The 576716-nt window shown below is 41.7% G+C and overlaps 13 protein-coding genes across 19 annotated transcripts in view; 4 read left to right on the forward strand and 9 right to left on the reverse strand.

The window, feature by feature from the left end:
• Positions 1-4605, forward strand: part of adgra1a (adhesion G protein-coupled receptor A1a) — a gene marked incomplete at its 3' end in the record, with an annotated part of 6526 nt that extends 1921 nt beyond the window's left edge. The window contains exons 2-5 of the mRNA XM_079182729.1: positions 405-528; positions 1954-2105; positions 2924-3019; positions 3108-4605. Of these exons, the coding sequence (XP_079038855.1) occupies positions 405-528; positions 1954-2105; positions 2924-3019; positions 3108-4605 (1870 nt within the window). The remainder of the gene's footprint in view (positions 1-404; positions 529-1953; positions 2106-2923; positions 3020-3107) is intronic.
• A 9568-nt stretch (positions 4606-14173) lies between these two features.
• On the reverse strand, positions 14174-28135 carry LOC306712738 (zinc finger protein 518A). The gene is made up of 3 exons (XM_079182148.1): positions 27996-28135; positions 24129-24204; positions 14174-22034 (listed from the first exon to the last, which is right to left on the reverse strand). Exon 3 carries the CDS (start codon positions 22012-22014, stop codon positions 17935-17937), a length of 4080 nt encoding a protein of 1359 aa, XP_079038274.1. The 5' UTR covers positions 22015-22034; positions 24129-24204; positions 27996-28135; the 3' UTR covers positions 14174-17934.
• A 20951-nt stretch (positions 28136-49086) lies between these two features.
• Positions 49087-72542, reverse strand: fmn2b (formin 2b; the record flags this gene model as incomplete). Its single annotated transcript, XM_079182129.1, has 19 exons — positions 49087-49113; positions 49939-50020; positions 50644-50793; positions 51806-51857; positions 52960-53052; positions 53305-53425; positions 53726-53785; positions 54774-54920; positions 55259-55388; positions 55556-55647; positions 56276-56337; positions 57207-57294; positions 58988-59132; positions 60685-61640; positions 63770-63819; positions 67317-67467; positions 68012-68190; positions 69379-69620; positions 70933-72542. The coding sequence occupies 19 exons, from the start codon at positions 72540-72542 to the stop codon at positions 49087-49089; spliced, it is 4437 nt and encodes a 1478-aa protein (XP_079038255.1).
• Positions 72543-86094: 13552 nt separating this feature from the next.
• Positions 86095-91474, reverse strand: chrm3b (cholinergic receptor, muscarinic 3b; the record flags this gene model as incomplete). The annotated part of the gene is made up of 5 exons (XM_079182850.1): positions 86095-86606; positions 86760-87466; positions 89713-90008; positions 90889-91061; positions 91369-91474. 5 exons carry the CDS (start codon positions 91472-91474, stop codon positions 86095-86097), a joined length of 1794 nt encoding a protein of 597 aa, XP_079038976.1.
• A 15250-nt stretch (positions 91475-106724) lies between these two features.
• Positions 106725-297082, reverse strand: ryr2a (ryanodine receptor 2a (cardiac); the record flags this gene model as incomplete). The annotated part of the gene is made up of 114 exons (XM_079183201.1): positions 106725-106820; positions 107234-107285; positions 108133-108233; positions 108392-108456; positions 110522-110678; positions 114451-114585; positions 116134-116280; positions 117531-117591; positions 119375-119508; positions 121478-121520; positions 121741-121871; positions 122076-122345; positions 123656-123742; positions 124367-124517; positions 125846-125916; positions 127106-127420; positions 127507-127713; positions 129188-129460; positions 129568-129783; positions 131285-131439; positions 131554-131712; positions 134417-134498; positions 135130-135234; positions 135717-135845; positions 136973-137061; positions 137385-137465; positions 144378-144451; positions 149640-149716; positions 149851-149930; positions 150456-150555; positions 150661-150711; positions 150810-150861; positions 151046-151152; positions 159507-159603; positions 159687-159799; positions 160168-160323; positions 161106-161165; positions 162820-162990; positions 163127-163219; positions 164189-164276; positions 165367-165524; positions 165869-165951; positions 166429-166621; positions 167803-167930; positions 168446-168576; positions 169090-169171; positions 169391-169629; positions 171279-171339; positions 172831-172880; positions 173169-173290; positions 173467-173531; positions 175070-175185; positions 175894-176017; positions 176820-176895; positions 177069-177146; positions 177276-177413; positions 178556-178645; positions 178778-178856; positions 179062-179225; positions 180320-180460; positions 180725-180815; positions 181838-182058; positions 183599-183768; positions 183958-184078; positions 184158-184266; positions 184553-184739; positions 184902-185037; positions 190757-190860; positions 192343-192475; positions 192837-192951; positions 193283-193428; positions 194621-194748; positions 195458-195601; positions 195788-195893; positions 196412-196612; positions 197230-197882; positions 198862-199037; positions 199663-199757; positions 200223-200354; positions 200876-200962; positions 202129-202288; positions 203129-203289; positions 203588-203702; positions 203838-203983; positions 204321-204497; positions 204833-205041; positions 206342-206516; positions 206644-206748; positions 208603-208706; positions 208869-209016; positions 210190-210349; positions 210604-210687; positions 210887-210990; positions 212108-212212; positions 213154-213358; positions 213818-214010; positions 214164-214405; positions 214551-214684; positions 215665-215783; positions 221069-221164; positions 221471-221606; positions 222622-222805; positions 227973-228094; positions 229555-229719; positions 230073-230229; positions 232622-232696; positions 234665-234761; positions 235662-235761; positions 236750-236862; positions 239244-239322; positions 240035-240109; positions 243988-244092; positions 244397-244516; positions 297035-297082. The coding sequence occupies 114 exons, from the start codon at positions 297080-297082 to the stop codon at positions 106725-106727; spliced, it is 14922 nt and encodes a 4973-aa protein (XP_079039327.1).
• A 3396-nt stretch (positions 297083-300478) lies between these two features.
• On the reverse strand, positions 300479-353382 carry mtr (5-methyltetrahydrofolate-homocysteine methyltransferase). 2 transcript variants are annotated; one of them, XR_013767570.1, is made up of 34 exons: positions 353250-353382; positions 350540-350751; positions 350186-350275; positions 347253-347322; positions 347039-347131; positions 346552-346658; positions 346084-346143; positions 345806-345900; positions 345535-345635; positions 344617-344678; positions 344050-344117; positions 343877-343956; positions 342061-342173; positions 341771-341911; positions 340811-340996; positions 340551-340730; positions 339672-339788; positions 339340-339480; positions 339166-339255; positions 338302-338454; positions 337151-337258; positions 335877-335977; positions 335044-335111; positions 333732-333852; positions 333212-333293; positions 332649-332747; positions 324217-324292; positions 323229-323384; positions 321798-321997; positions 320680-320880; positions 320389-320581; positions 308856-308968; positions 307392-307624; positions 300479-302494 (listed from the first exon to the last, which is right to left on the reverse strand). XR_013767570.1 is itself a non-coding variant. In XM_079182363.1 (33 exons), exons 1-33 carry the CDS (start codon positions 353287-353289, stop codon positions 307535-307537), a joined length of 3807 nt encoding a protein of 1268 aa, XP_079038489.1. In that variant the 5' UTR covers positions 353290-353382; the 3' UTR covers positions 305225-307534. The 2 variants fall into 2 exon arrangements, 1 of the variants encoding a protein (XP_079038489.1); XM_079182363.1 differs by lacking the exon at positions 300479-302494 and having other exon boundaries at positions 305225-307624.
• A 2227-nt stretch (positions 353383-355609) lies between these two features.
• bms1 (BMS1 ribosome biogenesis factor) lies at positions 355610-373183 on the reverse strand. Of its 3 annotated transcripts, none has more exons than XM_079183096.1 (23): positions 373114-373183; positions 372097-372277; positions 371691-371881; positions 370762-370841; positions 370044-370232; positions 369772-369914; positions 368186-368307; positions 367852-368045; positions 367585-367727; positions 366362-366933; positions 365897-365998; positions 365377-365528; positions 364688-364769; positions 364387-364466; positions 363118-363309; positions 362766-362954; positions 361524-361704; positions 360631-360689; positions 358609-358731; positions 357869-358016; positions 357506-357681; positions 357109-357270; positions 355610-356894 (listed from the first exon to the last, which is right to left on the reverse strand). In XM_079183096.1, exons 2-23 carry the CDS (start codon positions 372267-372269, stop codon positions 356667-356669), a joined length of 3681 nt encoding a protein of 1226 aa, XP_079039222.1. In that variant the 5' UTR covers positions 372270-372277; positions 373114-373183; the 3' UTR covers positions 355610-356666. The 3 variants fall into 3 exon arrangements, with proteins under 3 accessions (XP_079039222.1, XP_079039220.1, XP_079039221.1); XM_079183094.1 differs by having other exon boundaries at positions 363118-363312; XM_079183095.1 differs by having other exon boundaries at positions 363118-363312; positions 373109-373169.
• A 25709-nt stretch (positions 373184-398892) lies between these two features.
• adoa (2-aminoethanethiol (cysteamine) dioxygenase a) lies at positions 398893-400969 on the forward strand. Its single transcript, XM_079182418.1, has 2 exons — positions 398893-399311; positions 400355-400969. Exons 1-2 carry the CDS (start codon positions 398976-398978, stop codon positions 400793-400795), a joined length of 777 nt encoding a protein of 258 aa, XP_079038544.1. The 5' UTR covers positions 398893-398975; the 3' UTR covers positions 400796-400969.
• Positions 400970-408834: 7865 nt separating this feature from the next.
• Positions 408835-410960, reverse strand: egr2b (early growth response 2b; the record flags this gene model as incomplete). Of its 2 annotated transcripts, none has more annotated exons than XM_079182650.1 (2): positions 408835-410468; positions 410798-410960. In XM_079182650.1, the coding sequence occupies 2 exons, from the start codon at positions 410958-410960 to the stop codon at positions 409300-409302; spliced, it is 1332 nt and encodes a 443-aa protein (XP_079038776.1). In that variant the 3' UTR covers positions 408835-409299. The 2 variants fall into 2 exon arrangements, with proteins under 2 accessions (XP_079038776.1, XP_079038777.1); XM_079182651.1 differs by having other exon boundaries at positions 410786-410960.
• Positions 410961-462215: 51255 nt separating this feature from the next.
• LOC306712934 (NHL repeat-containing protein 3-like) lies at positions 462216-466141 on the reverse strand. The gene is made up of 3 exons (XM_079182417.1): positions 465724-466141; positions 464729-464931; positions 462216-464575 (listed from the first exon to the last, which is right to left on the reverse strand). The coding sequence occupies exons 1-3, from the start codon at positions 466007-466009 to the stop codon at positions 463976-463978; spliced, it is 1089 nt and encodes a 362-aa protein (XP_079038543.1). The 5' UTR covers positions 466010-466141; the 3' UTR covers positions 462216-463975.
• A 324-nt stretch (positions 466142-466465) lies between these two features.
• nrbf2b (nuclear receptor binding factor 2b) lies at positions 466466-472677 on the forward strand. 2 transcript variants are annotated; one of them, XR_013767571.1, is made up of 5 exons: positions 466466-466654; positions 470127-470211; positions 470660-470700; positions 471191-472429; positions 472652-472677. XR_013767571.1 is itself a non-coding variant. In XM_079182432.1 (4 exons), the coding sequence occupies exons 1-4, from the start codon at positions 466562-466564 to the stop codon at positions 471893-471895; spliced, it is 924 nt and encodes a 307-aa protein (XP_079038558.1). In that variant the 5' UTR covers positions 466466-466561; the 3' UTR covers positions 471896-472507. The 2 variants fall into 2 exon arrangements, 1 of the variants encoding a protein (XP_079038558.1); XM_079182432.1 differs by lacking the exon at positions 472652-472677 and having other exon boundaries at positions 471191-472507.
• Positions 472678-484227: 11550 nt separating this feature from the next.
• Positions 484228-521691, reverse strand: reep3b (receptor accessory protein 3b). The gene is made up of 8 exons (XM_079182436.1): positions 521386-521691; positions 511356-511428; positions 504009-504085; positions 502586-502706; positions 502365-502478; positions 494817-494982; positions 488411-488541; positions 484228-488252 (listed from the first exon to the last, which is right to left on the reverse strand). The coding sequence occupies exons 1-8, from the start codon at positions 521415-521417 to the stop codon at positions 488181-488183; spliced, it is 786 nt and encodes a 261-aa protein (XP_079038562.1). The 5' UTR covers positions 521418-521691; the 3' UTR covers positions 484228-488180.
• A 4939-nt stretch (positions 521692-526630) lies between these two features.
• Positions 526631-576716, forward strand: part of jmjd1cb (jumonji domain containing 1Cb) — a 118057-nt gene continuing 67971 nt past the window's right edge. For both annotated transcript variants that reach the window (XM_079183009.1, XM_079183010.1), the window contains exons 1-2: positions 526631-526997; positions 569502-569687. In XM_079183009.1, coding sequence (XP_079039135.1) covers positions 526842-526997; positions 569502-569687 — 342 coding nt within the window. In that variant the 5' untranslated portion in view covers positions 526631-526841. The remainder of the gene's footprint in view (positions 526998-569501; positions 569688-576716) is intronic.

The raw sequence follows: 576716 nt of genomic DNA on the forward strand, positions 1-576716 counted from the left end.
CACTTATGCTATTGAGAGAAAAATGTGTTAATTTGCCATAACACAAAAATACACAACCATAACTAGATTAGATATGATTTTTTTTCAATAATACGTCTTATTTAAATTTGTATTAGAATATGCGTATGTCCGACTGCCAATCAAACCACCTCATGTGATCCATCCTTATTAATGCTGTTTTTCCAGAATTTTAGCAATAAAGTCTGTATTATTTCCAAAACAGCTTTATTTGTGTCGCTCCTCCACACAAGTAAATGTTGCTTTATCCCAAAATACTTCTCAAGGTCAAAGATGATGTGTGATAGTTCACAACAATACTGTATTCATTTCTACAACCAACTTTTATAGCGTGGTTACCCAGGAGTGGTTGCGTATCTTTTTAACTTTGAACTCATTGTTTGCAGTGTGATCCGCATCAGCAGGAATGGCTGGCACACACTCCTCAACTTCCTCTTTCACACGGGGCTGACATTTGGAGTTTTTGCCGGGGGCATCAATCAGATCACCTTACCTTTTGTGTGTCAAATTGTAAGTTGTGGTTTTCCTACTTTCTCAGCATAGTGTTATTTTGTTACTTTTAAAAACATGTTTGGAACGATTTGATGATCTAAAGAGAACCGAAAGCTCACTCGGTTCTTGGTCAAGCAGTTTCGAGGTCAATGGCTGCTAAAGGCATCCCTTAAAAAACTGAGAGGCATCAATGTCCATGGGAAAGCCAATGTTCACTGAGTGTTAAGTTAAATCACTACCATGAGCAAAAGTTGTTGAGGCTTGCTAGATATTCTGTTAAAATGTTCTTTATAAAACCACAGAGTCTCAGTGGACGAGTGTGATGAAATATTTATCACTGTCAAACAAGACTAAGAGTCTACAGCCATGCTAGCAGCTCTGTGGGGTTGTACTGGCACAGTGGTGCTTTGTTAACATGCTGATGGTACGCTAACTGAGTAAATATGCTCAGTTAGTGGATGACAGCAGGTACAGCATGTCCAGTCACAAAACAGAGGCAATGTCTACATTTGAAATTGGACATTGGAGCTGGGAATGTCATGGAACCCAAGTTGACCGCATTCCAGTGCAACAAGTCGAAAAACACAATGTGTTTTGCTCCTGCCAGGTTAGCCATTGTTAGCCGTTGTTAGCTAAACCAGTTGATATCGGTAACAATGTATAAGTTGTGTAAGTTGGACAGTATTGTGTGTTTAATGAGACATAAATAAGACAAAAGTGCTAATAAACAATACAGTACTTCAGTTTTTTTTTTTTTTACTGTTGAGCAGCCATGTTGGATTTTGAGGTCATCAGACTTTCCGAGTTGGAAATCCGACTTCATTCCGACTCCGAGTTGAAATTTCCAACTCTGGAATTCCGACTTATCAGTTCAACTGAAACTCAGCAATAGTCCAAAGCTTAAAATGAATATGCTTATCGACACCTAAAGCTCATTATTAACATGTTTCTTCTTTAGTGCTGGACTATTTCTTTATTCTCCCCCAATCAAGAAATAGTCCAGCACTATACCCACCGTAAGAAAACGTGTACAAAAATGAACTGTATTATTCGAAGTAACAGATTTATCCATACAATCTAACAAAGCTAACATTGGCTGGCATACAAAGCTAAACAGTAAAGTGTCCTAAATAAACAGTTCAAACTAAATGCTAATTAATGTGATGGTTATAAGTAACACTTTTGCTTTTCCTACTATAACAAGTCAGAAAACAAAGTCTTCTGTGAAAAAGGTCTGCTATTGGCCTTTTTGAACAATAATGTCAGCAAAACATGGCAAATGATGTAAACAAACAAACATCTGTTCAGCTAACATTATTATATGTTGATTACCTGTTTATCTCAAAATTCATGTACACAAAACACTAATACAACCATATGCTAATTTGGACAACAACTCATATTACTTTTAATAATCTTTGTTTACAACTTTATCTTTGTCAGGTTGGCATTGTGCTTCACTATGCTTCTTTGTCTACCATGCTGTGGCTGACATTTACTGCAAGAAATATCTGTAAAGATGTATCCAAAGACCCACTTCGGGCCCAGAACAGAGATGGGCCAGGCCGGACTCGCACCAAACCAACTGTCCTCAGGTAAGCTGTAAGCTGGTGGTTGCTGAACAGGGCTGAACAATGTTCTAATTACCTGACTAATTGACAATGTGTGAGCTAATCTGAAAGATGTTAAACTGAGTAGCATATTAGGAATTATAGCAGCGATGCAAGTGCCCTTGGACCTCTTTTTCAAGATTCTCAGTTCAATTTTGCCTCATGTCCCATCACCTCTCTTAATAGATTCAGCTTGTTGACTGCCGCACATTTTAGCAAAGCTCATTACATTACATTACATTACAGTCATTTAGCTGACGCTTTTATCCAAAGCGACTTACATTTCAGATGCTATCATACCGTAGGCACAGCTACGGGAGCAATTTTTGGGGTTAAGTGTCTTGCTCAAGGACACATCGACTTGCAACAAGTGGTGCCTGAGCCAAAGCCAGGGTTTGAACCATCAACCCTCTGATTGAAAGACTGACCTGCTCTCCACTCAGCCAGTCGCCCCACAAGTAGCTCACATTTTTTTATGTACTTCAATTACATTTTAATAGGATGAGAGTTAAAAGAAATAAAATCTGATCTTTATTACTAAATTGAACTCAAATAGGTCATCACTTTGGAGTGCTTAATAGCCGTCTTTCTGACAGTGAAGTGAGAGAGAATAATATCATACTTAAGTCTCTGGGATAAAGTACAGCGATGTGGTTAGCCTAGCTTAGCATGAAGACTGAAGGGTTTCCCGTCACGGCAGCCGTGTCTAACAGGAAGATAATCAGCTTGATCATCTTCTGCCTCTCTGCCCGACCGGTTACCCAGCCAGAATTCATACTTTACATTTTAAACCTTTTTTGCAGATTTTATCTTGTGAGTGATGGAATTCCTCTCCTAATTGTTGGAGTTACGGCAGCATTTGGTATGGATAACTATGGCAGCAGGGATGACGCTTTGTAGTAAGTACAAAATGTAATTATATGTAGACGATCATGTTTTCATTCATTCTTTAGGATACATGTTTATGTCTCTGTGTGTCTTTTTCAGCTGCTGGATGGCATGGGAACCAAGCTTGGGGGGTTTCTATGCACCCATGGGTCTTCTGGTCTTAGTCATGTCCGTGTACTTCTTGTGCACATACATCCAGCTTAAACGCCACCCAGAGAAGAAATATGAGCTGCGAGTTCTGAGTGAGGAGCAGCAGCAGTTATCATCTAGCGAGTCAAACCATCACTGCCACACCAACACTGGGGGAGTTTCTGGGCCCGCGGGGGAATGTCAGCCATTTGCAACAGGCGTGTCGGTACTGGCTAATGAGCACTCATTTAAATCTCAGCTCCGGGCCACAGCCTTCACGCTCTTTTTGTTCCTGTCTACCTGGGCTTTGGGAGCGTTGGCGGTATCACTGGGACATTTCCTGGATATGATATTCAGCTGCCTGTATGGGGCTTTTTGTGTCACTCTGGGACTCTTCCTTCTCATCCAGCACTGTGCCAAACGTGACGACGTATGGCACCGCTGGTGGGCTTGTTGCCCGTCCAAGTCCAAGTCCGAGGATGGGGACGGGGACGGACATAGCCCGAGGCAGGAGCTCCATCAGTCACACTGCCGCTTGAGCTCTCCGTGCTCCGGCAAGCAGCATCTGCTCTCTCCTCACCTTGTGCAGAGTTCTTACCACAAAATGACACCACCTTTCCAGAGCCCCACGACCAATCACACAGGTCCATGCTGCGTGGCCGTGATGAGTCCTGTTACCGCGACCCCCATGTTGCCTCTCACCGAGCAACTGCCCTCACCTCGTCCGCAGACGCTCTCCGACGAGCTCCCTCGTCCCGCTCTGCCTCTACAGGGCTGCCTTAGTGACAGAACAAAGTCATGCTCCTTCAACCGCCCACGTCCATGCCTCCAGGACTACCGCTCGCACATGACCTCCACCAGTATGGACGGGAGCGGGCACAGCTCCCACCTGGACAGCCCTCACGCAGTGCACCACCTCGAAGGCTCACCACTGCTTTCCAACAGCCCACACCCGGACCTCCAGCTTCCCTGCCCCAGCCCTCTCTTGGATAAGCAGCTGGCTTCCTGCCAAAGCTTGCAACGCCAGAATTCTTGCCACAGCGTGCAAGACTCGATGGCTTCCTGTCACTGTCGGACACACAACATGCACGACAGCATTACTTCCTGTCACAGCCTCCTCCTGCCTTCCCAAGGGGTCCACACCTGCCAGTGGCACATGTACAGCTCAGCCGATCACTCCTCCACTATGAGCTGCTGTGATAAATCCGACCCCTTCTCCTTGCTGTACCAGCAAAACCCCGAAGCCTACAGCTGCATGTCGAAGCCAACAGATGAAGAGAAGGATAGTCTCTGCGTAGAGGTGGAGCAGAAAGGTTTCCCAAGAAATACTCTGCCTCGGCAGCACGGCACTGTCAGCCGGCGAGGTACCATCGGCCGGAACAGGAGCTTGCAGGAAGAAGGCCTGTTTGGTTCAGACGCAACAGGAAACATACGGACTGGCCCTTGGAGGAATGAAACCACTGTATAGTTTTCTTATACACTTGTCCCTGTACTTGCCACACCTTCCAGCAGCCCTGTAATCGAATTACTCCTTTAAGTGTTTGGGTCTCAATGCCTTCAGCTTTGCCCCTTGAACCAAAGGTTGAGTTTTCAGTGAGGCCTCGTATCCTGATGATATTTCTGAACCCCTTCATGACAAAGTTTTCTATAAGTGTGTTACTAATCCGTTTTTGCAAGGAACATTCAAACGATAGAAAACTTCAGTTAGTGTTCCATGAATATTCTGCTCCATGTAGTTTAAAGTTGCAATCAGTACTGTATGGCTCTCTAGGGACACAGTGGCTCAGTAGTTAGCAATGACACAGCAAGAAGGCCATGAGTTTGAAACCCCATCAGTTCCACATTCACCCTACAGTCTAAAGATATGCAGATCAGCTGCAAGGAATACTCCAACCTAGATATTTTCACAGATTTAAAACTTTGGACCTGATCCCAAGCAGGCCAGTGAAAAAAGTACCCAAACTAAAAGGGAATGAATTAGTTATCTTAAATAGGAGACCTCATCCAGAAGAGGGAGGAAAGTCTGACTCAATCTGAATAGACCCAAAGATTGCGTGGACCTCTTAAACCTAACAAGTATGAAAGTTGATTGGGGCTCATAAATACTATTGTCCAGCAATCATTACCAAGTTGGGACAGCAGCCATGCTGTGATATCAGCTATACTGACATTTAGAATAGGCAACTATTTTGATAATTGATTAATCTGTTGATTATTTCTTTGATTATGAGATTATGACAATGAACTAGAATCACCGCCTTGCGGTTGTATGCCTCTACCAACCAGTCATGTTGCAGTTCACATCCATGTCAGTCCAAGATGACTTCATCATTTTATCCCATAAGACATTTGTGTGAAATTGTCATAATTAACAAACAAATTCTTGAGTTATGGCCCAAAACATGTTTTGTGAGGTCACCAAATTCTGTTCAGTTCGTCTTTGAGTGCAAGTGGACATTTGTGCCAAATTTAAAGAAATTCCCTGAGACACCGCGTCCCCAATAATGGATCGGACGGACGGAGATATGGACGGACGAAAAACTCGAAAACACTAAAGCAAAGCTGTCACGGCATAAAATATTAAATGAAAAAGAGCGATAAAAGCCACAAAACGTGTTGTCGTCGAGTCATGCCGTGAAATAGCACTGGGAACTGGCTCACGTTATATTTATTTTAGACAGAACAAAAACAGGGTGAAAGAAAAACGTATGATGGTTGACGCTTCAAAGCGTCATTGGATTGCTGAAAAAAAAGACTCGGATGCGTTGTACAACAGCTTACAATTTGTGCTGTCCACTCATAGGCTATACTTTAACATTTTATTTATATATTTAGTTCATCGTTCATAAAAAAGCTAAAACAAAATACATAAATATTCTTTACAGGATTTGAAACACTCACAAGTACGTCAACCAGCAAGTGGAAGAATCGGGAGCTCCTGTGTTCACTGAGGTTTTGGAGTGCATTATGAGTAGTTTATCGGGTCTGTTTCAGAAAACTTGGAATCTCAGCAGCCAGGGAACCCTAATCTGTCAACATCTGCAAACCCCCGGTGATATATACTGTAAGAAGCAAGAAGCAATATCACTGATTGCACCTTTAAATACTTGGCTTGATCGCTTTCAAAAAGCTCTATATTTGTCAATGTTATTACGTTTTTAATGGCATTGCTGGACACAATATCATTTTAAATGTGAGTGGTTACACATGTGAAAACACTTTTGAATCAGTGTGAGCATGTGTGTTTTTATGTGTGCAACAGTGCATGAGTAGGTACATACAGATGTGTTGTGGTTTTGTGCTATATGTGTTTATTATCATGGATTCACCCTTGCAGAATTTTACAGTTATGATCTGTCTTGATAAAGATTAATTCATGAAGCCTATAAAGATTTTCTATGGAGACACCTTAACTATGCTGCCAAATGGAGTCAAATAGACTCTCGTCTGACAAATATTGCACTAGTATGTACTATAGTAAGATAATAATTCCAAAAAAAACCTGCAATGTGCTACAAAGCACGAACTTTGTATTGTGCCAAAAAGACGTGCCAGCTTTCACTGTGATGAGAAACTACACACAGCTCATTCTCAATAGGTTTTGAGAGATCATATAGTTTGTAGCATCATACAAACTTGAACTCAGGTTTTAGAAGATCATCAGCAGCCCCTTTCAAGTCACTCCAGAAACTTCCATATGTTACCTCCAGAGAGGTGTTTTCATAACCAGTTGAGCCCGGCTTACTTCAGGAAAAATCCGGTTTAATTTCTGCTTCGTGAAAACTCTCACCTAAGTTACCATGGACACCTAGTGGTCCAGACTAGCCTAGTTCGGGTAAGGCTAGTTTTCGGTGTTACAATCGATGAGTCAGACTCAAAACTGTCTTCTCTATAAATACACTTGCTTTATTGTCTTCTGAGTTAGAGGATGTCGGTGTGTGGAGCTAAAGCCATGAGGCGAATAGCCTAACAGAAAGTATGTTAAGTATGTTAAGTATACACATACAGTATTTCCTCTAACGTCTTTGCCACGACAGTAAAACAAAACACTCTGCCATCAATCATATGGAATTTATAATATAGTTTTATAACCCCAGCTGGTGATATAACACCAGTGTGCGTCTGTTTATACCAGTGGAATGAAAGGAAATAGTAGTTTTTTTTTTTATATTTGATATTTAAAAAAAAAAATTTTTCTCCACTTTATCAAATACAAAAGTTCAAACAGATCGTCCGTAGAACACGACTAGTTCATTACAATGGGTCTGAGAATATGACAAATACGCCTAATAATAACGCAAATAATTTAAATGTAGTTAGAAGTAAAATAATCAAGATAAATTATATTCTAAAAAATGTCCTATAAAAGTGTCTTGTCAAAGTGTATGAGAGGGGATACTCAATAAAAAAAATACAGGAGATCTAACTTTGTCCAAATAATATTTTGTCATTGTTTTTATAAGATATTTAATAGATTTGTGCTTACATATTCAGTCTCAAACAGCTCCACCATGTTTGTCCCCCCTTTCAGGCTTCGTGCTAAGCTAAGCTAATCACCCCGCTCACTATGCTATGCTATTACAATGCTAAATTACGAATCCTACTGTGCCCGATTGGCTCCCTGTACTCCTTGCCCTTGTTGGTTGGGTTGGTAGTTTAGACATGAGCAGGGATATTGGGTAGTGTTATGGGTGAGAGTATTTCATACATTTCTGTGCTGAAAATGTCCCATCATGCATTCAGCAACGAGATACAAATGTAATGTAAAGTTTATTTTGTCAAGCATAATCCTGGTTCAGCATGCTAGGATCAGTCGAACCAGGCTTTTCACAGTAAACCCTGCTTTTTTTTTAAAGCCTTTTCTTTATAAAACACCTCTCTGGTTCATGGTATTTGGAACAAGTGTTGTGAGTTTCACTCATCCATACATTTGATTCTACTTTTAGGGCCATAATCAGGCCTTCATACTGGAGCTAGTGTTGAATTAAAGAAGGAATGAGTCATGTCACCCTGTTATTTATTGTAGGTTAAACAGATGTTCACTTATATGTCGGCATACCCCAGTTTGATGTAGGCGTATGTTGCGATCGTTGAGTGACACTAACCTTCAGCCTCACGTTGATGACTGTACACGTGAAGTGTCGTCGTGTCCCGGTGTTGCGACAGCTTTCGGAATCTTCCCAGGCCCCAAGGCAGGGATCGCCCGCTGGTGTTGAAATCACACCGAAAGATGCTGTCCAAACATGAAACCATTTTAATGTGGTATTCTTTTTTTGTATCTATTTATCACTTCTATTGTGGCTTTTCTCAACAGTGTAAAAAAAACAAAGTGACACCCTGTAAGACAAAGGGATTCCCAATATGAGCACTGTGTGTTGTCTACACTAGAAATAAAGATTTACTGTCATACACTGCGTGAGTCATTCTCTTCCTGTACAGGGGCCTCGCTACCATCCAGTATCCTAACATCCCGTTCTCAGTATTTTTTCCTCTCAAACGAATTTGGCAACTTTTAGACATTCATATTTGACCACTTTAAGGAGACCATAAAAAAGACAGATTTGGCATTTTATTAAAAAAATCAAATAAACTGACTGTATAATTGAATAAAAATAAAATATGAAAATTTAACTTTCCGAATCATTCAAAAATATTTAAAAACCTTTTTAGTGGCAAAAAAAACACATTTCAGAGGGGGGTGGGGTGAGTGACAGGGGGGCTTTGACATATGAGTATTTCTAAGATCCTAGCTAAGGCCCTGTTTCAGTAGGGATTTAAAGTCAGTGTCATTATTATAGATACTTCATTATATACATCACTCAACACCAGTGGCGGGCCGTGCATTTTATACCTGGGCCTTCAGTGCTGTCCTACTACAGTTGAACCACCTCCTCATTATGACGTCACAGCTACAGGTTATTATTTTTTTTGTGTAAAAACCTCATATTCACATAACACTACAACATTTGACTAGTAAAATAAAATGTTACATGAAGCTCAACACCTAGGGCTACAAAAACACACTAACTGAGTACAGACACATGAATGCAGCATGAAAGCATGACGGGATGCTTAGTCATTAACGGACAGTGCATATAGTCAAAATCAATGTAATTAACACAATGACAAGAACAAATTCACAAGAACCAGTCACATGTATTTATATGACAACAAAGCAGGTAGAATAACATAAAACCCAAATAACACGATTCAACAGGCCTCTGCACATTCCAGCAAAACTGTGGCACACTCGAGGGAACCATTCAAATATTATTCACATCAGAGGTCACAATAAAAACGACACGATAGACAAATGAACACAGTAGTAACGCTACTGCAGATGTAAAAACACAAAAGCAGTTCACTTACCAAAGCTGCTGTCCACTTAAAGACAAAGTCCATCTTCCTTTCTTTGATTACAAAGAGATGTATTGACGCGGTTGTAGAGTACATCGGTTCAGTTCCAGCAAGAGGTCCTTCTCGATTCATGGACGCCAGTGATGACAGACGAGCCTCCCAGCAGAGACAGCAGAGGGGAGAAATTGGATAAAAGCTCTATTTAAAACAAGCTGTATTGGAAGCAGCACAACTGAGGAAGACCGTAGCTATGCAATGAGAAAATGAGCTAATGGGAAAAATATCTTGAATACATGTAGTGTATTTAAGAAAAATGATTAAATTATAAAACAGTTATAACTTTGTGATTCTGTTTAGGCCAGCAGAGAAGGCCCTGCTGGCCCTGACGGCCCACCACTCCTTAATCCATTAGCATCTTATCACGCAAGGTTGATTAATTGAGCTAGCAGGCCAGGTTGTCAGCTCTAGCAGGCTAGCTTGCTAGTAAGCTAGTTTAAGCGTGCTGCTAGCCAATCCAGTCGATCAGGAGAGAACCAGACTGACTGCAGGAGCAGAGGCGGTTCAGAACAGAGACACCCCACTGAGAGTCAGTTTCCTGCATCTGTGTCACACCATTGCCCTGCTCCTTTAGGAGACCATTGGTATGTCCCAAGTCTACCAACACATTAAATGACTGAATCTTTTGCTCCATATTCAACAAAGTAAATATTGAACCCATTCTTCACAAGCCACATTTATCCCGAACATTCTGGCACTGAAATTGGGGGGTTGGGCTGCATTGACATATATGAGAAAATGACTCTACTTCCCACTTGATTTATTACCTCAGTAAACATTGTGAACATGAGTTCATGGTCTCAATTGCTGTTTTCATTTAGTAAATTATGGTCCCATTTTGGGTAAAATACACCATGAAGCAGGGTATGCCTAGAGTTTGTCTACCTTGCTATTGACAGGTGTAATGGCAAAAATATATATTTGTATGAGATGTTTAGAAGCCTTTTACGGCTTATAAGAACAGAGTTAGACATTTAGCTCTGTCCAAACATGGGTTAAGAACAGATAGTTTTGTGTAAACATGGTTTACGACCAGATCATATACTGGGTGTTACTGTTTTACTTTAGAGGGCCATAAAGATAGACACAGGAAGGTGAGCAAGGGTTCACACTGGGGGTTCTTCCTATTCTGGGGATGTTTAGGGTCACGTAAATGTATCTGGCAATGAGATCAAGGGAAAATGGAAGACTAGATAAGCCAGCCTAAGACATCCTTGACTTATCTAAAGGCGGAGACTGTTTCTGCTTTAGTATATAGTTTGTGAAGATTTGAACTGATGTTGAAGAATGCTTCCAGCAGACTGTGTGAAGAGCTGTGTTGGGTATTTTCCCTCTTGCAAGAGATTAAATGGAACAGGACAACTTTGAATGATTTGAAGACTTGTATTATTTTGATTTGCGAATAACACTCTCTTCTCCCGATTAACATAGAAATATTCTACAACACAGGTCGCTACGCTGTCCAGTCTGGAAGTTGTTTGCGTTTTTCGCCTTAAATGGTAAATGGACTGTACTTGTAAAGCGCTTTCACACTACTTGTCATTATTCACTCAGTCACATGGGGATCGAACCACCGATCCTCTGATTGAAGGACGACCCTGCTCTCCACTTAGTCATCCCCTTAGAGCTTTATCACTTTCAAAATGGGTTTAATTGTAACATTTTGGTCGCCGTTAACGGCCCATATAATATGTCTAGGGGAACACAGGGAGTAACCCAAAACCCTTGCAAAAACGAAAAGAGAAGGCTGCTGGAAGACAAATATTGAATAACATTTATGGACAGAAAAATGCTTGACGGAAATAAACCAACTCAAATTGCAGAAGTGGAAGTAATCTCATGACAGTAGAAGCAGCCTACAAACAGTTTTAAGGCCAAAAAAGGTGCAGGAGCACGGGTTGATGTACAGCTCCACTGAGGCCCTAATGAAGTTCAGGTGTGGGTGCTCTGGACACTGAAAGGGGGCGTGGCAGACCTGAAACACAGAGAGAGAGAGAGACAGCTCTTGTCCAAAAATAGGAGGCCGGAGGAAAAGTCAGCTGACGCAACAGTTCCCTAAAACAATGTCTCATTCAGCGTTAGGTTGTACTGTCTGTCTTCAGCCAAACGCTGCGTTCGCTTCCAAGCGTCTCTGACGATGGTAACGCTCCGTGTAGAGGTCGCCTCCATACATCCCATCCCCCACACAGCGCTGTTCTCCACAGCCACGGGCCACTGGCCTGAACCACTCCGGCAGCAGAGGAGTCAGAAAAATTATGCAGACGTCCCTGATGTGAACATGACCTATTTTGAAGTCCTACAGAAGCCTGCAGACCTGGCTGTCTTCCTGCTGCGTTGGTCTATTGGCTGCACCTGCCTACATGACATGCATGTATATATATAATATATATACAGTATATATAAAGACACATGCTTTTCATTTAGTTTTACATACATATAAGTTATTATTGCAAATGTACTGCTCAAATGTCCAGTCTTTCTTCTGCACTGCCTCTACTACCCGCATATATCCCCACTTATTCTTTAGTTTGATATTTATAACACAAGATATTTTAAATTGATTTGGGCATATTGCAACATTGTATATTCTAATCATGTTGTTTATTTCTAATCTCATTTTATATTATTTAATACGGACAGTTGATTTCAAACCACTTTCAGTCAGCGACATTTTCATTTAGGAAGTGCTACAAATATACAAGTATATGCAATGATACTTAGATATATCAAGCATGAGTATGATGCATGATAATGTAGGAGTGAGCGTTAACATTACATTCAGTCATCCGCATTAACACAAATCACATCATTGCTCAACAATACAGTTGTATTCTGTGCTTTTACATATTTTGCATGCATTCATTTTGTTGAATATTGACAAGAAATGTATTTTTTAGCTGAAATGATTAGTTGATTGATAATATTAATATTTATTGATACACCTGAAGGCATTCAGGTGGCATTCAGATGTATCTTTTGTTCAGTCACGCAGCTGTAATATTATGCCTGAATACACTACAGTATATTGTTTTATATATTTATAATATCCAACTGTACTTGTGTGTCATTTTGCTGTAGTGACATTTACATTTCCCTACATAGGATAAATAAGGACATCTTAAAGGGCCAGTGTCTCGCATTTCGGGAGATCTATTAGCAGAAATGGAATATAAAATCCAAACCATTCGAGCATATAATCGCCTGCAACTAAGAATGAGCCCTTCATATGGAACATATAGAGTCCGCCATGTTGCACCGCCACATTTCTACAGTAGACCAGCACGGACAAACCAAACACTGGCCCTAGAGAGAGCCCTGAAGACAATGCAGTAACGTGAGCCTGTCCAGTATTTTGTTTCCCGTTTTACTATTGTATTCTATGCATCTTACAAACATTGTTTGTCTCATTTCAGAGGTTGTCACATGGGTGGTTATTGCAGCCTACTTTTATTTGTATTTTGTTAAGATATTATACCATACTGCGAGGTACCTGATGGTCTGACAGAAACAGATTTTTAGTAGTGTGTTCACACTGGAAAAGTGACATGAACAAAGTAGACTCAAAGCAGACGACATGCAGCATAGATACATGTTATGTATGGGTGTGCTGTGGCTGCACATTGCTCTGCCACAAAGGCAATTACTGTAGCAGAACTATGTGGAGAGTTGTGTAGCTGTATCTCAATCTGTGTGAGTAATGAGATTTTTGAAAGTGTAAAATAATCTCCAAATGTGTACAAGAATGTGCACAAGAATCTGCAGTTGTATTCAGAGCCTGTGTATGTGTGTGTCACCGCAAGCAAATTGTCGCTCTAGGGAAAGGTTTACACATTTAATTCAGACGATCAGAGATTCTAATTCAATATTATTACATCAGAGGGCAATTCTGGTTTTCCTTTTATTGAAATGATCACAAATTTAAGCCTGCCATTATCAACATGTTTTCAAATCAACAAAATTGCAGAGCGAATAAAAAGGTTTATTAGGTCTACATAGCTAAAACCAATGCGGCCTATTCTCACAGTCCTTCAATAAACCCTCCCTTTAGAGATTATAATGTTCACTTATTGTTCAAACTGTTCCAAGAGCCGTTTATTGGCTGTATCAGACTGCGTTAGTTTGAGCTTGTAAACCTAATATGTGCCTTATAAACTGGCAACTGAGTGTATATGCCTTACTTTCAAAACATGGACTTCATCATTTACAAGAGGGTTAAGCACATAACATAATCTATGAGAACTCTTTTTTTTTTTTTTTTTAGGAACTCACACTAATGTGTGGCCTCCAGTCCAACCTATTCATTACTCTAAGGCAGTCGGTTCGGTATTATTTACAGTATGCCAACAATTAGCATCTGAGTTAGGTCCACATTAAGCGTGAAATCATGGCATTAAACGGGGGATTATTCAGCAGAATGAAATGCAGGAGTTCCTGCAACGTTTTGTCCTGTGCTGCCTTCATGTGGATCTTTTCAGCATCAGCACCATAAAACATACTGCGAATAAGACCTGCACTATTTCACCTCTGTGCTGAATACAGCATACAAGTATTAAACTTGGTTATAACATGTGTGCCATTATTTCTGACAAAAACAAAAAGCCACCACTATTTCTTTTCACTAGGTATGCACATTTATTAGAGGAGAGTGAACCACTAAGTTGAACAGAAGAATACAGTACACATTGTCGACCTGCCAAAGGACATTCAAGGCACTTCGCGTGAGGAGAGATTCAGTAAAGATTTTAACAGTTTAATGTACATGACGAGTTCAGCATTTGGTGGAAACCTACAATCTGGTTTGTGGTAGAGTAACATCAGCTGGAGGGGAGCAGCAGGAGGCTGAAATGTAGAAGTTGTCTTTGTGTATTAAACTGGTTTTTAATCATTGCTCACTTTTCATTTTGGGCTCACAACCGAGGAAAATAAGCCGATATAATAGTGTGTCCCCCACATAACGAGGCATCACATTGTTTAAGAATCCTATCAAAACTTGTTTTCAAAATGGACAAGACGGACGAAATGTTGCATTAAATATATGTACTGAGCACTCAATTGTGTCAGAGCTATAATTAGTTCATTTTGTATCCCAAAACTCAATATTGTTATGCATCATATTACAGACATGAGAAATTCCAGCTCAAAGAATTAAAATATCATGGAAAACAGAATATTCCCCAATAAGGATTGAAATCAACCTTTAGTTACTTTACATCCTGCTATTTGACTTTAAAGTACTGTATATCCATGTTTACCCAAACCAGTTTGAAGAGAGAAATATAAAGCACATGAATATTTTAGGAGATATTTCAATTCTTTAAACTAACATTTTAACAGCTTTTCCCTGATTTGGAATGTTATCTCATCGAAAGGGAACAAAACAAGATGGTTAGTCCTGGAAAAGGGACATTATGACCAAGGAAGTTAGCTTTCTGCCTTTGGCTAGACTGGTTTGATTAAAGGAATAGCATAAATAAGCATATTTGCTTTCTTTATTACAGTAAGACGAGAAGATGAATATCAATGTCATGTTTGTGTGTTACGTATGGAGCTTTTGTCTTCATGGGGTTGGCTAGGTTAGCATAAAGACTGGAGGCAGGGCGACACAGCTAGCCTGGCTTTCTTATCAGCAACCAACACTTCTAAAGCTCACCAATAGACACATTGTATCCAATTCGTTTAAGCTGTACACAAAAAGAAACGTAATAATGACAATTTGTGGTTTAAGGGGGAGTTATCTGTTGGAACTAACTGCTGGCAGTCTTTATGTTAAGCTAGGCTAATCATGTATTTTAGAACTTCCTTTCAGAGAATGAGATGAGAAGAACGTGCTCCAGCTCTGTACTTAACAGACATGTCAATCTTCTCAACTCATTCTCTGGAAAAAAAAAATAGGGAGTAAGTGAAATTTCACAAAATGATGAACAATTCCTAAAGGAAGAGAACATCTGACACAAGTTAAAGTTGAATGCTTGTTTGGTTTCACTGGTAAGTCACACATATGAGTGGAATGTAGCTAAAACTCAGGCTACATTCTTAAGAGAATTACAGGAAATGATTTCAGGGACTTCACCTAATGTAGAATAAAATGCCCACCTTGTGGATTGGAGCGGTTGATTGAAATTAAAACATTTAGCAAATGCTGGTGAAAAGCGATATATGCTGAGGTCAGAACTTTAGTAATAGGAGGCTGGCTGTTTAGAACCATTTTGAAAGTATAAAAACATTAGCATGGCTTGCATTGTTCAGTCACTTGCATATTGAACGGAATAAAACATTCATTCCACAGTTCGATCATGTGATACAATCATTAAAACTATGAAAAAACTAAAAAACAAGGTCCATGTCCTGTTGGCAAGGGAAAAAAAGTGTCAAATGTAACATTAAAACAAATGTATGTACAGCATAATGGACTTGATAAAGCCAGTGAGCAGAGTAAGAGTACAACATTAATGCAATATCAGGTGAAAGACGACGCAGAGTCCAAACACATGGGTTACGTTCAGGGCTCTTACTACACTTAACATGTCTACAGAGCATAAAAACAAATGTGACCATCAATACACTTCTGAAAGTATTCGATATTAACAAGAAACCTTTTAATGTTTAAGTAAAAAAAAGAAAAAAAAGTATGAAAATGCCTTTTCCTGTGATTTCGTTTCCTCTGGGGTCTCTGGGTGCATACTGATGTTAAAACACGCCACTTCATGTCTTTATATACACCCTCACCCATTCCTGTGGTAATGTTTATAAAGTTTTTTATTATTTCTGAAGTCACATTTTGTACTTCTGGGGTGATCCAGCCAACCCCTCCCGCCATAAAAACTACCTTTTTCCTTAATCTAATGAGCACTATCAGCAGTAACACAGGTTCAATGTGTTGCGGTAGTGGTCCAAGTTCCTAAAAAATCAGCTGTGGTGTAGCGGATGGTGGAATAACACAGGGCTTAACAGTATAGGCTGCCCAGCAAGCCTTTAAGTGATTTATACGGCATGATCTCTCTCTTTCCCAACAGGCTCTTAATTTGAAATATCTACAGGAAGTGCAGAGGTTGTCTTGATAACAATTATGTTAATACCTGCTTAGAATTTACAGTAATGTGTTAGCCCTATAGAGCTGAAGCCATCAATCGATTTATTGATTAGACAATCGACAATATGCTAATATTTTGACAATGAACTAATCTTTAAGTCAGTTTTCAAGCAAAAATTCCAAACATTTCCTTGTTTCAGCCTTTTAATTTGAGATGATTTGCTGTTTTTCCTTCCATTATGTGATAATAAACCGAAAATCTTTGGGTTTTTAAACAAATGAAGATGATGTCCCCTCGGTCTTTATAAAAGACATTTTTCACTGTAATCTGACATTTGATAGACCGAACATTGATTAATAGAAGGCAAATCGATAATGAACATAATTGTTAGTTTCAGCCAATGTTTAACCATAGTTGATCTTATTCATTATTATAATTACCCAAAACTTGTAGAATTCCAATTATAAAGGACTAAAATATTGCAGCCATTTTGTCATCTTTGGCATTGTAAAAGGTTAAACATCTGAGCTGTTGACAAAAATATATAGTTGCTTGGAAACTGCATAGGGCGTAAAATGGGTTGGTCTGTATTTCTCCAGTATTCACTTAGAGACAGAGTAAAACAGATACAGAATTTCTCTTCTCTGCAAAAGTAGTATATAAAACCATCTGTCTATTTGCAGCACTTTTTATTAGAGATTTAAAAGATTACTCTGAAAAATCTAAGATCTAGTTATGACAAGTGCATGCTACAGGTTGACAAAATCCTGATAAACTCTAAACTAATCCTGCAGATAGAATACAATAAAATAATATCCCCTTCAATTAAAACATCATACAAAATGGAAAAATTTGGACCATAACATTTTTACATCACAAAGTAAAACAAAGGAATTTGTCAATAAACTTGAGCGGTAAGCTATACAAATAGTTTCCTGTCCTCACATGTAGGATAATAAAGAAGATACAAAAATCCCTTAAACTAGGCAAAAGTGACAAACCAGATTAATATGAAATCACCTGAGTAATTTAAACCAGCTCTACATACAACCTTTGCTGATATTGTCCCCTTTCTTTAAGCTAGTGCTCTTACCACAACTCTAAGTTACAGTGTACCATTTTCACAGTTCAATTTGACCTGTGCATGCATGATCTTAATCGTGCTTGCAGTACATATCTTACCAGAAAATGCACCTATGAAAAGATAAACTATGATTTAATTAAGAATATGTATTTACAGGAACAGAAATTAAACAAATGTAATGTGGAAGGTCATTAAAAAAATATACAACCATTTTTCCACCTTTAAGGGACAAAATATCAACCCATTTAAAAAGGTGATGGAATGCTTTTCAGAAGAGCTTATTCCAGTCTCTAGTTGCCTCCATGAGGTGCCGCTGGCCGTGACCAATCCAATCTTCTTGGTTGTTAAAGAGCCGACCACAAAACCAGCAGTCAAACACCACAGGCCTTTCTCTACAACCCGACAGAGTTTCTACTACCTCGTACTTTTTTTTGCTTTTTTTCCTTAACTTCAGTTTCAGAAGGAATCTCTCTCGGACAGAACTCTGAACTGGCTGGGGTCTTGGGTCCTCCCTGTGAGACGATGCACCTGTGGTCGAGGAATTCTTCCACAGAGCACCGAGCTCAGAGAGAGCTTGGATTGTTTTCTGAGACAGAGAGACCTTAGTAACAGCACCTTTGTGCCGGTTAACTACCTTCATGATATTGGCTACTTCAGGAATGTCAGCATCTGGATGATTGAGCACCACTACAGGTTGGTATCTACGAGGGCATTTGATCTGCTGGAGGGAACTGAATGGGGCGAGCCTTAGTGTCCTTTCAACTTCTTTGGCTACAGGCTTCCATAACACCGTAGTCTCTTTCTCAGTCAGTGCTTTATTTGCGAGTCTTCTAGCTTTATGCACCGTTGCTGGAAGCTCGTCAAATAATGCTTTCCTGCGCCTTTTCCTTTGGCTTGGAGGCCTAATTGGCCTTGGGGCCAGTATAGGTTTCTCTGCGTCGTACGGATGTACCTTTACATTCATCTGAGAGGGTGAAATGCAAGCTTCCATGACATCTTTCTGTGCAGTATTTTGTCGGTGGATCAATTTATTTACTCCATTAGAGGAATTTGTTTTGTTTGATGCCACCAGAAAACACTGGGTCTGAGGGCTGGTGGCCAAAAACAAAGGTTGACTGCTGGAGGTGGGAGCACCACTTGTAAGACGGCTACCGGTAGGAGTGACAATTTTAAATATGACTTTGTTTCCAGTACTTTCACTGGTTTGGCTACACCGAGTCCCAGTCTTTGTGTCTTGGTTGTTCAATAGTAAGTTTGATTTGGGTGGAGAAATGTAGCGGAGCAAGAATGCCTGGCGACCAGTGTGCAGACTGCTGGGTTTGTCTGCAGAGCTCACAGGCATGGCCAGAACTGGCCTCGAGTTCAACTGGAGTTGTGTACTTGCCAGTCTGAGACCAGGAGTACTGGGGGTCTGACCAAATGGAACAGACCTCTGTACAAAGTAGCAAGTTGGCGGTGTCTTTGCCGTTTTGTCTGTAGGTGTATTGTGTGGTGTGCTTGAGAAGAGAACGGGACCCTTAAAACCTGGACTGTTGATAAGGTAGTGATTTGAGGTGGTGCCAGCACCTGATTGAAGAGCAGAGAGAAGTGTGGTCCCTTTTTCAGCAACTCCTGCTTTTGGTGCTGATGCACCTGTCCTCCTGCTGTTTTGAGTAGGGGCTACTCCAGTAGGGTTACTTGATCTTTCTAACCCTGGCTTCATATAAGACACATTTATCTGAGGATTTGCAGAATTGGTTATTAGTTTGAAACCTGGAGTGGCCTTGAGCTGCACCGGAACAGCAAATCGATTCTCAGTAGTTCTCAGGAGTACCGACTGCTTACCCTCTGGCAATTGAAGAATTCGTAGAGTGGTTTTTGTTTGTTTTAAAGAATCATTACTTGCACTTGAAGATCCAACTCTTTCCTTATGAAGTTGTTGGGTAATAATTGCGTCTGAATGTTCCTCCACAAAACTGCCAAAGCAATTTGTACTACTCTTCGTTCCTGACTCTTTGTTAGATATAGGAATGTTCTCCTCCTCAATTTTGATAATATTGAAGTCTTGGAGCACTGACTCAGGATTTTCATCCTCAGTGGCAGGATCGTCAACACTAGCTATGCACTCATCAACCTCAATGTCACTCTCGGAAACCTTTTCTTGAGTTGAGTCTTCATTGCCACTTTCTGTGAATAGCTCTGGAGACTCTGCCAATGTCAAGCTAAACTGTGATGATTCACAAATACTTTCTTTGTCTGCTGAATAATCGGACATATTGTCAAAGTTTTGGGTAGTGTTGGGTGAAGTGCCAAATGTTTCCTTGGAATAATTGTGAAAATTAAATACTTCTTGGTTTGGTGAATTTTGTGTGCAGCCCATGAGACTCTCTCTGCGGCTACCTGAGGTGGGCGTGGATGATTCTGGAGGTGCTGGGTTAGTTGAAAGCTTCTTTAAATGTAGCTTGTCGTTTTTATGTTCAATCTCAGTTCCAATCCCATCAGTTTCTTCTGAGGTACTCTGAGAAGATTGGTCGTCATTTTCTATAATGTTAAAGGAAGAGTTCCCTTTGTGTTTGTCAATGAATTTGTCTGCTTCTGTATCAGTCATCAATAACTCATCTGCAGCCCCACAGTTTTCAATCGTTTCTTTGGAGAGTTGTTTGGAAAGCAATTGTTCCTCAGCAACTTTTGAAGGTGAAGTTAACGGAGTGACCATGTTAAATGTTGCAGAGTTATTATCAAACTTACTTCTTTCTGAGCAGGTGGTTTGACTTGGGGGACTATGGTCACCCACATGATCAGAGTCATTTGTCATTGGATATAACGTATCTGCACAAGTTGAAGACCTACCTAGTAAAGGATTATCTTGCTCTCCAACATCATCTCTAGGTGGGGTGGACTCAAGGTTGCAAATAGAGGTTTCTTCCTCCTCTATCTTAACTTTTACTGCCATAATATCGCCTTGATCTATCTGTATGCAAGATTCACTTCTTGGTGAAAGGGCAAAACTTTGTGATGTTGAGGTCTTGCTATTGGAGCATTCCCCATTCTCATTGTGGACTCTACTTTTCTCCAACACAGGATTTGGTGCTGAGGAGCCCACATCTTCAATCAAGGAATGGTTTTGAATGGATGAATCTTGCTTTGCTGTGGGTATCACTTTGAGAACTAAATGTTTTTTGCCATCAACCATCTTGAATCCCATCACTTTGGTTGTACAGTTGGGGGGAAGAGAGATTTTGTTCTTAACCATCAGAACAGTCAGACCATTAGGATTGCTGTGACTTCCAGCATCAGAACTTTCAGAGTTGTCACATTCCTGTAACATTACCGACATTGACTGCTCTGTGTTATGAGAGCCTTTGCCCGAATTTTTGTTTTCCTTTTTTGAATCCACAAAGTGGTGGGTCTCCTCAACGGATATCTCTGGTTTGATTAGCCTGCCATTTTGGCTGGGTAAACTCCCGGACAGACAGTTCAGTTTTGATATCCTCTGAGCCTCTTGTGAGTCACCACTCTTTTTCACCAAAAGTTTTAAGATTGCAGATGCATTTCCTGGGCTGCCACTATCGTCTAAAGCCTTCAATACATTCCTTCTCTCAGCTTCCTCTTTGTGAACAGCTGCTGTGTGTTTCTTAAGATACTCGCTTCTTGCTGCACCATATCCACAGATCTGACAAGTGTAGGGGAATGAACCCGAATGAGCTTTCAGGTGCTTCTGGTGATCCTCCTCGTTCAAGCCGATATGTCTGCATTTTGAACACTTCCAAGGACTCTCATTATGATGATGGATGTGCTGGACGAATGTACCTGCGTCCAGAGTTGTAAAGTCACACCAGTCACAGGTAAACTGTCCATTTAGACTGTGACACATGATGTAGTGTCTGGTGAGCAAAAGCAGAGAGTACTGAACATCGTTGTTGCAGAGCTCGCATGTAACCAGAGTATTCCTGTGCTCAATCCGATGGCGTTGAAGAGCAGGGAACTCGTTTGTGACAAAACCGCACAGGTCACAAGGGTATGTAGGAAGGGTTCCTTTATGGGCCGCTCGGAAATGTTTAAGGAGATCATTGGGGCTGTATGTGCAATCATCTTTACACACAGAGCATCCAAAACTCAGAATCTTTCCAGAGAAAACAGCCCCCTGCTGAATTTTACAATGGGCTTTATTCAGAGTTGGTTTATCTTTCTTGGTGGAACTCCCATGCTCCTTAATGGAAGATTCTTCTGCATTATTGAAGAGTGACCCATCCGTGACTTCTCTGAAATGCTTAAACACAAAGTCTTTTACCTTTTCTTTTTCATCCCCTGTTACTGATATGTTGCAGTTTTTGGCAGAATCATTAAGTATTGTGAGGTCTTCTTCCATAGTTGTAAATCTACAGTTATCTGTAAGAGAAGTAAACACATGTGGTTTTCATTAGTACAATCAATAGGATCCAATTTACTCTAAATGTGTTTAACATTGCTGTAGAGTAGAAAAACAACACAAAGTAGGCCTTCTATGTATGTACTACAGAGCAGATATCCAATAAAATGGAATGTGTATATTAGCTACACATTTCCAATGTCAGCATCAGTCATTCCTCCTGTTCTCTGTCCTCCCTCTGATCCGATTCACTGCCTGTGCTGGTAGAGGGAGGAGGGGCTGCCTTGTCTCAGCCAGCACCACAGTGTACAAGAAATTTAACAAGAAATTTAAAGAAACTTGGCAAACTAAGCTAAACCGTTAGACTAGACGGCTTCTGTTTTAGCTTGTGTAGCCAAGAGTTTGCTATTAAGAATAGGTTAATAAATTAAAGCTAATCACTTAGCTAATTGTTAAGCTGCAAATGTATTTTTAATATTTTGGAACTTCTTGTATCGCTGCTCAAGAAAGACTATTTGTATACATACAAGAATAAAAGCAATGTTGATTCTTTTCTCACAAAGAACCGATGAGAGAATCAATAAGGAACCGAACCGATAAGCAGAATTGATAAGATTACTAGTATCGATAAAATCCTAAAGATACCCATCCATCACTGGCACGTTGAGTCCACCAAGAGTTGTAGTTTTGCCAGATTATTAACCTCAATAGGGTAAAGTTAATTAACTTGAAGGATGAGCCTGAAACAACTCATTGCATGGCAAAGAAAGTCCATAGTTTCATTTCAAAAGCCAGTGTGCGATGCGGTGATGCGCTTTGACCAACAACACAATGAGGCAGAGTTTACTGACAAATCAACCGCACACCCCGTTTACAAAAGACAGCTAACGGAGTGAAACTCAGATGATCCTCCTGCCTGTTACAGCGACAAACATCCAACCAGATGTGTTGATCAGCGGTGACACACTGGTCTATATGTAACATGTGCACCAGTGAAACTGTGATTTGATCTTTAACCTGAGTAGCAGACCTGGGAGTCATCCACGGTGCAAGGAGCATACCAGTGTTGTCCGTGTAGACGGAAGTGACACGCATTGCTTGGAGAGTATGCTGACTGCTCACTGATGGCTCAATCAGAGATCACAATACTCCAAGTCTCTCTTCCCTGCTCACATGCAAATGTACTTCTTAAACACTTGTTCCTTTGCTCTCATGCAAAGCAAAGTAAAAATCTCAGTAAAAAAAAAAAAAAAGAGTTGGAGACTACATATGAATTTGCCTTAATGAAGCCTCAAACTTCCCACGCCGGTAGAGTAACACATTATAGTTTGTGTCTGAAATAAAATAAAGTGAAATAAAGAAAACCCAGACTGAGAACAACCACCATGTAGAGGAACAAATGGAACAGTTTCGACCAAAAGAAACATAAAAATGGTTGACGTGTCCCGCAGAAGCATGCGGCTCATTTTGGTCCATAGCCTGACAACTGTTAAACTTAGCAGTGAAGCCGGCACGGGACGCGCCATAAAATGACGTAATCAGGGCCGGCGTGTGGGACGCATAGTGGTCGGGGTGTTGGTCGTGTGCCTCTACATTTTTGTAACTTGCCGCAACTTCAAGTGATTGTCACAAATAGTTTACTGATAAAAGCACTATTTATATGTCTAGGGATTATATAAAGAAGACCAGTTCACTTTTGCTTTAGAAACAGGAGGTCTTAAAAATCTACATTCAAGTAAATATTTTGCAGCAAAATAAAATAGTTTACAGAATATTCAACCTTTGGTTCTTTATAATGCTTTTAACACTTAACTTGTTTATTTACAGGGCTTGTACAAAGGCAATAAAGTAGTCCCTGAATATGAAATATGAGTTTACACATAATTACAATCCCTCGCAGTCATTGTGGAGAGGCCGCCCAACAAAACCTCAGAACGCTGGACGTAGCTTTTTTTCCTCTCAGCAGCCGAATACGCTCTCTCCTCATTGGGAACAACTGACATTTTTCTTTTTTTTTTAAAAGAAGCTGGTGCTTACAGGTTTAGGAGGCGGACCATTAAATTAGCCGAACAAAGTGACAAAAATGAGTGACAACACATTTAAGCAGTTATTACCTGTACTCCTTTAGGACAAACTCAGACATTAATGCATGTCGGGTCTGAAGAAGAGGTCGCAGTGTGGCCACTGTGCCTGTAAAACAGAAGTGAAATAAAATGGTAATTTAACCCCCAAGTTCTCAATACTGATACATTATTAGTCTCATATTACTAAAAATATTCCCCATCAACAAACCAGTGAACACTGGCTCTGCTAAACATTAGGGGTGGGAATCGCGAGAGATCCCGCGATACGATATTATCACGATACTGCGATATTATCACGATACTGCGATATGCTGAGTATTGCGATAACATATATTGCAATTTATTACCTTTTTTCAACTGGAAATGATGTCCCCAAAGGAAAACTGTGTCAACATGTTTTATCTAATAAGATAAATTTTCAGTCTGTTCATCTCACTTCAATCATCTTTACCAACACTGTCATAAATGTTGCGTGCACCTGACAAACTGAACTGAATGCAAACGTGTCTATAACTTCTATAAGTACGATATAAGAGTTATATAACTGGTATAACTTGCGATGCGTGGACGTCGAGGGCAGAGAGCCAGTTATGCGCTGCACTCTCCCCATGAGCCTGGCTGCTGCGGCAGATTTAATGCCCGTTGTGAGGCCAGATTTTTGGCGGGTGAGCGAAACACTTCACATGCAGCCAGGCACATAGAACAGCACCGATCGATCCGAGCTCCATTGAGAAAACAAGTACAAATGGGCGGCATTACGTAGTTATTTTGGAGTCCCTTTTTGTCGGTTTATTTCCGTTAAATCACAGCCAAATCAGTTTATTTTGTGTTCATACAGCTGTAGTAAACAGCCGACGTGTGGCTTGCTAGACACAGTGAGCTCGATGAAATCCACGGAGCTCCTCCGGACTATGTTATGAACCCAGACATGACGGCGTTTAGTTCCCCGTGATATCTGGGACTTCCACAACACGTACTAATCAGAAATAGAGGTTATTTTTTCCACGGTTGATGGCGGACAGTTGAACGGCTTTCAGGGCGATAAGCCGCGCCCCCTCTCCGACGCGATTCACGCGAATGAACACAAATAGTCCCCGGCGAGACCGGCGCTGCGAATGACGCGATTCGCGCCGTGTTAATCTCTGTAGAGTTTGGGCACAGCTGTGTCGGTGAAAGAACGCCGCAAAGGCCTTCCTTGTTAAATAAAAATCCAAATAAGTCCAGACGTCTGATTCAAACGCGGACGGCGCATTTCTGATTTCTTTCTCTGATCGATGTCTCTCTTTGTTTTGACCAACTTCCTACCAATCTCACTGACCCATGACCTCTTCTGGCCTCACCAGAAAACAACCCAGCATCATCTAATGGACTGAAAAAGCAATTGATTTTATTTTTCTAGTACCAAAAAGTTTATAGTTTATAGAAGAAAAGATCGATACTTGGCTTCCGTGAATCGATACAATATCGCCACACAAAATATCGTGATACTATGCTGTATCCATTTTTTCCCCCACCCCTACTAAACATCATGCCACACTGCTGAGTGACTAGAGTACACATGCGTTAGTTCTGAAATGTATAGACCGGCTTTTCACTGACAGCAAGATCAGTTAAGTCCACTTTGCGGCAATCATATTCCTAACCAGAGTAGTAATAAAAGCATTAACAGGAAAACAACCCGAACTGCATCACTTTTACAAGTGAGCAGACCTGTACAGTTACAATACAACATGACAACTGAACCCAGTATGAAACATTCCCAAAATGCAGCTTCTCAAGCTGCGAGGATTGGCTGCTTTTCATTATCCAAGGAGATAACTACAGTACCCAATGGTTCCAACCTTAGAAGCTTAAATTGTAACGTTGATATTTGAATTATTATTAAAAGTAACTTACAGAAACTATAGCTACCTTCCACCTGCCCCCCTCCCCTCTCTAACACTCAGTGAGCGTTGCTTAGTGCAAAATTCAAAAACAACGATTCACGCGAATCGTTGTTCACACACGTTCACACAAACGTGTATTAACGGGGCGGTTTAGCAGCAAATAGCACCATAAATTACATGCAACCACTATAACAAGAAATCATATTGTTTTTTCTTTTATGGCGATGACGTCAGAAAATACAACAATAGACATTCAAAGCTTCATTTGAAGACCTAAAAACAACAACAACAAAAAGACATTCGATACAGCTCTTTAAAGTGAAAACCACACTTCTTTAACACTGAATCACAGTGAACCATATTTTAAATTCCACACACTCTTTTTTCCTTGTCAAAATCTTGCGCCTACATTGCCCACAATGCAATGGACTGCCGAGAGTTCGGTCAGAGATTGGGCCTGTTATGCAAGTAGCAGCTAACATGCAGATGATATGAGGAGCTACAGCGCTCTCATGAACTCACTTCACACCCACATTTTATTTTTTCATTTTCAAACTTAAGAATCCTTCAGACACGCGAAACTCAAAAGACATCACATCAGACTTCAAGCAGCTCCCTCTGGGAGACACTAAAAGCTTTATACAACTGTTTTACACAAATACTCTAGTACTCCCAACACCTGGAAACAGACTTTGATGAGGAAAACTGGTGGCGTTCCCCCGCAATACCTTTGGCCTGTTACTCAAACAAAATGAGCAGTGTAAGGACCTCACTTTGATTATTTTCTGACATTTTATTGACAAAGCAAGTGATCAATTGTTCAGCCGATTAGTTAAACAAACATTTCTGAAAATACACTTTAGTCATTAAAGTATGCAGGGTTTTCCAAGTTTTTGTACCCACCAGACTAACTTTTACACCTTCGGAAAGAGTGAGCATTAACCCTATTGAACGTGAAATGACAGAGTAATCCAGATTATCAACACTGGGGAAATGTTTTAGCACGCAGCATACGTCCCCTGTGCCACATTTACCGGATTCAGAGTGCCTAATCGCATACCCAGCATGCAACAGAGAGTGCTCTTCTTAAACATGTTAATTAAAGGCTTTACCAACCCGAATTCAACATTAAACATATTAAGTATTCATGTAAGGTCAGCAAGGGGACCTACATTAGCCTTCAACTCCATACGTCTCAGTCAGCTGTCAACCCTGTGGATCTGAGGCAGCCATGTTGGGGGGAAAAATGGCTGCCGTGATTTTATGACTTATCTGCACCGGCTACTTCAGTCAGCCTGAGAGAATTGAATCTCTGCTAACATTGTCTTCAACACACACACTTGGGCTGGTGTGAATCATTTAAATACCAATAACGTACTCTCCAAATCAAATTAAACTACACAGGAGAGAAGCCTACACATATTTTGTATTATTTCTAATAAAACTGGATGAAACTAATAGTGTAATTAAACTGAGCAGGACTTTAGTGAACACCTGGACTGCAGACAGGTATGGCTCCTCTCTGCCCGCGCTATCTAACGTTAGATGGGAGAGATATAAAAGAAGCTTGGAGATGAGGAAAAGTTGCATCGTCTCATAACTGATCACACTCCAGCAGCCCCAGTCACATCACACAGGGGACAACTACAACATGTTGCAAATATGTGAAGCTCTGCCTTAACCTCGAAGTGCGACATCTTTATATAATGTATGTTTACTTATTCCGAGTGACTTGCTCCATAGTCGCTTAAGTTTAGGAAACGCGAGGGAACGCTGCATCAGTGGGATAATTAAAAGGCTGTAGACGGACAGCAACAAAGGACTCCAGAATGAACGCTGCGATATGTTACTGCACTGTGGCAATTATGATATCGACACACGGGAAACAGACGAGCCACTTCGCGATCATGTTAAGTGTCTGTAGAGTTGAATAACCAGTTATTTTACACCAAAATAAAGCCCCCTCCCACGCGAAGACATTTAAAGTTACGGAAAACCAGTTATATCTTACTATGAACTCGATGGAAGTTCAGGTGACGTCCCCGTCAACGTCCGGCATTGTAACAAGGAGGTTACGGTACAAAAAAACACACAGTCGAACATTTGCCTTCCTTCTCTCCTCTCTATGGATCCACAGCGACGGCGGCCATGACAGTCCATCCGGGTACTGACGTGCTCTTAACACTCATGTAGAAGCGGATGAATATGTATTGCTTGTCATATACCAAACTAGTGCCGCGAAGGGCATTTTTTCGTGGAAAACACAGTTGAAACAACTTTCACTCAAGTGGAAATATGTTCTGTTTCACGAAACGCCCATAAGAACATTGCTGCTGTTTTCGCAGCATGAGCTCTACGTCATTCACTGTCTGTGTGTGTGCGTGTGTGTGTGTGTATGTTCTAGGTGGAAGAAGAAGCAATGGGCAGCAATGGCGGATATACGCCATTTCCTACTGAGTGCGTTTCATGTAGGCTGATATGCCTTTGTTGATTCCCGATCGGGCGTTGTTTGTATTCCACTCTAAATACTTATAATTAATCATCTCTCTCTCTCTCTCTCTCTCTCTCTCTCTCTCTCTCTCTCTCTCTCTCTCTCTCTCTCTCCCTCTCCCTCGGTCTCTGTATCACACACACTTCTAATAATGGAGGATGTGAAGCTCATACCAGCTCATGTAGGTACATCACCCTGTCAGTGCATACTACATTATAGCAGTATGCACTGACAGTGTTACACCAGCTATATTAGCTCCCTGGATTTAAAAGGTGTCAGTTATTAATAAATATATGTGTCTCTGCTAGCCTCCCTCTTTCCCTCTGCCCCTTTGAGAATTAAGAATTGATAATTATCCGTTCAACCCCATATAGAATGTTACAAAATAAATAAACACAAACTATTTGCCAATGTAAGTCATTTAAAAACTTCTCCCACCTCAAGGTCCATATTGGAGCTGCCCTGGTCTTTTGATCACGTCAGGTGATCTTTATCACCACATGGAATTTGTTCAGGTATTCTGCAATTGCAGAAACTAATATTTCCTAATTTATTCAAAATGTTAAGCAGTCAGGGTCATATTTCCTCACCACAAGCTTAGGAGCTTTTACTGGCCCAGGCTTGTTCCCTGCATCACTTTTTCATTTAATAAAAACAATCCATTTTGTGTCATAGCATTTGAAGGGAATTATAAGAGGGTTTGTCTCTACCTGATACATTGTTGTGATTGAACTGGTCATGGAAATTATGCTTTATTTGAGATGCAATGCTTTTTTGTTTAAGTGAAATCTTGAGCACATTGAAAAAAATAACATTGTAAATTACCCCCACACCCCCAAATATTTTTACTTTATAAAAACTTTATACCTCCGCGGACCACTATTACATAAAGTTAAGAGATGGCCATCTTATTATTATTATTATTATTATAAACAGAGCCACCTAGAAGCATGATACAGGATTAATATTAGATTAAAGTATAGCCACATTTGGCATATGTCCTATTAAGGGTCATTTGCAGTCCAGCCTCTCTTTTCTTCTCTCCTCTACCTCTTCATCTACACTTCCTTCAGAGCTCTCCTCCATCATCCTCTGCAAGAGCAGAGTCATCTAAGGATTCATGTATTGCCACATTTGGCATATTAAGGATACCATATAGGCACATGTCGAGCCTATATGGTATTTAGCAAGGGTGTAAATATAAAACTGGAGCCTGGCCTTCCAACAATAAGTTGGGCAAAGAAAGACACAATTTCTATGTAGTTGTAAAATATTTGATCAACAATGGTGCTGTTTGATAAATATTCCCTCAAAAAAGCAAACCCATCTCTGTCATAGTTTTAATAGGGTAAAATAGTTTTTATAGCGTGCACTGAGGCCCGTCATAGTAGCGTGCACGGGGGCCGTCATCATAGAGTGCACTGAGGCCCGTCATCATAGCGTGCACTGGGGCCCTTCATAATAGCGTGCACTGGGGCCCTTCATAGCGTGCACTGGGACCTGTCATAATAGCACTGGGGCCCGTCATCATAGCGTGCACTTGGGCCCTTCATAATAGCATGTACTGGGGCCCTTCATAGCGTGCACTGAGGCCCGTCATAGTAGCGTGCACTAGGGCCCTTCATAGTGTGCACTGAGGCCCGTCATCATAGCGTGCACTGGGACCCGTCATAATTGCGTGGACTGGGACCCGTCATAGCGTGCAGGGGGGCCCGTCATAATAGCGTGCACTGGGGCCGGTCATAATAGCGTGCACTGGGGCCCGTCATCATAGCGTGCACTGGGTCCTGTCAACATAGCCTGGGTCCCCGCTATGCAATAGAAAGGACACACTTTGTAAATATCTGCTGCATTCACCTTCTTCACACTAACTTGACTAAATGCAAGCGGATTCATTATCAGCATGATGGGAAAGCAGTGTGCCTGGACACTACAATACAATAAAACATCCTAAAATGAACTCAATTGTGATTATCTCTGCCAGATGATCATGAGATCGGCCACGTGTGTGCGTGAGGGTGCGCCTCTGTGTCTCTCCACCACCAATCTCGTACTCTTCTGCAGCAAACTGCTAAATATTTTGGGTGGTCAGTTTTGGCTGTGTTCAAGGACCTCTCGTGGTTGCGGTGACTCACACTACCCAAATACCTCTTATAGTCTGTTTGATACTGCCATTGACTGCCTGCTGACACCTCACTCATTACCTTTAACCGGCCCCTGGCCGGTAGTGACTAATAGAGACATCGTTTTCCAAAATTGGTCCAGTATTGAGGGAGAGCGCTATAGATGGCAGCCGCTATACAGGCTGTACTATCTCTAACTGACACTGTCTTTACTTCCACTAAAAGTGCTTGTTTTGGCCACTTACAGGCTCAGATTGTTATAATAAGTGTCTGACAACATAACGGAAAGAGTCTTGCTCAAGGAAAAGTCTCGTTCTTAAATCTTGCGAGGTGACATGTTGCCGAAAGACAACAGCGGTAACATGAGTGCCGGATGGGCAGAGTTTGTTGTGTTGGGAGTACAGAAAGCATAGCTGCGTGTTATGAATGTTTCTGAATTTGATGGCCACCCGTATTTATTTGAGCAGGAGAGGAGAGAGAGATGGTGCAAGGGCAGCAAAGCTCTGGAGACTGGTGGTATCCCTGTGATTGCTGTGAGACTTGAGCTCCTTGAGCGAGACTTGTTTCGACACAAACAAACAGACCGGATCAAGCTAAAGGTAAAGAAAAAGGTTTTATTACTCTCGTAATGTTACATTGATGCTACGCAATTGCCCTTGCAGCTTGTTTTGTGGCTGCCGGTTACAGCGTTCTCCTTCAATACTGGACCAATTTAAATAAGTGTTGTCATGAGTCACTTAGACACAAAACATGGGAAAATAGGATCCAGGTTGAAAAATACTGTAGTCACCCTGTGTGAAATTATGGCTTTTTCCCATACATTTGGTTTCCCAACAGGATATGCTGGTCGAAAGATACTGGAATCAGTCAAATATCCATGATGTGTTCTAAAAAATTGGATAGATGCAACCAAATCTCACCTAGAGACAAGCTGGTGAACATAGTGGAGCATTAGGCAGAGAAAGAGACAGACATTTTCTCAGAAGAAATATCCCTGGCTGCAGACCAAACCAGAGCTAACTGTACTTTTAAATTAGATAATTAGGTGGCCAGAAAACCAGCTCCAAATGAGTGGTTATGGTGTTCTGTGTCTGCTGGGTCTTTCAGTATAATAACTTTACAAGGCGATAGCATGTCATAGATCGCGTCAATCTATTGATACTTTTGTTAAGTGTTTGTTAAAAGCAGAGGTTAAAAGGTGTGAGAATTTTCTTTTTTGTCTCAACCCTGAAACAATGAAATACAATAATCAAACCGAGATGAAAAAAACAAACATGAATGACCTTCTTGAGAACAGGTCGACTGAGAAAAGACCAGATTTTTTTAGATGCTCCTCCGCCGTTGAAAACATTATTGAATGACCCTTGCAACCTGCTTCTCAAAAGCAAGGTCATCCACTTGCGAAAGGCAACGCTCACAGTATACAAAGGCTAAGGGAACAGGCCCGTGTGAGGGGACGACTTTGCTAAGCAAGTTGTTCATGATGCAGATGAAACTTCCCTTTAGCCTAGAGATCAGTCGTATCTTCTTGGTCCTCAAACCAAAGATCTCACCACATTTGTACCTTTCTCCATTGCTGTGTAATAGAGGCGGCTGTGGCTCACAGGTGGAGTGACCCGACCGCTAATCAGAAGTTCGGCAGTCTGATCCACGTCTCTTCCAATCCGCGTGAAGAGTCAAGAGTTCAAGATGCTGAACCCCCAAATTGCCTCCGAGGACTGTGCCATCAGTGTGAGAATGTGTGAGAATGAATATTCAAACTAGATCCTGATGAGCATGTATGAATGGTTTGACTTTTAAGCTATACCAAATGCAAGTTACCATTTACAATGAGAAAGTTCAATGTAGTTGATGACCACAGCAACAGCAGTTCATATACTTTAATACACAATAAATATTCCTGTCATGTGGAATTGAAGACAATTACAAATATGTGACTGATGCCCTACTTTTCTGTTTGCTTGTTATTTGGTAATACCGGCTTAACGTCCGTCACACAGAATGGACCAGATGTGGGACCCAGAACCACATTAATTTATAATCCATCGAAGCACTTGTCGGATAGTCGAACAGCTTCCAAACTCACTTTTTTAGAACTGCTTTTAATGTGTGAATATTGTTATTTAATTAATCAGTGTGTTGTTTTAAATAATTTTAACTTGTGTAAAGTGTCTTTGAGTACTATAAAAAGTGCTCTGTAAAAAAATGTATTTGTTATTATTATTAATATTATAAGTAAAACTATGGCGTTTGAAATCCTGTTTAAAGGCACCCTATGGAGTTTTTCACCACTAGTAGCACTATTGAGCTGATCTTTGTTTTTTTGTATCTCATGGATGCGCATGTCAATGATTTCCCACTATTCCATACTTTGGTTGGTGGCAACAACCAAAATATGCAGCAAAGTGTCAGCAAAGGCAATGAGAAAGATGACTGCTAGACAGTTAAGAAAATATTATTTTACAATAAAGGAAATGCACTCGACATGTTTGTTGGACCTCAAAGATACACACACAGGATGCAAGTCCCATGCTCTTCCTTGTTTTCTTTGATGATGCATCCAACAATGGAGGAGACTTTTGAAGGTGACCGGAACCTGAGTTGAACCTGGAAGTCTGAGGTGTAAAGTGTGAAGAGACCAATACAGTAGTCTGAGGTGCGCTGGCGTTGCTTAATAGAACTTCCGAGCAGGGAGTTGTGAACATCCAGCAGTGGTTGACATGTTGTGGAGGAGTGTCATGGAAATGTTGGGTTGGGCAGAGCTGGGGGGTGAGGTTGGGCTGTCCCCTGAAGTTTGGGTTTACTGAGAGCAGATTCCCCATCAGAGGTGTTAATGGGGCTAAACTGAAAGAAGCTGAAATTGCAGCTAAAATTGAAATTCTGAAAGAAGTTTCAGTTTAAGAGACAGCGCTGAATGAGTGTGAAGTGTAAAACTTCAGGGGACAGCCTGACCTTTCCCCCCCAGCTCTGCCCAACCCAACATTTCCATGACACTGAATGGCCCAGCCCTCCTCCACAACATGTCAACCACTGCTGGATGTTCACAACTCCCTCACAGCTCTGAAGTTGTAATCCGAAGGGCCGTGCAGCCCGGGGATCGAACCCAAGTCCTTCTAGCTGTGAGGCGACAGTGCTAGCCAAAACACACTGCCCCTGTTTCTTTAAGTTATTTTTAATAATAAAAAAACAATGTGTCTGCTTTCACATTGCCATACCACTTTGCGTTGGGCTGAACCACATCCTTAAGCTATGATACAATCACAACATACCAAGGCCTGTCGTGAGCTATTGCTCAAATATGTAGTCTGGAAATCTAGACTTTGTGTAAATTCTCTTAGATTAAGAATAGTTAAAATGACAGAGGGAACTGCACAAGCGGTTATTTGCATTTTTACAGCTCATTTACTGCTTTGGTTCAGTTTCATCGTTCTCATAGTTGATAAAAACCAGGCTAATAACTTGTGGTTTGTTAACACTGTTGTAGAGCAAGTAACGAGAGGGACAAGAGTTCTTAGAGTGCAGGAACCTGTTGGATATATACAGCAGTATGGAGGACATAGTTAGTCGTTTTAAACCTGAAGCTCAAGCTATGCAGCATATCAGCTCTGCTAGACGTCTGCACTGTACTTATGTATTGTTACACTCTTCTCTTGAATTTTCACAGTGAAACGTCCTTGTAACTGTTGAAATCTTCTAGAAGGCATTCTGTGATGGAGTGAACAGAGCTGAGTGGTTTGATATGGTTGCTCGGGTAGCCATATAACAGTAAAAAGAATTATATAGAAATGGCAAATTTATTAGGGGTACACAACTGAAGGTTTTGAGTGTCAGGGGCTGTAGTACGTTCACGTTAACATGAATTATATGGATAGTAAACCCCAGGAACAAATTTCAGTTTTTCACAAAGACCGATAAATGAAATGCTCAATGGGAGACAACTGTACCCCCCCCCAAAAAAACAGCCTTTAGGCAAATTGGAACCAAAAAGTATGTTTAATTAGCATTTTGTGTTTGCAAAGTACCCAATGATGTACAGACAATTATCCCAGGATGACTTTCATACCGAAGAAAACTGAATGTTGTTATGACTGCGAGTCACAATATAGGATCATATATGCTGTGTGCCTCCCTGCCTGAGGGTGGTGCTGTGTATTGTGACCGTTTTCTGTGTATCCTGTTAGGTGATTGGACTGGGGACTCATGAGGCGGGACATAAGAAGGCACCTGTGGAGGCCCGTCGGCTCTCTCTCTTCTCCCCGGCTCCCAACCGGACCGTGCTGCGTCGCAACAAGGATCGCTGCGAAACAGATCGGGGCGACCGTCCTATCACATCCTATAACTAACAGTCCATGTAGTGGTGAACCGCTCTTTTGTTTACTTTTGTTTTCTCCTGTTCTGGGTGGGAGTTAGGTAAACTGCCTGTCTTTTCTTTTGTTCAGTTTGGGAGTAGGTTAGGTAGTGGATTAATAAAGATTGTTTTGTTTATTGTTTCAGGCTCACCCTGACGTATATTACTACCAATGATGTAAAGAATAAATATGATGGACTGTAATACAGAATAACTGGTCGTTCTTGGGAGTGGGAGAGAGGGGGGAGACCTTGTACTATGCTGCGTCCAGGTTCCCCTAGACCGGACGTAACAATGTGATGATACTCAGACAGGTTCTGGAGTTACACAAAGCCTCTTTTTACAATGATTTCTAAGCAGATTTCTAAGTTATTGTTTTTTTGCCATGGACATCAAAAATAATGATATCCTTACTGAATTATTACTCAGCCTGAGATTTTTGACCATCTGACACCAGTTGTTTTTAAGTACCTCAACAGTATTGACCCATGTCCAGTGTGGGAAGTGTGAGTGAGAGTTGGAGCGATAAGAGCCGGTGTAAGAGTTTGTTTTGTTGGAGAATAGAAAGTGTAGCTTAGTGTTTTCTAAAAGATGTTCAATGTCATGGCTGAATATCTAGCTGATTTCCACACAATGTGGATGTGAGGACAGATTTCAGAACGATACTTCTCCGAGTGAGGCTTCGTTGAGTTAGAATCTGCGTCCTTCATTTAATCAGAACTAGGGAACAAGTCTGGTGAATTGATCACCGTGTCAGCAAGTCGAAACTCTGCCATCTTTCCAGTTGCCACTATGTTCATCTGGGTGACCAGACTCTTTGTGAGGACCTTTCTCAGAATGGGTATGTTGCAACAAACTAAGAGAAACAGAGAGAATATAATACAAACTATCAGTGCAGTCATTCCTGTTTTTGACCAAACTGGCTCCCCACTGGCCTAATGTTTGTTGAACCGTTGCTGGTTATAATAGATATAATTGATTCAATCAACATTTTAGTTTGGTGTCATTCAAATGAATATGGATTTGAGGTCACTAACGCAGTGAAGAACGTGTTGCTGTACAAGGAGAGCTGGAAGCTGGAGGTTGAGTACACGTCACCTGAGGCCAGTTAGAGATCATCAGTGACAAAGCGCCACAGAGCTTTACAAGCAGCTAGCTTCAGAAGCACAGCATAGCAAAGAGACCCTTCGGTCTAAGGCAGAAAGTACTATTTGTGTCCCAAGAGTCAGAATCAGGGCTTAAGTATGACCCAGCTCTAGTTCAGCGCATGTGCTGCAAACTTAAGAGAACTTTCTTAACAAAAGTTTACATATACAGTTTTTAACATGGCAACTCAAGAGTCAGAGCCAAACAAACCGCTCGTCTTTTAAGAGTCAGAGCCAAACAAACTGCTCATCATCCTAAAGGTAGAAGAGGAGGTCATCCAGTTTCACATTGGGCTCCCTGTGGATGCTTTGACCCACAGTACTTACTGGTCTCCAGAATGACAGTATCAGGATAGACATGCAACCCCTCTTGTTAGATACTAACACCTCAGATGAGCTTTTGCTAGAGAGGTTAAACATTACCTGTGCCAATGAGACTGAAAGAAAAAACAAGAAGAGGTTCAGCTCCACACAGCCAGCTACAAGTGTAAGCGTAGTCCAGTCAGAAGACCCGCCATCTGCAAAATATCCTGTGAAGGAAGCTAAAGCAAAAGTGCCCCCTGAGTGGTTAACAGAGCTTAAGACAGGTGTTGCTTCTTTTAAAGGCCTCAGCGCAGAAATAGCTCAGATTAAAGAGACATTGCAGCAGCCTATGTCCAGTCACAACCCTATGCCCCACCTTTAGCTAGAAGGCCAGTTAGGGACCCCCAGGCCCATATTTCACAACAGCAGTATCATAGCAGCCACAGCCAGCCCCAAACACCAAATCCAACTCACCCCCAGCATGCACCTCACCGGTACACCAACGGCCCTGCTTATGTTCCAAGGAGGTGTTTTGTCTGCCAGCAGACTGGATCAGAGGAACGTTGCATGCACTGCTACCGCTGTGGGAGTGGAGAACATTTTCAAGCTGGATGTAAAAGAGGAGTCAGACCATCAAGAGAGGCCCCTTTAAACGGGAATGAAATGTCCCAGAAATGTGCAAATTGTGGCAGTGTGAGTTCACCAAAGAAGCTGAAACAGTGCTCATCCTGTAAAGAGACATTTTGTTCCATTACATGTCAAAAACAACATTGGACTGAACATAGGATAAAATGCACTCACCAGACAACTAAAAGTGAAAAGCCTCCCTACAAAGACAATAGTGCCCACTATTTGCCACCCCTTGCTCCAGTTTGCCACCCCCACAAAGTCACCTCACTAGTTGGCAGGCGCTGTCTTTTTGAATGTTACCTGAACGGTCACCAGCTCCAAGCTTTATGGGACACAGGCTCTCAGGTATCGATCATTGATGAAAGATGGAAAACTGAATACTTACCAGATGTAAGACTGAGAGATGTTTCAGAAATTCTTGACACACCTGATGGATTAACATTGACTGCTGCAAATGGAATTGAATGCCTTAACTGGGATGGGTTGAGACCACTTTCCGGCTAGCCTCTGAAACTGACCAAACAAAAGAACTGATCGTTCCTGTGCTTGTGATGAAAGGCTGTCACCTGTCCCATCCTATCATAGGTTTCAATGTTGTTGAACACATACTGGCAAAGACAGAGAAGACCAAACAGTACAGTGCTGTGAGGAAAGCTTTCCCAAGTCTCAAAAGAAATAAGGTGAGAGCTTTTATACAGGCTGTGAGTGTCGAGCAGATAGACGAGTATGCAGTGAAAACAAAGAAAGAGATGGTTACAGTGCCAAAACACAGCAGTATTCAGATTGAGTGTCGTGTAGCTGTCCAGCCTTTCAAGCAAGACATGACCATGCTATTTCAGCCAGACTTGAACCCTGGGTTTGCCAGATGGTCTTGAGTTCTACGACACACTAGTCAGAATCAGGAAAGGAGTGGTACCAGTCATCATAATTGATGTCTCTAACCCAACTGACCATGACATTGTTTTGCTAGGGCGCACAGTCATTTATTTATTTTGCACAAGTCAAACAATGAAATTTAAAATAAACAAACATAATAGAGATAAATGAATATCACAGTGCAGGAAGAGGCAGAAGCCTCCAATATAATATTACAATTTTACAAAATTACAAACATAAAGTATGAATAAGACATTACATTACAACGAAAGAAAGAAAGAAAGATAAGAAAAAAATAATGTAGTTGTGTCGAGTGTGTGCGAGCATGTGTGTGGATGTTAGAGTAAGCATTGTCCTGTGATGTTGGATTATACACCTGCAGTAACTCATAAGCAATGGTAATACAAGTCCCTATGAGTGAAACAACTGTAAATGTAATGTAGCAGCCAAAACAAGAAAGACATGAACACTAATACATAAAAGACTGTTACAAGACCGCAATTAGATGTTCTTTTAGGCACCTTTTGAAACATTTTACAGAGGGACATTTCTTAGTTAGGTGGGAAAAATCATTCCATAATTTGGTTCCCCTAAATCTTATTGAAAATTGACCTCTGCTAGTCAGTAATTTAGGAGGGTGAAGATGTGAAGATTGACGAGTTGAGTATGAGTGAACCTGTGAATTAAATTTGTAGTAAGTCTTGAAATGATCAGGAATATTCCCTTCACCTGAAAGTATCTTATAAATGAAAACACAAGTTTGAGAAATATTGATGTCATAAATAGTAAGAATCTGCAATTTCTGAAATAGAGCAGCAGAAGATAAGTGTGACTGTGATCGGGTTGCGATCCTAACAAAACGTTTCTGGAGGACCAACATTTTTTGCAGAGAAGTAGGGAAAGTACTTGCCCAAACTATATTACAATATGAAAGATAGGGATAAATGATACTGTAATAAAGAATAAGTAGACAGTCTGCAGAGACAAGATGTCTAACCCTACTTAATATTCCAATAGATTTGTTTATTTTTCTACTAACATTGGAACAGTACAAACCATTCTGACTGTGATGCCTGCCCAGACCTTTGAAAAAGTTACAACACCAGCTATAGTGAATCACACTAGCACCCAAACCTCCTGTAAAGCTAGTGAACAGTGGGATCCACCTGTAGATTTAGGTCATTTGGATGAAGGTCAGAGACAGATAGTGAGACAGATGCTTAGAGAAGAGTGTCATTCCTTTTCAAGATCAGACAATGATATCGGCTGCATTGAAGGGTTGCAAATGACCATCTCTCTCAAAGACCCTGAACCAGTCAAACGCACGTACATATCAGTGCCAAAACCCCTGTACCAGGAGATGAAGGGTTACCTCCATGACCTAATAGCACAGGGTTGGGTGAGAAAGTCTAATTCTTCATACTCCTCACCTGTTGTGTGTGTTAGAAAAAAGGATGGCACCCTCCAGTTGTGTATAGACTATAGAGATCTGAACAGGAAGACACATCCCAACCGCCAGCCTATCCCTCGGGTCCAAGACATCATGGACAGTTTAGGTGGTAATTCCTGGTTCTCCCTTTTAGACCAGGGAAAAGCTTATCACCAGGGATTTATCGCCGAAGAGAGCAGACCAGTGACCAGTGACTTTATGAGTGGATACGCATTCCTTTTGGTGTCATGAATGCCCCTGCTGCATTCCAACGTTGTATGGAGGAATGTTTGGAAGGGCTCCGGGATAACATCTGCATCCCTTATCTGGACGACACACTGGTTTTCAGTAAGACCTTTGAAAGCCATGTGGATGATGTGCGAAAAGTGCTGAAACGCCTCAGGGAATATGACATCAAACTCAAACCAAGTAAGTGTGATCTCTTAAAACCGGAGGTCCGTTATTGCGTTGTCTGCAGAGGGCAGCAAAGCTGATCCAGCTGATTTTGAAGCAGTCAGGGCATTGAAAGACATCAGGCCGCAGAATGTGGGTCAGCTCAGAAAAATGCTTGGTCTACTCACCTACTATAGACAATACATCAAAGACTTCTCCAGGAAAGCGAGCTGACTGTATGACCTCCTGAAAAAAGACCCAAACGAGGTCCCTGACAAAACAACAAAATCAAAAACAAAGAAAGTGAGTCATGTCATGCCCTCTAAAAAGCCAATCACATGGACTGATCAGCACCAACTGGCACTTGAACAACTGGAACACACTGGAACAACTAATTGACTGTTTGCTCCACCCACCAGTGTTGGGCTTCCCTGATTTCACTCAGCCATTCGTTGTACACACAGATGCACACTAAGGCTTGGGAGCAGTCCTGTATCAAAAACAAGATGGCAAGCTGAGAGTCATTGCCTATGGCTCCCGCTCATTAACAGCAGCTGAAAGTTAGAAAAGTTAGAATTTCTAGCTTTAAAATGGGCAATCACTGACAAATTCCGTGATTATTTGTATTATGCTCCAACCTTCACTGTGTATAGTGATAACAACCCGCTCACATACGTCCTGTCCACTGCAAAACTGAACGCGACCACTTCCAGGTGGGTTGCAGAGTTGGCTGATTTCCACTTTACAATAAAGTACAGGCCAGGGAAAGAGAACAGTGACGCAGATGCTTTGTCGAGGATGCCTCTGGATGCAGAGTCATTGATGAGAGAATGTTCTAAGGAGCTGCCACCCGACACCATCGCTGCCACGATCCAAGCAGTTGAGGTACAAGCAAAGTCTCCTGAAATGTTGTCATTTTCCGTTGCATCCATGTCGGTCTCAGTTGCAGATGAGTCAGCCACAGCATCAGTCAGCCCCATTCCAAAAGAGCAGTTAAGAGAGGCACAAAAATCAGATCCGTACATCAGTCCAAACTGTCAGGCTCCAGACCGCCAGTTAAACAGCTAAAGACATTCAGTCCAAAAACAAAATGTCTGTTCAGAGAATGGGACAAATTGACAATTGACAGTGATGGTGTTTTGTACAGGACTACCACAGGTCGTAGGCAGTTGGTCCTACCAGACCAGTACAAAGGAAAGGTGCTAGAAGAGTTGCACAATAACATGGGACACCAAGGTGCAGATCGCACAGTATCTCTAGTACGAGACTGCTTCTTCTGGCCATATATGCAATCTGACATTGAACACTATGTGACTTAAGCTTGCACCTGTGTCAAGCAGAAAAAGCCATGCCATGAAATGAGAGCTCCCCTGACAAATATTGTGACAACACAGCCCTTTGAACTGGTATGTATTGATTTCCTACATCTCGACCGATGCAAAGGTGGATATGAGTACATCCTTGTGATTGTGGACCATTTCACACGTTTTGTTCAAGCATATGCCACCACGTCAAAGTCAGGAAAAACTGCTGCAAATCTCATCTTCAATGACTTTTCTCTGAAGTTTGGGTTCGCCTCTCGCATCCACCATGACCAAGGGAGAGAATTTGAAAATCAGTTGTTCACTCAGTTAAAACAACTCAGTGGCATGGCCGGGTCTAAGACAATACCCTATCACCCGATGGGAAATGGTAAAGTGGAGCGTATGAACAGGACTTTGTTGCTGATGCTTAAACTGACTGAAACACAGAAATCAAACTGGAAGGAGTCTCTTAACAAACTGCTGTATGCCTACAACTGTACCCGATGTGATGTGACAGGTTATTCACCATTCTACGTTCTGTTTGGGAGATCACCTAGGCTTCCAGTTGACTTGCTGTTTGGATTGTACACAGAGTCAGGTTCCAGTGACTAACGTGACTATGTGGAGAGGTGGAAAAGAGGTACGGAGGGCTTCCTCCATACCTCTTTTATGCCATGTATGCAATATGCCATTGCAAATGAGAATGCTCAAAAAGCTGCTGAAAGGAGTAAAAAGCATTATGACACAAAAGTTAGGAGTTCAGTGCTACAGCCTGGTGAGCGGGTTCTGATCAAAAACCTGACACCAAGAGGAGGACCAGGAAAACTCTGTGACTATTGGGAGGACACAGTTCACACGGTAGTGAGACAAATGGGGTCTGACCTGCCGAAGTAAGACCCTGGGATGCTCCAGGGTCCTGCACAGAAATTTGCTCATGTCCAACCTTTTGAGACACAACCAGAATTGACCAAAAATGACAAAAGCAACCAGAAAAGAAGACACCAGCCTGCATTACAGCTTCAAGAGTCTGATGAAGACAGTGGAGATGAAAATGACCTTCACTATGAGCCATTTCAGATTTCCACGTTGCCTGCCGAACCAGAGATGGAGCCTGAACATGGGCCCCCGTCAGTGGAACAGAGAGTTGGAGTGACAGTCCCTGTTGCCATGCCAGCACAACCTCCTGATGGAGATCAGCTGGATGAGGCCAGCACACCTGTTGAAAACTTGCCTGATGAGGAGACAAACTTACCTGCTGGAAATCTGCCTGATAAGCGCTCACCAGATACCTCTCCATCATCAAGTGCTGCTGCTGAACCTGTAGAGCCGGCCTACCAGCTGCCACAAAGAGAGAGACATCCGCCAAGACGCATCACCTATGATCAGCTTGGTATCCCTTCATGCTACAACATCCAGTCAACACCACAGCTGTTACCTTTCTACCCCGCACTAGGACGGGTCCCATGGTTGCCACCCTTACAGCCATACTACCTTCAGTCACCCTGTATGTATGTACTCTAGAAAAAGTGAGCCTACAGAAGAAACATTGGCTAGAACCATGGACTTCTAGTTGATTGTTCTTACAGACTGTTTTCGAGGACAACACTGGTTATAATGGACCGTCAAAAAAAACCCCCAAAAACCTGTGAATATGAGTAGTATTTGAGCCGTGACCCTTGACCTTTGTTCAAGCACCAGCTTACAGAAGAAGCTCTTCAGTGTCAAGTTCATAAGAGACTGTTTAATGGAAAATGTTTGAGTTAATGTCGGGACGACATTTATTTTGTAGGAGAGAGTGTGACAAGTTGGAAAACGTGCACTTTTATAAATTAAGGAAAATAGTAATTTCATGGTGTATTGTATTGAATGTGATGTGATTGATAGGATCATTCATAAATAACTTGACGATTTACTAAAACTACTAAAAACTCATCACACATGAATACGTGGTTGAAATAATAAGATTGTGTTTTCTTGCATTGGTTGCTTTGTTCTGAATTGTATGGGTTGAGATACTGTGGTCTACATAGTGGTCTTGATCTCGAGTCTGGGATCGATTGCTTTGGTCTCCACCGAGTGGCGTTGAAAATACCCGCGATCCCTGTGTTTTTTGTCGATGAACATTAAACTTTCTGCTGAGAAACAAACTATATATCACTCTCGTGATTATTCATCCACCCCTTTTTCTGGGAGTGTAACACCTACAAGTACGTCAGCATTAACGTGCGGCTCAGTTTCCAGGTGCAGCACTGCAGTGAGGTGCAGCGTGCGCTGTGATTGGTCAGTGGTTGAGCATGTGACTATCGTGAAACGAAACTTAAGGAAGCTGGCAAAGCTTACAGTAGTTGGAGTAGTAAGAGTTCAAATTGACGGAAGAATGGAAGAAATTATAAAATGTTTGCATTTTGCTTGGTGTAGATCAGGGGTGGACAAAATTTTTGGCTCAGGGGCCACATTGAGTTTTAAAATTTGACAGACGGGCCGGGCCAGTAGCAGATGGATGGAGAGTTTGTGTGAACTCATATAAATTACAAGTAAAAGCCATTACCTAAAAAGTAAAGGAAACTTACATTTAATTTCAGTGGGAAACGTTTTGTTGGTCACTTTTTTGCCAGTGCATCAAAGTTTGGTGTCAGTTTGGTTGTGGCTATTCTCAGGACAGATCTGAGGTGTTCATCAGTTAACTGGGATCTGTGACGTGATTTGTTGATGTTCATCACGCTGAACGTCTGCTCACACACGTAGGTAGAGCCAAACAACACCAGCATCTTATGTGCCATCCTCCTGATGTTTGCAAACTTAACTTTGCTTAGTGAAGCATAAAACTCATCCAGTTTAAGGGAGTTGAACTTTGTTTTAAAACAAAAACAATCTCCGTCCACACGGCGTTTCAGCATCATCTTTGTCATGATCTCCCCCTCCCTCCCGTCTGAAAACGAATACACACACTGGGCATGTGGGTGCCTTGTAAACAGGAAGTAGATTGGTTGCTTAGCTAAACAAAATATGACAGAGTAATAAATTACATTACAGTAATAAACTAGTCTTTAATAATTAAAGGTCATGTTTGATACTCAAGATCTTCTCTAAAATCTTCCTTTATGAACTCAGACAGACACATTTAGTGGAAAGTTTTAGAAGTTTTATTTTTCAGACTTAATATTAGTTACAGCGCTGTGGGTCTTGCTCTATCTCTCTCTCACACATCATATTTACTTTAAAATCAACACGTACACGTAAAGGTTTACTAGATTATGATCCATAAATGTGGTCAACACACGTCTCTCACTCGTTACCTTAGTTTCGTCTGTTCCAGTGAGTGGGTGAGGTTCGTGGCTGGTGGCACTGAATCTTTCAGCGTCAGATTTACAAATATCTGAACCCAATAGAGTAGCTTAAATCACCATTCAATTGGCAGCTTGCACATTGACTACTGGTTGTTTTTCATATTTCATATCAGCATTATTTACACACACATAGGTAAGGTACATATTCGATTGCACCAGGAGCTTCTGCTCCGCGACCTGCGACCTGCCCCACCGACCTTTGTTTTTTTAACACTCAATAGCTGAAGGAGGAGGAGAAACGGATTTGTGAGTTGGGATTTAAACGTGGGATTAAACTCTTTGTCAACAAAGAAAGGAGGATGGAGTTTGTCTTTAAGTGATCAGCATTTGGTAAGTCAACTGCATTTGTTTTTTTACATCTAATATCTAAATGGCCCGTGCCCTCGAGTATGTAGCAGAATGCGTGATGCTGCTGTGGTTTTCCCCTTAAGCTAGTATAGCGTAGCCTCCCAGAACACGTAAGGTGGCTCAGCTGTTTTTTGTTGTGGTTTTCTTTGTTCCGGGTTCAGAGGTCACAGCCCGTTGTCTCATACTTGAGTGCAGAAAACATTATATTTCCCACAATTTAAGCTTCTGCATTTTCCAAATGCACTAGTATTATTCAAACGTATTGTTCGGTTCGTAAGCCTTGTATCGAACGGTTTAATACGAATATGTGTGTTCAGTTGCAGGACAGCAGTGAGGGCCCAGGTATAAAATGCACAGCCCGCCACTGCCATCTAAATATACTTTGCGGTCTGAGGCATACTGCCTCTTAAACCTGTGGGTTTTATTTGGGGACTTTTTTACTCCAATTATGTTTTCTACTCTTTTGTACACCACCTGCACAGATACTTTCATCCTTAACAATGTATAAAGGCCAGGAGTATTTAACGGCACATCATTTCCACACATCTGTTACGGCAAATGTCTGCTCACTGAAGATAAGGAGAGTGGGAATGGTTGTATTCTTGGTTATATTGGTTATATTATGGCATGTCTGATCTAGTGTAAATGTCACGGTTGGGTTTTGCTGTGTGTGTGTGTCAGTCATCTTCACTGGCTTTTCCCTCTGCAAACCCCACTCAGCTCTACGCACCTGCCGGCAATCTGCTCATGACCCTTCACATACTTATACTCCCCTGCTTGCCCGTTTACAGTTGCCGGATTATCAATTCATTCAGTTGTTACTTTCCTCTCCCCCTGGACTCGTCTCTTCCCCAGTGGTCTTCGCTCGTGTAGACCCTCTGACTCCCACGGTTTGTGTCTTTGTCTTTTGAGACCAAGCCCTTTTTGTGACTTTGCCTTTTTATTTCTAGTTTGGATTTTTCACACTCCCTATTGGAGTTGTTTTTGGTTTCTGTTTTTGTCTGCTGAACGCCCAATAAGGAGCCTTGCATTCACCTCACCTTGTGTCCTGTGTCTAAGTCTGCGCCTGAGTCTCTGCTCCACACCTAAACCCACACGGAACCCCGTGAACCGTCACCGTAAAGTTAAACACAACAAGAAAAAACAGAGAGCGAAAGGTAAAGAAAAACGTTTTATTTCTCTATAGATCTCTTTCCATATTGTTGTCAGACACTTAGAATAATGCTGAGCCTGTCAGCTGCAAAAACAAGCACTTTTATTCGATGTACATTGACAGCGAGGAGTCAAGCAAATACTTTACAACCCGTTTAGGGTTGCTGTCTGCTGCGTTCTCCCTCAATACTGGACTAATTCAAATACTGTTGTCCCCACACTTAGTCACAAAAACATAGAGGAAATAGAGTTGAAGAATACCGAAGTTGCCCTCCAAAGGAGTGTACCTCATTTATCTCCCAGCCTGGTCAGCGACCTTTCGGTCACATCCCTGACCTTATCACAATGAAATACTGCTTGAAACCAAAATAATGCAGAATTCATACTCTTTATTTTACATAAATTACACCACTCCCAGACCCCATGCATCCTCTCCATGTACATGTATAAACATTTATTGCACATGAAACTGTTCAAACTTCAAAGTCAAGTCCCTGTTAAGAGCATCATGCTGGCCAGCAGAAAATGACATCAATGAAAGAAACACAAAACGTGTCTCACAGTACTTAAACAATTTATTACCTAACATTGATGAAGTCAGTAATTCTGCAACAAAATGTAATAGCTGTGATGTAATGCATGATACACATCCTTTGTTACATGGCTTTCAACTGCAAAGAAGAGATCAACCAGCTGATGAGAAAAATCACACACGCATACATACACACACACACTCCCTATATATATCTGGTATGATATCTTGTATCATTTAACATACAGTACGTTAAGATTACACATGTAAGTTTAGTGACATTCTTCTGCTCATCGACACTGCTGCACAAATGCATACTGAGTTAGATGTTCTGAGAGGCCAAAATCTGATGGGACAATCAGGATGTAGAATTAATAACAGCAGTGTAGTAACATATACAAGTCCGCATAGACAGTGCTGATATCACGGTGGTGTCCATGGCTGATGTCTGGCGAACCCAGATCACTTTTTTAACATGGCATTTTGACGTTGTCGGTAATATTTGCACAGCATCACCAGAAAATATCACTGGGTGTCCACAAGGCCAGTCGCTCTCTTACTTCAGCGGCTGCTGAGATTTTAAGATTTCTAAACGGGGAAGACAACCCATTCTCCCTCCCTACTCGTCAAATACGGACGCTCAGTCTGATGCCCCTCGCCGTCTGATACCGTCTCATCGAGTCACCTTTAAGCATCTGTGTGAGACGCATCGGCAATGTAAACCCAGCCACTTCCTTATTAGATGGTCAGAGCAGCTGATGTAGCATAAAGAACGAGAAAGTGTACATAGGGCAGGTAAGAGTGGAGGTTGGATAGGTCAACGCAAGACTTTCACCCAGCAGACTGTTGTTTGTGTCTCGTGTGAAACCAGGTCAAGTTGACTTATTTTACTGTAGTTTTGTTGCAGAACTTAAGTAGGTAACTAACACCAATTACACAGAAAGCTGACTTATTTTGTGTAACAAACGTACGTGTTTTGACCCAAACCAAGATCTTTTCCAAACCTAACCAAGGAATTTTGCTGCATAAGTAAACCTACGTTGCTTTATTTTGAAAAAAGACGGTATGCATGTAACGAGTGGAAACTGTACGTTTCCTATGAACAACAAAGTTGTTTCTGAAAAGACACTATGCATGCTAGATCGGAGACTGAAACGGCATCCCAGACACGTCCAAAACCGATGCTAGAGAGGAACCATAGTTTGAAGCTTTAAGGCCACTGACCAAGAGTTGGTATTTGACAAGTTGGGAGTGAGAATGTGTTGGGCAAGCTGGCCCGGCTCTGTGTGTTTGCTAATGCTCCACACTCAAGAAAAAAACAAAACTCTTTACTTTCACCAAAATTGTGAATCCTCTAAAATAGATTTGAATCATAAGATGTGTATAATTGTTTAATGTTTTAAAACGTTTCAGTCAAAAAACACATTAGTAATCATGCTGATATCTGATGGTGACTAAATATTTCGGAGAGTACCTAAATATTAAGACTTAGGACTAAGATGAATTTGAGAACTGAACATGAGTCAGACTTGTCATGTGTCATGGCCATTTAAATGCTATAGTAGCGACACCTACATTTGGCTGCAATTGTCCAATGCACTCAGGGGTTAATTAAATCCATTTATGGTGAATAATCTATGCCAACAAGATATAGGCCAAAAGCCAGTTTAAGAATAACGTTGCATCAAACAAAAGCATCTACTGTGTATAAAGGGACTTTCAAGATGGGATACAAATAGTAAGAGTGAAGGAAAAAACTTTCGATGGTTTTTATAGAAAATGGTGGAAAAACAGGTGTAATCTTGAACCAACAGGTCAAAAAAAGTGATTTGGCTTGGCCACCACGCAGTTGAGGAATTACGAGCCAAAACATAAAGTGCTTTTTAAATGGCCACACTTTTTTCTTCTTTGTACCAAATTGAGATTATTGTGTCAAACCGCCGTCAAGTTCAACTTCCTAAGTCCTGTTGCATGCTGATGTATATGACAGAGAGTTTGAATTTACGTTGTGTAGAGAACTAAATCAAATGTGTGTTTCCTCAATTAAACATACAAGTGATGAAGTGACACATACAGAGTGCATATTTGTGCTTCAATCAGTGTTACTGTGGATGAAGACTGTTCCTGCTGAGTTTTGTCATTCAGCCTTACGTCCTCCTGTCCCTTGTGCTGTTGTCCACAGAAACTTACTACAAACATGTATTCTAGTGGATCTGAATGCTTGATGGTTTCACATTATTATCCTTAAGATTTGAATCATATAGGCCCCTGCTTTTGATGCTATTAATGGCATGGGTTTTGTTGAACTTGCCATTACCATTCTGCTGAAAAATCTTAATTAGTGAGACATTTATTATATTATACATTTTGTTTGAAGTCTGTTATTACTCCAGTCTACTATAGGTGTCCAGACCTGATTCCTGGTGTCTGGTGGCCTTCCAGGCAACATCCATCCACGATTGCGTTGGATTCAGTTATCAGACAGCTGGAGAGCAGAGCAGCAAAATGGATCAAGCTGCCAGAGCATGAAATAAATCAATGAAACAAGATGTCAAGACTGTAGGCTCAGCTGCACATACATCCCTTCATTTTTCTTTTCAGTCCTCTTCATACTTTTTTTATGGGTGACTCACGGCTGGTGCCCGAAGTTGGGGAAAAACAAGCATTCCACGCCCACTGAGTCAAATCTTCATGCCAAGCTTGGCTTTCTGTGGAAAGGACATAGGATCATCAGGTTAAATGCATTACACCTGTTCATCACCTGATACTATCTGCGGTTTAAAGCTACACAAACAAGTAAATGGAAATCTGTCCTTATATTGAAGTAAGAATGGATAAACATTTAACTTCTGTTTGGTCAAGTGCATTGCAGTGCTTAGAACTAATTTCAATTAGTCACAATGTAAGGTATGGATTTGCTGCCTTCAATACTAGTTTCATATTTTTACACCCTGTCTCATGATAGTGGCCAGCACTCATCACCATAATTCCCAAACATTAAGTGTTCAAGAGACTTAAAGTTACTACGAGGAACTTTCGTATAGTGTTGCTTTTGGCGGTCCCCGTAGGACCGGTAGGACCGGTAGGATCCAAGTTCCCTATAGAGAACCTCTCATTTTACTGCAGCCAGATCTTACAGTCTACCCAGCTCAGTCCTGGTTCTGGTTCTCCCGTGCCTCCCTTCCCTCCAGCAGGTCCAGTAATATGGCCTGGTCCCCCAGCAGTGTGGAGGGATTTTAGATTACTTTCTGTGGTACTTGTACGTTCCCCTTCTTTTTATATTTTGTCTGTTGTCAAACAAACCTAACACATCCATTAATAAACACTTTAAAGTGTTATAAACCATTTTTTACTTCTTTATATACTGCTTATGAATTATAATTAGGAGGACTTAAATAAATATAGTGATGAAGATAATTCTCAGAGCTTTACTGTCAGTCGTACTTAGTTAGTTATGACGCAGTGCAAAACATACTCTTCAGTCTTTAGATAAACAGAGGGATCACAAGAACAAGGGTGAAATGTGAACTTACAATGCCAGAGGCATGTTTTGGTTTGACGCTGTAGGAAGCCTTCTCCTTGGCCTGTCGGAAACACTCTTCTGCTGCTTTTAACCTGCAGAACACACAATATGAATGCAGCTAATATGAATACACCCATACTGATTTTGTTGCTTCTTCAGAATACTTGTAAAGCCCTGCGGAACATTTTTACGTGGTAAAAAATATATCTCGATGGACGTCGGTTTCAGCGGATTTCCACCTGCGGAAATATGTATTTGACCAATGAAATAATTTGTTCCAACTGCCATAAAGAATATACCCTTCATTCTGCATAATAATTAGCCATGTGCTTCTGTTTGTTGTAGGGAGAGTTTTAGGGGTGACAGAGTGTTGGACAAATAGCTTTTTTTCGGTCCAATGGGACATTTTTTGGACTACAGGTGTTTCGTAATGATGGGCCTTCGGATCAACGCATACAACATTGTTTATGACATCCTACGAAAAGTTCCTCTTCTTTTTTTGTGCGTTTTCCTACATAAGTCAACCTGTCAATTTCTGCTTGTATGCACAAATGGTATATCAAACCATTTTTAACAAAAATGGAACACGGCAGATTTTCCGCACCATATTTTCTCATTGCACAAGTGAGAAATAAGTAAAACAGTTTTAATTTTACATTCAATGCATTTTAGAAAAAGAAAACAGCTGTTTCTAGAGCAGCATGTGTTACTGTACCTCTCCTTAAGAATGACTTTGTTCTCCTTCTTCCACTGGTCCTTGAAGTCAGAGGAGAACTCATGCCAGATGCAGAATAAAGTGTTGGGTGAAGGCTCCTTCTCTCCTGACTTGGCCTTCACTGAGAAGAACACTGTGAGCTCCAGGAACCTGACAGGACACCATCAGAAGTTTACTTGTTGGCGTTCCCTTTTTATCCATGAGTTGAGAGAAAATACAACACTGGAGCTAAAAAGCCTAACGGTGCAGGCGTCTCACAATATTTAAGACTACATCTATATGACAGTTACAAGGTACTTCTCAGATTAAGAGCTTACATAAAAACTTATGTTTATAGAATATAATGTAGTGTTATAGATTAGTTTTGGGAACCACTAGTAAGTCCACCTCGACAAGCTTTTATTTCTTATGAATGATGAATCGTTAGTATTTTAGAATTTTAGAATGATTAGTATTAGTATTTTTACCTGAGATTTTGACCACAATTTGCAGAAAATGGCCTTATTCTGTGCTTTTACTTAAAGCTACTACAGGTAACTTGAATTTTGTGTTGATTTTGGTGACCCCTTGGGACAAAAGTGGTAATGTTTCAGAGCACCAGAGTCCCTTTAGAAAACCTCTCATTTTACTGCAGCAGGGTGCTACAGTCTGTCATGCTCAGTCCTGGTTTTGGATCTCCCATGCCTCACTTCCCTGAGCAGAGGTGTTAGTGTTGGCTCCCAGCGGACACTGTGCTACAAGCACATCGACTGCTCATGAGCTAGACAAGTAAACTGGATGCACAAACAATGCAACAAACAAAAGAACCTCTTCCTGTTGCTGTCAGGAGGTCAACATCATTTCTTCCAGTGCGCCTGTGTTGAACCGTCTTCACCAATTGTAGTATGTACAGTAAAGAAGCATGTGCAAGTGGACATCTGTCTTCTTATACATCTGAACGGAAGCATGATCAAAGCTTTAAGTCATCATCTATGGTGTAATGGTGTAACTGCTAAACATATTGTAAAGGGCCAGCCGATACATGAAGTGTACTGACTACAGTGATATGTAAAGATCACAGCTCTCTTGTACAAACCGGGGCTTTCAGTGATGGCGACAGTTGAAATAAAGCAGGTAAAGGTTGTTTGTATGTAATGTGTGTAATGTGATGAGTTTTTCTTACAATTTGTGAGTGCTGCTGAGTTGAGCATCCAGGGTCTCCAGTTCACTTTTTGCTAGGAGAAAGAATACAAGAGGTCAAAACAAAAGTGACATTTGAGAAAGTACTTGGGTTTGTTGTCTGCTGCCCACTTGTCGTTCGCATGGACTTGGAGGCAATGCACCAAAAAAACAAAGCAATGCGCCCACAAAGGTAAGAAAGAATGAGACTGCTAAACACGTAAACAATGCATGATTTAAAATATTCAAAATGCTTGCAAACTTTTAATGGGAATTGATTCAACATGTTTGTTAGAACCAGACGGCAACCTCCAGTTCTGCAGAGTGAAGCCGGTGTGGAAGTGTCTTAAACCTGCATTTTCTCTACTGACCAGCAGGGGGCGACTCCTTTGGTTGCAAAAATAATTCAGATTGTATAGAAGTCTATCAGAAAATGACTCTACTTCTCTCTTGATTTCTTACGTCAGTAAACATTATAAACATGAGTTTATGGTCTCAATCTCTAGTTTCAAGTCTTCTTCAATATAGCATGATGTTCATTTCGTAAATTATGGTCAATTTAGAGTAAAATAGGCCATAAAGAAGAGTATGTTTAGTATTGACAGGTCGCTGCTGCTACCAGAGCCGTATACGGCGTCTCTACGTCACCACTCCACATACCAAATATGGTAACTTCCATTCATTGGTTGCGAAAAAGCAACATGGCGACGGCATATCGCCGAACTCGAGGCTTAAAAACGAAAGTCCACAAACCAATGGGTGACGTCACAATGACTACGTCCACTTCTTACATACAGTCTATGGTTATATCTCAGGGGAATACACAATGCTGAAACACCGTGTGGACAGAGATCGTTTGAAACAAAAACGTATTAGTGTGGATGTAGACTCAGGGAGCCGCAACAGAGGGGCTGAAGATCCGCATGCGGCTCCGGAGCCGCAGGTTGCCGACCCCTGGTCTACAAGAAACCAACACTGGCCGATTTTAAGTTTACGCAAACTAAAACATTTTAGTTTAGTAAGTCACCTTGCCCAAGGAAGTCGTCCATCTTGTCTTTAAAGGGCTGCAGGTTATCCTCGTCTGAAACCTCTACAAGAAACCAACACTGGCCGATTTTAAGTTTACGCAAACTAAAACATTTTAGTTTAGTAAGTCACCTTGCCCAAGGAAGTCGTCCATCTTGTCTTTAAAGGGCTGCAGGTTATCCTCGTCTGAAACCTTGCACACCTTTTCCACTTCTGATGTACACGCTAATAAAAAAAAGCAGACATTAATAAGTGGTTATTATATAGTTCTTTTTTCACAATATTGTGAATATATCATAGTTTAAATCCATTCCACCTACTTTGCGTATAAGTTTAAAATCTCCAACTTTTTTCAGTCTGTAAACCTTCGGAATTTATCTTTTCCTGCCATTTGGTGAACCAAAAGCAGAAGCCACAAAGACTGAGGCTAATTACCATGTAAACTCAATACTGTGTGTGTGTGTGTGTGTGTGTTACCTCTCAGGTCCTTCCTGAGTCGATTCAGGTCTTTCTGGAAGTCTTCAAACTTCATTTGTGAGGACTGAAATAGGTCGTGAGGCTCAGGGAGAGGGTACACACACGTCTCTCTACCAGCATCCTGGTGATGGACAGACAGGCACATATATTATGTCAAAAACAGTTGATATTGTTTTAGGACCACCATGTACATAGCTTTTTGCTTTACTGGCTGCTAATAAATATGAACTTTAAAACACATCACCACAGTGATGGTGTGAAAATGTTGCAAATGTCTGTAATATGTGTTTCTTATCCTGGGTTTGCTTTGTGAGACTAATGTGAGAGTATACAAATAGGGACAAAAATAGCATCGGACAAAGATAAGAGTCCACAAAACAGGGAAAGAGTATGGGAGGAAGTATGTAACTAAAGCGCTCACCTCATCGAAGTGCCTGAGGTAGTATGCAACAATGTAAGACAGAAGACTTTTCATGCCGTCCTACATGTGGAGGAAAGAAAAAAAACATTGTCACCTGGGCTTAACAAAGATAGTTGCTGTGGCTTTGTCCCATGCGAGCAAAACTAAGCAGTCCCTCAACACCACAGCTTCATATAACACTGTATGAAGTTATACTGCATAGTACTTAAAAACATAGTATAGAAAAGTGGACTAAAGACATGGAAATATCTATATACTGTATGCTTCCATAAGTATAGTCAAGCACCACTGCCTGTGACAAATAACATAAATGTTAAATAGATATATATTCTATGGGTTTAAGAAAATATGGACAAGTATCCATATTCAGCATCGTGATTTTTTATGTTTTTTAAAACTGTATTGATTCTATGACACTATGTAGATTTTCAATTAATAGTTACAAAATGTATACGGTACAGTTTGTATGAACTACATATAAGTCTGTTTACTGAATATGTTTACCTAAAGAATTATGCTTTTTTTATTTTATTCAGTTAGTAGTTTGTTCTTTGGACAATGCCAACTACTACAGTATAACTAACTATAGCAATATATGACAACATATTGAATCGGAACCCCATTATCATGATACATATCGTACTGCCAGATTCTTACCAATACACAGCCTTAATAAACTCTATATTGGCATGTAAACACTACTTCTGCTTAAGTCCAGCATGGACCAGTCAGTACAGAGTGTAGACTGGTAGCTGGAGGGGTGCCAGTTTACTCAGGCACTGCTGAGGTGACCTTGAGTACCAAACCACCTCACTGCTTGGGGCCTCTATGTATGTACACGTGCGTATTCTGGGCCTCTGTGTGTGTGTGTGTGTGTGTGTGTAAATTAGCAATGTATGAACAAGGGGATTCATGAAGTAATTGTTCTTCTTCTAATATAAAAAGCACAACAAAATTTGCAAAGCTGTAAGCCACAAGATCCAGAGTAGATTCTTTTTTTTTAAAGTTTCAGTGCAGTTTGTTTCCGCTTATTTCCCTCTTTACTCACGCTGCTCTTCACATCTTTGAGTTTGGGCAGGATGTCAAGGGTGAAGCCATCAGCTTGGCCTCTTGTTCGATTACCACCATTCATGAAGTTACCAAAAGCCAGAACCAGACCGAGAACCTGCTTCACTGTCGGACTGTCTTGCAACGCCTACAGATGACAGACATAGGGGTGTGAGTCAGAGCTACAAACTCAAAGGAAGAGGCATTTGTTTAGCCCCACACATTTGAGAGGCGTTTTCCATAGAGGGCAGGCAACGTGACATTGAAAACATTTACACCAAATCTCAAGAAATTATTGCAAAGCCAAAACCTGTGTTCACTGACTGTATCTTGCAACCTGTGCAATAGCCAGAGATGCTGCCACTTTGCGGATGGATACACTGTTGTTTGTCAAGAAATAGTTCCTGCCTGTAATCAATTTTCTTTTTGAATCAGTCCTCCCGCAGTACCAACCAAGTTTATTTCTCATTGGAGAGTTTAACTCACCTTGCATACCCTCTGCAGTGTGTCCAGCTTCCTCATTATGGACGACATGCACTCAGAGAAGCTGGACTGGAAGAGGATGCAGAAGACTCTGCCAGAGAAGTTTGGGATCAGGGAGAGCTGGTGGAGGAAGCTGCAACACAAGAGGAAGCTTTGGATCCAAACTCCTGTCCTCTGCCATCTCTCTACTCACTCTTTTATTCTCTCTGTGTGTGCTTTACAGTCTTTTGATGCACGGCAGTCACCATTACGTCTGCTCATTGGTGTGTAAGAGTCGGAGGAATAACAAAAAAGACTCACTGCTCGGGTTTGTCCAGAGGTTTGGCGTTCTCCTTGTCTTTTGAGGCCTTGATGTGCTTTTCAATCTTGTCCAGCTCCTCCTGTTGTGCCCTCTGAGGGAGAGACACAAGAGACAGACTTTCATATAATTACAAAAACATAGTAGGAAGTATACACCAGGGGTTTTAAAATTGGGAAATTGAAAGATTGAATCATGTGCGTGAGTCAGAAATACGTGTTTAATGTCTGTGTGTTCAGATTTGAGAAGAAGTGTGATTTTTGATGCAAATAACAATAATCCGGTGATTCTTAACGTAAACTGACTTTTTGTTTTTCAATTATGACACCATATCAAAATTAAAATCACCAACTGATCTGTAATCATATTCTATTCATACATGTAACGTGCATAGCACATTTTTTTTAAATATTTTCCTCCCATAATTAGGACATTGTAATTAAATATGAAAACACTATAAAAGAAGGCCTCCATCCTTATGAGAACATCCACATCTGAGTTGAAATCATTAACCTAACCTTCCACCAAACTTGTTCATCAGCAATAATATTCTGAGGGTCAGCATAAAACCAGGAATGTGCTACCTGAAGTACAAAATACCTTGGAAAACTGTAAAAAAAAAAGGACTCAAACGCCCAGACTTCCTTTACAGACAAGTGATCAAATTCTATCACAGTCAGACAAGCGAGATAAACTGACTGTGTAGAGTGTGTGTTGCTCACATTTTCGTAGAGAGCCTGCAGGGTCTCCAGGTCAACTATTGTGTTGTCCAAGTTCAGGATAGCTTAAAACAGAGAGGAGAAGTCACAAGTCTATTCAGTAGCAGTCAAGGATCAGCATGTACTTCAGTGCCATGCCATTGTTCTGATGGAACATTATTCCGAAACATGAAACTTGGTCCCATTGGTCTTTCAGTCCAATGGGACGTTTTTGGGACTATTGGGATTTCGGAATAGTGGGCCTTCGTAACAATGGGCGGTCCCCGTGTTTAGGTTAATGGGTCTGTTTCATTCTTTAAAAACAAAGAAAAAAAAGACCAGAGGAAAGAGAAAGAAATTAAGATATCTCATCCTGACTCTCTGCTAAAATGTTGTGATAACATGCAAAAGAAGAAGGCACAAAATGATAAACTTGCTCTAAGCAGAGACAAATTCTGTAAAATCCCATTTATTGCAACTCATAGTAAAGATGCCATGTATCCAGCATCAGCTATTATTGGTCTCAAATGTCCATACAGTCAGTAGAAGCACATGTGCACCAGATGTGATTGTTATACCACAACCACTGTTTTGGTTAAATGTACCAAGTAACAGACACAAAATATCTTTGCATTTAATACTTTTATTGGTAGGTTTATTTGAGGTTTAAAGCATGACTAGACGAATATCCATCCACTTAATATTCATACAGATATCTAGGTAGGTAAATTATAGTGTTAAAGAGTTTTCTCATCCTTTTGGCACAATCATTCTCCCCTTTGACTAAAAGTAGGCTCAAACAGCTGAATATGAGAGTAATTAGTATTACTGAGATGGATCTTTTCCCCAAGGTACCCTGTGTGGCATACACCTATCTACATTGTGGTATTTATTGAGGAAATATCAATATCAAATGTCTGTAAATATCAAGTCATTACGAAACTGATGAACTCACCATGCTGGATATCTTTCATGTCAAGATGCAGGGAGGACATGAGAATTCCTACTGCCTGAGAACGTTTATTGTTCAGGAGCTTCACGACCTAAAAACACACAGATATGAAGTTCAGATGTGCTGTAGCTTTGCCATTGCTGTGCATTTGATGTTTCTATATTTTCACTGATAAGGTACCAACGATTGGGCTGTGACTTTAAAAAGTCTGTCAAACTAATAATACTGGCAGTAAAGGATAAATAACATACATAATCAATGACAGCATGGTAAAAGGACTTAACTTACATTTCACATTATTAAATTGTAGGATGGAACAAATATGCCTAAGCTTCTGCAAGAGGAAATGTCAGGTGTTTTTAAATGTATAATATATGAAAATACTGCACAGTAAAAAGTCTTTGTATTATCATACATGGTTATGGTCATTCTTAATTCAAATACACATACATGTATGTATGTATGGCTTTTATATATGATAGACGTCCATCATAAATCATCAAACCTTTTATTGACAGAATAGAATTTAGGGGTTAAGACTCAATGATTGTCATTATAATAAGCAATTGAATAACATTCATGTCAAACCCAATCGACAGAAAAAAAAACCCTGTTCCATATCAGTCTTGCACTAGCAGAAACGCACAACGCCACTTGGTTGATTTTGTCAAATGATTGGTTAGATTTAGCCAACAAAAATACTTGGTAAGATTAGAAAAAACATGATTTGTGTTCAAATAAAAACGTAAAAACGTGACGTAACAACGAAACACAACAACCGTAAATAAATAACAACTGCCCTTAGCAGTCTTTCTTATGTGATGTTACATAACAAACGTAAAGTTTGTTACTAATACGTAATACATTACATATTACATAATGTTTACTTTTGATTCACATGAACAACGGTATTCTGGGCAAAGGTCCTTGTTTGACCCATCCATCAACCCTCAAACCCACAGTTAGTGGACTTTCTCGCATGTTATACCCGTAATTATACTATGTAACACAATAACGGGGGAGCCAGAGTTTGCCGACTTAAACACACTTCACGGCAACATGGCGCTGCACACGGTGCAGTGATGACCTTGTCATCATTTTTATCATCAGTTTCATGGAGTGTTTGTATTGTGTAACAACATTGTAACTGCCATGTCCATTTCCATTCAGTTGATTTGTACTTCTTTGCGAGCATGCAGTACTATACTACTCCTCCTGTCTCTTTTGACAGGGGTCCCGCCAATCCTTGAAATGTCTTCAATTCGATTTTCTGAAATATTTCCCCACAGCATTTTCTAGTTGTTCATTTAAAGATGGATACTTTATACACTGTTTCTCTTCATTAATGGTGCTGTGGTAATTGCTGTATGTCCCTTGATGCTTGTGGAGCCCAGAGACCTGCCATACAAACATCAGTTAGCCGCGGGCGTCCATGTTTTCCAGAGTGGGTGTAGACTCTGAATTATTGACTTCCGACTTGCAAAGGATCTGCGCGTAGCTTGCTGTACTACGCATCGCTTGCTGTACTATGCCACTTGCTCTGACCAAATGCAAAACTCTCCCTGTTCAATGTATCTGTTGTTTGCAGGAACGTACAATGCCAACATATCTTCTTTGCGATTGGGCTATAATGTAATAAGCCACATCAAGCTGCTAAGTTTTAAGAAGGTCATTCAAATAAATACGTTCAAAATCTCTGATTGGTTGCTGTTGACGTTACTGTTGCGACAATACTACTTGTACTGTACATGTACAGCATGTAACATACGCTTAAACACACAAACCTGTTTGGCCTTGGACTTGGTGATGGTGTCAGAGAGCGGCTGCTTCTTCTCCTTCACAGCTGTTTTGGAGAACAACTCTACAAACTCCTCAAAGTCCATTTCAGGCTCCTCTATTGTCTCCCACACCAACGAAGAAAAAACCTCCCTGAAAAACACAAAAGAGCACTTACAGATGGATGGTAGGTTGTTCAGCAGTATGAAGAAGTATGACTACCCCCCGCTGGTCTTACTGGCCTAAAAAGGTGTTGTGCAGTTTTGCATAGATTTGCATTAAGTGTGAATGTGATCCCTTTAACACATTGCAGGAAATCTGATAACAGACCATGCGCTCAAGAGGCAGCATCTGATTTGATGGCTTACTTAGATTACATTCAACAATATGAGTTTTAAAATCTACTCAAAGCCCTACACACTCAGCCTTAACATCAGCTTTGTATGTAGAATTTAACAATCCTTCTGCCTTTCACATTTATTAAGAAACCTTTTGAAAATAGGACGTGTCCAGCAAGAAGATGATTGTTCTAATATACAAAACTGATGTGTTTAAGCCCTAAAAGCTCCAAGTACTGTGATGTTTGGACACACTGTCCAACATTTCTATGGTGTGAGGTTCAAGATGCAAATTATAACCTTTGGCCAACAAATTTAGCAGATGAATGTGGTTTTTTTTCAACCATGTAACAAACAGTTAAAATAATAGGTGATTCCTTTCCCATTGCTGGTTGACAAGTATGCCTTTCTTCTGTCACAAATGCGCTGCAAAACAGTTAGTAAACAGTGAACATTTTCAGTGGTTACTTCATTTCTACATCTGTTACTTATTCAGTCTCTCTTTTGAACAATGGTGATGGTTTGAATAGTGGAAAGACTAACACAGACATGTTTTATGAGTTTGATTTTGTTTCTGTCAAGTGACTGTTGTCTGACTGGAGTCAAAATTAGCATGTCCACCTGGGTGCGTTCATGTACTACAATGTATGTAGCTCATACAAGGGGCTCTGAAATATAAGTGTAATGTATGTGCTGTTGTCTGGAGCTGTCCAAATATTCTCATCTCTGGTTTTATCAAAAGAAAAAAATACAAATCATTTATCTGTCTGAGAATATACAGATACAAGTGCAAATACTGATGTCTATGAACGGTACTGCTGTGCATTCACTTTACAGTACAAGAACACTAAACCAGCCTCCGCCCAGAACAGGACAGACTGTTTACACTTGAGTTACTCACTAGAGCCCCAAATGTGGATTAGTCCACTGCTGAAAATAGTTCCCTGCTGATTGAGTAACGCTTGTTAAAGCTAAAGTGTCTCTCTTTTGGGGATCTCCTGAAATGTAAAAAATATGAATGTGTGTGAGGTGTTTTTAAAGATCTATGTCTTCAGTAGGAACCAATGGACTTGGAGCTGAGAGCCACAGAGGAGAGCCACAGGGAAGTCAGAAAACATTAAGTGACAAACTAAAACATTGATACTTTGAATCTGCACATAGGATTTGTTAATAATATAATGTGAAAAGCCTTATCTTTTAGGTAATTTAACACACTGAAATTATATCAGATCCTGTCTTTGAACCCTGACTTCTTTCTGCATTGCCTATTTTCACACTTTTCTCGATCGTGTTTGGGCTCAGAATGCAAGTGAAGCTAAATAAACTGCACCATCATCTTGAGGCTGTTTGGGCCACACCATCCTTACTTTTTGATGTTCAGCTGGATCCTGGTCCAGTAAAGGGGCTTCATGGGTCTGGGGGGTTCCACCACAGCCTTCCTGGGTGGCTTCTCCTGGGTCAGACCCAGAGCGTACAGCCCCAGTGGCAGAGGAGGAGGCAGGGAGCCGAGGGCTCCTGGAAGAGCTGGGGGAGCACAGAAGCCTCCTGGTGGAGGAGGGGGTGGAGGAGGTCCACAGCCTGGGGGTGGTGGTGGTGGAGGAGGTGGGGCTCCTATTCCTGGTAATGGAGGAGGAGGTGGAGCAATGCCGCCAGGGAGGGGAGGAGGAGGAGAGGGTAGGAGTGGAGCAAGGCCACCTGGAAGTGGAGGAGGAGGGGGTGGGGGTGGAGCAAAGCCACCTGGTAGTGGAGGAGGAGGGGGTGGGGGTGGAGGAACTGCTGAACCAAAAGGTAATGGAGGTGGAGGTGGAGGAGCGGGCATTGAGCCTCCTGGTAGTGGCGGAGGAGGAGGTGGTGGGGGAGGAGGTGCCACTATCTGTCCGTGTAAAGGATGAGGAGGTACTGCTCCTCCTGGCAGGGGAGGTGGAGGTGGAGGCTGCAGCTGACATGAACACCTGGAGCCATCCACCCTGGGCGGAGGCTGTAGGAAGCCATTCGCTTCGCCCGGCTCACTGCAAGGCACTTTGAACTTAAAGCTGTTGTCCATGGGCGAGGTCTGCACCGACTTGACCTCCAGGCAGCCCAGAGTGGGAGCTGCCTCCGTCTGCAGGTGAGCGTCACACACAACCCTCAGGAGGCCCTCCTCTCCCCCACACTCCCTGTCCGTGGTGGAAATGGTGGGTTTCATACTGTCTCTGTCCAGAGGAAGGGGCTGTTGCTCCAGCTCAGCAATCTTAGTCCTGAGATCTTCTATGGTTTGTTCCAACTGTTGGATGACAATGACGTGTTTTTCCTTCAGTTTTGCTGAAGGAAGGACACGTTCCTCCTGCAAATAAAAGAGAAGCAAGAGGTATAACAACAGTCAGAGCTCTCTGTTTTAGTAAAATCTGTTCATTGGCAAATGTAGAATTACTTATTTAAAAAAGAAAAAAAGTCCTCAATTTGTGTCAGAGTACAGAGGGGCCACATTTAAATATAGATTGTGGCAGGTGATTGCAGAACAGCTTGGAATCAGGAATGGTCGCAAAACAAAGGATGTGCGTCAGATTAGACAGTGGTGGTATTGCTCTATAGGCAGTTGAACGATAGCTTCTTGCTAATGTCATTCATTCTTTTGCACCGTTTGGGACTAGCATTATTCGTTGCACCCACGTTATTAGTTCAGTTTTGTCTTGTATTGTAAATTTTGCAACAAAGAAAATAACGGAAGGCATCAGACGTTTTGTTATCAGAAGACTGATTAAAGAAACGCATACAAAAAATACTCTTTACATATTGTGACTGGCCCTGGTGGGCCGTCAGGGCCTGCAAAGCCTTCTCTGCTGGCCTAAACAGAATCACAAAGTTATAGCTATTTTATGATTTAATCATTTTTCTTAAATACACTACATGTATAATAATGTATACAAATATTTTTCCCATCATCTTGCTTTTTCCTCAGTTGCTCTGCTTCCAGTGCAGCTTGTTTTAAGTAGAGCTTTTATCCAATCAGATTTCACCTCTGTGTCTCTAGGTAAGAAGAGAGGCCCCAGGCCTGCAGACTCACCAGTGCCTCCATGTGCAGTTTAAGTGAATGGGGACGATATTGTTGATTGTCATAGTCTTCAACCAATCAGATTTTTAGTTTGAGATTCTTCGCCAGAGCGGCCTGCTGGCCTACAACTACTCCAGCTCACTTTGCAGTGTGTGCTGTGATTGGTCAGTGGGTGAGCACGTGACTATTGGAAAACGAAACTTAACTTGCCAGCAGAGCTTAGTTGGAGGAGTACGAGTTCAAATTGAAAGAAATTATAAAATGTTTAGGGTTTTGATTGGTGTAGTTTATTTATTTTTTTACCTAGCTTTTTTTTTTAGCACTCAATGGCTGAATAAGGAGGAGAAACGGATTTAGTGGCAGAGTTACTGACAACGTCTTTCTCAAGAAAGGCATTTCAGGAAAAGCTGGACATCATAAGAAATGGTCAGTCAACGCCACAGCTGGCAGCCCTGACTCAGCAGGAATAGGATTTGTATGAACGGTATTTCTTGCTGACAGCGTCGGAGAAGCGTTGCACATTTTATGGCTGGGTTTAGAGCTATGCTATGCTAACCTGAGGACACCATAGCATTTGAAAACTTTTAGAGAGACTCGAGTCGATCTACAACTCAACGAACACTTTCACAGGGAAACATCTCCACAACCGCGGCCCGACGTGTGGTCAGCGCCGGCCGGTGGGTACCTTGACGTGCGAATCCCGGCCCCGTTGCGAACCTGCCGCAGCAGACCGGCGAAATACAACTGAGGAGACTCGACTGGCTCCATGAATCGAGAAGGACTTCTTACTGGAACTGAAACGATGTACTGGGATTAAACTCTTTAAGTTTCGGTAAGTCACAAACTGCGTTAATTTTTTTACATAGTAACGTTACTACTGTTCATTTGTCTATCGTGTCGTTTTTATGAATAGTATTTGAATGGCTCGTGCTCTTGTGTGGTGGAATGCGTGGATCCGCTGCAGGTTTGCTGGATTGATGTGTCATAATGAGGTTATTAGGAGGTAATTCAACTGTAGTAGGACACAGAAGGCCCAGGTATAAAATGCAAGGCCCGCCACTGGTGACTGGTAAAGGACTCCATTTATATAGCACTTGTCTACCGGACAAAGAGCCTGAGACCGTTCCTACTTCAGTGCAACAGAAAGTACTTTATACATCTCAAAGAAAAAAATAAATGAAATACAGCAGGAAATCTGTGCAAGCAACAATATATCTAAGTGCAAGCATACAGTTTGAGCAGCTATCCAAGCGCAAGCAGGGGATATTTGGGTGTGGGGACAGGGATTTGTAGGAAAGCATTACAAAATCTGAAGTGAAATCAATGAGTCACATTACCTATTCAATTAAAAGACCACACTCTTAAGATAGAAAAAATATCTATAATCTTTCAGTCAACTAGAGAAAAACTGAGTGACTGACCTCTTGGCTCTCCTGCTGCTGCGTCAAATCCAAGATGGCTGCATGGTGTTCTGAACAAACAGAGACATCAGTAGGTCAGCACAATATAATACAACAGAAACACTTTACACAAGGCTCATACATCGTCTGTAGGCAATTGTGAACATATGAAAGTATGATGTCACGTATAAAATGTTTGACTGGTACTTTGACTCAGCACCAGTATCTTTCGGTGATACAGCCAAAAGCCAGTAGTACACTAAGCAGCCGCATCACTTTTTTACTGTACCAAAAAAAAGTAGAGCTTTTATCCAATCAGATTTCACCTCTGTGTCTCTAGGTAAGAAGAGAGGCCCCAGGCCTGCAGACTCACCCAGTGCTTCCATGTGCAGTTTAAGTTGAATGGGGACGATATTGTTGATTGACATAGTCTTCAACCAATCAGATCTTTAGTTAGAGATTCATGGACGCACCAGAGCGGTTTGCAGGCCTACAGTTACATCAGCATTACTGCAGCTCAGAGTCCAGATGCCTTCCTGCCGCAAGGGTGCATAGTGTGCTGTGATTGGTCAGTGGGCGGGCACGTGACTATGTGCCCGCGAAACATAATGCTTGCTAGAAGAGCTTTGGTTGTAGCAGACAGAGTTCAAGTGGAAATATTTGAAAGACATTTTACCTAGCTTTGTTTTTTTAATATGAAATGGCGGAAGGAGGAGAAACGGATTTAGTGGCGGAGTTACTGGGAACGCTTTTCTGAAGAAGGACATTTCTGAACAAACTGGACAGTAAGAAACGACCCCACAGCTAGCAGCCCTGACCCAGCCAGGAAAAGGATTTGTATGCAGTGTCGGAGAAGCCTTGCATATGTTATGGCTGTGAATGTGTTTCATTTTAACTGAGCGTCGGTACTTTTGGAGAGACTCGAGTGGATCTACAACTCAACGACCACGTTCGCAGGGAAACAGCTCCACAACCGCGGCCCGCCCTTCGCCGGTCCACGGCTGGTCCACGGCCAAAGACGACCACCGGCGGCGGAAGACCGACGACGACCGGCAAAATATAACTGGGGAGGCTCGACTGGCATGATGAATGGAGAAGGACTTCTTACTGGAACTGATGTACTGGGATTAAACTCTTTGTCAACAAAGAAAGGAGGATAGACAGCATTTGGTAAGTGAACTTCGTTTGTTTACCTCTACCGTTCATTTGTCTATCGTGGCGTTTTTATGAATAATATTTGAATGGCTCGTGCTCGTGTGGTGGAATGCGTGGATCCGCTGCAGGTCTGCTGGATTGATTTGTCATGCTTTGTTGTCATACGAATATATGCGACTGCTCTTGTGAGTTTGTCATTGTGTTACATTGATTTGGACAATATTGTCCGTTAATGACGCAGCGTCCCGTCATGCTCATTTTATTTCATTCATGTATCTGCACTCTGCATTTCGTGTTTTGTATGCTAGGTGTTGAACTTCATGTAACATTTTATTTCATTTGTCAAATGTTGCAGTGTTATGTGAATATGCGGCTTTTACACGAAACAAATAATAACCCGTAGCTGTGACGTCATAATGAGGTTATAAGAAGTGTAGAACAGCATTGAAGGCCCAGGTATAAAATCCATGGCCCGCCACTGGTACATAAGTATGTACTTACATAACCTGTGTGTTTATCTTAATCATAGAAAAAATGAAGCACAGATGATCTGAAGGCCTACAAAGACAGAGAGAGGATCATCTTGACCTGTGCATACCAGGGTGTATGAGTAACTGGGCTCTCAAGTAAAGAAAACACAAGAGAGAGTCTCTTTATAATTGGGTACCTGGCACCATCATACTAAAATCTAACTTTAAACAGTGAGGTACAGGTTGGCAAGAGTTTCAGCTATATAAAGTATTCTTTGTGTAAAGTAAAAATGTACTAATCCTGTTTTTAATCCATAACCAATCAGTAACTGTCCATGACTTCCGTGTTCTGATTATTTACCAATCAGAAAGACCCCAGACAATAAGGAGGAGCATTGCATGACAGATTTAAAAAGTGATGATGTGAGAAAGGTTATTATGTCTGCATTCCTGAGTCCACACCCTTTGTATTTTGAGATCTGCAGGCTATTAGGCTATTTTCGCCATTGTTTGCAGTGTTAGCGCCCATGTTAAGAGCCGTGTGAAGGTATTTTGGACTTGTAAGAGCAAGCCCCAAGAAGAGTAACATTTGACTTTGAAACCAATTTTCTTTGTGGCAAAACCAAGGAATTACAACCTTCGGGTCTCTCATGGGATGCCATTGGCCCCAGAAAGACTTGGTTAAGCTTCGGAAAAGATTGTGGTTTAACTTTTATAAAATAAGTGTATTTATTAAGTAATATAAGTATGTGCGTAACAATTTTATTTGGTTTCACACGGGACACAAACAGCGGTCACTTGAGTGAAAGTCCTGTGTCTGTTTACAGCGGATAATGTATTTTGTGACTAGGTTTGTATTTATAAATCACTATCTGAGATGCTCCACCCACCAAATAAAGCTTAAAAAATAAATAAAGCAGCTAACTGCTGGACAAATCAACATTTACAGCAGGTTTATTTCAAGTTATGATATTTTGAAACAGAGAGACAAATATTCACACTGATACTATGAAAGTAGTACTCACCTTGGCTTTCTTCTGAAATGCCAAAGCATGAAAATGGAATAAACCCATTCAGATGAAGACAGGAAAATCAAAAAAGGGGAAAAGAATCAAACACAAAGGTCAAGATCCTTGCATAAATCTGAGTGGAGATCAAATCATAAGTGACCTTTAAACACATACAGATATCTTTGTTTTGATACTTCCTGCTAGCCAATACCCTACATTTTTCACCTCCATATGTTCTACTTCACTTTTTACAGGGTGAGGGGACAATTGGAATCCAGGTTAAACAATGTCAGAAAAGAAACTCTGATGACATACATCTCGAGAATTATACAACAAGGCATGTTGAAGGGTAGTTCAAAACGTTCTTTCCGAGAGTGAGATCAGGTGATCAAAACCAATCTCTTTGTGTGTAGCTGGAGACACTGAACAAAAGTGATGGGCGGATCGATACAGTGTAGTTTGTCAAGAAATAGTTATAGTATGTGACTTATTTTTGAACATTGTCAACCAACTGAAGAATAGAGAACAGTTCAGATATCTACCAGAAAAGTAGCTAGCTGTTAACGGTGAGGACTTAACCCATTAGGCTTCAAGCATGTACCCTAATATACAGTAAGCTATGTTGTAGACAAATACCTTTGATCTACTGCCATATATAAGACACTATTATCTGCACTTCTGTTTGAGCCAACATTGGTTAGATATGATACCGCTCTCTCATTGCTGTCACATCCCAGGACAGTCTAAACACTGTAAATCATAAACAGGCATTAACACGTGAAAAGTGGGTTCAACACAAAAATCTCAGCATCTTGCCAATTATTTACTGACTACAAAAAATTCTTTCTGTTTTATCATCCTTGTCAAGTAGCCAGCTTGTGACATATGGACCATGTGTCCATATGTCACATGTGACATAAGTGTTGATCTTACCTGCCTCTGTGGATTTGAGTGCAGTCCTGTCGTCTCCGCCTGGCTTGGCTGGAAGCCAGGGGCCCTTATGTTGCCCCAGTAGTTTCCCTTCAAGGGAATCCAGGGTGTGAGATGGCTGGTTAACTGCTGCCCACATATACAGTTGGTCATGCTGGGGAAACAAAACTCCTTCATGTTTAATGTCACACCAGTGGTGGAAAGTAAAAGTTTGGGTACTTTTGATTTTTACTCTGCTACTGTTGCATAAGCAAACATCATTATTTTCTCTGAAAAATAACATTAATCAAAAGTGACAGAGGAATAGATCCACTGAAGCAATCATAGAGGGCAGGTAGTTGGTCACATGACAACACAAACAGAAAATGTAGTAATACAGGAAAAGAAGGAAGTGTTCTGTTATGAAATTCAACAAAGAAATAGCTCCTGAGCATAATACAATTTTACATGTAATTCAAGTATTCAAGTGTCTTAAGTTGTGCTTTTGAGTGGTGGCTTTGGCCTCAACACAATCAACTCAAACTCGGTGGAGTGGGCAGATTCAAAGGTCTGGACAATACATGTGCATGGTGAAGAGTCTTACAGGCATGGAAACAGCGTCTGGATGTTGATTTAAAAAATGTAACTGAGATTGGAAAAAGGGGCATTTTTCAGATCACAATACAAATTGGTGTGCGCAAAAGGGTGTGAATACATACGTCAAACTTAGCTGTTGCTGTGGAGGTGATGTGGGAGGTGCTGCCTCCCAGTCGCTCTCTGAAGCAGTCAGTGAAAGGCAACAGGAGGCCCATGGCCAAGATCCTGGAGCAGAGCCTCTCAGCCTCCTCAGGCTCCTCCTGCTGCTGTTGCAGGAACAGCTTCTCCAGAAGAGTTCGACCTGGACAGCCAATGATGAAAACAATGCTTATGTGACTAATTATATTGCTTTCTATAAAGCCATTTGCTGAAATCCCAGATGAGAGAAAGCCAGATAGTTGGATGTGCACTGTAGTACAGTACATATTTACTGTCAGCCTTTGGAATGACGGCACTGAAAGCACAGTTTTTACTTAGAACTTGAATGTGTCCGATTGTATAGCAGTCTATGAGAAAATGACTCTACTTCTCTCTTGATTTATTACCTCAGTAAACATTGTAAACATGAGTTTATGGTCTCAATCTCTAGTTTCAAGTCTTCTTCAATACAGCATGATGTTCATTTAGTAAATTATGGTCCATTTAGAGTCAAATAGACCATAAAGAGGAGTATGCTTTAGGATGTGGCTACCTTGTAAATGACAGGTCGCCACCACTACCAGAGCCGTATACGGTGTCTCTCTATGGTCACTTCCATTTACTGGTTACAAAAGTCAAGTTGGCGACAGCCGTAAACCAAGATGGTGATGGCCAAAACGCCAGACTGGCGAGCTGCATGCAATGTCTATAGAATGCTGTGACGGCAGCTGCTAAGTCAGCGAGTGGCGGCCGCTTGATTCTATGGCAAAGTGTAGCCAAACTAAAAGTTGGGGATAGTTTAACTTTTGCCTACAAACTGCGACCAGAGAATACCCACAGCCAATCGGTAAACAGAGTCCTGGGATTAACTGTGACTTGTTGAAATACGTGACAAAGAATTCCTTCCCACCCAAAACACATGAACATGACTCTTTTTCGAACACCTGTAAACCTGGATTTGTAAAATCAGTGGAACTGAAATCAGTTTACAACTGAAAGCTGACTGTACACGTAATATGAATGTGGCAGCAGTATGGTACAGTGACAGTGAAAACTGACCAACTGTGAGCTTGTCTCCAACTAAAAATACTTTTATGCATTTATTGATGGCAAACTACCAAAGCTCAACATCTATTTTTAGACGATTAATTAGACTCTGGGCAGAGAGGTTATGCCTGACATGTACATCTTTGTGATGGATACATCCTGCCAGAGCTACTAATGCTTTATATTACCAGTGTCATTCTCTGTTTGTTGACCTCTAGCTGGAGAAATCAGCACAAAATTTGCCTCCTGCTTCCTTCTTGCTCCCAGGAAACAATAACTAACTGAAAATGAAACCGCTACACACCTGTGAAGACGTCCTGAAAGCCGCAGGTAGAAACCTGTCCACAGGAAGATCTTCTGGTAGCACAGAGGGGTTGGCTGCCTCCTCCTCTGTAGCCCACCAGATATTCCCCCGAATCTCCTCCATCCTCCTCTCTGCTCCTCAGCCTCCTCTCGAGGTCCTCCGTCCAGTCGGCCGAGCGACTCAGAGGCCCGGCGATGCTTCGAGAACGCTGTCTGCGGACTTGATGGCCCTCGAGCATCGTCCTGTCAACATTAAGATTTCAGGTTAGCTTTACTTCTAAAACCTAAATATAGGGTTAGGGTTAGGGTACGTTACTAAATGTAACGTTTGTTTTGTTGGCAAAACCTAAAAGTACGTAGTTTTAAGTAGTAAGTAGTTTTAAGCCCAACCATATTTTTTTCCAAAACATAACTAAGTGCTTTTTGTCATAACTTTTATTTTTAACACAATGTCGTCCCAGAAAGAAAGTAGTTCCAAGCGACACGAAAAAAATTGCTGTCCCTGTAAACAAAACCAATAGATTGAATTTTGTGACTATTTCACGAACTGTCGTGAGACTGTGTTGGTTATTTCCAGGACTTCTTTGGCTGAGCTGAATATAATATCCTGTATGCAGTCATCAAAAGCATATTCAAGATATCTTGTCAGGCTTCTGATTTTCAACTCAGAGTCTGATACCGGCGCACAGAAGCACCATTTAGTGTCTGCATGAGTTGCTAAACTACAGCTAAACTTCGTTCTTTTTGCAGTGTGAAAATTGTATTACCTGACAGTAACAGTAACTAAGCGGGGGCAGGGCTTAGTGAAGGATCAATTCCGGAATATTACCTTTTGGTTTTATAATCATAGCTTTGGACATTATTTCAATCAGTTATGATAACATTATACTTACTAAGGTAATTGCTGGGATATGGGAACATGGCAACAATACTACACTGCAAGATAAAGAAGCAGTCAGTCAGACAGGTTGTTAACAAGCCAATAGTTTAGCCCGATTATCGAAACCACTTTATTTGGAGGTAAAAGCCAAACCACACCTGAAAGGTTGCTAATAATCCCTAATTACGCAGGGAAACTGCAGCAAGAACAGTAACTCAGAGTTTAACCAGGGAATTGCTACTCTATGTAATCTGTGATGACAGTCTAGGTTATGATTTTCTCATTTTACCATTTTGTCTCCCAAGTTTGACCAACTCGGTGGTTTGTTCACAAGCTGTCTGATCATCTCTCTTCAGGTTTTTGTCATTTTTTTTTAGCAACACCACATTCCCAAACCTCAGCAATTACCTTGGTGGGTATGTACCAATAGGGATGATGCCCAAAACTACTGATATAAGACCCAAATTGTGGTAAATTGAAATGATCCTTCTTAAAGAGAATCCACTTCATCTGCAACTCTGACTAACATCATTTGATATTTAAAAAACAAATCCAAGTTAATGTTGAATGGCATACTGTATCATGCATGCTGTCAAATCATCATGTCCAAGGTGAAACTAAATCAAAGATAATAATAATATAGTTATAATTAACATGTTGCAACACCACAGGTACCTGTGGAGGTGATGGTGGGCTCTGCGCAGGGATAGGGGGCTGTGGGAGGGGGACAGGCCTGGGGAGTGTCCTGGGGAGCTGAGCTGTCTCGTAGTGGTCTTGATGTAGGAAGGGAAGATGGGAGGGTAGGGTTTCACCACAGGGATAGAGGAGGTGGAGGAGTGGGTGGACCTGAGGAGTCGTTTGGCCAGTGTGGGGCTCTCCTGGGGAGGCAGCGGGGTGAAGCACACGCTGCTCCTCCTGCCATGCTTGTAGGGGGAGGCCCTGGTGCCGGCAGCAGCAGCAGAGCCGTTGGATTCGGATCCAGCGCTTAGGCAGTCCTCAAGGGACTCTGCACTGGTACCCGATCCCAACTGACCCTCACCTTGTTCGAACACGTTCCCTGAGCTCAGCCCTTCGGTGGGTTCAGGACTTTTGTGGTGGCTGTCTGCAGGTGGAGGACTACGGTCTACATCCACCCCGGACTCCCTCTCCGCTCCTTCACTTCCTGCATCCTCTGTGCCCCCTGTGGTTTTCCCAGCAATGCCAAATGTGTGATCAGGGAAGCTGTTACCACCGGTTGTCATGGTGACCGGGCTGACAGCTGCCCCTCCGGCGGTAGCCATGGTGATGGTTGTGTGAGGGGGCTGCTGCGCCCAAGCATGCTGGTCCTTTGTGCCTGTGGCAACACAAAGAGAGGCTTCTCTCTCTCTCTGCCCCTTCCCATTTAGCTCCGGATGCTCCACCCCATCCTTCTCCTCCCTCCTCTCGTGCACCTCCGTGTGGAAGGGGGGGTGTGGTGTTGGTTGCTGGTCCGTGTGCCTGACAGAGCCAGATGGAAGTCCCGTCTCTAGGAATGACAGGGCATCAGACCCAAGTTCTAATTCTGGAGTCAGGTCAAGCACCTCAGGAGGAGTTAATTTAACTACCCCATTACTCTGCTTCCTCCTCCCCTCTCCTCCCCAGCTCGGATCCTTTTCACCCCCTCCCTGCTCTTCCACAATTACGTTAACCCCCCCATGCTGCTGTTGGTGCTGGAGCTGTATAGCGAGCTGGATGTCAGCTAGCAAATCCTCGTGGTCAGCTGCTGAGTGGAAGCTGTAGATATCCGTGTCTGACCCGGAGCTCCCCGCCTTCTGCCCTCCATCCTCTGTGGGAGATGTAGCTGCTGTTGAGGCTTTCCGCTGCATCTCCTGCTTCCGCTCTCGTACCTCTTCATCCTTTTTCCTCGGCTCTGGTTTCTTTTTCCTCTCAACCTCAGTGTCCGACTGTCCGAGCTCATCTGCAGACATTTCAGGTGTTTTTGTGCTGTCCAGTTCGTCATGTTGAGAGGCTAAAACGTCCTCCTTTGAGCCTGTGACTGATGAACATGCGTCTCCTTTCGCTTTCAGGTTGCCCTTTCTCTTCCGGATGGAGAAAACGGAGGACTTGGACTCAGATTTGTTTTTCTTCTTTCCTGGTCCTGTGCCATGCATCCCCCCTCCACCTCCTCCATGCTTACCGTGGAGTTTCTTTCCTCCCTTCTTTGTAGTCTCCCCTCCTCCCTCTCTCCATCCTTCATCCAGTGAAGGATAGCTTCCATTACCCGATGCTACTGCAGCTTTCTTCTGCTTAGCCTCCTGGTTGCCCATGTTGATAGAGAGCGTCCAACAGCTTCCTGTCTCTCCTCTCAGGTCATGTCTGGGAGAGCTCCTCCTGCCTGGGGAAAGATTTAGATGCCTGTGCTTGGCGAAACTAGAACCGTCTCGGCCTAATCTCTAGTCTGGTGGAGCTGGAGGAGGAGGAGCTGCTGGTGCTGATGGTGCTGATGGTGTTTTTTTTAAAGCTCTGTTGTGCGACGATCTTCTTCGTTGTTTTCTGGTGACGAAGGCTGGCGTGGCAGTGATGTTGACGCTGATGCAGGAGAGACGTACAGCTCCCCCTCCCTCCTCCCCTCTCTCTCTCTCTCTCTCTCTCCCTGTCTTAACACCCCCCCTCCTCCTGCTACTCTCCATCTGCTGAAAGGAGTGACGCAGGCACTGCATGCTCAGTGGAGCTTTGACAGGGAGGCAGACTGAGAGAGATGAAGAGCAACTGGGATGGGGACACAAAGCTAGGCCTGCTGGAAAAAAAGTATAAAAAGACCTGAGAGGAATAAAAATGCTGACCACAGTGACCATGCTGGGGCGGGGGCAGGGATTCTTATGGTCTGTCACTGCAGTTAATCACGGTTGCTAAATGGTTGCATACTACATTTCCCATGATTCCCTGACTTCTGCCTACATCACCCATAGTGCTACTGCTAAGTGTGGGCTAGACTCCAGTAGAGGGACCACTTATGCAGCTCCACGTCAATGCAGGATACTGGTTCTCGTTTCAAAAATGGCCTTCAGTTTCATTTTAACAGTTAACACACAAATAATAATTCTTATTATTAGCAAAAATAAAGCTGAGCCATATGTTTATTTCAACGGTAAGTCTCTGCATCTGAAAAAGTGGAGCCAATACACAAGTGGCTTGAACTTGCATTCTTTCTACTGGCCATCAGAGGGCAGCTCCTCTGGTTGCAAATGTTTGGCCTGATTGTATAGAATTCTATGACTTTTCACTTGATTTATTACCTCAGTAAACATTGTAAACATTATAAACATGAATATATGGTCTCAAGCGCTAATTAAGTCTTCTTTAATACAGCATACTGTGTCACGATTAGGCTTTGCCTCTGTGTTCTGTGTGTCTTTGTGTTACTCCACCCTCCTCACTCTACCTGTCAGTCACTCCCTCAGCCTAATTCCCTTCACCTGCCTCTGATCACTAATCAAGCACTTCCACGTCAAGCACTTCATCAGCACAACTCCTCTCACCTGTTCTTCCTTCTACATAAACTCCTGCCCCTCAGTCACTCCTTGCCAGATCCTTGTAATGTCTACCCGCCCATTCGGCTTGTCCTATTCCCGGCTCACTGCCTACCCTGCCTCGTCCTGCTGGATTCCCCCCCCCCTCGTCTCTTGTCTCGTCCATGGATTCCCCATCGTGTCCTGCAAGTCTGCTGTCGGTTGATATTGTTCATTAAAGATACCTTCTTCACGCTACTCTGCCTGGTCTTCGTTTGAGTCCTCCACCATGCCCCGTGACATAGCCTACTGTTCATTTAGTAGATTATGATAACAAGAGTAATTAGACCATAAAGCACGGTATGCTTCAGGGTGGAGCTACCTTGTGATAGACCGGTTGCTACCACGGAAATGAGAGTTTGTAATACTATAAAAGTCACTCTAAGGGCTCGGTTTTTTGCTTGCCTAAATTAATATTCTAATTAATATCAGTTAAGGTGAAGGGCCTTGCGAATTAATCTAGCTAGCGCTAATGTTAGCCGCTAACGGTACTTGGCCATGCCATTCCTTGCGCCTCTCCAGCTCCACCCTCTTGTCCAAATATGGTCACTTCTGATGCCAAAAAAGAAGATGGCGAAGGCCAAAATGCCAAACTGCAAGCCTCTTAACAGTAGTCAACAAACCAGTGGGTGACATAACAGTGACAACTTCCACTTCTTATATATGATTTAATTACAAAGAGTATTTCAACAATGGTTTTAGGCCTATAAAGTTCATTATTCATAGATTTTCTTTATTTACAAGTTCAACATTTCTTAGGATCAATTTATTTGAAAAATTAAATCTCACCACAAGGGTGCCAGTAGGTGTTCTAGAGTTTTCAATCACATTACATGATCTTCCTCAACTTTATCAATTTCTTATCCATGTCAGCTCTGTTGGATATCATAGTGCGTATAGTGCTATTCCAAGGTACGCTCACCCCCTGGGGTACCATCGATTTACCTTTTCTAGTGCTTTTTAATTACCTCCTACCAGAAAGATAATTTTGGCTGAGACACAAGAGAACAGAGTTGTGAGAGTTGTTTGTCTTTATTGCTTAATTTGCTTTTGTGCTGGTAATATTTGCAAGATGAACAGCACAAAATCACTGTCCATATGCTCTTGTTTGTTTGGGAAGGATTTGCTTTAGTTGGTTGAATGCATGTATTCTATTATGTATGAACAAAAGCCTTTGAATATGATGTAACAGATTGACTAGGCTAGGGTAATGAAGGAAAAGGGCAAGTAAAACTCAACGCCCCTCTTTTGTTTTCAAAGCAACACCATCAACATCACACTGCCTGGTAGAACAATCACAACTTCTAATCCTTAGCTCTCACCTCCATTTGGCTCAAACATGTTCCAGATAAACAGAGGCTTGAATCTTCCAAGAAGAAAAGTAGCCAACCTAGAACACCTATTCCAGGGGTGGCCAACCAGTCAGAGACCAAGAGCCACATTCTTTACTGTGTTACTGCAAAGAGCCACATCATACACATGAGCACACATGAACATCACCCTATCCCTTCCTCACACACACACACACCTTTGCTCAGCCAGATTTATTGTAAAGGTCACACACCAACATGATAATGACAGAATTTGACTCCTAAGACCACAGGCCAGTCATTTTCAACAATGAACATTGTGTGCACTGTCTCACACAGACAAACTCTCAGTTCAACCAAGTCCACAAACAAAAATATAATAATTTACAATAGTGTTTTTCTTTTACTATGCATGTTACTTAGTGGGACTTCTAGCATTCCTTGCCTTGAACAATCCTCTTCAAATCTGGCTTGTATTCCGTTGTTGCCACTCGAAGCAATTCTTTCCCATGGCCGGGTGTCAGTCAGAACAGATCGATGCTTTGATTTCACGTGTTTCAGGGTAGAAAACAGACTCGCAGACGTATGTTGACCCAAACATTGACAGCATCTTAACGCAGCCCGTTTGACATTGGGGTATTTTTTCATTGGCACACTTTTCCAGAACTCAATGGTCCCGTCCCTTAAAGCAGGTTTGAGTTGTTCCTCCTCACAAAGATCGATCATCTCCAACTCAGCCGCAGCCTCATCTGTGACTAGCGGGGCTTTCAAACAGTCCGTCTCGGCGTTAAATGGGTCGACGAGTAACGTAATCTGTGGCTGCACATGCGCGTTTGACGAAAATACCGTATTTAACTCAAGCGAAGCGAACACGCACATTAAAAACACACAAATACAAACTTCGATATGAACGTAAGAGCCGCATGAAACCGGGCAAAGAGCCGCATGCGGCTCGGGAGCCGCGGGTTCCCAGGCGAAAAAAAAGTGTACTTTTTTGTACTTAAAATATACTAACATTTTCAATAGTACACTTCAAATATACTTTCAAAGAATTGTACTTTCTGAAAATATATAAAAAGTATACAAAAGTCACGCTTTCACCTATTTTCAAAAATATACTTTTAACACACTTTAAAATAATTGTACTGTAGTATACTTTCAAAAAATATATTATAAGAAAAATATACTTTAAGTGAAAGTTCTGTGCAATTACTTAAACATATTTCTTTGAACTTTGTTTTCAAACATATTTTTTGTATATTTCAAAATGTATGATCTAAATTACCATTGAAACAATGTATTTAAAGCACATTTTATAAATACAGATTTTAAATATACCGAATTTTTTGCATATTTTAAGTAATATTTGAGTGTAATTGGTCAGTAAACTTATTCATGCTATTATTTCAATACTATTATTTTGGAATGTGTTAAAATGTATTACTGTGAAAATGCACCGAAAGCACATTTAAAAATATATATATTTTGATATCTTGCCATTTTATAAAATATTATATCATTTTTATTATTTCATATTATAATAAAATATTATATTTTATATATGCGCTTTCTGCGCATGGGTAGAAAGCGTCCGCTTTCCTGTCTGCGCATGGGCAGAAAGCGTCCGCGTTCCTGTGCGCATGGGCAGAAAGCGTCCGCGTTCCTGTCTGCGCATGGGCAGTGCTAGAAATTCAAATTCTGAAGGCGGGAATGTTTTTCACTCTGGGGGATTTCAGTTGGAAGCTCCGGCATTGCCATCTGTCCACAGGTCTCAGTTTTCGGTAAGTAAGACATTTATAACCATATGTGTGTTATATTTGTTCTAAACAGAGTTGTCTTTACACTTTAAAACAGTGTTTGATAGAAACAAGCATTTAGCTGACACTATCAATTGTGTGTTTGCTACTTTAGCTAACGTTACAATAGCTAACGTTAGCTTAGTTGCTACTTTAGCTAACATTACAACAGCTAGCTAAGTTGTGTAGTAGCATAACGTGAAGGTGATATGTATGTTAACGTTAAGCTAACCTGATATTGCGCTCAAGTGGAATGCTAGGTGAATTCAATTGTAGTAGCTTTTAGACTGTTTTAGTAGCTTGTGGACTTCACTAAAATGCATGCAAATGTTAATGGGCTATTTAATGAGTTGTAGACTGGTCATGTTGATTGCCAACTGTATATTCCTGACTGGTTGCAAGTATGTTTTCAAATATTTTTAATATGGTAGAATTAGACGAAGCTAACTGTGAAATCACGTTAGTAAGTTGAAGATGCTCTCAGACAGCAAGGGGTTAATGTTACCGTCGCTCATAACGGCAGCCATGACACAGTAACGTTAACGTTATATTGCTGCAGCAAGCTGCCGGTAACGTTAACGTTATATTGCTGCAGCAAGCTGCCGGTCAGTCAACTCAATGACGCTGAGTGGCAGACAGAGCAACAGCAGCAGCTCACTTTGTGTAAGTCTTAAGTCCGAGTTCACCAGAAGCATCAGTAAAGTGAAAGTAATCACCAGGTTGTGCTTTATGAGAATAACTATAAGTAAAAGTAGTAGGGTCATGTACGCAGAATTAAGATAATTAATTATTCCATGAAGAAGTCATTTTAATGAAGTCAGTGTATTTTTAAAGGTCACCATAGGTCCTATATATATATATATATATATATATATATATTCTAAACATTTTGTGTAATTATTGACGTTTTGAGGGATATTTCAACAACTGTAATCCTTTTCTACAGGCGACAAGTCCTTTCAACCCTTAAAAGGCGGCCATCCTCTGGGCATCCAACTTGAGGAAGCTGATGGGCATCTCATTCTGAAGTATATAGTAAGTCAATGTAACTGCATATGCCAGACACATGTACTGTTTTGTATTACAGAAAATGTTTTAAGATCCTAATATCACTAATAGTTACAACAAATCAGTGCGACAGCACAAAGAACTCAGTTCACACCTGCTAAAAAGGTATAGAAAATGTCATATTTTGAGTAACGAAAACAATGCCGAACTTTTTTGCTTTAACTTGTCAATGTGAAGTAAATGTTGATTGCACAGTGTAAGAGCTATAGAAAAATGGCACCATGTTCCTTTTCTCTTCGCCAGCATCGTCTGCTATTCAAGTTAAGATGTGTCAGAAATAAAGTGATGGGATTTACTAGGTTACATGTGTCACACATCAGTCATGTGAATTAGTAGAGAGTGGGAACCTCCACACCACTGGTGGTACCGCTCCATAGAGGGATGTACAGACTACTAGCAGTGTTTTAAATAATGAAGCACATTGTATTCATATTTGAATAACGTCTATTCATTCGTAATAGGTAGGTAGAGATCTTCCAACTGTATATTAATGTGTTCCATTGATTCTCTCATATACAGCACGCCTTGTCTGGCAGCACAGTGACAGATTCAAAGAGGGCCTTCCTGCGGCTTAATCGCTCACGGATGACCCTTTTTTGCCAGGAGCTGGCTGCCCTGGTATTCACCAAGGAGGTCCTTGCACTGTCCACCTTGACTGGGAAGTCTGGCAAAATGGGACCTTCTAAAAGGCAACTGGACGTTGCCAAAGTGCAAGCAGTAACTGGTAGGTAATTGTCTTGAGTCGTGTGTAGACAATTTAAAGCTTCTGTGATTTATAAAGCAGCAGGATCACATGTTCGTGGTAAACACACCACCAGTGATGAAATATACGTTTGACCTGCACTGGTAGGAATATTGGCATATTCTATTGATATAGTTCCTCAATGTTAATCTTGATTTACTGTTCAAAAGAATGATATTGGTTCAACAGGATTTCCTGTGTAGTCAAAATAGAATAAAATGTTGTATGAATATGCTGTGTGATATCCTCTCTCGTCTCTTCTCTTAACAGATGCTGTTATTGCAGAATTTCCGCAAACGAGAGCCTCGGACGTGCGAGCGGTCATCAGAAGGAAGTGTAACAACGAGCATTTTAACCAAAAAAAATGAACATGTTTGTATTTAGAGAGCAAGAGTTTGGGGATGGTTCTGTGTTTTAATGTTTTGCTCTCTGTTCAGTATATTTCTCTTTTCTTTGGTCATAAATGTGTGTTAGTCAATGTTATAGAATCACAAATACTATTTTGGTTTGTGTATTTTAAATGTATTATAAATATATTATATATATATTATAATAAAATATATTTGAAATTCAATAAAGTGTTTTTGATTACTATCTGGGAAGTTCATTCCGCATTTGGTAATACATTTGTAATATTGTAATGTATAATAGTATGTAGTGTACAAAGTACTAAGAAAGTGCACTTTCTTAGTAATTGGAATAAGCCAAAAGTATAACTTTTGGTATACTATTAGTATAATATAAATATATTTATATTGTACTAATAGTATACCAAAAGTATACTTTTGATATATTATTAGTACAATATAAATATATTTATATTATAATGTTTATATATTTATAAAACACTCATAGTATATTTCAAATATACTTCAAACACCAAAAAGTATATTTTAAGTTGGCTATAAGCATGTTTATTAGTACATCCACAGTCATATACTTAAATTGTAATAAGTATACAATAAGTTGTTCCAATTTAGTACACAAAAAGTACAAAAAAATGTACTTAATACACTTAGAATTGTCCAAGACCACTACTTAATTACTACTTAAGTATATTAAGTACAAAATAAGTTGTTCCAAAATAACACTCTTTAAGTATACTGATGATAAGTAGGGCTTCAAGTATACTTGAGTATGCTGAAGTATACTAAGATTAAATATACTTTTCATACTTTTTTTTCGCCTGGGTTGGCCACCCCTGACCTATTCAGTCATGGCTTGTTCATCACCCTTGACACAAATATTGCCGGTCCACTTTAATATGTAAGTAAAACAAGCAATGAAAGAGAAAATAAATGATCATAACCATAATTACATTTTTTTTTACAAAACTCATGACCAGTTTTCATATGTTAAAGTCAATAAAAAAAAACAAAATGCTGTGACAAAATATATAGACTCTTCTCATCATTACATTAGAACCTTTAGGTGTGCATGTAGCTTACTGAGGCCATGTATATATAAGTTTCACCTATTCATCCACCACCAACTCCCTAAACATACTTTGTTGTTTTTTATAGCACTGCTACTATTATAACTATTACTATTCCTTAATCTTTCTGCAAGAAAGGATTTTCTAGCAGAGCTAGCTATTGCTAGATTAAGTAGTATATTCAATGGGTGAAAATAGCCGAATAGCTTCTCACCCCTGTCTAAATAGACTCTCCGTTACATTATCCTGATTATAGCACTGCGAATCAACACATTTCTCCAAATAACCCAGTTTTGTCAACAAGTAAACATGAGTTTGAAAGGTTCAACAGAGTTGAGGGTATGGATCCGGAGGAAGATAGCCCCCCTGGAAATCCAGTTTGCCTGTAGAATCCAGAGTGTGTAGGAGAGAACCGGATCAATTGGTTCTTCAGATTTGCTATTGCCCTAAACACTCTGCTGATGATTTGGCAGAGTTGCGTAGGCCAAACAGGTCCACATCAACCCTCTGGAAACATCTGGCGGTTAAAAATCTCAGGGCCACCAGGAGTTGGAGGATTGATGGTACATCTGCATGTCTTTCACTGCCATGTTTGAGAGTTGGTCCCATCTTCCTGTTCAGCATTCTAATAGTTTCCTTGTTGAAACTCAGCAGCAGCATCATAAAATGCAATTGGGTTGAGTCTGTCCCTTAACTCATTTGGAGGAACTGGATAACTTTGCTCAATCCATCTCAAATATTGTAGTTTGGGTTAAAAACAGTGTTTGTTACATTGATTACACAGTTTCGTAAGTTACATAACAAAAGTAAAGTCAAACAAATCAAAATCTCTTTGCCCCAAAACCATACAATTGAACTGCAGTGTGGTTACATTTTTGTTCTACAAATCAAGTGTTGCAATTAATATTTCAATTGTTTGAAATACAAATTAATCTCATGATGGGAAAACCTCTGGAATTATGGTTGATTATGGTACAGTTGATTCGACTGGCACATTAAAATATCCCTGAAAGTTGTTCGGAAGGTCTTGTTGCAAAGGGCATAGCACATGGGGTTGATGGTGCTGTTAACATAACACAACCAGTAGCCCAGTGCCCAAAGAGTTTCTGGAATACAGTCCTGATAGAAAGTGTTGACCAACACTTTCTATCAGGTGTTCTATCTACAACATGATATTGGTGCACACTGACTCCAGCTGTTAAAGTCATTTTAATCTTGAAGCCACTTGATGGCGGTATTGTACTATTAATACAGTGACATGCTGAACCAGGGCCCTATTCCTCGTACGTGGTTCAACTAAGTCGATCAAATGTCCTATTATCCAGCTTAAATTAACCCGATAATTGAAGTCAGGATATCTCGGTTCCTCAAAGGCTGATCCGCGCTCAAACAGTCTCGTTAATTCGAACCAGATGTCAGTCATCAGGATCGTTGCGCGTGCCCGTCCTACTTCAAAAGGGGGAAGCGTCGATCACCGAAACCATGATTTTCTGTACAGTACAACAGCAAATAAACTCAAAGAAAGAGCCTCTTTTTACTCCGCTGACGAGCAGGGGATGATCATGAACGCATATGAGGAATTCAAGACCATAATCATGGCGAAATCTAACACTGCCACCGCTGCGAGGGCTAGACAAGAAGCATGGCAACATATCGCAGACTTCGTTAAATGCGCAAGTGTTGGGAAAACGTATAGGTTCATTTTAAGAGCCTCATCACCCCAATCAATCAGATATTTCTTTAAATGTGCTGCTGGCAGTAGGCTTAATGGAATGCATCATCCAATGAGATCTATAGCGAAAATAATTATATCAACTCTTTCAGAATAAGTAGATAAAAACAAGCCCAAAGAATATCTAATTGATACAAATTAATCGATACTTATGAGGATATATGTAGGTGTATGCACTTATGTATCATGTACTATATATATATATGTGTATATACATGTATGTGTAGATTACCATATAGAATAGGAGTTTGAATATGCGTGTGTGAATCTGTGTATGGGCGGATTAGTATGTATGTATTATTCATAATAAGCAGTGAAAATAAATTGTGTGTGATTCTCTCTATTCTTATCATGAGTCCACCGTAATCATGTTCTACAATAATGATATGCTATGGTGTACTAATAATACTGTCACATCATTATGAGTGCTTTCAACCATCATGTAGTTCAACCAGCCATCAAGAGGACACGGGAGCAAGTAAAAACTAAGCACACAAACATTATTCAGAATGGTGATCAATACAATATGTGCCATGGTAATGTAATGAACACATCCATAACTTTCTTAAGCGCCAAATAAACTTTATGAACAGCACGGCATGCAGCGGCTTTCCCGATGTTCTCCGCATCACCGACACTGTACAAACATGAACCACTCGCAAAAAAGCGCGAGGCTGTGATACAGTCCGTGAGACAGTAGATGGCGTGTGGTGTTCAATGTACGGCTCGAGAAGGTCTTTAAATAAATGATTCCTTGTTGGCAGAATCGATAGCGCTCGTACAGGAAGTCATCATGATGTGATAACGGATCTTGGCGATCTCGAAGAACTCTCTCCCTATAAAACGCTAATCTAACTAATATCGCTTCCTCATCGATGGATCTCTGAGGAAGGGAGCTGACACTTTTCCCTGGGGGAGTGGCAGCTTATCCAGCGGATCTAGCTCAAGCCTGCTCTGGAGCAGGTTCAGGCTTATGGATGTGTTGCTATGGTGATTTTTCCAAACTTGCTTCGAGGAACCGAAAAGCCTCACTTATATAATCTCATCCTGAAAATTATCCGGCTAACTCAGTTAGCCACGTACGAGGAATAGGGCCCAGAGCTGCAGTTGAGTAGTTTATTTCAGAATCTTTGTATCTTTAAAAATAGTTTCAGCAATCACAGGTAAATATATCAAAGATTATACATTTTATTTTATTGCTCTTCAACTCATATATTCATGTGAACATCAATTCAAAATGAAAATTGGGTACAGAGTTGAGTTGCACACATTCATTAAAAGTGCCCTGTGGGGTTTTCTTGTAAACAAACAAGAGTTATGTTTACATTTTGTGTTTCTCACCCCAACTTCAACACACATTTGAACTTGTGTTTGAACTTCAACACACATGCCCATTGCACTTCCTTCTTCATAAAACATTTGTAAAGACAATTTTCAAAGTAATTGTTTCTTACTAGCTACTACTGTTATTACTATGTGCACTAGCTTGTAGTCGTTTGTAGTCTGTAGGCACATTGCAGCATATCTTGACTCTTGAATAGTTCTACTATTGGTAGAACTGTGTCTTTGTGGAAGTGCAGGACATAAACAAAACAGGGACCCACTCGTAAATATACAGCTCCATAGCACTACTTGAGGTCAAAAACTCCACAGGGAACCTTTAACGTAGGAATAAACACACAAGTGCAAAGTCTTTATTCGTTGTTTTTAAAACCATGTATATATTCTTTCACAGCAGTATGTGACTTAGAAAGGATGGAGTGGTCTGTAGTGTTTGATGTCATCTGGCAAAACAAGGCACATGAGTGTAGTTAGTCAGTGTGTAAGTCTTTGGGAGCTTTTAACTCAATGAAACTGAAAGGACTCCCTTTTCCTCAAGACAATGTAAAACTGTGGATAGATTTGTGAATCTAAGAAAATCAAACTAACTATTGTTGGCTACTACTATTATGTTCCCATTCAATGAAACTGCATTGTCATTTATGTATCAAGGGAAACATATTTAGTCTTGGATTATGTTTGTTTTGGACGTATCTCAAATACATTTCTAATCATAGTCCGCAGATGTCTGAATAAAGTTGGATGAGTGGCTCAACACAGGACTTAAAACTGGGAGACAGCTATTTGTGTCTTGTGTGAAACCAAATGTAAATATTTACTTATGTTAATCTATGACTGCAACTTAAATAATGTAACGAGCATATTTATTTATAAGCCAAACTATTGTATTTTTTACTAATGATGCACCAATACCAGTATTGATGTGTTTTGATTGAAATTTTATTTGAAAACTGTGACAGTAATCCTCGAGAAAATAGTTTCCCTAAAAAATTGAGAATGCACTTTAGTTGTATGGGAACGGAATTTTTGTAGGAGAGGGTTGAATCAGAGTTGCTTTAATGAAACAAAAACTGATTTTACTTATTTAGTCCAATGACTCACCTTGAACACAACTAGCGCAGAATAAATCTTGTTTATATAGTTTATATAGTCATAGTCAATTCAAAGTTGACCATCAAGATATGCAATTCATAATGCCATGTCCCTTTTGTAGACTACATAATAAGTTTAACAGTGTTTTGAGTAATTTTTTTTATTGGTTTATTTGATAAGGGACAGTACACATTAATAAAAACATTGCTGTAAATGTGCCAGAGTTAGCCAAGAGGCTATTTTTCATCTGTAGTCCCAAGAGGCAGATGTTACATTCACACAGGAAAATAACAAAATGTGTTTATAAAAAAGGCCCCATGACTTTAATACAATATTATCATAGCCATGCTGAATGTGCTGTGTTAGGAAGAGACAAAAAATTAGGAAACTTATTATTATTACTATTTATTATTACTACAATTTGCTTGCTATTTGCTTGCTATTTTGGAAGTTTTGAAATTTGAAAGCAAGGAAAACCTTATTGGTGTTTTCGATACAAAAAAATGATATTCTTTTACTGATTTTGGTATTCTATTTCAGTAAGTAAACTATAGCCCCTGAACAGGGTACTGCACGACTAATCTCAATAAACAGATTGTGTGTTTATATGCAGCAAGCAAGGGAACAAGATTTCGGCATGGGATTCATTCTGGTTTCCATTTGTAGCCAGAGTAGTAGAGACCAGTCATGTTCGAGCAGGTTTTGGTTTAGTGCATGTAAACAGTCCGTGTGGAGGCTGAAATACAATCTTGGAATCCACTGACAAATATTTAGCTTTTGATTGCTTTGAAATTAGCTGATAAACTGGCTACTTGGGAAACCATCCGGTCGTTCATGTTGTTTCTTAACTCAAACTCCAGCCTAGCATCACAATTTGCTAATCAAACTGTAAACAATGAGCGCACAGAGTCTCAGCCCTGATATCCGTTGGCTACACCGGAACCCCAGAAATAGCCCCTTCCCCTCTGGAATCTGAGATTGCTGCAAGACAGTTTTAAAAATATTTCTAAACTAATGGTGGTCATACTGAAAAGTGCCTATTAAGTGAGTATTTTTTGCCAGTATATTTGGTAGAGCTAGCTAAAACTAATGAAACTAATGCACACTGTGAGGGTTTGGTAAATATTACAAACACTCAAAATAACAATACAATTCAACAGAAGCACAAAGCCTCCAAAAATGGCCATAACGATGAATGAACAGAACAATTTCTAATACATTTGCTATGTGTACCAAATAAACTGGCAACTGAATATAGAATTTTACTGAATGCAGAAACATAAATACCCAACTTCAAATCTTTGAAATGAAATCGAAAACTGACATACTTAAGCTGTCCTGGTGACAATCAGCAGGAATCTGCTTGGTAAATTCTATTTGAATCTTTCCATTCAATTTTGACAGCCTGGTAGGCTGGGCCTCAAGGACCCATCAACAACGCTGTAATTCCTCCTCTGGGAACCATGAATATCCACAGCAAACATTATAATGATACAGCATTAGTTTTTGAGCGATCGTGTCATTGGCCAAAATGCTGGTCAATGTGAAAGAAATAGCCGGAGGGTTCACCAATTTATTAGCAATTGTGCTCTGGGGCCATGAATAGTTGTTCCACCAGGCTTTGGCCCCACTGCTAGCTTGACAAAACCTCCTGAAGAATCAGTTTTGGTTAGCAAAATTCTGTTGAGCATCTATTCCCTGGAATAGAAGGCTTGTATGCTGCATTCCAAATCTAAATATAGATCAGGAAAGACAACTTTGAACACAGAGCTATCAACCATTCGCCAATGTATTCTACATTGGGTCTTTTTTCTTGAAAGCCACAGCCTTCCTCTGTTGAAAATTAGGCTTGTTTTTCTTTTGATTCCACTGGCACATCAAAATATCCCTGAAAGTTGTTCGGAAGGTCTTGTTGCAAAGGGCATAGCATATGGGGTTGATTGTGCTGTTAACATAACACAACCAGTAGCCCAGTGCCCAAAGAGTTTCTGGAATACAGTCTTGACAGAAAGTGTTGACCAACACCATGATATTGTATGGTAACCATGTTGTGATGAAGACGAAGAGGATGGCACTGAGCGTCCGTGCTGCTTTCTTCTCATTTGCCTTTTTTTCATTCTTGCGCTTGTTGATCTCGGTCTTGGCCTTAGAGGCGAAGCGTTTGGCCATAGCTGCATCTTTAATGGTTATGGCTGTGGGAGATTGGTCAGCAGGTGATGAGGTGACAGGGTTTGATTGTGACCCTTTTCGACTTTTGTCGGATGATTGTTTATCTTTGTTTTTCACCTTTCTAGATTTCTTACCATCTAGATAGATAGATAGATAGATAGATAGATAGATAGATAGATAGATAGATAGATAGATAGATAGATAGATAGATATTATTATACATTATGTATATTTATATTATTTTTATATATATCATGCTAATAAGACCACTTAGTAGCGTTATGTCCAACCTGTTGGAGGCCTTGATGGGTCGGCACCGTCACCTTCGTCCTCTGAACCTGACTGGTCCCCAACTTCATTGTTGTTCAAGCTGTCACTGCTGCTCTGCTCTGCTGTAGTTGTCGTGGTGTTGATGGACCTCTTGGATGCATGGCGACCTGGCAGCAGTAATGAAAACTGAAAGCAGAATGCGCCACACCTCGCCTTGCTTCCTGTTCCTCCAGGTATGCTGGCATTGTCCTTGTTGTTCTTCTCTGAAGCCAGCTGATTTAGTTCATAGCTTCTGCAGCTTTGAGAGCTCGTGGCTGATGAATCCTTCTGGCTGTTAGTCGCACCTTCTCCACCAGCTCTTCCTCTACAACTCCCTTGATTCTGAGCCTGGCTCTGGTTGTTGCCTGACCCAGATCCCCTGAGACCTTGCATATCTTTAGCACGCTTCTCTGTCTCCTGATAGATCTTCCAAAACAGGAATGACATAATAGTTACCGGCAAGTAGAATGCAGCAACAGCAGTGGAGAATGTAATGATGGGCTCGGACAGGAACTGGATGTAGCACTCATTGGGCTGGACTGTCCGCTCACCCACAATGTACTGCCAGAACAGGATGGCTGGGGCCCAAAGAATGAAAGAGATTGACCAGGCTAATCCAATCATGGTCATGGCTCGCTTGGTTGTACGCTTGGCCCGGTATGTCAGAGGTCTGGTAACAGAAAAATACCTAAGAAAACACAAAAAGAAATTAGGCAACTGCAAATATACAGACTAACTTACAACTGTCTCACTCCCAACTTGTCAAACCCCAACTTTTGGTCAGTGGCCCTTGGCTTCCGACGCACTGAGGCACCCTTTAGTGTCTATATGAGACGGACCAGGCTTTCAATTAACTCTAATGTAAACTCATCAGTATTAGATGGTGAGAGCAACTGATGTAGTATAACGAGTGAGAAAGTCTGCTTCAGGAGATGGTTGGGTCAAACCAACATAGACTTGTGACACCAAGTCAAGGTTGACTTATTTAACCTTACATTTGTTACATAACTTACGTACTTAACCAATGCCCCATACGTAAGTGACATAACAAGCTTACTTATTTTATGTAACTAACATACTTATTTGAACCCATTTTTTCTAAAGCCTAACCAGGTAGTTTTGTTGCCTTAACTTAACCAAGTAAACCTTAAAACTAAGTAAACCTACGTTGGGAGTTTATTTTGAAAAGATACTGTATGCATGTAATAAGCGGAAACTGACTCCCTGTCCAAAGTTGATGCAAGAGTGATGCCTAGAGCGTCATAGTTTGAAGCGTAGGGCCACTGACTAAGCTTTGGTATTTGACGAGTTGATAACATGTTGCAACTGTAACTGTGCTATGCATTAATGTTTATCACATTGTCTCTCTTGATAGAACCAGAATAATTTCATATAAACAAGAGACTTTAAATATGTCCTGTTGCCTATGGCTGTCAACATTATACCATCATGATACCATATGTAAATATATGCTTTTTATGATTTGGATACTATACTATATATTTGGAAACATTTAATATTAGAACAGAAAATAGACCTCTACTAAGCAATCACAATAATTTAAGTTTTACAACTACGTTCGGGAACAAAGACCACGCCTCAAACACATCCCATTTTCTCAGGACAAAGGTATTGAAGTACAACTGATTCGTTCACTTCTACTTTGACTCAGTTTTCACATGACCTGTGACAGATGAGCAAAAACGAATAAAGCATGTAATGTACACCATGGATCAGGAGCTTAATGCACATGTGTCCCTCCATCCCAGCATTCTTTGTCTTCTCTTGCTAACCTCGGCCACCTTAGCTCTTCGTACCTCGGTATCTGCTATCACAGCCCCACAGACTGCTCCCACGACACAGCGATAAGAGGCTAAAACCCTAATTTACTCCCGTTTCCGGGGGATGGCCTGAAATACCTTTAACGACGTAGGATGCAACGTTTCAAGTTGCCGATTCCTCAGTACCTGCCCCCATATTTAGAATCAGTCCAATCGGTGTAGCTATTAAGAAATATTCCGAAAAAAGTTGAAGACATCTCATCCCCCCCAAAAGCTGGACTTCCCCATGCAGTAGAAAAAAATCGATCATGCCACATCCCTAGGCCAAGGAGCCTGGTTTTTCAAGGCAAACATCACCAGAGCTTTGAGAGTACTTCCCATCCACCCCGACCTAGTGGAATCTTTTCAGCGCACTCTGCAAGGGTGCATACTACTTCACTGTGCCTCTGACCTTAGGGCACCTTCTTCACACCCTGCATACCGTCTTCACACTCCGCATTCCATGAACTTGGAATTTCTCTTTCCTCAGAGAAAAAATGAAGGCGGTCCTCAGCCTGGCACCCTGAGTTAACTTCCATCACTCCTTCCTCCACCATCTCCCAATCGTCATAGCAGCAGTTCTTTAGGGCTCACAAAGGGACAGCCCCCCACCTAGAGTCTCTACTCCCTCTGTTCCCTCCAGCCTCCAGATGAGACCAGTCCATCATCTAACTCCCCCATCCATCAGCACACAGCACTAATTTCTCTCTTAATTCCCTCATCCTTCACCCTCCATCCCCCATCCCCCATCCATCTACCCACAACCCTTCATTCCTTACCACCCCTCATCCCTTCATCCTCTCATCACTTCATCTTTCGACCCTCATCCCACGACCCCATCCATTCGTTCCTAACCCTTAACCCTCCTACATCATTGTGGCTCCCCTCCATCTTCAATATGTAATAAACTATTTAAAACCTATTTTGTTATTGGTGTGGTCTTTGTAAGTTAACCTCTTCATACAAAGTAATGCTTTAGCAGATGTTAGCATCTACTGGTGTGCTTTTTTATTAAAAAAGGTTATCAGATTGTACTAACAATATATGATGGTGGCTGTGAGCTTCATTTTAGTTAAGTTATTCAAAAAAGGTTAAATGAACTATGTTCTGTTACCTGTCAAAGCTAATAACAAGCAGGTTCATGACCGAGGCATTACTGGCCACATAGTCTATTGCAAGCCATAAGTCACAGACCACTGGCCCCAGAGCCCACTGGTCCATGATGATATAGGTGGTATACAGGTTCATTGACAGTGTGCCAATGGTAAGGTCAGCAAATGCTAGGCTCAGCAGGTAGTAGTTGTTCACTGTCTTCAGTGCCTTGTTGATCTTGAATGACACCAACACTAGGATGTTGCCAACAATAGTGACAAGAGAAAGTGATCCAGTGAGGAAGACAATTATGATGACCTGTCGATGAAGAGATAAGGAGAGAAAGAACCAAAGAGGGTGGTTAAGTGACGGTGTTAACTTTCACACATTTCAAAAACAAAATGAATTTTCAGTTGATGAGGTCATGTCAGAGCACAACAACTCTGCTTTACTTGTACTTCACTGTATTAAATTATATAGACAATGCCCTGAACAATTGGTAACATTCTGCTGCACTTTAATATATTTTAAGTTATCCTTTTAGGTTTAGGTTAATGTTACATGCAATCATCATCTATTCACTGTTAATGTCATCAATATAAAGTAATTTCAGCCTCTCACACAAAATTTGTGTGCAGATATTACTTTCTTAAATGCCATAAATGCATCTCTTTATCTGGCTATTGTAAATCTACAATCAATATTTAACCAGACTTAAGGAAGCACTTATATAAGAAAGACTCATGTCATTAATTAATTTAGACAAGTCTCATAACTTTCCATAGATGTAAAGTTTATCTTGGAACACCAACAATAAGCGACTGGTTCAAATGAGCCATAAATTCCCTGGAGCTTTGGAGCAGCCATGTGAAGAGCACAGCTAAATGTTTGTCTGGCGGTTAGAATTCCTCGCTACTGAAGCCATGGAATTTACACAGTGAGGCCACAAAACTACTCTGTCCTGGAGTGCTCTCTACCTGCAGTGTACACTTCTCATGTCTACACATTTAGTTGTCAAAAATGATTGTAGTAAGCCATTTTTGGCTTACTACGATCACTCATTAACATTTATTCATTTTAAACTTGTTTATCCAATATTGCAGTGTCACCAAAGCACTGCAATATTGCAGTGTCAACAAAGCAATAACTAAAACTACTGTTAGAAAAAAGAGGAAAAAGTAGAATATCTGATTATTACCTGCCAGATAGAATGTCCTCCTAATGGGTCAAAATCCTCTGCTGGCAGCATTAATGTCCTGTTAACTGGTGAATCAGTGAAATTTCCTCCTTGCCTTGAGATATGACTGACATTATGCTGCTTCCATCCACCAACACTGTCAGATAATATGGCCAACTCCTGGTAAGAGCCACCTGAAGATGGAGAGAAACATCAGTTACATTTTATCAGAGATTTGGAGAGTCAGAAAACTTTCTGATTCTGTCCCCAAGAATGTTTTGCACACAAGTCTACAAATCTTCTATCAGCAGATTTGAAAAAGCTTTCTCAGCAACATTATCCCAGCAGCACATCTTAAATCACAGAGAACATTTCAAGACCATTTGGGATTTTCTTTTCCTTGTATCTATTTCATTTTCTTAACCTCTTTTTTTGTTATATCCACAATATCTACATTACTTAATTGTTATAGAGACTAAGTTCTGTAGTGTTGTGCAGTACCGAAGACGGCAGGCTCAGCTATGATGGTGGTATCAGGCTGGTCTCTCATACCAGGAGAACTGTTGGTGAGGAAGTGGATAGTATCGGAGTTGGAGGTCAGGTTCATGATGACCAATGGACATCTTAAAGACAAGAAAAGAGAAAGGATTAAAAGAAATAGGGTTAATGAAGGATATAGTTGTTTAATGTAATTATTTAACATTTTTGCAAAAGATTTAAGGCATTAAAAATGATTTATTAATTTCAAAGATGAAGTTGATTGAATTAAGTTTTATTTTCATTCTACAAATCCATCACCAAATCTGCTTTCTTCCACCTGCAGAACATCTCCGGCCATCACTTCTTGACTCTGTTGCAGAGATCCTCCTCCATACATTTCTTACCTCTCAGCTGGATTACTGTAATGGAATCCTAATTAGATTGCCCAATAAAAATGTAAAAAATACACTTCCCTACATAGCTTTCATCAAAGGTTATTGTCTTCCACTGAATTATTACGACTGCTAAATTAACAAAAGAGGGCACTGTAATCAGCAGATGGATTTAATTGTATAGACAAACAAAAAGTAGTCGAAGCAATCTAATGGTTTTTGATTCAAAGATTAGTATTTCCTACTTTTGCTTAAATCAGTGGAGCACAATGGCTTTGTAGCTTCCCCTTGTTCAGCCATTTTCTTTCATGATGAAAATGATCTAAACATGCTTATTGTTTTGAGTGCAATCCTCCGCTTCCATTGCATTGCTGATTCTGGCATAGATTAGCATAGCCTGTAAAGAATATATGACATTACTAATACAGGCTGTACTAATTAAAGCCAGAACCATCATATCTCCTCAGAAAATGTCTTCAATCCGAGCCTTGAGCTGTGATGTGTTGGAGAAGAGAAAGGTTTGCTGAAGGGCTACATTCCCACACAAATAAATGAGCACTCATTAAACGATATAGAAGCCCACTGCTTCACTTAGAAGTGGTTCATATGTCGAGTATGAACTGAGCTCACAACCCCGCGTAGCTAGTTAGCCAGCTAGCTAGTTCGCTTGCAGCCTTATTAAGATCAGTAGTTAAAAGGAGACTATTTGTTTTGTCTGTGTAGCCTACTGTGTTTAATTACAAAAGCAGCTCGATAGTTCATAGAAAATAACGTTGACACTGGTGGTGTCTAGCTCAGTGTTTTTTAACCTTTTCTGAGCCGTGGCACACTTTTTACGTTAAAAAGATCCCGCGGCACACCAACAACCAAAAACGTTACAAAATGACACTTTTTAGCATAATACACCATATATGCCATGGTGTCAAACTCAAGCTCAGAGAGGGACTAAACTAAAAGTTGGGACTTACGTTGAGGGCCAAATAGAGTCACCATTTAATAAACAGGATAGAAGGGATATTGGACAAAGTGCAAAAAGAATACATGTTTAGGTAGGCTACATTATTGTATGCATAGTACCAGAGCCAGATGCTGCCAGTTCATTAATATCTGGGGTTAGGTTCTGTGGAAACCCTCAATGTGGAGTGAAGGTGTGCATTAGTGAGACGACTCCTGTGTGTGTTTTTGTTCATCTTCATCACAGAGAAAAGCTGCTCACACAGGTATGTGCTTCCAAACATGCAGAGCATTTAAGCAGCATGTACAGTAGGCGGAGTTAAGGCATCGTTACAGGGATGAAGCTTGGAACCTGAGCAGCGCCCACAGAGTCAAACTTTGCCTTGAGTGCGTCATTACACTGGAGGTCTATCAGCTCCATGTGGATGTGCACAGGTGCTCTTTCCACTTCAACTGCAAACGGATTGCTGAGCAGTTCAAATTTAAATTTCTGAGCTGCAAAGTCGGCAAATCGCCGAGTGAACTCCGTGCCAAGTGCGCCAAGTTACCAGCAAAATGCGCAGACGGGAATACAGCGGTGGAGACTTTTACTGCATCACACCCGTCCCTGAAGCTAGAGGTTTAGCGCAATGAGATGCTTCGTTATGTTGCACAAAAAGCCTGCTCACATCGCCACTTTTCGTCAGGGAGCTCTGTGGTGTGGCGGGCCAGTTATGATAAACAATTTCTGGCGGGCTGTTGTACCGAGGGCCGGATATGTGCTGACAATTCAATGACAAGTCTCTCAATGTGTTGATCCTTACGAGGCTTTTCATCTGGGTTATTTTGTCCAGGGCCCAGTTCAGAGTCTGTATTTTTCCTTTTCAAATATTTCTCCATCGCTGTTCGTCATTTAATTCTACTGTTTTAAAGGTCATTATTGCGCTACCTACTGCCACCCACCGGCATGGAAGAGTATTATTACTTAGCCAGCCACAATATTACAGCTCAGACGCTCAACAATGGCAAAGTATTTGCAACAACTAAATAATATATATTTTTGACTCATTAAGTGAAATTGGACATTTCCCCATGGCACACATGGCGATCTCTCATGGCACACTGGTGTGTCGCGGCACAGCGGTTGAAAATCACTGGTCCATTCCAAGGGATTTTTTCATGCAGTAATGGAAAGGATTATTCATATGATACATTTCAACACTATTCAACTATATCCCTGAATTTAGTCTCACGGTTTACTTTGAGTATCCAACCCATTTCACCAACCAGTTCACTTAAACATCTTCATAGAAAGCATTTAGACTAGTTGTGTTGTTTTTTCTCACTTTTAGTGTCAATTAGTCACAGCTGGTGATGCACCAGATATGACATCTGGTAGCTGTGTGTGAAGATTATGGGAACTATCAGCCAAAGGTATTTTAAAGAAAACTTTATCCACACAATGCCTTCAAATACAAACCAAATGTCAGTGCACAATTGTGCCCGTCGATCTCTTTAATATAAAAAACTAAGAAACCCATTGGCTAAGTTTGAAATCACCTACCAAAGAAGCTTGATTCAGTCGAGTCTAATGGCTGAGAGAAGTATTACTCTATATGTTGTATCAATTGTGTTTTATACCTTTAGGTTGTAGAAACTCCTTTTTTACAAATAAATGTTATTTATTTTGTTCACGGAGAACAAAACGCTGGTTCAACCACACTCACAATGGAAAGGGCAGAAAGAGACAATGAGCCCTTTGGGCAACAGTTGAACAAGAATAGAGGAAATCACCCGTAATTGGTCAAATAAACCACAAGTTTAGCATGAAAATGTGTGCAGATTTAAATAGGAACAGCTTTCTCTTTTCACTGTCAAATCTTTCACAAAAGTGCATCCTTTAACAAGCTGAAAGGTGTTGCTTTACCAAAGTTCTTCTTCAAACAAAAAATAAAAGATTATTCTAGGGTTTGGGCTTTTGGAAAATCTGCTGAATATACTATGGACAAACAAATCACAGTTTAAACCTATTCAATCTAACCAGTGAGTAGACTACAGAGGGTACCCCTCTCCAAAAAGGCTATTTAGAGCTCAATTGCAATGTTGTGGTCAAAACCATACATTAATATGTTCGTTCTGAATGTATATGCATCATTTGCTGAAACCAGATTTAATTTATTTTGCCTGATACATGTAACCATTATGAAATGTGAATTTTTATATATTTCCATTTGTTGGAACAAGTGTATACCTAACACTATAGATTTAATACTATCATTACTATCATTATCATTTTTTATGGTAATTTAGAGAATTTTAAAGTGATGAATAAAAAGATGGTTAATGGATTTCATGTGTTTTGTTTCTGTCTGTTTGACTGTATGACCATGTGTGCCCTGCTGCATTTATTATATTTAAGAATTCAAGAAAGCAAAAGCCAAATGGTGAGTTCCTGTAAGAAAATGCACTTACCAGTCCACTCTGGTTCCGAATATCCAATATGATATCCGAGCTGGGAAGCTCAGCTCTGCTCATGCAGCATACTTCTCCCTGCTGTGGCCCAGACTGTTCAGTTGGTGTGTGTCTGGAACCTCGAGCTCCGCCTTTGATAACTACTGTCATGGTAGAACCTCTCAAATCTGGGCAGTTACATGACAGAGGCAATTGTAAGATTAAGGTGAGCCGTCGGGGCTGAGACGAGCCTGTGTAGCCAGTACTGTGTAATAATAATAATTACGTCCGTCTGGCCGTCAATCCATCCAATCTATCCATCTATCTATCCAATGAAGTTCTTTTTAGAATTTATGATCAAGTGGGATTCATCATTCAGCATACCTGGGTAAGAGTAGATGTGGATAGTTAAGAACGTTTGTCTGGAGTTGCAACTTTTTTGAGAATAGCACCTGCTGGCGAATGAAATGTAATGTACCATTATTGACTGTTGTTAGACTGAAGGTCTTAAGGCAGGGGTATTCAATTAAATTTCCAAAAGGTCCAGATTGAGAAAATCTCCTCTGCAAAGGTCCAGAACATTAGAATAATATCTAACTTGCACTATGTAGTGCCATATTGAACTGGATGGATTATAAATAATAAATAGAAATACATAAATAAATGTTCTTCTCATTTCAAGTAAAATAAGGGCTGGGTTAAAGAATAATTTACATAACAGAAAGCTTTTGAAATATGTGCATCTTAAATGCACTTCATTTTAGAAAAAATAATTTCACTGATTTGTCCTGCAGCTTTAAATTCAGTTCATTCAGTTGTGAAGTGATGTCCATCAAAAAAGCCACAATATTGTTCTCATCTTGTAATAACATAAACTAGTGTGCATGGACTTTATCTGTGGTTATTTAACCACTTGTTTCCGCTCTATTCTCTCTGTTAACATCAATGTTTGGCAGTGAATTAAAGTGTTATGCCGTGTTCACACCAAACGCGATGAATGTGGCGGGGACTATTTGTGTTCATTCGCGTGAATCGCAAGTTTATTTTCTGTGAATTCATATCAGATGTAAGTTGGTACTTCGTGGGAAGATTTCACCTAAAGACTGGTCTCACAGAACACCTCTCTCTTTTTGGAGACCTTTTTGTGAGGCGACATCTGAGTCAGGTTGAAAGTTCCTGCTCTGCATTATATCTCCTCGTCTCAGCCCCTTGTGTCACGGTGTGTGAACACCTCACTTGAGTCAGGAAACTTGTCAGAATACTCATATTTGATTGGCTGATCTGCATCACGTGATGTGTTAATTACAACGCATTGGTCGGTGTGTTTCCTGTACCGCTGAAGAAGTAGCAAGCCGCAAATCCTGGAGTAGAACCACTCCGTCAAAACAGAAGCGCTCTGTCAAAATGTAATAATTCTCAATTATCTATCGTTTTAGGTCCTGGGTCCGGATACAACGGCCTCTGGGTCCGGAACCGGACCGCGGTCCGCCAATTGGTGACCCCTGTCTTAAGGTCTCTTGTTCAGTCAGTTCCTGCAAGAGCATCAGCAGTTCTACATTTGCAGCGACCACACTTTTATACCTTCCTGTACCACATTTATGTGGGACCTTTCCAAATGATACTGTCCTTCTAGTGCTCTTGTGAAGTCTTATTAGTGAAGCAAATAGCAAAGGGAAAATCTGAGTTTGTGTAAACAAAAACTAAGCGCTTCTTCCCCTCATGCGCCGGAGAAGTTGTAATTTTGGTAACTCAGGACCAGTCTTGCACAAAATTGAGTGTACAAATTATTTTACGTATTGGTTGGCTTTGTGTCTGTCCTAGTTTCACTAACCAGTGCTGAAGTTGAACATTCTTGCACTGCAACACGCCAAGAGGGTTATTTTTAAACCATTTCAAGTGTGAAATCATTATGGGAATTCTGGCCCTGCTCCTAATCTCCAGTAAGACACAAAGTCTTGTGGGAAATGATCATAGTCTGATCTTTGCAGATGTTTTCTTTTAGGATTAAACACTTCCAGCAGTAGAGACTTTTAATCTCAGGGTGCAGGCGGATGGGCTCTGAAAAAACCTCTCTGCAAGCATTGCAGGCGTAATACTTATGTATACGTATAATATATACATCAACCTACAGAATGTACTTCACTAGGCTGAGACCTTTTGATCAATGCAGAATATCCATCTATCCATCCATTTTCCTCCGCTTACCCGGGGTCGGGTCGCGGTGGCAGCAGGCCAAGCAGGCTGACCCAGACTTCCATGTCGCCCGCAACATTTTCCAGCTCATACTGGGGGATCCCGAGGCGTTCCCAGGCCAGCTGGGAGATATAATCCCTCCAGCGTGTTCTGGGTCTTCCCCGGGGTCTCTTCCCAGTTGGACGTGCCCGGAAAACCTCCAGTGGGAGGCGTCCAGGAGGCATCCTAATCAGATGCCCGAACCACCTCAGCTGACTCCTTTCGATGCGAAGGAGTAGCGGCTCGACTCCAAGTTCCCTCCTGATGTCCGAGCTGCTTACCCTATCTCTAAGGCTGAGCCCGGCCTCCCTACGGAGGAAACTCATTTCGGCCGCTTGTACCCGCGACCTTGTCCTTTCGGTCACGACCCAGAGTTCGTGACCATAGGTGAGGGTAGGAACGTAGACCGACCAGTAAATTGAGAGCTTTGCCTTCCGGCTCAGCTCTCTCTTCACCAAGACGGTCCGGTGCAGTGCCTGCTTTACTGCTGCAGCCGCACCGATCCGCCTGTCGATCTCCCGCTCCATCTTACCCTCACTCGTGAACAAGACCCCGAGATACTTAAACTCCTTCACTTGAGGTAGGCACTCCGTCCCCACCTGGAGGGAGCAATCCACCGGTTTCCGGCAGAGCACCATGGCCTCAGATTTGGAGGTGCTAACTCTCATCCCCACCGCTTCATACTCGGCTGCATCAGTGAATGCTGGAGGTCACGATCCAATGCAGAATATGTTTAGTTGTATTCTTTCATTGAACCAATTTGCCGTTGCCTCAGTACAGACATCTTAAGCCACCCACTCCATCGGCCTAGTTCTTATTGATCGTATGTTTGTCAGTTTATTAAAAAGGCAAAAAAGATTAGACGCTATGTTTTGAAGCCATGTTCATTTAGCACTTGATATCAGGGGTTTTGTAAAGATGGAGGAGAAATTGGATGGTTTAGAGATGGAGCCAAGCAAATGCTTGATGAATTCTTCAGGAGCTCTCCTGACCAAACAAGGCCATATAATTGGCCACTCTCATACAGTGTGTTGAAAGATGCCAATGGCAGAGCTCTCATGACCCCAAACCACACACACACAGAACAGAGAATAGAACGAGGAATGAAGTGCCTGGATGAGTTTAATTACAAAGGTTTAACTACCATGATTTTTTCATGACGTTTTAAGGCATGCTTTACTAGGATATTGAATGACGTTTTTAGGGCATAGTATACTGTGACATTTAAAGTTAAGATTTTTATTCACACATTTTATACACACATACACGAAAGTTGACCTCTGCATTTAACCCATCCCTAGGGAGCCGTGGGCTGCTGAGAAGTGCCCGGGGAGCGGTGTCTTGCTCAGGGACACTTCGACACAAACAAGGCCTCCTCAGGCCGGAGTTTATTCACATGTGATAGATGTTATTGGTGAGATGCAACCAACTAAATACATAATAAATGTCTAAGAACTACAGGCTTTCAGGTACGGATAGGCATCTTTACGATTTTATTATTACTTGGAGATAGTTCTTTTCTCAAGAATAAATAATTGCTTTTAAAAACATATAAAGTATTTTAAAAACAAATAAATTCAGAACAGGATTAGAATTTATTTATAATTCAGATATAACTAAATATTGTTTCTAGAGCAGCAACAGTAATGTTTACAACAGCAAAGTCACTATATAAAGTAATTATTATCTCATTAAAACAAATGTAAAATGTCAGTAAAAAAGAAAATATTATTCCTGAGTGAAGTTTATAAAGAATGAAGAACTCAGACATCAGTCAGTATCAGTCATTTCTCCTGTCCTCTGTCCTCCTGGCTGCTCTGTCTCAGCCAGCAGAGACGTTTAGAAGAACAAACTAAGCCAAACAGTTAGACTACAGACAGCTTTTGTGTTAACTTTTTTGTGAAAATGTGCGATTAGTCGAGCTATCATGCTGTGCTTGTTTAAACATAGGTGGATGAGAGACTAAGGACAGAGCAGATTGAGTTAAGTTTTGCTATTGTTTACATGTTCATACTTGTTAAATAGGTGTATTGATAAAGTATTGGCTTGTAAATGTAGTTGTCATCAACTTGAGTAATCTTAACTTCACCTTCATCAGAGATAATGATGTTCTCGGGAAATGTAAATCTCACTGAATGCTGTCTGAATGGTTTTGTCTATTACAGACCACTATTTCCTGTATTTTCAAGAAGTTCATAAAGAGGCCCCTAACTGTAAAATATTTTTAACGTCTTCAATATTCAACAACAATGCACACATGCAACACAACTGACATTTAATGTAAAACCTATTAACACTGTAAAGTGGAGATTGCATAATGTTCAAATAATATGACAAAGGATTTGGACAAACCTGAAGCCCATATGTCCTACCGACTGTGTGAACACCAGTTTGTATGATAGAACAAAATAAATAGAATTTCGAGTTGCATTAATATCAAGTTCAATCCCATTGCACACATTCAAACCAAACACTAAATTAACTATTTGTGTGACATTAGGATCTGGCATCTACCATTCTAGGAGTCATAGTCAGACTTAGTTGCCAATTCTCAAAACAAAATAAAATAAAAAAACAGGTATGCTGACAATAGTTGTAGCCTATGGAAGGCCTCAAGTCGAAACCCACACAACTATAACTAAGTTCCTGCCAGATACGGTGGTGTAATAATACAATAATAATTATCAATCACATAATATGTTGTCCCACCAGTGGTAGAAGATTTCATTGGAGAGGACTGGATGTGACGTTGTGCAAATAGTTTTTATGTTTTAGTCTTTAGAACACTCAAATATGCTTTATTTGTGGACAGCTTGCACCGTGTGGATACCATCGTTTATTATTTATATCTACCAACATGGCATGTTGTTGTGTAACATGGTCCAGAATCATTCCAGTTATCACGAAACGGGTTACAGACCAAATGGGTTAATTTCCCACTGTAGAAATGATCAATATATTTCCACAAATCTTTAAAACACTGAGTAAACTGATACCATAACTAGCATATGTCTGCCTCCTAAAACTAGATAATTCTGCTCAACAAGAGAAATATTACAGTACTTAAGCAGTTGGTAATGTAAGGCAATGACAGAAATAGCAGCATCATGGGCTGTAAATTAAAACTGCTCCATAAATAATAAAACTGTTGCTGAACATGTTACACACAGTGGATTAATTCCCTTAACAAGCCATATTTCAGCTAGAGGAAACAAGATTAATAAAACAGACTACAAAACTCACGGTGCATACAGTGCATATAAGAAGTTTTGGTCTCTATTGCCAATATCCCCGTACATGACTACGGTACGGTTGTGGATTTTTATATAACTCACTATGTAAATTGTATTAAGGCTTAAAGTTAAGCATAATTGAGGGCGGGGCTGCTTGGAGTGACGGGTGGGTGCCGTCTCAGGTGTCATATCTGTGATGGGCAAGTGAGAAAACGTGTTTGATATGCCTTTGGCCTATACGGGGGGCAATTATGGTTTGGATCAAACATTACAGCGGGGCCGGTGCAGACACACCTGGCAGAGATCTGCACTGAGTGCATCTTTTCACTTATTTGTTGAGACATGTCAGCGATGGCAAGCATGTATGTAATTGTCTCCATTATGTTCTATGAAAAGTAGCCACAAAGCATGGATAAACAGTCAAACATGTTGAATTAAGAATATTCTCCTCTTCACAAGTTAATGAATAAAGTTTTATTTCCAAAATCATGCAAATCCATTCATTACTCATAGACTCAGTCCCACTTTTTACATGTATCTCTCAGAAGTTGCAACAGTCTACTCAAAAAGTCTACATGATGCACTATTCAGTGGCACATTAACATGCCCCCTCTGTAGTAAATATTTATATTTATATGAGCAAAATACCATTTAGTAATGGCATTATTCAGTTTGAGGTGGTATTGCAATGAAAAGAAAAAGTAAAAAATAGGCATGGTACCAGCATGGCATTGTGAGCACACTGCATAACACCCACACTGGCTGGTTGCAACTGTAACACTGTGTTATCGTACTCGTAATAGTCTATCAATTTGTAAATCTCACATGCATCCTTCCTCACTCAACATTAAAGGTGTAATCAGTAAAAGTGGCTCTTTAGTAGTCTCTAGTGGCAGCATGTATTTGGAACTAAATTCTATGATGGAAATTTGTGTACAGTACTTTGGACATAACGTCATGTACAAACTGACTCAGGTGAGAAAACTAGCAGATTAATTTCCAGTGCCTCGTCGTAATCACATCTCATTACCGTTTTTCAAACTGCTCCTATTAGCACATTTTTTGTTATTAGCTGTGATGAGCTGACATTTATAACAGCAAAAGCAAACATTAGGCAGGAAGCTTATGTGGCTAACTGCATCATACTGCAGGTTGATTATTATGGACACCCAAAATGGTTAATATTTAAAACAGTATTAAATAAATATGATTAAAAAATATAGACAAAACATAACCATGACATTTCCAGTCATGTGATTGGTTGTTACTTGTCTGAAGCTCTGCCCCTGGATTAAATATCATTTCATAAAAATGAGCTGACTTTTAAAACTGTATTTGATTGTCTCAAAAAGTCGTGTTTATATTATACATCATGTTTGTATTTATTTATTCATTTGATTATTTATTTCATAATGTCTTGTTAAATATTAAACACTTTACATGATCCAAATTCATCACTATTGAAGTAATGTAGTCTGAAGCTCAATCCATCTTTCATACGCTTCACTGATGGTCACCTGTGTTTTAGAGAAACCAAACCAAGTGCAGAGTGTATGCCGAGCCAGTAAAAGTGTTACATTCTCAGGAAGTTTACAAAATAGGACCCACTTTCCTCGCCTTTATTATTCATATCTATTTATATTATAAAAGTAAATAAATACATAGATTATAAATGAATAAATAATTTTATTTTAAACTGAGACAAAGTTAAGCAAGCTTTTTTTTTTGCCTTTGTTTGCAATTTACAATGGTCAGTCACCTCCCATACACTCCCTGAAGGGCTATTGCTTGAAAACCAAATGATACTTAAACAAATATTTGACTAATAGTATATTTAAACAGAGATGGAGAAGTGAGAGAAAAGCAGGAGCCACTTGAAGAGTTACAATGAAGCCCACAACACTTAAATACAATAATACAAACATCTTAATTCATCTTAAATAATCCTATTTCATAATTTATGGGTGACACAGATTTAGTGTTTTTGATTTGTTAATCAAGCCCGCATAATAATCATGCAATGGCATTTTTTTAAGATATATATTTTTGGAGAATGTCCATACAAAAAGAGTAACTCTCTTTGCTGTATTGCATAAGATCATCACCAAAAACAATCAAACAAAAACAAACTTCAGATAAACAATCCTTTTTTGAAAATGTTTTCAGGACATGTTTGTTAAATGCTATGAGCATTCACCACACACTTCCTATCACTAAGGAATGAATAAGTAAAAAAGAAAAGGAAAAAATCATTACTACAATAATAGTTATGTTTAAAATAGACTATTTTGTTCCTGATGTTATCGTTTCATTATTCATTTGGCCCTTGTTTGTACACCCACATCCTATAAGGTCAAACTTTGTAAGTCATGAAATGTGTGCTATGGAAGATTTGCGCTTTTCTTCCACTTTATACACAGTCTTCCTGCTTTGCAGTGAGGGGTGTAACAATTAAAGTACAGAGTAGGAAAAACAATGAGCACACTGTCATGGATAATGGATTGCTGTCTCTCGATGTTGACTCCTATATTGCACAAGACAGAGTGGAGGGATATACAGTATGCATGTCTGCAGTAGAGTGGGTACTAGAACACAGCTAAGGTACACCATTAATCCATCTTTTAAGAGGCACAAGACAACTTTTCACCTAAGGGACCCCCACAGTTTCCAATTGATATTATTAAGTTTCACCACTGCTCATTTTAGAAAGGCCACCGCAAGAAAATATGTTCCTTGTTTGGATTATCAAAGGGACAATGAATTGTATACTTTTGTTTGTGGCTGATGGTGTTTGTGTTAATTAGCGTGACTAGTGTTAGCAATATGACTAGCCCAAGCTAAAGCTAGCTAGTCTTGGCTTCCTTGTAGCTCCTGGTTGGTTTTCTGGCTACTAGCGTTAGCCAGCCTGGCTACTGTCCAAAGCATGAAACATCCGTAATAATCACAATTTGAACTACAAAACCCGATCACAGTGCCATGATAACGGCAGAGTAAAACACCCTGTGTCTCCGTTATATATCCTACATTTTGCTGCGGCGGCCTTTGAGCCTTGATTTTCCTGGGAGATCACGACCCGATGGCAGACAGAATTGCATAGTGAAAGCGAGGCTACAAGAGAACCACAGACGTGTCAATATATAGTGTTATGGAAGCCGTTCATGCTGTTGGAACAGCCATCCCAAACAGAGCTTGTTCTGCAGTAGATTCAACAAGTATATTGCAACATACACTCAGTTGCCAGTTTATTATCTCCACTTGCAAGTTTGGCATTTTGGCCATCACCATCTTGCTTTTTTGGAATCAGAAGCGACCATATTTAGACAAGAGTGTGGAGCTGGAGAGGAGCAAGGCCCAGTAGTTAGCTGGTTTGGTTAGCAAGGTGCATCCGTAATTCACATTAAGTGTGATATTGATTGGGATGCTGATTTTGGCTGGAGGAAAACTACTTGATAAAATGACCAGCCGACTGTGGTGGCGGCCTGTCACCTAAAGCGTCCACACCCTTAATTATGTATGACTTTAGGTATTAATACAATTAAAATGGGTGAGTTATATACAAATTCACCCCCCTGTACAGTTACATTAATAGGGAAATTAGTTATAGAGACCAAAACAGTTTTTTGTAGCAGAGTGTAAAGATGTTTTTGTCTGCTGTAAAGTTGGGCATTTTAACATGGGGATAGGATTGACATTCAAGGAACTGCACATCGGCATTGGCTTCCTTTTTCAGACCTGGAGGTTGCTGCTTGGGTGTACCTAATACACTTGCAACTGTTTTGTTAAAAGGAAGAAGCCATCTGCACTGGACAAGTGGCACAATACTATACTCACTATGAGGAAAGTGGTGGTTTCTCTTATTACATAGCTACCGCTAGTGACATACTCCACACCTGCTGTTGAATGCCCCCACCCAATTTCCAATCCTCATTTGCTGCTGCTGTCTCTTCAAACAGTTTAAAGTTCATTGGAAAGTACTTTGTAATCAAACAGAATTGATTAAAACACAACTAACTGTACATTTGTTTTAATTGTTACACCCCCTTTTTCACTGCACAAAGCTACAATACAAGCGCAACTGAAATGTGAAATTATGTCAAATGTGACACTTCTACACAGGTGTGCACTGAAACTGCTCAAGGACCATTGAGGCATGCCAGTCATTTTATACTCCCAACAACAAAGTCCTGAGGGCATTTCTCTCTCTGACCTTCTATTTCTACTTTCCTATAGTGCTCACACATGGTTGTGTTTCCGTCTTTCATAAACACCACCATAGTCTTTGCATTGTATATATGTGAGGCTCTCGGACATTCCTCTCTCCTCCTCCAGCTTGCATAACTTACCCCTGGCTTAGTAAGGCACTATACCCTCCGTTCTCCCATCCCCCTACTTTTATCCATACATTGATCATGTGTCTTCAGCCCGTCCTCCAGCTGTGACTGATGGGTTGCTCCAGTCTGGTTGATTATTTATCTTAGCTAACAAGCACGCGATAACTTTGTCTGCAGCAATAAAGTCTTAAACAGACAAATCTCTTTTATTTTTGCTGCTTTGGTATTGCTTTTTAAAAAATAAAACTTCATGGTTTCATTGACTAATGTACCGCGCAAGCCCTAGTTAAGTAGCATTAATTGAAAAAGGTCTTAACCCCCGACTAGTGACACCTAGAGCTGTGATGTTTCTTACAAACCACAATACTACTGCACAGAACAAACATGCTGACCTTTTTCGCTCAGCCTTGGCCAGAAGCCGGATGAAAAGTTTGCCTGAATGGTGGCATTAGGTCATGTGCTCAGTAAGTTTCATGGCAACCTGACCAGTAGTTGCCCATCTATTTTGATCTGGACCAGACTGTTGGACAGACAGAAATCTCTACCCCAAGGCCATGCTGCTACTGGGCAAGAAATCACATAAAAGAAAAATATATATATATATATTCAGTGACCAAACATGTCATTAATGAATTTAACCATTTTGAAAACATAGTTTTGGGGATTTATTTATTTATGTAGTCTTTTAAAAGAAAAAAAGAGATGTAGATAACTTGCAAGCTCATGGAGGATTATGACTTGTTGATGTCCATACTTTGGCTGAGTTTCCAGGTCACTCACCTCCACTGGAACAAAATGCACTTTTGATCATGGTGCTAGCAATGTGAACACTTAGTTAAGGAGCCCTTCACACACAGTGTTGGCATGTACAGGGTATGGACACAATATTAACACCTGTAAACTATACTTTAATTAAATCCAGTACAACAGCCCTATTTGTGAAGATCAGGATGTTCAGTTTTAGTTGACAGTGTCACAGAGGTGTTGATTCGACTCTGGTAATTGCGGAGACTGAAGTTTGGTGGTGTTGCATTAGATTATTATTTAGAGGCACCTTACATCTTCCCACTTCACATGTACCACAACGAGTTTAATGGAATCCCTCACCTCTTTGACAGTCTTTAACAAAAGCTGACATGTAAGCTTCTCAAAGGTCCGATTATTGCAGAGCTGTTGTGTTGGATTACAGCAGGGTTTAACAGGTGCTCCTTTTTTGCATCCACAACCTGTACCTACATGCAACGTGCATTGTACACATGAAAAGTCGTGTTTGTGTCTCTGTGTATCGGTCATTGTCCTGAAAGTCTTTCAGGAAGAATTCTCTCTTCATTTTCCTTCCGCTCTCCTCCCTCGTCCATCTCGCCCTTCCTTTTTCCTTTTCTCCAGTATCCCGTAGTATTTTTTGCGTGTTACTGTGAAAGTAGAATAGGATAAAGCAAAGAAGTCATCATCTGAGCTAAAAACCTTGACGTGCCACCAGTCCTGCATTGTACAACATATACTCTGATATTTTCTATGTACAAAGTCAGAGTTAGAAGCATTCCAAACAAAGTGTGCTGGAAGTTGGGGCAGAGCTGGCGAGTTGAGTGCCAGCAAGAGCTTAGGGTGGAGCCTGTTGAGGAGGCTGGAGATGTGGTTCCTCTACTGGGAAATGGAGTCGAGTGTAGAACCTGTTGTTCAGTAGAACAGGGACTCCTTAGAGAACAGTAAGAAAGGTTTGAGGGAGACGCAACGGAAAGATGGCTTTAGAGGGCCTTGAACAGGTTACAGTATGGAAGGGAAGAGTTTGTTGCTCCAAGAACAGATCAGTTGAGCTGATCCTCGTACTGTTTCCGGAAACAGTCACCAGCAGGGAAAAACTCCCAGCAACGCTCCTGGTACATCTTCCATACGTAAGATTCCTTTAAGACAGACAGATGGGAGGAGGAAGGAAGGTATTACATTATATACAACAGATCTGTAGTCAGCTATACCGTCTCGAAATATGTGAAGGGAAACACAGCTACTGAGCCATTAAAGGCCTCAGTATGCTTCAACAAACCGTTGTACGACCAGGGCCAGAGTGTTTCTACCTGTTACCAATGGCCAAACTCAACTGCAAGGCGAAAGGCAGGCCATCATACAGAGGAGCAAGATTCCCCATTTACTATCGGAAAGAGGACTTGACGAACACTTTGTTTGAAGCATACTGAGGCTTCAACAATGCAAGCAGCAGGAATCCGAAAGACTGTAGGGAAGTTTGAAGCTGAGCTGTGGGCTATTAACCACATTACAATGCAACAGTAATGGACACAAGGAAAATGAGCTGCTTTACCTGGCCTGTGTGCTCTGTTTCATCTTTGTTGATGAGATACATCACAAAGAATCTGAAACACACACACACACACACACACACACACACACACACACACACACACACACACACACACACACACACACACACACACACATTAGAAAAAACATCTTACAATATTATCACACATACACACATGCACACACACACCAACAGAGCCTGATGTTAAATAAAATCCAACCATTATACTATCAACACAGAGCTCAAAGCTCTGAAGCTGATAGGAGCAGAGTAGTTTCCCACAAATTAGGAAAAGTATTACACATAGTACAATCATTTCAGTGTCTTCACAGAGACCTGGAAGCTGCACTTGACCGCCCGTCAACACAGCAGGACAGAAAGCAGGACTCCGGTGGGACGAGAGGAGGCGGACTCAGTGTTTACACTGATGCTTGGTGCTCAAACAGTCAAATGTGACGGACAGTGTTTCCATGATCTTGAGTTTTTAATGTGAAAATGTCGGCCATATTGCCCAGAGAATTGTTTTGTTGCAGCTGTTTGCTTTCCTCCTGATGCAAGTTTAAAAGAATGCACAGGAATACACTTTTTGTGTTTGTCGTATTTTCTTGTGTAGCAAATGGGCTGCAACTACATTTCGTTGTTCAACCCTGTGTTGCATAATGACAAAAAATTGTCCTTGAATTCTTGAAACCTTGCGAACGCTCATCCTCCATGGTCACCATCTTGGCTAAGCAACAGAAGGGGAGGGCACACCAAACTTGGGAAAATGGCAGCTAACCAGCAAGCTAGCAGGAACCTCCAACAGCCACACCAACGTTTATTGATTTGTGTGTCATCGTTCAAAAAACTCAGAACAGTCAGTACACAAACAAACACACACTATCTCCAGATGTACTCACAGGTAGTTGGCAAGGTTGTGCTCCTGTAGCGTGTGCGTTTCAAAGCCATGTGGCACTGTGTCAAAGTAGTCATTACCTATCCCACAGATAAAACATTTGGTCTGGAAAAGAGAAACGTGTCAGGGTTAAATGATTGTCATTACACAAAACATTTACCTGCAGTGTTTACTTCCATACATTTCTACATTAGACCTGTCATTCATGTGCTGTATAGTAGTACAGTGTTTGGTAAAGAATGTGTGAGTGTGGGTCTTTTCACCTCCATGTCTTCTTTCACTTGTTCCTGCTGGTCCCTCAGTTCCCCAAAAGCGTCAATGATCAACCCTAGAGTGTTCAGACCACAGATGGTGTAGACATTAGCTACCTGGACCACAACCACCTGAAAGTCTTTTGTTTAATCTAATGGACCTTTAATAGTACTATGAATCTATATGTTGCAGTTATTGCAGTGAGAGTTATTCAGATACTAATACTGATATTGATATAAGTATCAGTATCTGAAATGGCTCTGATAAATCACAATGTTGTGTTCACACCAAATGCGAAGCGAATTTTCGCATGCTGTTAACCGTCTGAGTTTTACCGCGGGATCATTTCTGTTTATTCGCGTCACTCGCCCTAGAAGCACCGGAGAGGAGGGCGGGCTTACCTCAGTGTAGACAACGCTACATCAGTCATGGCTGAAATAGCCATCATTGCTGCTTGTTACATGTTGAGGAAGTCCACGATATTCCGGGAAACAAAACGGCATCATGTCTGGGTTCATAACATCATCAGGATGTGCTCTGTGAATTTCACCGAGCCGTATTCACTGTATCTAGCAAGCTACACATCGGCTGGTTTACTCCAGCAGTATGAACCCCAAAATTAACTGATTTAGCTGTAATTTAATAGAAACAAACTGATAGATACATAATAATACAGATTTGTAAAAAGTCTGAATTCATTATTTGTTAGATCTGGCTGCAAGATGACAAGCAAACAACTTTCAAAATGCTTCTTTTCTGAATGGAGATCAGATCGATTAGTGCTAGGCTATGCTAACATTGAAAACATTGAATCTGCTCCATCAATATTCAAAATAGTGTGATCTATTCTTAAATATGGCAGCGACGTTATTGTTTATAACGTGGGCAGTCTATATTTTATACGCATACATTTAGACCCATAGTTCCATCTGGTCCCTGTGAGGAAGAGCTCTGGGTGCCCACTGATGTTTTGTTTTCGGATTCAACAACGTCGGGAGGAGAATCTCTCGCAGCACTGCATCACGTGAATATGCAAATTGTGCATATTCATGTTTGGTGTGAATACAGCATTAAAGGCTGAATTGGGTATCTGTGAGTCTATGTAGCTAACGAGAGAGCCAGCTGGCTTCTTTTTCATCCCTGCTGAGAGTTATTCATGCTCAGTACCGTCCCGGCAGGTCATAGCTGAGAGTGTAAGGTTAGCCAGAGCGAGCAAAATGTCTGCAATTTGGAAATATTTTACACTGGAAAATCTGTACTACAAAATAAAAGAAAGGCATTCATTTATTTTTTCTCTGAAAAGAGACAAGGTTCTTCATCTAAGAGAAGACCTTAGTAAAGAGTTACTCACACAATCTGATTGTAGTAGTATGAGTGAAGTATGATTGTAAGAGGGTGCCGTATCATTAAGAGCTTTTAAAACCAATAAAATAACTTTAAAATCAATCATATAGGATGCTGGCAGCCAGTGTAGAGAGGCGAGCACTGGACTGACAGGTTCTCTTCTTATCTTTGTTGGTACTCCAGCTGCTGTATTTTGTACAAGCTAAAGTTTGCTAAGTGATGTCTTAGACAGACACGTGAGCAGGACGTTACAGTTTCCAGTCATGAGATCTGTTTTGTTGCATCCTTAATTAAAGGACAGGGTGATATTTTCATAAATACACTTACATTTTAATAATGGTAAAGTGGCCAGGGAATAAAGCGCGACAATCCACTCTATGCAGATAGGAAAGATGAGTTGCTCAAGAGAGGCAAACTCGGTGTGTATTTTTCAATGACTCTAAGTGTCTTAACATCTTTATTTATTGGCCAAATTACATTAATTCATGCTTATGAGTTGACAGTGTTACTGCAAACAGATGTCAAATTTATAGGCGAATGTAAACTCAAGTCTCAGATGTCAGACCTTCCAGATTTAAGAACATAAAAGCCACTCATGATCATTACTGCTGAGGCATGGCTAAAAGATCAGGATCTTACCCAGACTGTGATGGAGGCAACTCAGGACTAGTTTTAGCTTAACCAGCAGAACAACAAAAGGGAGACCCATCTCCATGGGTTCTTTACTGTAAGTCTGCGTGTGTGTGTAGGTGTGTGTGTGTGAGAGTGTGTGTGTGTGTGTGTGTCCAATCTCTCACCCTGGATGATGGCCAGGAGGATAACAATGACGAAGAAGAAGAAGGTAATGTCAAAGATGATGCGATAGATCTCATACTCGTCACCTGCTGGGTCCTCAATCTGGTCACCAATTCCTCCACCTGCTCTCACACCTACATACATGTGGAACATGTAGCACTGGGAGAGAAGGACGAGAGACACACGGGGGGAGACATGTAACGTGCTGGATTTGAAATAGGAACCAGTTGCGACTGTCCCAACTCGCATCGACTGAATTCACAACCACTTCGCTGAGATATTGCAATGAAATGTGCAAAGATTTTTTGTGATTTTGCACTAAATTACAGTAATATTTAAAAATTGCAGGTCATTATTTATATATTTGAGCAACAAAGTACAAAAACGATAATCACTTAAAAAGAGAAAATGCCTTTGAAAGAAAGAGTCTATGTAAATGGAAAACCTGGGAAAAGGGTGAAAGACTTAAAAGGTTAAACAGACATACTGTGTTTATAAAGGGAACAGGATGCAAAGAAGAAGTGAGCAAAAAGAGAGAGAGGGAAGATGATGGGAAAACCCCAGTACAGAAGGGCAAAAATGAAGTTCAAGAGAAAAAACAAGTGAAGAGAAAGGAAGCGATCAGTTCTGATCCTCTCATTCTGCTGTGAGTATTATTGTAAGGGATTTATTCATATAAAGGGAGGAGAGGAAAGAGCAAAAACCTGCCAGAGGCAGTGGCCCTTTATCAGTCCATCCCTCCATCCCACTAAGCCCCTGTCACCTTCCTGTAGACCAGTTAGAGCTGCCACCCGCGGCCCCTTAATAGGAAACAGAAGAGCTCTATGGAATGCTATGGGTGACTGACTATAGGGGATTAGAGTGTGTGTCTGTCCTGAAATTTCCGGGTGACAGAAGGCCCCCTCCCACCCCCAGAAAACACACACCACAGAGTCCTTTTATAGTATTTCTATCAGATGGCTTGGTAGCAGGGAACAGCCTCATCACAGCAGTCATTCATTGTGTTTTCACTTGTTTCCTCCCTCCAGCATTGACAAGATGTTCCTCGATATCTGACTCGTATGATACATGTTTACGCATCCTACCTGATTATACCTGTCAGGCCAACGTGCGTCAAGGGCACAGAGCTTTGTGTAAATGTGACGAGTTACACAACCAAAGTTTAAAATGCATAATAAACCTGCTGTCAGTGTACCATGGCCTGATTCGTGGGTTAGCAGCTGTCGTTGGGCTAAACTCACAGTGTCACTAACATGTACCCCAAAGCTAATTCACCCCCCCCTCTAGCCCCCCAAATGGGGGGCTAGAGGGGGGGCGAAGAGTGTACACATGTAATACAAATCACTTTTGAGAACGAATGAAATGATATTTTAAAATATTTCAAAAACGTACATGACGAAGAGATTCTGATCAAATGGACCATGTAACCTATTTTAATCACTCAAAAACATATATATACACAAAGTACTTCAAGGTACTACAAGTACTACCACAATTTCACCTATTTCTCGCCAGGAGAAGGCGAGCAATGTTCACCGTTATCGATCCCAGCCGCGAAAAAAAATTAATCCGTGCGGCCATTTCGCAGCAGTCTCTCTCCTCGTGCTGTGAAAAAAACTGAGTTTCAAACCAGCTTCTATGACGAATGAGTAATAATTTCAGTTTTGGCCAATGGGTTTGACCCATGGGGGCGGATCACAGTTTTCGATTATTTTATTGGCTTAAAATTCTGTAAACAACTCAAAGAACAAATGACTACACTGCCCAGACTCTTCCGGGTTCAAATCTGTGGGAATTGCGCAAATCGGCCGATCACAGGCTGTGTTAGGTTCAAATACATCACGTAAAAATGAAATTCGGACGAAAATTTGCCATATTTTACAAGTTTTTATATGGCCCAGGCTCTCAAAATGATGCCAAACTTCTGTATTAGATACATTGAACACTATTAGTGATAAAAGAAGTGAAATATATAGTTAGATAGTATTTAAAAGGACAATAAGACGGCGATATGTGCTCCTTCCAAAATCAGAATTGACGTTGGCTGACCTCAGCTGACCTGTACACCGGCATTGATTTCTCAGGCATACTTCACTCAATCAAAGCCAATTTCTTTTTTAAAAGGACTGCTGACATGTTGGGATATGATTTGGGAGAGTTTAGGCCTGCCTGTGCATCATTTAAAATCAATAAAAGTGCTTTTTAGGCACACAAAAAAAAAGGCGAACCTGAAAATGTTCAATTTGAGCTGTGTGTAACATTTGTCCAGCATTTACCGGTAACATATACAATGACATGTACACATATTAACAAAGCTCACATGTATTTGTGTTAATTTGCCATTTAAATTATTCAAATAGACCGCGTAGTTAGAGATTTACACTCTCTAGAGTTTGAGTATGACATTTTCGAGCAGAGGTCTCAAAATAGGCCTAGGGTTTAAGAGGTTTTAATTAACGAGGATAGACCACAACAGTAGCTTATGCTGCTACTGCAGCTCACCTGCTCCCTGCGTCATGAAAATGGTTTCCTGTTTCCACTTTCCATTCCAGATCCCATTATCCAGGATCATCAGTTACTGTACCCAAAAGAGCTTTTAATTGAGCCTTCATAATGATAAGCACCCCAGGTTCGTAGCATCAAATTCATCCTTCTGATCCTTCTGATTCAGATAGCTGGAAAATAAACAGGAAAAAAAAGAGCGTGTAATCTTACAGCAGCTCAGCTGAACCGCATACAGAGCCTGAGGGTGAACACTGTCAGACTAAAAGCTCGGACCCATGACTTTCTGTCCATAAATGGAGCTGGACGCTCTTTACTGACAGGCTCCTCGGGATACTTCCTACTTTCAATGAGACAGGCTTTACTGACATGTGCGTAACATCAGTGAGTTACTGTACAGAGCTAAAGATAAAGATATCTTAACAGATGTAATGTGCAGATTTTTGTTCCAGAATATCTGCTTGAAAAGTCACCAGAAATGATCAGTCTCAGCTCCCAGTATAGCTTCTGGTCCACATCAGTGCCTCATATCCAATCACTTACTGTCACCATACATCTAACGGCTACTTGTAGACACACCTCAAACACTATTAACTCACCCTTCACCCATATTGTATTCATTGTAAGCTCATTTATTAAATGTGATATCAGGTATTTGTTCCTTATCCCAATGTAAAATGGTGTCATAATGCTCACAGTTAACACTGGCCATCAATGTTATGCTGTTGTGCTGGGATGCTCCTTTGAGTCATTGCACTCAACTGCATTTGCTAGTAAAGCACAATACGTTGATAATGTGGCAGACTCACTTAAGTGTCTAAAAGGTCAGTTCATAAATGGCCACTTGAGGCTGGCTGCAAAAACAAGGTCAATCCCCATAGACCCCCATGTTCACACGCCTAACAGAATTAAACATGTTAGATTCAGGAGGCAACGAGACAAGATTTTGGCATGGGAAGCGATGCAGTTAAACATTCTGTGTGGAGAGCAAAGGAGGCAGAACGCATTGACTGAAAGGAAATCTTTGAACCCACCGGCTGTCGTCTGCAGAAGATTTGCTTTATATCAGTTTAAAATTAGCTTGTAAACTGGCTACTTATGAAACAATCCGGCCAACAATGAACAGCGCACAGCAAAAGCACGTATTGGCACGGATATCAGCTTGCTAAACCAGAACCCTAGAAATAAAGCCCCTCGGCCCCGGAGGCTTGCCCGAGATGGAACTGCTACTGTTTTGATGCTGGCATGTAGTAGTCGTGACCTGTTGTACTGCGGTCTCACAGATAGACCGACTTGAAACTCAGATTTTCAAAACCGTAGTCCACAAACCAATGGACAATGTCGCAGTGACTATGTCTACTTTTATATTCAGTCTATGGTCTGACCGCACTACAGCACCTAAAAGCTAAACACTTCTACTCATACTCACTGTCAACATGTCGTCGCACTTCATGTCTGGCAGTTCTCCATCTTCACCCTTGTTGTAAAACTTCCTGAAGAAGTTGAAGGCCACTACTGTGTAGAGGTACACAACCACTGCTAACAGGCCAACTGTTAACACCAGCTGGAAGACAGGAGAGAGGATGATTCTTCTGTGATGCACAATAGTACAACATTGTTAACTCAAGTGGATAATTATCAGTCAGCACTTTTGTATTTACAAAAAAACAATATTTAGGGTTCGGGTTAAGCATGCAGTGCTTCACTTTTCTTTCCTCAGTAAATTTGGACTTCATATGCCTGTAGGTAAAGACAATATATTTTGTCTGCAACACACTTGAAAGGTTAATTTAAATGGAATTCATGCTGTTTTTAGTTTTAATGGAGAATCGTTAAATGCTTTAATTATAACGAAACTAAAACTAATTAAGACCTAACAAGGTGACAGACTTTGCATGTCAGCTGAATATTTTACACATTTGATTTGGTTCATTGTTTGTTAAGATACATTTGAATGCTCACTAGCATCGTGGCAGAGATACTGATATCTGAAATTGCCATTCACATATTTTAGGCGCATTTTTAAATAGTGCATTAAAAAAGCTGTATGGAAATGGAAACTTCCTCAATTGCACAAAAAAGCTTTTATGCTAGCTTAAGGTGGTTTTTGCCTTCTTCAAAAAAAGAGTTGATGTGCCTAATGGATTACAGAAACACCTTTTCTGGATAAATTCTGACATAGCAAACATTTTCCTTACATGACTGATCAGCTGTTTCTGCTTTTGGCATCTTCCCAAATATATATATATATTGTCTTTGTATCCAGACAGCATAATTCATCTATTCATTTATATAGCACTTTAAAAAGCAAACAGGTTTTGCACCAAAGTGCTTCAAAAATACATAAATATAAGCTTACACATACAAGCACAGAGACATATATATGCATGAATATAAATAAAAATAGATAAAAAATAGAACAAATTCAACAAAAACCCAGAGAATTGGATTAAAACAGGTAAAACACAATTAAAAGCCAGAGAACTAAAGTGGGTCTTCTTAAAAGCGTCAACAGTCTCATCCTGTCTAACGACCTCAGGCGGGCTATTCCAGAGCCGAGGACCCGCTACGCTAAAAGCCCCATCCCCGGCCTTTTTCCTCTATAAATAGGGCACAGCCAGCAGGCCACGAGGGGGATTTGTATACAATTAGAAATATTTTGAAGTTCATCCTGATATGAATGGGGAGCCAGTGTAAGGATGCAAGGGTAGGGGTGATGTGGTCTCATGTTTTTGGACCTCATTAATAACCTGGCTAAAGTGTTTTAAATGAGTTGTTGACAGTAACAGTGGTATGGTGTGGCGAGCCAAAGGGTAGCATCTCTTTCCTGTACTCATTTAAATAAAGGAAATTATGAGCTAACCATTCTTTAATGTCTTAGAGACATTTAATGTCTTGAAGGTAGATCTGAGTATCATCAGCATAGAAGTTAGACAGCTAGCTGTCTAGTCTGCCAGTGGGACTTCAGATGGGGACTAAATCATTTCTATGTTATTTTCTATTACATAGAGTAGTTGCAGCTAAGTGTTTGAGTACAAGCGAGCTAAAGTCAAAATATGTGTGCAGTTGTATTTATGTTGACTATACTGTAGCTGAGAACGCAGTAGTTTACCTGTTTGCCATTGTGAGTGACTGACGACAGGATGGTTCGGAGTGTCTTGAAGCCCATGGCGATGTCGAGCAGATGGGCAGCAAAGAAGAAGTTGTTATAGTGACCCAAGATGGACATAGTCATATACCAGGCCAGATACAGGAAGGACTGCAAGGAGCGAGGAAGAGAGAGGTTAGTCAAATCATACCAATGCTCAATTTATGGCTTCATTTGCAGGTTAGTCAATCAGTTCATGATAATGTGATTTGAAGTGACTGTGACAGAAAAAGTAGAACGTAAACCCTGCATTGATAAAACATTTACTATATTAATGTATATATTACTGATGAGTTTCTTAAAATATATATGTTTTTACCAAGATGTTCTTTGTGCAAGTTTGAAATAATTACATCAAGTCTTTAATTAATACAGAAGATGTTTCAAGATTTCGGAACCCTTTGGACCCGAAGATGCCAAAAAGGTCTCCATTCTGTTACGAGGCTCTGTTCCAAATGTCATAGAATGGACTTTTCATTCAAAAATATTATTAATGCTTCATACCAAATTAACGAAGAGATTTTGTTCAACACTATCCTGCAAGCCAGTGTACACACTCCAAACACAATTCTACACTCTTCCGGTTCAAATATTATGTCACATGCGCAAATCGGCCAATCACAGGCTTTAGTAAGGTTCATCACGTAAAACTGAAATTCAGACGAAAATGAGCCATGTTTTACAGGTTATTATAGGGCCCAGGCTCTCAAAATGATGCCAAACTGCTGTATTAGATAGATTGAACACTATTAGTGATAAAAGAAGTGAAATATATATTTAGATATATAAAAGTACAATAAAACAGCTATATTGGCTGCTTCCAAAATCAGAATTGAGTTGGCTGACCTCAGCTGACCTTGATTTCTCAGGCATACTTCACTTTCAAAAAACAAAAGGCGAACCTGAAAATGTTCAATTTGAGCTGTGTTTAACATTCGTCCAGCATTTACCAGTAACATATACACTGATATGTACACATCTTAACAAAGCTCACATTTATTTGTGTTATTATGCCATTTCAATTATTCAAATAGACCTTGTAGTTAGAGAGGGTAAGACATTTTCGAGCAGAGTGCTAAAAATAGGCCTAGGGTTCAAGAGGTTAAGTTTCACAATTTGTGTGGTTTCAGAAATCAGAAGATTATGATAAATTAATCATACATCATATCATACATTAACAGTATTTCTTTTTTATCAATGAAAAACTTAATTTTCATAAAAAGTTAAGAATTACTGTGAACATCATGATAAGTTAAGTTTAAAATCAAGAAAATGTTTTTGGAAACCCTGTTATTTGTGAACAGGAAACTCAGCAATGAATCCAGAGACAGATATGCATGGCTGTGCCTCTACATACTCACATTGTCTGTGAATACAACCCCCAGCTTCCAGATCTGGTACTTGACATCAATGGAGTTCAGCCTGATAACAGAGGGAAAAGATGCTCACAGAGGACGATCATGTGTGATACCATATGACCAGCGTTGAGCCTCTGAAGCAGACCCTGCTTTCAGTATCAAAGTCGTGCTAGTGAAACCTATTCCACATTGAATAGGTTTCCACATTGAATACAACAGCATTTTAGGGCCATTGCAGGACAAACTAAAAATAATTACTGTAAATATTTAGAAATATTTAGACAACTTCTTTGAGATTATCAAGTAATACATTTCAGAAAAACTCAGAAATTCTCTAAGACTAAAGTCACAGATTTTTCTTTTCTTATTTGTCAAGAAACCATTTTACTTTTTACTAAGGTTCGATCAACCTCAACCCACCACAGTTAAACATTGCAGCAATGTGAGCTGCAAGTGAAATACATATTGATTATATTGGTATTTATTTATGTTCATAAAATAACACAGAAAGAACATGAGAGAAAATGTGCATTTGTAGCTTTCAGGGCCTTCACCTGGCTCAGAGGGCGTCGGTCAGAGAGGACAGCTAAAACAGCAATCTTTAGCATTCATAGAATGCTTTATCTCACTGGCAAAATAAAACGCATAACAGGTTTAGCATAAGGATAAATCACAATGCATACCGTTCTCAGCATTATTTTCATAATATAACACAATAGTAACAAGAATACCAATCTGGGAACCCATCGGCTATCGGTCTGATGACGGATAAGCCTCTGGGGGTAAGGGGCTGTAACGTGGTGCAGGATTCCTAAAACCCGGAAATTAGTCAAAGTGTTTTGCACTTCCAGTTCCCTTGCCTCATTGGGTTTTTTGAATGGGTTTTTTGGTTAGATGCCTGAGAATAGGTCTGTGGTTAACACAAGCTTAAGAGATTTTAACATTTTGGTCTACAATGTAAAATACAACAGTAAGTCATTTTGAAGCTTTGAAGTGTCTTAAAAAAGGCAGTCGCTAACAAGTGGCTAAATGAGACTACAAAAAGTAATCATGCCGACTAGTCCACCATCACAGCCTCGTTGTGAATACTTCCACTCATGCAACCACGGTGTAGTTTGTTTATAGCCTAACGTTAACTTTTTACTTCTGCCGATTGCTTCAAAAATCATAAATTTTATGGGCTTATTTCCTGCAATGATCAAAATCCAAAGGAAAAATCCCACTGGCTTTTTGTTGAGGGAACCCACTGCGATGCTAACTTCCGGGGTTGGCCTACAAAAACATGTCATCCATGCACCACTCTTTATTATTGGGGATCCGGTGTCGTTGGTGAATGCGCCATTGTTGGTGAATGCAAGGAAGCTGTACACTGTTGTGATGTAAATATTTATGTCAAAAATATATTAAAATCCAGTACGTTCCCTCATTCACACGTCGAATTCATTGCTCTGTACAGGTACTCATGCTGTGGCCATTGTTAACATTACTGCACCCCCTGTTTAGTAAATCTGTCAAAGTTAGTACATTTAAATACTCACCTTCCTTGTTTTGTATGCCTTAGTAGAAGCACTCCCTAGATTACATTGGTAGTTTAATGCATGCAGATGCATTATTGCCACAACGAAATACAGCAATTACAGCTTCTTGTATATAGAATATAATATTTTTTTTAATTAATCAAATTTAGGTGTAAATCGGGTTATTGGTTAATTCATTAAAATGAAGCTCTTAGTGTGGGGGGGAAGCATTAGTACATACTTGTCTCCACACACACACACACACACACACACACACACACACACACACACACACACACACACACACACACACACACACAGAATACTCACACAGCAGCCAGTGAGCTGTCTCTCCTGGGCTTTCTCTTTTTGTGAGAGTCACTGAAGTCCAGAGCAGCCTTGTCCATTCCCAGCAGCTCACTAATACGGTCGTGGCCGTAGAACTCTCCATATTTATCCATCACCTGAGGAAGAGCAGAAACACTTTGCAGTGGAACAGCATCTCAAATGGATTTGAATTCATTGTAATTTTTTATTTGCCAACACATCTAGAGCAGCCGGGAGCTACAGGCTGACAAGGTTTAGAATAATTCTTCTTTATCTATTCTTTCATTTTTAATTTAACCCTCCCAGAATTACAGGAGAGAAGTCGGCCCTGGCCTTAGTTCATACTGATGTTCTACACAGATAAATAAAGGCTACCCTGTTAACTTTCCTTAGTCATTAGCTATTAGTCAAATCACCAAAAAGAGAATATGAATAAAATAGAAACTATAAAGAGACACAGAGGCAGGAGGGAGAAGGTCCCACTGAAATATGGCACAAATCACAATATAATGTGGGTATATACAGTATAACATGTCTGACATAACTGTATAGACAGAGAAAAGATCAGATAAGATAATCCTTTATTAGTTACCAGTGGGGAAATTTACAGGAAAAGAGAGATGGAGGAAGATTGAGTGAGTGAGTGAGAGAGAAGAGAGAGAGAAGAGAGAGAGAAGTTAGAGTATGCCTGTCAGGAAGCTAAAAGTGGCACACAGCTCCCTCTGTCAGGCTAAACGTATATCACGTAGTGATGCAGTGTGTGGTGTGGAGTTACTTTGTAATCGAATATGTTACTGAGAGACGAAAGTCAGTATAATGTCCCCGCATGGGTGTGATGCAACCTGCTGTCCAAACAGGTCCAGATCTTATGACTCCTGTAGTGTAAACACAACCTAAATATAATTAATGTTAATCTAAAAAACGTCTCCCAAAACCTGCTCTGAATCCGTAGCTGCGAAGCCATAAGTAGTCTCAGGTCCACAGCTAAAGAAAATGACTTGATGAATCAAATTATGATAAATAAGACCATGGTATCCACTTTCAGAATTCTCTTGGAGTGGAGGAGGATTGTCTGGGGCCGTATTCATAAAACATTAGTCAGTCCTAACTTTGAGTATTTCACAAAGCATGTTCATGCTAAAAGTAGCTCCTAAAGTAGCTGAGAGAAGTTAGAGGCATTTCAGTAGACTAGCAAGTCACTAATGGGAGCAGTATGCTCCATCAGAGCTGCTCGCTACACACATGCTGTATATAAGAAGTGGATTTGTCACCTTGGCTTGACGTCGCCCATTGGTTAGTGTTGTTTTGAAGCCTCGAGTTTGGCATTTTGGTCGTCACCAGTTTGTGTTTTTTCAACCAGTGAACCATATTTGGACTGCAGATGAGTGATGTAGAGATGCCGTAAACGGCTCTGGTAGTGATAGCAACTTGTCAATCACAAGGTAGCCCCGCCCTAGAGCATACTCTGCTTTATGGTATATTTCACTCTAAATGGACCATAATAAATGAACATCATGTTGTATTGAAGAAGACTTGAAACTAGAGATTGAGAGCATAAACTCATGTTTACAATGTTTACTGAGGTAATAAATCAAGAGAGAAGTAGTCATTTTCTCATAGACTTCTATACAACCAACTGATGGCCAGTAGAGAGAATGCAAGTTTAAGGCACCTTCTCATGGGCTTCACTTTTCTAGCAGAACACGGCCCTAAGACCTACTCACAGTCAGTAATGTGCTTCATCACATCAGTGGTTTGTAAAATACTTTTAATCCATATTTTGTAAAATATATACAAAGGAAACAGTTTGCAGCGCTGATGATTGTTAGACTCAGCCGTCAGAATTACTAATCTAACCAAAAATCAACCAATCGCTATCGATCTTAAAATCATTTGTTCTTCACACTCCTGTATACTGAGGAATATTTTACTCAGCCCCTTCTCTTAGCTCATGAGTTCTCTTTGTTCTTTAGTAAACGTGTTACTCAGCAGCTTTGTGAAAAGCTCTAAAGGGGAAACTCTTAGCTGGGAACTTTAGTACTCTTGGTGGTAAGAAAAGACTGTTTGTGAATACGGCCCCAGGTCTACAAAAACAGGAACACCTACCTTCCTCTTCACAAACTTATCCCAGTAGTTGTTGGGGAAAGATCTGAAAATCAGAGGACACACATAAAGGTATTATTATTAAATGTAAGTGGAAAGAACTGCAACAAAAAGCACAAGCATCTCATATTCTTCCTCCTGGTTCTTCACACATCTACCAGTTATTGCCACTTGTCTCTTCAAGGGATGTTTTTGCATATACTGCATAGAGCGCACTACAAGCTCATCTATACACACTCTCGTACACACACACAGGGCCTACTCACTGTGTGTTGATTACCAGTCTGTCCCACTGTCCTTTGATGTCATCCTCAGATGGTTGTTCTGTGATGTAAAGGCCATCAAATTCCAGCTTCCTGGCCACCTCCTTTTCACGCTTAAAGATCACCAGTGGTACCTACACATACACACACACCAATACAAAAGTAAATAATAAAGTTAAAATCCTTGGATTTGAAATATTTGAAAACATCTCTAATCTCATCTACTGAGATTAAATAACAGACTGTATCAACAAATTATTTCTTAGGTTTTAATGACAAAATCGCTGATAGAGATTCAAATGGAATTATTTCTGCTGAATCAATCGTCAGTATCCTGCCTTAAGACAGTAGTATCCAATGATGCAGAAGAAGGAGATGACAGTGTGCAGGACAGCCAGGATCCGTAACATGGGCTCCATGTATCCACTGCTCTCCTCCAGGACAAAATGGACTGTGACCGGCTTCAGGGGCTCCCCGGCCTCATCCATCACCTCCTCCTTTGTCTCCATTGCCTCTCCTCCCAGTGGATCCCACTGAACGATGTTGTCTGGTTGGCTGCTGGTGTACACCACTTCCCTCTCCTCAACCACAGATGAGGATGTAGAAACCTGGCAGGAACCATTTTATAGTTGTTTAAACGAGACACACCTTGCTCATTTTCAGGTTCATACTTGTATTTTGGGTTTCTATTAGAACATGTTTACATTCTTAAATGTTAAAAATATACCTCTGTCTGAAACACTTAATTTTAGCGCCTGTCTCTTTAAGCCCCCCTCCCGAAAGAGGCCAGTCTGCTCTGATTGGTCTGTGTTATCCGGTCTTTCACATACTGTCTCTTTCTTGACAGCATCACTGCAGCCGGGGATTCTGGGATTGTAGTGTCAACTACATGGAGTTTAGTGGCCCTTCTACCGATGACTCTATAGTTTGGACATCACAAGCTTACGGAAGTCCTGACGGCTCGTTTAAAGGCACAGATTCTAAAGCAGGCTGTGTGCATTTCTCCGCGAATAGAGCGTTTTGATACTTTCACAGTATTTATAAAGCACCAAGACCCGCTTTATAATAAAAGAAGACAAGGAAATAAGTGGCAAATACTCCACTATGTTCACCAGTTAGTCTCCAACAGGGTCTGTCTGCTGTTTGATGCTGAGCAGGTGGTGTACAATGGGTTTATGGAGCTTTTTCACTGACAACAGATGAACAACAGCTAACAAGCTATGTAGAACTGAAGGGAACTGCAGAGTTGGGTGATAGTTCTCTGTGAGTCCATTATTACAACTTCCGCACTACATCTAGTCATTTGATTCACCAACACATTTTCATTCCCAAGTCATGACATACCGACGCATGGTAAGTAACCTTACGTTTCTAACTGACGCTCTAGGTACCCCTCTAGTGTCAGTTTTCTGCTTGTAACATGCATAGTGTCTCTTTTAAAAATAAACTTCTAACGTATGTTTACTCTTTAGGTTTACTTATGCAACAAAAGATTTAAGGTTAGGTTTAGGAAAAGATTGTGGTTTGGGTTAAAATAAGTACGTTTGTTACGTAACAGACACGTTACACACGTACAGTGGTCTCCTGGGTGAAAGTCTGTGTTTGTTTGTTTGGCAAAAATATGTTCAAGTGTCCACATCAGGTATAATACCTGATAGCATGTACCTTTTACCTTGTACCGTTTACCTCGCAAGCATCGAGATAGAGGAGAAAAATAGTGCCGCATAAATAACTTTCAACAGATCAATTTTCAATCTATTCCCTTTATCAGCACACAGACACAGCTCCTTGCAGTGCCTTACCGCAGTGCTTGTTGTTCTGAATATGTTATTACTTCTCATATGCTGCTAAAGGGGGTATGTGAGAAATTTAGGTTTCCCTCTCTTGCCTGATATTAACAGCCCTGCTATAACATTACCTTATAAAATAGGAGGATGAAATTGATTGCAAAGGCAACAAACAGCGCCAGCATCCTCATGTTGTAGAAGTTCCTGGCAAAGTAGTTCTGCAGGGGAGACAGAAAGAAGAGCTACTAATGTTTGGTCTGGATGTTCCACACTCAAAACCAGGTGTTGGACTTCCAACTTTACTCCTAAAAACTGCGTCAACTTCAGATGAGCATTGTCTGTCAACAAAAAGTGGGGGGTCCTCTTTCTGTGTAAGTTAATACAAGTAAATATGAGAATTCAGCAGGCTTGACCATTAGAGTTCTATTTTTACAAATTTAGTGGGTATCTTCCAAAGTTACAGCCTTTTTAGTTTGACATTTCCCTCTTTGTGCTACCCTGGACGGCGTTCCCGTGCAGAGCTGCAGTGGGGGGGTGGTAAAACAAAGAGGGAATTTGGTTCTAAAAATGCTATAACACTAAAAGACCTGTTTAACCCAGCCAGCTAATCTCATATTAGTTTTAGCTGAACTTCAGAATGCCTTTTGACACAGAACGAGGACGGTGGTATTTGTTCCAGACCACATTGGAATCACATTAGGAGGGGACCTCATTCTGGCCAGTATAAGCAGGAGTTACAGCTAACACAAACTGTCCAAGTTGGTACTGTTAAACTGGGAAATACTGTTGATAGAGAGTTGACCACCACTACTGAAACAAAAGGACAGAGAAGTTCCCTGTACCAGTAGTTTCCTCTGGTAGGCTATGATCTTCTTCAGGAAGGCAGACTCCTGCAGATCCGGTTCATCAGACTTTGAGGTGTGATGCCTTCTCACTTTTGGCTTCATCTTCTCATTCTTCTGTTGTTTCTCTTGTTTCTCTACATGTCCACCTCTGAAAACACAAAACAGTTCACACTTTCATACAGCTAACAACACAACACTGCTTCAGTCATTTAGAGGGCTAAGTGAATGGACTGGGCAAGTCATGATTTTAAAATAATGGTCAGTCATGGACAGATTATGGACAGATTACTGAATGGGCCTACTAGACACAAGTTATTGCTAACATTCCTTGATGAGAAGTCAAAAATAGACACAGAATGACCATGAAAAGATGCAAAATGACAAAAAAGAGTCGCATAGTGTCTAAAAAGAGATGCAAAACAGGCAATGAGAGACACTAAACATCCACCAAGGAAAGCAAAACGATTACAAAGAGACAAAAAGACCACATAGAGATGCAAAAAGTATTACAAAGAGATGAAATACTACCAAAAAGAGACACAACACAACTACAAAATGGTAAACAGGCTTGCATTTATATAGCGCCTCTCTAGTCTTCTGATTACTCAAAGCGCTGTACCCATGTCAACATTCACACATTCACATTCATGATGGCAGAGGCCGCATGCAAAGTGCTACACTCAGGATCTACACTGATTCACATTTACTTCAAGAGCAATTCGGGGTTCAGCATCTTGCCAAAGGACATTTTAACATGTGGACCAGAGGAGCTGGGGATCGCACTGTCTATCTTCTGATTAGAGGGCGACCTGCTCTGACTCTGAACCACAGCTGTCACAGAGCCGGGATGCAAAACAAATCAACATGAAAAAGAACAAAAACAACTACAAAGATATGTAATTCAAATACAAACATATGCAAAATGACGAATATCTAAGCAAAATGGCTACAAAGGGATGCAAAAAGACCAAAACGAGATGGAAAACGACTACGAGATGCAAAATAACTACAAAGACATTCTAAACTACTTAAAACACGTATTTTTGAATCTGTGGCTCTCGTTAAGTTCAAATTCTGAACTTAAGGTGCACTAGCCTTTTCCTGAAACTTTCAACTGCATATCATATGGCCTGAGTATGCATATTCTGTCAACTGAGTTAACTCTGTCTGCCAAGGAAGACTGTGAAATGTGTTGGAACACTTTGGAAAAAAAGCTAGTACGGTCAACTTGAGACTTTTGTCAAAATACTCAGTCGGTGGAAATTGGCTCTGACCTCAAGTGTTCGAATCTTCCCCTTTAAATCAAAAAGTAGTGGTGTCCGGTTGTAACTCTTCAGCAACTCTGGTTTAATGGTGTTTCATAGCTGTATACTTTACTTTATTTAATATCTGCACTGTCCATATAGTACATAGTGGTTTTTTTGTCTGCTACCGTAGTTACAATATCTGCATTACATAACACAAATGTATACATACTCTGATGTTTTCTCAGGTTCACATTCTGTCTCTGCTGTTGCTTCCTTCTCCTCTGAGGAAGAGCTCTGCGACTGAAACAGAAAATAGTATTAGACAAACAAGCCAATTTATGGATGAGTGTATTTTAGCATTGCTAGCTGCATGCTAGCGGCATGGCTAAAAGGCCCTGAAAGCCTAATTCTCTCTATCAGTTTGCACACTTAGCTGTTAGCAAAATGCAGTGCCATACGTTGACAAAGAAAGCCAATCAACAAGGTTAACAATAATGTGAATGCTAGCAATAGCTGAGTCAACCTTAGCTGTAATAAGTTTGAAAATAACTGGATTTCTTAAAGTGGGGCTGTATGTATACTCCTGTGTTCTGTAAAGTAAAATTACTATTTTCGTCAATAGAGCCTTGTGGCTTTAGTTGACAGAGTTTCAATTCCCCACCAAAAACGGTTGTGTGAGGTAAAGCAGCTGTGGACGGGAGCAGCAGAAAAACTCATTTTAGCCACCAAACAAAATCAATATCAGTTAAATTGCACGCTATATTTAGAATATTTTCACTGCTTTTGCCTTCAGTCATCAGACAGTGCTTATCAACGGAGAACTGGAGAACCAGACTTCATTAACAAAAATAGTTATTTTTCTTAGCAGAGCAGAGAAGTTGCTTATCTACCGCTGCCTCGATCAGTTTGTTTTTTTGTATAATTGTAGGACCTGCCGATTCGAACTAACGTGGCGCCGACAGCGGTACATTGCTTAGCTTCCATGGCCATACCGCTGTCTACTTCTCTGAACTGGGAGTGTTCCAATCGCCAAAGTTACTGTATGTAATACACTGATTAAGGATGTTTATATACTGTTTGTAGCAGTCTCATGGGAAAACATTTTTAGAAGGGCTTGGGAAAATAGCAGTTTGATGCTAAAGCATATGTACGTCAACCACAATGTGAACATTTGGAGTTGAATACATCTGGAAAGCTACAAAATGATATAGAAACCTAAAAAATAATAATTAAATAATAATAAACCAACCCTTTAAGTACTGTAAGTCAAATCTCATCCAACCACACCACTAAAGCTCTAAGGAAGCAAATTAAAAGGGTTGACTAAATTCTTAGCGAACCATATCTAAGGATGAACTTTAAATTTGATAGTTGCTTATTTGTCAATCCATTGGTCCACCACAACTGAAATGTTATGTGGATGGATTTATATGGAATTTGGTACACACATTCATGAATTAGAATGCAATAAGAAATAACTTAGACTCACCTGATGCCTCCGTCTGAGCTCAGGTGGGGGTGCTGTGGGTGGGGTTGGGGGTGTCACGGAAGGAACCGGGGAGTTGAGCAGTTCGGTCAGGCTGGCGTTGGGGTTATGTGGGGTGATCTTGTACTGGCCCCCCTCTCTTCTTAAGTCCAGGCCAAAAATATCTGACAGCAGCTCAGTCTCACTGGTGTTGACTGCCAGGTCAGCCAGGTCCTCTTTAGCAGAGCTGCGGTCAGAGGGTCTCTTCTCTCTGTCCTCCCCCTCACCCCTCACCTCGTCCTGGGTGGGGTCAGGCATGTTGGCAAGCAGCTCTGACACCTGGGGTGGAGGCAGTTTATGTATTTAGTTTGTGTAAATGACCTGTAGATACACTGCTCTAATCTTTTAGAATTATGTATAGCAACCTTTATGGTCTTGGCCCCCTCCACCAGATTGCCTCCCATGAAGCTGTTGTAGAAGATTCGGCAAAATCCTCGGGCCACACTGAACGCCACGTGAAGTAGGCCCAGCAACACCGACCAGTAGAAAGACACCAGGGTGGTCACCATGTCCTTGACTGTCATGTTCTTTATCTTCTTCATCTGCTTCTTCAAAGTCTTCATGGACAGTACCTGAAAAGAGAGAAAAAGAAGAGGTGAAAAGTTCATTCAGTGGTAATCAACTGCTTGCTATTGAGTATTAACAAGGACGTGTCATTGTCATAAAGCATCAACAGTTATGTTTCCCTAAAGTTACTACAAGAATTATTAAATTGATGTTGATTTTGGGGGCCCCTGGGGACAAAAGTGGTAGTAATTCCATGATTGCCACTGCCTTGTGTTGTTAAGATCTGCAGCTGCCTTTAGAAAACCTTTCATTTTACTGCACCAGGGTCAGTCTGGCCTGCTCAGTCCTGGTTCTGGTCCTCCCTTCCCACCAGCGAGTCCAGCAATACAGCCTGGGCCTCCAGCAGCTTAACTCCGTCTGACGGCACACATGGCGGAACTTCCTGCAGAAGGCGATGAACAGGTCGTCCTGGATCATGTGAAAGATCCTCTGGAACACCACTTTGTCTTTGGCTGGTCCCATCCGGATCAGCGGGGACCAGCAGAGCAGTGAGGCGAAGCTACTGGCCAGAGAAGGAGCCGCCGCTGCTGCTGGGCATGGAGCTCTCCGCCTCATGCAGGATTTTTGATGTGTGCATTTGTAAAACTGTTTTACATGTGTTCAAATTGCTTGGTATTGGTGAGTAGACTGGAACACTTGTAGATGCTTTCTGTACTTAACCTACACCTCAGTCTTGTTAGCTGACTAATTATCTGCTCAAAGTTGCTTAGAAAATGACTGCAATGTATATCTTTTCTTTTTAAAACTAGTTATTATTGTACCCCAAACAACAGTGCCTGTATGATGGAAGACATCAACACTAATCCTACTGACAGGCCTCACTGAAGGAAATAAAAGTAATTTATCTAAGAGTAAGGGCTTCAGATGCAGCCTCTGGAGAGCAGGATGCTGTCTATCTGTTGGCTGCAAATCACATCAAGGCTTCATGACACAATCTTACAATAGCGTAATAGTAGTTCTAATGTGTACAATTCTCCAATTTAGAAGCATGTTTGTCTCCAAAGTATTTCTAAAAACTAAAAATAATATCCCCTTGCTCTTCAAAATGTTCAAAAAGTCAGAATTCTGAATATTTTAGAGGAATAGTACCAGGTTTTGGAATATGCACTAAATAGCTTTCTTTTGAAGAGAGCGGTGAGAAGATGGATATAAGTTTCATGTGTGTTCAGGGGCTCACTGGTTAGGATGTGGTTAGCCTAGTTAGCTTAACATAAAGACTGGAAGCATTGGGAATCAGCTAGACTGGCTTTGTCCACAGCACCTCTAAAGCGCACCGATAAACATATTCATTTGGTTTAACAATTACATTATGAACCACCTACCCAGCACCTTTGTGCAGTATATCTGACCAGTTACTGTATTCACAGACATGGGATTAGTATCAATCTTCTCTTCCCACTCACAGAAAAAAACAAGCATATTTTCAAAAAATGTTTAACTAGTCCTTTGAAATACTCACTTCGATTGTTGAGCCCTCACCTTTATCAGCAGCATGACATTGTATCGCAGAGCTAACAGAGCCATGCGGACAGTGGTGACAGAGAAGAAGCCCATCTCAGGGTTCTCCTCGTCTGGCTTCTCCCGCTCACTCTCCTCTTTCACTGCTGAGCGCTCGCCAGCGTCAGACATCCGAGCCGCAAGCTGCATTTCAAAGATGGTGTCCTCGCAGAAGTTCACAAACAGCTCCATCTTCTCCTTCTCCCCTCCTTCATTCACCACATCAAAGATGAACTGACGCTTGGATTCTTTGACCTGTGCAGAAGGTACAGGTGGAAGGAAATAGTTGTCACTATTAAACACTGTAACTAAGTCAAGTGGTGACACAATCAAATGACATTCATATGCTGTACCGCCTTTACCTGAGGTTTCTCCCACTGTGTTCGACTGGACTCGCTGATCTCAAAGTAGACCCTCTCGATGCGCTTGGCACTGCCCATGATCTCGATCCGACCCAGGTAGGGTTGGAAGTAGTTGAGGACGCTATCTGCCAGCTCCAGGAAGGTCTGCAGCCGGGTGTCATGAGGCATGTGCTCCGACAGGTTGGTCAGCAAAACCGCTACATTGAAGCCAATGTCCTTTTGAATAACAGTTCAGGTTTAAGTTTTCTTTTTGAGCAAGTTTACAACTATTAAACCCTGGCGTATTATGGCCGTTGTAGGTAAAAAATAAATAAATTACGGAGCCAAGGAAATGTTTGGAGTAACAAACTCAAACTCAAATCCTCAAAATTTCAAAGAATTTAAGTCGTAAATGTAGAAGAAAAAAACCCAGACATTCCCTGAGACTCTGAATACTTGAAACGCTATAAAAAGACATTGCACATATCTAAATTGATAGAGTAAAAATGCTTGATTGTGTGCTGTATGTAGTCATAAATGTCCTTAACTCAAATGCATCAGTCATTGTCAGAATGACTTTTGCAACCCAAAAATCTAAGAATAAAGACATTACCCTCACAATTTCCAGCCATTTTTTTTAAATGTATGTGGGACACAAGGAACGTATTTTATACTTCTTTTGAAAATTATCCAAATCATATTGACGTATATGTATTTTGCATATACCCTTTGTTAACAACTTATTTTGCAAACCAGACGTAGTCACACAAGTATCCGTCTGCAAACTTTGCCAAGCCCCTCAACTTTAATCTTGGAGTTTTTTTCTCGGAATGTCAACCCCCTCCCCTGGCTCTGTACATTATTTCTTTCAAACTACAATGAACCTAATACGCTGTCGTAATACTCAACCTCCAAAATCGTGCAATAAATTAGGCCCTAGAGGATGGTACCAGATACATCCAAAACTCAAATGGTATTATTTGGGTCTGTTTTCTGGGGTAAATGTAAATTACACTTTAATTTTCAGGCTGTAATCTTATTCTAATAATCTACCCAATTTTGTGTAGAAAAACTAAAAAAGTACATCTGGCCAGTGATGGCTGACCTGCAGATAACACCTATACAGCACACTACTAATTGATGATAAAGCTTTAACTACTTTAAATTGAATTTAAATACATAATGTAGAAACTTTTTCTATTCATTTTGATTTGAAAAAGTGATGGAAAAGTGATGACAGTATAAAATTAATCGACAGTATGTTGTCGATCTTTTGATGTCCCAGTTGATCTTAGAAACTAATTAAACTAACTCCTCCTTGTCCCACCTCACTCTAATTCAAGCAAGATACATTTTCTTTACCTTCCCCAAAACAAACAAAACAAAGGGGTTAATTATTGTCTAACTGAGCTGCCAATCAAGAAGACCAAGAACAAGGGATGACCCATGTTGGCTTCCCCATACAAAAAATACAAAGAATTGTACCAAATTCTACTGTGATATTGCAAAAAAAGATCTCCTACTCCTTTGTGGAGAACAACAAATGGAAAGGCAGGAGAAAGAAGACTTAAATAGAAATAACAAGAGAGCTCTCCCACCAAACCCCCTTTGAGATGTTAAAACCATTCTCTAAGAATAGATTTTATTAACAGATTTGAAGGATTAAAGGGCTTACATTTGGACAATTTAAGGCCCTTATAAGACTTTATAAAAGATCTGTAAACATCTAGGTTGTTACCTTGGCTGGCTCATGAAAGCGCTCCACAAATTCTTCATAGTCCAGGAGCTCATTCTCATCAGTCTCAGCACATGAGAGCAGGAACTGTGTCTCAGACTGGGTGTAGTGTTTGTGGCTCTCCATGGCCTTATGGAAGTCCCTCTTGGAGATGACACCTGTGAGTGAATTCATAAATCTATAAATCATCAACAGCTCCCTCTGATGATCTCATCCCGATGCTGCATCAATGACAAATGTGATGAAGAGTAAATGTGATTGTAGAGCCTTGCCTTTTCCGTCAGGGTCGTACTCCTTGAAGGCATCTGAGGAGGTTAAGTCTTTCAGCTTGAGGAACATGTCAAAAAACTTGAGGATCATCTCCACATTGTTGGAGGACTCCACCAGCATGTCCACCATCTGCTTCCCAATAGTCCCATTAACCACGTTACCTGTAAAACCACGACACAAAGTGACATATTTCTAACCATCCACAAGAGATAAAGTATTTGCAATGCCTGACCACGTTGCAAACCTCACTATGTTATGCCTGATTAATTATGACATTTGTCTTCGGACATTGATAGTAGTGGGCTACATTTTAAGGATGTACCTAAAGAGGACATTTGCCAATTTTCAGCGGGCTTTGTATCGTAATGTGTGTGGTACGTGCAAATGAACGATCTTTGGCTTCCCTCCATGTTACCAGCCCCCAGAGCTACCCGCTCATTTGCTGTTGAGGGTCCGCCACATCACGTGAAAACCAGGCAACCTCCAGTTCTGAAAAGTGAAGCCAATGCTGAAGTACCTTGAACTCGCATTCTTTCTCATGGCCATCCTCTTTGCAAAAAGAAGTCTGATTGTTTAGAAGTCTATGAGAAAATGACTCTACTTCTCTCTTGATTTATTACCTCAGTAAACATTGTAAACATGAGTTTATGGTCTCAATCTCTAGTTTCAAGTCTTCTTCAATACAGCATGATGTTCATTTAGTAAATTATGGTCCATTTAGAGTCAAATAGAATACAAAAACGATTGTTTTTTAGGGCGTAGCTACCTTGTGATTGACAGGTCGTCCATGTTTTCATCTTACAACTTTAACAATTTCACAGTTTGTTTTCAGTTCCTTAGTTAATTGTAACCTTTTTGGTCGTCTAAAAATGTCTTGTTCAGCACTCTGTTGTACTTTGCTCAACCCTCTTGAGCTACTGTCCAAAAAACCAAGATGGCAACAGCCAGAATGCCAAACTCGAGGCCTCCAATGGTTGACTACATTTACTTCTGATTCACAGTCAATGGTGAAGTGCAGCATTTTGCGTCATTCGGTAGCCTTTTGCTGCCTGCAGACACTTAAAGTAGTCTATTTACTCCATCATCAGCCTGTCTAGCACTATAGACAGCAACATGGAAAAGCCCTTTAATTATGGGGTCAGATCAGTCTCAATAATTGCAAATGCACACAGAAAGACTCACAAATGCGCACAGAACAATTCACAAATATATTCGATTTACAAATGCACACAGAACAATTCACAAATACATTCCAATGCACAAATAAATAAATTACGATTTATATAAATGTAAAAAAAAATCACAAATATATTTCTGCATTTGTATGTATTTATTTGTGGATCGCACTGCATTTATTTGTAAATCGCTTCACATTCATTTGTGGATTTATGAGACTCATCTCATGTCGCTGGATTCACAAATGCGTTTTTTTCAACATAGACCTATCTGTAGCCAATCAGATGTCAGCCTCATTTTCAACCAATCACATGAGCGCAGCTCCCCCCTCCCCTCCCCACGAAACTGTCAGCTTTGTTGAATCAGGAAATAAATATTGTAGCCGTCTGTGTTCACCCAGAGCTCTACAATACCTCATATCAGTAGAGACCGGACCAAACTATGTGTATAAATGTTATTTCGGAGTTCCTTTTTGTTGGTTTATTGCCGTTAAATCACAGCCAAATCAGTTTATGTTGTGTTCATACAGCTGTGGTAAACAGCCGACGTGTGGCTTGCTACACAGTGAATACAGTTCGATGAAATCCACGGAGCTCCTCCGGACTATGTTATGAACCAGACATGACGGCGTTTAGTTCCCCGTGATATCTGGGACTTCCACAACACATACTAAGCAGAAATAGAGGTTATTTTTTCCACAGTTGACGGCGGACAGTTGAACGGCTTTCAGGGCGATAAGCCGCGCCCCCTCTCCGGTGCTCCAGCGCGAATGAACACAAATAGTCCCCCGGCAAGACAGGCGGCGCAAATAACGCGATTAATGCGGCGCGAATCGCGTTTGGTGTGAACGCAGCATTACGCTGGCAGCCTCGTGGCCTCATTGTTTGTACCATATGGTTTACACACACATAGTTTGGTCCGGTCTCTACTGATATGAGGTACCGCAGGGCTCTGGGTGAACACAGACGGCTACAATATTTATTTCCTGATTCAACAAAGCTGCCAGTCTCGTGGGGAGGGGAGGGGGGAGCTGCGCTCATGTGATTGGTTGAAAATGAGGCGGACATCTGATTGGCTACAGATAGGTCTATGTTGAAAAAAACGCATTTTTGAATCCAGCGACGTCAGGGGAGTCTCATAATACCCACAAATAAATGTGAAGCGATTTACAAATAAATGCAGTGCGATCCACAAATAAATACATACAAATCCGCAAACAAATACATACAAATCCACAAACAAATACATACAAATGCAGAAATATATTTGTGATTTTTTTTTACATTTATATAAATCGTAATTTATTTATTTGTGCATTGGAATGTATTTGTGAATTGTTCTGCGTGCATTTGTAAATCGAATATATTTGTGAATTGTTCTGTGCGCATTTGTGAATCTTTCTGTTTGCATTTTTGAGTCTTTTTGTTTGCATTTGCAATTATTGAGACTGATCTGACCCCATATTTAATAGCCATGTGTGTCCACTCACTCAAAGAGCTTTTTTGAGAGATGATTAAACGTTGTAAGTAGCATCAAACTTAGCAAACACTGCTAAGACTGATTTGAATAATATCATTTAACAGTGCAAATACCAATGTGATAACCTTGTGACCTTTTGTTATTAACTCTTTCAGTAACCTACTCCTGCTTTAATATTTAATAATGGAGTACTTATGAAAGCAAACCTACCCTCCAGCATAGACAGCAGCATGACCACCATATCTTTCTGAAGATCCATCAGTTCTTTCAGTAACTCAATCTGACTGGAGTCCTGATGTGAAAAAAGGAGACAAAAAAAATGTTCTAAGCCATCTACACTTTGTTGAGCCATCGCAGGGAGAACAAACTCAGAGAGGTTTCTCAAATTTATATTTTAAAGTTAGATATTTATACAGTACATGATGAGAATGTGAAGGAATTAGCAGCCATATTGAAGGATGGTTACTATGAATTCTAGGAGATGTTTATCATATCCCCTTTGCTTTATTAATTCAGAATTTGAAATGAATACCCTAAAGGCAAAAAGCACGAATGCAGTTTAATGTTAATGAGGACATTATAATATGTTCCCAGGTGGAGGAGTTCTAGGAAGTCTTCAAAATGTATTGGCTGCCGTGAGCAAAACGCTTTGTTCTGGTTCTTTTGCTTTAGCTATACAAGTGACCAAGATGAGCTTTCTTCAGGTAGGCGGGTCTCAACAGTTGCGGTGGTATAGTATGGTAGTGGTAGACGGTGAGGTACTATATTTGGAAACTTTTTCCCCACATAAGATAGTTTACAGTGGAAATGTGACAGGAAATAAGGGGACAGAGAGATGTGGTAAAAATGGTCCATGGCTGAACTCAAACTGGGGATAATGTGATTATATTGTCACCACCTTGTCCACAGTGACTTTAACTCACCTGAGACAATTTCATCTGCATATGAGCGAAGACGTGCAGAAACCCCACCACAGCGTCCCACAGTCGACTGTGGGCCAAACTCTGCTGGTTGCCAGTACACGGACCCTACAACAGCATTAGTAACAATCATAATCAGGTTTCCTACAGTCATATATGTGAGCATTTGCTACAGTAACATCCTACATATATAGTAGAATATCAATGTAATGTTGCTTTTCAAGCTACATGGTAGAAAATGTTTCTGTCAGATGACTGATTTCTTGTCATACCCAAAAACAGACAAGCATGGGGCTACTGCCAACAAATCCCTTTCTTATTATCAAAACTGTGACTGTAAACATTTCCTCAAATGAATATGTTCAGAAGTTAGAAAAATCTCTGTCTTACTCATGTTTAGCATTTGAATGTAGCAACAGCTCAGTCTGGTAAGGGACATCTAATAATCACCAAAGACTAATTATGACTGTTAAACACCTTCAATTTGGATTATTTAACCTTTTCATCAACTTTTGAGACTTTTCTAAGAATTACAGGTGTCAGTTTATAACACTGACTTAAATAGAAATAATTGCAGTGTCTTCTTGTACCTGGATGTACTCTGTCAGCGTATTGAAAACCTGCTTTGCCACATTTATTGCCTTGGAGAAATTCCTCTGGCCCTGCTCGTCAATAACATCTTTCCCAGAATAATACCAATAGAAATCACTGATGGACTCCTGGACGAGATGTAAAGAAGACAACAATGAGACAGATTAACAACCAGTAAATAAATCCATGGTACAGTTTTAACAGTTTTTATTATTATTATTATTATCTCTGTCAGGTGTAAGACTGTGGGGAAATCATGTGTTTGATTGTGTGTGTGTGTGTGTGTGTGTGTGTGTGTGTGTGTGTGTGTGTGTCCGTCCATCACATTTTGGCCTTTGTCTTGGCTCAGATTAAAAGTTTCGTCTCATTTTGCAGATTAATTCCATACACTGTTTTTTATGATCCACTAAATTTAGGCACCATAAGAGATGAATGTTTAGTTTTTTTTATATTTGCTGCCATCTTGCCTGTGAGGGAGCCGGTGGGACAGTTGAGTGAGATTCAACACTTCTTTGTTTGGGAGGGGAGGGGGAGACACAACTGATGGGGATCTGCACTATACTGAGGGAGCATAATGTAAGTGTAACAATTCAAAAAGGAACTTTCCATCAAGTAAGGAACACTGTCAGTTTTACTATTTTCTATACCATGTCTTTGGGGGACATTCACAAACTGTTAACTGCAAGTGTGCAAAATGGTAAAAACAGTTAGTCTAAGATAAACCAGAGGGTGGCTCTGCAAGACAATACAGCAATACAAAGGTGTGCATGGTCTGTACTGGGTCTGTGTACGGGTACATGATTCCAACTGACTTTCTTGGAAGAGGTATGTACATTTGGGAGACAGGCAATAACTAATGGTGGCAAATGCCTAGGACATTGTCACCAGGTCATGTGAAAATTATTTGTTAACTAAGTACTTGGTGCAGCGTCTCTGTGTCTTTGCAAATAAAGCAGGTGCATGAAATGGCATCATAACTGTATTAATTGCAAAAACATTTTAAAACACTGATTTTAAAAGAGAAAAGAAGAATTTCCTTTTAGATTAGATTTAAATAGAAAAGAATAAAACTGTTATTTCTGTTGCTTAAGTTCACACTGAACTGTCTTTTAGAAGAAATTAGTCAAATATAAAATAATGGAAGTTTTGTTTTATGTTTTTGTCTGTGTCTTATGTTTGTATGAGAACTGTTTGACTCCGTGAAGACTCATACATTTCAACCAGGAACCAGCAGAAGTGAACAAAAGGAGCTAACCTGTACTCTAAGGAGGTAGTCAACGGTAGAGATAATGATGTTGACCGTAGTATTGTTCCCTGTTTGCGTCCTCAAGTAGTTCTGGAAGTCTGAAACAGGATATCACAAACAACTGCAATTTTCCGCTTGTAGAAGGTGTTGAATAATTGAATAAATAAAGTAGTGGTAACATTTCTATAGAACATTGCATGACATTTTATGTAATTCCTCAGAATTAATTCTGCATAGAGGAAAGAGTTTAAGAGATTAAGACAAAAAAAAATGTTTACATGTTGGTTGAAGAAACAAATTTCTGATTCAAACAGTAATCAGCATTCAAACCAGCCTTAACAGCATTAATAAACGTTTCCCATAATTAGATGCTCAGCCATATACTCAATCAATTCACAGAATAGAGAACACGCACACGCACCTGAGTTGTGTCCTTCACAGAGCAGCTGCAGGAAGCGGAAAAGGTCACAGGTAAACTCATCATCCTGCATGACCTTCTCACCTGGCCGGAGAGAAGAAACACACCCATACACATACATGCACACACACACACACACACACACACACACACACACACACAAACGAACACAGACAGACACACATGCAGACACATGTATGCACAGGTACGTATGCACAAACATACACACGAGAACACAGGCATGTGCAAACACACACACACACACACACACGAGTGCGCACACACATTCATATAAACAGACACACATACACAGAAAGAAAAGTCAGAGAACAGGGGAGACAAAAGCAGACAACATGTAGGAAAGGGACAGACAGACAGGAGGATGGAGAGTGAAGAAGTATTAAAAAGAGATGGGGCTAATGTGAAAAAATTCAGTGTTTTTCTTTCAGTCAGTGAAAGGTGTAAGCTCATAATACACCATTCTGACCCAATGCGCACACACACACTAACACACACACACACACTCTTGGATGAGCAGTTTCATTTGGTGGTGAACTGGTTGGTTTTTAAACTGCAGCATTTTACAGTCAGGACTGGATTTAGGCTGTGTTCATGTTTTCTCAAAAAACTGGTTTGGTTAAAAGGAAAGGTGTTGGTTGCTGCTTGTCATTGTAGATTATGCATAGATTACGAATACATTGAGGAAGTTGAGGACAGCTGCTCTGACTGTGCTAAAATGCTGCTTTGAACCAAGGAAATGCAAACGGAAAATAAGGTCAGAGAAAGAGAGATGAGACACTTTACAATAACAGAAACATTAACAGATTACATCGAGACAATATGAAGACAAACTGGACTGGGCTGAGGGAGGAAAATCTGTAGAAGCGAAACAAGACTGAAAGTGCAGTTTCTTTTTCAATGAAAGTGTAACATTTACAAATGAATCAGTCCCATCAGGATGTCAGAGGTTTAGTTCTACTAATGGCCTAAAATGACTGAATCTGTGCTGACTTTTACTGAAAATAAAATTAGACCTGCTGATAATACCAGAATTTAAGTGTTATTATATGTTACTCTGTAGTAAAAATAAAACTGTGCGTCCTTCACAAAGGGTGTGCTGTTCGGATTCAGGAGTTCCTGAAAATGTTCCATGTGGTGCACTCATTTTTAACAATATCTGCCAATTGAATGGGAATCATCAGTGGTTATTACAACCATTCTACTGCTTGAGATGGACCTAAATGCACCTGTAACGTTGTGAAAGTGAAACCTAACGGACATAAGTTACGTAAAAAAAGTATTGGAAACACACAGGACATGAAAGGGGGTCTGTCAGGTGAAAGTCCTGTGTTTGACCCAAACAGGATTAGACAAGATTAAAATAAGAGTTAAAAGAAGTATTTTTCTTTAACGTAACTTTGCTGTAATTAAGTATGCAAGTCACATAACAATGGTACTACAAAATAAGTCAATGTTGTCTTTTGGTTTCAAGCGAGTCAGGAACAGCATTCTCCTGGGTAAAAGTCCTGTGTTTGTTTGACCCAAAAATACACCCCAAAAGGCACCAAAACTATTTGGTCAGGGTGAGGAAAAGATCATGTTTTGAGTTAAAATAGGTACAATAAATGAGAATGAGAAACACTGAAGACTCCCATTCAATCGGCTGGTGACGGTTGAAGCCGGTGTTAAAACAGTCTGGGCCTCCCTTCTGAGTCCTCTGATGGTCTTCTGGGACCTTTTTAAAGGGTCCCCCGAAAGTCCTTCTCTTTGGACTTCAATAGAATTTTCTATAATAATAGTAAGTAACCTAACAGTGTATTTCTTATGGAAACGGATTTTGTCATTTTTAATGACAATTTATTTGTTTCTAAAATTGTAAGAATCAGCTAAACATACCATTAAGTGATTGTGTAAAGGCACTTTCAGGCTTATTCCCAACACAGTGATAAACCAGATAAGGGGAATATATTTTTCACAGTTGACAAAAATGATGAGACCATATAAATGTTTTATTCCTAATATCTTAACAAGGATTAGAAATAGAAATATAAAAAAATGACAAGCCAAGGATGTGGTTTACAATAAATGCACATAGAATTTTCAATCAAAAACGTTAGGTTTTAACACTATACACAGTATAATGCAAGACTACAACTACAACCAAATCATGAATTTAAAATACTGTAGGAAAAAAAGTCACAACATAAAATAAAGACTGGTTAATCAAATGATCTTTTCTCAAAACAGTCATGAAGGACACGTACACCGACTACAGACCACAGCTCAGCCAATAAACAGAGAGAAGGAAGGAAGGAAGGAAGGAGAAAAGGATCAGAGTTCACCCCCCCCCCCCCCCCCCCCCCTCTCCACTCATAGAGCAGCATGGCCAAATACAGCCATTTTACAATCCAAATTGCAACACTTACAGAGAAAAGGAGGAGAGGTAGACCAAACAGACAGGATGAAAAGGTGAGAGATGAGAAGTAATCAGGCTGCAACCACTGACCATTTTTTGTTGTTGTTGTGTAAATAAATACAAACATTAAATACTTTAAAATCTTTCATCAAGAATATACAGCCTTTAACATTACAATGTTCTTAAAACTGTTCAAAACAATTGAATATCATTTTGTTATTACTAATACTGGATTTTTTTATATATTTGTCTTCTGGTCTGGCCTAATGTAAGATCAGCTGTACTATAACAGTTGGATAAATCATATTCATATTATTTTGTCTACCCAATTTCATCAATGAGGCTATAATAGTTATCTGTATAGTGAAAGACATTTCAACAGCACCACAAACAATTTCCTTGGCAACTGGAAGTAACACCTCTCTGAAAAGTTATAAACTGAAAATTACAACCTTCACAGAGTGAGGATTTGGACCGATTCAACTGGGCTATCTTAAGCAAAGGGTATCTAATAAATTGGAAACTGAGTGTTTTACAAGATTGTATTCACCCTTGTATGAATTGACAAAGCACATACAACGGATATGGTACGTTGTGAAACAAAACTACTTTGTTACGGTCAGAAAAAAAGCATAGTTTGTGTTAAAATAGTAATGTAACAACGTAACATAACAACCGTAAAAATGTAAATAGATAACAAATAACAACTTTCTTTCGTAAAGTTGCGTAACAAATGTAACAAGATTACATAACAAGCCTAAAGTGAACTTTTTCCCACAGGACGACAACAGCAGTCTCCTGGGTGAAAGTCCTGTGTTTGTTTGACCCATCGACCACCCATGAAGGACTTTCTTGCTTCTTATACTTGTTATTATACCACGTAACTTTCAATATTGGTTGCTCAATATACTTGCTATGTGCATCACTTTTTGTATTATTAATGAAAAAAATATCGACAATCAGCAGCTTTTACTTTTATATCCAGCAAAGTAAAAGCTGCATTAATTGATATTTTTTTTGCCACTTTGGGGGAGCCTAAACCAACTATAAATTCATCATAAACATATATAACAAAAATGTCCTGGTTATGCGTTAACATTAGCCTTCATGTGGAGTTGTGTTTGTGTCCAATATTTTCCTTCTTATTAGCTCTGTTTTTGGTCTCCACCAACTCCTGAGAAAAAAAACCATTGATGAGTGCTGTTTTAATTAATCTATCATTTTGGTTGGCTGATTGGGGTCATTTATTTATTAATTGCAGCCCTAAGAGAGTGAGTCATGAAAGGACAGAGATTGACACTGAGAACACAGATGGGATTGTACACTTCACAACAGATAACAACCAGCACAATAACCATCTCAATTACTAAGACACAACCACCAGCTGACTGTAGGTTGTCTACATGACCGTGAGGGTAGGGGTGGAGGATGGTAAATATTAGTAATATTTAGAATGTGCCAGATACTGTACAAATCCTGAGAGGGAGGCAAACATGGGTTGTGTTTTAGACAGCCCTAGCTACACTTCTACTACTTCTGCCTGGATATGTCTGGATTTTTTAATCTTAACATCTATATGGTGTATTTGAGAAGAAGTCATCATAATCATCATCAGTTCATGCTTATTGTGGAAGACGTGACACATTTTAGAAGTGGACTAAGACTTTACACAGTATAACCAGTTATAATTGGCCAAGATAAAAAAAGAGATATTAGAATGGTGAGGGTAAGGCAGAAAAGTAGCTACAAGCACAGAGCAGGTAAGGACGAGGTTTGAAGGTCTACACTCAGGACCTGGACAGAACTGACACAACAACTAACCGACTGTAGTGAAAGAGAGAGAGAGAGAGATAGAGAGAGAGAGAGACCAACCAACACACAAGGAAATGGCAGAAGGCATAATTACCACGCTCATGAGTGATGACTGAGGAAGGGAAGAAAGTGCAGTAAACCAAAATGAGAAAAGGAAAACAGGGGAAAGAAAGAAAGAGAGAAAGAAAGTAAGAAACAAAGAAAGAAACAAAGAAAACGATTACATATAGGGAAAAGAGCTTTAAAAAAAATCAGAATTTGGTTGTTTGGTCAACATGGAAAACAAATGAGTTGACAAAAAACCTGTCGAGCTCAGTAAAACTCAAAAAAGAATCTAAAAGAAATATTTTAAAATGTATATAATACCAAGCCCTTGTGACTTATGTATTTTTGATTGTAGACTCATGGTGAACATGTTCAGTTAAAAAGCTGGTTAATGTGATTACTTTCTATTTTTAAGACAACAATGAGGAAATTATTAGTCGAAAAACATTAGTTTTAGTAATTACTGGTTGAATTTTTTCTTCATTCTGCACATTCAGGGTTTGACAACAATATAATTCAATTCAGTAAAAACCAGTTGGATAAACACAGATTAGCTGTCCCTTTCACCTCAAATAGTATCATTGCATTAAAAACGTATGATATTATGCAGCAATCATTAGAGCAGTGTTCATTTTCTGTAGTGACTACAAAGAACCAGTAATCAACTAGCAGAAACCTCTTAGTTTAAAACTTCAAAGAAGCCAGGGTAAACTGAGCAAAGATAAAAGACAAATAAAGATTTGTATCTTTATTTGATTTTTTTTAAATCTCACAGAGTAAAAAGTACATAAGTGATAATACAGATATTAAGTCATAACCAATTATAGGAACCGATTGGCTATTGGTCTGACAACGATTTAACCTCGGGACGCAAGCGGCTATTTTTTGGGGGGTTCCTGTGTAACCTGCAGATATCCGGGCCAAAACTTCCTCTTCCGTACACCAAAAAATAGTTCACCGAATAGCAATTTGAGATGAGAGACTGTAGTTGGAGTTGAGAGACGATGTCAACGACCGGATTGTTTCACAAGTAGCCAAGCTCATTTTAAACCAATAAAAAGCTAACTAATTGCAGACATATCTCCAGTTTTAGCTACACCTATCGAGAAAGCAGCCGTGTTGATACTACAGTCAGACAGTACCTCCAGCTCAGACATGCCTGCTGGGAGTTTAGTCCAATCAGATCGTGGCTCAACTGTAAACAGCCTCTCAGAGCCAATCAGGGACTATTTCACCTACCCCCAGGTGAACCCCGCCTACATTAGTTAGCTCTTTACTTCTTGTACTTTTTCACAAGAACCTATCATTGTTATTGGGTGAAAAAAAACTTGATAAACCTCCTGCAATTAATCAACTATTTGACTTCTTTTTGGGAGTCGTTGATGACTACTAAAATGAAGCAGTCGTGAATGTTCTTCGTCTTTTGCTCTCCACACAGGCTGTTTTCAGGCATGCAACCCGCTCAAACGTTCTGCATAGAAATGTAGAGTCTGTTTATAAAGTATGTGTCATACCTGACTTAATTGACTAGTAAGACTTCATGCTTAAAAAACAGGGAAAAAAAGGTTTTGTCGGGTCCTTCCAAAATTTGTTTTCTGTGAGTAGGGAGTAGTGTGAGCAGGTAAACTGTCCATGTGGAGAAAAAAACAGTGGGACAAATTGGACAAAATGCAATGTGGGAACCCACCGGCTATCGTCCAATGGCAATTTAGCTTTTCTGTTTGCTTAAATTAGCTTGTAAACTGGCTACTTGTGAAATGATCCTCGTCGTCTCTCAACTCAAACTACAGTGTTGGGTCTAAAGTTGCTAATCGGACTAAAAGTTGACCACCGCAAGGAATAAGAAATCCCAGAAATATTGGCAGCTGCCCGCAGAGGCTAATAGCCGATGGGTTCAGAGATTGAACGTTAGCACAGATAGAAAAACAGGTGGTCATGGTTCAGGTTTGGAAAAGATCACCTCCATGGTTAGAAGAAACCAACTTTAACTTTTTGAAGGAAAGTCAAACCCCATAGTGCAAAGTCTGTGCTCCCAAATCTTGATTGTGAGCTCCTCCCTGAGAGGTTTTATGGTAGGACACACTATTCCTACTTTGCTACATCGAGAATATTATCTGGTAGTTATGACTGTATTTCAAAATCTAGTAAAACAAAATAGTGAAACAAAGGATAATTTGTTTTGACAATTTGAGATCTGAAGTATCAGTATGCAATCTAAAGGATGATTGTAACAAATGCATAAACACATAAGATGTAACAGGCAAATCATAAGCACGTACAAATGTATACTGAATCCCACTTGATAATGCATATCAAAAACAGATAGTACTCCATTACCACTTCATGAAAATCAACAAATTGCTCAACCAAAGTGATGACAGGATAAAGAAAAATGATTTGACAAGGATAAAACACACAAGTGCTTTCCATTTCTTCTTGGGAAAGATTTTAAATAGGAGGAAGAAACATTTTACATTCCAATTAGCATTCATCTACTAAACCAATGGATTCAGCAAGCATTGATCTTTAGACGTAGGTTTGAATGTACAATTTTTAATTAAAGTGGCAATTTTGAATTTGACCTGTATCTGGTGAAGAAAAGCATTTTTATATCAACAAACCATTGTCAGTAAACACCAATCTTGAATTCAGAAAAATTATTATTTAAAGAACCTTTCTTTCCATTGTTATGACCTTGAGATATATAGAGTAGTGAAGCTTACCTGATCCCTCCTCTGTCACCATTCCCAGTCCTTCAGCTTTGTTCTGCCTCTCAAATGCATTTAGATCCAGAACACTGAAACAAAATCAAATGTATTGTGGATCTCTGATATGTTGTGCTGTCTTCATTGACCATCCTCCAGAGTACCATATCACAATTATATTTTAATGTGAATATTTCAATCTGCTCAGCAAAAATTTTGAGGTGGTTTTGTAACAAACAAGAGCACATCAGCCATCTTCCTGAGAGGATGTAGGTTCAGTACAAGAGGAAATAATGATGTTGATGTGTGTACATTAGTAAACACTAATGATCATAACAAGCTCAGTGATGAATCCAAAGATAAGGCTGAGTTTCAAAAGTGCCTCGTTAAAGGAATGCATAATTACATTTTTGTTGATGTCCTATGTTTACAGAAAAAAACATAATGCACTGGCCAATTTTGAAATTTTGCTTTCTATAACATAACAAGAAAAACATCCCAAATACACATTCAGGTGTTTATCTTTGTTTACTTGCATCTATAGATTTCTCCTAAATTCAGCCAAAGTTACCATTAGATAATGCCTCATTTACATATTTAAACCAAAGAAATCTGAAAATTTGTCATACAAAAAAATAACTGTCTTAATGTCAGTAATCAACTGTAGTGTCTTCAAAATGTATGTCATTTAACAAAACATCTCTTTAAAGGCCGTTTTCTCTCAATGAGTTTGTTCTTAGATTCCACTTCAGCAGCACTTACATACACCAAACTTTACACTTTCATTCCTCTCTATATTCTGAAGGTTTGTACAGAGGGGTTTGTTCACATATCATTCAGAGCCTGATTTATACAACATGTTATTCCTAAAAACTTATAACTTATAACTATTGTCTGATTTATGAAGTGATTCAAAGAGATATAGTTTCCATCTGTAAAAACCTTTGAATCTAATATTTAAACAAAATGAAACAATTGTTTGAACCTGTTTATCCAATAATCAGATTTCTGTTCTGGAAATGTAAGCAAATGTGCACCTATTCATATGCATGCATATTTAAACATGACTTTTAATTATTTCAGAAAACTTGACATACAAAAAATAATTGCAGAAAGTAATGAAGTGTGGAAGTGTGTAATGATCACCGAGGTCTGCCTGTGTGTAATTGTGAATGGGGAACGTGTGGGTTATTTTCCTTCACCTATATAAAGTGCTGTACTTGTTATTAGTTGCCTGTAATTGTTACACAGGATTAGGGTATGCTATTGTTATTGTTATTATTGTATGTCAGTGGCGGGCCGTGTATTTTATACCTGGGCCTTCAGGGCTGTCCTACTACAGTTGAACCACCTCCTAATAACCTCATTATGACACCAGCATGACGGGATGCTTCGTCATTAACGGGCAATGAAGCTCTAGCGTCAGTTCAGACAGGAAGACTATACTTTTGCGTGCCTAAACCCATAGCTTATTTACCATACATCTGCCATCACTCCTCATGCAGGCACACTCATTATTTCCTTGCTGTTATTGTTTGAGGCTGTCAATCATGATATCAGCTGTCTAGATCAGCTGGTCTCTCTAGCCAATAGCACAACGACACAAGGACATCGTTAGCCTATCATCTTGCTGCTGTCTTTCTTTAAATATGATTGTCTCTCTACCTTCAGTACGTTCAGGCTGCTGTCACGCAACCCTCCACCTCCCCATGTCTGCCCAATCTTTGCAGCTTCATCAACTCATCATTCCATCAGCCTCATCAGCCACCATCACCACCAGTGTCTGGACTCCACAGGGGGATTTATATTGTTGCCGCTCAGGGCAATCACAACTCGATCACAAATCTCCTCGTCGAGTTCAAGCACCAAAGAATTTCTGTGTAACTCATTAAGGCAGCATCTGTCATAATAAATGTTAACTAGAAATCATTCACTTGTCTCTCCTGATTGAAAAGCATATAGTCAAAATCAATGTAATTCACACTATGACAAGTACAAACTCACAAGAACCAGTCACACATTTATATGACAACAAAGCAGGTAGAAAAACACAAAACCCAACTAACACGGTTCAACAGGCCTCTGCACATTCCAACAAAACTGCAGCGCTAAAACACGTCCACCGCACACTAAAGAGCACCATTCAAATATTATTCACATCAGAGGGAACAATAGTAACCATATCATAAAAACGACATGATAGAAAATATAACACAGTAGTAACGCTACTGCAGATGTAAACACAAAAGCACTTCACTTACCAAAGCTGCTGTTCACTATTTAAAGACAAAGTTTAATCTCCCGGTTGTACAGTAGATCGGTGCGGATCAGTTCCAGCAAGAGGTCTTTCTCGATTCATGGACGCCAGTGATGACAGTCGAGCCTCCCCAGTTGTATTTCTTGAATACGTTTCAATGCGTTTGAGGGCTGAAAATGTCCGCTCGACAGAGGCAGTAGATATCGGGATTGTCCCCGCCAAACATGCCAAAATGCTAAAAATGTAATATCACGTAAAAACGTCTTACATATCTTTAAACTTTAACTCTTACTACTACAAAGTTCTGCTAGCTAGTTTCACAACAGTCACGCTAGCCCACTGATCGATCAAGCCGCACGTTAATGCTGACGTACTTGTAGGACAGCTAGAAGGCTCTGGCATGTCAAAGAATACGCCCAACATGTCAAACTAAAGATCTGATTGGTTGAAGACTATGACAATCAACAATATCGTCCCCATTTACTTAAACTGCAAATGGATTCACTTGTAAGTCTGTGGGCCTCAGGCCTCTCTTTTTACCTAGAGACACAGGAGCGAAATCTAATTGGATAAAAGCTCTACTTAAAACAAGTTGTGGTGAAAGTAGCGCTGAAAGCAGGGCAACTGAGGAAGACAGTAGCTATGCAATGAGATAATAAGCTAATGTGAAAAATATTTAGAATACATGTAGTGTATTTTTGAAAAATTATTAAATTATAAAATAGCTATAACTTTGTGATTCTGTCTAGGCCAGCAGAGAAGGCTTTGCTGGCCCTGACGGCCCACCACTGTTGTATGTTTACCTGGCGTGTATAAATTGTGACAGGGGGAGGTGACGCGAGACGAGGTGGTGCGCGCAAACAGAGGGAAGCAAGCAACGTTTAGTGGTCTCAGAGAGCACGTTTTGCCGGCGATTGATTGACAAAAAGGATCCGAAGCAAGAGTTTAATGGATTACTAAACTGGAGACTTCAATGGAAACGGCACGGAGGACCACCAGACGGGCGGTGGTGAGGTTGCGTGAGTTCTGGGGACAAAGGAACCGCGGCTTCTCGCCATGCTTCCACGTCTTTTGTTGACTTTGTTTTGGGGATTTGTTGGTTTGTCATCGGACTGTTTTGCGTTACTTTAAGGAACTTTTGTAACTAGTAGCGTGACTCAGGGTTTGAGTGATATTTTGCAAATGTTTAATTTATTATGCCGGAGTAGAGCGGGAGCGTCACGGTTTTAGTTTTGTGTGCTGCAAACCGTATGCCGTATGAATTTGATTTATATTAATATATGGTGTTATATTTAACTGACATGTGTGGTTTCTTTTGTGTCTAAGGTGGTCCGTCATTTTATCGAATAATAGAGAAGACCTTTCTGCGTGTTTTTGTACCTTCAACTGTTATGCAGTCAGATGTAGTGTCTATATACCTACCAATTCAGATCAGCCAGTGCCCTTTAAATTTAGCGTATGTACTTTTCCCTTTTTAGGTTAATATAATTAGGTGATTTAGTGTTTGGTGATATCTTTTAGTCAAAATGTTTACCCTATTCACATGTAGCGTCTCACTGGACTGATGTATGTGAATGGAGAGACTTAAAGCTAGGGTTGGGAATCTTGAGAAACCAGCAAGAGTACGCTAGATTTAAAAAATCATTCAACCAAAAACCCATTCCAGTGTTGCCAACACTTTTAAACAATTAAAGTAGCTAGCAGCACTAGCTCCCAAAGTTGCTATATCTACAGAGAAAGTAACACTGACAGCCCTTCCATGCAGGCCTCCTTCCAAAGCGAATCCACCAAAATGTTCATTATGAACATAAACTTGTCATAATAAACTTTAACTACAAACATGGCCATTGTCAGTACTCACAGCTGTCAAGACTCCGGTGGCGAACAATGAGTGCACGGCCAGATTGCAAAAGATCAGATAGCAGGTAGCCCGTCCAACCATTACATTCAAGCAAATAAAATGATTGGATGGTCTTATTAGAGTCCTTTGACAGCCACAGATAACAGAATTCTTTTTTTTGTCAGAGCATTTTGATTTGGCTGTAATGAGAATTTTAACAAAAATACCAGAAATGTTTTAAAAGATTACCAACCCTGCCTTTTACATTGGCTAGAATTAAACACCATTAACTAACTATGACTACCAAAGTTGTCACCATATGTCACAAAATATAACTGCTGAAACATTATCTTTACCAATAAAAGGAATGGTTACACTTTAATTGCACCAAAATAGTCAGGGAGGGTGAAAGACTCAACACTTTAACATCATAACTGTGTTCAACATTGATTGCTGAAGGGAATTCTGATGCTTCTACTTCTATTTGGGAGGATACTCATGCTCTACGTTTTGTAACTACAGTTCCCACAATGCATTGGGCGATGCACACCTTGAGCCCCGTTGTTATAAACAGATGTTGAAGCTATTAGCAGTTTGCACTGTACCCATTGCTTACATTGAACTGCCTTTACCCTGCCAGTCTGTGTAATGTCCCATAGAGTGTGAAGAGAGCGGCTTTGTTCATGCCTGCTGCAGGGATGACCTATTTTTGTAGGCTAACCCCAAAGTTAGCATCGCTCTGGTTCCCTCAACAAAAAGCCAATGGGACTTTTTGGATTATTGCCAAAAATAATCTGGCGGCAAACAAACATTCAAGATACTGACATGTCCACAAATGAACGTCACTTTTATGCTTGTGGAAGCGTGAATACAATCGGCGGAGGTAAAAAGCCAATGTTAGGCTATAAACAAACTATACAACGGTCACATGAGCGTGAGCACAAACACAATAAGGCGGAGTAGCTGGCGTGACGACCGTTAGTAGTCTTATTCAGTCACTTGTCAGTAGCCGCCTTTTTAAAGACACAGACAATTTTCAAAATTCTAAACATACTTGACTGCTCTTTGAGTGAACTTGTCAAAAGCACAGTCAGAACCCATTAACCCACCCGCCTGTGGTGTGGATACATTGAAAGTAATGAAATGTTTCAGTCTTGAAAACAGGAAGAGTTTGTAGAGTTACCTGCATGACTGCATCAGACCAGCCAGACTCTGAAAAAAGCCCACGTCCTTTTTGTCTTTCAGATAATCCAACATTTTCTGTCAAAGAGACAGGACAATGGCACAGCTGAGTTCTATTTTAGACCAAATTCTGCTTTGAAACAACTACAGGAGGTGGACACGATATGGTATGAATAACTATACAACTGTGGTCTTAAGGAACGCTTAGATACCTGCTGTACAGTAGAGTTTCCTCCATTGAGAATAGCTATGCCCAGCTTCAGAGTAGAGGCCACCATGGGACCCATCTCACCTTGTGAAGAGGAACCACAAATAGACACACAACTTTATCTACCAGGGCACACTCAACAAACAATGAATGCACTTTTACATTTACTAACTTAGCTCCCACTCTCATGCAGAGACGACTTAAACATGCGGCAATAAAGTCACTCTATATTCTTCAATAACATTTCAGTTAAAATGTGTTGTGGACCATTCAGTGAATCATTAACATCCTGTAGAAACATATTTGCTCAAGTTGTCTAATCAAAGTTGTTATAGTCAACAGATGTAAATGAACGCTTGCCGACTGTGGAAAATCAATCTTTGTAATTTGTGCACTTTCAAATAGGCTTTGGAGTGCTGTCAACAAGCAAGTGAGCTCCTTCTTACTCCAGCTTTGAAAAATAAAACATGTTTGCTGCCTTAAGCTTACACCTACATGCATAAACCTGAGCCCTGAAAGTGACAATACGGCACATTTTACTAACTAGTAATGTAATAACACAGTAGTTACAGTGGGAGGCAGGGTCGGGGATAAGTGCGTAAAACCTACCTTTGCTAGCGCTGATGGTTTGCAGCACCATCTCAGCAGCTCCGCGGTCATGCAGCCGAGCCTGCTGGTACAACAGCTTCTGCTTCTCCATCTCCTTCTCCTATTCATGCAACACAACCCCACACATGTCAGCAGCATGCCCGTTTACAGCCGAGACCGTCATGGCGACCGATGGGTAGACGGAAGTGAGTGACTGATGGCCTACCTCAAAACTCTTCACTTCCTCTCCATCCTCATCTTCTTCATCATGGCAACTCTGAGGGAGCGAAGAGTGATACAAAATGAGAGTTGCATGTCAACCACAGAGAGATAACATGTTGCAAAAGGAGGAATTATCATCATCGTCACTGGTACCTTAGCCATGATGTCAGCATAAGCCATGTAGAGAATATCCTCATCCAGTTTACTGAAACACACACACACACAACAGTAAATGTTTAGTATGACTAGCCAGACAGAAGACAGCCCTTGTTTTACTAGACATGTGAGAATGCAGAATATTTTGCTAGAATATTAACTATTACTTATGTCAGAGCAGAAACATTCGGTGGAGTCTTGTATCTTACATACAGTATACATACAGAACTCACCACTTCTCTGTGAGGGCTGTTCTGCTGAACAGTTGAATGAGCTGATGAAGCGGATCGATGTGTTTCACACCCTCCTCTTCCTCCAATAGCTCCTTGTCACCTGGTTTCTAAAAAATAAACATACATTCCCTTTCACAGGAGACTCAATGATGCACACTGGAAAAAAACAAAACAATAGCCCATTTTCAAAATTCATATGTGGCCTAAGACAAAATATTGGTAAACAAGTTCATCATCGTAAATATACCCTCATACTCGAGTCCTTGCTGTCGGCTTCTTGAAGCTAAATTGCATCTACCAGCAACGCCATGTTTCTCTTTGTCAAGCTTGTAGAACCTAGCAACAGTAACTAAGGAGGGCGGAACTTTGGGAATTGGGAAAGATGTTCTAGATGACACTGAGTGAACCCTGGGTATTTGGGTAAATGTTTTGTTTCACAACAGAGAACACTTCAATAGATAAAGCTTATTTGGGTGCAGAAAAGGAAAACAAATACAGTCTCCCATTCATTATCTATGGAACAGCTCCACACTTGATCCCCGTTGTTGTGGAAATTTATCATATCGTTCTTTTAGGTATAACTTGTATCGCTTAAACCTGCATATATGTAGATGAGGCCAACCAGGCTCATTTAAAACCTAACGATAAATGAGTTCATCGGTATTTTAGCATTTCTGACTTGCTGTAGTGTTATTTCACCACCTAACCCTCTTCCCACGAAAAGGCTGGGAACTGGCCTTGGTCTGTGCAGCGGCAGACAGAGGAGGACGACATCTGCGAAGGGGGGGGTGAAGGGAGGAGACGAGATAACGTGCATATACTCTGTTTTTGTCTATTCCTTGTTGTTAGACCTCCGAACCATCTGTGGGGAAAGAGCTCTATCCATTCAGCTGAATTATCATTAGTGTCTGTTAAATAAATATGTTTTATATTTTAAGAGTTTTCTCATCTCGATTATTTCTCACCGGGAGGTTAAAAAGATTATTTTCCACGACAAATGGCGACGAGGATGGGATCGGACGTGTAATCAGGACTCCGTTAGACGACAGAAGCGCAAATAATAGTTGATTCCTCCTTGAAGGTGAGAGGCTGTCGTCAGGCGGGGTTCGAGATTGCCGCTCCGATCCTGGAACCGGAAAAAGAATCCCACCCGTTGAGAAATTATTTTGTGATGGAACAGACACTTTGATGGGTAAACTTCATCTCGCAGTCGGGTGCTGGACATAAGTCCTAGTGTAACTTGAAGAATTTAAAGAAGTCTGGTGTATCCTTTCAAGTGATTGATTGGACCAGATTGTACTTAGATTCTGAGACAGTAACTAGAGAGAAGTTGGCGCCGTAGGTATTCTCGCACTTTAGAGAGTGGCGGACAGACGTGTCCTGGTGAACTTGTAGTATTTGAAGAAGAGATATTTGGTGTATCCTTTCAAGTTGATTGATTGGACCAGATTGATTCGAAGATACCAGAATCAACAGTAACTAGAGAAAATGGGTAATGGTCAAAGTAAGTCTGAGCCTAAGCAGCCTGATGCCGAGGTCTTATCTCCAATAATAAAATACATGTGGGACAAAGATAATCAGACTGCCAAACAATTGGAAGAATGGATAAAATTGGGAATCCCTGGAAAAGGCAACATTAGCCTACGACAAAAATTGGATCAACTCAAACCGTGTCTGGAGCAGAGAGGAAAAGGCAAAGCAGAAACAGATGTATAATATCCAAGAGGTAAAGAAAAAAAAATATATATTTGAATAAGACATATACAACTAATAGAAAAGGAAAATATACTGCTGAACTTTGTCTTTTGTTTTTTGTTTTGTATTTGTTTTACATGGTCGAGTGGATCCTGATCTGGTCTCCGCAACGCCGCTGCCGTATGCTCCCCATAACAAACAACATGACAGCCAACACCCACCGGTCAACACTCCGAGGATGAAGAAGGACGAGAATCATCAAAATCTACAGGCACCATGTCAACGCTCACAACTACAGCCCGTCAATGAACACTGATGAAAATATGAATCTGGATTATCTGAACGCGAGACAGAGGACATTACAACAGAGAGAGAAGACGTGAAGAAGAAGCCATGACTCATGTGGAGAGTTCAAAGAGCAAATTCACGGAATTCAAGTGAACTTTGACATCCTTTGTGCGTTATCATAAAATATGTGCGGCATTCACACCAGCCGTAATCAACCTGCAGTGTGTTATATGCTTAAGACTGGCCGTATAACCATGCAGTGACAGCGCTGACTGAACTTTGTAAAGAGGCTTTTACGTCATCCGTGAGCCTGGGAAACATCACACCAAAGAGAGTTGTGTGACATGGAATACTGCAACATGCAGAACACGCTGAGGAGCAGAACAACAACAGACAACATTCCCCGATTCCCTTGTCTGTCCACACCAAGCAAAGATTGACTTTCGTCAGCGCGAACTCGAGGATGCCCAGCTGGCAACGTGATCAGGCCATGACAGGAAGAAGAAAATAAGAGGGGCAGAGACTTTTTCAGAGAGAATTCACACCAGCTGAAAACTTTGTGTGCCATAAATGTGGCAACTTGGACATTGTCTAAGAAGACTGCCCACAATCTCCATGGAAACAGGACAGGTGGGAGGGCTCAACATCAGCAATCAGGAGGGGAAGAGAGCAGGTGCGGCGGGGCGGACCTCAGTGATGGACCACCGACGCACACACATTACAACAGAGGGTGAGTTAACTTCAGATTCTGACTTCCATGGCCACCGTCCAGTTCTGTACGTCTGCTTTACCTGTCCCTCCCAAAAAGGGGGAAGGTATTGTGGGACGATTAGCTCAGGAGGCATACCAATTAGTGAGCCATACACAAAGCCCTTGTCCTGTATCACAGTATCACTGATATCACAGTTAAACACAATCATTTCTGCTGTCTGATTGCTTTTCTTGGACATTTGTTGAAAAAAAAAAAAAAAGAAATACTGCTGCTGCCTCTGTTTCTCTGTCTGCCGCACAATCTGAGTGTTACAGGGTGTGTGTCCGCATGTAGCATTGGCATGGGGCCCAGGGAAAAAAAAGGTTTGGAGGAGAAGGACATGTCTGATTGGCTGGATAGGCAGACTGTACTCATTGATTGCAGACCCACGGAGGATCCTGGTAAACTGTACAGTAAAATTGGAAAAAGATCGTTGACCTATAAGTGTGATTCTCAGATAAGGTTAAGTTTGAGAAAAGACCGCTTTCAGGAAGAAATGTGATTTTCAAAGAGGCACCGGTTAAAAGAGGCACCGGTAAAAAGAGTCACTCATCTTATGTTTGATAAGAAAACGCACCATGGTTTAAAATGTTCCATCTGTCGACATGGCTGAGCTGTCCGAGGTGCCCTCCTCTTTATGGTCTGCGCATGAATATGACGTAGGACTGTTGAGGGTGCGACACCTCTGGTGGTTCACCCACAATCTGATTTAGGTCCATGCATGAAGCAATATCCACTCAAACAAGAGGCTATTGATGGTATTACACCTCTTCTTGAGTTTTTGTTTGAAGGCTGGTGTAATAGCCAAATGTTACGATTCACCGGTGCGCACCGATTTTTCCAGTAAAGAAAATGCGAGACCTGGGGGGGAACAGACTGAGTCACGATTTGTTCAAAATGTACAAGCAGTTAATGCTTCGGTGCACCCGCGAGCACCTACAATTTCTGATCCATACACCATTATGTCACTCATCCCTCCAGACACGACCCATTTTTTTCGTCGGCGACTTGGCCAATGCATGATTTCCTGTACCTGTGCACAAAGACAGACACTTTTGGTTTGCTTTTTCATTTAAAGGAAGAAGCTCTACCTGGACCCAGGTGTCCCCAGGGATATTCAGAGAGCCCTGGTGTATTTAACAGAGCCGTGAGACACGATTTGGCAATTTTACACTTACAAAATGGTTGTGCCTTGTTACAATATGTTGATGACATCATGATTTGCAGCCCCTGCAGAGTAGAGTAATTTACATTTACAGTTACTTTCTAAATTTTAGGCTGCAAATGGTCACAAGGCTATCCGTCCAAATTGCAATTTGCTCTCGATAAAGTTTCATATCTGGGACATGTGATCACAGCAGAGGGCAAAACCCTCTCTCCCAAGAGAATGCAGGCTATTCAAACGGTGTCTAAACACATCTAAGAAACAAATGATGAGCTTCATAGGAATGACGTCATGGTATAGATAATGGATCCCAACTATTCAGAAAGAGAGGCATTCCTCTCTTCCATGATTCATGGTAAACATCTTTCTGCGCATAAAGAACTGACCTGGACTGACTCCTCGACTGCTGCCTTTAATGACATGAAGAACGCATTACTGTCAGCTCCGACATTGAACTACCTAAACTTGACACACCGTTCACACGATACGTTGACCAAAGAGACGGTTACAGAGAGAGACAATAGAGACAAAGAGACAATTTGGACTCAGGAACTTGGGAGAAGACAAAGACCTGTTGCATATTTCTCTACTGGACTAGAGCAGCAGCATCTGGCCTTCACTGTGTCTGCGTGCTGGTGCACGTGACATTGTTGTTTATGATGAGGTCAGACTCAAGGTTCCTTATGCTGTGTCACACATTAGATTAGATTAATACATTATATTTGCCTCATCATGTGTTTTTCTTTAATATTACTGTGAAACAAAGTGCTATCCTTAATCCTCTTTTTCCTACTGGAGGAGATGGAGAGCCAAATAACTGTGTTGATTTCTCTTGAACAGATCTGCACATGGAGACCTCACAGACGTGCCCACAAAATGCTGATTTACAACTGTTAGTGGACGGTTTGGCATCCTGCTCGCCGGACACGGGAGAAGGGTTGGTTGGGTTTTGCTGTAGTCTCATTGTATGACACTCTGTGCAGCGATAAGTTAGCGTCACACTTTTCTGCTTAAGGTGCAGATCCTGTGGCTCTTACAGAAGTCTGTAAGCGCGCTGTCGACAGAACGGTTAACAATTACACAGACTCTAGCTACTAGTGTAGTGCACGACTTTGGTGCCATGTGGGAACACAGAGGGTTTTGGAAATCATCCGGCAAACCCGTTCCTCACCACCGTCTCGTGGCCGACCTGCTAGAAGCCATACTGCTCCCTGAAACTGTCTGTGTTATGTTATGAAATATGATGCTCACACTAACGCTTCTGATTTTTCTGGTTCCTTTGATGTATGATATTCAAGAATTGCAGACATTGCCAGCCCTAAAGAGCAGAAATGTTTTGCCTCATCTAATCCAGTTTACAAAGTTATGGATGGGCCTAGACAACCACCACGTGATCTCTTTTATTGTTACGCTAAATTGGCTCACAGCAGAGATAACTTAATTTTGTTTTGTGAAGGACTGAAGTCCTTTGACCTAAGAGATGAATGTTATCTAGAGGAAAAGAGAGACTGGTGTAAGGATGACTGTTTAGTGTTGCATGTTGAAGACCTTAGAGGGAGGTACGTTAAGATGTTCATGGATGGAAATATGGGAGAGTGAGCTGCCAACATCCGAATGAATGAGTGAATGAATGTGGTTTGCCTGTGGAGAGGTTTATTCAGTCTCAATAAAAAAAAAAGGGGTGACTGTCCAGTTAACCTGTTGGGAAGAGGAAGAGGTTTTGAAAACAATTAATGCAGCTAAAATATTTAAATTCGACTCGAGGGGAAGAATCTTACTTTATGTAGATGACATTTTGATATGCTCTAAGACTCAACAACAATGAAAAGAGGAGACTCTTGCACTTCTAAAGTTTCTCTGTGAACAAGGTCATAAAGTAAGCAGAAACAAACTCCAACTTTGGAAGGAGAGTTAAATATTTGGGTTATGATTTATCAAAGAATGGCCGATCGAAGAAAAGAAGCCATTCTCAAAGCAAACAAAAAAACAAATGATGTTATTCTTAGAAATGACTAATTTATGTGGAAATTGGGTTCCTAATTACGCGGAATTAGGAAAACCTTTATCAGAATTGATGTATGATAAAACTATGGGAGCACACGACGAGTTGTGCAGGACTCTTGAAGCAGATGGAGCTTCAATGATATTAAACAATTCGGGTTTTTAAATGCATAGCACACAAAACAGGTGCTGACCTGTTTCAACAGGAAACAGCAAAGCTGATGATGAAGAAAAAAAGTTTATATTAATAATAAATTATTGTGAATATGATACACATTTTGTAAGCAAGGTGATAAAACATTAGGCTGAGGTTTGGAATAAACATGAAATATCATTGCTATCGTCACCGACAGTCAGCAGGGTTAATTGAAAGGATAAATGGTACAATTAAATTAAAATTAAGAAAACATATCTTAACGAGCCTAAACCATGTGTAACATATGGGAGAAAATACCGCAGAATATATATATAAAAAAGAAAAATGTTAAAAAGAAAAGAAATTACGCCTTCTCCCACTCAGGAGGACTTATAAAATGTCCACGCTCAAGGTCATGAGAACTTGAAAAGCACCGAGGGGGGGGGGGACGTTAAATGACCAACAGCTGTCTGCAGAGCAGAGAGTATAAAAATGAATCAATCGTCCACTGATAACTCTTAATCTTGAGACACCTGCTTCTTCTGAGTGAGTCTGGAAGAGCAGGGAAGCGAAAGTCTTTGGGGCCGCTTGTCTGACCAGTGAACATACTAACACGCTCAGAGGGATTTAGTGGTGTCTGTAAGAAACAGAAGAGCTCAGTGGTAGAACTAACATCACGGAAATTGGTAAATTTAGACATCCAGGGCTATGTGGGATAAGCGGAACTATGTTTTGCTTTGCTTTAGCGATTTTTTAATTTATGGTGGGAATTTAGGCAGATTAAATTGACAATTAATAAATGCGAGACAAAGCACAACTCTTTTGTGGGCCTAGTTGAACTTTGCAGTAGTTTGTAAGGGAATAACTAGGTAGGATCATTTATCTGTAGACCTCAGGTTTAAAACTAGACCTAAAGAAACAGTTACTGGAAACAAAGTAAAGAAATTATAACATATCACATTTTATAATTTAGCATGGTACACAAGAGGGTTCACTGTTTTTTAGTATTTGTAGAGCAATGTATTGTTTGCTAACAACGCATCAAACATGTAGCCGATCACCTCACTCATTTTGTGTGGCTGGGGAGAGAGAGGAGGGTAGCAACCCGAGTTTCCCAAACTGCAAAGCTGTCACACAGAAATCAGTGTGGTAGGAGGTATATATGTGCAAAGATGATGCCACACTGGAAGGCAGATCTCCTGCACTAAGGCACCCATTTTCTCTCAGGGGTGGTGTGGCCTAAGAGGTTCAATGTGTTTTCTGCTCTTTGTGTAATAATAACTGTGTTTCCTAATAATTGATGCATCAGAACAATTATAGTGAGAATAACTCAAATCAGCAACCACTAGATTAAAGAATCGATTTGTAAAACCATTAAGTCACCATCGAATAACATGTGATATGACTATGCTAAGTTCACAGTCCGGCAGCACACGAGCTGTGACGTGCTTAAAACATGAACACAGCCTCTGCTCGCACAGATAGAACACACATCAGAAGAGTGAGCCAAAGATCCAAAACATTTCAGACATCACACGTGCACATTCCACTGTTTAGTCTAAAAAGGCAGATTCCGCAACATCTGACTTTTTCCTCCCTTAGGACTACGAAAGTGACTTTTTGTGTAATACTTGTGTTTATTATAGCTTGCTATTTTAGAAATATAATCTCACAAAACAGCTAATGTTAAACTTATTGATTAATGATGTATATATATAAACCATTTGGGGTAAAATGTGTTGATGTTTCGATAAATTGTAAATACTTTAATGGCCATAGGAATGGCCAAAGGGGGAATTGTTGTGGAAATTTATCATATCGTTCTTTTAGGTATAACTTGTATCGCTTAAACCTGCATATATGTAGATGAGGCCAACCAGGCTCATTTAAAACCTAATGATAAATGAGTTCATCGGTATTTTAGCATTTCTGACTTGCTGTAGTGTTATTTCACCACCTAACCCTCTTCCCACGAAAAGGCTGGGAACTGGCCTTGGTCTGTGCAGCGGCAGACAGAGGAGGACGACATCTGCGAAGGGGGGGGTGAAGGGAGGAGACGAGATAACGTGCATATACTCTGTTTTTGTCTATTCCTTGTTGTTAGACCTCCGAACCATCTGTGGGGAAAGAGCTCTATCCATTCAGCTGAATTATCATTAGTGTCTGTTAAATAAATATGTTTTATATTTTAAGAGTTTTCTCATCTCGATTATTTCTCACCGGGAGGTTAAAAAGATTATTTTCCACGACAACGTCATCGTCATTTATGTTTCCTTCTCTGGTGTCCGGCTATGAGAGAAAGTAGCTCATGTTCTCTAATACTGCATGAACTTTCCTCTGCCATGGACACAACATAATTAAAATCTTAATCTGGGTTCCCCTAATCAAGAGTATAATTCAATCTGTTTTACATTCATGAACTCACAGCGAGGTCCTCTATGAGTTTATCTTCAAAGTAGTGTTCCTCTGCCTCGATCCAGGACTTCTCATAGCCCTGCAGGAACAAGTTGACAGCCCGGTGCCTAGTTTGGGGGAGACACAGTAGGAATAAAAACTTTCCAACAAGATACGCCAGATGTACTGTACACACACACACATAACGTACCTGGGCAAGTTATAGAGTGGTGCCATCCTGAAGCAAGCAACCACTGCTCTCTTCCTCTGTTTGGACAGCAGCTTGTGCCACACGGCCTTCTTGCTGCGCTGAGGATGTTCAACCTAAACACACAAACTGAACCACTCAGTATGGCCGACTCTCCAGCGTCTGGAAGCCATAACGCCGTAATCCGACAACTGCTCAGAGAAGTGCATTCATTCAGTACATCATTGTCTTCAAACAACAGACATGCTCGTGTCTATTTTTGCAGTTTTAACAATGGCCAATCACAACAGCTCTTCTAAGACAGCAGGACAGCTTCTCTTCATGAAGTTGGTCTTCTTCATGGAAGAGCACAAAGATACTGTACATCAACCCAAATATGATTATATACCTATAGAGCTGTGGATATATGGATATTTCCATAGCCTGCACTCTCTAAACTACTGAAATGCAATATTTCAGATATTGTCGGCTCTGTGTCATCAACAACACACACACAGTTACACACCTGGTCTAAGTGGAAGAGGACGTGAGCGATCTCCAGGACTCTCTCCACAGTCTTCTCTGGGTCTGAGGTGTCCTCGTAGTGATTAGGGAGGTCTCTGTACAGAGCCATCTGCCAACGAATAGCTGGGTCCTCCAGCTGTACAAGAAACACATACGTACAGCTGACAAACACACTGAGGACATGGGTCCGGCACACCAAGGTGTTGGGAATGTCTTTTTATTTGATTCAAGTTTTGACTTTTCTATGTCATTTCAGTTGAGTTTAAGTTCTCTTTCTCACGTCGCTCGGTGTTTCACTATGGGAATCGCCTCTACGTGACCAGTTATGGAAGCTCCAATTACACAGTGACAGACAGGTCGAACTGTGCTAGGGCTTATAATGAGACTGCATGTAAAGAACGATAGGGATTAATTGCGTAGACGTGGCGTCTCCTGGAGTCTCAATTCGGTTTTGTTTCTGTGGTTCAACATCACGAGAGTTTACGGAAATTCATGCTGTCTCCTTTTTTGGCAGTGACATAAAACTGAAATGAAATAAGGTTTATTTGTATCTTGCTTTTATTTGTTTTTTTACCAGGCAATATGGTTTCAGTATAATTTTAGTTTTTCTTAAAGGACATATTTTTATTTAGTTTGAGTTTCAATAATATTTTTCATTGCTTTTTTTTGTTTCAGTTTCAGTTCACAATAATAACTCAGCTGCTCACGTCTATGAGCACTCAGGTCAATTGTATGTGGTGGATTTGAGCTGGACTGTGAACCAAATAATGTTGGAGCCGTTACCATTCAGACTATCCCCTACAAAACCGTATACATTTCTCTGTTGCCTGAATATAAAGCATGACGTCATGTTCAGCTTATCCCAAATATTCTTGCAGTACCTTGACTCTGTTAAATACCAGCTCAAAGTATTCTTACCTTTCCTTGTAAATGGAGATTGTTCCTGATGATCTCTCGAACCTCACCCTCTGTATCTTTCTGTGAACAGAGTGAATGCATTAGACAACGGTAACCATTTAATAACAGATGTGTCAGCACAATTTATATACAAGGCCGTTTCAAATAGCTTAACAGATATTTAAAGTGCTACAGGAATTGGAAATAACTTCTATGCATGCAGGACAAATATTTTGGGGCTAAATCATTGAGGGATTTCTATAAAAGCAGCATTGTAAGCGACCAGTGTGATGTGCATAGAGCTGTGTATAATTCTGTAGCAGCCTGGTGTCATTTGAACATGATTTAAACACAGTGGACGGCCGTGGGAAACGGCACTGCGCTCTGATGCGTCACTTCTCGGATCAGAGGCTGCAAATTTATCAGCACGTGTCCTGCTGCCGTCAGATTGACGCAGGGATTAAATGAACTGAAGGTTCAGAGAGTTTGTCACAGTAGATAGAGAGAGGGAGAGAGACACACAGGGCTACAACTGCCTCTTACTGATCGATTAATAAAAAGAGAAAAAAATAAATCTCGTCTCGTAGTAAGAAACGTGGACCTCTCTCTCAGCAAGACAACCTATGTCGGCTGTTGCATACAAATAATGATCAGCAGGCCAACTAATTTACAATTAGTGCCAATATGATCGATTCATGTCCATTTCTGGTAGGCTCAGATTGATTGATTGATTTCTTTATGTAGATAAAGTGCCCAACCCTCCTGGGTTTTTTGAGACATTAAAGATACAGCGGCAGTGGTTAAACATTTCATTCAATTGCCAAACTAAATATTCTGCCTTCCCTCCCAGGTTTGGCAAATAAAATCTTCTACAAAAAAGGTTCCTTTCCTGAAGCACAATTCAAAGTTTTTATAGTCATCCAGCCAAAAGAAATCAACATAAATGGAGGTCATTTGACTGTTGAGTACATCCGTTATGTCCTCGTAGGACAGTAGAACAAAAGAGAATACATTTGGTCCTAATCTCCTGAATATCACAAAGTAACTAATTCTGGAAAATGAATGACAAATCGTCGATTTGAAACATAGATTTCAAATCCTTAGCCCGGGGATAGCCATGCGAAGTTGGTCTCTGATCAGACAAGTCTATTACAGCGTCGAAGCATTTGACACTTGTAAAGTAAATTTGTGAAGGATTGAATAGATCTGTGATGCACAGTGTTACAACTTGTATGGTCACCAGTAGCATAGTCAGACACAGGACATACACATGAGTTACAGAGTTGTGTATACGTGTTGAATACACGTACAGAGATTCCAGTGCTCTAACCGCTGACTGAGCTGCAATACTGACAGCTTCTTTAAATTTAATTTTGAACATCGTGCCAAGATATTTATACTGCTCTGTATATGAAACACTAGTGAAGCGAAGCTAAAAACAAGTGATCTGCTCTCTTCAATACTGGAGGAGTTATTGTTTTAATGGAGATTTTCCGTAGGCTTACCAATATTTATTGCCAAAAACTACTGAAACTGAAAAAGGAATTGATATCTTGTTGTCTTATATCAACTCATTTGTGTTGGCATATGATGCAACTTGAAAATGTATGCAACCATTTGACCTGAAATCGAAGTCAGGGTTGTTATATACAGTCTATGTAGTAGTATGGAAGTGTCTCCTACCACATCAGTAAACAGAGCCGTTTTCATAATCTCGTAGACAGTGTTTTCCTACCTGGGTGAAGCGGTTCTTCGCCAGTGCGATGAGCTCTTGTTCTCCGGGGGCACAGATGTTGAGTCCAACAGGAAGCAGGCGCTTCAGGGTGGCAACGATAAGACTCGTTTGCATCGTATATCGATCTCCCTTCCTCTTCATCTTCTTCCTCTCCTGGTCTGAAACTATCCCCTGAGACAGAGAAATGCACAGACAGGTCTATTAAGTGTGTGTTATGTTATTCTTTATAATTAATTGTGCACACGTAACAAGCAATCCACAGGACACTTCTGATGTGTAAGCCTTGATTGGCTCCTCCTGTCCATACCTTTGACATCTTACACTTGGTGTCAGTGATGAGGAAAGACATGTTGTTGATTTCATTCTGGACCACAAAGTTCTGCTCTTCTCTCTTGAAGTTCTGCAGAAAGAGGACACCATTCGTCACTCCGCGGTCACAATGTCGTGCCGTCTGATGCGGTAATAGCTTCAGACAGCTTGGATTAATAACAAGGTCAGATGTGTAAATACACTGTGATGGTTCAGTGACTGCTGGCCTAAATATTTCATAACAAAATGTACATTACAATCCAATAGGCTGCCATTTTTGGCATGTGTAAAACATTTCTGTGGCTTCATATTGTGGCCAGCAAATAAATTACACAAAAATGTCTTTACGCAACCCTTGGTGGTTTTCAGTGATGTCAGTCTGACAGTCTGTCGGTTGGTTGGGCAACCACTTTGGACAAGACTGAAACGGATTGCCTTTATATTTTGTACAGACATTCATGACCATGAGAGGATAAACCCCACTGACTTTGGTTGATCGCTTGACTTTTTATCTAACGCCGTCATCAGGTAAAAAATTTTATTAGTTCTATACTTTAGTTTTTGAACAAATGCTTGCAAAACAAATGACTTTCAGCTGTACGTTTAATGCTAAATAGCAAATGTTAGCATGCAAACACCTACACTAAGACGATGAACATGGTAAACATTGTATCTGCTTAACATCAGCATGTTAGCATTGTCAGAGCTGCGAGATCGGCTGTAGACTCTTGATACTGATATTTATAATTCATGACTCATATTGAGATTTTAGGTTATGTTTTTCTGAGCCTAGGGAGAATGTGTGGTGTGCAGTTCCACATTTATCCAATAGGTCCATGGAGCTGCAGACTGGACTGGTGATTCTCACAACCAGTGCTTTGTAGAGAGTCATTTGATTCAGTATTATTTATCTAAAATACCAATAAGTGGGTTTTAAGAACCTGGTATAAATGACAATGTGCTCTGTTACATGTATCATTAGATCTCGTGTAGCGCTGCCTTGACTACCTCTCACTGTGACATTTTAAATCAGCAGCATGTAATGTGGTGATTTGCTTACATGAGACTTGGCCCAGAAGATGAAAACCTCTGCCACCATGCGGAACAGCTCTTCGGCCCCTGGGTTGGACTCTTTCAGCCATCTGGCCCTGTCAGTATACCAAGGCAGTTTAGTGATAGTGGCACTACTTAAAGGTTCCCTGTGGAGTTATAGACCTCTAATAGCGCTATGGAGGAGGTGGTAACATGCCAAGATATGCAGCAATGTGCCAACAAAGTCAGGGAAGAAGAAGACTGCAAGTTAGTACACATGTAAACAATGCAAGACTTAAAATATTTAAAGTTACTACAAGGAGCTTTCATTTTGTGTGGATTTTGGCGGCCCCTGTGGACAAAAGCGGTAGGGTTTCCATGAGCACCACTGCCTTGTGTTGTAAAGATATGCAGCCACCAGACTCCCTTTAGAAAACGTCTCATTTTACTGCAGCAGGGTCTGAAGGTCTTTCCCGCTCAATCCTGGTTCTGGTTCTTCCGTTCTTCCGTTCCCTCCAGCGTGCTCAGCAATTCGTCCTGGGACCTACAGAAGTGGGTGTTGGTGTTGGCCCCCAGGAAGCGGGTGGTGAACTCCAGGTCCTGCAGCCGCAGACGGACCCCGCTGCAGCTTCTCTCCGTGCGCCGGCACCCATGGTGGACCCCAAAGTCTATGTGCAGGTCGTCCTGGACTATGTGAAAAATCCTCCCGACCACCACCAGGAGCCGGATCTGGGTCTGTATGCTTACACTTGCTTAATTAGGTCATATAAGTATTACATTGAGACTGTTTCATAAACAGTCAAAAGATCCCTGTAGTAACAATAAGGATGGAAATGCATGTTTGTTAGAGCTCAAGGATATGAGCACAATGTGGTGTGGTGAGTAACACTGAATGTAAACTTCTGTTTGTTTCCAAGAAAACTCCACAAGTGCTTTTTTTATGCTTAAAGGGACTTAAGCATAACAAAGCACTTATGTTGTAGACACCGACTATCGATGTCCATAAATGTCATCCTTTCTCCAAAATACAGCCCATATGCAGCTTAGTTTAAGTTATACAGCATCTGCAGGACAAGCATATAGAGGCAAGTATCAAATAGTTGTAATTTCACACCTGAAAGTGATGTAGGTCACATTTGCTGTTTCAGAAAAAATGCTCAGGTTTAAGTAGAGAAGCGTCGGAACCATCAAATCAGCGCACTGTACCTGTTGTAGTCAACAAATCGTATGAGGAGAGGGTAGAAGGCATACAGGTCTCGGATCAGTATGGTGAACTGGTCCATGATGAGAAGCTCTGTCTCTGACATCTCTCCCCTCCCCTCTGCCTTGCTGTGCTCCTCATCCATCAGCACAACTGCTGCCTTCTGCAGGACACAGTAACAATCCGCTTTCTCTTCATTTGAACACTAATTACATTGTGATCTTAGTAGTAGTTGTACTATAATCCCACTTTGAAAAAATGCCGCACCAGACTTACAAACTTACCGTCAAAGTATTCAACCCGTTGCTTGTCTGATAGCTTAGGGCCGTGTTACATGTAGGCCTATATTTTTGTACTTATTTTTTATTTTTTTGTTTATTTTGCAGGGACAATGCACACCAATCAACAGTCAAAACTGTCAGTGATATATGCGTGAGCTGAATGTCCACCGATATTCTAATGAACTACAAAACAATCTATATTACATGATGAAATGACGAGACTTACTTTTTTGAGTTTCTCCATCAAAGGCAGGAAGTGGGTCTTGAGCAGCTGGGTTTTGGCCTTGCTGATGATTGGCTGAGAGAAGACTAAAGCAGGGACAGAGATGGGGTTTAACAATTGAGCATCAGACAAAGATTTTGCCTTTAGCTTCACTGTTTAGTTGGTGTTCATTGTGTTTAGTTTGATTCAGTGCCATTGTATGTCTGTGTGTGTGCGTATGTTGAGGATTCCAAACTTTTAAGAACCTTGTAAATCCACCTTGAATTATATTTAAAACAAGACAAACAAACATAGTGAAACAAAACCGTGACTTTAAAATTGCATATTACTAGAATAGAGAATCCTTACTGTCAGGATAGCCTGAGCACAGTGGGAAAAGGCCTATAAATACCATTTGAATTCATAAAGTTATCATTATTTGTGAAGCACATTTCATGGTAAACATATGTGGAGGGACATAAGTGAGAGTGAAAGAGAGAGATACTGTGGAGCAGTCACAGACACGCAACTTTAAAGACACACACACACACACACACACACGCAGAGTGTGTTGCCATGTTCACCAGCTAGTCTTTTCATCCAGGCCCCTTCATCTATTCCCAGATTGTTGTAGATGATCTTGAGAATGTTTCCCAGCAGAGTGTTCATGTGTTCAGAAGTCACAGAGGTGCAGCAGCTGTCGGCTTTGTCCTGGTTGCTCTCTGGTCCATGTTCCCACCAGTGAGACATGTAGCTGCACAGCATCGGCAACACCACCTACAGTGAAAGGAAACGTACATACTTCAGGTTTACCTATCAAGAGATCACCCACTTCCCCATCCTGACATAATGCTTTGTTAAAAATGTATAAACAGTCAAAATATTAAAATTATAATACAATATAAGCAATAAAATAGGCAATAAGATAGAACAAACTATATAAAAGTAACGTAAGTAATGACATGAAAGGAAAAACAAATTATATTTCCAAGGAATATATATGGTTACATGCATATAAATATGTAATATCAGTGTTTTAAAATGACTGTGCAAACAGAAAACGTTGGTTATTGTGTGAATGAGGGTAATGTAAATGTAGTGGTATGGTAACCGTTTATTCCTGCTGTAGAATTGGGCATTTTAACATGGGAGTCTACAGGGATTGACTCGCTTTTAGAACCAGCCTCAAGTGGCCATTTGAGGAAATTCAGTTTTTGGCATTCCAGAAGGTGGTGCTAGGCACCCCTGCCTCAAGGTGCCCCGCCCCCACTGACAAGTGGCTGATGCATGCTATATTTTCACATTTTGTTTTTATTTTATTTCCTTACCAAAACAGACCACAGCAGTGCCGCAAACGGAACTATTCAGGTGAAGACGGGAGAAGGTCGTGCACATCCCTTGCCAGTTTGTAATGTTTCCAATCAGGATTCGTTCTATTGCTCCTCTGTAAAAGTTGAAAAGAACTTCGAAGGGGAATTTTGCCTTCTTAGTCTTCCTTAACCGGGGCAGAGATGTGACATGACCATAATAGGTTCTCTGTGATGCTGATTCCCTAGGAACAATGAACCAGCACTGATACAGTGAGCATTACTATAGGGTTCAATCAACAGAGGCTTAACATCTCTAATATCCAATAAGCAATCTCTGGCTGTGTCGCTGGAGTACTGAGTGTGCACTAACTACCACTACATAAGGTCAAGCTGTAGATAGAGTGAGTACAAATGAATATTCTCATATTGCGTTTCATTAATCTGCGTTTAACCCATTAAACTAGTATGTGGGCAGCCAGCAGTGCTGAAGAATTATCTTGGGTAAAGTGTCAATGGAAAGAGTATTTCTAATAACTCACATGGATGATTTTGGTAATGAGAAGAAATCAGAGCACCCTGAGGAAAAAAGAAATCCACATGGATATGGGTACAAAAGACCCAATGATTTCAATTAGTAATATATCCCACCTCCATGACATGGGGCATCTGAGTGTATCTCATGCCAGACTCTGCCAACTCCATGATCTCCTCCAGACACTTCTCTAAGTTTGGGATCAGAGGACAAACCTCCCCCACCTGCCCTGGAAGACCTAGAGCTGATAGGTAGAACGATAATGCACTTAAAATATGAATATAAACATGAATATATAGCTCAATCATCATTATTATTACATATAAATGCTGTTCCGTTTTATTTTTTTTTTGCCGCGGTAAGAAAAATCGAGTTAGCCAGCCTGCTAACGTTAGCACAGATTTCCATTTCAACACCTGCTGAGTCATTGGTAGCTGTACAGTCAGTGCTGTGTTTGGACTCCGTTAGAAAGGAGGACAGTTATCCGTCTGTCTCTCATGGTTGTAGGGATGGCCGGTGACCAGACTGTCAAAGCTAACAGCAACAGATCTGTAACCTCAGCACCTACATTAACCCACCATTTGAATCTTGGAGTAACAACAGAGTCACAGGGTAACATACAATGTGCTCGGTTGCATTGAGAGTGAATGTAATTCTCAGGACTTATATGTCTTGGTGGGATTCAAGCCCTTCATATTTGTAAAAATTGAAATCCACGGAGCAGATGATTATTTAAATAAAAACCACATTCATTAGAACCTGCTCTGTCTTTAGCTCCTTTGCTGTTGTAGATGGAGAAGCTGTTGAACTTGTTGATGTGAGGCTCAAGGAAGGCAACAGGAAAGGCTGCTGAGAAGGCAGCTAAACACTTTCCTAATGCTGGACGCTGTCTGGAGAGGAGAGGATAAAAACATGATTATTTCATTATTTTCATTAGTATCATTATCGCTATATTTAATTTTTTTTATGTCAACAACAATAAGCAATTTTGTGTGAAAGCACAGATCTCAAACTTGGTGTTAAATGTGTTGTTGGCCTTTGATCAGCTCTGAGAAATACCATCAATAAATGCTAAAATTAAATACATTTTAAAAACATATAAATAAACATTTACAGAAATAAATGAACAAATTAATTGAAATGTATACAATTTTCATTTTGTTATTTGTCTTTATATTTCCAAGTGTATTTTCTTATTATTTTACAGATTTCTTCTTTTTTATGGCTAATGTAGAAAGAAAGAAAACTTAGTAAACTGTGCTGATTGAAAGTTGTATTCGACATTCTCTGTAAATTAAAATGCTCCTCAGTACATGTAAACCTACATACACATGGGGAAGAATTAGGAGTCTGTAGCAGGTTTTTGTATCATAAATACATATGTACTGTGGGCTATACTGTACCTCTCTACATAGATGCTTTTGTTGGTTCCCAGAAAGTAGAGGCTGTTGAGGATTCTGTAGCAGGAAACCTGGACATCATCCACTGGAAGAGAAAAGAATGTTTGCATCTTACATTTTGATGGAGTGTCTTCACATTGTTGTCCTGTAAATGACCAGTGAAACAGTAATCTATTTCATGAAGAAAATCTGGCATTATGCTTCAGATACAATTTGTTACCTAATTTGCCTACATTTGCATTTTTCCTTCTAGGTGAAAACATCTGAATGCCTGAATCAAACAGTACCACAAGTCAGTACGCACATATGAGGTCTTCTCCAAACAAGTTCTGTCCGATGTGTTCAAACAGGGAGGAGAGGATGGGCAGCAGGGCGAAGGTGGTGTAGTTGATGATCTGGGTGACCCCTCGCGGCTGCTCTCTGCTGTGGGTGAACTGGCCGAGCTTCAGGTTCTCCTGCGTCTTCTCTAGATCTTCTGCTGCACTGTCGAAGAACGACCGCAGTGCTGCCTTCACTGACTCCAGACCAGTCTTCATCACCGTCCTGATATATGGGGAGAGATATATATTTCACTTTATTATCTTGAGAAGAACCAGCTGAATTTTTGATACACAGTTCAGTAAACACATACATTCTACTATTGTAGAAAACAATGTGAACTTCCTTTAAATTAAAATGAATCTCTGATTTGTATAGTTTCTTATAGTAGGTTTTAAGGCAGTGATTACTTTGCTTTTAGGTTTTCAAATACAATCATATATCCTTGAAGTGAAATGTTTGGACTCTATTTGTTTCAGTCTCATTGCCAGCATGCAGAAACTAAAGAGAAATCAATGTGAAGGAATGATTTATATGTGGTTGAATAGCAGGAATACTTGGAGTCAAGTCCCTCAGACTTGCATAGCGATTGGTTGTTTGTCTACTTCTCGAATGAGAATTATTGATGATTTAACTTCTATCTACTTTTGGGTTCAATGTACAGTTAAAGTAACAAAAGTGCACTGTACAATTACATACTTCCTGGGTTTTCTTTAATTACCACACATCACATGAAATATCAGCGGCTCAGGAAGGAGCGCAGCCATCCAGTAATCAGAGGCTTCCTGATAGCCAATGACTCTAAACTGTTCATGAATATGTGCAGGTTCAGTTGCTGTTTGTTATTCCAGTTGAGTTGGAATGTATGCATGGGCATGTTTAGCTTCATGTAAATGAGGGCGAAATTCGCTGGTGGTCACACAATGTTTTGCTGAGGGACAAAACTAATAAGGTTTAGTTTTTGTGGATGACAGTCTGTGGAGGAGAATTTTCGGGGGTTCCTCTTTTCTGTGTCGCTGGCCTCCAGGATACAAAGAAAAACAGAGCGCTGAGGTAAATTGTGGGCCAAAAAGCAGGTTTGCTTATTTATACCGTGTTTGCTAATGAGAAAGCTACTCATAAATGCCGGGAGTGTTGACACGCCCACTGTGACCAGTGAGAAGGCGAGGAGTCTTTGTTAACCGATTTGTTCACTACCAGAAGGTCTTTTTCTTAACCTTTTAAAAAGTAGACACCCCGGTTTGAAGGGATATATTTTGCATTTATTTTTAGTACTACTGAGACTGTTTCATTGAATTTAAATTGTTGTATGTAATTGCTTTGGAAAAACTTTAATAAAACCACAGCCTTACCATTTGTAAGTGACTGGACCCAAACTAGAGACTCCGGTCTTTTAGAACAGTTTGACCCTCTTCCCCGTCCCCTACCCGTGTGATACAGAGGTGACGACCAACTCTACCAGAGGAGCTTAAGGTAAGTTCCCTGGGTGAAGACTTTGTAGTGTTAGTCATAAACGGTGAGAATTTTCATAATAGGCAATAGTAAAGTATAGACGATCTACATAACCATTCATACTGGGTGTTAGGTTTGCATCCTACTGAGACGGCAGCCGTACAAGACTCTCAGGAAGACAATTAATTCCGAAAATCCTAACGATTCAGCTACGGGCTGAGATAAAAGGCCTACGGTATTGTTCTGAGACCTCTAAGGGGAACGTATATCCTCGCAGGTGGAACAGCCAAAGGAGTAACCACCGTGTTAGGTGCGCACGCCTGTCCAGCTTTTCAACGGGGCGGGATCCGTTCATGCTACAAAAGACAAAAGGATACACACACATACACACTCAAACACAACCTCAATCCATGTCTCCTTACCTGGCATCCAGGCTTTGTCCCAATATCTGCAGACAGTTGACTATGGATGTGGCATTGTTACCTGAAAAGTAGACGGTCTCATATAATAAACAGAAAACCCTAGGTGCATGCTGGGTGGGGTAGGTATGGGAAGTCAAGCACACAAATACTGTGCTGATACTGTGCTTGACTGGCTTGAACAACCACCTTGTTCAAGCCAAAAGTACTTTACTTTAGTAAATAACATAGCAGAGCATCATATTCAAAGAAAAAACATGTTCCTTTCAAACTAAAAGCTTCAGAAGTCTAATAGCCTAATCAACATCTTTCATTTGCCCAAATGTGTCCGTCTGTTATCACTTGTATCAGGTTTTATTCTGCAAAGATGGAACATCTTTTTTACTTTGAATAGAATGACATCAGTATTTGGATATTGTACAAGAAGTGGCAATACACACCACACAACACACACAGCTGCTGAACAGAGGACGCGTACACACACAACTATAATACCATGCATGCATGCACACAACACCCCTGCTCACACTATTTGCTGACGCTCTGGAGCTTTCTTGTGTCTGTCCTCTAACTGTGTCTCAGTCCCACACAAACACGTTACTGCCATTCAGGATCACAACGCTTTATATCTACAATAACAGATGCATACCTCTATAGGATAACTGATTCTACCATGTGTCTCAGAAGAAGACGTTTCAGTGAACAGTAAGTTTAAATCTCCACTCAGTCCTCAGTATTTCAGAAACTAAGCAATCTGCCAACAAAGGCAGAGCAGAAGAAGACTGCTAGCAGGTAAACATGGATGGAAACAATGCAAATTTAAAACATGTAAGAAAGTTCGTCCTTGAAAATGTTACATTAGGAAAGAAATGCATTCAACTAGCTACTTGCTAGTCCTCAAAGATGCACGCAATGTAAACAGAAAAGTTAGATTGCAATAACAATTACTTTCAACAGAAACTATTGCATGTCATTCAGAGACAGGCTGTGTCATTCACTGGTCGTATATAGTAGTGCACTATAATTCATATAAATATCCCACATTATCAATTTGTTTGTAATAGTGTGACCGGAGAGGTGATGTAGTTTCAAGAGCAATAGGAAGGTTGAGATGGATGGGTGAGTCTAAAAATAGGGAATGCCCATTGTTTCCACGTCCCATAGTCCAAAAAATGTCCCACGGGACGACCATTTGTCCCGCGGTCCCACTGCTCCGAAAATACACACCCTCCATGCAAGACACAGAAGCTCATGGCTAATTACAATGCAGAATGATGTCATCGGACCTCCCAGATTTATTTTTATTGGCAAAGGCATAACCCGCCCTACTCTGCCTCTTATTACTCTTTGCCTTTGTTGGTTGGGTTGGTTAGGTTTAGGCATGAGGAGGGAGATTAGTAAGGTCGAGTATCAGGGCAACTCAAACAAAGGCAGAGTAAGGGCGGGTGTGACATAGGCATTACTCCTGGGTCACCGCTGTATGAAACCATTCATACTGCACTCAGAACAGCAGAGAAGGAGCAGAAAAGGAAGCATTAGGCATGAACGTCCTTACCAAATAAGGATATCCTATGTCTGACAAGAACTCCCAGTTTGCAGAAAAGACTGGAAAAGTTTCAATGGAAGTAGAGAGAAGGAGGTAGAGAGGGAAACGGAAAAAAAAGACAATAGAAAGGTGTGAGACAATGAACCCAGAGAGAGAGACAGAGGGAGAGCAGGGGAGATATAATGGCCCACAGCCTGTATACACATGTAGAAGATTTTAAATAGTAGTCTCAAACAAACAGTCAAGGTCTTGTTCAACAATAAAACATGGGAGTGAGTGCTATAACCTACAATACTGGCATCACTAACTTTCTATCTATCTATTGCCATATCATTGATCACACTCACCTGGTCACCATCTCCTTCTCCTTGTTGGAGGCGTGGCCTCCGCTGCTGATTGGATGAATGGCTGTGGACAGGAAGTACAGCCGGTGGTTTTTAAAGTACTGATCCACCAATGGCAGGACGACCTGAGGGATAAATCACATAAATACACGGAGGAATTACTATCGGGCTGTGTTCGAAATCACATATTAACATACTACAAAACATATACAACAATAACAACAACAACAAATGCACTGCTTTTCTCAACAAAAAAAACTCCAAGTTCAAAGTAAACCAAAATAACATGATGAGTTCTGACCTTTCCAAAGAACTTAATCTGTTGTTCATGAGGAATCTTCTCCCCCTTCGGTCTTGTTCCCAGATCTAAATGATGAGCAGAACACAATCAAAGACAATACGGTCTGAATAGTTATACATGGTGACATTCATCAGACACATTGCCTCAGGTGTTTAAGCTAGGAGCAAGATTTTTATCTCATTCCAAAAAATATTTATGCAGTTGAATTTGTGGTGCAAAGAGTCCATTGAAGAGAGTATTCAGTGTGACAGCCAATAACCCCCTTTAAAACCTCTTGAACCCTAAGCCTTTTTTTAGGCCTCTTCTCGAAAATTGTAACCCATACAAAAGAGACTACAATTCTGTAACTCCAAAGAACTTAGGTCTATTTTAAAAATTGTAATGGTTGAATAACACTAGGAATTGTGAGATTCGATGAGATGAGTAAATATTGTGTATATGTTACTGGTTAATAGTAGCTGAAGACTGAACACAGCAAACAGGGAAAATTCCCAGGTTCGCCTGAAAAAAAAGCACTGTAATTTATTAAATGAGGCCCTGGCTAGCCTAAAAACATTCCCAATTCATAGCACAAAGGGTGCAGGTGCCTCACAAAAAGATTTGGTGTAAATAAAGTGAAGCAAACCCCAGTTATACATGCCAAATTATCATTTTCGAACCAGGATTTGCAGCTGTTCCATTGTACTTTTATGTACTATATAACTATATATTTCACTAAATTTCACTTTGTTTATCACTCATATTGTACAATCTATCATAACAGAGCTGTTTGGCATCATTGTGACCCATTTTGACCCATTTTGACCTCTCATATCTCTCCTCCATGAATTTTCCTCGTGTGTATTGAGCCCTTGCTCGGCCTCTGCCGGGCGGATATTGTCATGTGACCACTCGTTAGAACCGGGTGCTTATTTGGAACACACCCATTTGTTCCATGAAGTGATTGACAGAATTGTCAGCCAATAAAACTCCAAAACCGTGCCACGGTCAGCCCCCAAGCCCCCAAGCCCCCTGTATGATTCGCCGCTGGCATTTTGACCACCATTTTGGCTCAGATGAACGGAGAAACGCCATTTTAAGTTCCAGACGTAGTCAGTTAGCAGACGAACACATTTCTCATACGGAATAATTTGGGATTTCACCGTTTTCGCCCTGAAAACCGACTCACGGTATGATACAGTTCTAATATTTGGCAGTGTGGGAGTTGGGCTTTCTGTGGCTTGTTGGCTGTAACTCCTGAACACTTTGACCGAGAGGAAATTGGATGCTATCGCTGAACTCTGTGTGAAATGCTAGTGTTGTTAGCTGTCTGATATGCTAGGGGAGAAGCAATGGTCCCAGTTTTCAAAGCATTTTCTAAGTAGTTGGCTTGCCGGCTCTGGCGTAAACCCGTCGTTCGGGTCCAAGAGATGAACAACTGCCAAAATCCACTGTGTTCTTCAGCAGCCACTCACCATGTGTTTTCTTTTATAATTTTGGTACTACGGATCTCTACGAATCTAGACCAGAGTTCAGTTACATAAACTACAGTACTTGGCATTATCTTTGCATTACATTGATATAAAAACTCATCATTGGTTTTTGAGTAACAGAAAAGTCTCACCAAACTCCATCATGTGTTGGTGTGCCTGGTCTACGTATGTGATGAGCTGCTGGAGGAAGGTGTAGGCAAATCGTTTCTCGATAGCTGGAGTGTCCAGCTCCTGCGTCTTCACACCTCTGGAAACAACACACACACACACACACACACACACACACACACACACACACACACACACACACACACACACACACACACACACACTCTTAAAGGAATGATCTGCCATTTTGGGAAATACACAGATTTTTCATATGAGAGGATACACACATACTGGAAGTAGGGGGATACCGCTAGCTTAGCTCTGTCAAAGGTGAAAACAAACCTTCCAACAAATGTAAAGCTGTCCTTTGGCCATTTTCAACCTCATCCTTATTTATCAGAGTAAGGGATATACTGTAGTGTGAAAAAAGGCTCCAGTTCTTGCCGATGTTCTCTATGTCTCTCGGGCGCAGCTGCAAAATCTGTTGCGGAGGCCTGACATATATAGCCTATTGGATGCACCAGTATGCCTAAGCTTAGCCTACAAAGAAGCACTAATAACATTAAGGATTTAAGATTGTTTATAAAAACACTATATTACACACCTGGTTGATTCATCAACCATTTATTTTAATTTTGCTTAAAAGGTGCAAGATACGAGATTGGGAGCATTTAGAATGACTGTCAAAGGCTCTTACCGAGCCTGCGGCTCGTAGCTAACAGTGATAACAGCGCTAACAATACCCACTGTTACGCACACACTGTAGTATGTCATCAGGCTAATCTCAAACCTCATACTTAAATTCAACCGCTCAACCTGTGTTCAAAGTGTAAAGCCTACTTCCTACCTGGACACAGTGTAAACATTGATCTGGAGGAACTTGAGGATGTCTTGTGCTTTTTCTCTGTCTTTGGATTTCTCTTTGGCAGTCAGTGTATCGTAGGGAACCAGCAGAGGATGGTTTCCTCCACCTGGAGACAACAGCAACACGGCAGGATGGAAAACAAAGACAACATGCTGACACAAAGGGGAACCTTGTGTGGAGAACCTTGTGTGTCTGAGCATCCCTTTCAGTGGTTAGTAAAGCTAAAGGAACCTCAATCTGCAATCAGCTGAGAGGAAATTAGTGTCCATTGCTTCCTTGATTACTTAATTGTCTTTATATACTAGTTCAAATGCACAGTTTTGAACAATTATTTTGTTGTGGTTTTCAGAAGAAAAAAACCTAACGAGAGTCACGGCCTCGTGGTTGTAATGCTCCGTCAACCAGTCAAGTTGCGGTTTGCATACACGTCTGTTTGAGGGAAACGTAATTGAGAGAGCAGTTTTTCTCCAAGATAAGGTTTGCAGTTAACGTTACTTGGTTAGGTTTAGTAAAATGCAATGGTTTGGCTTAAAATTAGTACATTTCCTATTTAAATTACATAGCATACGAATTCCTGTCACGGCCAAAAAATGTCTTTCGTGAGGTCCACAGTGACCTTGAACTGAGAACCCTTGACCATCAAATCCTTTCAGGCGTTCTTACGATATTGTCTTGGGGGACGGATGAATGGACAACCTGAAAACATAAAGCTGTTGCCGGCGAGGAGGAATAAAAAAGTAACTCTTACACTGGTAAAAATCAGTCTATTATGTTCACAACTCATGCTGAAACCCTGATCCATGGCTTTGTTTCATCAAATAACAGAAACAAAATACAGTTGGTGGTGATTGCTGAAAAGGAAAAGGTTTTGGGAAACGCAGTGAGTGTATGTGTTGTGTTATATCCACCTTTGGCTTCCAGCTCTATTTTCTTTTTCCTGGCCCAGATATTATGATAATTCTCTGCAAGCAGCTCTGCCATCGACTGGAGAAACACAATGTTAAATATATGTGACTCGGACTGTTACATTTCAATTCATCTATCAATCCTCAATATCTTCTAATTCTTCTAATGTCTGCTACAACAGCCCGGTTTAAGCTCAGGGCTCCAACATGTTTTTATTTATGTGTATAGTATGGTAACCTTTAGTAACCTACCTGCATGTCTCTGGACAGTGTAACGTTGCTCATATCGATGGGTCTGGGGCTGAAAGCTGGAGCTCCTTCAAAAGACAGCTGTGGAAGACAGGATACATATTGATGTCACTTTCTCATGTGGTTTTCCTTTTTTCTATATGAATGCCCTCTATAACAAAGTTAACAATATAACAAAGTTAATTTGCATGTGCATGTGTTTGTGTTTACCTGGCTGGCCTGTGATATCCTCCTGGACTTGTTGTGGAGACTGGCAGGGTCGCCCTCTCTGATCCTGTCGATGCTCCAGCCCCACGACAGCATGGTCTTCAGAGACTCTCTGACCGGCCAGCAATACGCCTCCTTATCCTGCAAGATTACAACCAACTTGAGACAAAACCTGACAGTAAGTCAGAGCCTCCAGAAATATTTCACCTATCAAAATATAGGTGAGTGCAAAGTGTGCAAGACACAGTATTTCCATTATTCCAAAAAGATTTCCAGTGGCAGGCGGCTGCTTGCTCTGGAGAAAGACTGCAAGTCTAATAAGTCTTTCAAAGTGAGAGAAACTATGAGGGAATGATTTTCAATTATCACCCTTCCTTCAAAGATAGATGTGAAGTTTCGGTGAAGGGTTTGGTTTTGTCTTTTAGCAAAAGATATCGAAATGTGGGGTTTTCTTGTAAACAGAAAAAAGCTATGACAAATCACACTGTATATCCTGTAATGCGTATCCTTTAGCTTTAACACATGTTTAATGCATTTCCTTCCTCATCAGTGCAGGTTGCAAAAATCATCTTTGCAAATGTTTGTTTGCACCCGTTTTACGGAAGCTCTGAGATGCAAGTGAGAAAAAGTGAAAGTGTTTTTGGAATACTCATTTGGGCTAGGAAAACGCTTTTGGTCCTATTTAGAACATGTGGTAGTGGTGCACTTCAGCCTCTTGTGGGCAAAATGAGTATTACAACAACAAACACTTAAAAACAATTATTGACATTATTCCGTAATGTCTACTTGCTTGCGGTCTACTTCTTTCATTTCTTTGCTAGCCTACATATCTTGGCATGTTACCACCACCTTTCGACCAGTGGAATAGTGTGAAAACTTTGGAAGGAATGTGTAAAGCATCACCCACGTCCTTCTGCACGTGACCCATTCAGAAAAACTTCTCCATAGACCTACTTTGGTTTAAGTGAAACTATAGCCATGGTAGAAAACTGCAACCGGGGTCTAAATCTGACTCGCCTAGTTGACCATAAACCTGGGTATCTAGACTCATGTCAGACTAGTGATAAAAAGATACACCAGAAGCAGCATTCCGTAAGCTGACATAGAAACCATCCGAATCCTGCAGCAGTGTGTTGGCAAGATCTGGCTCACATTTATTGACACTGTGCTGTGTCACAGCTGAATGCACCAACACTCAGATTCCTTGGTTAAGTAAAAAATCTAAATATGACATTTTTGCAAAACAATGAGATCATAAAAGCAGACATCTGCATGCATATTACCTTCTCAGAGAGGCCTTTGTATGGTTTCAGTAAAGGGTGGCTTTTGGAGATTTCACATATCTGTTCGCCATATGACCAACCATTGGAAAACTATAAAACATAGAGGAGAGATGTTTGATTCAATATTCTTGCAGTTTTTTGCATCTTAAAAAAAAACAGTAACAGGACTACCACAATTTCATGTATGACATGAGAACATTACGTGACCTGTCGCCTGCTTACCTTTTCTATACACCACTTCTCATGGTTGTGCTCTGCATATCTGGTTATGAAATAGTCTAGTTTCTCTGGGACGGTCACACTGAAAAAAACAAAAACACATTCAATATGTGGGGGGTCACCTGCTGTCAAAGCAGAGACGACAATCCTCAGAATGTATTTTTATAAAAATGTTTGATTAGTTTCCTACTGTATCTTTGCAACTTTATAAAAATCTGAATGTGGAAAAATGAAATAACTGTAGCTATAAAACTCTTTAGCAAAGAGGAAATGAATGTGTTGTATACTTGGTAGTGTCTGCAGGCTGGGGAGTGAAGTTTCCTTCTGAGTCCATGGACGACTGTTTCTCCATCATGGCCATGTAGTTGGACTCCATGTAGTCTGGAGGCAGAGCTCCAGCCACAGCACTGAGACATGGTAACGCCAGCTTGAACAGCTCCTGGTCATACCGCTACACCATGAAAACACATACACAGTTTGCCGCATTATCCATCATTGGACTGCCGTGTTACACTACCCTGGTCTTTTGTAGGGGTCACCTACATAACCACAGGCAGCACAACAGGCAGTATACATTTTTTTCCATAATTGCATGTGCAGTCACAGTTTACGGCAAACAAACTGGTAAAGGTCAGCCAAAAAATTGATTGCCGTGTCAGCAACGACAACTTCTGTCAATTATAAAATCAAAGAAATGTCCTGTACAAATTGTGTGATCATAGTAGTTTTGAGGTTTTACATTGTGTATGGAGTTTTGTCTTGTCTGCCTGTGAAAACAGTTGTATAATGTTGTCTGTGTCTGATACAACCCTAATAACCCAGATGATGTCAAAGTTATGTCAGAAAGGTTTTCTCAGCTTCAGCTTGGAGAGTTCATAATTATAACAAAAAGCCTTACAAACTGGAGCTATGGGGTTTTGAAGACGTGACCATTAACACGGTAGGGTAAGTCCAACAAAGAGATGCTACAGTATTGGTTGCATTATGGGAAAAGTAGGATTAAGCATTTCTTGGAGCTCAACCCATACTGAGGACTTAAAGTCATGATATCTCAGCCTCTACTGCTTGAATTACCATACTTATTTTCTCCGCCAGGAGATTATGTATTTGGTTGTGTGTGTGTGTGTGTGTGCGTGTGCATTTCTTTGTCCATCTGTCCTCAGCTAATCTCCAATACTACTGGACCCATCAGCCTAATAGTTTTTGTGCTAATTTATGACTATATGCCCAAAAACCTTTCAAGGTTACAATGCTTCATACTTTTCCAAAAACATATTTCACTGACAGTTGTGTGAGACGTGTGAGTGGAAAAATGCTTCAGATACGCTCGTGGGGCAAATGTGGTTTGTATTCATTCAATAAAATTGGCGGAGACATGCAGTCTATTGAGTGCACTGTTCTACTTCTTTAATGAATCTGTCCCATGTGAGTGCAACAAAAATCAGAAGTACCCCTTACACCTTAACTTTTTGGACGTATTGTCCAATTCATTTAATTTTCCATTAATGTTCTTATTTAACAAATAGGCCTAAACTAGAGCCTTACCTTGCGTGACAGAGCGTCAAATATTCCCCAAAATAGTTTCCTGGAGAGGTGAAGCTCTTCATCTGATGTAGCTCCGAAGCTGCCCCAGCCTCCAGCCAGGCAGTAATACTTCCAACAGCGCTCATAGTGATTGGTCAACAGCTGGGTAAAGTCAAGAGGACATTCATCAACCATCTGCTGGCTTTAAGAAAAATTTTCAATGAAATAGTACAGCAGAAGTTCACAGTGCAAGATCGCTTGTCCATGATCATATTTTCAGGACATCTGAAATCACTGATGCTGATGCAAAGGAAGTGCACTTGTAAGGAAAGAATTGTGTTGTTGACAACTGTATGAGCTAAAGTAAAAGCCCTGAAGATTCATTTGAAAAGCACTTTTGAATTGAGGGAGATTCAAGTTCCTCACCTTCAGAGGCATCTTGGTGTGTTCATTCAGCAGAGGGACGTCGAACACTAGCCTCCTCAGCAGATGCTGCATCATTGAAGGCCTCAGCTTACTGCACATTATTAAGATGATGTACATTAGTTGGTTATTTCCACTGCTACACAGAAACAGTATAAAAAAAACTAGGGTGACGAATCAGATCTTTAAACTAAAATAAACTAGAAAAACAAATGACAAACAATGACATTATAATAAAACACAAAGAGCAAGTGCTTCACAAAGATGCATCTATAAAAATGAAGAATGAACAAGTTAGGGAATCCAATAAATGAGAATATAGTGATTAGTAGCAATAGTCAGGTTGAAGCCAGAGCTGTTAAGAGTGAAGCAGACCTGAAATGATAAGAGGAGGTGATGATGCTCACATTATAGTTCAAATAACTAAACTCATAATATTACAGTGTGGCTGAAGTTTATTGGTGTGAGTTCTAAACTAAAGCTTAAAGCTGCTATGAGGAACTTTCATTTTGTGTCATTTTGGCGGTCCCTTTGAACAAAAGTGGTAGTGTTTCTGAGCACCAGAGTCCCTTTAGAAAACCTCTACATTTTTACTACAGCAGGGTCTGACAGTCTGCCCTGCGTAGTTTAGTTTAGTTTATCTATTTTGCACAATTCAAACAATAAAATAAAAATAAACAGACATAACAGAGATAAATGAATATCACAGTGCAGGAAGAGGCAAAAAACCAACTGGGCTTATTTGAAGCCTCCACCTATATAATATTACAATTTTACAAAATTACATAGAACATAAAATGAACACGCTTAAGATATGCGTAGTCCTGGTTCTGGTTCTCCCGTGCCTCCCTTTCCTCCAGTGGGCCTGGACCTCCAGCAGCATGGCGTTGGTGTTGGCTCCCAGTGGAGCTCTCCTCCTTCCACTGGAGCTCCGACTCCGATTATTTGTACCATACTAAGTATTATTATTAGTTCACACCACTTGTCAGAATCTTACATTGCTCTCCTGACAACCCATTCCACATGTTTTAACATAAATTTAACATGAGCAATTCTAATGACTCGCACACTTGTGCATCTGTTTTGCATCTCTCTCCCTCATAATTCCAGTCTTACCCACAAACAGCCAGCAGACACTCCTCTATGGCGTCCCTCTGGGCCTTGGTGAGGCAGCAGCCTTTGGACAGGCGGTAGACCGTGTGGAGGAGGGAGTCGATCAGCGAGGCAAAGGGCTCCGTCCCCGCAAACAGTGGAGCACATTTAGTCAGGAGAGGCAACACAGCCGTACACAGATACCTGTTGAGGGCAAGGGCCATGTCTGTGGCACTGAGGGCAACCTGACACGAATACAGAGCGAAGACAAGAGAAAAGACAGAGAGAAAAGGACTATTTGAGTGTGCGATCAGGTTTGGTCTGAGAAAAATGTGCATTCGAAGGGCAGTGGGATTAAATAGGCATAATGTGTGTTTGTGGCGGAGAAAGACTCTTCCCAAGATAATGCCACCCTAAATTATTGTTATAATAACATTGCAATACATTTGACATTTACTCCAGTAGTGCATTGGAGGGATTTAAACACTTAATTTTCTGCATTATGTTGAATTTTTCTGCATCAATTTATGGTGAAAGCTCAAAATCCAGGCTGCAGGTAACAATTCAAAATATAATAGAGTATAACTTGTTAAGGCTCTCAGACATTCTGTATTGTAACAAATATTTTATCTGCCGTAAATCAACTTCTTCTATTCAAAGTTATGAACTTGTCTTGTTTGTGGAAGTTCCGTCTTTAAATGTGCATGTGGCACCTATTCACCTGAACAATACATGAATTCAGTTTATAATTCATAAACCAGTGGACTTTGATAAATCATATGTGTTTCGGCCACATTTCTGCTCATGTTCAAAACTTTCTGCACATTCAAAATATATGCGATTAATTTGAGAATATTTGTGTTTATGAAAATAAAGTCGTAAATTATTGAGAATAAATTCATAATATTTCACAAAGAAATCAAGCTGCCCTAAAGTCTGCTGTGAATTTGATTATTCAGACCGTCGGACAGTGGGACGGTCCTAAAGAGAGCAAAGCTGTCTATAAGCGATGGGGACGTGGGGACTGTGCTACCGGTCAGAGGACAGAAGAAACACTGCAGCCCAAACCTTTTAAAAGTCAAAATAACTGAAGCACGCTGATCAACACTCTCCTTCTCCCAGTGAATACAATGCTTGCACGTGACGTGAGCCTCCAGATAGCCCCCTCCCTTACAGCCAATCAAAAGCTAGCATACTAGGTGATCTTGGAGATGAAAGCTTCTTTGGAGGGCACATCAAAATGATCTAGCCTGACTTAAGGCAAAGATAATGCAAACAAGTTTGCTTAAATATAGGTAGGGACATGTCCCTACCTACAGTATATTTATAGGTAGGGACATGTAACAATATGTTATATTGTCTATAAACACAGGCACAAATCAACACTAGTATTCATATTGAGTGATGTTCCTGGTGACCCAAATAAAGTGCTTTTAGTTCTGCTTTGCTCTCCACCAACTCTTAAGAAAAATACCTGTGTCTTTAGCCGTTAAATGCTCCACTATGATGACCAGCTGCTAGTCTCTAGTCTCTAGTGTTTGTCTGCTGTTTGATGCTGAGCGTTAACACAGAAGCCTGCTGCTGCTGCTGGATAGAATGTGGATGACAGCAGTGGGACTCAACCAACAGAGTAAAATTAGAGGCTGTTAAACCAAAACAATGATCATGTATAGACTAAAAAGCTCCACAGAGCTGAGAGAAACTACAGAATTTAATTAGTTCAATTTTAAGGAAATATCAAAGGGCAACAAAGAAAGTTTCAGACACACACAAACGCACACTTACAGTGTCCAGAGAGGCAGCAGCTCTCAGGTCCGGTAAGAAGCCGACTTCCAGCAAGTGCAGCAGGAAGTTTTGGTCTTCTATACCGTAGACCCTGTCCAGGAACAGGACCATGGCTGCTTTATGGTCCGGACAGAATCCAGCTGACATGTCCGGCTCCACCACCAACCCGTCTGCAGAGGCAAACACATAACACACACACACACACAGACACAAAACAAACAAGAAGTCAAGATTTAACCATCAACTAAGTCAATGCTTTTATTTGCTCATGTTTATCATTGATCTCATACTGGACCCGTTGAACTTCAGGAATACTGTTATTTATCTAAGATAGGCTGGGTGCTGGAGGATCTGCTTACCTTTAGCCACGTTGGGCATGGAGAATGGAATGCTGATAACTCCCACCAGGTCTTCAATAGGAATTAGAGACCTCAGAATTGCTCTGATACGGATCGCTTCACCTTTACCAGCATGGATTAACTGAAACAAAATGGGTTGGGTTAGTGTGGGTATCTATATGAGTCTTTGGGTGTGTGTGTGTGTGTGTGTTGTCACTCACATGCATCTCTGGAGCACATCGGCCCAGCAGGTCAATGAGAGCAGCATAGAAGGTCATGATGGCATTCCCCATGTGGATGGTATCATCTTCCTCTTCTTCCAGCATGTCACTGCTACACGCACACACACAAAAACATGATGCTACTAAATAGTCCAGACTACTCACATCTTAAACAGGTCAGGTTGCTTTCCCATAATTCATCACTCAAGCAACAAATGAAACACAGTGTTTCCCTCCATTCAGTAAATATAAAAACACAGTTCTGGGATGGACAATACCCGTGTTTGGGTTGAAACAGATATAATGGGGACATTTACAAAAGCACTGATCTATTGAACTGTAACAAGACATCTAGTCGTGTAAACATAAAACAAGAAGTGACGATATTATCTTACAGTGTTTTGCTGCTCTCAGGGGTGGGAGAGGGACCATCTCTGGAGAGATCCTGAGAGATCTTAATGGCTTCCTCCATCGCCGCCAACAACCCATCGCCACCTTCACCCCGAAGGGCCGGGCCAAAACATTCCGGTCGGCGGATCAGAAGCCTCACTACGACATTGGCATTCTCTTCCACACTTTCACCTGGCCACAGAACAGCAGAGGTGTTCATGACAAACAAACTGCGTGGTGAACACATACTACATACACATACATACATTGACAAAGGGGGACAGCTTTTGTGTAAGAAGAACAGATTTGACTACCAATGTAGTCGACTGTGAGAAAAGGGACTTGTGAATTCACCATTACAGAAGACGGCAAAGCGCAGGAAGTCGAGGTAGCGTTCCCCCTCTACAGGGTTCCAGCCAATGTCCGGGTATCCATTACGCACCAGCATCACACAGCTCTGCAGCCCACAGCCAGCCAGGTACTGCACCACCTGCACGGGCAGACAAAGTGGCAAGTTTGGTAACACTTTCTATGATGACCATGTCTATGATGCATCATAAACATACTTATAACGCTCATTATAACACTGTATAATCATAGTTATATGCACTTGTAAATATTCTCCATGCTTTATAACAATAAGCATAACACATTATAAAGCATTTTATTTTATAATTTCATAAGGTCAACACAGCGTTATTTTTTTCCCCAAGAGTGTCCCACCGTGCTGTGATTGGCTAGCACTACTGTGCTATGATTGGCAGCTGATCTGGTGATAACGTTGTGCTATCCTACGCTGTGACAAGAATGTAGACTTTATATATAGATGGACTGGGCTATTTAGCTTGATTGCTAAGTCCACCATGCTTTTATGCTACATTGGTTACACAGAAAATGATCGGAACAAAGTTGTCACTCATCTGGCTCTAGCAATGTGCTTTTCTACGCTGTGACAATGGTAAGTGGATGAAGAATGATGACACATAAATTTGGTATATTTTACAAATTTAGCGGCAGACTAGTTAGCTAGCCTGATTGCTAATTACATTTTTTTGTTGCAAGGATCATCATGCATTATATTTCCCATAGTTGTAATACATTATACTATTTGTAGAACCCATCGCAATTGCTGTTATAATGCATATATATGATATGAATCAATATGATAAGTTACTCTCAGTGGCCATTATTTAAGTATATTATATATAAGTAAAACTATATACCCCTATTGAAAAGAACACACAGAGCACCTTAAAGCAAATAATAAATACTTAGTCACTGCAATATATTACATCTATGGGAATTATGATCGTTGCAAAAAAAGTATTATAACATGCTTTATCATGCGTTATCATTGTTGTGAAAAGCATTATGACTATTTATGAGTGCTTATAACTATCATCATACAGTGCTATAAGCAGATTGTAATGTATTATAAGTATGTTTATAATGCATTATAGACATGGCCGTCATAGAAAGTGTTACAACAGGTTTTTATAACGAATGCAATTGCATATATATATATTATAAGTTGATCAAAATTTAAAAAAAAGAAAATATAAGTACGTCTGAATGTTTGAAAACTGTTGCATTGATATATAGAGATATCTATATCGATGGATGGATGTATAAATGGATAGATGGACAGATAGATGTTTTCACTGTGTTTTGGTCTGATACGCCTGGTGAGGTTCACACAAACACAGCATCTGTTTTTGGTCTGAGTGAGGAGAGGGCTGGGATGATGCCCAGATAAATCATCTGCAGCCCGTATTCCTCTATCTATCCATCCATCCATCCATTTTCCTCCGCTTATCCGGGGTCGGGTCGCGGTGGCAGCAGGCCAAGCAGGCTGACCCAGACTTCCCTCTCGCCCGCAACATTTTCCAGCTCATACTGGGGGATCCCGAGGCGTTCCCAGGCCAGCTGGTAGATATAATCCCTCCAGCGTGTTCTGGGTCTTCCCCGGGGTCTCTTCCCAGTTGAACGTGCCCGGAAAACCTCCAGTGGGAGGTGTCCAGGAGGCATCCTAATCAGATGCCCGAACCACCTTAGCTGACTCCTTTCGATGCGAAGGAGTAGCGGCTCGACTCCAAGTTCCCTCCTGATGTCCGAGCTCCTTACCCTATCTCTAAGGCTGAGCCCGGCCACCCTACGGAGGAAACTCATTTCGGCCGCTTGTACCCGCGACCTTGTCCTTTCGGTCACGACCCAGAGTTCGTGACCATAGGTGAGGGTAGGAACGTAGACCGACCAGTAAATTCACCAAGACGGTCCGGTGCAGCGCCTGCTTTACTGCTGCAGCCGCACCGATCCGCCTGTCGATCTCCCGCTCCATCTTACCCTCACTCGTGAACAAGACCCCGAGATACTTAAACTCCTTCACTTGAGGTAGGCACTCCGTCCCCACCTGGAGGGAGCAATCCACCGGTTTCCGGCAGAGCACCATGGCCTCGGATTTGGAGGTGCTAACTCTCATCCCCGCCGCTTCACACTCGGCTGCAAACCGCCCCAGTGAATGCTGGAGGTCACGATCCGAGGAGGCCAACAGGACCACATCGTCTGCAAATAGCAGAGAGGTGATCCCGAGACCCCCAAACCTGACGTTCTCCACCCCCCGGCTGCGCCTAGAAATCCTGTCCATGAAAGTCACGAACAGGACCGGTGACAAAGGGCAGCCCTGGCGGAGGCCAACACCCACCGAGAACGTGTCTGACTTATTGCCGAGAATGCGGACACAGCTCCTACTGCAGTCGTACAGAGACCGGATCGCCCGTTGTAACGGGTCCGGCACCCCATACTCCCGCAGCACCCCCCACAAGAACCCCCGAGGGACCCGGTCGAAAGCCTTCTCCAAGTCCACAAAACACATGTAGACTGGTTGGGCAAACTCCCAGAACCCCTCCAGTAGTCTTGCGAGGGTGAAGAGCTGGTCCACTGTTCCACGGCCGGGACGGAATCCGCACTGCTCCTCTTGAATCCGAGGTTCGACAAACGGTCGGAGCCTCCTTTCCAGCACCCTGGCATAAGCTTTCCCCGGGAGGCTGAGTAGTGTGATACCCCGATAATTCGAGCACACTCTCCGGTCCCCCTTTTTGAAAATGGGAACCACCACCCCGGTCTGCCAGTCCATGGGCACTGATCCCGACCCCCATGCGACACTGAAGAGGCGTGTCAGCCAAGACAGCCCAACAGTGTCCAGCGCCTTCAGCATCTCAGGGCGGATCTCATCCACCCCCGGCGCCTTGCCACCAAGGAGCTTTTTGACCTTAGTGACCTCTGCCAGGGATATGGGTGAGCCCCCCAGGTCTTCAGGCGCTGCCTCCTCTGCAGAGGACATGTTGGTCGGGTTTAGGAGTTCCTCAAAGTGTTCTTTCCACCGCCCGACGATGTCCCCCGTCCGGGTCAACAGTTCCCCCCCCCTGCTGAGAACAGCCTGGGGTAGGCCCTGCTTTCCCTTCCTGAGCCGTCGGATGGTTTGCCAGAACCTCCTTGAGGCCAACCGAAAGTCCTTCTCCATGGCCTCCCCGAACTCCTCCCATGCCCGAGTTTTAGCACCCGCGACCACCGCAGCTGCAGTCCTTCTGGCCTGCCGGTACCTCTCAGCTGCTTCAGGAGACCCCTGGGCCAAACAGGCCCTGAAGGCCTCCTTCTTCAGCTTGACGGCTTCCCTCACCTCCGGTGTCCACCACCGGGTTCTCGGGTTGCCGCCACGACAGGCACCGATGACCTTCCGGCCACAGCTCCTAGCGGCCGCGTCCACAATAGAGGCTTTGAACATGGTCCATTCGGATTCCATGTTCCCAACCTCCCTCGGGATGTGTGAGAAGTTCTTCCGGAGGTGGGAGTTAAAGACCTCCCGGACAGGGTCCTCCGCCAGACGTTCCCAGTTCACCCTCACTATACGTTTGGGCTTGCCGGGTCTTTCCAACCGGTTCCCCTGCCATCTGATCCAACTCACCACCAGATGGTGATCAGTTGACAGCTCTGCTCCTCTCTTCACCCGAGTGTCCAAGATATACGGCCGCAGATCAGATGATACGATTACAAAGTCGATCATTGATCTCCGGCCTAAGGTGTTCTGGTACCAGGTACACTTATGAGCCACCTTATGTTCGAACATGGTGTTCGTTATGGCCAAACCGTGGCTAGCACAGAAGTCCAATAACGAGACACCACTCGGGTTCAGATCGGGCAAGCCGTTCCTCCCAATCACCCCCCGCCAGGTTTCTCCGTCATTGCCCACGTGAGCGTTGAAGTCCCCCAGGAGAACTATGGAGTCGGCAGTCGGCGCCCTTCCCAGGACCCCTCCCACCGACTCCAAGAAGGCCGGATACTCTGAACTGCTGTTTGGTGCATAAGCACAAACCACAGTCAGAGCCTTGCTCCCCGCAACCCGTAGGCACATGGAGGCGACCCTCTCGTTCTCCGGGGAGAACTCCAACACAGCGGCGCTCAGCCGGGGACTCGTGAGTATCCCCACTCCCGCCCGGCGCCTCTCACCTTGGGCAACTCCGGAAAAGGACAAAGTCCAACCCTTCTCCAGGAGCTTGGTTCCAGAGCCAGTACTGTGTGTGGAGGTGAGTCCAACTATATCTAGCTGGTATCGCTCCACCTCCTGCACCAGCTCCGGCTCTTTCCCCGCTAGAGCTAGTCTATGCTGCCGGCGATCGGCTCGCCCAGGCCTCCGGCCTGACCTGCCGCCCGGTCTGCATTGCACCCGACCCCGATGCTTGTCCCTGCGGGTGGTGGGTCTACAGGGTGGCTGCTCCATGTTGTTTCTTCGGGCTGAGCCCGACCGGGCCCCATGGGCGAAGGCCCGGCCACCAGACGCTCGCCGACGAGCTCCCCTCCTGGGTCTGGCTCCGGGAGGGTGCCCCGGTTTCCCTGGTCCGGGCGAGGTGGCTGAAGTCCGTGGGCTGCTTATCATCAGGGTTCTTTTGAACCGCTCTTAGTCTGGGCTCTCCCCTGAGACCTGTTTGCCTTGGGAGACCCTACCAGGGGCTACTGCCCCGGACAACATAGCTCCCAGGATCACTGAGCCACTCAAACTCCTCCACCACGGTAAGGTGGCGATTCGCGGAGGAGCTCTATCTATACAATTCTGTATTTTGCATTTAATTTAATCCAATTAAACTCAACTCAACTTTATTTATCCTCAAAGGTAATCTGAGTTTGGGCAAGTGCAAATAGAAAAGAAACAGACATGAACACAGACAGACAGTAACAAGCACCAGAGCTGTTTAAGACTATGTTGCACAGATGGTGTAGTTGTTAAAAAACAAATATGAAATAGATAAAAGTCATCATACAATAACAATAAGAATAAGGGAATATGTAAATAGTCCATATGGCACTAAGGCATTTAGGTATTTCATGTTTTTTTTAATGTGCTAAGCTCCCGATAGAGGACAGAATTGTCTTGCAGGTCGTTGTTTACCAGGTGAATGTATCTGGAACTGGGGGTGGAGGACATGAATACTTTCCCGCATGACATCACGGGCCTTTGCAGCTCATGCTGCTCATAGAATGAGGCTAAGCTTGGGAGGGGCACTCCAGGGATTTATGAGAAAGTGTTCACTACGCTTTCTGTTTTTGACAGTAAGGAATGGGAACCAGCCGATGAAACACAGAATCTCTCAATGAAGGAACTGTATATGGTTCTGAAGGATGGATTTTTGGAGAAGTATTAATATTGGTGTGCCATTATAGCTGACGTGTTTTTGCTAAAAAATTCAAGGTTGTTATAAAAGATGTTAGCAAGATATTTATACTGGTCCACAACATCCACCTCCTCACCGTCTATGACCACTGGGGCTGTCCTAAGAGGCTTCCTCCTAAGATCAATAACCATCTCCTTCTATCCGTCTTGGTGATGTTTAAGCAGTGACAGGAGGACCACGTTGTCAACAAATTTAATAAGGCGACGTTAAGAATGGATGCTCTTAGAGGCATTACTGTAGAGAATAAGGGGGATGAGAATGCACCCTTGTGGTGAGCCTGTGCTGGTGTGTATCTGATAAAGTGCCGTTTGTGAGGACTCTCTGAGGTCTGTCTGTTAAAAAAACTAAATCCATACATAGGAGCCTGGCAAAGGCTCAGCTCATGCATTCTTCAAATAAAACAACCACTAAATTGCTGAAATATTTTTACATACCTTGTGTGCGTGCGTGCGTGTGTATGTGTGTGTACATGTTTGTGAACCTCACCTTCTCCAGGTCTGGCTCTCTTAAAGCCAGGGCCAACTCATTATTATCCATGACGGATGCTGCAGCCACATCCAGGGGAGTAGATCCTCGCATGGAAGGAGATGCTGAGGAGAGGAGAGAAGATAAGGAGAGGAGAGGGAAGGGAAGGGGGGAGGAAAATATATAATAAATATAAATACACCTAAGAGAATAGGGAGTCTATTACTAATAAATGACAGAGGATCTGTTCCTGGATACAGCACTGTCGGATACACAGCACTATTCAGACAGCCAATGCTCTCTGTGGCTAATAAGGGAAGAAGCTGTAAAAAAAATTAGGTTTAAAAAAATATCCAAAATCTTGTCAGAAAACAGCACACAGCTTCTCCACACACAGGAACACGCTGGTGGAAAACAACTCACGGCCTGTAAGCAACAACAGTGGTGAAAGCAGTTAGGAAGGAGCGAGCAGAGGATCTCCATCGTCAAACGTATGACTATTTCTCGTGCACGTCACTTACTGTTGGCTTTCATCTTCTTGTATCCAGTATCCATACTGGCTTCATGCTGTCACTTCAGCCTCAGGCTGGATACACATCTGCTTGGTCAAAGTCTTGTGTTTTTTCCTGCCAAGTTCACTGCATGACTAACAACATGTTGTGGATTATAAGCACCCACTGTATCAGAGTGGGATTTTCTCTTTTATACTGTTTCTTTACGTTCTATTTGGGGGTTTTACCTAGAACCATATGTGAAAGGTTCCAGCCAGAGCCTCTTATCAGAGGTTCTACAGTGAAACCTTCTATGGTATTTTGGTTCCACCAAGAGCCCTCTCTGGAGGCTCTACCCTTCAACCAAAGGGTGTCAACAAGAACCCGGGGATTCTACCAACAACCCTTTTAAATTGCAAGGGTTTCATCTAGAACCCATCCAGGGGGGTTACAACAGTTTTGTTGGGGTGTGGACTATACAGCACACTATAGTGCACTTTGTTTACTGTCTACCATTTTAATTCCAAATTCTGATGTATCACTATCTGATCTACCCCTTCAAAATTCCTCACTGTAATGACTGTAAGTAAGAATGTAAGTATTGTCCATGACATGGACACTGCACTGCATTTTATAGATTTGAAAATGACTGTACAGCTGTCAGCAACGACGCAAAATGATGATGATTCATAAGAGTAAAAAATCTCAATATATTGCTTGTTATTGAGTTAACCATTGAGTGTCAATTATTTAAGATAATGAAGGAGCGTGCAATGTCAGAGTGAGAGTTCAGACAGTTCATGGGACCATGAGAAAGGTCAAGAGTGAGCTTTCATTCTCAACATATGATTACTGTTTCAATGTTTCTCTTCAGTCACACAACAGTGCTCACATAACTCCCATAAATGTTCAAGCTTCGATTAATCCACAGCACCCAATCATCCAGGCGGTCTGCATTTACGTTGTGGCTCAAGTGGTTACATGTGCACTATGTGCATTTGGATGTAAACTGTATACAGTGAACCCACTAACCCATTTCAAAGATGGGCGGGGACTTCTCAGTGGAGAACTAAAAAACAGAAGCAGCAGATACAGTACTTACACACACATACTCACCAAGCCCAACACTGCTGTTCTCCAGCAGGTAGCTGAGATGGTCAAACATGGCTTTCTGGTTCTGGCGGCTGATTCGGCAGAAGTAACAGAGAAAACGACAACAGTTGGCCACCATCTTAGGGAAGGTGATTTCCTGCAAAAAAACACATGCTTCATGTCAGACAAATGCCATGAGGCGATATTGTCTTCTCATTATAAATGGCATATTGTCAATAAAGGTGTATTACCAATTTATGTTAAATGTTAAATGCTCTTTCAGAAAAAATAGTTATTCAAAAAGCCATTTTTTAAAACATGTGACACATTTACAGTACGCCAAATAAAATATCTTCCCATCAAGGCATCTCTATTGAGACAAGGCTGAACCAATTTTCACGAAACACACATGAGATAAACCACATCTCCACAAAACTTAAAGAGAGACAGGAGCTTGGTCCTGGTTTCTGTCGACATCCTGCCTATTTCTGGCTCTGCAGCTCATTCATACTTCATACCTTGGAGTCTCCTCCACTGAGCACGTTGACCATGACCTCCATGACAGTCTCATGCATCCCCAGAGCTCTCATCAGGTTAGGATGTTGGTAGAACACCTTGTTGTTCATAATATCACTGCGGAGGAAGGAGAGGCTAGTTAAAAGCCGAGTGCAGTGTTCTATCATTAGGGCTCTAACCAGGTGTAAGCACTGACTGAACATGGCATACACAGTATATCACAGTAAAATGAATGATAAGACACATGTATTGACATAACATAAACATATTTCAAGGAATCATTAGTCAGTTGTTTTCAGAAAAATCATTATAGACATCTGTCCAGTTGCCCCGTGCCCTAACGAATGTAAATTCACAGGAAAATGACTTTTAACCAGCGTGGGAGGAGAGAGGACCAAAGCCCATCAGAGTCAGTAATCAGGAGCTTGACAGATGAGTGTGTTCTCACCCCAGCCCTCTGATCATCAGTTTCTCCTCCTCTCTTCCCATACGGACACTCAGCAGAGATCGGATCTGACCCAGAGCAGCCAGCAGGTTGATGGTGTCCTCAATTGATACTGAGTTTATGGTGTAGGTCTTAGGAAGGGCACGCACCTGGACAGATAAGGACAGATTCATATCTTTCGAAACCTGCTGCTGAGGTCCACACATTTCCTTCACATTTTAGAGAGTTTATATCACTGCGAGAATCTGTACAGACTGAGCAGGAAAGTCTTTTAGCAGTCGCCATGCTTTAATCAGAAGATTTGCAGATCGACCTCCGGCTCCTCTAGTCCATGTCGATGTGTCCTTGGGCAAGACACTTGGTGTGTGAATGATAAGATAGTCCTGATGGGCAGGTGACACCTTGCATGGTATCCCCAGCTATCAGTGTATGAATGGGTGAATTATGTGTTTAATTAAACTATATTTCCACACCAAATTATTGATTGTTTTGATTGACATTGCTCAATGCTGTACAGGTTTTTAGAGCAAACTTGTTACAGGTGATTCTGCTCTTTTAAACGAAATATTAATATTATTAATATCAATTAAATATTATTGTTGTTGTTGCATTTAAATGTGAACTGCTGGCTTTTTAGATATGAGGCACCTACTGTGTGAACATGTTATGAGTCTGTATATAAAGCACAGAAGAAGGAAGGATGCTTCTGCAGCACTTAGCACAGCGACACACACACACACACACACACACCTACACACACACATAATAAACACATCTGTTTTTTTTGTGACATTTTGGGGGGATTTTGCCTTCATTTGACAGCTGAAAGAGAGGGACAGGAAACAGGTACCTATCAAAACTTGAACGTTGCTGTGACATGGTAAGGGTAACTTCCGTATTTTTCAACCTGGACCCTATTTTACCATGTTTTTGTTTCTATGTGACTAATGTGGATTGTATTGATGGGGAACGCTGCAGACAGCAAATGGGCTGCAATGTAATCATTTGAAGAAATTTGGCACCATCATTAACATCCACTAAAAGTGCTTTTTTGGCCACTGACCGCATTATTGAAAAAGTCTAGCTCAAGGAGAAGTCTCGTTCTGAAATCTCATGAGGTGACATGTTGCTGGGCAGAGTTTGAATATAATATATTGTTTTAGATAACACTCAGGTATGCTTTCTGTACCCCAACACAACAATGTCATGGCTGAATATTTAGAGGATACAGATGACCATTAGGCCCCATGTATGTCATATTCTAATGTAACGGTGTAAACAGGGTCTTCAATGGTATGGCATCTCTATTAAAAGAAACACACACACAAGCTCAAACCCTACCTGTCCTCCAATGCCATCATACTGGCGGTGCAGCAGGACAAACATGGCTCTGACCAGCTCTGGATCCTCAATAACTGACTCCTGAGCCCAGCGGACCATCGTGTCAGAAATCAACTGCTGCAACGTACCTGCAGAACAGAGACAGAGGTAGGGAGTGATGGGGGGATTGTTGGTCCACAATCAGAAAATCCTATTTCTTCTTTTCTTTACATTTCCAATACAGACTCCAGTGCTGCTGCAGTATTGTTTATAACCTCCGACAACCCCAAAGTGGCTGATGTACGTACAACATGCTGATTATTTTGCTGTTGTCAGAGTCTTCCCAAAGGCTTAAGCTTGGTACTTAATTGAGCAAGGCACTGCGAGCTACGAGCACGAACAAATCCATTTATGCTCAACGTGTTGTTTGTTGCGGTATTTTCTGAAACGCCAGAGGGCAAAACAACAACGAAACATTCTGTGAAGAAGATTAACGAAATATTGTGTGAGGAAAACGCCACAAACCGAACTCCTGAATGCAGAGGATGAATCAAAATGAACTATAAACTCATATCTCATATTCATGGACTTGCTTTATGGCCTTTTTACAATCCCGGTCAAGAAAGGAGTCAAGTATTAAATGTATGACAATGAAACGAAGGCTGATAGTCCTGAAAGCAGTTTGATTCCACTGGCCAAATATTTACTCAAGAGTAGATTTCTAAGATCTCCTGCATTTAAAGCATTACAAAACAAACTTTTCATCTTTCTAATTCATTATTTTATTTGAAATGATTTGATATAATGTACATGTGTACATTGTACCCCATTGCTCTCTGTCTGGTGCAGACGACTTACTGGGTTTCCTTTCTTTTTTCTCCTTTGGCAGGTTGCCCATCTTCTTCTTCAGGTAAGCCACTTTCTCCACCAACGACATGAGGCGTCCCCGGATGGTGAAGTCACTGTCCCCATCTATCCCTCCCTCTTCATCCAACTCTATACCTGACAGAATGGAGAAATCAGTACACTGTGCAGACTGTAAGCTTATAGTTAATGACTATACAGAATATACATATTACTGACACATGTTGTTATTATTATTAATGATCCCTATTCATCTCTGTCGGTAACCTGGATATCATTTGAATGTTTGGTTGGCTGGGTAGGTGAAGCTAATTGGTAGTTTACCACAGTGTCTCATCAGGTCCTCATGGAAGTCCAGCAGCTGTTCTCGGATGTATTCAGGACAGGGACACTCCTGCTTCTCGTCCTTAAAGTTCAGCAGCATGTTGATCTGAAACGACACGCGCCGGGGCGACTGTGATACGAGTCCAGTTCATTGAATGCTTCCACAACAACCACTAAGATTACATCACTGAAATCCAACACGCATTTGTTCACAGTCTCTGGGTGTTGGGAGTGTGTTCCCGGCAGCGTAGACTAGGGGTGTCTGCAATGCATTCAAACAATCAATGTTTCCAGCAACAGCAAGAGCAAATTAATGGAACAGTGCCTCAGTGTCAGTACAGTTTCACACACTGCAAGAGTGAGTGTGCTCATTGTCAAATGGGATAGAAAGAACTACCTGATGTCCCGTGTTCAGAGGCTGCAGCTGAATATGTGATACAATATGTATAATAATAATATGAATATGAATATGTGAATAGGTGATACAGAAAAAGTGTTCTTCTCCGATACACTTCCTCTACGTTGCATCATTATCCTCCTGCCCACTCTACTCCCGCACAACCTATCCCTCTGCACTGTTCAGTCCTCCGGACCGGGCTCTCCCTTCCTCAGAGGTGTTCCTACCTGCTCCTGTGGAGGAGATCTGAACTCTTTGGTCTTCTTGGCAGTGAGGGCTGCAGACATGTTGAGCGCCAGCATCACCTCATTGTAGCGGAAACGCTGGTTGTCTTGGAGACCGGCCACGAAGTCGTCGGAGAAGGCCACCACCGCCTCGATACGATGGCGCACCTGGCAGTCACACAGGTACTGCAGCACGTGGCACATCTGCATACACAGATCAGACATGTGTTGGCTTAACGACATGCTATGATGAAAAAGGTGCAACAAGTTTGTGAGGAATAGTCATCGAGCTTTGGTGTCATTGTCATTGTTTGAAATTGTTAAAACTGATTTTGTTTGTTTTGATTCTTAGTGAAATCTATGGAAACATAGAAAGAGACAAGTGAGAAAAAAAGTATAAAACTGATTTCAAGTCCACTTGATATCAGTTTTATTTTATTTAATTATTAATACATAGTCAAATTATCAGTGAAATTAACAAAGAAAAAAGCTGTTTATTTGACAAAATGATTTATTGGTGTTTACAAATTATCAATATTTGTTAGTTTTCTGTAACTTCAAATGCTATGCACGGTATATCACACGTAAAACTAAATGTAGATATTAAAACATGAGATTCTATATCAAGTTTTCTATAACTTTAAGGAGAGCTTCGATCAGTAAGAAAAAGTAAAATGTTCGTGGAAAGAACATATTGCAATGTGACAAAAAATAATGACTGTTACATTAAAAATGATTTTTAAAAAGCACTATGTCTGTAATCTGATATAGTAAACAAGTGGAAGCGCATTTACAAACTGAGAGGGTTAACTGAGTGTCACCTGGAGTTTTACAGGTTCAGGTAGCTTCATCTGTAACAGTCCTTCTTTAGGCATGCTCCGTCCTCCGTCCTCTCCTCTTCCCTCAGTCTCCCCCTCCTTCACCGCCTCCAGCTCCGTGTGCGTGTCCTCCTGACCTTCCTGTCTTTCAGAGAACACGGACGGTTCAATCAGTCTGAGGATGTTCTTCAGATCTCCACTTTTGAAGACTCCCATGATGAGCAGGGTGTAGAACAGCTTGATGAGGGGGACAAAGAGAAACTCAGTGGTGCCTCCTATTGGATCCCGCACGTGCATGCTCCCCTCCCGCACCGCCTCCGTTAGCATCTCGATGGTTTTCATCTTCAGCACGTCTAAGGGGAACTCAGGGCTGTACTGGAAACAGTCTCCTGATCCGTTGTTGCCGGCATTACGATACGACGGTCCGTTCCCACAGACAAAACTCGGGGATGAAAAGTGCATTCTGGGTCTCAGGGAGGTGCTGAGGCCGATGCCTGGCAGGCCATGTTTCTTCTTCTCATCGGGGAACAAGGTGATGCTCTTGGTTTCGTCCGTCATGGGAACAATATACTCGTTGTTCATCATGAGGCGAGCTGTGGTGTAGCTGCTCAGGTGGATGTCGATGAGGAGGTCGTAGTAGCCTGCACGTAGCAAACCTGGGGATGAGAGACGATACTTATAAAGTTTTAGCTAAAACATGAACCCTTAATCTTACCATTTATTACCATTCTTACTAGTGAACATAATACACCCATTACCTGGTAGTACCAAATACATTAATTTATTTTCTCTAGAGGTGTATATGGCCATTTCCTGACATTATCTTGAAGGAGAGAGCCCAAAGTCAGACCCTTTGTAACACTGAGTTTACTGTATTCATTTTAGCCAACTTAAATGACTTAAATGAAGTCTGGTATCTTCCTAATAAGTATTATGTGTGTGCATCAAATCTTAATATATCTTCTTCCTCTGTGTCATAGAGCTCCATTGTTATCAAAAAAGTACTAAAACACATCAATGAGCCATATTGTTGCACTGGATGACATGTTCCATCATCACCATTGTATTTTGACTCAATCCCATATACTGCGTGCTTTTGCAATAAATACTCACTAGAGATCTCATTGTGCCGCTGAAAATAGTCCCAACACGTGACATAATACCTTCTGTTTGAGTATTGTGTGTTAAAATAACAGTTGCCAGCTGTTGTAGGAAATTATTAAGATTTATTTATTTTTAAATTAAACTACATATTTGTGAGCATTCTTTTTAAGACTTGGTGTGTGAGAGCTACGGACAGAGTAAAGAATTCAGAAAGTATTGAGGACCGAACACATTATTGGCTTGGGTCTTTTCATGGGATTTGTTCATAATAAAAACAGTATAGAATAACACATACATTTCATTAGTATTACCAAAATACTTCTTCCCACTCTTCCTACAGTTATTCCTGCATCATGCAATTATGGTCCATAGGTGTCTGAAATCTCAATTAACTTCTTACTATGAAGTAAACTATTGAGAGTTTAGTTCATGGTCTATGGCTCTGAGTATTACCTGACCTCTACTTATTTCTCAGGGACAGGCTCTAACGCCTTGCATGCGGGCATTCTGTCTTTATGTCCTGTGTGTTACCTGGCATGTACTTATTCTCTATAGCCTGCAGGAGCTGTGCCTCGTCTACGTGGGAGCAGAGGGCGTGTGCCACCCGGTTGTTTCCCAGAGCACAGATCGCTGAATACAGTCTGAGGGTATGGTAGTGAAACTTTAATAGGTCCCTCCGCTCTGAGAGCTCCAGGATATCCACCGACCTGGACAACACACAGAGAGATAATGCATAAGAAATGAGAGAGCAGGAAAAGGAAAAAGGTGTGTGTGTGTGTGTGTGTGTGTGTGTGTGTGTGTGTGTGTGTGTGTATACACTTGTGTTTGTGTGTTCTTGTACTCGCTCCATAGTGAGGACCGAAATAAGTACAGTATGTATTCACTGAGTGGGGACACTTCTTCAAAGGCCTTTTTCAGGGGCTAATACTTGGTTTTAAGGTTCAGGTTAGAATTCGGTTTTTGTAAGGGTACGGGTTAGGCATTTATCATCATTTAGTGATGTTAAAGGTAAGGGTAAGGGGCTTGGGAATGTATTATGTCAAGTCAATGAGTGTCATCACCAAGATAGAAGTACAGAGATGTGTGTCAGGGGTGGATTGGGACCAAAAAAATCTGCCCTGGCATCAAAGGGGGATAACAAAAAACAAAAAAACACTGGGCAGATCTAGGCTACATGTTTTATGGGCCGGTGAGACAAAAATAACAAAAAGACAGCTGTGTCGACCCAAAGTGCCGGTAGGCCCACTGGGAAAATGTCCGGTAAGCCAGATGGTCCACCCCTGATGTGTGTTTGTGTGTATATTTGTGTGCGTGTAGCTGTGTGTACTCCACTTGTTCTCCTCAGGTATGTGCAGAGACATGAACTGCAGAGGTTTGTTACACTGGACCAGCCAGCCATGTCTGTCATTTACTCTGGATGCTGACACCTGAAAAAAAATAATTATAGATATATGTGTATATATACAGTATATATCTGTTAGCACTTCGCAGACAGTATACATTATATTTCATGTTGCTTTCCAGCACAGCAGACAGTTCACCTAGCATGCTGCCCATACGCAGGAAGATAATATGGAGGAGTCATAAAACTAACACAGAATCATTTCCACGCATTGGTAAGGCTTTCCCAGTGAATTGAAAATGATCCAAATCAGGCAGGCAATTAGTTTCTTCTAAGAAGGGTCTTGTGCTGCATACAAGTGAGATAAATGTAAGATAGAAGCTCTCCTAATGTTAGTACTCTCTTTACATTTCTTTTCAGAAAAGGTCAGCCTTTATATCCCTTTTCTCTGTACGTTGCAAAATATGTGATTTTCATGTTATATATCAGCCAAAACAAAACCACAAAAGAGCCAGAGAATGCAGGCCTGCTGTAGGAGTTGTTACTGTACCTTGAGGAAGTGGTTGGGAACGCGACTCCATAATACAGGAGTGAGGAACTGGACATGCAGCCTTGGAGGACACTGAGGAATTGGGTTCTTCCTCTCGCTCTTAAACAGACCAGCTGACAGAGGCATCACATTCTGACAGGAAACAGACATATTCAAACTCATTATGCATTTTTTATTCTGGCAACCAAGAGTCGGTTTTCATATTAGTGCTCATTATTCTGGTGTTGCATTAGACATAATCATCAACCCAAACCGACATTACATTAGAGACTGTAGGGTGTGGTCATTACAAAGACTGTTTTAGAAATGTTCAATTTTCATTTTGAGCATTTTGCTGTTCTGGCATCAAAGTGTCACTAAACACACATCAAACCAGAAAGCTGTTACTACTCCTCCTACAGAGGCATTATAACAGGTCAAATTAATATCCGAGTCTCGACAAATAATTCTAGGTAATTTTGGTTGTGTTTCTTGTGTTTTGTTTCTCCATTAATCAATAAAACTTCTCCACCTGTTAACCACTAGAAGGCTTTTATTATGAAGCAGCAACAGGAAATGCAGGTCACTTTGTCACCGAGGTTAAAAGCAAACTGCCAAACCTCAGACACTTTATTTTGACGACGAAGCTGTATGTGTGTGCGTGTCCGTCTCACCTTAATACGCCCCAGTTCAAACTGGAAGACATTGGGGCTGGTGGCCTTGGCAAAGACTGCTGGGAACAGCTTAGTACTGGGCTCCACCTGTGGGGACGAGAGAGAGTTTAGCTAGTTACTTAAATCCAACTGAATCGACGATCAGTCATTCCCTGTTCGCTAACCAAAATCATGTTTTTTTTCAATGGAATTGTGAGGAAGGTGGGCTGATGTAAATCACTAATTGGACGCTGAAAGGTCAGGGGCACAAATAGACAATGTAAATAAACGTTCTCGGTTAACTGTAATTTAAATGCTAAAAACAGACAGGGTCTTGTTGTCGCAGTGGTGTTGAAGAAGCGGTTTTAAAGGTTTTCAATGTGCTCTATCTAATTAGAAAATAAGCTATCTAGCCTGCTGCAAACTGATGTTAGCAGTATACCTTTTCCTGGTTCATGTTTGCAGAAAAGAAAGAGACATTAGCTAGAAAGCTAATGTGAGTTGTTGATCAAAGTCCGTGGCTCTTTGTGTTGTGTCTCGGCCTGCAGCCCGACTGTTAATCAGTGTCACTGCAGACCGATGAAAGAACGCTAAGGTCACTTTTTACACAGCTTTAATGAAATGATGTGATTGGCTATGAACAGAAGTATAATGTCTATGAGCAACATTTCAACTTGTAAATTCAAATATAGGGGGAACATGAAACCAAAGAACCATACAGAGTCGTATGATTTACTGAGCATATGAATGCTGTAGCAGTAATAAGTAATAGTAATGTCTTTTTATTGTTATATACATTTACACATACACAAAATTTGACCTCTGCATTTAACCCATCCCTTATAGAGAGCAGTGGGCTGCTGAAAAGCGCCCGGGGAGCAGTTAGGGGTTCAGTGTCTTGCTCATGGACACTTCGACACATGACAGTCAAGGATCAAACCGTAGACCTTGCGGTTACCGGACAACCCTCTTAGCCCAGTGTGTCATGGCCGCCCCCAGAAGAAACATGTTTCAGTTGGACTAACAAATATTGAAAAACAGAAGAATACAGGTTGTAATATAGCGGGTGCCAGTTGTACTGAGAGGGACTTATGCTAGAAGCAAACAAAATACATAAGAAGCAAGAGAAGAAACAAGGCAGGAAGGAAGGTGGCTCATTTTTGTGTGTGCAAAAAATGAAAGAGAAAAAAAGAAAGAGGATGGGAGTATATGACACAGCAGGAGTTACAGGAAAGGACCATTCACAAACCTGAAACACCATGTCAAATATGTACCTGGTAGTAGGTGCTGAGTTCTTTCCCGTTAGCTGTAAATGTCAGCAATCCGTTTGTCGTGTCGACCAGGCAGCCAATCTCTAAGCCGTTGTTGTTCCTCCCCTGACCAGGACTGCTGCTCTCTCCAGCCCACACCATGTAACAGTTACTGCGCTTTATACTGAAGAACACACACACACCGTGTAACAGTTACTGCGCTTTATAATGAAGAACACACACACACACACACACACACACACCATGTAACAGTCACATGAAGAACACACACACACACACTATGTAACAGCTACTGCGCTTTGTACTGAAGAACACACACACACACACACACACACCATGTAACAGTTACATGAAGAACACACACACAAGCACCGTGTAACAGCTACTGCGCTTTAAACTGAAGAACACACACACACACACCATGTAACAGTTACTGCGCTTTATACTGAAGAACACACACACACACACACACACACACACACACACACACACACACACACACACACACACCATGTAACAGTTACATGAAGAACACACACACAAGCACCGTGTAACAGCTACTGCGCTTTAAACTGAAGAACACACACACACACACCATGTAACAGTTACTGCACTTTATACTGCAGAACACACACACACACACCATGTAACAGTAACTGCGCTTTGTACTGAAGAACACACACACACACACACCATGTAACAGTTACTGCGCTTTATACTGAAGAACACACACACACCATGTAACAGTTACTGCGCTTTATACTGAAGAACACACACACCATGTAACAGTAACTGCGCTTTGTACTGAAGAACACACACACATATATAGCAGTGATTAGTTCCTCATGTCAGATTTAAGGTGCGTAGTCACTGAAATCACATGATGTATTCCTAAGGTGGAATGAAAAATGGCTGCCTTCATGACACATGTCATCCATGCTTGCCAAACTTTAATGAAGAAATATATTGGAATTTACCCTAAGTTAGCTGTAACTTGACTAACCTCTCATGAACTTTGCCCTTCTCATCACCCAGGGTAACAGTGACGGTTCGGACATTGTGCAGCTCAAAGCCTGGGTCGTACTGATGGAAGTCAGAGGTTACCCAGCCCACCCAAACACTGCTGGGCTCCTGACCAGGGAAGATCCGCACGGAGTAGTAGTGCTGCACACAAAGAGAGATGCACTTAGGTCAAGTTTGATCACAGTTACTTACCCAACAGACTTCTCGACACACGTATTATGAAACACTAAATACAGGTGATAAACATAATTTGCTAAGAAACCAAAGAACTCTAGGACCTGTTGATCTGTATTATATTCATAATTTATGAATTTCAAAACCCTCTTGTGCATCTTTAGCCTTACTTGCTCTCTTGGAGTGGGGAGTTTCTAGTCATCAGTTACAAGTATATTGCATGGGAGTGTTTTGTGAATTGTATTTTGTTCATGTATTGTCTTACAGTAGAGGCTTGCATGAGGAATTCATATTCGTCTCTGTCATCAGCCATCACCTCCTCTGACAGACGAGCAGATGTCGGACAGTTGTTGTCTGGCTTGTTTTTCTTCAACATGAACCTGGTAGGTCAGATGGTTGGTTTAGGTTTATATAGTTTAAAAAAAAATGTGATCAAACACAATGACACAAATTACTAGAGCGGAAAAGCTGGATAGAGATAACAGAACTGTTGAATATTTAGTGTTGAGGTTTACCGTTGCTTGAGTTTGGAAGGCTTCTCCTGGTTATAGTCTTTGTGGTTGTTGAATTCATCTCTGTCAGGTCCATTGGGACCATTGGGACCATGAGAAGACTTCATCAGGACCTCAAAGTCTGACACAGTTTCAAAGTCCTCCAGCTCCTGCAGAAACAGACAGTGAACACACCATGCATATTCTCAGTCATAAACCCTAACCCTACTGTTCACACTTTCCAAGTAAATGTTAGCAGTAAATGGTGTTGTGGTGAGCTCTCCTTTGATAGTTCTATGTACAAATATGAACAGTATGCAGTTGACAAGAGAAATTCAAGATAATGAGTATACAATATATTCCACCCGGGCAGTGGACGAAGCTGCTACACAACAGATGCATTGAGTGTGTGTTACACACCAAGTATCTATCAATGTCAACACATCTGTCTGAAACATGTGTAGAGATATAAATGAGTGTATGTCAGTGGGTTTGTGGTGCTGTTACCCGCTTTGGTGAGAAGAGGCTGTCGTTCGCTGGGGATCTGGAGAAGGATTCTGCACACTCTATGGGCATGCTCAGCCTGTAGAAGGTAATGTCAGTGTAACTGTTCTGTGAGCCAAATGACCTCTGGGTGACCTTCAGGCATGGACACGACTCCACCGTCCCATCGATCCTTGTCACCTGAAAAAGGCGGCAAAATCAAACTAGAATTACCGCCTCAGTCAAGTTGCAGTTTACACCCATGATTGTCCACAGTGTCCTCCCTTGAAAAAACATTAGCTATGTCTGGTCCGTCAATATTTCAGCTCCGATTAATTTTTCAGTAGTTTATTGAACAGTTTTGGGGGGAGCATACAAGACAAAAACATATTTAGAAATGGCTTGAAATTTGTCTGAAGGGATTACATTTTAGTTCAGATCGCAGGCCAAAGTCATTAAATGTTCTACCAAAAACCTACATCAGATTCTACCAGGTGTTAGCTACGTGGGTCTGTATTGCGGGTGACTCCGCTCACCTCCATGTGTTGGTGGTTGGGAGGGACAGGAACAAACTGAGGCAGCCTCTTGCTGAGCCACATGGTGACGTCCCGGTTCATGTTGACAGCAAACGGTTCGTAGCCTTCCTGCAGGCCGCAGATGGTGAAGTACTTCAGAGTGCTGACGTCCTTACCGAAGTTCATTCTCCCCCCCTGACACACACCCAGACTGGACACAGGGATAAAACCTGGAGACAGAGAGAAGAAATCAAATACTAGGAGTAGGATGAAGCTTTTTGGGCATGTCTACCTGTAACACTACCCATAGAGGAACATTTTCAGTGGATCATTGGTGCAACTCAACTGATAAGTTCAATGATTCAAGGATAATTTATTGTCATTATGCAACACAGGGATGCACTACGAAATTAAGTTGTGGCCTATTTGTAACACAAAAAACACATGACAAACAATACAAAACCGAGACAGTAGTACATTCCTGGGGTCCATCTTTTGAATTTGCATCAGGAGTGTAAACAGCAGCAACAACAACAATTCTCTGGTCAGATAATATGGCCGACATCTTCAAATAAAAAATGAAACATGAGGAAAACATTGTCCATCAACTCTGACTGTTTGAGCACCAAGCATCATGACAAAAACACAGAGTCCTCCTCCTCTGGTCCCACCGGAGTCCTGTTCTCTGTCTCGCTGTTTACCCGTCAAGTTCAGCTTGATCCTGGACCACAATGGATCCAGGTCTCTGTGAAGATGTGGGCACAACAGTCACCGACCTCCTGCTGCCTTTCATCAAAATTGTTTTTCGCCGACCGGGCATCAGACAGCCAGCAGTAGGCTGGGTGGTGGAGTAACCTTAAATCCTAGCTGTTAGCTTAACTTCCATCTGGGCTCTCCTCCCTGTGGCAGTTTGGTGGCGTTTGGTGCTGCAGGTCTGGCTGGTTGGTCGGCCGTGGGCAGTGATTGTCTCAAAGTCCCCCACGCTTCCTTGACAGATGTTGATGAATGTATTCTGTCAAATTCCATTAGTGATAAAAAATTAAAATTAAGACAAAAATGTAGCAACATTCATGGGAGCTATTCATGGGAGCTACCGGCATGTACATGCACTGCCGTTGCTATCTCTTCTAAAAATGATATATAGCCCTTATTAACAAACACATGTTATACAGCTGACTGTAGGCCAATGACCTCTCATCTTTAAAAAATGTTGAGACAAGCCTGCCCATGGGGGCCCATGGGGGCCTTCTATCAAAGGACCAGACTTGTTCAGACTTGTTTCAGACCCTGTTATGCTTTCCGCACGGACGGTCACACGGACGCGTAATCCTGAAGAGGAAAGGTTTGGATTTCTTATACTCTGCCCGGGTCTCTCCTCGCAGCAAATCAAACCCATATTCTCCAAACTGTAGGGGTCAAAACTCTCATCTATATGTTTCGGCCACAGGCGTAGTTAGAAAATGTTGGATGTGCACGAACAGGCAAATATCCGCCGCACAGGATATTTGTTGTCTATAACGCAGCACTGACCTTCACCAACTTCAAAGTCCTTGAAGGCCAGCTCAGATCCGGAGTCATCCAGCAGCACTTCTCCATTGAGTGTGAACATCATGGTGTGTTCGTTCAGATCCACCATGCAGCCCACCACGTCCCCTGTCTGCCACGCACGGCCAAAGTGCTCATTACCCTGGTGCCAGCGCTGGACCTAAGAAAAATAAAAAAACTTTCAAGATGAATTGTTATTTGGACATTCATATTTTAAAAAAGAAATGATATTGCAGTGCCATGAAACTGATAAATGGAAAGCATGGGGCGAAGAATAATCCAGCGACCTTGAAGCCATCGAAGACAAAGGCCTGGTCATCTGATCCCAGCTCCTGGTCTGGGAGGCATCCTGGCCTGGCCCAGCCCACCCTCATCTCTCCTGCTGTTAATACCTAGAGAAGAAGCAGGAACCAGGTAATATCCAGTTTAGGGAAAAAAACTGTAAAGCGTGCGTGTCTGCAGATTATGGTGGATCAAGAAACAAATGTGATATAGTAACAACATTTAGTGAAAGCTTCTTCATACTCTTTAGATCAGAATAGGTCCCCATGAGGGATCTTAGGTTACATCCTAATAGCTAATATCTTCAGCGCCAGTGGTGGGTCGTCAGGGCCAATAAGGCCTTCTCTGCTGGCCTAAACAGAATCACAAAGTTATAGCTATTTTATAATTTTATATATATACAATACATGTATTATAATTTATAAAATGATTTTCTCATTGCACAGCTACTGTCTTCCTCTGTTGCTCTGCTTCCAGTGCAGCTTGTTTTAAGTAGAGCTTTTATCCAATCAGATTTCACCTCTATGTCTCTAGGTAGAAGAGAGGCCCCAGGCCTGCAGACTCACAAGTGAATCCATGTGCAGTTTAAGTAAATGGGGACGATATTGTTTATTGTCATGGTGTTCAACCAATCAGATCTTTAGTTTGACATGTTGGGCATATGACGTGCCAGAGCCTTCTAGCTGGCCTACAACTACTTCAGCATTAACGTGCAGCTGGTTCAGCATTAACATGCGCTGTGATTGGTCAGTGGGCTAGCGTGACTGTTTTGAAGCTGAAGCAGCTTACAGAAGTTAGTAGTAGTAGTAACAGTTCAAGTTGAAAGATATGTAAGAAGTTATGACATTGACATGACATTTTTAGCGTTTTGCTTGGTGTAGATTATTTGTTTTACCTAGCTTTGTTTTTTTAACACTTAATGGCTGAAGGAGGACATTTCAGGAAAAGCTGGACAGGGTCGGTCAACCCCACAGCCAGCAGCCCTGACCCAGCATGGAAAAGGATTTGTACGAACAGTATTTCAGCATCGGAGAAGCGTTGCATATTTTCATTAACTCTTCATTAACAAAGAAAGGAGGATGGACTTTGTCTTTAAGTGAACAGCAGCTTTGGTAAGTGAACTGCTTTTGTGTTTTTACATCTGCAGTAGCGTTACTACTGTGTTCCTTTGTCTATCCTGTCGTTTTTATGATACGGTTGATGTTGGTCCCTCTGATGTGAATATTTGAATGGCTCGTGTTCTTTAGTGTGCGGTGGAATACTGTTTTAGCGCTGCAGTGTTGCTGGATTGATGTGTCATGCTTTGTTGTCATATAAATATATGTGACTGGTTTTTGTGAGTTTGTTCTTGTCAATGTGTTAATTACATTGATTCTGACTTGTCCGTTAATGACGAAGCATCCCGTCATCACGGGTTTAGGTTTCCGACATTTGATTGTCTGTTTGGGGTTTTGTTTTGTTTTACAAAGCAAGAATGATGGTCTGGAGAAATGGGGATTGCGTGGCTACTGCTTTAGCCCTGTTTGAATCGGTAGGGAACAGCTAAATGCTGTGGGGAGAGTGTAGCGTGTTTGCTGCTATTGTTTTCCACTAAGTTTAGCATCGCGTGTAGAATGTTTTTCTTCCGGGGTCGGAGTGTCAGACAGCTGTCTGTTATGTCATGTGGGTTGCCAGTTTGAGCAAGTCCATTATATTTCCCACAATTTAAGCTTCTGCATTTTCCAAACGCACTAGTATTATTCAAAAGTGTTGTTCAGTTCGTAAGCCTCGTACCAAACGGTTTAATACGAATACGTGTATTGTTACACCGTTAGAAAGAAATAATAACCGTACCTGTGGCGTCATAATGAGATTATTAGGAGGTGGAACTGTAGTCGGACAGCACTGAAGGGCCAGGTATAAAATGCACGGCCCGCCACTGTTCAGCGCAATACTATCACATCTCTTACCATGTCTCTTCTTACCTCCATCTCAAAGTACCACTTCCCCGCATCAACACAGTAGGTTTTTTCTGCTCTGAAAATGCGAAACCTCTCAGTAGATATGTTGTTGGGGTCAGATTGTGCTGCTGGATGAGAAGAAGGGTCCATTACCATAAAGAAGAAAATCATCTTATTATCATATGTTGTACTTTTGTACAATCAAGGTATTCATTTCCCCCCCAAAATGATTACATAATATATCAAAATATTCCTAAATGAAATAATACAATGAAGGGTAGGTTTTGTACCATGGTCCTGGTCAGGAGCTTCCAGGTTGTATCCATATCCCAGCAGAGTCCTGACGGCCTCTCTCAGACTGTCTTTGTTGGACTTCTTGGTTCTTTCATCCAACAGAATGTAGGGGACTAGACGAGGGTTTCGGCGACTCTTCACATCCTGACAAGAGACAGGGGCCAGAAGAATAAAAAGTAATTATCAGTTGCTTCATAAGAACATGGTGCTGGGTGGGGAAAGAGAAACTTAAGTGCTCACCCCTCCCTTGTTAACATCACTGAGGTGCCTGTAGGCAAGATATGTTAATCCCGTATAGCTCCAGTAGAGTAGCAAACAAACTAGGGAAGCCAAGGGACTGTAGATGCAAATTAGCTTAAGCTACAATCTGGTACAGTGCATCGAATGGAGACATTTATGTTCAAACTGTACATGGTCCCTTTTAAATAAATTTGATTAAAAAAAAAAAAAAAAACTGTCAGACAATAGCTTTCTTTGTGCATTGAAATAACCATTGGTTCTAGTCAGGGAGAAACGTCCGGGCCTGATAAGTTAAACCAATGCAAAGTGTCTTAAACTTGCATTCTCTCTACTGACCATCAGGGAGTGACTCCTCTGGTTGCAAAAAGAAGTCTGATTTTATAGAAGTCTATGAGAAAATTACTCTACTTTTATGGATCCTATGCAAGTCCTTGCCTGGCCAAAAGATGTGGTGGCAGTCAAGATGGCCTCTTATACTGTGACAAGCAGGAAGTAGAAAAGGCCAACTGGGTAGGATCCTAGTTTAATCTAACTCTTTTGTGAATTTATGGGAGATTAGTTTGTAAATACTTTATTTTTCTTGATTGTATTTGGTAAAACACACATAATCACACAAAACACTTTTCCAATCCTGAGTAATGGAAAAGCCCAAATACCAACTCTTCCGTTTTCATAGCGCCACAGAACTTTAAAAAATAATCCCTATAGCTCTTACAAAAATAAAACCTCTACAGCTGATTATATTAAAAAAGCAAAATGAGGGGAGAGAGGAGGAGGCCAGTGGTGCGGGAGAGACGCCACTGATGATGAAAGCGCAGGCAGGGTAAGCAAATTAAGACAACTATATATCAGCATGAAAGGTCATTGATTGAACACCCTGCTGAATCCAATCATGTGCTGGTGCGACCAACTGAGCAAGTAGAGGAGAAGTCTGGTGCCCTGTAATCAGACAGGTCATCCAACTATTAAATCAATGTGGGAAATTGAGAGATAGGGGAAACACAAAATCATCGCTGTCTGTCTCAACACATACACAGACCCACACACAGAGCCCAGTAGTCAACAATATGTGTCTACCTGTTGGATGCCATAGGTCCAGCCCTGGCGGATGCGATCTCTTGCCCAGACGTTGTGCGCATTCTCAGCCAGTTTGTCCACCATGGCTTCCTGGGTGGAGGTCAGTTTGATGTGACTCAGGTCCAGAGGGGCAGGTTTATAACCACCGGACAGCTCATAGCTGCACAGATAAGAGTTGGATCACTGAACTGGGGACGCCAGCTGCTCAACAACCTTCATGTACTGATGTCTGAGCCTCTGGAGCTTTCCTCATCTAAATATCATTTTTGTTTCGCCCTATTTAATCAGCTCACGACATGTCCCATTGATCCTGTCACTGTGTCATTACATCATGCAAGTTTCATTCTGCACCCAGTTCTTCTTGACTTGTGGTATTACCTATCTGTTATTATACTGATGGTGGGTTTGACTTACGTGGGTGACAGTTTCATGCTCTTGACTTTCTGTACAGCGTGCTCATCTGCTAAGCCAACGTGACAACCAAGGGCCAGGAGAGTTCTGTAACACAGAATTTAGTGTTCAGGTGTTTTATATTGACTCAAACATGATTAGCATCACCCATAGTTAACTGCCACAGAAAGAATCTTAAGAGTTTTCTCATGTACAGAATGAATGTATCATGTGTCATCAGGGTGCCACAAATACATAGTTGATCCAAATGTCACATCTTATGTTGCTTTCTGCACTGATGCATTACTTCAGAGTCTCCAGTGACATCTGTAAGTTGTAGCTCCGTTCTTGTTCAGGGAGCTTGGAGAACTCCACCAGACAGGGGTGTTGCCGCTTGTTATCATCTCGCACCTGAAACACACAGACAACATGTAAAACTAGAATTGTTGTCGCGACTTTATCCTATTGGACATTTGTGTGAAATTTGTAAGGTTAGAGGTCAGTGACCTCTGACCTTTGACCACCAAATTCTAATCAGATCATCCTTGAGTCCAGGTGGACATTTGTGCCATATTTTAATAAATTGCCTCAAGGTGTTCCTGAGATATCGCGTCCACGAGAATGGGATGGACAGACAACCAGAAAACACAGTGCCTCCTGCCACAGCTGTCACCGGAGCGGAAGCATAAAAAGCAAAGGTTAAGACCGTGAGGGAAGGGAGCCTGTTGCTTGGCACCCTTTGATCGCAGGACAAGAAGAACCATGGGACACCTCGATGAATGTAATTATAGAGCTGCAGTTACATCAATGTAACTTAGAACTAATAGGTTTCACTACTGACTGTTTGGGATGTGAAGTGCAGTATCAGCTTCTATGTGTGCGACAAGTGAGGACTCCCGTGGGTCTGTGGCTGTGCACTGAATGAGCCACAGTGGTAGATATGACTGACTGACTGGATTCAGTTGAGATACGACGGCAGAGCCTGAAAAACTGATGTAATGACCTCGAGTTGAAAGACTAGCTGAGGTTGAAGCTCTGCCAACTAAGCATTCAGAATGCTGATCGATTTCTTCATTTTAAATGCATTTTTATTGAGGTCAAGAATTCTGCCGTTGACTCAATATGGTCTGACAGAGACAGACTTGTTTAAGACCTTTGCTCACATGCTGTAATATCACTAATTAGTTTGTTGAGATATTCATAGTTAGAACTTGTCTTATTTTCATTGAGCAAAGGAGATGAAACTTCCATAAGAAATGTATTAACAGCTCTTAATCAGTGGAACAAGACCTGCATTTCATTTCTCTCTCTGCATGTTTCACCTTGTGTAACAATAATCTGACGGCATTCAATTCAGAGTTGTGTCATGTTGAAGGTGACCTGCTGAGCTGTGAGAATTTGTATGTAAAAGTGACTCGGGCGCTCATTCAAACATGAGACAAACATGTTGAATTGCCATCAGATTAAATGTATGTAAACATGCCTGAAAGGGGCTTATAATCACAATCGGTGTTTGTCTGATACTCACTGCACCGTAGGTCCAGCCCAGTTCTATCTTGTTCATCACCCACAGTTCATGGATGTTTTCTGCAAGCTTCTCCCTGATCCTCTCCAAGTGAGGAGGCAGCACAATCTGCACACACACAGGAGAAGAAACGGAAAATTGACAATCGTTTTCGGACATCGAACGTCTGTTGCTTTACAACATGTCCTGCACATTGGTATGAAATGCTTCTCTTGTCATTAGACCACTGAGGTCTGTCACCTCTTTCACACGTTACATCCCTCTGTAACCAATACAACATATAATAATAACAATAATAATAATTATAATTTTTCTTTCAATTGGAGGGCTTTTTTGGATCAGGATGGCGTGTTGATTCATTTACTTATTTGTTTTTACTTTAAGACCATTATTATCGTTTATTTATTTATTTTCTTCCCCTACTATTATTATTATCATCATCATCATCATCATCATCATCATCATCATCATCATCATCATCATCATAATAGTAATATTATTATTATTAATATGTATTTATTGAACTTGTCAACATAATTATTACTATTCATTCATTTATTTATTAATTTATTTATTCCTCTTTCTCCTCAGATATACCTGCACCTTTTTATGGTCACAATTATTCATGTGTGAATTTACACTGACACAACACACTTGCATACAAACACTAACAATAGTCCATCACACAAAAACAAAAGAAAATCTGGACCATATTCTAATCATAATGTCTGTTTCATACGTCTTGTGATAATTACAAATGTGCCTGTCTAACCTATCTGTACTATGTCACACTGAGTAAACAAAAAAAATTTATAACATGAATGTCATTCACATGAAATCAGAGTTTGGAAAAAGTCTTTTTTTTAAACTGCTGGAATTAAATAAAAATGACCTTGAATGAGTTTATGAGCCAGGATTAACTAACATCTCATAGTAATGAAATAATTAGAAATGTATTGAATTATTTCACCTTCTCAATGTTATATTATAAATGATCTCTGTATTTAATCATACGATTATTGATTTTGTAATGTCTGTGCGGTCTGTACCTGGCTGGTGTCCACAGGTGTGGGGGTGAATGCTGCCTGGCTCAAGGTGATGGTGGGTCCCAGCAGGTCTCTGGCTGCAGTCTGGTCCTGACTGGCCTCCAGCTTCAGCTTCTCCCTGGGCAACACCGCCTCGTAGCAAGGAGCGTAACCCGGAGGAGGTAGGAACTTAAACTCCCCATGACGACCCCCGAGGAGGAAACGCACCCTGCAGTGTGACAGATGACAGGAGGAGTCAAGGAGAGAGTATGGTCTAAAAGGCTATGATGGAAAAATGGATGTATTCACTTTGCCAGACGTCAAAGGAAACAGTCTGAACAACTACCAAACCCTGTAAATTAATTAAATAGCATTAGACTTTAGTTTTTCAGGATTTCAGCATTCTGGACAATTCTAAAGGTAAACATGATATGGGTAAACTTATATTTAAATAGCCACAAATACTATAAATTAAGTGCAGTAATAAATACATTTTCTTTTTGTGTATGGAAGTCCTTTAGAAGTCTATTTCTTTTCACTGTTATTTACTTATTCTAGTTTTTATTCTATCGGTTCTACGGAAAAACCTTTTTGGAACCTTTTACGCTTTATTGTTTGCTGGTGAGACAAAATATTCTCCAGTTTCCTCTGACATGAGGGGAGGGACAACAACTGCATTCTCACTGACTTGACTCCCGCAGAAAAGCTGGCCACAGGGAAGAAGAGGCCGTCAGAGTTGAAGTTCTCAAACATGCCCTGAACCGGCTGGCCGTTGATCCTGAAGGAGATACTGGGCACACTGAGGTCCAGGCAGCAGCTCACTACATCCTCTGCTCTCAGAAGATGCTGATTGGGTGAGGTAACAGTTCGCTCAATGCAGCCTGCACAGTGAGGACAGAGTTCAGTCAGTCTGCGACATGTGAGCATCTGAATTTTGAATCTGCCATCTGGAACAGTCAGACTCCATATTTTGCCACACTATGTAGCAAGTACAAGAACACAGACACACACACACACACACACACACACCTCACCTGACCAGAGATGGAGTCCATCAAAGCCGTAGGAGTAGAGGTCATCGCCCACCCCATTGCCACCCCACCCTTCGCCCCCGCTGGGATAGGGGGCGTAACCACTGGTGTTGGCCCAGCCCACCCTGAGGTGAGAAGCCTCTGCTGTGACGAACGGCAGCGCCTGATCCACGATCAGCTCGTAGTACCACTTCCTGTACTGTGCAGAGTCGTCACTGACTCCCAGGAAGATGTTGGGACGCATGCTGATGGGAAGATGAAGCATAGGTGGGACTGTCAATGAGCCATCTGAAAAACGACTCTCCACTGGGTTAGAGTGACGACAAGTGTTCGCCTGTTTTTGATATTATTGTATTAAAGTGTGTGTGTGTTGTGTGTGTGTGTGTATACCTGCTTACGTGGTTGATCAGGCGGGTCTGCAGTAACAGTTCTCTTCCTGGCAGCAGGTTGTCACAGATCAGGTGCTGGTTGGAGCGCACTGCCACACCGTGACAAACGCACAGTGAACACAACACATCTAGAACCTGGACGGTAGCACACACACCAGATAATATGTCAGTGTTGTAAATATATCTTTTTTACAGTATGAACACACACACTGACACAGAGACTGAACTGCAGGATTACCAACAGATTTGATTGGACAGGCTGCAGCTCTGCTCCTTTGCCTTGAGAAAATGTCTTGTTGTTATCTCACCCTGCTCAGCGAGTGCCCTCCAGGGATTAAACCACAATGTACGGCACTCGAGGGATTTAAAACAAAGATGGGTTGAGAAATCACTGCTTCTGGCTGTTTTGTTTCATCCAGCACTTTGCGCTCAGCTGCCTCGGGTTCTGCCCACAGATTCCTGGAGGCCTTTTAACACCACGCTCACTTATCCATGTGGAATATTTGCACATAACTTTTCAAAATGATTTTAATGGGAGACACTACAGGTGAATAGTATAAAAGGGTTGACTAATATTTATCACCATAAAACTTCCCCCGTTGATTACTTGCATTCAGACAATTATTTTTATGTTCAAATATGCAAATGAGGCTTTATCTAATGCTAACTTTTGGTGAATTTAGGAGAAATCTAAAGACACAAGAAGGCAAAGTAAAATAAACACTTGAATGTGTATGTTGGATGATTTATTTCCTCTAATCTGCAAGACGTCATGTTATGGAAGCAACATAGCTCAAAATCGATAAATTGCTTGAGTGATCGAATGCATGAACATGCAATGTTTATGCCTCGGATGTCTTGCCTTTAATGTTTATAATGGAAGTTTGTACACGTGTGAAACTTTATAATATGATATGAAGACATGCTGCACATATGTCTTTATGTACACAGTTTTTCTTACTAAATCTACATCGGTGTTGATCTCTGTCGTCTGATTGCAACATTTGTTTTATTTTAACCTAATCTACTCAGTCAATGTTCATCTCTTTGAATAATATGAATATCAATTGAATTGAATTGAATTACATTTCTGTAAAGCCTCTGTATGCCTGTACCTTGTAGTTGCGTCCATGCTTGTCCAGCAGAGATATAATGGATTTGATGTGTCCCTCTTTGATTATGTTCAGCGCCTCAGGACTCTCCACCAGCACACAGTGAAGCACCTCTAGTATACCTGGCAATACATAACATGTATAGTAAGAGTGACTACATATAATAATAAATAATAATAATGCATTTTATTTGTAGCGCACTTTTCATTCAGAGAATCTCAGAGTGCCACAGAGCCAGTAGATAGTTAAAAACATAGTTAAAACATAGTAAAAACATATTATAAAAAAATAAATAAAAAACATAAGCAACAGAACAGTGAAAGAACAGAAACACAAAAGAAATAGCTGACCGTGATTTAGCACAAGGTCAGAAACGCCTTCCTGAATGAAAAGGTTTTTAAGATTAAGATAGATTAAGATAGACTTTATTGTCCCGAAGGAAATTTGTCTTGGAGACATACATACAGTGTCTGCTGTTAAGACAATACAAGTAACATATTGCATACATACATTACATACACAGACTGTCGGCAGTCCACATACCCGCACACACAGTACCTACTGTACATGCAAAAAGACTACCACCAGCCAAAAAAATACATTTCACACCTGTACAACACACCTGTAGTGTATAGTTAAAATAAATAAAAAACAAAAATGAATTTAAGGAAAGAAATCTGTTACAGGGGTTAAGCTCTGGCTAGCTTGCCATTTAGGGCTTTGATGGACAAGGGGACAAAGGAGTTCTTAAAGCGGTTGAGCCTGCACTGGGGGACTCTGAAGTGTCTGCCTGAGGGAAGAAGCTGATATTCAGGGTGGAGGACATGAGTGGGGTCTGAGATGATCTTCTGGGCCTGTCTGATGATAGTTTTATCAAAGACAGCCTGTAGTGTGGGATACTGTCTGACTCCCATGATTTTCATGGCTCTTTGTGTTAGCCGGGTGATCTGGGCTTTCAGCTTTACACTGAGGTTGCCAAACCAGGCTGAGAGGCCAAACAGCAGGACGCTCTCAACTATGGCGTGGTAGAAGAGAAGCAAGACCTTCTGGTTGACACCAAAGACCCTCAGCCTACGAAGTAAGTGTGGCCGCTGTTGGACCCGAGTGCAGACATTTACTACCTGAACACTCCATGTCAGTTTATTGTCAATATGTATGCCCAGGTATCTGTAGGAGTCAACCTGTGCTATGTTCTGGTCATGGATAACCACTGGTGAGTGGTCTCCAGTGTATTTGGGGTCGAATACCATCTCCTCTGTTTTCCTAACATTGAGGATGAGGAAGTGTTTGTCGCACCACTGGACAAAGTTCTGAATCTCGTGTTTGTATACAGCCGCATCCGATGTGTCAGACATGAGACCCAGGATGGCTGTATCATCAGAAAACTTGATCATGCAATTGTTAGCAGTGCTGCATGTGCATTCATTAGTGTACAGGGTGAACAGGACTGGTGAACTGACGCACCCCTGGGGGGCGCTGGTGTTGATGGTCAAGTGTTCAGACAACATCCTGTTCACCCTGACCTGCTGGGTACGGTTGGTGAGGAATGAGTGGTACCACTTAATAGTGAAGGGGTTGACATTCATCAGCTGCAGTTTATTAAGGAGAACATGGGGCTGTAGGGTGTTAAATGCTGAACTGAAGTCTACAAACAACAGTCTAGCATAGGCCCTCGGATTCTCAAGGTGTTTGGTCACTAGATGCACTATACTGTTGGTTGCATCATCAGTGCCTCTCTGCGGTGTGTATGCGAACTGGTAGGGATCTAGCTGTGGGCCTACATCCAGCTGTAGTTTGCTCACCATGAGCTTCTCCATACACTTCATCACAACAGAGGTTAGAGCAATTTAGGCCAGTCTTAAAAGAGTCCAGTGTCTGTGTTGTCCTTAGGTGGTCAGGGAGACTGTTCCACAGGCGCGGCGCTGCCGAGCCAAAGGCCCGGTCGCCCATGGTGTGGAGCTTGGTGTTGGGGACCCGGAGGAGCGAGCTGTTTGACGATCTGAGGGTGCGGGTGGAGGTTTGGGGAGTGATGAGTTCTTGTAGGTAGGGAGGTGCATGTCCATTTATGCATTTATGTGTGAGTAGTAGGACTTTGTAGTCAATCCGGAATGAGACAGGGAGCCAGTGTAGTGAGTGTAGAATGGGTGTTATGTGCTCATACTTCCGGACTCTCATCAGGATCCTGGCAGCGCTGTTTTGAATGTATTGCAGCTTCTGGATGCTCTTGCCAGTGATCCCAGTGTAGAGTGAGTTACAGTAGTCCAGTCTTGAGGAGATAAAGGTGTGGACGAGCTTCTCTGCATCTGACAGGGTTAAAATGGGGCGGAGTTTGGAGATGTCTTTGAGATGATAAAAGGAGGTTTTGCACAGGTGTTTTATATGGTCTTTAAAGGTCAGGTGAGGGTCAAACCTAACTCCCAGATTAGTGACTGTGGCGGAGAGGGGGATGACCTGACCGTCGAAGGTGAGGTGAGTTATGGAGGATGACTGAACCTGGTGTGGAGTGCCAACAAGGAGGGCTTCGGTTTTGCTACTGTTTAATTGGAGAAAGTTGCTGCTCATCCACGCCTTTATCTCCCCAAGACAGGCGGTGAGACATGACATGGCTGCAGAGGGGTTTGGGGCAGCTTTGATGTAGAGCTGTGTGTCGTCTGCATAACAGTAGAAAGACATCCTATGTCTGCTGATGACACGAGCGAGGGGGAGCATGTAAGTGATGAAGAGGATGGGGCCGAGGACCGACCCTTGCGGAACACCACAGGAGACAGGGAGCAGTCTGGACTTGCATCTTCCCAGTGAGACATATTCAGTTCTGCCAGAAAGGTAGGACTGAAACCACTTGAGTGCATAGTCTGATAGTCCAATGGTGGTGTGGAGTCGCTCTAGGAGGATAGTGTGATCCACTGTGTTAAATGCAGCAGTCAGGTCCAGGAGGATGAGGAGTGAGGGTGATCCTGCATCGGCTGTCATCAGCAGGTCATTCGTCACCCTGAGCAAAGCTGTCTCAGTACTGTGGGCTGAACGAAATCCTGACTGAAATTTTTCAAACAAGTTGTTGTGTTTGAGGTGGTCCTGAAGTTGAGAAGCAACTACCTTCTCTAACACTTTGGACAGGAAGGCAAGGTTGGAGATAGGGCTGTAGTTGGCTAGAACCTCCGGGTCCAGGGTGGGCTTCTTGAGAAGGGGACGGATGACAGCAACCTTGAGAGCAGGTGGGACACAGCCAGACTGAAGGGAAAGGTTAACGACTTTGGTGATGAGAGGACTGAGAGTGGGGATATGTGATTTGAGCAGAGCGGTAGGAATGGGGTCCAGGGTACAGGTACAGGATTTCATTTTTCTGAGGATTTCCTCAACATGGCTTTCCTGAACCTCAGCGAGATGTAGAGGAGACAGCACACTCGCAGATAAGGTGTTGGTGTCAGAGGGAAGCATAGATGGAGAGCTGGACATCAGAGAGCTAATGTTGTTGACCTTGGATCTGAAAAAGTCAATGAAGCTGTTGCATTTCTTTTTATTGATTAAGCTGGAATAGTACTGTGAGCGAGCATCTTTAAGGGCGTTGGAGTAGGCCCTTTGATGCTCACGGAAAGCCTGTTTATGGACAGTGAGCCCAGAGTGTCTGCAGCGTCGTTCCAGAACACGCCCAGCTGTTTTTATTTTCCGCAGCTCATGTGTGAACCAGGGAGCGGAGCATGACAAATTTACTGACAGGAGGGGTTGTCGACATGGATATTTAAATCACCAACAATGACAATGTTAGTTGACATAGTGCAGAGTGAGGTAAGCAGATCACTTATCTCAGGTAGAAAAGATGGGTTTGGTTTTGGAGGACGGTATATGAGAAGCACTGTCATGGAGTATGGAGGTTTGCATTTGAAGGCCAGGCATTCCATAGAGGAAAGATCAGGCAGTGGCAGAGGATACAGTTTTAGTTCAGCCCGGTGCATGATGGCTAGTCCACCACCACGACCAGAGCTGCGGGCTTTCTCCATGTAGTTATAGCCAGGGGGGCATGCTTCATTAAGCACGGAGTAGTCCCATGGTTTATGCCAGGTTTCTTTTAGGCACATGAAGTCAAGCCCTTTGTCCAGGATATGGTCATATATGAGGAGGGATTGTGTGTTTAGCAGCTCCATGGTGGTAGGAGACAGAGCTGAGGGTGGAAGTCTCTGCAAGCTCCGTAATACACTCCGATCCACTCCATGTTTCCCATTGTGCCTAGTATTGGGTAGTCTCGCGATGTTTCCGATGATGACTCCTAGGTTTGTTTTGTTTCCTGATTCCACGTTGAAACCGCGGCGCGAACCTCTATGGATGTAGGGAGGTCTGTTTTTCAAAATCCCACACTCTTGGCAGCGGGCTATAAACCCCTTCTCGGTTGGAACCATGAAGCTGCGCAAACGCCATAGCTGCGGGGCGGTGTAAGAAATCATTGCCAGCACCGATGTCAAAAACAGAACAGAAAACAAGACGCGCCGTCTGGCAACGACCACAGGCCGGCCAAAAGATGTAGAGAAAGGGTTCAAACCAGGGGTCCTATTCACTAATCATGGCTAATGTAGGATAAAAGTAGCTCATAACTGCTCAAGATTCCTACCGTTTTGTTCTAGATTAGGAGTAATTCACCAGCACTTTAGTGACTCCTTAGTCACTGTGCCCTACTCACAGTCAGCTGTGTTGGCATTTGGGAAAATCCGATAATAAGGGAAGCCCTGGGAGGCAAGGTGAAATTTGCTCTTATACGTATGAGATATGCCACTAATATTATTATGGCATTCTTTCCAGGTTATATTACAAATCAACCGAGGGAAAGTGGGTGTGAAACACAAGGGGGCAGGACCGACTGATTGCAAGTGCTGAATCTCTCAGGGAGAGTGTGTATTTTCAGAGCAAGTTTGCCTTTGCCAAATATAGGCAAATGTATTTGGTTCAGGCTAAAAAAACATTTCTTGTACGTGGGAGGAAATATCTCGTACGTATGACATAATAACTCCTTTTTAGGAAATACAGCTTGCCTCTCAGGGCTTCCGCAGTTTATGCACTTTTAAAAGCAATTAAAGAAGAACGAGTAGATACGAATCCAATCAGCTATCCAAAAAGAAAATTATCCAACATCATTGGAAATGAAGGTTTGCAAACTCTGCACTTCTGTGACTAGAAAGATACAGTTTGCATTGCTGAAGAACTTAGACTATCGCCACCTTCTTCATCAGAACTATAAAAGGAATCAACTCATCAAGAAAGATGCTGTTTTCAAAATAATGACCAGAGTTCTTTCACCCACTGTCTTGAGAAAACACAAATTAGACCGTCTGATGTCAACATTATCCATTTATGATGATCCAATGATGATCAGTGATTAAGCGCATATTGTGACTACCTCGTTTAAGGCGAGCTGACCTACCAGAAGAGGCCTCCAGTCTCTCCAGTCTGCTGATCAGCCAGTCCAATGAACCGGAAAACTGAGCACAGTTCTTCCTGTTTCCTCTGATCAGAGCAGCTGGGAGGAGACAGAAGAGAATATACATTAAGAAGAGCTGCTTTTATGTGATAATGGTAACCCACAATAACGTACACACAGCTTTGCTTACTATTTCTACATTTGTGTTGATCTCTGTCGTCTGATTACAACATTCGTTTTTCTTCAACCCAATATACTAAGTCAATTTTAATTTCTTCGAATAATAGGAATAATGCTTGAATTTAATTTGATTAAATCGGCTTAATTTCTTTACTTTGTAAAATCTTGTTTACGATAATATAATTGGTCGTAACCATATTATTTGTAGTGTGTTTGTGTGTGTACCCAGTAGTTGGTAGAGGGAGTTGAGGATGGAGCTCCAGGCCTCTCCTGCCTCCCTTCCTACTGCCTCAGCAAAATGAGCCGCACTGCTGTAGACGTGAAGACGATCAATACACTCCAGCACCAGGCTGATCATTCCCTACAGACAGAGGTTGTTGGTTTCACTGGTTTATTCAGCTGGATTCAGACACGTATGATCAAATGAAGTGCACAGTGTTAAAACTCTGGAGGCCCAAGTTGAAGCTCCGGGTGACTGTTGACGCAGCACTTTTCACTGGGAGACGTGAAAGTCAACGAACATTTCAGTGTGGACTTTTATAAATAAATACTGAAACGTAAAAGTTGCAGCTGCATGAGTGAATGTAACAGTCTGAACATGGCTGGACTTGACCTGAAGACAGGTTGAAGATGTCAGCAGGAAGAGAGCCTTGAAGCTATCATCTTTCCAGTCCATATGCAAGGAGAGCTCGTCAGGTTGAAATAGTTGAAATAACAGTTGAAATAGGAAATACATGACATACTACTTGAGTACTTTGTCAAGGGCACATTTATCCTACATGTTTATGTCAACCTCATGCTTGAGAATGTAGCATTGTCACAGTACAATGGAACAACCATCGGTTGTTCCATCTCATCCATCAAGCACATTGCACTTGCTTTTATTAAGCTCACACCTAATCTTTTTTTTTTCTTCTAAATAGCCATAAAAGAACAAATTGAAATAGCAGGAAAAAAAATCCTACAAAAAATAGAAAATTGGTGAGGAATCAACAAATAAAATGACAATTCAGATTTGTGAAGCAAGAGTGAAATTGCATAGAACTACAAATTAAACAGTGAGACATAAAGTGACATTTTCATCTCATTGGTTGAACTTTGATTAAAAATGTTTCAAAATTATTTAAACTATGCTTGCAGGTTATTAGCATAATGATACTATAGTGAAAATTAATAAATAAACAAAAAATACATTTTACTTTGAGTGGCCTTGTTAGTATATGTAATTTTTTTAACTTAGAAAAGTCATTTGCAATATTATAGAACCGAGTCTGAATAGAAAATCCCACTTTGTACTCATTCATAGGTATTGACGTAAAGAAGATGCAAACACTCACACACACAGACAAACACAAAAACACACAAACACTGCCTACCTCTTCCTGAAAGAGGTTCTGCCGGTTCTTCAGAGCTCTCAGTCGGTTCTGCTTATCTTCATGTTCAAGGTGATCTCCAGGTGGATGGAAGTAGCCAATCAGATCCTGCAGACTCAGACTGACCGAATCAATTGGTAGCTCAAGAGTGGAGCTCTTCCCCTTTTTCCTTAGTGTGTCCAGACCCCTGGTGCATAAGGAGTAGAGGACGTCAATCACTGTCTTCATAATGTGACAAGCTCTCACTGCTACTGTCTGATATTGTTTACCACCTGAACTTTTGCTTGTCCATGTTATGTGAAGCTGCTATTTCTGCAGCATATTTTTGTTCAGAATGCTGATGCTTTCAGCCTGCTGGCTGCAGTTTGTTGGTTGTGACAAGCTTGTCTTTTTGAGCTGATTGTTTATGCAGCCCTCCCTCCTGCTCTATATTGGCTTGATGTATGGGATGATTCCGCAGTCCAAACTAATGTGGGGGGCCTAATCAATTGAAATGGCTTGTATCTAGGCCAAAAAATGGGAGGGACTTATCTAAAAGTACAGATTCCAAGTATCTACAATGCATCTTACAGTGTGTTTTTCAGGAAGTAATAATCAATGTTGCAGTTCTAGAATTCTGCTTCAGAAGGGCATGGAGCCATTTTTCTTTTTTTTTTGTCTGTTATCATTTTGGACGATGTGTTTGGCTAACTGCTAACAGCTAATGGAATTACCTTAGCCGCTGCTAAGGGGCCAGACAGCTTGGTGAGTTTACCTTTGCGCTTTGGCACGATTTTATGAAGTAGATAACACGAGGACTTTGAGTCCATTGCTTGTTACTTCGCCGCGAGTTTGAATAAAGTCTGTTTGACGATGTCACGATTAGGCTTTGCCTCTGTGTTCTGTTTGTCTACCCTCCTCACTCTACCTGTCAGTCACTCCCTCAGCCTAATTCCCTTCACCTGCCGCTGATCAGTAATCAAGCACTTCCCCCTCATCAGCACAACTCTTCTCACCTGTTCTTCCCTCTTCATAAGCTCCTGCCCCTCAGTCACTCCTTGCCAGGTTCTTGTATTGTCTACCCGCCCGTTCGGCTTGTCCTGTTTCCGGTTTTCCCATCTGTCTTCCCTGTCCTGCTGGAATTTCCTCCCTCGTCTCTGTTCTGCTCTGTGGATCCCCTGCCGATTCCTGTATGGTCTACATTGGGTTTGTTTTGTTCATTAAAATTACTCTCTTCATACTACTCTGCCTGGTCTGCGCTTGAGTCCTCCACCATGCCCCGTGACAGAAGAACCTGGCCAGAAGTGGACTCAGCAGACCACCATTGGGATGGTCGTCTCCCTGAGTGGGTTTTACCATTTGTGGGAACCCGCCCTGCCTTTGGAGGGCCTCGGAGGGTCCAGAAGGCAGGCTGTGACTTGTGGGAGTCAGGGGACCAATGTTTCGAGCGCTTTTCCCCTGATTGGCATGAACAGTTTGCGGGAACCCGCCTGGTCTTGGGAGGGCCTCCGAGTCTTCAAGGGGCTAACCGTTACCTGGTGGACTGCCCTGTGAACCCTCGAGGGAAGCAGAGGAAGGGTCAGCAATTCCCCCGTTCCCGCTGGGCCGCAGCGATCCCCTGATCCCGCTAGGCCACAGCTAACTCCAGCTCCCCGTGTCCTGTCTACGGTCCGACTGACTCCAGCTCCCCTTGTCCTGTCGACGGTCCGACCGACTCCTGCTGTCGCCTCGGCAGCGCAGCCTCTCCCGGACCCAGCCGCCGACGTCTCGTCGCCGCAGCGGTTCCCGGCCGCCGTCGCCGCCTCAGCGCCGCAGCCTCTCCTGGACCTGACCGCCGCCGCCTCGGCACCGCAGCCTATCCCGAACCCGGCCGCAGGCGCCTCAGCGACGCAGTCGCTCCCGCACGCGGTCGCCGCCGATGAGGTGAGCCTATTCCTAGCAGGCTTTGCCATGTGGTTGAGCCTCGCCGCCTCAGAGCCGCAGCGACCTCCTGTGCCTGCCGCTGCCGCCTCCGTGCAGCAGCGAACTCCTGTGCCTGCCGCCTCCGTGCCGCAGCGACCTCCTGTACCTGCCGCCTCCGTGCAGCAGCGACCTCCTGTGCCTGCCGCCTCCGTGCCGCAGCGACCTCCTGTGCCCGCCGTTGCCGCCTCCGTGCAGCAGCGACCTGCTATGCCTGCCGCCTCCGTGCCGCAGCGACCTCCTGTGCCTGCCGCTGCCACCTCCGTGCAGCAGCGACCTCCTGTGCCTGCCGCCTCCGTGCAGCAGCGACCTCCTGTGCCTGCCGCTGCCGCCTCCGTGCAGCAGCGACCTTCAGCTCCCGCCGCCGCCGAGGAGCAGCGACCTTCAGCTCCCGCCGCCGCCGAGGAGCAGCGACCTTCAGCTCCCGCCGCCGCCGAGGAGCAGCGACCTTCAGCTGCCGCCGTCTCCGAGGAGCAGCGATCACCAGCCCCTGCCGCCGCCGTTTCCGAGGAGCAGCGATCACCAGCCCCTGCCGCCGCCGTCTCCGAGGAGCAGCGATCACCAGCCCCTGCCGCCGCCGTCTCCGAGGAGCAGCGATCACCAGCCCCTGCCGCCGCCGTCTCCGAGGAGCAACGATCACCAGCCCCCGAGCTCCAGCCGGAGCTCCAGTCTTCCCAGTCCGGCTCTCCTGAGCTCCAGTCTTCCCAGTCCGGCTCTCCTGAGCTCCAGTCTTCCCAGTCCGGCTCTCCTGAGCTCCAGTCTTCCCAGTCCGGCTCTCCTGAGCCCCAGTCTTCCCAGTCTGGTTCCCCTGAGCCCCAGTGTTTCCAGTCCGGCTATTCCGAGCTCCAGTCGGAGCCTCTGCCCGTCCAGTCCGGCTCCCCCGAGCCTCAGCCCGTCCAGTCCGGCTCCCCCGAGCCTCAGCCCGTCCAGTCCGGCTCCCCCGAGCCTCAGCCCGTCCAGTCCGGCTCCCCCGAGCCTCAGCCCGTCCAGTCCGGCTCCCCCGAGCCTCAGCCCGTCCAGTCCGGCTCCCCCGAGCCTCAGCCCGTCCAGTCCGGCTCCCCCGAGCCTCAGCCCGTCCAGTCCGGCTCCCCCGAGCCTCAGCCCGTCCAGTCCGGCTTCCCCGAGCCAGTCCTGCAGTCCGGCCGTCCGCCGGAGCCCCCGCTTCGGAAGCAAGTCCTGCAGTCCGGCCGTCCGCCGGAGCCCCTGCTTCGCAAGCAAGTCCTGCAGTCCGGCCGTCCGCCGGAGCCCCCGCTTCGGAAGCAAGTCCTGCAGTCCGGCCGTCCGCCGGAGCCCCCGCTTTGGAAGCATGTCCTGCAGTCCGGCCGTCCGCCGGAGCCCCCGCTTCGGAAGCATGTCCTGCAGTCCGGCCGTCCGCCGGAGCCCCCGCTTCGGAAGCAAGTCCTGCAGTCTGGTCGACCGCCCGAGATCCAGCCTCTAGAGCCCTGTCCCCCGTCGGATTTCCAGCCTCCAGAGCCCTATCCCCCGTCTGATTTCCGGCCTCTAGGGCCCTGTCCCTCCTCCGGGCCCCCTCCACCCACCCGGTTTTGGACTCTGACTCTCGGCCTCGGCGGAGTGCTAACCCTCCTCCGGGCCCCCACCGCCCTCCCTTGGGAGGCGTTTGTTTTTTTTTTTGTTTTTTTTGGACGTCTGGAATCCGTCCCTTGGGGGGGGGGGTACTGTCACGATTAGGCTTTGCCTCTGTGTTCTGTTTGTCTACCCTCCTCACTCTACCTGTCAGTCACTCCCTCAGCCTAATTCCCTTCACCTGCCGCTGATCAGTAATCAAGCACTTCCCCCTCATCAGCACAACTCTTCTCACCTGTTCTTCCCTCTTCATAAGCTCCTGCCCCTCAGTCACTCCTTGCCAGGTTCTTGTATTGTCTACCCGCCCGTTCGGCTTGTCCTGTTTCCGGTTTTCCCATCTGTCTTCCCTGTCCTGCTGGAATTTCCTCCCTCGTCTCTGTTCTGCTCTGTGGATCCCCTGCCGATTCCTGTATGGTCTACATTGGGTTTGTTTTGTTCATTAAAATTACTCTCTTCATACTACTCTGCCTGGTCTGCGCTTGAGTCCTCCACCATGCCCCGTGACAGACGACACTTTCCAGTTCAGTTCATTCAATCACACAATACAGCAGTGGTCGTTTCAGAAACACCTGGTGGAGATTCTGCACCAGGTGTTCTTTTCCAACGAATGTTTTTCCTGAACAACAATGGTATATGTTACATTACAGTCATTTAGCAGACACTTTTATCCAAAGCAACTTACAATTCAGATTCTATCCCATTTCTACACCGTAGGCACAGCTACGGGAGCATGTTTTGGGGTTAAGTGTCTTGCTCAAGGACACATCGACATGCGATTAGCGGAGCCGGAACCAGGGAACGAATCACCGATTGTCTGATTGAAGGACGGCCCTGCTATCCACTAAGCCACAGTCGCCCTCGTTGTGTCTTTTAAGTTACAAGTCAATCACTGGGCAATAGACCCACATGATGCAATTAACTACACTGTACACCATTGTTCAGCCAAACAGATCAAGTTGTATCGATCTGTTTGGCTGCTTAAAAACATACAGTATTATACAAACTGTAATGTTGGTGCCTAGCTTATTGAGCGGTGAATCCGATTGGGCTCAGTGGTGAGTGCACATGTCTGGTTTGATAACTGTGCAGCCTAGTGTTGGGGGAGATATTTATTTGGTGGATGTTGCAGAACTTCTGCCGCTGAAAGTAATTACATGTTATGCCTTTTATGTCCATCTATTTGCGGTTCATTGCATTAGTGTCAACCGTGAATCACTAGAGATGATCATTGCAACTGAAACACGCTTGTTCCTAATTCTGCACTATCTTGACGGCAGCAGTATGTTTGCTGCACACAGCGATGGCGGCTGCTGAGTCTTCAGACAGGAACACAGTTGCTTGTTGCTTTGCATAATTAAGGCGAAGAGTGAAGACTCCATCCCTTGTATTAAGCTGCTCTGCAGGATCCTGCCACATTTTCACTGAAGGAACTAGCTCCAGTTCTGTCCTCGAATTACAAGGGATATTTGCTTCGTTATATAGCTCATGTTCAAGATGATTCAAGAAACAAGAATCATTGTGTTCCTGTTTAATTTCTCACAGCTGCTTGGATTCAGGAGGAGAGAGGTAGAGGACCAAAGGTCTCGTCAGAGGAGCATCCCTATTACTTGCGATGAATCCCTGCCAATCACAAATAGTCACTTTAACTTTTTTAGATTATTAAACTGCTGGTGGTGTTTATTCCAAGCTGATACACAGAGCAGCCTCTTCCTCTGAAAGTGTCTTATTACCATCCTTTGCCATGGTATCTCTTGCCTTCTGTGCCACGTGTATTGCATATCTAGGTGTGTGTGTGTGTTTGTATGTGTGTGTGTGTGTGTGTAATAATCCACCTGATGAAGAGGTTGAACAAAAACACAGTACTGCGAATAACCCTGGCAGTGCGACTCTCCTCATGTTGTGAGCGGGACAGCGTCAGCCCGTCATCCATGTGACCCTCATGGTGCATGATGGCCTGAAATGAGAGGTATGGTTTTGAAAAATGCCACCGTTAATATCACACTGAATTAATTAAATTACAGCATTTTCAAAAGACCTGAGACATTGAGTTAAACTTGAGCTGTCTTTGGGCAAAAGTATCCAAGGACCCCTGTGGTTGCTGTTAAATAAAGGAAGTAAAACTGCGTAAATTTACTAAAACATCTCAAATTTACACAACAGTTATAACAGCTGTTTTCTGATGCTGCTTTAATTTTTATTTTGAACAGAACTACTTTAATCAGTCGGTCTAAAATGCACAGTCATGCTTTGTTTCTCATTCGGCATGAATACAATTCTACATTTAAGTGATGTACTCAGGCTCACTGCTGGCTCAGCTCAGTCTTCCTCTCTTAACAACCATCTCGTCATACCTCCACCCAAAATCACCATTTTTTTCACAGACACACACGGCGAGCACGTCTGAAACGGATTACCGTCAATTTCCAGCGTTTTTCTTCCAGAAAATCACCTCAAGGTATGATGCATTTAAAATGTTGTGTTTTTGTGGGGCTTTCTGGCTGTAATTTTTTAATGGTTTCAAGGAGAGAAATTTGGAAGATATCACTGGATTCTCTGTCGAATCTTCGTGCTTTCTGATCTATGGGTCGGCCATGATAGCAGTTAGCTTTGTGTTGATATCTGAAAACGGAGTACGTAGCTCGCCGTGTCCTGGCGAAAAATACGTGATATTGTGGTACATCTTCTAGTTTATTGTATTAGTTTGTGTATAACTGTGTTTTGAGTTAGTAAAATGGCTTCCATAGTATTTTCGCCCAGAATCTCGTCGTTACGTAGGTATATGATATATCATAAAATATACTGTAATTTTATTCATTTCTCAGAAGTGAATTGTACTACATGCATGTACTCTGTCGCCCACCCCTAGCCAAGGGGGCTCTCGGTATAAAGAGGTTAAAAATCATTAACCATAACTGTACAAAAGCATGATTTAAGAAGTGCTTGAGTATTTACACGAATCATATGTGTATTATTAACATATCTATATTTTATTTTTCAAATAAAGTGCTTATCGTCATAATGGTATGTCGCAACTCCCCTGATTTACATGCAAAGATTTGTGATCAACAGCGGCTCAGACTGTGCAAAAAATTGTGCTGTGATGTTGGATGTTACAGGGATTGTGATAAATGCGGATCTCACTGATCTGATTTACTCAGAATTTATGTATATGGAGGTATGTTCTTTATACTATGACAGTTTACATGTAATTAGACAAAAAGAAAAACATGATGCATGGCCTTGTTACAGAGTCGCAATACCTCGCAATGTATCGAATCGTAACTCCTGCATCATGATATCTCCGATCGCCACATTGTTGCCAACACAAAGCCCTAATTTAAATAAAGAGTCATAAGCACTAGTGTTGATAGAGCGTTCTGAAAAGGTACAGTATGGTTTCGTGCAGCGAGGTACCTTTCTCTGTACTCCACCCATGCGTGCACACTTGGCGTCAATGGTCTGGTATGTGAGCCACAGGTAGGTGTCAACATGCTGAATGTAACACACAGAGTCGCCATACTTAATGTCGGGAACACCCATCCCATCCACCTCCTTCTTCACACCAGGGTCCAACTTTTCCTGAAGGAGAGAGAGAGGAAGGGAAAAAAACTGAATACTGCAATTACAAGACAAGAAACAGGGCTGCTTTAAGGGAACATTTCATGATTTAAGATCCCAGTTATTTGAAACCAGAACCGTTGAATGCCCTGCTTAAGCATCTCAGGCTAACCAAATCTTTAGCACCCTTTACATCACTTCGGGTTTTTATCTTTGGCCATTTTAACTTTGTTTTAACCCATTTTGTCCAATCTTGTCACATTATTTTAGCATATTTTATTGTTTCACTCAGTTGTTTCACTCTGTATAGCACTTTGTAAATTTGTTAATGAAATTGCTTTATAAATAAAGTTATTATTGAAGTAACTCTGTACCTTGGAGGACCTGAAGCAAAAGGCTGTAGACTTGACATCGGCTTTCTCTTTGTCCATCAGCAGCAGAGATTTGTCTTCTATCAGACTCAGATACTTCCCCGTAGTCACGTGTCTCAGTCTGAACGGCTGACCCCAGCGGATATGACTCCCGCTCCACCTGGACATAAACACAGTCAGAGACATGAACACCAATAGTACAATAAGACATTAAGAATCTTCAATAAAAAAAACACCTAACATTAAGAAAATGACTCTACTTCTTTCTTGACTTATTACCTCAGTAAACATTGTAAATATGAGTTTATGGTCTCAATCTCTAGTTTAAAGTCTTCTTCAATACAGCATGATGTTCATTTAGTAAATGATGGTCCATTTAGAGTCAAATAGACCACAAAGCAGAGTATGCTTTAGGGTGGGGCTACTGTGATTGAAAGGTTGTTGCCACTACCAGAGCTGTATACGGCGTCTCTACGTCACTCCTCCACATTCCAAATATGGTGAATTCCTTTTATCAGTTGTGAAAAAAACAACATGGCAACGGCTGTAATCTAAGATGGCGACAGCGAAAACGCAGGACTTCAAAACAGCATTCCACAAACCATCACCGTCACCATGACTACGTCCACTTCTTATATACAGTCTATAGTTGTTACTCACAATCCCATCAACTCTGCAGACAGTAGATTATTTCATAAGCATGCAAAACATTTTGTACCTGATGCTGATGGATTGATGCGATTTACTATGGGGTCAGATCAGTCTCAATAATTGCAAATGCAAACAAAAAGATTCACAAATGCGCACAGAACAATTCACAAATATATTCGATTTACAAATGCACACAGAAGGATTTACAAATATATTCGATTTACAAATGCACGCAGAACAATTCACAAATACATTCCAATGCACAAATAAATAAATTACGATTTATATAAATGTAAAAAAAAAATCACAAATATATTTCTGCATTTGTATGTATTTATTTGTGGATCGCACTGCATTTATTTGCAAATCGCTTCACATTCATTTGTGGATTTATGAGACTCATCTCACGTCGCTGGATTCACAAATGCGTTTTTTTCAACATAGACCTATCTGTAGCCAATCAGATGTCAGCCTCATTTTCAACCAATCACATGAGCGCAGCTCCCCCCTCCCCTCCCCATGAGACTGTCAGCTTTGTTGAATCAGGAAATAAATATTGTAGCCATCTGTGTTCACCCAGAGCTCTACGATCCCTCATATCAGTAGAGACCGGACCAAACTATGTGTATAAATGTTATTTCGGAGTTCCTTTTTGTTGGTTTATTGCCGTTAAATCACAGCCAAATCAGTTTATGTTGTGTTCATACAGCTGTGGTAAACAGCCGACGTGTGGCTCGCTAGACACAGTGAATACAGTTCGATGAAATCCACGGAGCTCCTCCGGACTATGTTATGAACCAGATATGACGGCGTTTAGTTCCCCGTGATATCTGGGACTTCCACAACACATACTAAGCAGAAATAGAGGTTATTTTTTCCACAGTTGACGGCGGACAGTTGAACGGCTATCAGTGCGATAAGCCGCGCCCCCTCACCGGCGCGTCCAGCGCAATTCACCGATTCACGCGAATGAACACAAATAGTCCCCCGGCGAGACCGGCGGCGCGAACAACGCGATTAACGTGGCGCGAATCGTGTTTGGTGTGAACGCAGCATTACGCTGGCAGCCTCGTGGCCTCATTGTTTGTACCATATGGTTTACACACACATAGTTTGGTCCGGTCTCTACTGATATGAGGTATTGTAGAGCTCTGGGTGAACATAGACGGCTACGATATTTATTTCCTGATTCAACAAAGCTGACAGTGATTGGTTGAAAATGAGGCTGACATCTGATTGGCTACAGACAGGTCTATGTTGAAAAAAACGCATTTGTGAATCCAGCGGCGTGAGATGAGTCTCATAAATCCACAAATGAATGTGAAGCGATTTGCAAATAAATGCAGTGCGATCCACAAATAAATCCATACAAATGCAGAAATATATTTGTGATTTTTTTTTTACATTTATATAAATCGTAATTTATTTATTTGTGCATTGGAATGTATTTGTGAATTGTTCTGTGTGCATTTGTAAATCGAATATATTTGTGAATTGTTCTGTGCGCATTTGTGAATCTTTCTGTTTGCATTTGTGAGTCTTTCTGTGTGCATTTGCAATTATTGAGACTGATCTGACCCCATAATTTACTGGTTTGTTTTCAGTCTGTTGTCTCATTTATGTGTTATATTGTTTTTAACTCTTTACTGTTTGTTTTTTTAAGTCTGTTTTCTGTGCTTTTATGTGGTGCTTGTGTGAAGATTTGACGCAGCCATCTTGGCCAGGACCCTTTTGTACATTAGATTTAAAATCTCAATGATATTATCCTGGCTAAATAAGATTAAATAAAAATAAAATATATATATATATTTCTGTGTGTGGTGATCTGACTGTGTGGAGGTGCATGTCTGCTGGTGTGTATTTGTGCATCCACATGCTTCTTGTGTGAATGATGTACTCACACAACACGCAGTGTCTCCAGCCTCCACAGGGACCTGGCATGACTGGACACTGCTCCCCCCTCATAGTGCACTGTCCTGGGGATAAAAAGGAAAGTAGCACACCTTCAGACGTATTATATATCCACTCCACACATAACAATGTACAAGTCACTTCTTCCACTGCAACTCCAGTTTCATATGACTTCGATATGCTACTACTGTACCTGGATGACTCAGTATCAAACCTAAGCAGACGTTCAGGAGGAGAATACATCACTCTCATCATCAACTCAACAACATGGCTGTCTCTTTTGGGAATATCTTAAAACTATTATTATTAATAGTCCTCCCTGCCTCAGTCACAGCAGAGCGCTCAGTCTGCAATGAGATTTGCTACTTTCTCTTCCTGCAGGCCATGGTAATTTCCTTAAAACAGAAGCTGAAAACTGTGGATGTCTAATGGTCTAAATTCAAGGGTGGAGGAGAGCCAAACTTGACGACGAGGAAGCGCCAGAAGGCAAAACTTTGATTGCAGAGGTGACTTTGACATTCTGTAAAGTCCTGAGAAACTTACATTTCAGTAAGAGATGCTGAAATATTTTGAATGGCCATATGTTTGTGATCATATTCAATGTAATTTAACCCAGATTTAATGGTGCTATATTGTCAATACAGAGTATAATAACCCATCACATGACCACCTCTGGAATCATACACCTGGTTTGAAAAATCCAATGATGCGAATGCTAGCTGGTCGTAAACACTGCACTCTTTCTCATGTCTAGTATCCTTCCTATATGACTGGAAAGCGATATTAGTATCATTGACTCATTGTTGACAGCTACTCCCTAACTAGTAACATCCATCACATTCATACAAGTTTAAAATCTGACAGTTCTCACTGTCACACTGCTGATTCCCACATACAACTACTGTTAGCTGCTGCAGCTCCCTCCACCGGCCTGACATCCTGCTGTTGTGTTGACTTGCCAAGATCTAATGTTGATGTATGTTTCATCTATTTATAGGACATCTATTTACTATGTATTGCATTTGGTAGAACATAATGCGTACTGTGTATTTTGACTTCCTTCCCCCCCGATCTCTAACATTGGAATCGTGTACAATACAGAAGGGATCTCTTCGCAGCCAGTGTGGACAGGAGGAACTATTATAGCAACCAGTTATCCAGAGTCTGTAGCCCAAACAGAGCCAGACTAAAGACATTTTGCTTTGTAATAAAAGCTCCTGAAATACAGTACATTTGCCATTATGATCTGCTTAAAAACACACAAAATCATCCAGGTGTTGGTACTGGATCTTATTATGTATGTGCATAACTGAATGACAGCAATTAAAGCATCTACTGACTAATTGTACTACGCTTCCCCTGGTGACGTATTGTGCTTTCAACTAACTCCAATGTAAACCCATCCACATCATCATTAGTCGTCAGCGACTACTCATGACGCAGTATAAAGAGTTAGAAAATCTGCTCAGGGAGCACGTCAGGGTGAACGGTTAGGAAATACCAACACAGGACTTTCACCCAGGAGAATGCTGTTCCTGTCCTGTGGGAAACCAAGTCAGCTTTACCGTATTTTATCGTAGTTTTGTTACGGAGCTTGCTTATTTTACTAATGTAACTTTTTAAAGTAACTAATGCCAGTTATATAAAAAGCGGACTTATTTTAACACAAATGTCTTTTCCTAGTACTGTTGTTGCCAAAGCTTAACCATGTAGTTTTGTTGCATAAGTAGACCTAAAAACTAAGTAAACCTACGTTGGAAGCTTTTTTTGAAAGGACAATGTAACAAGCAGTAACTGACACGCCTGTCCTTGACCCGTCCAAAACAGACGCTAGAGGGGAACTTAGAGCGTCATACATTCAAGTGTAGAGCCACTGACCAAGCGTCGGTATTTGACGAGTTGTGAGTTTGAGTATGTTGAATCTGATGTTTACACTGAATTAGTGCAGGTAAAAAGAGGAGATACACTTTGTTAAATAAATGACAATATTGAGTCCATATATCAGTACAGTTGTAAGTATCAGTGCACATTACCTCCTTTGCTCGTCCCCATGCTCCCCAGACGGAACAGTCAGACACTCGTCCATATGACCGTGAAGGAGGCGCAGGACGTCCCCTCCTATCAGGAAACCTGCACAAAATAGACAACAGAAAGGGAGAAAAATGGGAATGACATTGGAGAAGGAGAGGGAATCATACTAGAGAGAAATGGACAGGTTTGCATAAAAGCTCCAGAATTAGTACATACACTACCTTGCCTACAAATTTGGAAACACTTTTGAGCATTCTGTTGAAACTGACTGTGCTGACGTGGGAGGAGGGCAGCAGGGATCAATTATGGTATCAAACCAGACATGAATAAGCGCCTCTGAAACCCACCTGTTCAGATAAATAAAGACCAGCACCAGCAGAGCTCACTACCCAAATGAAGACCACCTGTGTCCTCAAATCATGTCACTCTGAGCCTTTTGGGAATCAAAGTCTCTACTAGACTAAATGTAAAACAGCCAGAAACCTAATTCTATACTACATATCAAAACTAAGCAGGTTTCGACTATGTAGTATGTCCGCACTAGAAAAGCGTCTAAATGAAATACACTCAACAAACTCAAAAATCAGCATTCAACGCTATTGCCCCCTAATTCATTGCAAAAAGGAAAATGAGGAGCTGCTAACATCTGCAACACATTAGAATAAAGCATGAATGGCAGTGAAATAGTTCAAGCATGATAAAGTTACAGTACATATTGTTTGCATTCAAGTATTCACTGTACTACTGTAAGTTCCACCTTCACATGAAAATGCTACTGGATCAACCGTTGTCTTCCCAATATCATCACATGGGTAAACATGTGCAAATCATCCAAAGTGTCCTGAAATTTGAATACCACTTACCAATTTAATTTGTGTAAAAACATGAAGCGACAATAAAATATTGTACCAAAGCACACTACAAGCATGTAAGCAAGAAAGAGAGAACGATGGAAAAAAGGAAACAGACAGAGGAACAAAGAAACATAGACAGGTGTACCTTGTGCTACTTCACTGCCAGAACAGATGGGAGCCACACTCCATAGTGTCTGCTGGAAGGCAGCATCAACATGGAGACTGCCATTACCGTAGGACAGATGCTGCAGGGAGAGACATGACAGCCAAATACAATTAAATAAATTACTGACACACCAGACAATACACACAAACAAAAAGGATGTTCCTGTATTTAGCAATTCAGAAAGGAAGGCCAGGTCTGGCCATTGGCCAGTTACATAAACTTAGTTTAAAACTAGTATCGGCTGTAGACATCTAACCTGACATCATGTCAGGTTAGATTAGTCTAATTAAGCCTGTCTGTTGCATAAACATCAAGACTGACTTAATTTAAGGTAATCACCTCTCACCTCTCCTGCACCCCAGTCAATAAGTGCAGCCCGTTCTCACAGCAGGATGAAGCCTGCCTTGGGCTGCATTCATTCAAAATCCAGCACCTTCCAGCAGGTTTGTGAGGAGGTGTGATCTCTTTATTTGTGCTTTAGAATAAAATATATTTTTATTCTCCTGATTCACAGCTCCTGATCTTCAATCACACTCTAGCTCGCTCGACCACCGCAGCACTCTCTCTTTCTCTGACAAATAGCAACCGATAATGTAGTCATGTTTCCATTCAATTGCCTTCAGCAAAGTATTGTCATTGAGTGTTTTTTTCAGCAATTGAAGAAGTTTAAACAAATTTTACAGTTTCCATTCCGGCTTGAGACTCCGCTTCAGAAGCACTATACACCAAACTTTCCACTGTCATTCCTCTCTATATTCTGAAAGTTTTCATTCATCATTCATAGCCTGATTTATTTTTTATTAATAAAAACATGGAGAAATTGGCTGTTGGATGTTGACATGATTTTTAGATTTATGGAGTGATACAAAGAGGTACCCCAAATTCCCTCTGCAACATTTAACTTAAATATGTCAACAAAATAAAACAAGAATTCTTGACTCTGGATCCCAAATTAAAGGAAAGAAACAAATAATGAAGGAAAGAAGAAAGAACCAAAGACACAAAGTGACAGTAAGATTTGAGCGCCCCTCTCCTCTCATGTGTTCCCACATGCAGCTGCTACTGACCAGATATCTTTCAGAGGAGACGCTGACCAGGATGAGATCATCTCCCACTCTAACCTTCTCACCCTCTGACCGCTGCTTTGAAGCTGGATGGATGGTCCACCAGCATGCCTCGCCTACACACACACACAAAGTAAGAAAACACACACAAAGCAAACAATAGCTCAGAGAATATAGCAGAAATGTGTCCATGAAACACAGACTCAAACACAGTAACATGAAGTCCTGTAAAAATACTACCTATCACCTCAACCTGTGTACTGTGTACCACTTTGGTAGCCTAGATTTGTCTTGCAGCTGGTTCTGCTTGCACTGTAATTTACACCATCTTGGAAGAAGCAGGTCAACAACAAAAACAGAACAAACACTGTACTTTGTGAGTCTAATTGTTCTGATTTTGTTCCGAAGTGAAAACCACAGTGGAGAAGCAGCAGACTGAGTGATGCTTACCTGGGTCCAATATGAGTTACCTTGATTTGATTGTAAGATCTGACATGATCGTTATTTTTCAGCTCTTTGAAATACATTTTCTCCAAATGAAAGAGTTTCAATGCAATTAAAACAATGACTTTTGGTGAATTGTGCCGATAATGTCATTTTCTTAACCCCTTAGCTTTGTTTGTTTTTTTATTTCCCCCTTAAAGACCTTTATGGTTGGAAAAATAATTAAAATATAGACTCTCTATCTTTTAATTGAAGCTTTATGAAATGTTCTTTTCCTCAAAATTCAACCTGACATATTTGGTATCTTTTGACGAAAACATCACACATGCTTTTGGCCTTACAGAGTTAATATGGCTGTTGATTAAGCAAACAGTTTATATATTTACACACTAGAAGAGACAGAGCAACATTAGCCATTATTTGGAGTGGTGTTTAGTCCAAAATTCACTCTCCTTTTACCTTACTTTTGCTCCCACGACAACGCAGTGTAGCGAATAGCTAACCAGTGGTTCTCTTTACTCGACCATATCTTTACATTACAAATAGTTATTTGCTGCTATATTAATGCTCTGAATCCCGTATGGAACATTTAAGATACAGTTCTGCAAATTTGGCTACACAACAGAAGTTTACAAATCACTTTTGAGAACGAATGAAATGATATTTTAAAATATTTCAAAAACGTACATGACGAAGAGATTCTGATCAAATGGACCATGTAACCTATTTTAATCACTCAAAAACGTATATATATACACAAAGTACTTCAAGGTACTACAAGTACTACCACAATTTCACCTATTTCTCGCCAGGAGAAGGCGAGCAATGTTCTCCGTTATCGATCCCAGCCGCGATCTACGGAACTTTCACACACACACACTTCATATCCAGGAGCACGAGCACAACAAACTGCATCGAACTATCGCCTCCAAATTATTCTACTTTAAACCGTTAGAAAGTTACTATTGATCTGCCACAGATATCAACTCAGCCTATCATCATAAACATTGAAACGCTCCGTACCTTTTAGATGTTTCCTGGATGAAAATCGAAAAAAAAAAACATTAATCCGTGCCGCCATTTCGAAGCAGTCTCTCTGTTCGTTCTGTGGAAAAAACTGAGTCTCTGACGAGCTTCTATGACGAATGAGTAATAATTTCAGTTTTGGCCAATGGGTTTGACCCATGGGGGCGGATCACAGTTTTCAATTATTTTATTGGCTTAAAATTCTGTAAACAACTCAAAGAATGAATGACTACACTGCCCAGACTCTTCCGGGTTCAGAACTGTAAGAATTGCGCAAATCGGCCAATCACAGGCTGTGTTAGGTTCAAATACATCACGTAAAACTGAAATTCTGACGAAAATGAGCCATATTTTACAAGTTTTCATATGGCCCAGGCTCTCAAAATGATGCCAAACTTCTGTATTAGATAGATTGAACACTATTAGTGATAAAAGAAGTGAAATATAAAGTTAGATAGTATTTAAAAGTACAATAAAACAGCTATATCAGCTGCTTCCAAAATCAGAATTGACGTTGGCTGACCTCAGCAGACCTGTACACCGGCATTGATTTCTCAGGCATACTTCACTCTATCAAAGCCAATTTCTTTTTTTAAAAGGACTGCTGACATATTGTGATATGATTTGGGAGAGTTTAGGCCTGCCTGTGCATCATTTAAAATCAATAAAAGTGCTTTTTAGGCACAAAAAAAAAAACGAACCTGAAAATTTTCGATTTCAGCTGTGTGTAACATTCGTTTCAGCATTTACCAGTAACATATACAATGATATGTACACATATTAACAAAGCTCACATTTATTTGTGTTATTTTGCTATTTAAATTATTCAAATAGACCTTGTAGTTAGCGAGATAAGCCCCTTTGCGTAAGGGTAGGACATTTTCGAGCACGGGGCTGAAAATAGGCCTAGGGTTCAAGAGGTTTAAAATGACTGCTGCTGGCCAGGGATGTTTTTCATGTCAACAAAAATTCAAACTATGTGATAAAAAAAAGCCGTGGCGATGAGAGAAAGGAGTTTAACCCCCACCTGTGGTATCTTCCTGCAGTCCGACATCAAAAGCCAGTTTGTCTGTGGATGAGCGGGAGGTGGACAGACAGCACAGGTACTAAACAGAGAAACACAATTCATTCTATCAGTCCATCTGATCATCTACCGACTACAGTGACATTTGATGGAATTGATACCTGTTGCCTGAAGAGCTCATGTGTGTCATTCACTACCCCTACCCCGGTAATAATTACAGAACCAGTTACACACTCTTTTTCTGCTCACTCATTGGTTAGGCCGTTAAGTCTGGCCCAGAGAGAAACAGTATCTCTTTTAGTTCTTCACAAAAAGAATAGTGTTTCCTGTAAAAGTTCCATCAGTTCAGTGTGCAGTTTGAGTTCTATGAGACGAGTAGAAAAGTAATGGTACTATTTGGAAACCCATGTATTGAAGGAAAAAGAAAAGAAAATTCAAAGAGCAATACCTTCATCAAATGGGCTGTTTAACTTTCAGAATTCAAACCATTATTTTATGATTTATTTTATCATGAATGATTCTGTCTTGCTTAGTCTGCCAACATGTAACATATTATAAATAAAGTCGACTATGACCGATGACAAGCATTAAGAATAACTATATAAAAAAGGTTAATCTTCTCACTGATGGTCTCGTTTACTGATGTAGGTCATATTAATTGGAGACTTTCATAATTAGCTAAAAGTTCCTCATAGCAACTTTACATAAAAACGGCAGATAATAAATAAATATGGCAGAAACTTATAATTGTTATTTTGGTACGTGCATGTATATAAGTATGTGTGTTCACTGACCATTCCACTGTAGGAGTGCCGCAGCAGCACAGCATGTCCGTACAGTAAGGTGCGATGGCCGCCACTCTGGGCCGTCTGACAGAGAGACAGTGACAAGAAAGAGAGAGAGAAAAATAAAAGATGAGTTACAAAAGACAGAAAGGCACTGGGAGAGAAAAACAATGAGGAACAGCCAAACAGAGATATCAATAAACAGACAGGAAGAGGGAGAGAGAGAGGACAACTGTATCATTTCATTCTTCAAGGATCCTTTATCTATAAAGTCATAGGAAAAATGTGACCTTAGAGTCTAAACACTACGATAAAAAAGCAGCAGATTTGTGATGACATCCATCATTCACATCACAGTAGCTTTTAAAGGCACTCTGTGTAGAAGTTCAAACACCAATATATCACTGTCGTATTACTGTAACATCCCTAGCTGAGAGTTTAATTACCATTATCAGGGTTGGGTAATGAATTAATATTCAGGAATATGATTTGGGCCTCCACAGTTAATTAAACCTGATCGGGTACACTATTGAAACTTTGTGTTTAGAGTGGCTCCTCTGGTGTATCAAATCAAATGCTCCCCATTCACAGGTAACGATCCCACCAATCACAGGTCTCTGCTTCCCAAGCAGCTGCATTTTACTGCGACTACTTGAATAAACCTGCAAAAGGATTACAAAAATGTGGAAATCCTTTTGATTTTTGTTGCGTGTGTTTCCTGTAAAGAAGTTTGTTTGAACTGATCTTGGTTTTGTGTGAATTAAGATTTGTGCATTCTTGAGCACATTGAGTTCTACCAAGTTCAAACTCCAGGTTTATAGGTTCATTAGGTTCAGTGTAAAGTTCACCGTGATGAAGTAACGACTTTAAATAAAAAGTAAATATAGATCAAAATAATTTTGATCTGAATCTATAATTATAGTTTGTGTGACTGCCATGTAGCCCTGTTCCATGAACTAGAGTCTAGACGATGCCAGTAATAAAGTAAACCAGAGATGGGCAAAAATACATCAAAATGTATTTTGATACAAAATACAAAATACCCCTCAAATAAATGTATTAAAATAAAATACAAATACATATTTTCTGCATTTTCCGTTTTCTCACAATTTGGTATAGCAGAGCATTCAGGTTTGGGCTATATAATGTACACAAAGCTCTGGTGAACCCCACAAAAAGGAGGAACAGTTGACATCTGTCACACTCAGATAAAATATTTAACTTGACAGACAATCCGTTAAACTTGATGATCTGAAGACTGAACTCGTGAACTGTTTTTTGATTCGTGGAGAAAGCATTTTGAGTATTTTAAATACAAAATTACTCCACTCTAAAGTATTTTGTTACAATTACGTTAGATTTTTTATCGGCCCTATCAAATACAAATTACAAAATACTCAAAAGTAATTGAAATACGTATTTCAAATACAAGTAATAGAAATACTGCCCATCTCTGCCAGCGCTAGTGTTCCTCAAAAAGAGATCACACTTTCTGTAAACCCTTTTGGCTCTGTGTCTCTTCTCCATTTCTCAAGACTCTATAGGTGCTGCAAAACTGCAAAGTAGACTGGAGTCTGCGCCACTAGGAGACTGTGCCATGAAACTGGAGTGTTGCTCTCTGACTGACATATGTCTTCTTAGCAGAAAGTGCTCCGACACAACCAACATATGACTGTATCTGTACCTGATGTCTGCCTGCTCCTACTGAACACACAGTGCACAACAAGGTCTCACAGACCAGAGATGCTTCACTTTCACACACAGCAGTAGTTTGCATATGTGCCATCCATTTGTACAATACCTCACATCAAGACACATGCGAATAGCCCTGCCCTGTGTATGGCCATTCAGAACAGCTGTGACAACACTTTTGTGTGGAGAGTCTCAGTGTTGTTGTAAAATGCTTGTTCCATGATCTATAAAGATTTACAAATGTATAACAATTTTGAGTAATTTATGGTGTTGACAATGCATTGTCCAATCCACAAACTATACCAACCAGATTGAACAAATGTAAAACAATTTTACTTTTTCAAATATATTTATTTGACGTCTTTATTTGACGTCTTTATTTGACGTCTTTATTTGACGTCTATAAGACGTCTATAAGACGTCTGGCTTTTCAGGGCATTTATATGGAATTTTAGGGATATGAGAGGCCTTTTTCCCAGTATTTATTTGTAAAAAATGTTTTACATTTGTTCAAATTGGTTGGCATCTGTGGATTGAACGGGGCATTTGTGAACCCAATAAATTACTCACAAATCAACATACACATCTGGAAATCTTTTTTGTATCATTAGATCATGAAACACGCATTTGAGACCAATTATGAGTCAAATTCTTCTCCATACTCTCCTTTTCCTTAGAAGCGTACTGAGGCCTGTAGTGTCTCTGTCGTGCAAAGACACATGCAGTTCCTGTGGTTGGCCTTTTAAGGGTCGTCCTACTACAGCCACTAAACAACAGGACAAGAGTTTTTTATTCTACAGTTTGTCTTCAATTCAGACTGTTGTGGGAAAAGTTCTATCCTTATTTATCCTTAATGACTACCTCCACCAGTAGGGCAGGTCCAGCCACTGTTAAATAAGGATGTCATTGAAGACACATGATGTTTATTTCCTCATGTTAGATTGATGGTGGGGGGACTGATGTTTGTACAGCATTGTAAACAGCTGTGTCTCAACCACACATTCGGATTTTGTTGATGAGCGAAGTGTTGGATCTGTTTGCCTCGAGGAAGAATTCCACCTGTGCACCGATCCAAAACCAAACATCTCTGGGAGAGCAGCTCAGTTTTTTTGGCCATCCTCTACCTCTACTGGAACCTTTCCTTCAGAGGAATCGTCTGTTGATATAATCCTCTGGCTCCCATTAGGGACTGCCTTTGGTTCTGGTCTCATTGCAGAATGATGACACTGTGGGCCATTTCACAGGAATACTTTAGCAATTTGTCACTCTTAACGTGAGTAAGCTGAGAAGGTCGATACCACTTTCATGTTTTGTGTGCTGAATGTGGAGCTGCAGCAGCTGATTAGTTTATCTTAGCATGAAGGATAGAGCGCCATCTAATTAACATATCATACGTAATGTACAAAAAAAGAGGTGACAGTCATTCTTTTTTGTTTCTTACTGTCAACAAATTACATGTGAAGACAAAAACCAGGCCACGACAGGGTTGCACAACAAAATGTATTTCCCTCTGATTTCCCTAAACTGCTTGGGGCTCCTCACAAGTATATAGCTGTTTTTAATCTCAGTAATTTCCCAAAACAGCTGGCCGCTGTTGTTTTTAAGTGTGTGTACAGTGTGTGTGTTTATGGTAATAAAGGAACTTTATTGAACAAGTTTTTGAACAACAAGGGCTAGGGCACGCTCCTGGATCCCCCAGGAGGAGATGGCCATCTGGACTATACCTTGCTTAGCATGCTGCCAATGGGACCTGACTCCGGATTCACTTGTATCAAACGTATAATAAAAACATTGATGCTGTCTTCTTCTTGGGAGGATAGATAACAGATTACAGTCAAACAGAAACACATTTCAACCAGTAACTGTAATCAAAGGACAGCAGCTGCACAAAGCTGACCTGACCAGCGGAGTGATGAAACTGTTGAGGAACCGTTTGGAACCACCATGTTGATACTGTGTAATGGAATCTAGTGCTTGATGGAAACTGATCAGCAGCCTCCTTTTAGTTGCTTTGAATTGTGGATTAGTTCGAGCAAGGAACCACCTAACTTAAGCAAGAGTATGGATGACTTTATGATAGTAAGCAGATTCCCTCTCCCTGTTCCTGTATCTACCACCTCCTCCAATGTGTGTTTCATCAGGCCGCTGCCTCAGCCTGCCGGTCTCACCTGAAGCCCTGATCTGAGAACAACCTACTGTATGTTCATTCACCCCCTTCTCTGCTGTGTTTGTGTATGTGTGTTTTAAAGTGTGTGTCGCTTCACACTCACCCCCTCAGCCTTATCCTCGGTGTTGGCCAGCATCTCCTGAAGGGCTCGTACCGACAACGACTGCTCCAACACAAAGGTGCAGATGGACAGATCTGGAGGCACATTCTGAAACGGTAACACATTTATTGGTGTTGACTTAACTTTTACACTTTCATACACAAGAGTCAATTATTTTGTATTAGCACAGGATTGCTGACCATAAGCAGTGGTGTAAGATCAATGAAGTAGAAACACTTTGGTACTGGTTTGATGTATGTTTGGTTAGAAACTCGACACGTCATTACATCTTACTTACATCATTCATGTTACACATTAAAGGTGGGTTTTCTTTCAATTTGTCCCCTGACTGGCATTCTGTTGTCCATGTGGCATAAAGGAGTGTATTAGAACAGCACACTCGTATCAGTACCTTGGAGTTGGAGATGGATTCAAGGAAGCACAGTCTGTTTCCAAAGCCTTCAGCAGCCAGACAGAGTTTCTGCTGTTCCTTGTGGATTGTGGCTGAGCACTGGAGGACCACTTCATCATCCTACACACACACACACACACACACACACACACACACACACACACACACACACACACACACACACACACACACACACACACACACACACACACACACACACACACACACACACACACACACACAAAAAGGTATAGTTACAAATCAGGACAGAGATGTTCTGATGCTCATTGGTGGAGGCTAAAAACTGCAGAGCAACCTCATCTTCCTAGAGAACTGACAATCACAAACACGCTTCCAAACCAAGCCCTTTGCCATGTAGCACTGCATTGCATCACTGCAAGAGGAGTCAAAATGCATATACACATGTATGCCTACTATTATTAAAGTAAATAATAGAGACTGAAAACATTATTGTGCCCTGTAACACAATAGTGAAATCAAAGAGATTAGAGCAAATTCATTCAGTTTCCAGCAGCCTTCAAAGAATACACAGGAAGTCACAGAAATAGTAACATCCTGTTAGATCCATCTGTAGGCTACTTGTAGTTTGCAGACCACGTTACGATTATTTAGATTTTATTCATATATACATATAAATATACAGTATATATACCTTTACGTTAGGGTGAGGGTTACTATTTTCAACAACACAATATATTTTTATAACATTTGAAATGTTCATTGTAACAACAACATAAACAACAATTACTATTACGTAGAAAATTCAAGTTTTCTAAAAAAACGGGGTGTTTGTCATGCAGTCGGTGGAGAGCAACTGCGGCGCCAGATCTCGTGAGGTCATCGTTGACCACGTGTACATGACGTCAGAGCAAGTCGGGATCAAGTCGGACACAAATCTAACCAGCATGCATTGTGCTGTGACTATGTGCAGGCCGGGCTCATGTCAAACAAACATATGGTCATATTATGTTCAATGTCATTTCTAGCATACGTCGATAATATGCTATCGCATTTTTATGCTGTTTGAAGACAATATGAATATGAATTTGTATTAATATAATAATAATAATAATAATAATAATAATAATAATGCATTTTATTTGTAGCACACTTTTCATTCGGAGAATCTCAGAGTGCCACAGAGCCAGTCCATAGTTAAAAACATAGTTAAAACATAGTAAAAACATATTATAATAAAAAAACTAGTAAACATAAGCACAATAGAGAACAGTGAAAGAACAGAAACACAAAAGAAATAGCTGACCGTGATTTAGCACAAGGTCAGAAACGCCTTCCTGAATAAAAAGGTTTTTAGGCCAGTCTTAAAAGAGTCCAGTGTCTGTGTTGTCCTTAGGTGGTCAGGGAGACTGTTCCACAGGCGCGGCGCTGCCGAGCCAAAGGCCCGGTCGCCCATGGTGTGGAGCTTGGTGTTGGCGACCCGGAGGAGCGAGCTGTTTGACGATCTGAGGGTGCGGGTGGAGGTTTGGGGAGTGATGAGTTCTTGTAGGTAGGGAGGTGCATGTCCATTTATGCATTTATATGTGAGTAGTAGGACTTTGTAGTCAATCTGGAATGAGACAGGGAGCCAGTGTAGTGAGTGTAGAATGGGTGTTATGTGCTCATACCTCCGGACTCTCATCAGGATCCTGGCAGCGCTGTTTTGAATGTATTGCAGCTTCTGGATGCTCTTGCCAGTGATCCCAGTGTAGAGTGAGTTACAGTAGTCCAGTCTTGAGGAGATAAAGGCGTGGACGAGCTTCTCTGCATCTGACGGGGTTAAAATGGGGCGGAGTTTGGAGATGTCTTTGACCACTGTAACCTGCAGCATCTACTCGTAACACTAGGCGGCAGTATTTGCACAGTGTGAGCGAAAACACGTAATACGATAGCGTAACACTAGGTGGTAGTAATTCCTTCAAATAAAATACAAGTCATTACACTCCCCGCCTGGCATCAGTGGTGATGCCAACCAATCATCTAGTCATCTAATCATCTTCTGGGACAGAAGGAGTATACACTCTGTGATAGGTCTGAAGAAGGTTTTGATTACTTTGTTTCTGACTACTTTGATCTCTACTTTTTGGACAAGTCCATCTTCACTTGGTAGAGCCTTCACAATAACACCGATCGGCCATTCATTCCTTTTTGCTCAATTGTCCTTCATCAGAACAACATCTCCCTCTTTAAGGTTTGGCCGGTTGTGAAACCATTTCTGGCGGCTTTGAAGTGTGCTCAGGTACTCTTTCCGCCATCGAGCCCAAAAGATGTCAGCTAAGACCTGAAATCTCTTCCACTGGTGTTGGAACATATCACTTTTGGTGAAATCTCCAGGAGGAACTTCAGGGACCCCCTTTTTCTGAGTGAGAAGAGTAGAAGGGGTCAAAATAAAAGGTGCTTCTGGGTCGCAAGAGACAGGCATGAGTGGTCTTGCATTGAGGATAGCTGAAACCTCTGCCATCAGAGTTGTAAGGACTTCGTGGGTCAACTTTGGATTTCCAGCTTGCAGGAGCATGGAATCTAGGATACATCGAGCTATCCCAATCATTCTCTCCCACACCCCACCCATGTGGGATGAATGGGGTGGGTTGAAAACCCACTGACATCGCTGGCTGAGCAGGTAGTCCTCAATACTAGCCTCTCCTGGGTCCTGGTCCAACTTCAGCTCCTTGGATGCACCGACAAAATTTGTTCCACAGTCTGACTTCAGTTGTTTTGCAGGTCCTCTAATAGCAAAGAATCTGCGGAGGGCATTGATGAAACTGGAGGAATTCATACTCTCTATCACCTCAATGAGGACTGCTCTCGTTGACAGGCAAGTGAACAGAACAGCGCATCTCTTACTGTAGGCTTGTCCACCTCTGGTGCGATGTGCAGCTACCACTCAGGGACCAAAAACATCCAGCCCAACATATGAGAATGGGGGATCCATCTGCAAGCGCTGTGAGGGTAGGTCTGCCATCTTTTGCTGCTCCATCCGACCCCGTAATTTCCTGCACAATACACATTTGTGTATAACGCTACTGATACTTCTCTTGCCTCCTACAATCCATAAACCACTTGATTTCACAGTTTCTTCAGTTATGTGCCTTCCTTGATGCTTCACTGATGCATGGTGGTGACGAATGAGCAACAAGGCCACATGATGTTTGCCCGGAATAAGCAGTGGATTTGCCTCGTGACTCTGCGGCTTTGCCTTTAAGAGGCGTCCTCCTCCCACTCGAAGCAAGCCATCAGAATCTACGATTGGATTCAGTTTTCGAAGAGAACTATTGGATGGTAAGTCTTGTTTTGCATGCAGACACTTGATTTCCTTTGCATACGCCTCATGTTGCATACATCTGATGACAACATGCTCCGCTTTGATTAGACCCTCCTCTGTGAGCGCCTTCTTACATAAGTGCCGTCCAGTGCAGCTGCTGTCATCCTTAGACTTTGCATAGCCGTGAGCAATGTGACGAAGGTGAGCTACCACTTTCACTATGAGAATCCCATTTGGAAAAGTGCTGAAAGCGTTGTGTTCCTAAAGTTCCTTTTGACACTGTGGTAGTGAGCGTGGTCACTTCAGGGTGTATTTCAATGTCCAACTCTGAGTTGATGAGCTTGAATTGGGCCCTTTCTTCATCTGTAATGTTCTCATTTTTCAGCAGGAATGCTGGACCAGACAGCCAATTAGTTTTAAGTAGGTTACATGCAGCCACTGATTGTGAGCCATGGTCGGCTGGATTGTGCTCGGTGGGAACATGCTTCCACTGCTCTGGCTGAGAAGACTGTTTTATTCTTTGCACACGATTGTTGACGTATACATAGAATTTTCTGTTTTTATTATGAATGTATCCGAGCACAACCTTGCTGTCAGTGTAGAAGGTAACTCTGTCGATATGCATGTCAAGTTCTCGCACAATGATCTCAGACATCTCCACAGCAAGTACTGCAGCACAGAGTTCGAGTCGGGGAACAGTAGGCTCTAGTGCAGGAGCTAGCTTGGCTTTACCTAAAACAAACCCAACTTCACTATGACCAGTCTCGTGGGTGACCTTCAGGTAAGCTACAGCAGCTATAGCTTTTACAGAAGCATCTGAGAACACACAGAGCTCGCTGTACTTGGCTTGTGAAATGGAGAAGGATACATATGTGCGAGGCACAAACTGTTCTTTAAGATCTTGCAGAGAATCTTGCCATCTTCTCCATTCATCGTACATGTTCTGAGGCAAGGGGCTGTCCCACTCTAGGGCACTGCTGCTGACTTCCCTGAGAAGAAGTCTTCCCTTGATTGTCACAGGGGCCAGGAAACGGGTCAAACAGGCTGTTGATTGCTGAAAGCACTCCACGACGTGTAAAAGGTTTCTGATTCTGTGGAACTTGGAATGTGAAGGTGTCAGAACTGACATTCCAGCTGACTCCCAAGCTACGCTGAACTGGAATCTCATCTTCTGACAGATCCAAGTCTTTAATGTCCTTAGCCCGGTCTTCAACGGGGAAAGCATTCATCACCTCCAGTCTGTTGGATGCGATTTTGTGAAGACAAATGTTGGATTGAGCAAGCATTTTTTGAGCTCTTTGCAAAACATCAACAGCTTCGGTTTCGGTTATAAAAGACTTGAGAGCATCGTCGACATAGAAGTCCCTTTCAATGAACTGCACTGCATCACTACCATACTGCCCTTCTGTTTCCCTTGCTGCCTTTCTCAATCCGAAGGTTGCTACAGCTGGAGAAGGTCGGTTACCGAAGACATGTACTCTCATGCGGTAGTCCACTACATCCTTGCTGAGGTTGTTGTCTTTGTACCAGAGAAATCGCAACACGTCTCTGTCTTCCTCTTTGACGACAAAACAGTAAAACATTTGTTGTATGTCTGCTGTGATGGCCACTGGTTCCTTTCGGAAACGGAGGAGGACCCCTAAGAGGCTGTTATTAAGGTCCAGTCCTGCAAGTAACACATCGTTCAGCGACACTCGTTCGAACTGAGCACTTGAGTCAAATATCACACGTATCTGTTCAGGTTTCTGTGGGTGGTAGACTCAGAACATCGGAAGGTACCATCTTTCTTTTCCTTCTTTGATCGGTGGTGCCAGCTCTGCCTGGTTATTATGCAACATCTTCTGCATAAACTCAAGAAATTGAGCTCTCATGTCTCCTTTCTTATCCAGCATGCACCGAAGAGACAAAAGCCGTTTGTGGGCGTAGTCTCTGTTGTTTGGAAGAAGACACCTGGGTACACCAAACGGCAATGGGGCAACCCAGCTATTTGTGTGGTCTTTGATGAAGCCTTCCTCCATCTTCTGCAAGAACATCACGTCTTCAGCTGATGGTGCTAACTGGTTGTCTTTGTCAGTCTGGCAAAAGACAGTTTCTCCTAGTTTTTCCAAAATTGACTCTGAAGCAAGAGCTGAGACATTCAACTGTGAGGGAATAGCTCTAGGAATATTCTTGAAGCTGAGTTTCTCCTTCACATTGATGTGACTTAAACATGGGGGACAGAGGCTGGGGCGTCCGCTGTTTAAGATGTGTGTTTTCATGACACTAACTTCTGCTGGCTTGTGAGTGTTGCCAAGACACATGTCACCTACAATGACCCAGCCCAGGTCCAGTTTCTGTGCGTATGGGTCATTGTGTTTTCCATTTAACTGCTTCCTCACCTTGTGAACCCTCAGTAGGTCACGGCCGATGAGCAGGAGGATTTCTGCATCTGGATCCAAGGGTGGTATGTGTTCAACTATAGGCCTCAGATGTTGGTGATGCCAAGCCGCTTCAGGAGTAGGTATTTCCTCTCGGTTGTTGGGAATAGCACTGCACTCAGTGAGGGTGGGAAGAGAGAGACTAATTGTCTTATTAATGGCTTCCACAGTGAAGCCGTGTGCTCTTCTGCCTGATGTTTCCACAACCCCAGCACAGGTCTTCAGAGTGTATGGTTCAAGTGTGTTATTGACATTGAACATGTCGAAAAACTCAGTGAAACATTGCTTTGTTCATCCAAGATTGCATACACCCTTTTGATGTTCTGTCGCTGGTCCTGAGGGAAAACTTGAACAAGGCAAATATTAGAGCAGGATTCTCCTGAGAAGCTACTTCCACCGACTTCTGTGCACATGGTTGTCGCATCTGGCTTGTTTTTGTCTTCCTCCTCCCCGCCATACTGTCTAGGGGCACCGAAGGTGTTGACTGACTGTGTTGGTGGACCTGGATGAAGAGCGGATAAGTGCCTGTCACTTCCGCATTCAAGGCACTTGATGGCGACCTCACAGTTTTTCGCCTGGTGAGTAGAAGATGCAAGACAGCGGTAGCAGATGTAATTTTCCTTAATAAACTTCTTTCTGTCCTCCAGAAGCATGTTTCTGAAACTCTTACATTTTTTCAGTGGGATGCGGCTTGTGATGCATGGGGCACATCTTGTTCAAATCTTCCACTGACTTTTCTGTCTTTGATTTTGCCTCTGCAGAGACATCGGTCTTGTGTACAGTGACTGATTGCTTTGTATTGGAAAAGCGTGAGAGACCTTCTTTCTTTGGGATGGAGTAGTGAGAAGCAGTAATGAAGCTTGGATCATTCCTTGCTTTGGCTTCCTTCCTTACAAACTCAGAAAAGAACCAGAATGGTGGAAATGTCACTTTATGTTCTTCTTTAAATTTTGACCCAACCATTGTCCACTTGTCTTGCAGGGGAAAGGGAAGCTTTTCCACAATTGGACCTATTCCTCTGGAAGTATCTAGGTAACTTAAACCTGGAAAGTACCCATCAAACTTTGCAGTCTCCACTTCAAGCAGCAAATCTCCCTGTTCACGGAGCTTGAGGTAGTCTTTGGTGCTTAGTTTTGGGAAATTCTCTAGTTTCGTGAACAGCGACCTCTCTATCGCCCCGGGAGAACCAAAGCATTCTTCTAGTCTGGACCAGATCATTTTTAACCCAACAGATGGCTGACGACTGTTGACTCCCTTAATTCTTCCGACTCTGGGCCCAGCCACTTAATAAGCAGACTCACTTCTTCACTGGCTGTGAGACCCAGTTCTGCTATGACGTTCTGAAAGGTGGACTTCCAGCTGAGATAGTTTTCAGGTTTGTCATCAAACTTAGTAAGTACTGTTACCAATTGGCTCTTTGCCAGAAACCTTGCTAGCTCGGTGGTTGCGATGTTATTGGCAGTAAGTTGTGGTTTGTTTATCTGTTGAGGATGTGGACCATGAGATGAACAACGGTGTTGCTGTTTACTTGTATCTTCACTCTTAAATCTTATTTCAACATCCCCTGCTGGTGAGAAGCCAAACTGCCCCTCTAATCCACTAGGGTGAGTTGATGTGAACTGCCTCATAGGCTTCCAATGCTTCTGTGAAGCTGTGACATCATCATGCAGCACATGCATATATGTCCTTTTTCTGTAATCTCGGTGCTCTCCATGTTTTCCGCGATGTCGGATAAACTGACGTGAGGGAAGATGGAGTAACTTACTTTACTTTAAGTTGTTGCTATCCGTTGTTGACTTCTGCTCCCTCGCAGAGTGCTGCCATTTTACTGTTCTACTCTTCATCATACACTTCCTCATATTAAACCTGTCTATATACAACATGCTGGTCTGTTCCTTGGAGGAAGAGTATGATGAAAAGTTTAGCTGACTGCAAAGCCCAATACAGGACACAGAGTCGACATTGTGTCGGAGCAGAACAAAATTCATTAGTGTGAAGTACTAAAATGTGGCAATAGATGTCTGATCAAATCTATAAAGAGGTTTTTCTTATTCATTGATTAGATAGTTCCTGTTTTGAACCATAATCTTAGACCATTTAAAGCTACTACAAGGAACATTTGTTTTGTGCTGCACCCCCACCAGATTAAAACAGATACACTATAATCACATGAACAGTTGTTCTGTCCAGATCAGGCGGAGATCATTACCCGTTCTCTTCAACTCATAATAACCAGGAGACACTGAAGCACAGCGTGTCTTGTGGTGCTGATAAGCTCCCTATCAGATAGTCAGACAGTAACATGTCCTACCTCTGAGTGTGACAATCAATTAAATATCTGTCTGCTCACACATCACAGCTGATCCTGCTGTAACTGAGTTCTAATCAGCATACATCTGTTTGTCTGCCAAATGTCTGTCTACCCATACATGGCCATGTGTACTAAAACCTCCCAGTAGTTTCATTCATCATCATTTGAAGGGATTGTCTGTGTGCCATCAATCACAGTAGATCACAGTAAGTGGTCTCACACTTGATAAGTAACTTAAATGTATATATAAATGCCATGTTTTAGCTGGTTTACTTTTAAAAGTTGTTCATACTCCCACCAATCTCTGTCCTGGTCCTGAATGAGGGCGAGATCAGACCTGCTTCACCTCTCTGTATCCTCTTCCTCACTGGCTCCTAGACACCTGCTTTGATGTGAAGTACAGGCTAATATCTTAACGTATACTCCCACTTCAACTTGCACCATAAAATGGTCGGTGGTGAGGACCCTTCTACACAGCACAACATCTGTATCTGGACATTAAGGATCACGAGGAAGAAAAAGGGAATGATGGAATGATGGGGGGGGGGGCAAAGGTCATCAACTGAGAGTCAGTAGACGACCACTAACATTTTGCCTTGTGAAAAGATAGCGTGGACTGTCTCTTACCAATAGTGCTCCATTTCTGTATCAATGCCTAACAGCTGCACTTCACTTAAAACTAATGGAAACAAAGGACTGTATTAGTGCAAACAGCGTTACAGAGGACAGCTAGTTCAAACACACATGGCATGGGAAGACGAGCAACCTTGTTTTCTTTAGGCAAAACTGTAGTAAAAATGTAGTTAATAGTCGCAGCAGCGTATCCTCTGTGGTGTTTTCTGCAGTAACACCATGGCGACAGCGGCAAGTAGCTCCCATAAACTTTGCTGCATTTTTGTATTAAGTTGTTTTCTTTGCAAAGATAACTCATTTCCAGAGGCCCACGTGAATTTCACCGTGCCACTTTGCATTCTGGTATACCCACGGATGTATGAAGAGAGCGATTACGGCGCCGCCACTCGGCCTTGGTCTCAATTTAACCTGGTGGCCAACAGTGGTACTGCAATAAATAAATCCCCTGTGGCCACAGTTAATTACAACTTAGCCCACTTCTTATATACAGTCGATGGTTTAGTTCCGTTAGCTTTATTAGCCCCGTTAGGTGGTAGCTCAGTTAGCATAAACACACCGCAGGACTCTGCTGCCTAGCTGCTGACAGCTAAGCTAACTGTCTCTCCTTCTAACCACAAGCTAGTTGTCATTCATACATTCATACATACAGACACGCGATCATCTTACCAAAAACACATAAAATATGTATTCAAAAAGTGAGAACCACTGCAAGAGGTCCTAGAGCATACAGTCATAAATTAACCCAAAACATTAACCCAAAACATATTTGGCTAATGTGTCCAGTAGTCTAGATTAGCTGTGGACAGACAGACATACAGACAGACACACTTATGTACACTATGGAGAATTAGGGTTTCCTTTATTGTTTCATCATTTAGGGCTCTCTACCACTAGAAGTGCATACAGACTCGGGAAAAATGGCCACAGAGTGCAGGTCTCTCCCAAGGGGACAATTCTGGTGAATTGTCTGCTGCAGTGTTTCTCTCAGGCTGCAGCCTGACGGTGTTGGTGAATAGCAGGGATGGGCGGGCCTCTGGCCACAGAGCCATACAAGCAGAGAGCATTTTTCATAGACACAGCTGGAAATGACTAAATAAAATAGAGTACCATTGGGGAATATTGCAGTTGTCATAAGATGCCTCTGGAATTCATCATTCACTGTGGTTCTGCTTAATTATCTAGATGCGTGGGCTGAGGGAATACCATCTCACTCTCTCTCTCACACACACACACACACACACACACACACACACACACACACACACACACACACACACACACACACACACACACACACACACACACACACACACACAGAGCCATGTAAGGTTTGTTGGAAATTGGCATGATTTCTTAATGACTCTTACAGTGTCTGGCACATACAAACCCCTCCTGCCCACGCCCACATACATGCACACACTTGAATAATTCCTCAGTGACATTTATAATGGCTGAAACAGACACACACTTGTTCTCACACACACGCACACACACCGTTCCCTACATGAAGATGTCTGGTGTCTCTGTCAGCGGCACTTTGCATTCCAGCCTTCTATGGAGGGAGAGAGAAAATGGAAAAGAGAGCGAGGGACTGATAGAAGATCAACCGCGTATAGTTCTGAGCCACATGTAGTCATTGCAATTTTACACTACAGTACGGTAATAACACGGTATTAATGAGGTAATAATTAAGTAATACTATGTAATCAATTTATTGCTTACTATTGCCTTGAAAACAGTTGGAAACATAAGGGTGGAGGAATTCCTCTATTATAACATAGTAATAACCGTTTTTGACCAATAATACTCATTTGATTTTCAAGGTATTACGCTCATAGTAGCCTATAATATTATGAAAACATCAACCTATATTACCTCATTGTTATCAGGCAATTGCCCCATTAATGCCACCATATTACCATGTTTATCCAAACATTGCACTGATATAACCATTTTATGTTTCAGAATGTTGCCGTGTCATCAAAATAGTTTTGCCTCATTGCAATCTTTAAATGTGTTTCCCTTATTAACCTGTTACATAAAGTTCAGTCCAGTATCACCCGGATTTACACATTGTAAATACCAAGATGGTACCTGGTAATTACATGGTACATTATTACCTCTTTATTGTCAAACTACTACAAGACTATTAACATGTTTTTATCGAGCTGTTGTGTAAAGTTCTACCCAAATTTGTAGCATGCTTGTGTGTGTGTACGTTTTGCCACATTAGATATAGAACCACTTAGTTTGGAGGTAAAAATCGAGTGAGCACACCTCAACGTACAGGAAAGCCAGGAGTTAGGAGAACCAGCAGGATGACATCATTTTGTCCGTGCCTTATAAAAACCATTACAAGTCGCTGTTGAAAATGAAATCTGTTTCAGGATGTGACTAAGTACAGTGATTGTGCTCATTGTTAAAAGAAACTCCTGTGCTACAGTTCCAAGTTTATTGAGCATCCCATCCATCAGGGCTGGAGCTAGGGCTTTGTCACTAACAGTCAGCACATGTCGGGAAGGTCAAAGTTGAATCAGGAAGTAGGACTGTAAACTGTGATGGATGTTTACAACAGATGGGTGGTAATTTTACTGTTCGACTTTGTCTTCTCTTCCAAATGAATTTGACTAACCTGTTCTTTTTTCCAGCTTGTGTAATCATCTGGCTGTTTGTGCCCGTTGCCTCGTTGGACCTAATTTTAGTGATGTCACTGGGTTCGGACATCTCAGCAATTACGGGCAGTGGTGTATAAAGTACCCAAAAGCCATACTTGAGTAAAAGTAAAGATACCTTACTGGAAAACGACTCCAGTAAAAGTGAAAGTCGCCTATTAAAATACTACTTGTGTAAAAGTCTTAAAGTATCTGATATTTACTGTACTTAAGTATCAAAAGTATTTTTCTGATATTAAATGTACTTAAGTATTGAAAGTAAAAGTACAAGTACATGCTGTTAATAAAAAAGCAAAGGGTCAGAATTTTGAGAATTAGGAAGTTTATTCTTTTAAGTGCTGTGGCCACCATGACCAAGGACAAGGAGTTGTGTTGAAAATAATTGGGTTGGCTGTGATCCATCCAGGAGCAACAATGTTGAACATCATATATTGTACATAAGTATACTTTTGCATCTACTATGAACTATGGGCCTGATTTGAACACAACAGGCAAAGGTTTTGCTCAAACTGAATCTGCAATTGGTCGACTGCTACCATCATAACTCGATCTGATCATCCACAAAATTACTCAAATATCAAAACATGATCAATACTAAAGTATTACAAATCGTAATGCGGCGCTCTCGCGGCTCCTGTCAATCATGGTGGTGGATAGCTAACGTTAAGTTAGCTAACGTTAGCCAACTAGTGCTGCAGTGATTATAGCTAAGATGACTCAAATCAACAACATCTCACAACTGTCAACACTTCCTCAGCTCACTAACTCGCTAGCGATCTGTCTACTACACTAATTGTCTCATTTGATTTATGATAGCTAGCGAACGTTAGCCTAACATACACCATGTATAGCTACATTAGAAGATCAGACACCTGTCCCTCCCCCTCCCCCGACACAGATATACTCCAATCCTGTGGGAAACACTGCTAGATATCTTAACAGGTTTGTGATAATTATAATAACTAAACATTAACGTTGCGGCTCATGGGATTCATCTTAATTTACCCCAATGTGTTTCCTGTGGTTGGATGGGGAGTTTTTGAATGCCAATATTTCAGTAGCTTCGGGTAAGCATAAGAGGCACTTCATCCGGTACGAAGAATCTTTCACTCCAACATAAGAAAACATTTCTCGCAATATATGGCCACGGTGTTGGTCTTCGTCACCACCGTCGTTTGTTGCGGGAGCAGCAGGTGCTTCCATTTCTGCTTCCATCATGAAATCAGTCATCGTAGAGTGGAATTCTACTCATGTAGTCGCTCGCTAGCGAGCATCCTGGGCATCACTGGGAATCAAAAAAACGCGGCTTTGAGAGCACTTGTTTGCAGTTGCGTAATAACGTGATTAACCAATGATTTAACTTGCAAGCTAGGTCCACTGATTTGCCAAACCTGCTTGCTTGCAGTCTGTGTTCCACCACAGTCCCCGACGTTGGTCTCGTGATTCATTTTTTTTCTAAGGATAGATTTTATTTTGTAGCGAGTAACGAAGGTTTCAGGGGAAATGTATCGGAGTCAAAGTATCAGTTTTCTTTGCAAAATGTAGTGAAGTAAAAGTAAAAGTCAACAGAAATATAAATAGTAAAGTAAAGTACAGATATCCAAAAAAACGACTTAAGTACAGTAACGAAGTATTTCTACTTCGTTACTATACACCACTGATTACAGGTGCAGTGTTATCATGACCAGTTGAACCAGGACTGAGCGGGGCAGACTGTCAGACCCTGCTGCAGTTAAATTAGAGGTTTCCAAAAGGGACTCTGGCCCTCCGAAACAGTAGAACGTTTGTCCACAGGGACAGCAAAAATCAACACAAAAGGAGAGTTCCTCAGGGTAGCTTTATGATTAGGTAACAACTGTGGCCATAAAAAGAAAGCAACGTGGCTTAAAGTGGGAAAATAACAGTCTCAATTGCACACAGTCTTTCTGAGATGAACTAATATGTTTCAAAAAGAATAGTTGATTAAATGATTAAAAAATCAAGTATTCATATTCCCTAATCCTCACCCGTTATTCATAGATAAAGACAAAAAATGACATCCAATTGCATTTACCAAATTTGGGTAAATTTGACCATTTAATCAACCAACTTTGCTTGGAAGTATATTATATTAGTTTCTGTGTGTGTGCGCATGCACAACAGCAGGGTTCACGTACATTTTGTTTAAAAGTGTGTTTCTACTGTGTTCCACTCTCGACCAGCAGAGGGTGCTGCAGGGCCCTCTGCATCCTCACTTCCCACACTTGTGCTGTGGTCTAAAACATTCTGATTAATGTCAGGAGTTATGCTATTGGCAGCTGTTCTATCAAACATTGCAAAGGAGGAATGGACTTCATCACAGCAACACATGAAAAGGTGAGCAGGTAGAAAAAGCCTCAAAACACATTCAGGTAGTGGATGAATGGACTGGCCATCCAAAAAAAGGGCAAAGACTACCTTGGGTTACACTGTAAAAGGCTTTTTAAAAACATTTATAAGTGTGCAGTGTGTGTGTGTGTGTGTGTGTGTTAACCAGAGCGACAAAATGGCTTCCCTCGCTCGAGAAAAACACTCTCTTAGGCTGCATCTGCCCTCCTCCCACACACACAGAAATAGACTGACATAAATTAGCATGTCTTCTATAGTCTACACAGTCATAAACTCAAACACACACACACTCATACACAACTGTGTACACAAGCAAAAAACACAATCAGAAAATGTGCACACACACGCACAAAAGCGCATTGGAGTGCATGGTCAGTGCTCATCAGGGCTACGCTCATAAAGCAGCACAGAGTTGAATACACAGTCTTACACAACAGCTTATTCAACAGTAGCAGTCAGTGAAACATTAAATGCAACATTCCCGTCCCTGAAAAACAGTGCAGGGTCGGAGGCGAGAGGGAGGGAGAGAGGGAGAGAGAGACAGAGACAGAAAGACAGAGAGAGAGAGATAGAGACAGAGAGAGCGAGAGAGAGATGCCTGTTTGTAGTCCAAAGGTGGACAAGCTGGATCACCAAAAACAATGATTAATCCTCCTCTGACATAAGAGAGTATAAACACTGTTAACATCTTTAATCCCTTCCACTGAGTCCGCCAGTGCAATGTCCGACGAAGCCACATATCAGACTGAATGTAGGGGAAAGTCCATCGACTGTCTATAAGAAGTGGACGTAGTCATCGTGGTGTCTCCTATTGGTTTGTGGACTGACATTTTGAAGCCTCGAATTCGGCATTGCCATCTTGGAATATGGCCGTCGGCATTTCGTTTTTTTCTCAACCAATGAACGAAGGTTAGCATATTTGGAATGTGGAGGAGTGACGTAGAGACGGTGTACACGTCTCTGGTTGAGGCAACCACCTGTCAATCACAGTAAGCCACAAAGTGGTTAGCCCACATTTAAATGTGCATAACGTTAATCATGTTGCAGCCGGAGAGGCCGACGCTGGGACGTAGTTTGACTTGTGGTCGATCATATTTCTGCACTTAACACAAAAATATCCCCACTCTAAAGTTTGACTACACGTTTCCTCTAATGTCGGTAAGGTATCTTCTCGCAACGGCAGTTAACAACAACGATAGATGAAAAGTAATTCCTCTTCTGTTGTTACACTCCTTGCTGGTTTGTGTCTGCACAGGGGGATTTGCTGAGAGGGAGAACATCACACAGAATATAGCTTAGCTGAAAGACTGGAAGCCTGCCTCTAAAGCTCCCTAATTAGCATTAGTTTGTTGTATGTTTGACCAGTACAGAAATAATGTCAAAGTTACATGCTGAACTACCCCTCTGTGGACAACAGCAGGTGTACGGTGGCTGTGTGCAGCCTCCTGGAGTCTTGTCATCGCATGTTTTTGCCAGGTCTGGTACCAGGTACCCGAGCTAGGCTACCCACAACCTGACGTATTTAAAGCACAAGACAAGAGATTGACATCAATCGTCTTATCTAGCTCTAAAAAAGAAAGCAAATCATCTTCCAACAATGTCTTGAAGGGTTTCAGCAGAACTATAGCATTCAGTTGGAAATGTGTCTGTGCCCATATGTGAATGTAAATCCAAATCTCACTCTCCTTTTAACATTATGGCTATTTGGATGATAGACCTGCAGCTGTAGTGTTAATGCTGCATGCTAATTCTGGCTTCATATCAAACCTATATAGAGTGACGTATAATATGGTCTGAGTCACTCTAAAGCCCTTCACCGACATTTATATCAAATCTGGTTGCTCCTATATTTAGTTGTATATTTATGTGTTGAGTAACTCTGCATCTATGCAACATTATTTAGGTGTCACAGCCCCAAAAACATCTATTAAAACAGTGGAACTGTAACAGGATGATTTCAGTGGCTTCTGCTACATTTGCTGCTGCGCTGAATGTGCCAGATCAGCCTGCTGTGTGTCAGTATGTACTGTGCCGGTGTGTGTGTGTTTGGTGCTTGTGTGAGTTGTATTCCAAGTATCCAGTGTTATAGAGCATCAGGGATTTGGAAGACACACACACACTCTGACAGTGGGCAGGTCAGCGGAGGAGGGTTTAAAAGCTTGGCACACACAGAGCGAGAGAGCGAGAGCGAGAGAGCGAGAGAGCGAGAGAGTGAGTGGAGGAGGGGAACACGTCAATGATGTAATCTGAGAAAAGCAGAAAGGAAGAGGAACACAGAGAGGGAGACTCTTCACTCTGATCACAAACTGATGTACTCTGAATAAATACAGATAATCACTCAGTTACTTGTTATCATTTGCATTCACAATTAGGTTACAGTTTATTTACAGCACTGCTTAGTAGAAATAGGATGCATTTTCATTCTGATTGAATCAGGGCTGAGGATAGGATATTATTACCTCATTTCCATATCAGTTTGAATTGACACATTTACTTCTGTAATGATAATATCTCTTCAAATACACCTTTGCACAAGCCTATCACAGTTATTTCCTCTTTGTGCCGAATAATAAAACAGAACCAAACTGGAGACCATCCTGTGATGGGATCACACACACACACTCACAGACACAGACACACACACACACACTCACACTCACACTCACAGACACAGACACAGACACAGACACACACACACACACACACACACACACACACACACACACACACACACACACACACACACACACACACACACACACACACACACACACACACACACACACACACACACACACAGTGGCGACGTAAAATCGGGCCAGAGGCGCCAACTACACTCCTGGAAACATTTCCTGACTGCATCTGGTGAGGTTCAGATAGACAGAACGCACCTGGCAAAGAACTGTAAACCTCCTCTGTGGTAGTTCCCCGTACAGTAGGTGTCTCCAGCGCCACAGTCTGACTCACACACACACAGACTCACAAGGTGGAAACAATAACAGCGTCACGGTGGTACCGATCAGAGTCAAACGCTCTCTGGATCTCAGATTCTCCGATGTGAGTGCCTGCTGCTCTTCTTAGTCTTCTGTTATTGTAAACTACGTGTGGACCACTTTGGCTTTTTTGGAGTGTTGGTCCTAAAAACCAACCAGCCCTCAGCAGTAAGACATCACACATTCTAATGCACATCACTTGTAAATCCATAAGTATAAGTACTTAGATACAGAAAAAAAAACTAATGTTCTAATGACTATTCAGAACCCGTTTCATTTGAACCTCTCTAGGCAGCATTCATGTGTGTAAACTCCTAACAACTGCAGCCTCAGCACCACCCAGACATATCTACAGTCTACCTGGCCTGTATGGCAAAAACAATGAAGTGTTTTCACACCTGACCGAATCGATTGTTAAATCTCATCTACATTTCTATTTTGAGGGTAATTCATTTTCCCCCAAAAAAGACAAAACTCACATTAAACAATGTTCTATATCGTGTCGTTAAAATCTGATATTGTGAAGTCCTAGTTCAAATGAGTTCTGGTGGCATTCCACTGGGCTGGTGTGGAGACCTCTGTCCAGAAGGTTTACTTCACTTTCGAAGCAAACGGACCAACCACAGGATCCTACTCCGTGTACTTCGGCAGTTCATGAAGTCTGTTAAAAAGTCCAGCTCAGCAATCCCACGGTAATACGTCCCATAATACTGCTGTGAAGCATGTCTCTGTTTGGTCCTGTCTCTATATCCAACTGTCATTATTCAACATGAAGTCGATTTACAGTCTAATTATACAAATAATGCTTATAATCAGTTACTTCTAATCAGTTATTAAAGAATATAAATATACACACTAGAGGCATTAAAAAGCTGCAGGAAGATGGTTGCCAAAACTGTCCAATCAATGAGTCCCCTCTGTCTGTATGACCTCATGTTTCCTCCTCTTGTTTGTGAAAGAGCCAGGGTGAACATTAACTGGATCAAAAGTAAAAGGCAACAACGGATCTTTTTTTTTTTTTTTCTTTTGGGACAGATTAAATGAACCAAACTGCAGTTGTGAAAGTGCCGTTAAACTCCCGTACCTCCACAGACAGCCCTGTTCTGCTCAGCTCTTCTTCTCTGCTGTGCGACACCAAGGCAGAGGCCAGAGCTGTCTGAGGAAATATTGGATTTGAACTGTTGGTTTTGTTTTGGGGCAACTACTGTATTGTCCGTGCAGACAATACACATTTATAAGCTCATGAAAAACACCTCTGAAGATACAAACCGGTGCCGGACAGCAGTTAAAAAGATTAATTTCATCTTTACACTGAGAGAATGCCATGTGACCGAATCGCAGAGTATCATACAGAGTGCCAAAGTGAGGGACGGGGCAAGGAATGAACGTTATGTGATTGGTTGCCAGGCTACTGATTATTGGGAACACGGTGTCGGTCATAGGCAGCCTCAGCCTGGATCTCACCATACAAGCACAGATTTGGGGCGATTGTAAGGTGTTATGAACATCTGCTGCTACTGCTTACTTCACTTAACTGCTAAGCCAAAAGGTCCATCTGGTCTTAGCCTGAAACAAAGCGGTTGAGTGTATGAAGGCCCTCTGCTGCTCTGCTCCTTACTACTTGCAGCGCCTGGGTTTGATTTGGAGTTGTTCCGATACCAGAATCAGAAATGCCTAAAATGCCGGATCGGCTGTCGGCGAGTGCGCTAGTCTACGCTCGATATCATGTTATCATATAATTTATCAGCTCATTTAGGGCCACAGGAACTACATACATCCTGCCTGATCCGTACTGAGCATGTGCAACTCTCAAAAGAGCAGAGAGAGAGGCGGGACGGCTCACTCATTACTTCCATTATCAGCTCTGGAAAAAAAAAACATTGCTGTGTCCGAAATCAATGAGAGAAATATCCCCCCACCGCTGACAGCAAGCCCTCCGATTCATGGAGTTATAAAGAGAGGTAATGTGTTGGATGTTTCAGCCTGAGTTTTTGCATATCAGGGACAAGGGCGACGTTCAGAGTTATGTGAATAAAGTTTCATTATGTTCTCATTACTCACCCATTGTCACATTGAGGGCTCGTGGCTATAAAAGGAAGTGTGTGAAGACGCAGAGCTCTTTGTTTCATTTGGGTGAGTCGATACCTTATTGTTCTCATGTATTAGTTTGGTTGAAGGTCTCTGGTAATCATGTTTTCCGTTCCTATCTGGGGCTGGTTCGGCTGAACGGCTGTTTGAAAGTCAATTTCCATGCTAATCTTTTGTTGTGGCGTGTTAATATGGTGTGCTCTCTGGTGGAGCCACAGTGTATGCCATAAAAGAGAAGTACAAAAACAGCAACTGCAAATTGCTCCAGTACAGACTGCCGAGGTGGTACACAACTTCATTTTAAGCAAAGCATGTGGCTTACCCACATTGTATCCAGATTAGTTTAAGAAATTCTAGACAGCACAAAATCCACATGAACTGAGATTTTTGCAAACTGAATTCTGCAGACGCATCTCAGACTGAAGGCTCAAAAAGTATTTCAAAGTGTGGAAGTGCTGAGAAGAATCCATGCTGCTACTAGCAGAGCGCTATGGAGGACTAAAATAGATCATCTGATCATTTGCAAATAACGTGCAGACAGTCTGTCTTCAAGATCTGATTTGAGTAACCAATCACGGTTGAATGCACTTACTATAAGTCGCTTTGGATAAAATCATCAGCTATATAAATGTAATGTAAAAAAAGTTTCTCTTCCATTACTTTGACAGCACTGTGTGATTGGGTTTGAAGCTCTTTGACAAAAATTCACAAAGGTTTCAGGAAGATGTGACGGTGTTTTTCTTTGGTTTTGACTCGTTTGATTTCCTGAATCAGCACTCTACTGCGTGCTCTGACACAATCCCATCCAGCTGGCCCCAGAATGACCATGCTAACTCACAATTGCCAGCAGGACTTTGTAGGACTTTAACCATACAACTGCTGCCAACATTTCTCTGACAGCAATAACTCACACTCACACACACCAGACAGTGATATTCTTGGCATAATCCCAAATGTCTCTGTAATTACACGAACAGAGCAGCACTGCCTTCCTCACGCTAAGCTGGACTACAAGAAGGATATTGATATTAGGAGAGAAAGCGATGCTGGTAGAAAAAACAAAAATTAAGAGACACAGATTAACTGGTGCACATTAAGATGTGGAGGGGTTAAAGCAGGGGGGGGGGGGGGGGGGGGGGGGGGCCATGCCTTAATGTGGGAGTTAAGACAGAGGAAACCATTGCACTGAAAACATCCTCCACTCCCAACAAGAAGACCTCTATGAGGGTTATTTGGTCAGAACAGTGGGTCTTATTCCATCGTCATTTCTGATTGGCTGACAGATGTCAGTGAAAATGATGTATTAGAAGACATTACTCATTACTTTAGGTCCTGAAGATGATGAAGGTTGGTTAACCTGTCCATTTGTTCAGCACTTAAGTCCAGAGCAAGGTGTCTCTACATCTACTGGTCCACTCACTGTGGACACTCATGCTCACCAGAGGATGATTCCCAGTGATTTTGGTGACCTCCCTGACCTTTCCTCTCGGGCCCTACCAACAGGGCTGATGTAATGACCGGTTTAAGCCTATCACAGATATATCAACTTATACGTCATTCGATGAGTAACAAGAATAACAACAATATATAATATTAGAAAAAATATCCTAAACAAGTTTTTACACTGTAACACTTGCATCTTGGCAAAAATTCTTTAAAAAACAAAATGTAAGGTTTAAAAAAGATCTGTTATGGATTTGCGTAAAAAAAAGAGTCTACAGCCATGCTCATAATGATATTTTACAATGCTGGTATAATGTGCTGGCATACTAACATTTGCTAATTAGCACTAAACACAAAATACAGCTGAGGCTGATGGGAATGTCATAAAGCAAAGTATTGGATAAATTGAAATGTTGATCTGATGATGGCACTGGAGGAAAGTCAATTCCCCTCGACATCTTCAGGGCCACCGCTGACTAATACTTTGTACACAAGAAATATAAAATCTGAAGGGTAGATTGCTTTGGACTTGGACCTTGAGCAGGAATTGTTTTGTAAAACTACCGTTCCCATGATCAAGAATCAACTTCAAAGTTAACCTTGGTGCCATGAAGACTGAACAAACTCCATTTGTTGATGAAGACCATGTAAGCTGATTGACAGCCCCAAAAAATAAGATAGTAAGTGAAACTTGAGTTGGGTTTTGTAAAACAGTATTGGTCACACTACATAACCTGACCCGCCAGACGGTTTGTTACACGGAACCATCTGAGAAGCCGTCATTGGAAACTGTTTGGAAAAGGGCAGAAACTTTAAAAATGAATGAACCATCCGTCAATCAAACTCTTGTTGAAGCCAGTCGGGAGAAGAGCGAAAAGATCTTTCCCATAGAGAGAAGCCTTCAGTGTAGTTCTTTGCTCTTCTTTCAATGAAGAAATACTCTCAGTTCTGATATATAATGGATACTATTGCAGCATTGAAGATAACCTCTTCTCTTGTTTAGAATGAACAGTTGCCACTCCGTGTCGTGTCACATACACCACACTAGCCACGCCCCTAGCTGCCAGCAGCTCCTCACAGGACGCTGATTGGTCTTTTCAGACTGCAAGCTGGATTCGTGTGATCCCCTGATCCCGCGAGAATCCACCATAACTGGAACCATAATTTACTACATGAACATCACGCTGTATTGAAGAAGACTTGAAGACTGAGACCGTAAACTCATGTTTACAATGTTTACTGAGGTAATAAATCAAGTGAGAAGTAGAGTAGAATGCAAATTGTAAGACACTTCAGCATCACCTTCACTCTGCAGAACCAGAGAATGTCGCCTGCTTGAGACAGAAATAATACATTTAAAAGACTTTCTAAAACTACCAGCAAACACAAATTTCTACTTAATACATGTATCCGAAAACCTTTGTTTTCTCAAAATATGTTTTTGTCAAATCTTTTTCCTTATTAGATTTTATTCTCAGTTATATTTTTTATCATATTATTTATTTATATAGCTTGCAAGAACAATTATTCATACCTCCCACTGCCCCATAGTTTCCAATGAAGTTGAATTGCTTTATGTAATTTCCCACTCAATCCTGTTTCATCATCCAAACCAAATAAATCTATTCTCTAAGTATTGCTTTGTGTTGGGGGGGGGTATTGCCATCGAAGCTCTCAGGCTACATGTCTGCTTTTATGAGCACCGACCTAAAAAGACTAACACTTGTATCGCTCTCATTTTAGATACACTTTCTGCCTCTCTAAGAACAGCACTCACAGATCATCCTGCCAAAGCCTGGTGGGAGTACACGTAACGCTCTCACACATGAGGCATGAGTGGCCCCCCCACACCTGGAATCTCTGCAGCCGTTTTTAGGTTTCAAACAGAACATTCAACTTACTAACAGATACAGAATAAAATAATTGATCTTTTGTCAATATCTGCCTCTCACTTCCATCGTTCATTGTGCATTATGCAGATACAGTAGAGAGAGCAATAGACCACGATCACACAACCCACACTCCTCCCACTGCTGGAAATTTGAACCACAGAGTCGGAGCAGGAGGATTCCATAAAGACACTCAATGTTTCAGCAGCTGCCTCTTGGACCCTTAGCCTATTTTTAGGCCTCTGCTCGAAAATTGAATACCCATACTCAAGAGAGTGTAGATCTCTAACTACTATTTGAATAATTTTTTTTTTTTAATAACAGAAACACTTGTGAGATTTGTTCAGATGGGTAAATATTGTGTATATGTTACTGGTTAATAGTAAATGAAGATAGCACACAGCTCAAATTGAAAATTGTCAGGTTTGCCTGAAAAAAAAGCAATTTTATTGTTAATATTTTTTTTTATGAGGCCCTGGCTAGCCTAAATCATAGCACAACAGGTCAAGGGTCTCTCTGCAATTTTTTACTTTGATAAAGTAAAGAATAAAAAAGTTTGAGAGGTTTCAGTACAGAGAATTTAGGTGAGGTCATCATTTTGGAACCATGTTCCATTGCACTTTAATATACTATATAACTATATATTTCACTTGTTCAGTGTGGCTTTGTGGCACAAAGGCAGTAAAACTGCCTGTGCCAAAGCACACTGACTGTAATCCTGGGGGCTTAATAATAATCTTTATCCAGAAAAGTTTGGCACGCTTCTCCTCACACAGCGGCGCGAAAAGTATATCCAAACGTGCGGCCTGATCGGGAATGGTGTGCTATGACTTTTATAAGAGATTTGCCCGGTTTTCCCGAAAATCCCGAAAAAACGGAGCAAAATCGCCCCATTGACTTGAATGGGGTTTTGGCGTGAAGAGAGCAAAAAAAACACTGAACTTGGATCCATATTGACAAGCCATACTTTAACGTAGAAAAATGATTTAAAGTTTAAAACGTAGACAAAACGCTGGACGTTATTGAGCAAAATGGACATTTTGATAGCTAGCACAGTTTTCATGAAGTCGCAGATTAAGTTTCAGGAACATTTTGGGTCCATTTCAGATTTTAGAATGGGTGTGTATTGCGCAGCTCGTTAAGGGCGAGAGTGAGGGCATAATTGTCAGAGTGGAGCGGAGCAGGAAAATATTCTGTGATTTCTTCAAACAAATTGCTCAGAGTCCCACAATTTTCACTCTTCATGCATTATTGTTTGCAAAAAAGTTAGCTAATCGGGTGCTGGTCTAGAGAAATGACTGTGGAATCCAGCACATTTACACATTTTGCACTACAGACCTTAATTGACAGGAAAACCAACATGGCAACCAGTTACACACACACGCACGCAGGCTCTCTCTGTCTATCTCTCTACACACACTGTCTCTCTCTGTCTCTCTCTCTCTCTGCCTGTCTGTCTGTCTTTCTCTCTCTCTGTCTGTCTGTCTGCCTGTCTCACTCACTCACTCTGTCTCACTCACTCACTCTATCCGTGTCCCCCCCATTTCAAAATAAAAGCCCCACAGAGTGAATTCTAACTGGAATACTTGTGATGAAGCCTGCCATTTAATAACCTTTGTGTTTGTGTCAAACATTATGAATATGTCTCCTCTCCCCCTCTCTCACCCACCCAGTACCACCCTTTCAAAATAAAAGCCCCATAGATTAACTGTATCTTAACATGAAGCTCAGAATGAGGTTCGTACAGAAATGATGGGAGCTAACGCTCCCATCATTTCCAAAGGCTTCTCAAACAAAGATGTATATGTCCAGTACAGAAATGACGGGAGCCATTTGTGGACTGTCAATCCAAGAGTATGAATCTAAAATGCAGAAAAGAGAGAAGCTCTATCTCAATTGAACCTGAACGACACTGCCGTTAACATCGGCGTGTGTGTATATTGCGACGTCTTCGGGCAGTAGAAGCCACACTGTCAAAATTTCTTGCGAAATTTTCTAGTTTTATCAATAACATTGTTCAAACATCCAAATCCAGCAGTTTGGCATCAATTTGAGAGCCAGGGTCCTCTCAGAGCCTGTAAACCATGGATCCATTTTCATCTGACTGCAGTCTTCATGTGTGTGAGTGGTGCTTTCTGGGTCTATGATTGGTCAAATTCAGACTATGACACCTCTTTCGAAAGTCAGAGTCTCAGGGAGACACTGGGCGTAAGCTGGTGTTGATTGACAGAATCGTTACCCAGTAAAAATCCAAAATTCGCCTTCCTGCGCCATGCGTAAAACCAATGCGTAAAAACTGCCTGTGCCAAAGCACACTGACTGTAATCCTGCGGGCTTCTTTCTTTCTTTATTTATTTATCCAGAAAAGTTTGGCACGCTTCTCCTCACACAGCGTTGCCAACAGCAGCGCGAAAAGTATATCCAAACGTGCAGCCTGATCGGGAATTGTGTGCTATGACTTTTATAAGAGATTCGCCCAGCGGTTTTCCCGAAAATCCCGAAAAACGGAGCAAAATCGCCCCATTGACTTGAATGGGGTTTTGGCGTGAAGAGAGCAAAAAAAAACACTGAACTTTGGACCCATATTGACAAGCCGTGTCACATTTTTAACACCACAAACATAAAAAAAACACATCAGCGCGTTCGGCAGAGTCTTATCTTTCTCACGGTATCCATATTTTGGCACTCAGACTTGTTCAAAATCACTGTTTACTGTAATGTTTCTTACCGGTAACATCAGCGTGTGTAGCTATATATTGCGACGTCTTCGGGCAGTAGAAGCCACACTGTCAAAATTTCTTTTGCGAAATTTTCTAGTTATTTAGTATAATGCTGTATAATTGTGTTTGCAGTGTGTAAAATGGTTTACATGATTAAGTTGCTCAGAATTGTTTCTTTAATTCGGTATATAGCATGTGTGTAGCATTAATAATATTTATTTATGAAAAATCCATTCTACGACATTCGTAACCAAATGTCGGAACCGAGCGAACCCCCTTGGGATAGTTCGGGCCCAAGAGGTTTTAATCACGCTGGTCAGTGACTCTGCACACAGTCGTCTACAAAACCACCACGAGCAGGATGGCTTTTCAGTCGTGTTGTACGTGTGCTTTGCTTTGTGAACATCTTTCATCGTAGCAAGCCTCACATGCACTGCTGAACTGGAGTATGATTACATTAAACTCAGTAGCATCATGCATTGGACAGACTATGTCAGCTTGATGACAATCAGAGAGCAACCATAACCCCACGCAGCATAAGCAGTTGGGTAGAGAGACCATCGCAGGAAACATGTGTGAACTACAAATTCCCAACTATCCATTTTTCTATGTCGCAGTGCAAGGAACTCCTGGATTACCATTCATCCACGTTGTTCTCTTCTAGGGGCCACTAGTAGAGCTTAAGAATAGCTGAGGGCAAACTTTAGTCTTCTACTGTATATATGAATATAGCACACATAGCTCTAACCCTGTAAGGAGAGCAACATTACAGGTTGTGAGACAGCCGTTAAGAAGTCGTGGTCATTTCATTTCTGTGACATCACGATCTAGCACCAAATATGGACCAATCTACAAAATACTCTACACAGGTAATCCAAATCAACTAATATTTATTATCCCCTTGTGTTAGTAGTTGACATGTTGACACTACAAGAAAGCGTCATTTGAAAAAAGAATTCTTTAACAGTTTTGCCAGATTGATTGATTAGAAGCAGATCATTGTATTCTAAGTCTTCAAACGTTTGCTAGTTCCAGCTTCTCATATGTGACAAATGACATCACTGCAAATCAAATATCTTTGGATCGTGGAGACACCAGACTGGGCTCTCAAATTATAAAATGTCTAATTTATAAAGTCAACAATTAACAAAAAATTATATGAAATTTTAAACATAATAGATAATAATAATTATTAGTTGCTTCCCTTTAGCATCTATCTGAACTAATTCCATTCAAATAACACCCTATGTCAAGTTATTTAAAGGTACCTTTTACACAATGTACTGTAGCTGTCATAAAAATGCTCAGCCAAGTGAAAGTGGAAACGGCCCATCACAGTAAACCACTTCAGCTCCATTTGTTCCTGATGAGTGTTGGATGTTTTATGAGATGCTCCAGAAGGACAACACATCCCTCTGCCTTTGAGTAGACATCAGGTCATCAGCTATCACTCTCCCCATGCACCCTGAAGCCTGTCCAAACCTCTCTATTCATCCCACCATCCCATCCATCCATCCACGCTATAAATCACACACACACCCCCACACACATACACACACACACACACACACACACACACACACACACACACACACACACACACACACACACACACACACACACACACACACACACACACACACACACACACACACACACACACACACACACACACACGGTTAAACAGCAAATAGATGCACCAAGTCAAACGGTAAGTTACATTCCAACATGCAGGATACAGACTCAAAACACAATCCCAAGCACAAGTATGGTATACACACACACAAAAGCTTGTTGCTATGTTTGTGCAGTGTCAGCAGAAAAAAGGGCCAATTAAGCTTTTGTTTGTGTTTGCAATAAAACATTAATAACCGTGAGGAGCGTCTGCAGAGAAAGGCACTGAGCTCACACAGGCTGCAATCTGTGTCTCCACTCTAATCTGGATACACAAGTACAGCTGGTGTGCTGCTGTTGTACTGCTCATTGGCACTACGGTAGGGAGATGCAACTCCAGACTCACAATGGTGACATGCTCATAAACTACCAAACAGTACAAAAAGTAGTGACATGTAAAAGCAGTAATACCTCGACCAGCTGTAACATTAAAAGACTTCCTGAACAGTGATGCATCGGTAATGATAATAAATCCAATGACAACTGTTAAAGTGGACCTTTTGCTGCCAAACACTTTTTAATACTAACTGCTTTTCCTTGAGTAAAAGATCTCAATACTTGGTCCACCACTGGTAGAGCACTTGTAAAGCATACCATCCTCCATAACAGTTATCCAGAAAGCTATGGACTACAACTAAATGTGGACCATTGCAATATTAATTTTCTAACCTGGTATGATGTCCTAGTAGGATCAGAAAGTACATAATTCCAGGTATTCACCAAATTAACTTCAATTACATCTTAGTTCTAGGGTTGTAACAAATTGTTCAAAGCTTCGAAGTTTCATTCACAATATTGACATTAAAATGTTGTATCAACTTCTTGCAAATAAATATCAGGCTTCTCTAAAAATATTAGTATTATACTATTAAAATGTAAAATTGCATTCCAGGAGGGTTTCCGACTCGTAGGGATCCAAAAATGTCCAATACCTCCAGAACAGTTGACATTTGGTTAAGCTTTACCTATTTCTCATTTGTTTGAAATAGTGACAACCGTAGAGACAAATAAATCCATCAAAGTTTTGGTTCAGCTGTATTCAGTGAGAGGAGAACAGCATTTACATAGTGCACAGTACCCACAGCATATGTGTAAATGGCATGGTGTTCTCCTTCTGGTCACTCGGTCACTGGTGTATCGTACCATCAGGCTGCACTCACGGGCCAATTAGAGGCTTTAACACCAGTGTGCTAGAGCACAGAGCCATCGTGTGTAGATCTATATCTTTTGGCAGCAATAGCAATTAGCCTGTCCAACAGTTTGAACCCAAGAAATGAACATGCGTGTTTGTGTGTGTGTTGGCAACTTGCCACAATTATCATCACATTTCCATGGCCAACTGGGTAGATCTTGCAAATGAGCTGACATCAGCAAGAGCTGTGTGTGTGTGTGTGTGTGTGTGTGTGTGTGTGTGTGTGTGTGTGTGTGTGTGTGTGTGTGTGTGTGTGTGTGTGTGTGTGTGTGTGTGTGTGTGTGTGTGTGTGTGTGTGTGTGTATAGTGAGGAGCCTGGTATTGTGAGCTATCATGTAATACTTACAATTCAGTCTACGTTGAATACATCAGTGACATCACATAAAGTGACTCAAAGCGAAACAACTTCACTTCACCAAACACCAAATCAGTCATATTCCAGGAAGACAAAATAATAATAATCTTTATCATGATTCGTCCACCCCTTTCACATACTGTACATGAGGAGGGGCAGAGATAAATCAAACACCATCTGTTAATAGAAGTATCAACACAGTCAACGCACACTGAATAGCATTACTCTTAATCTATGTCAGACAGGATCAGTTGAATGCATGTTGAGTTGGTTTTCATTGGCCTTACAGCAGAGGAAATGTTGTGGTCATGATTCAGAGCAAGACGAAACCAAGTTGATCATCGCCAACTTAAATAATAAACACATGCATCATTATCACGTACTGTAAATGCATGAATGGGCTTGGAACTAGGCTCCTGGTAACTGTAGCTCTTGAACGACGCCATGATAGTCACCATATTCTTGTATCCTCGGCTGTCAGATTGAGCGGTGACAAGCTGGCCCTCATCCAAAGTACCACAGAGTGGCGTGTACTAACTGACTCTGCACGAGTACTGATGGAATCAGTGCTGCGGAGTGTAACGTATACTGAATTTATCAAGAAAAGGTAAACATGGGGAAAGTGTTGAGTTTGTTAACAGCAAATTAATTCAGGAGAAGATCTGAATACAAGGACACTAAAATATCTGGGACAATGTATTATAAGCCTGTGTCAAATAAAGGAGCGAATTTAAAGTTCTAAAATGAAATCGGAAAATGCTCATGGAACAGTTTATGACACACTACATTATATATTAATACAATTTAGTTTGTTCATAAAAGTAACCATGAACCAACTATGTCAGTAAACTAGACCTGCGCCGTGTCATCAAGTGCCAGTAGCCAAGGCCACGCCCCATTTAGGGGGAAAGCGTCGCACATCAGGAGAGAGACAGGAAAATGTTTCTAAGCTGTTGTGTAGCTGGTTGTGAAACAAATAAAGAGAAGAATGACAGTTTCTCCTGATGGATAGGTAGCAGGAGTGGGAGGCTGCTGCAGTACAGTCATACAGTACAGCAGCATCAGACTCCATCTCACAGTTGGCTATTAACAGGTCGGTTACTTATCTTTATGATACCTGGGGATTCAGCCAAATAGCATCATCCGGCTGCTGGGCTGAGTCATTGATCAGCATGGACGAGGGACGGCTGAAGTAGAATGACAGCAGACCGATCAATCTTCATTTATTAAGGTATCGCAAACTTGTCCAAATTAAATCAAATTGCAATAACAAATCCTAGCCTTTTGATATCCATAACAGATTTTGACCTTACACCTTGTGTAAATGGAAGCTCATGACTTGGGAACGATTAATACTTAGCATTAAAGTATTTATTGAGGAGTAGCTTATGCGTGTGTCCTATTATTGCATTAAGAGATTTGTTTTGCAGGTCCATGTGACCTTTTCAGACTAGCTAGTGAACGATGATGATTAGCTTATTTAATTAGCTTTTTTTTATTTTTATGAATGAATCATTTACTTTATACTCATTATCTCAGTGTAATCACCATCTCATTTGCTTTCCACTAAATGCATGCTGGGAGCGAAAAAGTGCAGTTCAGTGTTGGCATTTGTCTGAGATCAGCAACTTCAAAAATATTACAGTGATGCTGAATAGATATATTCATAACTGCATTAGTAAGACTGTAATTCAACCCCATGTGAGTGTTTATTGCTAATAGCTATAACCTAAAACACCTGTGAAACATGTTTTTTCCTACCCCACCACTAATACACCTTTTTGATACAGTCCTAACCAAAAGAAAACAGCTGAATACAAGTAAATCCAGAACACTTTCATCATATCCCCTTTTGTTATGTGTGCTGTTCTTCCACAAATAAAATTGCATAAAGCATAGAGGGGCACTTCACATGGCAAGTGACAGACAAACCTTCTAACGAGGTTAGTTTTCCTCACCCAGTGGTGAGGAAAACTCTCGGATATTTCCTCAGTACAGTTTTCCCCTGTCCCCGGTAGAAAGGAGCAGCAGTTAGCACTGCAGAGCCCTGCTGCTGCTCTGTCTGAGCTCTATCATATATGGGACACTTCACATGGAGTTAAGACTTTGCAGAGTTTGCTGGTGTCTTTCAGAGTCTGCAGCCCGCCTCTGGGAGCAGAGCGGAGTACAGCACTGCAGCAGCGACCTGTCAGTGTGTGTTGGTTCTGTGCCATAGGTAGGTCTCCTGGAAATAGGCTGCAGCCGGCCATACGTCCACACCGCACATCAGCCATGATGTATGAGATGCCACGCGGGGCCCATTATTCAAACTGGTTGTATGCTCCGCTCTCCCTTGCTGACACAGTCACATGCACATCTGCTCTGCTCACAGTATGTAGGTTGCTGCGACAACTGCTAAGGGTCTCAGCACAAAAAGAAGAAAGCCTATCTTACTTTGCCCTGTTTTAAGAAGCAGCGCAACACGGAGTACGGACATGAATTAGTGTGTAGAGCAGGCTCCTATGCAAAGGCTACAAATTACACTGGCTTGTATTGATCCTGGTTTCATTTTACCATGGCTAGTATCTTCAATTAAAACTAACATCACAGGGGCAGTTAGAATATTGCCATAAACATAATGAAATTTAATTTATCACAAGATCAATTTAGCATGAAAAAGGTAAAAAAATCTGAAAACTTTTCCAGAAATCCTTCTGCCACCGGTATTTTGCACACTGCCTCCATGCTATATCAAAATATTTTTACAAACTCACATAACTCGTACAGTATAATCCAAGTCTCATTTATCTAGTTATCTACTTCCTGTTTTAGATGTTTGTAGAAGATTCTCCGTTCAGCGTAGAGGCATGTTAGAAAAACAAAGTTTTCCTCTAGAATTAAAGGGTCACACACGGTGAATTATTAAATATAACGTTGGCATGCTAACATGCTCACAATGCCAACGCTAACGTGCTGATGTTTAGGATGATCATCATCCTAGTTTAGCATGTCAGTATGCTAACGTTTGCTAATTAGCATTAAAACGCAAAGTGCAGCTGAGGCTAACGGCAATGTCTTGCAGATATTTGGTCATAAGCCAAAGTGTTGTGCAAATAAAAATTTAGACTGGACGATGGTGATGGATGTAAAAGTAGTGGAAGTCATCCTGTGGGTTTCATGAATATCTGAACCAAATCATAACAATGCATGCAACTAGGGCAGAACACGAAAGGCTATGGTCAATAAAAACACAGGGATGAAGAACCCTTTGTGACGGTTCTCTTGGATCATCAATGTGCTCCGCATGGTGTCATGATGATCTGTCCATTAGATTACGAGACTCCATGTGTTAAGGCCACTGTGTGAAGAATTTTGTGCGATCACATCTTTCAAATGATTCGGACGGCCTGAAAAAAACAACCTCAGAAAAACATGTGTGCAGTCCATGTTTTGCTCTCAGCCGTTCATTCTGTGTCCTCAGAGTGGATTTGAAATTCTACAAGTTGGTATTTTAACCTGAGGGTAGTGCTACAGGGGAGAGTGTTTAACATGGAAACAATTCATAATGGCAAAAACAATTGCAAGAGACTTAAGAGACAGGAATGGATAATAGGTGGCTGTTCAAACAATGGCTGTGTGGCTGTGTTTATGGCTGTGTGGCTGTGTTTATGGCTTGGCGGCGGCATCATCATTTACGTTCTGCAGTGAGATAAAAAACGTGTTACATGTCATGGTTCCTCAGTCACGGAGCTCCTCTCATCTGCCCTGTGCTCTCATCTCATTTCATTGGTCCTCCCTCCTCTCCCCACTTCTCCGCTGACTCGTTCCTCTCCTCTATTTTCTTGCGTCTCCTCTGCACTAGAACATTCCGCCACGATCAATCAGATTACATAAGAGCACTGCAGTGAGAAGCAGTGAGGAACGAGAGAAGCAAAGAAGTGAGGGGTGCCTGCCGTCTCACTTTCCCTCTTTTACACTACTATTCCTTTCTCTCTTTCATCCCTGCTCCCACACACACACACGAACAGCTGATCCTTTCTGCAAGTGTCCACACTGCTGTGAGGTTCGTGCAAAAGGTGGTTTCTTCAACTGTTAGAAATTTGGCAGCTTGATGAAAAGAGATTCATATTCCTCCAGAGCACAGAAAGACTATCAAATATCTAGAGGGTTAATGGAGCCATGGCAGAATACCAATGACTCAACAGTTACCAATCCAAGACATTTCTACACCTGGCTACTGCACCTCCTAAAACTGCACCCATTGAACATAAAGCCTAAAGTGTGCTTACAACTCAAAGCTTTAGTAAAACTCAAATTACCACCTCACAGATGTATGCCTCTGCCAACCAGTCAAATTGTAGTTTACAGCCATGTCCGTCCAAAGTGTGATCATTTTATCCTATTAGACATTTGAGTGAAATTATCATAATTAGCATCAAAATTCTTGAGCTATAACCAAAAAACGTGTTTTGTGAGATCACAGGGACCTTTGACCACCAAATCTTAAACAGTGCATCATTGTGTCCACGTGGACCTTTGCGCCAAATTTGAAGAAATTCCTTCCAGGCGTTTCTGAGATACTGCGTTCACGAGAATGGGACGGACGGAGAGACGGACGTGCAGAATTATTACATGAATGCACACAGCACTTGAAAGCAGCTACACAGCAGGTCTTCAGAGTCAGCGTGGCGGAGTAAAGAGGGACGCGATCAGGACAATAGTTGTTGAAAAATGACTGACGAGCATTTCTAATGAGCAGATGTGGTCTGAAATGACTTGGCTGTGGGAGTAGCAGTAGAAGTGCACAGCAGCAAGACAGAAGAGCAAAAGCAGGACAAAACATAAAGCCAGAGCTAGGCCGATAAATCGGCCAGGGCTTTGTATCAGCCAGTATTAGCTCATACAGATATATCACAAAAAGGTGTGCATGTCGGCCTATTGCGTACAAATTAGGGCTGCAACTAACGATTATTTTAATAATCGATTAATCTGTCGATTATTTGTTCGATTAATCGATCGGATAAAAAAAACAAAAAAGCATTCATTTCCAACCCTTTAATCAAAAACAGAGCTGACAGTGCACATTCACAGAGCAACACATCTTCACAAAGTGCACAAACAGGTTGCTCGAACATCCCTGAGCTGTTAAAGTCATTATTTAAAAAAATAAATGGACTAATATCAGGAGTGGGGTTCAGCGGGTTTACCCACGCCTCTCAGTGAAGGGTAGACACGCGCTGATCCACTCAGTGAACGGCTTTCAGGCCGATAAGCCACGCCCCCTCTCCGGCGCGTCCAGCGCGATACACGCGAATGAACACAAATAGTCCCCGGAGATACCGGCCGCGTTCATCGCGTTCACCGCGTTTGGTGTTCACACACCAACACCAAACGCGCTGAAGAGGTCCCCGGCGATCGCGACGCCGGCGCGAATGACGCGAAAATATTACAAATCGCGTAAATCAACTTCCGGTGTTGTCATGGCAACGTTTATATGCCAACTCTTTTAATAATCGATTTTTATCGATTTTATCGATTCGTTGTTGCAGCCCTAGTACAAATTCCAACAAACCACTCCGAAACCTTGTGGAAAGCCTTCCCAGAAGATTGGCAGCTAAGATTATGTTTCTGTTATTTAGCCTACCCTGGTTGATACAAATGGGATGGACAAAACAATGGAAACACCTGTCAATGTAACAATACAATTCAACAGCCCCACAAACTATACCCTCAATGATAAGTCTTTGGGTCTAAGCCTCTCTCAATCAACATTTGAAGGCTTGTTATGGGAGGAATCATTACAGGACTGTTGGGTCTGGCCTAGTTTTAGCTCGGTGGACCTGATAAACTGGCAGCTGAGTCTGAGCGTATATTTTAGTGAATCTGGAAGCACGCTACCTGAGCGTATACAGCAGGTGTGAGCTCCACACTGCACGTCGGCAATAACTGCAGGCTACAGTTCATCAAATAGTGATGGATTTGATATGAGCTGCGTTCGGCCTTGGGTCTTTGGGGAGGACATGTGTACAAAACTCCGTCTGACAGATTGATTGGAACACTGGCCTTGAGGTAGACTTCAGTGATAACCAGCCTGACTGGGACCAGGCTCGTGTGGAGGTCTCGGTTTCCACAGAAACTTAGATGAGACCTATTTAAACCCGCTTCATGAAACTGGGTTTCTCAACAGTAAGCCTGGCTTAACTAAAGCTTTGTGGCTTTATGACACGACCCTTTGTTCCCGTGTGCTTTCTTTAATTGTTTCACTGTTGCCTATTAGTATAGGACTGTGTTGCAGTCTACCCATCATCCCCTGCTGAACTTGTGACTCATGTCTGGCCCTCTTTCGCTGGGTTCATCCTTTGAACCCTGTTGAAGGTCACCTTCAAAGCATGCTTCAGTCCTACCTGGGGCCGCCCCGCCGCCTCTCCCCCTCTGGGCCTGTAATGTATTTAGCTCTTTTACTCTGATTCTACACTACAGTCTGTGCATCAGTAACTTACATTGGCTTTTACAAAATATGATTCCAATGTTATCTATAAAATATAGTAAAATATTTTTTTTATAAATATTAGTATAACGGTTATTTACCGTTAGTCACCTTGCTCAAAATTTCAAATTTGTATGCATTAAATTAAATGCAGCAGTAAGTAGGCTGGATATATACTAAAGCTACAACTTTCATAAAAATAACTTTTGTCATATTTAATCAGACTGTTACTACATCCTGACAATGGTGCGTGAGACAGACCGATATCTTCTGCCTCCTTTTAGTGCTCCTAAAGTCATTTGTAAGATTCCACCGGACCCAAAGGAGAACAACCAATCAGAGCAGAGGGGTCTCTAACGCAGCTGTCAATCACTTGTGGTGAACTCCAAGGAAACTGTCAAACTAGTGTCACAGCCTGGGCGATGCTGATCAAGTATTCAGAAACTGAGCTACAACAGGGCTACAGGTTAGTTTGGCACTGTAGGCTACACATGGCTGTAATCCACCAGTGAACACAGTAGAAGAAGAAGCTGTTGCAAACTCAGAAAACAAAACAAGTCAACTTGGTCATCTAGTCTACAATCTAGTCTAAAAATGGAAAGAGGTCTTCCGCACTTCGTTTGAATTGGACAAGTTTGGATTGTTCTTTCGTGTCAGCTAGTATTGGCCATGTTTCACATTACATTAAAGTCATTTAGCTTTTATCCAAAGCGACTTACAATAAGTGTATTCAACATAGGTATCCACCAGAAGTCATAAGTGCATCTCCTTTTTAAACAAGCATCAAAGAGCATAAACCAGAGCCAAAGTACAGTGCAGAAACAAACGAATACAATAAGTACAATAAACTAATATGAATATAATAAGTGCAACAAACTAGTATGAATACAATAAGTGCTAAGTGGAAGGCTCAGGGTAGTACTTCTTGAAGAGGTGAGTTTTCAGCCTGCGCTGAAAGATGGGCAGTCCTGATGTCAGTGGGGAGCTCATTCCACCACTGTGGGGCCAGGACAGAAAAAAGCCGTGACCGGGTCGATCGGCCGCAGGGACCTCTGAGTGACGGGGCCACCAATCGCCCCGAGACAGCAGAGCAAAGTGGTCGGGCGGGGGTGTAGTGATTGACCATGGCCTGGAGATAGGAAGGAGCTGTTCCTTAGCACCAGAGTCTTAATGTTATCCAGAGACGAAGACAATATAAATATATATCCGCCCACATGTCATGTGAGTTGAATGTTGTCGAATTGTTTTGCGCAATTAAATATGTTTTATCAAACTTTACCGGGTTTTTGAAAGCGATACTTAAAAATATGTTTTCATTTAAACAAAGTTCAGTACACATTGTTGGCTCTGCTGTACGACACAGAAGGTGTTCACCTGCCAGCATGCATGCACAGTAACCAGACACACACACACAAAGGCCACACACTGGCTCTAAATCACAGCAGCGCACTGACCAATAAGTTGTCCAACATTAATTATGAATCCACCAATCAGCCTCACCCCTCCTTTTGAATTATTCAGCAGTGGCATACAACGTTTAATTGAGCCGGACCAGACCTCAAAGAAGAGCAGTCAACCACTCTGGCGATTGTCTGTGTGTGCGCGTGTGTGTGTGGATGCAGTTCCTCCATGTTTACCTGCCGTCTCGATAAAGTCAGTATAATGTACAACATGCTGTACTGGCCACTCTGCTGCTCGCAAGCTTCAAACACAACTTCAGTTGTCATCGTAGCGTCCCTCGTTACCCGCATTGCCACAGTAGAAACACCCCTCCAAAACAAGTTATACTCACGTCACTTTTGTCCACAATAACACCAGCCAACAGCATCCTAGCCAGCAACAACCAGGAAGCAACCTCCAGTTCTGCCGAGTAAAGCTGATGCTGAAGTGTCTGAAAACCTGCATTCTCTTTACTGACCATCAGGGGGCGACTCCTCTGGTTGTATAGAAGTCTATGAGAAAATGACTCTACTTCTCTCTTGATTTATTACCTCAGTAAACATTGTAAACATGAGTTTATGGTCTCAATCTCTAGTTTCAAGTCTTCTTCAATACAGCATGATGTTCATTTAGTAAATGATGGTCTATTTAGAGTCAAACAGACCATAAAGCAGAGTATGCTTTAGGGCGGGCTACTGTGATTGACAGTTCCCTACCAGAGCCGTATACAGCATCTCAACATCACTCCTCCGCATTCCAAATAGGTAACCTCCGTTGATTGGTTGCGACGGCCGTAATCCAAGATGGCGAAATCGCCCAACTCGAGGCTTCATAAACGCAGTCCACAAACCAACGGGTGACGTCCCGATGACAACATCCACTTCTTATTTACAGTTTATAGCAACAACAAGCTAACAACATGTTAATGCTAACTGTGCAATATAAAGGCTGTTCTTCAATATGCTGATATCTTAGTCTTCTTGGTTAACAAGATTTTGGCACCACAGCATCTAGTAGATAACCTGTGTTTTCAGTCACTGCTTCTGTAGTATAAAATACATTTCAAGACAGTCACCTACAATATGACAGTATCTGTGCACCTGAGGAGGACCAGAAATAGCGAAAGAAGTTATTTTCTGCTTTTCAAAAAATGGTTTCAGAGCTTGTGTCTATTTACCTTTATGAGGAGCCTTCATAACAGACAGCTGACATCAAAGAATTTGTGCTAAAAGTCTCCACTTTTTTAAAAACTATACACACAAAAAAACATTCACAAACATCAATTGAATGTCAGACAGCCGGAAAATGGCAAATGTCTGAATTGTGAGAAAGTTAAGTTAAACATTTGAGAAAGTGTCCGACAGTCAAGAGAGTTGTGAATGCCATGTTTTAACAGTTAAACATTGCACAGATTACGAACAAATTAATTGATGAATTGGGAAAATAATCTGCAGATTGATTGATGATCAAATATTATCATTAGTTGAAGCCCTGAAATAAACCACAAAAGACACTGAAAGAGCCCATTTTAAGTTGTTTTTTAAGTTGATCTCTGGTCAGATCGGTCGATAAGAACTGGTCCCCTTGTAGTGTGAAGAAGAGGTAAAAAAAAAAGCCTCAGTAATGCCACAGTAATAATCAACACTTTCTCCCTAGATGTTCTATCTTCATATACAGTATGCCAACTGCATGGATGAATAAATCTCCAACAAAGTGACACGAGCCATGTTTTCATTCAATTGTCAAGCAAATTATAAGCGCGCTTTTGAAATGTCGCAAAAAATAAGAAAGCCAGTTAGGCACGTTTCCGTCAACTGGTTTGGAGTGAATAAACTTGGCTACAGCTTGGTTTGGTCAGAAGTTGGCGCTGTAGGCTACACATGGCTGTATTCCACCAGCAATGAGAGTAGAAGAAGTAGAGGTCGTGAACCGGTCAACCTTGGCCATCAAACCCATATGCAATAGAAAAATGGAGAGAGGTGGAAGTTGTTTCAATTGGTCAAGTTTGAATTGTTCTTTCATGTCCGCTAGTAGTGACCATGTTTCATGTTGTCTGGAGACGAAGACAGCATAAATATATATCTAGGAACAGCTGATCAGTCATGTGAGTTAAATGTTTGCAGATCCAGTCATGTTCTTCAGGTAACATATTCTTTTTCCCATTAGGCCTTCGTCTTTTGAATTATTATAAAAGAGCTAACGCTAGCTAAGTAAATCTGTTGCTCTTTTAAAACATAGTAAAGAACAGAGACCTTTTTGTGTTGCCTCTATAGTCTCTATGTGGACGGAGTCATTGTGACATCACCCATTGGTTTGTGGACTGACGTTATGAAGCCTCCAGTTTGGCGATTTCACCGTCGCCATCTTGGATTATTGCCGTCACCATGTTGTTGTTTTTGCAGCCGGTGAACAGAAGTTAATATATTTGGAACACTAAGGAGATGCCGTTTACGTCTCTGATAGCAGCAGCAACCTGTCAATCACAGTAAGCCCACTTTAAAGCATACTCTGCTTTATGGTCTATTTGACTCTAAATGGACCATCATTTACTAGACTTAATAGACTTCTATACAATCAGACTTCTTTTTGCAGCTGGAGGAGTCGCCCGCTGCTGGTCAGTAGAGATAATGCAAGTATTAGGACACTTCTTATACTTGCATTCTCCAGAGATTGCCACTTGGTCGCCTCTTTACTCCACTTTTCTTCCCGCTTCAAGAACAACCACGCTCTCTCGTCTAGTCTCTCTCTGGTTGAAGATCAAGCTGTTCCACTCAGCGCTCCCCCTACAGGCCTTCCGACAACTTCCATTATGTGGACCAGATATGCAGCACTTTTTCTGTTGCACTTGTTCTATTTCATCCTTACTGACCGCCAGAGGCAGTGTTTAACACTGGATATCTTCTGTCTCGCGCATGCGCAGGTCAAATATTTATATCAACAAAGTCACCTGTGACCTCGGATGACCCCCGTCGTCTATAAGTTCCGGTGTCATTCCGAGTTCAGTCCTTTTTCATCTTCTCGCTACGCAGGTTAGCTACCATGGTAGCATAAGCTTAAACAAAGATGTGTCTATGATCAAGACATATTGGAGCTTGTCGCTGTAGCCTTGTGACCACCGGTCGGAGTTGCGGATCTCTCGCCCTCCAAAGGCTGCGACAAGCTGTCCCTCTTAGGAGGGAGTGGCGTTTTGTCGCCGTTCGGACCATTGAGCCCCGGACTGGTGGACGCCCCTATCATCGGTCATCACCAGTCTGATAAGGGCCACCGAAGTCGTGAAGACAGCAATCGGTGAGATCGATTAACATTGTTTTCTATAACAGTTGTTCGTTTTCCATGGTTGGCAGAGCGCTTCCGCTCTAGCTAATCGAGTGGCATACCGACGAGAGCGTAGAATATACGCTGTCAGCCCGCCCTTCACAGATACGGCTATCACAGTTAGCAGTGTCCTCGCTCAGGCTAACTTGATGAGATGCTAGTTCGACTAGATCGATATTAGCATTGTGTCCACTGATTTTGTAACATTACGGCTATCACAGTTAGCGAGTGGTTCCGCTCAGGCTAACTTGATGAGATGCTAGTTCTACTCGATCGGCATTAGCATTGTGTACACTGATTTTGTAACATTATGGCTATCACAGTTAGCAGAGTGTTTCCGCTCAGGCAAACTTGGTGAGAAACTAGTTCCACTAGATCGACATTGACATTGTGTCCATTGAGATTTAATTTGACATCTGACAGATTTCACAGTTAGCAGTGTCCTCGCTCAGGCTAACTTGTTGAGATGCTAGCTAGATAAAGGTGGTACTGGGACTGTGTCCATTTACTTTGTAACCTTACTGCTGTCACAGTTAGCAGAGTGTCCTCGCTCAGGCTAACTTGGTGAGATGCTAGTTATACTAAATCAACACTGATGTTGTGTCCATTGATGCTTTTTACGCATTACGGCTGTCGCAGTTGGCAGTGTCCTCACTCAAGCTAACTGGTGGGACACTAACTAGACTAAGCTAATACTGGGATTGTGTCCATTGATTTTGTAACATTACGGCTATCGCAGTTAGCTGAGTGTCCTCGCTCAGCCTAACAGGTGGGACACCACCAGTTATAGCGACTGTCCTAGTGAAGAGAGTGCCCTCGCTCCCCTCTCACTTTAAGGACTGTTTTTTTGGCCTGTATCCACAGTGGCAGAGTGCTCTCGCTCAAGCTAACTGGTGGGTCACCTATATCTGCAGCAAATATCCTAGTGAAGAGAGTGTCCTCGCTCTCCTCTCACGGTAAGGACTGTTGTTTTTTTTTTGGGCCTGTTTCCACAGTGGCAGAGTGCTCTCGCTCAAGCTAACTGGTGCGACACGCAATATCTGCAGCGAATGTCCTAGTGAAGAGCGTCCTCACTCCCCTCTCACTGTAAGGACTGTTTTTTGGTTACAGTGGCAGAGTGCTCTCGCTCAAGATAACTGGTGGGTCACCAATATCTGCAGCGACTGTCCAAGTGAAGAGAGTGTCTGAAGAAATCACTCCCCTCTGACTGCCCCCTGCCTGTTCTCTCAGACTGACCCGCTCAGACTGACTTGGAATTCCGCATCAACTAGTGGGACATGGGTTCCCCCAGAATCGCGGCCATGGTAAACTCTCCCGGCTGTAGGACCTGTATAGCTCCTCTTCAGCCTGGGGACGGCCATGACCTCTTGCCTTAGCCTCGAGTATCTGAGGGAGGGCCTCTCGGAGAACCCAGGCAGGACCTGTGGCATCATGCCTTGAGCAGTAAGGTCTGCTAGGCTGGCCGAAATGGAACACCTGATGCTTGAGGTTTACCTCCCCCTGTCAGGACAGCTGAATCCAGCTCAACCTACCCTGATCATTTGCATGGCGCTGGCACGCCTGCAGTGGGATACACAGTGACTTTGTTGATATAAATATTCGACCTGCGCATGCGCGAGACAGAAGATATCCAGTGTTAAACACTGCCTCTGGCGGTCATCCAGGATTCATAGAACCGTAGTTACATTCGTAACTTTCATTTTCAGGGTTTGTGTGTTTTTGATTTGGCCTCTTTCTGTATTTGCAGCGTATTTGCTGTTTATGCATTTGTTTCTGTTGTTATATTTTGGGGGATTTTCATGTTTTTTAACTGGGATTGCTTGAGAAGCTGCAGCACATTTCTTCTAATCAAGATGTTTTGGGCTGTTTTAGTTCATTCGTCCTTGTCGGCCACCGCACTCAAGTCACCTGGAGGACATTGATGTGAGTCTACTCATATGGTCCACCTTAAAGCAGAAAGGATGGTGCACTGCGCCCTGTCAGCCCTGATCACACACTGTGTGGGTGAGTGTTGTGGTTGATAGATGTTGAGGGACTTGTGTGGCTCGTAGAGCGGACATAACATTTATGAAACTAGGAGGGAAGTCATTAAACTTTCATAGAGAGAAAACGGGCTCATCCGTTTCTTTGTGTGCGTGAGCTGCACGGACAGCTGATGGAGGACTATTGCTTTTTCCACCCGCCCCTCACCCAACCCTGCTCCACACAGTACCACTTCTGCACTGAGTCCCTGTACATTGTTATGTTTTCATTTAAAGGAACGTTTCAGTAAACACTGCTTTGTTCAAAAAGCCTAATATAACACCGTCCTTTTTCTAAATTGGGATAAAACACCAATTTGAACAATAAAACCCTGATGATGAAATGTTAAGCCAATGTCACTGAATTACTATTGTTTTTGTTTTTTTCTTTTCTATAATTACATAGAAACATCATTACTTTTCTGCAAAGCTGTGAGTAACGGCACTGCTCTGCAGTGCTAGAAAACCTCATCCCCCTTCTTTTCATTGACACGTCTCAACCATGGACTGAGAAGTGGACTAAGTCATCGTGACATTACACATTGGTTTGTGGACTGTTGTTATGAAGCCTCCAATTCGTCGATTTGGCCGTCACCATCTTGGATTACAGCCGTCGCCATGATTTTTTTTTTGCAACCAATGAACAGAAGTTACCATATTTGGAATGTGGAGGAGTGACAGAGATATGACGTATAGAGCTCTGGTAGCGGCAGCAAACTGTCAATCACAGTAAGGCCACCCTAAAGCATACTCCTCTTTATGGTCTGTTTGACTCTAAATGGACCATCATTTACTAAATGAACATCATGCTGTATTGAAGAAGACTTGAAACTAGAGATTGAGACCATAAACCCATGTTTACAATGTTTACTGAGGTAATAAATCAAGAGAGAAGTAGAGTCATTTTCTCATAGACTTCTATACAACCAGAGGAGTCGCCCCCTGGTGGACACTAGAGAGAAACGTTTTAAGACACTTCCGCATCGGCTTCACTCGGCAGAACTTGAGGTTGCCTCCTGGTCATAATGCTGGTAGAACAGTCAAGTGTGTTGATATGCAAAAAACTGAGTCTATGTCCGTCTGTGTAGGAGAGACAATTAGGCTTGTGCGCATGCGCTGGGATTTAAAAGACAGAAGCATGCACAGACAGAACTTTTTTTTTTTTGTCTTTGGCACATAGTGGTACTGTATATTGTTTCTAGTTTCACTACCAATGATTACAAAACATGAATAAAAGCCTACACAGAGTTTTAGATGTGAACCTGCCGAGTTTTATTTCGGACAAATCCAACTTTTCTTAGCATCACAGTATGAAGGCTCATTGGCAAACACCGTTTTTACCATACTCCACCAACACACACTAACAGAGTTCAATGGATCGATACTCAGCCGGAGTGTCTGCTATATCTTCCATGTTCTCCTTTCCTCAGTATGTACTGCTTTTACAGCTCCCCTTTATTCTTAACCAACAGTTGTTTTCATACTATTCCTTTACTGGGTCAGAAGTGTGTGTTAACAAAAACTTGGTTTTGCTCCACAGGCCGGTCAGCATGTCCTTACATGGGGAACAAAGCTCCCTTGATGAATTTAGGACAGTGCTGAAGTGGCAGAATGGGTACAGTAAGTTCTATACTAACACAAACAACCTCTGAGCCGTTCCTCACCCTCACATATCCATGCTCCATGTGTTCATATTTTTTAAAAAGTTATATCGGCTGGTACATCTTTATAGTTGTTGTTTTTTAACTCCAAAATATCAATTATCACGCCTCAAAAATCCAGTGTATGTTGGACTGCAGCATATTATGACAAAGGAGGAAGTAGCTTGACGTCACACCGCCTAAACGGGAGGCACTACAGGTGAATAGTGCCAAAAGAAAGAAGAAATCAACATAAATAAAAAAACAATAAATTATTTTCGGTATTACAAGTTTTCTGAAATGTAATGTTTAAATATGCAAATGAGGCACCGTCTAATGCTAACGTTTTGGTGAATTTAGGAGACATATACTGGTGCAAATAGACAAAGTAGTAAATGGGAGTTTTGGGATGTTTTTGCCAGCAGTGTCTCACCTGAAAACTTTGTGGGGGGGAGGTCAGCATGTGACTTTAACATGGGAGACTGCAGTTAGCTTACTGGTTACCACAAACCACAAGTAATAGTTCTTCTAATCCTAACCACAATTGTTCCCTAAGGAAGTCAGAGAAGTCTGTGTTTATTTAAACCAAACCATCATCTAACCCAGTGGTTCTCAAACCTTTTCTGTCGCGCCCCACTTTGGAGGAAGAAAAATGTTCATGCCCCACCGCCCCAACAAAATGGTCCATGTTGAACTTTTATTGAAATAACATTTTGTGACGCCATATGCTCACACATACCAGCAGAATTTATTTTAAATATGAGCTTTAAAATGTAGCATTCTGGTGTACTCTGAGAAGAAAATTAAGTGATAAGACATTTACTTTAAGCAAAAAACGAATTTATTATTCAGTTATTAATCAGTATTTCAGCTCTATTATTATTAACCTTTAAAAGCTTTTTAGTCATATAAAAACAAAGATAGCAAGAGTAGCGAGAACCATCGCCTGTACAAATAAAGTGATTAGTTTTCATTACTGTATGGCTTCATATTAACTGTTATATCTACTGTTACTGTACAGCTGTTAGGATTGTGGCCAATCTTCTATTTGCAAATAATATGCATTCAATCCAGTTCAATTATTTAAATGAAAATGATAATATATAAAGTAGCTTATCAATTGTAAAATAATAGCTGTGATTTAACTGCACGTGGGACTGTTGGTCCTCTGGCTGTGGTCATCACAGTGAACAGTGTCTGTCTGTGTGATGAGAGGACACGTGAGCCCTTGTTGCTGTACTTCATCTCCTGGAGCAGAGGCTGCATTTAGCATACCCTGCTTTATCAATGTATTTAAAATACTGTGACAGCGGGAAGCTGTACTCACGTCTGTTTAGACCTCCACCTTTATCCAGGCCCAGCTCCACCTTTATCCAGGCCCAGCTCCACCTTTATCCAGGCCCAGCTCCACCTTTATCCAGACCCACCTCCACCTTTATCCAGACCCAGCTCCACCTTTATCCAGGCCCAGCTCCACCTTTATCCAGACCCAGCTCTACCTTTATCCAGACCCAGCTCCACCTTTATCCAGGCCCACCTCCACCTTTATCCAGGCCCAGCTCCTTCACATCTCAGCCCTGCATTAAGCTGCGCTACACAAACAGCCTCCTCTCCCTGAAGCTCTTTGACCTCATCATCTCATCAGTATCTGGGCCTTTCATTCTACTTTGAGTTTGGGGGGGGGGGGGGGGGTTCCACATGCAGTGGACGTTAACTTAACCCAGTAAGTCTGAACTGTAATGGTACAAAACGTAACTTAAACTTTAACGGAGGGAAAGACGCTGTAGACATCTTAACGCCCCACAGTTTGAGAACCACTGATCTAACCCTAACTAGGTAGTGTTTGTGTCTGAACTTGACCCTGGTTGTGACTGATCACAAACAAATGTTTTTTGTAGTGGTGTTTTTAATTGTTTTGCAGGGCACTAAACTGATGTCCTCCTGCTGAGAGGGGCATCAGATCAGAATCATTTAGTTTGGATGACTTTGGCTTCATGCAATTCATTTCAAATCCAACTGAAATTGAACATAACTGCATTGATCATGTGGGTGAACCATAAGCTTTTAGTGATATTCAAGCAGCCACACAAAAACGAAACCGGTGTCCTCCCACCACAGAGTCTCTCATTTCACTGCAGGCCAAATGCTTCAACTCTAACTTGTTGTAAGGTCAGAAAAAAGCTTCTATGTGTCGTTCTAGAGGGCACGGACCAACAACATATTTTGTCGTTTCATTTGGAGAACATTTGAAAATGACCCTGATTTTATTCAAACTGATTTTCTCATGTGTGAGAGGTGTGATTCCTGCTGCCAGATGTTAAAAGTAAATATTGATATCATATCAACAAATAAAAATAAATGAAGTTGAATTAATCAGATAATGTTTATTTTAGGTCATTTGTATTTACGGTCTTCAGGGGCTTGTGTCGATACTCAAAAGATAGATTTCGGGTGGAGTGTCCCTTTAATTGACCTGCTGTGGCTCTCCTGGTGGAATGCTCTGCTCGGTCCATTTCTACAGTCTGCAGACTGTCACAGAGATTAAATGAACACAAACACACGGCTGCGGCCATGCTGTTTGCTTTGTGCTGAGACATCAGCAGGCACCAGTAACCATGTATTGATCTGCATTCAAAGTGCACTTAGCAGGGAGTGCTGAAGGATCAGAGGGGGGGGGGGGGGGGGGTGTTGAAAGGTAGGGATGGAACAGGAGGAGAGGAGAGGAGGCAGGAGAGGGAGGAAGAAGAGCCTGGATGTAAACCTACAATTGCTATTAGAAACTCAGCAGTTTTGAATATAAAATACGTTTGTCTCTAAAAGGGACACAGAGGCATTATCAGCAGGAGCAACGGTTGTAGACTGACAGGTAAAGCCAGTGGAGATGTAGTGAGACGGTTGGGCTAATTCAAATAATGGGGTGCATTAGTCTCTCATGTACCACATAAACTACTGATAATCAAGAACCATTATCACAGTATCTCTACACAGTCCTTTCTTTATTCAAATATATATATATTGTACAATGTTGCAGTATAGCTGCAGTGCATTCATATTTGAGTGGACATGTATGAAATGTTCAACAGCGACAGCAAGTGTAGCAATGTACCAGAGCAGCAGAGAGTGGGACTTTAGAGGAGTTAATGTGCAGTCAGACTGATATTGACAGACCTATCATGAGGCATTTCCAAGCAGATGGAGAGAACAGCATGGAAGTTGTACAGCTACAGTATATAGATCAATGGCAGAGCCGGTGACATAGCCAGCATCAAAACAACTCAATAACACAACCCGTGAACATTGGTACACACACTGACTGTAGACTTTTCAACTCCAAACTCCCTGACGTACCACTTGAAACAAGTACCTTCTCAAAGTGTTGGTCCTGGTAACCTTCCATGTCATTACCATATGACACTGATGAATGACTTTGCTTTGTTTCTGTTTTAGTGATGAGGACAATCTTAATGATCGTGTTCCTGTCTGTGCTGCCACACTGTATTGTGCCGTCTTGTTAAATGAGAGTTGCTCCATCACTGCCAATACCATTTGCCTCTGATGAACGCAGTGCAGATCTAAACGTTAGTCACTTGCGCCTAATGAAGTATTAAATGAAGCGGAGTGCTCCAGTGCCTTTCCCTGGCTGCATTGCCTGTGAAGAGGCCCTCACAGTCTGAGCGCTGCTCCTCCATTCAGCGGCACCTTACTATCACTGCCACTCCTACCAAAGAACCCCACTGAGAGAAACCCTTCCATCCCTGCTGCATCAAATCTTAACATTTGTTCTGCTTTGGGTTCTGAATATTTTACTGGGGAACTTAAAGCTACAGGAGACTTAAAGCTCAACAGAAAGTGAAATAATTATTTTGTGATCAGGCGGCAACCTCAGGTTCTGTTGATGCGGAAGTGTCTAAAAACGTGCATTCTCTCTCCTGACCACCAGGGGGCGACTCCTCTGGTTGTATAAAAGTCTATGAGAAAATGACTCTACTTCTCTCTTGATTTATTACCTCAGTAAACATTTTAAACATGGGTTTATGGTCTCAATCTCTAGTTTCAAGTCTTCTTCAATACAGCATGATGTTCATTTAGTAAATTATGGTCCATTTAGAGTCAAACAGACCATAAAGCAGGGGATGCTTTAGGGCGGGGCTACTGTGATTGACAGGTCGCTACCACTACCAGAGCTTAATAGGGCGTCTACGTCACTCCTCCGCATTCCAAATATGGTAACTTCAGTTCATTGGTTGTGAAAAAAAACAAGATGGTGATGGCCATAATCCAAGATGGTGACGACATATCGCCGAACTCGAGGCTTCATAGCGACAAACCAATGGGTGACATCACGATGACTACGTTCACTTCTTACGTTGTGATAAATGTTGATATTGACTGATGATTATCTTATTAAAATTTCTAACAAATAAAAAAGTATACAATACTTTATCATACCTTAGGCCATGTATGTTGGATTGCAGAATAATATATAATCTCTAGAAATATGTCACTTTTTATGCTGTCGTAACACTTAAAGGGCCGGTGTGTACGATTTAGGGGCATCTATTCAGGGGTTGAAGTGCGGCTTGGCATGTGCGTGAACTGTAATTCACATAAAAGATATGCTGCTATTTTATTAAATGTATCAATTCACACTGAATTGGTGAGTAGAGCGTCTCGCTTCTGGACCATCTCATCTTGGGAACCCAGGCTGGGGCCTGATGCTATTTTAGGGGTATTAAATATGTAACTGATATATCAGCACCCCACTCTCAGGTTTAGCACTCCAAAAGACTAATAAAGATATACAACTATAAACACAAGAATACTCATTCAGTGTAAATGTGCATGGTTTCTATCACTGTTCCATGAATAACTACAATTCCATATTGCACCTCCATGTTGCTAAGGTAGCCCAGAATGGACAAACCAAGCACTGGCTCTAGAGAGTCTTTCATGTATTATGTCACCTGAAGGCCACCGTAGTTCTCCGAGACACTTGGAAAGGGAGGAGTGAGCAGAGGGGTGTTCAGCTGGTTGCAATCTGCATCCTCACCAGTGGCGGGCCGTGGATTTTATACCTGGGCCTTCAGTGCTGCTCTCCACTTCTAATAACCTCATTATGACGTCACAGCTACGGGTTATTATTTGTTTCGTGTAAAAGCCGCATATTCACATAACACTGCAACATTTGACAAATGAAATAAAATGTGCAGATACATGAATACGAGCACATATTATACGCTGCGTCATTAACGGACAATATAGTCCAAATCAATGTAACACAATGACAAACTCACAAGAGCAGTCGCATATATTCATATGACAACAAACCAACAAATCAATCCAGCAGACCTGCAGCGGATCCACGCATTCCACCGCATTCCACCACACGAGCACGAGCCATTCAAATACTATTCATAAAAACGCCACGATTGACAAATGAACAGTAGAGGTAAACAAACGAAGTTCACTTACCAAATGCTGTCTATGCTGACAAAGAGTTTAATCCCAGTACATCAGTTCCAGTAAGAAGTCCAACCGGATCCGCCGCCGGTCGGTTGTCCGTGGTCCGCCGCTGTTCGGTCGTCGTTTTTGACCGACGTTCGGTTGTCTTCCGCTGCCGGTCGCTTGTCCGTCTTCCGCGGCCGGTCGGTGGTCCGTTTTCCGCCGCAGTTTGGTGGTCGCCTTCGACCGCGTTCGGTGGTCGTCTTCGGCCGTGGACCGGCGAAGGGCGGGCCGCGGTTGTGAGTTGTAGATCCACTGGAGTCTCTCCAAAAGTACCGACGCTCAGTTAAAATGAAACACATTCACAGCCATTACATGTGCAACGCTTCTGACGCTGCATACAAATCCTTTTCCTGGCTGGTCAGGGCTGCTAGCTGTGGGGTCATTTCTTACTGTCCAGTTTGTTCAGAAATGTCCTTCTTGAGAAAAGCGTTCCCAGTAACTCCGCCACTAAATCCGTTTCTCCTCCTTCCGCCATTTCATATTAAAAAAACAAAGCTAGGTAAAATGTCTATCAAATATTTCCACTTGAACTCTGTCTGCTACAAAGCTCTGATAGCAATCATGTTTCGCGGGCTCATAGTCACGTGCCCGCCCACTGACCAATCACAGCACACTCTGCACCTTGCTGGCAGAGAGGCATCTGGACTCTGAGCTGACGTAACTTGGCCTGCAAACAGCTCTGGTGCGGCCATGAATCCCAAACTAAAGATCTGATTGGTTGAATCAACAATATCGTCCCCATTCAATTTAAACTGCACATGCCAGCACTGGGTGAGTCTGCAGGCTGGGGCCTCTCTTCTTACTAGAGACACAGAGGTGAAATCTGATTGGATAAAAGCTCTACTTAAAACAAGCTGCACTGGAAGCAGAGCAACTGAGGAGCACAGTAGCTGTGCAATGAGAAAATAAGATAATGGGAAAAATATTTTTATAAATTATAATACATATAAGAAAAAATTAAATGTATTTAAGAAAAAATATTAAATTATAAAATAGCTATAACTTTGTGATTCTGTTTAGGCCAGCAGAGAAGGCTTTGCAGGCCCTGACGGCCCGCCACTGATCCTCACCATATATATACGTATATATATATATACGTATATATATATATATATATACGTATATATATATATATATATATATATATATATATATATATATATATATATATATATATATATTAGTGCTGGGCAACGATTAAAATTTTTCATCGCGATTAATCACATTATTTTTTTTGCGATTAATCTCATTGTTATGCGCAAAATTCAATAAATAACTCAAAAGTAGTGTATTGCGCACTTTTATTTTATAAGTACTGCTATATGAACAAAAGTGCAATAACATTTGGTTTGCAAACACTTTAAACAAATAAGGTTCTTTTTACAGCAGTATTCCCCAATAGCAGTTAAAATACAGTTATGATTCTGATAATAGATATTCTGCCAGTGTTCACAACTTTATCTTCATGTGTGTAATAGATGCAATTTGAAATATACTTCTTGAAAACTGCAAACCTATCTACGTCATGTTTTTATGTTTGTTAAATTATCAGTAGCAATAACTAAATGATATGCTTATTATACATATTCCAAACAAAAAAAATTTAAAAACTCTAAAAAAATAATTTAAATGAATCATTGCTTTTTGGGTATTTTAGTCAGACATATGCAACGCTGATTACCTTAATATGTGTGGTATTTGTTATAAATGTATGTTGGTACATAGAGGGTGATAAGAAGCTGTACATGGAGGGACTTAGGACCCAGGGAAATGTAAGTGAAGGAAACGGAAGAGACACCACATAAACAGCTGTTCACCGCTTGCTGCTCTTGTGTTAAAAATATCCGCTTAATAATAAAAAAATAACGGCAACGTGCGATAAAATAATTGTCGGCGTTAATTAATTAATGCGTTAACGCGATAATAACGTGTTAACTTGCCCAGCACTAATATACTGTATATATATATTACTTTACAGCAGCACAAAATGAAGATGAACTAACTCTTAAAAAATACTGTCAACAACTTTAACTATATAAAATAACAAATATTTAAGAGGTGGCTTGATATTAAAATATACTGCTTTATCAGACATTTTAATTTCGCTACAGCTACTACAATGGACTACATGGTTAAAACATACACAGCTCATTAGATGTGTTGTTGCAGATTCAACAGATCATTGTAAACTAGTCAATAATTATCAGCACGAGGTGGACATCAATATCACCCAATTTGGAGTCATTGATTGTGAAGGCATTTCTATTTAGCTCAATTTCATGCACTATTGAATGTTTTTACCGCTTGGGACCACAACACATAATCATTGCTGGGTCTAATGGTTGCTCTCTTAATGGGACCCCAAAATGTCATTGAGGGGAATAGGTGTTAATGGATTGTTGGAGCCCAGACAATTCAGCATTTAGTTTGATCCACTGGCCGACTAGTCACTACTGCATTACTACAGATCTACTGCACTTTATTTAAATAGAGTCTCCAGAGTTGATGTCATACGTGTACTACAACATGCTGAAATGGTGACAGGTGGCCTGTTGAGCAGTAACCACAAACCACCACTGCAGTAGTTCTGCCCTCACCTCAAAGGCATGGATAAAATATGGATATCAGCTGGGATGGCATATTTTAGTTTTTTCAAATATCTCCTTTCAATGTTCTTCTGTTTATCTGAGTCCGGGTCCTGAAGGCAGCAGACTAAACATCCTGCACCAAGGCCACATTAACCTAGGGGGGATAAACCAAGAAGCTCCGAGGCTCAATATTTAAACCCTCCAGTATGTCCTGGGTACGTCCCTCCCAGTCAGACATACCCGGAGGAATTCTAATGAAACCAAACTATATCTACAAATACAAAAAAAAGGTGAGTTCTACTCATAGCTCCTCCTGAGTGTCTGAGCACAGACACCCTGAAAACTGTTCTAAGCTAGCTCAAAATGTTGATGAATGCAAGTACAATGTTCACTCTCTTGTATTAAAAAGAGAGTGGCTCTTAAGCTGCCAAATGCTCCACTGTGTTCACCAGTAAGTGTAACTGGGCAGGTATCATACAGTGGGTTTAATGGAGCCTTTCCACTAAAAACACCAGCCTGACATCGCTAGACACCAGGTTGATGAGAGCAGTGAGACTGAACCAAAACAATGAGCTGAAAGACACTAAACAAGCTCTGTGGAGCGGAGAGGAACTGCAGAGTGGGTGATAATTGTCTGTGGGTCTGTCACTCTGATTGACTCCTCTCACATCACACAGTTATTTGACCCATTATGAACAAAGAAATAATGGTGCAGCTTTAAAATGCATTCTGCCGGTGTGTCAAAGCATCCGTGGGGCGCCTCTCATTCCAACATGTCCTTCCAGTGGAATTACTTTTATAGGATCGAGCAGCTTAATAGCATTGCAGTAACCGTCCTTAATTTGTCAAGATACTGACGTTGGAAACTGCAATGGCAACCATCTCAGCCCTGGCAGAGAAAAGGGTTATCAGGCTTTAATTTTAAATGATTACCTAACATACATATTAATATATATATATATATATATTAAGATCTTTTTTTGGGGGGGATAAGAAAAACTGAATATGCAGTGCAGTTCCTCCCATGTCCAATACAACCTTTTACTTAATTATAAGAGAAACATTACATATGCACACACACGCGCGCACACAGACACAGCGTGCTGTGGCATTGCCTCAGCGTAGATGCTAATTAAAGTGAAGTGAAGCAGATGCAGCAGCAGCAGCAGCAGCAGACTTCACGCTGCCAGTCTGCACCGCACTGCGCCCCGCTTCCACCCAACACACACACAGCCCGCACGCTGCTCAACTCCTCTCTCTCTCTCTCTCTCTCTGAGACAATAATGACAGCGACACCGGCTACGACAAAAAACACCTATTCCTCCATCTCGCTTGTCCTCCGGTGTCTTTCTCACTGTCAATCATTGTGTTTTCACACCACTCCCACTGCACTAAGTCCTCTGTCAGCATGATGCGGACTCACTGACCAAGGACTAGTACCTCGCGGAGCTGTCATCCTTAATGCGGTAAACTCCCTGCCCCAACACACACACACACACACACACACACACACACACACACACACACACACACACACACACACACACACACACACAGAGCAGAAAGACGCAGTGACACCGAGCACCGCGCCGGCTCTCGGCCCCGCGGAGCAACATGACAACGACTTACAGTTCGCAGGAACTGGATTTCATCCTCGCCTTCTCCTCCCTCGGCCATGGTTAGCTTTTCACACAGAGATGCTCGTGCTGTATCTGCGTGTGGAGTACAGGCTGGCTGGGGTGTGCGCGCGCGTGGCGGTGTATGAGTGTTTTGAGACGGCAAAAGCCAACGCGCAGTGGAAATCGTCTCTCATTGGATGGCGCGCGCTCACCGAGGGAGGAGCCGCACAGGTGTGAGCGTGTGTGTGTTTGTGTGCGCGAGTAGTTTTTCTCTCTCTCTCTCTCTCTCTCTCTCTCTCTCTCTCTCTCTCTCTCTCTCTCTCTCTCTCTCTCTCTCTCTCTCTCTCTCTCTCTCTCTCTCTCTCATCCAATCAGATTCAGCCCCTATTTCTCTATGTATGGAGAGAGGCCAATGACTGCTAGAGAGCCTTTGCAGTTTAAGTAAACGAAGACGTTATTGTTGATTGTCATAGTCTTCAACCAAACAGATCTTTAGTTTGACATTCTTTGAAGTGCCAGTGGCACCGAGGTAGCCTGCTATGTACGTCTGCATTAATGTGCGCCTGATTGGTCAGTGGGCCAGTGCGTGACTAATGTGAAATTTAAGGAAGCTGGCAGAAGTTAGTTGGAGTAGTAAGAGTTGAAATTGAAAAATATGGAAGAATTTATAAAATGTTTAGGGTTTTGCTTGGTGTCCATGAATCGAGAAGGACTTCTTAATGGAACTGAAATGATGTACTGGGATTAAACTCTTTGTCAACAAAGAAAGGAGGATGGACTTGTCTTTAAGTGAACAACATTCGGTTTGTTTTGTTACATCTGCAGTAACGTTACTAATGTTCATTTGTCAAGGCCCAGGTATAAAATGCACGGCTTGCCACTGATATATATATATATATATATATATATATATATAATCAATAAAATATTAAAATAATATAATATGAATTATAACATGTCCACCTGCCTTGCACCAATGTACAGCATACACTGTAGCATATTGTGTGTCGGTGGCCGTGACCTTTCCATCAAGTAAACACAAAACTTGCCTCACATGTCTTCCCTGCAGCAGAGTTAACAGTAGGACTGGTATGTCAGTCGTAAGGAAGTGCTTCTGTCCACTACACACGTCGGATCAGCGTCGGAAATACACGAGGGCAAAGGGCAAAACTGCCCCTAAGAAATATAATGTTGCCCCTGATATCACTAGGAGAGGGGCAAAAAATTCCCCCATAATTTCCTCTAATAATAATGATGATTTAATTAACTTGTCAAAAACATCGGAGCGCTTCTTAATCAGACCTGTGACTGCGAGACTGCGGTCAAGTCAGCAGACACTCAGGTCTCCGTGGTCAACTCAGCAGACACTTACATGTTAGTGCACCTATACGCTGAAATTCACGGTAAACGCATTTAAACGGTACAGATCGGGAGCGAGCGAAGGACTTTGAAAGTTAGCGGAAAGATTAACGTGAGACAACATCCGGTTTCTTCAGATGAACATCCGGTTTTCAGAATAAGATGCCAACAAAGTATGCATAATGGAAATTTGATTAAATGAATTATATTCACATTAAGTAGAAAACATACTACCTGCATCTCGTGAGTTAAAGTGTCTTTATTCTTTGATTTGAGGGTTGCTGGAAATTAATAATACCTGACTGACAGTCGATTAAGATATTTTACTAAAACTCTGAACTGAATTTGTACCTTCAAATGGCACATTTTTGAAATGTTGAAGGTGCTATAAAAATGTTTTTCTAAAACATTCCACACAATGACTAATGCATATATGTTCAGGACAAAAATGGGTAATATCACAATATTTGAGGTGCTACAAAAATATTTTTCTCAATAATTCCATACAATGGCTGATGTATATGTAATCAAGGCATCGTTGACTTAATAATTGTTAATAATTGTTTAAAAAATGTATTAATAACCACAAAGAAATAAGAATAAAATTGAATGATTGTCTGATTTGTTTTTTTTTTGTTCAACAAATCTAAGAAAACACTTTGAATCTGTAGACTACTGCCCAATAGTCTGATTATTGCCATCTGATGGCAATTGCTCATATACTGTAAGCCTAAATAAGTATATTTATTATTTTGAACAAAGATTAAATGTTATTTCACAAGTTTCAAAAAGTGCGCCCAATTTTTTTTAAATGCCCCTGGATTTCAGTCAGTGGGGGCAAAATTTGCCCCCTAAAAAAATATGTAAATTTCCTACCCTGGTACTGATCCTTAGCGGTCCTTTCACGATCCGTTCAGACCGCTGCGCTTGAGCTTCAGAAGCGTCTGGGGAAATATAGCTTATATGGACGCTACCTCACTACTCGATCAATAAAAGAGCAATTTTATTTTTTTATTCAACGGTTACATATTTTATGTTACATTTATTTCCCAACATAAAAGGTCTAAACACTTAAAGGTACTAAATACGCAATTTAGAGTATTGCATCCACACAGCTCTCAACATGGCAACTGCTGAGCTGGGGGCTTGCGCTAACAGTGCAAACAATAGTTTTTTACAAATACTACATTTGACTTTGAGTTTGAAAGTGGGCGCTTTACACAAAAGCATTTAGATCAGTCCAGTGGTAGTCAACGCGTGAAATTAATTGCAGCCATAGGCGTGTTTCAAAGGTGTTTCAGTTTAACAAGTGACCGTGTTAACTGGTGACTGTCAGCTGAATGCATCCGTGGTAGCGGCAGCCGTTGGGGAAAAAAAAAGCATTCAATCATTTTTAAATACTTATGTATTTATTATCCATGCCAATGATTGTCTTAAGTTATTACGAGCAACCGTGGACGCATTCAGCTGAAAGTCACCAGTTAACACGGTCACTCCTTAAACTGAAACACCTGTTGATCTGAAAGGGTCGTGATCCTGTGTAGAGCTTGAGTCCGCTGTTGGAATATCAATCATGACAACCAAACATGCAACTAGTAGACATTTTCATGCTGTTAGAGGGACAGTTCACCCCAAAATTAAAAACAATACTTATTTTCCTCTTACCTATAGGGCTTTTTGTGTGCGAGTTCTTGTGAAACCTTTAAAATTCCATGCCCCCGATTATAAATTGTTCAGATTAGACAGAGCTCCTCCAGAAGACATTAAACTGTTAAATGCCCCGAGATAACATCTACATTTATTGTCTTTATGGTGGACTGGAGATATAAACTCACAGAGAGATAAACAGAAATGTGTTGAATTGATTTATTTCAAAAAAATGTTTTACATTGTTTGCAATGCCACCATTATTTATCCACAACTTATTTTTTCAATATAAGAAGAGAAAGCTCATTAAGAGAGTTTCCTACAGACTGAGATCAACCACTGCAGCGCATCAGGGCTTTTAAGACACATGTGAAATGCATGCGGTCAGCATTTTACAGAAACCCAAATTGAATTTTAACCCAACACTTAGTCTGAATGAGTAGATGGGTTGTTTAGTACACACACACACACACACACACACACACACACACACACACACACACACACACACACACACACACACACACACACACACACACACACACACACACACAATACAACAATTACAATACCTGGTAAAATGTAAACAATGCGTGGATGCTGATAGAGAACTTGCATATTGCTTGATTAAAAACATCAAGAAAGAATTCATATGTATTGATACATTTGTCATACTTTACAGATCCTCTGCATCGCTTCTACAATCCCCCCAGAAATTACAATATGAATAATATTAACAAACCAGCCAATGAAATAGTGGAACCTCAGATTCAAATACTGAACTAATCTTTTGTCGAAATAACAGGGGATGCTGTATCAGGGTGAAACAAGATGGTAAAGGGTTGAATTCATTGAGTGTTGTCTCTATAAGTCCATCCATCCATTTTCCTCCGCTTATCCGGGGTCGGGTCGCGGTGGCAGCAGGCCAAGCAGGCTGACCCAGACTTCCCTCTCGCCCGCAACATTTTCCAGCTCATACTGGGGGATCCCGAGGCGTTCCCAGGCCAGCTGGGAGATATAATCCCTCCAGCGTGTTCTGGGTCTTCCCCGGGGTCTCTTCCCAGTTGGACGTGCCCGGAAAACCTCCAGTGGGAGGCGTCCAGGAGGCATCCTAATCAGATGCCCGAACCACCTCAGCTGACTCCTTTCGATGCGAAGGAGTAGCGGCTCGACTCCAAGTTCCCGCCTGATGTCCGAGCTCCTTACCCTATCTCTAAGGCTGAGCCCGGCCACCCTACGGAGGAAACTCATTTCGGCCGCTTGTACCCGCGACCTTGTCCTTTCGGTCACGACCCAGAGTTCGTGACCATAGGTGAGGGTAGGAACGTAGACCGACCAGTAAATTGAGAGCTTTGCCTTCCGGCTCAGCTCTCTCTTCACCAAGACGGTCCGGTGCAGCGCCTGCTTTACTGCTGCAGCCGCACCGATCCGCCTGTCGATCTCCCGCTCCATCTTACCCTCACTCGTGAACAAGACCCCGAGATACTTAAACTCCTTCACTTGAGGTAGGCACTCCGTCCCCACCTGGAGGGAGCAATCCACCGGTTTCCGGCAGAGCACCATGGCCTCGGATTTGGAGGTGCTAACTCTCATCCCTGCCGCTTCACACTCGGCTGCAAACCGCCCCAATGAATGCTGGAGGTCAAGATCCGAGGAGGCCAACAGGACCACATCGTCTGCAAATAGCAGAGAGGTGATCCCGAGACCCCCGAACCTGACGTTCTCCACCGCCCGGCTGCGCCTAGAAATCCTGTCCATGAAAGTCACGAACAGGACTTCATGTCCTCTGCAGAGGAGGCAGCGCCTGAAGACCTGGGGGGCTCACCCATATCCCTGGCAGAGGTCGCTAAGGTAGTCAAAAAGCTCCTTGGTGGCAAGGCGCCGGGGGTGGATGAGATCCGCCCTGAGATGCTGAAGGCGCTGGACACTGTTGGGGTGTCTTGGCTGACACGCCTCTTCAGTGTCGCATGGGGGTCGGGATCAGTGCCCATGGACTGGCAGACCGGGGTGGTGGTTCCCATTTTCAAAAAGGGGGACCGGAGAGTGTGCTCGAATTATCGGGGTATCACACTACTCAGCCTCCCGGGGAAAGCTTATGCCAGGGTGCTGGAAAGGAGGCTCCGACCGTTTGTCGAACCTCGGATTCAAGAGGAGCAGTGCGGATTCCGTCCCGGCCGTGGAACAGTGGACCAGCTCTTCACCCTCGCAAGACTACTGGAGGGGTTCTGGGAGTTTGCCCAACCAGTCTACATGTGTTTTGTGGACTTGGAAAAGGCTTTCGACCGGGTCCCTCGGGGGTTCTTGTGGGGGGTGCTGCGGGAGTATGGGGTGCCGGACCCGTTACAACGGGCTATCCGGTCTCTGTACGACTGCAGTAGGAGCTGTGTCCGCATTCTCGGCAATAAGTCAGACACGTTCCCGGTGGGTGTTGGCCTCCGCCAGGGCTGCCCTTTGTCATCGGTCTCTATAAGGATTGATACAATTACCCACAAAATGAAGTAACAAACATAACATAGCGTAACATAGTAACAAATAGTTAATGTTCCTTGTTGAGCCATTGACATCAATTAATTCATTTCAAATGCCTTAACCGTAGAAATAGAATAGTAGTAGAACGGACTGAACTTCCAACAGTTGTCCTTGGCCATTTGATCGTTACAAAAGAAAATGGCAATTGTTGTCAGTTGTTATGGTGACAACACACATCAGTGGGGCCGTAAAGAATTCCAGCTCCGGAGACGGATGGCTGGCTAGCTAGTTAGCTCGGTAGCTTGTCCTTCTCTGGAGCGGCGGGGAGTGAAGCAGGGGCACCGTAAGACCCAGCGCTGCTGCTGGGCTCATTTTCTGTAATTTTTGAAAATCACTGTTCACTCTAATCTCTCACACAGGTGCTGCAATCACCAACCAGTGCACCCAAGCACACAGGTGTTTCTATGAGCTCATTAGTGATGTTTATAAACACACAGAGGCACTGAGACAGACACGCACACACAACTTGGAGATATGCGTGATGCAGCTCAGCCAATCAAATATGGGTATTCTGACAAGTTTCCTGATTCCAGTGAGATGTACACACACCATGACACAAGTGGGCGAGACGAGGAAAGACTTGGCAGAGCAGGACAATAGTTACTTTAGTTGTAAATGTTGATAAACACACAGACTCACAGACACATGTGCACATACACTTCTGTCCCTCTATCTCTCTGTGTCACTCATACAGTCATTCAGGTCTTGGATACTTTTAGAGGACCCCCCCCACACACACACTTATTCTATTGCTGCTAATACTTCTACTACTTATAATACTTCTACTACAACTACAACTTCAACTACTACTACAACAAATATCACTATTGCTGACATTTTTTAAGCGACAGAAACCGTTCAAATATTAAAATGTTCAGCTCTTTCTGGAGAGCGGTGATGTGACTTTCCATATTTGTAATCTAATCTTTAAACTTTTAGAATTATTAAGCTTTTTGCAATCTTTTTTGAATGGGATATCTATGGAGAAAATCTTCAAATCCTGTTAAACTTCTTCAACTTTCAAAGCCTTCTTCTTCCTCATACTTTCAGCTACAGACACCATAGTTAAAGATTTCAACTAGAAGGGTTTTCAGCAGTGCAGTTTAAATGCTTTCGGGCTACAACATTTTTCAGACAGGTAGTCTCCCATTTCTGTATTTTCAGCAATTTGTAATCTTTAAACTTTTTGAATTATTAAGCTTTTTGCAATTTTTTTTTTGAATTGGATATCTATTTTTAGCAATGTTTTCGCAATTCATTTCAGCTTTCAGCATTCCAACGCATTTTCAGCAGGAAATGCATTTTCTAGTTTACTCTGGCTCTCTGTGCTTCGTAACGTTACTAACGTTACTCCACTGCTCCTTTTAGCCGTTAATGCAAAACCTCACCTCTATGAGTGTGCATCTTACTGTACGTCGGTTTAGTTCAGTGTGGCTTTGTGGCATTCCCCGATCGGGAATCGTGTGCTATGACTATGATAAGAGATTCGCCCAGCGGGTTTCCCGCACATCCCGAAAAACGAAGCAAAATCGCCCCATTGACTTGAATGGGGTTTTGGCGTGAAGAGAGCAAAAAAAACACGAACTTTGGACCCATATTGACAAGCCATACTTTAACGTAGAAAAATGATTTAAAGTTTAAAACGTTAACAAAACGCTGGACGTTATTGAGCCAAATGGACATTTTGATAGCGAGTAGTTTTCATGAAGTCACAGATTAAGTTTCAGGAAAATGTGGGTCTGTTTCTGCCTTTATAATGGGTGTGTATTGCGCAGCTTAGAGTGCGTGATGTCACCGCTAGAGTGAAGAGGAGCTTGAGATTCTTGTGAAAAAAATAATTGTCTTTTGCCTTTGACTCCACAATTTTCACTCTTCATGCATAATATTTTATGGAAAAGTAGCTAATCTGGTCCTTGTCGTAGAAAAGTGACTGTGGAATCCAACAGATTTACACATTTAGCTAAAAGAGCCGCAGAGCGACATGAACTCCAACCAACTGCTCCATTAGACTCAATGTTAAATCTGACCACTCAGTTCTCAAAGAAAGCAGACGGTACCAGTTTTGTATATTGCTCTGGAGCTCACATTTTTAACACCACAAACATAAAAACCACATCAGCGTGTTCGCCAGAGTCTTATCTTTCTCACGGTATCCATATTTTGGCACTCAGACTCCTGCTTTTTGTTAAAAGGAGGCAGGAGTTTTGTTCAAAATCACTGTTTACTGTAACGTTTCTTAATCAGTCTGCCTCTAACACCAGGTGCGTCCTCACCATGGCAACCAGTTACACACACGCACGCACGCAGGATTTCTCTGTCTACACACACACACATGACTTGGAGATATTCAGTCAAAACCATTCTTAGACCGTCTCGTCTGTCTGCCTGTCTCTCTCTACTCTCTATCTTTCTGTCTCTCTTTATCAAGTCATTCGGGGCTTATATATTTTTCTAGAACCCCCCCCTCCCATTTCAAAATAAAAGCCCCAGAGTGAATTCTAACTGGAATACTTGTGATGAAACCTGTCATTTAATAACCTCTGTGTTTATGTCAAACATTATGAATATATCTCCTCTCCCCCAATCTCACCCACCCAGTCCCACCCTTTCAAAATAAAAGCCCCATAGATTAACTGTATCTTAACATGAAGCTCAGAATGAGGTTCGTACAGAAATTATGGGAGTATTAGCTCCCATCATTTCCAAAGGCTTCTCAAACAAATGTTTATATCTCAAATACAGAAATGACGGGAGCCATTTGTGGACTGTCCATCACGAATACAAGATTCAATCCAAGAGTATGAATCTAAAATGCAGAAAAGAGAGAAGCGATATCTCAATCGAACCTCAACGATACTACCGGTAACATCAGCCTGTGTAGCTATATATTGCGACGTCTTCGGGCAGTAGAAGCCACACTGTCAAAATTTTGTGCGAAATGTTCTAGTTTATATAAAAGTTAGCCCGTTACAACGGTCGCAACGGTACACACAAAAGAATGGCCACTGCTCTGACCAGCTGAAATGTTTCTACTTCTGTTCTATTTCTATGGCCTCAGCAAAAGGATTTCTAAAGAGCAACTTAACAGCAGGCTTTAAAGCTGAATTGTACTGCTCTCTCCGGTGGAGAGTTCCACCTCTGACTGCAGCCAGCATCACTCCACCTGAAACCACACCCAATGGTGCTCTCCCAGAGGCCTAGTGGACACCTGGCATCAATGCAGGAAGGTGGGAAGTTAAACTACTGGCGACCAGCAAGACAAGATTTTCAGGGGGTGTTAAAGTTACTTTATAAAAGTGCTTATTATATTATTTGTCTCTTGATTTATTGTTTACACTTTCATTTGCACTATAGTTTAAAGCAGTGCACCAATGTGCCACAAGAAAAGCCACACGCAAGTGGTTAATACGCAAGGGATCATTGACCAGTTGGCCAATTACAGCTCCCGTTACTGCTGTGAGAGTTGAGCTGGCTGCATCTAACGAAATGGAACAAAATACTGTAGAAAGACACAATGGTCAGTGGAATAGCAGCAACGAAAGCTGGGGGAATTCATTTTGATAATTAATTCATTTTTTTTTTTTTATTATCATCATCAATGGAATATTTTACTTCATCAAATTATTAGCATTTTTGTAATTGCACCATTAAAAAAAAAAACTTAACAGTACACATCTGCCTCAATGCAAATGTTAAAGTGTTTATACAAGAACAATAACATTATGAAAATAAAAGAAATGTTGTGGTGTCATCAATGTGCCTTCACACATATTAGATTTGGTTGAGTGCAAATGAATTAGTCGGTAACACCAAATATAAAACTAACTGAAAACTGTCACGTCTTGACAGTTGCCACTTAAACAAAGAGATTATTAGTCTTTTTTACTGATTATTTTATCAGATATTTCCTAATCATAATCATTTCTGGGTATTTTCTTCCCCTGAAGCAAATGTATTCTAAAGCTGTTTGTATTAATGGAATAGTACAACATTTTGGGAAATACAATTGTTCACTTTCTTTGTAAGAGTGAGATGTAAAGATTCTCATTGTGTGTTAAAGTACAGAGCTGGAGGCAGGACCTAGTTAGCCTAGCTTAGCATAAAGACTGGAAGCAGGGGAGGACAGCTAGCCGGTTAGCCTGTTAGCTAATCCTGATGCCATGGTAAGGTTACCAAGTTTGGTACCATTGTGCCTGTACAGACAGCAAAACAGGAACAGGTGTACACTGATATACTGCTATAGGCAGATGGGTAAACTGTTGTTCATCAACAGTTAGCTTGAGAGGTGTTCAACAGTATGGGTTTGTTTCACTTTGGCTGAGCCTGTCTAGCTGTTTCCCCCTATTTCCAGTCTTTATGCTAAGCTAACCACGTCCTGACTCAAGCTCCAAAGACATGACATTGATTGCAATGTTTTCATTTTACTCTTGTAGAGAAAGCAAAACATACATTTTTCCAAAATGTTGAACTGTTCCTTAAAGATAACCTAACCCTTAAACACTGATGTATTGCCCCTTTTAAAATGTTTAATAATCGGCATATTGGAGCATCAGTAACCATGTAGACTTTGACCGATGCCGGCCCAGCACAGGGATGAGTGCTAAAACAATAATGATCTCAACATTGAGCAAAAATAATAGCGATGATTGTTTTAGCTTGATCGAAGAAGAACTGCTAAAGAAGACACACGTGACTGTGATGTAACACCAACAGATTATTTCACTCTATTTGTAGACCTAAAAGAATCCCTCAGTTAATAAACGTTGAATACATTTAAGAGATCATTTCATACAATGTAAGCATGTGCATAGTAGTAGTAGGTTTGTCATAACCTGCTGGCACAAGAGGACTGAAACAGCAGTTTTACTGCCATGTGGAAGCAGCCGCAGTCAGGACCTGTGTGGGCTCCAGCGGATCGGTCGGACTGTCAACCTGATTCTGTGTTCGTCCACTTTACTGCTGGAGTGGTCGGACTCTACGCCTCGCTGTCGTAGCCCAGTATGGGAGCCAGCCACCTCTCCGCCTCCTCCACACACATCTCTTTCCTTCCGGCGTAGTCCTCCACCTGAAGACAAGAGCAGAGACGATACAAGTTCTGCCGGATTTTGTGTTCTTTCTGTTACAAATCCTCTAAAGTATTTGCTAGAATTTCAAGTGAAATCCTAGTTTGAATCCTTTCTCAGTTATTTGTGAGATTCGTCTCTATAGTGACTTAAGAGCACTCCAGTGATTTAGCGTTGCACTGCTGTAACATTGTTGGACTATATTAGTTTTAAAAATAGGTTGAAATCCATGCATCAGAACACAAAGTAATTATTTATTCCGCATTCTTTTTCTTTGTCAAAACCTACTGCATACATTACCCACTATGCAACCAATGTGACCACAGGCTACAGGGGTCTGGTAAGCTACTTACTCAACCAATTTTGTATTTATTTTTCTCCCCACACTTGCAGTCTTCAGCCATGGATGTAAGATAAAAAGGTGTATACACCGCTCAATCTCGCTTCCATTTTTTCCCAGCAGCAAATCTTGTTATTGAAGCGGCCCAAAAAGCATTTTCCTCAAGAAAATAATATTATAAAAGAGACATCTGTAATACTGTCGATAGGACAACTCAAACTGTTTGTACTGGTTTGTGGACTACGGTTCAGACGCCTCGGGTTCTGCATTTTGACCAACTCCATCTTGTTTTTTTGCCAGTCCAAACGAACACAGAAAAAGACATTTTTAGGCAACCAAAACGGTTACATTTAACGTTCATGAAGTGAAAACACACTGTGAAAGGGTTAAAGTTCGAAGACTGAAAACACGGACAACTCAGAATGGACAACGCCGTGGTAGTGACTTGTCAATCACAAGGTAGCCCCTCTCTAAAGCATACCCTGCTTTATTTACCCCCCTGATGGTCATTAGAGAGAATGCAAGTTTAAGGCACTTCCGCATTGGCTTCACTTTTCAGACCCGGAGGTTGCCGCCTGGTACTATAATCATTGTATGTACAATATTAATGTTACACTTAAATCATAATCTTGTCGTCCAGGCTGGTATTCCATTTCTTTTAAATCCATTTGTGAGTCCTGTCCAGAGTTCTCTAAATGAAGACGAAGAGATTTGTAATCCAGCTCCAACTTGCTCAATGTCAGCCGAGGACTCACAAAACACCAACATCTAAAGCGCCCAACGTGATGGTATAGTATTTGGGAGTTACAGCACTAGCGGGATATCTCATTATCAGTGGCAACATTTTCTCTAGTTATCTTTTAGCAGTTAAAGATGTGGACGGTTAGCCGAACCTGCTCCTTGGTGATCTTTCCCACAGCGAAGTACGAGGCCTTAGGGTTGGAGAAGTAAAGTCCAGACACCGAGGCAGCGGGCAACATGGCCAGCGACTCTGTTAGAAGAATACCTAGACACACACACACACACACACACACACGTTGTTACTGTATGCACACACAGCCAAGAAAACAAAATGCGGAAGGTCAGTGTGTTTTGTAATCACACTTGTAAAATCTGAATAACTGTGATTCTTATTAGCCTTAACAGAAACATTTTCAGTCTAAATTCCTTTCTCTCTCTCTATTCCATCTGACAGCTTTTATGAGCCTTTTGTAGTACATTTGATTAAAGATGTAAATTGTCTCATTTGGTAATCAATTTCCATAAAATGATTATTAGTGTCTATTAACGCAGACCTAACCTGCTTAGTGAAAAACATGACGAACTAGGGCTGAGCAATATATTGATATTATATTGATATGGTGATGTTAGACTAAATATCGTCTTAGATTTTGGATATCGTAATACAACATAGGTGTGGTCTTTTCTTGGTTTTAACCTTTTAACCCCAAGCCTATTTTGAGGCCTCTCCTCGAAAATGTCATACCCATACTCAAAGGGGCTTATCTCACTAACTACAAGGTCTAATTCAATGGGATTATAACACTAACACTTGTGATAGTATGTTAATATGTGTACATATCAGTGTATATGTTACTGATAAATGCTGAATGAATATAACACAGCTCAAATGGAAAATGTTCAGGTTCGCCTGAAAAAAAAAGCACTTTTGTCTTTGAAATAATGCAGCAGTAAGCCTGAAACTCTCCACAGAGAGTTCATGCCAGGTCAAGCCAAAATTCTGAATTTTCCGAATTTTGGAACCAGGTTTCCAGCTGTTCTATTCTAATTGTATATACTATATAACTATATATTTCACTTGTTTTATCACTAATAGGGTTCAATCTATCTAATACAGCAGTTTGGCATCATTTTGAACCATTTTTGACCTCTCAGGAGCCTGATTTATGTGTTTTATGTGATTTCTTTGTCGCTCCGTGTGTGTATTGGCAGTTTTCGAAGCCTATGATTGGTCGATTTGAACATGTGATACGTTTAAGGTTGCGGAAATGCGTGTAGAATGCATTAGGCTGGTCAGTCAGGTGATTGACAGACTTTTTAGCCACGAAAACTCCAAAAGAGTTGCGCAACAGACCGAGCGTCGAAATGATTCGCTGAAAAGTAAAAGGCAGGCCATCTCGTCCTACATTCACGTATTATCTCCATTTTACTTTCAAAAGAAAGTGAGGACTGGGTGCATATGTAGCTAAAGGATTTAAGTGGATTTACAGAGGTTTTCGCCCAGAAAATCAGCTCAAGGTAAGCTGCGTTTCAAATTTTTTGCTCTGTGGTTTCGTTCTGCTTGTGTGTGTTCCACAGTGTAACGTTTGAATGGTTTGAAGGAGAGAACTATGGAAGATATCTGCGGATTGAGGGTGGAATTCTCATGCTTGCTGGGCTATCGTTCGGCCATGACGGTCTCTTTTTTTGTGATGATATCTGCATTCGGTGTGTAGCTCGCTGTAGCTTGCCGAAATATATGTGGTATTGTGCTAGAACTTGGTAGTTTATATATTACTTTGTGTATAATTGTGTTTCGAGTGAGTCAAATTCCGTTTTTTGTATTTTTTCTCAGAATCTCGTCGTTAAGTAGGTATATAGCATGTGGGTCAAATAAATTATATTCGGTTCGGAAAAGTGATTTATATGACGCTCTTCTTTGCAAAACACTCTCGCCACGCCCAATTGGGCGTCGCTCGGGATTAAAAGGTTATTAAAGTCTTTATTACAGTAAAGTTATGTCATTTTATGAACTTATCAGAGTGCTCCAGTTCTATTAGTTGCCTTTACCCACTTCATTTCTTATATAACCACATCACAGATTATTTATCAAAAATCTCATTTTGGAAATATTTTGTAAAAGTACTAACAGTCAACCCTACAATATCAATATATATATATCGAGGTTGTGATATTTGATTTTGTCCATATGACTCAGCCCTCACATGAACTAATATTAACTTTATTTCCAATATACATGAATAACATCTGGATCCTGTTAGGGCCTGATTTTGATTCCTCCCATTGCCAACCATGAACCACAATCTGGCTCAGGACCTTTGTTGGATCTTGCTCTCCCTGGTTTCTTTTGCCTTATGTTTTGATGCTTTTATGTGAAGCACTTTGAATTGCCTTGTTGTTGAAATGTGCTATACAAATAAACTTGCCTTGCCTCATCTCATCTCTCCACTAAAAGTTATTTATCTGCAGTTGATCTGTAATTAAAACATGCCTCAAAATGGAAACCTGTATCTCAATGACATTAAAATAGAAATGTTCCCAAGAATCATGTCAGAGGTTTTCAAATTTACCAAAAAAAGGCCTTTGGGTAAAAATGAGAAATGCTCCTTTAGAAGCTAATCCGGTATTCACACCAAATCAGGTGTTGCGGCAAAAACCCATCGGTCCAGGTTTGGTGAGGAGGCACCAAGAGACAAAGTAAACAAACGTTCACTGGTAGCTGTGGCTTATAAGCTAAGGGCAGACAGTGTTATGTTAGTGATGGTGCTGAAGAAGAAGGACCTCAACATGTATCATCCAAACTGAACGATGTTGACCTCCAGAGGGGAATCGTTAAAACGTCTAATATTCCATAAGCTAATTAACCATTAGCAATGCACTTTTCCCTGGAAGATCTTTGTTTGGCAGTTCGTTCAACAAGACGAGAAATGTCCTTGTTCGTGCGTTAAGATGCGGGTTGTTGTTCAAAGTTGTGTTGTCGGTCAGTCATTGTTACGGTTCAACGAAAATGACGGTTGACGCAAAGGTGATGTTACAGCTTTATAAATATACTGGTACAATTAAATGACTTAGGTAGAGGTATAATAAAAAAAGTTCTCCACCTATGTAGAGAGAAATCCAATGTGATTCCAAATGGTAAGGCATAGTAAAATATTTCTTTTTCTCAAAGAGATGATGCTGATTCATAGAGCAGAGCGTATGCTGCCCAGAAAAAAATTGGTTTTGCCGGTTGGGGGCGCAGAACGAGCTCCAAACACATGAACACACCATCACCTTCTCAACCTGTTGTGGTGAATATGTTAGCAAACAGTGGCCTATTTACATATTGTTGAGACAAAATGGTGGAACTTGCATACAAAAGACTGCAAGTCCCAGAATTCACCACCAGCAGGCCAGTTCAGTCTGCTCATTACTGAAAAGTTGGAACACCTGCGGATGGAAGGGCTCTCTCAGAAAACATTTCAGCAGAGAGAGAGAGGCAAGAGAGATTCCAACTCATGGTGCAACCAAAGAAGCCACTGGTACTATAACGTGATTTTTCGTTGTGATGATTGTTTGTATTCGGAGTGTTTCTATAAGTCATGGGTGGTGGGATGGATTGTTTGAAGTTTATTTACATTTTTGTTTAAACTTGTGCTTTTTGTGTTTCACAAGGTGTTCAACCTAATGCAACCAGCTGATGCAACAAGTCAAGAACCAATAAGGAAAAACAAAATAAAGATTGACTGTCAGACTGGAAAGTGTTGTCCCGTGCGTCCTTTGGGGGTTCATGTACCAGGCCGTTTCAAGTTGGGCAAGAGTTGAGAAAGAAAAACACCTAGGAACTTGACAGTTGAAAACCACGCGAAGCAGCCTGGACCTGAGGATAAACGGCTTCAGACATCCAGAAACAAGCTGTTGATGCGGAGGTCAAGATGGCAGAAGACACCCTGGGGAAGACGGTCAAGCAGCTCAAAAGAGAGAGGACCACTGCAAAAAGTAGCTTCACCAGACAGGCCAACTTCATGACCAGAGAAGTAAGCAGCATGCTTGAAGCAGAGCTAAAGGAGGAGTTCACTAAACTCTCAGACTGTTTTAGACAACTGCTTGATGCCATTGATGACTACAGGATTGGACTGCTGGCTGAGAGGAAAAAGCCAGAGGACCAAGAAGTTGTGCTTGAAAAGCAGCAAGAGGGCGACATTGAGAGCACAGAAAATGAAGCTGAAACAAAATTTGGACAAGTAAAAGATGCTGTCCAGACAAACCTGTGGTCAAGGTATGGCAAGAATGAACTCGGAATGGCGATATTAGAAGCAGAAAATGCCTGTGATTGAGCGGATGGTGTAGTTGTTGAAAGTACTAATTTGGAGTGCTATGAAGTGCACCTGACCCTCTTGGAAAAGCGGATAAAGGAGCTCACCAGTGTTGTCAGTGTGGGAGCGATGGATCCCTGCATTATCGAAGGATGAGCAAGATAACAGAGTCATGGGTCTAAGAACAGCTAGCAAGAGGTTTGAATATAGAAGAGCTGAATTTGTCACTGCGCGGAGGATTGCAGAGGAAACGCTAACCACCAAAAGGAGAGCACTGCCCACACCAGCAACACCAATCGTGAAGATCAAGCCAACCACACTGCCCATCTTCAATGGCTGCAAAAGAGAATATCACAGATGGAGGAAAGACTGGGAGAGCCTACAAAGGCAAGGAGAGCCGACTGGTTCAGCTGAAGTCAAAAAGATTCAGCTCCTGGATAGTGTGGAGGACAAGATTTCAAAGGACCTCAGACTTTCAACCTACTACACTGCTGTGGATATATTCAGAGTCATGGAGAACAGGTATGGCAACAAGTCAACCATCGCCATAGAAATCCTTGAGGAGCTGGAGAAGATACCATATGTGAGGGGGAACCAGCAAAGGAAAGTCATTGACCTCATACAGGCTGTGGAAAAAGCCCTAGCAGATCTCACAGAGCTGGGAAACTCCGGAGCCATAAAGAACCCACTGGTAATTAAATCTATTGAGAGCAAGTTACCTGAATTTATAAAGAGAGACTGGCTAATGTTTATGGTTGATCCTGCAAATGGTGTCACTTCAGACAACCACTTTGCATGCTCTTAAAATTCCTAAAAAACCAGGAAGAAATCCTTGAGAGGCTTGAACAGCTAAGGATTGTGGAGAAGATGGAGAAATCAGACCATCCAGGAAAGAAATATGAGCGGAAATATGCCTCGACAAGAACCACAAAGAAAGGAGACCTGGAGGATGTGTGTGGTGATAGTGGACACAATAACAAGATTTTCTTCTGTAGGCTGAAGTTACCTGAAAAGAAATCTGCCTTAAAAAAGCTGGGAGCGTGCAGAAAATGTCTTGGATGCCATGATGACGAGGGATATTGCAGAGATACCTTCCTATGCAGAAATAAAGACTGTAACAAGGGAGGAGGCACCCCAGACCACCATTACTTTCTCTGCCCAAAAGGAGAACTAAGGAGGGGTGAGGAGGAAAAGAGTGGAAAAGGCAGCAGAGGTAAAAGCAAGCTAACGGAGGAACAAGAGGAGTTCTTGTCTGAACTTTCCCCAGAACTAGCAGAAAGGTGTAAAGAAGCTTTCACCAACAAAACCTCAGTTACAAACAATGCTAAAGACCAGTCAGAGCTTTTAGAGAGAAAGGGCCTGTCTGAACTTCCTGTCATCATGATGCTGATGGAGGTCACTGCGAATGCAGGGCAGAAGATTGGGACTCTGGTTGACCTTGCATCTGACACAAACTACATTACCCATAAGGCTGCTGACAGGCTGAAGTTACAAAGTGAGAAGATAACCTTAGTTGTGCACGGGGTTGGTGAAATAACCATGAAAGTGAACACTGAAAGATATGTCCTCAAAGTCAGAGTCAAAACTCCCCAAGGAACAGAGAGGGCACATGAACTTGTCTGCTACGGCTTGGATGAAATTGCCAAAGTGCACAAAGTAATAGAACCTGAGAAGTTGCAGAAATTCTTCCCAGAGGTGGAGCTTGAGGAATTGAGGAGGCCAGAAGAAATTGAACTACTCAGTAGCCACCGAGAGGGAAGACTCGCTCCGCAGAGGGTGAGAGTTGTAGGAGATCTCGTCTTATGGCAAAGTCCATTGGGTAAGACAGTGGGCGGAGCACACCCCGACTTGTTTGAGGAAGTTGAAGTGGCAGCACACAAGTCCAAAACACACTTTGCTCGCTCCATGAGGACAGCTGCTGTCAAGTATGAGGAAATCCTCAGGAGTTCAACACCTGAGGCAGCCCAGTCACAACAGGAAGATGTGGCTCAGGCCAAGTTTACAGCTGCTGGTAGCCGTGACTTCCTGGAGTGGTGGAGGTGGGAAAGCATCGGAGCTGTATGTGAACCAAGATGTGGAGGATGTCGATGCGGACACTGCCAACAAGGAGGGAAAGAAATGACCTTGGCAGAGGAGAGAGAGCTTGAGATCATAAAAGAAGGCCTCACCTACATCAGAGAGGATGCTCACACAACATCTCCACATTGGGATGCAAGATATCCATCGACTGCAGATCCCACCTCTCTCCCCAACAACAAAGCTGGAGTGCAGGCTACGTTCTTGAGGACCGAGAGGCAACTGAAGAGGGAACCAGAGTGGCAAGTTGCAAATACAACCCAAATCCATGAGATGGTTGAACGAGAGGCAGCCATAAAACTCACTGAAGAAATCATGAACAAGTGGAAGGGAACAGTGTGGTACGTAAGCCATCTGGTGGCACCAAACCCTTATTCAGTGACAACTCCAGTGAGAATTGTATGGAATAGCAGCCAGAAATTCAAAGGTGTAAGCATGAACGATCTTCTTCTAAAGGGACCAGATGTTCTCAACTCTATCAGAGCTGTACTGCTGAGGTTCAGAGGGGGTGTGCATGCAGCTTTAGGGGACGTCAAGAAAATGTACAACTCAGTATGGTTAGAGGAGCGTGAGATGCATTTGCACAGATTCCTTTGGAGGGACAGTCCAGATGAGGACATAGGTGAATATGCCATCACAAGAGTCAACATCGGAGACAAACCAGCCGGCTGCATTGCACAGGTAGCTATGAGGTTAACAGCAAGCCTGCCCATGTTTGCTCACCTCGAGGATGAACGGCGAGTCCTTGAAGAGGACAGTTATGTGGATGACCTCTTAACCTCCCACAATGACCTGCAGGAACTGAACAAAATCACGGCAGGAGTTGAAGAGATCTTGAGAACTGGAGGATTCTTTCTCAAACCTTGGGTCCGGTCAGGGCAAATTGGGTGGCGAGGCACTGAAGCAGAAGTACTGGAAAGGGAAGTGAAACAAAGTAAAACCTTTATTCTTCCAAATCAAATGAGACATGAAGACAACAAGGCCCTGGGCATTGGGTACCAAGTGTAGGAAGACAAACTCTACATGATGACAGCAATTAACTTTTCCAAAAGGAAAAAGAAGATGAGAGGTGGCAAGAATCTTGAGACCTGAGACACCTAACCCGCTGACTAGGAGGGGACTCCTAAGCCAAGTAGCTGGACTGTACGACCCAGTTGGCTTAGTTACACCTGCCAAACAGAAAGGGGCAATCCTTGTCAGGAAAGCGTTCCAGGAAGGTGGAGGTGGTAAGCTAACCCACGAAACCTGGGATAAACCTCTTTCAGAAGGCCTCAGAGAAGAAGCCATTCAGCTTTTTGAAGAGTATGTGCAGCTTGGACAGAATAGATTCCAAAGGAGCCTCACACCAGCTGACTGGACAGGTAAACCATGGGGGATCACATTCTCAGATGGAAGTGACAAAACCTATGGAGCTGTGATGTATTTGAGGTGGGAGACAAGTCAAGGAATTGAGGTCCGATTAGTTGAATCGAAAGCCAAGCTTACACCGCTGGATCAAAAGGGAGATGCAGTCAAAGCTAAGGTCTGTGGAGCTGTCTTTGCAGCCAGGATCAGGAAATATGTTGAAAAGCATGGAAGAATGGAGATTGAGAGATGGTTTCATCTAGTTGACAGTCAAACAGTCCTGGGGGCCATTCAAAGAGAAAGCTATGGTTACCAGACCTTCTTCGCAAATAGAGTGGGCGAGATCCAGAAGGCTGGACCAGTGCAAGGCTGGTGGTGGATACCTGGAGATCTGAACATTGCTGACATCATTACAAGAGGTGGCACTCCTGAAGATCTAAAGGAGAATTCCACGTGGCACAATGGACCGGACTTCCTGAAGTGGCCAGTAGAGGAGTGGCCTAAAAAGTCTGCTGGAGAGGTTGCAGCTCATGCGTGTGAGAGTGTAAACAAACTCCAAAGGAAGGCATTCGCAGCTGTATTGACAAGAGCTCAAGCAAAGATGGGCCAGAAGAAGAAAAGCCTGCGAGCCCTGCAGGAGAGCCACAAAGGTGAAATTCAAGAGGAAAAGGCTGCATCAAACCCAAGTCCTCCTTTTCCAAGAAGGAAACCTGCTGGCTGGGTAATCAAAAATCTTGTGGAAGTGAGGAAGTTCAGTAGCTTGTCTAAACTAGTCAAGGTCATCGGCTGGGTGTGGCGAGCTGCACATAAGTGGCGGGAGAAGAAGGGACAGCCCAGAGGTCAGTCAAAGTGGGAGGCAATGTCATTCAAGGAAAAGACCAAGGGAGCTGTGCTAACTGTGGAAGAACATGAAGATGCACTCAGAGACCTCTTTCTCACAGCTCAGGAAGTTGTAACGTTTCCAGACACGACTCTAAACAGATTGGCAGTGTACAAAGATTTGGACTCTGGACTTCTTGTTTGTGGAGGTAGGATGCAGATGTTTGATGATGACAAGACTGCAGTACCAGTTTTGCCATATGAAGCATGGGTGTCTACATTGTTGGCACAAGAAGCCCATAAATCAAACCATGAGGGAGTGGCGGGCACCCTTCTCAGAACGAGGAAAAAAGCCTGGGTGATAAAAGGCAGAAGACATGCCAAGAAAATGGTAGACAGCTGTGTGGTCTGCAGGAAAAACAAGGCAAGGCAGTGTCAACAAATCATGAGTGAACTTCCACCAGAGCGAACAGGCACAGCTGCACCATTTGAACTGTGTGTCACGATTAGGCTTTGCCTCTGTGTTCTGTGTTTCTCTACCCTCCTCACTCTACCTGTCAGTCACTCCCTCAGCCTATTCCCTTCACCTGCCTCTGATCACTAATCAAGCACTTCCCCCTCATCAGCACAACTCCTTTCACCTGTTCTTCCCCCTACATAAACTCCTGCTACTCAGTCACTCCTTGCCAGATCCTTGTATTGTCTACCCGCCCTTTCGGCTTGTCCTGTTCCCGGTTTTCCCGTCTGTCTTCCCTGTCCTGCTGGAATTTCCTCCCTCGTCTCTTGTCTATTCCGTGGATTAATTAAAATTACTTTCTTCACACTACTCTGCCTGGTCTGCGCTTGAGTCCTCCACCATGCCCCGTGACACTGTGGACCTGTTCGGCCCTTATGAGGTGAGGGATGAAGTAAAGAAAAGAGTCAGACGCAAAGTGTGGGGAATTGTGTTCTGTTGCATGGCCTGCAGAGCCATACACACTGATGTGGTGAGTGACCAGGCATCGTAAGGGATGTACATGCGAGAACCTTTCCCAGGTACCCCGTCCCAGTCATGAAGCCAAACAAAGGAGAGATCACGAAAACAAACAAGGAAAGAACCAAGAGGCTCTTAACAAAAATCCCTGCGACAATTCTGCATAGGGAAGTCAGACGCCTAGTCATCCTACTCCCCATTGAAGAACAACCACAGGCTTGAAAGACTAGTGTGACCTCCCTGGGTTTAAAAAACCAGGAGCTCAAGTGGGAAGTGTTGAGACAAAATGGTGGAACTTGCATACAAAAGACTGCAAGTCCCAGAATGCACCACCAGCAGGCCAGTGCAGGCTGCTCATTACTGAAAAGTTGGAACACCTGCGGATGGAAGGGCTCTCTCAGAAAACATTTCAACAGAGAGAGAGAGAGAGGCAAGAGAGATTCCAACTCATGGTGCAACCAAACAAGCCACTGGTACTATAATGTGATTTTTTGTTGTGATGATTGTTTGTAGTCGGAGTGTTTCTATAAGTCATGGGTGGTGGGATGGATTGTTTGAAGTTTATTTACATTTTTGTTTAAACTTGTGCTTTTTGTGTTTGAAGGTTTTCAACCTAATGCAACCAGCTGATGCAACAAGTCAAGAACCAATAAGGAAAAACCAACTAAAGATTGACTGTCAGACTGGAAAGAGTTGTCCCGTGCGTCCTTTGGGGGTTCATGTACCAGGCCGTTTGAAGTGGCAAGAGTTGAGAAAGAAAAACACCTAGGAACTTGACACATATTGAGCAGCGACATAAGCATTCAATTGGAATTGGGTTTGTGTCCACCTGATAAATCTAAGTCCTGTTTTCAGACATTTGTGACCTTGGTCACAAAGAGACACCCTTTCCAAATCAGTCATTTGATCCATCGCTAATGTGAAATAAATATAGAATTTAAACTGAGATTATTATTTATAATATTACCTTAAAATTAGCGTCTGGTGTTTTGTTGTCAATATGTGCAGTAGAAACCTGCATGGAGACATAAACCTTTCCATCTGGACTACACTAGGATGTGGTCCAACGACACGTCCTGAGGCCATGATCACTTGAGACAGTTTGATGAGTGTGGCAGCAGCTTGGCTGAGCCAGCATCAGTCTAACAGACAAAGATCACACAGCGTGACTGATAGTTAGGGAGATGCAATGACAGGCTGATATACAGTAGACTGTACACAGTGCCTTCAGATGGAGACGAGGCATTTGTCAGCCATAAAACATCCCTCCTTGCTAATGCCAGCTCAGTTAAATAGACTCATTTTTTTACATCTGAAACTCTGCAGAATTCCTGTTTGTGCACTCAGATATAAGCTACATGAACATCACATCATATGCATTGGGACCTTTTTTGGTCAAATAAATCAATCTTGTGAGTGTGAAAACGTACATTTTTGGTGCCCCTTTCAGTCTATTTAACGGTATGATATGCTGCAATTTCCTAAAAAACAAGGTATAGACTGCTAAAGAAATAATCCCTATCTTATGACCCAGTAGAAGTGTGTGGCTGTGAATCTTCAGACACCCTGCCCTCTGCCTCTATTTTCTCTTTTCTTTCATATTTGACTGTGTTCTGGACTTTTCTTGGCATCAGCAAAAAGCTTTGGACCCCACGTGGGGGTGCAACCCCCCCAGCGTTCTTAAGTTGTCATATAACAGTCTTAATATATGAATTCGCAAAAAGCTATTATAAATTGATTAATTAAATGTGCATTTACTTGATCCATAAATAATCATATCAAAGTTAATACAAACTATCAAAAGAACAAAGGATTCAATTTCTCTAAATTAAGACTACATTGGTTGTATTATTCTATTCACTAGCATTAATGTGTCTACCTCACGTTTTTAATTTCAAGATGGATTTTTCTCCTCTAACATGTAGGCTACTCTTTACATTTCATGACTCCATTAATGTGACCAGTGAGCTTCCACCTAAAATACAGTTCAACCAAGTAGCAGCAGCAGCAGAATCTCCTGTTTTGTGTGTGTGTGGGGGTAGGATTTCATGGTTTATTCTTACTGACTTTTTTCACTACTTATAGATTGTTTGACCCGTGCCTCATGAGACAAACAGTAACACAGCATTGGGAGCCTTTCAGCTGCAGTTCAAACAGTAAAATGCCTGATGCTCTCACTGGTCTTCTCCTGGATCCCAGCCAGGCTCCACATGGTGGACTTCTCTGTGTGGTCAGGCTGACTGGGGTAGCCAGCTGCAGGTCTGATGCCCTGGTATCGAATTCTGTGGAGGTCTGAGGCCTGCAGAGCCTCGTCCGTGCTGTAGCCCCACAGCTCCTTGCGCACGCGAGCATGGAGCTCCTCGGCAAAGGCCTGGAGGACAAACAGCAGGTTGTAGCAGAGACCAAAGAAAACACCGCGTCAGCAACAGTTAAAAAAGCAGGAATGTTCGGAAGCTGTCCCTACTGTACCTCAGCCAGTCGGTCAGCCAGGGCTTTGACCATGATGCTGCTGTAGTCGTCTCCCTGAGCCTGGAACTGCTGACTCAGCTCCTCGGCTCCAAACACGCCCACAGCGAACACGCCGATGTAGTCTGCCACGCCACTGTCTACAGGGGCAACGAAGTCAGACACACACAGGTAGGGCTCTGAACTGGAGCTGTCCTTCTCCAACTGCAGCACACACAAACACACACGGAAATGTTACCGACTTTGGTAATGTATCACCATGCATTTCTGCCTCCGTCATGAAGGTCACATTCAGAATCTGAATGAGAAAATAATCAAATCAAATCCAAAGTATAACATCTGGCAAAACATGTAGGCACCACACGTTGGCTGGCTGATTCCTGATTATGCTACATGAGTGCACTCCTCGATCTTCTCAGACAGCTAAACAACAAGAGGGGGTGGTAGTAGTAGTAGTAGTAGGAGTAGTAGTGTACAATTATACAGAAAATGTAACACAAGCGCCACAACCAAAAGAACATTACAGTTAAAATACTTTTTTAAAGTAAGCTAATCAATAAGGCTATGAACGTGGCGACGAGCAAAGTGGACGGGAGCAGCAGCAAAACATACTTTATCCACCTAAAAACAATCAATATCAGTGTACGTCATATTTAGAATGTTTTCACCGTGTCGTCAGACAGCAGTTTCCGACGGGGAACTGAAGCAGTTATATCTGTCTTCAAACCACAAGAATTATTTGACAAAAACGGTAAGCTGGTCTACTGCTGCTGTGATCAGTTAGTTCGTGTTATTGTGCGACTTTTGGATCCAAAATAAATTGGTGTCAACAGCAGTACATTGCTAAGCTTGTGTTGTACTCCTGTCTGCTTCTATATATAGCAACATACGGGCACATGGGAAAAGGTAAGGTATATATAAGGAACACCACTGGGAGGCTACAGCATGATATAAAAACCTTAAAACATAAACAACGGACCCGCCCTTTAACAGCAGCGCTCCACAACAACATCAGCAACAATCCAGGCTGCTGCTGTGAGGTGGATCTGTGCACCTCTGTATGACCGACACTGAACTTGGAGCAATGCATGAAATACACCACAGCTGTCTATGAACCTCACCTGTTGCCGTAAGCCGTGGAATGTGCCGATTGGCTCGGTGTCTTTGCGTACTGTGACATCATCTTTGTACACGTGGATGTCATCGCCATCACTCTGGGCACGCCAGAACCCCACCAGGCCCCGCCCCTTCAGACTACCGCTGTCAATCATGCGGTTGAGCAACCGCTGGGCGTCATCGAAGACTCGGCCAGCCTCCGCACCTGCAGGAAGTATATGTTGCTCACGGTCAGACACGGTTTCACCTCCTGTGACGACGAGGCTGGGAGTTCCTCTGACTCACTACTGACAATGTGTATGTGTTGTTAGCTTTCAAGATTATGTCACTGGTTTCACTGCACTAATCACCAGACACTGTACCTTCCATAAGCATGTGCATTCACAATATATACAATGGAGGGAGTGCAGAACCGATTTTGTAAAAGGTTGGAGCGTTGCCTGATCTGCCGCTCCAATTTTGCTTTGGTACCACTCACGCCATGAGTTCCAAACCACGCCCACGAGAGACTGACCCAGAATGCATGTGTGGGTTGTGCACGGCGGCTGCGTAGGATAGTTTCAGACTTGTGTGATTCAAACATTCCCAATAACTCCAGAGTGTTGTAAAGTCAACATTTATTTAAAAAAAAAAGATAAATGTAATAATTTCGCAAATCCATAACATGTTTTTGTCTAAAGAAATGTTTAGCCTTTCAAAAACAACATGTTGTCAAAAACCTGTTTGCTGTACCGCCCACACAAAGGAGGCGCCTATTAAAGAGAAAGTCAAGCAGCAATCTAACAAAAATGACAATTTATATTGATGAAAGAAAGTTGAATGAATAGAAATGAAATAATAGATTAGCTCGTTAAATCTGATGAATCACTTTATCTAAATTTAGAAGTTTGAGGATTTTTTGTTAGGTTGATGACATCATATTTTATGGAATTCAAAGCTTCATTAAAACCTCAATAGAAGCTTTGAATAAAAAAAACAATATTAGGTACAGCCGCAACGCAGCTCGTTTCTGTAATGGAGTGAGTGGTGAGCGATTGAATTGTGAGCCGAGCGTGCAGCGATATTTAGCGGAGCGGCTTTGAGAGGGGAAGCACCCACCTCTCCACTCCGCTCACATGTCCTGGTTAACATCCAGTAACATGTTACAGTAACATTTATTTATGATAATCCATTAGGGATGTTTTATCTTTTTGTGAATAATGATATTTAAACGTGAGCCAAATAAATTATTTTACTTTTAACCATGATAACTTGATTATTTCCTTACAATAGATTAGAAGGAAATATATAATAATCTACAGTATTGAATCATCTTAAAAGAAAAATGATTCTTGCTGATATAAAGAGCTGAGTGTTGACATCGCTGAACGGAAAATGCACGATCAACATTCACGTAGCACGACGGATGTTTGTGGTATGGTTTGTGAAGCTAGTACCGACGGTCTTGTCGTTGAAGATCTTGGGGTAACCTCTGTTGGGGTATTTTCCTCTCAGCTGCCACACATCGAAGAAAGGCTTCCAGTCGATGAAGTCCAGCAGACTGTTCAGGTCGTAGCACTCAAACACACGGGTGCCCAGAAACTGAGGACGCACTGAAACACAAAGATGCGGAAAGAGCACAATTAAAAAAGGTCCATGAAGAAAATTAACATTTCCCACAATGGAGTATCTCCTCTGTATCTGCTTGTAACAACACCTCATTGAGGCTATATGATATTTGTACTGACGGATACTGTACCAGTATATTTTACTTTAATGGGAAACTTTCCAACCTGGACTCTTATGTTTTTGTGTGTAAGTGACTAATAGGGACAATCATTTTTAAAACTGGTTCAGTATTGAGGGAGCTGCAATGTAATCGCCCGAGGTAACTCCTCACCATCAATGTACGTCCACTAGAAGTGTTGTTTTTTGCCCCTGAGAGGCTCTGATTGTTATTATAGGTGTCATTATGAAAAAGAACAGAGAAATAAAACCTTCTTCTTTACCTCAGTCTTGATCCGGTCTGTTTGTTATTGTATCATGTGACTTGATGGCAACGGTGGAAAGGTGAGTAGGAGAGAGGAGAGCCAGTGTTGTCAGTTTGTTGAGTTGGAGAACAGAAAGCGTAGCTTAGTGTTTTCTAAAAGATGTTCAATGTCATGGCTGAATATCTAGCTGACTTCCACAATGTGGATTTGAGGACAGATTTCAATACGAGATTTGTCCTCGAGTTAGACTCAACAACAAACAGAAAGTGAAAGGTTTTATTTCTCTTCAGGGTTCTTTCCGTAATGTTATCAGACATTTATAACAAAAATCTGAGCCCGTCTGAGACAAAAACAACACTTCTAGTGGACGTACATTGACGGTGATGAGTTGCCCCGAGCGATTCCATTGCAGCACTTTAATGACTTTGGATTTCATTGATCTGAGCTAACTTACCTGGTCTGGGCAGAGAGAGCCAGTCGATATGTAAAGCCTTCTCTCTGGCCTGGGAAAGAGACAGATACCTACGATCCTGAGGATGAAGAGGCAGATGGAGGATGAAGAGGAAGGCAAGGCAATTTTATTTATTTAACACATTTCAGCACAAGTAAACTCAATTGGCTAAAGTTAATATTTATTAAAATTCAGGACATTCAATTATTGGATATCATTAGTAGCTAACAGATTTGTAGGTCTAGAACAGGAAGACTAAACAATGCACAGTGTGAAAGTGTGATGCATGTATGATTGTCCGGAACATTTCAGTGTGTCATGGCAGTTTGGAAATATCTATTTCTGCAACTTCTCTTTTTCTGTGACCAAATGATTTGAAAATACTAAGTTGCAGTACATTAAAATACTGGTGGCATATAAAAGACAGCTGTATATGTCACCGTTGGTCACTGATGACTCAGGGAAGAAAGTTAAGTGATAAAAGAGTCGACGAGAGGGAGGAAGAGTTCAAACGGGTGGTTTGACGAGACGCGCGGCGCTCTGTCACCCGGTCCACACTGACTCCGGTAGAAACATACAGAGGGACTTCCGGTTCGAGCATGTAGTGAGCAGACGCACGCGGAGAAGCTCCCGACTACTTTTTATATTTTACCTTTAAGACCTCCTTTGTGTTCGACTTTTTACCATACAGCAAGTTGTCAAACGTGCTAGAAAGACAACTGGATGAAGAAATGACATCAAAACATAAACAACAAGGGTTACAAACCCAGACAACTCGGGCTAATACTTCGCTATCTGGAAAGCTAGCTAAAATGGCTGCGGGCCCAGACCCATCCCCAGGTGAGGGAATCCACTCACGTGGGCGAGCCCGTCACAATGCAACAGCTGTCCTCCCTGCTTGAAAACCACCGTACCGGGATGAAAGAAGACATGACGGCGCTGGTACAGACATCTTCCCAATCATTACAGGCCTCTATGGACGCGCTACGACGGGATGTGACTTCCTTCAACACACGGCTCACCGAAACAGAAGCGATAGTGGGTGGAAACTTTGAGCGGCTCACCTCGGCCGAAGCGACTATTACGTCTATGCAGTCCCAGAACAAGCTTCTCCACGACCGTCTGGAGGACCTGGAAAACAGGTCCCGGAGATCGAACCTCCGCATCGTGAACGTACCGGAGGGCAGCGAAACGGGCAGGGAACCGAAGCAGTTCCTAGCGGACCTACTGATGGAGACGGCGGGGCCGGAGGTGTTCACTTCACCTCCGCTGATTGACCGCGCACACCGCACCGGACCGCTACCAGAGCGAGGGTCCGCCAAGTCCAGGCCTTTTATTGTGTGCTTTCACAACTACTCGGATATGGAAACAATATTAAGATGGGCCATGAAACACGAATTAAAGTTTCGCAATGTGACTTTGAGAGTGTACCAGGACATGAGCGCTTCCCTTGCCAGAAAGAGAGCGGCCTTCAATGACATTAAACAAGAACTGTACAGAAAAGGGATCCGCTTCGGACTGCTACACCCGGCCCGCCTGCGCGTCACCTTTGAAGGAGAGTCCATCTACTTCGACACCCCGGAAGAAGCAAAAGCCTTCTACGACCGACGGATAGCCGGCTAACGAAGTAACGATCACGCAGTGGCGGGCCGTGGATTTTATACCTGGGCCTTCAGTGCTGTTCTCCACTTCTAATAACCTCATTATGACGTCACAGCTACGGGTTATTATTTGTTTCGTGTAAAAGCCGCATATTCACATAACACTGCAACATTTGACAAATGAAATAAAATGTGCAGATACATGAATACGAGCATGACGGGACGCTGTGTCCAAAACGGACAATATAGTCCAAATCAATGTAACACAATGACAAACTCACAAGAGCAGTCGCATATATTCGTATGACAACAAAGCAACAAATCAATCCAGCAGACCTGCAGCGGATCCACGCATTCCACCACACGAGCACGAGCCATTCAAATACTATTCATAAAAACGCCACGATAGACAAATGAACAGTAGAGGTAAACAAACGAAGCTTAGTTCACTTACCAAATGCTGTCTATGCTGACAAAGAGTTTAATCCCAGTACATCAGTTCCAGTAAGAAGTCCAACCGGATCCGCCGCCGGTCGGTTGTCCGTGGTCCGCCGCTGTTCGGTCGTCGTCGTTCGGTTGTCTTCCGCTGCCGGTCGCTTGTCCGTCTTCCGCGGCCGGTCGGTGGTCCGTTTTCCGCCGCAGTTCGGTGGTCGCCTTCGACCGTGTTCGGTGGTCGTCTTCGGCCGTGGACCGGCGAAGGGCGGGCCGCGGTTGTGAGTTGTAGATCCACTCGAGTCTCTCCAAAAGTACCGACGCTCAGTTAAAATGAAACACATTCACAGCCATTACATGTGCAACGCTTCTGACGCTGCATACAAATCCTTTTCCTGGCTGGGTCAGGGCTGCTAGCTGTGGGGTCGTTTCTTACTGTCCAGTTTGTTCAGAAATGTCCTTCTTGAGAAAAGCGTTCCCAGTAACTCCGCCACTAAATCCGTTTCTCCTCCTTCCGCCATTTCATATTAAAAAAACAAAGCTAGGTAAAATGTCTTTCAAATATTTCCACTTGAACTCTGTCTGCTACAAAGCTCTGCTAGCAATCATGTTTCGCGGGCACATAGTCACGTGCCCACCCACTGACCAATCACAGCACACTCTGCACCTTGCTGGCAGAGAGGCATCTGGACTCTGAGCTGACGTAACTAGGCCTGCAAACCGCTCTGGTGGGGCCATGAATCCCAAACTAAAGATCTGATTGGTTGAATCAACAATATCGTCCCCATTCAATTTAAACTGCACATGCCAGCACTGGGTGAGTCTGCAGGCTGGGGCCTCTCTTCTTACTAGAGACACAGAGGTGAAATCTGATTGGATAAAAGCTCTACTTAAAACAAGCTGCACTGGAAGCAGAGCAACTGAGGAGCACAGTAGCTGTGCAATGAGAAAATAAGATAATGGGAAAAATATTTTTATAAATTATAATACATATAAGAAAAAATTAAATGTATTTAAGAAAAAATATTAAATTATAAAATAGCTATAACTTTGTGATTCTGTTTAGGCCAGCAGAGAAGGCTTTGCAGGCCCTGACGGCCCGCCACTGCGATCACGGTCATATAAACAGGCAGGCACAGGTGTGGTTATATGTACATGGCGTCCCTTGTAAGATGCGGGCTTGTTCTCTTCTCCGTTTCTCACCGTTTGGTGATATGGTTACTGTTATTCCTGCTACTATCATTGTTAAGGTGAGAGCCACTCTTCTCTTTTGTTTTTTTAAAATGCACACCACCCTGTGTAATACAAGCTATGATATGATATGTTTCAACATGTACTTGTTGTGGGTAATTATACTTTATTGTGATGTCTCAAAGTTGGTCTTACACACTAATATAATGTGTTGGGAGAATCTCCCAGTTAGGAGAAATTAAGGAAGGCTTTACTGGAAGTACCAAGTTAAGGGAGTCCTGCGCTAGCCCATGTTAGGGAGACCAGCATAGGAATGGTGTTTTATGTTCAAGATGTTGTAGTTTTTAGGGTATTAGATAGTTCAAAGTTGTACGGGGAATGCACTGCCCCATGAGAAAACGAACCTTTAACTTTAAGTACACAGTAGACCCATGTTAAGTGGAACAATGACAGGAGGAGGTACTACTAGATTTGTCCGCTGGAACGTCAAAGGACTAAATGGCCCCATTAAAAGAGCTAGAGTCTTTGCTCACCTGAAAAAACTCAAGGCCGAAATATTTTTCCTACAAGAGACGCACCTATCAACAGCAAACCAAATGAGATTACGAAAACCCTGGGTTGGTCAAATCTTCCACTCTAACTTCAATAGTAAATCAAGGGGTGTGGCTATTCTACTTCATAAACAAGTACAATTTAATGCAGCAGACATCATCTCAGATCCAAATGGCCGTGAAACGCTCTTTCACACACCAGTGATACTTGTTAATGTGAATGCTCCTAACTGGGATGATGAAGACTTCATAAAGAAAATGATCTCCAATATTCCTACTTTAAACTCTTATAATTTAATATTCAGAGGACATCTAAATTGCTTAATAAACCCCAGTCTGGACAGATCAAACCCTACTTTAAAACCACCTTCAAAAATGGCAAAAACCCTGTTGGCTTTTATGGATCAGGTTGGATGCGTTGATCCCTGGAGGTTTCAGAACCCCACTGATAAGACTTTTTCCTTCTACTCACATACCCACCAGTCCTACTCTCGAATAGACTATTTTTTTATTGATAAAACCCTACTTCCGTTAGTGGCCAATACAGAATACTCTGCAATAGTAGAATCTGACCATGCCCCAGTAATTCTAGATCTATCATTAAATCTCTTACAGAAACCCCGTCCTGTATGGAGGTTTAACTCTCTACTGCTTGGGGATAAGAACTTTTGTGATTTGATAAATAGAGTCATTGATGAGTTTATCATGAACAACCAAAAAGATGGTGTATCCCCCTCTCTTCTGCGGGAGACTCTTAAAGCTGTCATGAGGGGGGAAATTTAAGCTTTCTCATCGTTGCAAAATAAATTGCGTAGAGATAAACAAGATCAACTCATCAAATCAATCAGGGATCTAGATTTACAAAACTCAACACCATCTCCTGAACTTTCGAAACAAAGATTTAATTTACAAAAGGAGTACGACTTACTGTCAACAGGCAAAGTAGAAAAACAATTACTACAGGCTCGCGGGTTTCATTACGAACATGGTGAAAAAGCATCAGAAAGCCCACCAAACAACACAGACATGGAAAAGTTTCTTGAGGGTCTGCCCGAATATTGATAATGGCCAAGAAAGGAAACTAGACCAACCATTGAATACGAGCGAGATACTGGGATCAATTAAAGCTGTACAAAGTGGCAGAGCACCTGGGCCAGATGGTTTCCCCATTGAATTTTTCAAGGGATTTTCAGATAAACTATTACCACTTTTGCGTGATATGTTTAATGACTCTTTAACCCAAGGTACTCTTCCACAAACTCTGACAAGTGCATCAATTACTTTATTGTTAAAACCTGGAAAAGATGCAAATGAATGTGGATCCTACCGACCAATATCTCTTCTCAATGCAGATTATAAAATTCTGGCGAAGGCCCTGGCTATGCGTCTGGAAACCGTTATCCATAAAGTAATTTCTGAAGACCAAACTGGTTTCATAAGGAATCGCCACTCTTTCAGTAATATCCGCCGCCTGTTCAATGTTATCTATTCCCCTGTGTCGGGAGAGATCCCAGAGATGGTTGTCTCTCTAGATGCAGAAAAGGCATTTGATAGGGTGGAATGGCCATATCTCTTCAGGACTTTGGAAAAGTTTGGTTTTGGTCCTCAGTTTGTGGCATGGGTAAAACTCCTCTACTCCTCACCCAGGGCTTCTGTTGTCACCAATAGATCAAACTCAGAATATTTCAATTTATACCGAGGTACCCGCCAAGGCTGACCCTTAAGTCCCTTATTATTCGCCTTAGCTATCGAACCGTTATCCATTGCTCTTAAAGCATCCCCTAACATTAAAGGAATTCACAGGTGGAACACTGAGCACAGAGCACAGAAATCCTTACGCAATTCAGGACATTCTCGGGATATAAGTTGAACTTTTCCAAAAGTGAATGCTTCCCTTTAAACAATTTGGCAATAAGGACTCTAGAAATGCAAATGCATTTTCACAAGTGTGACTCTGAATTCAATTATCTGGGCATCTAGATCACTCGTAAATTTTAACGCTTATGTAATAGGAATTTCTCTCCATTAATCACCAAGATGAAGAGAGACTTTGAGAGATGGAAAACCATCTATGCTTCATTAACAGGTAGAGTCAATTCTGTTAAGATGAATATTCTACCACGTTTCCTATATCTGCTTCAATGCCTGCCGGTGTTCCTGTCTAAACTCTTTTTTACTACCTTGGATAAGCATATTACAGGCGTCCTATGGGATAATAAGCAACCACGGATAAGTAAAGTGATGCTACAAAGACATCGATCTCAAGGTGGACTCTCTCTTCCTAATTTCATATATTACTACTGGGCAGCAAACATACAGAAAATAATATATTGGATCAAGCTCCCTCAAGTAAGCTGGTGCCTAGATGAAGCTAAATCTTGCCCATCGTCCTCTCTTCTGGCATTGGTAACCGCTAGACTACCATTCTCCCCAGGAAAATATTCTTCCAACCCGATAGTAATTAATACATTAAAAATTCTGGCACAGTTTCGCACAGAATTTGTCTTCAGAGATCTATCGACTACAACCCCTATTCATGATAATCACCTCTTTCCCCCACCCAGACTGGACTGTGCATTCTCGCTATGGCTTAAAAATGGCATCTCCAACATTGATCAGCTATACATTGGTGGGGTGTTTGGAAGCTCCGAGGATATATTTAAGAGATATAATATCCCTCACTCCCATTTGTTTTGCTATTTCCAAGTGCGGAATTTTGCTAAATCTAACAACCCTAGTTTTCCTATTCGACCACTAGACTCAGTGTATGACAACATTCTGAACACATCACCAGAGTTAAAAGGATTTATATCCCGAATATATCAAACTATCAACTCAATTACTGAGACTAACATTGTCAAAATCAAAGAAGGGTGGGAAAAAGAACTTGCCATGAACATACCAGACTCACTCTGGAACCAGGCCCTAGTTAGTCAATAACAGCTCTTCGTGTGCACGGCTAAATGTACTACAATTCAAGGTACTGCATCGCCTGCACTATAACTCCAAACTTTCAAAAATATATTCAAATGTTAAGGATAGCTGCAATAGATGTCACAATTCACCAGCAGATCTTACACACATGTTCTGGGAGAAAATGAAAAATGACATGTGCAATGTATGACTATGTACTCTGCTTTTGAGAATAAACATAATTTACAAAGAAAAAAAGAAACATACAGAGGGATATTTGTGTGATTAAACAGCTGTCTGTTCAGATCATGCTTCACTAAACGTGAGAAAAATAGACTTCGAGAAAAGCCAGAGGGCGTGAGTGAGGATTGATACATTTAATAAAATGGAAGTGTATCTATTCTGTGAGACGGACGTCAAAAAGCTTTTCTGAAAACACTTTCTATATGGATTGAGTCAGACCATCTTCTGTCACTTGTTCCTGTTCACTTGTCTGATGCTTTTGTGATGACTCTTCAAAGTACTCTACTAGTACACAATAGAAGGTCATGGTGAAGTTTCTTTTACTGGGAAGGTACACACCGCGTTCTAGCTCTGTGCAATGTGCTGAAACTATCACACTATGTACTACTGCTATTGGCCACAGTGCACCATCTGTTCAGAACCATGACTTTGGTTGTTTTTTAGAAATTGCAGACCGATTGTTGGCCTTTGGTTTACATCAGTAAAAACCACTATTTTAACATATCAAAAATAGGGACAGCAAAATGAATTTTAAATATTTGTTGCATTAGTTATATTTGAATATTGCTGGTACAATCAGAACCAGACTGAATGGGTTGCAGAGTGTGTGGTCAAAAAAATATATTAATAATTAATACAAAAATTATAATATTTGTAAATGCTTAGCTATCCTATGTTGGACTCAGAATGTTTTTGACACTACCAGCCTATGTCATGGTAAAAATGCCCTGAAAAACTCTCATGGTGCAGCACACTAAAAGTACTGAACTACAAACGACGTCCTTCCTCCCAGAAAGACAGAGACAATAACTGGACTCCAGACCATGATGTTCATACTCGGGTAATTATGAGAGTGTTCTGAATGCAGGAATGGAAAGGTATGTATATTTTGAACATATATCTGTTTGGTAGCCTATTTTGAAAAATACAATTGCTTGATTTGAATTCTATAAAATTGTTTCCATGGGAAAATGTCAACATTTGAGTGGTTTAAAGAATAGTTGTGGAAGAACTATGGATTTCAGCACCCACGAGAGAGATACTATGTATTAAAGACGATGTCATTTATGAACATATCTCAGAGATGACCAACAAGTACTGTGTGTGCGTTAAAAGCCTGATACATTTTCTTCCTTAGTGAGCCACACTGATGTTCCATCATCAACATTTTCACTCAGTCCCACACACACCCTCCTGCTGCCACAAATACTCACTAGAGCAGCAAATGTGGATTAATCCGCCACTGAAAATAGTCCTCAACAAATACCCTATTTTTTACTGTTTCAATAACGTTTGAATAAAAACTACAATAACCAGCTGTTTTAGGAGTTTTCTGGGTGAAAAATTTAACTGAGCTGTTTTTAAATGATTTATGATAAAGGTTCAAGAGACATGGATGCAAAGCCGAGCTTGCTGACAGTTGCCTATGTGGGTCTCATGACACAGAGGTGTAAAATCTCCTCTAATGCGTACCTTACTGGGCCTTTATACCAGCCATTCTTACCTTCAGGGAGTCGTAGTGCTCCTGCCTGATCTCCTCATACTCCTCTTTCAGGTCCTCAAAGTACTCCTCCCTCATTGCCTCATCCAGGAGCTGCGAGCACTGGCAGACAGGAATACAAGCAGGAGAAAACACCCTCGTAGGGACTGTAGTGACTCACATCAACTAATATCAACTCCCTGCATTGAGAGATTATTTCCCCCTTAAGGAGGTTCTATTTCCACTTCCCTCAGTGAAAAACAGAATTTAATGTAATGTGGTGCCTTGTTAGACTGTTTCAAAGGAACACATTTTTGTTGTAGGTTTCTTAACAATGCATTCTTGGATATTTTCTAATATATTTTCTCATGAACTGCTGGACTTGAAAATCCTCCGGCACGTCATCATATGTGTCCAAGATCAAAGCAGACAGGGTATTTTAAAAGAGACAAATCGTCTTTCTTTTAAATCCATTTGTAAAATAAACATGTTTTTATATTGTCTCAATGGGTTTCTAAATGCATTTCTATTCATGACAAATTAATGCTATTGGGTTTTCTAAAGGAGGGAAAAATGCTCCGTCTTACCACCACCACACTCCTGGAGGCATCCAGAACATGGATAGCAGGAGAAGTGTAGCGAGGGGCGATCTTCACCGCTGTATGTGTCCTATCAAAATGCAAAACACACAAATTACCCAAGAGACCACTGCATAATATCAACATGTTATGGTCGGCAGGGGAGATCCACCTTACAATAACTACTTACTTTTCAAGAAACGTATCCATTATGAATTCAATAATTATCCATATAGATCAGTGTGAGAAATACGTGGGGTCTCAGGGCTCACTTCAGACCCACTGAAAGCCTCAATAGCAAAATGGTGGGGGTCTCTAATATCATAGGACAAATACTGGTCACTTGCAATTGTCACTAAAATGTCTTTTAAATGGTTACTGATCCCCAGCAGTTTTCATTATTCAAAGTACAAAGCATTTATTCACAAATATGACGAGCCATAAATGTCACAGCCAACCAGAGGCTGCAGGAAGCGAGTCGGACCCAGTCTGCACAAATTTGATTGAGAAGAATGTTTCTTTGTGTTACTTTGATGTGGTGGCTCCTCCAATCAGCAGCGGCGTTGTCATCCCCAGTCTCTCCATCTCTTTGGCAACGTAGATCATCTCATCCAGAGATGGGGTGATGAGACCAGACAAGCCAATGATATCTGCAGGAACAAAGCAAAACATCCCACATGATGCTGCTGATATTATAAAAGAATAACAAGCAATACAGCCACAAGCATTTCAAGCATTTGGATTGGCTATTCATTTGGAACGTTGGCTACAGGGCAAAGTCAGGGTCTACTTTTTGTGAAAGTAATATAAATATTATTATATCATCTAGCAAATAATAAATTATGATTGTAGTGTTAGTATACAAAAGAAACATCATGACAAAGCACAAAGCCAATAATCACTTATAATTCCCTTGTTGGGATGATAATCTGATGATAAATATCGTTATTGTTGGGGAAAATCTAAATGACTGATGATAGGGTGTGCTTAGAAAACTTGGTGTCCTTAGATTCCTCTGACATTAAGCGCCACAGTTCTTTAGTCTAGCCGAAAGAACACTCAGCACTGATTGTAATGGTAAATAAAGTTGCAGACGGAGTTGATCTAATGAGTGACCCTTGATATAGCGTCCTGCTAGACTTAGCGGGGTCCTTTTGTCACTCAGAGACGAGCACGGTCTATTCTTCTTAGGTGATAAGGCCTGCTGAGAGGGACCTCTCGGCAGGATGTTCTGAAGTAGGGGGATAGCAAGGAACTGTGGACCTTCATTGAAGACCAAATGCTCTAGTGAAGTTGCAGACCCTTTGTTCTTTTGAGGCCATATGTATGTGTATTGTGTAGGTGTCACCTCCTGTGACAGAATGCTATATGTACCAGTGTCTCAGGGCCAGATCTCTGAGCAGTCTTGGCACATTGATGTATGTGTTAGACCCTGTCTCCTTCTTTGCAAAGAATAAATGTTAACAGATTAATGATTTTCAATCGGCCTTGAGTGAATTTTTCTAACAGTTATGTTTCATATCTTCTTAGGAGAATTACCTGGAAATATAAAAAGCCGCTAAAGGATTTTTTCCCCCCGAGCATGCAGATGAGTTGTGGGACTTTTTTTAGCCCCAGAGGAGATTGGAGTTAGTCTTCCTCATGAGTCCTCCTCATGAGCTGCACACAACCTTAACGGCCTCCACCAAGAAGGTACGGCAGCTTTTAAATTGGCTAAAAGCAATTTTCTAAAAAATTACATTTCTGAAATCAAATAATTTTCTTGGCTAATTCTAATTCGTAAAAATATGTTCCGTGGTCATCGCAGGCTGACAACATGTAATCTAAAGTGTACACACTACCTGCTTTCTGTGTGACGGCCTCTCTGAGGATCCGATCACAGGGAACCATCACGCCCAGGTCTATCACTCTGAAAGACAAGAAACATCCAAGATCTCTTTTCAGTTCTTTCTTTTCTAAAATCCATAGAAGAAAGAACTGATCTATATGGATAATTATTGAATTCATAATGGATACATTTCTTGAAAAGTAAGTAGTTATTGTAAGGTGGATCTCCCCTGCCGACCATAACATGTTGATATTATGCAGTGGTCTCTTGGGTAATTTGTGTGTTACGGGTGCTAAATTCAATATTCAGAGCATTAACGAGCAGAGAGAATTACTCTCCCTATTTGTGTGTCGTAATCTGAGTTTCTCTGCGTTTTGTTTACATAGTGGGTCCGGCCGTGCGTTCATGTCAGTGCATGTGAGTCCCTGTGTGTTTGCACCACTGGCTAGATAATGGCTGCTGCTCTGCACTGCTCTCACATGGCGGTTACAGCTGATAACGCTGTCCCGACCCACTGCGTCGACATGGAAGCGTAGCGCCAACCCTCGGGTTCCCCCTCAGGTAAACACTGTTAGCTCTGTCAGCACTGTTGCCGTTGTTGACACTGTGAGCGCTGTTGGCAACGTTACCCGACAGCCCCAGGCTCAGCACACACCATGTGGAGGGAATCCTTAAATCATAGATGTGCCACCAGAACAAACCACACTGCTAATGCTACTAGCGTTCCATTTCAGCTACCTTGCACGCAGAGTGTATCAATAACCTGAGTCTGCTCGAAAAGCATGCGCTGACAATGTGCTGACTTGGTTATGGAACTGTAAACATTCAGCAGTAAACCAGTTTTACCTGAAGTTGTTGCAACCCAGCACCACACCTACAATGTTCTTGCCAATATCATGGACGTCTCCCTTCACTGTAGCCAGAACTATGGTGCCCTGATAGGGATCCTGCAGACCAAGGAGAAAACAGAGGAATTGAAGGACCAGAGAACAGAATGAAAACTGTCCATGTTTTAAAGTTGTAGTTTATCATAAAGCTGCTCTCTCTTTAATTCTTCGGCTATCTTCTCTTCTCTCTTTATCATTTTCATTTTAGGAACTGCAACTACTTCAGCTGAATTTGCACAGATGTCATGAACCAGTCTTAAAGAGCCAGTATGTAGCATTTTAGGGGATCTGTTTTCAGAAATAGAATATAATATTCATAACTACATTTTCATTAGTGTGTAATCACCTGAAACTAAGAATGGTTGTCTGTCCGTTAGCTTAGAATGAGCTGTCATATCTACATAGGGAATGGGTCCGCCATGTTTCTACGGTAGCCCAGAACGGACAAACCAAACACTGGCTCTAGAGACTCATGTTTTTAGGTTATACCTGAACAACAACATGGTACCACCAGCCTGTTCCTGCTTAAGTAGAGTTATTATGGTATGGACTCTGAGCGGGGGTAATGAAGTTAACACGGTTTTGCACTCTGTGTTTCATGTTACCACAGTCTTGTAAAGGGAGGAGAGAGTGGAGGGGTATTGGGTTGGTTGTCATCTGCACTGTGCCTTTAAGGATCGGGAATGAGGCCACTGCAGTCATTTTTTGACGGACTGCCAACAAGAAACAAATACATTTTCCATCTTTGGTTTGTTAGCACCAAATATACCCCAATTGCATTCCATTAAACCGCTGGAACCCCTCCACACAACCAGCATTGTGAGCATATCAACTTTAGTATTCCGTTTATGATAAGAGATGAAGAAACGCCTTCTAAATCCAATCCATGGATATCATACAAAATCTTATAGGAAACTATACGTTATTACAGAAAACCATGAAAGAAAAGGTGTGCGCTTTTTGATATTGTATGTAGACTGATGCAAATAATGTGGAACCAAACTCACAAGCGCGAGTTATATTAGCCGAATGCTGTTAGCACCAGTAAGTTATTTGGGACTTCCTTCCTAAAGGCTACATAAATGAATGGACTTTTTTAGGTTTAACAGATATATGCTACGTTGAATTATCATGGTTACATCACATGGTCTCATGGGAAAAGACTTCATGATCTTCGTGAGAATATCTTGGTCAAAATGAGAGCAAACGCATCCTTATTAAGTGGAGACTGACAATTTCCTCAGTTGATCCCGACAATGCCATCATCTCCTCCCTCTCCTTCTCCATGAAAGGAATCAGATAGCCCACCGCCTTCTTCATAACGCGAGCCGACTTGATCACCTGCAAACACACAAGGACTCAAAGTTGTATTACCGTTTCAAAACGTTTGCTCCAAAATAAACAAAATATAGAAATATAGATTTGTCTTATAATTTGTATAGAAGTCTATGAGAAAAGACTACTTCTCTCTTGATTTATTACCTCAGTAAACATTGTAAACATGAGTTTATGGTCTCAATCTCTAGTTTCAAGTCTTCTTCAATACAGCATGATGTTCATTTAGTAAATGATGGTCCATTTAGAGTCAAACAGACCATAAAGCAGGGTATGCTTTAGGGCGGGCTTACTGTGATTGGCAGAATCTGAGATATATATATATTAGGAGTGTAACAATACACGTATTCGTATTGAACCGTTCAGTACGAGGCTCACGGTTCGGTACGTATTACGAACCAAACAATACGTTTGAATAATAGTATTGCATTTGGAATAGTACACTGGGCATGCGGGTTGGTGCCGGTGTAAACAGGAAGTAGATTTGTTGCTTTGTTACAGAAAATACGACAGAGTAATAAAGTAGTCTTTAATAATGAAAGGTCGTGTTTGATACTTAAGATCTTCCCTAAAATCTTCCTCTATGAACTCAAACAGACACATTTCGTAGGAAGTTTTATTTTTCAGACTTTACGTTAGTTACAATGTTTGCTCTCTCTCTCTCTCTCTCTCTCTCTCTCTCACACATCAAATTTACTTTAATATTAACACTTACACATAAAGGTTTACTAGATTATGTGTCCATAAATGTGGTATTTCTGCTTTTTTGCTGTATTGAACCGTGCCGAACTGTACCGAGAATTTTGTGAACCGTTACACCCCTAATATCATACATATCTAGATAGATTACACCTTAATGCCAAAATACCATCACTTCATAATTTCATTCTATCTATTCTATAGCACATTTTTGAAAACAGAACATGAGAACAAACATGTTCCGTTCGTAACCCAAAACCCTCTGCTAACCACAGCACCACGGATGTAATGGAAACTATTGGAAATTGGTTTGGAAACCCATTTGAAGTTTTGGGGTGAAGGCACCCTACCTGTGGAAGGAACATCTTGCCAGCTCCAAAGAGATCCCCCACCACCTTCATGCCGTTCATCAGGGGGCCCTCGATGATGTGAAGGGGTCGAGTGTAGCGGTCGACTTGAGCCCGACACTCCGCCACGTCCTCCACCACATACTTGTCTATTCCCTGGCAGCAGCAACACAGGATGGAGCATTACAGAAGAAAAGGGCAAATTATGTTTGGTTTTGATATTTCCTAAAAAACAAAAGAAAAATTATTTTTCTTAAAGCATTTCTGAACGGTGTCCATTGACGACTTTCACTCTCTTCTTACAACACAAAACCTTTGACTGCAAAACCATTTTAAACTGATGTGCCCCTGTAAAACACTCTTTAAAAAAAGTCACTCTGAAGTGATGTTCATAACTGTAAACATTTCTTTTTTTACATCTCAAGAATGTTGGAGCACAACAGAGTAAGACTTTGATTATGATTAAACTCCGAGGGGAGTTCACAAAAGGATCACGCAGCCTTTGCGGAACCTGAACTTGTGCAAATGAGACAAAAATAGACTGTTTCAGTGTGAAAGTATTAAACACTCTCAATCCACAGAGAAAAGCACACCGCCCCATAAACTGTGTCTTTAAATGAGCAGTCAGGACTTCCATGAGGGTGTGACGTCACAACTATTCAGCCACCTGTATAAGTGCTGCTAAAGATACTCACAAAAAAAGATGACTCGTTGTGAGCTCCAGCAATTGTTTGAAATTATAGACACATCCTGTCTCCTAAGTGGGCGGAGTTATTACGTGTTCGCCTCCCCCCATGCCCCCCCATTGAAATGTCAGTCGTACCAGTATGTGGATGCGTTCATCATCATGAGATCATCAGATGTTACCTTAATGAGAGCGTACTCCAACCTGTCCTCCACACTCCCTTCTCTCCATTCGTCTGTCTGAACCACCTTCTTCGCTCCTTTCACGTTGTTCTGTGAATAAAAGAAGTGAAGTCAGCATCTGTCGACCAAACTGAAACGACAACGACCTGGTGCATTATTTGTGTGTGTGTGTACCTGTGCGTAGGCCAGTAGTTTCTCAGTAGCCTCAGTGTCTCTGTTCCAGATGAGGTTTTCACACAGTAACAGCAGCTCTTTATCTATGTCGTCATAGACCGGCAGGTTCCCAGCATTCACTATGCCCATATCCATACCATCCTGGAGACGGGAAAGAGGACAGGCAGTGGGTGTGTGTTACAAGTAGAAAGCCTGTCTGTGAATGCTCTTCTCACTGGACTGGTATTTCCTCAGGGCCGTGCGGGATATGGGGGTTTAACCTCCACATCTTTTTACCTTCACCTCTATTGACAGCGAGGCGTGTGGATGGATAGTTGTGCGTCAGTGTTTACCTTGATGGCGTGGTAGAGAAATGCTCCATGCATTGCTTCTCTGATGGCCTCCATCCCTCTGAAGGAGAAGGACAGGTTGGACAGACCTCCACTCACCCTGGCTCTTGGTAATGTCTCCTACACAAACACACACGTTACATGTATGACGTGGTCCAATATATTTTTCATATCTTTAAGTTGTGATTATTGTGGCCAAAAATAACAAAGCGTCTTTTAGAAAAAAAGAAAAAAAAAAGTATAATTTACAATTTGTGTGTATTATTGTAGGTATTGTATTATTTGTGTGTATTATTGTAGGTATTGTATTAATAATACAATACCTACAATAATACACACAAATAATACAATACCTACAATAATACACACAAATAATTTATTTGTGTGTATTATTGTAGGTATTGTATTATTTGTGTGTATTATTGTAGGTATTGTATTATTTGTGTGTATTATTGTAGGTAATGCACGATTGACAAGAAGTGAGCACTCAACTGGATAACTGAGACTTGGATTATACTGCACGAGTTGTGTGAGAGTTTGTAAACATTTTGAGAAGTTTTTGCCATTTTTAAACTCTGCCTCCATTTACTTCATTTCAACAAGACGTTTCTCTGTGAGGTATTTACTTTAAGGTACTTTGTTTTGCCCGGAATTCAGGTATAAATGAATAGTCGGGTGTAGAGCTCAAACAACCGCTATAATTAAATGGTTATAGGTGTCCACGAATAATAGAAGCCTAAATGTAGGTAAGGAAAGCTATTTAGCCATTCACATGCTTGCAAGGACATTGAGGTTTTCCCAACGTCGAAATTTGAATCGATTTGACCTTGGACAGCAACAGTCGTTATACATCTCATTATTTGATTGAGAAAAGAACATCACCTTGATAACTTTGGTGGCTCGGATGAAGTAGATGGCGTAGTCGTTGTGTTCCTCCATGCCCGTACCGATGGTGAGGATGTTGGGGTCAAAGATGATGTCGTTGGGGTCAAATCCAACTTTGCTGACTAGCAGCTCGTAGGCCCGAGTGCAGATCTCCACTTTACGCTCTGCATCTGCGGCCTAGAGTGGGACAGCAGACTTGTCAGCACATACACGTGTGTCTTTGTGTGAGAGTGCGTGTTTGCCCCCCCTCCGCGCACCTGCCCCTCCTCATCGAAGGCCATGACCACCACAGCGGCTCCGTAGCGCTTCACAGTGGCAGCCCTGTGCAGGAACTCCTCCTCCCCTTCCTTCAGGCTGATACTGTTGACTATACACTTCCCCTGACAGCATTTCAACCCGGCCTCGATCACTGAGAAGTTAGAGGAGTCGATACACAGAGGAACCTGGGTAGGAGATATTAACAGGTTCATATGCTAAATTGGACATTTCCAGGAGTAAATATTGGGGAAAATAAAATGTAAGCACACAACTGACGATGATCGTTAAGGCTGTAAACGCTCCAAGGTCAAAATGACATCTTTTTAGAAAGGACAGATTTGAACACTGAAACAAGTTTGTATTCAATACAACTATGATTAAAGGAGACTAAATACAACCAGCTGCACCCAGATCATGCGCTGTTTAACTCGCAAAATTGGAGTTGGGCAAGCTCTACATGCTTTGGATCATTTTAAACACAAGTGAGTTTATGAAGCTGTGCTTTGAGCTGACTGCTAACATCAGCATGCTAACATGCTCACAATGACAAAGCTAATATGCTATGTTTACCGTGCTCACCGTCTTAGTTTAGCATGTTAGCATGTTAACATTTGCAAATTAGCACGAAACACAAAGAACAGCTGAGGCTGATGGGAATGTCATCAGCTTGCAGGTATTTTGTCATAAACTAAACTATTAGAGAAATCAAAACTTTAACCTGACGATGGTGCTAGAGGAAGTTAAAGTTGATACATTTCATCCTGAATGGACATCAATGTCAGTTTAAATTTTTGTGACAATCCATCCAGTAGCTGCTGAGATATTTCCATCTAGATCAAAGTGTTGGACCCAGTGGACGTTCATTTCTCTTATATATTGTGTTGCATTATACCCAATATGGTGACATGGCAAAAAAATGGTTTTGAGAAATTGTATGTGTTCATTTCCACTGCCCTTACCCGAGAGATGTCTGGCTCAGAAGCAATCAATTTACAAAATCGGGCCATAGCTGTTGGCCCCTCCAGCATCCCCTCATCCATGTTTATATCCAGGACCTGGGCTCCCATCTCCACCTGGGCCTTAGCAATGCTTAGAGCCTCCTGGACAACAAACAGGAAAACACATACCGGATAAACTCTTGTACGCAAGCTAGAATTTCAGCTATGCTCAGGATTTGACAAAGATTTCTGACAAATGAAAAAAAGACAATAATAATAATAATAAAAATAGTCGTCAAAATCTGTCTTACCTCATAGTTTCCTGCCATGATCAGCTTGGCAAACTTGCGTGATCCAGCCACGTTGCAGCGCTCGCCAATGTTAACAAAGTTTGTGTAAGGGCCGATCCTGAACGGCTCTAAACCTGGAAAAGAGAGAGAGACATTTCATCACGTTAACTTCTTTCTTTTTTTACAAACAGGGATTAATAGATGGAAGGGGGTTTTCAGCACCACGTTTTATTTAATTATTATTTAAAAAAATAAAAGCATAAAGTCCAATGGCTGGACATTTTATAACTTTAAATCGGTTTGTTTGTTTAAAACATGTTTTACGTTTTGATGTAAGCCTGCTCAAGTTTTGAAGGGGCGTACAGGAAATTCTCTAATAAAAGCCTGTATTCAAATAAAAGCCGGGGCGTGTTGCTAATGAATCTCTACTACGATTATGATTATACTAGAACTGTAATCACTATTTATATGTAAAATCGATCTCCTTTACGTATTGTTCAATAGCTGTAAAACTCCCGCGAATGAATCTCAAAACTTGCCGCATATTTCCCATTTCAAAAGCCTGCTGGGAAAGAGAAAGTTTTTAATATGAAACAACTAAACAGGAAGTGTTAAGTTTTCTTGACAGTGACTTAAGGTGCACTGTTTATTTACTAACGACATGCTCCAAAGAAATGGATGTCAGCATGTCACCTCTTCACCTCTACTACTGGGTCCATACATACAATTTAGAGTTATAAGTTATAAAAAAAAAGAGGAAAAAAACACAAATTCAACCAAACTGCTGAAACTCTGACGACAAAAATAACCGTCGTTTTTTTCTTGTTTGTGCCACTTTGGATTTATTCCAATAAACAAACTATCAAACTACTCTCATCATGCCTGACAAGCCCTCGGGGCAGCTCTACTTCTTGGTCCTCTCATGTTGGACTGACAAACTGACAAACTGACAAACTGGACGCTACAGTGACTCACTGTCGCGTCTCGAGATACAATCATAGACTGTATTTAAGAAGTGGACGTAGTCTTTATGATGTCACCCATTGGTTTGTGGATCTGTACGGATCACCCTTCACAGTTCGGCACACATGTGAACCATGGATTAATTGCATTCCCCCCCCCCCCCCCTCACACACCCACTTCACTATGAAGCTCGTTCCAGGCCTCTATGAAAAGGAAAAGACTGTGACAGCTCACTTCATCATGGTGGAGTGGAGATTTAAAGTCCGGTGCTGCAGACCCACCCCCTCTGTGAGAGTCACACAGACAGGTGCTGCAGACCCACCCCCTCTGTGAGAGTCACACAGACAGGTGCTGCAGACCCACCCCCTCTGTGAGAGTCACACAGACACTGTGTCGCTACTCTTTCCCCACACAATGTAGATATTCTCATCTTTTTGAAAAATAAATATCTTAAATATTGTGGTTTTCATTGAAGACTATAGCCCAAAGTTCTTTGCTTTAAGTGTTCTTGAAGTTCTTTCATTAATAAATGGAATGCAAAGTTATATTTTCCCAACCCCGCTTTTCTTTGCTAATCCAAAAAATGATCTGATCCTTGACTCAAAAACCGTGATCCGATCCGAACTGTGAGGTTTGTGATCTGTTGCACCCCTACCAGCTTCTAATGAGGAGAGAAGTTAAGTGAACTGACTCACTATTTAGGAATTCACCGTATTTCAAGTCACCTGACCCACATGCTCTAGTCACTAGTTTTTTAGCATTTTATCAACCAGAACAAAAAGGGTTTTACTAGTTAAACATCTCAGTGATAATAAGACACATATTACAGACTGCTTATATTCAGTCTTCACAGATGGTAACAGGTGTGTAATACCTGACAGCAGCATGTAGTCTTGATAGATATCAGCAGCAGGAACTCTTGGCTGACAGTGTTTGACTGCTTCAGATATGGCTCTGTATGAGGAAGGAGGAGGGGATCATTTTTAAACATTTTCAAAATCGCATTTTAGACTTTAAGTTTTCTTGTCAGAAGAAAAAGAGAGTGACCTGATGTGTCCTGGAGTGGTCCCACAACAGCCTCCCACAATATTCACTAGTCCATCCGTAGCAAACTCCTGCAGACAAACAGAAATACAACATCTCCATCAGGGTCGGCTTACTTTACTTAGCACATATTTTTCTATTTTTTCATTTTCAATTCAGCGTTTATAAAACCAGTATGTTTTTCTAGAGAGTTGTGGGTAAATACATACATTTGCGTCAGCCCTAGAAATATGCTTATTGTCTTTCATTTTAAAAGCAAGATGAGAAAATGGATATCAAGCTCATGTCGGTGTGTTAAGTACAAACCTGGATCAGGGTGGTGCCAGTTTCCTTATGTACAACATGATGTCATCGATACATCACCGCATATACACCACGTAAACAAAACTTTATAGTCACCTATAAACTATCTACCAAATCTCACTGTCCTTTTGTTTATACAAAAAGTGTAAGTCTAAAGGAAATTATTTCAACTGTTTCTCAACATGGTCATCTTGGTCACCGTGATGATGTATAATATCTTAACAACAAACAGCAGTTGTTACAAGAAATAACTGAACAGAATGGAACCTTTAAATTGGAGGATGTTACTTCTGGAGTTTCATCGTACCCTCCAAATGTGTTGGGAAGACCTAACAGGAAGAACAAAGATGTGACATCTTTACATCATCCTGACACATGGGGCAACATAAATAAGGCTACAGGTCAATGTGTGCTACAGATGATTAGAAAGAACAGCAGAATCATTTACAGTTTCTAAAACGCACAAATCTAAAACTAAACGTCACCGCAAGAAATCCAGTCTGATTCAAACTCACTTCTGTGACTAGAGTTGGTGGATCATTGGATTGCATTATATTGAAAGCTGTTGGTAATATCTTGTCCCACTTATTTAGTTGCATAGATGTCTGACAGGGTGGCCAAACATGTACCATGTTCTCTTTGATTCATAAGTTTAAATTTATAATGTATAGAAATGTATGGTTTAATTAAACCTTTTTTTCATGGAACTATACAAATAATTCCTTAAAAAGGCTTTTGTGTTTTACTTTTGTTATTCAATCTACTTATGTTTCAACTTTGTGATTACTTTTTCATTTAAATATGTGATTGGTCTGATTGGTCTCTGATTGGTCAGCTGTTGAGCACAAAATAAATATGTTTAATGTAAGTGGCAAATTGAGTTAGTATTTTATCAATACAAAAATAAATGCATTGTTAAAGTCAAATGTAATTTTACTCCAACTTTCTTAATGCTTTTTCAACATTAATGCCTTGAATTTAACACTGAAGTTAAGCTATGGGGTCAGGTACTCTAAGACTTTGAGAAGGGGAACCCAAATCTAAATAAATCTTTATATGCAACTGCTTATTTAGTTGCAAAATTTGGATTTAAGACTTGAATGATTTGTCAAAATGTTACCACAAATTTCAAGGCTGTACTGTGCTCAATATGTGATTAAGTTGTTTAGACTGAGTGAAGGTTACCTGCATTGGGATAACAGATAATGAAAGCTGTGGTGCTTTTTCCGATGGCCTCAATGAATGGCCTCATCTCTGTCGCCCCCAAGGCACAGTTCAGACCAATGCTGCAACACAGAGAGGGACAAAACCAGAAGGAAACTACAGTTCAGACCAATGCTGCAACACAGAGAGGGAGTATTAGGAGTAATGGGACAGAGGTCTGTCATTATCAGAACTAATACAACAGAGTTTTGTATGTAGTACGTGTAGTTATGTGTGATGGACAGTAACTCACCATAGAGGTTTCATGTGGGATACACTCACTACGAAGGCTTCTCCCGTTTGGCCAGACAGAGTACGTCCACTCCGGTCAACGATGGTCCCTGAGATCTATACGTTCAGTGGGACAGGATGGCAAGAAGGGCGTTTAAATGAGTCATCTAAACCCTGCAGAACACACTCATCTGTGTTTTAACTATTTAAAATGTCAGACTTCAAACATTCCACCCCATGCATGAACTGTTACCAGAGAGTATCAAAGAGATTATGAATAGAATATCAGTATAGACATACAAATATAGGTTTCCTTTCATAGCTCTTCTCAAACAGCAGGTCAATGGCAAACAAGGCAGCCTGTAGAGGGAAACATACAACGGCAGAGACATCAATTCCTGTAAATACTGTCCAACATCAGGTTATTTATATAGAAATACACACACCGGTGCTCGCGGCGTCGTGGATTACGTCTGCTTTTGACACATCACAAATACATTTTGTGACACGGGGCTTTGATAATATGACCAGACATTTGAAGCTTAATTAAAAAAATCTAATTGGAGCTTTGAATATAGAAAAAAAGAGATTTGGTACAGCCTTATTGAAATGTGTTCAATTGTAAGTCATTTTTATATTCATTTGAAAGTAATTACTAACTAAACCCCATTCAACTGCTGCTCTCTACCTCTGTAGGGCAGAATTAAATCATACAACACGAGTCACTTTATTTAGTTGACATGTTTAAACCAATCAGATGAGAGATACCTTGGCATTGGCAGTATCAAAGATGGTTTCAACCAGAAGGATGTCTGCTCCTCCATCTAATAACCCTCTGACCTGCTCCGAGTACGCTTCTACGAGCTCATCAAATGCTGGGGAAAGCACGTACACATAACACACATTACATACTGGACATTACATTGCTATGAAACTCATTTGCATGTTGGTGTCATTTTTTCCCAGCACACATTTTGACTTACAGTAGGAAAAGCACAGGTGTTACTAACAACAACAACTAGGTTCTATGTGAGTGTAACAGTGAGCCAGCATGAACGATACAAGCTGAACGTGCTGTGGTTACTTGGTGGGTCAAAGTTAAATGTTAAACCTTATAAATCTGGTCTACTGAGTGTTTCTTTGTATCCAGGCTGGACATACATCTACAACCCCTCGCTTGTTTTCAATCCTTCAGTCACTTTACCGTGTCCAAAAACGCAAAGAGATCAAAACAAAAAATGTTAGGTCATCTTACTGATGTTCCTGAAGTCGGGTCTCTCCACAGACGGGGACACAGAGAGGGTCTTATTGGTGGGACCCACTGCCCCGGCCACGTAGCGTTTACAACCTGAGAACACACACAAAGATCACGGCTGATGTTACACACATGAGGAAATCCCCGGGAGTCGGGGATTGTAGTTTATCTACCGATAGCGACGTGCCGCTGCAATGCTTAAAGTTCAGCTGACCAGTTTGTTTGGCGACATCGTCGGCCGCCCTCCTCGCCAGCTCTGCAGACGCCCTGTTGAGACGATAGGCCTGCGCGACAAACACACAACACATGTTGACATTTAAAAGCAATGTCATATTTTTATGATTATATGGTAGGGCCGTGTATTGGTCAGAACGATATGATAGGTATCATGATACGGTGGTTATTATTCAATATAGTGCGATACTCTATTGAATTTTTTTACTTTGCCTTTATTTAATCAATTGTCATTTACAATGACGACCCAAGTCAAGTCCATACAAGACACTAGAACAGGGGTCCCCAACGGGCGGACCGTGGTCCGGGTCCGGACCCAGAAGCCGTCCCTTATGGACCCGGACCAAAACAGAAGGTTATGATTTAAAACCTCACGGGGCACTTCTATTTTAACTGGCGCAGCTTTTGTTGTCTTTACGGTAGTGGTTTAGTGGATGAGGAAACGCACAGACCAATTGCATGCAAGTTAAGCCATCCCACGTGATACTACTCAGATCAAGTCTGTGCATTCCAGGCAGTAAACATTGCGACTCTACAGTGCAGACAGATGACAGAGTGAGAGGCAAGTTACACATGAAAAGACGGTAGAAAGAAAAAGAAAGATAGCGATACATGAAGCGAAAACAAAGGGAGAGAAACTGAGCTGGAGAAAGGGAGAGAAACAGGCGACTGTCCCGGAGAAAGTTGAGAAAAAGACGAGTGAGACGGAGAAAGGGAGAGAAAAAGAAGGAACAAATGGCACTCTCCAAAAAAAGAAAAGTGGACAGCGAAAATAGAGCATTTAATCCGGAATGGACAGACTAATTTCTGGTCATACTTCCCACTGGGAGCACTAAACCAGTGTGTCTCATATGTTCAGAAACCGTGGCACTTATTAAAAGTGCCAATGTGAAATGCCATTATGAGACAAAAAAAAGGTTTTGAACAAACATACCCACTTACTTGAAATGCAGCCCTACTTTTATTTAGTTAATGAGAGAACATTATACATATATGTTCAGTTCTATGTTACGTGACAATACATATTGTCAAAACGTTTTTGAATCATACTGAATTCATTTGATTTGACGGTCAGGTATTGATTACATGCAGATGTTGATACAACTACGAGGCTACTTAAATATATATCACACTAAATAGTTAGACATTATGATCTTCCGGACCTTTGCTTAAAGACATTTTTTCTAACTGGACCTCTTGAAATTTTAGTTGAAGACCCCTGCACTAGAAAATAGATACAACTATGAAACAACAGACCAAATTAAAATTTAATGGGATTTATTTTAACTACTTTTAGGAAATGCGTCATAGTGTAAAGAACAAATCACCCTATGAATAAAATCAGAGTATAATAATGTGTACTTCTTTACGCAATCAGCACAGTGAGATCTGCATTTGCATTTTTCACAGTCACTGTAACATTAAACATCGCAGCACTACTTTTTGTGCAGTCTGAGCCGCTCTCTGCTACCAATCTTTGCATGTAAATTATTAATTATATACTATACTATACTAACTATATTTCTTTGAGAATTGATACATCACAAAACATGATATCGTGACACTATAAGTGTATCAAAATTCTTAAGCCGTGTTCACACCAAAAGCGTTTCACGCGGCGCGATTACATACAAAGTCTATGTACAGACGCGTTTGGGGCGTTTGGCGCGTTTGGGGCGTCGCGTTTGGCGCGGCGCGTTTGACGCGTCAAAACGCCGAAACGCCCCAAACGCTGAAGTTGAAATATTTGAACTTCTGCGAAAAAATCGTGTGACGCTCCAGCGCGATAGCCAATCAGCGTTGAGTTGCTCTCTCCGTCATCAGTGAAGTCCTGCCGTTGCTAAATCAGAAAATAAATGCTGTAGCCGCTATGTTCACCCAGAGCTCTACGATACCTCATATCAGTAGAGACCGGACCAAACTATGTGTAGACATGTTTGTGTGTAAACCATATGGTACAAACAATGAATAGACGCTGCCGTATTTACGTCTATTTGACGTTATCGTAATGTTAGCATAGCCTAGCACCGATCGATCCGAGCTTCATTGATAAAACAAGTACAAATCGGCATCATTACGTAGTTATTTCGGAGTCCCTTTTTGTCGGTTTATTGCCGTTAAATCACAGCCAAGTCAGTTTATTGTGTGTTCATACAGCTGTAGTAAACAGCCGACGTGTGGCTCGCTAGACACAGAGCTCGATGAAATCCACGGAGCTCCTCCGGACTATGTAATGAACCAGACATGACGGCGTTTAGTTCCCCGTGATATCTGGGACTTCCACAACACGTACTGAGCAGAAATAGAGGCTATTTTTCTACGGTTGATGGCGGACAGTTGAACAGCTTTCAGGCCAATAAGCCACGCCCCCTTTTTGGCGCGTTGGACGCGATGGACGCGAATGAACACAAATAGTCCCCGGCGATGCCGGCGTTGCGTTTGGCGCGTTTGGCGCGATTCGCGACGCGTGAAACGCTTTTGGTGTGAACGCACCTTTACACCTCTATTATATGTGACTTGAAATAGCCATATCTTGTCACTGGGGAACTGTGTGTAAAAATACATACTCACAGAATAAAGATTATCATTTACAAATACTTAAATTTTGTGGGTTATGGCCAAAATAAATACAGGGTTTGCAAACTGACACTACCAATTGCTTGCTGCGTGCAGGGAGGATTTTGTAGCTTCTGGTGGAGATAAGAGCAAGGTCACAGAACTAGGTGAAGAGTGCACAGACGCATGTAGTGCAAGGCCTTATGATTGCCACCATGCAGGAAAACAAAGACAAAATTGCGGAACTTGATATTAAAAATGGAATCAACTGTAACAGACGGAATGTGGTGGAATTTTCCAAAATGTGGACGCCATGCATGATTTATCTACAGTGGTCAACAGTGTCAGACACAATACCATGTGTTCCAGTCCATAGTCTGCCTGGGCGACAGAGGTGCTGCTGAATGTGTTGGTCTCTATGATGTCAGCCCCGGCCAGCAGGTAGTCCTATAAACACAGAGAGCACAGGTCTGGACATGGTAGACAGCAGTTCACAGTGAGGTCTGTGGATTATCCAGAAGACCTGTTGAGTTTGTCAAATGTCATTCTGCACAAACTAGATTCTTTTTCACTAAATTTGTACTGGGTTGGTGTCAGAAAACAACAACACGTAATACTGAAATGTACTACATGGTTGATATCACTTAAGATAAGTGAGCCAAAGTGCTCTGGGTGAGCGGGGCCCTTTGTGTTTTCCCTGAATGAAGGTACCTTGTGTATTTTGAGAATGATATCGGGCTGTGTGATGCTAAGAAGGTCGTTGTTGCCCTTCAGTGGAAGAGGGTGCTCCTTAAACTCCTCCCCCCTGAAATCTTCCTCTTCGAGTTTATGCTGCTGGATCATGGTTCCCATACCACCGTCCAGAACCATGATCCTTTGCCGCAGCACTGCCTTCAGCTCGGATTCTAACGGACATTGGCATTCTGGAACAAAAAGAGAATTCATATTCATCAGGGATTTTTACAGTTGAACAGAAAAAATAGTATTGTCTTGAACCGTCATGTTCAGAGCAAAAAACATCATGAATATCAAGTTTTTGCGATGTAGAGAAGAGCCGGTACAAAAACTAACGCAGCGATGTTCTCCGAGCTCATTGGAGTCCGATAGGACGAACTAAGTCAACACGTACAACACGTGCTGCTTCCTGTCAGACAGGAAGTCTGCAAGTGGATCACAGACTTCCTGTCTGACAGGAAGCAGCACGTCAAGCTGGGAAAGCACGTCTCAGCCTCCCGGACCATCAGCACCAGTTCCCCCAAAGGCTGCGTTCTTTCCCCTCTGCTCTTCTCCCTGTACACCAACAGCTGCACCTCCAGTCACCAGTCCGTCAAGCTCCTTAAGTTTGCAGATGACACCACCCTCATTGGACTCATCTCTGGTGGAGATGAGTCTGCCTACAGGTGGGAGATTGACCATCTGGTGACCTGGTGCGGTCTGAAGAACTTAGAGCTCAACGCTCTAAAGACAGTGGAGATGGTTATGGATTTCAGGAAGAACGCAGCCCCACCAGCCCCTATCACTGTGTGTGACTCCCCCGTCACGCTGTGGAGTCCTTCCGCTTCCTGGGCTCCATCATATCCCAGGACCTCAAGTGGGAGCTGAACATCAGCTCCATCACAAAGAAGGCTCAGCAGAGGATGTACTTCCTGAGGCAGATGAAGAAATTCAACCTGCCTAAGACGATGATGGTGCACTTCTACACAGCCATCATCGAGTCCATCCTCTGCTCCTCCATCACAGTCTGGTACGCTGCAGCCACTGCCAAGGACAAGGGCAGGCTGCAGCGCATCATTCGCTCTGCTGAGAGGGTGGTTCTTTCATCTTTCACCAATAGAAAATGCAGAGAGCAAAGAAGTGTGTACTGAGAGGATCATAAAAATATAAACAGGTTGACAGTGAGGATCATAAAAATATAAACAGGTCAAGATCATTCTTGGTGAGTTGCCTAAAGATCTATATGAGAAGTGGCATATAGCTATATCGGTACAATATCAAATCTGAAGTACAGGTAAGCGTGTAAGGTAAATACAGAATCTTCATGATCATGTCCATGATATCTGCAAGTGATGTCCCATTATGTTCCGTAAATCGAAAAAAAAAAGAAGATTGATTTAGGTGACAGAAGATTGATTTAGGTGTAGCCTTGGATATGATGAAAACAAAAGCTTGAGGCTTTGGAAAGACTTCAGACTGGATGTTTGAGACCAATGTCAACATTTGAGAAATAATCCATCAGGCGATATTTGAACCCTTAACCAGAACAGCTTGATCCCTTATATTCAATTCTTACTAAAGGATACCAGGATAGGAGTAGATCGGGATATGGACAAACTGTGTGATGGAGGCACTGTTTTCAACCAAAATATCTGTGATAAATATGGTCTGATATACTGGGCCAGCTGATTGATTGGTGGGCTCACATCCACAGGTTGCACACAGAATACACACAGTCTGCTACTGTCTGATGACTACAGGGATTTGATCAACTGCTGTGTAGACTTCCACTGATTGAATGACATACATACCGATGTGAATTAAAAGATGTTACACATTTGAAAATATATATATAAAACAGGAAAAACTCAATATGTTGGATTCATTGGACAGCATAGTAAATAATTCTATTATGAATGAAATTATGAACAGAGAAATACACTTTTTGATTTAGTTATGTTTTCTTTCTGGCCAGATTAACATCTCTGTGTTACACTGTTTAACTTATAAAAGTATGTATATACATGTTGTATAAGACTATTCTGGAATAAATGTTCTCTCATAGCAAACTCTACACAAAATAAACTGTCGCATCCGGTAACTCTCTCTCTCTCTCTCTCTCTCTCTCTCTCTCTCTCTCTCTCTCTCTCCAATTCAATTCAATTCAATTTGCTTTATTGGCATGAACATTTAGAAACGGTATTGCCAAAGCATCACAAAAATTAAACATACAATAATATTAATAAACAATAATATTAATACACAATAACATTAATATACAATAACATTTATATAACATCTAGATTGATTATTCATTTTATATATACAGTATATATATATATAAAGTGTGTGTGTGTGTGTGTGGGTCACTCACTGTCCCTCAGGTTGTGGCATGTTAACACGTATTGGGCAGCAAGGTTTGCCCGATCTCCTTCTCCGAGGAGTATTGTTAATACATTTAATATATATTCTCTCTCTCTCTCTCTCTCTCTCTCTCTCTCTCTCTCTCTCTCTCTCTCTCTCTCTCTCTCTCTCTCTCTCTCTCTCTCTCTCTCTCTCTCTCTCTCTCTCTCTCTAACACACACGTGGCACAAGTGGACAGCAGTGAGTTCAATAAGATACGTACAGAGAGACGTTGCAGGCTAACAGCTAACCGTCAACTATACAGTCCACGCTTCTCTAGGAAAGCCAACGCTAGTGTATTTACCCGCTTCTGAAGAGTGTTGAATGACATTAGTCGGACCCATCTTGTGGAGAGCAAGCCTTGAAAACAGCCCTACGGTCCGTCTGCTGACCAATGAGTTAATGTTTGCAGCTTAAACCTATCACAACCAACCGGCTCTTCTGCCTCAGGCTCATCAGCAGCGCGAGGTCTCTTGAGGTCCGCCCGCGACAACATCGACACTTCCGGCCAGAGTCCTTCACAATAAGAGCTTCACCACAACTCAAATCATTTTGTCACCTAATCTCTAATCTCTGATTAATGCTGAATTTTGTCGATACTTAAACCACCTGTATAGACTGTATATAAGAAGTATTAGGCACTCTTTTTATCAGACAATCAAATCAAATCAAAGAGACACTGAAAAGCTGCTCTCCTTAAACTGTACTCATTGTATAGAGATGACAATAAACACACTCACACACGTTTATTTCACAGACTTTAACGTGATTTTTGATGTGATAGCACTAGGCCTACCACATGGCTGATTACATAGTACTTTATATTCTGACTGATAATTCATGAAACATGAGGTCTAAAATGTAACTTTGCTTTTCCTGGGTTCCTTTGTGAATAATAAATCCCAAACAGGTTTTCTGTTATGTAAACTTCTCACTGTACAACACACTTTCATAATCTCACGAGAGAAAAATCTACATCAGAAGCACTCACAGATTCTGTCCATTTCACAGGATTTTAAGGATGTGAACTTTATTTATTGAACACCTGCAAGAAGAACTGCAATGCTAGGACAATAACAATAAGCATGAATTTAAAAACAAGTTCCAGTGAAGCCAAGGCTTCATCCCACTGCAGGGCACATCCCACTGCAACAACACACGTTCATGTTAGAATGAGGCTGAGACTAGTAGAGCAAAAGAAACATCTGCCAATGAATCAATTGAACTTCATTTCCCCATTTCATATAAAAACAACTAGAATGTTCTCTAAACAATGACATTTATTTTCTCAGTAATAATGAACATATAAGCCCATTCAACCCTTATAAACCGCTGCATGTTCCTCACACTTATGCAGTGTGGTTTTCTGTGCTTAAATATTAGCTGGCTTTGCTATTAATATCTTTTATATATATTCATTTTTATATATATATATATATAATAAAAGTATTATTGTAAGTAAGGCAGTGATTTAAATTAACTTAGCACATATTGGGTCTTTTTTGAATGACTAGCTTAGATGCATTGAGTCGGTACCATAGACTAATGAATTAAATAACACGAGTGCATCTGGTCCTTGTGCATAAATGTATGTTACAATTCTAATGCCACTGTGATGTCCATATCAAATAAAATAAACATAACATAATTTATATAGTAGCCTAATATACACTACCGTTCAAAAGTTTGGGGTCACTTAGAAATGTCCTTATTTCTCAAAGAAAAGCACTCTTTCTTTCAATGAAGATAACATTAAATTAATCAGAAATACACTCTATACATTGTTAATGTGGTTAATGACTATTCTAGGTGGAAACGTCTGGTTTTAATGAAATATCTACATAGGAGTATCTGGAGCATCACATTTGTGGGTTGGATTATACTCTCAACATGGCCAGAAAAAGAGAACTTTCATGTGAAACTCGCCAGTCTATTCTTGTTCTTAGAAATGAAGCTATTCCATGCGAGAAATTGCAAAGAAACTGAAAATTGACACGAAATTGTCTGGGTGACCCCAAACTTTTGAACGGTAGTGTATATATAGTAATAATTGCATTACTATATGAATTGCATGTGATGTTCAAGCTGTTGGTTTAGAGATCTGACATTTTTATTCAACCATCACTCAAGTTAAACATGATGAACATGCAGTGAAACAAGAGACGAACTGAAACAACAGAGGGAGATCCTTTCATTGTCTGTTTGTAGCTTGTATGATCCCATAGCCCTCTAAGAATTCACATAGTGGTGTGTTAATATTTATTCATTTATTAAAAAAATGGATACACGATAACTGTTCCCTTGTGTTGCTGTGAACCTGGAGGCAGCAGGTGCATGAACGTGCACAGAGGGAAGGACGTGGTGATCCGTCTGGGCCCTGTGACTCTTAGAGGATGCAACAGAGTGGACGTCCAGCTCTCTCGTGTATCACAGTCACATGTCAGATATTAAAGGTGTGGTAGCAGTCCTCCACCACCTGACGCTGCATCAGAGCAAAACACGCCAGGAAGAGATTTACAAACTGGGAATGGAATGAAGGAAGAAGAAAAGCTGGCGGTGATTATGGACCGCCATGACAGCAGGTGCATGTACCTGATGGATTGTTTTAGTGGAAGAACACCTTCAATGACTTTTTTATCATATTATCATCATATCTAAAGGAGGTAACTGGTGATTGAGCCCACTGATTAAAGTATTAATATTTATATATTTGGAGTATTATTAACTAGGTGTCTGTGGTGATATTCCATAATTACAATAGAAATCTAAATCTACCAGGACTAAAATGTTGGCTACGTAATGTAAAGATTAAGAAAATCTAAACTTATGATTTACAACCTTTAACCTACTAAGTCAAAATCATAACATAAATCAACCTTTTTTTACATAAAAATATGAAAGTAAAATGAAATGTCAATCCCATAATTGTGACTTTAAAAGTCAATGTTTTGACAGAATGAATGAATCTTTTTATTGACCATGACTATGTATATTTTAGCATCCCTGTCTCTTTCCCTGCAGACGTGTGTTGTCATAACGCTCTGCTTGATGCTGCCATAGCTACCAGTCATAACTCATCAAAGAAACTGACATTCATTCCTTCACTATTCGCTCAGCACTCGTTCATCTGTTCGGGGTGAGATTTGGCTCTTTAGTGCAGTACGGATACACAAAGGAGACCTTTGACTTAGAGCCTGGACAGAGGAAAAGGTTTTAGTTATAGAACAGTAGCGGCGTGTCGTTGGGAGCAGGTGCACACGATATTCACACTGAAGAAATCCTTGAAGAAGCCTACGTCTTCTGAAGCTTTCACCGTGTAAGTAAGTAACACTTTGTTTTATTTGTTCATTAGCACTACAGAGAGCATGTCTGTCAATAAACAACCTAACTTTATATTACTGGAACATCCTGAGCTTCATAAAGACTCTGACTAGTGAGGTGACATAACATCTCCATGACATGGTGATATCATAAAAATCCACAACCATCAGGACGAGTGACCCAATGCTCGAATATACAGGTACATCATTTTGTTGACTGGAAGACAGTTTCTATAATTAAAAGTTACATTTTCCTTTTCAGCTGATGTTTAATATCAATACATCTAGAAAAATACATTTAAAACCTTTCTGCCAAAGTTATGACGGCATGTCAACAGTCCAAAGAGCAGACCACACATCTCAGCCTGCAGAGGTTTTTCCTCACGTCCACATCCAGTGAGTTAGTCGTCCTGGGGCGCCCCCTTCAGACTGGACCTGTGCTTCTTCTGGTCCGCCTGGCCCATAGCGCGGTACAGTTTTTTCCGTGCCTCCTTCTGTCTCTTCAGCTTGGCCTCCTCCAGCTTCTCCTTCTGCTGCAGGAAATCCTTGTGTTTGGCGTGCTGCATCGTGTGGGCTTTCTTTCTCTTGTAGTTGTGGACCGTGCTCAGAGCGTGGAGCAGGGCCACCACCTAAAGGAACGGGACGAGAAGAGCGACACTTAGAGATAAAGCCATGTTTCACTACAGGGAGTAGTCCTAATCAGTTAGGGTACCATTTCAATGGTGAGATCTGGACACACTGGACTCGTTCTGGTGTCAGACCAGAACAAATCAGTCACAAATGCTCCGTCCTAACTACAGATGGAGCGGCCACACTGAGCCTGTAGAGTCTGGTTCTGCTCACCTTCTTCTCATGGGGCTCTCTGATCACACTGGGCCTCTGGAGATCTCTGGGCGTCTTTCCTTTCGGTTGTTGCTGTTTGGGTTTGCTCTTGAAGGGCAGGGCCTTCTGGAGCTCCTTGGGGATGTGGAGGCGGTTGAAGTGCCTTGGGGCTCGGACCACCGGCTGGAAGGGAAAATAATGGATATGCACACATCAAGTCAGGATTTCTATTCTGTGTTAAGTACAGCTTTACAGATGTCAAGCCAGCCAACACTAGGCCTGTCATGATAGCTACTCATGTTGGAGGACAACTTGCTGCAGAAATAATTGCGATTATTTTCAATAAGAGACAAAAAAACCGGCAAAAATATTCTGATTAAAGTGTACACTTAAACTGATCAGGAGGAGTCTACTCCACCTTGTAGAGAGAGTCCACGTTGGGTGTGTTGCGGATGCCCAGGTCGTGTTTGAGCTGCCCCAGGGTCCTCATGCCCGCCCAGCCGTCCTTCTGACCGACGGGCAGCAGCAGAGAGGTGACGGGGTTGTAGAGCTGAGGAACGGACACCGGAAACCAGGAGCGCAGGAACACGACGTCTGCACGACAAAACACACAGAAACAAACACAGGAGTCCTTTCAGAAGCAATTCATCGGTGTGTAATGTGTTGTTACACTTTTGCATAATGACTATGAAATAAAGACAATCACGGTGGAGATGATAAGTAACTTTACTTCATGAAAGCTTTACTGTGAGGTCGGCAAAATAACATAACAGACACCCACCACTCATGAGCAGGCGGTCCTCAAACGTGGCTCTGTAGGCTCCTGCTGGCGTAGACAGCGCCTTCTTGATCTGACCTCTGACACCCGATACTGTTCGCACGGAAGCGCCTTCGAATTTAGCCACCTCCAGCACCGTGTTGAACATGCCCTGTGAGATGGAGGGAGGAGTCAACCACAACACATCACACCAGTAGAATTCAGATCATAGAACTGCTTCTTCACATTGGCCTGCACTTGTGTGAAAATGTGTTTCATTTATCAAGTATGTTTTTATTGTCACATGTCATTTTTGTGATTCCGTTAATCCAATTTTCTCCTCTGGCCTCTTTAGTTATGAAAAATAAAACCCATGGATGTGTGTTGGCAAGAATCTGACGATACGCATCATGATACAGGGGTTATGGTTCAATATATTGGGATATATTGCGATACTGTTACCAAGGCGATATACTATGTTTTTTTATTAATTTTTTTATTAAATGTTATGAAAACCGTCATAGTATAAAGAACACACACCACCATATGCATAAAATCTGAGAAATAGTTTTTAGAACAAAACATTATGCAATCAGATCAATCTGTAACATCCAACATCATGGCACTACATTTTGTGGCATCTGACCAAAGGAATTAACATTTGATTTTATCAGTAGAATAATAGAATAAATTGCCTGCAGGATTCTTTAGCAAATAATACATACGGTTAAAAGATTGACAGGTGTAAATAAAAGTCCCCCCACCTTAATAAAGGAGGTGTTCTTGAAGATCTTGTAGGGGTAACCGATGAGTTTGAGCTTCTTCACTACAGTCACTGACTTATCCAGGTCCAGGATCACTCCTGTGGCTGCAATACGGAAATTAGCCTGCAGAAAGAAAAAACGGGAATTCATAAGTAAACAACATAGATATAGATAAAACACAAATAATATATAAAACATACAATGTTCTTTCAGTTGTAAAGTAGTAAACTCCAGGTGTGGTCAGCGTTGTATTTTTAACTTTGATTTGCCCATAACTAATAGACTACATCCATAGATAGACCTAATGAGTTCAAACTAGGCCACATGTTGGAGAGAGACAAACCGGCATGGCCATATCACAGGGTTCCTTTGACCTCTCACCTCAAGATATGTGAATGAAAAAGGGTTCTACGGGCTTCCCCTTTACTGACATGCCCACCTTATGATCATCCCGTGCAATTCTTTTAGCATGCAGTAAAACATTCATATTGGGGTCCCTAAACAGTCTTGAAACTGCATTAATTGGGAATGACTGGAAAGATGAGACTCTTGTGCATCCAATAAGCTAAATTATATTCCTGTGTGATGACGTCTCCATAGCAGCCATGTCATTGTACTGAAAGCAGTCAGACGTCGCTGTTTAAAATGAAAGGTTGTGGCCTCTAGAATGATCACAGCCTTATGAAACTTTACAACCACGATCTACACACCTAGCAGAGCTTGACATAACATTGGCCTGCTTGCCCAGGGGAAAAAAAACTCTGCTCGGGCAAGTGGAAAGCCTCGTTCAGTTGATGCGATAGGGCAAGTTAAAAAATAAATGGGATCTTTATCAGGGCCGATATTCAGCAGAAACAGGAGATCAGGAGATCGCCTTTAATGTTTTCTCATCCCCGATCCCTGATAATGCAACAGTGTGAACCACGAATTCATTGAAATCAGTGAGAGTAACAGAGCTAACAGCTCTAGACAGAAAAAATGACTGTAAACATTATCATGATGTGTTCAAATGTAATCTTGTAAAATGTCGTTTTGGTGATAAACTTGAACAAATCCAGTTGTTTAAAGGAGATGTTTTCACAGCAACATAAATAGATATTAGAGAGGGAATTCTGACCTGTTTAACACTAGCTCTAAGCAGCTTATAATAATTTAATAATCAAAATTACCATAGCCCCCCAAAAACATTCAAAGCAGATATTTAAATAAAATAAAAAATAAAGAAATGTTTTAATGATTTTAATTTTGTGTTTTTATGCAAATAACCACTATAGATGACAATAAAGTAAAACGATAACATTCATTATTGTTGTAAGTATTATTTTGTCAAATTGTCAATTTATTTAAGTAAGTTTGGCTTTTGGGGAAGTAAAACGTCTCAGGCCCAGCAGCGGCTGAGAAAGCTGGATGTGGAGCCCTGCGAGGGCATTCAGAGGATGTAGGGCTTCTGGTTTATTGACAATAGGCTTTCTGAGCAGTTTCCAGATCAGAAGTGCTCGCCAAGTACCGATAAATGCTATTCTCCAAATGTCAAAAGTTTTTGATACCAAATCACAGCATGGATTGTTCTGTGGTGTTCCTCGAGGTCTTGGTATCTTAATGTGGTATTTTGCAGTGATTTTTGATCAATGGTAATCAATACTCACATGGTCAGTTGTAAAATGTATAACCAACTGTGTAAAAAATTGTATCAACCTAAAAATTGCAGTAACAACTTATGAGAAATGATTGAGTCAATATTAAATGGGGGGGGGGGGGGGGGGGGGGTGGAAGAGGTTAATGCATTATTGCATTTAGTCTAGGTTCTTCCGACTTGGAGTCACATGAGAGTTCCATTTTACAAACAACAAATAGTATTTTTACCATTTTATCATTTGGGTAACTGCCATTGTTCTCACTTCTACAGGAATTCTACAGGAATTTGATTGATCTGACGCTCAGTCACGTTATCTGAAGAAAATAATTGAACCAACTGTTCCCACTGATCCAGACCGCTGTGACTAGAGTGAGTCAGTGGCTTACCTTAGCTCCTGCTACTGACTGCACAGCCAGGAAGCCGGTTCCCTGTGGTGTGACAGGACCTTCAGGAAGACAGAGAATACCGGTTATTATCATCATCAGATACAGAAATCTATGATACTTTTTTACCATAGTTTGTTCGTATGATTACATTTTTTACTTCTAATATGTATTTAAATTAATATAGTTCTAATATTTCTGTCTGTTTCTGTCCTGATAACGGTTGGTGTCCCTGGTAGATCTTTCTAAATAGATCAGAATGTTGTCAAACCAAACCTTATCTCGAAATCAATGAAACAGTATAAGCAAGACTCTAGTTAAAGCTACTACGAGGAATTTTCACTTTGTGTTGATTTTGGCGGTCTGTGGTAGTGTCTAAAAGCGCCAGGGTCCCTTTAGAAAACCTCATTCAGCTGCAGCAGGGTCTGACAGTCTGCCCCGCTCAGTCCTGATTCTGGTTCTCCCGTGCCTCCCTTTCCTCCACTGTTGTGGACTGGTGCTGCCCGAGGCCCCGCTGGAGTCTGAGCGGAAAGAGTTTCTGGTAAACCTGCATGATTTTGTCCGATTTTGCCGGAATCAGACTTGGTGGCACCGATGACGAGCATTCAGAATAACTATATAAAAATATTTTCCCGCTGATGGTCTCGTTTACTCATGTAGAGGCATCAGTATTAAATTGAGACCATTTCCTAACTAGTAAAAAGTTCCTCGCAGCAACTTTAAGGCCTGCATCTCTATACAGTAAGTATTAGCAGCACAGACAAACTGCCTAATGATGCATATCATACATATTCAGCTGAACTGAAGAAACAGCCATTCAGAAAAGAAAAAACAACAATTCATCACTGACTGTACACCAGCACTGGAGCGCGCAGCGCGCTTTTACACCGTCTTACCCCAGATGGAGGCTCCACAGTGCATGTGCTGCGGTGTGTATTTGAGCAGGCGGTGGCGTCCGTTGTGGTCCTCAATATGGTAGAGGGGGATGGTCTGGAAGCGCCTCCAGCCTAGTGACAGGATGAGGGGGTCCCGCGTCTTCAGGATGCGGTTATACCAGCGGTGTTTCTTCAGCCGCATCTGACACACACACACACACACACAGACTTAAATGTATGCTCACCCTTATAAAATGTTATCAAGAAAATCTCAGAGGGCTATAGTATGAACGGGTGATAAAATAAATGAATACATTTATACAACCACAATTTGTAGTGTTACTTACAGTTCAGGTGTTTTGTAGTGTGGTTGTATGAGGTACTTCTCCATAGTCGGTGTGTTACTACAGTAGCATCAGCACGGGAGCAGAGCAATGTACTGCTGTGGACGTATTTGACCTAAAAAAAGCTTAGTGCTCACTGCATATGCTGTATGTTCAATATTTTCACCGGTTATCCTGCAGAGATCTCTGGCGGTTGAATTGATCTATGCTCTCATCAAAGACACCAGACGCTAGTGAAATTATTATTGTCGACTTTGGTGAATTCAGACTAACAAAAGTCACACAACAAACGAACCGATCGAGGCCGCAGTAGACCAGTGACTCCTGTGTTCTGTTATTTTCAATAGAGTATGGTGACTTTTGGCAAAAGCATAGACAACGGCTTCAGTTCCCCATCAGAGAGGCCCGTCTGTCTGCAAAGTAATACTCGAAATAAAGCGTACACTGGTATTGATTTTTTTTAGGTGACTAAAATACGTCCACAGCAGTACATTGCTTTGCTCCCGTGCTGATGCTCCTGTCTGTTTCTCCAAACTCCATCTACTGGGGAGAAGTACCTCATACAACCCCACTTCAATACACCTGAACTATCCACTAACATCCACTTTAAAATCAATTGAAATAAACACATGTCCATGGTCTGAATGAAGGGGAATTGAGGTCATTTGATAGGGGTGTGGGAGTACCTCTAAAAAAATAAATGAATAAATAAGAAAGGTTTAGGTAACCAGTGTTAATTTGCAGCAGCATACTGATTCAAAATAATACTGGTAAATATATTATCATGTAATCCAGCATCTCCTCTCCATTATATGGTGAAATGATTATTATTAACAGGATTACAATCATCTGTATATCTTAAATCTGAATTACAGGACATCCAGGTACTATATGCAGTCATGAGCAAAACCAAACGTACCTGCAGGTATCCTACATTGCCCTCAGCGGAGCCCAGACCTCCGAGGATGATGGGATAGTGGGGATCGAAGTTGGTGACAAACTCGCAGGGAAGGGAGGAGATTTCTAATCGGACGTACATTCCTGGTCGGAAGCCTTCGTATTGCACTCTGGTCTCGTCGTCCACATCCTCGAACTCTGCCCTGTTCAGCTGAGGACAGAAGGTGGAAAAATGCTCTTAAGAAATAAGCCGGGAATGTATGAATTATCAACGTTAATATTAATGTTTCACCATTCATCCTTCTGAAATTCTGCGGAGGATTTTCTGTGTAATGAATGAGTTGGAGCTGTGTATGGCAGAACGTGTCAGGTACCTCGGCCTGCTTCTGCATTTCCTCCTTCAGGTCATCAAAGTAAGTGGCGTCTCCGTCATCGTACTCTGAATTGAATCTCTCCTTCAGCCTCTGTTTCTTCTCCAGACGCTTGTTCTTCTGGACCTCGTCATCGTCCACCTTCACCACACTCTCTTCTTGATCATCATCATCATCGTTGTCATTTTCACTTTTCTGCTGATCATAAGTTATACAAGATAAAACATCATCCTACTGATAATTGGTCATATGTAAAAGCTTTAAAGCACACAAAGTCACAGAAAATAAGAAGTCAAATATTTTGTATTTGGGACCCATTCAGCATTTCAAATGAGCCGATTCAAGGTATAGAGAATAGCTACAAACACACACACAGCTCTTTAGTTCATCCATCCAAACACACAGGGCAGTCTGTTAAGTACTGGGACAGTGGATTATAGCTCACAATGTTTTAAAGTTGTCAACCTTATGAATGAAGCTTTCAACTATTTGGTGCAGCCCAAGCAGAACACTAGACATTGTGGCCCTGTCATACATACCACCCAAGGATATATATATTTCAATCATTTTCCTGTATCACGTCCAATTCTTACAGCATGCAAGTTCACACTCTGAGCCAACACATGTAAACACATGTCAGAATTCTCTCCAGGGAAACACAAGCTTGTTGAAATGGGGAAGACAGTTTTGTGTGTTACACGTCATGATACAGGGGTTACAAGTCAATATATTGTGATACTTAGCGAAACTGTAAATCTAATTTGAGGAAAACTGTCACAGTATAAGGAACACACCAACATATGCATAGAATCTGGATAAATAAAAGCTGACTTTATTTTATGCAGTCAGAACAGTGAGATCTGTGTTTGCAGTCATCTCAGTCACTGTAACATCACAGCACTACTTTTAGTGCAATCTGAGTTAACACTCTTTGCATATAAACTGAATCAAAAATCAACACAGTGTTGTTTTTAAGAATCAATATAGTATTACAAAACATAATATCTGCATTCAACCAAAGCCTGCTCTAACATGATTGGTCAATATTACCGAACCTACAAACAGAAACCGCTTTCGATTGCCAAACTCTTGTCATCATCTAGAGTATGAACGCAGAATCAGTTTACAGAGAAAACTGGAACGCTGGATATCAGCACTGTAGTGGATGCTGGTTCAAATTAACAAGCTTTATCATAACTGCATAATGTTCCAATGGTCCATCAGACAGTGGAAAATCTTAATTTCAACTGCTTGGCTTAAAAAAAGACGTACCTCTGGCTGATCCTGCTGCCCGGTTTGGCCCTTGTGAAAATTTCCCGTTTCCAAATCCTCAAAGTCGCCATACAGCTCCTCTAGACACAGTAGAACAACAAAAGCAGGGATGTTAACATGCCGCCACATTGTTGTGGTTCCCCATGAACGGACCCAGCTACACCCCGCCCTCACATGTCTGGTATCGAAGGTTCCACACTGAACACAATAATTCAGTAACTAGAATTGTTTAGTATTTTCTTCCTCCATAAGTCTAAAATCGAGATGTGTTTGGCGGAGTGGATTGGTTCTCCTCGCTCACCGTCCTCCTTCAGCAGTGTGGCAGCATCTTGGCTTTCATCCCACTTCCCTGTAACAAAGCAGTCCCTGATGGAGTTCAGCATCTGGAAAACCAAAAAACAACAACATCTTTTTGTACTTGCTTTCATAACAGCAGCACAATAGGAAGTCAATACTCTCAATTGTCCCAGTAACACTAGCGTATAATAAGGACGCATTTCCACCAAGAGGTTCCTGGTCATTTTAGTCCCAGGAATACTTTTCAAGGAACTAAAAGCATTTCCATAGCGATCTAAAGATCCGAGAAGATTAGGCAAATGAATCCGCTTATGAAAAAGCAACATGACATGGGACGAGGTCACAGAGGTAAACACACTCTGCAGCCTCCAGTTCATCTAAAAACTCTCTGAAAAAGTAAAGCTCAGCTTTTGATTCACTGCGACGACATTTACTGCTGCATAGTATTCACTGATGCTCGTTGAAATGCAGACGAGCAAAATGAAAGTAAGAGCTTCCGTCTCCACAGAATCTCATCTGTTGAGAAAAGTTCCTGTACTGTCAGAGAGTGCTACCCCTAAGCAGGGCCTTTTTGGGGGATAAAATGTCTCCAGAACTTAATTTAGACCCTGGTCCCTGCTGTCGAAACACAATGAGTTCCTCAAAAGCTTCCTGGTCCCAGGGGAAAATGAGCTTTATTAGTAACCACTGTACCTCCTCCAAGTCCCAGTTGTTGGAGGTGTCGGGATTGAAACGGGAGCTGTCGACCGCATTTGCTTGGAACTTTTTGCTCTTCTGAGGGCGGCTGACACGGAACAGCCCCCCCAGCTCCTGCTCCTCATCCTCAGAATCATCTGCCTCTACAACTGGAAACAAAAAAGAAGATTGTTTAGAGACACTGATAATCTCATTCATATATATATATATATATATATATATATATATCGTGTCTGACATTCGCTACAAAATGCCAAAGTATAACTTAATGCACAGCTTCAATTTGTCATTTCAAAAAACAGTTAGTTGTTTGTAGCACGTGTTTGTTCATGACTGAAAACAGCTAGAGACAGCTGAGCATACTGGCGACAAACTGTGTAAATACCTATATGTGGCAAAAATATTGAATATTTGGAACATGCTGAACACGTACACTTACAGTGTAGAAATGGATTATACTAAGATATGTAGTGATATATATGTATTCGTGGAACATGCAACCAGAGCCTCAGGCTACCTGAACCATAAACCAGTTTTCTCAGATTGGGGGCAGCTTGTTGTTGCCGTAGAAACGCGTCCGATGCTTTCTGCCGCAGACCCTCCTTCCACCTCAGACCCACTGTGGACGGAAACAGGAGAATGGAGAATTCTCACCACAAAGAACATTTACTAGCTTTTTCCAGGAGCTTTACATCATCCCACATGACCTTCACCAGCAGATGGGAGTTGTGCACCATAAACTTGGAACGTCACATTTTAAACCATCATGGACGAGAAGTCCTTCAAGGTGCAATGTATGAGATGTGTAAGATCTGGGCAGACTTTTAGTTCATCAAATAATAAATGAACTAACAATATCAACAGAGTGTGAAGAGGTAACAGTGTTGATGTCATGTCTGAGACATCTATGTCTCAGGTTGCAGAGATATGATATGAAATGTATAAAATGAAAAACAGATTTTACATTTCACAGTATATTTACCATGCTCTTCCTCCTCCTCCTCCTCACTCTCACTCGCTGTTTGCTCCTTCATTGTAGCGTCGGCTGCACCATCCTCTTCCCCCAATTTGCCTTCAGACTCGTCCTCGCCATCTTCCTCCTCTCCATCGTCACTCTCTTCCTCGTCCTCTTCGGAACAGTGTCCGGAGTCTCCCGCTCTCCCGGCCTCCCCCTCTTCGCCGCTCTCCTCCTCCTCCTCCTCCTCCTCCTCACTCACCTCCAGGTCGTCTTCGCTGTCGGCGAACACCGGCACCTCGGCGCTGTCTACCTTCCTCTCTTCCAGTTTCTGTCTCTTCACCGGAGGAGCGTCCGTTACAGTCTTTTCTGTCTCATCACTTTTGGCTCTCGCCTCTTTGAGAAATGTGGACAGGCTCTCCTCGTCTTCATACTCCCCCTGCTCCTCCTGGTCGCTGTCTTCACTGTCACCGTCCTCATCATCACTGGAGCCGCTGAGATCCTCCTCCTCCTCCTCCTCTGTAGTGAAGACCACCTTCCTCCTCTTTCTCTGGGTGTTAGGGTCCCAGACACACTTCTCCTGAAGACCCTCCTTCTCTCTAACACACATACAAAACAAGAAAAGTGGACATTCTCTGTCAAATACAAGGCTGCAGTATATTCTCTGCAGTGGCAGAACGTTTTCAGATGCTTTGTACTATTGTTTTACTGTGTTCGGACAAATCACGTGCATGTGAAAATTGACAAAATCTTAAAGCTACTACGAGGAACTTTCATTTTGTGTTGATTCTGGCGGTCCCTGTGGACGAAAGCGGTATTGTTTCCGAAAGCGGAAAGTGGAATGAAACCTGTAATACTTGATCAATAGCAGACTTTTTTTAGGGTTAATATTTGAGGACTTCTCATGTGTTCATTTTTTGACAAACTTGATCTCTCAAATTCTGTTATTGAAAAATAGTGGCCACGAGATATCTTAGGGTGCAACGATGAACCTGTTGGTGCTCTCTGGTGGACAAACTATGTCGTCTCAAAGTGGACACTGGTGACGCATTAATCCCAGGTGTTATCATCAGGTTAAATCATATCTAGATTCAAGGTGTAAAGGGGGGGCTATATACACGCTGACACTGAACAGCTATCGATGAGGCCTGTCCCTAATGACGCGTGCAATGAGCATATTTCATGGATCTGATGTCCCTGACGTCTGTCCCCAGTGAAGAGATAGAGACTGAGGCTGTGAGGCGTCTCACCCGCTCTGCTCGTCGACGTCTGCAGCCTCCAGGGAGGCAGAACCGCTGAACAGAGACACCTTACTGGCCGCCATCTTGGCATCTAGGGTGGCATGTGTGTCAATGAGGGACTGGACCAGCTCTGTGGTGGGCCGCACCTCCTCCTGTACCGGGGGCAATAGTGAAAAACAGTACTTGTAATCTCATTTAAACGGTCACATTTGAAGTTACGAACACACAAAACCAGCTGTCTGCAAAAACATACTGATCCATGCCAAGCACACAGACCTGTTGCTGATTGACGTGGTTAGCAGGAAGGTCAATATACACTGCGTCTTTGTCGTACACGACCCCCCCGACGCCAGCCATGGGTGCGTAGAGCAGACGCTCCTTCTCGTTCAGCGCTCTCTTCTTCTGAGCATCTGGCAGGGCGCACGGGTCTGGCAGGAAGTTCACGTCCGCCACCTGAAAGTCTCCTACACCTGCAGAGAGCAACCACGGAAAAATATATATTACTGGAAACGTTTCAGTAGTGCTACTCGGGAGCATTTTCTGCTTTAGACTGCATTGGTGTCCGGTGCAAAAGAGGCGTTCATGGATAAGTAGCTCTGTACTTATGTACCTGGGATGTGGACCTGGCCTTTGTTTTTCAAATGTGTCCCTCGCAGGTAGCCGTAGAGTGACACTGTCCGGTCACACTTGGAGTCTGTCCTCAACCTCTCCGGGTCAGTTAAGTCCTCCATACTGTTGGAATGAAGAGAGGACCACCTATTGGTTACATATTTACTGCTCCTTTGAAATAAATATTAAAACAACAATGAGGTTGTTTGGTTTCTCGCTGAACATCTAGAGATCTCTCTAATGACAGGAATTCTGACAGGTGCACTCTTAACGGCGGCGCCGTTCCATTGAGCTGTGACAGTAAGGGACGTCCACACCAAGAACGATAACTATGAATAGATGTCGGGATCACTTTCAAAATGATTTGAACAATGAAAACACCGACAGCCAATCAACAATCCAGCAGACTATACAGGGCGCCACCACGTTCAACGCGGCAGCGGACTTTGCAGATAGACTCAACTGTGTTCGCCTCCTTGAGATCAATAATCACTAATTGTGATATTAATCTGGGTCGGATTATCCATATAGGCCCTGTGCACGAGCGTGTTTGCCGTGCTGAGAGGCACCAACGTAAAACATGAAAATTAATTTTTATGTGGTCAGAAATGGCAGATGCAACATTTATAAAGGACTTGATTTATCTTTTATTTATCACTATTCTTATTAATAAGAATAGGAAGAATGAGAATGAGAAAACAGTTAAGAAAGTGTGCGTCTTTCAACACCACGGAGGCCAAGAGAATATAATGTAATAAAATATGTTCAAAGACCATTTTACTAATCAAACAAATGCACCTTTGGACTCCTGAGTGCTACAGTTCATACATTAGTTCACGGTTTGAATTTTGTTTTACAAAGACGAGAAGGAAAATCCAGGAAAACGAAACTAAAGAACTGATCACTATTATCGCCTCCTCGTGATTATCATGTAAATGTACATGTGGGCCATCTGAATGACATGTGTGATGTGTATTAGCACCAATGGGTGACGTCACCATGACTACGTCCACTTCTTATATACAGTCTATCTCTGTGGGCAGATGTTGTCCCCGCGATAGTCACAGCTGTGCAAGATGCAGTTACGAAACTTTACCCGCGTGTGAGATCAAATGAAGGTTGAGTTCCACGATGGGTGTGATCCGAGCAAGGTCGGCCAATCATAAGTCATTAAGTCATTCCAGTGATCCTACATGCAGACTCATACTAAAATACAATGCAGAGATTCATGTTTAAGTCCACAATGACGGCCATTCAGCTGACTTTGTTTAGTTTCCTGTTGTTTTGTTGTTTTACACTGACACTGAGCAAAGAAGGCATGTTCATTTACGTAGGGCGTAAACATTAGAGGCAAAAATGTTAATACGAAACAAACATTATTTTTAAATCAAGACTGAACTACGTTGGTCACATTTGTATACTTGCACATTTGTAAATCCATACACCAACCTCAAAAAGAATACACCTGTGTAGAAGCTGTCCATAAACGTCTTCAATCACGTCTTAGTACAGATAAAAATGTGATATGTAAAATCATATGTCATACATTTGGATGGCATTGAAGTGAGCAGTGTCAGGTTGACTCACCGGTCGACCAGCACATACGGGTGGGAGGTCTGCCACACCAGAGGACGGAACTTCATAACTGAGATGAAACGGCCGAGGTTCTTCACCTCCTGAGTCTGATATTCACCGTACACCATACCAGACAGATAGAACAGCTTGGCGCCCTGTCGGGGTTCAAACACACGCAGTCACACCGTCACAGTAAGTCCAAGTTATGGCTTCAATGTGCAAGACTCTGCGTGTGAGCAATGGGGGCATTTGGAGCAGCGGAGGTGTGATTAAGTCGTGTTTACCTGATACACCTCCGTCCAGAAGCGATGCTTGAGGTTTTTCTTGGTCTTCCTCTGCACCTTGTTGTTCTTGAAGGAGTCCAGGTGAGTCAGCACGCCCATGATGCGAGGGAAGCCGTGCACCTGGCAGATGTTGAGGAACTCAAAAGTCTCCATCTCAAAGCCAAAGCTGGCGTCGATCAGCATCAACACCTGGAAGGAGAAAACAATGCATTTAATTCAACTTCATGGCGTTAATAGGACATTATTAAGCCTTCTGGACTCTTTAAATCACCTCATTAAGCTGTATTATATCAACGGATTATTAGTCCATCAACTAAGTGATATTTCTTTTTTCATGTACTGTTAACAAGTGGATTAAAAAAATGTGATTACTGACAACACAATGTGTAAAGTTGATTATATAACAATGTACACAAGTATGTTTATATTATGTGATACTGCTTCACATCTCACTGATATGAAAAGGTTTCAGGGCCATACATAAGAAAAAATTAATCTTTTTGCATTTTGAGATGTCGAGAATAAACATTGAATTTTAGTACATATACTGAAATTGTGACATTATCTCGACTTTATTCTCCAAAATACAATCTAAAAAGAAAATCTTCCTTTGCTCATTGTCCCCCTATTCCTGGCCCTAATACTCTTCTGCACATTTAAATCAAGCCTTCATACATTTATTAAATGTTTTTTTTGTCTTGTGTATTGAAAAACTCACCAGGTCGGCGACTTTTGCGAGGTCGATCATTGTATTGATGTCATTAGTACACTCCATGAAAGTGAGGCGACGCTTTTTTCCTAAAAATTCCAAAAGGTAGATGCTTACCGGTCACAGAAAAATGCTGAAACATTACGGGCAAACGCCTAATGGTGAACAGATGGCCATAAAAAAACAGTTAAATAAAATCAAACCATTGAGCACTCCAACAGTAAAATGTAACACATGATTATTTATTTTTTAATCATAAATATAAAGCAAACTGACACCACAGCCATTTTAATCAAAGGTCAATGTTTTTTGTGGAAAACTGCGATAGGGAACATTTAAACTATGTTAAAGGGATAGTTCACATGTTTTGAAGTGGGGTTGTATGAGGTTCTTCTCCACAGTCAGTGTGTTACTACAGTAGATGGAGTTTGGTGAAACAGACAGGAGTACCAGCACAGGAGCAAAGCAATGTACTGCTGTGAACGTATTTTAGTCACCTAAAAAAAATCGATATTGCTATAGTTAGAATATTTTTACAGGTATACTTTGCGTCAGACAGTCGTTTCGGACGGGAAACTGAAGCCATTGTATCCATCTATGCTCTCCTCAAAGCCACAAACAGTGTTCTTACCTCACAGAACACAGAAGTTGCTGGTCTACTGCGGCCTTGGTCGGTTCGTTTGCTGGTGTTATTGTGTGACTCTGGTTAGTTCCAATTCACCAAAGTCAAACAATAACAGAAACAAACTATCCGATCGAGACAGCCAGTCTGGTGGCTTTGAAGAGAGCATAAATAACAGCTTCAGCTCCCCATCAGAAACAGGCTGTCTGATGGAAGTACCTCATACAACCCCACTTCAAAACACCTGAACTATCCCTTTAACAGCAGCGCTCGATGGAAGTGGATATCTACAGAAGACATCAGTGGCCAGACTTACCAGAGACGATGGTTACAGGTCCACATATATCCCCAAGCTTCTGTCGGGTGAAATTTTTGATCAGGCAGCGGATCAGGGTGCTTTTTCCCACTTTGGGAGGCCCGACTACTACAATCACAACTGGAGGAGGTTCCAAGGGAGTCCGGTCTACATGGGGGATATGATGTTTTTTGGTCTTTATATCCTGGGACCTATAAGGGAAAAAAAGCCCATGAAGAAGAGTATGTTTATTCGAACTACTGCAATTTACTTAACTATCAGTTATTCCTACTTTCGATTAATTATGTCAAATTGGTGTCCCTTATTAGAAGTGAGTATGAAGAACAATAGAATTGACTCTACATCTCTGATGCTACGGGGGAAAGAAGTCTCCGTCCGTCTGACAGATGTGTGCAGCAGGACTGACCTGTGGAACGTCTTGGCCATGCGGACGGCCGACTGCACCGCGAACGCTTTGGGGTTGCGTTTCCGTGCATCCTCTTCCGTGGAGCCTCCCTGCTTCTTGATCTTCTTCCTCTCCGCCTTCGGCCCGCTGTGCTTCTGCTGATGCCGCTTCTGTTCCTTCACTTTCCCGTCCATCCTGTCCACTGGTCAAAAAATAAAAGAAATTATGTTTCCCTGTGATGGAGTGCGACACGTTTCAAGTTGATTTTCTTATACAAGAGACATGAACAAGATAGAAATAATCTCACTGAATCCCGCGTTTTCTGTAATGCTGGCGCAAATATTATTTATTTTATAAATACTTTTACATTGAAAATGTCTTTATTTTTTCTTGAACATTGTTTTGATATGCTACGTGGGACGAAGATTAATTTAGCAGAAAAGAGGAAAATCTATCTGGAAATAAGTAGTGTCTGTATTTTTAAATCGTCTCATCTTATCTTGTTAAATATCCATAAATGCTAATGGTCTTAGCATTCACAATATTCACTATATGCTGAAACATCTACAATGCATTAAAAACATCTTTATAAATCAAATAAGTAAGTACCCCCTTTCCTCTTCTTCGTCTTTTCTTGTTACTATTTTTTTCCCTCGTGTATTTATATCATTTTATGAAGATTGAAATAAACAAGAACCGTTAAAGCCATGTACATTATCACATGAATGAACCCACCCAATAACCACGCTGCTTACGTGACTGACTGACTTCTTTGGTGTCATCTTTATCTGAACAAAGAAAAGACATGGCTGTGTGTCTGGACTATGTACTACAGTTGGTTTGTTACGATGTAGGGACACACTTTAGCCTTTATTTCAGTGTGTATAGACGAGCGAGGGACCATCAGGAATACAAGCTAATGTAACAGTCTGTATATAACGTTAACTTCCGGTCTGTTTCTGTGCCTGTAGAGACTGAAAGCTAGCGACACACACACGTTAAATGTTCTGGGGAGAAACAATAAATTACTAACAATACCTGAAGATAAACCTGCTGTAGTCTGGTCCGAGTCTGGTTTCTTCAGTTCTCACATGTGTATTGTAACCTGCGACCCGGAAGTGTACGGAAGCGTCACCTTGTAGTAAGACGAATAGAAACACATTTCTAAAAGGTTCCGCACAGTGAGGAACAAAGCAAGTGACAAACCCTGGACAATGGCGCCCTCTGCAGGCGGGCTTGAGATTAACAAGTCCTTTACGATGTAGGGATAGAAAATTAAAAAAAGAATGTTTTCAAAGTGGAAGAAGATGAGAGGTGAGGTGAGGACAGAGTGGATGCCATTCATGTAATTAAACATACAACTGATATGGCTGCCGTTGGCTTACTTTGGTGAAAACCCTCTTGAATATTTTGAATATAGACTAAATAAAATCAAACTCTGCCATCTGTTTGTTCCTGATGAGAAAATAGAAAGAAATGTAGACGAAGATGAGACAAAGAGATGAAAGAAGTACTGAAGAACTGTTGAACTGAAGAGCAATAGAAAAATGTAAAAGAAGAAGAGAGTTAAAAAGAATCCTAAGAAAAAGAGAAGAGGTGAAAGGAGCGAAGGGATGAGAAAAAAAGATACATTCTTTCGGGAAAGCTCCTTGTGTGAACATTTGATGTTTAGTGGTCAGCTGGTTGGCAGGCCTTCACAGGCACTGTGTGCCAGAGCAAAGGTAATACATCTGACAAGCCCTCAGAGCTTCACAGCCACAAATCCAGTGTTTCTTTCCTTTCTAAGTTCCTCTTTACACTCCGGCCTTCAAATTCTAGCTTCATTTCTGACAACTCGGCACTGGTAAGCTTCAATATCCTAGGAGAGTAGACAGCAGAGTTACAACAAACATGAAGTCGTGTCCCACACAGTATCACAAATTCATTTGAGTCATTCTATATTTGAGTGGATCCAAACATTTATTTCACACACAGTGACAGCACAGAACTGGCTTTCGTTGGTGTTTCCAGAGCTGCAGGGAAGATTTCATACCACTTGATGGTGCCAGTAGACAAAGTACATCCCTGAGACGCTCTATGGACAGGATGGATTCAGCACAAATTAAATAATCACCATGGAGATGAAATAATGCAAAACACAGCGACAAACAAAACAGTAACTCCAGTGCTGGTGAAGATGGTAAACTACTTTGTGTCCGGTGTTTGATGGACCTGACTCATAATTACAATCACCGTCGTCATCTTCATCCTTGTCTTCTTCATTGGCATCATTGGCATCATGTTATGAAGAGTCTAATAGACCACGTGCTGCCCTCCTAGTTTTTAAAGCCTTTGAACTTCCTCTCTTTAACATCAAGTGCTTGTTGTCATTTCAGATGATCCATTTTCACCTTCCTCCTAATAGTATTAGTACTGTTGTTATCATCATCTGGTGCGCTACATCTATCATTTTACCCCCACCCTTCCTGGAAAAGGTGATCATGACACAGAGCCGGGACTATTGACAGGGCAGCATTGGGGACAGCTCGTCAGCATTTTGTTTATTTTTCAAATTCAGCCTTGTTTTTTTCTATTCAACTTCATACAAAAAATACCACACAATATTAGTTATTTACGATACAGTCGAGTGACATGACTAACAACATTTCACAAGAAAAGGCCACATTGTGTCAGAGCTGAGAAGTTAGGAAGAGTTTAGCTGAGCTGGAGGTTATGTAGTTTATTTTATTGCTTATTTGCCTTTGTCACCTTGCTTTTGCTGCTTTGTCTGATAAAAGCACTTTGTACACTATGTTTTTAAAGGTGCTGTATAAATAAAGTTATTATTAAAGGTAGTGTGTAGGATTTCGTGTAACCTAGCTGTGTTTGCAGGTCGCAACCAACTGACTATCTCTCCACTCACTCCTGTGTTTAGGTGAGTCCCCCGAGTGCTAAACCTCGCTCAGAGGCCATCCATACCATAATAACACTACTTTAGGAGCAACTGAAGTCAGATGGCGGCTGGCAGTACCACGATTTTGCACTCTGCGGCTGATGTTACCGCACACGTTACCTTTGGGTAGCGCAAAACCAAGAAAGTCTCTCGCTAGACACAATGTCTGGTTTGTCCGATCTGGGCTACCGTAGAAGATGGCGGTGCAACTTGGGGGATTCTGTAAAAAAGGACCTGCTCCCTATGTGGATATGAAGGGCTTATTCTAACGCAGTGATTCTTAGTTTCAGGGGATTTTTCACTATTTTCCATATCTGCTTATCGACCCCCCGAAATCCTATCACTCTGGCCCTTTAACAGTTGTTGTGTAAATGTGGATATCAAGTTTAGTTACAGTGATGGCCACATACCATATATACATATACTTATGTTACCCTATCTGATATTTATTTATTCATTTATGGTGAAACTCTTGACTCTCAACACTCCCACAGCTTAAAGATGGAAATATGCTTCTCCAGGCTGTAGGCTATGTACGTTTATAACCCGCCTCCTAACATGAGTTAAATCAACCAATCAACTCGCCTGGCACCAAGTTACTTTTGGTGACTGGTTTGCTAGATGGCAAATACAGAGTTAAAAACTGCACTGCAAGGAAGTTTCTTTCGATATACAGGCAATATTCTGATTTGGAATACCCAACATATGTGTTTTGCTGCCTTATTCTGCATTTGTCTACGCGAAATAAAGTGTGTCATTGTGTTGGGGAGTACATAGTTTACATTTCCCTGTAATATTCCAGTAACGTTAATGTTTTTTATTTGCTGTATCCTAAAAGTGTGAAACAAATATGTTTACTAGACTTTTCAATTGTTGTCTGTCCCACAACTGAACTCTAGCAACCGACCAAACAATGCATACAAATTAGAGTGTTTGCTCCAACTATAAACACACTGCGAAAGTGTTAAACTTCCAGACCGGACAACGCACTGGTAGAGACCTGTCAATCCCAAGGTAGCCCCGCCCTAAAGCATACTCCTCTTTATGGTCTGTTTGACTCTAAATGGACCATCATTTACTAAATGAACATCATGCTGTATTGAAGAAGACGTGAAACTAGAGATTGAGACCATAAACTCATGTTCACAATGTTTACTGAGGTAATAAATCAAGAGAGAAGTAGAGTCATTTTCTCATAGACTTCTATACAACCAGAGGAGTCGCCCCCTGGTGGTCAGGAGAGAGAAAGCAGGTTTAAAGCAAACCTGCTTAGTTACAGGTGGCTACGTTCCTGTGGTGAAAAGAGATCTAGTGTTAAAGTTCCACTTGTCTACACGCACTGTAACTAGAATATCGCTATGACAGGCCACAGAGTCCAAGAGCCTAATCTGACAATACATACATAACATGTTCATATGCAACTTTTCACAGTCTCCTTGCTTTGAAAACATGTTACAATCTATTATACATAAAGTAAAAACTAACCATGCATATCTTCTTAATTGCTTTCTGTTAACTAAGTAGGTGTGTGTGGACCCAGGTACCATTGAAAGAGAGAGGGAGCAATCAGAGGAAGTGAGAAAAAGATGTATGTTTTTCATAGTTTTTCACAGTTTCACCTCTACCCACCAGGAGTACACACACAGACACACAAACACACACACACACACACACACACACACACACACACACACACACACACACACACACACACACACACACACACACAATCAGGCAATAAAGTGAGCTGATAAATTGGTCCACTTTCAGCGCATTGGTGTTTGTGGTAGAATGATCCGTCATTTAGTAGAGATGACCTGATGTTATCAGAGAGTGAGCGAAAACAGAGGAGAGAGGTGAAGAGATGAATGAGACCATAACAAATCCATAGCCAATATTTCCACATCACTGAGTCTGACTGTTGCCATTTGAAGAATATACACATGGCGGCGCTCTCTGTGGGTGAACCTTCTGTTACAAAACTGGTTGTTGTATTAAATGAGTTGGCCAAGGAAACTCCCTACACATGGTCAAAAGTTAACAGGTATCATAGTAATTGTATTGCAACACTATTGTGAATGTCTTTTTTTCCATATCTATAATGTTGGGTTCAGTGTCAGGGTGAATTAATGCTGTCTTAGACCTGCATTAGGACTGCGTATGCAAATTCAATTAGCTGGCTGCTTGGTTACAACCAACTTTGCTCTTTGTACTGGGTAGCTAGATTGTCACCATGCAAAGGGACTTCATAGATTAGGGTTTACTGCAATTTACTGGAGCCATATATTACAAATCTGGTCCTTGGGAAAAGAAGAATGGCTAAATCTCAAGTGCAACAAACAATTGGCAACTACTATTACTGACAGTGAATGGCTGAGAATGCTGTGAATCGAGCAAACCTACTTCAACACATACTTTTCTTTATATCTAAAAAACATATAAAAACCTAATAAATTATTCTCAAGTGCCTCAAACTTGCTTTTTTTCTAATGGCCATCAGGGGACGACTCCTCTGGTTGAAAAAAGTCTTACTGTATAAAAATGTATGAGAAAATAACCCTACTTCTCACTTGATTTATTTTATTTGTATTAATAATTTTAGTATTAGCTCATTAAACATTGTGAACATGAGTTTATGGCCTCAACCATTTCCAGTCTTCTTTAATACAGCATGATGTTCATTTAGTAAATGAAGGTGTTTTTGTCTTCGAACTTTAACCCTTTCACAGTGTGTTTTCAGTTCATAAAAGCTAACAGTAACATTTTGGTTGCTTTAAAATGTATTATTTAGTGTTTGGTTGTTCTTAGCTCCACCCTCTTGTGTGACTTCTGGTTGACAAAAACAACAACATGGGGAAAGCCAAAAACCAAGATGTCGACTGCCAAAATGCCAAACTCCAGGCTTCTGATAAGCTTGCTTCTCCACACCCCCAGAGTTTTTCATGTTTAAACTTGTAGTCTTCAGCCCTAATCCCCACTGAATCAAGTGACACCACTTGGGGACATTTATCTTCCTTCTTATAAACATCTATATGATGCTTTCTATATGATATAATATCTATAGGCGGTACACAGCAATGCTTCGAGCTAAATGCTAACAACAGCATGCTAACATACCCACAAATGACAATGTTAATGGACTGGCAGCATGTTTGCCATGGTCACATTGCAGTTTAGCTTGTTAGTGTATTAGTTTTGAGGGTATTTGGTCATAAACCAAAGCAGGCCTGTTAGATTATTTCAAATTTAGACCTGACGATGGTGCCAGATGATAAGTCAGTGGACAACCAACATTATTACAATTCATCCTGAAGGGAACAGGAATATCTGTAACAAAAATGAATGCCCATTTATCCACTAGTCGCTATTTCACTCTGTCCCACTCTGGTGGCACTAGGTAAAAAATTAGGGTACCGTCAAAGTCACAGAGGTACATCATCTAGGAAATAGCAACGTCTGTTACACATGTCATGCTAACATATCTAGTGAATTTTGAGATGTTTAATGGATAATTGAAAACTTGCTGAAATGCTGGAGGCGCTAGATAAAAGTCAGAGGATCAGGGAAGTCTGAGCACAATGGATGTCCCATATGCCCACCAACCAACCCACTGACTTGGCATCCATAGAGCTCCACAGCCAGTGTGGCCAAAAATTACAAGTAATTTCATTTTAAAGGGTTGGTAATGTATTCTTGAAACAGTATTTCTAGAATACATAGCTATTGCTAGCTTGACAGCTATGCGTACTAACAACAGCTATATTTGTTATTTAAGTTCATAATGACAATTTGGGGGAGTGGCTTTGGAGGGAGGCCTGAAAGGACAGGCTGTCAGTGTCACTTTCTTGCTAGATTAAGCAACTTTTGGAGCTACTTTTAATTGGGTAATTTTTAAAATGTGGAATACTCTTTCTGGTTTCTACAATAGTGCAGACCCAAGTCTAAATACTGAGATTTGAGTTCAGCAAATTTAGCCGGACAAAAAAAAGGAGAAATGCATTCAGAGAATATAGTAACATAGTAACATAATAAAAACACATCCAGCATCAAAAACAATCACAGACATCGCTAAATTATTTCTTTTAAATGTAAAAATTGGCTAGTAAGACCGACATTTATTTAAGAACAAACATTCGGTTTATATTTCAAGAAAAAAAACTTTTTGAGTAAAGTGGTATGCTTCCAGAGATTTTATCAAGCCACTTTTTAGTAGAATGACTAGATAGTAAACTCTATTTTAGATGATAACATAATGGCTAAAGATGAACCAGAAAAGGACCCCAAAATGTCACTGTACACTGCACTTTAAAGGTGCAAACACTATTTACAACAAAATTGGCAGTTCATTAAATCATCACAAATGAGTTGCCACTCAGTGAACCTGCTCCTCCTCGCCCTCGGGATACACAATCCTCTCTATTGGTAACCCCCCAAAAACTTCTAAATCTTTCTGTCTGATAATTTTGTATTGGAGTGTGCAAAAAGATTACAGCCTGTAGAGGTTGTTTTCTGGCATTTTCACTATGAGTCTTGATATCATCTAGCAGCAGTAAGATAAACTGCAACTAACTGTGATCCTGCTACTCGCTCCTGCCAACGTCACAGTCACTGTTTGGTCAAACATCCTCCTAGTCCATACCCACACATTTGACCAATGCACACATGTCATGGAATGGTGGAGTTTGAAGACTATATTTAGCAGCAAGGCTTTCAAAATCGGTTCTGGCACACATTATTCCACATACACAACTCAGGGCAAGGCCTGGTCCATCATCCGTGACCTATGAGCTGTCCTTGATCAGTCGCATTCACTTCCTTGTTTTGGATCTGTGGATTCCCCTCATGACACACTCAAAAACTGCTTATCATTATGGCATAGACAACATGTGAAATGGAAAAAGAGGCAAACCTAACTCCATTTAAGGTAAAATAATAGCTTGATGCCTCTCATGTTTTGTAGCCCCACTGATATACAGCCATAGTTTATGTTCTCCATAACCATTATGTATTGACTCTAGGTAATGCTGACAGGGTTGTACAGCAACTCATGGTTTTAGTTAGTTTTGGGCTGAAGGTTCTGGCAATCACTTCATTTGAAGTATAAACCCCTTTCACACATTTCTAGACATTACCCAGAGGAGTTATATGTGAGTATATCCATTACCCTGCCAGCTCCCTAGCACAAAGTCTGTGTAATGTCCGATTGAGCCCATGTGCAAAGAGATCTGCTCATTGTGTGGGCGCGTTGATGAAGTTCCTATCATTTGGCAGTCGCAAAAAAATGTAAGAAAACAAAAAAAAAAAGAAGAAAAATAGTTATTAACGAAGAGACTGTAACGAAAATGTCAAACTAGAGAGACAAGTAAATATGGAAACTTCTGTCTTGTAACAGGCTGGAGGATGATCTGGGTTTCACTCTGTTAGCTGGGAGGAATATGGGTGTGCAGTTGATTTGTCAGTAAACTGTGCCTCTGGTTATCATTACACTGGAGCACACATTGGCATGACACTGTGTCCTCTGTTTGTTTTGTGTTTTACTGAACATCCAACTTAAAGAGTTAATACTGAAAATACAGAGAAATACTTAACAAGCTCATATACAGACAGTGTGTCAGGTGTGAGCGCACTTACAAATACAAATAGGAGCTAGCACAGGCAGATGCTAATTTCCCAGATTAGGATGCATGTCAGTATATTACTGTTTAAAATGAATAAATGTCACACAGAGCAAATTTGAAGAGCTTAACCAGGGTGATCATCATATTCAAGTCAGGGAAATTAAAATATTGTTTCTCTAAATTTAACCTCTTACAGTACACACAATATTACAACCCATACTAAATGTAGCTAATCTTTTCATTTACAGTGCATACATTTGATATCCTCTGTACGGCCTTTCACGAGTTTCCTTTTTCAGGAGTACAGCCTTTCACGAAGAGTTACCTGAAACTCATTTTGCCAGCTGAGAATAATCCTTTAACCCAGGGGTCTCACACTCATCTTCACTCTGGGCCACATCAGCATCACGGTCGCCCTCAAAGGGCCGGTTGTAAATGTAAGACTGTGTAACTGTAACTACTCCTAATATATTGGTAAATAACTGTCTCTGCATTTGATTATCGTTTATTCAAGTGTAACAATATTGTACATGCAGTTATATAAATGTAAAAATATATTTAAGCACATTTCTGTTATAATAACTTAAATCCTTTTAATTTAGGATTAAGAAACACACATTACTCTATCAAAGATCAAACTTTTAAAGAAAATAGCAAAGACAAATATCAAACACAACTTATTACAATAACTTTGTTCAATGCTTAAAATCCTTTCAAGGGTGCGTTTGCACAATCCCATGTGAAGTATTTCATGTGTTGTAAAGCCACGTTTAAAGTAGTCTTCAATGTACTCACAATACATTTATATGTCAAATGTAGGGTAACCAGCCAAAGAGCTGCTTCTATGACTGTGTTTAAGTATCTCATCATTTTGACTTTTTATCTCATAACTTCGACGATGGGGATATTTTTATTATCAAGTCTAACTTTTAATTTTTTTCTTTTTTTTTAAACGCCACATAAAATTGACGTGACAGGCCGGATTCGGCTCGCGGGCCTCGAGTTTGAGACCCCTGCTTTAACCCCATACTGATATGTTTTGATATTCATTCTTGCACAGTTGGCATTTGTCTGTGAGAAGATCGTCATATAAGATATTGCATTTTAGAAGATAATCTTGAAACAAACCTCAAGTTGAGAACCCCCCCCCCCCCCAGCAGAGGGCTGATTACGGAACTTGAGGAGGGGGTTGGAGTATGTGTGTCTCAGGGGCAGGAAGGACCCACCTCCTCTCCCCAGCCTCCCCCCCTGGCTAGGCCCTTTGTTCCCTGATGATGTATGAGACAGCATCTCCCTTGGAGTACCACAGGAACACGACAGCGGAGCAACAACGCTGTCCCATAATGGAGACTGATGGGACGGCTCCCGCTCTCGTCACTTTGTCCACTACTAAGATTGAGCTGGCGCAGCACTCCAGGCTCCTACGGGGCCCTTGGACAGCTCCGAGAGGGGCCCTCGTAAGAGAGTTCTCAACCTGACGGCAGCTCACGTCTGTTGGCCGCGCTGGGTCCCGCCACGGCCTGACAGGTGGATGGATGGATGGGTGACGTATAGATGGACGGGGACCTGCACAGGTCTTTGTGGGCTGGGTGACAGTGGAGGAGAGGTAAGGGGGATCCCTGGCCTTCTGGTTCCTGTTCGACATTCCTGAGATGACTGAGCTCGCCATCTTTCCTCAGAGCCTTCCCACTGAATGAATGCCATCGGTGGTTTGGTTTCTGTATGAAGATGTCACACAGATGAAAAGCAAAACACTCAGTAATGAAGCTGTTACAGGTTTTTTGCATTTGCTAAAACGCAATTTCTGAAACTAGGGCCCTCTTTGTCAAAACACTACACTCATAAAGCAAAGACATGCACACAAAATCCTAAACATGTCTTGCAAAAGCGATCACACATTCAAGACTATATAACCTATTCTACAAAGTGTACTTTGGCAACACAGCTTTACACATAAACACAGAATAAATAGCTCCTTCCACATGCCAGCTGTAAATATAAGACACTATTATCTAGAGACCTATTCATAACAGTCACAATTAAATACAGTATATTGCAATTACAGTCCTCTAACTCCAAAACAAACTATTTATAATGTCAAAACTCTGATTTCTAGCTGATCTCATTGGTTACAGGTGTTATCACAGGTGCATTCTGGGTACAGGTGATTGATAATTGAGTGTGGGATTTCAATGTCACACTTTTGAACAATGTGTCTGATGTAAATAACTGTGTGTAGTTATTTAGCAGTTTTCCACAACAGAAGTGCTCGCCATCTACAGCAGGTATGCCATTAACCCCTTGCATTGAGTATAATCTAAAGAGGCCATTATGGGTTTCATGAACATTTCTGCCTTTACCAGCAACTAGCGGGACTTTAGACATTATTGTTCCATTGCGTTATACTGGAGTTGCTTTGATTTGGGACCAAAGAAAACAGGCAGACCTTTTTGTGTTTGCCGTGACTGTCCCTCTTGTTCCCGAAGAATAAAAAAACATCACAATTAATATAATGGTAAAACTTAATGGGGGCAGATGATGAGGAAAGGACAGATGATAAAAATGAGTACAGATGAACACAGGAAGAAAACAAGGAAGTGATTTAATGACACTAAAACATGAGAGTAAGACAGGTGGAGGGACAGGGAGAGGAGAGCAGTATGTGTTTGTAGAGGTTGTTTAGATGCTGTTCTGAGCTCATCTGTGTGTGTGTGTGTGTGTGTGTGTGTGTGTGTGTGTGTGTGTGTGTGTGTGTGTGTGGACAGATCATGACTCATGCAGGAAATACACATTATGATCTTTCAGAGATGGAGGCTCAATTATTAAGTTAATGAGTGAGCTTTAGAGTTTTCTGTAGGTGTGTTTTTGAACTTTGGAGAGACAGTGACAGTCTTCATACTCATGATGATAAAGCCACATTTCTAAGGCATCCTTGTTAACTGGAGGTTGAGGTCCCAACTCTGAACCTTAATGTCCATGCTTCATGTCATCTCCCTATTATCAGCCACTTAATAAAGGACTACCCAAAATTTTATTTCAAAGATTCTAATTTCTATGAGAGACCCCCATTGTGTCAACGCAGAGGACTCATTGAAATGGTTTTGTTCTTTATGTTGTGGGTATTGGGTAAACCATTGGACATTCGTCCCAGGTGGAGGTCTAGACAAAGAGTAAATAGGCCCTTGGACAGAGATCAGGGTGGCACTTGGCTGCAGACAGTAAGAGGTACTCTTCAAATGTGGCCATTCAGAATGGATACAAACACGTTTGCGTTCAGACATGGTTGGATGACACGTAGTATGAACTTGTTTGTGATGATTCATTACAAATATTACAACTTTTTAATATATTACACGACCATAACCAATAGAAAGAAACCATTCCACTGCAAGATGATCAAGCTAAAGAAAAGTATTTGCATATCATTCAACAAAATTCCCATATACTTCACCCAACCAATTATGTTCGGAGAGGTCAAGCATCAAGGATGACCACTTTTCATAGCCAATGTGTATTTGCACTCCAGATGTGTTTGTCCAGTGTACAGTATTTGCAGCTGCTTCTTTGTACGTCATTGAGCAGGCAGATGTAGCGGGTCGGTGTCAGAGAAGAGCCTCCAGCTGCTGAATGTGATGAGCAGATCATTACCATAGCAATGGGCAGCTCTGCTGACACTACAGCAGCTCCAATCAGCCCTCCCCCATTCACCGCTGACAGTAAAAAGGTTGCAATATGTCAAATTCAAATGGCTATATTTGGCTCGCTATCCACACTGCGCAAACGTTTTTTTCTGTCGAAACAGTCTCGAGATTCGTTAAATCTGTCAATGCTGGAAGGATGTTTTAGGAAAATAGAGAGGACAATTTTCAGGAGCTTCTATGATCATTTATTTTAAATGTAAATATAGACTATAAGACAATACAAGAGTTGTCACTACATGGATAGTTTGACATCTTGGGTAATATGCTTACCGGCCTTTTTTGTTGAGAAAATCTATAGCAATCTTATGCCTTTGCGTTCAGTACAAAGCAGTGACTTCCCCTGGGGTGGCAGAAGTACAGGGCGGATGCACAAAATGCTGTTTGGAAGAACACAACAGAAAATAATGTGAACGAGAACAACTAGTAACCATCGAAACACAGTATCACAGAGAACAGGAGGAGACTGACACTCGGCTCAGTCAACAGTCTTTCCTACTGTCGCCAACTGAGAGACAACAAAGAGATGAACTCATTTTCCTTTTACTTGGATATTTGACTGTGGATGCAGGTCTGCACGAAAACAATCAATATGGAAAAACAAAAGGCATTGTGGTGTTTGTCATTTTCACACATAAACAGCCTCTCATATAGAGAGGAAATCGACAACCTTGCAGAGTGGTGCTCAGAGAACAACCTACTGCTCAACGTCAGTTAAACCAAGGAGCTGATTGTTGACTTTAGAAAAAAAGAGGCGAAGACACACACCCCTGTCTGCATGAATGGAGCTGAGGGTTGAAGGGTTTTAAGTTCCTATGAATCAGCATCACAGAGAACCTGACCTGGCCATCCCACATCTCTATCCTGGTGGAGAAAGCTCATGAACTGTATTTCTTAAGGAAATTTAAGAAGGCAAAATTCCCCTGAGAGGTTCTTAACTATTACAGAGGAAAAGAAAGCATCCTGACTGGAAACGTTACAAACTGGCATGGAATGTTCACGGCCCAGAAAAAGGAGGGCTCTACAGCGGGTGATTGAAACCACCCAAAACATCACTGGTTCCCATCTACTGAACATCAGTGATATTGATGAGAAGGGAAGCCTGAGAAGAGCTAAAGGGATATTAAAAGACAATACTCACACAGCCACATCCTGTTCACCCTCCCGAATCACCAGACTTCAGAACAGATTCTGTTCTCTGGCTGTGAGACTCCTTAATTCATCCTCCACCCTCCATATATAAAATAGTTTTTTTGGTTTCGTTTTGTTTCCTATGTAGCAAATTGGGACTACAATCTAAATTTCGTTGTGCAACCCTGTCGTACAATGACAAATAGAAAACATGTATCCGTAGAACCTTGTTATCCTTTTAAAAATGTGCAGGCTTTGTGTGGGCGGCATGAATAAATGTATTAATTTTTTGTCTCAGAGCACTGCAGCTTCTCCATCAATAGCCACCACCAGCCCAGCCTGTTGAGCCGTAAGTAAGAGCTGCTCTTTAAGGGGGAACACCATCGATTTTGCACATCAACAAATGCAGGTGTTGGGGAGTATACTGCACATGTGACTAAAAGCCTTGAGTGCCTCCGGAGGAGTCTGTGTGAAGTTTTATAAATATTCTCAAGCGATGAGTCACTTGAGTCAGCATCGACTGGGGCTGAAGACTACAAGTGAAAAAAACTGGAGGTGTGGTCACTCACCTCCAGAGACTGTATATGTATGTCACCGTGACGTCACACATTGGTTTGTGGACTACGGTTTTGAAGGCTTGAGTTTGGCATTTTGGCCGCCACAATCTTTGTTTATGGGCGTTGCCATCTGTTTTTATTTTTACAAACAGAAGTGACGCGAGAATAAGACATTTTTTGCCACGGTACTGACCTGTCAATCCCCCGCTCTAGAGCGTACCCTGTTTGACTCTAAATGGACCATAATTTACTAAATGAACATCATACTGTATTGAAGAAGACTTGATACTAGAGATTGAGACCATAACACATGTTTTTAATGTTTACTGAGGTAATAAATCAAGAGAGAGAAGTAGTTTTTCTCATAGATTTCTATACAATCAGACTTCTTTTGGCAACTAGAGGAGTCGCCCCCTGCGGGTCAGTAGAGAGAATGCAAGTTTAAGGTACTTCCACATGGGCTTCACGCTTCAGAACTGGAGGTTGCCGCCTGCTCGCTCCTCATATCTGCTGCAGACTAGCAGCTCAAGGCTACATAAGCCACTACTAGCATATCACACCCAAATGTCAGGATGGCAGCGGTCTAGTTGCATTGTGGGCAATTTTGGCGGCAGGCTTTGACAAGGAAGAAGAATTCATGGTATAAAAAGGCGATATGAGTGCATTGCTGAATCATGAGTACTATTTTAATAAATGGATATGTGTGTGTTTGTGTCCTGTAATAACTAATAAGTCAAACAGAACGGCACTGAACAGCATTTAAATCAGACTTGTGCAATGTTGGAAGTGTTACAGAAATTTTACATATCCCGCCCTGGAAGACATTCAAACATGAGGCCGACATGTGAATTTGCTGCACATTTGTGGAGCGAAATAGGCTATAGACTTGCCACTGAAGTGTTCAATAAAGCGGCTCAGTACAACACACCACATCAGGCAAACGGCACACGCCGCTATAAAGCCACTGGAGTCAGACCATTTACACAAAGGTAATAGTTTCTATCAAAGCAGCAACAGCAGTGACGAATGGCCTGGTTCCGCCCCATTGTTTTACACTTTACTTGTACTCCTCTGAGCCCTGATTGATAGAGATAACGTGGATTTTATCATCAGCTTTGGATGTGGTGATGGTTTTTCACAAGCCACTGTTTCCCTCAGGAGTGTGTATCAGAGGAGTCAACAAAGGTTAAATGCTTTAAGTGGACATCTACAATGGAATTAAACATGTAGAATTTTCTAGAACAAGCTCAAATAAATCTTTTCAAAGTTTTGGAAATGTATTGAGTTATTTAACAGTTTTTTTCAGAATATGTGAGCTCAAACTACCACTTAGATCAAAGTGAAATAAGTGATGAAAAAGAAATAAAAAATTTAAATAATTTCCATATTCAAGTATGAAATGCATTACTTATTTTACTTGTATAGTGCTTTTCTAGTCATCCGACCACTCAAAGCGCTTTAACACAACATGTGTTTCACATTCACCCAACCACACCCATTTACACCCATTCATACACTGATGGCAGGGGCTGCTATGCAAGGTGCCACCTGCACATCAGGACTAATCATTCATACCAATTTATGAGCCGGGGATCGAACCGTCGACCCTCTGAATGAAGGACAACCCGCTCTCTCACTAAGAACATTCGCCCCAAAAACTGAAAAAAAACAACACTGTTCATCTGTGTGTTTACGAGTGTCTACCAAGGGCAAGGGAATGCTACACACACACACACACACACAGTCATCATTCCTTATCCAGAGATCTCAGCTTGGTGGTCAGGGTCTGCAGCCCAACCATGAAAGACACAGTGTGTGTGTGTGTGTGTGTGTGTGTGTGTGTGTGTGTGTGTGAAAGAGAGAGGTAGAGAGTGATAAATGAGATAGTAAAAGTCCAGTCAACTCGGAGCAGCATGGCTGGATCAGTTCATCTGGGAATGATGAGACTAATTCAAACAGAGCTGAACATCATCAATTCCTCTCAAAGTTACCCTCCCAACACAAACTCTCAAAAAAACTCTCAGAAAAGTCCATCACTTGACATACATATTTTCCCTTTTGTATGTAATTATATATACTGTATATATATATATTTAATTATATGTTAGCATTTTGGATTGTGTTTGATGTCATATACATATACACTTTCCACTGTTCCACATGCATTATTGTAAATGTTGTGAAAATTGGGTGCTATGCAGGTGGCAGCTTTCGGTTCTGAAAAGTGAAGCCAATGTGTTAAGTGCCTTTAACCTGCATTCTTTCTCATGGCCATCAGGGGGCGACTCTTTATAACCTCAGTAAACATTGTAAACATGAGTTTATGGTCTCAATCTCTAGTTTCAAGTCTTCTTCAATACAGCATGATGTTCATTTAGTAAATTATGGTCCATTTAGAGCAGTGGTCACCAACCTTTTTAAGCCCAACATCCCTGACCTCTGCCTTGGTGACAGGCAAGATCTACTTATTGAGGCGTTGAGAGAAAAAGACTGTCCAGACTGTACTTACAACTTGAGGCTTTTTATTTTGCCTAATTGTAATTGAATGAAATCAAACACTTTGGTCCAGCTTTCAAATTGATGTGACCAAGAACAACATAAAAAGGAAATTATTTGTTAACCGCACTCAATATGAACAAGAAAACACTTTTGCAATGAGCAGGCTGGATGAACTACCAATATTAACTGTTGTATTTATCAACTGACGTTACAACACAACACTGACACAATTCTCAGTCAGTGCAACTAATGTAAGTGCAGTTCAGCTCTGTGTCCCATCACAATGCCATCAGAAGTCATGTGACTCAAGTCAGTGTGATGGCTGTGACTGAACACTGTCTGTGAGTGCCTTGTAGTTCGGCTCATAAGCACAAACAGCCAGTCTGAGGCAGTCTGTGAGGTGTCTGTCTCCTTACCTCCTAATCCCTCACTCCCTACCCTGGTGTTCTCATGTTTCCTTACCTCCTCATCCCTCACTCCCTACCCTGGTGTTCTCATGTTTCCTTACCTCCTCATCCCTCACTCTCTAACTGTCCATGCTGGATCTGTTCCCGTTGTTTTAAGTTATTAGCATGACATCATCCAGCTAGCCAAACCTGTCTGGTGCAGCTAGTAGAGAAGCTTCATGTTCTGCTTCCCTTTCCCGCTAGTCTGCTGTCTGATTGTGAGGTCAGGCTGATCTGGGATCAGCTCTTTAACTGCAGAATCTCCGCCAAACTTCTCCTCTCAAACGGGTCTTGGAGGAGTAGTGCTTGCGCTGGCACTCCCCTGTAGATACTTCTCCTGACGAGAACGCGCAGCTTGGGGCCTAATCGTTTTGGCCCCAAGCTGAATCTATTTGAGGACGCTGATTGGCTAAATTGTATGTCACTCATTTATATCTTTAATCAGCAATTGGCTAAACTGCGTCATAGACCCGCCTCGGTGGGCACACTAGCTGCGCGTTCTGAGACGTGCACACAAGCAGAGACGATGAGCAGACAGGCTGCATACAAAATCTCCTTCAAAATAAAAGCACAGGATTTTTTTTTAAATGTATTTTTATTTTATTTTGGAGAGCGACAGGGAAAGTCTCCGAGATCGACCTGACGATTGCGATCGACGGGTTGGCGACCACTGATTTAGAGTCAAATATACCATAAAGAGGAGTATGCTTTAGGGTGATTTACAGTGTCTTAAAACTTTAACCCTTTCACAGTTTGTTTTCAGTTTATGAAAGGTAATCGTAACGCTTTGGTTGCCTAAAATGTCTTATTCAGTGTTCGGTTGTAGTTTGTTGTACAAGATGCTATGGCCAAAATGCTGAACTTGAGGCTTCAAAACAGTAGCCCACAAACCAATAGGTGACAAAATGGAGATTACGTCTACTTCTTATAATACAGTCTATGGTGCTTTCACTGTCTAAGCCTTTAAAATATAATAATAATAATGAATTCATTTTGTATATAATAGCTATGTGAATAGCCTATGTAGTGAATTCATGGCAGAAGGCTCCACTGAGAGTAGTGCTCTCTTTTTTTCTGCAACACCATGTCCACACTTACACAGTTCCACATTCACAACAGCAAGCTGCTTAACCACAGCTGATCTATTTGAGCAGTTGGGGGTTAGTGCCTTGCTCAAGGGAACCTCATTGGTGGTGTGAGACGAGGAGCGATTTAGTCCAGATAATAATGCTGAGGGTTTATCTTAAGATGAGCCATTTTACTGTGTAGACCAGGGGTGGCCAACCAGTCAGAGACCAAGAGCCACATTTTTTACTGTGTTACCGCAAAGAGCCACATCATACACATGAGCACACATGAACATCACCCTATCCCTTCCTCACACACACACATACCTTTGCTCAGCCAGATTTATTGTAAATGTCACACACCAACATGATAATGACAGAAATTGACTCCTACAGTACTAAGACCACAGGCCAGTCATTTTCAACAATGAACATTGTGTGCACTGTCTCACACAGACAAACTCTCAGTTCAACCAAGTCCACAAACAAAAATATAATAATTTACAATAGTGTTTTTCTTTTACTATGCATGTTACTTAGTGGGACTTCTGGCATTCCTTGCCTTGAACAATCCTCTTCAAATCTGGCTTGTATTCCGTTGTTGCCACTCGGAGCAATTCTTTCCCATGGCCGGGTGTCAGTCAGAACAGATCGATGCTTTGATTTCACGTGTTTCAGGGTAGAAAACACAGACTCGCAGACGTATGTTGACCCAAACATTGACAGTATCTTAAGCGCAGCCCGTTTGACATTGGGGTATTTTTTCATTGGCACACTTTTCCAGAACTCAATGGTCCCGTCCCTTAAAGCAGGTTTGAGTTGGTCCTCCTCACAAAGATCGATCATCTCCAACTCAGCCGCATCCTCATCTGTGACTAGCGGGGCTTTCAAACAGTCCGTCTCGGCGTTAAATGGGTCGACGAGGAACGTAATCTGTGGCCGCACATGCGCGTTTGACGAAAATACCGTATTTAATTCAAGCGAAGCGAACACGCACATTAAAAAAACACAAATACAAACTTTGATATGAACGTAAGAGCCGCATGAAAGCGGGCAAAGAGCCGCATGCGGCTCGGGAGCCGCGGGTTGGCCACCCCTGGTGTAGACGGTAATGACAGCATAAGAGTGAAGGAGTGAAGGAGATAGTGGATTGACCTGAGGATAGACTTCTATGGGAATCATTGGATGGAATGCCCTGGTTATAAAATTAGGTGTTAGATGCACCATATGAAAACAATTAACAAAAAGACCAAAAACAAAGTAACTATACTTAAAGGATATAGAGTTCTCTGTGGCTCTTAAAAGGCCAAGGATTAGTCTTAAAGTGCAGATCAATAGATACACAGACCAGGAGAGGTCGCTGCACTGAAACAGGTCATGGACTGCAAACTGCAGGTGTGAGTCGGGAGACGGAGTGAGAAGAAGGGCCGTCTAGCTGGCACCAGCAGAGTAGTTGTCTGATATACGACGTCATGACGGGTTTTGCTGCTTGGCTCCTGCGTTGGACAACAGGGCCTCCGTAGGAGACTTACACACGTACGACTCCATACTGACACACACACACACACACACACACAAGCCTACATAAGACATACTCAAACTTGTTAAACACCTTTAACATTTATGTTAATTTCCTATAATCACTATGTCTTAGGAATGCGACGCTAACTCGAAAGACTGTAGAGCCGACAAAACCTCGCTAAAGGAGTACATATATTTCAAAGTTACTCTGATATTTACTCTATGCTTAGCAAGATTGTAGTAATACAATAATCTATATTCCTGACCATATATCTATGAGTTGTTGTAATATTATTTCTCACGGTTTGATGTTTTGTATCAGGGTATGAGGTTCTGTATATCATTTACTCATGTAACCTGATGAAAACCTACAATGATGTATTAAACGAAATGAGGTATAATAGTGTGACCAGTGAGAAGTGGTTTCTTGAGGTTCGGTGGTCCACAATGGTCAGTGGGTGAAAGTGCAGAAGGAGAGGGGCCATAAAAAGTTTAGGAGAAGGGGGGTCGATCGCAGGTGGCGATGAGATAATTTAAGAAGAGGGGGGTCGCTGTGGGTATATGGTTTTATAGTCACAGTGAACACATAAACTGTTGCAGCAATTTTGGGATTGATATAATTTGTTACACAGATATGGTGCTAAATGTAACTATTTTTGACCTCTTTAGAATTGATAAAAATTATTTTTAAAATTACCTCCAAAATACCACATTAAGACACCAAGACCTTGAAGAACACCATAGAAAAATCCATACTGTGATTTGGTATCACAAACTCTTGACATTTGGAGATTTCTGCAAGAATTGCCTTTTTCTGCGATTGAATGGCAAAATCATTGGATTGAGTTTATTGGATCCCAATCCTAATCTATGCAATTCCAAGACTGTTTAGTGACAGATATATCAGAACCATTTTCAGAATTGGTGAAAATAATACATGTATACTGCATGCTAAAAACTGCATGTTTTTTGCCCTAAACTGCATGGGAAGTGGGCATGGCTGTAAAGGAGGGACTCGTGGGTACCAATAGAAACCATTTCCTTTCACATATCTTGAGGTGAGAGGTCAAGGGACCTCTGTGAATATGGCCATGAAAAAGGTCTTTTCAGCTTTAGTTTCAGTCCCCCATTGTTGGGAGAACACAAGCATTAACACAGTTTTACACTCACAATAAGACAAGAAGATATGTGGGAGCTTTAAGAGGCCTTTCTCATGAATAAATACTGATTGACATGGAAATATACAGTAAATTAGATATTATGACGAACACAATATGTGTGTGCATCAACAGCCCACCAAAAACACCTTTCTATAGAATGCGCAGAGAAATCTCTGAAGAAAGCTGCTTCTTGATGGAAAGAACAAACATTAGCATTGCGTCGTCTCCTGCTGTTTCCACTCAAGTTATGCAGACATTTATTTTTTTCCCGGCATTCTGAATTTTCATCTTTGGCGTGGGTTGTTAGCGTTCTTTGACAGACAACAGAGTTGGCTTCATTCTCAACGATGGTCTGATTCAATGAGGCCATGGAGGGGCAACAAATAAAAGACTCCTCATGCTCTGAACCGCGGAACACACTGCGAAATAATGACAACTCTGATGACAGAGAACAGGCGGCGTATTGACTAAACACAAAGGCAACGTTGACTGGTCGCACTAAGTGATCCATAAGCAGCTGTTATCATTGTCTCATTGTTTCAATATGCTGATTCCAGAGGACAGAGGAATGTGTGTGTGAATATGTCTACCAGTGTGTGTGTGTGCGCAAATGCTTGTCCAGTCACACTTGTATATTTGTGCATACCTGAATGGTTGTGTACATATGCACCCGGTCTTGTACCAGTCTATATACATATGAACATTAAATGAGTGTCCGCCAAATGTGCATCAAACATGTCTGTGTGTGTATGTGTTTGTATATTGCTATGCAAATTGTGGACAGCCGGAGAATCACTTGTTTCATTCAGAGTTCCTTGGCTGCAGCTCTGAGGACAGCATCGTGAAGCTTGCTTGACTTCTCTGCAATGTCAGTCATGCACATTTTAAACAGCCGGAGAATAATGTTGGCTTTATGTTCCGAGGAGCAACAGCAAATGCAAATACGATCTCAGACAAACATGGGTCTTTGCAACTTCGTCCTGAGTGAACGCATAATTCAAACAATATTGTCTTATGCAACTTAAACTCAGGATGGCAAGATGCCCTTTCAGCAGATCAGCTCCAGCAAAGTCAGGACTGCTGCATATCTTAAGACAAGCCGTTTCAACTCTCGACTTATCAAATACCGACACTTGGTCAGTGCCCCTCCGAGTCTGACACCGACGCACGAGGCATACTCAAGTGTCTGTATGAGACGCACCGGACTTTCAAATGACTCCAATGTAAACCCATGTGTGTCATTGTTATACACTAGTGGTAAGAGTGAGGAACACAGGACCTTCACTCAGGAGACCACTGTTTGTGTCCACTGTGAACTTTACTTTTGTTGAGTAACTTCCGTACTTAACTAACGCCACGTTTGCAAGTTTACGTAACAAGCATATTTATTTGAGTGACAAAGGGTCTTATTTTAAACCCCTACTACAATCTTTTCCTGAGCCTAACCAAGGATTTTTTTGTTGCCTAGGCCTAACAAAGTAAACCTAAAAAACAAGTAAACCTACGTTTGAAAAAACAATGCATGCATGTAACAAGCGAAAACTGTGCCCATCCCCTGAACACTGAAGTATATTTGAAAAGGAATTATGCATGTAATGAGCGGAAACTTAACACGCCGAAACGATCCCCAGACGCGACTAAAACTGGCGCTAGAGGGGTAACCAGAGCATCACAGTTTGAAGTGGATAGCCACTGACCAAGTGTCAATTGATGAGTTGGGACTGAGAGTATGTGGAAAGACTGGCGTTTGGTCAGACAAAATAACACTTGCATGTTACTTGCCAAAAAAGTTTGATTAAGACCATAAGCTGTTGTGGGGTTCATTGATAATGTCTTTGTCCATTGGCCATCTTCAGCACCATTGGGCTGGTGACCAGTGAGTCACTATTGACCCCTAGACAATGGTGTGGTGCTGTGTTTGGTTGAACTCACTTTGCTCTGCATCCTGCTATTAATATACTTATATAGACCCTTTTACAGTTTGCAAACAATGATGACGTACATAAGTGAGCTCACCCAGTTTAGCAACAGAAGTACGGCAGATTGTCAAGCTCTGAAGGACATTAACCACCAAAGATCACGAACCAAAACAAATAGACTTCCCAGATCTATGTGCTCTTAGTGAGTGGGTAGAAAGTGGCCCAATATTTAGTGGCCAGAAACCTTGCATGCAATATTACACCAACGAGAAATGATGAGCATTCATATCACTAGATGCTTTGAACTATCTGTGGTGATTTATACAGAATGTCAAATACAACAACATAGACTCTGAGGTTTGACTCTATTGATTTTTAAATAGGGTGCTACAAACACAAGCATTTTGATCAGTCCAGTGGTAGCCAACACGTTTTAATAGCTTGCACATGCCGCCAGTGTTTCGGTTCAACAAGTGACCCTGTTAACTGGTGACCTTCAGCATAATACGGCATGGTTACTCGTAGTGACGGCAGTTGTTGAAAACATAAACAGAACATCAGCCTTCAATAGATTCAAATACATACTCATCTGTGTTTATTATCTACGCCAACTATTAACGTACGTTACTACGAGCAACCATGGACGTATTTGCCTAAAAGTCACCAGTTAACACAGTCACTCACTAAACTGAAACACCTGTTCTTCTGAAATGTAATCCTGTAGAAAATCCTGTAGAACTTGAGTCCACTGTTAGAATATCGATTCTGACAACCGAACAACCGGACATTACGATGCTGGTGACAGTTTAAATTCAAAGTTCAAAGTTTGCTAACTCGTCTAGATGGCTGGCAGAGTATAGATTTCAGATGACAATACCTGGATCTTCCGGGTTACAGACGTCACTTTCCCAATGTAAATCTATATAAAACTATTTAATAAATGAATAATTTCTAATTTTCTTTTGTACTTTTGTCATATAAAGACATGCAATGATGATTGTCAGGTGATATGTATGTTGAAAATGAAAGGTTCAGTATTAACACAATCTTCCCTGGTATTACTTGGATAGACAACAAAAGTAATGGTGTAGGCCATTACTACTAAAAATGTTTTCCACTCCACCCAGCAAGGTTTATCTCAGCTGATCGCTGTGTCTACAGTGCCTCTAGGAAAAGTGTCTTTGGCTAAAGCTCCAATTGGTGGAGAGCAGAATATAGAATTGAACAAATTGGTGAGTTCATAGACTTCCAGTCTGTCTGACCCTCTGGGATTTCAAATGGATTAAAATCATTTTCCACATGCCTTATCTAATGATGACGGGTCTCTAAGTAACGCGGTCTCATCTTCTAGACTAACGACACAGCGCATGTCGACCGCGTGGAAGTGTGTGTTTGCAAGAGGACATAGCTTGGTTTGTGTCTCCCTCACTCATCATGCAGAATCATCATACACAATGCAACATGCACACAAATGCATGTTTTCACAAAAAAAAGACACACATGTAAAGAGGTAATCCAACCTAAACCCACCAACAATTTGGCACACACACTCACGGACACATGAGATCAGTAAAGTGCATTTGCTTTGTGATGCGGGTGACTCAGCCCTGTGCTTTGTTGTTGAGTTACCCTTACTCACTTCCTTCTGCTCCAGATAGTGACAGGCAGAGGACACTACTACAGTCTGATAGGGCAACAGCTTTTTTGCTTCTCCATAGATGGCAATTGGACCCTGTTATCACATTCGCTCAACTGAAAGTCAGTAAGGCTTGGACATGGATGCTTAAAAGGACCCTATGGTCTAATACAAATTTATGGAGGACCAAAAATGTCTTAAGTATAAATAAATAAATGGATTAATAAATGTATAAATAAATACAGGAATAAATAGATAAATGCATAAATAAATGTATAAATACAGAAATGAATAAATAAAAGAATAAATAAATGCTGAAATAAATACAGAAATATTTAAATGCTGAAATAAATAAATAAAAGTTGATACCTAAACAGGACATAAATAAATAAATCTATTTCTACATTTCCTTCATTTATTTATTTCTGTATTTCTGTGTCCATATGTTAATGAGGTAGGTGGTCCGAACCTCATTCTTAAGCAGTATTGGTCAAGTAGGGGAGCAAGACAGAAGCAACCGATTCCTAGCAAATCATCCCTGTAGACGACGTCAGAAAAGTATCTAGCAGCACTAACGGCTTCCACAGTCTGCAGCTGAGACTGACCGCCTGTGAGTGCTTTGGGACGGTGGAGGGGCTCACAGCAGCACCCGCTGCTCGTTGAGGACAGTAACTTCAGAACGATTCGTGCTTTCACGTCAGAGTCTCCACCAGCAAAGTCTTCAATAACACCAGAAAAAGTCGCTCGATTTGTCGCTAGTTGCTTTTGACAAAGAAAGTCGCCATGAGGATTTGGAAAGTCGCCAGATTTAGTGAGAAAGTTGTCAATTTGGCAACACTGGGCTCGCCAACATCAACGTTACTGTGCAAGGCATAAGTAGTAGACCAGAAGCCAACACACTCCTGTGACCAATCCTGCTTTAGACAGAGGTTAGGACCTCCCACCTCATTAGCATACAGACACATAAATAAATAAATGAGTAAATGTAGGTGAACAGAAATGTAGAAATAAATATATGTATTTCTTTATGTCCTGTTTGATTATCAACTTTTATTTATTTATCTATACATTCATTTATTTATTTCCACATTTATTTCAGCATTTATTTATTTATTTATACTTTTATTCATTTATTTCAGCATTTATTTCAGTATTTATTTCAGCTTTTATATTTATTTTATTTATTTATTTCTGTATTCAAACATTTATTTAAGAATTTATTTATTTATTCCTGTATTTATTCATACATTTATTAATGCATTTATTAATTTATACCTAAGTCATATTCTGTCCTCCATACAAATTAGGTTTTGTTAGTGTAATGAAATGCTGACAGATCTGGGAACACAGCAGTATCATTAGGAATAGGTCCAACCAGCCTGGTCTCATTCACAGGCCGCCAAATAATAATGTTTTGTCACAGCCTTCGGTGTCTGATATCAGTGCACAAGGCACCCTTCAGCGATGCTGTATGAGACACAATGGGCTTTCAAGTGTCCCGACCGTAGTGGAGCGTCATAGTTTGATGCACAAGGGCTGCGCGTTAGAAAGTAACACCAAGGGCTCCTGACCAAACGTCCGTACGTGACTAGTTGGGAATGAGAACGGGTTGGGACAAAGTTATTTGGAAGAGAAAACGAAGGCACTGTTGAACTGTTGTCATTGGCCCACAGCGGCAGCAGAAACAACCCATACAGTCGGCTCTGAACACAGAGATGTCTAAGCCGGCAGCTAGAAGCTAACAGTGCTAACATTGCGAACAGTGGATGGTGATATTGCTCAATCCCATTTCAATTCATAGTATTTGCATTCTGCAATTGTTTTGAACCCAGTCCATCAATTATTGAGCATGTATTTGAAAGGGATTTTCTGATATTTTCATCTTTTTAATCAATCAATTCTTCTTTTAATTAATATATTTTCTTCAATAGTTGCATTCATTTGATTTATTTAATTAAATTGTCTATATGTCATGCATGTTCAGAACAGATACAGTATGTTCTAAGGGCCTCTACAAGAGCAGTCCTCCTTTAACAGAATGAATGAATGAATAAGCTACAGGCATCTGTGGTGTCAACTCCTTGGTCTCTGATAAAAAAATCACTAAACAATCTCAAAGTGAGAAGTCTGCAGGAAGGGAGGATGTAAAGTTAGACGGGCTGTGGTGAGTTCAATGGCCTGTCTGGCCTTTCCCTCTGCAACTCTGCTCCATTTCTAGGATATCTGGGAAATGTAGTCTCAATGAAATGCAAACTAACCTAGTTTTGTATTGTTTTGAGTCTGTTCGCATAGGCCCCAATCCCCCACAAAGATACACGCATTTATATCAAATACGATCTGATCATGTGGTGTTTCACTGTTCATGTTTACGTGAGTAAGTATACTTTTACATTGTGTGATCAAACTCCACATCCCACGCTGCTTTGAGTTTCGCGCGCATGCTCCGTGAGTGCTGGAGAGGAGGCGAGTCGGTGAAAAATGACTGGAGGGGGGCTCTTATCTCGGGGCGAAATTAGATATTGCGACCATGAATTGCGTTTTGTTTTCATTAAAGTTGCATTTTTGTCTTTTTTGAACGCTGTCTGTCCAGCTCCGGAGGACGTTTGGTGACATTGAAGGATTTGCAAGGCATTTTAACACTGTTTATCTTCGCGTCGGAGACTTGGAACAGTGCCAGAGACACACCGCTATCCGTTAGTTCATTCCCTCTGCCAGAATGCCGCGGGACAACAAAACTCCTCTTATTCAGAAAATAGCAAAGCAAGCCTACATCACCTTTAAAGGCTTAACGTCGTCGGCTAACGGGGACAATGAACTCGCCGCGGACCAGCAGAGTGAACTAATCTCCTTAGTGACCGCGGTCAGGGCTGCTGACCTGAAAATTGCTCCCCGGAAAACGAAACCGAGCTCCGGGGCAGCGGAGCTCCAGAGCCCCCCGGTCACATACATGCACATCTGCGAGACGGAGGCGTTCAGCATGGGGGTGTTCCTGCTCCGGACCGGCGCCTCCATACCGCTACACGACCACCCGGGCATGAACGGGATGCTGAAGGTCTTTTACACCTCATGTCTGTTGTGTTCTGGCCTCTTTGACCCACTCTGTGTCCGCCTAACCCTAACTTACTTTGATTAAGCTAGCTGCAGCTGGCTAGGGAAATGCTCACAAGCCTATGTTTCAGCATATAAACTGAAACGTGACTTGAAACTGTTTCGTAAGCTTCCATTCAATGAGGTTCATAACACATTTGGGTCACCCGAGGTTATTATGTCCTTTCATCATGCTCTTTGAATTATGTAACGTTACCTTTGCTAAAACCGAGGCAAGGGAGCTAGAATAGTGATGTTAGCCTGTATTTATTTTTCTATCACAGAGATTGCATGGACTGTGTGTAACCACCACTTTACAAACATATGTGCACTCTTCAAGTCTAAGTGTCCTGCTGGGCCCCTGTGTACTCACAGCCTGAACATTAGTGATGCTGTCCTCGGGCCCTGATCCCCCTCTGAATGATAATTATGATTTATTTTGTAATTTGATTAATTTGCAAATTTGCTGGGGAATTTATATCACTGAAATACAAAATCACCTAAACCGGGTCCGGAATTGACAGCTAATTTTGTGGCCATGTCTTGTAGAGGGACCCTGTGTCAAAAATCATCTTCAAGAGCATTATTATTTATCTTCTCATGCTCACATTGTGCAGATTCCTGAACAAGTTGTGTTTGATCACATTACCGCAAACTAATGCAAATCAAATATGATTCAGTTTTTAGGAACACAGGACTTAATGGAAACTTGAGTGACAGGGTTCATGAACAATGGGGGTCAGTAGGAACCAACATCAAATTGTGATCTTGGGCCTCGACCGATACGATCAACTCGATTGATCCGTGCAGATACTGATCTTATGAAACTGATATGGTAGAAGCCAGAAGTAACCAATCCATGCAATTTTACATCATTTTATAGACTTTGTAGAACAGTGTAATTTAAAAGAGTGTCTCTCCACTCACTGTAAGTATCGCCACGGTGACCATATGTGCTGTGTGTTGTCAGTAGGTCTGTCTTCTGACTGTGTCCTGTCTCTTGTTCAGGTTCTCTACGGGAAGGTGAGCCTCCGCTGTTTTGACAAGCTGGAGGATAACCTGACCGCCGGCACCGTCCCGCCTCACTTCGAGCCCACGTTGGCTCCGTTCCAGACAGCCTCCCTGCGGCGCTCCATGCTCCGCTCGGTCGCCGAGTACTCGGAGGATAGCGGGCCGTGCCTCCTCACCCCTCTTCGGGAAAACCTCCACCAGATTGACACGGTGGAGGGGCCCGCCGCTTTCCTGGACATCCTGGCACCTCCGTACAATCCAGACGACGGACGGGACTGTCACTATTACAAAGCCCTGCAAACTGTGGCAGAAGGGGGACCGGATGGAAGGAGCGACGAGGAGCAGCAGAGAGAGGAGACGTGGCTGCTAGAAATCCCACAACCAGAAGACTTCTGGTGTGGCGGGGAACCCTACCCAGGCCCTGCAGTCTCTTTCTGAGTGCAACCTCTGATCAGAGGAACTATACTGCAGTATATGACGGTAATAACGTTGTGATATCCATCCATCTACAAGAGGAGACTTAGTTTCGCCCTGCTCCACAGGAAAGTCAAACATGAAGGTCATTATTACCTGGAACTCAAAGGGATTGGGTGCTACAGCAGGGCTCTGACACGCCCCACACAGAATGACTTCTACAAGACATAAATAATGTTGTTGCGTGCATTCCTAATATTTTTCTTCTCACCGTTATTTTGCCTTGTACACACATGAATGTCATTATCCAAATGTTCTGTGAATGCTGGGGTGTCATTAGGACGTCTTATCTTCCGTGTGGAAAGCCTTTTACACGTTATTTTTTTCCTCCACGTTGTGACATGTCTCGATGCCAACTCAAGACGCACCTGCCTTATTTGTGAATATGGAATGTTTAGTTATTAACAGTGTCATTTTCTAATGCACACCCTTTATTTCTTCTTCCTAAGTGCACGAGCTAAACTATATATATATATGTATATAGTTTATTTTTATTACATGTGTTTAACTTATTCCAGGTTCCTACACAGGTCTAATCATTTGAGGGAAAATAAGCAGATGTTCAGCTACTTCTACATATTGTTGTTGTTGGGTGGAAACCATGAGTCCAAAAGAGTTACTTTTCAGGAAACACAGCATCGTCAACGTTATGTTATTAATGTTCCCCCCCCAAATCAAGCTCAAATGGAGTTACAAGGTTTTTAACTCGCGAATGTCCAGATATGTCATTGATTAGAACAGCCACTCAGACGCCGAACTCACATCGCTAGCGAGCTGTGCTAGTGCTCTCAGCGAACTCCTCCATCCATAATCACAACATCAGAGTTACACGTGAGGAGCAGCTACACTGTGTAGTTTTAACTGAGCACGAGGTCCAGGCGAGGGGGCGTCTTTCCAAGACCACCTCGAGCCAGCGGTCGCAACACGCCACTAAGGAGCAAATGTGAAGTCACAAGCTCTTTTTAATGTTTTTCATTGGTTGATATGTTTGTGAGGATTCACAGACTGACCAATAGCACAACATAAATTAATATGAGTGATACGACCAGTGGACGGGCGATGAGGAGAAAATCAAATATCACAATCTTTTGGAATGACTACCTCGATCGATACTGCCAAGATATTGTAGGGGTAGACGATTGGTGCTTTCACAAAATATTTACACAGTGAGAATTTTGTGGCTATAATGATTTAGTGGGTAAAGGCAAATGATAGAACAGCTAGAACATTCTTGCTCAGAAAATGACTTCACATTACTGTAATGCGGCCTGTCAAACCAGGAAAAGACAACACACATTACCATATCCAAAGAGACAATACCTCTCGTATCAACATATTGATATAATATCAATAAATGGTAAATGGACTGTACTTGTATAGCGCTTCTCTCGTCTTTCCGACCACTCAAAGTGCTTTCACACTACATGTCATCATTCACCCATTCACACACTGATGACGGGCTAAGTGCCACCTGCCTAAAGAAAATATGGACCCTAAAGCCGACACGCTTCCACTCGTCACTGCCTTTTAGCTTGATGAAGACTGTATCATTCCAGTCTATATGTCACTTTAGCTCACATCTCTGCAGTCCAGTGGCTGCTTTAGGCCGATGTTAGACTGCACACAGGTCTGGTGCCAGTTTGACAAAGATTCTGTTACTCTGATGTTGAATGTATGTGGATCAATAAAGTAGATGGGAATAACCATGGAACATCTAGTTGGCATGCTGTCTCTACTTTGTGGTCCTGTAGTGTTGGTGATGTTCAGAACAACCACCGCTGCACATTGTGCCTTGTAATTTAGAGTTTCATAGAGCAGTTTCACATGAGTCAAAGTACGTTCAAAGAATAGAGTTGGATAAATTTTACCATTGTACTAAAGTTCAACACTTTTTGGGTTTTAATCCGATCCTTGTGAAATTAAAGCATTGGTGGAGGAGCTCCGTCTCAAGACTGATTTTTCATCAAATATGAATTATTTCTTCCATCGTAGTCCGTTTATTTTTACCGGTTATGCGGAAAGTTCACAAGCGCTGCACGAGTTCTGCCCGGAAACTTTTAGCCATGCGCCCGTTAGCAGCAGATGCTAGTTTACCAAAGTTAACAGAGGGCCACATGCTGCCTCGGTCCCTAGCAGGAGGACCCTTAAACCACTGGTGTATTAGTCAAGGTTTCAGTGTGCAGTCTGAACTCACAGATGTAGATTCTGTTTGCCTTTTAAAGTTGATAAAGATAACAATTCCAGATATTTGTGTTATATTTATTCTAAATTATAGTGGGATAGTTCAAATTAATGCACGTTTCTGGTTTAGTAAGGAGAGAAATAGCATACTCTCTGAAGGTAAAATGTTTTATTTTATAATAAAAAAACATGCATAAATTGGTGATGAAAATCATGGATAGAATGCACCTTCGGCGGGCTCACTTTGTGTCTCTGGTGCTTGTCACCACACAACCTGGTAAGTAAAAAAAAAAGAAGATAGAAATTCTGAAAAAACTTTCTGTTTCACCAGCACCCATGTTCAAGTTACTGCAAGGCACTTTTATGAAACAGTCTCAATTGAATACACGTTTGGGCTTGTGGTCTTCATCAGGGTCATCCAAAAAGAATAGGAGCAAATGGCTTCACTCTCACACTGACTTTGCTCAGAAGGAAGAGGATAACAATGCAGTACCTTGAGTGTGAAACATTTACCACCTGTGAGAAAGTGAAATCCATTACTTTCTATCCTGTTTGAAAATGTTATATTTATACATATGAATTTACACACAATTCACTGAATTCTCAAAACACTGACTGATGATATTATATTATGTTATCTATATATGATATATTATAATCCTTGAAACAGGTTTTCATAGATTACGAGATCTGCTACCTAACAGGCTAACATCTCCTACACCTACAGCCCAACATCAGCCAGTGAGTTGGTGTTAGATAAGGCCCAGTGTTTGTCCCCCTTCTAGTATTTGTTTTACACCAAACACACAATAAGAAACAACATTTAGCTGTAGCTTTTGGGATTGGTGACAAACAACATGCTAAGCGCTCCATTGGCTCACAGACCTTGGGGTCCTCGACGCTCATCTTACTGTAGATCTTCCCCGCGGACCCCAGAGCTATACTTGTTGTCATATCTCACAGGTGCTTTGTTCTATTTAAATGTTTCAATTTTTTTAAAGAATTATTTCGAATATTATCAGATTGATTGTCCTGGCCCCATCGGCTATTGGTCCGACGGCGAGTACCCTCTGGGGGCGAGGGCCCATATTTCTGGGGTTCCGGTGTAAACTCTCTGGGCCAAGACTTCCTTCTCTGCGTTGCTCGTTGTCTGATCAGCATCTTGAGACACAAGACTGCAGTTGAGAGAAGACACGTGTGACGGGATTGTTTCACAAGCTAATTTGAAACCAATTTAAAGCTAAATCATCGTCAGACGACAGCCGATGAGTTCCCAGAGTGCATTTCAATGCGTTACACCTCTTTTGCATTCCACGCCGACACCTGCATTCAACCACAGTCTGCTCCGACGTGATTGGTTAATGCTACATGGACAACAAACGGAAAACCAGAACACTTCCGATGCCAAAGTCCCGTTGTACATGTGAAAGCAGAGTGTGTTCATGGAGATGGGGGGAAAAGCAACCGAGTGCACGTATGCAGTTGTATTAGATGAAATAGAATAGCTACATTTAAAGTATCACTATCAGGGAGGTCGGGGCAGACACACCCTCATGTGCTCTGTCTATTTTCATTTTTACACAATATGCTAATTAGCATATTATATTTAGGGCTTGAGAGGAAAAAGGTCTGACAATGTAGAGCCAAATCCTTGACTCTGTGCAGGAGAAGAGACTGAGAGAGGATTTAACGGCCAGCAGGACAATGACCCTCAAACAGAGTCCGATCCAGAGAAAGCTTCGAAGAAAAGAAGAGCATAAAGGTCAATGTCCGGACAGGCCAAGTCTTCTCCCACACTTCAACACAATAGAGGGACTTGTGGCAGAACTTGAACATTATTGTCAATATGTAAATCTAATTTAAATCTGTGTAAAGTTCAATATTTAAACAAATATCTGTCCTAAAAGCTTCCATTGAAATAATTTTCTTCTTCTTAGATTTTTTTGTTACACGCCGTATTGGTTCACTCGATTTACATTGTCTTTCAAGTCAAATATAATTGAGTACCTTTAACCATGTCTGCATTTTCACACATACACATGCTTTAGAGGCTTTCACTCAAGGCCCTGCAGAGGACACAGTGACACAGCCACAGTCAGGTCAGTGGCTGTGGCTGTGGCTCATATTAAATGCAATTATCCTCAATTTCCAGTGTAAAGTCTATCAGGCCAGTATATCGGCATGGGGAATACTTGTGGTGCAGCTCGAAACAAGAAAAGCCATTTATTGGCGGCCGCCAGTGCAGATTTCAGATATGTGTCTTTTTGTCCCTTACCGGTTACCCCCCTCTCTGAATATAACAGTCACTAATGACTGGTTATATTTATTGGGAAATGTTCAATGATCTGCCATCAGTAACACCAACATGAACATTCAACAAGGTGATCGGACCAGTGCAGTGTAGTGCACACTGACCATCAGGAACAAAAACACAACTCAGCCTTTAGGACTCAAAGTGGTCCCATTGAGCATTCATAACCAGCACATATTCAATAAACACACTATCATGTCAAATGTAAGCAGATCTACGTGTTTATTAATGTATTAATTACAATATATTTTATTCAGATATATTTCACATATGTTTCTCAACATTTGTAGTGTTTTTTTCTTCTGTTCTACATTTACATTGTTAAAATATTTTTTATTATATTTTTTATTTTTTCATGTTTGTTTTCTTCTATTCACTATTTATGTTTATTATATGTCCGACATCATTTTGATAGTATTTTTTCATATTTGTTCATATTTTGTTCCTCTATTCAATATACATTTTTCTTGTAGCTCCTACATATTTTTGACAGTATTTTATTTATTTATATTTACTATTCTATATTTTGCTGTATTTTTTACATTTTCAATGTTTTTTTGCTTCTATATTTATGTTTCTTGATTTTTGCAATATTTGCTTTTATACATATTCTTATTTGTCTTATATGTTTAGCACCAATATTCGAACTCCTTGAATGTGAAAACGTACACGGCAATAAATGGGATTCTGATTCAGAAGTGAAGCTGCTGTGTAAAGAGAATGAATGATGACATAATAAAACACAGTTGTAATGAGTTATAATTGCTGACAATAATAAGAAACCCTTAAGCCGTCCATATATCTGCTATCAACTACATTATAGTGAGTTATAACCCACATGTTATCGTTTACTGCTTCTAAATGCTAAATACGGAGGGTAAGAGTAGAGTGTTACTGGACTGTCAGTGAGGAGAGTAGGGGGCGAAGAACAGTGGTGCTCTTTGTGCAGCTTATCATGATTCTCTACAGTACTGGTCACTTGTTCTTGTTCTTGTGGTCAAGTTGGCGTCAGAAGAATAAAGATGTCACAGATTACTGCAGGCTTCATGAGCTCCTTAAAAGCAAAAGTCTGGCACTTGTGCTTGTTGGACATCTTCCCAAGAATCAATCAAGAAGATGAATATCTCTTTAATCTGTGTCCAGTGCAGGGACAGGTCTGAGACACGTCCATTAGAAAACTACACCTTCCATCACCTCCAAAGCTACTTTATTCATACTCTAGGCACTTTTTGTAAATTATGTTTACAAGGAACTACAAAAGAAAGTAATCCATCCCCACATATGTCAATGTGTATTAATTAAGGGAGAGACTACGGGTGAATAGGCTAAACTATTTAGATAATACATACCACCATGACACTTCAGTTGATTTATTACATAAAGACAATATCTTTTTTGATTACAAGTTGTCTCAAATGTTGTGATTAAATATGCAAATTAGGCATTATCTAATGGTAACTTTTGGTACATTCAGGAGAAAACTGGACGCAAATAGACAAATTGGTAAAATGGATGTTTTCTTTCCACTAGTCTGAAAGAAGACCAAGACTAGATGTTAAGGGAGCAACGTAGCAGGTGTTTGCCTGAGGTCTTGGACTTCTATTGTATGATGGAATTTAATGTATTTGTTAGTCTCATCTTTTTCATCCATTATTGCTGACGTTCCTGCGTAAAGATAACCATCGTCATGACAATCATTATGGGTTGTGTTTTGGAAAGAGTCTGGCGATGCCATACGAATCATGATAAAAGGGATACCATTCAATATACCGCGATACTGTAAGCAAGGCGATATACTGCAATTTTTAAGATCAAATTTGAGGAAAACTGCTATCTACAGTAAAATAAAGTTGACTTTTTTATGCAGCCTTAACAATGAGATCTGTGTTTGCAATTATCTCAGTCCCTGTCACATCCAACAGCAGCACTTGAGAGGGCACATATCTTTGAAATTAAATAGTTCATCTTTGCATGTAAACATTTATTAAATATTTATAGTCTTTTTTAAAATCGATACAGTATCACATAACATAATATTGCGATACTCTATTTTTTCAATATTTTCGTGCACGCCTAACAATGAAAACATCAATTGTTCATGCATTGGTAAAGTTTATACAGCTTCAGTATTAACTTAGTTCCATTGTAGTGAAAACTTAAGGTACCATAAATGCCTCGGCTACACCACAAGTGAAAAGAACCACATCCTGGTGTTAATGGTTCTAAAGACATTTAGTAAATGGAATGGAAACAGGTGACCACAGCTGCCCACTCCAGAGAGATTTTGAGTCACAACAAATGATACAGACATCACAACCTAAAACACACACACACACACACACACACACACACACACACACACACACACACACACACACACACACACACACACACACACACACACACACACACACACACAAAAGACGAAATACTTTTTGATTTTATATCAGCTGGTAAAAGTTTGGAATGATGAATGGCTTGTTCCTGTTGAAGCTCAAGGAGCAAATTTAAACATTTATAATTCACAGTGTTCCTAAACACTGCAGTCATTCCCTCCGTATTTTATTCCGGGAATTTGTAGGTTTTAGCAACCGGAGAGTTTTTAAAATGAAATACTTTTGTATTTTAAACTCAATATGTTTCATGTTAAGGCTTAAAAGACAAATAGATTAACACATACATGTAAATATATCGATATAAGATCCGGTATTTCTCCAGAAGCCTCCATATGGTAATAACCTTTGAAGAAAAACATAGATTAACTGTTCACTAAATGTGAAAAACTGAGGGGGCTGCATCAGTTCTGCCTGGATGCTGTGGATATGCCGTCCATCTGTATTCTTATTCAAAGTGTGTCTCTCTTCCTTTAAAACTTAAAAAACTAATCACATGTTGTGCAAGTGTATTTTAAGTTTGGCTTGACTGTCTGTAAAAACTTTTTGTCACCTTCACTTTGACAAAGTGTGCATACCAGATCATCGCCTGTTTATAACCAAAGTGATACCTAAATAAAACGCGAGTGGGTGAAAACTCTGAGTCAGAAATGCCACGGGTGACGCAAATCGGGTTTTACCCCGATTTCCATCCTCAACAGCTTTACAAGTGTTTTTTTAAATAGAAATATACACATACAATAATTGTATTCACCACTTTCAACCCAGCGACGTTTGGGCTCCATGAATGCATCTCCGCTGACACCGATGGCCCCTTGTTGTGCTTTAGTTAGTCATGATGGAATAAACCAAACCGATACCAGCTGTTTATCATCCACATATATTTAATAAGTCTCAAAAGACACACCACGACAAAAGAAGTGTATGAGTTCAACATATTTACACTCCAACATTGTATTACACGTGAACCACAACTGATTGACACTTGAAATTACACGAGACGAAATGCGTACAAAAATAGAATGTTTTCCAACTTTACATATTAAAGGACAAATATACATTGCATTAGAAGCGTCCTTGAACCATGTCAGTGTAAAAAAAAGACACACAGCAAGGCACTAAAGGGAACATATAGTCATCAACAAGCATGTTAGAATAAACACTTTGTCAATTCAATAACTTAGAACAGTTCTCTTGCTTCAAAGCGTTATTGCAGTTATTACCCATTTAAACGCGCAGCCTGTTGCGCGCTCAATATGTGTTTGGCGATATTTAAACAACCCACTTTATATTACAACCGCCCTTGTATATTCTAATGAAGTAATGGCTGTGTTTACTTTTGTTTTCAGTTGACTGTACAGGCAAAGTGCATTCGTGTCAGTCCCTCTGTCGGTTCTGGATCAGGAACGGGTGGATGTGCGTAATTGCGCACGACCGCACAGATGTTCTTGCTCAATCCCATCCTGGTGTTTAGTCTCACAACCGTTTCAGAATAATTATTTAATAGTTTTTATTTTAATTTTAATTTTAAGAGGTTAGTGTGCGTCACGCTGCGATGGTGACAACAACGTTTTCCAGGGAAACTATGAACAAATCCCGCTAGCTGTGCTGATGGCGCCCGACGGCCGCTCCACCCCGGAGCTGCTGGACGAGGAGGACGAGGAGGAGACGGTGGAGGACTTCCTTTCCTTCTGCCTCAGGTGGATTTTAGTGTGTCTCTTCCTCTCGTCGCTGCGGGCGAATTTGCGGCCGCAGAATTCGCACGCGAACGGCTTTTCTCCCGTGTGCGTGCGGATGTGCGTGGTGAGGTGGTCGCTGCGACTGAAGTTGCGCATGCATATGCGGCACTGGAACGGCTTGTGTCCAGTGTGGATGCGGATGTGTCTGGTCAGTTCGTCGGAGCGGGAGAACCGCCTGTCGCAGCCGTCTGCCGGACAGGGGTACGGTCGCTCGTGGATGGGCGTCTTGCTGGGTCTGTTCGGGTACTTTCTGGGCCGCAGGATTGGCCTTAGGGGCAGGTTCTGAGGGCTGTAGGCAGAGGGGAGCCTCGGCGGCCCCCCATCGGAGCCACCACCGCCTGGACCCAGCGTAAAGTTCCTGATAGTGTTCAGCGGGGTCAGGGGTGGAGGGACGCGGAACGGATCGAGCGGACATGGACCGAACGGTTTCCGATCTTGGATACTCGCTGTGTGCATGTCCCTTTGGCAAGCAGGCTGGAAGAAGCCCGAGTAGTCGGGGATGATGGGGAAGAGCCCCGGCGCCTCTGCGCTGCCGGGTTGCTTGGGCGAAGAGTAGGAGGGTGGTGGGTAAGAGGCGATGGAGCAGGTAGAGGTGGACAAAAACGCAGAGGGGTCCTGGTACATCTCCCCGCAGCCGGAAGAGGAGTACGGAGGTGGAGGGGAGTACAGGTGATGGTGGTGGTCCATCTCTGCCTGGTTCTGAGCCGCCATGGTGCAACTCAAATTTCCGCCGGAGTGAAAGTGATTGGGAGATCCCGAGGAAGCCGGGGAGGAGGACGCCGAAGAGGAGGGAGGAGGAGGAGGCGGCGGTTGGGCCACGTTGAAGATGCCCGAGACGATGTTGATCACTCCCTCGGGGTTCCAGTTACCTGGATACTGGGAGTCGATGGAGAACTTCCCCATGTAGGTGAAAGTCTGGTTGCGGTGGGATGCAGGCTGAGAGAAGCCGCTGGAGTAGGGGGAGAGGTCCAGAGAGCGCTTCTCGAGACTCATGTCTGCGCTCATCAAGCCATCTGCGGACAGAAACAAAAACGGCTCGTTAGGGAGGCAACACAAACCCGGTTCATTAAGAAGTTCACACTTGACAGAAAAGTGAGCTTTAAGTGAGAAATGGCCGTTGCGCCTCGTTTCCGTTACGCACTTACTCTGGTCCCATAACGCGAGTATATATATGAAACATGTTGAACTTTTATATTATGACAGACAATTAAAAAAAATCATTTTCTGAAGCATTTTTGTAAAATAATTTGCACTCAGTAATACTCAGTATATGGACAACTTTTCATAGACTAGAACAATTGACAATTTGTCTTTAAAATACTCTACACACGCGTCATCTTACCTGAGACATTGATCTGGTCGTAATGAGCTCCTAAGTCGCTATTGGGGAAGATAGCCACGGAGGTTGCCAAGCTGGAGCTGATGTCATCCACCGAGTACAAGCTCTCAGGATGCAAGAACCCCCCGAGATTCACCGGCACTTTCTCCAAAGTTTTAGCCGTCATTGTGGAGAGAAAAAAAGTACCGGGTCTGCGCGCTCTGTACGGTCTTTCTGTTATTTTTCCTTTAAGCTAATACAATAAAGTCAACAGTGAAGCAGTGGGTTACCACTGCATGTCTTTGTCTGTCACCGGGTGTGAGAGGATGAGCTCCGCGTGTCTCTGGCGCGCTTCATGCGCTCTGGCGATAAAGTCAACACCGTGTAAAGTGACTCGTTTTTTGGGAACGGCGGCCCTGGCTCTAGTATGTTTATATGGGGAACCTTTTCAATGCGGGCTGCTACGTCATTACCCAAATATGGAGTGGGTGGGGTGGAGGGAGAGGCGCTGCTGCTGCCGATTGGCCGGCAGCCTCCGTGACGATTTCAAAGGGAATCACTTGTCAATGGAGAACCCGCTGCGCCAGGAGATAAAACCGGACTCTTTCCACTCGCCGCAAAACAGAGATAAGCAGCCATAAAATAACACAGATACAGAATATACAACAGTGCACAAACACAGCTCTTATTCATTTTAAACACTCATTATTTTAAATATTCTGGTGTTTCTTTTATCTAATCGCGTTCTGATATCAAAAGAGGAATTCCGGTTGAGCTTCTTAACCCATAAAAGGTTGAATCCGGTAAGCAGGGGAACGTCCCCCATACTCCTTATTTGGTTTCGATTCCGGAATATGATCATCGGAAAGTGACGAGTTATACCGAGCTGAGCGAGAGAGAAAGCCGCCCTGGCACAACCGCATTCAAATGAGACGGACAGAGGAGCGGAATTTACTCCTCTTGAGCGCCACAGATAGAGTGCACGGGCTCGGAAACTTGTGTCGGTCTCATCTGACTATGCTCTATAGGAAAGAATAGATTTGGTTCACTGACGAGTTAAATATAGTCACTTGGAGATAGTTACAGCCAGCAAAAGGAAAGCAGTATTTATATAGAGAGGCGGTGGTGACGGGCCATGTGAAATAAACACACATGAAAAAAAAAGATTTATGAAAGTGACAGTGGTCTGCAAATGACGAGAGATTGATTTTATTTCTGATTTGAAAAATAAACAAAAAACTTTAAAACGTATGATCCATCATGGTGTGGTTTGGTAATAATATGTTATAAAGGGAACGTGCTGCTATTGCTCATATTAACTAATGGTTTCCTCATCAATATTGTTATACTACACAATTTGTTTAGACTGTTTATTGGTCCCGAGAGAATTGTGTGCCCTCCTGTGGCCTCATTGGGAAGTGTGCCTCTCATCCCCCCACCTCGTCGTGCTCTGTTTGATCTCGTAAAAGTCCCTCCGTGGGTGGAGAAAGTTGACAGACAGAAAACAGATAATACTGGGTGGAATACAGTTTCCATTTTGTGTTTGTGTGATGTTGCACACCCGATCATGTTGTGATCTAAATTTAGGAATATTACTGAGCTAAGGGTGTCAAATATTCATTGATATCAGGGGAACCGTTCACTGACACTTGTGCTACTGACACTGGATACTATTTCCAATTTCTTTATTTTCAAACATCAAAAATACATCACATAAAAAAACTTGATAAAAACATGGAGTGGGAGCCGTGTAACACGGACAATGGGACTACAATACTTTAATTTTCGATACATAACATTTTTGCAGATGATTACACAATTGCCTTACTTGACATCAGGGGCTGGCTGCATGGTTAAATACAACCTCACACGATCCCTGGTCCAGATCATATTGCTAGAGCAGGTTGACTAGAGCCACCAAGAGGTTTACGTTCGTGGTTCTGAGTGAAATATGTCAACACATTTTGGCTTGCACAGCCTCACAGAGGCATAAGCATGGCTGTAGTCTTGTTGTATAATTTCAAAACATGTCTTAAGAATGACTAAATGTATTATTCTTAACAAATCAAGAATCAGATGTAAATAAACAGGTTGATGCATGTTCTACAATGTTAACGCTGTTTCATTGATCAAATATGTAGGCCATTTGTATAGAGGAGTACATTTCAATTGTATCATCGTAGTATTTTCACATCTGATTTCCACTCAATTATCCCTTGAGTTATGCCCTGAGTTATGGCCCGCATGAATATCTATCTGGACGTTTTTTTTATTCAATAAAAAATCTGAAAAAAAACACATTTTTACCACTACAACCTGCTTTGCTGTTTTGGTCTGATATTTTATTTTGTCGCTTTTATTCTTTCTTTTCTCTCATTTTAGCTTTTATACTTTTTTTTGTTTTATTCACACAATGCAAAAAGGAAGCTTTTTTTCTGGTTCAGATTTACTACACCTACTAATGCTGTTTCACAAACTGTTTAACCACCACCTTTACCATCACTGCTACCACTGCTTGTGTTCATACTTTTCTACCGATACTACTGCACATACTAATAAAAATTGATCAAATTGAAAGAAGGGCGCTGATAGATCATCAATTCTGCTTTTCAAACCTGTAGCTACGTGTCTTCACATCTAACAGGCGGTGTGAGTAATGAGACGACTGTTTAAATAGTTTCAGTGTGTCACATTCACACACACATCCTTCACATTAATCAACGCACCAGTCAATAGACCCTGTCAATAAAAGCTCTATTCATTTAACACATGCTCCGATGCTCAGTGTGTGTTTGTGACTGTGTTATCAGCACGTGGATAAGAAGTGAAAAAGAAAAGGAAGATAGAGAGAGAAAACACAGGGATTGTCCTTTTAACAGTTTCATCATCGTTTAGTGGAGGCTGTGTGAAATAGTTGGGGACATATTGTGTAAACACCAGAGCACGTTAAAGCCTGTCAAGAAGGATATGGTGAGCAGGTGTTACTAATACTAAATGCTGGAGTCTATTAAATAGAGCGAAGAGTAAGGGAATGTTGCATTGTGGGAGACAATTCGATTTTAAAGTATCACAAATGGCATAATTTGATAAAACGCAAAAAAAGTTTTTACGCTTGATTGAGGTGTTTTTTGTTGAAAAAGTGGTGATTTACTAAGTGTAAAAATGTGCTTGACAATAGAATGGATACACGATGAGTGATTTGCTGAATACGGTTGTGTAGAGTCAAATTTTGTTTAAGTCTAATCATACGGCTCTTTCAGTTTACTTCAAGGTCCAAAGCGTTACAAGAATTGTTGGAGAGCAATTCAATTCCAACTTTGTAACGGAGAGGAGGTTTCAAATGCTGTTTAACCTTTGTTTGAAGAATACTTCTGACTCAGACATTAGACAAATTGGGCAACTTAATGTTAGAGAAAAGTAGTTGTTCCAGTTAAAAAAAAAGCTGAACACTGACTTTTGGTCTGTGACAAGACATCAACTCTGGCCTCCTGCATAATAGTCAGCAGTGCTACACGTCCATCCACCACCTTGACCTCTGCAACCTTAAGGTGCCAGTGTACTTCATCAGAAGTGCTTGTTGGATGGTCTAACTTTACAAAACTAACAATCTGATTGCACACCTCTCATGATGGCAGGCTTTTTACCCCAACTTCAAGTGTTGCCGAAAAACTATAACCACTTTTGCTTTGAGGTGGGACAACATGATGGACGAACTTAGCATACTTACTCTCCCACCCCTACGTAAAGGACACACTCCTTCTTAGTCTGACACTAAATGTTGACAGTGGATATAAAATGTTGAGCTATAGAATCATGGCTGGGAGTCAAGAAAAAAGGTGTGGACACCCCATCATTTCTCCTATATGTGATAGTTAAACATGGGATTACAAAACCATGTTCATTAATGTGCTTACAGCCTCCACTCCTCTGGTTCCCTGCTTTCCACCAGATGTTGAAACTTGTCTGCAGGGATTTGTACCCATTCAGAAACAAGAGCATTAGAATTAGTGCATCCCTGCTCATCTCAAAGGTGTTGGATGGGGTTGAGGTCAAGGATCTGTGCAGGCCAGTCAAGCGCTTCCACATCAAACTGGGTCTTTGTGGACCTGTCTTTACATGTGGGAGCGTTGTCAGGTTTTAGAAGGAAACTGTCACCCACAAACTAACAAAAACCTGACACACAGTTGGAGGCAGCATTATGATAATACATTACATGCTGTAGCATTAAGATTCCCCTTCATTGGAACTTAGAGGCCTATAACAAACTAGAAAAGACAGCCGCGGACCAAAAGTACACAAAAATACGTACACATGTGTAGCCATATTTTGGCCATATATATTGGAAATTATTTAGTGATCTTTACATAGCAAATGTTGTCTTCTAAGGATAAACAAGAGTTTACCTAAGAGTTAACCTCGTTGTGGAACCAGAGGACAGAACAATCATTTAAAGTAGTAGGGTTCATCCCCTGTAGACCATGCATGTCTGTACAACAGTGCATGGCAATCCATCCAACATTTGTTTATATATGTCAGTCCAGACCAAACAGGTGGACTGACAGACCATTCCTCGAACTGCACCGCTAGCAGGGCCAGTTTTCTCCCAATTAGCTTTTAAAAATTCCCAGTCTGATGATCATCTCTTTATTATCAGACATGAGAGTGTTATGTCATCACTTACATTTGACATCAACCCAAAACAGTTATTGTAACTTACTGCAGCAGCAACCCAGGGGAAATCCCTGTACTGTCCCTAAAATAGACCTACTGTACTGTGACTGATAGTGTGCCTGTGGTGGATCAAGATACACAGAAAGCACTTATACTGTCATATTATCATTATTATTATTATTATTATTATTATTATTATATATTATAGACTGATTGTGTGCCTGTGTCGACAGTTAGTTTACAGTAGTTACTCTAGATTAGAGCAAAAGTATTTCTTTGGTCCTACTGACTTTAGACAACGTATCAGAATCTCTTCTCTTTTTTAATTGATGGTCATGTTTAAATCATAAAATCAATAAATTGTAATTTCAAGAAAACAATGCCTTAATTGATACCACAACATAATTAAGAAAATTATGAAAATTAAGTTCCTGCAAGTTAAAATACAAAAGAAGCAGCTCTTAATTTGCAGTTGTGGACCTGTTTAAGATATACCTTTTTGACAATACAGCATCGTCCTTATCTTCCTCAAAATACGAATTGGTTCACATTCAAGCATTCCCACTCAGGTTAGACCACTGTCACGAGTTTCATGTGACAAAATAAACAATTATGTCCCTGTCTGTTTAATTGTCACAGACATCAAGAAAAAAAACACACTGAAAACAGTTTGCTTTTGTAGCCCACATACTTTGTGTGGGAGTACAGCATCTGGGGTGTGTGCATGCAAATATGTGTTTGTGAATGTGTGTTAGTGGGGTTGAGAGACGATGACTGTGCAACTGTCAAAGTGAGAATGCCAATTTGGTTTAAATTTAAATCTGAGCCATCTTCAAGTGACAGATTAACAAACAGCACTGGCTGCCCCCACATATACACTGTTGCCTTTCAAAGCCCATATATGGAGCACCGAAAAGCTTATCAAGGACTTTCAGTACCCCACTTATAATGTCATATTAAGTATCAGATATCAGACAGTCAGCTTGATGGAGCGTCTTCCTTCTTAGAAAGATACAAATAAAACAAAGCATTCAATACACATGAACTGGGACCATAACATTGGCAGTTGTTGCAGCAATATGTATAAAACAAAACTTTAGAAATTATGTCAAATGCATCTAATATCACAGAAAATTTTGGACGTCATTTTTTAACCGAAATTATGATCTTTTCTTCAACCTAACCAAGTATTTGCCTATGATGGCATGCTTTTTATTGAACATTTTTCATTTATTGAAATGTTCTTAAATATAACATTAACGTATTTATATTAGACTTGGTCGATTTATCAGGCCTGTCCTCAGTTAACCCCATCCACCGTTGTGTAGTTCAAACTGTTTATGTTTATTTGGTGGGATAATACCTCACCCACAGCACTCCTACACAACTTCCATTCTGCCTCTCGTGTGATACATACTGTCTATTAAAGCGACAATAGAAAAACAATCCTAAACCAGAAAATACATCCCACAAACAACCTCTCCTCCAGCAATAGTCAACATTAATCCCAAGTGAAACAATAAAATCTTCTGTTGACATACATGTACAATAGCAAATTCATCCTTTCTGAGGAAATTTGTGAAAAGTGAAGACATATATTTTTTTAGAGATGTTATGTCAAGGATTTCCACCCTAATTTTGATTTTAAAAGTTCTGTGACTCTTACAAGTCAACTTAAAAATGCCCATAGGATGTTTGCATTTCACATCTATTTTGAAATGAATTTAAAATGAGATCACATGATCTGTGTGGATCAGAACAGAATAGTAGTACAAGGTGAGGCTGGAGTTAGGACGTGGTTATCCTAGCTTAGCTAAATAGAACCAGCTTGTCTGATTTAAGATAAAATAAGATAAGATAATCCTTTATTAGTTCCGCAGTGGGGAAATTTACCAATTTTGTCCAAGGTTATAAAATACACCTACATCTAAAGCACACTTCTTTGTTTTAGAAGATGATATATCGTGCCTGTAGAGGTACAAAACCTGTGTTCATGGATTGGATGTGGCAACCATTGCTATAGCTGGAGACGTAGCACTGTTCTTTGTCAACAAATGGTGCCAGCTTGTAACACGAAGTGTCTTCTTTTCTATTAAACTAATTAAACAACTGAGATTTAACATGATAAAATATTGTTTGGGACAGGCCCAACAAGCTGCTTCCAGACTTTATGCTAAGCTAGGCTAACTACGTCCTGATTCCACTTCTGTACTTTTCACACAGACATGAGATTGATATCCATCTTCTCATCTTATTCTAAGAGCAAATCAAATAATTTATTCTTCAAGAAATATTGACAGTACAGTTCTTACTGCTACATTTGTATTCCTTGTTAAGTGTATCTTTCTTATCTCTTATGATGCTCCTTTTGTTCATACCAGTCTGGACAGACCTGTGGCAACAATTCTCAGCATATGCATTGAAGTTGAATCATTGAGCTGACACTTTGATCCAGAGCTGCTTTTACGGTGAGCAGTAGGTCCTGCTCAAAGACACGTCAACAGGACAGTCTTTCTAACCGTCACACCAGTGCCCACGGGCACACACACTCATGCCTTTTGTCTTGAGGTGGAAGATCATTACCCCTAATTCGGAAAGTCACCACTCTTAAATCCATAATTCTTTCTTTAAAAGCAGCTTTCCTGCCACCATGACTGTTAGCTTTGTGGCATCACAGACTGACAGCTTTCATCGCTTGCTGTGTGAAACATGAAAGCAAGTGGAAAAGCTCTGATATCAGTCCAAGATAGAGGAGAAGAAAAGAAACAGAGAAGCGGATAAAAGAAGAGCTGCAAAGTGGGATTTGTACAGAGGCATGGTTTGTCTCAGACAGCCTGAGCAGCAGCTTTGTGGGGGGTAAAACTGCTAATTTCATACTGTAATTGTCATTGTTCTGTACATTGGATGCAAAAAACAAGATGCAACATGATTTAAAGGTTTGCTGTATTTTTTTACTTTGGACAGAGCCAGGCTAGCTGTTTCCCCCAGTTTCAAGACTTTATGCTAAGCTAGGCTAACCATGCCCTGGCTCTGTACTCAACACACAGACTCACTTTAAAGAAAGCAAATACACACTATTCTCTTTTATATTTTTAAATATATATTTTTAGTTTTGGTTGTGGTAAACTTTCTGAGTGAGTGTTAAAACATTTGTAAATACCCACTTCATTTGGCTAACTCAGACTGCCGAGGCCACATTCAATCTAGAATGCACCTGTAATGTGAATTTTGGATTTTAGATTTTGGAATAGAGCCGCTGTTACAACCTTAACTCTATGTATAATGAACACAATGTCTAGCATAAAGTTTACCCAATGTTTGCAAAGAAAATGGGACCAACACAGCAAGATGTATATGAACATAAATAACAGGGAAAGCAACTAAACAGCAGCAAGTAAGGCTTCAGGGTCAGAATAAAGCAAAACAAAATCCCACATTAGCTAGAAAATAAAAAACTCCTTTATTATACTAAATCAAACAAAAAGACAATACAAATTTCTCTAACTAGCCACAAAACAGGAGAAGAGGAGAAAAATAAGAAATAGCAGAGAACCACAACAAGTCACCAAGACTAACAAGACAAAGGATCGAGGATTAACAGAGCTGTGTGTCAAGGTGCTATCACAGAGTTTGACTAGCTCAACTCAAACACAGCAGCAACAGGCAGCTCAAGAGACAAGGAGCGCTGGTTCTGGGAGGACATATACAGCTCCACTGATTGTTGTTGAATGAGATTCATGTGTGAGGGAGGAGAGAGGGGCGTGGCAGACCTGAAACATACAGAGAGAGACTAATGGACGTTACACAGAGATTTTACCAATAATTTATTTTCAACATACAAATAAGTTATTTGAAAGAAAAAAAACTATCCCTAATCACCGAGATCGTCTTTTTGTGTCTCCTCCTGGTTATGTGTCTCTTTGATTGACATTTTGTAGGTGAAGGTTAGAGGGAACCCTAACCCTTTGCACATGGGCCTGTGCATGGTAGGCCCGTTCAGTATGCAGCCGGCTGTAACTGTTTCTTTTGAAACACCCGTGCAGCAGAGGTTCACCGTAATGCATGCATAGCCCACAGCTAGAAGTTCACCACAAGAACACAAACATAAACACACAAATTCACAAACTCATAAATAGGCACAAACACACAAGCAAATACACACTATTCTTTCTTTTTGTCATTTTCTTCCTTCTACGTAGGAGTTCTATTTATTTTATCTAAGATATATATGTATATATGATATAATAAAAAGCTAACATGATGAGTTCAGCAGGTGTCGGTTTTAATGCCCTTTTTGTCAATGTAAATGGTGTCAGTATTCAGGCCTCCCACCCTGCTAATACAAACATGTAGCCGCCCCTGTAAAGTTCCACAGTAAAGTGTCATAGCTGTACGTGTACAGTCATCGTCCCCGTCACCTTCCACCTCTGCTCCACACTACACTGCAGTGCTGCTGTGGTCTGACTGATCTGCATCACACTGCACTTCACTGTTCCACTGTGGAAACACATCTGTCTCCAATGCATTACCATTCTGTTATAACATACAAATGAGCAGAACAAGAACAGCATTTTTTTAGTACTGACAGTTAGCAAGTCAACTAGCTTAGTGACTTACAGTGGCTGGCCAGTGCTAGCATGTTCCTGGATAGCTTTCATGTAAGCGTAGCCCTACAAGTAGCCGGTGAGCCTTTCCCATTTCCCAGTTTGTACATCCTCGATTCCTTTCTTCGCCTCCTCTCCTCGCGTCTTAGTCACGCCCAGGGGAGATGTTAGGAGAGTAGGCGAGGTGGAGACACGAGGAGAGAGGAGGTGAGGCAACAGGCATTTAACAATATGAGAAGTCCTTACCTTGTAGTCGTCAATTTAAAGCAACGTCAATTAAATATAACATGGGGCACAGCTGTCCATTGTGCCCGAAAAAAAGACTTCCGCAAAGGATTCACTTGTATCTCTCGCTCCTCGAGAGGCATTTTAGGAATTGAGACGTCTCTAAAGGTCCCAAGCCAGAGGAGCGAGGAGATGAGGAGACACAAAATCAAGAAATGAGAAGAGCTCAGTGTGTTTTTTCCTGCAAGATGCACATATGAATTCCACTGGGCCACTTTTTGGCATTAACCCTAAATTCAAATGATACCCATAAAATAGACAATTCAAGTACTACGGTCTGGCCAGCATGACAACACACACACACACACCTACACACACACACACACACACACACACACACACACCTACACACACACACACACACACACACACACACACACACCTACACACACGCACACACACACACACACACACACACACACACCTACACACACACACACACACACACACACACACACACACACACACACACACACACACACACACACACACACCTACACACACGCACACGCACACACACACACACACACACACACACACACACACACACACACACACCTACACACACACACACACACACACACACACACACACACACACACACACACACACACACACACACACACACACACCTACACACACACACACACACACACACACACACACACACACACACACCTACACACACGCACACACACACACACACACACACACACACACACACACACACACACACCTACACACACACACACACACACACACACACACACACACACACACACACACACACACACACACACACACACACACACACACACACACACACACAGAGGCTGTCAGAAGGGAAATGTTCTTCTGCTAATGTATAATCACTGGGTGAGTAAATGGCAGGAGTGTTTGATAGAGACATTAAACACACACACACACACACACACATTAATGTGACAGATTGGTTGACAGAGCAGCTAATGCCGCACTGATAGCTCAGTGTCAATGGGAAACCCCTTTAAACATTCTCCCAGTGCCTGAACGCAAGAATAATGAGACACACACACACACAGTTTAAATATACAGTACATGCACATACATACATACATAGAAGTGGTGCATTAGAAGCAACGACATGTTAGCACATTAGCACGTTAACACACACACACACACACACACTCTCATGCTGTCATGCATTAATGAAAGCTGTGACTAATGAGGCCGTCCCCCATTTTACAGGCCATATTTATTGTGTCCCTTGTCGCTAGCTGTAGATCATCTGCTGCCAGATCCTGGAGATGAGCGCTGACAGGGAATTAACTTTCTGTTGTCCCACTAAATCACACACACTCTGAGGTTTATCACAGACACAGAGATTTACCAGAATTACCCAATCTTGATATCACGACCTGTGTGTCTGAGTAAGGCTGGATTACCAGCATTCTTATGCCTCTAAAAATAAGGGTTCCAGACAGGTTCTTCCTGAAGGACTGAGGGTCTACCCACAACCATTTGCTTCTGAAGAACCCTTTTTTGAAGAAAGAGGTATGTGTTCTAGACTTAGGGTTCCATTGAGAACCCTTTCCATCCAAGGCACGCTTTTTTGAAAGAAAGAGTTCTTCAAGGATTGTTGAAAGCAGGGGCGTTCAAGGGATTCCATCCAGCCCACAAACCCACAAATCTGTGTTTGTGAACCATGATTGCACCACATCAGACTCAGCCCTTTAGGAGCCTCATGAGGAACCCTGGGTGGGTTCTAGATGAAACCCGTGGAAAATAATAAGTAGAACCTCCTAACTGTGATCTTGTTAGTATAGAAGGTGCAACGGTTCCACCATATAAGGGTCCCTGTAGCACAGGGGTGGCCAACCAGTCAGAGACCAAGAGCCACATTTTTTACTGTGTTACCGCAAAGAGCCACATCATACACATGGGCACACATGAACATCACCCTATCCCTTCCTCACACACACACATACCTTTGCTCAGCCAGATTTATTGTAAAGGTCACACACCAACATGATAATGACAGAAATTGACTCCTAAGACCACAGGCCAGTCATTTTCAACAATGAACATTGTGTGCACTGTCTCACACAGACAAACTCTCAGTTCAACCAAGTCCACAAACAAAAATATAATAATTTACAATAGTGTTTTTCTTTTACTATGCATGTTACTTAGTGGGACTTCTGGCATTCCTTGCCTTGAACAATCCTCTTCAAATCTGGCTTGTATTCCGTTGTTGCCACTCGAAGCAATTCTTTCCCATGGCCGGGTGTCAGTCAGAACAGATCGATGCTTTGATTTCACGTGTTTCAGGGTAGAAAACACAGACTCGCAGACGTATGTTGACCCAAACATTAACAGTATCTTAAGCGCAGCCCGTTTGACATTGGGGTATTTTTTCATTGGCACACTTTTCCAGAACTCAATGGTCCCGTCCCTTAAAGCAGGTTTGAGTTGGTCCTCCTCACAAAGATCGATCATCTCCAACTCAGCCGCAGCCTCATCTGTGACTAGCGGGGCTTTCAAACAGTCCGTCTCGGCGTTAAATGGGTCGACGAGGAACGTAATCTGTGGCCGCACATGCGCGTTTGACGAAAATACCGTATTTAACTCAAGCGAAGCGAACACGCACATTAAAAAAACACAAATACAAACTTCGATATGAACGTAAGAGCCGCATGAAAGCGGGCAAAGAGCCGCATGCGGCTCGGGAGCCGCGGGTTGGCCACCCCTGCTGTAGCACCTCTCATAGGGGGAACATTCCACAGCTAGTCCAAGGATAAAACCCTTTATGTTGGGTTCTAACTAGAACCCTCTGAAAGGCTTCCAGGTGGAACATTCATAAAATGTTCAACCAGGATCAAAAAGAGCTCTCCTATGTGGACAATCCGAAGAACCCTTTATTGTTCTAGTGTGTTTCTAAGAGTGTACCAAGTCATCTGGCCTGTGCTGGGAAAAAAACTGATGGATATGTCTGCTGCTTGACCGTACACATGTTCGCTGTACACAACTGTGTGGAGTCTGACTATGTGTGTGTTTGTGTGACAGCTCAGACTGATTTCAGAACTCACCAGGAACTCCAGTTGTTTCTTTTCTTTTCCTCCAGACTCCCTACCTTCTGCTGCCGTCTCTGTGAGACTCAGTGAGTGGAGCCAAACAACCCACTCTTTTTTTTTTTTGCCCAAGTTGATTATTACTAGGATTAAAAACTTGTGCATGTGAGTGTAAATCTACATTTCTGCCTGTTTGTATCTTTTCACTAACTTTGTTTTCTCTTTTGGCAGTTTTAAATTTCACTTTGCATTGCATTCTTCATCGACCAAGCTGTAACCATACAGGGTGGGACTGGTGATTTACAGTCTCATTTGTTGGCGGCCACCGAACATATAATTACAGTTCACAGTTTATTATTACATTTAACCAAAGTTGCTTTTCCTATACAACCTATAGAATTTATAAACCTCAATGTGTGGAGAGCAAAATACCACTCACAGTGACAGATCTTGTTTGTTTGTCATACCAACAAAGGTGTAAATTGACTGGTTGTTTATTGCTGACTGTCAGTTGTACTTTATTACAGGTACATCAATGAACGTTGACCGTTTTAATCCATCCTAAGCATTAGGAAGCGCCAGGTGAGGAACTTGGAGTTAAATGTCTCACTCAAGGACATTTGCAAATGCAACAGAACCTACACTAGTTTCATTAGTAATGGCACTTTACCAACGAATGTTTACTCTTTTTTTTGTACACATATGCTGACTCAACAGCACAACGGGCCCACAGGACGCCCAGATGGTAGACCGATAATGTGACATATCCGCATAGAATGCACATAAATACGTGCACAAATAAGGGTTACAAACTCCACTCAAGGTTCACCTAACTCGCTTTTTCTGGAGCTCTGGACCAAATCACACTGTAACACTGTTGGTTATTTAACTTACAACACAAGTCAAGTGTTATGAAGTGTTGTTTCACTCATTTAGTCACTGCTATAAATAAGCTGGTCTCTGACTTCCCATCAGGCCTTAGATGCCCTCAATCATCACCATTATTCTTGAACAATGCAATAAAAGAAACGTTGACCCGACAGCAATGCACATCATATGATGATCCCTGTATACAGTAGGTCATTGACAGCGGTGTGTTTAGACCACAGTGAGGCTGCTCAGTCTGAACACAGAAGATGCTGATTGTGTGAGCAGCCCATTGACAATAGCTGAGCCACCACAAAAGATTCTAAGTTCCTGCGGAACACTGAAAGCGTTTGAAAAGCCCCAGCGTTAATAAGCCTCATCTGAATGTTTCGTATTTTCAGGAATGTTTCTCGTCCGCCTCCACAAACTCAGATGAGGAAACGGTTTGGCCGCGGGGACGTCCTCAGATAATGCAGCCTGTATTTCTCTTGTCTCGCCCACGGGCGCAAAAATGTTTGCACACTGTGGCAGAGAAGTGAGAGACGAGTGAAAGCCCTGCCAGATAAAAGAGGAGAGGACAAGAAAAAGGTGGGGTGTGGGGCAGAAGGAGGAAAATAACTGGGAAAAGGGAAATGAGTGAAGCTGGAGCGAGAGGGAGGGAAGGAGGGAGAGGAGATGCTAAGGAGGAGAAGAGAGAGACTGAGAGAGGCAGGGAGAAATCAAGGGGGAGGATGAGGGAAGCAAAAGAAAGCAAAGACAGAGGAAAGGAGGGAAAGACAAGAGAAAGAGAGGGGAGGAGAGGAGAGAAAAGAAGAGGAAGGGTAAGCAGAGAAGGGAAGGAGAGGAGTGAAGATGGTGGATGTCGAACAGAAAGGAAAGAAACAGCAGGAATGGAAGGAGGAGATACACGTTTAAAAAAGGTATTAGAGGCCACAGAAGAGGAGACAAAGAAAGGAAAGAAGAGAAGGATGAATCAAAGGGGAGAAGGAGAAGATGGGTTGTAACAAGGATGAATGGTAGGGTAAAAGAAAGGAGAAAAGCAAAGAAGATGAAAGAGAGGAGGAAAAAAAGGGAAGCAAAGAGTAAGGAAACCAGAGAAGGAAAAAGAGAAGGAGAAGTGGGGGGTTGAAAGAAGAGAATAAGATTAGGAAGGAGAGGCCTAAGAATTGAGGTGGAGGAGGGAAAACAATCACTGAAAGGGAGATTTAAAGAGGAGACAAGCAACAAAGACAAAACTATTGACGAGAATTAACCTAAGACGAGAAACGGATAGACAACTGTAAAGAAAGGGGGAAAAGGAAGGATGAAGTGAAAGAGAAGAGGAAAGAGATGGGGTGGAGGAAAGAAAACAATCAGAGATTGTGAGAATGAAGGGAGGAGGAATGGAGGGAGAGGAGAGGAAGAAGGAAAGGAAGTATAGGCCAGAGAGGAGCTACAGAAAGGAAGGATGAAGCAACAAAGGGAAGGAGAGGAGAAAAACAAAGGACTGCAAGAGAGACGGGGGGAGGGAAAGAGGAAGAGAAGGAGGGGTTTGCTGACGAGGCCTTTGGGGTTTGATGGCCGGCCGCTCGGCGCGCCCACGCCGGCCGCTCGATTACCAGTCTTTTATTTCAGCATCAGCTCCAGAGTCACCCGGTCCCCTCCAGCTCCCCCATCGATGCTGACTTACATAATCCCTTTGTGTTCCCACTATTTCTCTGTTAAACAACAAATCAAGTTCCAAACCCCATTTGGACATTTGGCCCCAAATCTGCACGATGTTTGATGATCTTAATTTATTTTATATTTTTTGCTGTTTCATGTGTCGCTGTGGGATGAAGTTACAGGACCGAAGGAAACTAAAAGTAATTCTGCTTTTTGTTTTAATGGGGAGCTCGGGGATATGGATTCGACCGACTCAAAGTGAACTGAATTCAAACCCAACTTCTAATGAATCTATTGTTGTTAACGACATCCAATGAGAACTGGTAAACGTCACATGTACCTGCATTAATGGAGTTAGTTTTACTTTTGGAATGCAGGTCTTTCTTCCATATTTCCTTACAAGTACTGTTTGTTTGGCAACAGCAATATATTGGATGCATGGCTGCAAGTCTGAAGGGACTGGTTCATATTTGACAGTGTAAACAGCTTACTGTGATCTCGGTTACACTGATCCACCTATTTTATGGCTCAAAAAGCTTGAGACAGAATCATTCCTGTAAAAATGATGTGTACATATTTAGCTAAGTAATCATGTAGTCTGCTTACAGTGTTCTTTGAGGGACCTTTCATACAACATATGGTAGAATATTTTCATATTTAAAAAGTGGTTATTTTCCGTAGAGGATGCTTTAATAAGGTAAAGGAGATGTTGGCAGCAGAACAAAAACAAACAAACGAATGTGTCGCTCTTTCTCCTCGTCTCATTCACTCTCTTTGTCTCTCTTAACTTCATGTGCTCTCAGGGCCTGTCACTGTCCACCCACATCCTCAGATTCCCCACGTCACCCCGCACTGCCAGGACACCCCCAACACACTCACACACACAGAGTGGTGAGGATGACCAGTGGGAGATGGCAGCCTGTTTGGCCGGCGGATTCTCTTTCTTCTCCTCAGGCCGTGGGAGGTTTCTGTTTTTCTTGGTAATTTGGTGTAGGTGGCTCTTTTCCTCTATTGAGGCTGACCATCAAAAGGTATCTAAGAAAGAGGGCACAGAAATAACATATGACAGTGGAGAGGAGAATTACCATAATCTGATTGTTGCTATTTTAGAATCGTGCTCTATACTGGAATTATTCTGCTGCTGGAATTAATGGTGATGATAAATAAATAAATGTTGGATCGGGCTTTGTCACTTCGCAACAACCGACAATTGTTTCCCTCCTTTTTCTAATTGTTCTTCTCAAATATATACAAAGAAAAGAAAGAAATTCCTGAAAACAATTGAATATTTTTTTTATATATAAGAGTAGGCAAAAAGCAATTGAATTAGTGTCACTATACACTTTGCTAATGCTGTCAAATTGTATCAGTCTGATTACTCTATCTTTGAAACATGTTCCCTTAAAATAAAACATTCAAATGCGACAAAAACTTGAAACCCACACATGTGAACATTATTTGGGAGGATGAGAAAAATTCCCCCTTTTTTTGCTCTTTCTGCAATCCACTCCATGAAATGAGCCACTCGCCATTTCAATAGAGAGCATTTCCATTTGTTCTGAAATCTGCTCACAGACAGCATACAGTATGTTAATACCAACTAACAGCAGCAGCAGCAGGGGGGGGGAAATATTACATTCGATGCACAAATCTGTATTTTAACTAAGAACTACATATTGTTTTGTGGTTCTAAGAAAATTCTATGTTTAGCAGAGCTGCTGCAGCTACTCACTGTCTGACGCTGGTCGGCTGCTGGAGGCGTCGGCCTCTCCTGCTCCTTGACTCTGCAGGCCTGCTCTCCCACTGTCGTTGCTGCCTGGGTGCTACCTCTGCACGCCAGGCTGGTCGGCAACATCCACTTCTAAACCTCTTTTTCCTCCGGCATGCCTCACTTTGTGTCTGGTGAAGCTGGTGTCGTTGAATGAACGGTTTGATTTTCTGACCTTTACTGAGCTGACAGGACAGTTCAACCCTTCCTCATCTCAGTGTTTGTGTGTGCGGAAAAGGGTCATCTGTGGTTTCCTAAAGAGAGCGTGGAATTTGTCACTTGAGAAGAGCATGTGGGATGCAGCAGTGTGTGTGTGTGTGGGCATGCATTACTCAGGTTGTGTGGACAAAAGAATCTGTTGACACAGTCACATTGTGGGGACTCGCCTTCCCTTTGGGGACAACATGCACGTCCCCCATAACTTAAACTTAATGGTTAGGTTAAGATTAGGGTAAGGTTGGGTTTAGGCTGGTAGCGGTCATGGTTAGGGTTAGGGTCCTCTAAAGCGATGAAAACACGACTGTGTGTGTACGTGTAAGCGTGTGTATGTGTGTGTTCACACATGCATGTTGTCTTCCACGGGAGTGACAACAAATACTGGTAAAGTAGGTCTGAAACAAAGTGTAATATGACGTTTCAAAGATGTCTTGACAGTGACATCAATGTGTTTGTGTGTGTGTGTGTGTGTGTGAGAGAGTGTGTGTGTGTCTGCGTTTCCACTGCACATGCGCTATGTGGGTGATGGCATACTGTGCATCATCGCAGGAATGCGGAGAAAGGTCCCTTTGTGTTGTATTATCAACAGAGTGCATGTACACATGCAGGCTGTTCTCTTCCGCTGTTCGTACTTAGACTTACGAAAAGTAAGTCTGTATATAACCCACGTAGTTGTGAGCCAGGACGTCCAGGGCTGCCGCAGATGTAGTGTAAGAAGGACAAAGTTTCGTAGGGATGAGGAAGGTTCAAACAAACAGGACTTTCACCCAGGAGACTGCTGTTCATGTCCCATGTGAAACCAGGTTGACTCATTTTATCTTACGCAACTTAAATATTAAAATAACGCCACCTACATACTGTGCCCGTATTTATTTTATGTAACAAATGTACTAATTTGAACCCAAACCACAAATGTTGTCCTAAACCTAACCATGTAGTTTTGTTGCCATAACAACAGGCTCTATAGGGCAGGGGCTTGCGCAGGCACACTTATCGCTCCTGTTGCCGGACATTCGTTGGGGAACACAAAATTCGTAAGACATCATACAAACTGCCATATGAGAATACGTTGACGCATTTTCAACTGTATCCTCGATATATGATTAAACACACACGGTGATTGCGTTTTACTGCCAACCATGGTGATCTATTAGAATTTGATTGCTGTCTAAGATCATTTAAATGTGTGAAAAACTGAAAATGTGTCAAAGTGTTATGGCCCAAAGGTTTTCTGAGGACACAGTGATCTTTGACCAACAGATTCTAATTAGTTCATCCATGAGTCCAAGTCCAAGTGCCAGATTTGAACAAATTCTCTGAGATATTGTTTTCACAAGATTTTTACATGATCCCCATGCTGCCTTGTGATTGTTAGTAAAAAAGAAAATTAAAAATAAATTAGTAAAACTGATTTATTTAATTACAACTTCAGAGTGTCTGTCATTTGACGTAACTCCTATTATAAAACCTGGGCCATTTTCTGTTTTTTTTCAGGGATCAAAATCCTATTTTTTAAAGGAATGGTTATATAATTGTGGAATGATTCTTGTAGCTCCCATTCATCATCCGCATGTCTGAAGGATCACATGGGAGCAGCCAAAGATCAGCAGGTCAGAGTTAATTGGATTCCTCTCATTAAAGCGATCCCTTGTCTCAGTCATTAGACTGAGCCGGGCTCCACCATTGACATTTGACTTCTGTACCATCATCAGAAAACATTAATGCTAATGTCCTGTAACAGCAATAAAGAGTTAAAAAAAAATTGCTCCCTCATATCAGCATCATTAGAGGAAGATGGAGAAAGAGCTCATAGTTGTCTGTTGTACACATGGGTATGAATGTAGGTAAGTGCATAGCCATATTGTGTGTGTGTGTGTATGTGTGTGTTTGTGTGTGTGTGTGTGTGTGTGTGTGCGTGTGTGCGTGTGTGTGTGTGTGCGTGTGTGTCAATCTGACAGCCCCATCAATACCCATCCTCAGTGAGTTTGAGAATGACTGCTGCTATGAGCTAATGGATGCCTCCACTAAAGGGAGTCTTACAGGTCAAAGAGTTCATTACCATTTCACAGTCGTGTTATCTTCTCTTCACACCGTGTTCAACACGATGAGAGGGAAAAAAGACAAGCAGACAGAGGCAGAGACATGTGTCACATCGTCTCTGGCTACATTTGAATTTGGAAAATGACAGAAACCATTCATATACAGCAGCAGAATTGTGTTAACCAACCCAAGCTATGCTATTTGATGCTTTATACTAAGATTCAATTCCATTAAATTCATGTTTTTTATGTTCTTATAGAATGTAATAATGTGACCATTATGTAACTGTAAGTTTACTCAAATGCAATTTCCGGGTACCTTTATTTTAATGTGTCCAATTCATGCTGCTTTGTAGTTCTACATTATATTTCAGATTTTACACCCTACACATATCAAGTAGATAAAACATGATACATTGTTAGAGATGAAACCACCCAACAATATTATAAATTATTGAAAGTACTTCCACCTCTTTTGGCTTCAAAACTAAAATGCTGCCATAATGTAACACTCATAGGTTGCCCTTTTGTCCCCATTTCAACTTTGATATTTATGTTTGTGCATTTTTCTTTTGATAAAACTTAACTGGAGACTTAAGTGGAGACTGTACAGGTGAAAAACATTAAACAATTGAACTAATAGATATTAACATGAAGCTTCCCCAGTTGATTATTTCCAATAAGACAATTATTTTTCATATAACAAGTTGTCAGAAAATGTATGTTTGAATCTGCAAATGAGGCATTAACTTATTAGATATGTACTAAAATACATACATTTCCAGGCCAAAAATCTGAACATTGTATACAGTCAGTTTCTAAACTCTCACTAGATACAAAGATCTTTACAGAGGAAAGTATAGATATATCTTTGTATCACGTCATAAATCAGAAAATACTGTCAACAGCCAAGTAAAATCCATTTTTACCTAGTTTCTAGGAATAAGATGAACAAACCCCTCAGTGAAAACCATCAGAATATAGAGAGGAATGAAAGTGTAAAGTTTGGTGTATGTAAGAGCTGCTGAAGTGGAGATTTATGGATCAGAGTTTCAGACAATAAACTAATTTAGAGAAAATGTCCTTTAAAGAGATGTTTTGTAAAATTACAGACATTTTGAAGACATTACAGGTGAATAGGGTAAAATGAACTAATTGATATCACCATGAAACTTCCCCAGTTGATTGCTGACATTAAGATGATTATTTTTAGTGTTACAAGTTACGTTACGTTTAAATATGCAAATGAGGCATTATCTAATGTGAACTTTTGGTGAATTTAGGAGAAATCTACACATGCAAATAGACAAAGTAATAAAATGAACACCTGGATGTGTATTTTTTGTTTCACTAGTCTGAAAGTAGACGCAAAAAAGAAATTTCTCAAAATGGACCATTTCATGAAATACCATGGTTTTGCCTGTTGTGTCTCGCCTTAAGTAGCATTTTGAATGCAGGACTTTCACTTGTAATGGAGGTTTTTTTTACATTGTGGTATTGCTGCACGTTGTAAAACAATACCCTGACTGGAACACAATGTTCTCCAATGAACAACAGGTTGGTTCTTTGAGAAGTTCTTAATTTTTTTATTTTATTTGATCTAATTATACAGTGAAACAACCGGTTCTGAGAATGTTTGACCAACATTTCATCACTGTTTACTTTGTTTCTAGAGAAACAAGATAAACAGATTGAAAGAAAATGGCAAAGACATTAAGCAAATGGCATCATTAAAGCCTGTTAATCTTCACCTGTTGACTTTGTACTTGCTGAGCGCTCCATTCATCTTCCAGCACCTCCCAGGAGCAGGTCTGGTGTCAGACAGGCTAACAAATGACCTCAACTAATCGCTATTTAATTTACTACCAGCAGTCACATTGAGACATCAGGGCTAGGGAGAGTCCAACTAACCATCTTGTGTGTGTGTGTGTGTGTGTGTGTGTGTGTGTGTGTGTGTGTGTGTGTGTGTGTGTGTGTGTGTGGTTTTGTGTGTTGTCTAAGTACAAACATGGTGGAAGTTTACCCATTAGTGGATGAGTGCATTAATCATACGTGGACCTTCTCTCAGCAATAAGTTGCCGTCTATCAAAATAATTAACCACCATAGCAGTGGTAATTAATGTCTCCCATCAGCCTTATGTCTTCACTTGTCTTCTGTGCTTTTCATGTTGCTGCTGTTGTTGTTTTGCAACTAATAATGACCTCAAACAACACAAGGGATCCATCAAATTGAGGTTTTAAAAATCTAGCACACACCACATGGTTAAATAAGTCAATTTGACCATATTTATGTTAGAAAAATGTGTGTGTGTTGGAATACATCGAATAACATCCAAACAGGGTCAGACTGATATATGTGCTGCTTTTTGCCTTCTATTAAATGTGGTTTGTCTTGGATAACATGGAAGTTCCTCTGAGACTAGAGATATTTTTCTCCCCTCCTGTATGTCATTGCATTCATGTTAAAGTTATTTCAGTTCAAGTATTTTTTCTGCAATGGCCATTTGATGTGTTCACATTGAACAAGATAAAACATGATACATTGTTAGAGATGAAACCACCCAACAACATTATAAAGTAGTTGAAAGTACTTCCACCTCCTTTGGCTTCAAAACTAAAATGCTGCCATAACATAACACTCATAGGTAGGGATGGGTATCGTTTGGGTTTTTTCCGATACCGGTGCTAAAACGATACTTTTAAAACGATACCGGGGCCTAAACGGTGCCTGAACCGATACTTTTTTTATTGCCAAGTCAAATTTAACAATATATTTAACTGTTTAAAGTATACTATACATATTAGTGCTGGGCAACGATTACAATTTGTAATCGCATGGATTTTTTGCGATTAATCTCATTGTTATGGCAAAGTTCAATAATTAATTCAAAGGTAGTGTATTGTGCACTTTTATTTTAAAAGTACTGCTATATGAACAAAAGTGCAATAACATTTGGTTTGCAAACACTTTAAACAAATAAGGTTCTTTTTAACAGCAGTATTCCCTTTACACAGTAGCAGTTCTATCTCTTCACTATCTGTGCTCAGTGTGTGACTTCATGTGAAACGTTCCACTGCTGTGCAACAGGAATACAATGTTTCAGCACGTTTCATCTAAATGTGTGTCGTCTTCATGAGTCAGAGCATGTGAATGCAGCTCTACTGTTCATCAATATAATGCTGTAACTCAGAGGTGATGATGGTTACCCAGCGATCAAAGAATAAAGACACACTTACGCACAATGTAGGTGTATTTTCCCTTTAACTCACGAGATGCAGGTAGCATGTTTTATACTTAATGTGAATTTAATTCATACTTTGTTGGCATCTTATTCTGAAAATCGGATGTTCCTCTGAAGAAACCGGATGTTGTCTCACGTTAAATCTTTCCGCTAACTTTCAAAGTCCTTCGCTCGCTCCCGATCTGTGCCGTTTGAATGCGTTTACCGTGAATTTCAGCGTATAGGTCACTAACATCTAAGTGTCTGCTGAGTTGACCACGGAGACCTGAGTGTCTGCTAACTTTACCGCAGCGATGTCCAGTAGTCTCCATTCCTCCACCGCTGCCAGTGAGCAACGGACTTTCAAAATAAAAACAGCCACACTTTTGACCGTTTACCTTTCGGCATTTTCTCTGTTAAAAGGTTGATGGCTAGCTAGCTACTGTAGCTATACAAACGGTAGCTATCGTTACCTGCTGCCAGGACGGAGTCATCAGAGTAGTGTTAAAAAAAAGTATTTCAATCGGCTCAGGCACCGAAAAGAAGCACCGAAATCTGCGTTGCGTTTCGGTCCGGTAGGTATCGGTCGTATAGGTACCGGTTCCATATTGGCACCGGGTTTCGGTACCCAACCCTACTCATAGGTGCCCTTTTGTCCCCATTTCAAACAGGGTCAGACTGATATATGTGCTGCGTTTCGCCTTCTATCAAATGTGGTCTGTCGTAGATAACATGGAAGTTCCTCTGAGACTAGAGATATTTTTTTTATATTTTTTCTACAACGGCCATTTGATGTGTTCACATTCAATAATGTCTTGATATAGTAGTTCTCATTGGTACTGGTGGAGTCCGCCATTGCAGAGCAGGATTCAAGTTACCTTTACATGATGATTTCATTCCATTCTATTTTTTTCGACAATGCACAAACTTGAGATAATCTTTCATCAAAATGTGTGTATCCTCATACAGCAATGGTATGATAGCTCACGAAAAGTCATGCTGTTGTTAAAAATTATAGTGCATTATTTTTCATAAGTATAGCTACAAACAGTGTATTAGAGCAGCCTATGATGTGACCACAGTCAATGGCAGCTCCTTTCCCCAAATAAAAGCCCTTCTGTATCTCTCCCCTGACAAACTGTCATTAAATATGGACATTTTCTCTCACGGTGTTAGTATTGTTCTATTGTCTGTGACTACCATAGTTCATGTTTCATGTTTGCTTTGTAATCCTTCTCTAGCTCAGCTGGGCCACTTTCTGTTGACTTCCTGAATGCACCAAGATGCATTGTGCATGAGCGGCGAGTTCACTAAGTCTGATAAATCAACCAGTCTGATAAAGTCTGATAAATAAACCAAATAAACTCCTTCATAGAAAAATATGACTGCACACCTTCGGAATTCAAGTTTCTCTCTTACACTGAACTAAGACTGCCTCATTGTAAAACACACTTCATTCAAACTGAACAGAAACTAAATACAACTCACCAAAACCATTAGTGCGGTAGTCTTTTCACTGGAAACAACCTTTTCCACTGTTACTACAATCAGCACTCTGGTTTGGTGGAAATAAACCATTAATTCACAGAATAAGATGTAAACATTTTCCCCAGCTGTACCTCTCTGCCGTGCCGGGTGCCCGCTGAGCTGCTGCCCTGCTGCAGTGGTTCATTGGTGGCTCTAACTCTTCACAAGGCAGACCATTAAATTAGAAAATTACAATGACAAAAATCTCCCTTAATTCGCTCTGCTGGTCTTGGTGGTCCAATTTATTCTCGGAATCCCGAAATGGGGTCCCTGTCAGCCACATCCGCCGCGCTGCAGTCTCGAGCGGCCTGTCTCTGTTCGAATATCTGACTGAATATAAAATGTATACTGTAAAAGAAATCCTGTCCCTAACATCCCGTCATTTTCCCTGTTGGAAACGTGTCAGAAGTGACGACAACAAAGAAGTCGTTTGAGTGGCTTTGCGCCCCACAGCTACAAAAGCTGAGGTAGCACTCTGTAGTTCTTCCTTCTCCCAACGCTGTCATATTACGTCACTGAATGTAGGAAGAGCAACACATTTTGTAGCTGTGCCCCAGAGACACAGAGAACATCGGCAAGAACTGGAGCCGTTTTTCAGACGATATACCTAACTCTGATAAATAAAGATGAGGTTGAAAAAATCTCCCTTTAAACACAGCCTTCTCCTTTTTCTTTACAGTAAGTGGTCATAGTAGCCACAAAGAGTCCCACTGCATTCATATACTAGACTTCCAGATAAGTAGAAATAACACTTACTTGCACCTTTTGTCATAATATAAAAACACTTATTGAAAATCAGGCATATTGCTTGTATTGCTTACATTAGGCTATAATGAACCTATAAGTTTTTACTCACACATTGAGGTCAGTATGATAAAAGCTTAACATAAGCACCTTGTTATAGTTGAGGGCAATAGTCACAGGCAAATGTCTGACATCTTATTGGTCCCCTGCCTACAGACTGGTTTGATCCGACTGATTTCAGAGCAAGTTCTTTAATGAGTGTATTAGAACCATAAAATCTACACAGACGTATTAATACATTAAACCACTGGAGCCCTGTGAGGCCTGACCCTTCTCTAATAGCCTGTTTGATTAGGATCCTGACCAGCCAAGGCACCTATGTAAACGTTAATGCAAACACACACTTACTGTACATATACAGTCTTGTCCATTGAACCAGAGACATTAAAATTTACAAGCTGGTAAATAGGAGACTGGCATTCAGGCATTATTAAACATGTGTATCTCCACCATTACCTCGATGACTTCATTGATACCATTATCATATCTGATCATCTCCATTAACTTTCACAATTTCATGCTTTGTTGAAATGTGCTCTTTAATTTGAAATACAACATCCTGGTAATCCGCTTGAAGAGAGAGAATCTAATGTAAGTGCACTTTATTTTTATGGTATGCCGAATTATAGACAAGAGAAAGGAAGACATTTGAAATAAGACTGGAAGGAAAGTGTTCACCTGATGGAATCAAACACTGGTTGACATTCAGAAGCTGTGTAATGGAACACAGCATCTTTAGGAAGGGAGCAATGAGGTGGCATGTTGTTAGCAGATTTAGACAATTATCACATTAAACAAAACTAAAAGGAGAAAATCCAAATAAATATAAAGAATAAGAATTAAAACATCAATCAATCAATTTCAATTGAGTTTTAATTGGTTCTAAATAGTCAGATCATTGCTTTATTTATTTGTTTGGGGAAATAAATAGACCACGAAGTTACAGGAACACGCTTTTATTTATATCTTCAACTGATAACAAGCTTTGTGACATTTTTTGTGGCCATTTTTCTGTAGCTCATAGATCTATCAAAGGGACCAGTGGTCCCTTGGGGTCCTTTGACACTGCAACGAAAAAAATCCCCTGCTGTCCAACAGGCCATAGACCACCATCATAAAAGAGATGACTATAAAACTGTTGACTGGACACCTCCAACTACAAGGTCAATTGTCCCTTTGCTAAGCCCTGCCCCGGGCTTCTATTTCGTCAAGCTGTCAGAGCTATGGAGCCCACACTGTCACTAACTGCCCTCGCTGCATAAATATGATCACATTTTTGGAAAAATAAAAAAGCAATTAGAAAAGCAGACAGAAGGACAATATGGGTTTGAAGGATATATTTTTAGTTTGACATGTTGGATGTATTCTTTGACATGCCAGAGCCTTCTAGCTGGCCTACAAGTACGTCAGCATTAACGTGCGGCTTGATTGGTCAGTGGGCTATCATGACTGTTGTGAAACTAGCTAGCAGAACTTTGTAGTAGTAAGAGTTAAAGTTTAAAGATATGAAAGACGTTTTTACGTGACATTACATTTTTGGCGTTTTGACATGTTGGGTGGTGACAATCCCGATATCGACTGCCCCTGTCGAGCGGACACTTTCAGCCCTTAAACGCATTAAAATGTATTCAAGAAATACAAGGAGGCTTTACTTCATCCTGGCATCCATGAATCGAGAAGGACCTCTTGCTGGAACTGAACCGATGTACTGTACAACCACATCAATACATCTCTTTGTAATCAAAGAAAGGAAGATGGACTTTATCGTTAAATAGTGAACAGCAGCTTTGGTAAGTGAACTGCTTTTGTTTTTACGTCTGTAGTAGCGTTACTATTGTGTTAATTTGTCTATCGTGTCGTTTTTATGATATGGTTCATATTGTTCCCTCTATTGTGAATAATATTTGAATGGCTCCCTCGAGTGTGTGGCGGAATGCATGTTTTAGTGCCGCAGTTTTGCTGGATTGCGCAGAGAACAGTTGAATCGTGTTATTTGGGTTTTATGTTATTCTACCTGCTTTATTATTATGTGGCATTCTCATTCTTAATCCGACATACAAAACTCCAATTGACCAGACCAATTAGAAAAAAATTGATGGTCTGGGTTCCTTTAAGGGTCCAGTGTACTCTAATAATAGAAAATCCTATTTCTCTTCTCATGTCAGTCAAGCCACATTGTCATCATATAGAAGCTGGATGATACTAATTCAAGCACAACCCCATATAATAAAAATAACCTCTCTATATACAGTATATTAGCTTTGGATGTAATTAAATGCATGTAGACACGCTCTCTTTCTCACACACACACAAACACACACACACACACACACACACACACACACACACACACAGATTATTAGTGTGATCACTCTCCCCTCCTCTTGTCTTCCTGAAAATTGAGTGTAATCCTATTAACATGTTATTGCTTTGACTCTCTCTCTGCTCAACAAGTCCATTAACACCGCTAGGTGAGCTAATGAGGAGACTTAATTGGTTAATTGGCACGTTTGGTCTGGGAACTGGTGGATCATGTTTTGTTTTGATTTAGTCTGAGGTTACCTCTGCTCAAATGCTAATATACAAACAGCCATATAATATATCACATCTCACTGTCTATGTATCCAGGGGGGCACTTAGCTTTCTTGGTTAGGTACCAGGAGATGGTGTTTGGTACGAGATGGTGTTTGGTACGTGCCCCTGATGCAGTGTAGTCTTTTTACAAACACAATCTTCCTTACTATCCTCATCAGTTTCTCCAATACCATCCTCGGCTTCATCTGTACTTGGTTTTTATAATGTTGAGATGTGAGAATCCCCTCCCGCAAGCTGAAGCTGCTCAAAGGCAGTGTAAGAGACCACCTTGATGATGTTGGAGTAACAATCTGCATTGCTTATATTCACTATTTAGACCAAGTGATACACAGAGGATGCTGCCAAGCGGTTTTCTGTGCGCTTGAAGCACACCCATTCTCTAACAGTGGAGTCTCGGTCAAGTTCCAAGTTGGCCTCATATTTTCTGGAGAATGGTGCACAGGTTTTGCATTTCCTGAGGCCAAGTTGAAGCATTAGAAACTTAAAAATTATGACTTGGTTGAGTAAATTTGTGCTGTCCCCTGTCAGCATATAAGTATTAGAAACAGTGTGTGTCATGTAGTGGACCTCACCATCAAGCCAAAGTGGGAACTGTACAATGGCGACACCTTTACATTCTCCAGTGGTCGACATTTCTTTCTGAAACCTATCGATCTTCAAAATATTGGCAATGTTGAGCATGTTGGCCAGAAAACAGGGAAAAACACTGCTGCAGGTCACCATTACCAATAGTAGTCAGATGAATTTGAATGGCTGGTAATCGTCTTGGTATTGTGTAAAGTGTGATTTACCAACTGGCTCGGCTGGTGTTTGATAGATGGATCATCCAATCACCTGCCAAGTACTTTTGGAAATTCATGCCCTTTTCCAAACAGTTTACAGTGACGACTTCTGAGATGAACAAACGTCTGGTTGCCACGTCAGGTTAATGTGACTGGATCTTTGGCTTCATGTGAAAAGCTATGTGAGATCTAAAAGTATTTACAAGAGGCACATGTTCGATCAGATACTTGAGCTCTGTCTTGTCTTTCTCCACTGTCCCATAAAAAGCCGATTGGTGGCTCAGTTCTGAGTTTCACATGACAGCAGAGGAAAATCATCAGTGTTGAAGTCATAGCCTGTGAGTGCTTGATGGACATTATTCTGTGTGAACATTATTCAATGCAGAGGACGGTTACTAATTGGCTGAACTTGGGGGTCAAAGATGAACAAACTTAGCTCAACCCTGACCTTTGCCAAGCCCCAGAAACAAAAACCCTGACCCCGTGTTTTGTCAAAACTGGCTTGAACCACAACCAAACCCTCCATCAAACCATCCGTCAGCATCACAACACGGCTGCTTTTTATTCCACTTTCTCCTTTCGGCTCGACGTAAATCGATTAGTCCCAGTCAAATCAGATTCACGGGGCTCATTGTACAGTTAAATGATACGGATGAAAGAAATAAAGATAATGCTATCAAGGCTGATTGTATGCTAATTGAAGGTATGAATCATCTCTGTGTACAAAGTGAAAAGACAGCCATGAGAAGGTGACAGAGGGTGGGAGGGGAGTGTTGCTGTGCCAGAGAAAATAATGAATCCATATCTCTGAACTCTCTGGCTCGACTCTATGAGGATGAATGTGTAGAAATATAGATATAAAGATATTATACGACATTCATGAATCTGTCATGAAAGCAGATGGTGGTGGGGGGAGGGGGTTAAGTGTGTAAATAGGCCTTCATATTCAGTCAACACACAATCTGCTATAGGACACTGCAACTTAAATCGGTTGCTGTCCAGAGTGATGTGAGTGAGGCCACAGAAACACAATATTCGTCTATGGATTCTCCTCTTTAACACATGCACGCATGGCGTCTGTCCTGGTGAGAAGAGCACACTTCAATGAGCTACATGCAGCCTTCTGAAGCAGTTCCAACCAACCATAAAGAACATCTACAGGCCATAAAACACATTCCTGTGTCAGGTGACCTCAGGAAATCTCAGACATCTAATTGATGAGTGACCTGATGACCACAATTTACACAACATTAACTGTTCAGTGTTACCCAAAATATTGTTTGGAAAAATGTGGAATTTTTTCTTTGAAATGAACAACAAACAGTTTAAGCTTCACGTCTGAAAGTTATTAGTAGAAATCCGATTAAAAGTAATAGTCTAATTTTCAAAAGTGATTGTAGTTATGAGGATACATATTTGAGTAAAACACTAATTCTTGAAAAGATGCTGAGCATTTATGTTTGTTTGGCTGTAGCACTACCAACCAAAGTCCACACTTAGTGTAAGGATTTACGTTTTACAGTGGCCTTTGTCTTCATTTTAGATAGACCGGAGTTAATGTTTAGAATAGCACATTGTATTCAGAATGTCTCTTTTTACAAACTGTAAACACATTGGTTGCAGGTTATGTGCTGTTTAATGCGTTACAGATCAGCAGGAATACAGCTAAGTATAGATTTGAAAACCCCCAGTTTACATTGAATTCAATCAAACTAAATGTCAATTTCAAGACACAGAAATGCGAGGATGCCTACTTTGCACCTCTGCAACCACGCAAACAACCATGCACACACACACACACACACACACACACACACACATAGAGAGAGTGGTGGGTGGGAAAGGAAATCCCCTCTGTGTGTGCTTTAGCTCCAGCTATGAGTGTGTGTCTGACATTCAGCTAACCCCGTTCAGCAGCGTCTGGTCCAAGCAAGGGATTTTCCTCTTTCCTCGTCAACATTACTGGACTTACCTTTTAGTTTTGTAAAGTGAGCATATTTAAAATTACCTTCAACATCGACAAATGAGGTATAATTCCTAAATTAAGACACGCTGTACTTTTACTAACACGGAAATGTAACCATTAACTAAACATTTCATTTGACACACGGGTCCAAATGGCATGTCCAATCTGTCTGAAATGTAATTTTTCTATGGTGATCATACATAACATGTACACTTAATAGCAGCTTTTAAATTCTAAAGCCAATATTAAAAAATAAATCAAAAATGCTATTAAAAAGTTTAATCATTTGACATGAACTGAATAAAAGTAGGAGGCTATTTTTTCAGGCACTAGCGGTGGCGGTGATCTGTCTGGCCATGGCGGGCCTGTGGCCTGAGGATCCCTGAGAGCATGCTGCAGGTTGAGCCCTACAGCCATACTGCAGAAGCTTTGAATATTCGCTGTGGATTACTACCGAAGCTCCGGAGCTCATAAAGTGGATCTCGGGTCTGCCCTAGCAGTACGTATTTCTGCCCAGTTATTGTATGTGGGTTAAAAACTCAATTGCATTTACACTTGTGTTCAATGTGGTCACAATAAGATAAGATAACATAAGATAGAACTTTATTAATCCCAAAAACAATTATTGTGCCAGTCTCAAGAATACAACGAAGAATACACTAATCAATAGAATCTAAATATTAACATATATGAACAATAGAATAACAATTATTAAGTGTAAAAGAGATCATACTGACACCATTGCAAAATAGAATACAATAGCAATAAGAGTAAGGTAAAAAAAATAAAAGATTTACTAAATGAGAAGAAATAAAGTACAAAGTGTATAAGTGATAACACCAATGCCTAATGAAAACTAAAATAGAAAAGTAATATTGAGCATGATATTGAGAGAGATATTGTCAATGATATTGAAAAAGTAGTAGAATATTGCACATAGATTAATGAGAATAATATTACACATGAAATTGAAATGTAATATTGCACATGATGGTCATTATTGTTGTAAATATCAGATTGTTCAGCTGTTTTACCTGCAGAAGGGGGAGGAGTTATATAGTGTAATGGCCACAGGTAGAAAATACTTTCTGTGGCATTCCGTGGTGCACTTTGGTGGTCTCCGTCTACGGCAATGTGTCCTTGACCACCTCCGGAGCTGGTTTGGCCAATTGGATCACAATCCGTCCTTAATGCAAACTGCGGTACAGTACTGTGCACATGTACATGTTATGTGGTCAAGCACTATCTTAAATACAATCACCCAAAATGTGTTTTACATACTAGGTGGAAAGCAGGTCTGAGCTGAGTGACTCACCTCTTCATCTGCAGAAAAACAGACCAACTGGCTCAGTGAAGAGAGTCTGTGAGCAATAATTTGCTGCTCGCTGCCTGAAAGCACCATGAAGCTGTAGTCATACTGGACAGACACAAAGCTGCCTCAGGACGACCAGACCTGCACCGGGGGCAATAACCCTGTATGTTAAACGCCGGACGAGCGGATCTGGCAATAGTTTCTCTTTAGCTGCATTGATCCTCCTCCATTACTAAAGCCATGACACATGGACGACATTCAAGGCAACTGGTGTGCCTTGTAACCCATCAGTTTACCTCTATTGATTCTGTCTTGACATTAAAATGCTTCTGCTTACTTCGCTGTCTCTGTCTGTGCTGTCACGAGGCAAAAGAAAGACAACACTTTGAATTGCCTTCTTGTCAGTTATTTATTGCGCCTATTTTCGAGGATTTATAAGTAAAAACAACAACTTAACTTAACTTAATTTCACATACGGTATATACTGTATTAGCAAAAGCACCAAAAGTAAAGTGAGTGAAGAAAATGTGCACCTTCCCAGGGAAAAGTCAGCAAGAAAAAGAGGAATTAAAAGCAGTCGACGTGCAATAAAAAATTACATTCTACAGTCCTCTTTATGGCAAAAAGTATGATTTTACAGGAAAACTCATTTACTTCATGAATATATATTAGCAACGCCGAAGAGAGTGTGAACACGCAACTTTCAAAATAAAAGTCAGAAGTAAAAGTTCTAAATCCAGACAGGAATTTATAATGGCCTGTTCATAACTTAGCACAACATACGATATGGCCAAAAATATATGTTTTTTTATATTGATCGATGTCGATAATCATCACAATATATATTTATTATTTATGATCATATGCAGTATAGCAAGCTTTATTTTTGTGTCTTATGAACCCATGAGGGTTGGGCACATTATGTGCATGACAAGAAAATAAATATATCAATCAAATAATAATGAATGCATTTACAGGTGTTTTCGACAGTTAAATATGGTTTATAATACACAATTATTCATTATCAGAAGGGTTGGTTACATATGTACAGCATATACACCACTTGTTTTACTGCTGCACTCTACTTTTAAACATGCTAACTTCCGGTTAGCCTTATGCTAACTTGAATGAGGATCAAATAATTCAAGCCTGCAGCTTTTCAAGTCTTTCCAACGGTTATCTGACTGAATCGATGAAAAGCCGATCTTTCGCGGCTGTGAGGCGCCTAACGATTTTTTGATTTTGAAGTTTGAGTGTTATCAATGTGTTTGTTCCACAAAGTGTACTACTGATCCGGGTATGACTGTGTACAGTGAGGGAGGAATCAGCTGAACGTCTCCTGGACAGTGAGTGTGTCCTGCATTAGACTATCACACCACCAATCTGAATTTCTGATCACTGAGTCAGTTATATGGATCAACAACTCGATCAACCCCATGCATGTGTATTAGCTTCACATTGTGCACAAAGCAGCGAGAGCCTGACTCGATATCCTATTTATTGCAGATAAACAACGAGGAGTTACTGTAATGGAGGTTATCACTGACGCACGACCACAGGAACAAAAAAGCCAAAGTACAAAATTGCTGCACGAACATGCGAACAGCGAACAGCCCTCTTCAGCACACACACACAGAATGTGGAGTATTGTGGAGTATAATGGTGCATTGGTTTTATGTATTATGACCGAGTGCGTCACATATAAAGAGGCCCTCCACTTCTCCTGCTTCACCTCTTTTCCTTTCCTCTCCACCCCTCTTTTTTCTCCTCTTGTGTCATCGTTTCTCCTCTTCTCCTCACTTTGTCTCCTCTCTCCTCCTTTTCCGCCTCTGCTTGCCACTTCTCTTCCTTTCTCATCATCTCCCCAAACGTTTTCCTCTTTTCCTTTCCTTTGTCACCTCCTCTGTTTCCTTGCCACTTTTCATCTCTTCTCCTTTTTCTCCTCTCCTTATTTCCTACTATTTATCTTTACTTCTTTTAACCCTTCTTAAACTTTCCTCTCCTTGCCTGCTCTGCCTCTCCTTTTTCATCTCTCCTCTTCATATCTCCGATACCTTTCATCCTTTACTTTCATCTGGCCTCTCGTCTATTTCCATCTCTTGTCATCTCCCCTTTTCCTTTGCCCCCTAAACCTTTCCTCGTCTTCTACTTGTGCATTTGCCCCCTTTTCTTTCTCTTTCTCCTTTCATCTCTTCTCCCTTTCTCTCCTCTCTTTTTTTCCATTATCAGTTCTTCTCTCCACTTGTCTCTATTCCTCATCATCTTATTGCTTTTTGGTCTTTTCCTTTCCTCCTGTCCCCTCGTTTCCTCCTCGTTGACGGCTTGTATCTCTTCTCCTCCCCTCCCTATTTCCTTCCCCTTTTCTCCACTTCTCTCCTACTTTTTCTCCCCATTTCTATCTCTCCTCTCCCTTTCCTTCGTCTCTCCCCTTATCCATCTCTTCTTCTCTTTATTTCCTGCTTTAGCTTCTTTTCCTCCTCATCACTTCTCGCTTCCCCTCCTTTCCTCTCCTCCTTTCCTCATCCGTCCTCTCCTCCTACACTCTTCTTATATGACAGTTTGACGAAGATAACTCATATCATCCTGCAGTGATCTCTCACACACACACACACACATATGCAAAGACATACAAATGCACCCACGTCAGCCCGCCCACGCCGTGTGTCTGACATCTAACTGTGATAAATGTGTGACCTCTGACCTCCAATCCTCTTGACGCCCAAATCTTGAAACAAGTTCACCTTTAATTACCCTGAGCTGATGTTAAATCACACGCAGACACACAGAGATATACACGATCACACACAAAAAAGTCAAAAGAGTTCACTTTTAATAATGTAATATAGACATACCAACCCCCTGCCTAGCACGCACGCACACACACACACACACACACACACACACACACACACACGCGCGCACACACACACACACGCCGTTCATGAGTGATTACATTATGTCTGCTCACTAATGATGCTGGTGAGTCTTGTGTTTCCTCTTGGATAAAATTGATAGGAAACCGTACCTGCCCTGACGTGTTAATGCTGTTAAAGCAGCACAGGAGAAGCTCATCCTCTCTCTGCTTTCATTTAGCAGGGGATGAGCTGTGGGGAGGAGGTGTACACACATCATAATCAGGCATTATTATCAGATGCCAATGTGTGTAGTTTAGATAACAGAGGAGGAGCGGGTGGGTTGGGGGGGTCTTGATGTTGTGACAACAGAGTAGGAGTGAATTAGACGCGGCTCTAACCTCCAGGCTGATAATAGCGCTCATAATTGAATGCCACTCAGTTGTACAGACACTGGTTAAACAAGCAGCCCAGTCAAAGAGGAAGCGACGATTAATACAAATATAAAAAACACATCCACTGAAATTATATTGTGGGCCTACATTCCAGAGTTCCCTATGCTGACTCAGGCTGGATTCAGATGCCTACAGTTCTTTTTTTGTCTTTTTTACTTCATTTTTCATTGCCCCAACATGCTTTTAAAATGAAATTCCTGCGTTCATTCCATTATGCATCGTCAAGGTACTAGCAGAGTGCAAAATATTTTTTTAACTTATGTCAAAATCACAAGAGGGAGGCGCGTAGAAACAGCTGTGTGCTGCTGTCTCTCTTGTAGTTTCTCTTTTGTCTGTGGATTGCTATGACAGCTCAGCAATAGTCACATGTGTCTCAGCTAGTGAAGTGGTTGTTTTTGTTTTTCTCCGTAAAGCTTAAACAGAGGGGGCAAAGAATGCAACTGAGTGGGCTCAAGACTCCTGGCGGCGACGGGCCCAAGTAGAACTAGAATAGCTGCATGCATTACTATGTACATGCTCATGCACATGTTAATGAGCAGTCCCCCCCCATTAACCCATTTGCAAACATTGAGTAAAGTAATTTGTGCACTTTGTGTGTTGGACCACTTCATCTTGGGGGTAGGGCTGGGCAATATATCAAATTAATTAACTTGGGAGATCCTTGTTTGTTTCAGTCATGACAGTCTATGTTTTTTTAGAACATGTCTATTATCGTTTCCTAACCTTAATCATGTGTTTATTTGATGTGAATTTACAGTATTGTTGTGACTCCAGATGGCTGGGTGGCTCTGGCTGTCTTGTAGCAATCCAAGGAGAGGGACATATTAAAAGAAACACTGGATTTTAGCTTATTTGTCGAGGCATGGTGACGCCAGTTGACTTAAAAGCAAGACGCAAAGACACATCGTCATCATCTACCAACCTGTCTACTACAAAATTACGTTCCTGTGCAACAGCTGTCTTACTGTGGTTATGTAAATAAAAAAGAGTCAATGCTGACTTTTGATTTTTGCACACAAACGGCAACCCATCCACCCCGACCTCTGCGGACAGTGATTGGAAACTTCTCAGATCTTATTGACAATGCAGTTTCTTTGTATGGGAACATCATGAGTGTGCAGAGGAGAAGATCATTCATTTGTATGGCTCTTGCTTCTTAGATTATAGGTGGCACATAAGACATAGATATATTTTTGAGGAAAGTTGTGGTTTCCTTGTTTATGCAATGTTTGCTAATAAGCAAGCTACTTGCCAGCTTGCTTATTAGGGGGAGGGGGTGTTGTGTGATTTGGACCATTCCAGTGGGCCTTCTCTTTAACTCTGAACAACCAAGGACAGTCTACTGTAGAATAATATTAGTAATATTGCTATGTATCCTCAACGCTTCTAATGATATTTTATAAAAAGTTATTTTTTGTGTTTTCACAATTACATGAATTACATACAAATTCATAATGCAGGTTGTATATGAATTACAGTGCATTACTTTTTGTAGGTGTAACTAGGAACGGTGTGTGAAAACAGCTTAAATGAAGCTCCTACTTGCTTCAGAGTTTGACTGTTGATCCTAATGAACGTTTTGACCTTTTGTACTTCTTATTGGTTTCTCCTCACGGCTAACCTTCATTCTCAAAACTCCTCAAAGTTCTCAATTTTCTCCACGTAGTTAGAAAATGGTGAATGTAAACAGAAGACCTGCCACCGGGAACCACTGCGAAGTGTCTGATAGTGTGACGTCACTTTTGAATGTGGCATGCACAAATAATGCTTCACCCAGACATACTCTAACCTATCTTGACTTCAAATACTCTACATTTTTCATACTGGTAAAATTATAATATGGAGTGCCAGCTCTAAATGTTGAGTTGTGTAGGATTTACCTTGCACAAATCTTTTATGCGCTTAAAAAAATCTTTCACCTCTAACGTCAATTTGTGATGCCGGGGAATATTCTGTAAAAATCGACTCTATGGTATTCATACGCATGTGGTATGTTGTAGTTTTATGCTGCTAAAGGTCCATTTCACACACAAGTGGACGCTCGCAGCTACTTCTCTCGTAAACAAATTCAGTATTGACTTCTGTGAAGTCGAAAATGCTGCTATTGTTCTTGAATTAGCTGCTGCGTCTTCAAAAAACCCACACGTTAGTATCACATGATTGGCCGTTTCCGTGGCAATTAAGGGACTGCAACTTTATTTTTGTTCTGTGTGAATCTTATCCTGTACGCCAAATCAAGAAAAAACAAATCACCCTGCACCTGCGTCTTGTCATTAAGAAACCACGATTATACCATTTATTGGATTTCGGTGCCACAGGAGGACGGTAGGAAAACCACAACACCGGCATTAAGCAGAACCCGATCCAGCTGTCTTCGCGCTCTTTAGCAGGTTTTAATTGGTGGGGAACAGGAGAGAGGAGAGCGGCAAAAACATCATTACAGGCTTAAACTACCACAACAGGGTATTGCTGGGATTTAATTACACCGGGCTATTGTTTAATTTGCCTCTCAATGCTTCAATTAAGCAAAAAAGGGAATGTGAGGGTTCAGGTTTCAGGCTCATCTGGGCAGGAGAGGAGAGAGTTTCCCCAGTGAAGTTCATATAACATCACACAGCGGAGATCAAATGGATTTGTCATCGTTTGACTAATGACAGGAAAGAGGAATAAACCCTATTAGAAAATCATCAAGAATCCCTCTGTCTCGGCTGATAGTCTTTGTGTGCGTTGTGTATCTGCTGTAGAGAGGCCTCGGAGCCGATGCTGATGTATTTACTGCTATATTGAATGGTGTAGATGATGCGATCTGAGGTTGATGGGCACCAAAAATAGCAAAATCTCTCCCTCTCTTCAGAATAAAGGAATGTACAGAAACTCGGAGAACCATTTCCCTTATTAGTTTTGTCGTTATTCAATCTCCATCCCCTTTTCTCGCAAATAATATTCTCTAATCTGCATCCAAAGAAGCATTTAGGCTGTAATTTAATTGTGGGAGACACTTTTAACTCTAAATCTCTCGGTAGCCTCAGCTCACCACCCGGGGTCACACTGACAAGTTTTCGTCTAAGAGTGAAGTTTAAATCTCTTTATTAATGTTAAAATATAGATGTAAGATGTTAGTATAGCTGCATTTTGTTGTGTGCTTGGGTATATTTACTTTTATATATACAGTATACACAGTATGTATATACCCGCTGCAACAGTCTATTAAGAAATCCTGCACATAGGCCGTTCATATGCAACTACTCTGGAGTGGTGATTTCCTTTTAATGGTAGTGTTAAGTGGTAAAAGGTGCATGGGCATGATGCAAGTACACCACCAGGCCGAGTCCAACTACATCACAATTAGTCAATTGGTCCTTTTTGCATTCAAAAGCCACATCAAAGAGAGGTTTTTTTTCAAATGTATTTGTCTTTTTTATAAAAATAAAGCCAAAATTGATTTGGGGATAAATCAGAAATATTCCTTTAACCTCTGAGTGTGCACATTGGTGTACATGTTGGATTGACAGCTATTTGACAAGAGCATAGAGAGACAGTTTACTAACTAACAAGCTGAGAACAACAACCACACTTTATCATCTAAAACTTACCACTGCTCTTAATTACAAATACATTTAAAGCTGTTCAGTATGCTGCAGCTGATGAGCTAATTAGCTACCTAGCCTGCAGACTGACATTAGTAGTGCACTGTTCCCCGTTCTTCATGTTTCTGGTCTTGTGTAGCAGGCTGCTTTCTGACTGTTAATCCCCGTTTCCACTGGACAAAAAAATCCACAAACATGTGGCGTTTGTCTAAGTAGGAAATGTTACAATCTGCATTCATTCCTGAGGTGAGTGACAGTAGTCACATGTATTTATCGGCTCCAGGTCCAATCTACAGTGATGGAAACATGACACCTGGGTGAACACGCTTTTTCTTTTTTGTGTCTCACGTTGAAGTATATATAAAATATGTGAATGCAACAGGCAACAGGGGGATAGGCAATTAGAATAATTCAATAATGTACAAAATAACAAAACATACAATTAATATGCTCTCCGGAATTCACCAGACTCCATTGACAGAAACAATAATTTTACCTTGCAGATTCTCATAAAATCACAGTTCATCCAGTCTCGACAGAAACAAAATAAAACTCATCAAAAACGTCTTTGTTAACCATTCCACTGTTCAAACCATCACCAACTCTGGTTTAGTCAAAATAAACCCTTAGTTTAGTTTGTTTCCTTTACCTAGTTTTTTAAGTTTACTTGGTTAGGTTCAGGCAACAAAAGTACTTGGTTAGGCGTCGAAGAAGTTTGAGGCTTGGGTTGAAATAATTACATTATTTACGTGACTTACGTTAGTTAATCTCAAAACTACGGTAAAATAAGTCAACGTTGATACAAACAATGGTCTCCTGAGTGGATGTCTTGGGTTTGATCAACCCGCACATCCACCGTCAGTTTGCACTGCATCAGTTGTTCTGACAGTCTAATAAAGAAGCAAATGGGTTTAGATTGGAGTCAGCTGTAAGCACGGTGCGTCTCATACGGACGTTAAAGTGTGTCAGGGGGCACGGACCAAGCATTGGTATTTGACGAGTTGGGAGTGAATCCTTGACACATCCAGATCGGCCGACAATACATTTTCTCCTCATAATCCTTTTAGAGGCTGCTGAGATAATGTATTCACTTTTTCTGCAGGTACTTTTGTCTCGTCTGATCACTTGTTATTGGGTTCACAGTGGATGTTTTGTGTTAATTGTACGATTTTTTATTATTTATTATTTTAGATTCCAATTCAATCTAATGGTCTCTGCATGTTAGCCTGGCAGTAAGTCTCTGCTCTCCTCACTGTGAAACATCCCAGAATATCCACGTAAAACAGGGCGGATCGCCTCCATTCCCAACATTTGAATGAGATCTTTGAATGTGATTCCCTGTTGCTTGTTGGGAATCGTCCATCGTCACATGCAGATGGATAGCGTGATGTTCTCTTAATATCCTGTGTTCACAAAACCGCCCGGATCGATACTTGCATCCCATAACTTATCGCAACAAAATACTGCTCATGCATTTCAGAAATGATGGGCTCTTTATGCTTAAAAACTCGCGTCAACTAAGGAATGTTTTTTTTTCTGAAGAACAAGCATGAGAGATTTTCTTTCAAATAAGCAACTCTTGCTGAAAGAATTGAAATCTTTATGATTCATTTGTTCTCTCCTGAAATATTCATGGTCAGGGCTGAGATGTGTCTCATCGTCTTACTGCTGTGGGCATATGTCCTGCTGGATCAATACACTCCAGTCATAACTTATCAGCAATCAATATCTCAGGGCTTTTGGTAACCTTTATTTTACCAGAGATAGAAAGAGTCTTATTCTGATGAGCTCTGATCTTTATTCCATCGTACACATTCTATATAATCTATACATATATAGGTTAAATGGGGAAACTTCAGATCAAACGCGACTTGTTTTTGTTCTCACATCGGTGTGTGTTATGTCAGGAAGTGGTTAGCCTAGCTTAGCATAAAGACTGGAAGCAGGAAGAATGTTTTCCAATGACTGCTCCATCAATATTTCTAACAAATGGCTTGTTTTTTTTCCATTATGTGCAAGATCAGCATAAGCCCCGTGCAAGATCAGCATAAGCCCCGTGCAAGATCAGCACACTTTTTGTTGTCAGTAATTTCTATGACTTTTCATGTGTCTTCCACCTCTGTACTCCATTTCCTCTCTGCAGCTCTCAGTAGAGTAGAAAACTACAGACATGGCCATTATGGCTGATGTGTTGTCACTCCTGTCTTGTCTCGTCCAGAGAACAAAGACACCCAGAGATGGATGACCTCTATGTGTGTGTGTGTGTGTGTGTGTGTGTGTGTGTGTGTGTGTGTGTGTGTGTGGGTGGGTGGGTGTGTGTGTGTTTGTATTTGTGACGAGACAGGCTATAAGACCGTCCTCATTACAGGGCAACAAATATTCTAATTTTCGAGGGCAGTTTTAGAAGGTTGTTTGTGGAGCTTAAACCAGATATGGTTCTCACAAGGTTCGACCAATCTCAAGGCTTTGAATAACAATCAAAACCGTTAAACTGTCGGATTTCATATCGCATATTTTTATAAGCATTTTGAAGTTGGTTTTTTTAAAGAGGTTTTAATGCTCGCTTGAGGTGGTTTTTGCCTTTGTCGAATTTATGTGCAAATGGATAATGGAAATGCCTTTGCTGAATAAGGCATTTAACTTCCATGACAATTGTATGGAACCACTGCTACTGACACCAACAGCGTCCCCACTTAAGAGGAATAAGACTGTAGCATAGTTATGGATATAATTACTGTATGCAATCGGAATAAACTATGAAACTGTGAATAAGACATATGTGATCTGCACACTGCAACCATTAAACCAGTGGTTCGAAACATTGCTCATGTGACATGATATGAATTCTTAAATATAGCTCATAAGTTCATTCATGTTGTTACTATACCTGGGAAAATGATTGGAAAATGGAAAATGATTTGTCGTCAAATAAATTATGCTTTACATTTTTGTCTTTTTAGAAATCTTTCTTGATGTAAATTCTTGAATTTTTTGAATTTTTAGGTATGGTACCAAATTTTGCTCAATTTGGTACCATACCAAGTAGGCCTGCCATTCTTAAAGAATGCTTTAAAGCAGGGGTCTCAAACTCATCTTCACTCTGGGCCACATCAGCATCACGGTCGCCCTCAAAGGGCCGGTTGTAAATGTAAGACTGTGTAAATGTAACTACTCCTAATATATTGGTAAATAACTGTCTCTGCATTTAATTATCGTTTATTCAAGTGTAAAAATATTGTACATGCTGTTATATAAATGTAAAAATATATTTAAGCACATTTCTGTTATAATAACTTAAATCCTTTTAATTTAGGGTTAAGAAACCCACATTATTCTATCAAAGATCAAACTTTTAAAGAAAATAGCAAAGACAAATATCAAACACAACTTATTACAATAACTTTGTTCAATGCTTAAAAGCCTTTCAAGGGTGCGTTTGCACAATCCCACGTGAAGTATTAGTAGTCATGTGTTGTAAAGCCACGTTTAAAGTAGTCTTCAATGTACTCACAATACATTTATATGTCAAATGTAACCTATGATGAGCTGCTTATATGACTGCGTGTTTCAGTATCTCAGAATTTTGACTTTCTATCTCATAACTTCGACTTTCTATCTCATAACTTCGACTTTCTATCTCATAACTTCGACTTTCTATCTCATAATTTCGACTATGGGGATATTTTCATTCTCAAGTCTAACTCAAGTCTAACTCCAATTATTATTATTTGTTTTTACTTTTTTCACTTTTTTTTTGCTGGCGGATTCGCGGGCCAGATAGAATGACATGGCGGGCCGGATTCCTGCTTTAAAGGTTCTTTATTCGATATTCAGAGCATTAATGTAGCAGCAAAAACCATTATCTATGCAAAGATACAGTATAGAGGACTAATGTCTGCCTGAGCAGAGAGTGAAGTCACTCTCCTTCTGTGTGTTGTGAGTATGCCCCACTGGTTAGCTCATGGACCACTGATGCATGGATCACTATGCACTGCGCTCATACAGAGGTTACAGCTGATAACGCCGACAGCCGACAGCATCGTCGTGGAAGCGTAGCACCACCTTCCAGTTCCCACTCAGGTAAACACTGTTGTTGCAGTTGTTTGCACTGTTATGGCTGTTAGCACCGTTAGCAACTAGCCACCGGCTCAGTCGACACCATCCTAAGAGCCGTGTTGTGGCTCTGAATTTCGAATTAATACCTTTAAGAATATATTATTAAAGTGTATGAAAATAAGACATTCAAGAGACTGTTAATTCTTTATATGTTAATTGTGATAGTGTCAAGTTAAGTCAACATTTTATAAGAGAAAGGGAAAAGCTTTTAATATGGCAGGGCTGTTATTGTACTGAGGACTTAAAGTGCCATGTTTTTCTCTCCATTTTTTCACTTTTCTGATTTTATTTATACAGCCCCAAATCCCAAATTTGTCTTGGAAGGGCTTTAAAAAGTTGATGCAACACACAGCACCATATATTCCCTTTATTTAGATAATGAGGGAAAAAAACGTTACAAAAAAAATGTAAAATAACATGAGAACACCTGGAAAAAAGGATAGAAACAAGTCATGAAAAAGTTGTGTAATAAGGCCGAGGCAGCAGCAGTATAATTACATAACGGAGAAAAACAAATTAACTAAAACAAAAAGCTCCCCCCAAAGTCTTAAATTCTACATTAATTCTTCTATTTACAACATTCTTTAAAAATAATTTGTAGTTAATGGACCACACATCCACAAACACTGGAATGATCCTGGTCTGGTTCAAACCTCCAACATAGCCAACCATGGGGACAACTTACTGCTTCATGAAAAGTGCTTGAAAGCTCAGCATAACGCTTCTCATCCACCTCCCTGCTTCCTCTGACTTCCTCTCCGCCGCCCGCTGACTGAGTTCCTGCTGCAGCAGAAAACCACAGACGAGGCCATTATAGCTGACGTGTTGTCATCCCTGTCTTGTCCTCGTCCAGACAAACAAAGACAGAGGATCCCGTTGAACGGCCCTGTGATGATGAGACACTGGCAGTCTCCTGTCTGCCCCAGCGGGGCCTCAGGATGCAGCAGAGAGCAGGAGCTACATTCACTCCCTATTCACAGTGGCAGCTCGTGATGGAAAGCCTGTTAATGTTCAACCACAGACAGGAACTGATGCAGTGCTTCTGCTGGGGAACGATACACCCCCTCATTACACCTCTTGATGTTTTTGATGGTTGGATCAAACAGGGTAGGTGATTCAAACAATCAATACACACAGGAATATCTTTTAATACATTTTTAGTATGGAACATAAAACATACACACTATTCTGATTTCGGAGAATGTTGAAAATATATTACAAAACCTACACATGAATGCAATATGCACATACACCACATCAACACCATATACAGCTTTATGATATAAAAATGACATAATTATATGGAAATATAATACACATGAACATACCACAACATTAAATATGCATGCACATACACACTATGCACACTTAATTAATACAAGTGCAATTTCAGCACCACACTGTACCCCCGCTGACACCCCAGTACACGTGTATGGGAATGCTGGTAGAACTGAGAGATCCATCCGTCTCCCAGGTGACAGTCAGTACTACTCCACCATCCCTCCTCCCAGCTTGCAGCTCCACATGTCCTGTTACCCCCTGCTGCTCTCTCTGAGAGGCGATCTGTCCATCCATCCTGCTGCTGCTGACCTACACTTTGGCCACAGTGAAAGATATCGCCACATCTACTGGACTAATGGGATATTCATGGTTCCCAGAGGATGACTACTAATGTTTTGGTGACCCCAGGACCTTGTTTCTACTTGTTCAGGCCAATCTGTAGGCCCAGCACTTTGCTTCAAAGTATCTCGACAACTATCAGATGGACTGCCATGAGATTTGTTTCTGACATTCATGGTCCCCAGACGGTGAATCTCATGATTCATGTTGAAACCAAAACTCATCATTGACCTATTTGAAGTTACGCAAGTATGTTACATGAAGTACTTTCAGCTCTTACATAACGTCGGTTACGGAACTGAAGATAACCCAAACCACGAGCTTTTACTAAAGCTAACCAAATAGTTTTGTTACCTTCCCCCAAGTGACGCCAAGGGTTCCTGACCAAGCCTCCGTTAGTGATGAGTTAAGAATGAGAACGGTTTGGTATGTCTTGGCAAATATTGGTCTTCTTATATTTATGGTTACCAGAGGATGAATCCTATAATGACTTGGTGAACCCCTAAACTTGTCCTCTAGCACCATCAGCAGGTCAAAATTTCAATTAGTAAGCTAATATTTGGCCTCACTATTGAAATGTTTTAAGGTTAGGAAACAATTGTAATCCGTAAGAATTTACATATAGGTGCAGGTGAGAGGGAGCTTTGATGAAAGTCCATCAAAATTGCACACTCCGTATAAGGACACCAAAAACAACACCAGACACCACGTTAATGAATGCAGGATAGCCCAAAAACTTGGTGAATAAAGCATGGTATACCTCTGGGTGACTCAACAAATATGGCTTTTATTTAAAGTTCTGCGAGTGATTTGAACCCTTCATGGGACTATTACACGCAGCTGATTGTAGTTTATAATTTCTGACGCTGGTGATCCTGATTTTAGTTACAAATTGTGCAGAAGGTATTAAATCTATCCAATGTATGGAAGTTGATTACTAACAACTCAGACCTAACACCTCTGTTCATGCCCATTACAGTGTGTGTGTGAGTGTGTGTGTCTTTACAGTTACCAGTGTACTGTGTTAGCCCCCTGCTGTGTCTTTTCTCCTCATCCCCCAGGACTGCTATTCACAGAGTAAATCAGCTCATCTTTCATTGTCGGTTTGTCCATCGCTCCTAAAATGTTTCAAAAACTTGAATGCACATGTGCCAGGCTATGGCAAGCTATACTTCTGCATTCGTTTTGAGATTAGCTGACTTGGAAGAGCAGAGTTTTTTTCAGGGTTTGCCCAGTCACAGTTAATTCCAAATTTCATGCCGAGTAATGTTTGTGGATGTGTAAGACTGGTTGTTTGTGTCAGGAGCTCCCCGATGGTACTCTACATCTCTCAATGCAGAAAGGTGCTGTCAGTGTGTCATCCCACAAACGCAGCATCGTATCGTCCATCTCAGGGCGTCTTTGTCTCTTTGACAGGACAAGACAGGCAGGACGACACGTCAGCAATAATGTCCATGCCTGTAGTTCTCTGCTGCAGCAGGAAGTCAGCCCGTGGCTGGTAAAGTACAGAGGAGGCACGGAGCTGGAGCTGATATTTAAGTTGTGAAGTTGTGGTGTCAAGATGGTTTTTATCAAATCTTGTCCGTAATAATGTCTGTAATTATGTAGAGGAGGACTACTGACCCACAATTACCTTCGAGTCACACAGATAGCTCCACATCCATTCACGGCCATGTTACTGAGCCCATATCCACAGCAATGCACATAAAACATAACTAAACGTGTTTCAGATGTTGTTCTCTGAAAGCCAGACACACGGAAACATGAACTCAAGGGAAAAGTGCCTCCATGTATTCTCTTTTTGGAGGAGTTAAATGAATGAAACCCAGAAATGTTTTTCTGTTTTTTTTCTTTTGGATTGTTAACAAATCCCATGGGCAGACATTTTTTGGATTTATTAAAAACAACTACTGTAGCCGGGATTCTAGTAAGAATGAGGTTATGAGTCAAAGTCCCCAAATCTTGGTCCTAACAAAAGGGATGGCTTAGGGTTAATTGTTGTGTGTTTATGGAGAGCTTTACTGCAAGTTATTCAAATATAGTAATTCTTTAAAAAGAAAACATATAAAGCTGCTTATAAATTTTGACACAAATAGCCTCTAACAAAAATGAATGTATTGTCCCTATAATATGTACCAGATAACATAGTTATTTACAGGAAACCTCCTAATACACAATTAGGAAATTTCATATTCCAATATGAATCTTTGAATGCTTTTTTAAACACTGCTGTGTGCAGCCAGGAATACAATTTAGTGAGGACTGAATCCTGGTTAAAAATACTATGTCCAAAAGTATAGAAATTAGACTAAATATTCAATTATTTGCTGTGTAGAACAACCCTAATGTTGCTTAGAAAAACTAATTCCAAGACAAACTTGGAATTTACAGAATTTACAGAATTTCAGTGTCCTCAATGGCCCTGAAAGTAATGCATGTGCTTGGAGCTGAGTGCACAGACAGGGTGGAGAAGATGAAAATTATGGGATTTGTTGAGAATGACGGAAATATAGAATATCCCCAACCTTATCTGGCATAAATGCCAGCTGATGCTAGCTTTGAGCTAAGAATAACAGCATTTCTTTCTAAAAAAAATAGAAAATACTGGGGAAGCCTTGATATGATAAATATAACAAGCAAATACATTAAACAAGGAAGTGCCCTTTGTGGGGACTGGAATCCCTCCTGGGTGTGTGGGGAAGATGTGTGGGAGTGTTGTGTGGGCTTTCCCCTTACAGAAGGACTCTAAAGGCCAGCCTACGCACCCAGGATCCTGCCTCTATCCCAGCCACGACATCCAGCTGGAGACCGTCAGCAAAAGAGCCAGCAAGGCAGAAACCATAGAGGTAGAGGACAACAAGGAGACCGGAGGAGGACAAAGGCTGTGTGAGAGTGAGCGTGTGAAGAAAGGAAGAAAAGTGCGTAATATATAGAAAGTGTGAGGTGGACGGGGATGCAGAGAGTGTGTCGGTGGGACCATCCTGTTGTGCAGAATAGGCCCACTCCTACACACACATTCCTCTGTATTATATGGAAGTCAACAGGAATGACAGTATGGACACGCACATCCTTGACAGCTGCACAGTGAGCCAGGACAGCATGAGTACACCTGCAGCAGGAAGAGATGTGTGTCAGAGGTGGTGCTCTGAACGCCATAGGAGACCTCAGAGGCAGCAGCTAATGGCTCTCTGTCTGGTCTGGGATCCAGAAAGGAAATTTTCTAAAACATGTGATGCATGCTCATTTATTTGCTCATACTAAAAAAATTAGCAAACTCACTCTGGCTTTACTTTCTACTGATTAAATGTATGTTTTATAGGAACAAGTACATAGTGGTCTGTAGTAGCTTTGTGGTGTACTTTATTTTCAGTACAGTAACACAATTAGCACTTAAACATGTTGGTAGGGCTTTCTATAATGGCCATGTTTAAAATGCATTTTCACATTCAGGAACATGCACCATGTGTGCACAAAATAAACATAAAATAATGAAGGTTTTAAACTGGAGCAATGCAGGTAGGACCTATAAGCTGATAAAATGACCAAAAACCAAATGAATCTGAGGTACATTTGGGACCCATGTGGACACTATATGTCTGGTCCCTCTTTCAACTTTGTATTGATCTCGCTTAGGATCCATTTTGAGAGTTGTGTGTAAAGAGTTCCAGTTATTCAATAAGGGGTACCACCACCTGACTGCACACCTGAACAGCCTGCTTCTTCAAGAATCTTTGGGATACGTATAACATTTGTAAACTCAATAAAAAATAACCATTCCTCGCCTACTGTAATTTAGACTACAAGAAATATGACTTAATGTTTGTAACTGATAACCACAACTTTGTAGAATCGCTGTAGAATCTGTATTTTATGTCTTTATTTTATCTTAGCATGTGATGTTTTTTTTGCTCCACTTATTCATTTTTTATGTATGTGTTATTATATTATAATTGTTATATAATTATAATTATAATTAACCACAACATATAATTATTATCATTATTATTATTATTATTATTATTATTATCATTATTATTATTATTATTATTATTATTATTATTATTATTATTATTATTATTATTATTATTATTATTATTATTATTATCATTATTATTATTATTATTATTATTATTATCATTATTATTATTATTATTATTGTTGTTGTTGTTGTTGTTGTTGTTATTACTAAGAAGAAGAACAAGAATGAGAACTGTGTTGGCCAGTCTCCCAGGGGGAAGCAGGTTGTAAATGTTGGCATACTGTTTAATGTATAATGTGTTAATGTTTGGAACATTTGAATATAGCAAGGGCACACATATACACATATACACGCACACACACACACACACACACACACACACACACACACACACACACACACACACACACACACACAAACACACACACACACATATCCCATTATGAGAAAAGATGACGGACTAATGTTCTTGTTTTGTGTTGAAAGGAATGGTACACCACACATGAATAGTCAGATTCCTGTTGCTGGATGACAATGTTGCATCTCTGTAAGCCAAACATTTTGAGAAATTCTGGTTTGGTCTTTAACACTGTATTCTAATTTATAAAGTTATGTATTTATCATGCAAAATCTGAATCTGAATCCTAACTGTAACCATAGCTGTGAAATAAATGTTACAGAGAAGTTAAAAGTACAATATTTGGCTCCGAATTGGAATTCAGATATAGAGCAGTAAACAATTCTAGTTAAGTACACGTACCTCAAAATTGGAAGACTGGACAACACTTAAATATTAGTTTTCATTCATCTGAAGGGTAAAGTTTGTGTAACATGAAAACCTGTGAATAACTTTAAACAGTATGAAGCTGTGTTGGGTATTTACTGAACCTTTCTAGTCGCTGGATGGAGAACGTCCACAGTTTGTCAGACACAACCATTTTAACCCTGTGGTGTGAATACACTCATCATGCTTTATTTATAGTAACACAACTTAATTTATGTCTCATGGTGAGAAGGTGAGAAGAGCAGTTCAAAGTGGACTTTCACACTGTGTCACTATCATTGGTAGATTCTGAGACAGTCCCCTGGGCACAGACATGCAAAAGGCCCCACCAACTCTCCTACATGCAAGTAGTATAGTTCAAATAGTTGTTTAGCTCTTTGTAGTGTTTTTGACTCTCTTTGTAGTTGTTTTGTGTGTCTTTGTAGTCTTTTTGTTGTTTGAAGTTTCATTGGGGTCATTTTGAGTCTCTTGGTTGGTACATGTCTCTTTGAGTGATATTTTGTAGATGACACTTTGGGCCTTGGGTCCTGTGCTGTTAAGTAAGTCAACATGTCTGTAGAACATAAAACATTTTGAAGATAAACTTTTGAAATCAGGAATTATTAATATTATCAGTGATTTACAGGCATGCACAGAAAATCGACGAAAAAGGCACAAAAACAAAAAAAGTTGGGATAAAATAATTTTACAAAAAATAAGATTGTATTATAGTTTTATTTATTACATTTGTCTGTAGTATTTGTATGACAGGTGTCGTATTTCTTGTATTTTGTATTTAATCAATTTATTGTTAAATTGACAAAACAATAAGTCAGGTGAGTTTATGCTGAAAAGAAAGCATGTCATACATGTGGGGGAGAGGACAGTTTAAAAAAAAGACACAAATGAATGCAGAGAAAGTTTGACCAAAGGTCGACAATATGAACCTGAACTGAATGTCTCCATGTTTGATAGGATCATTGCTGTGCTACCTCTGGGATTATATGGTCGTGTTCTGTGGAAGTGTGTCCTATTATCAGACATGTAGTGTCCACAGCTCTGCTGAGCTGCCACATCTCTCCATGCTCTTCTCTTATTTCAATGGTGTTCCTCTGCTGAGAGGCCACTACAGCCCTGTGACAATGACACCACTGTGTTATTAAGCGCTGTGTTGTATTTTATTCATATCCCCCCCCTCCCTTCATCTTCCTCTTCATCTGACCCTGTTCCCTCTCACTCACAGCGTCTGGCTTAAGATCCCCTCTTTCTTCCTCAAGCCCTCCCCTCTGCCTCTCTCCACTTCTATCTCTTATTCAATGAGCCAGGACTCAATTCACATTGGTCTGTTGTTTGCATCCACAGAGTTGCACTCTCACTCAGACAGTGGTGAGGACAGAGCAGTGCAGGGCAGCTGGAAACGCTGCTCCATATGAATGTAGGCCAAAGTGATGTTTTGAACCTCAAAATATGAATAACAAAATATTCATTGTTTGGATACAAGTGAATTAGGATTAGATAACACAAATATCAAATATGTTATTGTTATTTTGCTTCTACAACATTTAAAAGATACAACCCTTTCACAAAGATTCACAAAGGTGTTTCTTTATCAAATAAGCCATGATTAAAAGTCAGCTAGACGAGTATGCCGTGTGTAGCATGTGGAAAGAAATTCTCCCTTCTTGCTATGAGGAGTCATTGTGAAGCCAATGGATAAAACATGTGTTATGTTTATAAGGCACTAAATACATAAATGAGTCTCATTTTACTTGGGTGGAGTTCATATCCTGCTATTGCTTGGATGTTTTATGAGGCACATACTCAATAAACACATACTTTGTTTAGGGCGGCATTAGTAATTCAAGTCATTGTGGATCCATTTCATCCATACTGAATGAAACAGGAAACTAGGTGGCACATTTAAAGTTCAAAACGTAAGAAATTCAAATTCCATTCATATTTTTATATTGATAGTACTGCTAGTGACAACTGTAAGAATAATTGATTTTTTGCAGCTAGATGGAAGAAACTTCCTGAAGTCAGCGCATGCTCATCTGTACGTGTTGATGTAATGTGTTTGTGTTTTACATACTGCAATCAACAATCTATTAAGAAAATGAATCAAAAACATTAATGTTAAAGATAAATCTGTATTCACGATAAAGTCTAAACTGCAATATATATATATATATATATATATATATACACATTTTTGGAATGAGATATGAGCAGGAAACTGTATGTGCTGAGCTCCATCTAGTGGTATGATATGGAGCTAATCTAGCTTGTTATGAAAGGACTATTAACAAGCATCTCCAGTTCATCCAAACTGTGCACATGCTTACCAGTAACGTTCCACAGTACGTATTTGGAGGAACTATTCTTGTCAAGTGTTCATGTAATCATTTTATTTGCATTCCTGGCTATGCTGCTCAAGTGGTCTTTATGGAAGACATTTAGGGCAGAAGTAGCTACATTTATACCCATGTTTGCATCATGTCAGCGGATGCATTGCTATTGGCCCTGTTCTTGTAAAGTATACTTAGAGAGGCACTCTGAAGCATAAGAACATGGAAGCGTCTGCACCTGTAAAACAATTAGAAAGAATTGTGTACAAAATGCTCTTTTTCTGCTATTACTGTTACATATCAGGCCTTTCCCTTCTTTACTGGATACAGATGGTAGACCATTGTAAAAATGAAACACGCTGCTATGATTCAATATTTTTTATTTGAAGTTACATTCACCCTTGGGTTCCCTGCCAGATTTGACTTAAAAGACACCAAAATAATTACATTTTAAAAGTAACTTAAAAATGAAAAAGACCCATATGTCCAAGCACATACTGTACTTAGAGGCCAAATCGCTTAAGAAAAGCTTAACATGCATTTTCCAACACCAAAGAATATTGTGCAAAGTACATTCCAAGAAATGCATGTATCCACATTTCATTGGACACGAGCAAGATTAAAAACACACCAAATAAAACAGGTCAGTTATACTTCCTCCAGAAATCATTTAAACTCACTGGCCACTTTGTCTGTTTTACATACACATCACCTTCTAACACGGAACACCAAAGAGACTAATATCAGGGCATACAAAAGTAGCATGGGCACATTTCAGGCTGCTGTTACTTTTCAAGGCAGCGATCTCGAGAACTAAGTTATGAGTTCAGTACTACTCCAGTGATGTAGTATTGTCATTTTAAGATCATTTTATGCCACTGATATGATAACATAATATAATTATAATGCAAATACACCCTTTAAAGAGCAATGCACTTTCAATTCTTAAAGTTATTCAGATTTAGGAATTGGAATGTTGCAAAATATTTATCAAAACATCCCAAATAAATAAAACCTCAATAAAATAAAACCGTACAAACAAAAATGTGCAATGACTGCCCAACGCCCACGTCTCATAATGGTAGGGAAACCCTTCATTTCTAAACGGTGGCAGCTCCTTGTTTTAAGACCAACAGCAGCAAGTGTCCACAAATATCACATGTCATTCATTTTCCCACACAACCTGCACAGTGACTATCACAATACATTTCTCACAGAGGATGGTACCACAATACAGATGTTTCTGTAACACAGGAAATATACTGCCAGACTAAATGAACTATACACCTACAGTGGCAAACCCAGCCATACATTGTATGTATTCACAGCATTATGAAGTGCTTCAATGATATAACTCAGGTCTAGCCTTATGAATGTCTTTAAAAACAGCCATAGAGGCAAAAGGGTGAAGAAAGAAAAAGCACAACAGAGTTTAAAGTGTCTGCAGTGAAGAAAGGAAACAGCTCTCGTCTCTTTAAGATGCTCAGTCAGAGGAAACCCTGTCTCAAAAAAATGACATTTATATAGTAAATATCGTGGATGGATTCGTGAGGCACACCCTTGTACCTGACCCTTGTACCTGACCCTTGTACCTGACCCTTGTACCTGACCCTTGTACCTGACCCTTGTACCTGACCCTTGTACCTGACCCTTGTACCTGACCCTTGACCTGTGTGTAGGATTTGGTGGCATCTCGCGGTGAGGTTCCAGACTGCAACCAACCGAAACTTCTCCCGCATGACAAGCGCGTTGGAGAACATGTGTGGCGCTATCTAACGTCAGTGTTTGGTTTGTCCGTTCTGGGCTACCGTAAAAATATGGCGGTAGAACATGAAGGACTCGCTCCATTTGTAGATATGAAGGTTCATTCTAACGGAAACAAGGATTCTTGCAAACTCGTAATATAAAAATGTCATTTCTATGAGACAGGGGACACCTTAGACATCTTAACCTCTGATGTCTCATCTTATTAGTCAGGTTCTTCATTCTGACAAAAATTGGCTTTTTTCTGGATCACATGATTGCAAATTACGTAACAGGTGGACATTTTCAGTCCAGTTTTAATGGATTGGTAATGTTAATTATAGGCGCCGTTACTTTCTGATCGATTGTGCCATTTCAAAGTGTGGCACTACAGGAAGCTCCCACCCAGACTGAAGGGGGTGAACTTCTGGGCCTGCTGAGCTCCGATTTCAGCCACATACAGGGCCCCTGTCTTCAGGTCCAGGTCCACCAGGTGGGGCTTCACTTCATCAGCCAGCTGGATCACACTGGCCACACTGCACTGGCCAATAAAACCCACCGGTGGAGCGTCCAGCAGCGTAATCTGGTTGGTGTTGAGCTGGACAACGACAAAGTACTTCTTGTCCGGGGTCAGGCGGACTGAATAGGGCGCATCCTCCGTGAAGCAGCTCCCCCACGTCCCCAGCCAGTCCCCGGTGATGGAGTTAAAGACCTGGATCCTCTTATTCCCCCTGTCGGCCACCCACACCCTCTGGAAGTTGTCCACAGTCACACTGTGGGGGATGTTGAACTGAGCCGGGCCTTGTCCCTTCTCTCCGTGCAACCACATCACCTGCTGCTCTTTGGACAGCTTGATGAGGCGGTTGTTCACCCCACCATCTCCGTCCACGATGTAAATCTCTCCAGAGTCGTGGACAAAGATCTCAGCCGGATTGTCGAACTGCAGAGGGTTCAACCCAGAGCCTGCCTTCCCCGGCGTACCAAGTACCTGACAAATACAAGAAAATATTCAACGCCCAGCAACATTTGGCAGATTTCTAATTTTATATATCACACTAAATACTTCAATGGAAAACGAGCAGGTGGAACCTGAACCAAAGACTTTTAGTGACAAATTAAATCCCAGATAAATCCCCGTTACCTGCAGGAGCTTCCCAGATGGTGAGTACTGTTTGATGCAGTGGCCGTATGGGCCGGTCCCCACGTCTGTGATCCACACAGTGGGGTTTGAAGAGGCGGCGTCTGCTAAAAATAAACCGTGAGGCATCTCCAGGGTGGTTGTGTTCCAGGACATGAGGAAGTCTCCATCTGTGGTGAACACCAGCACCTTGGGCACATTGTCACCTGATGGCAAAGCAAAGGCGAAACACTTAAGGCATTAATTCAATATGATAATATGTTATTTCAACAGAATCATATTGTGATGAAATCATATGTCGAGATTTTGCAATACACAATTCCAGCGTCTGAATTGATGATAGCAGGCACACCGTAAATTTCTCAGAAAATCTGAACTGTTAACACCCCAGTGTCGTTAAATCAAACTGTTATCTTAATTTGATGGCTCTGTGTTTGTGTGAATGCATGTACACATAGTAAGTATATAGCTGGAAATATTTACTCATTTAATTTCTCTTTGACTGAAATAGAGTTGAAACTCTTTAATTAATTGTATACTTAAGTTACAAATATATTAGAAAATACTCAATTAATTTCACACAGGAGTATACAAAAATGGGCTTTACACTGTGGTTATTTTATGTTGACTATTTATTTACCAGCAAGCATGCTTTGTTGTGATATATATCATTATTGAGGTATGAAGAGACCTAATTCAGGACAGAATAAATTTGGCATATCAACCAGTACATTTCACATTGATCTGATGTTCACCTGTTCATAGTAAAGTATGGTCAAGAGAATAGGAGAAAAACACCAATAAATAAAATCTAAAATCTACAAATGTTAATGAACATTTTCAATTCATGTGATATCTTTTAAAATGAGGTAAAGGTTTTGTCTTTCACGAGTGTCATCAACAAACCCACATTTTCAGTCCACTAATAAACTAAATAGAGCGAAATGAAGATTTTCTCCAACTTGATGAATTCAGTTCCGGTTAATACGTGTATTTACCTCTCTGCGCCACATACACGACACCAGTGTGCTGGTCAGCAGCTACTGCAAACACATCCCCGGTGAAGAGCTCTGGATTCTTCGGCCAGTTCAGGTCCAGCTTGTAAAGGGGTCTTCCCAGCAGCTGGTAGTCCTGCCTGAGGCTGGCGCTACCTGGCTGCTGAGTGCCAATGGTGCCGTACAACACCATCATGAGCACTGCTAGCGAAGCCATACTGGACGCAATCAAACATGTACGGCCTCTCTTTTTCATCAGCATCAGTGGTTTACAGTCCTGAGAGAACATCGATTGAGTTGGTCCAAAACAAGCACACCGTTAATGTAATATATATATACAAATATATATATATATATATAGATGCTATTAGGTTGAAATCCGGGGATTTAGATATAGTGGTAATTCACAAACCACATTCAATCTAGAGTCATTTCCTGGAGTCCTAAACAAAAACCAAACTGAGGGCAAATGAGTGAATAACACGTATCATTTCCGTTCAACGTTTCGCAATAAAAGCATCACTAAAAGACATCAATCCTAATACTCCAAATGGTTATGTGGTCAGACTCAACGTGTGGATACATCTGAAAGAAATATAGATGTCTTTGGGCAAAATCCAATGCATTCTTTCCATCGACTATTTCAACACTATTCTTTTAAGACTTTTATATTTTAGTGCAAACCTTTTCTATTCCCGTAATTTGACGCAACAAAACATCCGACCAAAGCGGAAAGACGGTGACGTCATGACGTATTGACTGCTTCCCTGACAGCGGTGCTTACAGCGGCTAATAATCTTCTAACTCATCGTTTTCAGAACTCTTTTTCATCGCATTGCGGATGACAGTCCGTGGGGGACGGAGAAACCTTTCATGTAGCGTAAACCATCGAAGTATCGATTCCATGGAAGTCGTGGACAGCCCGCTCAATCTCGTAAGTTTCAGTCTCGATGTTGCAATAACAGGCTAGCGTTACTGTAGCTAAGAGATTCCATAGCTAAGCTACATTAGCTAGCTCCCATAGTTAGTTAGCGGCTATCCGCTACGTGTGCCAATGTCCCTGTTGGTGTCAGACATGCTACTCATGATAACGTTACATTTCGGTCCTCGGAGAAACGAGCTAGACGTCCGTCGTCGGGACATTGTAGCGACTGTCTGGTTGTATTGTAATGACTAAGTCATGTTAAGAATTATTATTATTATTACAGAGAATGTTTTACAAGTTGTTAGCTACTTATTTGCAAGGCCATCTGATAATAACCTGCTTTTAGCGGATTTTAGCATTTTAAAAGGTAAGTTAACGTTATGGCGTTAACTTCCACTGTCCCCTACCTCAATTACCCAGCAAGGTACCGCTACCGCTGAAATATAACGCTACCTCGGTATTTAACCTCCATATTGTCTGGTGGTTGTCAATTAAGCACAATGGCAGAAGGGCATTCCATTGAAGGCAAGTTACCTGATTAGATTTATCATACAGCGTTGTAACCAGCTTTATAATTAAGAAGGACATTATTTAGGTCACCAGTCTGTATTTAGGTGTATCAGTAACCGATGTAGAGAAAGCATTATACAGTGTATCATAAAGGTATTCACCATGATCCTCTCATGAACACAATCATCTTAAAACATATTGGTGTTACTGATCGTGGATAGCCTCAGTCTGTGTGTCTCGTGTATCATCATAGCAATCAAATCACAGATCTGTTTTTCTCCGGAAAAGAAATCCCTGCCAATCACGCTTCAGGGATTTCCTGAATCCTCAGACTCCTAACCATCTGGATAAAAATATGTATTCAGTCTACTGCACGATAAAACCTATTTAAAGGTCTATTCCCTCGTAAAACAATAGTGGTAGCCTAAAGTTATATCTCTTCTTGCCAGATTTGTAGGATATTTCTTTTTATATTATTGTGCTTTTTCTTGTGAAGACAAGAAGCAAGGAGACATGCCATTTCTGTCCACGGCCTTAGAAAAGAGTCACAACATACCAAAAATATCCATTTGTATCCAGATGGTTAGCAGTAAATGAGCAAAACCCCTGTCAAAAGACATTCAACACAGTGGTAACTGCTATGAGCTCCGACCCCATGCGGACTGAAAAGGTGTGCAGCCTAGCTGGGTAACCGATAGCCCCTCCCACTGTGGGTAAGGCATTGTGATGGCTTGTTCAGTAACCTCCGACCTAGGTAACGAGCGCACCCCCCAAAATCTACACTCAAAGACCCACTCAGCCTGCTTAGGGGGGCGAAGCGAGCATAACTAAAAACACTAGCCACTGTCTTATCGCTTATTTCAGGCTAAGAAGTCGGCCTCCCAGAGAGCCGGATATCAACACATTTGTGCACAATAGGTGGTGGAGGTCTGGAAGTACTCCAGGATGGACCCGTTTAAAGGGCCACCGCTGGAGGAGGAACCCCGCATGGTTGGGAACCTCACTCGGTTATGAAGAGCAGCTTCAGGACCCTAACACTATCAATTTAGACGTCCGTCTGCTTCACCATAAACACAACAGCTAATAAACTCTATGATCACATGCAACAACGGGCATGATAAACCAGCAGACCTGCTCGCTCCCTTTCCTCTCCAGTCTCCTCCTCTTTGTCTTTCTCTCTCCAGCATCTTTAACCTCCTAATCATCGTCAGATCATCGGATGTTTACGTACTCTTACAATGTTGACATGCTTCTTTAAGTTAACACTTGTTTCTTAAGTTCCTGAGTGAAACATCACTCCAAATAGTCCAAATAGTTCTTTAAACGTTTTTTGCATCCATCCAAGGTTTCCTCATTTAGTCATCTTAACCGATTGTGAACTCAAGAGTATATGGGATTATACATCAATCAATGAATGAGAATCACTGAAACATCATCATTATTAAATGAACACTAAGTATTAATACAAATCAAAGAATGAAAAGGAAAATCATAACAGATTCAAAATTACTCTTAAATCAATACTGATTGAGTACAAATACACTTAAATGCATCAATACTGAATGAATCGAATAAAAGAAAACAAGCCTCCTCTGCTCTATGGCTAGTGGTTATAAGAGCCGAGCTGTATAGAAACCACAATAGTGCATTTAGAATTTTCCTTTCGTAAATCTTTGTTTATACTCACGCTTGGCACCTCAGCGCCAGCTGTGAGTATGAGCGGAGGCGTTTATACTCTACGCACTGTGGCCTGCAATATTCTCCAAAACGCCAGATGTGTACAAATAACATGAACTGTGAAGAATCATAAAGACAACGAGTGTGACCCAGAGATACGCCCAGAGCCTGTCGGTGGAACCGGTGAAAGCCATAAACCAACCTCCTTAATGCAGAGGAGGGATTGTGATTATGTGTAAACTCATATCTCATATTCAGGGACTACGTTATTGCCTTTGTACAAGCCCTGTAAATAAACAAGTGAAGTGTTAAAAGCATTATAAAGAAGGTTGAATATCCTGTAAACTATTTGATTTGGCTGCAAAATATTTACTTGAATGTAGATTTTTAAGACCTCCTGTTTCTAAAGCATTTCAAAGTGAACTGGTCTTCTTTGTATAATCCTGAGACATATAAACAGTGCTTTACAAATATTCAGAGGTGCGCGACCAAGCAGAACGACCACTTGCTTCACGTGCCGGCTGTGATTACGTCATCTTCTGGTGCGCGCCTCACGCCGGCTTCACCACTGCGAGTGTAAACTAAGTTTACGTGTCACACAAACCACAGATTGCTTCAGGCTGTGCTTACAGGGTCTAACTTCCTCCTCTAGCTTTGCAGAAAGCAGAAGTTCATCTGCAGTTTCATAATGTTGCACAGTTTTTCCAGGTGCTCTCCCCTAAAGGAGAGCAATCTCTCCTTTAAAATCTATTAATGCAATCAATAATTCCCATAATCAATATGTTATACTGGAAATATTATAACAAAAATGCTATTTACACAAATTCTACAAACTAGACCTGGCTATTCCAACAAGTATACTTTTCTCTAATAAGCGATTAATCGTCAAACAGTAAAATAAATGCCCATTTGAATTTCCCAGAGCCCGAGGTGACCGGAGTCTAACCGCTTGTCTGACCAACAGTCCATAACCCATTCACATATGAATAAGAAAACGTGTGAGAAGCTGATGACAAGAAGTCGTCTACATTGATAATAACGAGCACACACCAACTCACATTTCCCAAGAAGTCTGAATAGATTAGAATTCTAATGACTGAAATCATAGTTTAATTATCAAAATTCTTGCCAATTAATTTTGTGTGGATTGATTGTATTAATGAACTAATGGTTTCTGCTCTAGTTGTATCTGTCTTAACCATGAACACAATATGATTCCCTTGATTTGTGTGATGTGTTTGAATATAAATCTAAAGCTGAATCTCTTTGGCTCCGTGTGCGGGCCTCTCTTCAGGCCCACCAGCAGTGCAGGAAGGCAGACCGTCTGCTCGTGGCTGGGAAGTATGAAGAGGCCATCTCCTGCCACGGAACAGCTGCAGGTGAGTTCACTGCTGTTCACCTTTGAGGTGGGCTGCTCTGAAACAAGCATACCATCTGGTGGATTACCTTTCCTTTCTTGTGAGTTTTTCCTTCTTTTTTTAAGTGAAACAATGACTCTTGGGATTAAAGTCCAGCTTGAATATGATGACTTTATTTCATTTACGGGTGACTTTCCCATGTGTTGCTGTCCCTCGCAGTTAACAGGACTGCAGTTCCTACACAGTTTGAACACCCTCAAATGAGACATCACCAGAACCTCACAATCATTGTGTCCATTCCAGTCCAGTGCTGGAGTACAGAGCAGTGTGTCTGTCCTCATAATGTGACTGCAGTGAATGCAATAAGTGAATGCATGTCTCATAGAATTGATGTAAACTGCTCCAGCATTCACTGTGAGAGGTAAAGTATGTGTTGTAGTCCTCAACTGTCTCTCTCGGTCTCCCCCAGATCTGTTGACCGATGCAATGAAGACAACAGAGTGTGCGCAGGTGAGACATTCCAGGTTTTAGGAGGACAATAATTACTATTATTGTTATTATTAACATAACATCAAAATCTTATTGACCATGCCCATCTTTCTAATTACTGTCACAACACAAGCTGTTGACCTGAAATGTAGCCAGCTATCTTACTTATAGAACAATGCTTATAATGGAAAACATAAATGTTGAATCTAATGGAATAATGTAAGATTTTAAATACAAATGTAGTTATTGCATAAACAAAAGTCAGGAAATATTGATATTTTGAGCCAGGCTAAAAGCTGTTAATATGTCACCTAATTAAGTTTGAATAAGTTGTCATGCGAGAAAGCAACTATTTAGATAACAATATGTGGTCAGTCTTTCCATATATCACCTGTTAGCATGTTAGCATGTGATTTCCAACACAAGCTCAGTGTTTGTTTTCAGTACAGCTTGATATAGAACTGTGAACGTTGTGAGTGCTGTGTCCGGTGTTGATGCTCTGTGTCTGTAGGCTCGTCTGTCCATGGAGCTGCAGAGGGACAGTCATATCAAACAGCAGCGGCTGATCCAAGAGCGCTGGAAGAGAGAGGCTCGACGCGAGGCCACAAAGGCCCGACCTGGCCAGGTGCAGCACTCAAGCAGCCCGGCCAGCCTCACCCAAACCCAGCCCACGGGCCAGCTCCAGCCCCATGGATCCCCAGGCCTCTCAGCCGCCAAGGGTGCCGGAATTAGGGAGAGAGAGTACGACACCTTGCTCTATCAGCTGCAGACTCGGCAGACTGGAGGCTGCCAGCCTGTGACTCCACCGTGCCCCGGATCTAAGACCACCAAAGATGACAAAACTCGCCTGGAAGAACAACAGACCACCATAAAGGACCTGCGGCGCCTAGTCGACCAGCTGATGGACGAAAATGAGCGGCTGGCGTCCGAGAACAAGCAGCTACAATCGGAAAATGGCCGGCTGCGCGTCGAGGCGGTGGACTTCGTGGAGCGCTCGGAGCTCTGGGTGCTCCCGCAAGCAGGCGGCGCTATGGGAACAGGAGGCGGGCAGGAGAGGAAGAGCACGGGGAAGGGGAAGGAGATTGCAATCCCCCATCTGCCCCCGCTGGAGATGCCAGCTCAGGAAGATCTGGGTCTGGACGACCTGCCTCCACTGGAGCTGCCAGAGGACATCCAGAACGAACTGCAGGAGCTACTGGACAGGGATAAACTGTGATGAGAGACATGTCTTACGCACAAACACACACAACCAGTCTTGAGTATGGATGCAAAACATGTTTGACATCTGAAACCCACAGGCTCCGTCTGATCAGAACTCTGCTCACGTTCAGGGTGGACAGAGCTGTCATGGAACTTCCTCTGATAAGAATGAAACTAATCTCAGTAATCAGGCAGAGTGATATAGCGCTAATACAACGCAATCTAAGATACAGGAGTCGCTCACCCACAGTGTCAGTTGGAACATTGGTGAGATTGGGATGGAAGTTTTTTAATTTTCATGTTTTTTAATTTAACAGAATGCTTTCTTTTTTTTCGTCTGGAAGTAGCAATTAAACAACTCTGAACAACTTAGGCAGCATCATTTCATTGTTCCGGAGCTAAATTATAGAGCTTTCTATCTATGAGCCAGTTATTTACATGATACTTTGTGCAAATGTTAGCACAGGAGCCAACAGCCCTTTAAAAGCTGCTGCTGTACTCTGTGTGTGTGTGTGTGTGTGTGTGTGTGTGTGTGTGTGTGTGTGTGTGTGTGTGTGTGTGTGTGTGTGTGTGTGTGTGTGTGTGTGTGTGTGTGTGTGTGTGTGTGTGTGTGTGTGTGTGTGTGTGTGTGTGTGTGTGTGTGTGTGTGTGTGTGTGTGTGTGTGTGTGTGTGTGTGTGTGTGTGTGTGTGTGTGTGTGTGTGTGTGTGTGTGTGTGTGTGTGTGTGTGTGTGTGTGTGTGTGTGTGTGTGTGTGTGTGTGTGCGCGCTGAGTGGGAGGAACGCTGGAGGCCAGTGGCTGCAGAGAGTGATGATCATTTGTTGGGTATTTAATTTGGGAAACATTAAATAAACAACAATATTACATTGTTTTATTATTACATTGGTGGATTTCTTTTGGGGGGGGAATACACAAATGTGATTTTGCATAAGTTTTTCTTTACTTCTGCATCAGAACCTGTTTTCTTTTTGACTCTATTGGAAAGAAAGCATGAATGTGAGGTGACAACACACTATTGTCTGAAACAGCGGAACTTTCTTCTTTTCTGTCTTCTTTAGATTAGTGTCTAGTTTCTGAAGTAGTATTCGTCCAGGAGATAATCGTATAATCAGAATGTTGGCCCCACAGCAAAATAGTTCTGTTTCAGAACACTCGATATGCTACACGAGCCGTTTGGAGTCCGTTTATGGTTATTATTATTTTTGTTCCCAGCAGCCTCAGCACCAACACACTCACCTGATGTTACACCGACATACAAAAGTGGAAAGAGACTAAATGTAGAATTCATGTGGATGAACTGCTCCTTTTATTGGCAGAGCGCAGCACCAACATCAGGGCCATGTGCAGTGTGATTCAGTCACATATACATATACAGCACATATACATATATGCTGTTGAAGAAAAACTACCCTGCGGCATTTTTTTACTTTCTTTTAGCGTACTAAAAGAAAGTAGGGATTGGTTTTTTCAGCACTGTTTCTGATTTTCTTGCAGATTGTTTTTTTTGTGCAACAACAGCAATACACACACACACACACACACTGATATTAAAGGGATAGTTTGGGTGTTTTGAAGTGGGGTTGTATGAGGTACTTCTCCATAGTCAGGGTATTACTGCAGTAGATGGAGTTTGGAGAAACAGGATTACCAGCACAGCAATGTACTGCTGTGGATGTATTTTAGACGCCTTAAAGAATCAATATCAGTTTAAGTGAACACTTTATTTAGAATATTTCCACAGGTTTACTTTACAGACAGACGTCTCTCTCTGATAGGGAACTGAAGCCGTTGTCTATGCTCTCCTCAAAGCCACAAGACTCCTTTGACAAAATCTGTAATTTTACATCGCAGAACACAGGAGTCGCTGATCTACTGCGGCCTCCATCGGCTAGTTTGTTATTGTGACTTTGGTGTTTGAAAGGGTTAGTACGGCTCCACCAAAGTCATACAGTAACACAAATAGCCGATGGAGGCTGCAGTAAACCAGCGACTCCTGTGTCCTGTGAGATAAAATCACAGTTTTTGTTTCAGGATTATTTGAAGAGAGCATAGATGAATACAACGGCTTCAGTTCGCTGTCAGAAAAGGCTGGCTGAGAGCGAGGTAAAGAGGGGAAAATATTCGAAATAAAGTCGACACTTAAAGTGATATGGATTTTTTTAGGTGTCTGAAATATTCTTAGTTGGCACAAAGGAAAGAAACGGACTTGAGGTAACTTGTTTCCTGTGTTGCTTGCAGTCTGAATGTGGCATGTGCATGCACACACCATCACGCACAAGGCATTTGTAGAAACTCGTGGACTCACACGTGGAGTGGTGTACCGGAACATAAAGCTATGCAGAACTGGCTTCAAACAGGACACTGCTGCGTTCACGACCTATGCAAGACATGATCGATCCACATTCTCTACAACGGGATACTGAAATAGTGCTTACCTTAGCTTCCAGCTGTTAAATACTAAAACACACCTTTCTTGGCTCAGGTCAGCATTGGGACTGAGCCTCATGCTGACATGTGGACGACTGTAGAAACAATGTTTTCTTTTTAAATAAAGTCAATTTAGACAAATGATTATCATCATAATACCTCATCATTTCTGATCGCAGCTCTTAAAAGCTATGACGGGACATAATGTCTTACTGCATGTTAGAAATATTTAACATACACAGTGAGTGTTGAGTGTCAAAAATGGTAAACGAGGAGCTACTGAGCTCTACAGAAATCTACATTCATGGACTCCTGAATTTGAATAACAATTGTTGATATTATCTTTGTCATGGGACATGAACGCATCATTAGCACGAAGACAAACACTTCATTCGGCTAAAGGGAGTCACTTCTCGCTTATAATCGATGACCGGAGAACAAAAAGAAAGCTTAAAATGAATGAATCACAGCAGCCGAAACAGCTTCAGCAGCCCTCCAAACTGTGTACCTGCTCTACTAACCCAACCCGTGCCTCGGACACCTCTCTGTACTGTGGGGGCAGTCCCATCTCTGGGTCCTCAGATAGATAGATGCAGTGGCCTTTTGACACGCTGTCTGACAGGACGGTGAACTAAACTGTCCAGCAGACAGATGAACAGAAAACAACAGCTCTAAAGTCATCTCAGCTCTTGCCACTCTTTCCTAACAGAAGCCCTCATGTGTATCTCTAAGATGCTCATTTATCAGAATAGGTATCAGATGCGGTTTTGTCCCAGGCCTGCTGTAACCACGCTGTGCCAAGCCAGGATCATGTGTTCCCACTGGGGTAACCATTACCTCTGTTGCCCTGTGGTTGTTGCTCCGGGGGCGGAGTGGACCAGGACCAACCTGTGAGGAAGCTCTGCTCCTACATACAGCAGATATCACCGTTTACTGACGATGAGCTACAGTGGGGAAAAAAAAGTATTTAGTCAGCCACCAATTGTGCAAGTTCTCCCACTTAAAAAGATGAGAGACCTGTAATCTTCATCATAGGTGTACCTCAACTATGAGAGACAAAATGAGAAAAAAAAAAAATCCAGAAAATCACATTGTCTGATTTTTAAAGAATTTATTTGCAAATTATGGTGGAAAATAAGTATTTGGTCAATAACAAAAGTTCATCTCAATACTTTGTTATATACCCTTTGTTGGCAATGACAGAGGTCAAACGTTTTCTGTATGTCTTCACAAGGTTTTCACACACTGTTGCTGGTATTTTGGCCCATTCCTCCATGCAGATCTCCTCTAGAGCAGTGATGTTTTGGGGCTGGCGCTGGGCAACACGGACTTTCAACTCCCTCCAAAGATTTTCTATGGGGTTGAGATCTGGAGACTGGCTAGGCCACTCCAGGACCTTGAAATGCTTCTTACGAAGCCGCTCCTTCGTTGCCTGGGCGGTGTGTTTGGGATCATTGTCATTCTGAAAGACCCAGCCACGTTTCATCTTCAATGCCCTTGCTGATGGAAGGAGGTTTTCACTCAAAATCTCACGATACATGGCTCCGTTCATTCTTTCCTTTACACGGATCAGTCGTCCTGGTCCCTTTGCAGAAAAACAGCCCCAAAGCATGATGTTTCCACCCCCATGCTTCACAGTAGGTATGGTGTTCTTTGGATGCAACTCAGCATTCTTTCTCCTCCAAACACGACTAGTTGAGTTTCTACCAAAAAGTTCTATTTTGGTTTCATCTGACCATATGACATTCTCCCAATCCTCTTCTGGATCATCCAAATGCTCTCTAGCAAACTTCAGACGGGCCTGGACCTGTACTGGCTTGAGCAGGGGGACACGTCTGGCACTGCAGGATTTGAGTCCCTGGCGGCGTAGTGTGTTACTGATGGTAGCCTTTGTTACTTTGGTCCCAGCTCTCTGCAGGTCATTCACTAGGTCCCCCCGTGTGGTTCTGGGATTTTTGCTCACCGTTCTTGTGATCATTTTGACCCCACGGGGTGAGATCTTGCGTGGATCACATTATCAGTGGTCTTGTAGGTCTTCCATTTTCTAATAATTGCTCCCACAGTTGATTTCTTCACACCAAGCTGCTTACCTATTGCAGATTCAGTCTTCCCAGCCTGGTGCAGGTCTACAATGTTGTTTCTGTTGTCCTTTGACAGCTCTTTGGTCTTGGCCATAGTGGAGTTTGGAGTGTGACTGTTTGAGGTTGTGGACAGGTGTCTTTTATACTGATAACGAGTTCAAATAGGTGCCATTAATACAGGTAACGAGATGGAGGACAGAGGAGCCTCTTAAAGAAGAAGTTACAGGTCTGTGAAAGCCAGAAATCTTGTTTGTATATAGGTGACCAAATACTTATTTTCCACCATAATTTGCAAATAAATTCTTTAAAAATCAGACAATGTGATTTTCTGGATTTTCTTTTCTCATTCTGTCTCTCATAGTTGAGGTATACATATGAAGAAAATTACAGGCCTCTCTCATCTTTGTAAGTGGGAGAACTTGCACAATTGGTGGCTGACTAAATACTTTTTTTCCCCACTGTACGTGGGGCTGAGAAGATCACTTCTTTCTTAACTCCACACCTCCCCATTTTCGGAAACACTTTGATGAACACTTGTTTGATGACTGTAATGATGTGCGTGTTGCGTATGACGTGTGATCTAAAACCGATGTGTTGTTTGTGAAAGTTCCTCGTGTGTTACTTGCTATCTCCCACCCTTGGGCAGCCCTTTGGGGGAGAACAACAATCCACCACCAACCCAAAATCGACCACAGAAAAGACACCTTTTAAAACAATCAGATCCACAGGATTTATTATCATAAAACAAACACACAAGGTAAAACATCGAGAGCTGAGAGGCAGCGAGATCAGCCTCCCTCACACCAGAGGCCTCCCTCCCTTCTGCTGCTGGTTCAGGAGCTTTTCCTTGCCGATCCTGGTGCACCCCATTGAGCACCGCAGGTCACCTGGACAGAGACACTAGATGGGGAGAAAAAGGACAACAGCACAGGGAACATATACAGCCGTGTGTGAGAGAGTCTATTAGGGTTTACTGATTCAGGGTTATCTACACCTCCCTACTGTAACCAATGTTTTGGCTCATAGTTCATATTGTATGCTGTTGTCTGTTGCCACCAAAGACGTATTGAGGTTTGATACTCAGCCCTACTTGTCACGGAGTAGGCAATGGAAATATCAGAATCAGAATCAGAATCAGAACCGTTTATTGCCAAGGAAGTTTGCACCAACAAGGAATTTGTCGTGGCGGGTGGTGCGTAACATTTAACAATAAACAAAAACATTAAACAATCAACAACAGTCCACACAGTGCAATTTTTAAAAATTTACAATAAAATATCAAATAAAGTGCAATGTAAGTGAAATGTTAAAAGTGTCGAGTGTGTTTAAATAAAGAAACAGGGATGTGCAGGAGAGTGACCAGAAGGAAATGTCCCGGGGATGACAGAGTCAGTGGGGGACCCGGGCTCTGTTAATGAGCCCGACTGCAGACGGGAAGAAGCTGTTCATGTGGCATGAGGTCTTGGTCCTGATGGACCTCAGCCTCCTGCCAGATGGAAAGGGCACAAACAGTTTTTGTCCAGGGTGAGAGGGGTCGGCTACAATCTTTCTTGCCTGCTTCAAGGTCCTTAAAGCGAACAAGTCCTGGAGGGAAGGCAGATTGCAGCCAACCACCCTCTCAGCAGAGCGAATGATGCGCTGCAGCCTGCCCTTGTCCTTGGCTGTGGCTGCAGCGTACCAGACCGTGATGGAGGAGCAGAGGATGGACTCAATGATGGCTGTATAGAAGTGCTCATCGGAAATATTAAGACAAAAACCCCTTCAAAGTTATAATAATAAAAGATCCATGCAGACTCAGGTCTAATGAATATGACCCTGATATCAGTCTGAATCTTGTACTCATTGTACAGTCTGTCTCTGCCTTTATTCTCCTTTCTCTGTTCTGCTCCCATCCATCAGCCTGTGAAGGAAGCAATATTCTTCTGTAAATGGCCCTCAACCATAAAGGTTTGGCAACCTCTGGGTGGGCATACTTGGTGAATTTAGATAGAGGTGTCCTAGACAGATACCTGAACTTCCTCCACTGACTCCTTTCAAAATAAAGGAGCGCTGTGGGTAACCAACCACCAGTGCTGACAACATGTGTTATCAAAGTGGGTTATTTTCAGTAACATTTTGGTGGGGCCACACAATGTTCATATAAGAAAATGTGATGATGCAATCCATAGCATAGATATATCACACTGAACCATATTCTCACAACTGCGTGTGAGTGAGAGTGCTGAAACACTGCTGTGACAATTGTATCACCACCAGCAATACCAGGCTAGCAATACCAACTAAAATCATACAATGAAGATCTGACGACATATCTTACCAACATATAGAACCACCAAAGGACAATGTAAAGATCTCTAAACATCAAATAGCTGACTCATCACCAGCAACAAAAAGTACATTTGTCATCTGTTGAGCAACCTCGTCCTTGTAAGCATTGTACATGGCTGAAGTTCCCTTAAAATAGGTTAATGTTTTCCATTTTCCTTCCTCGTACATAGTCTAACCAGCCGTTCAGCCACTGAAATCAATATCTTAAGTCAAGAAAACAGTACACGCTTTAAAGGGTGTAGGTTTTAAGGAGTGTAACACCACTAGGCTTCACGCTGTAGGTGTGTGAGTTTAATTTGGACGAATACAGTGGACGGTTCTGCAGGGAACACGTTTCCATGCCAAATCCCTTGTGTTGACTCAATTGCTATCGCCGGTGATGAGTGATTTATTTATTCATGCTGTGCCTCAGATCACATTCCTGTAAAGTGTGCGATGATATCATTAGCCATCATGTTTGTTCTGCAACATCCTTATTCTCTTGTACTGATTATAACTTATCTTCTTCACTTGATTCTAGTCGAGGTTTCCAGACTGTTTGGTCCATACATTGGAGGGAGAAGGACAACAACAAACGTTATTATATTTCAAGTTACATCGGTTGTTTGTATTCTTATCTTCTATTTTCCAGGTAGCCATACAGATCCAGATGACTTTAGAGAATTTATTTTAGAGGCATATCCAAAACTCAGACAAGGGGGAGGATATGAGTTGCTCAAAATCTCTAGAACAACACGAAGTCGCCATCTGATCCTCATACCATGTCCCAATGAGGGTTACCATGTGAGCCATTTGAAAGATCCACAAACAGATTGGTTTATGTTTATTTTATATGGACTTCACAGTAACAGAATTGTAACATACATTTATGCACAAAACCCAGATGCACTGTGTTAAGTGTTTGTAGCGAAATGCTAATTTACAACACCTGTCCGACGGACGGACGGGCACACACACACACACACACACACACACACACACACACACACACACACACACACACACACACACACACACACACACACACACACACACACACACACACACACACACACACACACACACACACACACACACACACACACACACACACACACACACACACACACACACACACACACACACACACACACACACACACACACACACACACACACACACACACACACACACACACACACACACACACACACACACACACACACACACACACACACACACACACACACACACACACACACACACACACACACACACACACACACACACACACACACACACACACACACACACACACACACACACACACACACACACACACACACACACACACACTGTGGCAACCCGGGGGACGTGGAGGCAAGATTCAGAGATAAAACAGGTGACTCAGAGACAGTAACCACATAACAAAAAGTGTCCTTTAATAAGCAGGGTGGGGTAAAGTGGTATAGGGTCAAACTCAACAAAAGGTTCCTCCCGGTCGGGGTCTTTCGCCTTTGGTCTACACCCAGTGGGAGACGATTCCTCCGTCCTGTTTGGGCAGAGCAGAGGAGAGAGAGGTGAGTCCGCTGAGTTACCTCCTTGTCTGCTGCAGCTCCTCTCCAGAGGTTCAGGAGATCCTTGTATTCTTCTGCCCAGTCTGTTCCGCTGCTGCTGCTCAGCCCTGTGAACATATGCTCCCTCTAATTAGCTCATGGGCTGCAGGTGTGACCACTGACACGTGCCTAGTGGCTGCAGCACCTGCACTGGGTAGTATACTCCCTCTATCACCTCCCCCAACCTGAGGTTGGGGATCCACCTCCTGGGCTGTGTCTGCTCAGCTTTTCCTCCTACTTAATAGATCATACAAACCAGACCGACTTATCAGAGTTGAAGTTCTGATGCAGGACAAAATCTTGTATTTCACATTTTGTCTTACACAGATAGATGTTGCTGAGGTTATTAATTAATGCTAATTGGGCTATTAGTTAAAGATTAGATGGCTGCTTTGCTTTTCTGTTGTGATGCGAATGTTTTGCAGGTCCTCGGAAGAACCTCAAGACAAGTTGTTGCTGTTCTTTATTCGTGGTATTAAAACATATATATGTACTGTCAGTGCTGTTATTACCACTCTTCTTACTTTAGTGTTCATCTTTTTAGCCATGTGAAACAAAGAGTAGTTTAGTAAATAAGAATGAGGTTCAACACTGGTTTCAGAACTATGCTTCATCAGAGCACCAGCTTCTTTATGTCATAGTTTACTATCATCAGCTTGTGACGCAGGCATTTCCAGTCCAGTCAACCTGCAGTTAAAAGAGTTGAGGTTAAAGGGTCTGTTCAGCCAAAAGTAATGTTTTACTTATTATGGTCAACATGTCTACAGAACTGTGAGTCATTTTCAGTCAGTTATTCATTTTTTAGAACCTTGTTTGAAATACCACTTGTTTTATAATTTCCTTGGATTCTGGATGAATATTAAAACTTTGTGTAATGTTAGATAAAGTGGGGTTCATGTTGACATTGTCCCATGTAGGAAAGTACGGTCATAGTAAATGTAGAATGACTGAATAAATTCAAACCTGTATTGGGTCCTGCTGTGCCTCATGTTCATGGAGAGTCCCCAGTTGCAGTGGGGACTGCTTTCCCTCAGTGCGTAGTCGGTGGCATCGTCACACACCAAGACAGCCAGAAGGAGGTAGTCTTGGTCAATCGGACGCATCACAGAACAACTCAAACACAACTTGTGAAGGCGTTAGTCTGAAAACTGGAGAGGTAGTTACATACACAGATAGTGGGAGTGGCCAAGCACACACTGGAAAATCCTCAGCACGGCAGGAAAAGCCACAAATACTGGTATAATTTGGAGTACATTGAGTCTGAGGACATTTCTGGCACTACCGGTTCTGTTGACTTAGGACGAGTACACAATCTTCAAGTTGTCCCATTTGAGCATGTCGAGCTATGAGTTATGTGCTAGCCGTCCTGAAGAAGACATACTTACTGTGAATGATGATGAAGAGCACAACAGCTTCAGCTACATTGGAATGGAGGTTCACTCTTTAGAAGATGAGATACAAGTGCAACAAAGTATCTACATAAATAATCTACAACCCATTCCTGTGGACCCCGACAGAGCCACACAGCGAGAGGCTCCTCTAACAGACACTGAAAGTGACATGTTAAAGTCGAAGATTGGCCAAATATTGTGGGTAGCCAGGCACAGTAGACCCGACATAATGTGTGACATATCCATCCTAGCATCAAGTACAAAGCATGCTACTGTACTTTCTTTGTCCTGTACCTGATTGTGGATTAGTCAGTCTGACGGCTGTAACAGCTGTAACTTCAGAGACTGAAGCCTAAAAGTCTGAAGTGAAAGGATCGAAGCCTCCACTGTCCAGCTAACCAAACTTGATAAATCTCCAAGTTTCCTCCTCAGTAGTACGAACAACAAATATAAATGATACATTTCAGGAATAGCTCACAAAGATAAGGTGCTGATACAACTGACTTGACAACGTAGGGTGACGAGATCTAAACTCAAATTTCAGGAAGGTGCAGTCTGTTTCCATCAACAATGAAGGAGCTTTATATGCAGATTGATTTTATTAATATGACTTTACACTTTAAAACCGTTTATTTTTTACAAACGTTTTGTGTGTATCAGTTGAGGGGACATCATATGACCAAGCAGCTCCTGAGGCTGTGGGTTGAATCCTCATGTGGAGCAGTGAATTTTAAGGTCCATCAGCCGAAGTGAAAGAAGTCACATGTGCTTTAAAACAATAGTCAAGTGTGTCTGATTGGTATCAGGACTAGAAGTCCAATCTATGTGGTGCAGTTCCTTTTAAAGGTCTAACACTCTGATTAAAGAAGTCAAATATGCTACAAACCTGCAGTGTGTCAGATCAGACAGCTCAGTGAGGTAAAGCACTAGTCTGAGAACCGGACGTTTGCTCAGTCTCTGTGAGGTGCAGCACCCCAAATGGAAAAGTCCAATAAACCAAGAGAGTAAACCAGTGTGCGGTCCATGGTGGCTGCTAAGTCCCCGGTTTACTTCCAATCGTCACCTTTGTGAGGAAACCAGTTTCCAGGACGAGGTAGTACGATGTGACATTTTTATGAAATTTGTTATGACATACTATATTATGTATAGACATTTTTATAACACGCTTATGACATACTACTAGGACATTTTTCATGACTCTTTGACTTACACTTACATTTTTTATGGTATAATAAATTATGACATTTTCATGGCTTCTCCTACGGCATGCTATACTATGATATTTTTATATCTTTTTGAGTCTTATGGCCTACTATACTATGACATTTTTATGAAATTTGTTTTAATTTTATGAACTTTTCTTTTTTTTACATTTTATGGCATACTAAACAATATGTTTTATGACATTTAATGGCATACAATATGATGACATGTTATTTATGACACTGTTATGACATATACCATGGGATTTTATTAATGCCATTGTTACAGCATACTTTTTTTGGTATTTTTATTACGTCATCACCCAGCGTGAGTTCAGAAGCGTGGACCCAAATGCAGAGAAGAGGCCGGCAGGTAAAAGCACACAAAGAGCGAGCTTTAAGAACAAAGCTGATTCCAAAAAAACAGCACAAAGCGGCAAATAAAAGGAAGGAAATCACGTATAAATTGTATATTTTCATGCTGTGTACTATCATGCATTTGTGTTTATTTACTGTAAGGCACTAACCGCTGTTTTGAAAAGTGCTATTTAAAGGGAGACTGTGGCTGAGTGGAGAGCAGGGCCGTCTTTCAATCAGAGGGTTGCCACTGGTTGCATGTCCATGTGTCCCTGAGCAAGACACTTAACCCCAACAATTGCTCCCGTAGCTGTGCCTACGGTATGATAGCATCTGACTTGTAAGTCGCTTTGGATAAAAGCGTCTGCTAAATGACTGTAATGTAAATTGATAAATGTCATTATTATGTAGAGCTTGGGTTTTTGAGCAGCAACCAAAATAATGAGAATATCATGTGTAAAAAGATTTGTAAATAATTGAAATAAATGATAGGAACAGACAAAACATCGATATAGTTGAAATGTCAAAGATTGAAACATAACAAAAATGTTTTTTATGTTTTATTTATTGTATTGCATTTACAATCCACACACCAGACATTTTACCCACACAGATAATAAAAAACCATCCAGCCACACATCTTCCCGGTGAGTACGTGCAGCTTTGACATCAATATTCAGTTATGGGCATTAAAGGGCATCGTGACATGAGGAACTTTGGCTTGTTATGGGTGTACTCCAAATCAGAAAGCTCTGCTTCAGGATTTCAGACCATGTCATGCTTTGATGATGTGCTGTCTAAAGATATGTATTATGTATATTCTCCCAAACGGACACCTATTTGTGTTTCTGCTGCGGAAAACCATTCCTACCATGCCAGCATGGTACAACGGTATGTAAAGCAGACAAGGACAGCAGGGTGGACACGTTCATATTGTTTATTCATTATATTTATATTACTACACTGGGAGCACACATGTGCAGTGTGTGTCTGGTCAGATATGTTGCACTTAACCTTACAGCTGTGCAGAAATTATAATTTGCGATGAACACATGGCTTCAAAATCTCCTGTACATGTTCAAGAGTTTCATATTCACGGAACCACTTTGTCCCTTCTTCTGTATCGGCTTCAAGGTCTCTAAGAATACTGCTACCTCAGTAAAAGTCATTTACAGCAGACAAAAACGAGCCAAACTTCTAAATGTCACGAGAGGGCCGTCAGTATTAGCATCCATCATCTAGAGTGATCAAAGTACAATAAACCATGAGATGACAAGCAACAGCATCGATAACAAAACAAAAGATTTGGGAGGAGGTAAATGTGCAAAAACAGGTGGTTAACTCATCTTGATTCAAACGTAACACACACACACACACAAAATAAAATTTAAATAGCTCAAACTAATAAAAAAAAAAAAAAACGCAGCTAGAAATTTACAACCAGGCGTGTGATCGGGACACAGCCATAAAAATACAGGAGTAAAAAGGAAGGAAACAGGAAATGGTCGTTAATAGTGAGCGGGAGCTCTGGGCCTTTATAAAGGCTGGAAGTCTGCACAGAGAAACCCGGTAGTCACTATGTTTCATTCATTTGGTTCTCTCTTCCCTTTGGTTCTCTTCATTGGTGTTCACGGTTTCTCCTCCTCTGACAGCATCGAGGATAGTGTTCATCTGCTGGTGTTCCAGTGTCGGATTCATCGCCTCCTAAAGTTCATGTCAGAGCCTCCCCTCCCCGTGATGGGGAATGTTGCATGTGTCTCACAATAAAAGTCTCTATTAGCACATACAGAAGTTAATGGACATCTACACTAACTAGGAATAAGCTCCTTGTAGATAAAATACATGCAAGGCAGCAGAAGCAACGTTTAATAGAGTCCTCTGTATAAAGGGGTTTGAAGCAGAAATGAATAGCTTACCTAATGGGAAATAAAATCACTTATGAGCCATTAATCTAAACTACTTTTGGATTGTAAGGTTTTTAAAAATCTCTTGGTCTCTGCATCATGTTTTCAGTCAAGAAAAAAGCAATATCAAGTCCAATATAAACTTTGCTCAGCAGCTAGTGGTGCAGCTGAACAGTGCAGCTGTGGGCCCATTCAATGAGCTGAAAGAAGATCACTCTGCACAGCTGAGGGTGGCAGTTCAAACCCATAGCCCTGCAGTTTGCTAACATTAGCCACCGTTAGCATTGACACAATATGGCAGTTGATACCAATACCAGTGAAATTCCATGATTCTCGGTACCCAATTTGATGCCATGGTAAAAAATAAACACATGGAGCTAGTGTTAGGATGTTAAAGCTCATAATTCCCTCTCTAATATCGGTTTCATATTGCTGAGCAAACATCTCCGTCAAACAACTGGGTTTAATCAAGTTTCTCTCCAAAAAACACATTTTACAAGATCACATTTTAACACCACGATATTCGCCAAATACATGTGTTTACTGAGTAGAGCTTGAATGCCGTTAGCTCTGCAGGACTGCTGCTAACCGCTAACGTTAGCTAGCTCTCTTCATGTTGATAGCAAGATGGATTTGTTGTTTACGTAGTGTTATCAGGGAGAAAATAGGGTGTGTTGATAGCAGTGGTGGGCCGTCAGGGCCTGCAAAGCCTTCTCTGCTGGCCTAAACAGAATCACAAAGTTATAGCTATTTTATAATTTAATAATTTTTCTTAAATACACTCAAAAATGTCCCATTATCTTATTTTCTCATTGCACAGCTACTGTCTTCCTCAGTTGCTCTGCTTCCAGTGCAGCTTGTTTTAAGTAGAGCTTTTATCCAATCAGATTTCACCTCTGTGTCTCTAGGTAGAAGAGAGGCCCCAGGCCTGCAGACTCACCAGTGAATCCATGTGCAGTTTAAGTAAATGGGGACGATATTCTTGATTGTCATAGTGTTCAACCAATCAGATCTTTAGTTTGACATGTTGGGCGTATTCTTTGACGTGTCAGAGCTGCTAGCTGGCCTATAAGCACGCCAGCATTGCGTGCAGCTCAGTTTGCAGGAGCAGCTCTGCAGTGAGATGCAGCGTGTGCTGTGATTGGTCAGTGGGCGAGCACGTGACTATTGTGAAACGAAACTTACAGCAGAGGCTTAGTCGGATTAGTAAGAGTTCAAATTGAAAGATATGGAAGAAATTATATTTTTTGCATTTTGCTTGGTGTAGATTTTTATTTTTTTTACCTAGCTTTATTTTTTAACACTCAATGGCTGAAGGAGGAGAAACAGATTTGTGAGTTGGGATTTAACCGTGGGATTAAACTCTTTGTCAACAAAGAAAAGAGGATGTGATCAGCATTTGGTAAGTCAACTGGTTCGTTTTTTTACATCTAATATCTGAATGGCCCTTGAGTGTGTGGCAGAATGCGTGTTGCTGCTGTTGTTTTTCCGTTAATCTAGTTAGCCTAGCCTCCCGGAACACTTGCGGGGCACAGCTGTTTTTGTTCCGGTTCAAAGGTCACACAGACCGCTGTCTCCTAGTGAGAGCAGAAAACATTATATTTCCTACAATTTAAGCTTCTGCATTTTCCAAATGCACTAGTATTATTCAAACGTATTGTTCGGGTTGTAAGCCTCGTATCGAATGGTTTAATACAAATATATATATATATATAAAAACACACACACACACACACACACACACACACACACACACACACACGTATATATATATACATACATACATACATACATACATACATACATACTATATAGTTACAGCCTAAGAAACGAATAATAACCCTAGCTGTGGCGCCATCATGTGGTTATAAGGTGGTATTTCAGCAGTGAAGGCCCAGGTATAAAATGCACGGCCCGCCACTGGTTGATAAGTGAGTTTACTGCGTCCGCTGTTAGCCTCGAGCTAACGGTGCCTGCGGTACTGACAAAAAACAGGTACAGTCACGTTTTCCGAAATTTTGGCATTGACTTGGTACCTAAGTGCCGGTTTCCGTGACATCCTCAGCCACCGGCGATCACTGCTGGACCTGGTGAGGCTGTAGCAGCAAAACCCCAGAGTGTACTAAACTGAACAAGGCTGTACTTTATTTTCTTGTAAATTCAACTCTTCGTTTGTAAAAGGGAGGAATGCGTCATTTGTAGCCGCATAGTCGTATACATGGACAAATTATCCATGTGCCCTGTGAGCTTAAGGAAGGTTTAATATTGGACATTTGGTGTCTGCAGGACCTGAAATAAGCAACTGTTTGCCAACACGTTCGCCGCAACAACTTTATAAAAAAGGGTCATTCCAGCTTGTTGTGCTGCCCCCAAGTGGCCAAAATGTACATTACACTATATAATAATCAACAGGTGTAAATGTTATTCTGTTTGGGTGCAGATATAGTGAGGGTCTCACTGACAAATAAAAAAGCTACAAAGCAACCTTTGGAGGCACAAGTCCAAAGGATTCCCAAAGGTAAATGATGTAACTAATCTTTAAGCCATTAAATGCAGTTCATGAACTCTTCATAAAACGATGGCTCATTAAAAAGTAATAACACAAAGCTTGCACGAAATGAAACGAAAAGCCTCAACAATCTAAAAGACTGCACGCATATAACGTCATGACTACAATTCTAATGAACAACAAATTAAATACACACTAGTCCATGCAAGAACGTACGCCATCAAACCCAAAGAAAAACATCTAAAGTTCCCAGAGAGTAGGTTCTGGTGGCGTCACCAGTTTTGGATGAATTAAGTAATAAATATGTCAGAAGGAAGCTCATCATCAGAGAGATAAAAGAGCTCAGCAGAGTGAGAAGTCAGATGGAGAAGAGCTGGAATACCATCCACCAATCAGCATGCTGGTCTGCGAGGTGTGTGTGTGTGTGTGTGTGTGTGTGTGTGTGTGTGTGTGTGTGTGTGTGTGTGTGTGTGTGTGTGTGTGTGTGTGTGTGTGTGCTGTATTCTTTTCACACTCCATAGTTCACAGAGCTCAGCGCTGGTCTCTTCTTGCCTTTAATCTTCAGGGATCCGTAACGAGCCTGGAGACAAAATAACACAGTTAATAACATAACCATACACCTGAGTTTATGTTCTATTATATACATATACCGTACGTAAAAACAATCCTCTTTTTGTACTCATGTCCTGTATTTATCTGAATACACAGCCTCCAGCCGTGTGGACCGGGAACACTTACGTCTCTGCGGACTCTGGATCGTGTGATCTTGACACTCTGCGATCGTCTCAGTCCTTTCTGAGTGACGGCCTCGTCTTCAGAGAAGATTGCCTCGGCCTCTTCATCAGTCCTCTCCTCCTGGTCATAATAGTCTGAAAAACACACACACACATCAGCACTCACTGAAACACAGACTCAGTATTTCAGACGCCATGTGTGAATAACTGAGCCTGTAAGGATGAACACGTCTCACAAATGTACAGGCTGAATAAGTAAAGGTTCTGTTCCATCTCCCTGCTCCTGTGATTGGTGGAGATAATAAAGTGCTCACTACCAGTGAGGGGTGCAGTGTTTTTCTTTGAGACTTGAATGGAGGAGGGTAGGGATGCCCCCCCGAAACCCCGTTCTAAATTAGTAAAACCCGGAGTATCGAGGTCCTGAGTTAACGGTTCTGCTATCGGTACTGTAGAAGTTTAGCGTCTCAAGTCATGCTTCTCACACACACACACACACACACACACGCACACGCACACGCACACACACACACACACACACACACACACACACACACACACACACACACACACACACACACACACAGTACAGCGTGAGACTCACATCATGGCAGAGAGAAGAAAAAGATTCAAAGTGAGGCTACATTTGACTCCAGTAGAGGCTGAGAACTCTCGTTGTCACAAATGTAATAAAACCCTCACAAGAAAAAAGAGGAAACATCAGTTTATCACAACATGTGACCAACAAGCTGAATATTAATCTGCACAAACGATCAGTTTTCTACTGTTTGGGGAGCAGCCATCCATCCTGGTCCACTGCCGGTAACGTTAGCGATGTCAGAAGAGCAGGCTAATCAATGAAAGCTAATCGCTCAGCTCATTGTTTAGCTGTGACTGTATTTCAAGGATTTTGGAGCGTTTTGTATTGATGCTCAAGAAAGACTATTTGTTTAAATACAACAATAATAAAGCAATGTTGATTATTTTCTTAATTATTTGTCTTTTTTTCCTCATAATATCATCAAAAAGAACCGCTAAGACTGTCATTATAATAGTATTGACAAAATCATATCCATACTCATCCCTACTGGATTGTATTTTAGCATCTTAAGTATCAAGTCTACCTCGCTAAATTAGTGCAGAAAGAGTCTGTGCTGTTTAACAGGACAGACAGCACGGACATTAGAACGTGGCACAAAGACAGGAGAAAGACAGAAAAAGAAAATTAAAAAATGGTTAAATTAAAGATGGAATGACAGAAAAAAGCATGATAGTATTGCACACACTGACCTCGAAATAAAATAGTGACAATGAAAGTACATTTGCTGAATTTGATGGATGGTTACATACTGTGATCACAGGCCTGTGTAGAGAGGAGAAGGGAGGCAGCCGGTCCAGCAGAGGTCAGCAGACACCCAGCAGAGCCACCGCTGCCTCCCTGTGTGGTTCTCCTCATAGAAACACAACAGCTAGAGCGGTGTCACGAGGAGGACACACTTTAGCAGCATGATTAGAGGATCGTCACTACAGATTCCTCAAACAAGAGGGATTTCTGTTCAAATCAGGATGATGATGATATCCTGTTGATCGAATTTAGCTTCATTCATTTGCACTGCATGGCTTTCACTTCAATACACATCGTTTCATTTATAACAAACCGACTGCTTTAACATCACAAAGTCACATTTCCATGTTTAGCTGCCTTCTTTCTAAAAAAACAAACCTATCATTAGCCCTAATGCAAATGTTCACTAATGTGCCACTGTTACACACATCAAGAGCATTTCTGGAGAAATCCATGAACACCCCAATTCATTTTAATGCATTTTCAGTTCAGATTCAAAAAGAAAAATAGAAGTGAACTCCAGCAGCAGCACACGCTCTCCAGCATCCTAGCGTGCTCTGACCAGGTGTGCTGAATGATCACCTGATCACAGAGCTGTGGTAGATTGTCTCTTTTAGCATAGCTAACGCTAAGCTCTATGTGTTGTGCCATGTGCACACACTCTGGCACCTGCGCGAGAATTGGAGAGATGCTGTGAAAAAACACTACCAGGTTCTGATGGATGAACTGAAACAAAGTAAACATGTGATGGCAGCAGTATGGAAGCCATTCAGAAGGGTTTTTTATAGTCGGAAAGGGATCAATGGACCAATGGTATTCATTGATAATCTAATTGTTATAATTACTCTGTTCCTTAAATTTCAAACTTGTTTCCTTGTGATGGACAATTTGTGGACTGTTTCTTATCTTGGTACGATTGTTGTGGACCACTTGTAGAAGAGAGGAAATGTATTCTTGTATGGTTTCCTGCATGAGGGACAACATTGTTACCTAAAGTATTACCACCTGGTCGCGTTCTGTCAGCATAAACCCTCTGCCCCGGCAGTATTGGTGTCCATCAGTGTTTTCTAAAGCCGAGCTAGTGTTTGAACAGCGACGTGTTTTCCATTTGTTCTGGTTCTAGCTCCCGCTGCTGCTGCTGCTGTTGTCACATCTGGAGTCAATTAGAGAAAACCTCCCACTCTCCAGAGCTGGAAGCAACGTTTCCCTTCCCCAGAGGAAGCGGGGCGGGATGAGACGGAGGCTAGCTTCACACGAGATCTCACATTCCAACACAGGATCAAAAATACCCTCTGTATACTGTCTGTGATGGTCAAATGGGAAACAGAATTCATCACAAACGGGCAAAAACACTCGAGAGCCTCGTTTTTTAGGTCTATTGATTAAAGATTCCAGTCCTGCTACTTCATCTCTGCAGCTGTAACTACCGCTCGTCTCAGACCCATGCGGTCCAACATCTCCCAGCCTGCTTGGCTCCCACCACACTGAGGAAACACAGGAACGACATGTTCCACAGTAATGTTCCAGGGTGGAATCTAAATGATCTGTCTGGACTGTGGAGAACAAATTCAAGTCATTCCAGTCATTCCAGCAAATCACTAGTCTATTCTGTGTAGAACTCTCCAATTTCCTGTCATGTCGAGAGCTTAGGGCTTTATTAAGCAGCACTCAGCCAACAGCAGAGACCTGGAGCAGCCTGTCCTACCACAATGTTGGATTCTTTCCGTTTCACCAGAAGAAGAAAAAAGGGACAACCTTGTGTTTTCTTGTTCTGGTATATTTATATTGTCTCAACCTGCTGTTGAGCTTTATCTTCATTCTAAAACACACTTCTCATGGAACGCTCCATAAACACACGTCAAAATCCACCTGTGAACTCTACACCTGATGTATCTTTGGACATCTTTGGGGGGGCATTGTGTTTTCTTCTTCTCAAACTCTGAAGCTCACAGACCTCAATCGTTCTATATCTGAGTATGCTTTCATCTTTTGTTACCTCAAATAACAGAACACAGCTAAACTGAAGAAGATCAAAAAAGTTTGACATTGCAAACTAAATAGTTTTCACTGATCATTTATCGAGTAGCAGCAGCTTTTTCCACTTTGCAATATTTAAACACAAAATCTCTTGACTTTGTTACGCAGATGATACATGCCAGTGCAATGACTCCATCTTTCCTGAATGTCTGGATGATATATAACAATCCAATCCACCTCATTAAACCCATTCCTAAGAAGAAGTGTAGTGATCCAGTTTCTTTCTCTGAATTTACGTTGAAAAATGTGTCTTAATGTTGTTTGATATTCTCTTTTAGCCAATGTATTTGTTTTAGCCCTAGACATACAAAATTATTATACGGTTTATTTATAGCATCGAAAGCAAACTGCTGGTCAAAATGTTAATTAAAAAAAATAAAGCAGATTGATCACTTTGATCAATTAGTGATCTGCTGTTAAGAATGAAAAATCATTGTGACCTTGGGGGATTTAAGACGCCGGCCATGTAATTGCAGCATCCCCTCTGGACACCTCTGTTTCATGTTGTCACCTCTGTCGTCGCTCTGCTGTATTCTCTGATTAAGTCAAAATATTCCCCAAAAATACTTTTGAAAAAAGGGATTGCTCCAAAAACATGTTAGTGGACAATGCAATACATCGGTGCAATGTTCTTAGTGCATACCAAGGACAGCGGATTCATCTGAGAGAGTGCCAATATTCAACGAAGAAACTACATTTGTTGGGGACTATTTTCAGCGGCGGATTATTCCACACTTGGTGCTCTAGTGAGTATTTGTGGCAGCAGGACGGTGTGTGTGGGACTGAGTGAAAATAAACTACATTGTGTGTTCATGGTAATGACGGAACATGTCATCCGGTGCAACGGTGTGGCTCACTGATGTGTTTAGTAGTTTCTGGAGAACAATGGAGTTCTATGACACAAAGCAAGAAGATATTTTAGGTTTTGATGCACACACAACACATGTAAGTGGATACATTCATTGGTGGGATTTGTTGACAGTAAGATAAATATGGAATATCAATAGAGTTATCCTTTGAGTCTTAGGTTTAACAAAACATTAATCTGGAGAAAACCATTGTCGCCTGAGAGCTGAGGACCTCCAACATGACCACAAGAGGGTGTGTGATAGCCTCCACAGCAGTGATGACCATATGAAAGAGAGCAGTTGGAGGATAAGAACATCTCTTCCTCCCTTCATCTCTGCCGGGTGGCTGAGCTGCATACGTAATCCAGCCTTTCCCTCTCTCAGTATGCTCATGTTGTCCACCAGCCCTCGCTTCCCTCCGTCCCTCCGTCCATCCACCTCTTCTTCTTCCAATTCACTCCCTCTCCATCCATCCCTTACATCTTCACTCTCCTCCTATACATTTATCTCAGTTGTCTCCTCCACCCCCATCCCCCTACTCTCTCCCTCTCCACGCCTCACTGGCTGTGTGTGTGTGTTGCAGAGAAAGATAGACAGAAGGAACACAGAGAGAGTGTGTGTGTGTTTGACATTCCACCAGCATCCCACTCAACCTCATCTCATCCCCTCTGTCTGCTGGGAAGTCATCTCACACACACACACACACACACACACACACACACACACACACACACACACACACATACGCAGACGCACTCACTCACACACATGCACACATTGACATGCCAGCCAGCCTGCAGATCTCATCGAAGAAAAGAAGAGAGGCTAGAAGGGAAGGAAGACTACAAAGACAAAGCGATAAACATAAAAGCAAAGATATTCAGCTGATGTGGCTAATTGACACAACCACAGTGATATTGATAGCATAGTCTGTGTGTCTTAAGTTAGGAAAAATATTCGGGGTGTTTTGCCTAAAATTGTCTATATTTGCACTATTTTTACAAACCGAATTATGGACAAAGAAACCTTTCCCGAGGTTAGGCTGATATCAAATCACTGTGTTACAGTCTCGACTCCGGCAATCCTCTATAATCAGTGGTGTTGCTCCTGAATTACTTTGGTTTCTCATTTTGTTAGGCTTTTTCCCAGTTTCTCCCAGGTCATCTTATCAAACAAATAAAAAAGGGAGTAATGTAGCGTACATTTGTTGATAGCACACATATGTCTTCTTATTCTTGTTACTATTTAGCATAAACTACTCCCACGGATCTTATCATGCTTTGGGTGATGGATACAAATACTCTTTTGCCATGGAGTCAGTGAGCTAACAGCTATTCCTATATTTGGCATCTATTTGGTTACACTTTTTAGAGAATCTGCACCGCTTCCGTCAGTTGCTGTTTAAACTGGAAGCAGGGTTGTACACACAGCAATCTAATCTAATACTGGAGAAAATGTCTAAACGCGGTGGTTGTGAGGAATGTCTAGGATTGCTAAGTGGATTTAAGTGGAAGTGTATTCTCAATGGACATCTATATCGCTGGAAAGAGCATGTGTCCCTGGTTGTGTGCGAGCTTTACCGCAAACTATGAAAATCAGGTTCTACGCTTTTCATCTTCTTTAAAATGTAGGATTGCCTTCATGTTTGAAGTTTGTACGTAGTTATATTTATTACCTGGCTAGATCCACATACACATTCCTATTGATCATTCCTAAATCTACGATGAAGACTATGGCTGACCAGGCTTTGGCCACCCAGGCCCAAAGACAACATGCCCCATGAGAGCCGGCTCTCGAGCCGTCTATTTACACTATTCTATTGTGTATAGAACACTTTAGCGTATCACATATTTGATCCCCTTTTATGTGAAGCGCACGGTGACCCCTTTGGTCTCAATCTCTAGTTCAAGTCTTCTTCAATACAGCATGATGTTCATTTAGTAAATGATGGTCCATTTAGAGTCAAATAGACCCTAAAGAGGAGTATGCTTTAGGGCGGGGCTACTTTGTGATTGACCTGTCGCAACCAGAGCCGTATATGGCGTCTCTACACAACTCGCCTGCAGTCCAAATATGGTCACTGGTTGCAAAAGCCAAGATGGCGACGGCCAAAACACCAATCTCGAGGCTTCATAATTTTGAATACCGTGATACCATTACACCATGTGTGTGTGCGCGCGTACCATCTCCGTCTGCAGCGTCTGTGCTCTGAGATCTCCTGATGGCCGGGTTGGCTGAGCGGGAGCTGTACTGGTAGAGTTGGTTTCCTTCTCCGTCGTCCTGCTGGCTAATCTGTGTGAGGTCGTGCATACTCAGGCTACGAAGCTTCTCTGTGATGGCGCCCTGACCCTGTGTGACACACACACACACACACACACACACACACACACACACACACACACACAAACACACACGTCAATACTACATCAGCAGCAAACAGCACTTCAGACCTCTCAAGAGAACCAAAGAACAAGATCCAACACACTGATGATGTGAGTGTCTGACTGAACCCTAACTACCAACTACTCCTTCCACATCTACAGACAGAGAAAGGTCGGGCGGTTCCAACTGAATATTGTTATTGTGTGTCATCTACACTGATTCTACATTAGAACTAGTTTGACATATTATGTAGTTTACAACATTGTGCACTGATCAGTATCTGTCCATTGACTTTACCAGTGCTCAGAGAACTGATGAGGCAAATCAATAAAGCTCACTCCAAATTCACCACTGAAGAACATAAAAGGCTTTGATCATTATTATTAACAAGAAACCAACATTCTACAATGATGAAGACATCGCCATGGAAACAGTTCACAAAATGAGCAACAGCAACAAGGGAGGAACAAAAATCAGAAACAGGAAGAATATGTCAAGTGTTATCATGAAATGAAAGGTTTAAACAGGTAAAAAAAAATCCTCCAATTAAGGGATATGAATTAAGAACAACTAGATTGTAAACAATGAGGTTAATGTGTTTGCAAATGCTAAATTATGTATTATTTATTTCAACACTAAGAACAAGTGCACCAATAAACACCAAGATGTATTTTCAGCAACCAGGTCTGGTAAACGAATAGAAAATCAAAGGATGGGGAAACATGGTGTCATGGGATAATAGTGCTGGTATGAAATAGAAAATTCTGTCCATGCTGCTTACACTGACTGGTTTTATCTCCCAGAGTAGCCTGATGAAGCACACAAACCCTGAAGAAAGAAGGACGTCAGTACAGAGAGAGAAAAAGAGAAACAAAGTCACAAGAAGGTTAGCTAGTGGGCAAGCTGGGGCAGAACCACACAACATCATCCTGACCAGATAATAATCAAAGAATAGAAACCACACAGCCCACGACAGGCTTCTCAGTTCACACCATAATAAGCATTACGCCAGAAATATCCCATAGACCAGGCCTGGCCAACTTGTGTTTTTTTAATGTGCGTGTTCGCTTCGCTTGAGTTCAATGTGGTATTTTCGTCAAACGCGCATGTGCGTGGGATGAAACACTTCAAAGTTTCCCAGTAGGAGCAAGATCATTTAAGTAAACAATTTGTGTCAAGTTCGCTCTCAAAATGGCAGGGAGAAAATGCACAGCAAAACGAAAATATGAAGATGAACACAGGATGCTTTTAACAGAGTGGGATAATAACAGAGTTTATATTTTTTTGTTGAACGTAATGGCAAGCCATTCTGCCTTATATGTCAGGCGTCATTAGCGCATTTCAAAGCTTCAAATCTTCAGCGCCACTTCAGCTCACTTCATGCTAACATCGACCAGGAATTTCCAAAAGGGACTGAACTTTGCAAGCACTTTGAAAAGTCAGGCAGAAAAGCAGATACAGTTTTTCCAAAAATGTACGAAGCACTCAGAGACTGTAACGCTTGCATCGTATCAACTGGCTTGGAACATTGCACGGGCCAAAAAGCCATACAATGAAGGGAAGTTTGTTAAAAATGCCTCTGTGACGTTGTTGAAATCTTGTCTCCTGAAAACAACAAACTAAAACGAATGGTATCAGACGTCCAACTGTCCCGCTACACTGTTGAACACAGAATATCAGACATTAACACGGCTATTGAATCACAGTTGCACTCTGACCTTCAAGCATGTGAGTATTTTAGTGTCGCATTGGATGAGAGTTGTAACATACAAGACAAGCCTCAGTTGGCAATATTTGCACGGTCTGTGTCAAACGATTGTTTGATCAAAGAAGAACTGATATTGTGCCATTAAAAGACAGAACCCGTGGCATAGATGTGATACAATGATGGCTGCATTTGCGAAAGCAAATCTGCCCATACCAAAACTAACTGCAATAACCACGGATGGAGCGCCAGCCATGATCGGATCTGTGAACGGGCTTGTGGGGCTGTGCAAAGCTGGTGCAAAGTGTGTTCGCGTTTGTCAACAAACTGAAGCTGTTTAAGGCGCATATTCAAAAGGGAGATTTAACGCATTTTCCCACTCTGCTAAAAGCCAGCGGGCAAGTCACCAGCGCCGCCCTGAATAAGCAAAGAGCCAGATATGCAACATTGGTTGAAAACCTGCACGAAAGCTTTGTGGCCCGGTTCCGTGATCTACAACTGAAAAGGCCACAGATTACGTTCCTCGTCGACCCATTTAACGCCGAGACGGACTGTTTGAAAGCCCCGATAGTCACAGATGAGGCTGCGGCTGAGTTAGAGATGATCGATCTTTGTGAGGAGGACCAACTCAAACCTGCTTTAAGGGACGGGACCATTGAGTTCTGGAAAAGTGTGCCAATGAAAAAATACCCCAATGTCAAACGGGCTGCGCTTAAGATACTGTCAATGTTTGGGTCAACATACGTCTGCGAGTCTGTTTTCTACCGTGAAACACGTGAAATCAAAGCATCGATCTGTTCTGACTGACACCCATGTGAAAGAATTGCTTCGAGTGGCAACAACGGAATACAAGCCAGATTTGAAGAGGATTGTTCAAGGCAAGGAATGCCAGAAGTCCCACTAAGTAACATGCATAGTAAAAGAAAAACACTATTGTAAATTATTATATTTTTGTTTGTGGACTTGGTTGAAGTGAGAGTTTGTCTGTGTGAGACAGTGCACACAATGTTCATTGTTGAAAATGACTGGCCTGTGGTCTTAGGAGTCAATTTCTGTCATTATCATGTTGGTGTGTGACCTTTACAATAAATCTGGCTGAGCAAAGGTATGTGTGTGTGTGAGGAAGGGATAGGGTGAGGTTCATGTGTATGATGTGTATCATGTGTATGATGTGGCTCTTTGCGGTAACACAGTAAAAAATGTGGCTCTTGGTCTCTGACTGGTTGGCCACCCCTGCCATAGACCGAGGCTGTGTAGCAGCAGAAATGCGTGTGCCACCTAATCCCGCCCTACTGTGCTGTGATTGGCTAGTGCTCGTAACCTCGATGCGTCTTTGGATGCTATGCGGAATTATGAGTGACAACTTTTTCAGCTCTTTCCTGTAACCAATGTAGCATGAAAGCACGGTGGTTTTAGCAAGCTGGCTAGCTAGTTAACTAGCCTCTAACTGAGTAAAAATAAACAACAGAATTCTCTAGCCACACACTCTTATCGAAAGGAAAGCACATTGTCATCCCCAGATGAGGGACAATTTGGTTTAGCTCAATTTCTGAAAGCAGTGTAGATTTAAGCATGGTGGTACAGCTAGTTAGCCTGCTAACAAGCCAGCCGCTAAATGACTCAAATTTAACAACTTCATCAAAAAACTCTTTGCACATTGCTATCACCAAATAATCACAACAAAGAAGTACTAACCAATCACAGCATAGTAGGGCGGGACCAGGTGCAACAGGAACATGCCTTTTAATGACCTTCAATCATTTCAAAACAAAGAACAGGACTAGTTGTATCAGCTATCCATAAATTCATGACTAGTTTCAGACGAGTGATTAACAAAATCAGGTTCCAACATTAAAACATCAGAAATGTCTCAGGACAGTTTCTAGGAAATATCCAGAACGCGGTCCAATAAATAGCAACAACTACGTCAACCTGAAGTCACTGTAGCATCACTGGCTAGCATGATGTCCAAAACTGACTGTTCGAGGCACAAAAAACAAACAAATATGAATAAAGGTAATTATTTCATTTATGTCTGAATACATGGGTTGGTAGTATAATAATGATTTACTCAGTTAGTAACATTTTGTTTTGTAATGTTTAGGTATGTTGTATTATTTTTGTGAATTGTTATTAACCCGGGTGGCACAGTGCCGGTTAGGTTCATCTGCGACTCTACCTGTCCAGGGTGGGGTGTACTGGCTGCGGGGGTGTCACGTGGGCCTGACCAGAGGTGAGCCTCGACACCGTTATCGCTCACACACCAGAGAGCACAGCAACAACGGCAACAATTGATGTACTTGCATGATTCTTGCACCCACGTGCTTGAATGCGTTTATTGTATTTGCTTGGGATAAAAGCATCAGCTAAATAAATGTAATATACTGTAATTGAAGAGAGCGGTAAGGACAGGACAGGTCTGCTTCTTCACACCTGTGGAGGCTTTACAGATGCAGTTTAGATGAGCCTCAGGCTACATGCACATCAGTATGCACATGAGAGGGTGGTGCATACAGCAGCTGGAAATGTGTGAGTTTCTTACTCAATAAATGCCAAAAAGCCTGAGATGCATTTGTAAATCAAAAGCGTGGCTCCAGTCTCTGCTGAAATCTTTCAAAGTGCTCTCTGAGCGGTTCGCCTCAGTGTGTCGGCCAGGTTCAGACAGATGGATTTTATGTGCCATGCAGCTGGTTGCATTGTACAAGCCAAGGTTAATCAAATTCCGGCTTAAAACACACAAAGCTTTTAAGGGATTTGAAATAGCACTGTGACCTAAAATGGTGATGATAAAACATAGAGGGAGAGGAAATAAGAGAGAACCAACACAGAGAAAGGGAGGCAACAGAAATAAAAGGAATATAAGGGGAGAGACGACAACATGTTTCAGGCAGAGAAGAGGCAATAAAAAGAGCAAACAGAGCGTGGTAGAGAGAGACAGCATGAGATTAGAATGTTGGAGAGTGAGAGAAGCAGTGATTGATGGCAGCTTTAACGTTAGCAGAGAAAGCTAACGAGTCCCATACTGGTACCACTATAAGGACGCATACACTGCAATTTTCTTAGTTCACAGAGCCACTCCCTTGGCATTGATCCTTCTGATCCCAATCTCCTTTGTTCCAATATATATGAGCCTTAAATCATTCATTTCTTAGTGGTTTTATTAGATGGGACTCACAGAACACTTGGGCTAAATTAAAGTCCAACACAAAGAGTACCAGTGGGCCAAGTTCTCAAAGGAGGATGTTTGAAGAGCTTGTGAACTAGTGGAGAAGGTATACTTGATTAATACCGCAAGGAGAAATTACATTTTTTACTGTAATTAATTAATATATATATATATATATATATATATATATATATATATATATATATGTATTCAGTGCCTTGCTCAAGTCAGCTGTGGCATGTAAAGTTAGCATGTATTCTAGCATGCATTTTGTTTACTTGCCACACTGAGCCGCGGAAGTAAATTGGCTGAATGGGCAGAATATGCCGTTTTGTGAGCTGAACTGAAAACTATGGAAACCATGAGAACCTTGAGAACTGCCTTTGCAAAAGCAGCACCGTGTTTTTCTCGCAAGCCAATCAGAGCAGACTGGGCTGTTTCAGGGTGGGGGCCTTAAAGAGACAGGAGCTAAAACGGAGCGTTTCAGACCGAAGGTGACTCCAGGTACATTCAGACAGTCTGGGAAAAATTAAGTGTTTTCAACATTAAAGCATGTAAACATGTTCTAGTAGAAAACCAAAAATACAAGTATGAACCTGAAAATGAGCAGGATATGTCGCCTTTAAACTGGCATTGTGCCGGTCAGGTTTTGAAGCACACCTACTGTTTCATGTAAACATCACATCCCACGTATGGTCAAAACCAGAACAGGCCTCAAAACCAGGATACTAGTGCATGTAAGCGATCAAGTATTGCATGCTCCTTACTTCACAATCTTATCTGTCTTATTTAACCATGTTCTCAATCAAGCTAAATCTATGCTCGATAGCATCCGCTGTGAACTTTGAATAGTAGATGCCCACTGGCTGGGATTACCTCAGTGCAGTGAGGCCTTAGTCTACATCCATACTACTCCGTTTTCAAACAAAAAAACCTGAACATCACGTGACTCTTAAGTTAAGTTAGTATTTTTATTGTCATATACATATACACATACAATAAATTTGACCTCTGCATTTAACCCTTAGCTTATAGAGAGCAGTGGGCTGCTGAGAAGCGCCCGGGGAGCAGTTAGGGGTTCAGTGTCTTGCTCAGGGACACTTGGACACATGACACGTCCCAGCCAAGGATCGAACCGTAGGTTACCGGACAACCCTCTTAACCCAGTGTGCCACGGCCGCTCTTCACGTACACTGGGCATGCGCGTGGGTGTCGATGTAAACAGGAAGTAGATTGGTTGCTTAGTTAAAAAAAAATACGAAATAATCCCTAATAATAATTCCTCTATGAACTCAAACTGACACAGTTCGTGGAAAGTTTTAGAAGTTTTATTTTTCATACTTAGTTACAGCGCTGCAGGTCTCTCTCTCTCTCTCTCTCTCTCTCTCTCTTATCAAATTTACTTTAATATTAACACTTACACATAACAGTTTGCTTGATTATGGGTCCATAAATGTGGTCAACACACGTCTCTCACTCGTTTCCTCTGTGTTGTTGTCTGTTCTCACTCATAGCTCTGCTGGTGGCTTAACTATCTGCTAACCGCGACGTCAGACACCACTCCATAGGTCTGATAATGCCGCTGGACACAACAGCTGCTAGTAAAGACAACAAGGTCAGCATCGCCTGTAATCAGTTGTCCATGTTAAATTAACCTGGTAGTCAATCGGTTATCAATGTTGTCGTTTGTGAGCTTCTGGGTAAGGGTCACGTGATAGACATGTGACGAATCAGGGAAGGATACGTCAGGACTGCTAAGAACCAATCAAGTAGCAAACGCGGGTGTGGGCGTAATCTTATCCGTTTCCGACCGTCCACACGAAAACGCAACCCCGGAGTTTTGAAACGTATCTGTTTCCGGTTCTCTAAAACTCCGGCGTAGTGTGGACGCTCAGCGTAAACGTAGCAAAACATATGCGTTTTCAAATGGAAACGGAGTAATGTGGACATGGCCTTAGATAGGAGATCAGTAGGGATTATCTGACACACTCAGGTATTCACGCGATGCTGATGAAAACAGTTCACACACACACTTCATTTATACTGACTCTGAAGTTAAGATCGTATTCAGCATTGGCTGCAGCTTGTCGCGCAACTCTCCTGCATTCATTTACACACCGATCCCAGTACATCTGTGTGTGTGTGTTCTATGACGTGTGGCAGAGCGAGCCGAGTGAGTACATTCTGTGCCGACAGGTTGAATTTAGTGAAATAGTCTGCTGCTTTACTGAAGAGAGTACACCGTTTCTCACAAAGTCAGTCAGGACAGAGAATTAAGAAAATGCTATTCATTAAAGACCGAGATGCTAGGGAGTAGGGACAGAAAGCCGTGGTATTTATGGGAAATGTCTTAATTTGATTAAATACCAAAGAGTCATATATAGGCTACAAACTGCCGTTGGTAAATACAGAGCGACAGCTTTAGTAAATCAAAGATGAAAAAAGAAAGGAATGCAGAGAAGAGCCAGTGACACTTGCCTTGACAGCTGCAGTGACGGCGGCGGTGGCTGCTATGCTCAGTCCCTGCTTGCCAAAGTTCACCATGGTCTCGTAGCTCCTCTCTTTGGCCTGCACGATATACTCATCTATTTCCTGCAGGGGACACAATCAATAACTTCTCTAGCAGACAATTTTGAGTACAAAGTAGTGCAACTGTAAGATTCTGGACAGGAAATACGCATACGGATGGATGATCTTACCCTCTCTCTGGAGGACAGCAGAGGGTGCAGACACTTCCTGTAAATGAGACTTGCTCCTCTTGTGTAGGGGGACAGCAGCCAGATCACAAAGGCTATCTTCAGCTCATAGTACAGAGGAAACCTGGACATGTACATACACACACACACACACACACACACACACACACAGTTGGAGCATTCCAACATTAATAAGGGCTGGAACTTAATTTGGGCACAGCTCCCTAGGTCCAGATTATACAAATAAAGGATCGGAATGAGCAAACAAAAAAAGACTAGTTGGACAGTGCTTCAACCACCAAGTGCTTGTGCCACAAATTTTTGCTTTGGTTTCAAATGGTGTTTCTCACAACGCTATCTTTCGTGATTGGGGTTAGAGTGCCTGCACACTTATATTTGCAACTGGAGGAGTCGCCCCCTGTTGGTCAGTAGAGAGAATGCCAGTTTAAGACACTTCGGTATTGACTTCACTCGACAGAACCTGAGGTTGCCGCCTGCTGACAACATTATGGAAAGAAGCTACAGAGGAAATGTTGTTACATAGCACTGGGAAATGACTAATAGCATTTATTTTTTTTCTGAAAGGAACAGGGTGAAACGCAAACATATAATTGGTTGACGCATCAACGCGGCATTGGAGCGCTGAGAAAAGTTGAGACAAGCTCAACTTTTGATTTGTAGGGGTCAGCGGTTTGTAGCTTCATGTCAGCGGCTTCCATAGAAAAATGACTTGAAGAACGTTGCCTGTCGTTCGTAGCGTGAAGGCAGAAATGTTAAGACGTTCAACGTCATGGCTGAAAGCTTAGCTGACTTCAACTGTGTGGATGCGACAAGAGATTTCAGAACGAGACCCGTCCTTGAGCGAGACTTGGTTAGACACAACCACTTTAGTGGACGTACATTGATGGTGAGGATTTGCCCCGAGCGACTCCATTACAACTCCCTCAATATGTTGTAGTCCTCATTAGTCACTTAGACACAGAAACATGGGAGAGTAGGGTCCAGGATGAAAAATACCAAAGTTACCCTTTAAGGAGAAATTCTAATCTGTTAGGAAACGTTTTGACACAATATTTCTCCCAGCAGTGCTCTAGATTCTCCATGGAAACATAAACTTGTATGTTCACAGAAACCTGAAAAAAAAAAACTAACAATATCAGCCACACTTGTTGTCTGTCAAACATATTCTCCCATCTGTCATCCTCCTTACTACAAGGCCTTTCTAATACAATTGTTGACACTGGAATTACAACATGATTTATATCAGCAAGATCACTTCCACTGGGGATAGAATCTTCCCGTCACCAAAACACAGTGTACAAACCAGAGGAAAAGTTAAGATCACGATTAAGTAAGGTTGTGGCATGCCTATTTTTAAGTGTCATCTTAGTGACCATCTGTGTGTGTGTATATGTGTTTAACTCACCATGCCAGTGTGAGGTCGGTGATGGTCTCCACCACAGTGTAGAGGGCAAACACAATCCAGTACATCATCCATCGTACCTACACAGACACACACAAACAGAGAGCACACTGAGCAACAGAGCACCACACTTAAGAAAAGCACCATCTGCTTGATATGGAACAAAAAGCGCCCGAGACCTCTAAAAGGGACTTTCATTTTGTGTTGATTTTGGCAGACCATGTGGAATAAAGTGGTAGTGTTTCCCAGCACCCGAGTCATTTTTCTGCAGCAGACATTGCTACGCTCAGTCCGGGTTCTGGTTCTCCCGTGTCTTCCCCTCCCTTTAGCGGGCCCAGCAATACGGAGACCCAGCCACCGGGCGCTGAGGCCTCCTCCTCTAGCCGGAGCTTCTGACTGCAGGTGGAAGGCTGCCCGGTGGCACCGATCACAAGCATTAAGAATAACTACTCGCGGATGTTCTCATTCTCATATAGAGCCATCAGTACTGTTTCATAACCAAGTTCCTCACAGTAACTTTAAAATATTAACTTGCCAAAGGGCAAAATTCTACCTCAATCTCCAGCAAGGGCATTTAGAATGTCTGACACTTGCACTACTGTCTTTTCAAAATACATGAAAAGAAACAGCTTTATCGAACTTGCGCAGACTCCTAAACCCGGGATATGAACAAACAGTGACTTCTACCTTTACACCGCTACTAGGCAGAAAAATGTACAATACCACAAGAAATATCAGTGCCCTTAAAGTGCTACTGACAAAAAAAACAACAGCGTTCATGAAGTGAAAACACACTGTGATAGAGTTTAAGTTCTGAGACAAAAACACAGAAAACTCATACTCGCATCCCCTGCTTTATGGTCTGTGTGACTCTAAATGGACCATCATTTACTAAATGAACATCATGCTGTATTGAAGAAGACTTGAAACTAGAGATTGAGACCATAAACTCATGTTTACAATGTTTACTGAGGTAATAAATCAAGAGAGAAGTAGAGTCATTTTCTCATAGACTTCTATACAACCAGACGAGTCGCATACAAGTTCATTGAATGTAGGAGTGTCCTCCAGCTCCAGATGTTCTGGAAAGAGGGAAATTACAGAACATGTCGTTTCCATTGAAGACAAAATGTTTATTTCATACGTGTATAGATATATTTGATATGTTATGTACATAATTATTTAGTTACTTGTATGTGTTTATATGTTTTTTTCTCTTGTCTTTAATTAATTCTATTTAATATTATGTTTGTTAAAAGTCTCTTCTGTTGTGCGTGTTGAATGAGAGATTTCATAGATGTGTTTATTCAAATAAAAAGCCAATAGACATAGTTTTGAGAAAAAGAAAATACTTGGTAAGAGTTGCAGGATCTGAGGTTCATACTGATTTCTTCTCTTTCCTTTTACCCCGCACCTCTTTCCCTCGCAGGCCTGTCATCGTGAAACCGAGCTTCAGGATTTGATTGGATTTCTCTCTTTGCTTTCATGCTGGATTGTGCCGCCCTCGTTGCTCCCTCCGTCCCTCTTCGAGGGCTTTCCAGGCTCTTCTGCGCTGGATTTCCATATCAAAGCCGGCGGTAGACGGTGGCGGGCGGGCAGACGGTCACGTGACAGGCTAGTGGTATTAGCCAGTCCGACCGTTGCCGCATGACTGAGCACACACTGACACAAGCTAATGAAATGTCAGAGTGTGTGTGTGTGTGTGAGTGGGTGAGTGAGGGAGTAAAGTCTGCGTTTGAAAGAGGGAGAACAAGAGAGGGACACACAAAAACACACACTCACCTGAACACAAGCACAGACTCTCAGAATCACACACGTCTGCAGTCTGACTCACATTTGTGCTGGACTGGTTAATTGGTGACCTCATGGTGAAACCACACACACACACACACACACACACACACACACACACACACACACACACACACACACACACACACACACACACACACACACACACACACACACACACACACACACACACACACACACACACACACACACACACACACACACACAGAGAATGGTAAATGTAAAGAGGAGAGAGAGTGAAACTGAGCCAGTGAGACAGAGAGGACATCTAATTTCTACATTTCAACCCACTTGTGTGCCTCCACTGCTTCTGTCTCTCTTCAACGTCTCCCCTTTCATCTTCAACTTCATACCCCCTTCTCCTTCTCTCTCAGAGCAGGTTTGTTCTCTCCCTCTCTCCCTCTCTTCTTCATCTCATCAGCAGGGGAAGACATTAAGAGGTAACCTCAGTGAAATATACAGCAGCCATTGTGCTTTCCTGAGGCAATAGCAGACATTTACTGGCCCCGTCTCTGAATAACTGCTTTCCATTAAAAGAGAAAGGGGGAGAGAAAAACCTGACATCAGCTCTTTCCAGCCAAAGGGCCCAGTGCTAATGTTAAACTTGGTGGAGAGAGCGGGGCAGCAGAGAAGACTGACCAATAGGCTCAGCCAGTTTTATTCTGCGAAATAACTTTGAAATGAGCGGAATATTTTCTCGTTTAAATCGGCCAATAGTCTATAAGATGTAGCGAAATATGTTGTAAACAAGCTTAGTAATTGTCTTTGATGTCAATTCAAACCAGATTTCTTTTAAGTTTAGAAGGTATGATTTACATTTTGTTTCATATTTATTCTCACCATCTTCCTTGTTGACAGTTTTTGGTACACTTTATAAAAAGAAAATGAAGTTGAATGAAATCTTAAGTAAAGAGGTAAAAATGAAACACCAAAGCATGGTGCACATTTGTGTTGCAGCCATCACAACCTGTTCAATTCAAATTTCTTGTTTTGTCGAGCGATTGATCGACTTCTTGTTTCTGCACCCTAAGAGCATTAAAGCAAAGCACAACCCCATGGTGGATTGTCTCTGTGTCGATGTGGATTGTAAACATGTATTAAATGACCCTTCAGCTGTTGTGTGCACATCTTTAATGTCTCAGACATTATACTCTCACAGGCATTTGGGAACTACTGTAGATGGTGCTGAGCGCCTACCTGAGCCATGAGTGAGGGCTGGATATAGTCCAGGACCAGACATAGACAAAGGATGCATACACAGTTCTGTTTAAACTACATTTGGTGTCTGCATACACAAGAGAGTCCTGTCATTCCCACCACTCTGCTGCTCTGCTGTTTTACATTAAAAGGCCATCATCCCTCCCTTTCCTGGTAGACGTTTTATTCTGAAACATGTGCAGGAAGTTTTGAGCCCCATTGAGAGCAGCTTTAAAGAGACTGCAAAAAAACAGATATAATTGGTGAAAGAAATCTTTAAAAAGTGAAAATGTTCTCTGCAGAGTGGAAAGAACAACTCATCCAACTATAAAGCCAGAAATCTCTGTTCTTCGCATATCTCGCAAAGCACTCATCTGACCTGCCTCACACTTGGCGGGTGTATTGTAAGGATGTGCTTTTTAAAAAGTTATTTGGTGCAATTTGGACACGCGACATCTTCAATATTAATAAACTTTGATTAAACAAGCACACGACGCTCTGAAGTGCGGAGCTTCAGTGCTCAGCTGGCTCACATATGTCGTCAGCAGACGCCCATCAACTGCACTTCACTTTGGCTGCTGCATGTAGTGATATATAGCAGGGGGCGACTCCTCTGGTTGTATAGAAGTCTATGAGAAAATGACTCTCTTGATTTATTACCTCAGTAAACATTGTAAACATGAGTTTATGGTCTCAATCTCTAGTTTCAAGACTTCTTCAATACAGCATGATGTTCATTTTGTAAATGATGGTGCATTTAGAGTCAAACAGACCATAAAGAGGAGTATGCTTTAGGGCGGGGCTACTTTGATTGACAGGTCGCTACCACTACCAGAGCCGTATACGACGTCTTTGCGTCTCTCACATCTCTGATCTACAGCTAGTATCTCGCATTATAAAACTTATATCAACTCAACAGCATTTATTAACAGTACTCAAAACTATGAACTGTGATGAATAGTAACACAGTACAAGTGCTGGTGAAGAGTGAAAGACAGACATCACCAGCATAACGTACTTAGATTTACTTAATGTCTGCTCAAGGTGGAGCTTTCCATTCTAATACCATGCTGGATAGATTGACGAATGATGAAGCATCAAATCGAGGTAGAAGTACACAGGAAGTAGTACACCGTTGAGTTGCAAGTTTTATAAGCACTTTGGGGCCATTTGTAAGTTAGTTTGGGGTACAGTGAGTTAGAAGATTAACATCATTTATTGTTTTTCATATCTAAACATTATAATATATCTATAGCTGCTTGGGGCCCTTTTAGTTTGGCCCCCAGGCAGTCTTCCTCTCTTCTGGCGGTTTGGTAACAGTAAAGTCTGGCCCTGGTGTGTTTTTTCCTGAACCACAATGTTTGTCCTCTGTGTTTCTGACAGTGAGTAGCTGTGACTTGGGAGTGCTAGCAGCAACACCACAGCACTAATTACACTGAGTCTACCATGTGATCTATGGGAGTACGGGTTATTCCACCCTCCTCCATGGGGCTTTCTGGGTATCTTTACTCATCAGAACAGTTTGTTGCAGAATTGTGCTGGGCATCAGTTTAAATGTGTATCTGACAGGTCAGGAATCAACTTACACAGCACATAATACAGTGCTAGAATTATGTAGGATTTAGCTTCGACATTCTTTATGAAAAATATTGTTACACAACTGAGAAGACTGACGGTCTCAACAGTAAGCGTATCATATTGAATCTAGATTTGTGTACATTAACGTCACCATTGAAGCTGACACTTCATCTTAAGTCAGACCAGGAGCAGAATGTGCTTAAAAAGTAAGGTAGCTCATCTAAATTGACACAAATAAAGAAATACACCATATGCACAATCAGTTCTTGGTGCTTCCTGGTTCAAGTCTGCTCAAGTCAGGCTGGATCCAAAGTGCTCTGCATAGAGGCCCATTTGTCTGAAACAGAGTAGCCTCGGGGTCAGAGGCTTTAACTGACCTCATTCAACACGCATTCCTGTGTCAACAGTGGATGGGTATCAGAGATATAGCGAGGGATAGTGGACAGCCATGTTAATCCTAACTGAATGGTGTCCAGTACTGTTAATGAGGGAACAAAGAATGTGGAAGGGTGGAAGGGGCAGAGTTTCAATGACTTTCACCAGAGGGAAGTGTGTTCTCACCTCTGGTGACACTGGGACTGAGAAGCATGTCTCTCAGCATGCGCCCATGTGTCCTATATACACATGCATACACAGTGAAGTAAAAAAAACAACATGGGCCGGGCCCTTTGAAATGAACGCTTGGAGCCAGCTTCCTCAAGAACTGGAGTAACCTCTGGCTGTAGCTCAAGTCACATGAAATCAGACACAGGCCTGCTCCATCAATCATGTGAATGAAAAAACTGAATTCAGTCTGGTGAATTTGTTTGGGTTAGATGATCGTGACAGTGGATGCTGCTCTGGTGAGATCCGGTCTTCATACACTGATTCAGCTCTCCTCTTTTCTGAAGGGGGCCTCAAGTGTGAAGTGTGCAGCTGAGGTCTTCCATCCACGTTTAAAAGGCCGGTTCAGGTTAGAAGTAGAAACCGCACGTTGGGTAGACCTGCACCCGACTATGATTTCTTTAATTGATCAGTCCTTTTTTATGCTTTAAGGGAGGATTTATTGCAGCACTATTGGATTAGACTGCATTAGATTCCAGAGTTGTCATACAATTTGTCACCAAACTGCTTTGACGCAAACAAAAGAAGTGGACCTGAGAATCAGTACGGCAGAGATCAAGCAGCAGAAGCAGACAAAGAGACAAAGAGAAGGAGGCTGGAAGCTGAATGTGTGAGCTGCTGGGTTTGAGCTGTGTGTGAAAGTGGTACTAACTCAAGAGGACTGGGATTTCACTCTCACTGGAATTACTTACATCAGCCAACTTCAACTAAAAAAAAAAACACACCTCCAAGGCCTCACATCTATATGCATGTATATGTTCCCATCAAACCCTTCAAATGGAAATGAGTGCAAAGACACAAGATTCCCATTCTGCTATGAATGAAGAGCACCCAAAGTCTGCAAACAAAGATGGTTGGGCGATTGGACGAATATATCATCTATCGACCACTAGCTGAGTCCATGATCGGTTGTTTTTTTGCTGCAAATTTGTCATTTTATTTTGCTAATTTAATGGTCAGCCTCCTTGACATGTAAAGCGCAATTCAAAGCTTGCGTGAATAGGAACTGGCAGTTGGAGTTGGGCCACATCATGTACGTTCTAGTTGCACTGATCTCCGATGAGTCGTTTTGGTCTTAGTCCACTTAGATTTATTTAGCCGATTAGACGTTTTAGACTGTTTGCAGCTGTGCACCCTGATCCTTTAACAGCATAGTTATCTCATCTCCTCTTGTTTGTTCATTTGGAGGCTGCAAGCGGAGGCGCCCTTCATCTGATGACATCTTATTGCCTGGCAGAGATCTCATAATGATTCATTTTGATTACTTGAAGAAGAGTAGCCTATAGGCTGTAATAACTGTAGTGATTGCTGATGTCAGTGGGGTCCCACCTTCATGCACTTACAGTATATCAGCAATTAGCCGTTGTTGGGCTAACATATGGCTCAACTCTAGCAACTAACCAGGGACAATGTTCAGTAAGGAATAAATACTTCATGCCCCTATAGGGATGGTCATGTAGGAATTCACTAACGTATCAAGTTGTGGTTCAAAAGCTACAATAAAAACTAGTACTAGTAAATGCCTCCTGAAAAGAGGGGATGGAGGGGGATGTGAATGCTTCACTTGAAGCCAATCATTTCATTGTTGCCCATTAAAGTGCAGTACTAACATAGACAGACAGACACCTCCCCACTTCCACATGCTGGAGCATGTACACTGGACTGTTAGGGTTGACAAACACACAAGGACCACAGAACCCATTTCATAACCTCTAGGCTTGACCTGCCAAACCCACCGCATGCAGATAAAAAAGAAATCTAGCAGGCAGCGTCACCAAGGTACCGGACGACTTCTCAAGTGCTGAATCCAACGAGATCACATGCACAAAATGACAGCTTCTGTTTTCCTTCAAATGAGTGCAACGCTCTCTGCACAAAAGACGTGGACGGAGACAAATAGAAATCAGAGAGGGAGTAAACCAATTCTCAGTTGCAGACCATAGACTCTAAATCGAAAAATAAACTCTGTAATGAAGATTTTGCATGCCACAAAATATGAAACTTTCTGATTTGTTCAAAAAATATTTAGGGTAGTGAAAATTCGGAATATCTGATTAGCCTTTACATACACAAGCAAGTTCAAATGTAGGTTGGGCTTAGTGTCCGTGTGTGTATTTGTGGTTGACTCATACAAAATTCAAGCAGGTCGTGTGTACTTACGTATTCCTTGACGTTTTTGGTCTTGACAGCTTTGTAAGAGTAGTATGCAGGATACAGAGTCCCGAAAATCAGCCTGCAGGGAGAGAGAACGCACAACATGAAGCCCATCATTTCAATCACATGACAAATAACCACAACTACCCTTTGAGTAAATATCTGGAAACATCATCGCCATCAACATTGTGACATTCCCGCTGGATGTGGAAGAGCGTTTTCCCACTCAGGAACTTAAAGATGGTTTGAATGTGCTCACAGCCGTACGCAGGCCTTTTGAATAAGGGTCGGTGGGTTTCCACCGATGCATTAAACCGCTCGGTTTACTGTTTAACGTCTAAAGACTGTCTCTGTCTTCTCTGTCTGGTTTCTAGGGTCCCCACATGCTTGTGGAGTGGATTTTACACTCAAAACCAAAATGGCAGTACGGAATAATCCAAAGTATACAGAGGCTCACATGGAAAAAACTCAGTGTTTTTCCCTGTTAAAAGCCTTCATCTGTTCCTGCAGAACAATCGGTGGACTTATTTATACCCTGCTATGATCGGGTGTTAGGTTCTGACCCAGAGTCTGGAAACCACTGGAACACAAGACAATGACTCAATGTTTCCCCTGTAATCTTCTGCAGCGGTTAGGGGTAATGTGGGGTTTGGTTCCCTGTTCTGGTCCAGTGCAGGTTTCCACGACACCACCACGTCCTGCACTCTTCTTTTCTTCTCTTGCACTGAGATAAAAAAGTCTTTGCAATGTACAAAACATACATAGTTTGAACATCAGCTGAAGAACGTCGTAGTTTCTGCCGTTTGGTCTGCACAGCCACTCTTGCATGTATGGGAAACATAATATAACGCATTACTTTCTGGGTATCAGTAGATTAAAGAAAAGAGCTAGAAGACAATGACTACGTACTCTGTGACTACATGCACACTCATGTTCCACTATTATTCCCAATAGGACAATATTCCCAACTTGATATGGCTCATGTCAACATATTTCGTTTGGAGTCGGACCGAATATAAACTCAGCCCCAGTTACACTTGTCATTTCAAGCGTCTCATATGCGGATTGAATCCTTGTTCTCAGCTTGTTGGTGGAATTCCATTTCCATGAGCTGAATTGACAAGTTTAGTTAGGTGGTGTTAGAGGCGGAGGGCAAAACTCCACATTAAAATACTGACATAAAGATTAAACATGACGGTTAAGATTGACATTTGTTGTTATTTGATAGCTACTAATAAATAAAAGTACATTTCTGAAGTGAGATTTCTGACCAACCTCCCCGACTGGGCAAGTGGGAAAAAAAACATTACCGTTGAACCATGCTGTGGTCTTCACCTCAATGGTGAGATAAACGCCATAATTAAGAATAACAGAGCAACCACTTACAGAGAGACTAAGACTATATGTATGTCTTTGTGGCTACTGTGCACCATCCACTGACAAAAACACAGCTCTCTTTCTGTCCTCACACACACAGTGACAGCACAAACTAAAGACTGAATATTCACACCCACGCTCACAGACACACACAGTAACAAGGGCAGTTTGTCCACTCTCTATGTTCTAAGCAGCATACCATATATTCTCCCTGACAGGACTGTGTGTGTGTGTGTGCGTGTGCGTGTGCAAGAAAAATGACTCGATCAATTTATAGCAGGACACTCCCTCCCTCTCTAACATTCTTACTTACGCGCGCACGCGCACGCACGCACGCACACACGCACACACACACACACACACACACACACACACGACAGAGGGTGGCAGTTCACCCTAGCCGCACTACACTTTGTTGTAGTTTGTACTGCAGTACCGTCCTGGAAGATTTCAATGTCCCACTAATGGGAGAAATTCTGCTCAAATATGAAAATAATTGATAGGCAGTTTATACTGTAGAAACAATGATGCAGCCACAGCATCAGCGGCCTCTTCAGACTTTCTCAGACTTGTTTCAGAATTTGTGAATGAATCTACACGGTCAATTTTTAGAAGACTAAAATACTGTGTAGTCCGACCACAGCAAAAGACCGACCACCATGTGGTTTGGATTTCATCGTCCAAATGTTATAGAAATCTGAAGGGGCGCTGAGATGCCGAGCACCTGGTGAGGATGCATTGATACCCTGCTCTCTACTTGTTCCACTGCCTCCACCCTGATGTGGTTGCCTGGGAGGGATGAGTGAACGTGGTGCGTTAGAAGAGCATGGAATCCTTCAACCAAAGTTAAGTGATACAACCGTGGAGGACAGACACACTGTAGCCTTCTATGCAGACACACTGACCAGAGTCCCTTCAGCAGCAGGCAAGCCACCAATAACCACAGCAGTTTATTTTCCTGCTGTTGCTATAGAAACAGCAAGGCTGCCAGAGCATGCATGCATGCTCTCTCTTCATGTCTAACGTTACACCTCACTGTGAACTCACTGTGCATTGCACCAATGTAGAGAATAATAGTGCCGAACCGTCGGCCAAAATTAAAAAGGTCAATGAATCCGCCCTCTCTGACGTGTGTGTGTGTGAGAGTGAGAGTGAGAGTGAGAGTGAGAAAGCGCAACAGTAGCCAGTCTACATGGCTCTAAATATATAGAAGTGATTTCCTCTACACCGTGATTTGAAGGCCTTTTGTTAGTCTGGTGGATCGGCGTTAATGAAAGCCGATTGCTGATGCAGTAATAATAGCAGGTATTTGTGTCTCAATTGCTCCTAATTTGCTTTGACTGCAGTGAGAATGTAGTCACAGAGCTCCTGCTCACACACATGGCTGGGCCCATGGTGTGGAGGAGATAAAGACAGTAATAAACAAGCTCCACAATAACAACGTTAACAAGCTCACGTCAGCCCCGGGAGTTCTGCAGTGCAGGACTTGGCTGTTTTAAACCAAATCCTGAAAGAAGCTCTTCTTCCTTTTTGTGCAAAAACCTACAAATGACTGATGTCATTGTCCTTCTACACACAGGTGTCACTGCCCACTTGTAGGGTCGTTATTGTGCAGGGAAATGGGGGATGGGTTCTGAAAAACTATTGAAGGACTGGAAAACCAAGCCTCGTTTCAATGACTATTTGTTCCCCATTTACCCTCTGAATGCCAAAACCCGCCAACGGCATGTTTTCTTTCAACAATCGCCAAACTACACCGTTCATCCTAGCCAGAAGCTGGAAAGAGTTATCGTCAGATTTTCATCTTTCCGATGGTCCTCGAACACATCATGTGTGACGAACGTTTCTATCAGGAAAAGCAACTGAAACTAAGCTTTAAATTGTGATATTTCATCAAAAACATATACTACATGTCTCGTTTAAAATGTCGACCCAAATAAACCATTTTCTTTAACCAGATCCTGTTTAGCTTTAGCGAATCAAGAGAAAACTAAGCAAGGAAAGCAAGTAAGCCCTGTTCTTTTAGGGTACACACTTGATGTTGCTGCATTAGCAACAGTAAGGCAAGGCAAGTTTATTTGTATAGCACATTTCAATGACAAGGCAATTCAAAGTGCTTCACATAAAACCATTAAAAGCATCAAGACATAAGGCAAAAGAAAAGGAGATTTAAAAACAATTAAGAACATTCATTGAAACATTAAAAAGCTAAAAATGAATTAATAGTTGCAGTGCAGTGTAAGAAATAAAATACAGTTGTAGTAAAATGGAGAAAATGTATTCATATCCTTGAATCTGGTTCAATTTAAGGCAGCAGCAAACAGAAAAGTCTTCAATCTTAAAAAGGAGCTGAGGGTCTCAGCAGACCGGCAGCTTTCTGGGACTTTGCTCCAGACACGTGGTGCAGAGAATCTGAACAGTAATGGCATCGAACGTCAGAGACACTGCCATCACTGGATGTGAATTCCCACTGATTCGCTGATTTAATGTCTGTCTGTTCAGATTTAACAGAGTTATGACTCTAGGTAAAAGTAGTGCAAGTTTTTTCATTTGCAATACGACAACGTGATTAACATAATATCATGTTTGTTTATTAACAGACTAACGGAGCCACTAGTGTTGGACAGGACATGTATGGAGGGCCGAGACATGACAGTTGGTCGCAAAGAAAACTAAAACAACGCCACATTTTGATATGAAACCGACCGACGAGTCGATCGGAAAAACATTTAGGACTAAACTAATGTTCTGCGTTTCTTTTGCTTTCCATGCTGTTCCGAAAAACCTACAGACCTGTGACCCCAAAACGGAGGTACACAGAGAACCGCGAGTTCCAGCCTCATTTCCACCGGACCCTTTTCTGTTTTCTACTTCCTCTTCAGCTGATCGCCGTAGTGCCTCCGCATGAGACTCCTAGTATCGGCTCGGCTCACTCGGAACTGCTACGTACCCAAAAAAAGTACACCAATGGAAAACAAAAAAAAAAGAGAAAACAGGCCTTATGTGTACCGTTAATGCCCAAATAGCCGTATCTCCTCGCAACAGCAGCAGCAGTTTCTTAAAAATACAAGGGTGTCATTTATTAAGTGAAAAATCTCCTGGTCCTACTTGGTGATACTTTCACCATGCTTGCCTTATGATGACTGTACATATGACATTTCTTTATCTTTCTTAAAAGTCTTAAATGTACATTCATGTCTTTGAGAGTAACAGACCAGTAGAGACACCCAGTGTCTCCATAAACCCAGCTCACAGAAAAGAAGTTGAACGTGCACTGAAATGTTCTAGTGAAAAACAGGGCCCCTTCTTCATACCAACACTAGCATCTCTTCATTTCCCTTCTCTCCCTCCTTATTCCCCCTCTTGCCATTTCAACACCTTCTCCCCCCTCTCTCTGCATGCAGCTGAGAAAATAGCTTTTAGACAGACCTTGACTCTGGGCTCCAGGTCAATTTCCCTGGTTTCCTGACACCGTACACCACCAACAAACAGATGGGGGGGGGGGGGGGCAATAAAAACAGGAGAAATACAGAGACAGATAAGACAAAGGCGAAAGAGAGGAGAAAAAAACAGAAAAAAAGAGATCTCCATCCAAGATTTGAGCTTGAACCATCTGGTTTGAGCTTCAGGAATAAGAATTTGATTACATGACGTTCCCCCCTGAAAACACAGAGGGGGGATTGTTTAGAGAACTGCTGCTACAGCAAATGAGACTGGTTACAGTCCAGGTCTGCACATATACACCCAGAGGATTTATTTGTGGATCGCACTGCATTTATTTGCAAATCGCTTCACATTCATTTACGGATTTTTGAGACTGTTCTGCCGTCGCTGGATTCACAAATGCGTTTTTTTCAACATAGACCTGTCTGTAGCCAATCAGATGTCAGCCTCATTTTCAACCAATCACATGAGCGCAGCTTCCCCCTCCCCTCCCCATGAGACTGTCAGCTGTGTTGAATCAGGAAATACATATTGTAGCCGTCTATGTTCACCCAGAGCTCTACGATCCCTCATATCAGTAGAGACCGGACCAAACTATGTGTGTGTAAACCATATGGTACAAATCCACAAACAAATACATACAAATCCACAAACAAATACTTACAAATGCAGAAATATATTTGTGATTTCTTTTTTACATTTATATAAATCGTAATTTATTTATTTGTGCATTGGAATGTATTTGTGAATTGTTCTGCGTGCATTTGTAAATCGAATATATTTGTAAATCCTTCTGTGTGCATTTGTAAATCGATTATATTTGCGAATTGTTCTGTGCGCATTTGTGAATCTTTCTGTTTGCATTTGCGAGTCTTTCTGTGTGCATTTGCAATTATTGAGACTGATCTGACCCCATATGTGCAGAACGCTGCTACGATGAGGTAGAAGCTGCAACAGCCCGGGAGGAAGACACTGTGATTCTATTCCAGTTATGTGCTAAACATGATTACTATGAAATATTTACGACTTTTACTTCAAAAGAGACTGTTGACTAAAAAATGTTGTTGTATTTGAAATAAAAATGCACATTTTCTGCATATTTCCTGTGATTACTGATATTATCAGGTGGCACAACTGATACATGTCATGGTGGTGCGACCAGTTAAAATATTCATTTAAAGCAATAAATAATAGGTTGAAGTGAAATTTCTTTTGCTTAATATGATGTGAAGAACTATTGTATTAAATGTATTCATTTGTATATTTGTATTATTATGTTTAAATGTTTAAATGTAAAATCAAATGTTAAATATACTAAATACCTGGCCAAGAGAATGCAATTATGATAAATTATTGTATATACTGTATATATAAAACACAACCACAAAATACGATGCGTTAGACACAGTAGACACTCTGAGGGATACTTGTCAAAAATTTCAGTTTGAATAAATATTAGGAAAATATATATTTTTTTATAAATATGTGGTTGCGCCACCTGACATTTTTTAGCCTGTGAAGTTAAAAAATACTTAAAAAAACTATTTAAAACACATGAAAAGTTGGTTCACAACTTAGACTTGTTTCACCACATTGTTCCGGACACAAAAATATGCATTACATCTAGTGCTGTGCGATATGACCATAAATGTATATCACGGTATTTTGCATGTATTTTGCATAACTTTGACGATACCACGGTATATCACGGTATTCTTTTCTAACTCATACACCTCACCATTTGGCCAAGTGTGCGGAAGAGAATCACTTTTATTTCAATGTTTTCACAGCACTGGTTTAGAAATGTGGTCTTTTCAGCAATTTCAATTGTTTAAATCGACCAAAGATATTTGACTTTCACACATAGATTCTCATAAGATCTGCTCTATGATGTCTTTCCTTGTCTCTCCTCCCTGTGTCACGGTGTGGGTACATCTCACTGGAGTAAGGAAACGTATCAGAATACCCTTATTTGATTGGCTAAACTGCATCACGTGACGTGATTTACAACACATTGGCCTGTGTTTTTCCTGCACCGCTGAACAAGTGCCGTAAATGCTGGAAAGGAGCGTGAATAACTCCGCTGCTTTAAGGCAAAGGCACCCACTGAACCCACTGAAAACGGGTCCGTGACTACCCACCAGTTGAGAATCTGTTCTACAGGATCGTGACGAGCGGTGAACAGCTGTTTGTGTGGCGTGTCTTCCGTCTCTTTCGGTTTCCTTCACCTACATTCCCCTGGGTCCTAAGCCCCTCCAAGTACAGCTTCTTATCACCCTCTACGTACCAACGTACATTTATAACAAATACCACACATGTTACACGTAATCAGCGTTGCATATGTGTCAAACTCTATCGGTGCATCTCCAGTCTGTCTATGTTTATCCTGCATCGCTGTTCTGTAATGTAACGTGAGGCGAGTGAGCTGTACCCAGCATGCAGTTCGGCGGTGAAATTTTATAAATGTACAATTATTAGCGTTACAAATTGTTTATGTGTCACAGACTGTTGTGTTGTGGTGTTTTGCTCTGTTAACGAGCGTTAGTTGTGGGTTGTTAATTGTTATAAAGTTATGACCATGACTAGGGGTCTGTCTCAATACAGATAAGAAAACTAGCTCCACCGCTGTTGTTTTCTGTCACAATCATCATCTTTAGCAGCCTGTTGAAGACTATCAGCAGTGGCTATGCACGGTATGACAGTATGTGGAAATTCATATCATACGTGAAGGTACACCGCCCAGCACTACGTTCACGTCTGCATCACGTGGTTGCAGGCCCTTACAAACAGCCTGTGGCTATCATTCTAAGTGCCACAGGCAATGAAAGCGCACCGTGCATCCTGCAGACCCTGAAAGGCCCGTTCTTCACTCTGCTGAAGAGGAATGAGCAGGCTGCAGCAGGCACACAGCACACAGCATTCCAACTCATGACGACAGGATCAGTGCAGGTTAACAAGTCAGGAAATTTACCCTTGTGAGCACAGAAGGCATTTTCCAGTCATTAATGACGCGAGTATCATAGAAACCTGCACAGTTTGGTGCAATCGATACCAAGAAACACACCTCGGAGCTACAGGGCTCCTGCATCAAAGAGGAGCTCATGACAGTGTTCACCTCCTGTGTTGTTTTTTCATTTCTCAGCATATGAACACAGCTGTGCTATGAGATAACTGTCACCACAGAGGTCCACGTTATTGGGAAGAATACCAGCGGCTGTTCTACACCAATGTATTTGTCGACTCTAAAAGTGAGGCTGTAACAAAGAGCAAGAGCTGGACAAATAGGGACTAGGAGAGATACAAATATCCCAGAAGCATTCCTTGCATGCTGCTGGCTTAAAATAGTTGTTCACGGAGTTGGAAACTAGCGTCTTGCTTTTTATAGCTGTTGCATGACCGGGTGTTTTCTGGTTTATTTTCCTCCTCTTCAGACAGAAAACACATAACAGATTAGGTTCTCCCTCACTACATACATTGCTTTGTTTAAGGCAAATTAAAACACAAATGAGTGTCAGCGCTAACATAAAGAATGCATTTTGAAATGAATGATCCTAAAAAATTGTGTCATCACATAATTCCAACATTATGTTAGAGCTGCGGGCTTAAAGCATCCCCCTTCAGTTACGTTACACTGTAGCGGCAGCGACTGCCCGGGAAACCACTGTAATGAAAATGTGTTAACGCTCCTGACATAGAAAGGACACCCATCGGTGAAACAAGCCCTATACACTGCAGAGAACAGACTCTATAGGCCAGCATAAGTTTGAGCTTGTCGAGATGAAATGAAAGCAGACGTGGCACTGCCTACCATTACTGAACTACAGATATACTCAAGTTTAGTTAGGGGTAGAATGGCATGAACACAATCACAGTTATTCCATCATCAGTATGTTACAATGTTTGCTTTGCAGATAGCTGTGTATCCTAACATAAGCCAATTATTCACTGCAAACCATTTGAATAAAAAAAAAGGGTGACTTAAAGTATCTCAATATCTTCATTTAGGTCGCTTAAATGTGCAAAACTATGGAAAGCCGAGACTACCATTCCAGCACCCTTTGTCTGATGTGGATGTTAATGAAATGAAAATGAAAGCTGAATCTTTTACCTTACAGTCACTGTCACATGTTGAACATACTGCTCTAGTGTAAAGAGCCACAACAACAAAAACATGTCACGGTAAAATACTGGACTGTATATTGGAAAGCAACAGCGTCCTGAATCCATTAATGTACTGTGATACATTCTGTGGTTCAACTGCATTCTGTGAAATGCAGCATTTAGAGGCAGGAGAGTAGACAAAGTTATGGACAGGTTATAAGAAGCTCGAGCCCTTAAAAGAGCTCATCTTGAACCACATATTGACATGTGACAGCAGTCTGTATGTTACAAAAGCATGTGTTCATTATCTCACAACAGAGGGCTCGGTTTGAAAAGTGCATTAGAGAAGAAGGAGAGGCGTTTTCCTATTTTTCCTCCACTCCCTTCTGTCTTCTCCACCACATTCCTATCCTCCATTATACCAAGTTATGCAACTGCCCGTCCTGAACAGGCAGAAAAACACAAAGAAAAACAGGGAGAGACCTAGCTCACACATTTTAGGTCAAACATTGACATTTGGACCCAAAAGTGAACACACGTCGAGTGTATTACATATGAATATGTGACTTTATTCCAGTGGCATGCCGATAGACCACTAGCTATCCAGTTAAACTGGCCTTCCTTCCTGTGAGCTAACCAACGTGCCGGGTTACTTCGGGCACGGCCGCTAATAATATCTTGAGGTGACGGCTGTACCTGACACTCCTTTACAGAGGAACATGTCAGAACTTGAAAGGTTCCACCTAAAACGTTACGTATTGTTCCGGCTGACTCAGCAGCAGTACGTGCACGGCCATGATTCATAAACAAGATGGTAGCATTAGCTTTTGTCTCAGCCACAAGGCTGTATACCACTGTTCATCTTACAAAAGACACTATGCGGTGTGTTTTGTGGCGCATGGTAGCTGTTTGCTAACACAAATGATCTCGTTTATTGTTGGCAAAGTCTCCGACCTTTAAAAAATGTAAAGGACCGAGGTCACAACTTAGCCGAAGGACGACAACAAGTTAGCCAAGCATGCTAACAAAGTTCAATCCTATCTGCTACCCGAATTTTCTCCATGAGGTTAAAGGGACCTTTTTGTTCGTTACTCTCAAATGTCTTGGTACTTACACAACGCTTCTCGAGATCATCCACGACACCATGGTTTCTGTCTTTGTTGTCAGCGGAAGAATACAGCCCCGGTGATAACGTTAATGGCTAGAGACTAGCCGTGCCGCTGTAACGTTGAACTTCTTCAGCCAAAACTCCTAATCCAGGACCAACTAGTTATTTCGCTGTACGTCAACCAATCGACATGTCAGAATAACGTCCGATCTCACTTCTCTGCTTTTGTAGCCATAGCTCAGAGGTGGAATGCCTATCCAATATGACTCCTGTTGTTTAGTAGCCTCTCATCCCCTCCAGTTTCCTCCTTCTCTCTACTTTACTCCCCACCAGTTCCTGGCACAGGACGCTGCTCTGATAGCCACTGACGTCAACAGGAAGAGAACGGCCTTCCGGACATACTATTGGCCGCTTCAGTCTGTTTACAACAAACACAAACTTCCATTGGTTGGCCACGTTGGCCCACGTGACTTTTGCGTTTGACAGAAGCGGTGGAATTTCAAACCCACTGACCCGTGCTCTGATTGGTCGGCCTTAGATTCGTGGCGAAATCTAATGCACGGATGAGAAAAACAATGAGGCGGTTTGGTGGATTTTCCAAGCGCTGTTGTTGGGGACTTAATTTCCCATGGTCGGTGACTTTGTTTTTCGTTCTAGTGCACTCAGGCGGGTTATAAGGTCTTTATAACACACATGCGTGCTGTTCACAGTATGAGAAACGTCTATGTATGTATTGCACATTTTAATAAATCCCTGTCGGATCGACCAAATAAGTGGAACCGCCCGTAAGGAGCGCGGTGTGGTAGAAAACAAGCGCTGCCTTCCTCGTTAGAACGTATATTCACTCCGTGAATGATTGTACATTAAATTAAGTCATTGCTGATCCATAGGCGTGTGTTTGAAACAAACAAACAAATATATCATCAAATCTAAAGGACCAAAACATTTAGTTTTTTGATCACAGAAAAAAAACTCTTTCTCCTTATAATTAAACTGTGTTATATAATCCTTTGAGGACCAAGAGAAATAGTAAAGAACATATAGATATAAATTGTACACATAAGTGGGTTCTTCCCAAAATAATTTATGTACATTGTGCAAGTTATGGCATATTGAGGCATACTCACTTCTAACTACTGCATTTATGCTGCATTTCTCAAACATTTCTTACACCTGCACTAAACCTGGGATTCATGTGTATTCTCTATACCGTATTGTTGACATCATTCTAGATTGCTGTGTTATGCGTGCAGGACAGAAAATATGTACTATTTTAAGACTGTTTGGGGAAGCTGTGATGAAGCAGCAGCAAAATAAGAGAAGATGATTGAGAAATAAATTATTGTATTTATGTATTCTTGTGGTTGCACTCGAGGTTAGTGGCTTTGGAGGAGACTACCGACTGAATACCTGAAATACAAATTCAGTGGACTGCACATTACGTAAACCACACCAGTCCTTAGGTCGTAATCATATTCATTACAGTTTTCCATGCACAGCACTTGGCAGACACAAACCCCCATCTGTGAGCTTCAGCATGCCTGTCTCTTTGTGTGTGCACTTCTGTGTGTGTGTGTGTGGATATCTGAGCACATGAACACTGTGTGAGCTTGTATGTGTGTGAACATGTGCTTTTGCATGATGTGCATGCTTGTGACCACATGCAGATGTGTTTTGTGTACATATGATGCATGTGCGTATGGGGGAGGAGGGGGAAGAGGGGTCGCGTTCATAGCTACTTGCTATTCATGAAGGGGGCTGCTGCAGTGTGCAGCAGTGTGAGGGAGATTCCCAGTGGAGCCTCTCTAGTCACACTGCCCGTCGGAGACGGCATCGGCATCATGGATCACATCTGAACAGAAAAACACCTCCACGCAGAGCATGTAGCGGCTCCACTGCTAACGTCAAAATGCAGCCACAGACGTGTGCAAATAAATCAAACTGAGCAGAGATACCACTGGGGGAATAACAAGTTATATTAGGTATGGCATTGTTGCTACAGGGCATTCAATCCTGCAGTGCATCAATATTCATTGATATAGACAATGTGACATTAACAACCTGTTCAACAATAGGCCCATCATATATGCATCACTATAACCAGATGACTTACATCCATTCACATTGTCCCGGAACATTCAGATTAGGTACATTGTGCATGGTGGGACTCAAAGTCAGGCAAGAACTTCCATTTGACCTTTTGTCCTGTCTGCTTATTTGGTAGCAATGATTTAAATGGCGGTTTCCACAATATCTTGAGCAAACACTCCGTCCACTCTGGAGTCTAAACAGGAGCTTCAAGGCCTTCCACGAGAGCACATTTATGTCCAGCAGCTCATTCTGTTACACGTGTATGCTTAACATGAAAGCCCTTGTGTGTAGATGTCTGATGGTATAACCTTTTGTTAATAAATGAGACAATGCCAATGAGATTTTTACTGTAATACCCACTTTTTCCACCGAAAGAAGCGCGCATGTGCTTTTTAAACATGAGAAAACTCGCTAAAAATAGACACTATACTTCCTTTATTTGTTTATAGTGCAACATGGAAACAAACTTTGCATTTCAAATTTGTTAATAATTGTGCAATCACTTGTACTGCATGGTTTGTTATATTCTTTCAGAATAATTTTAAAGATGCGTTTACCACAACAACAACAAAAATCGACACACAAAGGGCTTTAATGTTCTGATCAGCATGGAAACAAATATATAAAACATTTGACGCAGCACAAAGACAAGCCGCAGAACTAGAACCATCAAAAAACACACAATACATCTAAATCTCCCATTGCCTGTAGAGAGATGTCAAGGAAAGTGAGTAAGGGACGGAACTCAGTGCGTCCACCCGGGTGTGACGTTTCCATTGCTGCTGATGGGATCTGAGGCCGATAAATCCCCCTGACTACTGCAGAGTCATCTGTCCCGGGAATGAATGCCGATTGTAATCTTTCCCACTGTGGACAAAGGCCAGATGTTAGTGGGTGGTGGTGGGGTTTTTGTCCAGTGGGGAAAGGGCTTTATTGTCCCCGGTTCAGACTGAGGGGGGAGCTTTAACTGTTTTCAGTCTTTATGCTAAGCTAGGCTAACCATGTCCTCCCTCCAGCTCTACTGAACAGACAGGGTATCCATTGACATCCAGTGCTGTATAATTCCTTTAAACGACACGTTTCCTCATCTGAGACTCTGGGCTGAGAGCAGGTGCTTCCTCTTTTAGTTAAAGAAACACACACGCATTGTATCGACACATGTCCATTAAACACGACATGTAAATAAGACAAAAATGTCTTGATTTCTCTTCTTCACAGTTGTCATGGTGCTTTTGCTTTCAGTTGTGTTCTTTTCGTACTCCACGACAATAACCCAGCTCTGCTCTGCTCTTTTCTTTTTCTGGCTTCTTTTCATATTTTCTCTCATGTGCGTGACTGTGTTTTCTTCAGCATCTCTTCCCCTTTTACAGTTCCTCTACTCATCTTCCCGCTCTCCTCCTCCTCAGTCGGTCCATCTCTCTCTTCCTTTCTCTTACCCTCCCGCATCCAGCCCATGAGGTCGCTCCAGGCTGTTTGCATCCTACGTGCTTCACACATGAACCTCAACAGTGTCCTTAAGATCCCTACAGCCAAGCAAAAGCACACCGGCATACCGCAATCTTCCACAGAGACACACAGACACACACACACATACACACACACAAACACACACACACACACACACACACACACACACACACACACACACACACACACACACACACACACACACACACACACACAGACACACACACACACACACACCTTCACTCTCTTGTCCTCCTTCTGTTCCTCTGCTTTATATTCTACAATGAAAACTAAACCAGTACATCCACACTGTAAGAACGAGACCAAACGTGTCAGTAGCATTTCCAATTCTGAATGAAATGCTCACGTAGAGCAAGATTAAAGAGGTTTATTAGCAGCAGATTAAAATGAATGGGAGGATAATAAGATAATGAGAATAAAGAGGTTGCAAAGTGCTTTAGAGGGAAAAACCCCCGATAGAAAACAAGTAAAAAATAAAACGAGGATTATAAAACACATGGGATAAAATAAAGAATGTACAGTGGAAAGAGTAGGGTGATAAAACAAAAAACATGTCAAGTATTGATAAATGTTCTCCTAAAAAAAACATTTAAAACTATTAAAAAGGAGATCTAAAATGATATAAAGTGGGTTTGCTATTATAAGATACAAATATTGTAACTTCTTGAACATTCTTCAATGCATGCTACACATTTTAACATCTATGAATGTATTTTTCTAATGTTCGAGTCAGCATTGATTGACAATCATTTCAATGTTTCAATCGCTTGAGTTGTTTAATCCAATAATGCATATAGTAATGCAGATTAAGTACAGACTGATTCGCAAAATGTTGCAATGCTTACCCTCAAACAATAATATACGTTTTATTTGCGGACTTGATATTCCCTGTTATGGATTACACAAGTACAAGTTTCTTTGCCATATTCCATATAGAAAATAATGGAAACAAAAGATGCCTAGAACAGTGTGCGTTATTTATAGTAAATAGGACATGTTAATGGTGTGGTCCTTTAAACACTATTTACACCATGTTTTTTTTTGTTATTATTTTCTTTCTACTATATCCACTCTCTTACTTCCTTACACGTAAGTTATCATACATGCAACTGTTATTTGCCCAAGGTGGTCTGATGAGGGTTGTTAACTCTCTTTGTCATTGGTGCAGAGATAAACATAAAGCTGCAACTGAAATGAAAGAGGATAAAACAAAGTTATTATTAGACTAGTTGCAGGCACATTTATAGTCGATTGATCTGTTATTTATTTTTATGAATGGCACTTACACTTCTGGTGCGACATGAATATGATTTCTTTCTTGCCTATGATTTAAAGAGCCTATGACTTCTGCCGTTTCTGTTTATAACACTGTAGTACCAGCAATACCAGCAGTAGACCTAGAGCGACCAATAGCAGTAGTGTTATTACAAAGGAATTATGAGCATAAGTTCTTCTACACTTGGTGTTAGCAGTAGTAGTCGTGGCAGTTCTTCAATTACGAGCAGTTGTAGGAATAATTTAGCGAAAATAGTACCGATACGATTCAATCGAGCGGAGGGAGACAACTACGCTGCAGCCAGTGAATGCCTTGGGATCCAGCGGAGAAACACTAGTGTGGATGGCAGCGGTGATGCGGTTCAGTGTTCCACCGTTTTTTCATGCAGAGAGAAAAGAGACTGACGCTTGAAGCGGGTGGAGACTGCTACACGTTTAAATCCCCCGGCTCGGTTTTTAAGCGTTTCGCCACAAAATAACTTTTCCTTTTTTATTTTCTTTCTACGGTTGGATTTTTTAGAATGGTTTTAATGTCGTAACTGACAGGTCTGTAAGGGCGTCGTTGTTGGGAAGTTTTTTCGAGGGGGGGTTTTGACCAGCGAAGGGCCATGGCAGTCGAGGCTCGGCCGGAGCTGGTCGGGAAACGGTTCCTCTGTGTCAGCGGCGAAGAGCCGCCCGAAATCGGTGACATCGGTCGGTGGCCGTGGAGGTCCGGGGTCATACGAGCCGTTAACCACCTTGACAGCGACAACCCCGACCTGACGGTAAGGGAAACCCGAATTTCTGTCCTCCTTCTTCGGTCTGTTACATGCAAAGCAAATGGGAAAATCTGTGCGGTTGGTGGCTGGCCAGCGAGGCAATGTTGTAGGCGGACATTATTGTGTGGCTTTCTCTCAGTTATTATAGCTTGTTGGACACCTTGTATTTATCATTGTTTCGCCGAAGCATTTGTCATTGTTGCGTGTACAAGTGTGGCTAGTTATTTGACCTCTTAGCTTGCTAAATTAATGGGAGGCAGACTGCCAGTAGTCGGTCCAGACGCTCCGCTTATTTACATCAAAACCTTCAGAACTCTCATTTACTGCTGCTGAGACTAACCTCCATATTTCCACATGAAGCGAGAGCTGAGAGCGATGAAACCACAGCGGGCTCCGTGTCAGTAACGCCACGCTGTATTTTAACCATAAGTGATAACGTGAATGTAAAGTGGTAATTACAAAAATAACTACTTATTCAACGAGACCTGGGTATAGAACTGGTGTCGCGTTGTCCTCCGTTAGTCTAAAGCATGTGGAGGAATGTGGGTCTCGGGCGGCTAAACGCTTTAATCTGCCGTATACTGCAAATCAGCTGACGGTCGGAGGCACGGTTAGCTTTCTAGATTTACCAGCGCGCTACAGCCTTCACGTCGAGCTAATCCCTATTATCTCGTGGTTGTCGGTCACAATCCACATTATTTGAGAGTGATAATCGAGCAGAAAGCGCCGGTCTGCCTGCATCTATTTAATCTTTTTTCTTCTTCTTGCGGACAACAACCCCTTCGACTCGGACAGGAATGCTGGGACTTGTAAAAACATTTAAAAAAACTGTATTTGCTGCAGGCTGAACAATGGTCAGTTTGTCTATTTGTAAAATATTGTCTACAATTTTACAAGATGACTCCACGGTGTCACTTGTGGAGCAGATGTATTTGCTGCTTGAGGTGTAATTACTGCTTTCTTAATGCAGCCGAAATGTGCATGGGCAATATATTGGTCTGAACTCCCCATATCCTTTAAAAAACAGCTATTTTCCTAATGGGTTAACATGCCAAAACCAGCAAACAATGAAATATTTGCCCTGAAGAGCCCCTGGCTGGCAAACCCACAGTACTGTCTCACTGTACAGTGTGTCTGGTCCGTTTCTTTTGTTCACAGACTCTGCCTGTGCAGATTACTGGCCAAACCCAGCACACCTCTGCTGTGATTTCTGTGCACATATGTGCTATTTCATGAAGACAGTGAATAATAATAAGATAAATAATGTTATCATCTGATGATTTTTGTGCCTATATATAGTATATATATAATATTGTTTTTGAGGGGAAGCATTGCAACATTTTGAAATCAGTCTGTACTTAATCTGCATTACTACATGCATTATTGGATTAAACAACTCAAGCAATTGAAACATTAAAATGAACGTCAACCATTCTTACAACATTCTTACAACCATTCTTACAACCCAATGACTCGTTGTACGAGTCATTGGGTTGTAAGAATACATTCATAGATGTTAAAATGTGTAGCATGGATATGTTACAATATATGTAGCTAAAATAGCAAACCCACTATATATATCTGTGTGTGTGTATTTGAAAGAATGTACACAGCACACATGTCTCAGGTCAATCTCACATGTCATTGAGTGCTCGTGGTGCTTTCTATGGGATGCAGACGGTGTCACTGCCTCACAACCTTTTCCGTTATTCTGCACTCCACTCACTCGCTCGCATCCAGTCCTCTTTCTATATTTCGACTGGAACAGTGAGCTGACGCGATTGCGTGTGAATCGATTGCAGTGTTTTTTTCACGTGTAGTCGCACGCTCCCTCATGTACTCTTGTTTAATATGTTGCACAATGAACATGCATCCCTGCTTCCTCTAATTCCCTTGTAGAGTTGGTCCGTGTTTGTGTGTGTGATGTCATTGAGGCAGTGAGTAGTGTTCTGCTTTAATGCCATACAATGGGGCACAGTCTCATTAGCGAGGGGCTTAACTAGCTGAGTGAATACAGTGGAGAGGGATTGGAGATTAGATTAGAAGAAGTGTGTCAAGCCAAGCTGTCAGGCCTTTGTCAAGTGCATGTGGTCAGATAGGTAGTAGTGCACGAGTATCACTCAGGCTTATTGGTGCATAGCTGTGTATCTTAGCAGAAAACGGATGCAAGTTCAAGTCAATGATTCAATACGTATGAATATGAATTTTTATAGAAATCAGCCTGAGATTACCAGTCATGTAGCAACACTATCAGTTGTGTCGTCGTGCTTACTGTGTGGTGGTTGCAGCTGTACACATTGGCTGCTGTTCCTCGTCTCAGATGATAGTGAATTGCTTCTGTTTTCTTGTTGCACTGTTGGTTTGGACAAAACAAGCAATTTGAAGACGTCTCGCAGTTGTTAGGTCACAAACCACTCGAGGTGTCGTCGTCTTTGAGCGCTCCGCACCTGTTTGTACCTGACGATGCTTTTCATTAGCTCGGCATTTAGGGCCCTGGGGAATAGCGATGAGCATTAGCCACTCATTTCTTCGGACGTTTTATGAACCAAATAATGCAGATTTATCGACGATGAAAGCAATCCTATGTTGCCGCTCTAGCCTAATATGATTTGACGACATTTCTTTCCAGCTTTATAAATAAAACTATGACAGCTGTATGTCAGATAATGGAAGATATTTAATAGTGTATTTATGGTTAGGATTTCTGTGGATTAGACCTGTTTGACTAACATAGAGGCGATGTGGGCGAAATGATGAAGACAAGGACATCATTTGAGAATTATTACATTCTTTAGAGTATTATTTTGTGTATTGGATATATGACGGCAGTAATAACAGTATACTGTATGTTATACAGAGTCCCTGTAGTAATCACAGTTGTTACATACCAGCCGTTTAATACTTTGGGTAATCTACCTGTTCAGCAGCAGGCTTTAAATGCACACATAGTCTAACCCTTAGTCCACACTGCACAGTGAGCTCATGACCAATTAGTAAATCTGATATAATGTATCAGATGTAATGCAACATTGTTGCAATGTTGAGGCTCAGTTCTGGTTTTTGTATTCATATGTTAATGTATCTTAATCCAGTTTTGTTTACTGCACACCATATCTAAGCTAAATGTTGCCAGCAGTATTTAAAGCAGCCGCTTACTCACAATGCATTCGGTGTCTCCTTGTTTGAGGGCTCTCTACCCGATAAACCCAACAATACTCTTAAGGAAGAAGAAAACATTCCTCTGTTCGGCCCTGGCATGAGAAAGAGTTCAGAAAGTATTCAAATGCAGTACGCCGTTAATGGAAGTGTAAATTCCTCAGCTGTGACCCAGTATTGGCAGCGCAGGGACAGCCTCGGACTGAAAGCAGAAAAACACATGACAGAGTTGAAATGGCAACAACAGAGACCACTGAACAAACAGAGAGCTGAGAACACAGAGCACCTGAACAGCAATCCCAGCCTCGCAGACACTTGGGGGTTTTGGTGGGACTTGAGGGGACACCGACACAAGCTGAAATAAAAAATAAAAAGAGCAGCAGCAGAATCCCACGCCGGCAAATTAGGCATAAAACCGCCACACTCATCTGGATTCACGATGAATAGAAAGAGCAGGGCAGCCAGGTCATTCCTATAGGAGCCTTTGTTTTCCATCACAGTCCACCGTATATGTGTGTGTGTATCATGTGTGTGTGTGTGTATGTGCAGTAGCAGTGCTGCCACTTTGTTTTCAGGGCCGTAAGTCTGAGGTTCATCTCTGTGTGGCATATCAGCAGAAAACGGCCCGGGGGAAGAACCTTCCACATACAGAACCCGTGCGTGCATGTTGCAGTGCTGCAGTTCAGCTCCGAAACATTTTACCGAGATGTGTGTTAGCGTGCTTCGGGTCAGGAATAGCCGCATTGTTGGGAGCACAAACCCAGAACCAGAGACCCAGAGAATGAACACGAGGCAGGAGAGAGGCTTCACCCTCTAACGTAGATGGTCCAGACAGGCCGGTACCGATGTGTACCATGATACGCATCTGGCTACACCGCTTGTTTCAGTAGAGAACCGACATTACTTTGAACTATTCTGAATGCTGGTCAGTGCATTGTGTATATTTCAGTTTGCACTTGTAACTTAAAATGTTCTAAAGGAAACAAATGGCTAACTATTAGTTGGATTCAAGTCACAAAGTATTGAATTATGACTGAGGGCAAAATTGTACAGTCAATTATATATAATCAACCCTGCAAATTGGGCCCGAAATGCTAGTTCATTATTATTGTAATTTATCACATATCTGTGTAACGTCATGATCATATGATCTCTTCATTTCTTCCTCAGCCAGCTGTTGTAACAGACGGGACATATTGTGATATCTCCTACACAAGAGATACCAAGAACGATCATGTTTAAACTGCATTAAGCAGACGAGCACACGGTGGTTTATTCATCCTGTGCAGCCATAGACACATGGACAGGTCCAGACACATAAAGGATCGACCCGATGCGTTTACAGGGATGTTTATTCTCAGCGAGTAACCTTCAGGTATGTTTGAACGTGTCTGTGTCCTGTCGCTCACAGTGCAGCGTGTCTTTGCCCTGATGTGTGCTCAAGTAAACTCCTCACGCTCTCTCAGTGGCTCGTTGTCGTTTAACAGTGGCAGTAATAATGAATTTCAGGGAAAGGGGGGGAAAGCAGTATGGTTTCCTGATGAGTCGTTATTTATCAAGTTGAAAATGTGCACAGTAAACTGCAGCATTGCTGTGTGGCGTTCAGGGCAGCATGGTAACTGGATACTCGGTGTGTTAGTGGTTTGTTTTCTGGTGCCTAAGGAAACAAAATGTAATCTGAAGCCAGGATGGGCTGGCTGGGTTGTTGGCTGGCTTTACCCTTCCCCCATCTCTCCTAATACACACACACACACACACACATGGTGCACGGTGCTACATACGGCAGCCATAAAGGCTCCTATAGGCTTGCAGGCGTCCCAGATAACCCTGGGAATGCATTAGTCCGTACTACTTGACAGCTTCTGTGGTTTCCTGCAGGACCAGGTCAGACCTGAATGGTGCACTGTTCCACTCTACTTCTGCTCTCATCGCAGGGCTGCACACCATGCTAAAAATACATCTAGAACTGACAAAAGAGCAGCAGTAGAACTTAATGAGAACCAAAATATGGCACCAGAGGCTTGTAAAACACATCACACTGACCACCAAACTGATCTCAGTTGTAGACAGATTGTGGTCTTTGTTGGTCTTACACTTTGACTTCATCTTTCGTATACTTTATGGAGACATTAAATCAATAGGCATAACAGATTTTATTACAACTCTGAAGACAAAACGGTATTAAACCGACCTCACCTGAACCGACTTCATCTTGTGACCTTCGTTCTCACTTTGCACCGAGAACATTATTAACACAGAGAAAGCAACACATAGCGACCAATCAGCACACGTTTCACTTTTGTTTTATGATTCAGGAGAAGCGGGGCAGTGGTTTCAGAACAGTAGCAGTACGTGGTCCCCTCAGTCAGGTGCACCAGCGTTTATGTTGATGTCTGAGTTGAGGAGATTACACTTGGTTATCTTTGTCCAGCCTCAAATAATGTCAGAGCTCACTGAGCAGAAAAAAACCTGTCAGATGGCTCTGCCAGAGTGGTACCAAACGTGTAGGGTTAGCTACAACATGTTAATATAGAAATGAATAGATAGTATGTGTTTATCGTCACCGATAAAGCGAGACATTATGGTTGCTATGCTGAACAATGTGTCGGTTATCCTCAACAGTAAAGCCAAGGTCTTTTTTAGGAAACATTGAGCGAGAAAGCAGCCCAGACGGACTGTGACTGTGTCCTGAACATGGAATGAATAACCTCACCAGTCTGACCGCTCTTATCTGCATCACATCACTAGACTCCCTACTGCTCTGAATGACATCCGTCCTTCACTGATTTGAGATAAATGAGCTGATAAAACAAGGAAACCCTCTTGTCCATATACTATTTGGTATTTCTACACATGTAGGAGTTAGGACCGCCACCGGACACGGATGAACTACTACCGGAGTTCATAAACGTCCTTTTACTCTGCTCCGTTAGACAGAATCATGTCAGTCCAAGTTGTGTCTTGGACCCAGAGCTGTCCTGTGTATTTGTCGAACACTGCTGTCAGAGAATACTGGCCCGGCCCTCTTAACGAGACTATTTTGCTAAAGAATGCGAGGGAAGCTATTTTGGTGTAGTCAGTAATGAGGAGGTTGTGTGCTCGCTCAGTTCGGAACGTCTCCCAAATGGATCGAGCAACTGTGGCTCATGCGTGTCCTTCTAGTGTAGAGTAGAAGAGGCTGTTTATAGTCTGCTTGTTTCTTGGACGGGGACACCTGTCCACCCCCTGAGGTCACACTGGAATCGTGACTAGTTCCCCGCCTCCATGGTGGAGAAAGCTGGGACTGATGGAATGTTGCCTTACCTGTCTGTGTCATGTGTCTGTCTGCAGACCTCACTGACACCAGTTAACGCCGAAGTGTAGCACACTTAACCTTGTCATCATCAAATTCATTACGTTAACGTGGTCGCTCTGTGACTTAAGGGAATGAACAACAATAGGCCTGCTTCCAGTCTCAATAGTTTAGTTTATGGTCATCAAAAACGCACTTCATTCAAACTCGACAGTTACAAAATAAACCTCTTCCCAAACGTCTCTGTCCCTTGTCTTGTCTAAGTAACAGGGTTTATACAACATCTCTTTGCAGTGAAAATCATATCAAAATGTTTTTTTAGACTCAGCTGTGTTCTTGCCTTTCATGGTTGCAATCACCTTGGATTGTAAAGGCACATGACTTTTCCACTCACACATTGTAACATTTATGCTATATAATAAATATTAACCTACTGCTGAAACAGTGTTTTCATTGTAATTCATTTATGAATCGAAAGAAAATTGAACTGGCAATTTTGATAATAGAAATAAGCTGTTGTGTTTCTGTCCTAGAAACTATTAATGTTAATGGTTTTCTTTGCAGTGCATTACCTATTCGATGAATTCAAAGCAGAGATAGATGTACAATCTGCATCATCTGCTTTCCTAAACAGAGCTTTGTGTCCTAAAGGGTCCTGGTTTTATTTTTCTAATCTATAGCTTACTGCTTTTAGTAGCTATATTTGGTCGTATATATGCTTTTATTCTCAGCGTGGTCTCTTTAATTTTGTCTTTAAATTGGTCTTAACTTTAATTCCAATGGCTGAAATGCACACTGGCATATTGGGCCTGGCATTGTGCTGTTGGTGTATGACTCACTGGCTGGCATTCTGATATTACAGAAAGACGGCGAGAGAGCGAGAGAAAGAAGGATGGGGAGAGATGGATTGAGGCAGAGATGGGCAGATGAAGGAACAGAGAGAAATGTTTCAGAGAGCTGAAGTAAAGGAGAGAGTGAATGTTGTTTGAAAAATGAAGCGAAAGGAGAGAGAGGGAGAGCTGTGTACTCTCATTAGTCGTTTGGATTTTCAGCCAGCCAGGCTCTCTGGCAGAGAGTGAACGACAGAGCAGAGGGGAGAGAGAGAGAGAGAGAGAGAGAGAAAATGGGAATGTGAGAGAGACGGAGAGAGAGAGAGGGGTTTCTTTCTCCTCTGTCTGGCCTCTCTCCCATAGCAACAGTGGCTTAGCCACGTGAACGCCAGTTCCTTTGAGTTCACCCACTGCACAGAACTTAACTCCTTCAGCACCGGATTACAGCACAATACAGCAAGAGAACAGAGAGAACATAGAGAACTCCAGACAGAATACACATACAAAAGAGGAACCTTTTATCTGATTCCACCAACTGAACTGGGCTGAATTTATTTAGAGCTGGTCGAACTGGAATACCTTACAAATAGTATGAGAACCAAATAGAATTCAACTGAATACAGACTGTGGTGAAAAGAAATGTGTAATACATAAATGTGATTACATCTAGGTTTAGTGACTTCACAGCATTTAATGTCTTGACTACCAAAAGAATACCCTCATATATAGTATGAGGGTATTGTATAATATCGACATATTATAGAGTCGAATATCGTCCTACAACATGGTCATATAGAGCTGAATAGAATACTGTCATATAGAGCGAAATGAAATACACACATTCAGTGTAATAGCACTGTGTTTTTCTATATGACATTCTATTGGACTCCAGTGTTAATGCAGTCATATAGAACAGAATAGAATACTCAGAGAGTGGAATAGAATATCATCACATAATGCCGTCATATAGAGTGGAACAAAATGTCCTCGTATAGAGTGGAATAAAATGTCCTCAAATAGAGTGGAATAAAATGTCCTCAAATAGAGGGAAACAAAATGCCGCCATATAGAGTGGAACAAAATGCCGTCATATAGAGGGGAACAGAATACCGTCATATAGAGGGGAACAGAATGCCGTCATATAGAGGGGAACAGAATACGTCATATAGAGGGGAACAGAATACCGTCATATAGAGGGTAACAGAATGCCGTCATATAGAGGGGAACAGAATGCCGTCATATAGAGGGGAACAGAATGCCGTCATATAGAGGGGAACAGAATGCCGTCATATAGAGGGGAACAGAATGCCGTCATATAGAGGGGAACAGAATGCCGAAAAAAATGTGGTCACAGAGTGTCAAATAGAGTTAAATAGAATACAAGATAGAACATATAGAGCAGAATTGCTGTAACTTGGAGTGTAATAAAATGCTGTGACAGATCGTAATAGAATGGCGTACATGAAGTGGAATAGAATGGGGCCATATATAACCGAGCTGAATAGTATGCTGCCATGTAGAGCGGAATAGAATGCGTCAGGTGAAGTGGAATAGGATGCCGCCATAGAGCGGAACAGAGTACCGTCACAGAGTGGAATAGAACCGCCACATACAGTAGAGTGGAAAAGAATGCTGTTGTGTAAAGTGGAGTAGCGTCATATAGAGCAGAACTCTAAGTCTTATAGAGTGAAATGGAATACCACCATGCAGAGCAGAATAGTGTGCAGAACATGTATTCAGAACAGTGGAATGATTGTTGACTGGAGCTAGTATGGGACAAATGTGTTTCTGTGGGTTTCCTGACTCCACTGCTCCACTTCACTCCGTCAGAGAAATGCAAACGGAGAAATCAAATCTCTTGACCAAGACAAAGTTAAACAACTGAGTTCAGTTACTTCACTGTCATCAGTGTACACCAGAGACAATGTTGCTAAGGCTTTTTATTCAAATGTATATAGCTATCGAAGGTTTGAAAGCACATACTACATACCCAAACACATCTATAATTGTTTGATTACACACTTCAACATAAACCTGCTAATGAACCAGTGCATTGCATTGCAACGCCTTAACACACAGCTTGTGAGTCATACTATCAGTGTGTATTTGAGATACTTGAGGATCTTTATCTCCATTCATAGAGCTCATTTCGGTCGTTTTCACCGTGTTCCTTTTGTGAACTCTTTCCAGATGGTAGAGAGTTAACCCTCCTTAAACATGTCTTTACAGACATAAATGTCACCTGAACAATTTTAACAATTGGCCTATTAATACTGCACAACGTAGGAAATAATAGAGAATGTATTATTGCGGCACAAGGATTTCTCAATTTAATATTATTGCCAATGAAAGCCTGTTTTTTTTAATATATTGGTCCATTTTATGAAAATGGAATTAGATGAGGAAACTAAATGATTGACTCTAAGAATAAAGTTTTTTTTGACACCGTATAGACAAAATTAATTATTGTTGATTATTAGTTATTATCAGTTGTAAATATATGGTAGGCTTTGGGAACAATCAAAACTTACTTATTGCATTACTTATTGAATCGTACAGTATAATGTTCATTACACGTTATTACTTATTTCAATATTCAGTTTCATTTGTAAACTTTTCTCTGATTTTAGTCTTGATGAGCCAGCGTAGTCTTTCTAATGACTATTTAGATATTCTACTAGTATCACAATGTTGTGATTAGTCGGTTTGATAAACAGCCCAATATTGATAATGAATGTAGATTAAGAAGGCTGCAGCATTGACTGCCTAATGCAGGTCTGATTGGTCTGGAACACTCACATTGCTTCTACCAAGGTGTGAGTAGACTTGGTATTTGACGTGTCTCGGCTGGAATGTGAGCCGTAATTAAACAAGTTAACTCTTGTTACCTGAGAGAGGAAAGATTCCCTTTACAAGCTAATCACCCTCTCATCGTCAGCATTGTCTCTGAGAGCGAATGGCAGTGTCTCTCACTAATGTGACTCAGCGCTGCAACTAATAAGTATTTTCAGTCTTGATGGTGACGTCTTCAACTTGCCCATCTTATCCAACCAACAACCCCAAACCCAAAGATATTCAACAATAAATGGAGAAATGCAGCTGAGAAGCTGGAGCTAGACCATGTTTGGCTTCTTTTTCATTGGGACTTTAATGAATAATCGCTCATCAAAATTGTTGCAGGTACATTTTCTGTTGATTGACTACTTTATTAATTGACTGATTTTCTTAGTAGGTATTATCCCTCTGTAGAGTCACACACGGTGTTAACATGGCCCGAGTGTCCTGGTTGACGTCATTTCCTGGTTTTTAAACAGAAACCAGGGTACCGGGGCACGTAAACTCTTTATTCTGGTCTTGAACATTCTTTGATGGTCCAGAACATAGTGGCTGACTACAAAAATATATCAATTTGCATGACGTGCATCTGCACGTCGCAAGAAGTGGCTGTGCCTGGTAAAAAGAACAAGCTGCAGCTGGAAAAACAAACACTCCTCCAAGCATTGAAGTATTTTAGACAGCGACCCAACAAGCTGGTGCTGGAGACTTGGACTGGAGAAGTTGGAAATGGCTTATCACGCGGGACAACTGTGATGCACGAACCGGAAGAGAAAGCTTCCCGGTACGCTTTGTCAAGACGGTAGTAGCAGCAACACGGTACCAACGTGCACTGCTGATATATTAGGATTATCAACACACGGCACAGGTTTCTACCAAGGAGTAGTCACGTAACAGTGTAACGGTACACCGTTACACTGTTATTTGTTATTTTCTGTCTTAAAGGACATGTATGAATGAGAAAGTGGCTTTAACTAACATCACAGACTGTTGTCTGTAAATGGTTTCAATTATTTCACTCGCCCCCACACTGATGCAAAAATACATTTGATTATCTCAACTGATATTACTCCAGTGATGAAATATATCCATTTCATAACCATTTCAAGTGTAGTTAAGTAAAAATACTGATTCTCCAGTTCAGGGAAAGGGTTGTGATGACATACAGTGACACAATGAATCCAAGTGTCACAGCAGTCCTTTTCTGATACTGTATCTGACTAATCATCTCTTTACGTTTGCTTGTATCAAAGAGAAGATGATTGAATAAAATATTGAAATATTCATTGTTCTATTGTTATAATATTCGTTTGGATTAATCGACCAATCAAAAAGGAAACGTGAGGTGCAGCCCGAGTCAGCAGTGGCAGTCACCGCCTCACCGTCCTGTACAGCAAAGTGTCCTCTCATATCACTCAGGCGAGAAAGAAAAGCCACACGTGGACCGCACACACACACACACACACACACACACACACAGAGGTTAGTCTCTTCTGGTGTTGGAGCAAGGCCGAGGGAAAATAAAAAAGACACACCTTGAAATACGACTGTGTTGGGTGTGACTCTGAGCTCAAACAGTCACTGTCTCTCACACACACACACAAACACACACCTCTGTGTAGTGAGGCGTGGATGTAGTAGCGGAGTCCTGCGGTGTCGTGAAACTTATGAATGGAGAGAGAATCCATTCTCTCCAGTTAATCTGTTTAATTTCAGGCTTGGTTTGTGCTTAATTCCTTTATTCTAAGCCCGAATGAAGCCCAATGAAGCCAGAGCTGTCATTATCCGACTGTACACCTTACTGCTCCGCCTATTACTAGGTGGACAGGCTCACTTGTGAGATCCGTTTCTAGGACTGGGCTTGGTTGTTGAATTCTGTTGTGGAAATGTTACTTTTTAACTTCTTGAAATGCCCTAACCTCAGCAAAGGTTTAGCCTGAGCTCTTGGCTCCAAATGAATCTGTGAAAGGACATGCACGATGCAGTCCATGCACACTGCATTCAATCTGACTCTGAACCATTCGGACAGAGCTTAAAGAATGAGCTGCGTCATATGTTTGTGTCGTCTGTCGTTGGAACGAGTTTAAACCCCACAATGCACTCTGAAAGTCACGTGTGCACGACGTGTGTGGTCGTGTGTTGTGTCATGTGGATGTAGTGGCGTGTGAAGTCCAAAGTTGCTGTTGATGTTATGTCAGGAGTACATTGTCACAGCTTCTCCTACTGCACACTCCTGGGACAATGTCTCCTCTCTTTTGTTACATTATATTGTACGGTGTTTGCGTTATTTTGTCAAATAAGTTGACAACCTATATAACATATTACCCAATGTGGTTTGAGAAAATCTCTCCTGGATCTAAATAGCTAATGGTTTACAAGGTTAAGACCTTGGTTAAGAACATTTTTCCCTTTTTTCCAATTTGTGGTTGTCCTTTCTTCTACCTGCTTGGTCTCAAACCAGGTCTGAATCCTGTTTGTATGCAGCAAAATCTAAACATCTGGCTCTACAAAACAAACCCTGGCTACTAAAGTGTGGAACATGCAGCAGCGTTCAGCACAAAGCTCACTTAACATAAGTGCGTGTGCAGTGTGCCTCTGCAGTGCTGCACATGCTGGGCCTGCGAGACTCTGTGCAGCCTTGACATGCCGGGCCTGTGAGACCGGAGTTGTAACACGAGATTGTTCCTTGAGAATCTAGGGCAAGGTTCCTTCTCCACACATGTGTCGAGCGCATGTTCAGCTTGCCCGGCTGCTTCCAAGTGTGCATGCATATATATGTGTGGGATTTGTCAGAGCACACTGATGCGTAAAAGCGTGTGTGTGTTTGAACCAGGCGTGTGTGTGCATGATAACTTTTCTGCACAATCATACTTGGGTTTTGTGAATGCCAGTGTGTTTGCGTGTAGCAGATGAAGGCAGGGAGGGGAGTTCTAGAGCTGGATCCATTGATTGGTTCCATACAGACTGAAACTTGACCTTCACAGCAGATGTCTGTTAGGCTGTAAGTCACGCACACACAGACACACAGAAGAACACGGAGTACGCAGCCCTCCCCTTATTCTGTTGCTCTTGTTTACAGTATGTCTGTCTTTCCGTCCATGTGTCTCACCGCCGGTGTGTGTGTGTTTTCCAGACAGGCTCTCCTAACCTACGACACGATCCCTAGGATTATTTGACATTTCAAAATTGACGAGCTTTCTATCCAACACAGTGAGCACGATTCACAAATGACTTGTGCTCAGCAGGTAGAGGTAGATGAAGCATGATGGGAGTGTCCCTGAGGGCCAAATTGGGCTAAGAAAGTGACGTTTGAATACTCGTTCTTAAAAAAACATACAGCTGTGAAAAATTTGAATATATATGTTTGCGCATTTTGTCCATGACACTGTGTCCTAACTGGCCTTCTGTCAGGCGCCCCCTTTCTATTCATTCCTGTCACCGGCTTTGAAATCGTTGCAACGTACGAGGAGTGGCTGACTGGTGAAATTGAAATGAGGAGCTGTCTTTACGATACCTCCTCATTTCACTACTAAAACCTAAATAAGGTGGCAACAGGCTGGAGGGAAGCGCCTGAAGGTTTACTCCTTGCTGTTGCCTACATTGTATGTAATTTCAAGTCAATATCACAATATTGACTGGAAACTCCCATCATGCGGTGTGTTCAGTGCACGCGAGACAGACAGTCAGGATAGTGCTTTCCCCCCGTCTTTTATTATAACTCCAATAAATGTTTGAGTTTTAGAGTATTCGTCGACAGCCCCCCTGATAACACCATCTGCAACAGAGCGTGCATGGAGAGCTCTCCACACTGCTGGCTGTTGCGGAGTGGAGCTAGAGCTGCATTAAGGCCAATGCAGCACCTTCCTGTAGTATTTCACAGCTCTCAGAGAGCTTTAGCACGACGGAGAGAGAGAGGAGGATTTTCTAAGTGTCCTATTGGTTCTTTGTGTTTCAGAAATGACAAACACCATTAGGCCAAATTAGTTTCTGTGGATACGTTGTACGTGGTGAAGCTTTCTCATAAGTACACAAATGAGTCCTCCATATTTGAAAACAGAAGTATTTTGATGGACAACTGGACAACTCCTAATAACATCAGTAACAGTCTATTGTTAGTGTCACTACTACAACTCCACGATTGCTTCTATAACTATCACTCTGCTTTTATTGCTTGCATTTGTTCTATTGCTGCAACTACTGGTCCCACTACTACTGTTAATACTCGCATTACTGCTGCCATTGCTGTTTTAATTCAGGGACACCGGAAAGATTTGGGAAATACCAAGACCAAGAGGTAAAATCCTCTGTTGATATTCTGAATGCTCTATAAACATGTCCAAAGAATGCAGAATAATATCAACATATCACACATCAGAAAATGCTCCATTCATAATAATTCAGAATATCCAAATGGAATATGATGTTTACATGAGTCATATCAAATTGTTATTGTTGTCATATTCTGAATAAGAGTGGAACATGAGTGTGCATGTAAACGTAGTCTCTCTCTGTATCAGTTTCACAGAGGGAGGAGCGTAATACCGTGATACTCCTCCTACTGCCAGCTGTTTTTGCTGCTCTGACTGCCTTCATCGCCATAAATGCCGGCTGTGGCATTGATTCAGGTTGAGAACGGGTTTATTGATTTACCTCCATTGGCAAAGAGGCAGAGAGATCAAGTCCAGACGGTTTGCATGGCCAGTGACCGTCAAAGACTACAGCGAACGAGCACAGACATGCCTTCACACTGATACCAGTCATAATGCTTCTAGTAAACACTGGTCTGTTTGAGCTCTCCATCAACAGGAAACCTAATCACCTACTTTCTTATCAGCCATAACAGTTAGAGCTGTTGTCATTGATTAACTCCACAGTGGAATGGAATCCCGATGCCCGACCATATCTTAACGCTTTGCTTAATACTGCAAATTGTGCATTAAACGTAATGCAGCGGGCCCTTGGAGATTATGACACATACAGTGGTACAGCAGTGTGATTATTATTATAATAACTTCTTTAATAGTGCGATACTGTGTGACCACATCCCTTAATTCAAGTTGTGAAAAAACGAGGTTGCAGGGAAGTGCACATTAGACACCAGACGAGTGAAGTCAGTGTCACGTGTGTCCCCTGGAGAGCTTGACCTCGGTACTGCTAACCTGCTGAAGACTGAGCAGCATGAATCAGTGTTGACTTTTCTGATGTGAATGAGGATCCTGTACAGATGGACACACACACACACACACACACACACACACACACACACACACACACACACACACACACACACACACACACACACACACACACACACACACACACACACACACACAGCAGAAGAGAGATTGAGCAGTACCTTCAGACTGTTGTGTATATTTTGAACTCCTTGAATGCACATGCACCTCTGACCATGTCTTTCAGCTGCCTGTACCCATAGAGGTTTTTATAACTGTGCTGTTGACGTCCTTCTGGCAGTGAGTCAGGCTCCAGTTGTTTACCAGATGGAAAAATTCCGTCATGACCATTATGGCGAGACAATGCGCTCTGAAAGCCAAAGATGTTATTTAAAGAAAAAAACCACACCGTATGGTTTTACTGTTTGAAAAGGTAGATATGAACTATGTGGTATAAATGCAACAGAATGGTGAGATAGAGATACAAGACTGCTGCTGTGCCCATCAGTCCGTCAATCCTGAACAAATACATGCTGAACTTCTTGCACATATTGAGACAAAAAGTGGTCATGTGACACACTCACCGAGCATTAGTTAGATAACCAATACAGCACTAACTAACCATGATGAGGGTTTGGACAAGTGTCTGAATATTTCAGAAACTCTTCACTAACTAAAGCCCCAACTAGCAGACTCCTATGCGACTTGATGAATAAAATGTTGTTCTGGTGTTTAACATGAACAATGAAATAACATACAGATGAAACTATTAGCTAGATTTCTTTGGGGTTCTTTCAACATGTTGAAATTTGAATACGTATGAGAATATTTCAGGCTATCCTTAAAGGATGGAAGTGCATTGTGACCCCGATTGCCCTACACCATTTTCAGTCAGGCTGTAAGCAACCAGGTGATCAGCCGACCGTAAACACAGTAGTTGGAAGTCCATAATTCATGACGGTGAAGTAGCTTATTCCCCCTCTGTGAGTAAAAAGGACACGTTAGTTCTACAGCCAACAGGATCATTTAGGGGCTGAGTCAAACATGACAACTGGGTATATTTCTTCAGTCATCATAGATTAATAGATATATGATTATCAATGGATATAAACTGACAGATTGATAGAGAATTATATCATTAAATCAATTGAAGGCATTCATGTAGTAATAATCTATAGTCTTCCTGTGAAAATGACTGAATGGCTGTTGCTTATATAATCCCTATTCCATTCTGTGTGTGTGCGCACGTAAAAACGTGCACATGCCAGTGAAAAATATGCATGTGAGGATGTGCGTGTGTGCGCTCTATTTTGCAGGAGGCAGGCTGTGTGTGTGTGTGTGTGTGTGTACGCACACGCACACGCACATGCTCTTTTCGAGCCAGGAAACATGCAATTTGAAACGGTGGAATTTCTAGCCCACATGCTGTAGCAGGAGACGAAGACACGTGAGCCAGTTGACCTCAAACCATCTCTGAGAGAGAGGGGGGAGGGAGAGAGGGAGAGCGGCACAGTGGTGAAATAGAGACACAGTCAGGAGAAATGCGTGCCTATTAAACAGAGGAAGAGAGGGGCAGGGGAGGAGAAACAGTGAGAGACATGTTTGGGAGAAAAGTGAGGAAGAGGGAGAAATGAATAGTAGGAGCAGACAGAACCCAGAGAGATGAAGGGAAAAGATGATGTCCTGTAAATTAATTTCCTCCAACACCACAGTTCAGTTCCTTACAGCAGAGCCAGGGTCAGATCCTCCACATTACGGAGAGAGAGAGAGAGAGAGAGGTTTACCGTTTACTGTGTCTGGTTTCAATTAGAGTCCTCAACAACCCTGCTGTGTTTGTCTCTTAGCTTTCACACATGGACATGTTAATCTAGACACAGTTATTGTGTTATTTCATACAGTGGCGCTTTACTCACGTTGAAAATGAATGCGTTTTCATTTTAGATGTAGAACAGGCAAAAACATTTTGTATGATATCCTATGAAGAGTTACTCTTCTTTTTCCGTGCGTTACTTCGAGCAACACGTGTCAATTTCCACTCGTTACATGCATACTTTTCAAAAACGACTTCCGTCTTCACGGGAAACAACTTGGTTTAGTTAAGGCAACATGACTACTTGGTTAGGTTAAAATAGCTACAGAAGTGCTGTTACTGAAGTATGCAAGTTACTTGACGAATAAATCAACGTTGACTTCTGGTTTACCACAGGGACCGAACAGCGGTCTCCATCTCCGACTCCCGCCTGCCTAGACCGGCCGTGGATATCACACAAAATCATTTTGTGTGATATCTACCAATTACGGCGCAATTCCTTTTCGTAGGTAAAGCTACGGACGCTGGATGAGACCAGCCTGAAGAGGCAAACTTCTATCAGAGTGATTTGCAGCGGTGTCAGCAGCCCCACGGAGCAGACGTTTGAAGGCACGGTTTGCGGCCTTGAGGAGGCAGATAGGACACAAAACAGAGGAACCTTCCGGCTCTTATCGATGCTTATTGTGTTCTGTGCATCTTTAGTGAAGTTCACAAAGAAACTATAAACTAACAAAAGTACGACGAGTTTGAGAACAAACGACAACTAAACTATGACTTCACTAAGTCATCTCTGTGTAATCTTAAGTATCAAACAAGAGCCTTTTATTATGGGAACTACAATAAAACCTGTTTCTGCAACTTAACGCAGAGCAGACAATCTGCCTTCCTGTTTACACCGGCACGCACATGCCCAGTGTACGTTAGTGATCATGGGATGTTTTTCGTTTTCAGCCGTGTCAGTACGGATGGAAATTATTTCTAAAATGCTCGAGTGTACAGGACATTGCATATGGAATATATACATATGGCGTCATAACACACAAATACTTATCATAATCAGCAGCATCAGCCTCTACCTGAGCAGCACCCACACCAGTCATCCCATTTCAGAAGTCTTCAATGTCTTCTTGATTCTGAACAACAGCTTTCAGTGACATAAAAGTAAAGCAAAATGTTAGTCGGCTTTAGAAATGTGTGACGCTGTTTTCCACCATGTCCAGTCTTCACATTCACTCATAAACACAACAAGAGTCCTTATCACCGCTTTGACATTTCTGCTGACAAATCTATGTCGAGCACTATAAAATCTCGGCACGCAGGCATCACTTTAACTCTGGCTGCCGGCTAAACAGCTGACTGCTCACCTCTTGTCTGGACGGCTCCTTTTTATTCCAACCACAGTGAGGCAGCGCTTTGGGAAGGGGAGAGTGCACGCTCATGTTGTAAATGTTTGGTTAGTCGGCCTGAGTCATCGAGGAGAGTGCATGTGGAACAACAGCAAAGTTAACACTACGGATACACTCCCATTCTCAATGAATTGAAATGAGTGCAACCTTATGAAAAGTTTGTTTTAAATAATCAACACAAAGACCAGATGTTCAAAAGGAATTTTATGTTTCAATTGAACCACTTATTTTCTTTCTCTCCGCTGCATAATTAGAAGCTCCTCTATGTTTCTCACCAGTTTACTCTTCACTTACTATCTGGAAGCAGGAAACAACAATGTGTGGGTAAATGGGTACATCTTTTTAAATATATAATATTTTGAATTAAGTCCTTCTTTAAATCAAAATGTGCGTTGCTTTTCATCCAAAAGTGTTTTCAGTCTTTTTATTGTGAAAGAATGTGAGCTATAAGACTAAGGTTTTTTTATTTTTGGAGGTAGCATGTCTTCAGTCTTTGTGAGAGGTTGAGTGAGGTTTCAATTTGAGACGGAAAAGTTACAATAGTTCACTGCAAACACAGAGACGAGCTTTTACCCTGACATGGCAAGAATATGTGTCCTGCTGCTCCGCTGGATCAATGTCTCACACACACACACACATACTGACTTTGTTGATGTTTGCGTGAAATAGTTTTGGGTTGAGTAACAGATCCTCTCTGTTTCTCCTGCCTCCCTATGTGAGATATCAGCTGTACAGCTGTCTGTTTAAAGCTGGAGTCAAAAGTCCACATCAGAACAGACGCAGCTTCTTTAGCTTTAACTAAGTGTACATGGAGAAAGAACATAGAGTGTGATTACACAACTGACACTGAAAAACAACAGTTTAAAGATTGCCGTTGGACAGTCGAGTTTGTGCTTTGTTCCCTTGTTGAAATGTCGGATCTTACTCTCGGTGGTTTTGGTCTCACAGAACCAGCAATAAACAGTCCTTGTAATAGCAAGACCATTCTTATACTTCTGGGTGCCAGAATAGCACTGTGAGGTTTGAGTCTTATGTGCCGTGTAATTAAGCTGGAGCTAAATTTACACCAAACTGTGATTCACACACAGCTCCTATGCGCCACATACATGCTTGTATTCTTAGATATATTTACATGTGTGTTTTTTGTTGGTAACTGCAGTTGTACATGCAGAGAAAAGGAGAAACACTGATTAACTGCAAAATATAGAGGTTACACTAAAGCTCCTGAGCCCATATTTTGGGGCACGGTTGCTGAAAGTTTGTTTTTGGACTTGGACACACACAGACACACAGACACACAGACACACACACACACACACACACACACACACACACACACACACACACACACACACACATATTTATACACAGTGGCCTTGCCAGAGCAGGACTGACAAGTGATCGTACCGATCCAGAATTAGGAAAAGCTGTTTTCCATGATGTCAGTCACTGCCCCTGACATGAAGCCACAAACATTCAGCTCAGTCTGGAGCTGTCTTATCAGTCCTCTCTCTGCCTCCTCTCCCTCACTCGCTCTGTCAACCAACTCGGTGTGTGTGATAGCACCTTCACATTGTGATTGGCAGTGTGAGGAACATATCTTTAGAGCCCTTTCCTGGAAGTAAATGTGATGACTTATTTTATGGGCGGAGCGTCGGTGGAGGCAGAATGATTCTTTGAACACGTCGGCTAGCGCAGGCGAGCAGGTTTTGTTGGCTTGTTTTTAACAATGAATGAAGCAAATGCCAGCTTCTCAATGGGTCTTGAGTAAATGAATAATAACCAACGGGACCAGATTGGTCGACCCTGAGAACCAAGCATGCGTAGCAAAGAGACCCACAGAAAAAGACTAGAAGAAGACATTGAACTGTTTTTCTTGGTCATGTTGTTAGTTGTTATGGGGACAACGCAGCTGGTGGGGGAAAAGATTGGACGCCGCTCTGGCGACGGATGGCTGGCTAGTAACTACGTAGTCCTTCTCTGGAGCTACGGGGAGTGAGCAGGGGCACTGTTAGACCCAGCGCTGCTGCTGGCCTCATTTTCTCTAACCAGTGTAGCATTAATGGTGGAGTTAACGAGCTAGCTAGATATAGCATTAAAGCATGGTGGAGTTAAAGAGCTAGCTAGATATAGCATTAAAGCATAGTGGAGTTAGCAAGCCAGCGATCTAGTTAATTCCACCATGATTTAATGCTACGCAGTTAAAGGAAATAAGCCGCACAGAGTTATCTCTCTTCTGCTGATAGCAATGTGCTTTCCTACGCTGCGACAAGAGTGTGTGGATGAAGCATTACGTTGTTCAACTTCACTCCAGGCTATCTGTGATTCGTAACGTTACTAACGTTACTCCACTGCTCGTTTTAGCCGTTAATGCAAAACCTCACCTCTGAGTGTGTGACTCGCCGTAAATCTGTTTACATTTCCACAGTTAGCCCGCTACAACGCTCACAATGGCAACATCACACATAAAATGGGCCGCTACGCTTACCATCCTGCTGCATTGATTTGGACGTCCATTCTACTTTATTTGCTGAGGGCGTATAAATGGTGACTATAATTATCCTACAGAAAAAGATTCTATTCCCAAAACAAAGTCAGTCAAGCAGAGAGTTTTACAATATAACTGTTACGGAGATGGAGATGAAATGTTAGCTAACAGTTTAGATTCTGCTAACTGCAGCCAAAGGCTCACGGCTACGGTTAGCAGAAGGCTATACTGATAGCAACATTTTCTCTCAATCTCTTATACTTTAGCCTTATGCTATGCTAAACTATGAGCAACACTGTTTCTCCATCTCTGAAACGCTTCACCAATATGCCGCAGTGGAGGAGGGGTGAGCGAGTGGCAGCAGCATGTAACGGTGTTAGCGATAGTCGGACACATCCAGCTAGAGGTCAGCCAGGCCGCTGTGTGTCCAGTCTGCAGACGGAGGCTCATACATCACACCCTGGCGCTTATGTTCAAGAGCTCGCGTCATCATCCACCAAGCTCCTGTCGTCTTTGACAACATGCCGCTGATCATCTTATAAAAAGAATCACGATCACTTTAATCAAAATGATTTAAATAGAGCCAGTTAAACAAAGAGATGTCTTAACAGATGTTACTGCTAGTATCAAAGGGGGCGGAAACCAGCACTGAAACAATTAGTCAGTTAATGGATAGTCCTGGGAAACCACATTTATTTCCTTCAGAGTGGACAGGTTTGTCTTCTTTTGGCTTGTGTGTCAAGCAGAACATTTGTCTTCAGAGCTTGGCTTGTACTTTTTCATTTTATTTTTACCTCACCAGGCATCTTAGTTAACTCCACAAAACGGCAACATGAAATGGTTTGGATCTGATTGAGAGTTGATTAGCAGCTGCTGGACTGTGAGAAATCACCAGTGTTTCATAGACATGCATTTGATACATTTCTTGCACTTGTCGTGTGTACACAGCTCACAGTACTGTCAGACTCTTCAGTATTTGGTTCCCATCCTCAGTGTTTACTGTCATGAAACCCACAGGGGAGGGACAAGGGCAGCACTGATTTCAGACTACAGACGCTGTAGAACTGATTCTTCTGTCCCCTGTGTGTGTGTGTGTGTGTGTGTGTGTGTGTGTGTGTGTGTGTGTGTGTGTGTGTGTGTGGTGCTTATACCTGGTTTAACAGATGTACTATTTAGGTACTTTACTATTTCTATTTTCTGATACTCCATACTTCTGCTCAATTATAATTATAATTCAGACCGTGCCATATTTATTTAATATCTTTGTACTAGTTACTTTGCAGATTCAGTTTAATAAAACAAAATATAATCAACAAATATCACTCCACCTTTGCCAGCTGCATCAATAAAGTGATGAACAGATTATCATATCAATATCTGTCATTGATTAATTTACAATATGTATCATTCTAAAATAGGCCACTCTGTATAAGTATATTTTGATGATAATGCTTACTAATCAAGTCCAATCTAGAGTTTTCATTCTCTGACTGATGCCTCTGTGTGAACTACATCAGTAAATGAGACCATCAGCCAGAAGATTGGCTCTGTCCATTCAGTTATTCTCAATGCTTGTCACCCGGCAATGTCCGGCTACTGCATGGATGGTGTATGAACTAGTTGTAGACTTGAACCTAAGTCCCTCCAGGGCCTCGACGATCTGAGGCCCCCTGAGTTTAGGGAGAGGGAGACTGTTTGCATCAGCATTCTTTGTTTGAGGATGGTGGTTTTCCCCCTCACAACACACAAACACATGCCAGAGGTGGAATCCTTACATGCATGTATGTGTGCTAAACACTATGAGGTGGTTCCCTCAGCGACACCGCTAATGTTGCTTTAGTGTGACTCTGTACTCTGTGACTCGCTTGGTGAAATGCCCTCGGTCTTTTACTTTTTATTGGTGTATGATCCTTTGTAGCGGAGCAATACTAAGACGCTGTGTCACACTGTGCTTTGGTCTAATCCATCATGACATTTTAAATGTCACTTGTACCTCATACCAGGTTGAATGGCTGTCTATTCCTTTCCTAAGCATGTTGGTTTCTGTGTGCTAATGAGCCATGGTGGTTGACTCCATGTACTGTATGGAAAGTGCTAATTATTCCCATACAGCTCCTCTTTGGTTTGAATTCCAATGATTCTGTTTAGTGACAACGGGCTAGACCGAGTATAAGATCCAGTCTTTATGTATTGAAATGGTATCATCAAAATTTTACTGAATTTGGTTGTTTGGCTGTTGGTTGTGATCTATTTCCAAACATAAAAACCAATTAACCGCTTGTTCAAACTTCAAATTCATTAGAATTGTGACACATGCAGGTAGCATCAACAGGAGTCCTACAATCTCACACAAACGTATTCATTAGCCAGCAGAAGAGTAAAAGAGCTTTCAGAATGTCACCGCTGAGTTCAACTTCTTAGCTTCATAAGGTTGTTCCGATACCAGAATCAGAAATGCGTCCGATACGGACTAAAATGGTGGATCGGCTATCCGAGAGTACGCTAGTCTATGCTCCAATCCGATATAGTGTTATCATATCATTTATGATTCATCCTGCCTGATCTGTACTGAGCATGTGCAACTCTCAACAGAGAAGAGAGAGAAGCTGGACGGCTCACTCGTTACTTCCATCATCGCCTCTGGAAACAAAAAAAATCGATGAAGGAAGTAGCTTACGGCTCTTTCTCATCTCTGTTCGCGCCCGAAGTTCAGCTATCTGAATTGGGAAGAAAAACTACTGCATGTGAACACTGGCATAATGTATTATTCCATAAACACAGTCTTTAGTCTTGATTAGAATCTTTTTCCTTAGTGGTGGTGCTGCTAGATTATCAGCTATGTGTTGTTTGGATGAAATAATGTCACACTAAAACTCTCACAAAAAGCTTTACATCACCTGCAATTGGATTTTGACACTAAATATATCATGCTCACTAATACCATGACACTTTGTATCTGAAATGCAATGAATAAACAGTGCAAACACAAATGCAGAGGACAATGTAACTTTGAAAATACAGAGTGTATTTAACCTCGTAAGATCTGACCTGAAGCTGGAATAAGGCAGCAACCATGTTTATATGTGGTGTTACTGTGTGTCTGTGTGAGTGAATGGACATATGATAGAACAATGTAAATTATTGATAAGAGAAAGACCGTGGGAGAGAATGCTGATGAGGTGCCCGCTTGCTGTTAGCTCATCGTGGGAGACGTTAGCTCTGAATATTCCACCAGATGTTGTCCCGAGTCAATAACGCTCCACATTACACACACTCATTGTTCTTCATGCCCGGCTGTCAAGCGTCCACACACAATGTCTTCTGGTCAAATGGGGGAAAGTCACACTCCAGGAGTCTGGGTGCAGTTTGTAAGAAATGATCCACTAACAATACAAATACATACACATGGGTCAATTCACCGTCTTATTATATTCCAACTGGAATGAAAAGGGTATCAGGATGCCTGATCTAGTGCAGCTAAACCGATTGAAGATCTTTAATAAAAAATGTATGTTAAAAAAAAAAAATGAGTCAGTTTGTGTTGAGTGTGCCTCATGTAACCCAGCAGTACTGGATGAATGTGTCTGTGTTGCTGTGTGTCTCTGCCTGAAGGCCTGTGAACCACTGCTGGTGGAGGCACATTCAGAGAGACCGGCTGCGTTGAGCTAGCGAGCGTTAAACATGGAATTCAAACTGTTACCAGCGTCCTAATGTCTGCTTGTTGATGTTCAGTTGTCATGATCGATATTCCAGCAGCGGAGCTGGTGTCTTCCAGGCAAATGCGTAAATGGTATAGATAATATGTAAATGTCATAGATAATATGTAAATGGCGTAGATAATAAACACAGATAAGTATTTAAAAATGATTGAAGGCTTTTCGTGTTTTCAGCAGCTGCCGTTTGCAACCACGGATGCATTCAGCTGACAGACACCAGTTATCACGGTCACTTGTTAAACTGAAACACCTATGAAACACGCCTATGGCTGCAATTTACTTCACGCGTTGACTACCACTGGACTGATCTAAATGCTTTTGTTTAAAGCGCCCACTTATAAACTCAATAAAGTCAAATGTAGTACCATTTGTATCACATATTGTATTAAATATTGTGTGTAATCTACCCGCTCACTAAGAGCACATGGATCTGGGAAGTCTGTTTGTTCTGGTTGGTGATCTTTGGTGGTGAATGTCCTTCAGAGCTTGACAAGGTATTACACTCCAGTACCTCTCTCTCCAAACTATGTGCGCTCACTTATGTACGTCATCGTTGTACAGTTGTAACTGTAAAAGGGTCTGTAATAATACGAAAATTAGCAAATCTTCAATAAGCCACTGCAAGTTTTGAAATCTTTGCGTCTGGTCTCCCAGCAGTAAGACGAGTACCATGTAGCTGGACTGGCTCCAGCTTGGGATCTTTGTTGCATGTTGTAACACTCGCCTTCTGTCATCTGCATTTCCTGTCTGTATATGTACCATCACTGTCAAAATAAATGTACAAAAAAGAAAAAATCCTTCTGGGAAAATGGTTGCAGAGCACACCTTACTGCATTCTGTGGTGGATCAGACTGAGGGCTTCAGTTGTGATCATGTGTTCCATACTCGGGTCACACATAGTAAACTTTCATCTTTAGGTATTTGATCTCTGATATTGTGTCTATGAACTATTTCTTTTGGCAGTATTCTGACCTTTAAAGTACTTACTAAACAAAGACTTGGTTGTGATGTGTGTGACACAGTAATAACAGGACAGTGATCTTATCAATATCTCCCTCTGCAAAGAGAAGAGATGGAGAAAAGAGGGGTGGGGGGAGAGAAGAGGGTGTAACAGACAGTCCAATTCTCTGTGTGTGTGTGTGTGTGTGTGTGTGTGTGTGTGTGTGTGTGTGTGTGTGTGTGTGTGTGTGTGTGTGTGTGTGTGTGTGTGTGTGTGTGTGTGTGCGTGCGTGTGTGTGTGCACGTGTGGTCAGATTTCAGACAAGTAACACTAGAATCCATCCACACCCCGAAGCACCCCGGTGAGAGGAGATAGTGATCACTTTAATCAGACAGCTCTCAGGTCTGTAGTACACGTGTTTTTATGTTTTTATTGATCATAACTACAGTGGTTGCCTGTAGGATGCACAGCTGATTCTAAATCCATTCCTCTTATATAACGATAATGTTTTGTTTTGAACAATTAACCTTAATTAAAGTCCCGCCCCACTTAGTTACTGTTGCCAGGTCGTACGGGCCTGACAAGAAGAAACATGGCGACGCTGGTTCCACTGTCCGACAACAATGAGAACAGCATGCAATGGAAGGATGTATTCAGGTAACTTTCTGGATGTCGTGACAATCAAAATAAATAACAGCAATAGTTACTTTGGGGCAGCACGTAGCCTTACAGAAGATCTTTGATCTTTTGATCCATGACCTTTACGGCCATAATGATAATTCATGTCATCTAAAGAATATGCCAGCAAGCAACCTGGCTGTCCTTTTCCCAAATCTTTTTCCACAGAAATAAGGAAGAAGCATACCTGGCTGACATTCGACTAATTCTGCGGTATGTTAGGTAGCGTTATTCTAACATTATAGCTAAAGATTTGCTAAAGATTTGACTCTGGCCAATGTAATGTGTCCATAAAGATTGTGACACCAGTGTAATGCCACATGCATAGTAATGTTACCTCTGGAGAGATGTCACATATCTGTCTAAGTACAACAGGAAAGGGGAAGTAGGCCGAGGTTCTGCTTGCTCAACTGATGTTGGAGCACAGAGTGAAAAGGGGCGGGGCTTAGGAAGTTGTTATGTTGGATGATTTCATCCTGTAAAGTTCATTTTTTACACTCGACATGGGGAGGTTTTTCCTCAATAATTCAAAATTGCCACTGCACCATCAGTCTTGCTGAGGAACCATCCTTCCAATCCAAAATACAGTACATTAAGTTTTTGATAGAGATGGGCCATTTTTACTCATTGTTAAGAAAATACTGCTGATGTTCTGGCCAATGTGGCAATATGCATATAAGCATCACCAATACATCTTGTATTCTTTAAATTCTACTTTGGCATTCTTGACCATCTCTTAGAAAATACTGCAAAGTGAATGAATGCCAGTCTCACACTGTGAATAGAAAAATGTACACATTTTATAATATGATTTTTACTGGAAATGACATACAATAGAGTGGAAAACTTTAAGCTCATTGGTGATTTCCCTGCTGCCAGTTAAAAAAACGTTAAAGAGTTGAGGCATTTATAAAGACGTGATCACAACTGTGCTGCTGGAGGTGTGGCGTGGTTTATATGTAACAAGGAGGAAACTAAGGTCACCAACAGACCCCCCTGTACCAGGCTGTTCCTCTGTAATAGCCTGAGATGTCAGAGACCATTTGTCTTCTGCAGCACACACACTGGGAGCAGGGACAAATAAAACATACACACACGCAACCACACACACACTCTTGTAGCTCTCCAAAGCCAGCGCAGACCTACTTTTGCATGCTCGCGCAAATAGAGGTCGTCTTTGTTCACCGCAACAACCCGGATCTCTCTCTCTCTCTCTCTCTCTCTCTCTCTCTCTCTGAGTGTGTAAAGTTGCTGCCCAGAGGACAGTCCTTTAAGCTCGTCTTCTCTTTCTCTCCGTCCTTCACCCTGTCTCTCCCACACACACACACACACACACACACACGAGTGTCAGTGAAGTCACATAAATCAGTAGTAGGACCCAGCCCTGCTCCGTTTCCCATGTTGGCCTGACATAACACCACAGAGTGTTCACGTGATGGTAATCTGACCAGCCCTGGTCTCTGCCTGTGTGTGTATGTGTGTGTGTGTGTGTGTGTGTGTGTGTTTTTATTCGTCCCTGCTCCCAGTGAAAGTAGGGATGCTAATAATTAACCGTTCAACCGACAATAACACTTTTGAGTGATTCAAGCAGCAGTTAAACAAATTGAAAACAGTTTTTTAAAAAGCGGAGCAAAGCCCGGAGGAGCAGCTCGCCACTAAAATAAGACTAGCTGGTCCACCTTAAAGGTCGGCCCACCTTAAGTGAGCCTGGGCCCAAGTTGTGGCTAGCTTCCGGGGCTAACCCCCTTCACTTCAATCAGCAGATGGCAAACAAGACACGGGGACTCTGCTTGGGAGTTGAAGCCCTTACTCACCGTCAGATAAAGTGCACACACACTGCACTGCTATGTTCACGGCCACAACGTCACTGCTCACTTCATACTCACCGTCACGCACACGGCGGACCGCCGGGCTTGCAGTGCATTGCTGGAGACCCCGACAGAGTAACGTCAGGCCAGGCTTACACGCAGCTGAACTAGGAGACTTTGTGTGGGAAAAGTGGCTGCACATGTCCACGTCAATTGACGCAACATTGTGACTGCTAACTCCCGTAGGGGCCACACTGCAGCTGGTGATAAGTGATTCATGTTGGGATCCTTTCAGGGGTCGCGACCCCCAGGTTGGGAGCCACTGACCTAACCCGTCAGCAAAGATGGCAGCCATACCAAATCTCTGTGATTACTGTTAATATTGCCATTCAGTTTTTTTTACATACAGAGCAAGTACAAGGATTAAGAAGTTAGTAGAAAAAGTATCCCATTGTTCCTACAGCGTGACCCTTTCCCCACTGTCGTCAGCTAAAAAGAACCCCTGAAAGCCTCAATTGCAAACATTTTGGGTGTCTGGTAATTGTCTCTAAAAAGTATTGTAAAAGCTTACTGGTGCCAGCAGTTTTCCTTATTCAAAGTGCAAAGCATTCGTTCACCAATATGAAGAGTGAGTGACACAACCAGACAGAGACGCAACAGGCTGCACAAACCAAACCTGTCTTCACTTTAGTTTGCTGATCTGAAAGTACCCCCCTCTGGACAGATTTGATTCAGTGGCGTTCTGGAGAACCCGGATCAAAGCTGGACATCGTCTCTCATCTTCTTGGATACCAGGACGGCGATGAGATGAAGCCGAGCCGAGGTTCCAGAGAGAGGCGAGTCGTATTCAGCTGCAGTGGTCATTGCGTTGTGTAGTTGAGTGAGTGGCCTCAGTGATGTGTGTACAAAGGGTGTACAGCTTCCATGATAACTTCTACATTGTTTACTGAGTCTGTGTTGGACTTTGGGTATTTGGCACACTGATTACACCACTACTAAGTCACTGTTTCACAACTATTACTTCCCAGTGTGGCCTTTCTGACATTATGTAACATACAAAACAATAGGCCATAACATGAGACATGAACACAGCTGTGGCCTGCAGTCATGCTATTAATGTCAGAATTAGTTTACAGGTGTGTGCTTCTATATTCTTTCAGTGCTCCGTTCATAAATCCAGTCCATAACCTTTATGTATCGTCCACCGTAAATGTCCCCTGAATCAGCCGTGACATCACAACACCTAGATGTCATGTCCAGATATTTCCAGATAAGCAGTAGCAGGTTGGTTATAAAACAAAGGTCAATGTCTAAATCATTTAAAAGATCAAATGTGAATTAAATGTCAGTTGTATGTCAGTGAATGGCTTCTCAACTTTAATAAATCTACAGGGAACAATCTCCTGTGTGAGAGTCAGAGAAACACATCAATCTCCGAGTAATAAATTCAATTAGGACGTGTAGAAATGTCCTGAAGGCTCTGGTACTGTCTCCTGACTCGGGCAGCCCCCACACATGGAGCGATGCACTGATCGATCGGCTCGCTCCCAGTTTGGGAAAGCAGACCGGAGCACAGCGCCGAAGCTGAGCGATGATCCTCTATGGACACGTTGGTTCGGATTCTGAGAGTCGCACAATAATACAAACAAACCAACTAATGGAGGCAGCGGTGGACCAGCAGCTTCTCTGCTCTGCAAGATTAAATAACAGTTTTTGTCAATGGCGTAGATAACGGCTTAAGTCGAAGAGGACTGTAGGCAAAGTAAAGTGGAGAAAATATTCTACATCTAGCGTACACTTCAACTTTGTTTTTCTGCTGCTCCCGTCCACAGCTGCTTTAACTTGTGTTAAAAAAAGACATCAAGCCGTCCCAAGTCTGATAATCAGCTCTGTAGCTGTTATGTACAAAGTCAGTCTGTTTCTTCCTGCGCAGGGCGGATTGAATGCCAATACACACACACACACACACACACACACACACACACACACACACACGTGCGCGCGCAGACTGCAGGCATGCGGGCTGGAGAAGGCAGGAGGGATTTTCCCATACTGCCTCTGCAGCGGCTGCCCTAGATTCCACCCAGCGATTGTGCCGATGCAACTCTGCTATTATTAGAGCCGTATTATCATGAGAGATTGAGTGAGAGAGGAGGGAAAGAAGGGAAACGCAGAGAGGAAAAGAAAAGCACGACTTGTTTTTCTCCCACTTCGTGTCCTCGCCCTTCTGCTGAATATTCAACACATTGTCTCCTCTGTGTTCTCCACACTATTCCACATTTCAGACCTCATGTAGGCTCTTTGGTAGATTTGGATTTTCACTGCAGTGGGATTAAAATGCCGTCACATCTGCTTCCAAATCTGACCAATGCTGTTCTAATTGGCACCTCGTACAATTTCATAAAACCTTCAAATCACAAGTTCCCAGGATGTGTGTTAAGTCGAGACATTTGATTTATAGCGATATGCAAGGGGAGCAGCAGAGGCGACGATGATAAACGACTTTGAACCGCTTATCAGAGATGTTGATTGGGTTTACCTCCGACTAATAGAACGTTTCTAAAGAGGGATCAGAAAGCTTCATGTGATGAGGGTACATCAAATGTGTCTGAATCAGATTTGATGAAAGGCTGTTCTGAAATCTGAGGTGACTTTGTCAAACTGTTGTTTATAAGAGTCACATACACAGCACGTTCACCCTGCTCTATTGAGAGCGCACACACGCTCACCAATGTTGTTTCCACGCCAGACACAGCTGATTAACAGGGCTGATAATGCCCAAAGAAACAAATCTGATCACTTACAAATGATGGACAAACAGCATAAAGCCTGGACCTGAGAAACTAAGTGGATTTGGCTAAAGTCTTAGTGTGTAAGTCAATGAGCAGACTCAGGGTCAAACACGTAGGATTCAGTGGATTACAACGCTGCACGCTGCTCTCCACAATAGTTTTTATTCTCTGTAGTTTGAACATGTCAAAACAACAATGAATATATCTACTAACTGCTAACAAGCATGTGTACCAATGCCTGATATATCTTCTTCCTGTCTGTCATAGAGCTCCACATTAAACACATCAATGTTTGTTTGAAACTGAAAAAGATATTATTGCTCTGGCTCCACACACCGTGTGGATTCATCCATCACAAAAAATAGTCCCCAAAAAAACCACTACGATCAGCTGTTTCTGGAAATTACTGAACTGTGTGTAAAAATGAAATGACATAATTTTAGTTTTTTTTTAAGATTTACATTTTCAGTAGGAACCAATGTGTTTGTGGTGCAGAGCCACTGACAGTCGTCCTCCAAACTCCGCCAAAGATGATAGAATATCTGCTCTGGCATTTGGGGAAGCAATCACACTTTGTGGGAAATGTCATGGACCAGCCAAGTAATATATCTGACACATTTTTGAAGCTTCCCTCTGCTTCACTTAGTTTGATTGAAGCCTAAATATATAGTGTCTACCGTCCCGCGATAGCCTGCTCAACATACATGCGTCGAGCAAAATGTCAGCGCTAAGAATGCAGACCACAATGCAATGCTGAAACGCATAAAATATGAAACCCATTTGGAGCCTGAAATCAGTGGTTCAGAAGGAAGAGTTAGTATTTTCCTCGTGTTGCGTCGACAACAACACAGCGCTATTTTTGGATGTGCCTTTTCCTCCCCATCTCTTCCCCTCTCACCTCTCCCTCCCTCCTCTCTCCTGGGCCCACACATCCTTCGCATTGGAAGAGATGAAGGAGGAATAAAGGAGCGGGAAGCTGGGTCACATCACTCTGCTCAAGGCTGTTTACTTTGCCTCTCTCTCTGTCCATCTTTATTTATCTCTTTTTCTGTGTCTGCCAGAATTTCTCCCCCCCCCCACACACTTTCCGTCGTTCTCGCCATCTTGTTTCTGCCCTGGTTCCCATGTGGCTTTGGATGGAGAGAGGTGACCTTGTGGAAGAGGGGATGTCTCTTCATGCTGTCATTGGGTATTACTTCAGCTCCTCTGCTCTCTCATTCTGTCTCTCTCCTTCAAATTACTCACACCACAGTGAACCCCCACAACAGAGCCACTCTTCTCCCCTCTCAACGCTCTGTCTGTGTCTGCTGTGCTGGAGCTTTAACCCGGTTAGACGGTTTAAAGCTCGTCTTCTTGTTTAACTGCATTGAGCGTGTTTCGTCAGCTCGGTGATTCAACAGAAACATTAGGAATCTCCTCCTGACCTCAGCTGTCCGTGCGCGTTGCTTTGGATGCAGAGCGTCACCTATGGACTTTGACGCTCTGCGACGTTGGCGACCTTTTGGAGTCCCTCCGTGTTGTTTCATCTCGAGGAGCCGCTCGTCTTTGTTCTCTACAGAGAGAACACATATGAGAGGTGCGACAACGTGACAGCGGAAACTTTAACAATGGTATTGGAATAAACACATTGGTCAGACGTTCAGAAAGGATTGCCCCGTTCTAAAATGCTGCAGGAGTATTTCTATCTCTATTCTATGTAATCTTGGGAGTTTATGGGCGGAAGTCACAACCGCACACACAGACGGTCACATGTAAGAACGATGAACTAGAAAAGGCATTCCAAGAGTGCTGTTAAGCTGCACGCTGTAGACAGGTCAGCACGTCTTGTAACGTGTATTCTTAGGATGGGAAAGTATACGAGATGATAAATAACAAGTATGAGAGCAGAGTTGGTGTCAAGTCGAAGCTGAAGGGCTGAAAAGCTTCCGTTTCACTTGAAGTGTAAACATCGGAAGGAGCTGATGCACAATAACCGAACTCTGTCAAAATCCATGATTTATCACTTCAGCAGGTGAAGAGCAAGAGCTGAAAGCAAATTTAGCTTCAGAGCACTAGAGAACGGCCGAAGGTGGGTCTGGTTTCAGTTTGAAGGTGCAGCTGTGCAAGTAAACAAAGCAGAGGTTTAGCAGTGGATACCAGTACCAGTGATTCTGACAAACTCAATAAACACCATTCCCTTCATCATACACTCCTTTATTACTGTTTGCATACTGGTCATTTCATTACATTTTTGTAACTTTAGTACACATATTGACAACGATATAATTGACCATTTCACAATACTCATTTTTACTGATTAGAGCTTGAACGCATCATAATGCAACTCAGTGCCACCTCTGTTAACGCAAGCTGTTAGCTCCTTTATTTAGTGTGCCGCCCAGCGGCTGCTAACAGCTAACGCCAACTAGCTCTCCTGCTGATTTCAACATGGACTTGTTCACAACGTAGTGTCATCGGGACATTTTCCATCACCCTCTGGGTCGCCCTTAGTCTCCAGCGCTGACCCCCCGGTATAAACGATCGTTCACAGCATTTTGGCATCAACTTGGTTCCACAATCACGGTTCTCGTGACATCACTAATGTAATCGTGCGTGATTATCCCCGCATCCAACAGCATCATCTCTCCATCATCCCTCTTTCTCTCTCTGCCTCTTCCTTTGTCCTCATTCATCTGCATGTCTTCTCGTTGAACAATTGCCCCCCACCATTCTCCCATGTAGCAATTTCAGTAGTAATGACACCTCACACACACAGACACACACAGACACACACACACACACACACACACACACACACACACACACAGAGTCTCTCCCAGTCTCTGTGTTTTGTATTCGGAGGGAACATCACAGCAGCTCTACTTGAATTTTATTTTTGCATGATGAGATTTCTCTCTCTCTGACTCTAACTTGCCTGTTAGTAATTGCAAGGGGAAGCCAGCCAGCCTCAGAAGCTGCTTCATATATTTATGTACCTCTGGGGGACCGTCTCTCTCTCTCTCTGTCTCTCTCTCTCTCTCTCCGTGTCTCTCTCTCTGTCTGTCTGTCTCTCTCTGTCTATCTCTCTCTCTCTCCGTGTCTCTCTCTCTGTCTGTCTGTCGCTCTCTGTCTGTCTCTCTCTCTCTCTCTCTCTCTCTCTCTCTCTCTGTGTCTCTGTCTGTCTGTCTCTCTCTCTCTCTCCGTGTCTCTGTCTGTCTCTCTCTCTCTCCGTGTCTCTCTCTCTGTCTGTCTGTATGTCTCTCTCTCCGTGTCTCTCTCTCTGTCTGTTTGTCTCTCTCTCTCTCTCCGTGTCTCTCTCTCTGTCTGTCTGTCTCTCTCTCTCTGTGTCTCTCTCTCTCTCTGTCTGTGTGTCTGTCTCTCTCTCTCTCCGTGTCTCTCTCTCTCTCCATGTCTCTCTCTCGCTCTTTCCGTGTCTCTCTCTCTCTCTCTGTGTCCCTCTCTCTGTCTCTCTCTCCCCATGTCTCTCTCTCTGTCCCTCTCTCTCCGTCTCTATGTCTCTGCCTCTGTCTCTCTCTCTCTCTCTCTCTCTGTGTGTCTCTCTCTCTCTCTCTCTCTCTCCTCCACTGATTGATATTCTGTTGCAGTAGAGAGCAGCAGCAGCATCATTTGGTCCGTTGTTAGGGAAGGGGAGCCTTGGTTACGGCGTTGTCAACCTGGTTGCCGTTGTGGTAGGCTAGTCACTCAGATTCCAAGCAGCTGGACTCTCCTCTTTTTCTCTTCATCTCATTCACCCTCCTTTTTTGTGTGCTATATATTGCCCATAGTTGCATTAGCCAGGTTCTTCTCCATCACGGGGTACATCTTCACTTCCTCTTTGTTCTTGATATCACATCGCTCCGTGCTTCATGTTCCCTCACTGCTGATGCGCTCCCCTTCATCATTGCCATCTTCCTCCCCTCTGTTTCCTGCTTCTCTTTGTCCATTTCCTCCCCCACGCTATTGAATCCATTTCTTTCATCATTCTTTGTTTATTGCTCTTTCCTTCATTGCATAAGTATCAGATTCATTCTTTTTTGCTTTCCTCCTTTCTCCATTAAAAATCAAATCAAATGTCGCTCTTCTGATTATCAGCAGTGTCTCCTTTTGTCTTGTATTTTCTTGTCCTCTTGTGTCCGTTTACACACACCACTTTCCTCCTTTGGTGCTTTGTTTTTTTACTATGATTGCATTTTTTATCATCTTACTGAGTGTTTCCTTTATGCGTCTCTTTTCACCCTGGTTTCCCTATTTAATGAGACATTCTCATTCCTCATCCGTCTTCTTCTTTATTTATCTTTTGTTAGATAATTACTTCTTAGTTTCTTATGATCCACTCTCCTGTTGTCTTATTGTTTGCCTCTTCTGAGGATCTGCAGCTCTGTGTTCTTGACAATTTCAGATGAGCACACAAAGAGCGACTCGTCTTTTTTCAGGCTCAGCTGCTGCCTTTAACTGCTTTCATGTTTGTCCTCCTCCAAAGCAGTTCCTAGTGGACCAACACTTATCAATTAGTTGATATAATAAGCTGAAGAATCACACCAAAGTAACATCTTAAATCTAGTTGACCAGATATGTCCTCACGGGGTTTTTGGAAACATGTCATTCAGCATGAAAAAAACATAAAGACCGACGAATGGAGGAAAGAAATGCTAGTCGGCTCACACTCATTCACTTTGGTTGCCTGGTCTATGAGTTGACTTACATTGGCTACCTTACATTTGAGGTCACGTGTGCCACAACGTGTACCGCAACACCAGTGATATATGGAACAACATGCCATTCAAGTAGGCCTAAGCGAGGTGTGCAAGGAAACTAATAATGATAGTTATCTCCCTCATATTAAGTCCTGCCCTTTGATAGATACTTCAAAGTATTTTCAGGGTTGTTGTCAGAAATTGGGCGATGTAATCAAGTCAGGGTTCTTCCACCAGAATAAATGTATGTACACACTCAGCCGTCAGTTCATGAATCCTTCCACCAAGGTTCTGATGTTCAGTTCACTCCAAACTGCAGGTGTGGATGGGTGTGGTCTTACTGGATTCTGCAGTTCATGTTGAGATGTTCATATTGGCCCCAGTTATATCAGGGTAGACTAGATATTAGAAAGATCTCACTGATGAGGCGTCCCTTTATTCCAACTTCAGTGCCGTATTCAATCACTACATTCCAAGCACTTAATCAACAACATTCTAGTCGTATGAGTTATGAGGCACTGCATATTGACAATAATCCCGTTAATGCACAAGTGGTTGACAATAAGAAGGCGTGTTTGTGCTCACGTTGCTCCACTAGTTGTAATTCTGTGTATGTGCACTTCTTGTTCTGTGTGTGTGCAAGGTGTAAGCGTTGCGGGGGCTATGGGTTAGGGTGTGGGGTGTGTGTGTGTGTGTGTGTGGGGGGGGGGGTGAAGGGATAGAGGTATACATTTAGCCTGGCTGGTCTACATGTTTTCTCTGCAGTCAAGCTCAATAAATCAGATTAGAGCTTTTGGAGAGCAGGATAGAGCTTACTGTTCGTGTGTGTGTGTGTGTGTGTGTGTGTGTGTGTGTGTGTGTGTGTGTGTGTGTGTGTGTGTGTGTGAAAATGTGTGAGTGTGAGTGAGAGAAACAACTTTATTGCTGCAGAATGAAAGTAAGGCTTGTGACCTGATTGCCTCCTCACACAGCTCGGTCACTCTCAGTAAAATAAAACCCATTTTTCACATGCAACCTTATCGTGCAAATCAGAAAAACAAGAAAGCTACACACACACACACACACACACACACACACACACACACACACACACACACACACACACACACACACACACACACACACACACACAGTAGTAGTAGGAGTACACATAGTATTGTCTTCATATTAATAGTAATCCAGTCCTGTCAGTGGAAACAGTCAGAGAGCACAGCCTCTGTTCTCGTCTCCTCTGTATTCTGCTTCGGTATGTGTTTGTCTCCAGCTTTCTCTGGCACTCTATTTAAAAGGCAGATTACGCCGCTCTGTCCGCATTGGTCGCCTGCCATCATGCTTTGTGCTCATTGGCTGCCAGCGGCCCCCGGCGCAGCCAGCCAGAAAGCTGATCTGCAGCCGTTAGTCGGGGGCAGATTATACGCCGCCGCACCTGCTAAACACACACATTCACATACACTCATGTATACGGTCATGGACTGTATCACAGAGACACTTACACACATCAGTGTCCACATGCATCGTCTGCACAAACACTGTGCTCAGCCTCTTCACTTCCTGACTAATGTCCACTCATTCCTCTGGCCTTGTATCAGCCGTTGTTCTTCGCTTCGCACTCGAGGCCTTTAAATGGACCAACCTGAAAGAGGCAGTCGGCTGGTGCGTTCACTGGCTCCGTGTCCTACCTTGTGATTTTATGGGAATTGTGATGTACAGAAATGGAGAGGTTGAATAGCAATGCTGAAATTGCGCTACCCATTTCTCTTCTTTGTGCATTTTTTAATACATTCTTTAGGCATAATTTCACTGTTTGTCATTGGAGGAAAATGTTGATAATAGATTTAATTTAAGTAGTTTCACAACAGTGAAGTAGTGGCTTTGGACATTCTGAAATGACAACGTATAGACCACAATGCAAGGTATGCTTTAGGGCGGGGCTACTTGTGATTGTGATTGACAGTTTCGCTGCCATGGCGTTGTCCTGTCTGGCAGTTGTCTGGGTTTTCGTCTCCCTTGTTTCCAATTCATGCCAGTTAATTGTCACATTTTGGTCGAATAAAAATGTCTTATTCAGTGTTAGGCTGTACTTAGCTCCACCTTCTTGTCTCACCAAAACACAACAATATGGCAACGGGCAAAATGACGAACTGGAGTCCACAATAGTCCCCAAACCGTTGGGTGACATCACGGGAACTACGTCCACTTATTTACAGTCTATGTGTGCAGTTTTTCCCCCAAAATGTTTTGGCTTTGCAATGTTCTTTTTTATTTATTTTTTGCAAACTTAGATTGTACTTCACGTATATTGTTGAGATGTGTCATGCTGTAAAATGTCCCTGCCGAGTAACTAAAAGCCGTCCTTGACAGCAGCCGTTATGCTGCTGACACGATACATGGTCTCATGTGAGAAGTGACACATGCAGGTAGCATCATCAGGAGTCCCTCCGGGGCCTTTGTCCATCTGTGGGCTCCTGAATCATACAGCCACACACACACACACACACACTCACACCATCTGCACACAGTGCGGAACAGGGTCGTCTCTGATGACCTGAGAGTATGTGGTCGTCTATGTCGGTGAATCTGAAGAACAGTGTGACTCGCGGCCCGTAGTGATAGTGAGAGCTGATGTCGCTAATATCAGCTGTGCAGTGTTTCAAGTGTGGCACCTGCTCTCCTTTGTTCTCTCTGTCTCTTATTTCTGCCCCTCACTGTGGCTGATAGAAGCCTACTGATTCAGTGTGTGTGTGTGTGCGTGTGTGTGTCCAATACTCACTGCTGCCTCCCGTTACTATAGCAACAGAGTCTCCCTGTTCCTATCATGTGTATTTTTTCCCCGACTGAATACTCAGTGTGTGTGTGTGTGTGTGTGTGTGTGTGTGTGTGTGTGTATGGACTACAGCATCGTCCTCGCTCTGGACGTGTCGAGGTTATCAATAGTCTCGTGGACAGTAATCAACAATGCAGTTGAATAAGGCAGTCAACAGCAAAATGAAAACATGTCATCAAACCACTCGCCCTGCATGTGTGTGGTGTGTGTATTTTTAGTTTTTTTCAGGCTGAGGTTTGACAGATTTTGAGGATCAAGGCTTGTCACACAGCTACTGCTGCTCCGGCACACACACACACGCACACGCACACGCACACACACGCATGAAGTGATTGACGTGACGGGTTTAGCGGGAGCGTCTCACTCTCCCTGTCGTCGTCCCTCATCTTGTGCCCGACAGAGAGGCAGAGAGTGACATCAGCAGATTGTGCAGAGAGATAGACGATTCATATTCTGATGATGAGAAGGATTTTAACCTTTACATAATATATATATATAATTGATCAGGTTCCGTATTAACTTTTTGCATTTGGGGTGTCAAAGTCATCATAAATGGGTGTTCACAGTTAAAGGGTTTTAACCATTCACAGGCGTTTTGAGTGGTAACAGTTTGTATTAAATGTAAAATAATAAAGACGGATGGGGGAAGACTCCCTATCGTGGTGATACTGATACAATTAATGATCCATTGTTTCAGATATAATGCTTTGACACTGCTCACATGTAACAGAATTGGTGGGCAATAGTGAAGCCATTTGAGATCATATTTGGGATTGTCTTCTAATGATGTGGCCATGCCATATCAGCATATGGTGATAGTTATCTATATTGAAACAATATTCTCGTGCTATTGACTTCAACCATATTGCCAAGTGGCCACAATCAATAGTTTGTATGTATCACCCGGGGACGATAGAAAATGCTACAAACACGCTACAAATGTGAACATTGAAATCAGCAGGTGGAGAGCTAGTCAACGTTAGCCGTTAGCAGCCGCTGGGCTAAAAGGCCACTGTAAGCGACTCAGCTGGAGACCAGCTGCTGAGGCAGATATCGCCCTCAGGAGTTGGTGGAGACCAAAACCAGAGCTAACAGAGAGAGAATAGTGGACTTATCTTCATAAGGTGGACACACACACACCACTGACATTGTATGTGTCCCATGGTGGGGATGTCAGGGGCTCGAAGCAGCGATGGAGGCGAGTTCTGTCTACGTTGTTTTCCCCCCAGTATCGGCCCACTCAGCTCAGCCCTATAACTCCCTGTCCCTGGCCTGTTATTGGCTCTGTGCCAACGGGCAACACTTAGTGTCAGATTGAGTTTTAATGGCCTGCGCTGACATACAGACCAGGCATGATATGTGTTTCATATGTGGGAGGAATGCTACTTTAGACTATTACAATAACACACACACAGAGTTAAGCCTGCATAGAGATTTGAAAGCCAAATGTGTTGCTCGCATTCTTTACTAAAACAAAAATAGACACAATGTGTAAAGATAAGTGGTGGTGTGGGGGGAGGGGGAGGGGGGGGGGGGGGGGTGTCTCTCGGTGTAGATTGTCTCATTTGATGAAATGGAAGCACATCTGTTCCACGAGACGTATGGATCGCCATTGCCATATGGATATGATTCAATATTGTTATTAAGAGACAGGTGATTATGGGATAGAAAAATCCCAATTACAATGTAAACAGTCCTTCACTCTGTTTAGTGTGTACTGAGAAGGACTCTGCTGCATAATCAGCAGCTCAATTTGCATTTCTCTCCATCTCAGTCCTCATTCAAGCACAAAACAGGACCTTGTTTACCCCAAAGTGGCCAGCAGTGTCTCATTTAAAGTTTAGATTATGTTTGTTTAAGGAGCAAAAATAACTGGAAACAGATTTGTTACTTTTTAGACTCTCTTATCTGTAAAAAAAAAAAAGAAATAATAATAATCAACAATGATTACAGACGGTCCACATGTTTTAACTAATGTTTCCGATCATTCTCGTGATGACATGTGGTGTTGAAACCATCAGTTTATCAATCGGTTATCTGATCCAAAGGAAATGAATCAACTACTGTAACAGCGTTGTGATTACCTTGAGGGCTCAAATGATTCCTGGAGACGGAGCTAGTTAACGTTAGCCGTTAGCAGTAGGCTACAGTCCTGCTTGGCTATGGCTAACATCAGCAGAGGTTGAAGAGTTACATCATGATTCGTTCAAGCTCTGCTTGGTAAAAATGAGTATTGGGCAAAGGTAAACTATGACATTACCATGATGCGTTCACATGTTATCATGTAAAATGTGGTTTTTGGTGAGAAACTTGAATGACTCCAGTTGTTTGAAGGAGCATAGATAGATATTAGATAGGGATTTATGAGCTGTTTAACTCCCTAACACTGGCTCTAAGCAGCTTATAATATATAATCAAAACTAACAATGCCGTCAATATTTTTTTTTCTTTCTGTTGAAGCAAACATTTATTTTTTAATCATTTGAATTGTTCCGTCTTATTTTCTCTGTTGTATATTTCCTATTGCTCCTCAATAAAGCAAAAGTGTTTTTATCTGATTAATCCATGGAATATTCGGTAGAGTACACGGTCGATCAAAATACTCTGCAGCCCTGATTATCTCTAACCTACGGTCCAAAACAGGCCAACTAATTACACACAAAGAAAGCAGTCTACAAATACAGTTGATGAAGGGATGAAGAAAACAGTCGTGTTCCTAAATGAGGTGACGCGGACTAAGTGAGCTGCTAGTAATACATGACAGAGGTCTGGAATGAATTAGATGAACGGATGGATAGAGGCTGGTGGAGCATGTGACAGTGCTGGACTAGATCCGCTGAGGGTCCACTGATACAGAGACCAGGGATCAGTGGAGATGCATGTGGACGTGTGGTGGGTCATAACGCCAAGGATAACAATATACAGACAGGTGGTAATACACATAGACTGCAGTAACAGCACACAAAGGGAGGACCCGCTCAGGTAGCCGCCTCCGTGCCTGCTGGCAGGGAGCGATCGCTCAGTCGACTGCAGTAGTGCATCATGGGAGAGGGGGAGGGCGGGAGGCTGACTGAGGAGAGATGCACCCGTTGATCCCTTCTCTCTCTCTCTCTCTCTCTCTCTGCCTATAGAGAGAAGAGTGGGGAGGGGTGGGTTGTATAGAAGGAGTGAGGGAACAGGGATGAATATCAGACGGAGGAGGGAGTGAAGATGAAATGAGGAGATGAAGAAAGAAAGATGGCTAACACACACACTATCACAATGACACCTGCAACAGTCTAATATTTCTAGTCAATAGGTTGTAATGTTTGAATACCTCTACATTATTGTTGACTCTGATCAAACTGCGTTTAATATTATCAACTACTATCCAACAGCTGCTGGTGCTTCACTCATTCATCCAAACCCTTTTTTTAATAGTTTTTATTTTTATATTTTTTATTGGTGAAGCAATATGACAAAATAAAATACATATAGTGACTTAAACATCAGTATGTCTGTATGAGAGACATACAGACAATAACATGAAGCTGCTACGATGACCTATGTAATGGCATGATAAGAGTTTGAGAGTATAGATAACATATTTCTTATTGTTTATACGCCTTCTGAATGTGTACATCAAAAGTATGTTTGTGTGTGTTAATGTGCATACTTTTGTACACTTTGATTCTCTGATATGCAACTGAACGATTTAGAAAAAAATATATTTTGACTGATATCATTATTGTCATTTTCACTGAAAAACATATTCAAATGATTATGGTGTGATTTGTACCAAACAAAAGTCTGTAGAATATGATGTGTGACGTCTCTGCAGCACCACAAAGTTTCCTTTAAAGTGGCGTTTGTAACACTTTATGACAAATGTTGCACCTCCTGTGATTTGAAAGTTGCAGTAGACTGTATTGTGATTTTGATAAAAATGTGGAATGATTGAGCAGCCCTATGCACAAGTGATTCTCTGACTTCTTCTCCTTGTCCCTCTTCTTCGTCTTCCTCTTCTCTTTCTTCTCAGTCTAATACGCAGGTCTAAAATGCATAACCAAATGTTGTCACTGACAGTTGCCTCTCTGTGCCGTGTGCAGGTATATGTGGAGTTCGACGACCAGGAGTGGGAGAAGAGAGAGTGGGTGAAGGTCTATGAGGATTTCCAGCTCTTTCTGCTGGAGCACCAGCTGGTCTGGGCCAAGAGGAAGGAGGGAGCAGGAGGAGGAGCAGGAGGAGGACTGCTTCAGGGAACCAAGGCCAAACACATACAGTGGCCTGCCCTGGTAAGACCTTTGTGTTTCTATTTATAGGCCGGACACAGTAATAGAAGGAGGACCACACTTGTGGATGGTTCTTGATCCTGGCTCTGTGCTGGTTTGTGTGTTTGTCTTTGTGGTGACTGGGTGGCGGCCCTGCTGTGTTCACCAGCTGTCCTGTGAAGGGCTGTGTCTGTGGAGCGTATTTCATCCCTGTTGTTTGGGACATTGGCACGCTTTTCCAATTCTTTGTTGTTTTGAGACTAACTCCTCTGCAGCTGAGCTACTGAACAGGTTTGCCTCAAGTAGCCGGGTATTCCAGGAACCTAGAAACTAGTCTGAAAGAGACGGATAAAGAGAGGAGAGTGTGCACACCAGCTAGAGGGCAGCGATCGAGAGAACAAAGCGCGTGAAGGAGAGAAACAAAACTTAATTTGCTATTTGTTAAAATACAGTTACGCATTACAGCCGGAATAAATAATGATCCAACACTGAGCAGATCCTCTATTACACTATGTATACAAAGAATAACACGTGGTTGTGTTTCCTTGTGTGTCGAAATTGTGATTGGTCTAATTCTAATTAATCTAATTAATTCTAATTTTATCCAATCAGATTTCACCCCTATGTCTCTAGGTAAGAAGAGAGGCTTCTAGGCTTGCTGGGTGGCATTTGCAGTTTAAGTGAATGGGGACGATATTGTTGATTGTCATAGTCTTCAACCAATCAGATCTTTAGTTTGACATGTTGGGCGTATTCTTTGACATGCTTTGGTGTGGTGCCGTGGTTCCTGTGGTGTTTCTGTTGTAATCTGTGTATCGCACTATTCCTCGCGCACACACTGCATCACCCCGTACACACTGGATCACACCATACATACCGTAAACACTGCATCACACCGTACACACTGGATCACACCGCACACACTGGATCACACCATACACACCGTAAACACTGCATCACACCGTACACACCGTAAACACTGCATCACACCGTACACACCGTAAACACTGCATCACACAATACACCGTAAACACTGCATCACACCGTACACACCGTAAACACTGCATCACACCATACACACCGTAAACACTGCATCACACCGTACACACCGTAAACACTGCATCACACCATACTCATTGGATCACACCATACACACTGGATCACACCGTACACACTGGATCACACCATACACACTGGATCACACCGTACACACTGGATCACACCATACACACCGTAAACACTGCATCACACCGTACTCATTGGATCACACCATACACACCGTAAACACTGCATCACACCGTACTCATTGGATCACACCATACACACTGGATCACACCGTACTCATTGGATCACACCATACACACCGTAAAGACTGCATCACACCGTACTCATTGGATCACACCATACACACCGTAAACATTGCATCACACCGTACTCATTGGATCACACCATACACACCATACACACTGGATCACACCGTACTCATTCGATAACACCATACACACTGGATCACACCGTACTCATTGGATCACACCATACACACTGTAAACACTGCATCACACTGTACACACTGCATCACACCATAGACACTGTACGCACTGCATCACATCATACACACTGTACACACCGTAAACACTGCATCACACCGTACTCATTGGATCACACCATACACACTGGATCACACCATACACACCGTACACACTGTATCACACCATACACACCGCATCACACCATACGCACTGTACGCACTGCATCACACCATACGCACTGTACGCACTGCATCACACCGTACACACTGCATCACACCATACACACCGTAAACACTGCATCACACCATACACACCACATCACACCATAAGCACTGTACGCACTGCATCACACCGTACACACTGCATCACACCATACACACTGCATCACACCATACGCACTGTACGCACTGCATCACACCATACGCACTGTACGCACTGCATCACACCATACACACCGTACACACTGTATCACACCATACACACCGTACACACTGCATCACACCATACGCACTGTACGCACTGCATCACACCGTACACACTGCATCACACCATACACACCGTACACACTGCATCACACCATACACACCGCATCACACCATACGCACTGCATCACACCATACACACTGCATCACATCATACACACCGTACACACTGCATCACACCATACACACCGCATCACACCATACGCACTGTACGCACTGCATCACACCATACGCACTGTACGCACTGCATCACACCATACGCACTGTACGCACTGCATCACACCATACGCACTGTACGCACCGCATCACACCATACGCACTGTACGCACTGCATCACACCATACGCACTGTACGCACTGCATCACACCATACACACTGTACACACCGTAAACACAGCATCACACCGTACACACTGCACACCGTACACACTGCATCACACCGCACACACCGCTGGACTGTGTAGAACACACTCAAGCTGAAGCGGTGTGGAGGATGTGTGTTTGTCCGTGCAGGGAACTCTTACTTGTATTCTGTCGGAGCCAAATGTTTTGATGTGTGTTTGTCCCCGACGAGATCTGGTTCAGCAATGGTTGACATTGACGGCATATAGTTTTGGATCATGTGTGTGAATGGCTGCGAATGTGTGCGCACAGAAATGGGATTCACTGTTTTGATTATGTAATAGCACAGTGCACAGCACCATCTGGCAGACGCATGGGAGATAAGAGTTCAAAGACTTCCACACCCACACTCACACAGTCTTTTCCTGGTTGTTTTACTCTCTGTCTGGCTCCTCCTCCTGTGTTTTTAACCCTCATTTGTCACATCACTGCCTCTCTGTTGCTATTGTCATAGCAACAGCATCAAAATGTAGTACAGACACACAGACCTACACACTCAAGTGGTCTATGAAGCCGTAAAGCTCAAGAATCAGTGATTTCTGCAAAGTAGATGTTCAATGACGCGTTCAGTTTTAATGAATAACAATGAAATGAAAAGATGAAAAGAATCCCAAGTGAAGCAGATTTCCTTTCCGTTTGAATTTTGCCGTTCAGATCTTATATTGACGATTGAAATGTTTGATCAGAACTACGATGTTGTAAGAACATTCTCTAGAATGTTCTTACAACATCGTAGTGACCCTGAATGACTTGTCGTCTCTTTTCCTTGATCCGACTGCTCACCAAAAACGTAGTTAACGTCATGGATATGATTTGGATTGTGACATTAAAAGATAAGATGAAATGAAATACACATCAAATTCTACAGACTTAAGAGGTTTGGTCCAGATCCCCAGTATAATCGCTGGTAATATGTTTTTCAATTAAAATGAGCATAATGATGTAAAAATAGTCATAACATCACAGTTGCAATATCAGTCAAAGTTATCACAGGTAGATATGTATTTAGAATCCTTCAGCCCTGGTGAATATTTGTATTGTCATAAGTTCCGTCAGAAAGAAGCTTCATCTGAAAGCCTTTCTTTTTTAGGTTGCTTGCTCCCTGAACCCTCTGAACCTCAAGCAGTTTCGGGGCGTTTTTCTCTCCTGTCATATCTGTGGTCTCGTTTTTCACTGCAAAATAAAGGTCCTGCACCTCTATGGAAACAGAACAATGATGACTAGAAGTAGAGAGAACTACAACATGCCATGAATCATAAAAAAAAGAAAATAATTTCTTTTACAAAGATTGGCAAACAATGAAATCTATATATTCAACATTTTTCCAAGTTGCCACAAGTGTTACCAATGTTGGATAAAAATGGAGGCTCCACGTGCTATATACAGTATGTTAAACTATTCCCATTCTTACCACCTCTACTTTCAGCCTCTCCTCTCCACTCTGTGTTTCACAGAGTGGTTGTCACATGACTGTTGGTCTCAGATGAGTTAATCACGGCTTCCTAGTTGCAGAGTTTAAATTGAATGATTTTTACAGGATCTGTTTCTTGTAAAGGTTTATTTGGGGCAACATTTTAATTAAGACATGTAGAATAAAATGTTTTGATGAAATATCACAATTTTAAGCTTTGAAGGAAGCGTTCGCCCCACATGATGTGTTCATGGACCGTCAGAAAGATGAAAAATAATGACGTTTTTGACAGCTTCTGGCTGTGATAAACGGTGTAGTTTTGCGATTATTTAATGAAAACTTGGGTTTTGGGGTTCTTGAGTGAAGTGTTCAGAAAGTGTGACTGGCTTGCACATGCGCAGGCTTTGAACACGTCTGTAGGAGCACCGCTGTTGATTATTAATGACACATTCACCTAGAACCAGACCCTCCACACTCACAGATTAGCCCTCACACAGACAGAGCCAGCAGATTGCTTGTCTAGTTATTACAAAGTTACATAACTACGTGACCTCCACACACACACACACACACACACACACACACACACACACACACAGTCTCTCTGTTTTCTCATGGTTTGTCATTGTTGGCCTCCGTCTCTTTTACTCTCTCCGTGTCTCTCCGTCTTGTGCTTTTACTCAGCTTTGGCAGCTTCCACAGATTTGTCTTCTGATTGACAGCTTTGTGTGTTATAAGCTGGCAAATCAAAATTTCTACTCTGCACTGTGTTTGCATGAGCCTGCACATTCATTTTCCAATACGTAGTCAGCTACTATTTGGTGTTTAGGCCGTTAATCTTTAACTGAAAATAATCACTTGTGTATCCATAATCAATCAGTTGTTTTAGCTCCACAAGTAGGTCAAAGGGTCATTAAGTTTCCTTTTTAAAGCTGATATCAGACAAGAGCCCTAGTGTGGCAGTAAATGTGAGCATAGCTCACTGTAAAGAAGAACAAAGACACAGTTTAACAGCTGGATCACAGCAGAGGGGGGACACAGGGGAATGAGTGGACTGATGGAGGACTGACAGAAGCAGTGATGTAGCAGAAGTGGTCTCTGGTCCCGTTGTCGGAGCGATCAGTGCTGCCGGGACGCTAACGACGGAGGTATTCACTGAGCGTGTGATGCTGGACACAGAGCTGCAGCAGGAAGATCCACTATATCTGGCTATATCTAACGTTCAAATGGCTGCAGTGTGGAGTTGCACCAGACACTTTGGGGTTTGAACCCTAATAGTAATAAGATAATAGATAGTATGATAATGTTCTCTACATCCATAATTCTTGTGGGGATGATTAAGTCATGACTTCTACTTACCACATTACCACATTAATTGCTTTTACTTCCTGAAGACAGTTGTGAAGATAATTGAATGAATGGTGGGCAGGTGTTACAGAAGGCAGTCGCTCTCTCATATTATCCTCAACTATTTCATTTTCATCGTCACTGTGCTTCTTTCCAGGGCCGATGGCTGCACGAGAAGGACCGATTGTTACATAATGTACATTATGTGCTGTTGGGCTGTGGAATTTCAACCCACTTCACATCCATCACCAAGTTGACGCTTTCTGATTGGCTGAGGACCATTGCCTAAGAGTTACTCTCCAGCCAATGAGCTTTCCTCATCTCTGATCAGCAAACAAACCCATTTCCTGTTTGATAGCCCTTTAGCATGATATTCTTGGAGGCTGTGTACTCCCTGAAAACAAAAGGCGCATCAGTGTGTGTCTTAATGTGTGTAGACCTCGACAGAGAGGTCTCACATGTTTCACACGAGGACCTGTGTGCTGCTAATGAGACACGTGTGAGCAGCTAATCCCCCAGCAACTGGATAATCCACATGTTTCACTCTGTTGTATTTTCTGTAACTAAGTAACCAACCACAGAGTAGACAATCTGCCTCCAGTTTACAGTTTACACCGGCAGGCGCATGCCCGGTGCACGTGGATGGTCATGTGATGTTTGTTTTCAGGCGTGTTATTTTGGACTGAGATTATTTCTAAAATGGTGCTGAAATGCTCGAAGTGCCTGTGGGCACATGAATGAGGCGTCCTTCTGTGTGTGTGTGTGTTGGCATAATGACAGGTGGCGTCAGATGACGTAAGGCTGCAGGGTCATTTACCTTGGCTCTGTTAGCTAATGGAGACTGCCCTTTGCATCTCTCTCTCTCACACACACACACACACGCACACACTCACATGTTTGTGACCTTTTCACTTTCACACTAGTCATCTGTTAAAGTATGTCCGTGCAGCTGTGTGTGTGTGCAGCTGTGCTGATGCAGGCATCTTTTCATAGAGGAAGAGAGTGAGGATAGTGTGGTGTAGATTAGAGTTTTTAGTTTCACCAGAACCGACACTTCGGTACCAAGTCGATGCCCAAATTCTGAAAACGCGTTGCGGTTGATTTTCTCCGGCACCCGGACTATTGACCTCTATGATCTGAAAGGACGCAGTGAGTTCACTATCGATGCTCCCGGCGGGCAGCGCAGTCCCGTGGAGCTAACGCTAACGGAGGTAGCATTGAGTTCCTTTATGATGCGTTACAGTGCTATTCAGTGCTATTAGGCGAAGATATGTTATGATGTGTTCAAATGTACTCAACAATAAATGTGGTTGTTTGAAGAAGCTGTCATCACAGCAACATAAAATCGATAATAGAGAGGGAAATATGAGCTGTTTAACTTGTTGTATTTTTACTGTGATGTCAAATTGGTATCATCGTGGAATTTCACTGGTATTGATATCAACTACTACATTTCTCCTATTGTTATATCCTTAATCCGAGCATGGTATTATGTTTGCATGCACGTGTGTGTGTGTGTGTGTGTGACAGATGATCCTGACTGTATAAAGTAGTGGTGTAACGGACCAATATTGATCTGTGACCCTTATGGCTATATGGCTCATCAACGATCGGTATCAGCGGCATCGTTGTGAGAATGCGAGGCCTTCTTACTATTTTTGTGTTATCCACCCAAATGAGAAAATAATGAGAAGATAAATTGATGATGAAAAGAATTGCTCTGTCAAATGCAGAATGCTCCTGAAGTAGTATTTTTAGTGGTTGTTTTTTGATTTCCTACGAGCAATATTCAGTGATTTCATGGATGTTGTCATAAATCCATACCAGACTAATTCTGCTTCTATGACTGTCATGTGAATGGAAGCTGTGTGGGTGTCCCACTA

This window comes from Pholis gunnellus (genome assembly GCF_910591455.1).
Source record: "Pholis gunnellus genome assembly, chromosome: 21".
Classification (NCBI taxonomy): Eukaryota; Metazoa; Chordata; class Actinopteri; order Perciformes; family Pholidae; genus Pholis; species Pholis gunnellus.

Coding starts and splice junctions, on each gene's coding strand:
- LOC306712738 (XM_079182148.1), bottom strand. CDS start 22,014: ATGGAAGAAGACCTCACAATACTTAATGATTCTGCCAAAAACTGCAAC.
- mtr (XM_079182363.1), bottom strand. CDS start 353,289: ATGGGTCCGACTAATGTCATTCAACACTCTTCAGAAGCGG. Junction 346,659..347,038: donor ACCCGACTTCAGGAACATCA/GTAAGATGACCT, acceptor TGCTTTCCCCAG/CATTTGATGAGCTCGTAGAA. Junction 321,998..323,228: donor CTTCAACGACAAGACCGTCG/GTACTAGCTTCA, acceptor TACTTCCTGCAG/GTGCGGAGGCTGGCCGAGTC.
- bms1 (XM_079183094.1), bottom strand. CDS start 372,269: ATGGACGGGAAAGTGAAGGAACAGAAGCGGCATCAGCAGAAGCACAGC. Junction 358,017..358,608: donor AGAACACCTCCTTTATTAAG/GTGGGGGGACTT, acceptor TCCATCTCACAG/GGCATGTTCAACACGGTGCT. Junction 357,682..357,868: donor GGACCGCCTGCTCATGAGTG/GTGGGTGTCTGT, acceptor TTTGTCGTGCAG/ACGTCGTGTTCCTGCGCTCC.
- adoa (XM_079182418.1), top strand. CDS start 398,976: ATGCCGCGGGACAACAAAACTCCTCTTATTCAGAAAATAGCAAAGCAA. Junction 399,312..400,354: donor GCATGAACGGGATGCTGAAG/GTCTTTTACACC, acceptor TCTCTTGTTCAG/GTTCTCTACGGGAAGGTGAG.
- LOC306712934 (XM_079182417.1), bottom strand. CDS start 466,009: ATGTTCTCTCAGGACTGTAAACCACTGATGCTGATGAAAAAGAGAGGC. Junction 464,932..465,723: donor CGTGTATGTGGCGCAGAGAG/GTAAATACACGT, acceptor CTTTGCCATCAG/GTGACAATGTGCCCAAGGTG. Junction 464,576..464,728: donor CATCTGGGAAGCTCCTGCAG/GTAACGGGGATT, acceptor TGTATTTGTCAG/GTACTTGGTACGCCGGGGAA.
- nrbf2b (XM_079182432.1), top strand. CDS start 466,562: ATGACAGTCCGTGGGGGACGGAGAAACCTTTCATGTAGCGTAAACCAT. Junction 466,655..470,126: donor TGGACAGCCCGCTCAATCTC/GTAAGTTTCAGT, acceptor GCCTCTCTTCAG/GCCCACCAGCAGTGCAGGAA. Junction 470,212..470,659: donor CTGCCACGGAACAGCTGCAG/GTGAGTTCACTG, acceptor GGTCTCCCCCAG/ATCTGTTGACCGATGCAATG.
- reep3b (XM_079182436.1), bottom strand. CDS start 521,417: ATGGTGTCGTGGATGATCTCGAGAAGCGTTGT. Junction 502,479..502,585: donor TGCTGTCCTCCAGAGAGAGG/GTAAGATCATCC, acceptor TGTCCCCTGCAG/GAAATAGATGAGTATATCGT. Junction 488,542..494,816: donor AGACGCTGCAGACGGAGATG/GTACGCGCGCAC, acceptor TGTGTTTTTCAG/ACTATTATGACCAGGAGGAG.